This window comes from Stegostoma tigrinum, chromosome 6, assembly GCF_030684315.1.
Source record: "Stegostoma tigrinum isolate sSteTig4 chromosome 6, sSteTig4.hap1, whole genome shotgun sequence".
NCBI classification, from domain to species: domain Eukaryota; kingdom Metazoa; phylum Chordata; class Chondrichthyes; order Orectolobiformes; family Stegostomatidae; genus Stegostoma; species Stegostoma tigrinum.
In genome coordinates this window covers 17,977,008-18,551,651 of record NC_081359.1, presented here as the reverse complement: position 1 = coordinate 18,551,651, position 574,644 = coordinate 17,977,008, and the positions used below count along the sequence as shown (strand labels likewise).

The 574,644-nt window shown below is 42.1% G+C and overlaps 4 protein-coding genes and 1 long non-coding RNA gene across 9 annotated transcripts; 3 read left to right on the top strand and 2 right to left on the bottom strand.

Moving 5' to 3' along the window:
- The first annotated feature begins 112,363 nt into the window (after positions 1 to 112,363).
- On the top strand, positions 112,364 to 176,242 carry kpnb3 (karyopherin (importin) beta 3). 3 transcript variants are annotated; one of them, XM_048532742.1, is made up of 26 exons: positions 112,364 to 112,480; positions 124,056 to 124,136; positions 126,038 to 126,230; positions 128,719 to 128,821; positions 132,716 to 132,812; positions 134,642 to 134,746; positions 135,646 to 135,768; positions 138,418 to 138,538; positions 141,878 to 141,965; positions 143,979 to 144,085; positions 149,665 to 149,789; positions 150,145 to 150,234; positions 150,501 to 150,674; positions 152,503 to 152,721; positions 154,035 to 154,118; positions 156,592 to 156,724; positions 158,017 to 158,138; positions 159,713 to 159,809; positions 161,942 to 162,114; positions 164,235 to 164,346; positions 164,488 to 164,543; positions 166,536 to 166,658; positions 166,753 to 166,972; positions 170,204 to 170,432; positions 173,890 to 174,031; positions 175,277 to 176,242. In XM_048532742.1, the coding sequence occupies exons 1-26, from the start codon at positions 112,403 to 112,405 to the stop codon at positions 175,361 to 175,363; spliced, it is 3,282 nt and encodes a 1,093-aa protein (XP_048388699.1). In that variant the 5' UTR covers positions 112,364 to 112,402; the 3' UTR covers positions 175,364 to 176,242. The 3 variants fall into 3 exon arrangements, with proteins under 3 accessions (XP_048388699.1, XP_059502460.1, XP_059502459.1); XM_059646477.1 differs by lacking the exon at positions 175,277 to 176,242 and adding an exon at positions 174,292 to 175,186; XM_059646476.1 differs by lacking the exon at positions 124,056 to 124,136.
- Positions 176,243 to 185,014: 8,772 nt separating this feature from the next.
- Positions 185,015 to 447,871, top strand: LOC125453044 (FERM, ARHGEF and pleckstrin domain-containing protein 1). The gene is made up of 27 exons (XM_048532094.2): positions 185,015 to 185,380; positions 212,793 to 212,997; positions 342,519 to 342,623; positions 344,608 to 344,650; positions 347,451 to 347,529; positions 354,017 to 354,114; positions 354,811 to 354,925; positions 360,759 to 360,906; positions 360,999 to 361,094; positions 361,211 to 361,371; positions 363,256 to 363,324; positions 364,878 to 364,941; positions 367,919 to 368,132; positions 395,849 to 396,036; positions 401,541 to 401,630; positions 404,446 to 404,579; positions 406,887 to 406,968; positions 408,853 to 409,090; positions 414,785 to 414,915; positions 421,268 to 421,336; positions 422,277 to 422,366; positions 425,742 to 425,824; positions 428,092 to 428,210; positions 436,755 to 436,918; positions 443,577 to 443,684; positions 445,813 to 445,964; positions 446,226 to 447,871. Exons 2-27 carry the CDS (start codon positions 212,815 to 212,817, stop codon positions 446,305 to 446,307), a joined length of 3,105 nt encoding a protein of 1,034 aa, XP_048388051.1. The 5' UTR covers positions 185,015 to 185,380; positions 212,793 to 212,814; the 3' UTR covers positions 446,308 to 447,871.
- A 1,387-nt stretch (positions 447,872 to 449,258) lies between these two features.
- LOC125453278 (serine/threonine-protein kinase 24-like) lies at positions 449,259 to 497,658 on the bottom strand. Its single transcript, XM_048532629.2, has 11 exons — positions 497,226 to 497,658; positions 480,013 to 480,243; positions 471,716 to 471,772; positions 466,587 to 466,695; positions 466,353 to 466,510; positions 462,605 to 462,790; positions 461,209 to 461,354; positions 457,863 to 457,989; positions 456,857 to 456,925; positions 456,146 to 456,282; positions 449,259 to 453,780 (listed from the first exon to the last, which is right to left on the bottom strand). Exons 1-11 carry the CDS (start codon positions 497,265 to 497,267, stop codon positions 453,744 to 453,746), a joined length of 1,299 nt encoding a protein of 432 aa, XP_048388586.1. The 5' UTR covers positions 497,268 to 497,658; the 3' UTR covers positions 449,259 to 453,743.
- A 267-nt stretch (positions 497,659 to 497,925) lies between these two features.
- LOC132209759 (uncharacterized) lies at positions 497,926 to 522,151 on the top strand. 3 transcript variants are annotated; one of them, XR_009445820.1, is made up of 3 exons: positions 497,926 to 497,991; positions 500,447 to 500,600; positions 517,000 to 522,151. It is a non-coding gene; the product is annotated as an uncharacterized LOC132209759 (long non-coding RNA). The 3 variants fall into 3 exon arrangements; XR_009445819.1 differs by lacking the exon at positions 517,000 to 522,151 and having other exon boundaries at positions 500,447 to 502,625; XR_009445821.1 differs by lacking the exon at positions 517,000 to 522,151 and having other exon boundaries at positions 497,929 to 497,991; positions 498,689 to 502,625.
- On the bottom strand, positions 513,176 to 554,345 carry LOC125453296 (solute carrier family 15 member 1-like). The gene is made up of 23 exons (XM_048532662.2): positions 554,222 to 554,345; positions 553,948 to 553,985; positions 547,557 to 547,641; positions 546,386 to 546,527; positions 543,887 to 544,006; positions 541,991 to 542,090; positions 541,019 to 541,109; positions 538,624 to 538,704; positions 536,182 to 536,264; positions 533,731 to 533,817; positions 531,488 to 531,577; positions 530,113 to 530,157; positions 529,986 to 530,018; positions 529,792 to 529,880; positions 527,513 to 527,594; positions 526,041 to 526,163; positions 525,372 to 525,521; positions 522,829 to 522,875; positions 522,521 to 522,628; positions 519,800 to 519,896; positions 517,080 to 517,226; positions 514,464 to 514,571; positions 513,176 to 513,415 (listed from the first exon to the last, which is right to left on the bottom strand). Exons 1-23 carry the CDS (start codon positions 554,226 to 554,228, stop codon positions 513,224 to 513,226), a joined length of 2,145 nt encoding a protein of 714 aa, XP_048388619.2. The 5' UTR covers positions 554,229 to 554,345; the 3' UTR covers positions 513,176 to 513,223.
- Positions 554,346 to 574,644: the final 20,299 nt, after the last annotated feature.

The following is a 574,644-nucleotide window of genomic DNA, read 5'->3' as shown; positions in this document are numbered from 1 at the left end:
AATTTAAGTGCAGGTGGTGACCAAGTTTTATGTTGTGATAGAAAACAATACTGAAAATTTATTACTTATTTGGCTAACTACACAGATGGCAATGTAGTTTAAACACTTTAGATTGTAGTTGTGATAATTGATTAGTTTAGAGTAATGAAAATAGTTTTGTCCTGTAAATACCATGTCTCTCAGTAAAATAGTATGCACATTCCTCTGTCTAACCTTCACGTTTGCCAGACGGTGCTTTATGCTAGACACTGGAAACAAACTTAACATAATTTGTTCTACCCACTTTTGTCTTCGAGTCACAAGATTGTGGGTTCAAGCTGCATTGCAAAGAACTAAAGCTGGTCTGGTATTTCCTCATGCAGTACTAAAGAAGTGCTTCACGGTCAGGAGTTCTGACCATTGGATAAGATGTTTACGTCTACCAGCTCAGTCCTATTGGACATCTTACCACAGTATGTGTTTGGACAGAATTCTCCTGCTCTTCTTCAATGTTAATATTTCTTCAAGTGTATTTACAAATACATTTTTCATTGCTATTCATGCATGTTAGCTATTTGCTGCTTTTTCCTACATGACAGCAGTGACTGTACTTTTAAAAGTATTTCAGTGACTATACAGAGCTTTGGATCCTTCTGAAATTGTGAAAGACATGATAGAAATGCAAGTCTTTTTTTCCATTTTCTGTATTTTTGAGTATCAAGCAGGCAGATGTGCTCTGTGGTACTGTGAATACCATGAATTAATTCCCCCTTTCATTGCCTTCTGTCACATAGTTGCAAGGTAAGTATGCACAAAGCCTTAATATGAGTCAATCTACCACTCTATTGACATTAAATAACTCATTTGTGCAAACAATATGAAATAATGGCTAGAATCCCAATATCACTTTTTTGTTTGTACAGTCTGGAGATTAATGGAAATGAAAATGATGACCTGCACTGTTACAGTCATCATTATATGAGGGGGATGTGGATGCTGCTGCTTGGCCAGTATTTATTGCCTGCCCCTAGTTGCCCTTGAGAAGGCAGTGGTGAGCTGCCACCTTGAACTGCTGCAGCCCATCTGCTGTAGGTTGACCCACAATATCGTTAGGGGGTTAATTTCAGGATTGTGACACAGTGACCGTGAAAGAATGGTAATGTACTGCCAAGTCAGGGTGATGAGTAGCTTGGAGGGGAACTTGAAAATGGTGGTGTTCCCATGCTCTTGTCCTTCAAGGTGGAAGTGGTCGTGGGTTCAGAAGGTGTTGTCTGAGGACCTTTGAATTTCTGCAGTGCATCTTGTAGGTAGAGCACACTTGCTAATGAATATCAGTGGTGGAGGCAGTGGATGTTTGTGAATGTGGTGCCTATCAACCAGGCTGTTTTGTCCTGCACAGTGCCAAGCTTCTTAAGTATTGTTGGAGCTGCAACCATCCAGGCAAATGGAGTGTACTCCATCATATTTCCTGACTTGTGGTTGGTGGTGAATTACTTGTCACAGTATTCCTAACTTCTGTCCTGCTGTTGTAGCCACTGTGTTTGTGTGGTGCGCCTTGTTGAGTTTCTAGTCAATGGTAGCTCCCAGGATGTTGATAGTGGGGCATTTGGTGATGGTAACACCATTGAATGTCAAGGGTTATGAGTTAAGATTGTCTCTTATTGGAGATGGTCATTGCCTGTCATTTGTGTGGCACAAATGCTACTTGCCTCTTGTCAGCCCAAGCCTGGATATTTTCCAAATGGTGTTGCATTTGAATGTGGACTGCTTCAGTGTCTGAGGAGTCACGAATGGTGCTGAACATTGTGCAATCCTGAGTGAATAATCCCCACTTCTGCCCTTAAGATAGACGGAGGTCATTGATAAAGTAGCTGAAGATGGTTGGGCTTAGGACACTAACCTGAGGAACCTTTGCAGAAATGTTCTGGACCTGGCCTTCAACTACCACAACCGTCTTCCTGTGTGCCCAGGTATGACTCCAACCAGCAGAGGGTTTGCTCCCTAATTTCCATTGATTCCAGTTATGCTAGGGCTGTCTGTCAAATGCAGCCTTGATATCAAGAGCTGTCACTTTTCCCCTCACCTTTGGAATTTAGCATTTTTTATTCATGTTTGAACCAAGGTTGTAAAGAGGTCAGGAATTGAGTGTCCCTGGTGGAACCCAAACTGTTTATCACTGAGCAGATTCTGCTTGATAGGACTGTTGATATCACGTTTCATCACTGTACTGATCGAGAGTAAATTCGTGGGCAGTAATTAGCCAGGTTGGATTTGTCCTGCTTTTTATCTGCACTGTGTATCTGACCAATTTTCCATGTTGTCAAGTAGCTGCCAGTGTTCTAACTCTGCTGGAAGTGCTTGGGTAGCAGACGGCAAGTTCTCGATCTCAAGTCTTCAGTACTATTGCTGGAATGTTGTCAGGGCCCAAAGTCTCACTCATTGCAAAGTCTACATCAAGCTATTGCTTGACCAACCTGAGAGACAGGTCTTCTAACTTTGACGCTAGCCCCAGTAAGGAGATCTTGACAGGGCTGTTTCTGCCGCTTTCTTTTTTCATGCCTAAGTCAGTACTAGGTGATCAGTGAGGTTTGAGATAACAAGCTGTAGAGCTGGATGAATACAGCAGGCCTAGCAGCATCAGAGGAGCAGGAAAGCTGACGTTTCAGGTCTGGACCCTTCAGAAAAAGTGAGGTTTCATTTCTTTGGGACTTTGTGCCATTTGCTACAACTGAGCGGCTAATTGGGCCATTTCAGAGAGCCATTGAGAGTTATTAGAACATAGAACAGTCCAGGCCCTTCAGCCCATGATATTGTCCCAACCTGTTATCCTACTCAGATCAGACTACCCTACATGCCCTACATTTTACTATTGAGCCAATCCAAGGTCACTTAAATGTCCCTAATGTATCTGACTCCACTAACACTGCTGGCAACTCATTCCACATGCCCACCACGTTCTGTAAAGAACCTACCTCTGACATCTCCCCTATACCTTCCTCCAATCACCTTAAAATTATGCCCCCTCATATAAGTTATTTCCACCCTGGAAAAAAGTTTCTGGTTGTCCACTCTCTCTGTGCCTCTCATTATCTTGTACACCTCTATCAAATCACTTCTCAACCTTCTTTACTCCAATGAGAAAAGCCCTAGCTCCCTCAACCTTTCCTCATAAGACCTGCCCTCCAGTCCAGGCACCATCTTGGTAAATCTCCTCTGCACCCTCTCTAAAACTTCCACATCTTTCATGTAATGTGGTCCCCAGAACTGAAGTTCAATTGTGGTCTAACCAGAGTTTTATAGAGCTACAGCATAACCTTGTGCCTCTTATACTCACTTCCCCTGCCAATGAAAACCAGCACATCTTATGCCTTCTTAACAATCCTATCAACTTGGGTGGCAACATTGTGAGGGACCTATGGATGTGGACCCCAAGATCCTTCGGTTCCTCCACACTGCCAAGAATTCTGCAAGTAACCCTGTATTCTGCGTTCAAATTTGATCTTCCAAAATGAATCACTTCACACATTTCTGGGTTGAATTCCATCTGCCACTTCTTTGCCCAGCTCTGCATCCTGTCAATGTCCCGTTGTAACCTACAACAGCCTCCATACTGTCCACCACTCACTCCACCAACCTTTTGTGTCATCACCAAACTTGCTAACTCACCCTTCCACTTCCTCATCCAAATCATTTATAAAGATCAAAAAAAGCAGAGGTCCCAGAACAGATCCCTGCAGAAGACCACTGGCCACCAAGCTCCAGGCTGAATACTTTCCATCTACTACCACCCTCTGTCTTCTATTGGACAGTCAATTCTGTATCCAGATAGCCAAATTTCCCTGAATCCCATGCCTCTTTACTTTCTGAATGAGCCTACCATGGGGAACCTTATTAAATGCCTTGCTAAAATCCAGATACATCACATCCACTGCTCTACCTTCATAAATGTGTTTTGTCACAACCTCACAGAATTCAATAAGGCTTGTGAGGCATGACCTGCCCCTGTCAAAGTCATGCTAACTATTTCTAATCAAACTGCTTTTCCAAAAACCATAAATACTATCTCTCAGAATCCTCTCCAATAATTTCCCCACCACAGAAGTGAGACTGACTGGCCTTGTAATTCCCATGATTATCCCAGTTCTTTTTCTTGAACAGGGGAATAACATTTGCCACACTGTAATCGTCTGGTAGTGCTCCAGTGGACAGTGAGGATGCAAAGATTATTGCCAAAGGGGCAGCAATCTCTTCCCTCACTTCCTAAAGCAACCTTGCGTGTTTCCCATCTGGCCTAGGGGACTTAATCTACCCTCATGTTTTTCAAAATTTCTAGCACATCCTCCTTTCTAACTTCAACCTGTACAAGTATTTCAGCCTGTTTCACACTGTCCTCACAAGCATCAAGGTCCCGCTCACTGGTGAATATTGCTGGGGTGTCTGAGGTCGCACATAGGCCTAGTGAGAGTGATCGATTACCTTCCCTTAAGGACATTAGTGAACCAGATGAGTTTTTCAACAATCAATAATTGTTTCATGGTCATCAGTAGATTCTGAATTCCAGGTGGTTTTTTTAATTGAATTCAAATGGCAGGATTTGAACATGGGTCCCCAGAACATTGGCTGAGTTTCTGCATTAGTAGCAATAATATCAGTACACTGTTGCCTTCCCCAGTTTGGAACAAAACTTTTTCAGTTTTTATTTTATATTATAAAATGCTAATATAGAGACACAAACAGTTTAGCATTTCATGATTGTAATCTTTTTATCAGAACTTCAATGAAATGCCTTCAACATGAAGTGTTAACTGCTTCCCTCTGCAGATGTTGCCTGACCTGCGGACTGTTCTCAACATTTTCTGCTTTGTTTCAAATTTCCACCAACTGAAGTTTTTGCTTTTGTAGTGGGCTTTCATAGCTTCAGCTTGGAAACTATTGTTCTACGCAGCCCAACATTTTTTAAAAAATGTACAAAACTAAAGTTTTAACAGCATGCCAAAGCACTTATACAGTTGGTAAAGTTCGTGGTGATTTTTATCATAATGCTTATGATTTCAAGCTTACAATGTGATACTGGCCAGATTGTCTGTTTATGATTGGTTAACAAATAAATGTTGGCAAGGAACCTCTGAGGGTCTTCCTGGTGTTTAAAATAGTGCTGTGGGACTTTTTACCTCTCCTGAGAAAGTAGCCTGGCCTCAGTATAATAAAGTGTGGAGCTGTTTGAACACAGCAGGCCAAGCAGCTTCACACTTTGTTATCTTGGATTCTCCAGTATCTGCAGTTCCCATTATCTCTGGCCTCAGTTTAATGTCTTGAGTGAAGGATGGCACCTCCAACAGTTCTCCCCACTCAGTGTGTTAGCCTAGGTCTGATGCTCCAGTCTCCTGGGTAGGACTTGAATCCACAATCTCTGATACTGAAATGAGGGAAAGGTTGTTACCCCTTTGAACCAGAATTAGAAAAACTGATTCTTAAAGGCGGATGCAGGAAAACTGACATTCTGCCCTCTCCGATTCAGCTACCAAATGAAGCACCTAGGCCAGGTGTGTGTTGCTCCCAGAGGAAGGCCATAATTAGAACAGTCACAGATCTTTGGGGAGGTTACTGCCAAGTCACTGGAGTTAAAAGTACCTGACTTGACAATTGTCAGCACATTCAAAAAAGATGAAAGTTGGGAAGTGATTTTTTTTTTGTTTTTGTCACTTATTCACCTGCATCTGCTTTCCATTTCCCTCCTTGTGCATGGAAAGGCATCTTGTTCCCTTTTGAAATATTCTATCTAACCAAAGAAAAGTGAAGTGCCACCTTTAACAAATATGAATTGACCTCATTTTGCAAATGATGAAAATAGGAGCCATTTTTAAACTCCTCAGTTAACAGTTACTGAAAATTTAACCAAACATTGTATCAGTGGCATTAGAAACTTGAGTGGACCCCACAAATAGTTTTTATCGTGTGGAAATGATGCACTTATTCTGAGGAAAACAAATAACTGCAGATGCTGGAAAAGTTCAGCAGGTCTGGCAGCATCTGTGCAGAGTGTTAATGTTTTGGGTCCAGCAGCCCTTCCTCAGAATTGTTACCTCTGAATTCTCTCCAGTTTCTACCAAACCTGCTGAAATTTTCCAACAATTTCAGTTTTCGTCACTTGTTCAGAGAGGGTGTAATAGGTGTAAATAGGGAAAAACTCTCTCCTTTGGCAGGAGTGTTGGTGGTCAGAGGACATTGGTTCACTTGCCAATTACTTTTAAAACTAGGATTGTTTTTGAGTAGCAAGTTGTTTTGCTCAGGAACACATTGTCTTAAGGTTTGATATCCAATTCTGTTCTGAAAGTTAAATGCTTGGAGAGAAGAGAAAGGTGTCTAAATCACGAGTTTAGAACTAATTATAGGAGAAAGTTTATTAAGTGGACTCATTTACCAGAAGCTCTGAACTAACTTGCATCAAATTCCTATAGAGCAAAATAATGGGCATTATGTTGAGGTTGATGGCTTGCCTGTGCTGGGTGACGTCCACAGTGCAGCCTCTGAGCATGTTACCCAGCACAGTAGCAAAACGTCTGCAGAACAACAAACCAGCTCGGTGAGCCAACCAACCTCAACACCCACAACCTGAGATACAGATCTACTCCAAAACCTTAATGAGCATTATGGGAATTGCAGTTGCTAGGGAGGGTTGTAACTGGCCTACCCATTCACTGATAATGGGAACTGCAGATGCTGGAGAATCCAAGATAATAAAATGCGAGGCTGGATGAACACAGCAGGCCAAGCAGCATCTCAGGAGCAGAAAAGCTGACGTTTCGGGCCTAGACCCTTCATCAGAGAGCTCTCTGATGAAGGGTCTAGGCCCGAAACGTCAGCTTTTCTGCTCCTGAGATGCTGCTTGGCCTGCTGTGTTCATCCAGCCTCACATTTTACTATCTACCCATTCACTGGTCCATTCCACTAGTCAAGTAATGTGGAAATCCAGCATCATCCTGCACGAATTTCTGCTAGACAAATTGCCAGAGATAGTACCTTGAATAATATATATATATTGAAACATCTATACAATGTTTTAAATTAAAGCACCTGTAAACATGTTAATGATTATATTGTTAATCCCTTGCATTTATAAATTATGCATCTTTATTTTCATAAACAGGTAAAATTCATTTTGAAATGCCTAGAAGCTGATCATAACATCTCAGGATGCATTTTGACAAAAGATGGCACAGATTTCTTGACTGTTTAATGAAATTTCTATTTTGACAAACCCTGTGGGAACATCAAAGGCTTTTTTTTTGTGTAAAACTATTTTTGTACTTGCACTGAAATCAATTTTCTTCATTCAATTTTTTAATGCTAACATTTAACTGAAGATATTTTTAGAAGCTCTAGTATCTGCAAACTACATAGGTTTCTGGTTGATGTCAGAAATGCTAATTATATTCCTATGAAGTGCTACTAATAATAAATTAGTGTATTTCTTCAATTTGCAATAGCAACTGTAAATTCAGCATTATTGCATGAAACTTGACTTTGCCTTCCCATCATTTGAGCATGGTGTTGGTCATGCATACTGTCTGCAAGTTGTACGGCCACACATCACCAAGGCTCCTAAACCCTGTATCGCCTAGAAGGACGGGGTGGCAGATACGTGAGAACAATACTTTCAAGTTCCTGATCATACATTCTGAATTTGAAACTTATTTCTGTTGCTGGGTCCAAATTCTGGAAGTCCCCCCTAACAGTACAGAGGGAGTACGTACACATCACAGACTGCGGCAGTTCTCAGTGATGGCTCACTACAGCCTTCTCAAGGCTTATTAGGAATGGGCAGTAAATGCTCCTTTTATCAATGATGCCCACGTCCACATACCATGAGTTAATAAAAACAATTGAAAAGCGATAGTATTGCTGAAATCTACCCAAAGTCCATTACTCTTTACATATTCACTGTTACAATACTACTTTCTGTCCATTTTTTCCACAGTCATTTATGATAAACTACAAGTCATGCCTTTCAATACTATCTGCAATTCCTAAAGATAAAACATAGTTGCCATATTTATGGCTCATTAAATTGTTTGTTGAAATAACTCCACAGAGGCCAGTATCCCTTCACCAAGTCACCCTTTATTTGCACATGGAAAGTCATTGACACTGATTCAGCTCCCTCAGAATCAGCTGAATTTCAGGATGTTTGACCCTCCCTTGTTTATACAGTGTGTGTACATGCCCATGACCAACTGAAAGAGAACGTGACCTGTCCCAAACAGCAGTGAGAAAATGAACTGGAATCATGAACTTAGCCGAGAAACACATGTAAAACTAATGCCTTTTTAAACAAGTGGAAGTTAACAATTGGTTTTTGGAAATGATTTTTGTTTCAAATGTGTACAAACCCAACGTCAGGATGTTTCAGTGCTACAAATGGATTTAGCACTTTAGGTTTTAAAAACAGCATTAATCCACAATGGATGGAGAGTTAATGAATCAACCATCAATGACTCAATAGAGGATTATGAGCAGTTCCATTAAATCAAAAAAATTGCACTATTTAATAAAGTTCAAAAATAGTTGGAGCAAGATATATTGAGATTACACGTCTATTTAGTAAAGCAGTCACTGGACCTACAGCGTGTACAGATTCTTCAAATACCATTTCTCAGTTTATGCCCTTAAAAGCAAATCTCACGCAAGTAATTTCAGTTTGCCTGCTGGCAAATATTTCAGCGCTGACTCACCATATCAGTGCTCATCTTTGTTCTGACTTCACATTGTACAATTTGAATTGGACTGCAGAATTGGGGTAATGTTTTTGCCTTGCTCTTGGAGATGGAACTTGGGAATACACTGGAAGAGTATGCATTTGTATAGCCCCTTTCACAACCTCTAGGCCCTACAAGCATTTTACAACCAATGAAGTACCTTTTTGAAATGTAACCTCAGTCATAGGAAGTGGGGTTACCAATTTATGCACAGCAAGCTTCTGCAACCAACCATGTTATGACAATAAAATGGTCTTTCTTTTTGTGAAATTGAGTGATAAATATTGTGTACATAATTAGTCATAATCAATGAGAGGTGGGGGGTCATAGAGAGAAGTGGCCATATAGCTTAAGCTTAAGCATTGTGTAGGACACATTCCATAAGCTATCACAGCTAGTAAGGAGATTGAACCTGCAGGGTTAACCAGGGAAAACTCCCATCCTTTTCATCAAAATAATACCATGGGATTTCTTCCTTCATCTGAGGGAAAGGTTACAATATGGTTTAGTATCTTGTCTGGAAGATGCAGAACAATCAAAAACATTAATCACTGAAGTGTTATGGTGCAGAACAACTTCATTTGGCCTATCGTGGCTGCACAGGCTCTTTAAACAGCATTGTTACTTACCTCCAATCTTCCACTGTTATTCCTATACCTTGCACGTTATTTCTACCCAAATAATCATACACTACTAACCTCTTGTACCGCAGTTGAACCTATCTGCACCACATTTCCAGGCAATATGTTCAATATTCTAACTATTTGTATGAAAGACATTTTTCTCACCTCACATTTGCTTTCTTTGCAAATCACTTTTTAATTCTGAGTTATCTGATTTTTGATCCTTTTATGAGCAGGAACAGTTTCTCCCAATCTACTGTGTCCAGTTGCCTAATTACCTTGAAAACTGCTATCAGATTTCCTTTCAGCCACCTTCTCTCAAAGGAGAGAAAACCCAACTCTATCTTTGTTCCTGAAATTTCTCGTCCCTGTTACTATTCTTGAAAATTACTTCTGCATTCTCTGTAGTTAATTTACATCCTTCCTATAGTGTGGCACCCAGATCTGTACACTATATTCCAGCTGAAATCTAACATGTCCTATACAAGTTCAACATCACTTCTGTGCCATTGTATTCTATGCCCCTGTAAATGGAGTTCAGGGTAGTGTATGCTTTATTAATTGCCTCTCAGTCTATCCTGCTATCTTCTGTGATCTGTGCTCATATACACACAGGTCCCTCTGTTCCTGCACCCCCTTTAAAATAGTACCTCTGATTTTATATTGTCTTTCAATGACCTTCCCACCAGAATACATCACCTTGTATATCTCTGTATTGAATCCATTTGCCATTTAGCCACCCAATCCACCAAATTGTCTAAGATTAAACAAGATCTTTGGATGCTGGAGATCTGGAATAAAAGAAGGGTTACTGGAGTCAAAACTTTACATCTGTTTTCTCTCCACTGATGCTGCCTGACCTGAGTTTCAAATTGTCTATGCGTATTTGAAATCTCACAGTGTTCTCCACATAGTTTACAGTTCTTCCAGGATTTGTGTCATCTCCAAACTTTGAATTGTCCCCTGCATATCATTTCTAGATTATTAATATATATCACAAAAAGGATCCCAATATCAACCTCTGGCAAACTCAACTAGAATCCTCCTTCCAGCCCAAAAAATATCCATTGGTTATTACTGTGTCTTCTCTTTCACTCGGCCAATTTTGTATCCAATGATGTGTAACAACATTTGAGATCTGCTGCAGATTACTTGCGGATTTCCCGCTCTTTCAGCTTCTTTGGGTCACTGACTGGTGCTCTACCCAGAAGAAAAGATTCAATTTAATTTCTGGCTCCTGCTTCCAGAGGTTTTGCCTTGGATGAAATTTTGCTCTGCTGATTAAAAGGTCTGAAAACATATCATAAGGATTAATTATTTTTTTATTTTTGGTTAAGGGTTTTATCACCTTTTGTAACGAGCCATTCAGATTTTAAATTTCACTGTTCAATTTTAGTTAACAGCTTGGCGCATTCAGAGTCAGTTCCCTTCGGTCTGCACAGGCAAGATAAAAGTAGGAATGAAAATGTACTTGGTTGTTTTGGCAAGGAATCCATCAACTTGCTTTTAGAATTTGTTTTCCATGTCACAGCACAGTTTTTGTCTGACTATCAAGGGATTTTATCTCTCTTCCCGCATCCATTTCAAGTATCAGATAAATGAATCCAAATGGTTTGGAATAACTTCCCTACATGATATTTTTAAAATAAATTTGAAACATGTAGGTTAAATTTCCAACATTGATTGATTAAAACTGAAAATCAGATTGTTGAAATATCCTCATTGTTTAAGTTGCTATTATGATGATGTTGCCATTTTTGGCAGTGCCAGGATCTATCTCTTTATATGCACAAACTTCTTCACCCAGAGCATGATGGCATAAAACCCATTGGCAGAAGGTAGTTGTTGAGATGAATACTATAGATGTATTTAAGAAGAAGTCAGATAAACATGTGACATACAAATAAACCAAATAATATATTGATGGGGTGAGATGAAGAGGGGTGGAAGTAGGTTCAGCTGGGACATAAGTGCGCACACAAATGGCCAAATAGCCCCTTTCTGTGCTGTAAAATTGTATATAACGGTATCTGGGCAGTGAACATGAATAAGACCACACCTGAGATCCAGATAATTTTCTTTTAAAGAAATAGTTGTATGCTGTAGATGGAAAGTGGTAAAAATCAAATATTACTGTGTCCAGTTCAATGTAATAAATTGTTAGAGGCAGGCAGGTGCAACTAGTTTAGTTTGGGATTATGTTTGGCTTGGAGTGAAGGGCCTGTTTCCATGTAGTATGACCTTGTAGATAGTGATTTAAATGGTAACAACATACAGTTATAGAAGATCTTTAATGTTTTAAAACCTCTTGTGTTCCATAGAAATCTGACCAGAAATTGACACTGCCATATAAAGCGGTATTAGGGCAGGCAACCAAACGTTTGCTCACAGAAGATTTTAATGAATATCTTAGAAGTGGAGGAGTTTTTAGGGGGGAGTACCAGAGCTGGGTGCCTAGACAGCTAAAGGCAAGCCTGCTGTTGGTGAAGTGGTTAATATTGGATGTGCACAGGAATTGGAGGATAAGGATTGGGATTAGAGGAAGTAAGAGATGAGATTAGAAAAGCGTTCACATTCATTGAAAATTCAGCCCTTTTTTAGCTATAAACTTTTTAAATTAGTGAATTCTGAAATTTAACAAAACTAATAGGGATAATGGTTAGCTTAGTGCGGAATCAAAAAATTCCAGCAATGATTCCAAATAATGCAGGTAACTAACTGTTGACATCGTTATGAAGATGTTGTAAAAATGATGTTAAAGACAGCAATAAAACATATGTAACGTGTGAAACAAACTGCATGTGATTGTGTGATATTTACATGTAAATGTAAGTATTCTGATTCAAAACGCAAGTTTATGGTTTTTCTGTCTCAGCCTCACTGCTGATCTAAGGCAGAAGATCTGCTTCAACCAGTAGTTCCTCAAACTGTGTGTGGGATTGTACGGATGTCACAATCTGTATATAGTTGTATAACTGAGTTGCCAACTGTGCACGGATCTATTCCTAGAATTTTCACCATGTAACCTGTTATCTCTAGTCACCTGCCAGGTCAACCACCCATTATTTCCCCTTCAAAAATGTTAAATGTTTATTTTTCTACTGATCCAGTGAATTTTCTATCCTGGGTTTGCTGTCAACAATTTCCATGAGACTAATGTTCAATGACGGAAGGTTTCCCAGCAATTATGAAGGGGTAACAAGCTACTAGTGAGGCATCAGGTTTTTAACGAAAGAATATGCTTTCAAACTGCTGGGTGTACATTAATGAAGTACAAGGCAGAATTTCAAAAGTTGTACATGGCCCAAAATTTTGTACTTAATAAGGAAGACTTTGAGCTAGACGATGGACTCAATTGGTCGAAGAGCCTCTTTGTCTATGTCATAGAATATTACAACACGCAATCTTGTGGAATGGATAGACACTTAACAGATGGAATACAATTCAGAAAAGTGTTTAGAAATATATGTTGGTGAATAAGATGAGAGCTAATAACAAAAGGTAAATTTTGAAGATGGGCTCCATGAACAGAGAGACGGGATGAAGAAGAGTGTTTGTACACAAAAATTTCAAGGTGATAAGACAGATTTACAATAAACCATAGGATTCTTTAATATATAAATAGTGGTGTGCGCTGTACGAATTAGGAGCAGTTGTAGACTATTTGGTCCCTTAATCCTGCTACACCATTGTGGTCTCAACTCAATGTCCCTGCCTCCATCACTCTATGGCTACAAAGTTCCACAGACTCGTAACGCTCAGAGGGAAAATTTTTTTATCTCCATTTAAATAGGAGAACCTTATTTAGAAGTCATGTCCCTTGGTTTTAGTCTTTCCCACGAAGAGAAACACCATTTTAACACAAACCCTATTAAGTCCCCGTAGGTTCTCATATTTTTCAAGAAGGGCACCTCCAATTCTTCTAAACGCCAGTGAATACAGAGCCAATCTGTACAAACGTTTCTCAAAAGAAAATCCCCTCATCTGAGCAATTAGTTGTGTGAACATTCCCTCTACCACTTCTAATGTAATTTATATCCATTCTTAAAATGAGTAGACCAAACAACACAGTACTGTAGATGTGGTCTCATTAACCCCCTGTAGAAGTCTAATAGAATATCAAAACTTGTACATTCTATTTTCCTTGGAATAAGCTAAATGTTCTATTCACCTTTCTAATCACGTGCTGCACATGCATGTAACACTGTGATTCAGGTGCAAGTTTACCCAGATCCCTCTGTATTTCAGAATTCGCAGAATTGCAGTTGAACGATCTCTCCCCATTTAAATAGTATGCTGCTTTTTTCATTTTTTTCTGCCAAAGTGAACACATGCACATTTTCCAAGATTATACTCCATCTTCCAAATCTAAGATTATATTCCATCTGCAAACTATTTTGCTCAATTATTTAACCTATCTACATCCATTTGTAATCACCTTTTATCCTCTTAACAACATACTATCCTATCCATTTTTGTATCATTAACAAACTTCATAACAATACATTTGATCCTGTCATCCAAGTCAATGATACAGATACAAAGGTCAGGAAGCTACATCAGAGTTGTAGTAAGCATTAATTCGGTTCCAAATGGAGTGACCGTGTGTAATTTTGGACACTGTAGATTCAGAAGATCAAAGGCTCTGGTGAGGGTACAGGGGAGAGTCGTGTGACTGGTTTCAAGGATTGAGAAATGATAGCTTTTTTATTTACTGTATAACCTGGGGCAGTTATAAAATGAGCAGGAACAGTTCAGATGGATTTGGTTGAACTGTTTGAAATCATGGGAATTTGGAAAGGATAAATAACTTAAAAGCTTTCTAATGGCTGAAGGGTAAAATCGAAGTCGTACTGGGGAAAAGAAATGAGGAAAAAATATGTAATTAATGGCTAGGATTTGGAATACACTTCCTAATTGAGATAGATTCAGTTTTAGCCTTTAAAGGGGAATTGGATAAATAAACTAAGGAGAAAAATTGCAGATATGGGGGAAAAGTGGATGAGTGTGGCTACTGGATTGTTTTTATTTAAAATGCCAGCACATTCTTAATGACTAACCTCCCTCTGTGATTTTAAGATGTACCAAACAGCATATTATTGAGTTCTTCCTTCCATCTCTCTTCCTGCATCCTTTACAATTGACAAGTACTCATGACTCACGCTGTGCAAGGCACATAGCAAAAGTGTCCAATCTGTTTCATCTTCCATTACTGAAAGAAGGAAAAGTTTCTGAGCTGCCCAGAGTGGTATAGCAACAGGAGACTGCCATTTCCTTTGTAATAGCACTGACATAAATTACATTGTACTGTGAAAGAATTGTGCTATTATTGTGCTGCTAAGTACAGCTCAGTAAGCTTCTGAAGTGTCTTCAGTTTGTCAGCCGTATCAGTAATGTCATCAGTGTTACATTTACTTCCTGCTAAACAAACAAAATGGAATCATTTAGAGAACTGTTAGCAGTTCTAGGTTATATCGTGAAAAGGATATAAAAAGGGCACTGGAGAAGGTGCAAAATTGATTTACAAGGCTTATATTAGAATAGTGAGGCTATATGTGTCAGGAAAGATTCAATAGGTTGGGACTCTTCTCTGGAGAGATGAAATGATTGAGTTCTTTACCCAGCAAATTGTGAGAATGTGGAACTCATTACTTTAAAGAGTGGTTAAGGTGAATTTTAGATACATTTAACAGGAAGCTGGGTAAACACAGGAGGGAGAAAAAAAATAGGGTATGTCAATAGGATGGGAGGAAGCTTGTACAGAACATAAACTCTGGCATGGACCAAATGAGAAAAGTGACCTGTTTATGTCTTGTACGTATAATGTAAATGCTTCATAAATCTGAACTAACTCAAGCAGCTTTTTCACCTTCTCATCTAACTCTGAGATGAGGAGAAATTTCTTCACCCAGCAAGCTGTGAGCCTATGGAATTCACTGCAACAGAAAGCTGTTGAGGCCAAAACATTGAATGTTTTAAAGAAGAAGTTAGATATAGTTCTTAGGGCTAAAGTGATCAAAGGACATGGGGAGAAAGTGGGAACAAGGTACTGACCTAGATGATTAGCCATATTGATTGGTGGTGCAGTCTGAAAGAGCAGAATGGCCTACTCTTGCGTCTAATTTCAATGTTTCAATTTTGCCCACTACATTAAATCTGTATTGAACACTTACAAACACCGACATCCCAGTAGAAATAGTTTATTATTGCTTGCTTAATGATAACATGATAAAATTGAACTCGAGTAAAATGTCTCTCCTCACTTCGACCTGTGAGGAGAACAGTCTCAGTTTCACATTTCTCTCCACAGAAGTGTCTAATCCCCAGAACCATTCTGATAAATCTCTCCTGCACCCTCTGTAAGATCTTGGCATCCTTCCTAAAGTGTTACGTCATTACATGTATCATTTTCTGCAAACTAATAAACCAAAGATATGACATTAATTCTACTGACTGCAGGCATTGAGTCATCATCCGTAACTTGACTGCTTGAATTCATTACTTCTTATATTATTTCAAACAATTAATCACACCTCTCCCAGCTGACCACTCAATCCGCACACAAAGTAATCTTCAATTAATCCAAACCTCTGCTGATGGAATCTTAACTTGCACCAAGTTCTGTTCATCTATCACCTCTGTGTTTACTGACTGATATTTCCTTTCAATGCTGCAATATCTCTATTTTAAAATTCTTATCCTTCATTATAAATATCACTGGCTTTGCCTCTCCCTATCACTATCCCTTTCTCCAGTTCCACAATCCTCTGAGATCCCTGCATTCTTCCAATTCTGGTCTCTTCAGTTTTAATTAGTCCACATTTGACAGCTCCGTCTACATCTGTGAATATACTAAGCTCTGGGATTCCATCCTAAACCACTTCCCTTCTCTACTACCCTCATTTAAGGCATTCTTTAACTAAACTTTGCTCCTTATGTCTCAATGTCAAAGCTCGGCAAAGCACATTAGTATGTTTTATCGTATTACAGATACTATTATAAATAAAAACTCTTTGTTTCCTGTTATTCATTCCTTTTACAGTTGCAGTATTGATAAAGTGTGCTTAACGTTTCCAACACATGTAATCCACCATGCCATTTTGAAAACCCGTGAAGACATGAAGTCATGCAGGCCTGGGAATCAATGTAGGTCAGCGAACACAGGGACAATGGTTGAACAGAAATCAGAGCAAGTCAGGATACAATATTATATTGTGAAAGCAAACATTCAGTGTGTAACCCCTGTGTGGAGCATTGTATCTGTTTAAAAACAGCTGGAGGCTGGCATTCTGACACACAGATTGTGCAGAAACGGAATAATTTGCCAACTCCCATTTGATAGAGGACATGCAAAATGACTACAGTAAGGCAGCTTTAAAAACAATTTATCTTTCAAGTGTCACTCCAAAGAATTGCATATACACCAAGGAAATAGTCAGAGAATCTGGAAATACTCAAATGAAAAAACCTGACTAGGAAACAGTAGTAGACGGGTGGGCAACCTAATAGAATTCTTTAACGTCATGAAAAATATTCAATAAGGTTGTTAAGTATTATGTTTCCACTAGCAGAAGAAGCCACACCATAGGTCTTAAGAATTGATGAGGTTGTGGTCAGCCTCCCTTTTGAACTACTGCAGTCCATGTAGTTTGAGAACAATCACAATGTTCTTTAGGACAGGCATTCCAGTGAGGGAGCAGCAATGCAATTCCAGGTCAGGATTATGTCCGACTAGAGGTCACTTTCAGTTCATGATAACCCCGTATATCTGCTGCACTTTTTCTCCAGGCTGTAGAAGTTGCAGTTTTGCAAGGTGATGTTGTAAGTATCATGGCTACAAGTTGCTACAATGCATTTTACAGGTGGCACACATTGCTTGCCGCAGTGCATTGGTAATGGCCATGCAAATGTTTATGATGATTTTATTTACAATTGTCGTGACTAAATCCAATATGGAATTCAGCAGAAACACTTTATCCAGAGAATAGTAAGGATGTGAAACTAGCTACCACAGCAAACAGTTGCCATCAATAATATAAATGCATTTAAGCCCAACCTATGTACAAGGGCAGAACAGAATACAAGATTACACTGACAGGATAACATTAAGCAGAGTGACATGAGCCTCCTTGGAGTATAGAGCAGTGAAGTCAAAGGGCCCTGTTCTACGCTCAGCTATGATAATGGTAAATATGGACTATTGACTTTTTAAATTCTGGCATCTAATTGTTATACCTTTCACTGACTAATTTGTTTTTTAGAAAAGAAGTAATGTGGACCTGAAATGGCTGCGTTGATCACCTCACCACAGGCCAAGGCAAGCTTGGGGAGACTCATGTGGAATCAACATTTGCATTCAAATTATCATTTTGTCTAAAGACATTGGAACCAGGCAAATGAGTCAGCATCAAGAAATTCCCATCTTGTGTGATGAAGTGACCAGGCAAGTTGATGAGGGCAGGGCAGTAGATGTAGTCTATATTGAATTCAGTAAAACTTTTGACAAGGTTCCACATGGTAGGTTGCTGTGGAAGGTTAGATAACATGGAATCCAGGGAGAGCTGGCAAATTAGATACACAAGTGGCTTGATGGTAGGAAGCAGAGAATAGTAGTGGAAGGATGCTTGTTGGACTGGAGTCCTGTGACTTGTGCTGTGCCTCAGGGGTCGGTGCTGGGCCCATTGCTGTTTGTTATCCATATCAATAATTTGGATGAGAAAATGCGAGGCATGATTAATAAGCTTGTGGATGACACTAAAATAGATGGTATCATGGACAATGGGCAAGGTGATCAGAAATCGCAGCAGGATCTTGATCAGCTAGGGAAGTGGGCCAAGAAATGGCAAATGGAGTTTAATATAGATAAGAGTGAGGTGTTGCATTTTAGGAAGTCAAATCAAGGTAGGAGTTTCATGGTGAATGCTAGGGCCTTAAGAAGTGTAGTGGAACAGAGGGACCTTGGAGTTCAGGTGCACGGTTGTCTGAAAGTAGAGTTCCAGGTAGACAGCGCAGTGAAGAAGGCTTATGGCACACTGGCCTTCATCAGTCAGAGCATTGGGCATAGAAGTTGGGAAGTTGCGTTGTAGTTGTACTGGACATTGGTGAGGCCGCACTTGGAGTATTGTGTCCAGTTTTGGTCACCTTGCTATTGGAATGATGTGATTAAACTGAAAACAGTGCAGAAGAAATTCACAAGGAAGTTGCCAGGACTCAATGGACTGGGTTATAGGGAGAGGTTGGGCAAGCTAGGACTTTTTTTTTAAGCACGTAGGAGACTGAGAAGGGATCTTATATAAGTGTATAAGATCACAAGAGGCATGGATAGGGTGAATGCACTCAGAATTTTCCCCAGAGTAGGGGAATGAAGGATCGGAGTACATTAGTTTAAGGTTAGAGGGGAAAGAATACATGGGAACCTGACGGGCAACTTTTTTACACAGACAGAGGTACACTTATGGAATGAGCTGCCAGTGAAAGTGGTTGAGGCAGACACATCAACAACATTTCAAAGGCATTTGGATGAATACACGGATAGGAAAGGTTTAGAAGGATATGGGCCAAGTACAGGGAAATGGAGTTAGCGTGGATGGACATTTTAGTCAGCGTGGACCAATTTGAGCTGAAAACCCTGTCTCCGTGCTGTAGGACTCTATGATTCTACAACTCTATGTATTATGATTTCATGTTGGGAGATGAAAGGTTCACCTGCCAGCCACCAGCTTAGAAAGATCCGATGGAGTTGGAATGCATACTGAACTATATTTCAATGGCAGTTTTTAGCCGAGGAGCAGAAAGGAAGGAAATAGATTTGTAAGCATGAACTGAAAGGTGGTCCCTCTTGCCATTCCTGCTTTTGTTTAGCATTTTGAAGACAGCACCCAGTGAGAAGGCAAATTGGGAAATGACCATTCACTGTGAGCCCAAAAGTATCAACAAATCTTGCCACTGCTGAGGATTTCAGCAACAATAAAACAACTGTGGCATCAGGTTAAGATTCTAACACCTCAAGGATTTTAAGGACTCTTAAACTGCATAACTTTTGTTTTTACAAGGTCTATACAATTTGTACCTTTCAGACTTATAACCTGTGTTTGTGGATGTGTTTGAGGTGACATTTTTGTTACTTTTTTCTTGGGGTGAGTTGTAAAATTCCTCTTTGTTTCACTTGAGAAAATGTTGGTAATTGGGATCCTTCATTTTCCAGTGCACAACATTTAACTTGAAGGGTGATAGGAGTAGGATGGGTGGTGAGGGGGGAATAAACTGTAGGTATAAAAAATAAACATTAAAAAGATTTTATTGAGTCTCTTATAATTAAAAGCACTATGATGACAGCATTTGTGTCAAACATGGTCAAATTACGTTATACAGGAGGACAAAATAGCTTTCCAGAAATGCAAAGTGCTGCCTTTGGAAGAACTAGGAGGGGTAGTAGCTAGGAATTTAGAAGTATGTTCTAGCCAAAGCCAAAAAATCTCACACAAATTGGAAAGAAGTAAGAGAGGCAGAAAAAGGAAGAAGAGACAGACACAAAAATAGAGAGAAAGAAGAGAATTCCAGGAATGGGGAAACAAAAGAGAAAGGGAGTTTAACTTGAAACAGTTTAAGCTGAGCATGGAGAATGAATGAAGGTGAAGGAACCACACAGAATCAGACTTAAGGGCTCAGGTTTACCCACTTAATCCTTGGCTTCAATGAGATAGATGCCTTCTTTGTCTCATTTGAAAAATTTGCACTGCAGTTAAAGTGAACATCAGTCACCATTGTTGTAAAGCAGGCCAACAGGGAAAGATTACAAAGCTCCTTTACCTGAGGAGATTGCCACTGACTGTGAGGCAGCAAAAGGGACTGTGTTAAGTGCGTACCAGTTTGTGCCAGAGGCAGACAGGCTAGAATTCCATACACTCAAGAAATACTAGGCATACCTGGAAAATAAACAGTTCAAACAGCTCATTTTTGACAAATGGCTAAATTGAGCCCATCTGTGAAAATCTTTTGAGGTAAATCTCCTCAAGAATGCAGGTGTGCAGAAAAAAATATAACTTTTTACAACTAACCAAGAGGGATGATGAAAAGAGGGAAGACAATTCCTCCTCTTCACCTGGTTGAATCTACGGATGTTACAATGTATCCTAAGGCCCATGGTATACAATACCATCATGGTGAACAAAAACAGAAGTGGAAACAAGATCAAACAAAATACAGTACATGAGGTGGGCTACAAGTTTCAAGCGTAACTTAGAAAAAACAGAGTTTTGTGGAAGGCAGAGACTGACTGAGGCTTAAGTAGTTTGAAATAATACTTTGAGATCCATGGAGGATGTGGCCAAGAAATTAACCTGTGCCAAACAGGATTTTTCAATTCAGAAAGAGGACCACACGGAGTTAGACTTTTGGACAGACAGGACACATTTGGCATGCTGGGGGCACGCACTCTCACTCACTCACTCTCACACTCTCTCACTCACTCACTCTCACACTCACTCACTCTCACACTCACTCACTCACTCTCACACACACACATAAAGGAGGCAACAAGCAAGTCATGTGGAAGGTGGAAATTGGCCCAGCTGGACACAAAGAGTAACTGGTGGTTTTGGACTAAAATCTTGCAGGTGGTCTTCTTGCGTCTGGGAATTGAGTGGTGGCACCCAGAAGCAGGTTGCTGCAAAGCAGGAGCAAATTCCACTGGCAAACACGAGATGAGGGATGTAAATAGTGGAACATGGCAGAAGAATGGGTGCAGATAAGATTGACAAGGAACTTGGAGGGTTTAACCTGTAGGGAGAGGCTGGGTAGGCTGGGGTTATTTTCCCTGGAGAATCAGATACTGAGTGGGTGACCTTCTAGAAGTTTATAAAACCATGAAGACCATGGATAGGGTGAACAGTCAAGGTCTTTTCCCCACAGCAGGGGAGGCCAAAACTGGGGGGCATAGGTTTAAGGTGAGGGGGAAAGATTTAAAAGGGATCTGAGGGGCAACTTTTTCATATAGAGGGTGGTACATGTATGGAACAAGCTGCCAGAAGTGGTGGAGGTGGTGCATTTGCAACATTTAAAGGGCATCTGAATGGGTATATGAATGGAAAGAATTTAGAGGGATATGGGCCAAATGCTGACAAAAGGGACTAGATTTATTTAGGGTTTACAGGGTTGTGGGCGAAATGCTGTCAAATGGGACTAGGTCAGATTGGGATATCAATTTGGCAGGGACGAGTTGGACCAAGGGGTCTGTTTCTGCGCTGTATGACCCCAAGGCTGTAATGCAAAGATATAATATAAAGAACCATTGGCTGGCTTCTGATATCTGCTGATTTTGTGTTAAACACCGGATAAGAATTTTCTGAACCAATTTAAAGAGCCAAAACGCAGAACAGAGGTAGATTTTTAAATTTTCCATAAGAATGTGTCCAGATTGCCTTGATCCCTTGCAATTCACATACCAACGCAACAAGTCCATGGCAGATACCAATTCCCTGGCCCTACCTTCATCCCTGGAACGTTTGGGAAACAAGGATACCTATGTCACGGTCCTACCTATTGATTACAGCTCCTCCTTCAACACCATAATGTCAAACAAACTCATCTCCAAACTCGGGGACCTAGGTCTCTGCTCCCCCCACTGTAACTAGATTCCCTGCTGTCAGCAAGGTTAGGCGACAACTCCTCTCCATGATAATCCTCTCTGCTGTCCTGCAAACTGCATACTCAGTCCCCTACTACACCCCTTATATGCGTACAACTATGCGGTCAAAATCTGCACCAAGTCCATTTACAATGGTGGTGATGACACCACCATTCCGGTCATTAGACAACACTTTTCACTGTACCTCAAGGCATGTTCAATTCCATTCATCACATTACAGGAAAGTTGTAGAGGCTTTGTGAGGGTGCAGAAAAGCTCTGCCAGGATGCTGCCTTGATTAGACGGTATGAGCTGTAAAGGAAGGCTAGAAAAACATGGGTTGTTTTCTCTGGAGCGGCAGAGGCTGAGGGAAGCCTTGTTAGAAGTCTATAACGTTAGGGTTAATAGGGTTGACAGTCAGAATCTTTTTCCCAGAGTTGACATGTGTCAAACTAGGGGCATGCGTTCAAGGTGAGGGGGGCAGGAGTCTGGAACGTGCTGCCACGTGGAAGCAGATACGATGGGACCATTTGAGACACTTTTAGAGAAGCACATGAATATACAAGGAATGGAGGGATATGGACCAAGGGCAGACGGAAGGTATTAGTTTCAGAGATAATGGGAACTGCAAATGCTAGAGAATCTGAGATAACAAAGTGTGGGATAATAAAATGTGAGGCTGGATGAACACAGCAGGCCAAGCAGCATCTCAGGAGCACAAAAGCTGACGTTTTGGGCCTAGACCCTTCATCAGAAAAGGGGGATGGGAGAGGATTCAGAAATAATTAGGGAAAGAGGGGGATGCGGACCGAAGATGGATAGAAGAGAAGATAGGTGGAGAGGTAGGGAGGGGTAGGTCAGTCTGGGGAGGACAGACAGATCAAGGGAACGGGATGAGGTTAGTAGGTAGGAAACGGAGGTGCAGATTGAGGTGGGAGGAGGTGATAGGTGAGAGGAGGAACAGGTTAGGGAGGCGGGGACGAGCTGGGCTGGTTTTGGGATGCAGTGGGGGGAGGGGAGATTTCAAAGCTGGTGAAGTCCACATTGATACCATTGGGATGCAGGGTTCCCAAGCGGAATATGAGTTGTTGTTCCTGCAACCTTCGGGTGGCATCAGTGTGGCACTGCAGAAGGCCCAGGATGGACATGTCGCCTGAGGAATGGGAGGGGGAGTTGAAATGGTTCGCGACTGGAAGGTGCAGTTGTTTATTGCAAACCAAGCATAGATGTTCTGCAAAGCGGTCCGCCAGCCTCCGCTTGGTTTCCCCAATGTAGAGGAAGCCACAGCGGATGCAGTATATCACATTGGCAGATGTGCAGATGAACACCTGCTTAATGTGGAAATTCATCTTGGGGCCTGGGATGGGGGTGGCAGAGGTGGTGTGAGGGCAGTGTTGCACTTCCTGCAGTTGCAGGGGAAAGTGCCAGGTGTGGGGTGGGGGTGGGGGGGTGGGGAGGGCATTGGAGGAGAGTGTGGAGTGGACAAGGGAGTCACGGAGAGAGTGGTCTCTCCGGAAGGCAGACAAGGGTGGGGATGGAAAAATGTCTTTCGTAGTGGTATCAGATTGTAGATGGCGGAAGTGTCGGAGGATGATGCGTTGTATCTGGAGGTTGGTGGGGTGGTATGTGAGGACGAGGGGGATTCTCTTTTGGCAGTTATAGCAGGGGCGGGGTGTGAGGGATGAGGTGCGGGAAATGTGGGAGACTCGGTCAAGGGCATTCTTGAACACTGCAGGGGCAAAGTTGCTGTCCTTGAAGAACGAAGACAAGGACATCTGGGATGTTCGGTAGTGGAATGCCTCATCCTGGGAGCAGATGGGTGGAGGCGAAGGAATTGGGAATATGGTTTAATTGGTGTCATGTTCGGCACAACATCGTGGGCTGAAGGGCCTGCTCTTGTGCTGTACATTTCTGTGTTCTATGTGACAGTAATAAATCAAATCAAATATTAAAAAATAAAATATTTTGTCATTTGAAGGATTCCATGATTAGCAATCCATTTAAAAAAGGACATCTTTCAACCAAAAATATTTGACAATCGTTAAAGTAGATTCTCAAAAACACTTTGGCATCTTTACAAATTTGAAAGTACTTATCAAAAATAAAAATATTAACTTGTATTTTTATGGGACTTTCCACTACTTCAGGACATCCCTCAGGCTTTATGGCCAATGAAATACTTTACTCAAATGTTGACATTCCTGAAATGTTGATGTTAGAAGATGGAATCTGATATTTTAGTAGGTGCGCTCTGGCTTTTTGGCAACATACTTAGCTGCCTTTGAAATGCTGAAAAAGAACAAAATATTCTCTTGGCAGTAAGCAGGTTTTCCACTCACTAAATGTAGCAGCAGAAGTGCAGAATAGAAAATGAAATATGTTCATTGATTAGTTTAGGTGAAGAGATAACCTATTAGCATCTTTTAGAGGTGACACCAAGGTACAGAAAACAGTAATAAACAACATAAATCTCTTTCTAAAGTAAAAGTCACGTTATCAAATTACCCTAAGCAATATAGACTGTGATTCCAGTAATTCTGAACTAATTTCCACTTGGTGATTGCTAACTCTGTTTACTGTTATACAAGCTGTTAGTTTATTTCTGATCTACTCTGCAGCTAGGGTAACAAGTGATGACAGTTATTTATAAGACAGCAAGCAATTCCTGCTGCTCCAGTGAATTACAGTAGATTTTTTTAAGAAGGAATGTGTGTTGATGTAGCCCCCTTACTCAACTTAATGATGTTCCGAAGTATTTTGTTGTTAATAGGTGGAAAGTGATGGCCTGGGTGGTATTGCTGGACTATTATTCCAGAGAGCCAGACAATGTTCCGGGCACCCGGGTTTGCATCCCACCATGGTAGATGGTGAATTTGAATTCAATAAATATCTGGAATTAAGATTTTAATGATGACTCTGAATCCATTGTTTATTGTTGGAGAAATCCATTTGATTCACTAATGTCCTTTGGGGAAGGAAACTGCCATCCTTACCTGGTCTGGCCTACATGTGACTCCAGACCCACAGCAATGTGGTTGACTCTTAACTGCCCCTCTGGGAAATCAGCAATAAATGCTGCCTAGCCAGCGATGCCCTCATCCCATAAACAAATTTTTTTAAAAATGTACTTCTGAACTGCAATTGCTGGTAACATAGGAAATGGAGTAACCAATTGACACACAGCAAATTTTTACATACAGCAGTCTGACAATTACCCAACTCCACTTTTTAGTGGGTTGAGGCAGAAACATTGGCCTGAACTCCTGGGAGAACAGTTCCGGTTTTCTTAAGACAACAGCATTGTGGGGTATCTTAGGTCCATTGAAGAGGTTGGGTAAGCCTCACTTTAAAATCTGCACCCCTTTCCCTAACACTTAGTACTGCACCTCGATTTTGGTTTCAAGTCTCTAGTGGAACTTGAACTGACAACATCCAGATTTAGGAATAAAAGTGTAAGTAACTGAGGCGCAGCTGGCGTCAGCTGATGTTTATGAACATTGGCAAAAGCCCCAGGTGAATTTTCTGCCTTAGATTTGCTGAAAGATATTTGTTGATCTTTATTAATATGTTATGTGCTCGGAAAGTGGTGGAGGAGCATATTTAATTACACGGAGGTAGAACTAAAAGATTTTTAAAAAGCTGAGGTGATTGGCTGGTGTTGCATGATAACAGTTGTTGCTAAGCAGGATGGAAGGCAGTAATCTCAAAATTTTTTATGTCAATCATATACCCTTTCCAAAATCAACATCACAACAGCAGATTATTTGGCCATTATCAATGTTAGTGGGAACCTGCTGTTTACAACTTTGGCCATATTTCCAGCAATGTAGCACTGACTGAATTTCAAAGTGCACAGTAATTGTGAAAGGTATGATAGGAATCCAAAGTTCTTCAGGCTGAACCTTACAAAAAATCAGCTAAGTGTGATATTGTTTGAGTTTCATACAGGGCTCTCTCCATGGAGCTTACAAGGCGTTCTGTAATGATTACCCCAAACTCACCTAAATTAATCATGCACCACTCCACTGTGGTTCCCCACCCATCTGATTTCTCCATAGGCAGTAGCACTGGCCACTGCCTCAGGCCTGACACAATTTTTGAACCCCAGGCATGCACCTAGTCAAGCATTGGCAATCCAGAGTTGCCCTTCACCGACACCCAGTGGGACAGCAAATACAAACCGATTCTCAGGTCACTATCTTCATTGCACACAAAGCTGCAACACTGCTGTCCTTAGTGCTGCTTAAGCATCAGGCTGCACAGCTTAATTGTCTTTAGCCACATGCCATCTTACAACCGACTCTGAATCGCTGCCACTGTTCCCCCAAGTCCCACTATATCTGAGCATTCTATCAATATTGAGTGTGGGATATTCATGTACAGGAAAGCCTTCAAAACATTCACTTTTATTCACCAGCATCAAAAGTGAATGAAAATAAAACAGAGGCTGCATTTGCCTCTTGAAACAAAGATGGATTTCTTGCCTTTTGAGCGCTAACAATTTTACAATAAATGAATCGAGTGCTCATCTACTGGAATCAGGTGTCAACTCCTGTCTGGTTTGTAGGGCCTGATGCTGCTGCATTCTACTATGCAGAAGGTGATACCTGTTCTGCTCACTGTCCTCATCTTCCTCCTCCTGAAGATCACTCCTGCTCTCTCCGAGGTCACCAGCCTCCATCATAACTCCTCTTTCTTTGCTCCAGTTGTGTAGAGCACAGCTTGCAAGGATTATGCATGGAGAGTAGTATAAGCTCCAATTGGACTGATCCAAGCATCAGAACCTCATTATCATGCAGGCATATTCTCTGCTCCACAATGACCACTGTCAAAGGATGTGCTGCATTGTATCTACGCTTGGACTCAACCAGGGGGCTGTGTATACTGAGTCATCAGCCATGGTCACAGACAGTAGACCCACTTACTCCCAGAGCTACTTTCAGTACAGCTCTTCAGACCCTACGTCCTGCAAGGACTCCATCCTATTCTCCCAGTCCCTTCGGTTACATCACCTCTGTTTGGATGATGGCACCTTCCAAAACAGCACTGCAGACAAGGCTTGCTTCTTCCATGACTGGGGTTTCTCATCCACTGTGATTGATAGGGCCATCAACCAGATCTAACTCATCACCCAAGCTTCCATCGTTGCCCCTTCCCATTAGTCACAACAGTTTGATCGGGTTCCCCTTGTCTTCACTTTTCATCCCACAACTTGACAACTTGCAGCCGAGAGGTTTCTAGTTCCTTTCTGTAAGTAGGAATTTGATGTGTACACCACCAGGTACCCACAATGAGATCTACCACACTTCTGGTCAACATAACAATTACAACTTTGTAGCTGCTCTGAAGGTTAAGATGGCATCTAAATTACAATACATTATAAATGCCTGTTGGATCTTGTCCCTTCACTTTCCCCAAAGACTTCCTCAGTTAGATAGTTAATCACTCTCCCACCAAAAATCCATAATTGCACCACAACCTTATCCAATTTTGCCTTCCCTCCACTAAAGGCCAATAACCAAACTGGTCCTAATCTAACCATATACTTTGGGATCTTGGAAACCCTCGAACCCAGAGGCCAGAAAACTGGGGCACTCTGCCTTTTGCAGCTTTAATTTAGATGGTTCCAATTCAATCTCCATGGCCTCATGCAAGGGGGACATTATAGCGATAGAAATTTTCTACTAAAACAAAACACAGATGGAGTGGATACCCAAATTAAAGTTAACAGCCTGCCCTAAACAGCAGGAACATGTCGGTTCAGCAGCTTTTGGTAGTTTAGCACAAGCGAGACAGTCACACTCATTCCAATATTTTCATATACAATCACTGCCAATATATAGGTACAGCTATACAAGTCCCTATTCAAATTCACTCTCACAAGGTTTTTCTTTCAAATCTGGCAGGAGTCACAACATTGTTCTTCCATTCTCACATTCTGATCACTTAAACTGAATTATGAACATCTTTTCCCCATTAGCACCCTACATCCATTAGCCCCACATCACACCACCCCCCGAAACTATAGTGTTAATGCTGTCCTCGCCACACTTCACTTTAGCTCTGATGAAGAGTCATCTAGACTTGAAATGTTAGCTTGCTCCCTCTCTGTGGATGTTGCCTGACCCACTGTGATCCTCAGCATTAGTTGTTTTCCCCAGTAATTGTGCTCGCAAGCTATCTGACCCCTCAAACACAGCAAAGGATGAAGGATATAGGCATCATGGCAGCTCCCAAGGAATCTCGCACAGAATTTTAAGGCGTGGTACCGGAGGAATATTGTACTGATGATCACAGATGACTTGTGTGTCAATGTATGGAACACTTTTCTAATTGATGAACTCACCTGCATTGTGATACGAGTCTCTCAATGCATTGTGTACACAGTCTGTCCTGCCCTTACACCTGGGGGATGCTAGCTAAGGTGGCAAAGCTAAGGGCCTAAGCTGCAATACTGACCTTGCCATGGGGAAATGTGATAAAGTAGTGTCATCTCAAAAATAGCATTGGTAACAGCCCTGATACATTTATGGATGGATAAGTAAGAGATCTCACAATAGGCTCCTGTGGTTGCTTGGAAGGAACTCGTTGCATAGAAGTTCAAGCAGCTGTCACCTTGACAGCCACTATGATGGGATGGTCTGCCACTCCTTCACATCACAGGTTCCACTCCAGTAGTTGGCACAGCCTCAGTCACAGTGTTACCCGACATCCTCAATCCGAGACAACACTTTGCCTCGCACAACTGAATGAAATGGCATCAGTGACAGTAGGCTCTATCCTCCCTTTACCTCCTGTACATCCAGAGGGGACTTTAAGCTTCCATGTGGAGGTTGTGCAGCATCTGCTAGAGGTTGCTGTTGTTGCTAGATTTGCTGACCTATCTGTCCCTCCTCCTTTTCTCTGTACATTCACAGCAACAACAATGATAGACCCTGCTGTGGCTAGTTCCATCAGGTACATTTGCAATGACCCTGTGTGGAGTAAATAAGTAACAGAGCAGGTCCTTAAATATGTAAACAATTAGCATTTGATTCACACACAAATAGTGATTTAGCTTACCCCTTCATGCAGTGGGACATGGAGAACTCTGACAAAGAGGGCCATGGAATACTGCTACATGCTAATTCAATATTGGACCATATGCTAATAAATACAATAGCAGCCATGCTGCAAAGTCAGTGGGAGACTGTAAGTTCATGAGTCCTGACATCTTGTGGTACAGAACCCACAACACCCACAAAAGGCACCATTCCATATGAGAGCATGTCCTAGAATATTTAAAGTGATATAAAATTAGTTCTGTGTCCCCGTGCAGCCTGTGATAGCTTACATTTACTTTGTACTTTGTGGTTTGCAGGTGCTACTTTTGAGGGTGTGATTACTTTTGCTTCACAGAGGTGACAGTGATCGATCTGCAGAAGATGAATGGAATGGTTGGCATTGCTTGTCTTCAGCATATATAACCAACAAAGTTGTATCTGCAGCACTTCACATGTACACTGATATAATTGCAGATGTCTTCAACCTGTACACTGCAACTGCTTGATTGATGCAATTGCATCAAATGCAAATACAATCAAAACTACTTTATCTTCCATCTGCTTTGAAATAAAAGCTAGCATTCTATTTGCCTTCTCCATTACTTCTGAATTTAAATGCTAGCTTTTTGAGATTCATGCACTGGGGCCCTGAAATCCTTCTATGCAGCTGCTTTCAGCAGTATTTTCCCATTTAAATAATATTCTGCTCTTCTATTCTTCCTGCCAAAGTGCATAACCTCACACTTTCCCTTGTTATATTTCATCTGCCAAAGATTCTTAGAAGATTACTACCAGCGCATCCACTATCTTTGTAGCTGCTTCCTTTAAAATCCAATCATGCAACCCATAAAGTCAAGAGGGCTTATGGGCCTTTAACTCCATTAGTTACACTAGTACTTCTCTCAAGTGATTCTTACTGTTTATTTTCCATCCTCAATAGCACCTTGATCATACTGTGTTTTTGCAAAGCTGTTAATATCCTCTACCATGAAGACTGATGCAAAGTATTTGTTCAACTCCTGTGCCATTTCCTGGCCTGCTTTTATTATTTCCGCAGCCTCATTCTTTTAGGCCCTATGTTTACTGCTGCTTCTCTCTTCCTTTTTTGGGAAAATATATAAACAAGCTCTTCCTATTTGTTCAGAGATAATGGGAACTGCAGATGCTGGAGAATCCAAGATAATAAAATGTGAGGCTGGATGAACACAGCAGGCCAAGCAGCATCTCAGGAGCACAAAAGCTGACGCTTCGGGCCTAGACCCTTCACCAGAGAGGGGGATGGGGAGAGGGAACTGGAATAAATAGGGAGAGAGGGGGAGGCGGACCGAAGATGGAGAGAAAAGAAGATAGGTGGAGAGGAGAGTATAGGTAGGGAGGTAGGGAGGGGATAGGTCGGGAGGTAGGGAGGAGATAGGTCAGTCCAGGGAAGACAGACAGGTCAAGGAGGTGGGATGAGGTTAGTAGGTAGGAAATGGAGGTGCGGCTTGGGGTGGGAGGAAGCGATGGGTAAGAGGTTTTTACATCACTTGCTAGTTTGCCCTCATAATTTGTTTTCTCCCTCATATTTTTTTCAAGAATAATAACACTCTGACTAATGGCAGCCTTGCTTGACTTGACTGAACAATACTCCCTTTGATTTTGAGTCATGGTCATTTCATTGAAACAGATGCAAAGTGTTTGTCACATAGGTTGATGGTGCTTCCTGTAGATGTGAGGTTCACATAGCGCAGTGCTATGCAGCAACATATTCATCCCTTTGACTAATCACTGTTAAGAACCACACTGAGCTGCTTGGCATTGTGTCTATGCTAAGCAGCATGGCAAAACAGAAGTGGTGTGAGTCTTTAAGGTGCTGCTGAGGAGGGCAAAGTGCCAAAAGCGAAGGCAAGGTGCTGTGATCGTCAGAGCAGACAAACAAATCAAAGTGAGAGTGAGGGTGCAATTCTATTATTCTTTAGCATCACAGAAGGTCTCTATCCGTCAATTCATGGTGGCTGCTGAGGAGCAGTTAGTTTAATTTGAAGAAAAACACCCAAAAATATTTTACAAATATGTAAAACAAAATAAATAAAACATGATTATATATTCAGCTTCTCAAACTCAAAGAGTTGGCTATTAACTTCATGTTCCCTTCAGTACAGAAGATTATGAGGTAATTTGAGATATTTAAGATGATTTAAATGATTTGATCGGATGGATGGAGAGAACCTATTTCCTCTGGTGGTGAGTCTAGAATGAGAGAGCAGAATCTTAAAAATGAGAGCCTGTTAATGTCAGGAAGCAGTTCCTCATACAAAGGGCAGTGAAAATCTTGCACACTATCCCTCAAAGGACTATTGAGGCTGGTGGCCGATTTTTCAAACTTTCCAAACTGAGTTTGATAGTTTTTTTTACTGAGTAATGGTTGAAGGGTTGGAGAACCAATGCATTACAATATCAGTCAGCCAAAATGTAAATAAATAGCAGAACTGACTTGTTGGACTGAATGGCCTCTTGTTCTGTCAAATGTGTGTATGTTCTTCCACTTGAGTGCAAATCAAATTCATTGGGTGACCCTTCCTCAGAGCACAAACAAAGTTGTTGGAAAAGGTGAGCAGGTCTGACAGCATCTGTGACAGAAAAACAGGGTTAATGTTTCTTTGGTAATAAAATGTGAGGCTGGATGAACACAGCAGGCCCAGCAGCATCTCAGGAGTACAAAAGCTGATGTTTCGGGCCTAGACCCTTCATCAGAGACCTTATCTTGGATTTTCCAGCATCTGCAGTTCCCATTATCACTAATGTTTCTTTGGGTCTGGTGACCCTTCCTCAGAATTGTTCATTGGGAATGGGTTAACCAAATGGTGTGTATGTATTTTACACACTCTAACACACATGCACATTCTTTCTCTCACATGTCTCCAACTCTTTCTCACACACACACACACAATCTAACGTGAATTATTTGTTGAATTCCCTCCCCTCCTTGGACAAATAGGATTCATTCATCCTCAATTTCTTTGGAGTTGCTTTCGGAGGAGAACATTTCTAGATTTACAAACATCAACACAGGTAATTGCTTATGTCTATTTGTGAATTGGGTGCAGCACCTGCAATATTTGACTGCTGTGGTGTACAATTCTGGAGGGGGTGGAATTTTATCCTGAGGCACATTAGCCTACAAACTAACATTACCAACTCAGTCCAAATGTATTCCTGGCAGTTTTACTAGCTGCTGCCGATTCCCTCACCTCCCCCCCCCAAAGCTCTTGTTATTCGTCACCCATCATGTCCGTTGCCGTGGGATCCCACCATTCCTTAGCCAATCACCAGCACTTCATTGCCCTAATGTTGGCCATCTGCCTCTTACCCCAACTCCAAATGTTTTTATACCGAATAAACAAATGTGTTTAATGCACCTTTAGCTTTCTTTCCCAAATGCTGCTCACTGCAGTGTTCTGGAGATACGTGCTTAATTCTTAGAGACTGCAACCAAACCTGGAGAGTTGGCAATTTGGCTATGAGGCTGTGGGGAGAATTCTCTGAAATTAAGTACTTGTTTGCCGTTCATTTTATTGAGAAGAAAATATTACCAGTGTTTATAAAATTATCAAACTGGTGTAAGAACCCACCAGGGTCACTAATGCCTTTCAGAGGAGGAAATCTGATCCTTCTACCTGGTCTGACCCACATGTGACTCTCGATCCCAAGCAGTTCTTTGCTGCCCTCTGAAATGGACTGGCAAACCATTCAGTGTTATATCAAACTGGTTTCGACAGTCCAGAGAGATCAGTGAGTTCAAGAAAGTACCATCTGTCAGGGATGGACAACAAATGCTGGCCTTGCCAGTGACATTTCCATCCAGGATAAGAAAAGAAGAAAATATTCTGGCTTCTAAAAATACATTTTTCTCAAACACGTGCAACACGAGAGAGAATGCACATCATGGATTAGCCACATTAGGTTGCATACAAATTCAAAAATAGATTTCCTACTTTATCTCTGGGTATAATGACAAATACCACAGGAAGATGAAGTATCATTATTTACAATTAATACATTCACCAATGACGTAAAGCACTTCTTTAGCATCTATAGTACCTTCAGTTTAGAGCCTGCCTTGTTTCTACAGGTAGCGCAGGGGAGTTATTGGTTTGATATGTTCACATATTCCTCTCTTCAGTTTTCCACCAAACTGCCACAGTGAAAGTTTATTGAGCTGTTACATTAGCTTCATCTTCATTAACTGCATGTTTTTCTTATTCAGACAATCTGAGTTGGCAACAGTTTGGAGTTTAGAACATAGAACATAGAACATAGAACAGTACAGCACAGAACAGGCCCTTCAGCCCACAATGTTGTGCCGACCATTGATCCTCATGTATGCACCCTCAAATTTCTGTGACCATATACATGTCCAGCAGTCTCTTAAATGACCCCAATGACCTTGCTATGACTATGCAGATCCAACTGTGTGATGGATGTTTCCACCTATCCTGTATGGTTAAGGGTTAATATAACTTGGAGTCTTTTCTCCATGAAAGTGTGTCAGTGAATCAGCCTGAAAACCCAATACTCAAAGTTTCCTGAATCTAGGGGTCTTTTTTTGTTGTCAAACAAGCATTTTATTGGAAAACAGGAAGCAGATTTTTGGTTGATAACTGAACCAAGAAAGCTGTTGAGTCTTCAGATTAATATTTGACTACCTTTGTGTCTCTGATTCAAAAACAACATTTGACGAGCCTGGGTATACTGCCTCACTTCCTTCTATTGTAGTGTTGTGCAAGGTCAGTCCAGACCCTAAGCAGAATATTCCGCTTAGGGGCATTGTGAAAATAATAAGCCTTCCGTTAACACTTCCATTACCATTACTTTTATTGCAATATAAGACCTTCTCTGAAATGACAATATGCTATAGTCACCATGTGGTCACGAAACCTTCATTAAAGAGCAGTATTGTGAGATATCTGGGTACCACCCCTTAAGAAGGAGGGATTGGTCTTGGGGGGATTGTAGCATAGGTTTGTCAGGATGATACCTGGACTCTTAAGGGTTAAGGTATGAAGAGAAATTAAACAAACTAATGATGTATTCTCCTGAATTTGGAAGGTTGAGGGATGAGTTGTTGGAACATTTCAAGGTACAATATTAAGAACAACACATAATGCTGAACTTTTCCATTTTCAGTTCTAATGTTTTGTTGCCACTTTTGCCACTTTTCATGCCACTTGGTCTGCAATGGTGCAGAATGACTTTTCTCGTATGATTCTCTGCTCTTTATGCATCCAGATTCTATTGCATTTCTCTTGTGAAGCTGTGCAGCAGAAGATGAAGTGCTCATCACTTTCCAGCATTCATTCCACTGGTGCTATACTTTAAGCCCAGCTGCACACCACTGCAGTCGCCACAAGCCAGGATCTGCCCTCGTTCTACGGTGCTTGGCCGCTGTCACAGAGGGCATGGTCCAGAACAGAAGGCTCACACTCTGCTTTGTGAAGGTGCAGGTGATGCGTCGGCAGAAAGGAACGCTATGCTTCATCCTGCTGACCATGTCACCAGACACAGCCAGCCTGGGCCCAGATAATGACCTGGGTCTGTCTGCCAGGTTAAAAGGAACAGCCAACATTTCAAGATGAAGGTCAGCGAACTTCTGAGCTCCACAAGTGCCACTATCTTTTATCTGATATCACACATTCTCTCTCAGTGCCACATTTGCTCGAACTTTTCCACTGCACAAACCTGTCACCAAGGCTCATGGACCACAAATCTTACTAATACATGGATTGTGTCCACACACTGACTCTCGCCCAAACAATCAACCTTCCCTGTCCCTGCATTTCCTACTGACTCACTGAGATACCTCACTGCCTCTCCTGCTCCTGCATCACCATTAAATCCACCCACTTCCATCATACCCAATCCATCCATTGTCTCATTTCAGGAAGATTGGCCAATCCCCAGACTGATGTCTCCACAGTTCCCTGACTGACCTGCCAGTAATCCCCGGTCAGATGCAGTTGACCTGAAGGTCTGGTCATGACCCAATTATCAAACTGGAAAGACAATGACCCTCAGGCTCTGGTAGGACCAACCTCCTGTTTGTGACCAAACTCCTGGACTGAAATCAGAGGAGCCCATTGACGGAGTGTGGTAGTCCTCCTGAACTGACTGTAGTAGCCCTTGATGCCACTGAGAGCTGGCCTCCTTTTACATTCAAATATAGTCAGTTGCTAGTTGAATATGCTGTAGGCCTGTTTGCCGTGTAAGCTGCTGGCACATGTTGCAGATGCAATGGTGAGATAATGCAGTGCTGTACAAGAACATGTCCAGCCCTTAACTGCTCAGTTATTCCTCATCTAAACAAGCTGCCTGCCCCTCCTTTTGTGCTAAAAAGCAATGCAAGACACTAGCGAGAGGCTAGCCACAAACAAGTAAACACAAAGTGAGTAAGCAATAAGAAAACAAGCTCAGAGGCACAGTATTTATCCTGTGCAGATGCATGAGATGCATGTGTGTCCCTGTACATAAAGTGACCCGGCAGATGCTTGCAAATCCTAGTTGTCACTGAGTTCCAAAGTCAAGTGTTGAAGGGCTGAAGTAGTGTGAGAGTGCCTCCAATGTGGCATGGCAGATCATATTTATTTCTAAAATATACTTCATTCATAAAAAATACATATGCATCATCACTAAAGCTGCTCAGTTCCGTACAGTAGCATATGCTGAAAACAAACAAACATTGGAGTCTGCTTCTATCCAACAAATAAACCAAAGGCTCCGTTACTTGTGGAAGTTTATATTTACATATGATTGAGGTACTGGGAGGGTCCAATAACTGAACGGACCCCCATTTAACTTCTGCAGAGAGGCCTTGGATGATGATATTTCCTCACCGGAACTTGGCGACAGCTGTCCCAAGCTTTGGTGTGTCCCTCAGAACAGTCCTGGAATTTGGAATGTGCCAGTCTGCAACACTCAGTCGAGGTTAACTCCTTGTTCTCGAAGACCAGCAAGCTTCGGGCAGACTAAAGAGTGCCTTTCACTGAGGCGATGGACCCCCAGCCGCAGTCGATGTTTTTCTTGGTATGAATCCCGGGAACAGACCCTGTGGCACAGAGTCCTGTGTCACGGAGCTGCTCGGGACAAACTTTGATAAAAACATCATGGAACACCTTTCTCCAGGCTTCCCTTACAAAGGCACATTCCAGAAAGGGATGTGTGACAGTGTTTTTTTGATGGTGGCTTGCAGATGCTGACTTGTGTGGATGAAGAGACAAGGAATCTGGTCGCCATGCAGTACAATATCTCTGCCAGCTGCACATGCATTTGGATGATGAGCAGGGTGAGCTGCTGGGCAAGCTCTGACTTTCATGTCAGGAATTTGCATCATTTAATTTCTCAAGGAATGAGGGCAGAGTTGGAATGATGTAGACTGGTTGGGTTAATGAGATATAAATATATGGAAATAAGGTAGTTGCGATTCTGTAGTGAGATTCTGATGTCACCATTAAAAGTTTAAAGATAAAATAGCAAAATCTTTCCTTGTCTTTGAGATTCTGATTCTTTATGTTCTTTGCTGAATATCCCATCAAATCGGGGCAGGACTTATACACCTAATGTTACGGTGCCAGGGAATGTTGCCAAACACCTTGGGGTATAGGTTCACAGTTCCTTGAAAACAGAGTAGCAGGTAGATAGGATAGTGAAGAAGGTGTTTGGTATGCTTGCTTTTATTGGTCAGTGCATTGAGTATAGGAGTTGGGAGGTCATGTTGCAAATTTACAATACATTGGTTAAGCCACAATTGAAATACTGTGTTCAATCCTGGTCTCCCTGCTATAGGAAAGATGTTGTTAAACTAGAAAGGGTTAAGAAAAAAATTTATAAGGATATTGCGGGATTCAATGGCTTGAGCTATACAGAAAGGCTGAATAGGCTGGAGCTATTTCCCCTGGGGTGCCAGAGGCTGAGGGTGACCTTATAGGGGTTTATAGAATCATGAATGACACAGATAGGGTGAATAGCCAAGATGTTTTTCCCAGCTTAGGGGAGTCCAAAACTAGAGGGTATAGGTTTAATGTGAGAGGGGAAAGATTTTCACGCAGAGGGTGACACATGTATGGAATGAACTGTCAGAGGAAGTGGTGGAGGCTGGTGCAATTATAATGATTAAAAGGCATCTGAGTGGGTATACGAGTAGGAAGGGTTTAGAGAGATGTGGGCCATGTGCTAGTAAATGGGGCTAGATTAATTGAGGATAATGGCATGAGCAAGTTGGACCAAAGGGTCCATTTCTGTGCTGTATGACTTTATGATTCACACAAGGAGGGCACAATTCCTTTCTTTCAGTAGATTGGGTTAAATTACTTCTACTGCTCGTGGAATCTAGTACTAGCGGGCAGAATGTAAACATCAGATCTCTGAAGATTGAAATTAAGAAACACATATTCACTCAGCGAGTGGTACACATTTCCAACTCTCATCCTTAAACAATAATCTTTACTGGATCAATTGTTCATTTTAAAACTGTAACTGAAAGACTTTATTTATCATGAAAAGTATTTAGGGATATGGGGCAAATGCAGGTAAATGGAATTAGGTCACATATCATTCAGGTTCTCATGTTTGAGGGGCTGAATGGCCTTCTCCTGTTCTTTCGTTTCTATGATCTTTTAGTTCAGCATCTGCTCTTGTCTCAGTTGTATTTGTGCTATTGCATTGAAATCCTGACTGTCTGTAGCTCACTCCCCAACCCCAGCATCATTGGGTATATAAATGATTGTCAAACCATGAGGCTAACAATTGTGGGGCTAACTGGAGATTAGCAAAGAAAAAGGTGGAAAATTGAATGTAGAAGGGAAAAAGATAGTAAATTGGCTAGCAAAGATCTAAAGTAGCTTGGTGTAAAAATGAAGGAACAACTGGAAGAACTTGATTTGACTCAAAATCCTACAGTTTCCTTCACATTGGATACATAGAACATAGAACATAGAACATAGAACAGTACAGCACAGAACAGGCCCTTCAGCCCACAATGTTGTGCCGACCATTGATCCTCATGGATGCACCCTCAAATTTCTGTGACCATATGCATGTCCAGCAGTCTCTTAAATGACCCCAATGACCTTGCTTCCACAACTGCTGCTGGCAACGCATTCCATGCTCTCACAACTCTCTGCGTAAAGAACCTGCCTCTGACATCCCCTCTATACTTTCCACCAACCAGCTTAAAACTATGACCCCTCGTGCTAGCCATTTCTGCCCTGGGAAATAGTCTCTGGCTATCGACTCTATCTATGCCTCTCATTATCTTGTATACCTCAATTAGGTCCCCTCTCCTCCTCCTTTTCTCCAATGAAAAGAGACCGAGCTCAGTCAACCTCTCTTCATAAGATAAGCCCTCCAGTCCAGGCAGCATCCTGGTAAACCTCCTCTGAACCCTCTCCAAAGCATCCACATCTTTCCTATAATAGGGCGCCCAGAACTGGACATTAAATAGTTACATTAAATAGTTTTCTGGATGAGGAAGTCAGTCATTTACGATTGAGATGACAAAAAATTTCTTCACTTAATGGGTAGTGAATCCTTGGAATCCACTTCCCTAAACTGAATTCCGTCATCGTGCATGCTCAAAACTGAGATTGATAGATTTTGGAGTAGAAAGACAATTAAAAGATATAGGAATGGGTGGAGTTTAGGATGAAGTTTAACCATGATTTTATTGGATGATGGAGTAGGTTCCAGGGGCATAATGGTCTTCCCAGGTCCAATTTATATTCATATGTTTTAATTGACTTCAGGATAAAATAACTAAAATTATGACAACAGGTATTTTAGAAGCAGGATATTGTTTGTTTCATTTTGTCAGATTTCATTTTTACACAGTCTCCTTTTTTAAAATTAATTAGGCAATGGGTATTAGTGTCTGGGCCAGCTTTTATTGCCTATCTCTAATTGATCTTGAAAAGGAGGTGGTGAGCTGCCTTCTTGAACCACTGCAATCTACAGGATGCTGTTAGGGAGGGAATTCTAAGGTTTTGACCCAGCAACTGTGAAGGAAAGGTGCCTTATTTCCAAATCAACATGGTTAGTGGTTTGGACGGGAACTTGCAGGTGATGGTGTTACCATTCACCTGTGCCCTGGAGCTAGCTGTCACGGCTTTGGAAGGTGTTGCCTAAGGAGCCTTGGTGAATTTCTGTAGTGGATCTTGTGGCTGGTGCACATTGCTGCTACTGCGTGTTTGTGATGGAAGGAGTGACTGTTTGTGGATGTGAGGTAAATCAAGTGAGCTGCTTTGACCTGGGTGATGTCAAGTTTCTTGAGGGCTGTTGCAACTGCAGCTCATTTGGCAAGTGAGGAGTATTCCATCATATTCCTGACTTGTACCCTCTATGTGGCAGATAGACTCTGGGGAGGGAGGAGGTGAATTTACTATTGTGATATTGCCAATGAAAATCCTGGTTACCGATGGTAGTAAAATTCATATCACAATACAAGAATATCAAGTATCATCCACAATGCACAGGGATATCTTGAGATAATAAATAACAATGGGAAAACATCAAAGATTGGAAAATCTTGTGCCCAATGAAATAGTCAAGGGACTGTATGGGAGAGCAGGTTAAAACACTGACTTTTTTACATCGTGAATGTTGCCTTTGAACACTTGCCGTGCTGAATAGTGTATTATCTCACAATAAAAAAAACTTCTCAAATTAATTCAAATTAAATTCACCCTCAAGGGCACAAGTCTGAAACATCATCTGTGGATAATTAACAAACTTCACTGAATAGGGAATCAGCAGGGAAGAAATGAAAGTTACACAGGCAGAGTAAGGGATATTGATCCCTGATATTGCACTTCACTGCCTGAGTATAAACCAGATTTTACTGTACATGTGGCTCTGTTCAGTCTATCCTGGGATTGACCTAACCTGCGAACACAAAAAGTCTTCCATTTCTCAGCACTAATGTCTCTTTCCTTGAAAAGCATATTGAGTGGGTCATTTCTTTTCCTAGTTACAATGTCTTTGACTTATTACGTAACCCGGTGTCGATGGTTTGAGTCCAGTACTTACCCATGTAGAATCATCGTGTATTCAGCACGTGCTGAAGCTGTCATTTTTCACCACTATTCTGTAAAATTCTCTCTCACAATGTGACACACTAGTCAGTTGTTCAACTTAGATAGACAAAAATAGGTACTCTTTGTTGGCCAAGCAGGGAAACATCTTTGATTGACAACTGTCAACATTGCAGGATTGCCCTGAGGTCTGCAGAAACTGAGAAATAATCTCCACGGTTCCAAAGCTGCTTGTTATTATTGCCTCAATGTTTCCCTCATACCTATTAACAAATGTCTCTCTCTTGACAAGAAAGCTGATGTCTTCAGTTTGAACCTGGCACAACTCTCTGGGCAGGAACATTTACTTACGTGAGCCCCAGCCATACTCACAGTCAAATGTAGTTAAAGGAATGTTAGTTCTGCTTACTCGAAGTACATTCTATACTGCTGCCAGTAAATCCTTGGATAGAAATCATTGAGCTTTTTACAAATATCAACCAACAGGGTGTCTTAATGTGTGAAAGTGGCTAAATTGGTCAATTATCCCTGCATGCTTTGCTGCAGGACTTGAACCATAGAATGAACGTGAAAGCAAGTCGGGGAGGAGGGGAATGGTTTTGTTCAAGATAAAGCTTTCTTCTCTCTGGGAACAAAACAAACTGAGCTGTGAGAATCACACACCAAGATAAGGTACACAGTTACTAAGACAACAACATGCCATAGTAACTGCTAGAGCCGAAGCACTGTTGTAGCAATCAGAATTCATGAAGGCCTGCAAAGCCTTGTAGAGATATAAAAAAAACTGGCCAATGCATCACAGTACAGTAAACAGAGTTTACCGGATAAAGAGATTAGGAAATGCTTCAGTGTCTCTGTAGTACTTTCAGTTTTGTAGGTGACTGTATAGAGTTTGTGCAGCCAAAGGTAATCAAATCGAATAAACTAAAACATGTTCCCTTTAAAAGGTAGACTGCTTTCATGGACACAGAAGCTCCTTACGTCAGTGGTGACCCCTAGGGGTTGCAAGTCTCGAAATCTTGGACTTGGAGCAGACAGCAGATTGTATAAATTGCTCTTTAAATCATTGGATAAGAAAGAATATTGGAATACTTGCAAGTATTGAGGAAGTTCTGAGGAAGGGTCACCAGACCCGAAACGTTAACTCTGCTTTCTCCTCCACAGATGCTGCCAGACCTGCTGACCTTTTCCAGCAACTTTGTTTTTGTACTTGAAAGTGTTTTAAATTGCCATGTGCCTTAGTGTGTTTTGCTGTTGAACTGTTGGATAAAAACAATAGAGTCTTTAATCAATGTGTACCAAAGCTTCCTGAAAAGCACTCGGATTTGAATCACACAGGGATTATTTTGAAGAATCAACAGCGAGGACTTTTCCATAGCTATCTACACTGAAAGTATCTCAATTGGAGATGAAGGTGGGCATTACGGTGATGGACATGGCTGGTGGCCATTGGTGAGAGTGTGAATAAACATCATGAAACGTCTAGGAGTACTATGCTGAGTTAGTGACCCTATTTTCACTTCAGCACAATAAAATACAGTAACCACAGCCCTAGAGGCCACATTGCTACTTTCTAACCACAGGTTCTTTTGAAGAGCAATCAGATTTGCTCTTGACTCTAATCGCCACTGACGTGATGGCGACCTTTGTGTAACTATCGAACCATGGAATCTAAGCTCATCAATGTTTCCCCTTTATTCCTTAGGTTGATGTTTAAACAGTAGGATTCCAAAGCTACTTTTTATTATTGCCTCAATGTTTCTCTCATACCAATTAATAAATGACTCTCCTTTGACGAGGAAGTTGATGTCTTCAGTTTGAACCAGGCACAACTCTCTGGGCAGGAACATTTGCTTATGTGAGCTCCAGCCATACTCACAGTCAAATGTAGTTAAAGGAATGGTAGTCTCGCTTCCATTAAGTAAATGCTGTAATTACTACCAGACCTACTGGTCCTCGTGCAAATGGCGAATCTAATTGGAATAGCAGTGTTCAAATTTGTTAGAAAGATAAAAGCAGATTATGTGTTCTCTAATGCAAAGGTTGATTTTTTTTCGATTCTGGTCTTGCGATTATTTTTTACTGGTTGTATTGCTTTTAGTCAGACACAGGCAATGTTGTCAGGTAATTTTCAAATAAGCCCCACATCAACCACAGATACCAAAACATTGCAGGTCTTATCTCTGCCTCGGATGCTTAAATAAGATTACTTGGTAGGTTTCATAATCTGACTGCGATCGGAATAACATGTCAAAAGTTCTTTTTATTTTTCCTGTCTGAATAGCTATAGAGAACCAGCTGTTTGGCAGTCAATTTCCAAATAGTTTAAATTAACAGAAACAAAGAGAAAATAAATAACAACTGGAAAGCTGGATCCCTTGGAATAAATCAGAAAATATCACTATTGTATGGTGAAAAAAGGCCAGTACAAGCTTTCTGACATTTCAAATGAAAGATGACCCTTCATTCTAATCAAAACAAATACATGTCATTCTAATCATCAGAACCTCCTTTTTTCTTCACTGATATCAAGCAACTTGTTGTATATTTCCAGCAAAATATATAGTGCACTTGACTTTAATACTGTTCAATGATAGATTTTTGGAATCATACAGCACAAGAGCAGACCATTCAGCCCATCATGCCTGTGCTGATTCTTTGAAAGACTTACTCAATTAAGGCTGTGTTTGCTGCCATCAGTACAGCAAGGGGTGTACTGATTACCACACTTGCCGAGGGGACTGGAGAATGGGGCAGCAAGGGTAGGAATGAGCAGAGTGACAAGGGGAGCAGGAGGGAAAAAGTGAGTGGGAAAGAGACCGTGAGCTGGCAAGTGAAGATGTGAGCAGAGAATAAGGGCAGTAGTGAGTCAGACAATGAGGATTGCATTGACTAAGACAGTGAGGGAGCAACAAGTGGGGAGTGAGTAGGGGATAGGAGGAGCAGTAAATGGAGTAGCAAGGGGTAAAGGAAGCAACAATAAGTGTAAAACAATGAAGTATTAGGCACCAATTTCAAGTTGCAGTGTGTCGGCAGGAGGCATACTGTTGAAGTAATTCCATTTCCCTTGTCCCATCATGTATTTCTTATCCAAGTTTAGGAAGCACATTTGTCGTAGAATCCCCACAGTGTGGAAAAAGCCATTCAGCCCAAAAAGCATTCCACCCAAATTTTCTCCCTCTACTCTATCCCTGTAACTCTGCATTTCCAATGGCTAATCCACCTAACCTGCACATCCTTGAACACTATGGGCAATTTAACACGCCAATCCACCCAACCAGCACATCCTTGAACACTATGGGCAATTTAACACGCCAATCCACCCAACCTGCACATCCTTGAACAATATGGGCAATTTAACACGCCAGTCCACCCAACTCGCACATCCTTGAACACTATGGGCAATTTAACACAGCCAATCCACCCAACCTGCATATCCTTGGACTGTGGGAGGAAACTGCAGCACTTGGAGGAAATCCACACAGACACTGAGAAAACGTGCATACTCCGCACAGACATTTGCCCGAGAGTGGGATTGAACCTGGGTCCCTAGCACTGTGAGGCAGAAGTGCTAACCACTGTGCCACCGCTTGGTGGAGGCATCTAGGGTGGCATCTCCACAGCTGCTGCCAGACCCACTGAATATTTTCCACTTCTCCTGCCTTTACTTCCCTCATTCCTTGTGTTTTAGCCTGGTGTTAACACTGCAGCAAACTGTTTTCCAATTAGATGCAAACCCCTGACAGACATATTTGTTGGACAAAATGTTGTAATTTCTGACAAAATCCTTTTGTTTCTATCCATTTTATGTGAGAAAAATGAGCAAGATGTGAAAATTGAATCATTCGGGGAATTTGGTGCCCCAATGATAGTTGCTTTCAATTTTTCCGAGGAACAAGGGTGAGGCTTTCAATAGGAACACAAACAGAAGTTGCTGGAAAAGCTCAGCAGGTCTGGCAGCATCCATGAAGAGAAATCAGAGTTAACGTTTTGGAACCAGTGACCCTTCCTCAGAACTGATGGTAGCTGGGAAAGTGTTGGTTTATATTGCAGAAGATAGGGTTGGGGAGAGGGTGAGGAGTAAATGATTAGTGGGGATAGAGCCCAAAGAGAGAGAAGAACAGTTGGACAGATAAAGAAGTTCTGGATGTGAGTTTGCTCGCTGAGCTGGAAGTTTCGTTTTCAGATAAAGAAGTGGATAATGATCTGGCTAGGCAAGTGAATGGCTGTTAATGGGGACTGTTGGTGACTAACAATGGGTAGTGTGTAATGGCAGGCTATGTGATAACAAAGCTTGGTGTGTGGGAGAGGGGGCTGGGACATGGGAGAGTTCAGGCCCTAAAATTATTGAACTCAATATCGAGTCTGGAGGGCTTCAGGGTCCCCAGGAGAAAATGAGGTGTTGTTCCTCCAGCTTGCATTGAGCTTTGTGGGAATACTGCAGCAAGCCAGAGACAGACATAACAAAATGTCGAGCTGGATGAACACAACAGGCCAGGCAGCATCTTAGGAGCACAAAAGCTGACGTTTTGGGCCTAGACCCTTCATCAGAAAATTTTCTGAAGAAGGGTCTAGGCCCGAAAAGTCAGCTTTTGTGCTCCTAAGATGCTGCTTGGCCTGCTGTGTTCATCCAGCTCTACACTTTGATATCTCAGATTCTCCAGCATTGGCAGTTCCTATTATCTCAGAGACAGAGATGTTGGCCAGGGAACTGGGTGGTGTGTTAAAGTGGCAGGCAACTAGAAGGTCGGGGCCTCTTATGCGAGCAGAATGTAGATGTTCTGTGAAGCAGCCATCTGGTCTATGCTTTGTTTCCCCAGTGTAGAGGAGGCCACACTGCGAGCAGCGAATGCAGTGGACTAGATTCTGGGGAGTGCAGGTAAAGCGCTGCTTCACCTGGAAGGTATGTTTGGGCCCTTGGATACTGGGGAGGGAGGAGGTAAATGGGCAGGTGTTTCACCTTCGCCAGTTACGGGGGACAGTGCCACATAGGGCTGTGGGGATGTGTTGGGATTGAAGGATGAGCAGACCAGGGTGATGATTGATATAAACCTGAAACATCGACTTTCCTGTTCCTGCAACACTGCCTGACCTGCTGTGTTCCTCTAGCTCCACACTGTATTGACAGTGTAAACCTAGAGTGTGAGGTTTAATAGCAATACGTTAACAGCTAGATGAATCATCAGTAATGTCAGATAGTGTCAGATCACATGGACGTAGGACCTGAATGATGAAGGTTTTATTGAAGTTCTGCTGAATCATGACTCTGTACAGAGTGTAATCAGCTTGCACTGGTATAATGCCCAGTCTTCATCTGTCTAAACCACTAAGAACCTAGAATTAGAGAATGATTACAGCATAGGAGATTGTTCGACCTGCCATGTTTGTGCTGGATCACTGAAGGAGCAATTCACAGCAGGCTTTATCCAAAAATCAAAAAAATGTCGAGAAGACATCTATGAACTGGTTCCCAACATTTGCACTGGTCAACACAATGGATCCAGACACTGAGTCAGAGAAGTGTGAAATAGTGAGTCTTTGTTTCTGCCATCACGCTAAGTCAGCTTTTGTGAAATATAGAGGATCGTACATCTCATTCAGTCCCAAGGCATCAAACTAAAGTGGCCTCCCTGTATAATTGGTGTAAGTGCATTTATGTCATGTGCACATCTCTGGAATGATTGATATGCAGACTACACAATCAGGAGGATGATGAAGGTTTAAAGAAGTTTATAGCAATTAATTGTGTGGTGAATGATAAAGTTCCATGATTGCACTGTTGGCTGTTAATCTTGATCATGTCATTAGTTTTGCAATCCCTCTTCTTACTCGTACATTCCATCCAGTTGTTAAATACTGTTATGACACTGTGTAAGTGGTGCACAGAGTCTCTAATACTGTAACCCTGTATTGGTGCAGTACTATACATCAAAGCTTCTCAACAATTCGCATTTCAAGGAGGTCTTAAGGTGTCCACGAGAGAATGTGTAGAGTACATGCTTTGCACAAATGAATTTTAAAATTTTCGCTTGGACTTGTCACAGTTCCATTCATCCAATGAGCAGTAACTGAGTTTTGCAATTATCACAAGCTCGATGGAGATCACAGTTGGAACACGTCAAAATAAATTTTCAAGTTGGAGGGACTGTGTTTTTGTTCTTCTTGCAACAAAGGGGAGGTTTGATGGTGGTGCACAAGATTATATGACAGATTAGGTCAGATAAATGAGGAAACATCTTCCTTCAGAATAGACCCTTCTGAAGACACTTGAAATGTTAATTCTGCTTTTTCTCCACACGTGATGTCTGACCTGCTGAGTTGCCCCAACAGTCTCTGTATTTGTTTCAGACTTCAAAAAGGAATTGGATGAGCGCTTGATGGAAATGAACTTGCAGGGCTATGTAAGTAAGCGAGGGAGACTTGAGGGGAGACAACGTGGACTCAATGGGCTGAATTGCTTCCTTCTATGCTGTAAATGATTCAATGACACACATATCCCAGGATGATGCTTATGCTATTCACCTATGCATCAATCTTGTGTCCATGCAGCAAATTACCACTGACTGAGTAAAAAAAGAATGTTAATTTATTTGTTTCAGTCGTGTCACTAATTTTTAACACAAAATGAAAACTTTTTTATGAGATTGGATTCTCTGGAAATTTGGCTTCAGCTCACAAACAGAAGCTTTGGGATCATTTCCTGTACATAGCCATTAATGGTAACAAACTGGATCAGGGTTGTATACAGTTCCTAACTGTAGGATTGCGAGGTTACTTGCTGAACTTCGATTGAACTTAAACTTGCTGAACTGTTTGATCTTGAGGTTGACCTGAAACTTACTGCTCAGATCCCAAAGATTGGAATGCTGAGATTGACTGTTTCCTTTCACTGGGATGATTGCTTTTAGAAAGTGTAATTAAGAGATGCAGTCAGTATACGGACAAGATTATGTGGTTTATGACTGGGGGCCGTGGCCTCCCTTGATGTAGGAGGCACATTTACATTTTATTTTTCTCCAGTAGTTTTGTACATTTGTGAAGTGGCATACTTGGAAGTCTTTACGAATAAGTAGCACTGTCTCAAAGTACATGGGCTGACCTTATGTTACCAAGTTTAAAGACCAGGGGTGGGGGAGGTGCTGTGTAAAATCCAGCGGTTGGCTATCTCACTGCCTAATTGCCCCCAAGATCTCTGAGGTATTACAGGGGCACTGGATGTTTTGGGCAGGTAGTGCACCTTTACGTTTAGTGAGACTTTTAAGTGGCAATTAATCACTACCTGGTTAGCCTGGTTAGCTGCTCAGGCTATCGTCGGGATGGGGGAGCGCAGACCCCCTGGGTCCTCGCTGAGGGTCGTGTCCCTAGACTCCTTAAGGTGCTGGGACTGCCTGTGGTTTTAGCTGGAACTTCTGCTCCCGTTAAGGGCTACAGATCTACAGGCATTTCCATTAAGGTGTGACCTCCTCCCGAGATTGGGGCAGAAGTCTTGCATTAAATTGGTGAGTGGCCACTGTTGTGATCATGGGCAGAGTCATCAACAATCCTTAGCTTGGGGAGGAGACTTGTGGGGGTGCTGCCACACTATAAAATCCAGCCCTATTGCACGGATTTTAACTCTTTCCTCACCCACTTCTCCTTTCTTATAACTTCTAATATCTTCAATCCTATTGCAATACCAAGGCTCTGACAAAGGTGAGACATTAAAACGATACCTACTCCCTATCAGGTAAACATAAAATAATCCTATGCACGTTATTTTTAAGAGGTGTAGGAGCAGTCCTGACCAGTGTCCAGATCAAAATTTATACTTCAAGCAACATGAATAAACCAGTTGTCATGTCACTGTTTGTGGGACTCGCTGTGCATTGTATTTGCTGTATTTTCTGCATCACAATTGTAACTATTCCTCAAACGTACATCATTAACTTCAAAAGCAGTATGAGAATTTAAGACCTTGAAAATGCCACACAAATGCAAGTTCTTTACTTTGCACACAAATTTGTTTTACCTAGAGAAATGGGATTCCTCCCTGGAAAGTTTAAGGGAAGATTTATGGAGGCACTCCAAAATTGCAAGGTGCTGCATTGGAGTGCACAATGTGAAAAAGCCAGAAGACAAATGCAGTGAAATCTTTTTTTACGCAATGAACTGTTGTAATCTGGAGTGCACTTTCTGAAAGAATGGCAGAAGCAGCTTCATTAGTTGCTTTCAAAAGTGAGTTGGATAAAAACTTAAATGGAAACAGAAAGCAGGGCTATCGCAACATAGTGGGGAGGGTGAGCTAAATGGGATAGACCTTTCAAAGGGCTAACAAAAACACGATGGGCCAATGCTCTATGATTCTATATTCAATAAAAACATTTCCATTTAATTAACTCAGAGAAGTTTTGGCACAATAGTGATCTTGCACAAATTCTATTCAGGAATGAGCTACTGTTGTGAAATGGCCCCAGTCATAACCTCCCAGGCTTCTTGCCAGCAAAGCCCTTCATAGCAACTGAGGCCATAAAAAAATGAGAAAAGTTGCTTTATTGCCAAGACAAACCCTTTTCATAGCTTTCTTCAGTTCACGCTAAATCAGTAACTGACAATGGGCTGAGGAAAATAATGGATAGAAGACTAAAATATGAATCGGGAAATAGCAACAAGTACATAGAGTTAGCACAAGAGTAAACAAGAATGATTGAGACTCCAAGATCCGCCACCATTTGAAAAGCACAAGATTTGGCCTAGATATGAAGGGAATTCAGGAACATAGGGATTGGGCAGGGCATGAAGTTGAGATCAAAGGTCAACCATGACATCACAACAGGATTATGAATAACTTAATCTCTACGTTTCAGTTCATAGTTTCTTGTACAAAAGTACACGTAGGTTATAAAAGTGCAGTTTCAAGAGTGTCACAGAACAACTGCAGGACCTTTTTCTTGGGGAGGGTGATTGGCCAGATATGTTAATATCTGCAGTACAGGTGGGAAAGGGGATATAGTCAAAATTTAGGAAGCGAGATCTTAAAAAAAATTAGGAAACAGAACTTTCAAAGTAGTGATGTCCAGATTGTTCCCGGTGCACACCAGTTGAACGCAGAAATAAGAGGATAAAACAGATAGATAGTGCAGGAAGGAGCACTTCAAATTTACGGGGCACTGGGACTGGCACTGGGGAACATGGCATATCTACCAGCTGGACACATGTTGCACGTGGGCAGAGCTGGAATTGAGTTCCTTAAGGTATGTATTGCTCAAGCTGCTCGGGGAGACTTTACGCTAACTCAACAGTAGTATGTGACGCAGAGAGAATAGAAGAGTAACACCAAGGTTCACAGAAAAAACTGGGAGAGACACATGGCAGTGTAGCAGCAAGTTAATAACCAGGTCAGAGCCAGGGAGAAATTAAACTTTCTAAATCAGGATCAGACTCTATTTATGTGAATGAACAGAATATGGTTGATTGTCCAACTCAATAGCCTGTTCTACTTACCCCCCACCCCCCATATCATTTGATTCCTTTATCCCCAGCTGCTGTATCCAACTCCTTGGTGTGGCTCTCACCTACTTCGCCCCAAAGGATATCAAAAACACACACAGGTGGTAAATTACCAAAACCCTTTGCACAATTCACACTGTTACGCTAAGGGATTTATTGATGATTACCTATCCTTTCAAGCCCTCTCTGAACCTTACATGTTTCAGTAAGATCACTTTCTTATTCTTTGTTCATGGGTTAAGGGCATCATTGGCAAGGCCAGGATTTATTGCCCCTCCTAATTGCCCTTGAACTGAGTGGCTTGTTAAGACATTTCAGAAGGCAGTCAAGAAACGAGCACATTGCTGCATGTATGATGTCACTTGTAAGCAATGTAACCTTCCCTAAATGAATGTTAGTGATCCAGATGGATTTTTACAAATGACCATGATTTCATTAACGATTTCTTTTAAATTTGAATTTATATTTCATCCACTAGTGTGCAGGGATTTGAACCTACGCTGCCAGACCATTAGCCAAGAACTCTGGTTTACCAGTGCAACAATATTACTGCTACATCAACATCTCCTCATTAACCCTTTTAAATGTCAGGGCGCATAGACCACAGTGCTCTACCATTCAAAACACTATCAGCAGCAACTTGTATTTATATAGCACCTTTACCATAGCTAAAACATCCAAAGTCGCTTCACAGCAGGATTATCAATAAAAGTGCACAACCAGTTATACAAGATAATGTTTCTGAAAGGGTTAATAATCATGCCACACTGCTCCACCCATTCTACAGATGTCACACACAGTCAGTGGGGGTAGGGCAAGGAGATTTACACCAGCTTTTGGAGGGAGTAGGTACATCTCTATTAGCTCCAAAAGACCTAGTAATTTATTACGAGACCAAGGGTTATTACTTATTATTATCATACAATAATATTCTCATTATTTAAGAACACTGCTGCAAATACTCCATGGTGATTTGTCTTCTACTTCTAATCTCTCGATAGGTCCAAGTCAAAGCAAATAGAATAGAAGATTGATGGCAGTGAGTTATCTCAAAAATCCTTCAACTAGTACTGCGAAGTTGGCAAATACCATAAGGTGCCAGCAGTTGTCTGCAGCAGTGCAGATCTGAACCTCACCATGAGGAGAAGAAAACCAGACAAAAAGAAAAACACTTTCATCAGGTGAGTTTACCGTTTTAAGAGCATTACCACTTTAAGAAAACAGAGAAAGTCAGTCAGCAGATGAAACGTGATTACCATCGGACAGAGAGAAACACTAGCAGCTGTGGAAGCAGCAAAGGCAAGTGAAGTATTTGAAAGGCAAAACGCCATTCAAAAGCTGGTAAGAAGCTCTGGCATAAGAGTGTGGCCGAGGGAAAGATAGAAAAGCCAGTTACTGAAGTTGAAGAAGTTACTGCCTGGAACAACTGAAGGCTCAAGGAGGTAAAGGTAGAGATCCCAAAGGGAAAGTGAGGATGACTTTATGAAAAATGGTGCAAAGGCCAGAAAGGGAATGCAAGGGAGTTCCAGCTGTTCATAATGAGCGTCGCTGCCATTGGCATTAGGTTCCATGAGACACAGCTACAAAGGATTTCAGAAAGGGCCAGATAGAAATTTAGACCAAGATTACAGAACAGGGAATGCGTCTGACAGTTTTTTTGTAATCTCAAAAAGAGCAAATGTAAAGAAATTTTAGTAAAAGCGGAAGAAGAAATGTCAGGAAAGGTTAAAAAGATTGAAAGGACAAAGAATTGAAAATTAAGATGCAATTTTCAAGTGGAAGATTTATAAAGCCTGCAGCCAGAGTTGTGTTATTTTTGGAGAAAATTGAGCTTACTGTTTTAGACTATGAAAAGCAGGAAAACATGCATATTATCTGAGAAGAAACAAGACAGCTCCATTTGGCAGTGAATGGGAGGAGAAACTTGGAAGAAGCAGGTCATCGTCACTTTGATCATTGAAAGGTCAGGAAAACATTGAAAAGGGTGGGAAAGTCCAACAAGCCATACAGGGATGTAATAGTACAAAGAAACAAATTTAAAAAGCTTGAAGACAGTAAATTACTTCAGTGCAGAATATAGTACAATTTAAACCTTTATTGAAACAAGGCCGGTAACCCAAGAGAGGCTCGCCAAATTTTACAAGAACAAAAGAGTGACCAAGACCATGCTACCATTCATCAGAATTATATCGAAGAATGGCCAAACCAAATGTCCATCAAGTTCACTGAGAACACAGACTTTGAGCATGGATAATTTACTAGTGAATGACAAAAACCTTGTAGTTCCAGCTTCACTTAAGGAAGATTTGTTGGAAAGGGTACACCAGTGACACTTAGACGTTATCAAGTGTACAGCTAGGATTCACTCAGCTATGTGGTGGCCAGAGATTGCAGAAGACATTGAGGATCTCAGAACTCACTGTGAACTCGATGATTAGACAGGATTGTCAGGTTTGAAAAGCCATTCAGATCTGACAGGTCAGAAGATTAAAATGCAGCAAGATTTGCCAGAAGAAACAAATACTGAGTACAAGAATTGAGCAGTACTAGCCACCTTGGCTCATTGAGAAATCATTGCTAAACAGTACAAAAGACAGTACAATAGCCTGCTGAGCAAACTTATAATGCAGAACAGTCAATCTCAGTGACGCTGAGCGAGCATCAGATTTTCAGTATTGTGTGTGTGTGTGTGTGTGTGTGTGTGTGTGTACGCGCGTGTGCATGTGTGTATATGCATGTGTTTGTGTGTGTGTGCGCATGTGCATGTGTGCGTGGATAGGTGTGTGTGTGTGCGCACACACACGTATGCATGTGTACATGTATGGATGTGTTTGTGCGTGTGTACAGGCGTGTGCATGTGCGTGTATGTGTGTTTGCGCTATGCTTGTCTGTGTCTGTGTGTGAGAGACAGAGAGTGAGTGAGAGTATGTGCATGCGCGTGCGCGTCTGTGTGTGTGTGTGTAAGTCTACTTCACCAGTAAAATAACCATGGAGTGCAACTAAAGACATACAGTCAGATCAAAAACAAGAAGGATATGAGATGCACAGGTTCCAGGCAGGGAAAAAACAAAGAATTTCCAACAAAATTGACTTTCTCTTTTTGTTTGGAAGAAATTGGTTGATCCAGAAACCCAAGATACTACGAAAAAGACTGTACTTGTTTCAAAAGAGCAGCCACCTTCCATAATGGGCATTCATAACATTAAAAGTTTTCCAGAGAATGTTACAGGGCAATTGTTGAGAGAAACATTCCTCTGACAAGGAAATTTGGGAGATTAATGATTCTCCAGATAAGGTAATGAGCCACCAACAGTGTCTACCAAGAGCAATGTCCTCCACAAAGTATACACAAGAGATAAAAGGTGCTCCAGCAGAAAAGTGATACACTAATTAGCAACCAGTACCAATAGCTCTCAACCAGGAAATCTGCCATTCATCCAAGCCTGAAGAGAGTTTTCTCAGAATGCACTATTTATAGTCCAGATATTGTGAAGTCTGTCTTGAAGGGAGATCAGGTATTGGTAACATAGATACATAGATAATTGTATTTTGTTCAAACTATGGAGCAAAAAGCTCTCTGACAGGGGGAGATGTCGTCTAAGTTAATGGTTATGGAGGGGATAAAGTTCATGTTGACTCTACCTATCCTAATGCTATTGCACACGATGAATGGATTGAGACAGAGAGTTTTACTTTAGCTTTCAGAGGGGATAGTTTATCTGAATCCACTCCCTAAGGTACCTGGTAATTGCCCCTGACTAAATGTTGTTGTACTAATGACTATTATTTAATAAGTCATCTTGTTATTGTAAGAACAGTGCTGTTTTGCTGATATTTATGGTGTTGTATCTGCCATCACTAATCACTATTTAGATAAAACAAAGACAAAGGAAGATTGATGAGTGAGCAACCTCAAAATCCCTTAGCTGGTACTATGTACCAGTTTCATGTAGGTGACCGTATTGGGTATCTGGGAAAATACCACAACATCGAACCACGTAGAGATATTAGAACAGGTCACCAAAAGCTTGGCCAATGAGGGAGGTTTTCAAGGAATGCCTGAAAGAGAGAGCCAGAAACATTTACAGAGGGAATTTGAAAGCGTGGGAACCCAGGCAGCCAAAAGCACAATTACTGGGTGAGAGTAAAGCAAACTCATTCGTCTGTGCTGTACTTAATTTAGGCCTCCTCTCGGAACAATGTCCAAAAATGTGGAAAGTAATCCATTTCCATTGGGAAGTAACAATCAATTTTCAACTTCCTCATCTAGTGACTCACATCTACTCTAGCCTAAACAGCCAACGGCACCATTAGGAAACTTAGAAACTGCCCCAAACACCAGGAAGCATCCATCTACAATTGACCAAGTTTAAATTAGACTGGAAATTAGGGTTTCTTTCACACACCATGGCATGTAGAATAGATTCCAATCAAAGCTAGTTAGCACTTATCTTCCCAAAATGGTAAGTGCCTTGTAATTAAAGGTATTGAAGATTATAGGCTAAATAAACATTGTTAGTTTAAAAATTCTGAAACAGTATGCATCCTATCTTACAGAGAATGTAAGAATGTCTTCTGCGAAATACTACATATCAGAGTTAAATGGTATGGGTTCCAGCTGTTATCTTTGATTCCCAAGAGATTTTCCTATCTTCTCTGAAGTATATGTAGCTTTATTTTTATTCAGTCTTAGGAGGTATGTGTCTCTAACAGGCCCAGCATTAAAATGGCTATTCCTAACTGTTCTTGAACTGAGTGTTCTGATTTAATTTGATTTATTGAAGTCACATGTACGGAAGTACCATGAAAAGCTTTGTTTGTGAGCAGCGCAGGCAGATCATAATAAGCAGGAAAAACCTTAGGGTGCTTAGACAGAGTGGACATGCAGGTTACAATGTACAGGAGGTGCACAAAGCAAAATAACATTATTTCAAGTTAGAGAGTCCATTCATCAGTCTAATAATGGCAGGGAAGAAGACGTTCTTGAGCTTGCAGATGTGTGTGTTCAAGCCATTTCAGAGAGCTGTTAAGACTCAATGACATTGTTGTGGGCCTGAGGTAACTTAGAGGTCAAACCCAGTAAGGACATCAGGTTAGGAGATAGTAGGAACTGCCAATGCTGGAGTCTGAGATAACAAGGTGTAGAGCTGGATGGACTCAGCAGGCCAAGTAGCCTCAGAGGAGCAGGAAAGCTGACGTTTCAGGTCTGGACCCTTCTTCAGAAATGGGGGAGGGGAAGGGGGGCTCTAAAATTTAATAGAGAGAGGGGGAGGCAATGAAAGAAGGTGGATAGAGAAGCAAATAGGTAGTGAGAAGACAGACAAGTCAAGGAGGCAGGGATGAAGCCAGTACAGGTGAGTGTAGTTAGGGAGTTGGTATGGGGATTGGTCAGTGAGGAGGGAGGAGCAGGTAGTTAGGAGGGAAGGCAGACAGGACAAGGAGGCAGGGATGAGCTAGTAGGTAGGAAGTAGGGGTAGGGTGTGGTCGGTGAGGTGGGAGGAGCGGATATGTGGGAGGAAAGATGGACAGGTCAAGGAGGTGGGGACGAGATGGGCTGGTCTTGGGATGAGGTCAGGGGAGGGGAGATTTTGAAGTTTGTGAAGTCCACCTTGAGACCATTGGGCTGGAGGGTTCCCAAGCAAAATATGAGGTGTGCTGTTACTCCAGCCTTCAGGTGGCATCACTGTGGTACTGGAGGAGGCCCAGAATGGACGTGTCGTCCAAAGAGTGGGAGGGGGAGTTGAAGTGGTTCGTGACTGGGAGGTGCAGTCATTTGTAGTGAGCCAAGCGTAGGTATTCCACAAAGCAGTCTCCACACCTCTGCTTGGTTTCCCTGATGTAGAGGAGGTCACATCGGGAACAGCGGATACAATAAACCACATTAGCAGATGTGCCGGTGAACATCTGCTTACTATGGAAAGTCTTCTTGGGCCTGGGATGGGGTGAGGGGGGAGGTGTAGGGGCAGGTGTAGCACTTCCTGCGGTTGCAGGGAAAATTGACTGGGGTGGTGGGGCGAGTGGGCAGTGCGGAACAGACAAGGGAGTCATGGAGAGAGCGGTCCGACTGGAAGGCAGATAAGGATGGGGAGGGAAATATATCCTTGGTAGTGGGGTCAAATTGCAGGTGGCAGAAGTGGCAGAGAATGATGCATTGGATCCGGAGGTTGATGGGGTGACACGTGAGGATGAGAGGAATTCTGTCTTTGTTGTTATTATAGGGAGGGGGTGTGAGGGTTGAGGTGCAGGAAACGTGAGGGCATTTTCGACCACTGTGGAATGGAAATTGCGGTCTTTGAAAAAGGGAATGGAATGCCTCACCTCAGGAGCAGATGTGGCGGAGGTGAAGGAATTGGGAATAAAGGATGGTGTTTTTGCAGGAAGGTGGGTGGGAGGAGGTGTATTCTAGGTATCTGTGGGAGTCAGTAGGCTTGAAATAGATATCAGTTTCCAGGTGGTTACCAGAGATGGAGACAGAGAGGTCCAGGAAGGAGAGAAAGGTATCAGAGATGGTCCAGGTGAACTTAAGGTTGGGGTGGAAGGTGTTAATAACTGTTCAAGCTCGTGTGGGAGCATGAGGCAACGCCGATACAGTCATCAATGTAACGGAGGAAGAGGTGGGGTTTAGGGCCAGTGTAGGTACGGAAGAGGGATTGTTCCACGTAACCCTCAGAGAGACAGGCATAGCTTGGGCCCATGCGGGTGCCCATGGCCACCACCTTTGTCTGTAGGAAGTGGGAGGAATTGAAGGAGAAGTTGTTAAGGGTGAGGACGAGTTTGGTTAAGTGGATAAGGGTGTCGGTGGAGGGGGACTGGTCGGGCCAGCGAGGCAGGAAGAAGCGGAGGGCCTTGAGGCCATCTGCAAGGACATCAGTTTTCCTTCAATGAAGGATGTCAGTGAACCAGATGGACTTTTTAAACCAACAATCCAGTTATTTTATGATCACTATCTTTTTACAAATTTATAAATTAATTTAAAATCCACTACCTTCTATATTGGAATTTGAACTCATGTGCAGGGTATTAGACCCAGGTTCTGGGTTACTTGTCTCATAACATTACCACTATATTACCATCCCCATAATCATTTGGTATCACTTGAGAAATTGGGGCATGTGTGACTAGATGGATTTTGCGGAGGACACTGAAGAATCTTGACGCCATCCACGATTAAACAGCCTGATTTATTGAAATTGTCTTTATTTTTCCATTCTATGCTTACATATGTTCCTTAGTACGGAGAGCTTTTCAATTTTCATTGATAGCATGTTTGTAATGAATTGTCAGTAAATGAAAAACTTGTTCCTACAGCTCTCCTTTAGTCTGTCTCTCCACCTTTCAAACTCTCCTTAAACCCTACCTCTTTTGACCCCCCTTTAGATCACTTGTCTGAAAATATCTTTTTCTTTTTGCTGTTAATGCTTCTGTGAGGGCCCTTAGGATGTTTTGCTGCGTTAAAGGCAGTCTTAAGCAGAAGTCTTGTTGTACAGTTCTGGCATGTCTGCAGTTAAATAGGACATCAAAAAAAAGCATAAGATTCCTTACACTGTGTGCTCATCAGAACTTGGGTAGCTCAGCAACAGAGACCTGACCTGCCACCAGTGAATACCAATGGCAATGAGATGAGTCCTTACATTCAAGATAATGGGAACTGCAGATGCTGGAGAATCCAAGATAACAAAGTGTGGAGCTGGATGAACACAGCAGGGCCAGCAGCATCTCAGGAGCACAAAAGCTGACGTTTCGGGCCTAGACCCTTCATCAGAGAGGGGGATGAGGTGAGGGTTCTGGAATAAATAGGGAGAGAGGGGGAGGCAGACCGAAGATGGAGAGTAAAGAAGATAGGTGGAGAGGAGAGTATAGGTGGGGAGGTAGGGAGGGGATAGGTCAGTCCAGGGAAGACGGACAGGTCAAGGAGGCGGGATGAGGTTAGTTTGGTAGGAAATGAAGGTGCGGCTTGAGGTGGGAGGAGGGGATAGGTGAGAGGAAGAACAGGTTAGGGAGGCAGGGACAAGCTGGGCTGGTTTAGGAATGCAGTTGGGGGGAGGGGACGAGCTGGGCTGGTTTTGGGATGCAGTGGGGGGAGATTTTGAAGCTGGTGAAGTCCACATTGATACCATTGGGCTGCGGTCCGCCTCCCCCTCTCTCCCTATTTATTCCAGAACCCTCACCCCATCCCTTTCTCTGATGAAGGGTCTAGGCCCGAAACATCAGCTTTTGTCCTCCTGAGATGCTGCTTGACCTGTTGTGTTCATCCAGCTTCACACTTTGTATCTTGGCCACTACAGAAACTGGTTTTGCTGTTTGCATTGGTACCAGGCTACCAGAGGAGCTCAGGTCAGTGTGTGCTTTTATATACAGTTAGCTGCTGCGCCCGATAATATTTACTTTCAGATTAGGAGTTGGTGATGGAGCATTAAACATTGAAGAGGCTTTTAAGGCCTTGCGAGCCCCTCAAACTGGGACACATTGAACGCAGGCCTCTGCAGCAACGTTTTATTGTTGTGGTGGCTGCACCTGTCAGGGTCCAGTTAAACACAGAGATGCACGTGGTAAAGTCGAGCTGGAGAGTTGATGGTGTAAATGTTGCCCTTGATCAATCTCTCTGTGGTGGCAGGAAAAAGCCATGTTACTGCCAAACCTGTCCAGCCATTGATGCACAGTGCCCCTTCTGCCACAGGAGGGGCACATTTCCAAGTTGTCTGCTGCAGTGAGCAGCTTTCAGCTCGAGTCAAAAACTTAAAACACAAACGGCTGCCCGGAACAGTTTCTGATGTTACCAGGGAATATTTCATGAGTCCAAAGCACTGATTTTATAAGAGGATTTGGAATTCAAAGGTAATTTTAGCAGCTGATGTTTTTCTTCTTGATATTGCCAATATTCTTTCACTGGTTAAACCAGCAATGTTCACACACCCCTAATTTTCTAGAGGGCTATTAAGAGTCAATCACATTGCTATAAATCTTCAATCACATGGTAAAGATGGCAGATTTCTTTCCTTCAAGAACATTCATAATCAACAGCTGCAGGAAACATGTTGGACTGGAATCAAACAAAGAACTGTGGATGCTGAAGATCTGAAACAAAAACAGAAATTGTAGGAGAAATTCAGCAGGTCTGGCAACATCTGTGGGCAGAAAGCAGAGTTAACATTTCAAATCCTTCTTCAGAACCTTTCTCTTCATAGATCTTGATAGTCCTGCAGAAATTCTCCAGCGATAATTTGTTAAAAAAAAAGTTTATATCGGAGATAGGAGAAAGCTTCTTTATTCCTTTATATTACATAGGTATTTTTTTCCAGCCATCCACCTTTCAGCTCCACATCCCAAGGGGTATCCTAACAAAAGGACAGGACCAGACAGTTTCCACTCTTTCGTTAACTCAGAATGCAGCGCACCTTGATGGAGAAATAAATATGGTAGTTTCAGGTCTGCCATTAGTTGGTGAGGTGACTCAGGACAGACGAGTACAAGAATCCTCAATAGCTGTTACAGAGATTATACCAAGCTAGAAGCAATCATCAAATACCCCAACAGAGGGTGTAAACACGTTGGTTTCACCAATAATGCAATCGCTGATGGCAAAAGAGAGGCTCCAAGCCAAGTATCAAGTTGAACTATGTCGCCATGGTATCAATGTGGACTTCACCAGCTTCAAAATCTCCCCTCCCCCCACTGCATCCCAAAACCAGTCCAACCTGTCTCTGCCTCCCTAACCTGTTCTTCCTCTTTTTCCTTCTCTTCCAAGACATAAAGACCTGTCAGGCTTTTGTGCAATCTCCTATAAGGCATTAAAAATTATTTTAAAAAAACCTTGATTTCCACATCTTAAATGTTCTGCAACCCCACCAATTCTTTTGGATATTAAAACATCTGGAGGAGTGTGAACGAATTTGAAAAGTTTTGAAAAGGTACTCAAACCAGATTGTTTAAAAATAATACTGGTGTTCCCTGTGTCTTCAGTCATAATTTTCCTTGTTCATTTATCAGATGGGACATCCCTGGCTGGACCAGCACTTAGTGCATATATGTAGTTGCCATTGAGAAGATAGTAGTGAGCTGTCTTTTTGCCTATAAGATCTTGACCCAGTGACAGTGAAGGAACAGTAATTGTTTCCAAGTCTGGATGGTAAATGGTTTGGAAGGGAACTTGTAAGCGACAGCGTTCCTATATATGTTTCAATTGTCCTTTGAGCTCGTAATGGGTGTATGTTTGGAAGGTGCAGTCTGAGGACCAGTCAAGAATTTATGCAATACAGCTTGTAGATGGTACACATTGCCTCTATGGAACATGGATGGTGGAGGGAGTGAATACTTTTGCATGTTCTTTCAATAAATCAGGATGGCGTCAAGGTTCTTGAGTGCCCTTGGAGCTGCACTCACCCAGGCAAGTGGGATATTCCACCACAGTCTTGATATGTGCCTTGTGAATGGTTGACAAGTCTCGGACAATCAAGGAGGAGACTTACTTGCTGCAAGATTCTCAACCTCTGACCTGCTATTAAGACATTTCAGCAAGTTGCCTGTCAGACTTCACTGACCATCCAACTGTTGTTCACTTTTTGTATGAAGACTAGCTCCTGAACCAGTAACATACATTTACCTTCTTCTGAGTCTACCCTCAAGTAGTCTGGAATATTGTAGCAACATGCATTTTTCTATAAAAATTATAGGAGGTCTGATCTCTGGTTAGTAATGGTAGAGGCTCTAATATCTATATAGAGTATGGCTAACCAGAAATCTCTCTTATCACCTATCATTGGCTTGTGTTGGAAGGATTTACAAGTGGAAACACAAGCTGTTTGCCTGCATTATTAACATACTTTCCTTGACCTTCGAGACTTAGAGTGAGACTTGAAGCAAGAGCTTCTGGTTCAGAGGCAGGAATTATGCCACTGCACCACAAATCTAGATGCATTTGTGTAGTTTCTTTTAATGTAATAAAATATTACAGCAACATTACTTTAAAAATGCCTCTAAGCCACATCAGGAGATATTAGTATAGGAGTCTAAACAGTTTGTCAAATAAGTAGGTTTTAAGCAGTGACTGAAAAGAGGAAAGTGAGGCAGAGAGTTTGAGAGGATCAAGGAGAACTTTATTCATTTTTTTGGTGATTGCATATTGCCCATCCCTTGCAAATGCAACAACAAAGGTTAGGTCCTTAATGCCTGAAGGCTCAGTCACCAATGGTAAAGCAATGAAAATTGTGATTGTGGAAGGGGCTTAGAAGAGCACAGACCCCTCAGAGGGTTATGGGACCAGAAGAGACTACAGACCGAGGGAGCAACAGACAATGGAAAAAATTTGAAAAGAAGGTAGTTTGGTGAGTACAGGATGGAGATAATTGGGGAGCTGGACTTGGTATGCATTTGGATAGGGTGTGTAAAGCATTTGGATGGACTTGAAATTACATCACTCGAAAGGATTTTGCAAGTTTGAACATTTTACATCATTATGCTGCCGCCTCAGATTTTGTTTTGTTCTTTGATGTGCATTGTTTCATTTGAAATGAAATCAAAATATTTCATTTGAATGCTCAGCTGTGCTGAATTCACAAAATCAAAACCTTGTCAGGAAATATAATAACCAACAATTTATCCCAGTTATTATACCGACTCTGTGATTATGTCATGTGTCATTTTCTATTCAGTTAAGCTCTGAACTTGCCAACAAAACAACTTTCGCACAGCACGCTTCTATTTTAGTTTGACTTTCTTTCCATTTTGCACCTTCTTTGATTCAGTTTTTTTACTCTATAACTCCTAACACCACCCATCAATACCATCTTGGTGACAGTTTATTCACAATTAGTTGGTCATGTGATATTATCCACCTCAGGATTTTAATAGCTATTCATAGACTGAACGAATCAACAAAAGATAAACTGTTATACACAAAAACTAATAAAGACGAGGACAGCTTTGTACAGAAATTGAAAGCAAATAGCTACATCTGGGAATAGAGGGAGTGAGCAAAACTGCCTTGACACCTACCTGATAAACTGGCTGCTTTATGCTACAAGGACAACTGATTTCCCTGCAGACAAATTCATGGAGTTAATCACAGGAAAGCTGTGTCTTCGAACCGAAAGTTAAGGCCAAATATAACAAGAAGCAAAGAAATTACCTTTGATAAGAAGGCAAGCTGCAGACTTGCAATAATTTGGATGAAAGGACTTTTTAAAAAATCATTAACCTATCACTTCAGAGACCAAAGGATGAAAACCTGTGTGAGAGTTGCGCACCAAAACAACTCAACAGCAGAACTTCAAACACTGCGCAAGGAGCAAACATCCACACCCCAGCTCCAGGCCACCCATTGGTTGAAATTCAAGCCAGATTTCGCCAATAGCTAAGTTGGATCACAGGCTTATACTTGCTTACTTGAAGAATGTTATATTTGCTTGCGACATGCAATAAAGTTTGAATTATTGCTTCAGTACTTGCTTGTCTATCAGATTTCTTAATAAGTGGCCAAATTAAAGATAACTTGTGGTGATTTACACACAACAGTCAACCAAGTGACACACACCAGCCACTTGCTGTTCCTCACCTCAAAATGCAATCCAATCGCCAAGTTTAAAGTTTAACCCATCCTCAATAGATCAGATAACTACTTGAAAAGGAAACATCTATAGCTCCATAGGGAAAGTGAAACAGTCCTCTCTGATTGTCAATCATTGCTTAAACCTTTGAATCGGAAGTAATTGGTTCAAATCCCAAACCAAAACTACAACAGAAAAATCAAAGATAATGGGAACTGCAGATGCTGGAGAATTCCAAGATAATAAAATGTGAGGCTGGATGAACACAGCAGGCCAAGCAGCATCTCAGGAGCACAACAGAAGTGCTCCTGAGATGCTGCTTGGCCTGCTGTGTTCATCCAGCCTCACATTTTATTATACAGAAAAATCAAGCAGACTTTCCAAGCAATACAAGGGCTGCTGCACTGTTTAAGGTGATGTTTTGGTGAAGAAGCATCAATCAAGATGTATCTGCCTTCTCAAGTCAATCTAAAAGATAATGAGTGCTTTTTTTGTACTCTGTGGTCTCCCCAGTAAGGTGGCCAATATTCATAGAATCATAGAGACATACAGTCTTACAGCAAGGAAACAGACTCTTCGGTCCCACCAGTCCATGCCGAACATAATCCCAAGCTAAACTAGACCCACCTGCCTGCTCCTGGCCCATATCCCTCCAGACCTTTCCTATTCATGTACTTACCAAATATCTTTTAAACGTTGTAATTATACCCATGTCCACCACTTCCTCTGGAGGTTCATTCCAAACACAAGCCACCCTCGGCATAAAAAATTTACCCCTGTCATGCCTTTTTTATATCTCTCTCCTCTCTCCTTAAAAATGTGCCCTCAGTCTTGAAATCCTCCGTCTAGGGAAAAGAAACTACCATTAACACCTCATTTACATCTCTCATTATTTTGTGAACATCTATCAGGTTGCCTTTCAAACTCCTACGCCCCATTGAAAAAAGTCCCAACCTAACCAGCCTTTCTTTTTCACTCAAATCTTTCATTCTTAACAACATCCTGGTAAATCTCTTCTGAATCCTGTCTAACTTACCAATATCCTTCCAATAACTGGATGACCAGAACTAGAAACAGAATTCCACAAGAGGCCTCATTAATGTCCTGTACAACTTCAACATGTCATTCCAAATCCTATACTCAAAGGACTGGGCAATGAAGGCAGACGTGCCAAATGGCATTTTAATTACCCTGTCTATCTGTGATGCAAACCCTACACCAATATCACTGAGACAGACCAACTACTCATTGTTGCATTTCTACATGCGGGATTTTGCAGTGTACAAAAATGACAACTATATTTATAAGAATGATGATATCCCAGAGTATTATATTGACTGTAAAACATTCTGGGAGAACATTTGGTAATGAAAGGTGGTATATTAATGAAAATATTTTTAGAAATCCAGTAGAGACACACTTGAGTGAATGGCTTCTGTTTTTGATATATAATTTTTGATCTTATTTTCCAATAATGAGGTGGTGAAAGCCAGGGCATTATGAATAGCCAGTGGCTGTAAAAATACTTCCATTGTTTTGTTTAAAAACAAATTGGAGTCGATGAAGTAGAGAATGTGTTTCTTTAAAATTTACTCGCACTTTATGATTTATTCTGCTTGATATTTGTCGACTGGCTGTACTCACTGAACAAGCCCATCAGAGTCCACAATCACAATTCATCTTCCTATCGTTTTTCATTACATGGTTGACTAACAAAATAGCTCTAGCTGGAGATTTTCATAGAAGTGTCAAAGACCTAACCTTTCTCCAGACTGATACCATTATTTTACATAGAATTACACAGAAACCAGCCTATCTGGTCTATTGAGACCTCTTCCGACCCACCATTCAAAATATCCTTTGACTCTTTTTTTCTCTCATGTTATCTAATTTCCTTGTCAGTGCATCTAATCTGTTTATTTCTATGTAGTGGGCTGTAAGCATCATTTGCAATACCGGTATTTGCTGCCCATTCCTAACTACCCTTCAACTTAGTGGGCGGTTAGACCCAGTCATTTTAGAGGCAATTAAAAGCCAACAACATTGCTGTGAATCTGGAGGCAAGACCCGATAAAGGTGGCAGATTTCCCTTCCTAAAGAGCTTTAGTAAACCAGGTAGGTTTTACATGGTCATTATTACAGACATTACTATGCCCGACTGAGTTCACCTTCCACCAGCTGCCACAGTTAGTTTTGAACCCATATCCCGAGAGATTTAGCTTACATTTATGGATTACTAATCCCATGACATTTCCACTAAGATATCACCTGCTCCTAATGGTAATAAATTCCATTTTCTCACCCGTATCTGATCACAAGATGTAGGAGCAGAAGTAAATCAATCTGCTTCCTGTTCAATGAGATCATGGCTGATCCTGACAACCCTCAACTCCACTTCCTTGCCTTTCCCTCATACTCCTTGATTCCTTTATAGGTAAAGAAGTTATTGATATTTATTGCTTATTGTTTTGAATTCCCTCACAAATGCAAACATCTTCTGTGTGTGTACTCTATCCAAGCCTTTCATAGGAGTGTTTACTTCTATCAGTTTTTCTCTTAACAAGTGCCTTGACCTGTTCAGCCTTTCTTGATGGACATAAATTCTTAATTCTGCGATAAGCCTTATTGATCCGTTTAGCAGCTGGGATAAAATCCTTTCATTGCATTCATTTCTTGTAAGGTGAAAGCCAGCATTCTTTGTGAAATGTAACATTCCGAACACAGTCCTTTATTAACCAGGTGGCAAGATTCAATTTTACCCAGCAATTGGGGAGGGACTTATTGAAAGCTTTTCAATATGTCACTCGGAACAGTTCAGAGGTTACTGATCAGCAATTCTAAAGTTTATGGATAGGGACTGAAGGTCATTGAGTATCTGATGTCAAAAAAGAAACAATCTGCATGCAAAAATGACCTGATGAGCTGTATTGCTGAAAAGACAGCTGTGCTACACTGAGGCCGTGTAGCTGTGACCCAGTAAGAAGTCTAGAACGGTTGGATATCTCTGTGCTGTTAGGACAAGCTCAGGAAGAAGTACTAGGAATTAGAAAGGCAGCTAATTGAAGTCAGGATTTGGAAGAAGTCATGTGGAGCTGAGAAAGTAGGCAGGTCATTGGGTCTGCACTAGGAAGAGGTGCGATGCTGAAGGCAACTGTAAGTGTTTATACCTCAATGCAGCTGAAGGAGTGAGGTGAAGAAGTTCACAAACAATATTTGCTGGACATAACTGAGCAAAATCGAAGCTCAGGAAAAAATATGAAGAAATGCCTAGTTTGGTGTTGGTGAAAAGCTGAGGTTCTGCTGGTGAATAAGTACCGGAGTGCAGTTTTTGGAACCCAGAGATGTGTGGACCCAGGAAATGAGAATGATTGACTGGAATCAGAGCAGTCATTGTGGATCCAGTGAAGAATTATAATCCATCATGAGGTTTAATGATACATTGTGTCATTACAACTTGCGAGGGATTTCAGAGAAATCTGTGGGATCTAGCTTGATTGCATTTGTCATTTCTATGTGCATTGTGGGGTGTTCAATCACAAAATATTGCCTATGTTTACCATACGTTAATTCTGTGTGTTAGAAATATGTTGTACATTCATTATAGACAGTTCTAATTTATGTGGTTAAGTAGTGCTGTTTGTTCAAAACAGTGGAATTTATTCTCAGTTTCTCCACTGGATCTTGCCTTTTGTCAATTCTTAAAATAAAGTTTATCGGTCCCTAACCAGATCATAATGCTCACAGCATCTTTATATCTTTTTCACAATAAGGAAAGCAGTATTGTGCAGTGCACTTAGAAAGGGATCCTTGAGTGCAAATTTTAATGTAAAGAACTTATTTTCCAATTGTAGTGAAAAAGGTCTATCAACTTGTAATTTCCATTGTTTGATTTTAATACCCAAGACTTGCATGAATGAAAAATGATTTTAGAAAGTATACTGTTGATCAAAAATGGCTGACAAGCTTAGGTAACCTCCATGAAATACATACATCAGAATTGCTATTTTAATCAAGAGCCACTGAAACTCAGAGAGGCATCAAGAAATTCAGATGCTGTTTGACTCAATATCTGCCCATTTCACATATTGGGAGGTGACAGGTTCTCCTGCCTGTTTAGAAAATCAATGAGTAGACTTAGAAGTATATGAATGGATCTATATTAGCCGCTGCTTCTGAGCAAAACTGTTGAGGCAAGAAAAATGGGATTTAGTGAGCAAAAACTGGAAGATACTTTCTCTGTCAGTCTCTTTCTCCTGACATTAAAAAACAGTATCCACTGAATGAATACCTTGGTGCAATGACTGTTCAGTGACAACTCAAAATCTACAATTGCTGAAGAAACAAGACAGCAGTCAAACATTTGGGACTCGGGTTTAACATCACATAATCTAAAACACTACAGATGTTTGAGTGCAGCTGTTTTACCTTCTTATCTACATGGGCACCATAATCAATCCCCCCCACCCACACTCCCCATCCTTCTTTTTAAGCTTATTATCTGTGTTTATGTTAGACGCCATGTTTTCATCTTTTTCAGAATAGTAGTGCTAAGAAAAATGTATAACTTTAAGTTTAAGTTTATATTTTGTAGTTTGTGTGTTAAGAAGATGAGAGACACTGTTTAGTTTCATTTTAGGATATTCCTTTGGATTTGGTCATGAAGGTTCTGGAAGTCTATTGTTTACGCGCATTTTAAGGATGTTTTACAATCTGGGTTTGAGCTCATCGGTGTTAACAGAGCATTATGACAAAACATTAAGTGGAAAACTTGTGCTGTTGTGAAGTGACGGAATCTTGGGATACAGAGGCAGAGCAATCCAGAAAACAAGTGAGTCTTTACATAGGTGTAAAGGCAGAGGTGTTACGCTCTTTAATAAGAAATCCAGCACGAAAACTGTTGTAAACTGTGTTTAGGAGTTTCTGGGTTTGTGCTGAAGTTAATTGTCAGCGATAACAAAGTGTGGAGCTGGATGAACACAGCAGGCCAAGCAGCAGCTTAGGAGCACAAAAGCTGACGTTTCCAGCCTAGGCCCAAAATGTCAGCTTTTGTGCTCCTGAGATGCTGCTTGGCCTGCTGTGTTCATCCAGCTCCACACTTTGTCATCTCAGATTCTCCAGCATCTGCAATTCCCGCTATCCTTAATTATCAGTGAGTTTATCAGAGTTTAGTTTGCAGTTTGTTTTAGTTATCTCAGGGCAGGATACCTGATGAAAAAAGTAGCAGCTCGTTGATGCACAGAATCTTACTGGTTACAACTATGCCAACCTAAGCAAGAAGCTTTGGTGTGGAGATGGCAGTGAGTCTTTGTTTGAGATTTGGGTGTTTGTAAGAACATTGCTGGGATAAAAGGAATAGTATGAAGTTGAATTATTTTTATGATGTGTAATTAAGTATTTACAAACATTTTCTCTAGTGTAATATTGTTCATATTTATTTCCCTGTTAATAAAAATTTAATCTTTGCTTTGAAAGTATACAAGCAGCCTCTTATGAATGTATACAGTAACTAATCTCTATTGATAAAAAGAAGCACAAGTTAGGATCTAACAAGCAAGGTTTCATTCTGGGATCTTATTTGTGCTGTATCAGCTGGGCTCATAGGAAAGCAGAGGTTCCTCAGAGACCAAAACTACTTGAATTCATGAGGGATCTGTGAATCCATAAAGAAATGTGTATGGACCCACTGAGCATAGGAACATGAGTTGCTGTGAAGTAAATTGCACAAGGTGGAATTTGAAAATAGCTTTGGCTCTTGCTGAGGCTTTTCTGGGATTAAAGGGCGTAACAATGGAAATTTTGAAATCAGTTAGTAGCAAAATTTGAAGGTAGAAGTAAAATCAGGCTCTTGAAAGGATGATAAAATGTGAGGCTGGACGAACACAGCAGGCCAAGCAGCATCTCAGGAGCACAAAAGCTGACGTTTCGGGCCTAGACCCTTCATCAGAGAGGGGGATGGGGGGAGGGAACTGGAATAAATAGGGAGAGAGGGGGAGGCGGACCGAAGATGGAGAGTAAAGAAGATAGGTGGAGAGAGTGTAGGTGGGGAGGTAGGGAGGGGATAGGTCAGTCCAGGGAAGACGGACAGGTCAAGGAGGTGGATGAGGTTAGTAGGTAGCGGGGGGTGCGGCTTGGGGTGGGAGGAAGGGATGGATGAGAGGAAGAACAGGTTAGGGAGGCAGAGACAGGTTGGACTGGTTTTGGGATGCAGTGGGTGGGGGGGAAGAGCTGGGCTGGTTGTGTGGTGCAGTGGGGGGAGGGGACGAACTGGGCTGGTTGAGGGATGCAGTAGGGGAAGGGGTATCTCTTGAAAGGATGAAATGATTATGGTGATTACCCAGCATTTAGAAATAAAAGGGAGAGAAACCTAAAATTGATGCATCATATCCAAAATGAGTTAAGGTTCAGTTTCACATAAAAAGGTTGAATTGGAGGGAAGAAAGAGAAATTTAAGGGGGAAATCAGACAAAGACAAGAGCAAGAAAAATGGGGAAAAAAACCAAAAATTGGAAAGACAGGAAAAGAAAGAGAAATGGAAATGCAAACATTTGAACTTTAGCATGAGAGTAATCAGAGCATTGGTTGGCTAAAGAAAAGCATAAAGAAAAGGAAAAGTAGAGCTATTAGTTTAGAGGCTGATTCTAATTCCACTTAAGTATTTGATTTAAATAAAAATCTTTATTTAGTGACTCAATTTAGAGAGAATAGATTTGGAAGTTATTTCACCTTATTTGAAAAGATCATTGTGATGTTTGAGTTGCCGTATGATGTTACGGAGAGTCTTGATAGGATACGTATGAACGTGTGCATCAATATGTCAGAAGAGCAGTATGCCAACTATTAAATTGTAAAGAGGGCAATTCTCAATGCTCGTGAGCTTTTCCCTAAAGTCAATCATTAAAATTTAATACTGTAAAAAAGAATTATATTCAGATATTTATAGAATTTACAACAAAGGAAAGATGTATGATCAGTGATTTCAAGCACAGAAGTTGTTGAAAATTTTTTGTGTTCCAATAAAGAGGGGGAGTTCGAAACTGGGGAGCATATATTTAAAGTGAGAGGCAAAAGTTTTAAAAATGATATGAGGGGCAAAGTTTTTACACTGAGTGGTTCCAGTGTGGAATGAACTTCCAGAGGAAGTGGTGGATGCATGTACAGGCACAACGTTTAAAAGATACTTGGACAAGTACATGAATAGGAAAGGTTTGGAGGGATATGGGCTAAATGTGGGCAAGTGAGACTGTTTAGTTTGGGAACATGGTCAGCATGAATTAGTTGGGCTGAAGGGTCTGTTTCCATGCAGTATGACTCTATGACTATGACGCTATGACTTTAAGTGTGTGTACCAGATTTGGTCTGTGCACACTTTGATTCCTTTCACTGTCTCCTGATACCATCCCAAAAACATCCTACGTAATATTTTTCTAAACAATATTCATGGCTTCATCCCTCTAGACTTTGATTTTCTGTTCCAAAACTACGCAATTCGCAAATGGTATCAATCCAATTCTCTTGTATTTTGAGTACTGCCAACTTGTTTAGATTCCCGCTGTTATATCCTCTGTCTCATCACTGATAAACACTCCTGGTTTGGTGTTGATTGACATGAACGCATCAAGGTCACTTTGTAGTCTAATAGAATATAGAACATAGAACATTACACCACAGGAACAGGCCCTTTGGCCCATGATGTTGTGCCAAACATGATGCCAAATTAAACTAATCCCATCTGCCTGCCCTTGGCCCACATCCTTCCATTCCTTGCATATTCATGTTCTTATCTAAAAGTCCCTTAACCAATCCTAATGTATCTGCCTCCACCATCACCACTGGCAGCATTTTCCAGACTCCTAATACTCTCTGTGTAAAAGACTTGCCCCACATATCTCCTTTGAACTTACCGCCTCTCACCTTAAATCCATGCCCCTTAGTATTAGAATTTCAACTCTGGAAAAAATGATTCTGACTGTCAACCATTTTTATGCCTCTCATAAATTTAAAAACTTCTATCATGTCTTCCCTCAGCTTCTTCCACTCCAGAGAAAACACCCCAAGTTTTCCTTCCCCCTCCTTGTAGCTCATATCCTCGAATCCAGGCAGCATCCTCTTCTGCACTCTCTCCAAAGCTTCCAAATCCCCTGTAATGTGGTGACCAGAATTGAATGCAATACTCTTAAGTGTGGCCTAACCAAAGTCTTAAAAAGCTGCAACATGACATCCTGACTCTTATACTCAGTTCCCCAAACAATAAAGGCAAGCATGCCATACACCTTCTCTACCACCTTATCTACTGTGTGGCCACTTTCAGAGAGCTATGGACTTGAACCCCAAGAGCCCTCAATATATCAAAAGGTTTCTGACCTTTCCATTGAAAGACTTTTATTGGCAATTCTACAAACCCTTGTATGACCTCTATTCTGTACATCACTGATGTGGACACATCAGTACTCTTATTTGAACCAATCTTTTGCTCAACTAGACTAGAAATCTGCAGAGATTTTATACTCTCAGAAACAAGTTCAGAATTGGGGTGTTCCTTCCTTAATAGTAGAAAAACAATATCGATATTTTTAATAAGAAATTTAGGAACAACACCAACTGTATAAGACCACTTTATTTGAACACAATTTAAATTTATTTTTTGTTGTGGACCAACAAACCCCTTCAAATATATTAAAGCCTTGACCCTAACTTTTATCTTATTTAAAGACAAGTTAGGGTGCTATGTTCTGAATGTTGTTTGATTGTTCACACTTCTCAGCTTTAAGCAAAACATACTTTATTCTTACCAGCAGTTAAAATACAAAAAAAAAGGAAAGAAGAATTGGTATAACTTCAACTCTATTGGAAAAATTAACAGAATAATAGAGAATTTAAGTACTAAACAGCAACTGTTCCAATATAATAACATCCCATAAACATACACTTGGCACAGGAAAATTCAATAAAACAGATTGTCTCACATGGGGTTCTGGCAGCTGAGACAGACCCAAGCTTTTAGCTGTAACAGAGAGAGAGATGTAGCAGTTTCCACATGCAGCTTCAAAAAACCCAACACATACTGAAATCTAGACTAAAACCCTGACTCTGTGGGAGCCTGACTTCACCTATTCGTGCTGCCTCTATTGTTTCAACTTTCAAAAAATGCCTAGGGCCTCACAAGCTGATTACTTTATTGACTTGCAAGAGACAGTTTGGTACTTGTGGCTGAAAACCTCTAAAATATCCAGGTCAAAATACGTCTCTTAAAGCCATAGTATTGTCACACTACTGAGAAATGCACACTCTTCCCATCAACTGAATTAATGTATGTTAATTCAGTGAAAATTGTGAAAGAAGGTCCAAAGTCTGAGTCCAACTCTTATGATAATAATCTTTTTAGGCTCTTTCTTGCACAAAAAGAAAGTGACTTGCCCGCAAATATAAATCATTTTCATCTCTGGCATCCCTGCCTATTCCATCTGCAAAATCATTAGATGCGACAGTCTTCTTCCAAATTTTACTTTCTGATATAACTTTCCCTATGGAAATTTTTGTCACATGTCCCAGTGTGATTGATTTCATTTCCATCTCCTTTACCTCCTCCAGCTTTTGGAAGTCTCCTTAAGTGTTTGTAATACTCTCACCAGTTTACCATTCTACTTCCAACAATTTGTTTTTACATGCCTGTCTTATGCCAATAACAATATACTGGTTTCATAATGTTACTTTTAATGTCCATATTACCTTGTTTATGACTTGAAGCAGCTACTGCATTCTCCCTAAAGCCTCATTCTTGTCTATTCCTCCAGTTACCCAGTCGGTTTCCATATGACAACTTTTGAACACTGAGTTGCCTGTAAAAAAAATCATATGCATTTGTCAAAGCTGCTGCCTCTTTGAATACCTGACACACTTCCAAATGAGGCTTAATTGTTACTAGAATGCAATTCCTTGGTTCTTCCATTATCGTGATCTTCCTCACATGTTCAAATGTTTGCTATAACTTAAATGAACACAATAATTGAACCCAATGACTTTTTTTTGCCTTAAGAAAAGTCAACGAATGTTTGACTGGGTTCCAGTTGTAAATTTTAATTAGAAAGCTTCAAATCAGGTTCTTAGGCATTTTATACTGCAGTTTAACTTTCTCATAATTCAAGGTTTCTTCATCTGAAAGGCTAGCATGTTATTTTACTGGTCAGGGCACATGGAGGCGTAAGAGCCCATGATCCTTTGGTCTCCTGATTGCAATGACATAGTGGGTCATTAAATCAGATTAAACTGCACAAGGAATTACAATTAATTTCTTTTTTGTGGACCTGACCTTGAACCCCTCTCAAGAGACTTTCTGTTATGGTCAACCTCAACAAATGGTCCTGCTCTGCTTCATTACTCCCCTCCCTGGGTCAACTATACCTGAAGTATTTACTGACAGGCACAATTCCAGCTTTTCACCAATAACTATATCATTGAGATCCCTGCACATAATCTGCATAATTTATTTCTCTTTAGAGCAATACAGCTCTTGGACTAATTTCTGCATATAACTCATAGAGATGCACAGTATGGAAATAGACCCTTTGGTCTAACTCTTCTATACTGACCAGATATTCTAAATTAAACTAGTCCCATTTTCCAGCATTTGACCCATATCCCTCTAAACCCTTCTTATTCATATGACCGTTCAGCTGCCTTTTAAATATTGTAATTGTACCAGGCTCCATTACTTCCTCTGGCAGCTCATTCTATTCATGCACCACCCTCTACATGAAAATGTTCCCTCTTAGGTCCCCTTTAAATCTTTTCCCTCTCACCTTAAACCTATGCCCTCTAGTTTTGGACTCCGCCACCCCAGACAAAACACCTTCACTATTTACCCTATCCATGCCCCTCATAATTTTATAAGCATCAGCCTCTGATGCTCCAGGGAAAAGAACCCTAGCTGTTTCAGCCTGTCCCTATAGCTCAAAACCTCTAACCCTGGCAACATCCTGGTAAATCTTTTCTGACCCCTTTCAATTTTCACAATATTCTTCCTATAGCAGGGAGACCAAAACTGCATGCAGTATTCCAGTAGTGGCCTAACCAATATCCTGCAGAGCTGCAACATAACCTCCTAACTCCTATCGTCAATACACTGACCAATAAGGAAGGGATACCAAATGCCTTCTTCACTATCCTATCCACCTGCTATTCCACTTCCAACAAACTATGAACCCACACTCCAAGGTCTCTTTGTTCAACAACACTCCCCAGGACCTTACCATTGAGTGTATAAGTCCTACCCTAATTTTCCTTCTAAAATGCAGCACCTCACATTAATCTAAATTAAACTTCATCTGCCACTCCTTGGCCCACTGGCTCATCTGATCAAGATCCCATTGTACTTTGAGGTAACTTTCTTCGCTTGCACATCCTTGTTTTTCTCTCTCCTGGAAATTCTTTGAGCCCCAGCTACACAAAGCTACTTAACTTCTCACTAGGTTCCCAATTACACAGACTCAGTGTAGTTCGTCTTGATTTCATGTAATATGGGTAAAAATCAGAACAATGTATGACTCACAAGTCCTGATCTTGTCTGTCTCCTTCGAGCTCCTGTTGAGTGATCCCAAATTGTTCTGAGTGATCTATTGAAAGCTGTGCAACAAGTACTTCTCCTGTCACTAGGCAGAACTGAATGTTACCACTTAATAACTCTTGGAACTATGTATCCTGTGACTGTTACTTTACACAGAAAATGCTGGCTTGGCCAGTACAAAGAAATGGATATAGCTAGATGATTGCTCCACAGCTGAGATAATGGAGGAGCGATGCTGGAACCTACAAGCAATTGAAAGGAAATACTATGTTTCACTGCATTATGACCAGGCAACTAAAACTAATTGTGGGGAATTAAATGAAAGACATGTGCAAGGAATCCTCAGCAAAGGTTGTATCAAGAAAGGAAATGGGCATTAAAATCACAGCAGAGTTACAAATCAAGGATATTTCTTCAGAGTTTAAGAGGAAGTGAGAGATTACCAAGGGTTACGAAGAGAATTCTTTCTTTGAATATTGCTAAAGTCAACCTACTGGTGGATTTGTGCATTAAGATCTCTGATCTCCAGTTTTTTTTCCTGAATACTACCACCCATAGTGTGATCACTAATCTGATTTGCCAATGCTCTGTCTGCCTGACCAGGCTGTTGACATCTTCTTGCTGTTTTTGGCTATCCTCCTCACCATTTACCACCCTACTAATTTTCATATCATCCACAAACTTCTTGATCATGCACCATACGTTTAAGTCCAAATCATTAAAGCACATTACAAATGGCATGAGTCCCAGCACTGAGAACTACAGAGCTCTGTTGGAAACAGACGTCCACTCTCAGAGCTATCACATTCTACTTCCCACTTCTCAGCCCGTTTTGAACCCTTTGGGCCACTTTGCCTTGGATCCCATGGGCTCTTACTTTCTTGACTATCTATCATGAGGGACATTATCAACAATCTTGCCAAAATCAATGTAGAACACAACAATGCATCACCATCATCAACAGCACTCTTGGCTGCCTCCTCAAAAACTCAATTAATTTTGTCAAACATCTCCCTGAACAACTCCATGCTGACTATTCCCTGATTAATTCATATGTCTCCAAGTACAAGTACATTCTTTCCCTCAGAATTCTTTGTGTTAACAACCCCAGGTTAGACAAACTGACCTGTAATGTACAGGTCAACCCCTTACTCCTTTTGTTTTAGTAATGGTGCACCGGTAGCAATCCTCTGGCACCTCACTTGTGGCCCGAGAAGATTTGAAAATTAACGTCAGGCCCCCAAAGGGCAAAAACAATTTGCAAGCGCGATGCACTTCGGGGATTCCCTCCCTACCTTCCTGGTCACCCTCTTCTGTTTGGCTGCCTTTCTGCCTGCATTTCTCTAAGCTGTGTGGGTGAGCACATCTTCAGAAGTGCCATCCACAAATCCACCTGATGATGGCACTGTTGTGCCCCCTCTGGCTGCTCAAGCTCCAAAGTTTGGAGCTTGCGTTCCGACAATCAGAGGTACCTCCTGCATCCATGGTCATCCAGCCTGCCAGTAGCTTCTCAGACTTCTCGTATGTGTAGAATCACCAGCGTGAGCTCCCCAGATGTAAATAGAACGCAAAATAAATACTAAACAGAATATAGAGCCTTGGTTTTGTGTTTCCCTTACGCTCATTTAAATATAGACGAGAAAAATCTTTTTCTTGTTTATGCCAGACAAACAACCAGAAGTCTTTAATTCTATCAGTCAAAGAGGTTTAGTTTTGAAGTTCTAAAATATTAATTATCTATGTAAAGGGTTTAAGCTATACTTACGTTCTTAACGAAAAACAACATCCAGTCATAAGAGACGTAATAGAAATACCCAATAATTACCTACAGACAGAGAGGACCGCAGATGCTGGAAGCTAGAGTCAAAACATGTGGAGCTAGAAAACCACAGTGGGTCAGACAGCATCTGAGGAGCAGCTCTGAAGAAGGGTTCTGACCCAAAACGTTGACTTTCCTGCTCCTCAGATTCTGTCTGACCCGTTGTGCTTTTCTAGCTCCACATTTTTGACTCTAGTTTCCAGTATCTGTAGTCATTTCTGTCTCCAAGTCGCTGAAGACCATGCTGCGAAGTCTCTTCTAAGGATGCCTTGAGGAAGTTTTCCTCCTCCCTCCGAAGAGAGCTCAGTGAGTTTCTCTCCCACTGCAGCCCCCTGGATAGCTCGTCTAGCCTTCCCCAACAATTACCTACCAGTTCTCCTGCAATGTCACCATTCGATTTTGTTGAAGTTGCTTTGCCACTGATCGTACTGTTTCTGGGACCTCACCCAGAACAACGCAGGGACATAGGAACACGAGTAGACCATTCAGGCCCTCAAGCCTGCTGCACAATTCAATGAACCTGTCACTGATCTGTGTCCTAACTCCACCTACCTGCCTTTGACCTATATCCCTTTATACCCTTGCTTAACAAAAATTTATCAATCTCAGATTTAAAAGTAACGGCTGATCCAGCATGCACTGCCATTTGTGAAAGATCACCCTGTGATCTGTATGACCTTGCTTACTATGAACTGCCTGCACTGCTCACAAATAAAGCTTTTCATTGTACTTAGGTACACATGACTGCAATAACCCAAATCAAATTAAAGGCGTTTGATAAGGTTCCCCATGGCAGGCCGATAGAGAAAGTGAAGTCACATGGGGTCCAGGGTGTGCTAGCTAGATGGATAAAAAACTGGCTGGGCAACAGGAGACAGAGGGTAGGAGTAGAAGGGAGTTTCTCAAATTGGAGACCTGTGACCAGTGGTGTTCCACAGGGATCTGTGCTGGGACCACTGTTGTTTGTGATATATGTAAATGATTTGGCGGAAGGCGTCGGTGGTCTGATCAGCAAGTTTGCTGATGACACTAAGATTGGCGGAGTAGCTGATAGTGAAGGGGACTGTCAGGGATTACAGCAGAATATAGATAGACTGGAGAGTTGGGCAGATAAATGGCAGATGGAGTTCAATCTGGGCAAATGCAAGGTGATGCATTTTGGAAGATCGAATTCAAGGGCGAACTATACAGTAAATGGAAAAGTCCTAGGGAAAATTGATGAACAGAGAGATCTGGGTGTTCAGGTCCATTGTTCCCTGAAGGTGACAACGCAGGTCAATAGGGTGGTCAAGAACACACATGGCATGCTTTCCTTCATTGGGCGGGGTATTGAGTACAAGAGTTGGCAGGTCATGTTGCAGTTGTGTAGGTCTTTGGTTTGGCCACATTTGGAGTACTGTGTACAGTTCTGGTTGCCACATTACAAAAAGGATGTGGATGCTTTGAGAGAGTGCAGAGGAGGTTCACCAGGATGTTGCCTGGTATGGAGGGTGCTTGCTATGAAGAGAGGTTGAATAGATTAGGATTATTTTCATTAGAAAGACGGAGATTGAGGGGGGACCTGATTGAGGTCAACAAAACCATGAGGGGTATAGACAGGGTGGATAGCAAAAAGCTTTTTCCCAGAGTGGGGGACTCAATTACTAGGGGTCATGAGTTCAAAGTGAGAGGAGGAAAGTTTAGGGGAGATATGCGTGGAAAATTCTTTACACAGAGGGTGGTGGGCGCCTGGAACGTGTTGCCAGCGGAGGTGGTAGACGCAAACACGTTAGCGTCTTTTAAGATATATTTGGACAGGTACATGGATGGGCAGGGAGCAAATGGACACAGACCGTTAGAAAATAGATGACAGGTTAGACAGAGGATCTTGATCGGCGCAGGCTTGGAGGGCCGAAGGGCCTGTTCCTGTGCTGTAGATTTCTTTGTTTCTTTGTAAATCTAGAGAGTTCCAAACAAATATCACTGTGCTCCCTAACATCACTCCTCAACAGTCGGGGCCTGATTCTCAGACTATGTCCCCTGATTCTAGAATTCCCAGCCAGTCTTTTTCTGTAAGATCTTGAAAACATCAATCAGATCACCATAATAAAACAGGCCTCTCTTCATAACTTAATCCTAGGTACAATTCTTGGATAAGGCAGAGGTATACAAGTAATTGCGTTACTTACAAAATTGAAAAATGAATTAGAAATAGAGCGATATTAAAGGAAAGTACCCCGATCTATCATTTGCTGTCCAAATGGATAACCTCACACTTGCTTACATTGAACCCCACCTGCCAAAGGTTTGTCCATTCACTCAGTTTAGAATATTCCTTTGTAATTTTATGTCATCATCTACACTGCCTACAATGGCACCAAACTTTGAGTCATCAGCAAATTTGAATATATGACTTTCTATGCTATTATCCAAGTCATTAATAAATAATGTGAATAACTGAGGCACTAACACACAGTGTTGTGGAATACCACCGGTCACATCCTGCCAACATCCCTACTTTGCCATTCAACCAATTTCCCAGCCAAATCATTGGGGTTTGCCTTAACAGGCAGTCATTTATTTGGGACTTTACCAAATGCTTTCGGGAAATCTATATAAACAACATCTGTAGACATCCATAGTCACTTCTTCAAAAAAGATTCCACAAGGGTCGTTACGCATGACCTACCTGTCATGAATCCATGCTGGATCTCCCTGATCAACTGAAATTTTCAAGAAGTACCATTATCCTTGGCTACAGACTCATTCTCTGACTGTCCCTAGAAACCCCACTGTCACCGCCCCCAATTGTCACACAGATCCACTGCTGGTCTGTCTGATTCTGGGTCCTATCTACTCTCATTATTTCTTTTAACCTTGCTACCACTACTGCTGAGTGCCACATAGGTCCATTGCAGATCTATCTGCTTCTGAGTCCATACCTCACGGTCTCCACTCAGCGATTCGGACTGCTCATCTTTGGGTCTTCATATTGTCCATTCCTCTAGGTGATGCCTGTGTTGAAAAACTCAGCTCACCCGTTCATCTTAAATCAGTTGAAGGACAAAGTGCTAATGAAGAGATGGAGACAACCTCCAATGCCAACAATGATAAGAGGGCATTAGCGCATCACGTGGCAGTTGCATCTGAGTACCAAAACGTTAGGAATGACTCATGAAAATCCAATGACAGGTCACCTACGAATCAGGAAAACACACGCTAAAGTACAAATACATTTTTATTAGCTTGAGTTGCATAAGAACATGGTTAAATTTTACGAGGGATGCCATATATTTCAGGTCATGGGGAAACTTTGATTATTTTTGAACCCACACCCTTAATTCTGATATCACCTTTTGGAAAAGTGTTTAACAGGGACATAATATTTTTTTCAGGACATCTAACTAAAACCAGAAGAGTGGAGCAATATGTTTTAATAATTGCAGGTGTTTCAACAACATTTCCAGGAGCAGGATCTTTGGGAAAATTATAACAATTATGGTAGTAAAATGTTAGTTCAATTTTATGCAATATGTGGATTACTGAAGGAAATACATTCAGATCAAGGTTCAATTTTTATGTTAGAAATATTTAAGGAAACAATTAATAGTTTGGGTATAAAGTAACTTACATGTTCAGCACAATTACAGGAACATTAGAAAGATGACAATAAGCTTCAAATCCTTTTCAAGCCTACTATCAGGAATGTCTTAATGATTGGGACAGAGGAATTCTATTGTTACTGTTTCTCATTAGGGATGCCCTGCTGAATTCATGGGATTCAATCCTCTTGAACTGATATATGGACATGAGGTGAGAGGATACCCTAAATGAGTTAAAGACAATTTTACAGAGCTGAGCCCAGATACTGCCCTTTCACTCTACATGTCAAACATCCAGGAAAGGTAAACAAAAGAGTGTAAGTTTGAAATATTTTGTACGTTTGTAATTATGTTTGTAAAGAAAGCTTTCTAATCTTCTGTGTAGTGTAATATAGTTCATACATTTTCTTGTTTTTTTTTGCAGAATTCTACTGGCAAGCTCTTAGGAATGTGTTTGGTGACTGACCTTTATGGGTTAGAAAAGACTAAAGTTAGTGTCTATCAAGTCAATTTTCACTCTGGATTCTGGCCAGTCCACCATTAGCTAGAATTATAACTGATAGTAGAAATCCTCTTTCTTTTGCTCAAGCAAACTTTGGAATTACCTCTTTTGTCTGATTGAACTAACAGTTTTATATGAAGTATTATAGCTACATGCTAAAAAGTAAAGTTGTTGTGACTGAACGCGGTTTAAAAAAGAAGGAGCCAAAGACCCTTCTTCACCAAGTCGTAACAATGGCAATAAATCAGATAGTTTTCAGCATCATTGGGAAATTTTATAAGATCAAATGATGGAGAGGAGATGGATCTCTCTCTAGTAATCGCGAGGCAGAGGTGAAGTGTTGACCTCTGTATAGTTAGTGTTTGTTTCAATTAAACAAAACGATAATGGTTGGCGCTATATCATTGTTACGAGATCACACCCACAAGGAAAAACTATTGAAACTGGAGAATGAGACATTATGGTCTGACTCATCTTATGTACAGTTCCCAGGCAGGAAAACACACTGACACTTCATTGGAGGCTGCACTGAGGATATTACCCAGAACAGTAACGAAACATCTGTGAAACAAGAAACCAGCTCGGCGAGCCAACCAGCCTTAACAACCTATATACAGTACTTCAATGTTGAGGTCCATATGACCAGTCCATTCATTTACAAGGTTTTCTTTCCTGTTTTTTTTCTCTCTCTGAGGAGCCTGCATTGTGTTTTCATTGAATTGGCTTCTGCAGTGAGGGGTAACATTTACATGACTACAACAAGCTAGAAGGCACATTAGTACAATATTGCATTTCTGACCCAAATAAGTGTAAAGACTTCTATATATATTAACCTCTCCCTTCTGGGCCCAATCATAGCAGAGTGTTGTGCACACGTATTAGTCCAGTATCTGCAGTATTTGGCATTTGTATAGCTTTGTTTATCAGTTATAAGAATTTGTTTCTCAAATCAATAGAGTTGTTGCCCTTGGTAAAAACTGATCATAACCTGTGTTTGACATATTGCTTTGCCACACATTTATTTTCAAATTAAATGCTAAGTCATGAAGAATTATTAGTACAATCACTTATATGTGACAAAAGGTTACAAAGGCTTGAGAATATCTGAGCTTTTCAGTGATTGATCCCAGTAGCAGAAATAGAGCAAGTCCTTTCTTAAATGAAATTAATCTATTGTCAGCCCTGTTGTACAACTTTGTTGCTCTTATCTCTGCCTTCCTATGTCTTATTGGCACAATGTGTCAATTACACTTTCATTCCATTTTGGCATTTACTGCAATATTAGTCATAGTTAAAAAGGATTCCTGGAGAAACTAAAGGGACTGAAAGTTGGTAAATCCCCTGGACCTGATGATCTGCATCCCAGGGTGTTGAAAGAGGTTTCTGTAAAGATAATGGTGGCCATCTTTCAATATTCCACACACTCTAGAACTAATTCTTACAGATTGGAAGGTAGCAAATGCTGTTCAAGGAGGGAGAGACAGTGAGCTCAGGTAACTACAGGCTTGTTAGACAGACTTTGGTAGGAGGGAAAATGCTGGAATCTATAATGCAGATTATAATAACTAGAGGCACAGTCAGCATGAATTTATGAAAAATAAACTGTCTTGATCAACCTATTGGAGTTTTTGAGGATGTGAAACAGCAGAATAAATAAGACAGAGCCAGTTGATGAGGTTCTTTTGGATTTTCAGAAGGTCCAACTTAAGAGATTGATAAACTAAGTTAGGTCACATGTGTTTGGATGAAACGTGTTGGCAATGGTTGAAAATTGGCTCATAGACGGAAAACAAAGAATGAGATGAAACAGGTCACTCTTAGGTTGGCAGGATGTGGCCAGAGGCTTGGGTCTCAGGTATTCACATTTTATACCTATGAATTAGATGCAGGGCCTAATTGTAGTATTTCCACATTCACACATGACACAAAACTAGATAGGAATGTGAGTTGTGAAGAGGACACAATGAGCCTTCAAGGGTATTTAGAGAGGCTAGGGGAATGAATAACAAGGAGACAGATGGAACATAATGTGGAAAATGTGAAGTTATCCACTTTGGTAGAAAATATAGAAATACAGATGATCTCTTAAATGTCAAGAGGTCTGTTCATTTCCAAAGCGATTTGGATGTCCTTATTCATGAGTCGCTGAAAACTAAAGTGCAGGTGCAGCAAAAACTGAGGAAGACAAGTGATATGTTGACCCTTACTGTAGGAGGATTTGAGTAAGGAGTAAAAATATCTTGCTACAATTATGTAGAATCTCAGTGAGACCATACTTCAGTGCTGTGGAAGAATAGTCCTGCTATAAAAGGAATGAATGGTCACCAGATTGATCCCTGGGATGATGGGATTGTTTTATGAGGAGAAATTGAGGAGATTAGATCAGTATTATGTAGAGTTTAGAGGAATGAGAGGTGATTCTTTGCAGGGCTCAACAGGTTAGGTACAGGAAAGGTATTTCTCCTGCCAAAGTATTCTAGAACCAGAGGACACAGTCTCAGAATATAGGGGTAGGGCATTTAGAACTGAGGTTAGGAAGAACTTATTCACTCAGAAGGTAGTGGGATACATTGCAGTATGGGGCTAAGGGGAACAGTCATTGAGTTTCGTCAAAATACAGCTTGATAGGCTCCTAGATATTAAAGGCATCAATAGATATGGGGATGTACTGGAAAATGGTGTTGAGGTAGACGATAGTGCTGAGCTAACCAAAAAAATCAGCCATAATCTTTTATTGCGTACAGTTCTGGTCACCACATTATAAGAAATATGTGGAAGCTTTGGAAAGGGTCAGAGGAGATTTACTAAGATGTTGCCTGGTATGGAGGGAAGGTCTTACGAGGAAAGGCTGAGGGACTTGAGGCTGTTTTCATTAAAGAGAAGAAGGTTGAGAGGTGACTTAATTGAGACATATAAAATAATCAGAGGGTTAGATAGGGTGGATAGGGAGAGCCTTTTTCCTCTGATGGTGACGTCGAGCACGAGGGGGCATAGCTTTAAATTGAGGGGTGAAAGAGATAGGATAGATGTCAGAGGTAGTTTCTTTACTCAGAGAGTAGTAAGGGAATGGAACGCTTTGCCTGCAAAGGTAGTAGATTCGCCAACTTTAGGTACATTTAAGTTGTCATTGGACGAGCATATGGACGTACATGGAATAGTGTAGGTTAGATGGGCTTCAGTTCGGTATGACAGGTCGGCACAAGATTGAGGGCCGAAGGGCCTGTACTGTGCTGTAATGTTCTATGTTCTATGTTCTATGTAAATTACAGAGCAACCACAAGGGGCTGAATGGCCTACTCCTGTTCCTAGGAAGGGCCACCGGACCCGAAACGTTAACTCTGTTTTCTCCTCCACAGATGCTGCCAGACCTGCTGACCTTTTCCAGCAACTTTGTTTTTGTTCCTGTTCCTATGTCCTATGTTCCTGTGGCTAGAGATACATAAAGGTTTCATGGACCATGTAGTTTCAAAACATCTCCATGGGCTGACAATTATTTAAGTGACTTAAATAAGAAGGGATTTCTTTGCAAACAAGAAATTTCCAAGTCACTTCAGATAATTGAATTTTCACTTCACCTTTAAGTAACTTTTCAAATTACAGAGTCCAGTGGTTTTAGGCTTTCCTTGTGGAACATTTATTAAATGAACTAGGCATGTAGTTGAAGGCGAAGGTGTTTTCTGCTTCTTAAAAATATTTGTTACCCTTTTTTATAAATGCTTAAAAAAAAGACTGAAAGATTATTTTATTTAAAAGTTTATTTTCTGCTGGAGTGGCTCAGTGGTTAGCACTGCTGCCTCACAGTGCCAGGGACCCAAGTTCGATTCCACCCTCGGGTGACTGTCTGTGTGGACTTTGCACATTTACCCCGTGTCTGTGTGGATTTCCTCCAGGTGCTCCAGTTTCCTCTCACAGTCCAAAGCTGTGCAGGTTAGATGGACTGACCAAGCTAAATTACTGACAGTGCCCAGCGATGTGCTATGGTAGGTGGATTAACCATGGGAAATGCAGGGAGAGGATGGGTCTGAGTCGGAAGCTATTCAAAGAGTCAGTGTGGACTCAATGGGCTGAATGGCCTGCTTCCACACTGTAGGGATTGTATGATTTAATGGGTAATGATATTAAGGCATGCAGTTAATCAAATTGCAGAATAGATTTGAAGGGCTGAATCACATCTTTTTGTTCCTATCTTTCTAGGATTTATCCTTGGACACAAAACCTCAAACTTCCAACTGAACACCAACAACAACTTGCATTTCCATAGCACCTTTGAAGTAATAGGAAGTGCCAAGGAGAGTTGCCAAACAATGTTTGACACTGGACCGGATAGATTTTGGGCTGAAGACCTAAAGGTGGTCCAAGTGGTAGGTTTTAGGAGTGACTTCAAGGAGGAGCGATAGAGAGATGGTGGATGGAGCAGTTTAGTGAAAGAATTCCAGAGTTTGTAGCCCAGGCAGCTGGTTGCACAGCGGTCGATGGTGGAGTGATTAATATCGGCAATGATCAGAGGCCAGAATTGGAGAAATCCAGATATTTTGGAGAGCTATTAAGCTCAAAAAAATGCAGAGACAGGAGTGAGGGTGGAGGGAACAGCAGAAACTCAAAAAGGAATATAAATTAATGCTGGGCATAGAGATAAGTTTATTCTTTACTGCTCAAGCATTGCTGATCCATACTGTAACTCCAGCTGGTCACCATGGTTCCATTATCCTTGAGGCAACAAAAACCTACCAATCTCAGTTTTGAAATTTGCAATTTTTTTTGAGGTGGTGTGTTCTAGATGTTCACTGGCGAATATTTGAAATAGATCGCCTCTACAATTTCTGAACTTGAGAGAATGCGAGTCCAGACTATGTAACTTGAATAAGTTAAGAAACATCTACCAGACCTTTAATCCTTGGCTGTTAAACATTGATTTCAACAGCTTTCCATTCAAATGTGCTTTGGTATTTTTAGCAAGGTTAACATAAATAGCAATTATTTTCCATGATCACAAAGGACAAAATTGCTAGGGTGCTGAATAAAGCTATAACTTCATTCTCTGATATATTTTTTCAAATCTGTTGGCATTTCCTCTTCTGCTTCTAGATCAAAGGTTGCTGTTGTTAAGTTATTCCAATATGACTTAAGAACTATGCGTTCATTTGTATATGTGACTATACACCCTACTGCACACCACAATCTGTACAGTGAATGAGCAATTTATTCGTTTGCAGCACATTGTGTGATCGAGAAATACATCTGAAGAAATATTTCAGTTTAAAAGTGGAATTATTTTGAACTTCTAGCAACCACAAGGTATAATAGTTGATTATGAAATTACTATTTCGTGGCTCCAGCAAGAATATGTGCGCACGTTTAACTCTGTGGAAATCTGTTCTTTCAGATCTGCTCCCAATCAAACTATTAATTTTTTTTAATTGTTTGGCTGTTGTCTCTGACAGACCTGCACCATTTGTTCTTGTGTTATTTTAATCACCATTGCCAATGAGGTATGACCATATGAAAGCCAATTCTGATTTGTGCTGGTATATGTTGTAACTGTGATAGTAAACGAGCGTTCAATAAGGCAAGTTGCGAACTGTATTGTTCATGTGATTGCGATCAATGGTTCCCACTTGTCTCATTCCATTACTGTTCATCATTTCAGTGGGCAAGAGCACCCCCTGAAGGACTGAAGCCATAATGCAGGCAGGTTTGATGGTCATTGCAATCAGTACAAATTCATCTTCCCATACTTAAGTACAAGAATTATGATTTCAATGAATTGGTAACTTAATATCAGTTCCCACAGAACTGTTAGTTTTACAACCAGTCTTTCTAGGCATTTTAAGTGAGGTGATACTCTAAAAGAAAATTGGGTTCGATGATATATTTCCTTCAACGATTAGGGTTTGTCAAGGAGACCAGTTGATCACCGTCGAGGTTGGTGCTGTCCCATATGTGATATTAAATCAAATTGTGATTTGTGGATTTGATTACAGATACTGTGTGTGAAGCCACTGTCGAAAGAGTGGATAAACACACCAGTTTTGTGGTGCATTCCATTGTCCTGGATGGATCTAACTATGTTCTTTGCAAATGTTGAGATTTCCTGATCACTGAAACTGTTGTTTCTGGATCTAATCAAGGGGTTTTTTTTGTTCAATATAGTGTGGTCCAATCTGCTGGTTATGAGATGGGTTTTCAGCGGTGAACACTTGCAACTAGGGATGGCCATGAGGGGAGAATTAAACACAAATATCTTAGAAGGGCTGAAAGAGCTTATGGAGAAAGGGAAGGGATGAGGTTATGGAGGGCTTTGAAAACAAGGATGAGAAATTTTAAAGTCAGGATATTACTTGACCAGGACACAAGGTAGGCCAATGAGCATAGAGAGTGATAGAGAATGGGACTTGCTGTGGGCTAAGACATGGCCAGCAGGAGTTTGGATGTTTTTCAGCTTACAGAATGTAGAATGTGAGATACCAATAATGAGCACATTGAAGCGGTCAAGTCATGCAGGTATAGCTGAGGGCTTGATAACAAATGAGCAGAGATGGGCTAAAGTCAAGCAATACTTCAGAGATGGAAAACAGCGGTTTGAGTTATAGTCTAAGTGTGAGGTTGGAAATTCATCTCTGGATCATCTGTCACAACAACAGTGAAACTGGCTGGAGTCACAAGCTAAGGAATTGAGTTTGCTGTGGAAACAAAAACAATTACTTCAGTTTTCCTAATATTTAGTAGAAAGAAATCTTGGCTTACCCAACACTGCCTCAGAACTGCACTGAGTGTGCCAAACTAAATTCTTTGTGCTTCAATTTCTGGAGAGGGTGTCTTGAACCTGCAACAATTAGACCCTAAGGTAAATCTCACTACGTTAATTTGTTAAATTACACTGTCTAAACACATAGTGATAAATTTCTTACCTAGCTGTGGTACTATAGATAAACCAATTACAATAAGTAAGGTGGGGTATTTTTGTGTGTTGACAATAAGAATGGTGAAGTTACATATCCTATCCCAAATAATTAGAAGAGCATTGCTAGGAAAACCCAGGAACATCCTATGAGCATATTAAAGACTTTGAAAGAATTATGCAGAATGAAGAAAAGGGATGAGAAGTGTTAGAATCAGATGTTGCTTGAACATGACATGAGACAGGTCAGTGAGCACATGGAGTAATAGGGACAGGGACTTGCTCCTCCTAACTCTGTAACTTCATTCAGCCCTACTGCACTCTGAGATCTCAGCGTTTCTCTGACACTTCCCTCACAAGCATTCCTGAGCTCTGGAATTTTTGCTCCAGCCCTATATCTCTCTTTAAAGGCAAACCTTAGAATTTACTTCTTTGACCGATTTGTGCAGCTCATTGAAAATTTTGTCTGATAATGCTTCCACAAGGGACATCTTAATGTTCAAACGGCAGCTTTTAAGGAGCAGTGACTACGTTATGGCCTCTGGTTTTGTTCTTCTCAACACCTGATCTATTGAATTTTTGCATCAGGCAACCCATCAGATTCAATTTTCAATGGAAATGTGCCCCAGTATGGTCAGTCTTTCTTGAAAATTAAAGCCTTTTAATTCTAGCAACACCCTTTTTTATGCTTCTATATCCAATGCCTCTACATCCTTTTAATCACATGGAAATCAGACCCATACATAGTAAACATGGATTCAAAAAAAGACCGTATATTTAACAAAACAGCCATGCTTTTGCTGAAGAAGTGTCCTGACCTGAAATGTCAGCTTTCCTGTTCCGCTGTTACTGCCTGGCCTGCTGTGTTCCTCCAGCTCCACACTGTGTTTTCTCTGACTGCAGCATCTGCAGTTCTTGCTATCTCTGCATGCCTTCCAATGTTTTCTCTGTTGAAATCATGGAGTCAGACAATCTCTTCTTGATGTATAGAGGCTTGTCACCTCCACAGGATATCTATGCAATCTGTGATGGCTTAAATGCCTAATATTCCTGGTGATGAATGATGTTGCTTTTTCAGGTGATGTGGGCTGATCACATCCCAGTGCAACCCTTTTGCAGATGTGTTACCCTAATCATCTCTGACCTAAAATGCCAATTCTGGAGTGGACGTTGGAAAGTGAGCAGAATGCTGACCTGGGATAACAGCTAAATATGGCATATACTGGAAATCAGAAATACAAAGAGAAAATGCTGGAAGGCACTCAGCAGGTCAGGTCAGAGATAAAGATTGAGTTAACATTTCATATCTGTGACCTTTAGGAAGACTGAAGTAATTGTTTTTGTTTCCACAGCAAACTCAATTCCTTAGTTTGTAATTGCAGCCAGTTTTACCGTTGTTGTCACAGATTATCCAGAGACAAACTTCCAACCTTACACTTATACTGAAACTCATACTGCTGTTTTCCACCTCCAAAATATTGCTTGACTTTAGCCCATCTCTGCTCATTTTTTATCAAACCCTCATCTATACCTGCATGACTTGACTGCTTCAAGGCACTCATCGTTGGTCTCTCACATTTCACTTTAAGCATGTAAGGCAGGGTAAGGGACAAGCTGGGAACAAAAGGGGAAGTGATAGGATGGAAAGCAGGGAAGATTGAATGACAATGGAGATAATGGGGAAAAGAAAAAGAGGCTGATAACAGGGTAAATGAACAAACTACAGGCGGGTCTTAGGCAAGTGTAAATGGCAGCGACAGTATCACTGCAGGGCCTCTTGACCAAAACAATGGGGTCAGTGATTATGATTTGAACTGAAATGTGAAGTCCAGAAGATTGAAAAATGGACAGCCAAGATATGAACTGTTGTTCCTCAAGCTTCATGGCAACAGTGTGGCGAGGTCAGACTCAAAGATGGGCACAGAATGTTAAAGGAGATAAACCAGGAAACAAGTCAGCTGGGTAACAAACTCCTGAAAAGGCTGGTATATTCAAGCAAGACCTTTAGCTTTGAGACCATCTTTAAAGACAAACAAGAAGCATTCAGGCCAGAGATGGGGTACAAAAATCTATTTGGTGATTCATCCGTGAGCAGATTTTGAGAAAAGAGTTAAAAACAGAGTTTGGAAAAAGGTGACTAAGAAAGGAACTTTTTTGGATTAATTAGTGAATTTATTGACACAGATACATCAAAAGTAGTGGAAGCAATAGAGGCAACAGACTGAAATTGGTGAAGGGAAGGTGTGGAACTGAACTTAATTAGAACTACCTCCTGCATATAGTAATCACCATTTCGATAAGGAGGAGAAATATGAATCACTTCCAAGATTCCATTAGACATTGCAATGTTACAATCTTGTACAGAGTACTTGCAACAGAGTGACTTCTTCATCTAAGTCTTCCGTGAAAGGTCTTTCTGCCTCAAAATCAAAATGAGTCAACACTCCAATCAATGTTCTGGAACTGAATTTGAGAAATACCCATCATTTATTGAGCGGTAAAAGATCACTATCATGGGTTAGGTTCCAGATCCCGTTTGTTATTTACATGTTGACCACACCAGTGGGCTCGCACCCAGTTTTCAGATTTCTATCTATCTATTTATTTATTTATTTTCAAAAGTTGAGATATATCAGGCTCAGCCAGCATTTGTTGCTCAAACCTAATTGCCCTTAAAAAGATGCTGGTGAGCCACCTTCCTGAACCATGGCAGTCCATGATGGGTAGGGTCATTATTGTGCTTTTAGGAAGGACGTTCCAGGATTTGGACCCAAGGAAATGAAGAAATGATGATTAAATTCTGTGTGGAGATAATGTATGACTTGAAGGCAAACTTACAGGAGATTGTATTCTGTGGTTGCATTTTCTACCCTTATATTTTTGGGAGGTAAGGGTCGTCAGTTTGGAAGATGCTGCTGAAACAGCCTATGTGAATTACTGCAGTGTATCCTTGTAAATAGACCACACTCTCCCATTGTGAGTCTGTAACAGAGTTACTGAATGTTTGTGATGTTGGATGTGATTTCCAATTGAGCAGTTTGCTTTGTTCTGGATGTTGTCAAGCCTCTTGAGTGTTGCTGGTGCAGTACCCATCCAGGCACATGGGGACTATTCCATCACTTTGCTGACTTAGAGTCATGGACCTATTTCCTATAATAGGAAGACCAGAATTGAATGCAGTATTCTAAACGTAGCCTAACTAACACCCTATACAGTGCAATGAGGTCCCAATTCCTATACTTAATGCGCTGACCAATGAAGTCAAGCGTGCCAAATGCCGCCTTCACTGCCCTGTCTACCTGCAACTCCACTTTCAAGAAACTATGCATTTTGTGCCTAGCTGATGGTGGACAGCCTTCGGAGAGACAGAGGGTGAGTTATTTGCCACAGAATTGCAAGCTCTTGTACTCATAGTATTTGTATGGCTAGTCTAATTTGTTATTTGGTCAATGATAACTCATAGGGTAGTGAGCAGTTCAGTGCTCAAGTAATGAAATATATACCAAACCACTTTTTTTATTGCTTCTTGTGTTTTTTTTAAAGAAAATGTGTCAAGAAGGCACAACCGCTTCCTCTACATTGGGGAAACCAAGCGGAGGCTTGGGGACCGCTTTGCAGAACACCTCCGCTCAGTTCGCAACAAACAACTGCACCTCCCAGTCGCAAACCATTTCCACTCCCCCTCCCATTCTCTTTATGACATGTCCATCATGGGCCTCCTGCACTGCCACAATGATGCCACCCGAAGGTTGCAGGAACAGCAACTCATATTCCGCCTGGGAACCCTGCAGCCATATGGTATCAATGTGGACTTCACCAGTTTCAAAATCTCCCCTTCCCCTACTGCATCCCTAAACCAGCCCAGTTCATCCCCTCCCCCCACTGCACCACACAACCAGCCCAGCTCTTCCCCCCCACCCACTGCATCCCAAAACCAGTCCAACCTGTCTCTGCCTCCCTAACCGGTTCTTCCTCTCACCCATCCCTTCCTCCCACCCCAAGCCGCACCCCCAGCTACCTACTAACCTCATCCCACCTCCTTGACCTGTCCGTCTTCCCTGGACTGACCTATCCCCTCCCTACCTCCCCACCTACACCCTCTCCACCTATCTTCTTTACTCTCCATCTTCGGTCCGCCTCCCCCTCTCTCCCTATTTATTCCAGTTCCCTCCCCCCATCCCCCTCTCTGATGAAGGGTCTAGGCCCGAAACGTCAGCTTTTGTGCTCCTGAGATGCTGCTTTGGCCTGCTGTGTTCACCCAGCCTCACATTTTATTATCTTGGAATCTCCAGCATCTGCAGTTCCCATTATCTCTAAGTATAAGTATGCTTCGTTTTCTAATGGTGAGCACATGATTTGTTTTAAATACATAATTAATCCTTTTAAGTTCTTTGCATGCCAAGAACACACAGTAACTTAAAGAGTCCAACTTGCACTCAGCCAGTGAAGAAGCTTGCAGGTTCCTATGCGGCTTTTGTCCTTTACAGCGATTGAGGTCAGGTAGAGAGGTGAAGGTTTGGTTGGTGCATTGCTGCACTGCACCCTGTTGGTAGTACAGGCTGCTGTCGTGTTACAGCTAAAAGATGTTTTTTTCTTCTCCTCTGCACAGGTGCTGCCTGGCCTCCTCAGTGTCTCCGGCATTTACTGTTTTTATTCTCGATTTCCAATAGCTGCAGTTTTTGATTATTTATTAAAATTCTGTGTGTGCATACGATTGGCAACTGGAGACAGCTGTTCCCTCAGTTGGAGCCATTATGAGGGAAGGCCAAATGCTAAGTCCACCGCCAATGCAATTGTACACCACCTTTGATAAGCCACAACATATGTTAGTGCTGATGTGCACATGCGGTGACTTTGAGGAAGTCAGGAGGTGAGCTAATTATCACAGAGGGACAGTCATTATGATGTTAATGTAATTGCTCCAGTTAAATTTCTGGTCGCTACAGCAATCTCTGGGCACTGACGGAGGGAGACTTTGAGGAGTTGTTTGGAGTTTCCCTTGTCTGAAGTGATAAATTTTGTAGATTATTTGGCACAGTGTACTTGCCATTGGTTAGCCAAATTCTGAATGTTATCATGGTCCTGTAATTGGGGAAGCATTTTTTGCCAGGTAACTGGAAGAATTGCCGTATGCACAGAAAACAAGCAGATGTCTTCTACATGACAGCATCAGGAAGGTGAAAACCAGCCCTAGGTCAGGGAGGATGTACTCCACCATGCAGAAATGGCTGTAGGCCAGGCTTTCAACCAACACATGGACAGCCTTGTGAGATCCCAAAGGTTGCATTGACAATACCAATGTCTCAGATGCAATGTATACATTTCGTTCACAATATTTCTTCACAGATCAGTACTCACACGCCACATATTTGATCTACTTCACCAATCAGCTGCCTTAGCTTTGCTAAACCTAGGAAGATGAAGTAGGAGAGAAGGGAAGAGCAACAACAGCAGGATCAGAAAGAAAAGGCTTGTGGGCTGCAGCTGTGGATGAAGAGGAGATATGGTGCTTTCAGCACCATCAGCCTGTCTGATGAGGGTGTACAGAGGCACGCAGCTACGTGCAGATGAATGAGAGGCAATGCCAGAGAAATCACCTACATTTGTCACTTCATCCAGAGACTTTTGAAGCCACGTGGATTGGAAGACGATGGCTCTGAAGATCTCAGTAATATTGAACATCCTCGCAATTGCTCCTTTCAAACTTTAACTGGGAGATGTATGGTATCTGCCAGTCATCAGTCCTAAAGTGCCATCATGAGTTTACCAGTGCCAATTGCAGAAAAGCTATACGGTTCACCCAGTTCAATGTGAATCCAGAGAGCCAATGTTCCCAAGCCATCTGATTTGCAGCCGTTGCTGGGTTGCCTCAGGTTCAAGGCTGCACGCATGTGGCACTCAGAGCTCTATGGTATCATGCAGCCATATTTATGAACAGGAAGAGATTCCATTCCCACAAGGTACAGCTCATTTGTGACTATATTCAGTAGTAGTTCCTGCAAAAGCATTCCTGTTACCCTGAGAACTGCCACAACACTAACACCAAAACTCCCAGATTCCATGAATGTTTGCCCCCTGCATTATCACCAACACTGGCATGTTGGTGACAATATGTACCCCAGAAATTGTGGCTAATGATTCCAGTAGACAACATTCAGACCGATGCTAAACAGCACACTAATGCATTTCTGGAGACAGTTACTGGGTTGTTAAATGGGGTTCTAAAGATGCTCTTCCATTGCCTGGATTACCCAGGAAAGTTACTCTAATGGCTGCTGTTTCATGTCTACCTCCCTTCTAGGAAATTTCACCTTTAAGGATTCTGTGTGCTGTATGTATACAAATTTGTAACAGCCTGGCTGATAGTCTGCTGTTGTTATACAAGCTGCACACTCAGAAATCCATTAATTTTGCTGCAGTTTCTGCTTTATAACCCCTTATGTGTTTTGCTGTTTTTAAAAAAATAGCTAACCTAGTGTATTAATCAATCCCAGTTGAGGAATTGGTTATTAAACCATTATCATTAACTAGACATAATGAATAACAATGGATAGTATTGTGCTGATGAGGCCTGCTGTGCTTGAACAGTTATGAAGCAATTTAATCTACTGGAGAAAAACACATTGTTGACAGTCTTAAATAATGCTTGAATACATCTGTTCACTATATCTTTGGTGACTGCTAAAAATAGTTTGCTGGTAAGCAGGTAAACCTTTATTGAGAGGCACACTCAGCTTAGTTAAGAAAGGCAAGTGATCAAGCTGTGTTTTGAATTGATAGCAATTGAAAGGTATGAGTGAAAGATAGCAAAGGTATATTGACAATATGTTCTAAAAATTCCCTTGTTTAAATTGAGACACAACAGACCTAACAGAATTTAAGATATTTGAACAGCATTCAGAATTTCGGGATTTAGATGTTTCAGTAAGAACAGAGAAGATGGTAAAAGGGGCGGAGGTGTGGCATTGTTGGTCAAGGACAGTATTACAGTTGCAGAAAGGATGTTTGGGGACTTGTCAACTGAGGTAGTATGGGCTGAGGTTAGAAACAGGAAAGGAGAGGTCACCCTGTTGGGAGTCTTCTACAGGCCTCCGAATAGTTCCAGAGATGTAGAGGGAAGGATAGCAAAGATGATTCTCGATAGGAGTGAGAGAGACAGGGTAGTTGTCATGGGGGACTTCAACTTTCCAAATATTGACTGGGAATACTATAGTTCAAGTACTATAGATGGGTCAGTTTTTGTCCAGTGTGTGCAAGAGGGCTTCCTGACACAGTATGTAGATAGGCCAACAAGGGGCGAAGCCACATTAGATTTGGTACTGGGTAATGAGCCCGGCCAGGTGTTAGATTTGGAAGTAGGTGAGCACTTTGGTGATAGCGATCACAATTCTGTTATGTTTACTTTAGTGATGGAAAGGGATAGGTGTATACCACTGGGCAAGAGTTATAGCTGGGAGAAAGGCAATTACGATGAGATTAGGCAAGATTTAGGGAGCATAGGATGGGGAAGGAAACTGCAGGGGATGGGCACATTAGAAATGTGGAGCTTATTCAAGGGAAAAGCTCCTGTGTGTCCTAGATAAGCATGCACCTGTCAGGCAGGGAGGAAGCTGCAGAGCGCGGGAGCCGTGGTTTACGAAGGAGGTGGAATCTCTGGTCAAGAGGAAGAAGAAGGCTTATTTTAGGATGAGATGTGAAGGCTCAGTTAGGGCGCTTGAGGGCTACGAGGTTGCCAGGAAAGACCTAAAGAGAGAGCTCAGAAGAGCCAGGAGGAGACATGAGAAGTTGTTGGCGGATAGGATCAGGGTAAACCCCAAGGCTTTCTATAGGTATTTAAGGAATAAAAGAATGACGTAAGTAAGATTAGGGCCAATCAAGGATAGTAGTGGTAAGTTGTGTGTGGAGTCAGAGGAGATGGGGGAAGCACTAAATGAATATTTTTCAACAGTATTCACTCTAGAAAACGACAATGTTGTTGAGGAGAATATTGAGATACAGGCTACTAGACTAGGTGGGATCGAGGTTCACAAGGAAGAGGTATTAGAAATCCTACAGAGGGTGAAGATAGATCAGTCCCCTGGGCCAGATGGGATTTATCCTAGGATCCACTGGGAAGCCAGGGAGGAGATTGCCGAGCCTTTGGCATTGATCTTTAACTCATCATTGTCTACAGGAATAGTGCCAGATGACTGGAGGATAGCAAATGTGGTTCCCCTGTTCAAGAAGGGGAGTAGAGACAACCCTGGTAATTATAGACCAGTGAGCCGTACCTCAGTTGTTGGTAAAGTGTTGGAAAAGGTTATAAGGGATAGGATTTATAATCATCTAGAAAAGAATAAATTGATTAGGGATAGTCAGCACGGTTTTGTGAAGGGTAGGTCGTGCCTCACAAACCTTATTGAGTTCTTTGAGAAGGTGACCAAACAGGTAGATGAGAGTAAACCGGTTGATGTGGTGTATATGGACTTCAGCAAGGCATTCGATAAGGTCCCCCACAGTAGGCTATTGTACAAAATGCGGAGGAATGGAGTTGTGGGAGATATAGCAGTTTGGATCGGAAATTGGCTTGCTGAAAGAAGACAGAGGGTGGTAGTTGATGGGAAATGTTCATCCTGGTGACGAAGGATGCTGTAGGTTGCAGAGAGACATAGATAAGCTGCAGAGCTGGGCTGAGAGGTGGCAAATGGAGTTTAATGCAGACAAATGTGAGCTGATGCACTTTGGTAGGAGTAACCAGAAGGCAAAGTACTGGGCTAATGGTAAGATTCTTAGTCGTGTAGATGACCAGAGAGATCTCGGTGTCCATGTACACAGATCATTGAAAGTTGCCACCCAAGTTGATAGGGCTGTAAGAAGGCATACAGTGTTTTCGCTTTTATTAATAGAGGGATCGAGTTCCAGAACCAAGAGGTTATGGTGAAGCTGTACAAAACTCTGGTGTGGCCGCAGTTGGAGTATTGTGTACAGTTCTGGTCACTGCATTATAAGAAGGACGTGGAAGCTTTGGAAAGGGTGCAGAGGAGATTTACTAGGATGTTGCCTGGTATGGAGGGAAGGTCTTACGAGGAAAGGCTGAGGGACTTGAGGCTGTTTTCATGAGAGAGAAGAAGGTTGAGAGGTGACTTAATTGAAACATATAAAATAATCAGAGGGTTAGATAGGGTGGATAGGGAGAGCCTTTTTCCTCTGATGGTGACGTCGAGCACGAGGGGGCATAGCTTTAAATTGAGGGGTGAAAGAGATAGGATAGATGTCAGAGGTAGTTTCTTTACTCAGAGAGTAGTAAGGGAATGGAATGCTTTGCCTGCAAAGGTAGTAGATTTGCCAACTTTAGGTACATTTAAGTTGTAATTGGATGAGCATATGGACGTACATGGAATAGTGTAGGTTAGATGGGCTTCAGATCGGTATGACAGGTCGGCACAACATCAAGGGCCAAAGGGCCTGTACTGTGCTGTAATGTTCTATGTTCTATGTATGATTTTTAAATTTGGTTGTGCCTAATGCAGAAAAACAAGCTATTAAGATTTGTTTAGCAAATGGAAATGAAGATTTATGCAGACTTAACACATCAAGATTAACAACCAAAGGGTTATAAGATCACCAAAACATATGGACCAATTCAGAGTCATGCCAAACTTTTGTATTCTTCACTTAGAACTTATGTAACTTCAACAGAAGCCCATAGAATCCATACATCATTTCATGAGCAGATTCAGAGAAAGAGAAGCATAATGTGAGTTTTTTTTTCAGATGGTGAAATAGCAAATAGAATTGTTGAATTAGCGATTATATCCACCCCAGTGGAAACTTCTACAGTCAAAGAGCTACTGGAAGATTCATGTAAGTATGGAGCAATCCTCGCAAGTCAATGAAACTTAAGGGTACTAAATACAAACTTATGCTTGGCACAATCAGCAGAACACCCAAAAGTAGCTAGACATAGGAAAGGTGTAGCCTTTCGCATGCACTAAGGAAATGCCCAGCTTTGCAGCAGTTTTGCAAGGAAGGTGGCAATAAAAGACATTGCAGACAACTAGACCAGACACTGATGGAATTATAAAGAACATTGTATCAGCTCAGACCATGTAAAAGGAATATTTTCAGGAAAAATAAACATCATCTAGTATCCTGCCAGAAATGTACAAAAGTGATCATGAAACCAGACTCTGATGGTACACATGATGAGACAGAGTGGGACAGTGTGAATCTCTTGTAAAACATGAATGTCATCACACTATCCAAAGTGACTATTTTAAATTTCCAAATACCTGCCCTCAGAAAACTGCTGTTTTGTTTTTTATTGGTTAAGATTGCTACAGGAATGTCAATATTCTAGCCCTGAAAATTCTAAAATAACATGTAACCACAAATATGGAAAGCTATGATGAAACTTCCAAATGTAAGATTGTCAGCTGACAATGTTCCACCAATTCCACAATCAGGATCAGTAGTGCTCGAGCACAAGCACAATCAATCCTCATGGGTGCTGCAGATATTCCACATCATAGACACTGCTGGGTGTTCTGGTGATTGTGTCAACCATCAAGTTTGTATTTAGTACCATAAGCTTTATTGACAATGTACTAGTCTTCTGTGCCCTCCCATGAAATCAATCATACAGCAGAAATACAACAGAATCTGCAGCTGACTATTCAAGAAACACTTGCAGAACTGACTATGAAAGAAGAATGGAACACTTCATTTTCTTCTGAATTAGCTCAGTTAGAATCTCAGCCCTTGGCTGTAGAGAGAAAAATTGATATTCAAGAGGAGAAGATTGAACTGCTAACTCAGAAATAAACCAAACCTGAGAATACTGTGTCTGATCTGATGAAATCTTTAAGGGATACCTCTGCTCAGCTCACAAAGGCGAGTGACAAGTTAAAATTAAAAGTAAGGAATCTCAATGAACTATGAGCTCTGGATCATCAATCTAATGGAAGGATTGATGGTTTACAGGAAGATATGGAGTAGCTGACACATGCAACAGAGCAGGATTATCAGCTTGAGCTTCAAGAAATCCTGGAGAAAATGACAGACCTGCTAAAACGGGTAGAGATGCATAGGACACATTGTACCAAATCATAGTCATGGAGTCCGAAAGAACACATTGTACCAAATCACAGTCATGGAGTCCGAAAGAACACATTGTACCAAATCACAGTCATGGGGTCTGAAAGAATACATCATACCAAATCACAGTCATGGAGTCTGAAAGAACACATTGTACAAAATCACAGTCATGGAGTCTGAAAGAATACATTGTACCAAATCACAGTCATGGAGTCCGAAAGAACACATTGTACCAAATCACAGTCATGGAGTCCGAAAGAACACATTGTACCAAATCACAGTCATGGGGTCTGAAAGAATACATCATACCAAATCACAGTCATGGAGTCTGAAAGAACACATTGTACAAAATCACAGTCATGGAGTCTGAAAGAATACATTGTACCAAATCACAGTCATGGAGTCCGAAAGAACACATTGTACCAAATTGCAGTCATGGAGTCTGAAAGAATACATTGTACCAAATCACAGTCATGGAGTCTAAAAGAACACATTGTACCAAATTACAGTCATGGAGTCCGAAAGAACACATTGTACCAAATCACAGTCATGGGGTCTGAAAGAATACATTGTACCAAATCACAGTCATGGAGTCTGAAAGAACTCATTGTACCAAATTACAGTCATGGAGTCCGAAAGAACACATTGTACCAAATTACAGTCATGGAGTCTAAAAGAACACATTGTACCAAATTACAGTCATGGAGTCCGAAAGAACACATTGTACCAAATTACAGTCATGGAGTCCGAAAGAACACATTGTACCAAATTACAGTCATGGAGTCTGAAAGAATACATTGTACCAAATTACAGTCATGGAGTCTGAAAGAACTCATTGTACCAAATTACAGTCATGGAGTCCGAAAGAACACATTGTACCAAATTACAGTCATGGAGTCTAAAAGAACACATTGTACCAAATTACAGTCATGGAGTCTGAAAGAATACATTGTACCAAATTACAGTCATGGAGTCTAAAAGAACACATTGTACCAAATTACAGTCATGGAGTCCGAAAGAACACATTGTACCAAATTACAGTCATGGAGTCTAAAGGAACACATTGTACCAAATTACAGTCATGGAGTCTGAAAGAACACATTGTACCAAATTACAGTCATGGAGTCTGAAAGAATACATCATACCAAATCACAGTCATGGAGTCCGAAAGAACTCATTGTACCAAATTACAGTCATGGAGTCTAAAAGAACACATTGTACCAAATTACAGTCATGGAGTCTGAAAGAACTCATTGTACCAAATTACAGTCATGGAGTCTGAAAGAACACATTGTACCAAATTACAGTCATGGAGTCTGAAAGAACTCATTGTACCAAATCACAGTCATGGAGTCCGAAAGAACACATTGTACCAAATTACAGTCATGGAGTCTAAAAGAACACATTGTACCAAATCACAGTCATGGAGTCTGAAAGAACACATTGTACCAAATCACAGTCATGGAGTCTGAAAGAACTCATTGTACCAAATCACAGTCATGGAGTCTGAAAGAACACATTGTACCAAATCACAGTCATGGAGTCTGAAAGAACACATTGTACCAAATTACAGTCATGGAGTCTGAAAGAACTCATTGTACCAAATCACAGTCATGGAGTCTAAAAGAACACATTGTACCAAATTACAGTCATGGAGTCTAAAAGAACACATTGTACCAAATTACAGTCATGGAGTCTAAAAGAACACATTGTACCAAATCACAGTCATGGAGTCCGAAAGAACACATTGTACCAAATTACAGTCATGGAGTCTAAAAGAACACATTGTACCAAATCACAGTAATGGAGTCTGAAAGAACTCAGGCAGAAAACGAAGGAAATCAAACAGCCACTGGTGCAGCAAGGGGAGGAGGTCCCGGATTTATAAAAGCAAAATGAGAAAATAGTTGAAGAGACTGGACAGTCCCTGATGAATGACTGAGGCCATTGTGCTCACTGGTTAGCACTGCTGCCTCACAGCACCAGGGGCCTGGGTCCAATTCCACCCTCAGGCAACTGTCTGTGTGGAGTTTGCACATTCTCTCCGCGTAAACATGGGTTTTCTCCAGGTGCTCTTGTTTCCTCCCACAGTCCAAAGATGTGCAGGTTCGGTGGATTGGCCATGCTAAATTGCCCACAGTGTTCAGGAATGTGTAGATTAGTTGGATGGGTTTGGTTGGGATGCTCTGAGGGTTGGTGTGGACTTGTTGGGCCGAAGGATCTGCTTCCACACTGTAGAGATTCTATGACGTTCACCAAACAGAGTATCCAGAGTAGTTATTTAAGAATAACGCAGTGCTCCAATTTACCTAACTTTCAGACCAAGATTGATAGAAATCTCAGACCACGTTCCTGTATTAAACAAGAATTATTATTTATTGTAAGCAATTAGATTATAACTACAAGTAAACAGATATAAAGCATTGGCATATAGTGTAACGAGCTAAAATCTAATTCGCTTACATTCCACCCCCCATTACATACACATAGATAAACAAGTAGGGCAAACAGATGGCTGGCAGAGGTAGAAAAACTGGAAAGTCAGGTCAGTGGTCTTTGCTTTCTATTCCAATGTTGGGATGATTCTGCTTAAGCTTGGTATTCAGATGTCTTTCTCTGGAAGCTTTCGTTGCGTTGTAAGGACCGGGTGACTGATTCACTTGGAAAGTGTCTCTGATTTAATCATTCGCAAGTCACAGCTTACAGCAACTCTTGCAGGAAAATATAGGAAGGGTGTCCTTGCCGGGAAAGACAGAGAGAAGGACACTGCCTGTCAGATCCTTCACGTACATTCAGACTCTCTGTGCCACTGCATGCTGTCTCGAAGCAGTTGTACTTTGGTAGAGATTGGTATACATCTCCTGCTGGACTGTGCCTTTGAAAACGAATTCTGGCCAGGGATGCGGTGGTTTTTGTCAAGGTTTGTCCTGAGCAGCCCTGTGACACAGGATTATGAATTCTATGGCATTGTTCCCATGACAGAGACCGTGACAAGCGTGGTCTGTGTATGGACGATCATCACCTCAGTGAAAGATTCTCTATGGACTGCCCAATGCTTGTTGATATGCTGCAGCAAGAAGTTGACCCTGACCAAGTGTTACAGGCTGGCACATTCCAAGGTTCAGGACCACATGCTGAGGGACGCACTAAAGCCTGAGATAGCTGTTGTCAAAGTGCAATAGAGAAAGAAAATCTCTAAGGTCTTTCTGCCAAAAGTATAATGGGAGCCATATTGGAATCTTCTGGTGCCTTAAATATATATAAATATAGTCTTGTGGAAGTAAAAAATTACTTGGGTTTATTTGTTCTCTGTATGTAAAGACTGTACAGATTCAAACTACTCCAGTGACTATGTATGTGTATTCAGATTTTTTATAAATAATGAACATGTTTGAAATAAAAATAATGTTTGGGAAGAATGTTCTCACGGTCGGTGTCACGGTGAAGCAGTCTGGGAAGGGTGTTCTCACAGTCAGTGTCACGGTGAAGCATTCTGGGAAGAGTGTTCTCACAGTCGGTGTCACAGTGAAGGTGTCTGGGAAGGGTATTCTCACAGTCGGTGTCACGGTGAAGCAGTCTGGGAAGGGTGTTCTCACAGTCGGTGTCACGGTGAACAATTCTGGGAAATGTGTTCTCACAGTTGGTGTCACAGTGAAGGAGTCTGGGAAGGGTGTTCTCACAGTCGGTGTCACGGTGAAGCATTCTGGGAAGTGTGTTCTCACAGTCAGTGTCACAGTGAAGCATTCTGGGAAGGGTGTTCTCACAGTCGGTGTCACGGTGAAGCATTCTGGGAAGTGTGTTCTCACAGTCAGTGTCACAGTGAAGCATTCTGGGAAGAGTGTTCTCATGGTTGGTGTCATGGGGAAGCATTCTGGGAAGGGTGTTCTCATGGTTGATGTCACGGTGAAGCATTCTGGGAAGGGTGTTCTCACAGTCAGTGTCAAAATGAAGAAGTCTGGGAAGGGTGTTCTCACAGTCAGTGTCACAGTGAAGCATTCTGGGAAGGGTGTTCTCATGGTCAGTGTCAAAATGAAGAAGTCTGGGAAGGGTGTTCTCAGTGTCACAGTGAAGCATTCTGGGAAGGGTGTTCTCATGGTTGGTGTCACAGTGAAGCATTCTGGGAAGTGTGTTCTCACAGTTGGTGTCACAGTGAAGGAGTCTGGGAAGGGTGTTCTCACAGTCAGTGTCACGGTGAAGCATTCTGGGAAGAGTGTTCTCACAGTCGGTGTCACAGTGAAGGTGTCTGGGAAGGGTATTCTCACAGTCGGTGTCACGGTGAAGCAGTCTGGGAAGGGTGTTCTCACAGTCGGTGTCACGGTGAACAATTCTGGGAAATGTGTTCTCACAGTCGGTATCACGGTGAAGGAGTCTGGGAAGGGTGTTCTCACAGTCGGTGTCACGGTGAAGCATTCTGGGAAGTGTGTTCTCACAGTCAGTGTCACAGTGAAGCATTCTGGGAAGAGTGTTCTCATGGTTGGTGTCATGGGGAAGCATTCTGGGAAGGGTGTTCTCATGGTTGATGTCACGGTGAAGCATTCTGGGAAGGGTGTTCTCACAGTCAGTGTCAAAATGAAGAAGTCTGGGAAGGGTGTTCTCACAGTCAGTGTCACAGTGAAGCATTCTGGGAAGGGTGTTCTCATGGTCAGTGTCAAAATGAAGAAGTCTGGGAAGGGTGTTCTCAGTGTCACAGTGAAGCATTCTGGGAAGGGTGTTCTCATGGTTGGTGTCACAGTGAAGCATTCTGGGAAGTGTGTTCTCACAGTTGGTGTCACAGTGAAGGAGTCTGGGAAGGGTGTTCTCACAGTCAGTGTCACGGTGAAGCATTCTGGGAAGAGTGTTCTCACAGTCGGTGTCACAGTGAAGGTGTCTGGGAAGGGTATTCTCACAGTCGGTGTCACGGTGAAGCAGTCTGGGAAGGGTGTTCTCACAGTCGGTGTCACGGTGAACAATTCTGGGAAATGTGTTCTCACAGTCGGTATCACGGTGAAGGAGTCTGGGAAGGGTGTTCTCACAGTCGGTGTCACGGTGAAGCATTCTGGGAAGTGTGTTCTCACAGTCAGTGTCACAGTGAAGCATTCTGGGAAGAGTGTTCTCATGGTTGGTGTCATGGGGAAGCATTCTGGGAAGGGTGTTCTCATGGTTGATGTCACGGTGAAGCATTCTGGGAAGAGTGTTCTCACAGTCAGTGTCAAAATGAAGAAGTCTGGGAAGGGTGTTCTCACAGTCAGTGTCACAGTGAAGCATTCTGGGAAGGGTGTTCTCATGGTTGGTGTCACGGTGAAGCATTCTGGGAAGGGTGTTCTCACAGTCAGTGTCAAAATGAAGAAGTCTGGGAAGGGTGTTCTCAGTGTCACAGTGAAGCATTCTGGGAAGGGTGTTCTCATCGTTGGTGTCACAGTGAAGCATTCTGGGAAGTGTGTTCTCACAGTTGGTGTCACAGTGAAGGAGTCTGGGAAGGGTGTTCTCACAGTCGGTGTCACGGTGAAGCATTCTGGGAAGGGTGTTCTCACAGTCGGTGTCACTGTGAAGCATTCTGGGAAGTGTGTTCTCACGGTTGGTGTTACAGTGAAGAAGTCTGGGAAGGGTGTTCTCACAGTTGGTGTCACAGTGAAGCATTCTGGGAAGGGTGTTCTTATGGTTGGTGTCATGGGGAAGCATTCTGGGATCAGTGTCCTCACAGTCAGTATTTGGGGAAGCAGTCTGGGAGGGTTAATATTGTAGTTAGTGTCATGACATGAAACTAAAGTGCATGGCACTGGGAGTAGTGTATTGAGATGGATAAAAAATTAGTTAGCAGACAGGAAACAAAGATTAGGAACAAATGGGTGTTTTTCTGAATGGCAGGCCATAACTAGCATGGTACCATAAGGATTTTTACTGGGATCCCAGCTATTCGCAATATATGTCAACAATTTAGATGAGGCAATTAGATGAAATTTCTCGAAATTTGTAGGTGACACCAAACCTGGGTGGAAGAGTGACTATGAGGAGAATGGAAAGATGTTACAGTGTGATTTGGAAAGACTGGTTATGTGAGTAAATGCATGGCAGATGCAGTATAGCATGGGTAACTGTGAGGTTATCCACTTTGGTAACAAAAATAGTAAGGCCAATTATTATTTGTATGGCCGTAAACTGAGTGAGGAGAGTAAGTAACGAGACCTGGGTGTCCTCGTGCACCAATTGCTGAAAGTAAGCATGCGGGTGGAGCAGGCAGGAAAGAAGGCAAACTGTATGTTGGTCTACATCGTGAAAAGATTTGAGTGCAGGAACAAGAACGTCATGCTGCAGTTACACAGGGCATTGCTGAGGCTGCACCTAGAATATTATGTGCAGTTTTGATCTCCTTATCTGATCTCGTATTTTGTCCCCTCGGGATGTTCTTGCTATAGAGAAAGCACAGCGATGATTTGCCAGACTGATTCCTGGGATGGCAGGACTGATGTATGAGGAATTATTGAGTTGATTAGTGTAGTGATTATAACAAGGTTAGCCAAGTGGACCTCACAGAATATGTGCTCCCTGATTGGCGCTGTTAACTTGGTCTCATCAGGGAGGCCTGGCTGACAGGTATAAACAGGAATGTCAGAGATTCCGTTCACTCTGAGAGCTGTCTCTGAGGGAGCTGGATAGTGACAAGGGCTCTCCACATGTAACTAAAGAGTGACTTGGTGACGGGATACTGGCCTTTATTGCGTTATTTCCATTAGGATTGTATTAACTAGGATTTTAAGATTGAGAGAGAATCTCATAGGCGGCTTTAAGATACTGACAGACCTAGACAGGTTAGATGCAGGAAGAAAGGTGGGGCAGTCCAGACCTAGGGGTATTAGTTTAAGGATAAGGGGCAAACCTTTCAGGACTGAGATGAGGAAAAATTTCTTCACCCAGAGAATGGTAAACCTGTGGAATTCACTACCACACAAAGTGCTTGAGGCGAAATATTGTGGTGTTTTCAAGAAGGAGGCAGATATAGCTCTTGTGGCTAAAGTGATCAGGGAATATGAGGAGAAGGCAGGATTGGGCTAATGAGATCAACAATCAGCCATGATCATATTGATTGGTGGAGCAGGCTCAAAATGTTGAATGGCCTACCCCGCTCCTATCTTCAATGTTTTTATGCTTCTAGTTGTAATGGAAGATCACTGAACTTTATGGTGTGTGAGTTGTTGAGTGTTGTAGCTACTTTTACTCTCGGGGCACTGAATAGATTGTGGGTATGTCTCAGTGATATACCGCAGATCTTTCATACTCTTGTGGCATTGGATCCAGTCTCTCTTCATGGGTGTTGACGTCAATGCGAGTACAATTGCAATGTTTAAAAGATATTTGGAATTGTACATGAATAGGAAAGGTTTGGAGGGATATGGCCATGAGCAGGAAGGTGGGACTAGTTTTGTTTGGGACTGTGCTCAGCATGGACTGGCTGGATTGAAGGGTCTGATTCAGTACTGTGTGACTCTATATGCAGCTACCCCAGTCAGGGGTGACATGATCATTCCTGTTGCCACCCCTTGTAAACAGCACATCCTTTTCCACCCATGTGGCCTGCAAGACAGCGTTTAGGGAGGTGTTGCTGAAGCATGGAGCTGCCTTTTGGTGAGTCTCTGATCTCCAAGGGAGGAGTGATAAACGGAGTTTGAGTGATGGTCCTGAGTCCCTGTCTGGGTGTCTCTTAGACATGGCACTCAGAATCTGGGGGTCTTCCTGCCTGCCCATAAAATTTGCCATCTCACCCACACATGAATAGGCTAGGAAACCGAACCCATCACTTAGCAGATGTACCTCCTACTTTTGCATCCACCTCCACTTCACCTCATAAAAAAGAAAATTCTGCTCAAGTTACTAGCCATTGTCAAACATTATGTTTATGTTGGGTAACCCATATTTTTTACAATGTCAGTGTGCTCTTGGGAAGTTGAGCACAAAAACAGCCAGCGCTGTGTTTTTTTTTCAGGAAATGTTGCAACAATTTAGGTTGCATTTTAAAAACAAATTGAGCCATTTTCTCCATTTGCATTCTCACTGTGTACCAATTCAGGAAAGTACGAAACAGAGGATTTCCTCTCATTTATCGTAAAACAAAGAACTGCGGATGCTGGAGATCTGAAACAAAAACAGAAATTGCTGGAGAAACTCAGGGGGTCTGGAAGCACCTTTGGAAAAAGAAACAGAGTTAACATTTTGAGTCCAGTGACTCAGTTTTGATGAGTACTGCATCAGTGCGATTTCATTATTTCTCCATTTTTTTTTGCAATTGGTTCTTCATGCTTTCCCTGAGTTTAAAATTTGTTAGCAATTTAAATTATCTTGTGGTAGTTTTGTACAATGAATTGGCGTGCAGAATTGGTTTGATGTTGATCTTACTCAAAGGCTCTTTTAAGTGGACTGATAGAGAGGAGACTTTAAAATCCAATGATGCCAGCTGGATTTAGAATTTGAAGACCAACATGTTAACTTCAGTCTATCACCATACCAAGTTAAAGCCATTTGAAATCTGCAGTTTCTGTCTTATCCTCTGGACTTTTTCAACTTTCAAGAAAAAAAAGAACTAGCATTTTGCAGAATGATAACTGCAGTTAATGTGAAAAGAAAATCCTCTACTGAAATGGGAATCAAGATAAAAAGATGTAATCTAGTGCAATTCTTTAACCCATGTGTCAACAGTTTGCTAATGTAATCTTGAATCGTGAGCACTATCTTTTCAATGTTAGACAGCTGGCTACGTCTAACGCAGTGTCTTAAAACAATAACTTATTTACATGCAATAATTCCCAGTTGATTGGTTTTCCTTTAGATGGAACTAATCTGAAATTTGTCAATCTGTTGCTCAGCGTCACGGAGACTACAATTTATACAGGCTGACACCCCTTCCAAACAAAACATCAGAGCAGAAGAACCACCTGTGGAATTCCGTACTCCTCAAAAACTTCAGAATTCCACACTCCTCAAGCCATCAATCCCACCTGATAACAGACCAGCAATTGGTGGTGTAGTGCAGTGGGTAGTGCCCTGCCTATGACATAGAATCTCCAAGCTCAAATCCATCCCAGGACTTGATGGTCAAAGACGATTTGCTCATAGTGGTCAAGAAAGATGTAGACACACAGTGTGAGTATCAACCTGTAAACTTTTCTAACATCCACCAATTGTAATTGGTAAGACTGCACACAATTTCTGGTCAGCCATCTGATGGAAAGAAAACTGGAGCGTTTAACAGCAGTTCATAAGTCTGGACTACAGCATATGTGTGAAAGTGCTTGTGTGGATAATGGTACTGTTTCTGACAATTACCCTTAACATGGTAGATAGGGAAATTGGCACCCCACTTGGCAGAAGGGAGTATGGTGTTTGCCCTGGATGGGGTGGTGCAGATGCAAAGTATACATTTCCCCAAGTTCCAACAGTAGAAGGTTTCATACCAGACCACACCAGCCTGTTACAAGATTACCACCTGTGTTAGAGCAATCTCAGTTGCCTGGAGGAATGCACAACAATGTAGGATGAAGCTCCTTATCCTTCCCCACTCTGTCATTAACTTCTCTCTGATACTCCACACTCAGATTCTCTGTTCCCACCTCCCATCATAGCTCATGCTCTATTATTCTCACCACTGCCTCACTCATTCTCAACCATCCTAAAGTCCAGCACCACCAACTCTGTGTGCCACTCCATACTGCCTACTCACTCATGTGTGATACCTCCACACTTGCACCAACAGTGACAGCTCTACCACCTACTTTCATTTTCCGTAATAGCTGTCTCTCTCTCTCTTTCACTCATGCCAGGAGGAAATCAGCCCCATTAGGTCAAGAAGTCTCCAGAGGGATTGTATGCTGCCTGACATTCAGGTCTTTGTCCCCATATGAGAGAGGATCCTGACTCTGAAAACTTTGAGTGAGGAGCTTGGAGGGGAACTTGAAGTGGTGATGTTCCCACGGATCTGCCACCCTTGTCTGTCTGGATGGTAGTGCCTCTGGGTTTGGAATACATTAAGGAACTTCGGTCAATTTTTACAGTGTACGTTATAGATAGTATATGCTGCTGTTACAAAGCATTGCTGTTGCAGAGAGTAAATGTATGTGGATGTGCTGCTGATCAAGTGGGCTGCTTTTTCTTGGATGGTGTCAAGTTTCTTGGGTATTTTGGAGCTGCACGGATCAACAAGTGGAGAGTATTCCATCACATTCCTGACTTGAGCCTTGTAAATAATGCACAGGTATTTGGAATCAGGAGGTGTCAGTCACTGCAGTATTGTTAGACTTTGACCTGCACTGTATTTACATGGCTTAGTCCAGATCAGTTTCAAGTCAATGCTAACTTAATAGATGTTGATAGTGGCAGATTCAGTGATGGTAACGCCATTGAAAGTCAAGGTGCGAGATAGTCATTGCCTGTCATTTATAGAGCCATAGATGCCTACAGCTTGAGAACACGCCTTTCGCCCCCTACTTGCGCATGCCGATGGGTTTTCACAATTTAATCTAGTCCCATTTGCCTGCATTTGGTCCACATCCCTATGTACTATCCCATGAATGTACCTGTTGAAATGGGATGAAATTGTACTCACTTTGATTACTGGCAGTCCATCCCAGACACTCACCAACATCCGTGAGAAAAATATTGCCCCTCTGGACCCTTTTGTATATCTACCCTCTCACCTTAAACCTGTGCCCTCTAGTTTTAGACTCTACTATCTTGAAGAAGAGCTGTCTGCTATCTACCTTATCTATGACCCTCATGATTTAATGCACCCCCATATGCTTCTCCCTCACTCTCTTCCGCTCCTAGCCTTTCAACCTCTCTTTATAACTCAAACCTTCAAGTCCAGGTGGCATCCTACTCAATATTTTCTGCAGCCTTTCTAGTTTAATAATATCCTTTCTATAGTAGTGTGACCAGAACTGCACACAGCACTCCAAATGTGACCTCATCAATATCTTGTACAGCTGCAACAAGATGTCCCATCTCCTATATTCAATGCTGTGATCAACGAAAGCTGGTATTCAAAGGCCTTTTTCACTACCCACAACTCCATGTTCTAGAAGCTATGAACTTGTGTCCCTAGATCTCCTTGTTCTAACATTCCTCAGGGCCCTACCATCGACTGTGTAAGTCCTGGCTTGGTTTTCCTTAACAAAATGCAACATTTATCTCAGTTACACTCCATCTGCCATCGTCAACCCACTGGCCCAGTTCATCAAGTTCTCGCTGGCATTCCCAGATAACCTCCACTGTCCACTATACCACCAATCTTGGTATCGTCCCCAAACTTATTAACCACACGTCCTAAATTCTTATCCATATCATTTATGTAAATGATGAATAACAGTGGCCCCAGTGCTGATTCCTATGGTATGCTGCTGTTCATAGGCCTCCAGTCTGAAAAATAAACCCCTAACACCACTTTTGTTCTCTTCTAATCAAGCCAATTTTGTATCCAACTGGCTAGTTCTCCCTGGATCCTGTGAGATTTAACCTTATTCAACAACCTCCCTTGTCAAAGGCCTTGCCAAAGTCCATGTAGAAAACATCCACTACAGTGCCCTCATCTACTTTCTTGGCTACCCCTTCAAAAAACTCAATCAAATTTGTGAGATATGATTTCCCTTGCGCAAAGCCATGCTGACTGCCCCAAATGAGTCCTTCCCTCTTCAAATACCTGTAGATCCTGTTTTGCATGGTCTCCTCTCACAACTTAACTACCACAGACATTAGGCTCACGGGTCTGTAATTCCCAGGCATTTCCCTACAGCCTTTTTAAATAATGGCACAACATTAGACACCCTTCAATCTTTGGGCACTTTACCTGTGGCTGTTGATGATACAAATATCTTCGGTAGGGGCCCAGCAATTTTCTCACTAGCCTCCCAAAAAGTCCTGGGATACAATTTATCAGGTCCCAGGGATTTATCTACATTAATGCATTTTAAGACTTGCAACACTTCCTCTTCTGTAATGTGGACACTTTTTCAAGCCATCACTATTTATTTCCCCAGGTACACTTGCATCCAAACCTTTCTGGATGGTAAATACTGACAAGAAATATTAATTTAGGATATCATCCATCTCTTGTAAGAGGCCCAATTCTCTCCCCAATTATGGTTTTGTCCTTCACGCACTTTGTGTGGCACAAATGTTGCCACTTTTCAGCACAAGAATGGATATTGTCAAGGTCTTTCTGCACTCTGGCATGGAACGCTTCAGTATCTAAGAAGCGCCTAATGGTGCTGAATGCTGTATAATCATCAGTGAACATCGCCAGTTCTGGTCATATGGTGGAGTGATAGTCATTGTTAGATCTCATATTTTCAATGAGAGTTTGAGTCGTGGGATGGATTCAGGTGACCTTTATTGCAATTTACTGCTCAGTCACAGCACACAGCAAAAAAGCACACAGAAAACTTTAGAATGTCTTAATTTATACAGTTTAAATTTACAGCACCTCCCCGCCACCTTTGATTACTATTGGTCAGTGGTGTCGAAATGTCCCTCTGTAATTGGCTGTCAGGTATAGCATCTTAGTTCAAGCTTGCTAATCACTGAGATGGACAGGCTGGTGGTCCACCCCCGGGTCCTTCACGATTTTCTCCCAGACTTTCCAATCTTTCTCCTTGAGGCTTTTCACAATGGATACTGTGTTCAAGTAATATTTCCCAGCTGCTAACTAAGTAGGTACTTGCCCATCACTTCAGCAATTTTTGAATTTCTTATTACAGGGAATACAAAAGAATATTGATTTTTGATCAGTTCCAACAAAGTTATGTGGTTACATGTAAGGTTAGAATTTTTTAGCTAACAAGTTGTGTCTTAGTGCGTTCCTTCAATCCACACTGCAATGTCTGCTAATCTCTGTATTCATTCCTCCCCATTCTGATGGAGGGTTGAGGGGGGAGACTTTTACGTCTGAAACTGGTTTAAATCTCTTCCTCTAATGTTTTTATGATTTTTTGTGTGTGCATATATAAATATATAATGTGGATTGATAACTACTTCAGAATCTATGCCTATGATTATCTGAAAAACATTAACTAAAACCTACTCTTAATATTGTAACGGATTGATTAAATAATTCAAGAGAAACAACTAATTAGTGTGAAACGTTCTTATCTATTGTAGTGAGGTTGGGTAGAGTATTTGTGGACTGGGAGGCAGGATGTTAGAATTTGGTGTTTGTAAAATGTTAGTGGGGTGGGGGAAGGAGAATGTGGTCCCTTTAAAAGATGATGTGCTTTTTCTGTGCTTAGAGATTCAAAAGGATGTCTCTGGGCAGCAGCTTGTGGGTCTGTAGTTGGCCAGAGCAATTGAATTGAAATGTTTGCATAAAAGGACCATACATTCAGTAGATCAAGCCAACGAATTTAGCCAATCAATTTGACAACCAGACACCAAAACCCAAATAAATTTAAATCTAATGGTTTTGACTATATAGGACTAATCCAATTGTAAGGAATATTGATATGTCATCAAGAGTATAAAAGAAGGAGCACTTGGGCAAGGACAGGAGAGCGAACTGCCATGTGCAAGACTTAACAGCTCTCAAGGCAGAATTGCTAGCTTTCACAATCTTCTCTAATTTTTAGTGAAAACACCATCGAAATCAAAGGTACAACTAGTTAATATTCCTGATAGATGAATTCAACAGAGAAGGCATTCCTGACAGAACATGTGACAGAGAAGACACTGAACATTCCAGAAGACACGTAGCCTGTTCATACAGCTCTACACCTTGTTATTCAATGAAGTAGCTGTACTTTTGTCTCAGCCTTTGAATACCACTTTTTGAGCTTTAGTCAATACACAAAAAGAAAGTAATAATATTGAGTTCTTAAACAGTCATATCATACTCTGAACATTAGCTATTTCTCACTTCACAGATCCTGCCAGACCTACGTTTACCCAGCACTTTGTTTAAATCGGAGGGTGGTGGTGATCTTTGACCTCGAGCATTTCCAGGCTGAAGCAGCTGATTCCACCGGTGAGCGAAGGTGTATCATTTTTGTTTTGTATTTTTACAACTGATCAGGTCATGGATACATAAGATCTTCATCTCATAGCCGAGTAATTGAACTCCAAACATTAACTCTGTTCCTGTTTCCACAGATGCTGCCATACCTGCTGAGTTTCTCCAGAAGATGATACGAACTGCAGATGCTACAGAATCCGAGATAACAAGGTGTGGAGCTGGATGATCACAACAGATGAAGGGTCTAGGCCCGAAACGTCAGCTTTCCTGCTCCTAAGATGCTGCTTGGCTTGCTGTGTTCATCCAGCTCTACACCTTGTTATCTGAGTTTCTCCGGAATATTTCTTTTTGAAATGTGCAGCATCCGCAGTATTTTCCCTGAAGATATCCATAATATTTCCTTAAGATATCCTGCCTGGTGCCTACAGATGGCAGGCGCACCATTCATTCAAAAGCTGCAGTACTCATTCCCGCGCTCTGAGTGAATCATGATTACATCATCGCATTTCCCGCGCCCGCGCTTTGGTCATTTTTTCGTAATGAATGGATGAGACGTCACTTTAGGCGCTCAAGCCAGCTCGACCAATCGAAGGACAAGGACAGCACCGCCAGCTGGCGTCTCGGCGGCTACAGGCGGAGGCGCGCATGCGTCACGCCCTCCGCCAGCGGGCGGCCCAGTTGTGCTACCACGCTGCCGGCTGAGCGTGCGCCGTACGTTAGCTGTTACCCGGGCGCGCCGTTACGTCAGAGACGCTCTCTTGCTTCTTCCCGGGCACAGTGGCCACGCCCCCTCCACCGCGTGGTGTCAAAGGTCAGCTAAGCCGGTCTCCCCTCCCCCTTACCCCCCTCCCCTCCCCTCTCCTATCTCTCTCTCACACTCGGCGCAATGGCGGAGCAGCAGCAGTTTTATCTCCTGCTCAGCAACCTCCTGAGCCCTGACAACACTGTCAGGAAGCAAGCCGAGGTAACTGCGGCACTCTCTTTACTTTGTCGTTCTTTTATTCTGGCTGGTGCTTGAGGCAGGAGGCACCACCCGAGTCAGGCTCGAGAGAGAGCACTTGGCCTACTCCGTGGGCCCGTGGCGAAGGAGTGTCTTCCCCAGCGCTGGGCTTGGGGAGGAGGCAGCGGCCCACGTGCAGCCGGCCTTGCCGATAAATCCTCAACCCATGTGCAAATCCCTGTACGCCTGCCTCTTTAAAACATTGGCGGAAACTGTGACTCTCCGCCCTTGGAGCAGAAAAGATTAACTCGGGGAGGAGGCGGTGAGATACAGTATAAAGGTGTTCGAAATCGGGATGGAGTAACTAAGGAGAGGCTTGTTTACATTGAGTCGCTGGAGTGTTAAATGTCTCCAGTTCTGGGCATTGCAGTTTAAGGCAGGGCGATGCAGGCTTCGGAAACGATACAGAAAAGATTTAGGAATTATGGTTCCAGGAATGAGGGACGTTAGTTGTATGGGTTAGTTGAAGAAACCGGGACTCCTCGAAGGGAAGGATGAGAGAATTTGTTTGAGGTATTCAAAGTCACGTGTGGCGTAGACAGAATCAAGTGGGCAAAGCCGTACCGATGAGCGGAAAGGTTGAGAGTCGAAGTCACCAACTTAAGTGATTTGCAAAAGAATCAAATAAATCTTTCTACACCACAGTTGGATCTGAGAATCTCTGGTAGAGGGCGATTCAGTCGTAACTTTCAAAAGTGAATTGTATAAGCACCTGAGAAATATAACTTACAATTCCATGGCGTGAGGGTGATAGAGTGGAATTGAGTTCTTGCAGAGAGCTAGCGCTCACCCTGTGTACTGAATGGCCTCCTGTGTTGTAACGTTGTGATTCTAGTGGCAGGAGAGACAATGACCAGCGGGTATGGATTTTTAAAAATTGCCAAATAAGTCGAAGATGGGCAGTTTGTTTTTCAAATTCGGGGATTTCATATATTCTATAATATGTTGGCAGATTGGAAACGGATTCAATAACTTTGAAATGGGAATTGAATAAGTATTCAAAAAGGAAAACAGAGCAGGGTTATTGGGGAAAAAGTGAAATTAATTGGTTAGGTTTTTCCAGGAATGAAGATGGAAAAATGGGCCCAATGGCTCTTCCTGTCTGCGGTATGAGTCTTGTGTGTGGGATAGCTGGTTCATTGGATTCCTCTTTGGATTTAAATACTCTTTTGAATTGCCGACTCAACTATTTGTTCTGTTTCATTGTGGAGATGATGGGTTTTAAATTAAACTAAAAATACAGGGTGCCATTGCATGCTTTTATTTGCACTAAAAGATTTCTGTAAATAAAAATCTTCCCCATTCATATTCTTGTATATTTGTTCTTTAACTTGTTTTTAACAACTTTCTCATCACGGGTATGGAGGAATCTGCTAGTAAGGTTTGCCTGGTGATATATATATATGTATAAATTGATAATGGATTTGTTTAATTCCAGCCGCAACTTATGTATTCTTTGTTTGCCTTTTATACTAGTGAAGTTACTACTTGTTAATGAAATATGATTACTTTCAAAAGGTCAGGTGTAATTTAAAGTCCTGTCATTTTAAAGGCTGCTTAGAGTGGGAAGTAAAATACTGTTTCTTGCTCCATATGTCTGAAGGTTAGTGAAGATAGGGTTGAAGTTGGATTAGTGTGATGCTTCCTATAGATGGGAACATGGTGTGTAGAGCAGAGCTAGTGACATGATTGAATTAATGAAAGGGAAGGTGATACGTATGGGACCGTTGTGAATATAATCTTCTGGAAGTATTGAGAGAAAAACGCTTTGGTTCTAAATAGGCCAGCACATTTGAATCATTAGTTTTGTCAGCATCTGTTCATGACTATATTCCATTTGATTAGTTGCTCAGAACTTGCTGCATCATTTGGTCATTTTAATTTGTACTGATTTAGTATTCTGTATTGAGGGTTGTTTCTACAAGCGGGACAGTGATAACAGTTATAGCTCAGTGGGTAATACCCTTGCCTCTAAGTGTGAAAGTTGTGTGCTCAGGTCCTATTACAGACTTGTCATAAAAATTAAGGCTGTTTTTCACAGGGCAGCACTGAGTGTTGCACAGTCAGAGGTGTGGTATTTTGGATGGCATGCCAAACCAAAGACCCATCTGTCAGGTGAGCATTAGAAGTAGCATCATGCCATTTTGAAGAATAGCAAGGTAGAACTGCCTAGTGTTCTGGTCAATATTCACCCCTCAACCAGCGCCTCAGATTTAACAGGTATATCATTATCATATTCCTGTTTGTGGGAACCTATTGTTCACAAATTGACAATCATTTTTGCAATGCAAGAAACATGAATCTATCTCTAAAAGTACTTAAATTACCAAGGTATTAAGCTGTGGAATTCCTTGTCTCAGACACTTGGTTTCCCTACTACTCTCTAAGACACAGCACGGTGGTCAGTGGTTAGCATTGCTGCCTTCACAGTGCCAGGGACCTGGGTTCAGAGCCAGCCTTGGCTGAATGTCAGTGTGGAGGTTTCACATTCTCCCCATGTTGGCATGGGTTTCCTCCCATGGTCCAAAGATGTGCTGGTTAGGTGGACTAGCCATGCTAAATTGCCCCGTTGTGTCCAAGGATGTGCAGGTCAGATGAATTAGCTGTAGTAAATTGGGATTGCGGGGATGGGTAGGGTTTTGTCTGGGTGGGGTGGGGGCGGGGTGCGGGGCGTTGCTCTTTGGGTCACTGCAGACTCAACAGGACACTTGGCCCCTTTCTGCATTGTAGGGATTCTATTCTATTTGTCTAATGTTGCTTCACATAACTCAAATCTTGATGCCTATGAAATGCTTTGTGACATTTTATGTTAGAGATGTATAACTAAAAGCTGGCAGAAATCAACTGTAAACTGTTGTCGGATAGCCTGAAGTTGTGAAAGGTTCTATAGAAATTCTAATTTTTATCTTCAAGAGTATTTACAAATACAGAAAATGAAATGTGCTTATTGAAATAAGTTGTAATTTTAAAATTTATTTTCCATTTGCCCTGTAAGCATTGGAAAGTTGTCATTAATGTTCTATTGTTGCCAACTGAAAAGTATATTAATATTTTAGTTTTGTATTATACGATTGCCTGTTTTCAAAGGAAAACTAGCTGGGGAATGATGTTTGGCACACATCGCATTGAGTTTACATTTAATGTGCTGTGGGATTTGTAATTTGTACAAATCACTTCTGTGTCTTGAGGGTAATTGTAAATGGCACTTCTGGGATTAGACTACGAATACAAATTCAAATATCAATTTGTTCCCAATACAATTGTATCGTGAACTTTTTACCATTTAAAGTTTTCTGCAAGTTTATACTTGTCTAGCAGTGTTTATGAAGGTTGTGGGAACGTGATTGTCCTAAATATGTCTGAGTCTGCGTTGGATTTAGTTGAGAAGTGCTGTAGCTGATAGCTAAAACATTTCAGCACCTTTAAGCCCGTAGTGTGCTTCGAGCAGTCCTAGGTCACTCAGCATCATGTTGGAGCAAAGTACTGAACCATCTCACCTCTAATGCAGATAAGCACACTACTGCACAATTCTTCATAAATGGTTATTCCTCCTTGTGTCTGTTCACCTGATACTTTTGTGAAGAATTGTCAAAACGGTAACAGATTTGTGGATTTTCTTTCAGTAACCCAAACAGACTTTCACTGCTTAGAATCCAACTCCCAAGTTGAAAGACTGGCCTAAATTCGCTAATCTGATCAGTTCCCCTTCGTTTCACAAGACTATCGTATGCTTTACTCAAACTGGTTGCATTTAACTGAAGCTGAGAAATAACATGTTAAACAGTTTAAATAATATTAGAATTTATTACATATTATGCATTACCAGCCATTGTTTAACACTCCAGAACCCTGGTTGACACTCCTTGCAGCAGTAGGAGAACAGCGAGTTACAAGTGAGACATTAAACTGGGACCCTATCAGGTGCATACGAAAGATCACTAATTCAAAGAGGCAGTGTGTGTCATATTTGATTTTGTCCTGAAGCTCCTGGAATCCTCAGCCTTGTGACTTGGGTACTGGCTCTACCAGCAGAGCCATGATACTTGTGATGTATACTGGCTAAGTTTGTGGCATATTGCTAGTTCACTGTCTTCAGTGGGTGTGAATTTTGAAGATAGTGTGTTTAGTCCATATAATACTGGGTTTTAACTGGCAGAGCTAGTTAGACACCGAGAATCTAAATATCCACACTTGATATTTTCCATTTCTGAATCCCCTAACATCATTAATATTTGTGGAGGTTATCATTGACTCGAATTAATGGGCCAGCAGTGGGGAAAAATGCCGTTAAGTGGATCAAGCTTTGAGCAGGCTGAGTTGAATGGCTCATGTCTTGATTCCTCATAGCCTTGCAAGTATCTTCAAGGCATTTGTCAAAGTGTACTAGAAGCCTCACTGTGTGCAGCCACACTGGCGCTGAGCACCATCCAGGGCAAAGCTTTTTCCGCTTCCACCAGCTTGAACAGCTATGCTGTCTGCTGCAGTGGGATGATCATGTTCTACCATTCACAGGATACACCATGGCACCTCACCGAGGCTTCTTCATCAGTGTTACTACCTGCAAGTTCGGCTTCAATTCTCGCACCTTCCTGGTTTGGGGAGAGATTGCTGTTCTTCCATTGTTGCTGGGCCAAAATTCTAGAACTCTGTGTGAATAGCGCTGTTTGTGTACGTACACCAGTTAGACTGCAGTGTTTTCTCATCAGCATCTTCTCCAGGATAGTTAGGGACAGCATAACCTGTGACACTGGAGACAGTAAGTACTACAGATACTGGAACTTAGAGTTAATAAATACGGAGCTGGAAAAGCTCAACAGGTCAGACAGCATCCTAGGAGCAGGAAAGTCAACGTTTTGTGCCAAAACCTTGTCAGAACTCCTGAAGGGTTTCAGCCCGAAATGTTGACTTTTCTGCTCCTTGGAAACTCTATAGCCTGTGACAGTCATATTCAATGACTTAAAAACTCTTCTAAGGCAGAAAATATTCTGGTCATGGTTACATATTGTGCAGTACTATTGGTGAAAATGTTGAAAAAATTCAAATGAGAGCACATTAGTAGATATGTTGTTACATCAGCAATCTGTGGTCATAAAGTGACGTTACCTAGTTAATGTAAACACACATCCAAAGAACTGGATGCTGGAAATTGCAAATAAAAACTGCAATTGTTGAAAAAACATAGTTCTGGCAGCATCTGTGAACAGCAAGCATAATTAATGTTTTGGGTCCTTTGATCCTCTTTCAGAACTAGTTAGACTGCTCGAGGGACTAATATCTTACATAGGACATTGAGAAATCCCTCCTTTTTTTATAGTGCTGTGTCCCACTGTAAACAGCAAGTTTATTTCATTTGTGCTGCACTGGCCTAGATTATGGTGCCAGCCTCACTAGACAGAATGCTTTGCTTCATTTGCAAACAGGCCCTTTGTGTTACATATGAGAGGTTTTGTAATTCAGTTTGTTCATTCATTCTTAAAAATGCCAGCGTTTCTATTCTTACGCCTAGTGGGGAATTCCATTATGGATTCAATAAGCTTCATCTGTCTAGTCAGAGCTGAGCTTCTGCTGGCTGCTGAATGGTCATCAAAGCCAGTCTTTTATCAGTTGCAACACTTTTAAACATCAGCACATTCATTCTTAAAAGACAATTGGTTAAAATCTGAAAATAGATAAGTTAATGTTCATTGAACTTTGTAATCCTGATGGGAGATATTATTGTTTGTTCTGAAATCACTTATTCTGCATTATGGTGCAGTGTTAACAGCAGTGATCACTGGAATATGCAACAACTGTGAAAAGAGATGCAACGCTATTGGTCACCTGAAATGTATGTTAGGGCAGTCATTGTTAATGAGTGCCGTTATCACTTAAGTGCATTAACCCTTTGAAAGAGGATTTCTTTGCTTGGAGTTTCTGTAAATGTCGTAGGTTGAGCTGTTATATTCCAGACTGTGCTCCTTAAATTTTCTCCTGAAGGAACATCTTTTGATTCCTACAGGTGCTGTCAGCTCTCTCATCTGTTTTGTGTAGCTCAGTGGGGGCATTGCAGACCCATTTCATTCTGTCCAAGTTGAGACTTCCTGGCGGAGATTTTTGGATGCCGTGCTTAGAGGAAAGAACCATGAGCCATGTTTATTTCTGGTTCTTGCCTGTCAAATGTTGAGGCCAACTGTAGCTCTTGCTCCGCTGCCCGAAACAAGATGGATAAAGCAGCAGGGGTGCACTTGATTCAGAGATAGTGGGAACCGCTGATGCTAGAGAATCTAAGGTAATAAGATGTGGAGCTGGATGAACACAATAGACCAAGCAGCATCAGAGGAGCGGGAAAGCTGATGTTTCGGGTCTAGACCTGAAGGGCCCTGACCAATACGTCAGCTTTCCTCCTCCGATGCTGCTTGGCCTGCTGTGTTTATCCAGCTTGTTATCTCAGGTGCAACTGAACCTGGCTGTAACTTTTGGCTTTCACACCCTTTCAGGAAAATCTTTCATTACTAAATGATACAATTTCTTTTCTCTGGTATGGGTCTGTAATCCTGTCAAGTCGCACACAACCATTTTGCTGTGAGGGAAGGCAGTCAAACAGCAATTGAGACAGTAAATCAATCACCACAATTTCAAGCCAGTTATCCACCAAATTTGCATAAGCAATAGATTTAAATTATGACCTAATCTGGTGAACTTCCATGTGTTACATCTTGTTATTGACTGACATCAAGATATTACAATTTTTTTGTTTCAAGATGTGGTCATCACTGGCTAGGCCCATTCCAAATTGTTAAGAGGCCTGTTTGTTGTGTGTTTGGAATTGCATGTAACCCAGACCAGGTAAGGATGGCAGATTTCTTTCATCAGAGGACATAGTGAACTGAGTGTTTTACTAACAATCAACATCATTCCATTAGACACTTAGTTCCAGATTTTTACTGGATTCACATTCCACTATGTGATCTGGGTGGGACTTAAACCTGGGTCACCAGAGCATTATCTGAGTCTCTGGATTAATGGCCCAATGATAGAACCAGTAGGCCAGCTTTTTAGGGAAGAAAGTTCCAGTTTCTGTCATTCTTTGTTTGAAGAGGTGCTTTTTGATATCTTTTAAATGACTGAGTTTTAAATTTTAATGTTTATGCAATTCTAACAACACTGTAGCCAAGTGACCTGCTGTCATTAAGAGATCAAACAAGACAGCTTTAAATGTACAAACAGTTGCTCAAAGTTAAATCAGGACACTACTGCAGGGTTGCCAATGACTTCTGGTTACACGTGTTAGAATACCCAGATGTGCCTTGACGTGGAATATCAGGGACGTGAATGAAGATTCCAAAAAGGCTGCAGGTCCATCAGAGAAGAAGGTTCCATTAAAAACACAGGCTGGGAAACTATCAATTGCAATAAACAGATGAGAGAAACGCTATCTTGAATTGTACTCATTTTAAGCAGCTGTAGAAAATTATTTGCCTTCTGAGGCTGTTCATCATTGACTGCCTCTTTCCATAACATCATGTAAGACAACTGCCATGACGGAGTGGCATTGGACCCTCTTGCGATCTACATCAGGGTCAAACAAGTTTACATTTTAACACTGACCCTCTTAATATATATTTTCTTGATGCTGTCGTATGCCTTCAGGCTGTCCACACAGGGTGATTATTTACACATCAGAACTGCTGGAAAGCTATCCAAGCCAGCTGCTCTGAGATTCAAGTATGCACTAACATTTACTGCTGAGGAAAATCTTGGTGGCAAATGTATAGATTTGCTGATTCCTGCATGGTTTCATTCAGCCATCAGTACTAGGAAGACTAATGTCCTGACCCAGGACATTGTAATAATGTCAACTATCAACCTTCGCTGATACATTGTCAATGATGGTAGTTTCACATTCAAAGTTCTGAATCAGCAGAAATCTGTCACATGATGCTGCTATCAACGCACACAATTTACAAAGCTTTAATCTAAAAGTTACAGCCTGATTGTGAAACGTGCAACCTGACCAAGAACACCCAAATGAGTCTACCAAGCCTATGACCTCCATGTTCTCCTGTATAGTGGCGACACAGCTCTTTACTTAAAAAGGACGTAGCCTTAAAAAAAACTATAGGTCAGTTAGCTTAACATCTATCATTGGGAAAATGTTTGAGTCTGTTGTAAAGGATGTAACAGCAGACCATTTAGAAACACAACCAAGCAGCAGCATGGCTTCACAAAAAGGGAAATGATGCATGACACATTAGATAGCATTTTTAAAGAAAGATACAAACAGGGTAGATAATGGAGAAGCAGTGGATGTAATATATTTGGACTTTCAGAGGGTGCTTAATAAGGTACCACATCTTAGACTACTAATTTAGAGAAGAGCCTGTGGGTTGGAGATAGCCAATTAATGTCAATAAAGAATTGGCTTACTAACAGGTGACCAAAGAAAAGTCAAGAACAGTGGCTGCTGGAATTCTGAAACTGAAACAAAAACAAAGTTTGAGAAACTCAGCAAGTCTAGCAGTCTCTATAGAAAGAATTAATGCTTCTAACAAAGGGTCTTTGGGCTCAAAACATTAACTCTGCTTTGCACCTTATATGTTTTGAGTCCAAAGACACTTTGTCAGAAGCATTAATTCTCTTTCATAGATGCTGCCAGACTTGCTGAGTTTCTTCAAAACTTTGTAATAGACATTTGGGATGAGTGAGTTATTTTCAATATGGCAACCTGTAACCAGTGGAGTGCCACGTGGGTCTGTGATGGACCCACTATTTACTCTTATTACTGATTTGAATAACAAAGGTGAATATGTAATAGTCAAGTTTGTGGATGGCATGAAAAGGTGGAATGAAAAGGTGGAAAGGCAAGTAAGTGATGAGGATGACACACAGATACGACAGAGGGATATGGACAAGGAAAGCGATTTTTAAAAACTTGACTGAATATATAAAGTTAAGAAATTGAGGTTATGTACTTTGGCAGGAAAAATGGAGAAGCTGAATGTTACTTAACTGGAATAAAACTAGAAATTTGCATCACAAGGATATCGGAATTCTCATACATCACAAAAAGCTTACACATAGGTTCAACAAATAGGGGAGGCAAATAGAATGTTGGCATAATCTCAAGTGTCACCTGTTTTGGGTAGAGATAAGGAATTTCTTGAGTACGTGAATTAATAGTTCTTTACCACAGGGCTGTGTGGGTTGGGTTGTTAGTTATATTCAAGGTTGAGATAGACAGATCCCTAATTCGTAAGGGAATTGAGTGTTATGGGGAAAAGACAGGAAATTGGACTTGAGGATTGTTGGATCAACAGCAGAGTCAAGTCAGAGCTGAATAGCCTGCTACTTTCACAAGTTATGGACGATATGTGCTTGGCAGGAGAAAAAGCTGAACAATTTCTACCTTCACTGTCCTAATCTGTTGTTAGCAACTCTGAGGACGGGGAGCATGCTGTATCCACTATACACTCGTTGCTAAGCCACTGGCTTAGCCGCAATCGTCAAATGGAAAAGTACCGTGTAGCCAAAACATTCTTTACAGTGAACTGACCGCTGGGTCTCTACCTGCCCTACTTCTGTAGGGACACCTGTGAATGAGATATGAAGGTGGCTGACATTGCTGTATATTGAGCCATGGCCTCAAAAGGTGAACACAAACTTGAAGCTCAGCTATTTGAAAAGAGAAAACAGGCCAGCAAATCATACACCACCCTTGCTCTATTACCTTCCTGTGCAGTAACTGGAGCAGATACTGCTTTGCAAGAAGGGGGCTCCCAAAGAAAACCTGATGATGCTTAACAATACTGACCATCCAGGATACAAACCATATGTCTTGTGAGGCAAAAGATTGTCACAGCTATGCTGTAAGGGCCTTGGGTCTTGCCTGAGGTGCTGCACCCAGCTATGAATATAGCTGTGTAAAAGAATTCTCGGCGGTTCAACAGGTTGTAACATTTTTATCTCTTTCTTTTTTTATTCCAGCTCCCTCAAAATAAAGACAAGCATTGCATTAGCTTCTCCTTTCTCCACTTGATCAGATTTTAGTTCATTTACGAGCAGTGAGAATCACTGCATTGCCAGTGTTTGTTGCTAATCTCCAATTACACCTTGAGATACTAGTGGTGAGCTGTCATGTTTAACAGCTGCTGTCCGTTCATACAGTGCTGTTAGAAATGGAGCTCCAGAATTTCAGTCCAATAACAATGACGGAATAGTGATATAGTTCCAACTCATGAAAATATGTGGCTTGGAGGGAAATTTGCAGGAAGTTATGTTTCCCTCCATCTGTTAGCCCAATTCTTCTAGATTACAGTAGTTGTGGATTTGGAAGCTGCTGTTTTAAGGAATCTTGAAGAGTTGTTGCAGTGTATCATGCAGATGGTGTACACTGTTACCAGTGTGCATCTGAAGGTGGAGGGTTTGCATATTTGCAAGTGTTAGATGGGGTGTCTATCAAATCGATTGCTTTTTCCCAGGTAGTATCAAGTTTTGAGTGTTGTTGGAGTTGCAGTCGTCCAGGCAAGTGGAAAATGTTTTATTTATACCCCTCGCTTCCACTTTGTAGATAGTGGACAGGTAGATGTCAGAAGTCCTAGCATCTGAGCTGTTTACATGCGCAATCTTTACATGTCTAGTTCAGTTTCTGGTCGTTGGTAATCCTCAAGGTGATAGTGAGGCAATCAGCAATGATTAGTTTGTATTTTTGTGACTGTATCTATGTTGGGTAATAGCAGGTTGTTTCTGGCAAGAGTGTCTTTCCATTTGGTAACCTAAGCTTTGCTTCACTGAGGTAAACCAGTTTAAATGTTATCAGACTTGAATCACATAATGTGCTTGGATGCTAACTTCTTCAGGGATAACCTATAAATGTCTTCAATTACAACTAGGCTGTCAGATGTTTTTCTTTCTTTATTGGATTCTCCTAGCAATTCAAATATTTATCTAATGGCTGAGATAATGGGAACTGCAGATGCTGGAGAATCCAAGATAACACAGTGTGGGGCTGGATGAACACAGGCCAAGCAGTATCTTAGGAGCGCAAAAGCTGACGTTTCAGGCCTAGACCCTTCGTCAGGAAAAGAAGAAAAAGCTTTTTCTGATGAAGGGTCTAGGCCTGAAATGTCAGCTTTTGTGCTCCTAAGATGCTGCTTGGCCTGCTGTGTTCATTCAGCCCCACACTTATCTTCTATTTATCTAATGGCTCTATTTTGAGTTGGCTCCTTTCTTTAAGGTAGCATTCAATGATATATTTTAAGTACTCACAATTTTGGAATGAAGATAATCTTACAGTTTGTGCTACACAATTTTTAAACTGTTCTTATGCTTTTTGAATCCTGTTTCTTTTCTGTTTTAGAGGCTCAACTCCCTAAAATTTCCCTGCTAGTTAGTATAGATGGCAGACAATGCCATGCATGCATATTTCAAAAGTAGTCTGTAGTTTTATAAAGTCTCTTTTTATTTAAAGAGAGTCTTCATTACCTTTATATACATACAAGCATTTATTATTTAAATGTCAATTTTCAACAATATCGCATTACTTAATGTTTTTGTTATTCAGGAAACATATGAGAACATCCCTGGCCAATCAAAGGTCACATTTCTTTTGCAAGCACTCAGGAATGCAGCGGCTGCAGAAGAGGTAATTATCAAAATCTTTGCTTTCTCTTTGACCCAGCGTTGAAAAGCGTTCAGTGGATGAGGAGCAAAGATTTGAGTTGATTTAGTGCAGGATGAGTGGTCAAAACTTGTCCTAGTTCTTTCATCTTCAGGATGTGTGAACGGATTGAATTGGGATTCTAAAGCTATATTTCAATGTGAACAAGGTCTAAATTTGTCCCACACCACTGAAAGTTATCATCCACTATTTATAACTTTTAAACCTCATTTACATTTTTCAGAAAGTCTGGAATGAAGTCATGTTAAAGACTGATTGCATTATTTTAATAGAATATATGATTGTGTTTTCACAGTCATGATAACTTAGTAAAATGTTGCCAAGCCCTTAGAGTCATTATGAAACAGAATTTGACAAGTCCTACGCACTGATATAACAGGCGGCCTAAAGCTTTGTGAAAGTGGGTTTAACAGACCATCTTAACTCAGGTGATGAGGTTGCGTGGAATTTCAAAGCTTTAATGAATTAGCAGTTAAGGCATTAATTCTTTAACGTTTCACTACTTTCAACTGTGGTATAATGGTGAGCAGGCAATTTCTGTGGAAAACATCACTGATGTCATTGTCTGTTGATGTGGTTGGTGTAGAAATTCACTGGATAGAATTCAGTTCCGTCATTGGAGCATATGTTTTAAGGGATGTAGTTCAGTATGGAAGGGTCAAGGACGGATGTTGCACCTGGCAGGGGAATGCCATTTGTGCTTTTGGCCAAGGCAGTATTTGTAATGAGAGGGGCAGAATTCAAGTTAGGGAAATTCAGATATGACATATGGGCGTGGAATTAAAAGGCAATGACTTATTCTGCGGGTATGAGGCAGCTGAGAGGATAATTGTACAGGTTATTAACTTTGGAAATAAAGGAATCGATAAAAGTTAATGACCCTGCCTTTGTCTACATTGCCTCTTTCATAGGTAGCTTGTTTTCAATGAGTCTTTTAAACTTTCCTCCAGAGCTCAACTGAATTCCTGATTTCACAGTTTTTCATGGTACAAGTTTGTGTGAGCAGAAGGGTGAAAACGATGAGCAGGTTTGACGACACAGATGGCAAGGGCATTCTTTCTGTCGTGAAAAACACAGAACCTTCCATGAAATTGAAGTTCAGAGAGGCATTGGCGTATTAACAGTGCCACAGGGCTAGTAACCCAGAGGCCTAGGTAGATGCTCTGGGGACACGACATCCTGTAATGGTGCCTGATAGAATTTTAAATTCAACGATCAACGACCAGACAAAAGTGAAAGTCATTTCTGTCCAGTTTCCTGCAAAAAAAATCAATTCACCTAATTCTGTACCCTTTTTCTGATATTTGGAGTTGAAGGATTGAGCTTTCAATACTGTGATGTAACATAAATGTGCATTAACATTTTAGTATTCTGAAATACCTGATATACCTGATATATATTTAATAATTCACTCCTGGGTGCAGGGAACATAGTGTTGTGTCTAGCCCAACAGCATTTGATAGAATGTACCCAGAAAAGAACTATTTCAACTACTGAAATACAGACGTGCCCTTGTATGATTATGAAGAGCTTCCCTTGTTTATTTTATTGAAACTGTTCTCACTAGTAGGAAAGTTCGTAACCAGCAGACCTAGATTTAAGGCAAAGGAACCAGAGGCGAGAGTTGAAATTTTATTGCTTGGTTCATTTATGCTGACCTGAAAGGATGAGGGCTCAAATAATAAAATTTGCCTGGGAATTAAACATAAACTGGTGAAGGAAACTATTTTCCATTGGTGTCAGGAAGGACCAGGGCTGATTGAAACAGTTATTCAAAGGAATAACTCTCTAAATCGGTGATCAACTTAAACTTCTAGAAGATATTGCACTGAGAATGGTCTAATCGCATTTTTCTTTACGTGCAGGTAAGACAGATGGCTGCAGTTTTAATGCGGCGAATGCTGTCTGCATCTTTTGATGAGGTATTCCCGAGTCTAGCACCTGATGTACAGAATGCAGTCAAAGATGAACTGCTTCTGGGTATCCAAATGGAGGGATCGTCTAACATCAGAAAGAAGACTTGTGATATTGCAGCAGAACTGTCACGGAATCTAATTGGTTAGCAACTTAAAATATCTTTAATTTCTTATTGAGCTTCAATGTTTCTTAGAAATGGTATTTTACAGCAACGTTTTATTAAGTGTAAATTTTAGTATATATTTAGAACAAGTTTGGATTTTTCCTTCTGTTTCTTTTCATGCCCCTCCTTTGCGCACATTAATATTAAATTGAAACACTGATTTTTGTATAAAGTTTATAAAGTGTGAAAGTTGTTTGCCTTTGGACTGTTTACTCAATGCATAAGTGGATATCTGAACTGTGTTAACTGCAGCGCTGTGAAAAGCACTGAATTGATATGCATTCTACTCCTTCCGGCCATACACTCTGACGCCGTCTTCGCTGACTAATTAAACTTGAGTCTGGACATGCATTCTTTTGGTGTCAGCAGCGATTCAATGCTGGTTTGCCTCAGAGTCACAAGATTCCAGGTTCAAATCTTACTGTGGAGACTGAGCACAAAAATTAAGATTGACACTGCAGTGCAATATTGAGGGAATGCTGCACTGATAGGTGTTGTTTGTTAAACCGAAGCCCCATCAGCCTATTTCATGATGGATATAAAAAAAATCTTGGAGTCCTCTTTTGAAGAAGAGAATGTATACTGCGTCAGCTGTTCCTGTTGTGGCCTCCTCTACATCAGGGAAACCAAGCAGAGGCTTGGAGACCGCTTTGCAGAACACCTCCGCATGGTTCACATTAAACAACTGCACCTCCCAGTCGCGAACCATTTCAACCCCCCTCCTATCCTGCAGAAGACATATCTACCCTGAGCCTGCTGCAGTTCCACAATGATACTACCCAAAGGTTGCAGGAACAGTAACTCATATTCCGCTTGGGAACCTTGCAGCCCAGTGGTATCAATGTGGACTTCACAAGCTTCAAAATCTCCCCTCCCTGTACCGCATCCCAAAACCAGCCCACTCGCCCCTGCCTTCCTAACCTGTCCTTCCTCCCACCTATCCCCTCCTCCTACCTCAAGTCGCACCCCTTATCCCTCCCCGTTGACCTGTCTGTCCTCCCTGGACTGACCTATCCCCTCCCTACCTCTCCACTTACACCCACCTTTTACTAGCTCCAGCCCGCATGTTTGACCAGTCTCTCTCTCCTCCCCACCTATCTTCTCCGTCCATCTTCTATTCCCCTGCCCCTATTTATTTCAGAACCCCCTTGCCCCTCCCCCGTTTCTGAAGAAGGGCCCAGGCCCAAAACGTCAGCCTTCCTGCTCCTCTGCTTGGCCTGCTGTGTTCATTCAGCTCTACACCTTGTTATCTCAGATTGCCCAGCATCTGCAGTTCCTACTATCTCTAGCAGTTATTCCTGGTATCTTGTTCAATATCTATCCATCAATAAACTTAGCAAAATACGGATTATTAGGTTACTTTCACATTTTATTTTTGAGTTTTCTGAGCTAAATTAGCTACTATTTTTCCTACATTACAACTTTGGTTATCCTTCAAAAGTATTTTTTTGGCTCCAAAGTGCTTTGAAGATGTTTGATAGTTGCGAAAAGCATTATATAAATCCAAGTCATTTCATTTATGCCACCAAATTTAACATTTTAAAAAATCTGTGGTAATGTAACGAATACCATAAGTTTAGCTGTTGGTGATGGTAGTGAAATAAATGGACATTTGAACAAGTAAAAGTATGGACACAGAAAATAGGCTGAGGCTTGCTAAATAGTTGTGGGATATTCTGGAAGGTTACAGGTACCTGTGAAGCCAAACGTATCTTGAGCAGACGGTGGAACGTAGAGGGTTGTAGTTCCAGAGGATGAGCTCCTGGCAGTATTAATGACATATGATCATTTGCAATTACATGAACATTGAGTGAAACAAAAATCCAAACAAAGCCTGGAGGAAGTTTCCCATATGAGAGAGATTGAGCAGTTTAAGCCTGTGCTTGCTAGAGTTTAAAAGAAAGAGGGGAGATTTGGTTTGAGGCATATTAGGTGCTAAAGGAGTTTGACAGTATAGAGTGGATGTTTTCCCTTCTCAAGCAATCTAGAACGAGAGACCACAGTTTTTAAGGTTAAGAGGTGGCAGATTTTAAAACACAGTTGAGAAATTGCTCCTCTCAAAGAGTTTATGAATTTATTGAATTCACCACTGTGTAGTGCAGTGGATGCTGAATAAATTTGAGGTAACTTTTTAACCAGTTAATAATTTGGCATAAATAAATGAATTAAATAATTTGCTTGGAATCTGAAACTCAATACTGCACTTAAGTGATTAGAGTCACTGCACTTGTACATGAGGGAGAACAAAGTCGAAGCGTATTGGTAGCAATACAAGAAGTGGAACCAGAAGTGGTTGCTCAAATTGTTGTGCAGATTGAGCTGTTCCTAAACTGTAAGTTCTGTTTATTAAATCAATCTTTCATTTGGGTGACGGGCAGACTAATCAAAGTGAGTGAATGAATGACTTGCCAGACAATATTCCTGAACAATTTATTCAAACTGAAGATGTTGCTTGTTTATATTTAGATGATGATGGAAACAACCAATGGCCAGAAATTTTGAAATTTCTCTTTGAATCTGTCAGCTCCCAGAATGTGGCGTTGCGTGAAGCTGCTTTGCACATTTTCTGGTAAGTTCCATTTCTTGACTGTCTCCAAATTGAAGTTTGTGCATCTAAAGGATGAGAGCATATCATAGAATTGACCTCAGTGTGGATGAGCGCTGCGCAGTCAGATATTATAAGTGTCTTCTCAGTTCTCCTGTTTCCATTGGAATACTGAAGTGTCTAATGATTGCAGTTTTTTGTTTAAAAACTTGCAGCATTGAGACATTCAGCTATCTGGTGCTCGTCTTGAAAACAGCTGTCGAAAGTTCAATAGGGTCCTGTTGTGGTGCAGTAGTGCCCCTTACCCCTGGACTGGGAGGCCTGCATTCAAAGCCCACCTGCTCCAGAGGCATGTAATTACATCTCTCAAGAGGTTGATTAGAAAAATTAGGTCAATAACTTGTTTTAAAAAGTCTAAAGTTCAATGCCCCCTGCCTCCTTACCTCATCCTTGTGGTCTTAATTACCCGTAACAGACTTTGCATGTAAATTAATCAATCGGAGAACATGGATGATTTGTTGGTGGTAGTTAATATTTGAAAAAAACAGGATAATTTGATTATGGAGTGAAAAAAGTTCAGTTGTGTCTAAGAGCATTTGATTTATTTTAAATATCTAAATTTCTGTAAAGAGCTGTTGTGGCACAGTGCAGGGTCCCTATCTCTGAACTAGGAGAGCCAGGTTTAAGTGACACTACCACCATAATGTACAACTCTTGTGGAAAAAGGTACCTTTTGGGTCCCCTTTTCAATCTTTCTCCTCACCTTAAACCTGTGCCTCGTAGTTTTGGACTCCATTATCCTGGGGAAAAGACCTTCGCTATTCGCTCTCTCCATGCCTCTCGTGATTTTATGAACCTCCTATAAGGTCACCCATCAGCCTTGACACTCCATAGAAATAAGTCCCTGTTTATCCAGTCTCCTCTTAAAACATGAGCATTTCAGTCTCAGTAACATTCTTATAAATCCAGTTTAATAACATCCTTCCCATAGCAGGGTGACCAGAATTGTATGCAGCCCTCCAAATGTGGCCTTAACAATGTCTTGTACTGTTGTAATATGACATGCCAACCCCAATGCTCTGACCAATGATGGCGAGTGTGCCAAATGCTGCCTTCAAACCCTGTCTAACTGTGATGACAATTTCAAGGAACTGTGTACTTTCACCCGAGATGCCTCTGTTCAACAATACTCCCCGGGGCCCTACCATCAGCTATTTAAGTCCTGCGATTTCTCTCTCTCGGCTGTGCTGACTGCCCTGTGGGGCAGAACGGTCGCTTAGTGGTTCGCACTGCTGCCTCACAGGGTTGGGGACTTGGGTTTGATTCCAGCTTCAGGTGAATGTCTGTGTGGAGGCTTCATGTTCTCCCCATGTCTCTATGGATTTGCTCTGGTTCCTCCCACCGTTCAAAGATGTGCAAGCTAGGTAGATTGGATATGCTTAAAAAACAACTGCCATAAGGTGTCAAGGGATGTGCAGGCTAAGTGGATTTGGCCATGGGGAATGTGGGGATGGCGTGAGTTTGGGTGGGATGTTCTTTGGAGGCCCAGTGTGAATTTAATGGGCCAAATGGCCTGCTTCCACACTGTAGGGATTCTATGATAATCAGTACTTACCTTTCCAAGAGCATATAAATCCAGTCTCTCAATCTCCTCCGTCAACTTACCCACTGCAGGTTGTAGGCTCACTGGTCTGTAGTTCCCTGGGTTTTCATGCAGGCTTTCTTAAATAATGGCACCACATTACCCACCCCTCCAGTCTTCCAACACCTCAACTGTGGCTTTCAATGATACAAATATCACTACTGAACTGAGATGAACGTGAGTTTTAACATTTTGTTGTGCATTCATTTCATTTTCTCCTTACATATGACCCCCCGCGTCAATCTACCTTGTTTAAACTATTTTTCTAATCAACCTGTTCAGATGTTATTGCACACCTCTTGAACAGGTCCATCTTGAACCCAGGCCATCGGTCTCGTTAAGTTGCTGTTCTGTTTATTTTTGAGCATTTGTGGGGCCACTTTTAGAACACTGTTTACAATTCTGGTCACCCTTCTATAGGAAGGATTTTGTTAAACTTGAGAGGGTGCAGAAAAGGTTTACGAGGGTTTTGCCAGTACTGGAGGGTTTCTGTTAAGGAGAGGCTGAATGGGTCGGGCCTTTTCTTCCCCTCTGAATGTCGGAGGAGAAGACAATGCAGAGGCTTATAAAATCATAAGCATAGATAAGGTAAATAGCCAAGTTTCTTCCCCCAGGGTGGGGAGTCCGAAGCTAGTGGGCATAAGTTTATGGTGAGAGGAGTGAGCCATAAAAAGCACTGAGGGATAGGTTTTTCATACAGAGGGTGGTGAGTGTATGGAATGAGCTGCCAGAGGACGTGGTGGAGGCTGGTACAATTACAACATTTTAAAAGGCATCTGGACGGTGCTTATGAATGACGGTACATGAATAGGAAGGGTGTAGAAGGAAATGGGACAAATGTTGGTAAAGGGGACTAGGTTAGATTTCGATGCCTGGTTAGAGCAGATGAGCTGGTCCGAAGAGTGTTTTCCATGCTGTATGATTGTGTAATTGAGATGTGACGGCTAAATCCAAAGCAATCTGAAATTGTTAAAATGGAACGATTTTGTATAATGAGTTTTATTTCGCCATGAGATATGAACATTACTGTTAAAACCAACGTTTGTTGCTCATCTCTAATTACACTTTTGTTGAGTAGCTTACAGGTCTTTGAGGGCCTTGAAGAGCCTATTGCTGTGGATCTGGAATCACATGTAGGCCAGACCAAGTGATGATGGTCAGATGTCTACTAACCAATGTTAGTGAACCACATAGAGATTTTGCATCAACCAGTAACAACTACTTATTTTAATTGAAATCCGATTCTGTTGTCAATTGTGGTGGGATTTGAATGAGAGCGTTAGTCTGCATCTCTGAATCACTAGTCCAGTGAAAACGTCACTATGCTGCTGCCTCTCCTTTAGTTATGGAGTTGAATTCTATCATTATTGCTTAAGACCTGCTGGTTCAGGTCCTACACCTTAAGATTTATCTGGTAAATCATCTGGTGATATTTCTGGGAATCTAAATTTATTCTGTCTTTTTGAGCACTGTTTCCAACATTAACCTGTAGAAATGTGATCTTGACAAGTGCACTGCTCCTTCTAATACTAATTCCATTACCAAGAATGAATTAACGATCAGATGGAAAGATGAAACTGTTCTGTCTTTTACTGAAAATGGTATTAACTTCTTGAAACCCCAGGATACCTCAATGCATGTAAGGTTTCTGCAGTTTTGTGATTTCAAATCAGTTCATTGTTAGGCCTTTGTTCCCTGTGGAGATTGTAGTTTGTTACTCATCCGTACATTTCAAATAGAAATCTTTCTCCGTATCCAGACTTGAAAGACAAATGGAATTTCATCTCCAGGCACACTTTCTACCTTTTTCCAGACTTCAGTCAAATTTCTGGAAATACTAAGCAGTTTGGATAACATTTTCTTTCTGCAGAGAAAATAACATTTCAATTTGAGCTTCTGCTAGAGTTAGGTTAAGTTTCGAGATGCTGCAGCTTTTAGATGAGAACAGAAACGAGAAAAGCTGTGAAGAAGAGGTGGGAGTAACTAGCTAATGCATGCACACTGGTGATAGCACCAGAATTTGTGTAAGGCTAACCACAGCATTTAATGAAATTCATGAACATTCGTGTGCTGATGACTGTACATGTAAAATGAAGCCAGTGTGGATGATGAAATTGTATGTATTTCCAGTGATGTTTATACTCATTAATGTACATTTTTTTTCCTCTATTAGATTTTGAAAGCAACTACTGCATGATGATTCTAAAGTACATTAAGTATTGGTTAACTCGGAATTAGACTATGACGACTTTTTAATACCACCCTATATTTAATAGGAACTTCCCAGGAATTTTTGGAAACCAGCAACAACATTATCTTGATGTTATCAAACGAATGTTACTCCAATGCATGCAAGATCAAGAAAACTCAATGGTAAGGACTGCCAATGTGAGTTAGCACTGTTTCCTACTGTGCTTTATGAATAAACTCTCAGCTTTTTGAATTTTCCGTTAGAAGATGAAAAAGCTAATTAATAGCCATCGTTGTAGGTACACTGTTTGAAATATAGGTGTACATCCCATTAACGTAAGAACATAAGAAATAGGAGCAGGAATAGGCGGTCTGGCCTTCGTTGCTCTGCTAATCAATAATATCATGTCTAATTTTTTCATAGACCCCTTACCTGCTTACTTGTTCGAACTCTTAATTCCTTCTTGTTCAAAAATCTATCTATCTTTGCCAAAAAAGCTACAGCAAGGTAGCCACAACAGCTTCACCTAGGCAGGGAATTCCACAGATGTAAAATGAAGAAATGCTGTATTTTAAAAAAACAAGATACTATTCTTGCTACAAGGAGTCTTCTCATTCTTCATGTAAAATGAAGGCAATATGAATAATGGAATTGAATAACTTTTTCTGCGTGTTTTCATTGTCTCTGTCTAAATGTGCATTTTCTTCTTGCCCTTTTGAAAAGCAACTCCTGTTGATTAACACTTGGGGCTTTCTGATTCCACAAGATGTTTATTTGATAAGCTGCTGAATGAAAAGTTATTGCATCAGAGCTTATATTGTTGATGGCAGCATATTAACATAGTTAAAGGATTGGCTACGCTAACTCCGACTTCACAGGGGAGATGCTGAGAGCATGATGGCCCAGTGGGAAAGTCAAGAACTAGGAGTTATAGTTTTAGAATAGGAGTTGTAATTTAAGACTGAGATGATGAAGAATTTGCATTATTGTGTTTTAATCTTTAGAATTCTCTACCACCAGGACATTTAAAGCTGGATCATTGGATGTATTCAAGGCTGAGTTTGATAAATTTATGACCTGTGGTGTAGTTGGGGATGGAGGAGTAGGCAGGAAAGTGGAGACAAGACTGCAATCAGACTAGCCATGAATGGTGGAACAGTCCTGAGGGGAATAAATGGTTGCTCCTGCTTCTGTTGGGATCAGACCAATTCAACAGAAATGTGAATGTTTTTTGGTTTTGCATGTAAAGTTTAACTACTGTTCCTTGTGCCCTATCGTGCCCACCTCCATCTCTCTCTCTTAATTCAATAAAAGAAATGGACTTTTTTTAAAACCTCCCTAAATATCGAAGCTACTGTTGTGAAAAGAGAACATTTCCTGTTTTCATTTGTCTTTCCTTGCACCCTAAAGTTTTTTGTGGTGTCGGGGCTTACCATTGGTCTTTGCAAAAAAGTTGCTAAAACATTTGGTTGCAGAAATCTGAACAGGTAGCCTTGAAGCGTGCAACATTGTTGACTGAAAGACCTGAGGCAGCTTGCATTTATGTCATGGTTTTAATGTATTGTCATGCATTTTACAGGAGCATTATCAAACAATTTTTGAAACCAACCCATGTTGCTTGAAACAGGTGACCCAAAGCCTGGTCAAGAATAGGCTTTAAGTAATATCTTATTCGATGCCTTATATCTTTGGGTAGACCTTGAAAGAGAATTGCTGAACCCAGAGCCTAAGCAAATGAAGATAGTCATGGATGATAGAGGATATACAGGAGATTGGAATTTGTGTGGGTGATGGTCTTTTCATATTAGATTGAATAAGATTAGAGATAAGAATATCAGGACATATGAAAGACCAATATGCTCTTAAATCTCATGAGATTTAAGTAGTCTACCAGTAAATTCCTCCTTGTTCATCTATGTTGTAGTATTCTTCAATATTATTTTTCTTTTAAGGAAGTTTCAAACTTCTTAATTAAAGATATTCTAAAGATATTATTTGCTGCTTTTGACAGATTCGAATGCTTGCTGCCAGGGCTGCAGCAGCATTTGTGCTGGCTAATGAGAATAATACCCCGCTGCAAAAACACTTTGCCGACATGTTGCCTGGTATCCTACAGGTATGGAGTTTTTTCAGTACTTGTGAGAGCCTACATTGCAAAGTATGCATTCATATCTTAAACTCAGCAATGCATGTTATTAGAATCTAGATGTATTCTTAATAACCAAAGTATTATGGGTGAGCTCTGCTTGTTGTGTAACTTTGCAACTGGCAAGCAGTTATTCAGGGTTTCATAGGATAGACATGGAGATGTTTTCAATTGCAAGGATATCCATAAGTATAAGGGTCATTAATAAATCTAACGATGACTTCTGGTATATTTTCAAGTTTACTGGTTAGAAGGTGAGGAATATTCAAACTGTGTTTTTAAGGGAACATGAAATCAGCATATGAGAGAAAAGAATAGAAGAATGTCATGTTAGATAAAGTGGGATGGGGCCTTGGTGGGGGTGGGTGCTTTTGTGTGAATGAACACAAACGGATAGAATGGCCTGCCCCTGCGCTGTAAAGGTAAAGTTTTTGTTGTCTCAGTGGATTGGAGGCCTGCTTGCACAATAGTCAACTGGTGGCGATTCGACTTGAGGGTTGCCACACCTTGAGCAAAAGGCAAGGTTGAGAAAGTGGAACATTGATGGTAACTGCAGTTGGTGTGGGAATTCAACCCACCCTGTTGGTGTCACTGTGTATTGTTAACCAGCTATCCAACCAACTAAGGTAACTGACCCCCATACTGTCCCTATTCCTGCTATGTGAATGCTATTTAATTGCAATTATTTTTTTTTTGTTTCTTGAGAATTTTGAACAGAAGTGGAAGTTTCATATGTTAATTGCATTTTGACTTGAGTTTTTGATTCTGAAAGTTTTCATGAGCCACAGCATCCTAAAATATAGAAGTATTCACTCAATCTCAAAAGCCTCTAACTTTCTGCTTTCCTCATTTCCTGATCTGTGATTTAGGCTGTCAATGATTCCTGCTATCAAAATGATGATTCAGTGCTGAAATCATTAGTGGAGCTGGCAGACACAGCACCAAAATATTTACGTCCTCATCTTGAACCCACCTTAACATTAAGCTTGAAGGTAAGCTTTGCACAGATCTGTGCTTATTCTCCCATTGTGTAAATTAATTTGTGTAAGTGCAGTTTGAATTTGACCTTGAATAAAGTCAGATTTAAGACTATTGGTCAGCTAGATACTAGTCATTTGATCAATCAGTTCAGCTTAAGTATTTTGAATCAATCAGTGGGAGGCAATTCAGTTAATAAGACCATAAGACATGAGCAGAATTAGTTCATTTGGTCTACCAAGTCTGCTCCACCATGGATCATGGCTGATTTGTTTCTCAACCCCATCTCCTGCTTTCTCCCTGTAACCCTTAATCCCCTAACTAATTAAGAACCTATCTGTCTCTTGTCTTAACCACACTCTGACTGACTGGCCTTCACAGCCCTGTGGCAATGAGTTCCACAAATTAACCATCCTCTGACTGAAGAAATTCAACTCATCACAGTTCTAAAGGGTCGTCCCTTCTGTCTGAGTCTTTGCCCTTGTGACCTAGTCTCGTACTAGTGGAAACATTTTCTCCACCTCTTCTATCCAGGCCCCCCTCATTTTTCAATGAGATCCCCTTCTTCATGCTTCTAAACTCCTACTGAGTACAGACCCAGAGTCCTCAGTCTCTCCTAACATGACAAGCCCTTCACCCCTCGGATCCTTTTTGTAAGCATTCAGTGGACCCCCTCCAATGCCAACATATCCTTCCTTAGATACAGGGCCCGAAACTGGTCACGATATTCTAAATGTGATCTGACCAGACCCTTAAACAGCCTCAGCAGTACCTCTCCGCCCTTGTATTCTAGCTGTCTTGAAATGAATGCTAATGTTGCATTTGACTTCCTAACTGCCAACTGAACCTGCCTGTTAACCTGAAGAGAAAAGTGAACTGGGATTCCAAAGTCCCTTGAGATAACAAGGTGTAGAGCTGGATGAACACAGCAGGCCAAACAGCAGCATCGGAGCAGGTCCCTTTGAGCTACAGACTTCCAAAGCCCCTCCCCATTTAGAAAATACTCTATGCCTCTATTTTTCCTACCAGGGTGCATAACCTTGCACTTTTCCATTTTGTATTCCATCTACCATGTCTTTGCCCATTCTGCTGTCCTGTCCAAGTCCTTGTGCAGCCTCCTTGCTTCCTCAACTGTCCCTCCCCTTTATCTTTGTCATCTGCAAACTTAACAATAGTGACCTCAACTCCTTTGTGCAGATCGTTATACATTAACTTGAATAGTCATGGTCCCAACATGGACTCCTGCAGCATTCCAGTTGCCATCAAATTATAGATTTGTGCTTCCTAAAATTGAAAAATCAAACTTTTGAGGGTTATATGTTTTAGAACTAATTCTAAAACTAAATCACACCAATTCATGATGGTTGTATGTGTTTAAATATTATGCACTAAATTACTTAATAAAGATGTAATCATGGATGTGAGATTGCTCACTGAGCTGGAAGGTTAGTTTTCAGACGTTTCGTCACCATTCTAGGTAACATCATCATAGAGCCTCCGACAAAGCGCTGGTGTTATGTCCCGCTTTCTATTTATCGGTTTAGGTTTCCTTGGGTTGGTGATGTCATTTCCTGTTCTTTTTCTCAGGATGGTAGATGGGCTCCAAATCAATGTGTTTTTTGATGGAGTTCCAGTTGGAATGCCATGTTTCTAGGAATTCTCGTGCGTGTCTCTGTTTGGCTTGTCCTAGGATGGATATGTTGTCCCAATCAAAGTGGTGTCCTTCCTCCTCTGTATGTAAGGATACTAGTGATAGTGGGTCATGTCGTTTTGTGGCTAGTTGATGTTCATGTATCCTGGTGGCTAGCTTTCTGCCTGTTTGTCCAATGTGTTTGTCACAGTTCTTGTAAGGTATTTTACAGATGATGTTCGTTTTGCTTGTTGTCTGTATAGGGTCTTTTAAGTTCATTAGATGCTGTTTTAGTGTGTTGGTGGGTTTGTGGGCTACCCTGATCTCTCATCCAGAACCTCAACCTGAGCTACAAATCTTCTCAAAACTCGCTAAGATGTAATCATCATTGGTAAGGCTGGCATTTATTACTCTTCCCGAATTGACGTTGAACTGTTGCGGTCTGAGCATTGTGAATATACCTGTCATGCTCATGGCAAGAGAGTTCTAGGATGTTGACACAGAAATAGTGAAAGAATTTGAGTTAGTGAGGTGAAGGGGAACTTGCAGATGATCCCATTTGACTGCTGAGGTAGCAATTACAAGTTTGTAAAGTGCAGTTAGAAGATGCACCATAGCTTTCTTATAATTATTTTCTTATCAATATAATACATTCTGTTGTGCAACAAGATTCCAACTGCAAATTTCAAATACTGAAGATGCTAGAAATCGAAATAAAAGCAGAAATGCTGAAAGTATACCAGTCAAGCAGTAACTGTGGAAAGAAAATTGATACTGTCTCAGGTCTGTGATGGAAGCATTTAGAACTTTAATTCTAGTGGGTAGATAGATGTTGAATCTGAAGGGAGTGTAATTGGTTTGTGGAGTGTGGAAGTGAGGAAAGCACTTAAATTGGCTGGTCAGTGTCTGCAAAGGTTAACTTGTCTGTGTACAGTATTTGATTTCTGGTTAGCTTTTAATCTAAAGTTGACTGGTTGTACTTGATGTAGTAGTAATATACTTATTGCTAATGTTTACCTATTTTACGCTATAGCTCTGTGCAGATACTACACTGCAAAACATGCAGCGCCAGCTGGCACTGGAAGTGATTGTGACTTTGTCTGAGACAGCTTCTGCCATGCTACGAAAACACAGCAATATTGTGTCACAAGCTAGTAAGTAACTGTTAGCATTGCTTGAATTTGGGTTTCATATATGTACCAGGTGCTATGTCTCAAAGTTGCAACCTGGAAACTGGCCATTCAGCCCAACCATTTGGTGATAGCATTTATGCACTGGGGAGAAAACAGACCTGCTCTGTTCTTATTTGTTTCAACCATCTATCCAGATTGGTGTTAAAGGTTGACATTTTTGTTTACTATTCCAACCCTAGAAGTGTATTCCGCAACCCCCTCAACACTCAGGTTTCTCCTGCCTCGTGCTGTTCTTATGATCTTGATTTGCTCCCTTCTTTGTGACTACAGCGTGGCTGGAAAATCTCTCTGGGACCTCTTCCTGCCCTGTTTTCCTCAGGATCTCTGTACCCCTCAAATTTTGCCTCTTGCAAATTCATGATTTCCCTTGCTTAAGCTGTGGAGTACTCCTTCGGAAAGTCTATCTCTTTCTCTGCCTGTTAAATGACCCTTAAGAAACTGTCCCTTTGAGGAATCTTTGATCACATTCCCAACTATCTGCTTACATGCTTCAGTGTCAGATTTTGGGTATTCAGTATGAAGTTTATGATAAATTTTAGATGTATTTCTACAATTGCCACACCAGTGCTTTGCCTAAAATCACAATGTCAATTCAGTATGAATGAACTACATCTAGATTTAGTCCTAGTTGTAGCTGTATATTTTTAATATTGTTTTCTGATTATGGACTGAAGTGGGCAAAAGACTGCTTTTAAAAACACCGGATTGCTGCACTTTTTAAAAGCGTGTTACCTGGTACTTTTTGCATTGTTGTTTTACTGCAGTATGTTCAAACAGTGGGGAAAGTCTCATTGAAGTTGAACTGGAGCCGTGTGTGTCAATGATGATATGGCTAGCAACGAGCATCTGATTGGTCTGGAGAGTGCTGATCCGCTTTCAATGACAAAAGCCTGTGCTTGTCAGCAGCAGTGATTGCTGTACAGCTTGAGTGTTAATGCTTGGACAGAAGCCATTGGACACCTAACAGTGAAGGAGCTGCTTTTTTTCTAGGCAGTGGAAATCAAAAACCACCTCAAACTCCTTTGCTACTCACAATGTGGTTGATTCTACATTGGAGAAATGAGGTGTAGACTGAGTGACCACTTTGCAAAACACCTTAGGTCTGTTTCTGGTGTCCCTCCTATAGGAAGGATATTGTGAAACTAGAAGGCGTTCAGATAAGATCAAAGGATATTGCTGAGGTCGGAGGGATTGAGCTGTGTTGGGAGAGACTGAGTAGGCTCAGGCTATTTTCCCTGGAGTGTTGGAGGCTGAGGGCTGATTTTACTGAAGGTTATAAAATCATGAGGGTAAATAGGCAAGGTCTTTTGCCCGTGGTGGGGGATACCAAACTAGAGGGTAAAGGTTTAAAGTGAGAGGGGAAAGGTATAAAATGATCTAAGGGGCAGTGTTTTCACACGGAAGGTGGTGTATGGAATGATCTGCCAAAGGAACTGGTGGAGGCTGGTATGATTGCAACATTTGAAAGGCATCTGGGTAGGTATATGAATAGGAAAGGTTTAGAGGGATATGGGCCAAATGCTGGCAAAGAGGCTAGATTTATAATAGGATATCTGGTCAGTGCAGATGAGTTGGACTGAAGGGTCTCTTACTGTGCTGTATATCTCTGTGACTCTTTTTGGGGGGGAAAACAAAAAGACCCCGAGCTTCCAGTTGCCTGCTGCTTCAACACACCACCCTGTCTGCTGGCCAGTGTCTCTGACTGAGGCTTGCTGCTGTGCTCCAGCAAAGATCAACGCAAGCTGGAAGAACAGCATTTCACATTGCACTTCAAACTCTATCACCTTCTGGATGTAATATTGAGTTCAACAATTTCAGGGTTTGAGGCACCTTTTTTCATGCCCGTGCCCCAAGCCCCCCCACACCAGGTTGTTATCACATGGTCTGCTATTATACACAACCCATTGTTTGCCACTAATAGTGCCCATTAGTAGCTAGTCATTTTCTTAGGCTGATCGTTTTCCATTCATTTTGTCTACCCAGCTGATTTTCTGTCTCTTTGGACTCTATCTCCACCTATTGTTTACTCCATACCTGCTCCACACCGCCCTAACTTCTCATAAAAGCCAACTTTTTCTTGGCTGCCATCAGTTCTGAGGAAGGGTCAGTGGACTCAAAATATTAACTGATTTCACTCCACAGATGCTGCCAGACCTACTGAGCTTTTCCAGCAATTTATTTTTGTTTCTGAAGAAAGCCAGTTTTCTCCCCCTCATCATTTACTGTAAGCCGTGGCTTAATAAGTCAGAAACACAAGTGTGAACCAATAGCCCTGTGCTTCCGACAGGCAAGTGAAAGTTCCTGGAGTAAGAAGATCAAAGATCAGTAGATTCTGACAAGCCAAAACAATCATCTCAACAATCCCTGTGTACAGGGACCATTGAACTGCCTTCCCAGTATTTCTGTCTGCCCTTGACACCCATTTTTTTTGTGCCTGACTGTATGTCTGAGTGGTGTGGTGCATGTGTGGGTGTATTAGGTGGTTTATAGGTGGGGTAGAGTTTTAACTAGTAGGGTGATATGTCAGCAGTTCATAACTGCTTATTATTAGCTAGAACCTGTTTATCAGGGATTAATAATAATCCTTGTTAAGTACAGAAATCTTGTGCATGCTTCCTGTTGACGTAGGTCTAAAAGACAGGTAAATTGGGAATTTTTTAATAAAACTTTTAACTTCTGTGAGGACTTTGGGAGCAGTAGGCTTTGATTCTTAGGTTGCAGACACAAAGGCTTTAGTTTTTCGGAGTGCTTTCAGTGACAAGTAGGCATCGCCAAAGCATTTTCCCTTTTTATGAAGTAATGTCACTGCCATAATGCTAGAAAAGTTTCAGCCAGTATGTCTCTGCACACTCCTTCAATTAACAATGGGATGTTTACCAGATAATTTGTTTCTTTGTGACATTGAGGAAAACATAGGCCATGATACTGGGGCAATTCTTCCCCTCCCCCCTCCCCCCGAGGATGTTTTATATCCACTTAAGCGAGTGGATGTGGCTTGGAAGATAGTGTCTTCAATACTGCCCCACCCCCTCTGCATTTCACTGGAGCCTCTGACTTGAGTTTTGTGCTTGGGCTCAGCAACGTGACTTGAATCAGGCAGTCTTCTGATTCAGAGGAATGTGTTCTACCAACAAAGCTATAGCTTGATACATAGACTTGCAAAACTGGTAATGAGTATCTTTTAAAGCATGTGCTACAGTCTAATTTTTCCTTGCCTACTTAAAAAGTATTAATTTGTAAAAGTGAACATTAACAATTACTGTACTTTTCTCATTTTTTAAAAAAAAAATCTTCATTCAGTTCCACAGATGCTGGCAATGATGGTGGATTTAGAGAATGATGAAAACTGGTCAAATTCAGATGAACTTGAAGATGATGACTTTGACAGGTAATTTGCATTTAATGAAATCTAGCTTATTGACAAGTATTGTTGGTAAAATCAGCATTATACTGGGAACCCTGCAGCCATATGGTATCAATGTGGACTTCACCAGTTTCAAAATCTCCCCTTCCCCCACTGCATCCCTCAACCAGCCCAGTTCATCCCCTCCCCCCACTGCACCACACAACCAGCCCAGCTCTTCCCCCCCACCCACTGCATCCCAAAACCAGTCCAACCTGTCTCTGCCTCCCTAACCGGTTCTTCCTCTCACCCATCCCTTCCTCCCACCCCAAGCCGCACCCCCAGCTACCTACTAACCTCATCCCACCTCCTTGACCTGTCCGTCTTCCCTGGACTGACCTATCCCCTCCCTACCTCCCCACCTACACCCTCTCCACCTATCTTCTTTACTCTCCATCTTCGGTCCGCCTCCCCCTCTCTCCCTATTTATTCCAGTTCCCTCCCCCCATCCCCCTCTCTGATGAAGGGTCTAGGCCCGAAACGTCAGCTTTTGTGCTCCTGAGATGCTGCTTGGCCTGCTGTGTTCATCCAGCCTCACATTTTATTATCTTGGAATCTCCAGCATCTGCAGTTCCCATTATCTCTTATACTGAGGAATCTGTTTTGTAATTTTGAGTTTTTTGACAGTTTGTCCTCAACATTACCGTAAAATCTGATCAGTTAATTATTTGTACTGGGCAGGTTAGTGCCAATATTATAAGATATTTTATCACATTTTATTATCTTGGAATTCTCCAGCATCTGCAGTTCCCATTATCTCTTAGTGCCAATATTTGTTGTTTCTTGATGTTATTATGTTTTAATATTTCCTGAAGTCAGATAAGTGGATTGCTTTGCAGCAAATGTCTTCCAGGATGAAAAAATTATCCATTGAGAAAGAAGAGCAAAAATTGTTGAAGCTATTATGCTTGATGGCTGACTGTATTGCTGTTGCCAATTGACGAGATACGCAAGTTTAATCGTTACTGTGCTGCACACTCATTCGTAAAAGGCATTTCTTCCTCTCCAAGCTCAAACATTTCATGGCAAATGTGTGGGATAGTTAACTGGCCCCAGACACCTCCCCTCTTAAGTGGTTGTCATAAAACACGCAAGTGCAGCCTGGTGGAGTCCAGCCCATCTCCAAAAAATCTAACAAAAAAGAGCAATTACTGGAAAACAGATCTGACAGCATTTGTGGAAAGAAATCGGTTAACATTTCGGATCGAGTGACCCTTCCTCATAACTGAGCTCTGTTAACCCTGGTTTTTCTTCATAGATGCTGCTAAACCTGCTGAACTTTTCCAGTAATTACTGTTTTTGTTTCTGCTTTACAGCATCTGCAGTTCTTTTGTTTTTAATCCGACAATGTGTGTTACGGTCTGTCCTGTTTCAACTTGGTGCTGCTTTATTGACTAGAAATGTATATCAGCTCATTTACCATGGATAAATCAAGTGTAGTATGAAATTAGAAATTATTGGTACATCAGCATTTTGAAATATCTTAGCACTTGAGCTCTGCAAACCTTCTGAGCTATTCAAAATTTTGCTGCCTATACCTAAACTCTCCCCAAGTTCTGTTCACCCATTTATGGTCACTGACATACTTCAGCTTCCAGTGCAGCGATATGAAAGTTTTGAAATTCTCTTCCATACTTACAAATCTCTCCTTGGCCACATCCACCCTGACCTCTGAAAGCTCCTATGAGTCTGAGATTTATGCTTCTCCAACCTGGTTTGCTCACCCTGATTTTTAATTACTCCACTATCAGCAGCTGAGCTTTCTGCTGCAAAAGGCTCTAAGCTTTGGAATTCACTTGTTTTCTTGTTCTCCCTTTCTCCTTTTCCTGCTCTGGATGAGACATTTCTTGAAATCTGACTCTTTGACCGTTCATCATTGTTTGACTTCAGTCAGTTATTGTCATTCAAAAACTTAAAAGATTGCATAAAGTTCATTTATTTTAGCAACTTTGTTTGAAATTGGTAGTAAACTTGTTCTCCCGTTTTGTTTTAACATAGCAATGCTGTTGCTGGTGAAAGTGCACTGGACAGAATAGCCTGTGGGCTCGGTGGTAAAGTAGTGCTTCCACTGATAAAAGAACACATCATGCAAATGTTACAAAACCGTGAGTATGCTGCATTCTGAGGTTTTGATCGCATAATGTAAAAATGTTGCCCTATTGAGGCTTAGCACATTTTCTTCCATTAAAATCATGTTACTTTTAATACATTCACAAGGCACTGCCTCAAAGGGAAAGCAAACATTGCTGAATAAAGGCCGTTGTCCACACTGAGCCCTCTTGAAAGTTGGTTTCTGAGCTAGACGAAGTGTTTGCCAGTGTAAAAGCAAAATATTGTGGTTATTGAAATCTGAAACACAAAATGCAGAAAAGCAAAGCACGTTGGGCATCATGTGGAGAGAGACGTTTCAGGTTGTGACCTTTCAGAAGAACTAACCTGCTGAATTTTTCAAACACTTTTAAAATATTTTAGTTGTTGCTTATCCTTTTAGCAACGGTGCCATAAAATGCTTGATCAAAACCCCATTCATTGCACCACCAACATAGTGACAACAATCTGCATCTGGATATGAGTTTGCTCGTTGAGCTGGAAGGTTCGTTTTCAGACGTTTCGTCACCATTCCAGGTAACATCATCAGTGAGCCTCCAGTGAAGCGCTGGTGTTACGTCCCGCTGTCTAATTATGGGTTTAGGTTTCCTTGGGTTGGTGATGTCATTTCCTGTTCTTTTTCTCAGGGGATGGTAGATGGGCTCCAAATCAATGTGTTTGTTGATGGAGTTCTGGTTGGAATGCCATGCTTCTAGGAATTCTCGTGCGTGTCTCTGTTTGGCTTGTCCTTGGATGGATGTGTTGTCCCAATCATAGTGGTGTTCTTCCTTGTCTGTATGTAAGGACACTAGTGATAGTGGATCATGTCTTTTTGTGGCTAGTTGATGTTCGTGTATCCTGGTGAAAGCTACCCACCAGGATACACTAACATCAACTAGCCACAAAAAGGCATGATCCACTATCACTAGTGTCCTTACATACGGATGAGTAAGGACAACACATCCATCCAAGGACAAGCCAAACAGAGACACGCATGAGAATTCCTAGAAGCAAGGCATTCCAACCGGAACTCCATTAACAAACACATTGATTTGGAGCCCATCTACCATCCCCTGAGAAAAAGAACAGGAAATGACATCACCAATCCAAGGAAACCTAAACCCATAATTAGACAGCGGGACGTAACACCAGCGCTTCACCGGAGGCTCACTGATGATGTTACCTAGAATGGTGACGAAACGTCTGAAAACTAACCTTCCAGCTCAGCAAGCAAACTCACATCCTGAACCTCAACCTGAGCTACAAATCTTCTCAAAACTCACTAACAATCTGCATCATATAGAATCCAAATCTGCGATCTCCACCACTTTGGAAGGTTGAGTTCAGGTCAAGAGGAGCAATATTTCCTAATACTTTTTAAAAAAATGTTTCACAGATACTTTTTGTCCAGATACCTATGGCTCTTGGCAGTCTGAACTTTTTAAAAATAAAATTATTTATGTTTGTGTTCTTTGAGAAGGGATGCTGGATGCCAAATTGAAGTCCAGTATCCTTTTACAATCGAGACTGAAGGGCTTCAGTAGAATATGTTATGTCAGTTTGAATGCAGATTGTCAATATGGTGGCTATAGTGTTTAGATTATACCACATACCCCTCATTAAATGAGTAGAATTATTTGAATATTGTTTTAATGTCAGAATTTTTAAATAATCCTGTCACAAGTTAGCCTTATTTGGAGATAATCAGCATTAGCTTTTTAATTCACCTTATATTTGGCTCTTATAATTAGTAACAAACGTAAATTGATTACTGTATATTCACACTCTATTAGCAAAAAAAACAAAACCCAACATATGAGTGAAAATCATCATTTTTGTTCCATTAGATTTTCATGCACGTCAAAATATCTTTTTTTAACAAATGGAAATATGCTGGAAATAGTGTAGTGACTATGAAATGCAAGGATGGTTTTGCATTGCAGGATTATATCAAAAAACGAGAAGTTCTCGTAACACTTTGGAAGAGTCATGGGAAAATAAGTCTGTCTGTGCTCTAACATTTGTTTTGGCAGGGATGCCCAGTATGTTTTCTATTTGGTAGGAAAATAAGGATTCTGAAAGTGTGCACTAGTTGTATTTGTTCTGAGAACTAACAAGGCTATTGACGATTCAAGCAGGCTTAACTTGCAAACCCTCCCTTCTGTTAGCTCAGAAAACAAGTTACTGCATGCTAATTCTTCCCTAGCCTCATGAAAACTTTTTCACTCCGTATGCTGTACCTGTAGTTAATTTGCTCTTCTTCATGCCAGAGTCTCGTGATTTCTCGCCCTCCAAATTATTGTCCTGTTGTTTTAGCCTCCATGGGCTTATGAAAGCTGCTGTAACTCTTGAGTAATCCATCAGTTGGAAGCAGTGCTACTTGTGGGACAGTTGCTCTGCCATTGATCCTTTTTTCCACCCTTGTTTATCTGCAGAGTTCAACCCTTGACTGAATCATCTGTGCATCTTAGACTGAAATATCCCATTTGTCAACAAGTTGCCATCTGTTGCAGTTCAAGGCCTAACTTCAGATAGTTTTAGCACTCATCTAGTTTTGTCAAGGATCCACTTGAAAGACCAGACAGCATTTGTACTACAGATGACATGACTAGAATAAAGGGTCAGGCCGTTAGTGTCCTTTCACTTTGCGTGGATTAGCTTTGTATTATAACAGTGACTTTTTCTACTCATTATTGGGATTTGGGTGTTGATAATCCAGAACAACATTTGTCTGCCCCTCATTGCCAGGAGAGCAGTTAACCACATTGCTTTTGATCTGGAGTCACGTGCAGGCCAGAGCAGTTAAATGTGTCCTTCTCAAAAGAATATTAATGAAATGCATGGATTTTTGAGGTTTTACAACGGTTACATCGTTTCCATTAGACTAGCCTTTTTAAATTCTGTCCTCACACTGAATTTTATTCCACCATCTGCCATGGTGAGATTTGTCCCCTTGTCCCCATGGCATTAACAAAAACAGATATTGCTGGAGAAACTCGACAGGTTTGCACCACCTGTGGAGCAAAAGCAGAGTTAATATTTGCAGCCCAGTCACCCTCCTTTGGAACTGATAATAGCTAGGAAAAGGTTTTATATATTCTAAAGACAGGTTGCATTAGGGATACACATGGATTGATAGTTCTATGCTCGGGAAGAAGAAAAACTGATCATGGGGACCATTCCTGACAATGATTCTCCTAGTCTACTGTAGTCACTGTTTGCAATGCAGTCTCCTGTACCCTAGGGAGAGGAAATGCATACTGGGTGATCTCTTTCTGGAACGCCTACGTCCTGTCTGCAAAAATGGCCCCTAACTGCCACTTGCTTGCCAATTCGACGCATCATCATGTTCCCTGTCAACATTTCGATCTTGGGGCCTGATGCAGTGCTGCTGCAAGGCTCAGTGCATGCTGGAAGCTCAGCAGCTGCTTCTGTTTGGAGACCCTGCAGTCTTCTGGACTTCATATTATGTTCAATATTTTAGAACCTGTATACCATCCTCCATGTTCCTTTCGCACTCTAGGCTGTGTCATGACATGGGTTGCTTTTAGCACAGCCAATCTATTTTTACCTACTTTTGGTCTCCCCCTCCCACAACGTAATGTTCAGCATAAATAACACCTTTTCCTAGCTACGATAATAAAATGTGAGGCTGGATGAACACAGCAGGCCCAGCAGCATCTCAGGAGCACAAAAGTTGACATTTCGGGACTAGACCCTTCATCAGAGAGGGGGATGGGGTGAGGGTTCTGGAATAAATAGGGAGAGAGGAGGAGGCGGACCGAAGATGGAGAGAAAAGAAGATAGGTGGAGAGAGTATAGGTGGGGAGGGGATAGGTCAGTCCAGGGAAGACGGACAGGTCAAGGAGGTGGGATGAGGTTAGTAGGTAGGAGATGGAGGTGCGGCTTGGGGTGGGAGGAAGGGATGGGTGCGAGGAAGAACAGGTTAGAGAGGCAGAGACAGGTTGGACTGGTTTTGGGATGCAGTGGGTGGAGGGGAAGAGCTGGGCTGATTGTGTGGTGCAGTGGGGGGAGGGGACGAACTGGGCTGGTTTAGGGATGCGGTGGGGGAAGGGGAGATTTTGAAGCTGGTGAAGTCCACATTGATACCATTAGGTTGCAGGATTCCCAAGCGGAATGAGTTGCTGTTCCTGCAACCTTCGGGTGGCATCATTGTGGCAGTGCAGGAGGCCCATAATGGACATGTCATCTAAAGAATGGGAGGGGGCGTGGAAATGGTTTGCGACTGGGAGGTGCAGTTGTTTGTTGCGAACCGAGCGGAGGTGTTCTGCAAAACGGTCCCCAAGCCTCCGCTTGGTTTCCCCAATGTAGAGGAAGCCATACCGGGTACAGTGGATGCAGTATACCACATTGGCAGATGTGCAGGTGAACCTCTGCTTAATGTGGAATGTCATCTTGGGGCCTGGGATAGGGGTGAAGGAGGAGGTGCAGGGGCAAGTGTAGCATTTCCTGCGGTTGCAGGGGAAGGTGCTGGGTGTGGTGGGGTTGGAGGGCAGGGTGGAGTGAACAAAGGAGTCACGGAGAGAGTGGTCTCTCCAGAAAGCAGACAGGGGTGGGGATGGAAAAATGACTTGGGTGGTGGGGTCGGATTGTAGATGGTGTAAGTGTCGGAGGATGATGCGTTGTATCCGGAGGTTGGTGGGGTGGTGTGAGAGAACGAGGGGGATCCTCTTTGGGCGGTTGTGGCAGGGGCGGGGTGTGAGGGATGTGTTGCGGGAAATGCGGGAGACGCGGTCAAGGGTGTTCTCGACAACTGTGGGGGGAAAGTTGCGGTCCTTGAAGAACTTGGACATCTGGGATGTGCGGGAGTGGAATGCCTCATCGTGGGAGCAGATGCGGTGGAGGCAGAGGAATTGGGAATAGGGGATGGAATTTTTGCAGGAGGGTGGGTGGGAGGAGGTGTATTCTAGGTAGCTGTGGGAGTCGGTGGGCTTGAAATGGACATCAGTTACAAGCTGGTTGCCTGAGATGGAGACTGAGAGATCCAGGAAGGTGAGGGGATGTACTGGAGATGGCCCAGGTGAACTGAAGGTTGGGGTGGAAGGTGTTGGTGAAGTGGATGAACTGTTCGAGCTCCTCTGGGGAGCAAGAGGCGGCGCCGATAGTCATCAATGTAACGGAAGAAGGTTCACTGGGCTCGACGTTAATTCTGCTTTCTCTCCAGCTGCAGCCAGACTTGTTGAGTTTCTTCTGCAATTTGTTTTTTGTTTGTGGCATTTGAAGTTCTTTGTTTTATCCCCATAACATTAGCCTGGGCTTCCAGATTACTAACCCAGTGATCTTAATGTTATGGCAGCAGCTCCCCAAAAAGTATTTTTATTATTCTTGGCCACGTCTCCATTTAAGAACGTCCTAAACCCTGAAATTCCCCCCTTTAAACCTCTCCATCTCACATTTCCTTTTTAAAATGAACCTTACACCAAAGTTTTGACTCGTGTTTATAGTCAATTCTCTAAATACTGACTTTAGTCTGCTCAGTTTTTCTTTGACTGCACTCCTGTGGAGTGTCTTAATACTTTATGACAAATTTACTGTAATTACGTATTTGAATATAGATTGTGATGTTTCCTTGCAGCTGATTGGAAATATAGACATGCGGGTCTGATGGCCTTGTCTGCTATCGGGGAAGGTTGTCACCAGCAAATGGAGGGGATTCTGAACGAGATTGTGAACTTTGTTTTGCTGTTTCTTCAAGATCCAGTAAGTGAAATAAATCCTCCTTCATTCCCAGTGATGAATGCTTACACATGAAGGCTAACTGTTTTGCTGAGAGATTAGATTTTGCTTCCTCTGACCCAGAATGCAGTAGATTATTCCGGTGACTAAAATTTAGCTGAGGAAGCTTGATTTTCAAACATCTTTACGTGGTGGAAATGAACAAGACACTGCCTACCTCAAGCAGTGTTCAATACATCCAATTAATAACTCAGTTGTGTATTGAGGGAATGGTTTTATGTGATTAACTTTGGATATTCTACATATTGTCCATTTTTTATGTTGGGCTGCAAGAATATTACTGAATTTGAAATATGATTTCCTTTTGCTTTCATTTCAGCACCCAAGAGTAAGATATGCAGCTTGCAATGCAATAGGCCAAATGGCGACTGACTTTGCACCAACTTTCCAAAGGAAGTTTCATGATAAAGTAAGCATTAGCTGTTGGGACATGAAATCTCTGACTATTCATCTTTTGTGAAGCAATGATAAAACTTTACAGATTAAAGTAAAAGTATAAATTCTTTGTGCTAACATAGCTGACAATTTCACTTTTTTTTTTGCCTTCAGTCTGTTCAGTTCTTTTTCAGGTTTTGAAATTACAGCATAATATTATAATTGATTTTCATTCTGTCTGGCTGTTCTCAGGAATTTGGAGAATGTTCAGATGGCAGTATTTATTTTTGTTTCAAATAGGTCATTTCAGCACTCTTGCAGACGATGGAAGATCAGGCGAATCCACGAGTTCAAGCTCACGCTGCTGCTGCTCTCATTAATTTCACTGAAGATTGCCCCAAGTCGCTGCTACTCCCGTATCTTGATAATCTAGTAAATCACCTACATGTTATCATGGTAGCTAAATTGCAGGAGGTAAGTAATTTTGGTACTTAAATACCCATTTTTAGTTAGCTCACTTCTTGTCTTTGTAAAAATACATGAAACTTTATTGTAAAACATCATACCTTCATAAACATTGACCTGACTTGCAATGGAATGCAATCAGAATTTGAGTTAGTTAAAATAATAAGATTGTTCATTGAGGTAGGGAAATGTCTGTGACAGAATGTGATAAATGATGTTCCTTGGGGATCTGTATTGGGGCCTGAACTCTTTATAATAAATTTATCAGTTCCCCATTGGTTCCCCATTCCCCACATGGTGGAGGCTTGTCATTGAATGTATTCAGGACTGAGTGAGACAGGTTTTTGATTGACATGGGATTCAAAGATTATGGGCAAGGCAGGAAAGTGGAATAAAAGCCAGTTGGATCAATCACTATCTTACAGTCTGCGCATGCTCAGTGGGCCAAATGACATGCTCCTATTCTTTGCATTCTTTCACTATTAATTGCTTGCATGAGATGTATATCCAAGTTTGCAGGTGCTGTTAGGTTGTACACGTGGAAACTGGAGATTGAAAAGGAGGGCAGCTTAAATGAATAGCCAAAAGTATGGCAGATGGATTTCATTGTAAGGGGTTGTGAGGCAGCCTGAGAAAGACAAATTCAGAATTGTTAATGGGCAAAAATCAAGGCTTAAAGGGATTCTGGTGTTGAGATGCAAAATCAAGGAAAGCTTGTGCACAGAAACAGAATTAATCAGAGGAAAATGGAGCATTGGACTGAATCTCAATATGATTAGAATGCTAAAGGTGTGAAGTTGCATTCAATAACAAAAACTGGATTAGACTCATGGAAAATTGAGCTCGTTTTATTACAAAGCACCATGGAGGAAGGGGGGTAAATTGCCCTTGGAGGGTGAGGGTGCACAGTACAAATTTGGCTAATTGATATTGGAGATTAGTTAACTGGAGCATACTGCAAGTTGTGAAGACGGGTGCGTGAGCATGTGTGGCGATGAACACTTGAATTAGGAGCAATAGAAGACCATTTTGGCTACTGAAGTCTGTTCTACCATGTAGTAGATCATGTCTGATTTATATGCCCACCTAACCCCGATGTACCTTTCACCCACCTGTTGCCCAGGAATCGATTTATCTATCCTTTAAAATGTACAATGACTCTGCTTGCACTGCTTTTGAGGAAGGGAGTACCAATGACTCTAGATTTAGTGAGAAAATAATTATCTTTATGTCTGACTTAAATGAGTGACCCTGTACTTTTATGCAGTGACCCCAGTCCTAATTCTATCTCAGAATAGTAAATATCCTTTCTATATCCACTAGAGCCCCTCAGGGTCTTGTTTCAATCAGTTTGCCTCTTATTCTTCTAAACTCCAGTGAATGCAAGCCTAACCTCCTCAACCTTTCCTCTATAAGACAATCAATCCATTCCATATATTCATCTTGTAAACCTTCTCCAAACTGTTTGCTGTGTGTCTATATCTTCCTTAAGGAGACTGGCATATAATTGAAGCATAGCTTCTACTTTTTGTACTGATGTTTCCTCATTCATGGGATATGGGTGTTGGTGGCTCGGTCAGCATTTATTGCCCAATCCTAATTGAGAGAGGGCAGTCCAGAGTTGAAGGTCTCTCGGAAGTTTACCACCAGTGTATCTGCTTTCTTGTTAGCTACTTCCTTTGGTATCCTAGAATGCAACCCATCAGGTCAAATGACTCTTTGGTGTTTTGTCGCATTAGTTTCTCGAGCACTTTTTCTTGAGCACGTTAATTTGCCTATTTACTTATTGATCTACCTTTATTTAATTTATTCCTCCCACTCCCTATTTTCCCCAAAGCTCGTTCAGAAAGGTACTAAGCTGGTGTTGGAGCAAGTTGTGACATCCATTGCTTCTGTGGCTGACACTGCAGAGGAGAAATTTGTTCCATATTACGACTTGTTCATGCCATCGTTGAAGCACATTGTTGAAAATGGAGTACAGAAAGAGCTTCGGCTCCTGAGAGGGAAAACTATTGAGTGCATTAGCCTTATAGGCCTCGCTGTTGGTAAAGATAAGGTAACTCCAGCTCATTAAAAGTTTCAAAACTGTTCCTGATTCAGTATAGTTATAGATTCATACAACATTGAAATAGACCCTTTGGTCCAACCAGTCCATGCTGACCAAGTTTCCCAAACTAACAATCTTGCCTTTGTTTGGCCCATAGCCCTCCAAACATTTTCTATTCATGAACGTATCCAAATGTCGTTTAAACATTGTGACTGTACCTGCACCCACCACTTTCCCTGTCAGTTCATTCTTAAAAATATGCCCCCTAGTTTTAAACTCCCCCATCCTCGTGAATTACTGTTGTCATTCACCTTATCCATGCCCCTCCTGACCTTAAACTTTAAGGCCACTCCTCAACCCCTTACTCTCTAGCGAAAATAGTCCCAGCCTTTCCAAACTCTCTCTCTGTCGCAAATCCACCACTCCCATGGATGTTCTAGTCAATCTTTTCTGAGCCATTTCCAGTTTAATAATATCCTTCATGTAATGGCGATCAGAATTTCACAAGCACTCCAGAAGAGGCTTCACCAATGTCCTATGCAACAGTGAATTAAATATAACTAGAATGAAACTTTGTTTCTCATGGTGGCCGTGAAACTATTGGGTCTTCGTAAACATCCATCTAGTTCACTAATATCATTCAGGGACAGAAATATGCTGTCTTTACTTGGTCTGGCATATACAGGTTGTTCTCCTATAACGCAATAGTTGCAATCTCATGTGACTGCGTGCGATAGAAAATCGCATTATGGGGAAATCACTAAATCTGTACAGCAGAAAGTTCACGTTATCCAAAAAGCGTCCACTATTCTTCAGTCGCATTACAGCCAATTTGTTAACAAAACACGTATAGAACTACCTGTGCATGTGACTGCAGACACACAGCAATGTGGTTTACTCTTAACAGCCCTCTGAAATGACCTAGCAAACCACTCAGTTGTGTCAAACCCACTGGGGAAAGCTATAACCTACATGGACCAATTATCATGTTCTTAAGGGCAATTAGGGACGGACAATAAATACTGAACTGACTCTCCGTTCCAATAAATAAGTAACAATCTGACCATATCCAAACCCCAATTTCTTCCTACATTCCCGAAACCCTAATAGTGACTCCCACCCATTGCCTTGATCCATTTGAAGAAATTTGTTTTTTGTAATCCTTGTGTATTCCAGAGTCAGTCCAGCTGTTGTGTCCCTATTAAAGCTGCTCACTACCTCTGTTTTGTAAAAGGAGGGCAGGTTACCTCTGGTTTCGAGCTTCAGTAAGGAAGTGCTTCCAACAGAATTGTCAGTCCATTAATACAAGTTGTGTGTTGTAGTTTATGCAGGATGCCTCGGATGTGATGCAATTGCTCCTAAAAACCCAAACGGATTCCAGTGAATTGGAGGATGACGACCCACAGGTATGGTGGCTTGTTTTACGGCCCTTGTGACAATGAGTATAACACTTGAGCGGCCATTGTCAATCTGCAAGTGTAGCAAATTATTTTCGATTGTGTATATTCTGGTATATATTCCAAAAGCAAAATGCTTTGTGTTTGTCTTAGCCAATGACAGCTGTTGGGAGCAGCAAAAGGACAAAACCAGGTGTTGTCTACTGCTGATTCCCATTAATTAAAATACCTGGTATAATATAGAATGTTAAAGTTAGTTCACCCCATTATTGTAGGTAAGCCTTGTGTAACTTTATTCATTGACTATGTTTTTGGAATTCATAACCACTCAATGTTCACCGTGCTGACAGGAAAGGGCAGGATGCCGTGCACCACCTCAGAGGCATCTCTTTAAACTAGCTGTCAGTATGTATGTATGTGATCTTCGATAAGGATATAGTTAAGGGAGATGTTATAACCTATGCTGCTGCTTCAAAATTGGCTTGTTGGTATGTGAATAAATCATTTGAACAATAGCTGCTTGACAAAGAGTATTTAAATATCCGAGTGTGAGAAGAAATTGCATATAGAATTGTTGACCTTTTAAAACTTTTGTCCTCTAGAACAGAATGTGTTCATTGGACACTAACCGTGCTGCAAGAATCTGTTGGCTCATTGTGTCATCCCTGTGAAAGAGCTATCAAGTTAGTGCCCTTTAATTGCCACAGTCTTTCCTTTTCTAGTAATTATGCAACTCCTTTTTAAAAGTTGCTATTAAGTCTCTGCTATCATGATCATTTCTCCTGTATGTGCAAGAGAGGGAGAGTGCTGAGAGCTGCTTCTCCATTCAGGTTCTGTATCTTCCATGCAGCTGTTCCAGTTGCATCAACCTTTAACTTACCTGCCTCCGAACTTGCTGCACTTCCCTTGGCTAAAAATCTGTGATTTAGAGGAGCGGCAAAATTGGAAGCCTGGAAATTGAGCTGATAACTTCGGGAGTTATTCTGCCTGATCACTGGAGCACAATGTCAGAGAAGCTTGTGTTGGTGGGTTATTCAGCAAGGTGAATACCTATTGAAGCCCAGTCTATCATCCGGGAACACGTGAGGTAGCAGAAAATGATCGTGAGGGATGAGTAGGGTGGAGGGAGAGCAATGCCAGAGCTGAGCAGTAGTTCACCCAATTATGATTATATAAATAAGTCTTTTATGCATTGCTGACCAAGGTTTTGGAATTCACAACAATTCAATATTCAGCATGCTGACTGGAAGGGGCAGGATGCAGTAGATCTCTTCAGAGGCACAAGTGGATTTTTCTGTAAAGGGAAGGCAGTCAGGGTGACTCCGGTGTTAATATATTGAGAAACATAATAGAGGTGGAAATTCTGCAAACTATTTACCTCCGACAGTCAAGATCCTACATTCAATTTTTGTAGACGTTTTCAGGAAGTTGTTTACAAATTATATTTTTCCTAGTTGCAGAAATAATAATTCCTGGAAAATCAGTATTAATGTTGCATCTTTTTGCATAAGGTATGCATTTAACTCTTTACTTTGGTAAGTGGATTTTTAAAGTGTAGTAAGGGAGATTCATATATAATTAACAAAAAATATCATTTGATTCCAAGCTAAAAGATTTAACACCATGTATTTATGTATATATTCTTTGGTATTTGTTTTTTTAATCTAAAAAGGGTTACCCTCTCCATAAAAAAAAAATTCAGATACTTAAGGGGATGTTGTTACATGTCTACAACATCTTATTGGAACTAGTGAGGATGAAAAGGGAGCCTCTGAAAATCCAAAAGTAACTCTGGAGAGAATCGCAAAAAGATCCCTCTTTCTCCACCCTCCCCTAAAAAAAAAATTGAACCCCTGCCCTTCAGGATCTTGTATGTTTCAATAAGATCACCTCCCATTCTTCTTAATTTCAATGGGTATAGCCCCCAACCTGTGATCTTCCTTCATAAGATGAACCCTTCATCTTGGAAATGAGTCAAATGAACTTTGTGAATTGGTTTGAATGTAATTTTTCAAATAAAAGACTGGATTGGCATTGTAAATGTTGGCCTTTTCAGCTACGCCACATCGCATGAATTAATTTTTAAAAATGTCTCACGTCTTTGGAGTTATTTTAGTTAGCAGCACTGATGCTTAATTGCTGCAACAGTAGTTCATTCTTTTGCAGAATATCAATTTCTTTCATCTTTAAAAGAATCCATTTCAAAACTGAAATTACTTTTAATTCCCACGACTAATTGGAGAATGGTTGGTTATTAGTAAGACAAATGTACCTATCAAATCTTGATGTAAACAACCACTAATGCCTCCCTGAATATTACTGTAAAGTTTACATTTGCAAATTAAAGGTAAGGTTGTCTGCACTTTTGTCTGCACAGACGTTCAGTACTGTAGTCCTGACTCTTAATTGTTAGCTCCAAAAGGAAATGGTAAGAGGTTTGAAACTTAAGTCATCAACTGGGCTAATTTTCAATTTCTTGTAGATATCTTACATGATCTCTGCTTGGGCAAGAATGTGCAAGATTCTTGGTAAGGAATTCCAGCAATATCTTCCAGTTGTTATGGGGCCGCTGATGAAAACTGCTTCAATTAAACCTGAGGTGGCCCTCCTAGACAGTAAGTCTTCCCTGCCTTTATCCATTCTACGCATGAATATTGTAAGCTTTATGTTGAAAGTAGCCTGCCAATCAATTAACAATACAATCTTGTGTTTTTACTACAATGGGAACCATCATCCTGCTGACTTTGTTAGGCAAGCAAGTATTTGCATATCTCAAAATATTTATAGCACAGAAATAGGCCTTTTAGCTGAACAAGCCCATGCTAGTTCATTCATAGATGTTGACTTGAATTTAGAAGAACGGCTTATGTATATCTTACCATCCTGTGGAATATAGTTCCAAGCCTTCAAGTTAAGACAAATTGTGAAGCTTAGGTAAGATTACTCTATAATTTTGAAATAATTCTGCAAATCAACTTTTACCACAAGCTATTGAGTACATCACCTAGAATATTCACTCTCGCAATGGAAAGAAGTGTTTATATGAATGTTTGCTGAATGAAAGATTCAACAGTTGGTTTTACTGTGGCAGTGGAATTAGTTAGACGTGTGTCAATTCAGTGAGATAGGGAATGACTGTGGGCACTTGTGAACCTGGAAGTATGCGCACAGCTTTTCAGATAAGCACTGGAGCTGTTGGAAAAGCTTGGGGTCTAAAATTATACATATTCCAGTTAAATACAATTGTTGAGCAGCTAAAATCACTTTTTTAAAAACTGATTAACGCATGTATATACCCTAAATAAACAGCCATTTAGTTCAGATGGAGCGATCATTGATTGCATTTGTCACTGGTTGTGCACTAATAGCACTGACACAATGCTGGAAGAACCATCCCACTGTTTAAAGAGCATTCTAGATTGTTAAAAACATCTCAAACAAATTCTCTGAAGTGGACAATGTTAGTTTCATTGAAAAATAGGCAAATAATGGTTGAGGGTAGATTGAGGTAACCATTAAACTTGTGCTTGAATCAAAATGGAGGTGTGACCATATTGTTTCATCAAGTAGCAGTGAAATTTTTGCAGTAATTTTTATTTTTTTGGCAATGATGGACTTTTTGCAAGGTTGCTGAAAATTGGCTTCGACCTCTAATCTCTCCACCATTGTTGACTGTACCTTCAGTTGTCTGGGTTCTGATGGCTGAAATTACTGCCCCACCACCTCAAAAGAAATCTCTCACTTTAAGACTTTCCTTCAAATATAACTCCTTGATCAATTTTTTTATTCACCTGTGCTGATATCTCTATGTTGCTTGTCATCACACATGTTGTTTAGTAATATTAATGCGGATGGTTTTGTAACTTGAAGATGAACACAAGTGTAAGGTGCAGTTTTTTTTTGTCAGCTCAAGATATGGAGAACATGAGTGAGGATGATGGATGGGAGTTTGTAAACCTTGGAGATCAGCAGAGCTTTGGAATCAAAACTGCAGGTTTAGAGGAGAAGGCAACAGCTTGTCAGATGCTGGTGAGTGAGAGTTTGGCTTTGATTAATGCTTCACACATTAAACCTCTTTTTCTTTAAAAGTTGCTTCAGAGCATTGTGCAAATTTTTGAAAACGAGAATTGACTGGGTTTAAATCAGTTGAACAATGTGGGTGGAATAAAATGCAGAGTCTACATTGGCACAGTAGTATTTTGTTACTCCTTTAAGCTCACAGTGTTTGCTATTTAAAATTCATGTCTTGAAAAACAAGCCCAGGTTTCTTTTATCATTTTCGGAGTGTAGATGGTTTAAAAATAGTGAGGCTGTCAAGGTGGCTGTTTTCACTAACTGTTGCTAAACTAAAGGTCTGTTGTAAGACCAATAGAAATGTGTATTTAACGCCAATACTTAAAATGGCCAAATGGCCCTGTGGTCAATGGACTATGTAGTGGATGAGATCAGGAAGATTGCCACCTTTATTAAAATAAGAATTGCTAGAAACAGTACAGGCCAGGTAGGATTTGTGCAAAGGGAAAGAGATTTAATGTTTCAAGTCATGAAGCTTTTTTTCTGTCCAAGATGTTGCCTGACAGCTGAGTGTTTCCAGAATATTTTAACTTCCTTTCAGATTTCTAGCATCTTGCTTATGTTGTGTAATGTTTTGAAGTAATGATTTCTCAGAATGGAAAAAGTGAAAAAAGTCTAAAATAGAACCATCACCAAGGTTGGCTAGTGGAAAAGAACTGAGGTGTCCAATTTGATGAGAATAGTAGGAGTGATGAATTAGTGAAGGGGAATATTTAAAGTGAATAAACAAGTTTTTTTTTCTTCTCTTAATTGCTCCTTTCTTCTATGAGACAATGGGGCAAATAAAAGAAACAAGTGATGGTTCCAGAGGTGGTGCAAGTGGTAACAGCCCAATCTCCAGTTGTTTTTTTTGGGATCCGAGGTCAGGATCTAAAGTTGTTATATTTAGTGTTGATGCTCATACTGTTTGCTGGTACTGTTGGGAAAAGCACCCAAGGATATTAGGAAAGAAAGAATTGTATAAGTTGCAATGCTGTATGTTTTTTAACACCATAGGAATTCCATATGTCTGAGATCTGAGAGTACCATTTTAACTTGATTACCGTAATCTTGATGACTAAATGTTCAAGCCTGGCTAGGCTTTCAAAGCCATTCACCCGTTAATTAAATTGATCTCACCTTTCCGAACAAATGACTCTGATGTAGTGCTGGAAGCACTGCAAGTATTGTTGAGAAATAACATTGAGTTCGGATTGTCTCCAGCCACGATGTTGACGTTAGTTTGGGATTTCGGTAGAAACTGAAATCCCATTGTGTTAAATTGTTCTACTTGTGCTAACCAGCCAGATACTGCATTTTGCATTTTTCAGCAATCCTGTTAATAAATCAGCACTGTTATTGATGCATTTACCCACTCCACAAATGAGCCACTTAATTGCAACTGAAAGTGAGACTTTTCTTTTAAAACAAAAAATCTCTCTGATCAGATGGTGAAATAATAGCTTTAAAGCCATGAATGTTTTCTTTAATGGGATTTGGATTGGCCTCACTGATTTAACTGCTGATGTGAAATTGATTTCCATCCCTAGGTATGTTACGCAAAGGAGCTGAAGGAAGGGTTTGCCGAATACACAGAGCAAGTGGTGAAACTGATGGTTCCACTTCTTAAGTTTTATTTTCATGATGATATCCTTTCTTTCATAGTTTGTTTATACTAGGCACCTATTGACTGTTGCTTTCTACATGAGTGACTACTCTACAAAAATTACTCATTCATTGTAAAGTGTTTTGACATTGATAAGTTAGATTGTAAGCTGCTCTCAGTGGATCCAGGGATATTACTTGCAAGTTTACCCTGAAAGTTTATCTCGAATGCCTACGGTGCAGATTGAGGCCAATAGGCCTATCACGTTTGCACTGATCCTCCAAATCATATCACACCTGATCCCTGTAACCCCCCCCATTTACTGTGACTAAGCCACCTAGCTTGGACATTCCTGGACACTACAGGCCAATTTATCATGGCCAATCCACCTAACCTGCCCGTCTTTGGACTGTGCGAGGAAACTAATATAGACATGGGCTTGGGGGGAAATGTGCAAATTCCACACAAACAGTGGCCCGAGGGTGCAATCGAACGAGGGTCCCTGGAGTTGAGAGTCTGCAGTGCTAACCACTTAGCCAAGATGTCACCTATGTTGTCTGGTTGTGAATTATGATATAAACACAGGTCTTTCTTTTCAAATTCCTGCTAACAAAATAAAGGGAAAATGTTGTTACCATTTTTAAAAATTTAAGAAAATATAATGTTCTGATCTACAGTTAATTTATTTATACTTGATATTTTAAAGTTTTGTTGAATGCTGTTGGATTGACTTAACTACAGTATTCATTGTTTCCTGAATACAGTTGGAATTGGGATGAGATCTTTTAAACGTTCAGTTAAATTTGACGAAAAAACAACTAAGCATTTTGTGCAGTAACTGACTTCGAATCTGGTGTCAGTGGTAGTTCCGATAGTGGACAGTTTTGCCTCTGTGTCAGAAGTTGGGGTTTTGAATCCCACTCTGAGATTTGAAAACAGAAGCTAGGCTGACATGCTGACACTGTACTGAGTGTGCTGCACTGTTGGAGGTGCTTCTTACAGACAGGGGGTAAAACCAAAACTGTAAATGCATCGGAGGATGTAAAAGACAGTTGGCTCAATTTTATAGAAGAGTTGGTCAGGTATCTCCAAGTGTCCTGGCCAATATCTATCCCTCAGTCATCATTATTAAAACAAATTATCATGTCATTATCACAGTGCTGTATATAGCATTTTGCTGTGTGGAAGTTGACTGCAGTATTTCCTATTTTATTGACTTTGAAGTGCTTTGAGATCTCCTGTTGTTTTAAAGGCAGCTATTTAAACGCAAATCTGGTTAAATATAATTTCAAACAAGACAGAAGAGATTCGTTGGTCCATTGTGTCTGCAGTGGTAAAACTGCTGCAAATCTGCACTGGTCCACTTCCCAGCACTTGGCGCATAGCCTTAAATGCAAATAACATTAAGTGCTCATCCAAGTACTTGTAAAAAAAAAATTGCAGAGTTTCCCACTTCAACTACCTTTCCAGGCAGTGAAAAAACATTTCCTTAAATTCCCTCAAAATCTTATGCATTTCTCCTTTAAAATTATGGCTTCTTGTGCCCATCAACTCAAGGAAACAGCTTCTTCCACCATGTCCATAACCCTCAATGTTATAAACTTCTACCAAGACCCTGCAACCTTGTGGGCAACATCCTGGTGAACCTCTTCTGCACCCCTTCAATCCCATGTTTCCTATAGTGTGGCAACAAGAACTGCATGCAGTACTCCAGCTGTAGCCTAACCAAAGTTTTGAACATTTCCATCATAACCTTCCTGCTTTTATAATCTATACTGTAATCGATAGACAAGTGTCCCATATGCCTTCTGAACTACCCTATTAACCTGTCCTGCTGCTTTCAGGGATCTGCGGACAAGCACCCTGACTCTTGTTTTGTTACTTCTACCAAAGTGCATCACCTTGCAACTTTTCAGGGTTACATTAGATCTGCCATTAATCTCCCCACATGACCAATCTGTCAATTTTCCTGTAAGTTAGGATCTTGTTTTCCTTACTTCCAGCTACTCAGTTGATCCTTATGTCGTTCACACACCTACCAGCCCATTCTCTTCTGTATTGTTTATTTATCACAGCCACTGCAGGCTGTAATTTTAACATTAAATTCCCAAGACCGTCTGTTAGATTTGTCTTTTCTTTTTGAATACTGTGTGTTCTTCCTTGACGATGAGACGTGTTCGTGTTGCTGCAGCTGAATCGATGCCTCTGTTATTGGAGTGTGCTCGTGTCCAAGGACCTGAGTATGTGACACAGATGTGGCATTTTATGTGTGATTCTCTCATCAAAGGAATTGGTACAGAGCCAGATTCTGATGTTCTTTCTGAAGTTATGCATTCATTTGCAAAGGTAATCTTTTATGTAGAGGAATGGAAATTTCTTTATTTTGCATGAAAGCGGGATGCTTGTAAAGATTCATACCAAATTAGATTGGTAGTATCATCATGTGATATGCAGCATAAAGCTCTCTTTTAGAGTCAACTGCCATTCATGAAGGTGATGCTTGATCTTGTCTCTCAACTGTACCTTGCTGTAGTGCACCCGCACACCCCCGATCCTTTAGAGTCAGAGTAATATAGCATGGAAACAGGCCCTTCAGCTGAAACTGGTCCATGCTGCCAACTCAGCTAGTTCCAATTGCCTGCATTTGGCTCATTTCCCTGTAAACTCTTCCATTCATGTACCAATCCAAATGTTTTTAAACCTGCCTCAACCACTTTCTTTGGCGCCCATTCCATTATACACGTTACTGTCTGCATGAAAAAATTGCCCCTAAGGTCCTTAAGTCTTTCCCCTTTCACCTTAAACCTATGCCCTCTAGTTTTCAATTCCCCGTTGCTAGGAAAAAGACTGTGCATTTATCCTATCTCTGCTCCTCATGATTTTATATACCTCTCTAAGGTTCCCCCCTCATTTTCCTATGTTCCATGGAATAAAGTCCTAACCTGGTCAACTTCCCCCTCTAACTCGGGCCTGCTGGTCCTGGCAACACCCTCATAAATCTTGTTTATATGCTTTCCAGTTTAACTATTTGGTCAGGATAATAAAATGTGAGGCTGGATGAACACAGCAGGCCAAGCAGCATCTCAGGAGCACAAAAGCTGATTATTTGGTCAGCCTGTTATAGCTGAGACAATGTACACAATACTTCAAATAAATCCTTGCCAACAACTTATACAACTGTAATATAATGTGCCAACTCTTACACTCTATGCTTCAACCGATGAAGGCCTACATGCTGTATGCCACTTTCACCACCCTGTCTACCTGTGACACCACTTTTAACGACCTATATACTTGTACTCAGGTCCCTCTGTTACTTCACGTTCCTCAGGACCCTTTACCATTTATGTACAAGTCCCACCTTGGTTTGACTTTGCAAAGTGCAGTATCTCGCATTTATCTGTATGAATTGCATTTGCCAATCTTCAGTCCATTTCCCCATCTGATCAAGATGCCTCAGAAATTTTTGATAACCTTCCTTGTTATCAACGATACCTCCTAATTTTGTCATTTGTAAGCTTACCAATCAGTCTTGTGCATTCATGTTCAGATTGTTTACGTAAACAACAAAGGTCCCACAAATGACCCCTTAATACCTCTATGTCCATAGATCAATTGATCTCTGCCTGAACTACAAAATAATTGATTATGTTGCTGAAGGACACTGTAGTCTGTGTTGTTGGTTGCTTCCTCAACAGCCTTGATTGAACTTTGTAAATTACGACATCCTTTCTTTGGCTCATTAACTACTACGAAATAAAATGGTTATAACATACTCTGTGTTGAATGTCAGAGGAGACAAAGGGTACTCAAACAAAGCAGAAGATGATTGTATACATATGTAAAAATAAAATTAAGAATACCCACGTGTATAAACCTACTTTGGGCCCTTTGCATGATGTAAGACCGTACCAGGTTGGAGTTCCCCTCAACTTTAGTACTGGCTTGCCACCATGCCTACCTTCAATAACCAGTAGAGTTCAGGCAAGTCTGGTGTAAGCACCTTTCTGAAAACCAGCTATTGCTGGTGACTTTGTTCTTTTAAAATATGTAGCAAAATAAAACTATGCTGATCTCTTATGTTAAAAGCTTCCTGCCAGTGCACCAACTGCTCAGCTTACAATGTCCTAAAAGAATGTTTTTTGGAAAGCTGTTTCTTTTCTTTTAAAGTCAAAGAATCCCTAAGCATCATAAATCTGTGAAATATTTAACTGTCTATTCTGAATGCTGTGCAGGCAGACAACCTGAGTAGAAATCATGAAATTAGACGGTGCAGAACTTGAGAGGAAGGGACAGGGAGAAGTGACTAGGCAATAATGTCAACTGCAGTTGCAAGAGCAAAGTTTGAGTCACTTAATTGGAGCCCCTGTAATGAAAGTAACTGGACTGAGCTATTTCATTTATTTAATGTGCGTATATTGTTTTGTTTATCCTGTTGTTGTATGTTTCCCTCTTTTGGTCTTTAGTGTGTAGAGTTGATGGGTGAAGGCTGCTTAAACAAGGAACATCTTGAGGAACTGGGAAATATTATGAAGGGGAAATTAGAAGAACACTTCAAAAATCAAGAATTGAGACAAGGTAACCATGTGATACATCGTTGTGAAGTTTCTGTGAGTGTTGCTATCACTTCTGACTGACTTCCTCCTTGAGTTTTCTCATTCTGTATGATTTTATAACTATTGATTTCTAACATTGCAGTTCAATTGTTTTTGCCTTTAGCAAAAAGACAAGATGAAGACTACGATGAACAAGTTGAAGAAAACTTGCAAGATGAAGTAATGTCTTGTGTTTTTATTGTACATTATGCTAAATTTACATCATATATGTAATGCCATGTATATTCGTATAAAAACCATACTTGCAAAACTAAATTTTTTAACTAAGTTGAGGGCTGACTCCCACATTATCAGTGTTTTTGGATGTGTTAACTGCCCTTTTCCGTCTCCTCCCTAACACAGCTGCCAGGTCTCTGCTCCTAAATGTAACAGAAACTGAGCTGAACAATATAATGTCTGCAAGCATCCAGTCCCTCAATCACTCACTGACACTCAGTAGCAATGTGTACTATTTACAGACGCACTGCAGAAATTCACCAAAGATTCTTAAGACAGCACCTTCTAAACCCACAACCACTTTAATCTAGAAGGATAAGGGCAGGAGACAGATGGGAACATTGCCATCTGCAAGTTCCCCTCCAAGCTGTTCGCCATCCTGACTTGGAAATATTTCATCGCTTCTTCACTGTCACTGGGTTAAAATCCTGGTATATCCTCTGTAAGAGCATTATGGATCTCCTGCGGGTGTTCAAGAAGGTAGCTCACAACCATCTTAGAGGCAACAAATGCTGACAATCCAGCAATACCCACATACCACGAGTGTATATGTTATAAACTGTCGACAGTTTTTAAGATGGAATGTTCCTGTATGTGTCACTCCTTCTTACTGTTGCTTTGAGAGAGTGGGATATGTGGGAATGCAGCATGCACCAGTGATGTACTTAACATCATATGTTGGCATGCACAGATGTGAGGAGCTGAACAGCTGACTTCAGTAGTGTGCTATTTTACAATTGTAGTGGTCTTCACGAGGGTAGTTTTTGACTTTAGCAGAGAGTGGAGGGTGAGCTCCAAGGCCCAGGTTTTCCAGTCTCCTGACTGTTGGAGGCCAGAAGTATTCTGCTTGTGGTGTGTCAGGATCTTCTGGAAATCCTCGTGCACAGATCTTCAAGAATTGTCTAGGAAATTATCTAGCAAGTAGGACTGTCTAATCCACAGACCCAAAATTCTCCTAGTCTGCTCTAACCTGAGAGGCCAGATTGCTGCTTGTTTTCCCCTTCTCTTCTCGCTGCTACCCAAACAACCTGACTTCTCTCCTCCACCTGACTTGCCATAAACATTTGGTTATTTACCAGCCACCCACCTGGCACCTATGGCTCCACCCACCCACCTACCTTACCTTCTGTCAACAGCTGTAAAAATGTGCAAGTCGCAGCAGGGACTTTAAATCTTGAAATGTGGCAGCTCATATTGAAAAAAGTGTTAGGATTTCAGCACAGATTCATTCCATTGCTGGCTGTGTAGATACCTCGCCCAGAGGTTTTTGCACAAAATTCTGCCAAACGTAACTGTGTAGTTTTTTTCCCCCCCTGTCTAACCAAGGTCAGCAATGAGGTTTCTGACCCTGATTGGAAAATCTGGGTCAAAGGGTTTAGATTTTTTTAAATGAAGGACAACCTACAATGATGTATATGAAAAGTTATTTTTTTCTTCTAAAAGTCAAGATTGCACAAGATCAATCACTTCTATTAATGTAATTTGATTTTGGGGAAGGCGGCATGGTGGTTCAGTGTTTAGCCCTGCTGCCTCTCAACACCTGGAATCCTCACTTGGCTGACTGTTTGGAGTTTGCACATTCTCCCCATGTCTGCATGGGTTTCCTCTGGTGCTCTGATTTCCTCCCACAGTCCATAGATGTGCAGTTTAGGTGGATTGACAATGCTGAAGTGCTGAAATATGCAGACTGGGTGGATTAGCCATGTGAAATACAGGGGTAGGGTAGAGGGTGGGTCTGGCACGGATGCTGTTTGGAGGGTCAGTGTGGACTCAATAGGCTGAATTAGCCTGTTCCTATCTGTAGGGATTGTAAGATTCGAATGTATCGATCAGGATCTTTTTTAAAAAAGTCTGAATTCTTGTGTTACTGTATTATTCCAGTTGAATTCTAGCTGATTTTATCATGTGTGTGAGAAGTATTATATTTACTTACAGGATGATAGTGACGTTTACATCTTGACTAAAATTTCGGACATCCTGCATTCGATGTTCAGCTGTTACAAAGATAAAGTGCTGCCATGGTTTGAACAAATTCTACCACTAATAGTCAATCTAATTGTAAGTTTAAAGCAATTAAATTTCCCAGACTTTCTGGCATTAACTCTAGTTCTGCCGATGCTTTCAAGCTGATGCATACTTTTCATTTCTGTAGTGTCCGCACAGGCCGTGGGCAGACAAGCAGTGGGGTTTGTGCATCTTTGATGACGTAATTGAGCATTGCAGTCCTACGTCTTTTAAATATGCAGAGTACTTCTTGAGACCCATGTTGCAGTACATCTGTGACAACAGCCCTGAGGTCAGACAAGCAGCTGCATATGGCGTTGGAGTTATGGCACAATTTGGTGGAGAGAATTACAGACCATTCTGTACAGGTTGGTTTAATTAATTAGTTATGGTTTTCCGTTTGTACACTTGAACAACAAACCATAAAGTTACAAGCAATGTGGGAATAAAGCAGAAATCTAACTCGTGTCATTTATCCCCTTTTAGCTGCGCACAAATGACCTCTTACGTCCAGGATTCTATTGTGATCTGTAGCATCACTTAATCAAATTTTATGCCAATCTTTAAAGGTTAAAAAAATCAATTCAGACATCTTATTCCTGCTAGAGCGAAGGGTAAGGCTGGTAAGATTAAGGAACAATGGATGAATAAAGATAATGGGGTTCTAGTCAAATCTAAAAGATAATCTTTTAAATAGAGACAACCTTGTTCACTTGAATCTCTTAAATACAAAGTGTAGGGGCACGCTTGAGAGAAATTAGGAAGACAAAGAGAATATGAAATAGCATTGGCGGATAAGGCTAAGGGTAATCTGAAGAGATTCAAAAAATGCATTAAAAGCAAGAGTGTAACTAGAGAGGAAAGGTGCTTTAAAGATCAAAAAGGTCATCTGAGTGTTGAATCTCAGGAGATGGGAGAAATACTAAATGAATATTTCACGTCATGGAGTCTAGAGAATGAAGAGAAATAAACTTTGATGTTTTGAAAATAGTTCACATTACAGAAGTAGTTTGGGAAGTCTTAAAGACTATAAAGCTGGATAAATCTCCAGGACCTGATATAATGTATCCCAGAATATGTTGGGAAGTAAGGGAGGAAAGTTTGCGACCCCTTGTGAAATATTTGCATCTATAACTATGGATGAGGTGCCTGATGACTGGAGGGTGACTAATGTGGTACCTTTGTTCAAGAAAGGTTGTAAGGAGAAACTGGGGAACTATAGTCCTTGAGTCTGACTTCACGTGAGTAGAGTGATGGAAGGTATTGTTGACATTGTTGTTCAACTTAAGTGGCTTACAAGGGGATAGTGTGTTAACTGATGCCCATTTTGGGTTCCACCAGGGCTTTCTTGGCTTCTGGTTTTATTACAGCCTTGATCCAAACATGGACAAAAGAGCTGAAGTCTAGACTCTGTTAAGACACAGGCATGCGTCCACCATCTACAAGGCACAAGTCAGGAGTGTGATGAAATATTCCCTACTTGCCTGGCTGGATATCAGTCCAATATTTATGTTCAAGAAACTGCACCATCCAGGATGAAGCAGCCAATTTGATTGGCACTTTCATCATCATAAATGTTTATTTAAATCACCACAGATGTGCTGTGCATCATTGAGAAGAGGCACTGCAGCAACTTAGACAGCAAATTCCAAACCCACAACACCTAACATACAAAAACAAGGGCAGCAGATGCAAGGGAATGCAAGCAACTGCAAGTTCTTCTCCTCTTTTCACACTCTCACCATACTGACCTGGAACTATATTGCACTTCCTTCACCATCTCTGGGTCATTTCTAAAAAGGGTGCAGAGGTTCTGGAACAGTTTGCCTGCCTTCTGGGCAGTTAAGGATGGCCAAAGAAATGCTGGCCTTGCCGGTGTCCCCCTCAGCCCAATAATTGATTTCTTTTCAAAAATAGTTGTGTTGTTGATTTTTCTTGTGTTTTTTTTGCGTCAGTATTAGCTTTGCTGACACGTTATTTTAAACAAATGAATACTGGTTACAAAAGGAATCTCTAACTTCCAAGTTGCACCGAAAGTGTTTCTGATTTTGTTTCATAGAAGTAGTATAGAATATCTATTAATGTGTGTTTTACAATCTAACACTATTTGTTTTATTCTTTAGCCAACTTTGTTCTTTCAGGAAATATGCTTGATCAGAGTCTCCCAAATCACTTTAAGTCTTTATTACAAAGCATTTTGGCAATGATGTTTTAGAAGAAACAATATGGTTGATTGGGCCAATAAATACTTTTGTTCCCCAAGCATCTTTTATCTGAATAACACATTTTCTGCACATGCTGCACTCATTCTGGTTCACAGAGCCTGAAATTATAAATTTACATAAATGTGGCTTGAGTGGACTATCTCATCCTAGTCATGCGCAGCTTCGTGGTTATTGTAAGTGTTTTATATTGAGGATAGTGTGCTGTAATCCAATGATATTTTCTTAATATTTTTTCAGTTCTTTCATCTTTTTCACTGGTAGTGCTTGAACTGAATTTATAGATTCATTGGTTACACATTGAGTTCTGGTGTCACGTTTTTGCTCACTCTAATTCATAACAGTCGTTCTAAGATTCTTTGGTATCTATTGAATTAAATAATTGCTTGGTCGTTCAGAAATTAAACGTTGCTAAAAGAGACAAGAAGTCAATGCTTTCTGTCTTTCACTTGTCAGAACAGGATGCAAAAAAAAGGTTTAAGAAAAGGACAACAATTTCTGTTGCAGCAGAGGAGTTTGCTGGTTGGGCCATCGTTGGGCCGGAGACACAGCAAGAAAGTCGATTGTCAGCCTTAGTTCTCAGGCCAAGCAGAGAGACTGGTCAGGGTGTTGTAAAGAGAATACAGCATAAATTCGTAGTCTCCATGGCCTCTTTATTTCCTAATGAAAAAGATGTATGAATGTACAGATTCCTTTTGCCTACATAAAATAGGGTCCAGTGTGTTCACATTCGTAGCTTCTGGCACATGACTGTGCATAACATTGCAAGCCAAACTGATGATCTAAAATTCAACTTAAGGTGTAATTCTTAATTCAGATTATTTATTAAATGATATCTATTATGTGGGTGGGGGATACTGTTCTAAGGCCCCCAATTTAAGGCTGGTTAAGCACGCTAGCCTGTTGCTGACTGAATGGTCAATGGGGTGTCTTGCTAGAAATGATCTGCCCCTCTTTGAGGCGTACAGAAATATATTTGGCATCACACCGACACTGCACCTCTCGTATCTCATGACTCATTTGTGTGACGAGTAAAACATCTTTTTGGCCTGATAGCATTCTTAGTGGAGAAAACGATTTGTTGGCTTACTACAAAGTAGCAGCACAAGGTGACTAACTTTACCTGTACAAATTTTTGAGTCCCCTTTCCCTTCCTGAATAACCTGAGGAAGACTAGGCAGCTGTAGGGCATTAGGCATCTGATCACAATGTAAGGTTGACATTGAGATGGAGGCAAAGCCGATCTGCATGATAATTGCTATCCTGATCTTATCAAATCGTGGAATAGGTTCGAGGGCTAAATGTCTGCTCTTAACTTGTGTGTTCCTGTATGTCATTTTGGACAAAGTAAAAATGTGTTTTATTTTTACCCTACAGAGGCAATTCCACACCTGGTGGGAGTTATTCAGATGGAAGGGTCCAGATCCAAAGAAAATATTAATGCAACAGAAAACTGTATATCTGCAGTAGGGAAAGTCATGAAGTATAGACCTGAATGTGTAAATGTCAATGAGATTTTACCTCACTGGTTGTCATGGCTACCACTGCATGAAGACAAGGAAGAAGCAGTTCACACGTTCAGTTATTTGTGTGATCTTATTGAAAGGCAAGTTTTATTTCTGGCTAAGTCTAATTTCAATTAAATATAACTTGTAATAACTTGTGAAATATTTGTACGGCTGAGGGGTAAAGTGTTGAAGCCTGGAGCTAATTGCATAAATCCCTGAAAGAGCTGTCACAGACATTATGGACTATGTTGTGTGGTTCTGCAATGTGCTATTTTTATGTATGTTCACACTAATTTTAGTTGCTTGTGATTAAAGAGGTGTCACTTTCTTTTTGGATGCTGAGATTTCCTTATGAAATATTTTGCTTTTGATCTCCAGAAATACTGGTAAAAATATATTGAAAGGATGCTGATTGTTCATTTTAATTACTAGCAGAATTAATTTTTCTTGATTTAGGCAATTTAAGATGTTTTTGAGTTATGAATTGATGCCATCAGAAATTTGGGACTAGCCCTTGCAAAACATTGGAAACTTTTGATCTTTCTGGTTTGGCAATAATTGTGGCAGGAGAAATTGTTAATAATCCTGTTTAATAACCTCTTATCAAAACTGGAAGGTGTCAGACCTGTGGGTAGGTTTTAAGCAAGCTGAGATAGGGAAATGGTTGTGGAGAAGAGGAGCAAAAGTGATTTGTCTGAATTTGGGGCGGAAGTCAGGAAAAATTCAATGGACGAAGAGGTGATGGTGCAAAGCAAATGGAATGGTAAGAGGTTTGTGAAGAGGTGTGGGTACAGAGGTTAAGATCTTGAATTATTGAACTCTAACAAAGCTTGTAAATTACATTTAGGATACCTGATATTTTGAGACCTTCTGACAGGTTCTGCTATTTTTAGTAACTTGGCTTTCTTTGATACTGCATTTATAGCTGTATCAGCTGCCATCTGTGCTTGAGATTTCTCAACACCAGATCAATTCCAAACTCGTTTTTTTGTTTCTGCAATCATTCCTTTAGAAGTAAACAAAAAATCTTTTCATTTGCAAAGTCATGCTACTCAGTGAGTGGTTTATTTACCTGATCATGTTGCTAGTCTTGTTGATTCAGTCAGACATCCACCTTCTTTTTGGTACAAATTCTGTTGTAATACAAAGTGCTTGAAGATTAACACAAGAACCATGCTGAGCCTAGAGATGGTTGTGGTGGGGGAGAAATAATTCTAGATTGCTGATCTATCCATCTCACAACTTCCATGAACTGTTAATGGAGAGCTGGGAGGAAACCATAATTTATTTTGTGAAGTATCACATTCATTCTACCAACACTGGAGAGCATAGATTTCATTTGCCTCCACTTTCAGCTCTTCTGCATTAAAATTAATCTGCTGTGATGACCTGACTGGCTCAGAATGGGTGTCTTGCCTGTCTTGTGCTCAAATTGCTTTTGATATTAAGGTTTGAGAGTTCTCAAGCATGGAATCTGTTTATTATCAAGCTGAATCTCTGGGTCTGTTTTTAATTAATTGTGTAGAGGAACCAAGGATTCAGATTTAATCACAAAGTAAAACTGATCCTGATTTTCTTCCTAAATCTGAACAGAGCACAAATAACGTCAGTTGAACTTGAGCTGAATAATCAGAATGCTGTTAATTTAGTTTGAATCCCACTGATGTTAGAAGAAGGATTACCTTCAGGCAGAGGGAGAAATTTCTCAAAATCCACTTCAGGAAATTTGGTGGATGATCAGATTCAGCAGAAGGTGTATTTACCCACCAGTGTGGCTTTCTGCTGAGGTTGCAACAGTTGCATAGGAAAGTCATCAAGGTTTCCCTGAAATATTGCATATTATGACTATTGAAGCAACTAGTTTATAGCTAATTGTATATTAATTGTTTAATAGTATTCAAATGGTGGGCATTAACTGGAGATTTGCTTGTTCTTTACATTGCATACAAAAGCTTGGGTTTGGAGATGCACGTGTGCAATATGTAACACTTGAATAAAAGTTTAGAAATCTATAATGATAGGCTGCAGTTCTGTACAAGATAGTCAGGTGATGAGGGAAAGAACATTTGAACTGACGTTGACTGCGTGCTTCTGAAGCTGTACGTAGTCCCTATTTCTTACGCTGGGTCCATTCACCTTAATGCAATTTCTTTACTCTCACTGTGGACTGTCATGTGCATGGGATAGCCCTGTATTGCAGGAACAAATGTTACTGGCCAACCCAAGCATTTCCTTAATCCAAAAATGAGAATTGAACTTGATGCCAGTAGCCCTGTATTGAATCTGGTCAACTTTGCTGAGGTTAAAGTCCTAAAATTGTTTAGGGAGGCAGCTAGGCTGAAATGGTGGGTTGGTCTGGAGGTTTACCCTCCTTCTATAACACAAGGTGTTGTACTCCGTCCCATTTTTATTAGAACACTGACTATTGATCATCTATGGGACAAGGTAACCATTGGTGCCTTGTTTGGACTTGCAGAGGGAGGGTTGGACAAGTATTTGTTCAAGATCTTGAATTATCTGAAGTCATCAAGCTACTCACAATAGTTTGTTATGCCTTTGTAATTGCTGTCTGTATTAATTGCACATGATCTGTGCCATTTGCTTGATTTTGGGCAAGAACATTAAGAATGAAGTGACTGCGACTGAAAGTTAATAGCTGTATTTGCATGTGAGCCTCTAGGTGGTGCTGGAGCATGATGCATCAAGCTATGCTGGCGTGTAGCATGGGCCCTGTTTTCCTAGGCAATTTCAAATTGATCTTTGACATTCTGTCATCCTAAAGCAATAATTTAGAAATATTTAGTCATGAAAATATGAGGTAGTAGATATTTGAGCCACCATGTATACATGCCTTTAAAGTAGCAAACTCTTCCAAGTTTCTTCCACAGAATGTGGGAAATGCTGGCTAGGGCAGCATTTCTTGCCCAATCTTAATTTCCCAGGGAAGATAGTGAGCTGCGTTCCTGAGCTGTGGCAGTCTGTGTAATGCAGGTACACACTCAGTGCTGTTAGGAAGGGATTCTAAGATGTTGATATTGAAGGAATGGCAATATTGCAAAAGGTAATCAAAAACTGGCAGAAACCAGATTTTTCTTTTTAAAATTTATCTTAATGGAGAAGAGACTGACAAGCAGTGGGAGCTTACTACTTAGTGAGGAAATTCCAGAGCTTAGCAGCCAGACAGCTGAAGGCACGGATGTCAGTAGTAGAGTGATGCCAAATGGTGGCGATGTGCATGAGGCCAGAATTGGAACAGCTCAGTGCACTCGGTGGTTTGTGTGTCTGGGTCAGATTAGAGGTAGGGGCACATATAGTTTCAGGTATATTTGCAATTTTTCAGAATAGAAAAATACAAATGATGAATGGTGTTTAGAACAACACTCTCTCTACAGGTGGAAAATTGGTTATCAATTGCACAATTTGTTTGTTGAGGCCAAAATGCAAATTTTCTACTGTGCGTAATTTCAGAGGTACCTTACAATGAAGTAAAGTGTGTAGTCTAAAGTTGAAATAATTTGTATCACAAGCAAATTCATTCTAATGTTTCATCCACAGTAATAATCCAATCGTTCTTGGACCCAATAATTCCAGCCTTCCCAGAGTATTTGCAATCATTGCTGATGGTCTCACAAATGAAGCTATAAAGAATGAAGATGCCTGTAGCAAACGATTGGCAAATGTAATTCGACAAGTACAGGTATGTCTGTTAGTGTTACTATAAAGTGAAATGCCTGTCATTTCTAATGTTTGCATGTTATATTAAGAGTTTACCAACTAAGTTTATGTTGCATAATGAGTCTTACTAATTTTTTAAATGTCTATAACAAACATTTTTAAGAATCCTTGGCACAATTTGTATTCTGTGCTTAGTAACATTGCCATATGGTGCAGTTTAGTTGAGGATAGTGCTTGCAGGATGCACAACTTAACATTTTTTGAAATTTATTTGTTCATTAGATGTGATGCCACTAGCTAGGCCAATATTTATTACCTACCCATAATTGACCTTGAGGAAATGGTGGTGAGTCATCATCTTGAAGTGCTGCAATACTTGAGAATCAGCAGGAAGTTTCTTTCTTGCATGGCCTGATCCCATGGGACCTCATGGGGTCAGGAGCCAATGTTGAACATTCCCAAGGTAACTCCCTCCTAACTGCTACCTGTAATGGGTTTTTCCGGTTGAACAGGGTTTTTGATGGTGGTGTCTGGAGAGATTTTCTGTAATGTATGAGTCCATGAATATGACCATGTTTAGACTATTGCTTGAAGTCCATGGGACAGCTGTCCATCTTTTGGCATGAACTCCCCTGATGTCAGTAAGGTTGACTTAGAGTTTACTATATTAACTCAATCTCCGTGATGTCAGAATGGTCAGTTGAGGATGTGAGTGAGAAGGCTGAATGTGGTAAGTTTTGTTTAAGGCAGGGTTACATTATTTGCAACTTATGCAGTAAAGTATAACAGTGATGTGTGTACCCTCTGCATTATGTTCCTGTTACTGAGCGTGTGTTTTCACATTGATTATGTGGACCTTTTGAACAGCTGGCACACTCCTGGTGCCAGAGGTGCAGGTTAATAAAACATTTGCTGTACTGTTTATTTCTGAAAAGAGATTTTGCCAAATCTTTTGATCTTGCATTTATCAGAATTAACAAAAGGATGCCAAACATTAAACAATCAACAGTTTACATTGAAGGATAAAATGGTTAGCATGTCAGCCTTGATGGTCATTGCATTGTATTCAGTCATTCAATTTACCAACAAATTTGTGCCATTTTTCTGTACAAGTTGATTGTTTCAAATTTAGCTTTGAGTGCAAGACGTAAGCTTCAGCAACACATTTCTCTTTTCAAGTTTTCAAGTTCTTTACTACCAATTGATCGTTCATTTGAAAATAATGGTGTTGACCTTAGTGAAAAGCCTGTTTTCGTTTTGATTTCAGGGTTCGGGAGGACTGTGGACTGAGTGCATGACTTCACTTAACGAAGCCCAGCAGGCAGCAATACAAAATCTGTTGAATACTGCTTGAATGGCCTTAAATATTAACATGCAAAAAACAAAAATCATTCATGATTTGTCCTTTTTCTCCCTCTTCTGTGAGAGAACTGTTATGTGGGTCACTTATGCAGACCGCAGTGAGTACCAGGAAGCTCTGTGGTTCAGTATGTTGTGTGTTAAGGCATCTCCAAATTACAGAAATATCTTCATTTCTCTTCCCCCGCCGTCCTTTAAAAAACCAAGCCGGCCCATACAGCACTGATAGTTATTTTTCTACTTGTATCACCAGAACACGGCACAAATGCAGTCAGTTTAAACTTAAAAACTTTCATATCAACCATAACTACTTTGAAACAAGTTGCTCTAGTGTTGGTATGCATTAAACTGGTAAGATATTTCTATACATCTAGTATTGTACTTCTAAATAGTGTGGAGATTTGTTTTCCGTTTTGAGGTAGGCAATAGATTCACCTACCAGTTAAACAGCAGCATGCGAGATCTCTCATTTGTGCTATTGTTTTTTGATAATCACACCCTCTTTTCCTTTTTAGCACCGAATGCTGTCCTGCAAATTCTGAAATGTGAATTTCATTAGTGTGTTCAGCAGTACCTCTCAGTCCAATGAAACAATTTATGAAATGCGTTGGCAAATCCATTTTGACACAGCTTACATTTGATGTCCCACTGTCTATGAACAGACACATCTGCTCATGAATTTATATGGTGACTTGGTGTTTTAGCTGTTGTAGGATACCACTCTCCTGCAAGGATAGTATTTGGGCAGTGCAAATTTGATTCAAGCAGTGTGTTGGGAAAAGAGATTGGGGAATTTCTAAAGACAAAATCAATGATTGTACCTTGCTTTATTATGCGACTTCAAACTTGCAATAATAAAAAAGGCATTATTAAATTGTCTGGTGTCACCACTTTCTATGCATTCAAAAGGCACATGGTTTATATTGCAACCATTGCTTTAAATGATTTTCAGTCACATTTCAGTACGTTGCCCACTTCCTCCATCTTGTATGTTTTGTAGGAAATTCAAACTGGAAACTGAAACAGTGACACTTGCACTCCTTTGAGCAGATTAAAAATTTTTGAGGGGTGCAAACTTTAGAACTGATATTGCATGGCATTATGGCGCTAACTGCTAGGATACAGACAACAGCAGTACACTTAGTACGTAGGTGTAAAGCAGTTTTAATTTTTTTAAGCTTTTAGGACAAATGAAGAGATGTTTTACAAAAACCGGCTGACTTGATTTTCCTTACATTTAAATAACTTGAAGAAAGTTAAGTAAATTTAACAAAAGAATCAATGTGATATTTGAAAGTAGCTGGAAGTTTAATTGGTAATGGCAGACTTTTATTCCACTAATAGCTGCTCTGGCAGTGTTGAAAGTATTTATAGTTAATTTTCTTAGATTTTTTCATTTTTCGCACCGCTAAATTTTGATTTTACAAACTTCTGTAGAAAGCAACTCTTAATGTAATTCAATTCAGAATAAATGATGCAAAACCTGCCTCGTTCTGGTAATGTCTGTTTGTAGCTCACATCTTGTTCTTTGACTATCTGTATTTGCCAGATAAGTAAGCATTTTAGATATGGTTTTTTTGTTAAATATGAAAAGGATAGCAGTTTCTTTGCATTTTGTGGTATTAAACCACACAGCGGCATTGATTCATTATCATATGGTATATTCCTCAATGTCTCAATCCTTCCTTTCCCCTTCATGCTCCTCTTTCCCTGTGTTACACAGTTGAGGAGAAAATCATATTGTGATTAATTCAACAATACTAATTTATAAAATATTCTGAGGATCTTTTCTAAAAAAAGTGTGACATCAAGCATCACAAGATAGTCAATCAGGTGACTGAAGGTAGGGGTCAGATGAGTATATCTTAGGAAATGTCTTAAAGGAGAAGAACAAGGTAGAAAGGCTGAGAAATGTTACAAGGGAATTCCAGAGTTTGGAATCCAGGCAACTGAAGGTTTGGCCACCATTGCTAGGACAATTATTATTTTGGAAATGCACAAGAAGTCAGAGTTAGAGTGTAGAGGTCTCAGAATTGTGGGGGAGAGGGAGGTTGTAGAGTTGGAGAAGGATCTGAAACAAGAGTGAGAATTTAAATCAAGGCATTGTTTACCTTGAAGCCAACGTATATCAGTGAACAGAGGGATGATTAGGGAATGGTACTTGCTCTGAATTAAGACATGGATCACCGGGTATGGGATGAGCTCAAGTTTATCTAGGGTCAAATATGGGACACCAGTTAAGACTGTGTTGGAAGTTATCCCTAAAGTTTAATGAAGGCAAGAATGTGGTGTGGATAAAACAAATCACTCAAACTGAGCAATATGCAGCATTCGAGCTATTTGAAGGTTCAAGAAGTCCTTCTCAACGTTATACTCACTATTCTCAGGACACCCCAATAAAAAATAATTCTTAACAATCAATCCATTTAAACTTAATTAGTAGATCAAACTCATGATTTCAAAAGTATATTTTCTAACACAGTCGCCGGTTAAGTCAAGTGAGGTAATGATATAGAGCTGGGTATTTGAAGTGTTTGTGTGAACAGTAGCAATATAGGTTAGACTTATGTCTGCATGGAACAGCATGTACTTCTTCAGTAATCCTACCAGAAGATAAATTTCTGAGGATGGAATTCAGAATTGTGTTGTGCTAATTGCCTTGTGTTGGTTACAATGCCTCCTAGTATATAATGATTGAGATTACGTTGTCAAAGCTTAAACATTTTAAAATGATAACTTTCAGCTTATTCCAGGGAAGGTCAAAGTAATTCAAAGCTTTTTAGCAGAAAAAACTTCAAAGGTAACCAGATTGGGGATTTCACTGGAAGACCCTGTTTCTTTGAGTGCTGTCATGAAAATACTCGACATTCAGCAACCATCTCAGTAGTACTGATCTGTGCTGACAGAGCAAGTTTGGGGTAATACCTGCATTGTAACTATTATGGGGTGGAATTTATACTTTGGATACTATCAATTGCTTCTCAAAACATTCCACTTACCGTGCAATTCAAGTTTCTGTGTAAATATGTTTTAGCAATCTCAGTTTAAAAAAATTCCTTTAGCACAATCAGGCAGTGAAATAAACTTGTGTTAGAAAATATACTTTTGAAATCATGAGTTTGATCTACTAATTAAGTTTAAATGGATTGATTGTTAAGAATTATTTTTTATTGGGGTGTCCTGAGAATAGTGAGTATAACGTTGAGAAGGACGACTTGAACCTTCAAATAGCTCGAATGCTGCATATTGCTCAGTTTGAGTGATTTGTTTTATCCAAAAGACCTTTTGGAAATGTGCTTAAGCAAGTGAGTGCAACTTGAAGAATCTTCCCAAATCACTGCAGCCAGTGGAATTTCTCGAATTTCAACCTGGGAGCAAGGCCAGTTTTTTAGGCAACGCTGACCAGACAAATTCAATCATCAGTCAGCTTAAAGGATTGCTGAAAATGTGAGCCAGTGATTTTGGGTGGAACTCTCACATTTTAAAAGTTCCCACTCCTTTCCAGGCATCCCTTTACCCTGAAATATTTGTAAACTTAGATCCAGGGTCAGGACTCTCTTTAAGGCAAGAAATATCACAAAAGATCTTCACTGAGGCTAGAATTACCGCTCCACTAAACAAACAGATTGACAAATATGCAGGAAGTTTTTTTGTATGGTTACTAAGTTGTTCTAGGCTTATGTTGCAGTTCATTTTATCTGATCAAATCCTTTACTCAGCAGTTTGACCAAGGATTTATGTTGCACCAAAATATTTGCGAAGAGGTTGAACTTGTTGCTGTTTTCCCAGCGGAAAGTTGCCAATTGTCCTTTGCCAGAGTAGGTATGTCTAAAATTCTTCTTTTGGAATCCTGGCTTTTGTATCAGGGACTGCTTGAGGATTTCCTTACCTCCCTTGGCCAGACAAGGGAGACTAGATCTCACAGATGGTTGTGGTTTATATTCAAGATGATCAAGTTACGTTTATGAAAAGCCCTGAGATTTAGTTATATGGGAAATTTATAAGGGGAGAATTGGCCTTACTCCTTTCTGTAATTTGATGTCGCCTTTCTACTTTGTTACCTTACAGACTATCCTATTCATTTCATCTTTGTCCTTCCTGTGCATTTAAAATTTATTACATTTCAATTTTCCCCAAGATTGGAAAAAAGTCATTAGTCTGAAATGTTAACTTTGTTATTCCCTTATAATTGCAGCCTGTTTGCTAAGTTTTTTTTCTGCATTCTTGATTTTTTGCATTATTTTGTCTCCGGGGAAAGAATTATTTAGCTTTTCTGTGACGTGGTATTACAGCATTTAATTTTTAGTAAAGCAGTTTTTTCCAAAACTAATTGTAATGATTTTAAATATGGTGCTCTTCTAAATATATTTCCCACCCTTAACACACAGCATGTTCACACAGTGTGTAGTAGTTCATATAACATTTGAAGGAATGCATTTAGACATAACCCTGCATTGTAGTCTTCTATTGGGGGAGAAAGTGGGCATGGAATTTAATGGGTGGCACTTTCATTCAGGTGGTGTGATCATGATGGCCAATACTATGTCTCCCTCTCCCTTTTGAACAAATTACCTGCAGAAGTCTGATTTCTAACCTCTTCAATGGGAGGGAAAGCAAAATATTCTTACAAAATTTATTTGGAATTCTTTGAAAAAGTGAGGTACTCCGAATAACAAAAGGGAGCCAGTGGATGTACTGAGATTTTCAGGAGGCATTTGATAACGCACCACATCAAAGCATATTGTGGAATTGAAAGCTGTTCTGGATGTGAGTTTGCTCGCTGAGCTGGAAGGTTAGTTTTCAGACGTTTTGTCACCATTCTAGGTAACGTCATCAGTGAGCCTCCGACGAAGCGCTGGTGTTATGTCCCGCTTTCTATTTATTCCAACCGGAACTCCATCAACACAAACATTGATTTGGAGCCGATCTACCATCCCCTGAGAAAAAGAACAAGAAATGACATCACCAATGCAGGAAATGACATCAACCCAAGTAAACCTAACCAGATAAATAGAAAGTGGGACATAACACCATCGCTTCGTCGGAGGCTCACTGATGTTACCTAGAATGGTGACGAAACGTCTGAAAACTAACCTTCCAGCTCAGCGAGCAAACTGTCATCCAGAACCTCAACCTGAGCTGCAAATCTTCTCAAACTCGCTATTGAAAGCTGTGTCAAGGGTAACACATCATTGTGGGTTGGTGAGCTAACAGGAGAAAGCAGGCATAATTGGGTGACTTTCTGGTTGGCAAGATGTAACAAGTGGTGTGTCACGGGATTAACTGCTAGTGCTTTGTCTTTTGTACAATTTATTTATGTGGATGAGGAGATTGAAAGAACGGTTGCTGCATTTAATGAAGACGCACACAGTTAAGGGAAGTAAGTTGTGAAGAAGCCATAAGAAACTATAGCCATGAAGAAATGCAGTCTCTAGTCTCTTTCATTTATCACAATTCAATATTTAAATGTTTTATTCAATTATCAATATGTCAGTCATTTACCTTGCCTACATTTAGGTTCAGAATTTAAAAAATCAACTAGGTTTCTGTTTAAAATCATTTTATTAAGCAAGATGTTTTTGGCAAATATGCAAAGTTGATTAGAAGTTCAAATATTGAAGTCACCAAATTCAGGTGCACACCGACACACTACATAAAGGAAAAATAAAGAAACTTGCTCTGTGTGGGGAGGGGGGCTGGTTTGAAAGGGGGGGGTGGTTTGCAGAGGTGGTGGTGGGTCAGGGGGAATAAAGTTTTTAAGCCAAATACTTGTTAACTCTTTTAGGGAACAGGATTAGATATAAAATGTTCTGGTTGGCTTTCAGTCTGGTGTCCAGGTGCACACGTTACTTGGCATTCACAATTATGATTAGGATCTTTACAGAAGCAGTTCATTCACATGTCCAGGGGAAATCATGGACGAGCTTCTCAGGAAGAAAGCTGTTTCTTCTCAGTGGCCTACCAGGATTCTGAAGAGGGTCCCAGGAAGGTGGCAAAGGTTGAGTTTGATATCTTATCTCTCCATAGGATACACCTTAACTGAACACCCAAGTAATACCAAAATAGCAATAAATCCTGACAGTCATGATTTCTAACATAACTGAAGACATGACTTCAGCAAACGAGTGCAAATGATTAACTTAAGACCCTTGACTTTCAGCAGTATCTTTTTGTTTAAGATAAGTGGGTGGACAAATTTAGCAAATGGACTTGAAATTGTCCACTTTGCCAGGAAGAATAAAAAATAAGCAGATTATCTTAATGGTGAGAGACTGCAGAACTGAGCAATGCAGATGGATCTGGATGTCCTAGTATGTGAATAACCAAAGCTAAGTATGCAGATACAGGTAATTAGTAAAGTTAATAGAATGTTGTCACTTATTGTGAGGGGAATTGAATACAAAGGTAGGGAGGTTAGCTTCAGATATATAGGGCATTGGTGAGACTATATTTGGAGTATTTTGCACAGTATTGGTCACCTTTTTAAGAAAAGATGTGGATATGTTGGAAACATTTTGGAGAGGAATTACCAAGCTAATTTCTGAAAATGGATTCTGCTTCAGGAAGGACTGACCATGCTAGACTTAAATTGACTGGAGTTTAAAGTCCAAGAGGTGACTTGATTGAATCCTGCAGAGTCTTGACAGGTTACATGTGGAAAGGATGTTTTCCGTTGTGGGTAAACTTAGAACTAGAGATCACTTTCAAAAGGAGTCATTATTCAAGGCAGAGACAAAGGTAAATTATGTTGAGGGTTGTAAGATTTTGGAACTCTCAAAAGGTAGCAGAAGCAGAGACCTTGAATATTTCTAAGGCACAGATAGATTCTTGATAAGCAGAGGGTATGAGGTTATCAGGGGTAGGTGAGAATATGGAGTCATAAGATCAAATATTGAATGATGAAGCAGGCTGTGAGCGGCTAAGCCTACTGCTTCTAATTAGAATGTTTACACGTCTGTTGTAAAAAGTTTTTGCTGACAGCTGGCCCATTTGTGTTGTAGTGGTTTCTTTCAGGAAGAGGGAATTTAATGTAAGGCACCCAAAGCTGCTTCATAGGTGCATTATCAGGCAATATTTCACACTGAACCACAATGTTTAGATGATTATAAAAGCTTGATAGGTTTTTATGGTAGGTATTAAAGGAGGACAAGTGGAGAGATTTTGGGAAAGGTGATTATGAGCGGTCTTCAAACTGCAATTCATGTCGTGCAAATACATACACAGTCTTGTGAAGAGAAGGGAGTTCCAGGAATTCGATTCAACAACAGTGGTAATTATTGTTCCAAGTCAGGATGGTATGCTTTGAACTTGAAGATGGTATACCCTTTGAATCTGCTACCCTTGTCCCCTCAGGTTTGAGGCCACTAGATTGGTGCTTTCAAAGGAGTCTGGATGAGTTCTTGCAGTCCATCCAGAGATGGCACTATTGTTATTGTCAGAGATGGTGAATGTTGAAGGTATTAGGTTGCCAAGCAAGTAGGCTGCTTTGTTCCCAAATAGTGTTCAGCTTCTGCGATAACAAGGTGTAGGGCTTGATGAACACAGCAGAGGAGCAGGAAGGATGATGTTTTGGGCCTAGACCCTCCTTCAGACATTTCTGAAGAAGGATCTGGCCCAAAACATCAGCCTTTCTGCTCCTTTGCTGCTTGACCTGCCATGTTCATCCAGCTCTACGTCTTATCTCAGATTCTCCAGCATCTGCAGTTCCTACTGTGTGTTCAGCGTGTGTTTTCTTCAAGTTGCAGTCATCAAGGCAATGAGGACTATTCCTTCATGATGCTCAAGAGGCCAGCGCTAGAGCAATGCTGATCTGGGAGTTTTGGGGCCAGAGACAGTTGGAAAGATGGGGAGAGCTGAGCTATGGAAGCATTTGAAAATGAGAGTGATGATATTAAGATGGTGATCTTTTTAGAGAGAACATATATTAGAACAGGATTCTGTGTTCTCCATGCTGTAACAAAGCCAACAAAAGCTGGAGAAACAAAAATTGAAGATGAGCAATAGCATTTTTTTGCCAGTGACTGATAATATTAAAACTATAGGAATGTGGATTGGCAAACAAGACCAGATTGCAAAGGTGCAACACACTAAGCTATGCCAAGGCAGAAGGAAAGGCTGGTTGTGGAGGTGGATTTAATGTTTATAAAGCTTTGCACTCAAGATGCTATTAACAGCAACTCTGATCAAATGTGTAATGGTTAATATCAATGTTATCACCCTTTGACTGAAATAATCAACTGCTGTTTTAAATGTGGATTTTTAAGTAGTGGGCACTGTATCTCTAATCTACAATAACTGGTGAAACATATTTTTAGTGCTTTATAAAAATTACATTCTAGCCTCTAATTTCCTGCCAGACAGTCTTTGTCAAATTATTATAATTATGAAAGCTTCATTAAGGCACTTCATTGTAAACATTCAGTAGATGTATTAATCTGATTAGGGAAATGCAAGGACACAGTTAACATTCTTTTTCACTGGTCAAAATCTGCTTTTTAAACACAAGTATCTATTAATAAATTATGTTGCATCTTTTTAAGTTAAGATATCCAAATGTACTTGGCAGGAGCTTAAAAATAATTGCTCCTCAGTGGGTTGGAAGGTGGAGATGTTGAGGCAGGCAAACAAAAAAACTTGGTCCAGTCTAGCAGCATCTTAGGAGCATAAAAGCTGACTTCTCAGGTCCAGACCCTTTTCTGATGAAGGGTCTAGGCCTGAAACGTCAACTTTTTTGCTCCTAAGATGCTGCTTGGCCTGCTGTGTTCATCCAGCTCCACACCTTGTTACGTCCAGATTCTCCAGCATCTGCAGTTCCCATAATCTCTTGGTCAGGTCTGTTATAAGGAAGGTATTAAGGGATGACAGTGTTCAAGATTTAGGGATAAAAAATTTTCTTCGTGTTCTCATCTGAAGGCAAGTCCAACACCTTTTGAATCCATAATCACCTCTACAGCTAGGGTGAGGACACAAGGCCCAGCCAGAACACAATAGAACTCATACTGTTGCATCACCATGAGACCGTTCTGGCCATCTAGGCATTTGGAATGATGAAGTCCAAAATTAAAGGGCATAGGTTATCCTTCACGTTCTCTTTATATTTTTCTCCTCTGACCGTAAACCTTTGTGCAGAGGGTGGTGTATGGAATGAGTAGCTGGAAGAAATGGTAGAGGTAGGTACAACTACATCACGCAAAAGGCACGAACAGGGAGTGTTTAGAGCGATATGGGTCAAATACTGGCAAGTGGGACTAAGTCAGGTTGAGATATTTGGTCACTACAGACAAGTTGGAGTGAAGGGTCTGTTTCCGTTCTGTATGACGCTTAATCAGAAAGATAGCAACATTGGAAAGTCGGGTAGGTGGTCCGCAAATCCTAGCCCACGTCGACTGATAGCTGGGCGTCTTGACTCCACTCTGCCCATGTAGTCCCTTGGAAGGGGCCGACGAGGAGTGAAGTATCTTCAAACTTAGGAAATAGTAATTTAACTGTGTTGATTGATTGGAATGGTATCCTGCATCCTTACGGCGACTCATTCGCCTTGCATCTCCTTCCAATCTTTCCTGCATCTTTCCATAATCTAATTCGCTGAGAGAGGCTGACACCATCGCTTCAATGTTGCTCTGAATGTGGGAGGCGAAGTTGGGAGATTGCACTGGGCGGGCGCTCCTGCTGTTCCAGGACCGGGAGGGATGGCGCTGTTCATCGATGCATACACATTCAAACTGGAAATGTGAGGCTCACGTCTCCAGGCAGCTGGGGGATATGGCGACCCGGAGCCTGGTTTATTCCTCGTCTTCCTCCTCCTGCCGCACTCTCTGAAACACCTGAAGTGTCTCTGCCTCCCCTCCGCTCGCCGGCTGGGAGCAGACCCTCTCCTCCCCGTCGGTCTCGTATTTCCCACCTCTCCGACAACCCAGGAGCGTCTCCTAGTCCTGGGGGTGGGGAGGGGTGGGAGAGGATAGAGGGAAGAAGGAGGGAAAAAAAGCCCGAGGAAAGGATCGCAGTCGCCGAGGTGAGAGGTTGGGTTTGATCCATTGGGGAAGGGAGCAGGAATGAGCTACGCTCCAGGGGGTAGGGACTTGTTGGTTGGGGGTGGGGGTGTCGCTGGAAGCTGATCCTGGGTTCATGGGGGAAGAGGGTTAAGTGGGGTCGGAGTTACCTGAGGCTGCAGGAGATTCAATGTTGCACTCCCGGCATCTACAGCAAATCTCGCAACAATCCTTTTTGTTTCGGCCCTGGCTACAGCAAGCTGTGTCATCGAGCAGAACAAGAGGGGAGGGGAAATTCCCCCACCTCGCTTTCTAGTTCTTTTTTTGAAAAAGGGTTGTGTGTGTAACGCAAAAGTTTTTTATCGGTTTTACATTTTAAACGTAAAGATTCTTTCTCTTTTCCAGCCCCCTCACCCTTGCAGTTTTCTGGTTAAACATTTCCTTCTCTTCAGGATCAAGTTCCACTGTAAAATGAGGTGGATTGATTATTCCTCCGAATATCCTCAGGGTTAAAGGCAATTTTTTTTTGTTCGGCTCCTGTTGTGATACTATGGTCAGTTTCCAGTGTCACGGGGTGGCGAGGGGGAGGTCAGAAGAAATGGACAATACGTTTGCCGTCTTTCCTTCTGAAGTGTTTGGTGGGGGGGGGGGGGGGGAAGCAAAACAAAAACTCGCTCTGAACTGTGTTCAAACCGACTCGGAGAAACCAGATCAGATCTCATGGGGAAGATAGGCCAGGGAGGTATGAATTATAAGGAGTCATCTCTGGCAGGTTCTCTAAAGCTATCAGTCCTTTTTTTAAAAAAAATGTGCATTGATATAGCGCCTTTCATTGCCGCAGGAAGGCCCGAAGCTCCCTCCAGCCAATGATGTGCTTTTGGAAGTGGAGTCACTGTTGCAATATCTGAAAACAGTGCAAACACTCATTAATAGCCAAGAGATAATTCACCTAATTGCTTATTGTCCTTTGTGTGTGTGTGTGAGAGAGAGAGAGAGATAATGGCTCAGGGCATTGCCAAGAACCAGGACAGTGTCTCAGGTGACGCAAATCAGAGTGACCATCCTGGGTTTGAGATTTGGACTGCCCCATGAGATGGGATGGGTGTGCCCCAAGTCCCATATCCCCCTTGGGATGGTTCTGGAAACAACTCCCCTGTGGTCTCTTAAGTTCACCTGAGAGAAGTTCATCAGACTGCAGCATCTCTGACAGCAGCAGCCTGGATTTTATTGTCCTGAAATCTCTGGAATAGGACTTGAGCTCCCAGCATTTTTAATTTGGATGGGAGTGCTACATGTTGACCCAGAGCTGTTCACTCGTGTGTTTGGACAGATGGCAGTTTCTGCCTGGCAACATGTCCTGAGTGGCAAATAATTACAGATACCAGTTTGCATACTAAGGCGCATGAACCAAAATCCTACTAAAAATCAGTTGCCAATTTTTAAGTGCATTTAATGGTTCCTCCCTGAACGATGTAATTATTGTTTTGTTGGCTTTCTGTTGAAATTCTGATAGAAATTGAATGTAAATAATCCTACCTAATTCTTAATGTTGCAGTACATATGTTGCTTCACCTCATCTTTTGAAATAATGGATTTGGAGCCTTATGTTGCTCGGTTATTAAAGTAATTGAGTCTTATATTACATACGTAAAGTTGTTTCACTGTAAAACACGTTTTCCCAAAGTCTGCATGGTGCTCTTGAAAGATTGCTAAATAAAATTACAACTGGCAGTTTAAATTTCACAGAATACCTTCCAAACCAAATGGTATCTTCAGAGTTCCCAATTCCAGTTGTGCACCTGGAATTTGGCAGTTGCTTCTGAATGTTAGCAGTACATCCAGCATCCATCCTCCTTTGTAGTTATTTATTCTTGTTCATAAGAGATTGAAGAAGTATAAAGCTAATCTCAGCTCAATCAAAATCATTGTGACAGTCATGTTTGTCACTCCTTGATCCTTGACATATTCTGACTTCTGGTCTGGTCACCTCTCACTTTTTTAAAACCATCATCCTTGTTTTCAAAACCTGTTATGGCCTTTCCCCTCCCTATGCTTGCAATTTCCTTAAGCCTTACAACACTTCTGAGATCTCTGTGTTCTGCTGATTTTATTTATGTGCATCCCTGATTTTAAGTACTGTACCACTGGCAGAAACACTAGTTTGAGCATGCTTTGCACTGACCCAACTTCACTTGTCTAATAAAATGCAACTATCAAAGTAATGTCAATGAATTCTAATAAAATTCCAAATCAATTATGGGATTTTACAAGTTAACATAACAAATGAACTTGAGAATGAGGCACTTTATTGACAGACTTTGCTTGTCAGAACCCCAGTAGAGAGCCAACAAAAGTAGACTTGCATTTATATAGCAGCTTTCAAAATATCAGAATCTTTCAAAGTGCTTCCCAGCCAATGAGGTATTTTGAAAGGTAGTCATGATTGTAATGTAGGAAACGCAGAAACCAGTTTACATGCTGCAAGATCCTGCAAACAGCGTTGTGATAATGTCAGATAATATGTCTTTCTGATGTTGCTTGTGGAATTCGTGTTGGCCAGGACACCAAGCAGGCCACCCTTACTGCCTCTTAGAATTCTGTCGCTGAATCATCTTGGATCCACCTGACATCTGGAATTTACTCATAAAATAAAACACAGAACTGTGGCTGTTGCAGATCTGAAACGCACAAAGCAAAATTACTTGAGAAAATCAACAGGCCTGGCAGCTTCTGTTAAGAAAAGACAGTTAATGTTTTGAGTCCAGGGACTCTTCAGACCCCTGAAGGTCCAAACTGTTATCAGTGGAAAGTAAAAGAACACTGAATGCACTTAGGAGAAAATCCTGGAAAAGGAAATATCTCACTTGGCTGATCCACCCCATCCCACACGTATGTAAATTCTAGTGCATCAGATATGCCGTATCTGTCCTTGATTCACTTTGGCCATCGTAGTCTCCTGGAAGAAGTGAAAAAAAAACGACGGATTAAATTCAGATCAATTGTGGGTTGTGTGTTTAACTGAGAAATTCCAATACCCGTCCTTTTGGTAATCGAAGTTGTATCAGTGGAATTAGAAGAGGTTTGGCCCATTTTATTCGGTGAGACCTGAGCATCGCTGGCAAGGTCAGTGATTTTGCTTGTCCCCAGTTGCCCTTGAGAAAGTTGGGGTGAGCTACCTTTCTCGAATTGCTGCAGTCTGAGATGCTGATACACACACGGTTCTGCGACTGACAGGGTTCTGAGATTATGACAACATTGGTGTTTTGGTGCCTGGGTAGCTGGCCAGCTGGTATATCCAGTTTTATTCTTCATTGATTTTCTTTTGGTTGCCATTTGTGGTTTCAGACATGAGTTGGTTGCTTGGCCGCTTTGGAGAGCAGTTCAAATTGTCAGGCAAGGATGGCAGATTTTAAAAACATTTTTATTTGGGTGCCATTAAAACCATCATCCTTGTTTTCAAAACCTGTTATGGCCTTTCCCCTCCCTATGCTTGCAATTTCCTTAAGCCTTACAACACTTCTGAGATCTCTGTGTTCTGCTGATTTTATTTATGTGCATCCCTGATTTTAAGTACTGTACCACTGGCAGAAACACTAGCTCCTATGGGCCAGCATTTATTGCTCACCCCAAGTTGTCCGTAAGAAGGTGGTGGTGAGCTACCTTCTTGAACCGATGCAGCCACTGTGCCATTGGTAGACCCACAATGACTTTAGCTGCGGACCTCCTAGATTTTGACTCTGTGATATTTAAGGAATGGCAATATGATTCTAAGTCAGGATGGTGAGTGGCTTGGTGAGGAACCTTAAGGTGGTGGTGTTCCTGCTGCCCTTGTCCTTCTAGATGGAAGTGGTTGTGAGTTTGGAAGGTGCTGTCTGAGCATCTTCGGTGAATTTCTGCAGTGCATCTTGTAGATATCACACACTGCTGCTACTGCCCATCAGTGGTGGACAAAGTAGATACTTGTGGGCTGCTTTGTCCTGGATGGTGTCAGGCTTCTTGAGTGCTGTTGGGGATGCACTCATCCAGGCATGTGGGGAGTATTCCATCACACTCTTAACTTGTGCCTTGTGGATGATGGGTAAGCTTTAGGGAGTTGGGAAGCGAGTTGGTTGCCACAGTATTCCTAGCCTCTGACCTGCTCTTGTAGCCACTGCATTTATGTGCTGACTCCAGTTGAGTTTTTCGTCAGTTTTAACCTCCAGGATGTGAATATGGTGGATGCACTGATGGTAATGCCATTGAATGCTGAGGGACAGTGGTGAGATGGTCATTGCCTGGCATTTGTATGGTCAAGCCTGGATATTGTCCAAATTTTGTTGCGTTTGAAAATGGACTGCTACAGTATCTGAAGAGTTGCAAATGGTGCTGAACGTGACAAATATTAGCAAACATTCCACTTCTGACCTTATGACGGAGAGAAGGTCATTGATAAAACAGTCGAAGATGGTTGGGCCTAGGAAAGTAGTCTGAGGAGCTCCTGCAGAGATGTCCTGAATCTGAGATGACTGATCTTCAACAACCACAACCATCTTCCTATGTGTCAAGTTATGACTCCAACCAGCGCAGAGTTTGCCCCTAATTCTCATTGATTCTGGTTTTGCTCCTGCTCCTTGATGCCACATTTAGTCAAATGTGGTCTTGATGCTAAAGGCTGTACTCTCACCTCACCTCTGGAATTCAGCTCTTTTCTCCATGCTTGAACTAAGGCTGTAACGAGGTCAGGAGCTGAGTGGCCCTGACTGAACCCAAACTGGGTGTCACTGAGCAGGTTATTGCTGAGTAGGTGCTGTTTGATAGCACTGTTACTGACACCTTCCATCACTTTTCTGATGATCGAGAGTAGCCTAACAGGGTTGCAATTGGCCGGGTTAGATTTTCCCTTTTTTCTTTGTGTGCAAGACATATTTGGGTGACTTCCCATTTTGTTGGCTAATATTGTAGCTGTACTAGAAGTTTGACTAGAGGAGTGGCATGTTCTGGAACACTGGTCTTTAGTACTGTTGCCGGAATGTTTTCAGGGCCTATAGCCATTGAGCCATTGCAGTATCCAGTGTCTCCAACTGTTTATTGATATCACTGGAGTGAATCACATTGGCTGTTGAATCAATTTGCTGCAGAGACCCCTGGTACAGGCCGAGATGGATCATCCACTTGCTACTTGTGGCTGAAGATTACTGCGAATGCTTCAGCCTTATCTTTTCATCTGACATATTGGGCCTTTGAGGAGGGGGGACATTGTGGAGCCTCAACCATAGCGATTTTTAAAAAAAATATCTACCACCATTCACGATTGGATGTGACGGGATTGCAGAGCGTAGATCTGATTCATTTGTTGAGGATCACGTAGCTCCGTCTGTCACTTGCTGCTTGTGCTGTTTGTACACAGGTAGTCCTGACTGGTGGCATCACCTCTCTTTTAGGTACACCTGCTCCTGACATGGCCTCCTGCATTCTCCATTGGACCAGAGTTGATAGTTTGGCTTGACAGTAATGGTTGAATGGGGAAAATGCTGTGCCATGACATTACAGATTATGCTTGGAGTACATTTTCTCCTGTTGATGGCCCACAGCACCTCATGGATGCCCAGCCTTGAGTTACTAGGTCTGTACAAAGTCTGTCCCATTTTCTTCTCTAAAACACAAGAGTGAACTAAATGAGTTTTTAGATCATTTTGGTTGTTTCATGATTACTGTTAGTGAGGCTAAACTTTATTCCACTTACATTAAATTTAATTAATTAACCTTTTTTTTCTCAGCTGCCTGGTGCAGTTGGAACACGTCTTGAGGTCATTGGTCATCACTAGTTCAGCAGCATTGCCATTAGGCAATGGATGTCTGCAAGGCATAAATGCAGTTAAAGCTAAATGAACAAATGAAGGAGCAAGGTATAGAAGCATGTCTTCATGGGATGAAATGAAAGTGGGTAGGAGGAGCAGGATTATGAGATGTATAAATGGTGACCTTAGCAGATGGGGTCAAATGGCTTGTTTCAGTACTATTAATTTTTCAGTGTAACCCCTGAGAACATAGTAAAACTACTCAGATGAAGTAAATGGCCCACATTATAACAGTGTAGTCCTTTCGTAATTTTATAAACCTCAAGCAAGTTGCTCCCAAGTTTAAGGTTCCTGAAATGCAGTGACTAGCCTCTGAGCTGATGTGGATTGCTGTTAACATTTGCATCAATTGTTTGCCACTTCTGGGTATCTCTTGTGCACCACGTAACATTAAAAACATCTCCATATATTGCACAGGGAATATTAGCATCCTACTTTTAATGTTGCCATGACGGCTTTCTCAGCCATCTGAGTTTGTTGCAGTAATAATTACATATTTGTGGATTTATTGCTAAAGATTAATCATTTCTAAAGCACAGATATTTCCCAGAAGTGCAGTAAACCTTCTAATCAGCTAAATCTTACCAATATGCTCTAGGCATTAATCACATTAAGCAGCAATAGTAGAGGGCATTCATTTGAAGTGGGGAATGGCAGACTCAGAAAATGACAACCAGGCAAAAAAAATCATTTACAAGGGTCTCAACGATGTTCATTATCTGTGAAGCTGCTACTATCAAAACCCTGATTTCAGATTATTACCACAGTTTTTAAGGAAATATTTCTCAGGGGAAATCTATGATTTTATTGCTTTTGAGCCTATTGTTTCACTCTTCATGTCAGTTTGTGCTATTGTATGAAATTGAGCTATTTGATCAAGTTGATGGCTGGTTTGAGCACTTCATGTTGTGTTGGTTCATCTCCACAATTAAGGACTTCAGAAACAAAGGTAAAAATATATTTCTCTACCCTTGTGCTTGGTTCCAATTACTGAAAGACCTTAGATGTCATTCTGCTTTAAAGGTGTAATAAAGTGTACCACTGAGGGAATGCTGCACCGTCAAAGTGTTCTCTTTTAGATGAGATGTTAAACCAAGACTTCCTTTGCGCACTAATGCGACCGTAGAAGATCTCAGGTTGCAATTTCAAGGAAGAGCTGCAGAGATATCCCCAGTGTAAAATACGTAATAAGGGGGAGAGGAAAAACATATTGAGTGAAATGTTGGCTCACTTTCTGCTTTCACAGTCGGTACCTGTTGGATTTTTCATTCATTCAGGAGATGCTACCTTTGCTGGCTAGGCCATATATTTCCAAGTCACGATGGTGACAGGTTTGGAAGGGAATTTGCAGCTGGTGGTATTCCCATAAATAAGCTACTGTTGTCATTCTAGATGGAAGTGATCACGGGTTTGAACAGAAGCTTGACAACTTTATGCACCTTCTCAATGTTATGCACTGCTGGTATCGTGTGCTTGTGATGAAGGGAGTAAATATTTAAGGATGTTGTGCTAATTAAGTGAGCTGTTTTATCCTGGACGGCGTCAAGCTTCTTGAGTCTTTGGAGCTCGACTCATCCAGGCAAGTGGGGAGTATTCCTTCACACTCCGAATTTGTGCCATGTAGATGGTGGACACGCTTTAGGGAGTCAGGAGGTGAGTTACACGCTGCAAGATTCCGAACCTTTGACCTGCTCTTGTAACCACAGCATTTACGTATGGCTAGCTCAGTTCAATTTTTCTAGGCTATTGATCACTGAGAAGTCTGCAATGATAATGCTGTTCAATGACCAGGGTTGGTGGTTAGATTCTCCCTTGTTGGAGTTGGTCATTGCCTGGAACTTGTAAATTTACTTGCCACTTGCAGGGCAGTGGTATGACTTTGAGCTAGGAGGCCAGTGTTCAAGTCCCACTTGCTATAGAAGTATGCATTAACATAGTCTGCACAGATTGATTGGAAAATACCTTCTCTGGAGAGGTCCTGCACAGATGTCCTGGAGCAGATATGACTGACCTCCAATAAGCCCAATCATCTTCCTTTGTGCCAGGTATGACTCCAACCAGTAAAGAAGTTCTCCCACTGATTAGCATCGACCCTAATTTTGCTAGGGATCCGTGATCCCACTTTCAGTGAAATGCAGCCTTGGTACCAAGTTTTCATCTCTCCTTTGGAGTTCACCTCTTTTATCCATGTTGGAATCAAGGCTGCGATGAGGTCAGGAGCTGAGTAACCCTGGAACCCAAAGTGAATATTAATGAGCAGGCTATTTTGAGTGAGTGCTGCTTGATGAACACTGTTGATGATGCCTTCCATCACTTTACTGATGATCAAGAGAAGACTGATTGGATGGTAATTGGCCGGGTTGGATAAGATTTGCTTTTTGTGTACAGGACGTACCTGGGAGGTTTTCCACGTTTTTCAGCTAGATGCCGATACTGCAGCCGTATGTAACAGCTTGACTAGGGCATTTTCTCGGATGGTGATGGCTAGCACGAGGGGACATAGCTTTAAATTGAGGGGTGATAGATATAGGACAGATGTCAGAGGTAGATACTTTACTCAGAGAGTAGTAAGGGCATGAAATGCCCTGCCTGCAACAGTAGCAGGCTCGCCAACTTTAAGGGCATTTAAATGGTCATTGGATAAACACATGGACGATAATGGAATAGCGTAGGTTAGATGCGCTTCAGATTGGTTTCACGGGCCAGCGCAACATCGAGGGCTGAAGGGCCTGTACTGCACTCTAATGTTCTATGTAAGGCAAGTTCTGGAGGACAAGTCTTCACAATTATTGCTGCAGAGTAGTTGCAGCGTCTTTGGGTGTTTCCCCAACATTTCCAGCATCAGCAATTTTGTGCTTTTGTACTCAAATGACAAATATCCCTCAGCTGATGTTACTTTTTAAAAGCTCTTTTTCAGTTTGGGCAGAAGGGCCTGTTTCCATGCAGTATTGCTCTCGAATCAGATTATCTGGCCATTTATTATATTACCTTTTATGGGATCTTCCTCTGTACAAACGTGTTGCTGTCGCATTTTCTACAAGAAAATAATTATGTCACTTCAAAAACACTTCATTGTTTGTAAAAGTGCTCTGGCATGCACTGAGGCACCACAGAAATGCAAATTCTTTCTTTAGTGTGTGGGTGACTTTATGCTTTGCTCCTACTCAAATTGCTCACCTAAGTCATCATTGGCCCTGATATACAAGGAGTGGCAAACAAGCAAACAACAACAATTTGCATTGATACAGCACCTTTTAAGTGCTAAAAGAATCCAAGACACTTCACAGGACTGTGGTCACACAGAATTTGACACTGAGCCATATCGAGTGTTTGGATAGGTTTAGAGAATATGTTAGCCTGTAATTATGACACAGTGGGATAATAGAAAAATAAAACAAAGATTTTGCGGATGCTGGAGAAACTCAGCAGGGTCTGGCAGCCATCTGAGGGAAGAATCTTCATCAGAACTGTTAGTAGCAGCTAGGAAAGCTTACTAACACTGGTGTATGGGGTTTTGGCAAAGAGGAGAGGTGAGTGGATAGGTGGAGATGGAGCCCAGAGAGAGGGGTACTAAAAGGGGTAGGTAAACATGGAGATAATGGATAGCAGGCCAAGACTGCAGAAAAGCTGAATCATTGATAAGAGCTTATGAGTAGGAGAAAATGAGCTGTGTTGAATGCAACTCATAAAATGCTAATGGGCCTCGGAGTTGGTGAGAATGGGTGACTGTGCTTAAAGCAATCCGTGTCATAATGGAACTGGGTGTTGGAATGGCTAACAAAAAATATATGGAAGAATGGAATCAGACTGTAAAGTTACTGAGTTCAATGTTCAGCCTTAGAGGCTGCAGGATCCCTGAGCAGAAAATGCAGTGTTGTTCTTTGAGTTTGCACTGAGACTTGCTGAAACATTGCAGCAGGCTGGAGACAGACATGTTGGCTTGGGAGGACAGTGATATGTTAGTGGTAGGCAACTAGAAGCTCAGGGTCATTTTTTTGCAGACACATTGTAGGTGTTCTGCAAAGTGTTCACCCAGTCTGCGTTTCGTCTCCCTAATACAGAGGAGACCACATTGTGAACCATGAATATAGCAATACAAAAAATTCGTGAAAGAGAAGGTGTTTTTTTAAGGAGCCGTTAAAGGAAGTGAAAGAGGTGGACAAGTGGTGGGGAGGGAATTCCTGAGTTTAGGGCTCAGGTAACTGAAGTTATGGCTGCTAATGGATCACTTACAATTGGGAAATGCAGAAGAGGTTGGAATTAGTGGAACTCTGCTATCTGTAAGACTTATGATGCTGGTGCAGATTAGAGATATTAGAGGGCAGAGGCCAGGTATGATGATTTTAAAATCTGTGTGCTGCTGAATGGACAGTGGGTTGCCAGTGAAACTTTTAGAATCTGTGCCTTTGAGGGAGAGGAGAGGATAGAGGAAGGAAGTTGATAAAACTCTGCATCTGCAACGCAGTCTTTGGGAGTTTACCAAGGATCGGGCATGGTGCTTCTGCAGGACATCAGGAACCAGGCAGCCATCATGAAATGACTTGATTTCAGCCCAAGGACCATCTCTATGTTGTGCACACAGTCGAGTTAAGAGTTCAAACATCATTGACCCATGATGTTATGAGAACGGTGTATGAAAATTGTTCCTTTCAGAAGAATGTTATATCATCTCAGGGGACTGTGAAAATACACATTGTAGAGTGGAAATAAATCCGATTAAATTTTAAAAATTCATAAGATGTCTGACTGTGCGCTAGACCACAATGTTTGTAATGCAGGACCACAAATAACACCATCTCAAGCATTCCATGTTTGGCAGTCATTTCCACCATACAATAAAGTTACATGTTATTTCAGACTGTGGTGTTTGCTAATTTAAGTCTCACAGGTTGGGCTTTGGGAAAAGAATGCAAGGGGTTTTGGGAAAACATTTTAAAAACTTCACAGTGTCTTGAGATCTAGAATATGTTTTGGGCCACAGAAGCTGAGTTAAAAGTAACCAAAAGGCAGGTGGATAACTATTTGAAAGGGATTGTAAGAATTGATTTGTTTGATAGTATCTCTTGTGCATTTCTAGTTGCCCTGGAGAAGATGGTGGGTGAATCACAATCATGTGCTGGGATTATGGACAGCATGGACTGGTTGGACTGAAGGGCCTCTTTCTGTGCCTTGTGACTGTATGCGCTGTTGTGATCTCTGTGGTCTAAGTGCACCACTTAGGGAGTTCCAGGATTTTGACACAACAAAGATGAACCAGTGGGTGATATATTTCGAAGTGAGGATGATGTGTAACTCTGAGAGCAATCTACTGTTGCCCTTGTCTTAGGCAATAGAGGTCTTGGGTTTAAAAATTGCAGGCACAAGAGACCTGGTGAGTTACTGCAGTGTATCTTTTGGATCGTGTTTTGTGCTGCAGAATCTGCAGGTCTGTAGGTGTTCAGCATCCTGCCTGACAAAATGTGTGAAGCTATAGCAGAATGATTTGTAAAATAACCAAGTGATGCATTAAAGAAATGATTAAATGACATTCAGACACATTAGTCTAGGAATGTGGTTAAAAACCTTGACTAAATGTTCTCAGTAATGTATGTGATGAATCTGAACATCAAACTGGATCCAGTCCATTTCAGGCAGGCAACAATCCATAATACTAAATACTTCCCATAGTTTTGAAGTTGGATGATAAATATCAAACTGGCTTTATATACAGTAATACAAAGAGACCATGGCATACAGATCTAGTATATATTGCTGAGACAACAAGGGTAGAGCTGGATGAACACAGCAGACCAAGCAGTAGCATGGGAGCAGGAAAGCTGACATTTCAGGCTTAGACCCTTCTTTGGAAGTGGGGGAGAGGAAGGGGATTCTGAAATAAATGGGAAGAAAGGGGGAGGTGGATAGAGGGCAGATGAAGGAGAAGATAGGTGGAGAGGAGACAGACAGGTCAAGGAGGCAGTGTTGGAGCCAGTAAAGGAGAGTGTAGGTGGGGAAGCAGGGAGGGGATAGGTTAGTCCAGGGAGGATGGACAGGTCAAGGAGGCGGGATGAGGCTAGCAGATAGGAGATGGGGGTGGGTCTTGAGGTGGGAGGGACGACAGGTTAGGGAAGCGGGAACAAGCTGCTCTGGTTGTGACCAATGTGGACTTCACAAGCTTCAAAATCTCTCCGCCCCTGACCGCATCCCAAAACCTGCCCAGCTTGTACTGGACTCCCTAACCTGTCCTTCCATCTATCCCCTCCTCCCTCCCCTCTGTAATCGCCTGTAGCTCCATACCCCTCCATACATTTGCACTTCTCCAATTCTGACCTCGCACATGCCTGATTTTAATGGTTGGCAGCCATATCTTAAGCTCCTGAGCCCTGAGCTCGGGAATTTGCTCCCTAAAGCTGTCCACTTCTCTACTCCTTTAACACATTCCTTAAGTCCTACCTCTTTGACCAAGCAATTTCTTATGTGATTGATGTCAGATTTTGCTCCTGTGAAGTCCCTTGGGAGACTTTACTTGGAAGCATTTTATAAATGCACGTTATGGACTCCACAAGCTAGACAGGAAATTCAGTGTTTGTTTGCTTCTTGGTTTCTCTCCTGGTGGCACGGAGGTGATGCCCTCTTGGTAACTTTGCCAAGTGAACACTTTGCTCTGTGACTGATCATTTGAGTTTCAGCAGACAACGAGATATCACTGGGGATGGGGGCCGGGTCTAACAACGATGGCTGTTTGATCTTTAAGTACTGTGTATCAACGTATCTTGCCATCTAGAACGTTTTCAGATAGTAATAGTGAAGATATATTTTCTTAACTCTTACCTCCACTATCTGATCTCTGACTCTGGGATGCTGAGGATAAGTTGTATTCCAGCATGTGCTACTTGACTGATATTGCCGAGGAGTTCAGTGGCATGGGGGTGGTGTTACTGGTCGAGTAAACCAGAACTCCCGGTTAACACTCTTGCCGTTTTAACCAGATGGTGCAATTTGAATTCAATAAGTTTGGAATTAAAAACTTACTCTGATAACTTCTATTGTTGGTTGGTCTTAAAAACCCATCTGGTTCACTCGTGCTGCTTAGGGAATGAAACTTACCAACCTTTCTTGTTCTGGTCTACATGTGACTGCCGTCTAAAGTTGCCTCTTGTGCAAATATGTTCAAGTGCAGTTAGGGATGGGCAATTGATGGATCCTCAATCATCAATCTAATGCCTCAGTGTTCCTCCAGCTCCACACTGCGTTATCTCTGACTCCAGCATTTGCCGTTCTTGCTATCTCAACGACATAGACAGGAATTGTGTTGACCTTAATTTTGTTCATTCAGACCGAATAATTTTTCAACCATAAATCTTAACTGTGCGTCCAAGCTTCTGGTCACTTGTGTAAGTACTTCGTTCTGTGTCTCAGTATCAAATTTTGTTTGATGTTGTGAAGCATCTTGGGACATTAAAGACATATAAATTCAGGTTGTTATTTGTGAGATCTCTGTTCTCCTTCTTTAATTCTGACTTCTTTTACATCCCTGATTTTAATCTCTTCGCCATTGGTGGCCATATCTTAAGTTGCCTGGATCCCATGCTGTTTACTTTCCTCCCTAAACCACAGTTCCCCTCCATCTCCTTTCGCATATTCCTAAAAAATGGACTTCTCTGATCAAGTTTTGAGTCACCTGGTCCCAATATTTCCTTTCACTTGGAACTTTTTCCCTCAAAGAGCTGTGAATAGTTGTTGAGTAAGTCAAACACAAGATTGGTGAATTTTTGGACACTTTGAGTCAAGGGATATGGGGATGTCTTACTGCTGTTTTCTTTCTCATCCCCTGGAACACTGGTCATTGGGGAGTTGAGAAAAAGGAACGTGATGGCGGAGATGTTTTTCATTCACTGTAGTTGATTTTGCAGGAGTTTTACCTGAATGATTATAGAGCTGATTTTAGGATGGATGTTGGTATTTGATTGGATGGTCCTCTACTTGAATGGGACAGAGACATTGCTGATGAAATCTCTTTTTCTCTACTGTCCCTGATTTATAGTCCAGCTCTCGTTGTAGTAGAGAGATGTGGTGATACCAATTGCCCTGTACATTGGTACTTTTGTTGTGGAGATTATCTGTTGTCAAATGCTCACCAGCTCAGTTATTGAAAGCTGAGCAGGTCCAGTTGATCTGCACCTGATTTGCAAGCCATTTCCAATCTGTTCAATTCTGCAGACGAGGGCCACGACCTGTTCTTGACTGTTTCTAAAGCAAAACCCATCAAATCAGAAATCAAAGCCGATACTGCTGGAGAAACTCAGTAGTGTCTGTGGAGAGAGAAACAGCGTTAATGTTTTGAGTCCAGCTAGCCTTGAGTTCTGAAGTAGGGTCATACTGGGCTCGATGTTAGCTCTAATTCTGTCCTTGTCGGTGCTGCCAGACCTGCTCAGTTTATCCAGCGCTTAATATTTATTTCAATTTCAGCATCTGCAGTATTTTGCTTTTATTTGACTCTTTATATCAACCCAGATATAGGTTGTTCACCTATTTGGGCTTTTGTGTCTGTTGAAGGGGAGACTGTAAAGTGTGTTCATCATTTCCCAAACTTCAGACTAGGAGGCAGTCTCCTACAAACTACAAAATGGCAAAGCATGTTTGAGGGGCTGTATGGTTTACACCACCTCATGTTTATGTTCTTTATATAGGCCTAGGTGTTTGGTAATGCTCCCCCACTAGGTGCCTTGGGATACCTTACCAAGCTAAGTATATAAATGTAAGTTGCTGCTTTTATACTTAGCATGAGTTGAGGGTTTGAGAAAAGTGGAGACTTTGATATTTAACGTCAGCAGGAACACCGTCTGTTAATAGCCTGACATTTTTTTTTGAAGTGTTCACTTTTTTTTTGCTGCTCACCTATTCTGTAATCCAGTTCCATGGAACGTCGCCTCAGCAGAGGGCCCTACAATGTCCTTTGGCCACTCTGAAAATGAATGATAGTCACAAACAAGCTGTTTACCTCCCAGCAAAGGTTCAAGAGGGTAGTGATCAGGGCCAGAGAACTTGCTATCACACAGACTGAGCTCAGCCTTGGCGCTTAACAAGCTTCAAATCAGAACATTGAAAAGCGTTTACTGTTGCGCCATAACACTATCATTCACTAATCTATATTGGGTCCATTGCTAGTTCCTCCTTAATCACTAACTGTAACTGTTGAAGAACTAATTAAAAATGGATGCGTTGACAATCCTATTTCAGTGTAAACTAGTGGAATGTTTGTTATTTATTGCACTTAGCTGATCATAAACACATTATGTGTCAAAGTTTTTATTACCAGACATCTTTGACCAGTTTCATTTTGAGTACAAAAAACTCCATAAATTTCAGTGAATGTTGTAGACTTTGGGAGGCTGTGGTTTAATGCAGCTTAGAGTAACCAGGAGGTAAATTGGTGTGGCGGGGGTGGGAGCGGTGGCGTGAAGGGATAGGGTGGCGAAGCTTGTCTTCATCTGAGTGCTTGGATTGTTAAAACGAGTTTCCAATCTCTGGCAACTTGCATTCCTCTCAAACAAATGTATACATTTGTAGTAACTTAAATCAGTCAATACACACCCCATGCCTTTGTTCATTTAAAGAAAGCCTTACCATGATAAAAATATGAAATTCCTCCAAAAAAGATTATAAAAATACTTAAAACCCACTAACAAACTTAAAATCTACAACAAAAAAAAAGCATACCTGCAACACATCAGATGATGATGCCAGTTTCTAACTAATGATCCTTTGGTCTTAATGCTCAGTTCATGCCCCACTTCGCTTGGAAGAGCACCCTTGGTAGCTTAGAAGAGGCTTCCAATAAATGGTTGTGACCCCAATCATCTCCTCCGCGCTCCCCCCCCCCCCCCCACCATACTGCATGTAACATCAGTATGGCCCCGTCCCAAAGTTGTGGCATTGCTAGAAGTTGGCGCACGTGAAAAAGTGACATAAAGGCCTGGACTACACACACACACACGCAAGTATTTAGCAGTTTTCAATTCTTGACCGTTAAAGCAGGTGAAGTTATTTTGAAACATAATCGCTGCTGTATTGTAGGGAACATGGGATTTAATGCACGAGTGCTCCCACATACAGCACAATGAGATTGCAGCCAGACTATCTGCCTTTTCATGTAAGGTTGGTGTTGGTGATAAATATTGGCCTGAGACTGGGGAGAACATCACTAGTCATCCTTAACTTGGTGTCGCGGGATCTTTTACATGCCCCTGATTGAAACAGATGTTTCACTGTGTTAAAGATGCTATTAAAATGCAAGTTGTCATTCTCAATCAGAGGTTAATTTATTGCTTTATCATCACATTTAAATCTGCACAGCCTTTCATAGCAGTGTTTCTTTTAATTGGTACCTGATTAGCTCTTCATGATGTGTGCTGTGATAGTTTGCCTTTCAGATTGATAATGTTCCTTTATGATTGGATAGTCAAAAGTTCATGTCCTAGAAATCTATCCCCGTCACAGAGCCATTGTTGTCATGTTGATTGAAGGATCCCTTTTTCAAGTGGATTGATAATGTTTGTTTGGTGCAAGATATCATTTTAAATACTCAACATGTGGCCTAACTTTAGACTAGTCCATGGACCTCAATCAGCTTCAATATTACTGTTTTGATATTTTCTGAACATTTTTGTTCTTGTGGATAAACTTTATTCATTTTTCTTTGACGCAGCTCATGACTATGGAGAAGATTTTATAGAGAAAAACAAAATCAAGAAATAAGTCCCAGACTTTTCATTGGTTCATTGAGATGTTTGACACTGATTGGGAGATGGGTGGCATCTTGGTAACCAACAATCTAGAGAGACCAAGACCATTTCAAGGATGTGTTCAAATTCCACTGTGACAGATACTGAAATTTTATATTTCAGATTTCTTAATTCAAAAACTAGTATCAACGATGGTGGCCAGGACAACCATTGTCAATTGTTGTAGAAACCCATCGAGGGTATGTTAGGGAAGGGAAGTGTGCCATTCTCACCTGATCTGACTCACACGTGACTCCACACCCATAGTAATGCCATTAACACTTAACAGCTCTTTGAAATTGTCTATCAAGCCACATTAACCAGGGCAGCTGGGGGTACAGAACAAGTGCTGGCCTTGTGAGCCATGCCTAAAACCTCAGGAAGAACGTAAAAATTAGCAACATGCTTTGAAATATTTCGAATATTTCCCCATGTCTGCAGGGCCAGTGGGAACTGGACAGGAGCAATCAGAGTAATAATTTGCTGCAGGCTTCGCTGTGAGTTTTTAGCAATAATCCACAGGTGCTATGATTGTGATATTGTTGTAGGACAGGTGAAAACAAGGTACAACGGATAGAGAGCTAACATCAAACTAAGCCAGTTTATTCTGGTATATACATATTCACCAATGGCCTTTTAAGAGGTTGCTGTTACTGAATGAGTTACAGTGTGTTCAAAATTCTGTGCACCTTGTTTACATCTCTTGTTTTTCCATTTATTTAACAACGAGTTTCTGTTGCCAAGAGAATACCTGCTTTCTTAACCCTTGACCTCCAATTGAATTTTCTCCTTCTTCAGGTCTGTCTGTCCGGTTCCAAGTCAGATCTGTAGAGGTTTCAAGCACATCCTGCGTTGAAGTATCTATTGTGTATCCCAATTATCCAATTCATCAGATCAATGTGTATCTTCTGTCACAATCTATGGCCATGCCTGCAAATGTGCCAGTAGGTTTATTTTACAACTCGGCAGACTGTACACAGTTTCACTGTGTCTTCAAAGTTTTTATTTAACCCTGGACACCAGCGAGAACTTCACACTGAACTGTTTGTCAACTACCACACAAGTGTTGATCCGTACCTTTCTGGAATTACCACTCACCATATATGTGACGTTTACCCATTGGTAGTTCATTCTGATGGAGATCATCAAACATAGAACAGTATAGCACAGTACAGTCCCTTCGGCCCACACTGTTGTGCCAAACTTCTACTCTAATCCTAAGGTTGATCTAACCTCCTTATACTATCAACCATATGCCTATCTAGTAGCTGCTTAAATGCCCCGAATGAGGCCGACTCCACTACCCTCTCCAGCAATGCATTCCACACCCCAACCACTCTCTGAGTAAAGAACCTACCTCTGACAACTCCCCTATATCTACCTCCACTCACTTGAAAACTATGTCCCCTGGTAATAGCTACCTCCAACCTAGGAACAAGTCTCTGGCTGTCCACTCTATCTATACCTCTGATCATTTTGTACACCTCTATCAAGTCACCTCTCATCCTTTGTTGTTCTAAAGAGAAAAGAAAAATGGTCTGATTTAAAATTCAGTCTGTGTTGGTCCCCTATTTATGGTGTTTTCAACCGTCCTAATTCCAGCTCCCTGTGAGTTGTTTCGATGATGTGGTCAAGTGTGACTGGCAACTCATCTGCATAGGAAAACAAAAATACATCTTTCCTGCTGGATCCTGCATTCACATGTGGCTGGTAACCTTCACGTTGCTTTGCATTGGAATAGGGAGGGTTTAGAGGGCTGTGGCAGCACCATAGCCTAGTGGTTAGCACTGCTCTGTCACAGCGCCAGAGACGCAGGCTCAATTTCAGCCTCAGATGGCTGTCTGGGTGGAGTTTCTCCCCGATGTGTCTGTGTGGGTTTCCTCTGGTGCTTCAGTTTCTTCCCACAGTCCAAAGACGTGAAAGTTAGGTGGATTGGCCGTGCTAAACTGCCCGTAGTGTCCAGGGATCTGTTGTTAGGTGGATTAGCCCTGGGGAATGCAGGGTTACAGGGATGGCAGTGGGTCTGGGAGGATTGCCCTTCCAGGGGTTGATTTGGACTTGTTGGGCCGAATGGCCTGCTTCCATACATTAGAGCTTCTGAGACAAATGCTGGCAAATGGGACTAGATTGATTTAGGATAACTAGTTGGCATGGACGAGTTAGACCGAAGGGTGTGTTATCATGCTGTGCAGCCCTATGACTCTGAGTATCTGTACTTAATGTCATCATTATAAACAGCCCATCTCTGTAAATCTTTTCAGGCTGTAGTTGACGTGGATACTGGAGCCTTTGGATTCAAAATTAGTTGCCAGTGCCTTATGATCAGTTCCAGTTGTGTAACTGTGACAGGTATTTATGAAATCATTTTATTCCAAAAGTCACAAATAAGAGTCATGGAAATATATAGCACAGAAAGAGACTCTTCAGTCCAACTTATCCATGCCGACCAGATATCCTAAAAAAATCTAGTCCCATTTGCCAGCATTTCACCAATTTAGGTTTATATTGCCCTTCCTATTCATATACCCATCCAGATGCCTTTTAAATGTTGTAATTGTACCAGCCTCCACCACATCCTCTGGCAGCTCATTCCATACATGTACCACCCTCTGTGTGGGGAAAAAAATGCCACTCAGGGTCCCACTTAAATCTTTCCCCTCTCATCTTAAACCTATGTCGCCCAGTCTTTGTTTCCCCCATACCAGCTAAATAAACAAGGTCTTTTAACCTTATCCATGTCCCTGATGATTTTATAAGCTTCCATAAAGTGGTATGGCAACTTTTCTGTCTGAGACTGTAAAAAACTACAGAAAGTTGTGTGGACAGCCCAGCCCATTACAGAAGTTAACCTCCCATGCATGGACTTCATTTATGCTTCTTGTTGCCAAGGTAAGGCTATCAGCATCATCATAGAACCTTCCCACCCTGGTTATAATCTCTTCCAACTTCTTCCATCAGACAGATGATATAGAAGCTTGAATACACACGCCAACAGATTCAAGAACAGCTTCTTCCCTGCTGTTATTAGACTGCTGATTGGACCTCTCTAACTTCAAAAAATGTTGATCTTGCTAATATTGATCTTGCTTTGTACGCCTCCTGTGCAGCCGTAACCTCGTCATACCTTTCTCTGCCTGAGCACCCTATAATCTGTATGTCCTTGTGTGCTATGATCAGCCTACACTGCTTGCCAAACAAAACTTTTTATTGTAATTAGGAACATGTGACTACAATAAATCAAATCAAATCAAACCATTGATCACAGATCTGTAATCTAAAAAGCAGCTTTCCACCACTATTCTCTGTCTTCTATGGCGGTCAGTTCTTTATCCATCTTACCAGCTCACCATGGATCCCATGTGACTTCAACTTTTGTATCAGCCTATTATGAAGGACTTGTTAAAGGTCTTGCCAAAGTCCATTCAGACATCTACATCCTGGCCTCATCAATCACCTTTGTCATTTCCTCAAAAAAACTGAATCAAGTTTCTGAGACAGGACCTTCCATGTACAAAACCATGTTGCCTGTCACAAATAAGTTCAGTGATAGTAGGAACTAGGGAATGCTGGAGAATGTGTGATAACAAGGTGTAGCGCTGGATGAACACAGTAGGCCAAGCAGCATCAGAGGAGTTGGAACGCTGATGTTTTGGGTCTGGATCCTTTTTCAGAAATGGGAGAGGTGAAGGGATTCTGAGGTAAATAGAGAGAAAGGGTGAGGCAGATGGAAGGTGAATAACGGAGCAGATAGGTAGAGCAGCGACGGACAGGTCAAGGAGGCAGGGGTGGAGCCAGTAAAGGTGAGTGTAGGTGGGGAGTTGGGAAGGGCTTTGGTTGGTCAAAGGAAGACAGACAGGTCAAGGAGGTGGTGATGAGGCTGGTAGGCAGGAGGTAAGGGTGGTGGTTGGTCAGTGAGGTGAGAGGAGCGGATAGGTGGGAGAAAAGACGGACAGGCCAAGGAGGCTGTGTCGAGCTGGGCTGGTTTTGGGATGAGGTTAGGAGTGGGGATGAGCTGGGCTGGTTTTGGGATGAGATCGGGGTGGGGAGATTTTGAAGCTTGTGAAGTCCATATTGAGAGCACTAGGCTGCAGGGTTCCCAAGGAAAATATGCTTCAGGTAGCATTGTTATGGCACTGGAGGAGGTCCAGGATGGACATGTCGTCCACGGAGTGGGAGTGGAAGTAGTTTGTGACTGGGAGGTGCAGTCATTTGTCACGAACCAAGCGTAGGTGTTCCACAAAGTGGTCTCCAAGCCTCCACTTGATATCCGTCGGCCTCTGACTCTCCAGGAAAAATAGCCCCAGCCTATTCAGCCTCTCCCTATTAGCTCAACCCCTCTAACACTGGCGCTATCCTTGTAAATCTTTTCTGAACTCTTTCAAGTTTCACAACATCCTTCCTATAACAGGGAGACCAGAATGCACACAGTATTCCAATAGTGGCCTTACCAATGTGCTGCCCAGCCGCAACATGACCTCCCAACTCCTATACCCAATGCACTGACCAATAAAGACAAGCATACCAAACACTACCTTCACTATTCCTGTGACTCCACTTTCAAGGAACTATTCACCAGCCACTCCAAGGTTTCTTTGTTCAGCAACACACCCCAGGACCTTACCATATAGTGTATAAGTCCTCCCATGACTTGCCTTACTAAAATGCAGAATCTCACATTTATATAAATTAAACTCCATCAGCCCACTGGCCCATCTGATCAAGGTCCTGTTATACCCAGAGGCTACCTTCTTCATTGTCCACTACACCTCTAATTTTGTGTCCTCTGCAAGCTTGCTAACCATGCCTCTGATATTCCCATCCAAATCATTTATATAAATAATGAAAAGCAGCAGACCCAGCACTGATCCTCAGTTCCACACATGGGTGGCCATGCTGATCTGTAAAGGGCCTTATTCTCTCCCTCATTATCCTTTTGTCATTAATGTATTTGTAGAATCCCTTTGGATTCTCCTTAACCCTATTTGTCAAAGCTATCTCATGTTCTCTTTGTGCCATCTTGATTTCCCTCTTAAGTATACTCCTGTTGCCTTTATACTTTTCTAGGGAATCACTTGATCCCTGCAGTCTATAACAAGACATGCTTCCTCCTTATTCTTGACAAAAACCTGAAATTCCCTAGCATTCCCTACCCTGCAGCCCTTCACTCTAATGGGAACATACTGTTCCTTGACTCCCGTTATATCATTTTTGAAGGCTTCCCATCTTCCTCCTTTACCTGCAAACATCCACGCTCCCTCCATTAACTTTTGAACGTTCTTAGCTGAAACCGCCTTCCTCCAATTTAGAACTTTAACTTGTAGATTTGCTCTGTCCTTTTGCATCACTATATTAAAACTATTAGAATTATGGTCACTGACTCCAAAGTGCTCCCCCACTGACGCCTAGGTCACCTGCCCTGCCTTACTTCCCAAGTGTAAGCTAAGTTTTGCACCTTCTCCAGTAGATATCTGCACTCACGGAATCAAAAAATTTTCTTGTGCAGTTAACAAATTCCTCTCCATCCAAGCGGTAACACTATGGAAGTCCCAGTCTATGTTTGCAAAGTTAAAACCCCCTACCATTACCACCCTATTATTCTTACAGGTAACAGATCCCTTTACAGATTTGCTTCTCAATTTCATGCTGACTATTTGGAGTTGAAATAAGTAGCCTTCCAAACACACCTATTCCTTGAATTCATTGCAAAATTTGCTTTGTTGCCCCTTTGAAAAATTCTGGGCACTAATGAAACACCAAACAGTAGCCAAAGAAGCTGAAGTAATTACATTTAATTGTTAGCAAACTTTGATTTATCATTTCATTCAAATTGCAGATCGGCATTTGTCAGATCTAATTTTAAAAAGATCTGGTCTCTTCACAACATATGAATAGGTCCATGCTAGTTCAAAAATGATCAAGTAGATTGCATTCTAGTACCTGATTCACAGTTACTTTTATAGTCCATTTGCCTTTGGTGCTACCACTATATGAAAAGTCCAGTTATTCTGTTCGGATTTCGCAATAATGACTTTTCAGGCTCTTGCTCTATGTTCTCCATTAAAGCTCAGGGCACCGGACAGGGCCAGCAGTAAACTGGCCTGGCATTCCTCTGAGCCATTGTGTTGGCCTTGAGTTCGGAATTGGGGCCATCACTATGCAATGCTTCTAGCCACTGTCATTCACTTCTTTCAGAAAAGTCTGTATGGCTTTGAAGGGTCCACATGAACTTGGTTCAACCTCATAGTAATAAAAACAGTGCAGGTTTGTCAGAGACTTCAGGGGTAACTTCCAACGCACTCTTGGCTGGTGTCCCATACTTGATCCTTACTGGCTAAGCCCCGATCTTCTTACTGGGGTAGCACAGTGGCTCAGTGGTTAGCATTGGTGCCTCACAGCACCAGGGACCCAGGTTCATTTCCACCCTCAGGCGAATGTCTGTGTGGAGTTTGCACGTTCTGCCCATGTCTGTGTGGGTTTCCTCCGGGTGCTCCAGTTTCCTCCCAAAGTCCAGGTTAGGTGGATTGGCCATGCAAAATTGTCCGTATTGTGCAGGAATGTGCAGATTATGGGAGGTTATAGGGGGATGTGTCTGGGTGGGATGCTGTGAGGGTTGATGTGGACTTGTTGAGCCAAATGTAGGGATTCTATGATCTTCTATCATCCATTCTATGTTCCTCTCTTGCATTTTTGTTTCTCCTTGTCCCTACTGGATTTGGGAGGAGTGAGAATGAAAAGAGAAGACAAGCTATACAATTTCTCAGTTCTGCTGAAGAGAGAGACACATTTCTTTAGTGTTCCATCTTGGTCTTTAGGTCAATGGCAAGAATGCCAAACTGCAATCAGCCACCACTTTCTGGTTTAGGTACGAGTACAGTCCTTTGAACTATTTGTTGCAGTCAAATCGTGGGGGCGATGTGCACTCAAAACACCTAGCAAGCTAAGAACATGTTTACCCAGCTTTTAAAGGACTTCTTACATTGTAGTCTGTTTTGGGCACGGTGATGAGGTACTTTCAATACTTGTTGACCCTAAATCACCTTGCGCACAGGGAGTGTTGGAGATTAGTACCTTCATTATCAACTCTTAAACGGCCTTAGAATTTTTACCCTTATGTTCTGTGGCTGTCATTACTCAGAGGCAACTCCTTCAATACAAAAGAAAGATGAGCAAATGACACCGTGTGCATTATTGAAGCAGAGAACTCTGTACCATTTGCAGCACACACAGAACTAGCAACTGATCCAAAATCCAAAGCATGTTTGATTGTGGTTAGGAGGGAATATCAACAGTGTTGACACTCCAAAGCCCACAAAGTAGTGGCTAACAGCATAGTGAGGAATTGAGCGAGTGAACAGAAACCAAATCCACAATGTTACTTGGTTCAGCTTATGTTTCTTAAGGATAATATTGCTCCCATTTTAGTGCTTGAGATTCAGTGTGAGATAATTTACTTTATGCAAAGCTTGTTCCTTGAGGAGCTGAGGTTGGCAATCCACAAGGGGTTTGGGTTTCCTGGTACTCAGCACGCACAGTGGCACAGTGGTTAGCGCTCCTGCCTCATAGCACCAGGGACCCAAGCTCGATTCCAACCTTGGGCGACTGTCTGCGTGGAGTTTGCACGTTCTTCTCGTATCTGTGTGGGTTTCCTCTGGCTGCTCCGATTTCCTCCCACAGTGCAAAGTTGTGCAGGCCAGGTGGATTGGCCATGCTAACTTGCCTATAGTATTCAGGGATGTGTAGGTTAGGTGCAGGGAAATGCAAGGTTACAGGGGTAAGGAAATGGGTCTGGGTGGGATGCTCTTTAGAGGGTCAGTGTGGGCTTGAAGGGTGGAGTGGCCTGCTTCCACCAAATAGGGATTCTTCAATGAGGTACATTTCCCACAAATTTAGCCAGTGTAGCCAGCCCTGCAACCTTTTTTTCATATTTGTGATGGAAATCTTCATGGATGCTGGAGTGAAATGTGTAAGGGATTAGAGTTTGCCTTGACTTCATTCATTAGATTGATTTAGTTTTATGTAATGTTTAATGTAAAACTGCAAAGTTCCCATTTCTCAGAGATTTCTGACAGCCTTCTGCAAATCTTCAACATTTCAGTCACAATTTCCCCCTTTCCCATGATACTTACTTCTTTATCTCTCGCAGGTCCCTTTCTTCCATCTGTTGCGAGCATTTTACTGCATCATTTGTGCTCCGTTTATCTTATCTTCTATCAGGCTGTTTTCTGTCTTGCAGCTACCCTGTGTTATGGCACTTGGCTCCACACTCAGGTTTTTCTCTCAGGTTTTAGGCATCCAGGTTCGGACTGGTCTAGGATAGAGCTAGAGTTTAGTTTGTTCCTTCTGTTACTAGCACTCTACCCAATCCCAATGGATCTGAAAGTTGCGGATTTGAGCCCCTAGTGTAATATTGAAGGAGCTCCACACTGTTGGAGTTGCCATCTTTCAGATGAGTTATTAAACCTACGCCCTCAAAGTGGTCAGAGATCCCATGGCAGTATTTTGAAGAAGGACAGTGGACTGGCCAATGTTGACCCTCAACTCGCATCACTAAAACAGATTATCTGGCCTACGTTACCATCCTGCCTGTGAGTACTTGCTGTGCGTAAATTTGTTGTTGCGTTTCCTACATTACAACAGAACCTCTGTATCCCCATGTGGTATTCCTGTTTCCAAAGGGTTGCTAATCATGATTCATCCTTTGATATCGCTTTGGAGGAGGCAGGGAATTGGATGCCTTAAGCGACCTCAGCAACTACAGGGAGGATATTGTGTGAGGGCTTCAGGGCCCTGGAGCAACCTTGTGATGATGTCATCGAGCTGCACATCTGTGAGTCTAAATTATACAGTGTGAGCAATATTACACTACATTCAACAATCCAGACAGGAATACTATATGCTCTGAAAGACTTGCATGAAGGAGATAAATTAGTCTTAACCAATGTGAACTATAAGATTCGACCATGACTTATCTATACTTTTAATGTCCAGCAGTATTTTGTATTAATGTATCAGAAATGTTACTTCTGAAATCTAAGCCCGAAGATAATCCTTGTCTTTGCATTTTCCTTATCTAGTCTGTCTTGAACCAAAACTCGGTGCAGTGTTAAACTGTGCAATAAAAGAGATGTGTTGCACATTACACTTTAGCATTTGAGGTAATAGATTTTTAACAGCAGAGACTGCATTATTGATTGGCTGCGAAGTTTTTTTGGGATAGCCTGACATAGTGAAAGGCATACAGTAGAGCGTTAAACTTAACTATGTTAATAGCAAAACCATGTCACTGAGCCTGGACCTTGTGCTAAGTTTATAGAGTTAGCATTGTTTGAAAGGATCTTCGACTCACCAACCTCTCTCAGCTAATACAATGCGCTCAGCTTTCACCAAGACTGAAAGGTGCTAGATAAATACAGTATCCTTAATTCTTTTACTGGGCTGAAGCTGTACAGGAACAATGTTGTTCTTCGAGGTTGGCAAGTTTTCAGCATGAATGTGGCCAGCTGTTTATCTGCAGGGAGTCACAATTGATTGGAATACTTCCCTGGACCATTTCTGTGCGATATCAGAGTTATGTGTATTCTTTACTAACTTACTGAATCCCCTACCATTTTCTCCTTTTTAATGCACCGATGCCCTAGGAACAACTTGTTTCTTCATACACCACCTTTAACACAATGCGAGGGTCAAGGTACTTGTCAGGCATGTAAAATGTATTAACAACGGAAATTGCTGGCAAAACTCAGCAGCTCGGGCAGCGTCTGTGGCGAGAAAGCGGAGTTAATGTTTCGGGTCCACTGACCTTCAGAATAGGTCTTAAAGGAAGAGGGGCAGTGGACAGACAGTGATCCCATGAAGTGCCTCTGGACAATCCACTCTGTTAAATGCAAGTAATCTTGTCAAACACCTCACTCCATAATAATCTTCTCCTGGGTGAATAAAAGCTGCCGTCATAATTTCCTTTTTAGTTGCACTGATTCTCAAAAGACAATGTGTCTTCCCTTCAGTGTGGAACCAGGCCATTTAGCCCATTGAGTCCATATCAATCCACAGGCCCACTCCCACCCTGCCTTTTCCATGGCTAATCCACCCAGCCTGCATATCCCTGGATGCTAAGGGGCAATTTAGCATGGCCAATCCACCTGGCCTGCACACCTTTGGACTGTGGGAGAAAACTGGAGCACCCGGAGGAAACCCACACAGATATGGGGAGAATGTGTAAACTCCACACAGACAGTTGCCCGAGGGTGGAATCAAACCCAGGTCCCTGCCACTGTTGGGCAACTGTGCTAACCACTGAGCTGCCGTGCCGACTGAAAGAAGTGAAGGGATTATCTAGGCTTCGATTTAAAGAGGATGTTTCCACCTCTGGGTGAGTCCAAAGCTTAAGTATGTAAATTGTCACTGAAACATCCAGTGGGAATTCAGTAGGTACCTCCATACCTGGAGCAGGGTGGGAATTTGGGACTCATTACCATAATATAGTTAAAGCACATAATGCAGCTACATCTAAGAGGAAGCTAGTTAGAGAAGTGAGGGGGCGGGGGAGGGTAGAATAGAATGATATTATGGGGCCAAGTGAAATAGAGTGTGGGGAGGTGACTGTGAAGTATGAACACTGGCACTGATCAATTGGGCTGAATGGAATGGTCTGTTTCTGTCATATGTGGGGTTGTACAGCAAAAACATATATTTTAAATTTCACTTACCCCTAAAACTCCACTGTCACATCTAGTCTTTATGTTGATGGTCCCCTCTGTTGTGGCAGAAGTGAGCAGATATCAATAGTAGAAAAGCATTAAGCTATATTTTAATTACTCTGTTCTTTTCTTTTCCAGGCAGGCAGCTTTTCCTCTGACTATGGCAGATGTAGAGCTGACACATCATTCACCTCCCAGTCCTGGAGCCAGGTTGGGAGGACAAGAGAACACTGGGATTAGCACCCTGGAACCTGGTCAGAAACCACCCAGCTCTCCCTCGGGCAAACTTATCCCCATGAAAGTCCTTCTGCTGGATGACACACAGGAAGTGTATGAGATTCCGGTAAGATTCTTTTTTCAATAAATCCAGGAGTCTGTAGGGTTGAAGTTCTCACCCTCCCCCTCCTAGACTCTGTACCAAAAGCCAACAGTGATTTCTGGGTTACTTCGTATTACTTGGTGTTGTTTGTGGAATGGCTTGATTTTTGCAGTTTATCACCAGTGACATTGCGATTGATCGCTTATTTCCAGCTTGAGTGAACTGAGCAGACTCCTGACTCTGCAATTTCTGCTCTTAACCTGAGTGCACGTGCTGTTAATGATGGTGCGTCATCTGAAACATTTTGCCGAACTTTTCAAAGGTTTGAAGACCAAGGAGATAAATTGCAGCCCTGCTGCTTTTGTCATTACTTTCTTGTTCCTGTTGACTGTGGAGAGCAAATATGAACTGGTTTTGCTGTTGCATCTTTGAGTGTTTGAGACAGAGCGTATCTGGATTTGTGTAGTGTGCATTTGTCCTGCAGTCTGATTTTTAAATCTCGATCACATTGTCACACCCCTTTTGCTATTTCTTCTTGAAATGTAATCTTCACTGAAGTTGCCTTGAACAGCAGTCATCCCTGTGGCAGACAGATGCACCAACCACAGTGCTGTACCGAAGGAACTTCTGTAGTTTTGACACAGCAATGGTGAAATACCACCGATTGTAGTTCTGAGTCATGATGGTATGATGCTTGGAGGAGAATTTGCAAGTGGTTCTGTTTTCTCTGCTGCCCCTGCGCTTGGAGTTTGTAGAGGTTGCAGGTTTAGAAGGTGCAGTGGGAGAAACCTTAATGTAGATACAGTGCATCATGTAGATGGTGCATGCAATGCTGCTGGGGTGTTGTGCCAGTTAAGCAGGCTGCTTTGGCCTGGATGGTGTTGATCTTGTGTTGTTGGACATGCACCATTCCATAATACCATAAGGCCATTCCAGTCAAAAAGAAAGAATTTGACAGTAGAACAAAACAGTTAATTATGCAATTATAGTTTTCTTTCTTCATCTACCAGTGTGAAATGAGAGATTAACCAAGGTCACATGACATGACCATGAAACAGGTTGGAGAACAATCATTGTCAAGAAGCAGTATTTGGATGAGGACCCTAAGCAAATTTTCCCAATGACAAGGTAACCAATGAGGAACACTGCATTGCTGCTGCATTCCCTCTGTGCTGCATTGGAGCGTCAGCATTGGATGCTGCCCTCCCTTAGCGCTGCATTGGAGCATTGCCATTGGCTGCTGGACTATCTTGGCGCTGCATTGGACCATCGCCATTGGCTGCTGCCCTGAAGGACTGGAATGAACCTTCTGACCACAACCTTCTGAATTAAAGCTGATCAGGCAAAAACATTGGAAGAACAAACTGCACATAATCTACATGTACATAGCTGCTCTCAAACATAGGGTGAACATGGTCCTGACTCTGTTAGCAAAGAAGCAAGAAAGACTTGCAATTCTGTTGTGCCATTCCCCTGCACTAGACTTCCCAATGTGCTTTTACATATATTAATGATCAAAAATGTGTGAATTTCTGAAGTGTTATCATTGAAATGATGCTGTAAAAATTGCAGTTCACAGCCAGCGCCCACACGCAACAATGAAATAATGATCAGATAATCTTTGTTGACGCTGATTTGAGGAATAAATATTGGCCAGGCTGTCAGGATTAAGTCATTTGTTCCTATTTCCACTGATGTGGTACATCCATCTGACCGAGCAGACAGACTTTGATATAGTTTTAGCTTTTATTAATAGAGGGATCGAGTTCCGGAACCAAGAGGTTATGGTGAAGCTGTACAAAACTCTGGTGCGGCCGCACTTGCAGAATTGCGTACAGTTCTGGTCACCGCATTATAAGAAGGATGTTGAAGCTGTGGAAAGGGTGCAGAGGAGATTTACTAGGACGTTGCCTGGTATGGAGGGAAGTTCTTATGAGGAAAGGCTGAGGGACTTGAGGCTGTTTTCATTAGAGAGAAGAAGGTTGAGAGGTGACTTAATTGAAACATATAAAATAATCAGAGGGTTAGATAGGGTGGATAGGGAGAGCCTTTTTCCGAGGTTGGTGATGGCGAGCATGAGGGGGCATAGCTTTAAATTGAGGGGTGAAAGAGATAGGACAGATGTCAGAGGTAGTTTCTTTCCTCAGAGAGTAGTAAGGGAATGGAACGCTTTGCCTGCAATGGTAGTAGATTCGCCAACTTTAGGTACATTTAAGTCGTCATTGGACAAGCATACGGATGTACATGGAATAGTGTAGGTTAGATGGGCTTGAGATCGGTATGATAGGTCGGCACAACATCGAGGGCCGAAGGGCCTGTACTGTGCTGTAATGTTCTATGTTCTATGTTCTATGTTCTAAGATCCTATCCAAAAGATGGCCTCTGTGATTCTGTCGACATTCCTCAATTCTGCGCTGGTGGTGCCAGTGCACGTATTTGTGCTTACATTCCAGAGTGGGACTTGAACCAACTGTCTTCTGACTTGGGAGATTAGAGTGCTATTCACTAGGCCAGGAGAGGCAGTGTATCAATTTGAAGAGGTTGTACTGTTGCTGTGTTGGGCAGTAAACAAGAGGTCAGTCCAAATTTTTCCGTCCAACTCATTCTCCAGGTATGCAGGAATTTTCCAGAGAAAGGAAGTGAAGCAAACAGTACAGGCAGCCTTAAAAGGTGTCCTGCATGTTTTGGGAGTGAGAAAGGGCTGGTTAAATATTGTGATGGAATTGCCTGTTTACAAAATTACTAAAATTTCTCCTTCCCTTTTTTTAATGAAATGCATTAACTGGTTTATTTTAGTGAGTGAACTATCCAACTAATAGGAACTTTGTGCCATGCAGATAGATTGAATAGAGTCGGGTTAAACTTACTCGAGTTTAGAAAAATGAGAGCTCATCTCATTGCAACATATCAAATACTTAAGGGGCTCGACAAGAGTCGATGCTGGGAAAATGTTTGTCCTGGCTGGCATCTAAAACGAGAGTCAGAGTCTCACAATAAGGCTTGTCTGTTTTTATTACTGGGCTGGTGAGAATTTTCTCCACTTGGAAAGCTGTGAATAATTGGTTGTTGAACGTATTCAAGGCAGAGGTCAATAAATGTTTTGGATATGTACGGAACTAGGAATGTGGACACGTTACAGGAAGGTGGAGTTGAGGTAGAAGAGAGCTGTGACTTTATCAAATAGGGGAATAAATTTGAAAGGCCAGATTGCTTCCTTCATTATCTGATTTCCATGTAAGAGCACATTAATCCCTCTACTTTGGCAAAACTTATTCCTATCTGTGTGGCGGGAGGCAAAGCTGACGTTCAGAGTCAATCGGAGCTTCCAAAGTTTTTTTATGTTTGGGCTAGCAACAATGCAATAACGTTGTTCAAGGTGTTTTAAGGTGTGGCACACACTTCTAGGTCCATAGGTACAGCAAGTTTATGTAGGGCGTGGTTGATTAATCCCTCTTATTTTCACTAACTGTGCAACTAATGGGCTGCACACAATGTGCATACATGCTTCTTAAACAGACCATTGTTTTCTGCTCCTAAGATGCTGCTTGGCCTGCTGTGTTCATCCAGCTCTACGCTTTGTTATCTCATGGCTGTGTGAAGCCTGTTTCACCCCTGTGTAGCTTCGGATTGCCGTGCCCCAGTGCAGTTTAAGGGAACGTTGGCTCTGGCTGTGACATTTGACTAGAGCCACCACCTCGACTTGGCCAGTTTCTAGGACATTTCATTACAAGAGTATGCACCTCCTAAACACTGCTGTCATTCAATGAGCAACAGGCCCATCCTCAAAAGAGTTTCCCAGTTTGTTTTGGTTAGTGCGGTGGCGGGGGGCAGGGGGGGATCTGCCAGTCTAATGGCATAATGAGCACAAACATGTTCAAAGGAATTGAAAGGAATGCTTGCTTCATCTAAAAACTTACGATTTTCCTCCAAGGTTTTTCATGTAGAGGTGCCCTGGAGAGTCAATCTTCAATTCCAGGAGACTCTGGAGGGTTCATAAATTGTTGTGAGGCCCATGAGGTGGGTGCCAGTGTAGTGATATAGCACCAAAATGCAGCGTGTAGTTCAAGCTGCTTATCTTTGGCACTATTCTGAAAGATTCATGATCCTGGGAGGTACAGCACCTATCAGCAGATTTGCTGAAGTGCTAGTTGTGTCTGTCCTTTCCCCTTCTATGCTCCGCTTCCATTGTATTTTCTCCTGAGATGTAGGGGGTCGTTGGCTATGCCAGCATTTGTCAACCATTCCCCAACTGCCTTTGAACTGAGTAGTTTGTCAGTATTTCAGAGAGTAGTAAAGAGTCAGTTCCATCACTGTGGATCTGAGAGGATGTTTCCCCTAATGGTAGAGTCCATGACCAGGAGGCATAGTCCCAGAATTAAAGAATACCTATTTAAGATGATGAATTTCTTCCCTGAGGGTTGAGGGTCTTTGGACCTCTTTGCCAGAGAGATGTGGGTGCAGGGTCCTTGTGTATATTTAAGGCTGGATTAGATTCTTGAGCTGTAGAAGAATCAAGGGTTATGGTGAAAAAGCAGAAAAATGGATGTGAGGAGTGTCAGATCAGTGGTGGAGCATGCATATTTTGTATGGCCATACTCGATGGGCTGAATAGCCTACTCCTGCTCCTTTGTCTTGTGTTAATTATTGTCTTTACCTCTGTTCTACTGGATATGTAACTCTTACAGATTTACTTTGTGTTGAATTATGGAAAAGAAATGCGGTTGCTTGTAAAAGCTTTTGACAATGGATTTCTGATGTGTTGAGAACTCCTCTGATTTCAAATTCTTATCTTTGTTCCGAAATCTTTCATTGGCCTTACCTCTCCCCACTTCTGGAACCTCCTTCAGGCCCACACAACCCTCCTGAGATCTCTTCTCCAGTGCAATCTCTACGCTATTGGTGGCTGTGCCTTCAGTTTCCTAAACTCTAAGCTGTGGCGTTCCTTCAGTGAACATTAGCCTCTTTTCTGATGAAGGGTCTAGGCCCAAAATGTCAACTTTTGTGCTCCTAAGATGCTGCATGGCCTGCTGTGTTCATCCAGCCCCACACTATTATATTAGCCTCTCTGTCTCTCTCTCTCTCTCTCTTTCCCTCTTTCCCACTCCCCTCCCCTCTTCTCTTGCACCTCCTTTAGAACCACCTTAAGTCAGATGCAGTGCAACACTTTGGATTTTCTTTTTGTCCCCTTACTTGGCTAGTTCTTCGTTTAATAATTCTCCTGTGAAACACTTCATCCATGAAAGTCTGTGTGTTTTAATTGCGGGCTTGTTGACTGATTTGGGTTTGTGTTGTTTTTCAACTGGGTTTTTTTGTGCGTTAGAAACAAATATTTTGAAGCTTTGCCTGCCATTACAGCATGTAGAAGTGCGTCAGATTGGAAATGCATAACTGTTTCCAGTTGAATCTGGACATGGTGTTTTATGAGTAAGATTTGATGACAATCTTTTACCTTGCAATGTGGAACTAATTGAAATCACAACAGTGAGAGGTCATTGCAATGTAGTCTTCAGCCTCTGGCTAGACAAAAGCTATTCATTCTTGAAGGAATGTGCAGGAGAGAAGTGGGTGTTGATTAAAACCAGTTAGGTAGGGACTATGTCTGCTTTCTACATTATTAGGAAGGCTGCTGTTTGAAACATTGTGGAAGTCAGGAAATAGGATACCCTAAGGAGAGCTTATTTAATTGGAAATGGATAAATGAAGCACTGGCAATGTACTTAGTGGGAGTTTTCTTAGGCAGAGACGCTGGGAGTAATAAGTTTGTACAGTGTTCAGATAGAACTGAGCATTTAATGCCAACACTCCTTGTTATTGAGTTATTGAGATGTATAGCACGGAAACAGACCTTTCAGTCTAATTCATCCATGCCAACCAGATATCCTAAATTTGCCTAGTCCCATTTGCCAGCATTTGACCCATATCCCTCTGAACTCTTCAGAGATAATGGGAACTGCAGATGCTGGAGAATCCAAGATACCAAAGTGTGGGGCCGGATGAACACAGCAGGCCCAGCAGCACAAAAGAGCCTCTGTGTTCATCCATCCCCACTCTTCGTTATCTTGTATTCCCTCTGAACTCTTGCTATTCATGTACCCCTCCAGATGCCTTTTAAATGTTGAATTGTACCAGCCTCCGCCACTTCCTCTGGCAGTTTGTTTCATACACAAACTACCCTCCGCATGGTCTAAAAGTGCTGTTGCATTGTGATACGACCTTGCCATGTTCAAGATAGTTTTTGATGTCAGTTTAATGTTGCTAGTGACTCAGTGAGTCACACTGTCTGCTCTGAGCGAGAAGGTTGTGAAGTGTCAAGCCCTATTTCAAAGACTAGAGCTCAAAATCCAGCCTGACTCTCCCAGTGCAGTACCAAGAGAGCGCAGCATCTCTGACCATGCTATCTTCAAGCTTATAAAAAGTGCTATATAAATACATTTTAGTTCGAATGAAAAACATTTGCAGATAAAAATGAGTGGGTCTTTTCATGCTGCATGTTGTTAGGAGAATGCTAAGAAACCAATCCTGTGCGTCAAAGCCTCTGTACTATTCTTCGCCTTCACTTTCCTGTAGTCTCATTGGGAGTTGCTCTGAGAAGAGAGAGAGGAGATGGTGGTGCTACCAGAGGTGGTGGCAATCATGTAGAGATTGGTTGGCACCTGTGCCAACTGTGGAAGAGCTATCAGACTAAAACAGGATTGTAGCCTGTGCTCTTCAATTCCCTGGAGAGCAACGGAAGCTGAGTCCTTCAATATGTTCAAGGTTGTGTTGGGTAGGTTCGTGCTTGACAAGACAATCAATGGTAGGGGCAGGCAGGAAAGTGGGGATGAGATCAGCTGCATTAGGCTTAGTGAGTTCATTGGCATACTCCCCCTAATTCTTGTGGATATTTTTTGGTGTAAGTTGCTCCCACAATCCTTCTCTGTGTCCCACCTTCATGGTCTCACCCATTACTGTGTTCCAATCCTAAAATGATCAGCACATGAATAGCTCCCAAATTATAACATCAGGAGTTCTGCCTGCCCAATACCTCCCCGCAACTCCCTTCCAGCCCAAGATTTCTCCCTTGACTCCTTCATTTCAGAGTTCATTGCCAAACGTGTTATCTTTACAGTATTCTCTTTGGCTTAATTTGAGAAGCTGAGTTTAGATTTCCAGAAGAGATGTCCTGGGAGATTTAGTGCCTTTTCAGCCTAGAGCCATTTGTTGTGAGGGTCCACTAAATTTGAAGCCTGACACTAAAACAAAATACCATTCAAGGAAATACCACTTCCTGGCCAGCTGTCATTCCAATTTTAATTGTCAAGCACAAGCCCACCTTCATTTTGTGGTTAATTTCCCTCACCGTCAAACTGCTTTAATTCACTTCATTCTTGGTCACAAGTGTGTATGCATACACCATGTTTTGTTTATATCTATTTTTTCTTGCTATCCCTTAATATTTCTTTTTAACAAATCCTCCTCTGAGCAAGCAGTGAACATAAGATTGTAAAGAGTAGGCCATTTTGTCCCTTCAGCTGCTTTGCTGTTCAATAAATCACAGCTAATCTTATTGTGGCCTTGCCAACTTCCATAATTCTTGATTCCTAGTCGATCAAATGTCTACCTAACTGGGCCCTGAGAACATTCAATGACCCAGCATCCACCACCCTCTATGGAACAGAATTCAAAACACTAAAGAAGAAATTCTTCCACAGTCTTAAATGTGAAATCATTTGTTCTGAAAACTGCACTCCTCTCCACAGTTTCAGATTTTCCCAAGAGAGGAAACATCTGCTGAACATCTACCCTGTCAGACCCATCGGAATAAAACCATAAGAAGTGGGAGCTGTTGTAGGCCGTTCAGCCTGTTGAGTCCATTATGCTATTCCATGAGATCATGGCTGGCCTAATAATGCTCAACTCTACGTGCCTGCGTTCCTCATGGTGCTAGATCCCCTTACTGATGAACAATCTGTCTGTCTCTGCCATGAATATAATTAATGACCCAGCCTCTGCACAAAGCATAGCCCCCGCAATAAAGAATTCCATGGATTCGCTACCCTCTGAGAGGAGAAATTCTCTCTCATCTCTCTCTTAAATGGACAGGACTTTTACATTGAGATTATGCCCTGTGTTCCTAGACTGTTCCAAACAATGGGGATGGGAGAATCAAACCTCTTGGCACCTATCCTGTCAAGCCCCCCCCTACAAGAATTTTATTTAAATTTATTTAAATAATGTCACTTCTTACTTTACTAGACTCCAATGAATGCAGGCCTAACTTACTCAGCCTCTGCTCAGAAAATCCTTTCATATCCAAATCAACCTCATGAACTTTTTCTGGGCAGTCTCCAGTGTCAGTATATCTTTCTTTGGACAGGGAGAGCAGAACTTCACAGTATTCTTGTTGTCTGACTAGTGTCTTGTGTAGTATAAGCAAGACTTCAGTATGTTGATACTCCATTCCTTTTGAAACAAATTCCAACATTCCATTGCTTTCCCTATTACCTGGTGAACTCACTTGATAGTTTTTCTTAACTTACAGGCAAGGGCTGACAAATCCCTCTGTGTTATAGCTTTCTGCGGTCTTTCTCCATTTGAATAATATTAAGCTCCCCTATCCAGCTAAAGTACATAGCTGCACATTTTCCCACATTATATCCCATCTGCCAAGCCTTTTGCCTACTCACCTAACCTGTTTATATATTTCCCTGTGGACTGTGTAATCCTCCACACTTACCTTTCTGACTTTTTTAGTCATCTGCAAATTTGATGACAAGGCATTCACTTCCCTCATCCAAATCATTAATAAATTGGAAATATCTGTGGCCCCTGTACTGATGACTGCGGCACTCCATTAGTTACAGGTTGCCATTCTAAAAATGCCCCTCTTATCCCAAATCTGCCTCCTGTAAGTTAGCCGACCCTTTAACCAAGCTAATATACTACATCAGTGCTATGGACACTTATCTTAAGTAGCCCTGTGTGCGGTACCTTATCAAATGCCTTCTGGAAATTCACATATCATATCTCCTTCCCTTTTTATCTATCCTACTTGTTACCTCTTGAAAGAATTTGAGTAAATTTGTCAGGCATGATTTCCCCTTTGTGAAGCACTGCTGTCACTGTTTGACTAAATTATGTATACTCTGCAATTTCATTCCTTACAATAGACTAACATTTTCCTAATGACAGGCCTATAGTTAGGTGCTTTTCTAGTCTTGTTTCTTTTTCGAATAAAGGTGCAACAGAGGCAGTTTTCCAATCTTCTGACACTTTTCTAGAATTCAAGGATTCTTAGACTATTATGACCAGTGCACCCATTATTTCTGTTAGCAACTTCCTTTAATACCTTGGAATGCAATCCATCAGGTCCAGAGCACGCAGCACCTGTAGCATTTCTGAAGAAGGGTCTAGGCCTGAAACAGCAGCTTTCCTGCTCCTCTGATGCTGCTTGGCCTGCTGTGTTCATCCAGCTCTACACCTTGTTATCTCTGTAGCACCATTAGATTCCTTTGTTTTTCTCTCATCATAGTTGTTCTATTTATTTCCTTTTCCTTTTCCTTTTCCCTTTACTCTCTTGACTACATAGTATTTTGGAATGTCATTAGTGTCCTTAACTGTGAAGGCCAATGCAAACTACTTATTCAACTCCTCTCCCATTTGCTGGTTCCCCATTATTATTTCCCTAGCCTGGTTGTCTAAGATGTCAATTCACTTTGACTTCTCTCATCAAGAAGCTCTTACTGTCTGATACTAAATGCTCTTACTGATTGATACTAATTGCTGGTATACCCTCAAATCTGCTGTGTTTTAATGAGGCCACGACTCATCCTTCAGAATTTCAATTAGCTTAGCCACAACGTACTCAACTTCTTCTAGTCAGATGACCCCCTCCTCATCTTAGGAAGCAGCTGAGTGAACTTTCTCCAAACTGCTTGTAACGCAAGTATCACCCTCTGCAAATAATATGACTGAAACCTTACTGGGCACTCCAGGTCATTGTTTCCCAAACCTTTTCCCAACTGTGACCCCACTTTGAGGTTTGAAAGTAGTCATGGCCCCTTGGTGAATAGTGTGAGGTGAGGGTCACAGCTCAAAAAATTTCAGCTTGTGATCCGACTTGAGTTCTGAGCCCCAACTTGAATTAGCTCTGTTGAAGGTGATTGCCACGTAGTATTACAACAATAACTTGGATTTATATAGTGCCTTTGACATTGGAAGACATGTAAAGGTGTTTCTCAGTAGAGCTATCTTGCTAATGTGATGCGAGGACCTGTAAGGGATAGTAGGGCACGTCAAAGAGACAAGACCCATCTAATCCCTCTGTCATTTTTGTTTGTCAATCAGTTCTCAATCCATGCAGATATGTTACCCCCATTCCATGTGATTTAATTTTGCCCACGAACCTCTTAGGAAAGACTTTGTCAAAAGCCTTCTGCAAATTCAAATACACCACATCCACTCGTTCTCCCTTATCTATTCTAGTTGTTATAACCTCAAAAGCTCGCGGTATGTTTGTTGACCATGATGTGCCTTTCAAATACCATGCTGACTTTGTCCTATCCCTTAAATGTTTTTCAAACACTCTTGTTTTCATGTCTTTTATTATAAACTCTAGCATTTTCCTTACTATTGATGTTGGGCTAAGTGACCATTTTCTTCCCTTTTTTTTAAAAGGTGAGTCTACATTTCTCACCCTCTAATCTGTCGGAACTAGTATAGAACTTTGGAATTTGACCACTAATGCATCCAGTATTTCCCAGGCTGCTGCTTTGGTACTCTGGAATTTGGATTATCAGTCCCTGCTGGTTTCGTCAGTTTTTAACACTTTTAATTTCCACAGCACTGTTTTCTCACTAATCTGATTTCCTCCAATTCTGCCCTCTCACTAGACCCTTGGTTCCCTAATGTTTCTGGGAGGTTACATGTGCCCCTTTTTGTGAAGACGGAACCAAAGAACATGTTCAATTCTTCTGCCATTTCTTCATTCCCCATTATAATTTCTGTGACTTGTGACTGTAAGAGGCCTACATCTGTTTTTGCTAATCTTTTTCTCTTCATTTAATATAGATACTATGACCTGTTTCCTGCATCTTACTCTCATACTTCATTGTCTCTCAATCAGTCAATCTTTTGACCCTCTTTTGCTGAATTATAATATGCTTTCAATCCGCAGGTTTGCTGCTTTCTCTGACAATTTTGTATGTCTCCTGTTTAGATCATACATTCAATAATTCCTTTTGATAAATCATGATTGAGTTATTACTCCTTTTTATTTTTGCACCAAACAACTAAGAATATTTGTTTTAATTCATGCACGCATTCTTTAAATATGAACCATTGCCTATCCACTATCAACCCCATTCGTAACATTCCCCAACCCACATCTCATACCCTTATAGTTACCTTTCTTTAGATTAAGGACCTGAGTTTTGGATTTAACTACTTCACTCTCCATCTTCATGAAGAATTCTGTTGTGGTGTGCTTGCTTTTCCTCAAGGACCCACATAAGATTGTTCATTAAGCCTTTCTCATTATATAGTACCCAGTCTAGAATAGACTGTGGTTGGATCTTCAAAATACTTGGATAAAAAAAAACATCATGTATGTTTCGCATCCATTAGGACAATTTTCAAAAAATATCAAAGTACTATGTTTGTACCGTATGACAGAATTGTGTTGGTCAGTTGGCAGGTGGAGTCTGATTTGTGGAGGCATTGACCTGAGGACTGCACCAGTTAACAATGACTGACAGCTAACTGCCAAGAATTTAACAAAGTTTCAAGCCAGACAGGTTGGCCAAAGCATTGCCCTGAGAAGTGAACCAAACATTTATTGTACCCTAGATAACAAAGTGTGAAGCTGGATGAACACAGCAGGCCAAGCAGCATCTCAGGAGCACAAAAGCTGACATTTCGGGCCTAGACCCTTCATCAGAGAGGGGAATGGGGAGAGGGTTCTGAAACAAATAAGGAGAGAGGGGGAGGCGGACCGAATATGGAGAGAAAAGAAGATAGGTGGAGAGGACAAGAGAGTTGCAGTGGGAGAGAGATTCCCTGAGGTTGGTCCGGAGGGAGGAGGGTAACTTCTTCAGGTTAGGCATCCCTGGAAGAGGCTTCGCAGTGAGGTTAAAATTGTGATCAGAAATAATGGGAACTGCAGATGCTGGAGAATCCGAGATAATGAAGTGTGAAGCCGGATGAACACAGCTGGCCAAGCAGCATATACCCTGCTTTGTTGAGTTGAAACCGATGCAGTGTGTGTACATGTTCTTTATGTCTGCGAAGAACAGGGCCCTGTACATCTATACATGTCACTTCCAATATATGCAAATGCACCACACTGCAGGCCAACTGGCAATTCTAAATTGGTTGTCAGTGTAGTTACTTGCGCGCTACTCCCCAGGATAACATTTGCTGAACAGCCCTAAAATAAAATCACATCTAATGTTGGACACTGCTTTAAGCTTTGTAAGTATTTCCAAAGGCTAGCTGATCCTAGAAAACATTGCACTTTTTCAACTGTTTGCAATAGGCAAGGTATTGATGTGCTCAGTCAGCCTGTGATTGCAAAACTTAGAACGCTGTGTCCAACATTTGATGTGATTCCTCTGTTGGACAGTGTTTGCTAAATAATCCTGAGTGTGCAAAGAATTATGCTGACTGCCGAAATAGCATAGTCAGTCAGGCTTGCAGTGTGGCAAACTTGTGTGTTCTAGAAGCTGCTTGTACTAATGCAAAAGGCCAACTGAAAAAACCCATTTACTGTGCTTGTTTCAAATCAAGAAAATCAGTAACAGCAGTCAACCTGTTTTTGAATTTAAAGTAAAATTTGACAGTTAATGGTCAGTCGTCATATATCTGGTGCATTCACTTGGACCCCGGCCAGCCAAATAGAATGCTCCTCACATAAAGTGTGATTGTTATTTTTGTTTTACAATGGTGTTTCTTGTGAATTTCCTTGTTGAGTGCAAGATGAAAAACTTTTCAAGCAGTGCTCAAGTTCTGTACCATTAAAGCACTTTAGTTCTGCAATCACTGATTATAATATCAGTACCGGGTAGCTGATTCCCTCAATGTTCTGCCAGCCCTGTGAGTTTTGCCACCGAGCCACCATGTTGGACTTTGACCTAAATGTTAGAAATGTGTTAGTTTCTTGTGGGTGGGGGACAGAGAAAGTGGTGAAGGGAGTTAGTGTAAATACATTACATAACGTTGTAGCCATACAAAACAAGAAGGGTCAATGTTCAGTTTGAATGCAGATCCCACACCAAGTACATGAAAACAGAACTTTTGCCTTGAATGGGAAACAACTTGAGTTTTACTCTCAATTGTTAGCCAAGGCTTTCCATGAGTATGCAATTATGTTTGAAGGCTCAACAGAGTTTTCTGTAATTTTGATCAACAAATAAAGTGCTGATACTGTTCGTTTGGACTTTAAGTAAATAGAGCTATTCCCATGGGGATGTTCCCTGGTAACTTTTATTAGTCTCCCTGCTCGTTTGATCTTGACTGGCTCCTCTAACACTCCTTGCTGTGCGATTATCAACTAGATCATTTTCCTCAATTTAACCCTTTCATGGGCAACTACAAGTGTTCCTTTGAAGTTTGGCTGTTGCATTGGAAGTAAATGAGGTGAGTGTCCTTATCTAGTGCACTAGGCTTGTGAGGGCCAAAAATAAAACAGATCTGACAGAGCAAACCGTGACTGAAAAATGCCCACTATTGCACTCTGGCAAATACACACAAAGAAATTGCACAGCCAGATCCTGTAATAATCTGCATGTGAAATTAAAGGATAGGAAATTGCAGGTCTGCCTTGTGGAATTTCTCAGTTTGCCAAAAACAGAATCTCCCATACAGTTCAAGTATACAAATAAACAGGGACTTTTGGGAACCGGGTTCTGGTGTAGTGTTGTTGATAAATGTCTTTAGGACAATTATTAGTTTGGCAGTACAACTTAGAGGTTGTTTGTAACTTTTTTAACTTGTTCGTGGGATATGAGCATTGCTGGCAAGGTCACCTTTGTTTTATTGCTAACCTTTCATTGCCCTTGAGAAGGTGGAGGAGAGCCACTAACTTGAATTGCTGCTGCTCCTGTGATGGGAGCACACCCGCAGTGCTGGCGGGGAGGGAGTTCCGGGATTTTGACCCTGAAGGGACGGCAATATATTTTCAAGTCAGGGTAGCGTGTAACTTGAAGGGAAGCTTGCTGTCCTTTGAAATGATAGAGGTCATGCACTTGGAGAGTTGCCATCAAAAGACCACTTTGCAATGGAAGTGGAGGGAGTGACACGTTGAAGGTAGTGGACAGACTGCTGATTAAATGGGGAGCATTGGCTTGGCGTCCAGCTTCTTGACTGTTGTTGGAGCTATACTCGTCCAGACGAGTGGATTTCTGATTTGTGCCTTATGGGTAGATGGTGGACGGGCTCTTGGGAGGTGGGATGTTGGGTGGCTGAATTATTCACTGCAGAATTTCCAGCTTCTGACATGCCCTCTTGCTGCCACTGTATACTTAGGCTGCATATGAACACTCAAAACATCAGGATACAAGTTAGCAGATGTGCCCGCAAAAGTCTCCAAATCACCCAAGAAGCTTCACTCCCATGCATTGAAGGGACGGGTACGGTGAGGAGCCAACCACAGGCCGGCACTGTCCTCTGCACCCTCTGGACGGCAACAGCCTGTGACTGGAGTGGGTATGTAAGTGTCAGCCTTCGGACAGCCACCTCTTTGCTGGGGATTGGGAACCAATATCTACGGGCTTAGCGCTGATAGCTGGGGGCTGACAGGATGGGGTACGTGAGGGAGACAGCCACGTTTGACCGCAATGGAGGACCTTGATCTGGGGCCGTAGGTTTTGCCAGATCTGGGAATTGCATCTGTTGGCCCCAAAGTCGGGGTGGTCAGCCAGGGGTAGGACGTGGAGTGGAGGGAAGAGGCGGCTGCAGGAGTATCTGGGGTGGAAGAAAGGGTGCTGCAAGAGTGGTATGGGAGGATGGGAGGGGGTAGAAAGAAGAAAGTTACAAGGTGCCCTGTGGGGTGTGGGGAGAAGGCACAAGTAGACTTTGGAGGTGGGGAGCAGGATGGAGGCTCACGCAGGGAGGGAAGGTGTGGTAAGGGGGGAAATGGAGACTGGAAATGGGTAGATGGATATGGGGGGAGAAAGGAGGCTGCAAGAAGCGTGTGAGGGGGTGATAGTGGGAAACTGCAATAGAGAAATAAGTTTAAAGTTCATCAAGAAAAGAATAAAAACCGAAAGAGCTGTGGACACCTTAAATCAGGAACAAAAACAAAGTTGCTGGAAAAGCTCAGCAGGTCTGGCAGCATCTGTGAAGGAAAAATCAGATTTAACATTTCGGGTTGGGTGACCCTTCCTCAGAACTGTTTTTGGGTCACCGGACTGGAAACATTAACATAGATGCTGCCAGACCTGCTGAGCTTCTCCAGCCACTTCTGTTTTTGTCCAAGAAAGGAATATTCAGCTAACTGTATTCTGAAAAAAAAACTTTAAACCACTGAGGGAATTAATCCTCATTAATGAATGTAGAATCTCTAGTTTAAGGCTGTGCGCGCTCCGGAACTGCTAAGCTTGGATAAACGTTGGGGATCCTACAATAATGAATGCTGTCAATTGTTAAGTTCTTAAATTCTGAATGAGATCCCAGTAAATAACATTGTATTTGTCTGGTTATAATGTGACAGATTCATGCATGTGAAATAGAAAAGCTTTGGCTGTGATTGGCAGTTGTAGGAAGTGTGTTTAATGTGATGGCTTTGTGTGTGTTGGAAGCATGTGCCAATTGTTTTAGAAAAAATCTTTTCTTAACATCAGCCCGTTGTCTTGTGTAAATTTAAGTAATATCTTGGGAATTAAAACTGCAACACAATTAAAATATTAAGTTTCATATTGCTTTTAGAATTCATCAATATCCTCAATAATTATGTTAATTCTACTCCTAAGAGTCCAAATACCCTATATATGTCAACACAAGTACCAAAAATACTGTTGCTATATGATGGTATCACCCAATAAATTAGTTCTTGGGAATGAGAAAATAGACCTGATAACCAAAGAGCAGCCTTCAAAAAAAATCTCAACAGGATTTCTTAATAAATGTATTAGTTAAACGTATTGGGGATTTTGGCAGTACTGTACTGTACTTTACCAAGCTCCTGTGCCGTTTAGTAAGTTTAAGAACTTCTCAGACTCTGAAAGGTGTCAGCCCTGTTTTGTTTCTTGTATTTGAAATAGAACGAGAGGGAGGAGCAACCGTTGCAGTCTCTTGAGTTTAACTGAAGATAAGATGAGGTCTAGGAAGGAGCAGGTAATCTGGACAGGTTAAACATTGAGTTTTTGATGTTTTCTTACTGTAATTTCAGACAAAGTGCATAGTTTCTAGGAATTACATTGAAAAATACCATTTAGCCCAACTTGCCTTTGGATTTGATGTTTCACACGCAACCTCCTTATCTCATCCCACCCTCACAACATTTCCAGCTATTCCCTCCTACTTTTTTGTTGTTTATCTGACTTCTCCTTAAATGCAGCAACGCTATTTGCCTCAGTTTCTGCATTTGGTTGTGATTTCCACATTCTAAACACCTTATGCATGGCATCATGGCTGTTGTTAAATTGAATATATTTGCAATTTCTGACCAACACTCTGTGATATGCCAGCAATATTGGCAACTTACCTGATGGCTTTGGTGGATGAAACAGCACTTGAAATTTCACCAAAATGTGACTGTTCAGGTTACAAACTCATGTCGATATAATTTAGTGGTTTCAGTTCTGTGGAGAGATTGGAGAAGCTACAATAATTCTCCCTTGAGCAGAAAAGATTAAGGGGAGACTGAATGGAGGTGCTCAAAATTATGAGCGGTTTTCATGGAGCAAATCAAGAGGAACATGTCTTCGATGGCAGAAGATCAATGACTACAGGACACAGAGTTAAAATCTCAGACCCAATAAGCTGGAAGGGAGGTGAAGATGATTTTTTTTACAGATTGAGTTGCTGTGATCTGGAATTTGCTGCCAGAATGGGCAGTAGAATCATCTTCAAGTGGAACTTCCAGAAGGAATTGGATAAGTAATTAATTAAAGAGGAAGAGTTGCCCAGTTATAGGAAAACATGAGATAGTTGGATAGTTCTTTGAAACAGTGGACAGGATATGATGTACTAAATAACATCCTTCAGTCCTGCAGGCTTCTGAGACTCTATAAATTGCAGAGATTCACAAACTAGGCTTTGTGGCCTGTGGAACTGTGGTGAGGGGAAGGTGACAGCTCCCATATGCAAGGAAGTTGACTTATTAATATGGTGACAAGTACAGCAAGGTCACAGAGTCAGCGAAATGAGCGCACAGAGGTTGAATTTTTTTCCGCTGACAATTTTCTTCTCTTCTGCTGCACTTTTGTGGGGTTGGCTCATTCTGATATCGTTCTCCCTGTATCCCATCAAAGGGATTATTGCCCATGAGATAGATATTTGCGGAAAAGCGGAGGCATTGTCAACCTCATTCCTGTTCCCACCTGATTTCATGCACAAACAGTCAAGTCAATAACAGGAATGCAGGTCAGGTCAACAGTTCCCAGTCCAGTGCCATAAAAGTATATTATCACATCCTAGTTGCTTCCCCGTATAAACTTGTACTGCTCCCTCGACAATGTGCCTCGGGGCCAATTTAATTCAGTTCGCTCGCGCTGTTGCCTCTAAGTTTGATCTTCAAGAATTGGAGCTCCAGCCTAGGGCATGAGTACAAAATTCACACCAATACTGCTGGTTGTTGTCCTCTGATGACAAGGAGCTACCTATTTAGATGGATGCTAAAGGTCCTAAGGCACTTTCTGACTGAGTGCTAAAGAAAGGATCGCATTTATGTAGCTTTGGACCTACTTATCTCTTTCAGTGGCTTGGAGCCTTTACTTGGTTTTAGAGCGCTCCTTGGGATGTTTCAGTAGATGCTGTATCAATAGAAGGTGGGTGTTGATTTGGTCAATGATTTAATGACTGTTCGTGGGATATGTTCCCAGGTCAGTTATGATAATCCAAACCAAACTGCAATCTGATATGCCAGTGACTTGTTAAATGAATGACAATGTAACTGCATTGTTCAGGCTTTTACACTTTATTTACCCGCTTTCATTCAGTATCTCTTGAAATTTGTCCTTTGTGGAGGTGAATGAAACCAGGGCCACACCTCAGCTCTGAAGTGTGTCACAGGCCACAATGAGCACAAGCTGAATCTCCAACCCTATCATTGCTCTGTTTGAAAGCTGTGGTTGCCTTCAGGAGGATCACACAACACAACATGATCATCATTTATTAACATTTTTTGAAGTCTGTAATCTGGCAGTAAAAATGTGTGTGATTTATAATTCTTTATTCACTACAGCGTAAACAATGGAAGCACTCAGTAACTCTGGCAGCCTTTATATGAAAGGTCATTGACCTAAAGCATTTAATTCTCTCAGTATATCCACAGGTGCTGCCTGTGTTTCTTCCAGCATTTTCCCCATTTCTTCTTCCTGTATTTTCTTGGCCAGGAGTATTTAATTTTCATCAAGGCCACATACAGCATTTACTCGATTTCAGTTAGCACCTTTGCATCTTTGACTTTAAGTTAACAAAGAAAGTAAACCTTGATTAGTTTGTACCCCTCAACTCACATTTCCCTTTATCTTGCTCGGTCTTCTTACCTCATTCACAGAGAGGCTTCAGGCAAAGTTAAATTCTGAGCCATGTAGGGTGATTTAAGTACAGTAAGTCCGTGAGGTAGATTTTAAGGAGCTTCTTGGAGTATGAGAGACAGGAGAAATTTGTGGAGGGAATTCCAGAACACAAGATGATTGCAGACGTGGCCACAATAATTTAGTGATTAAAATCCAGGATGTGCGAGAGACCTGAACTGGAGGAGCACAGAGCTTGTGTGGGTTATAGAGAGAAGGTTACAAAATAGAACTGCCCTATGCCGTCTCTAATTGGCTTTAATCCTCCTACTCACAATGCTAATTGCCTGTCAAAATGTCTCTCCCAGCCATCAAAGTCCTGCATGCATCTCACAACTCCAACTGGAATAGATAATTTCTATATCAACCTGTTCAGAGATGTTATTACACACTACCTGCATGGGTGGGACTTGAACCCAGAACCTCTGGGTAGAGGTAGGGGCGCTGCCACTATGCCACAAGAGCCCCTTTAAATTTCAAATTTTTAAAAAATTTAACCTATTGTTCTAATCAGTCCTACACCGTCTGTAGTATGACCTGTTGACTGGCTTCAGGTTTGCTTGGGGAAGCCCGAAATGGGGCAGTTCCGTTTAGAGATTTGTATTGAAATGCAAGAAGGCCATTTTGCTCATTGAGTCCTTATCTCACAGGACTGATTTGGTTGGGATTACAGAGGATTGGAGAAAAACAGCAAACTTTTTAAATGAAATTTAAAATGTACATATCAAAAAGAAGTAATTATAGTTGATCAGAATAGTTATCACAACTGATTTTGAACAGATGTGTAGTTTGTTAGATTAAAGGGAAAATGGTCTAATTAACCAGTTGAGAGTTGCCACTCCCAAGCTGTTTTCCCCATGGTTTAAAAGGGTAATACATTTACTCCACCCATCTTATCCATGTTGTGGATATTAAATGTCAAACCTCTGCTTGTTTGCGGCTTAATTTAAAAGGAAATATTGAAGTGATTTTTAAACATGTAGTAAAATGTCCCAAGGTGCTTCACCGGAATGCTATCAGACAAAAACAAGGTTATTTCCGAGCCAGGGTTTCTCAGAATCACCCCCCCCTCACCCCCCAACTCCCGAACCTGAACCCTCCCCCCCTCCCCACCCCGTCTTCCCTTCTCTTCCCTTCCCTTCCTTTCCCTTCCTTTCCCTTCCCCTTCCCTTCCCCTTCCCTTCCCTTCCCTTCCCCCATTGGCAGTTTTGCTCTGAAGTTTCTGATCTGGGCAGCTGCCCCAGGCATAGGGATTTCCATCCCCCAGGGCAACAGGAGGAAGCCACACCAGAGAGAGTTCCTGACTGATCGGTTTTGCCAGTGGCTGTGCAGTCCCAGCATTGCTCAGCGCCCTAGATTCGAAGTGCTGGAATACGGATCACGAAAGTGCAGCAGTTTCATTGGCAGGATCAGAAGGCAAGGTCCAGTTGGTGAGGAGTTGGTCTTAAAAACACACATACCAACAGATTCAAGGGCAGCTTCTTGTAAGACCTCAGAACAGACCTCTCAGATTTCAAATCTAATGTTGATCTTGCTTTTTCTGCATTCTCTTTGCAGCCGTAACTTTATATTCCTCGCTCCGTTCAATCACCCTGTGATCTCTAATTGGTATGATCTGCCTGTACTGCACACGAAACAAATTTTTTCACTGTACCTAGATACATGTCACAATAATAAATCAAATCAAGTGGAGGTTTGTAGGGTTGGGTTCAGGTACTACTGATGTGAAAAGTTGGCCTCTAGGACTTAGCCATCCCGCCTAAGGCCCATGCAGGATGACGAGTCAGGGCTTCCCTTGCTCTCGACGTTTTTCCACCAACCTCAAGATCGAACCCAGGCCAGAAGCAGAGAGTCATTTAATTTATGGAGCCTCTGTAACCCCATCAATCCCAGTCTGCCTTTTAACATGCAACAAACTTGGCTCCTCCTCAGATTTGGATAATTGCTCACTGGCCCAAAACACAGGGCATGTACTCAAACAGTGCTGTAACTGTGGCTTGCTAATGCATCAGACTGCTTATCATTATATTTTCAGAAGAACATCCCATTTGCTTGTGTCTGTGCCTATGTTTAATACTTCTCACGATAAGTGTGGATGAAAATATAAGGTTCTCTTCAAAAACAAATGTGAGATAACTGGCTGTACTGTAACAGAATCAGTATTTGCCGAAACACAACACTTTCACCAACCACTGACGTTGATGTATTCTCAATTTTTTGTCTTGTGCCACCCTCTGGCACAGCATCATCTTTTGGGTCGACAGCTTGGCTTGGTTGCATTACTGGTGATTTTAGCCCATTTCCTGTCTTCAAATGCCCATGCAGACAGACAATTGAAATATTCACCGCCATGGAGCCCATCTATCCATTGGAAAGCACAGAGACTCTTTGTTATATGATTGACCATCATTGGCCAGTCAACTAGCTGTTCTTTGTCCAATTTGGTTAATTTCCTTAAAGAATAAACCTTTCCTTGATGCCCTGCAGGTTATTTTCCCATGTTTCTTAAGTCTCTGGGATAGCTTTCTAGGTTCCTTCCACTTTTATGTCATCTCCAAAACAGAAGGTGGAGAGTGTAGTCAGAGCGCCCAAAGGGAACCTACGCAGACCTGGGGAGAATGTGCAAACTTCATGCAGACAGTCTACCAAGGCTAGATTTGAACCCGGGTCCCTGTTTGATACTGCAGAAAATAGCTACTGGTCCTCCCTTGTTACTAATGCACATACCATAGATGCTTCAGCTAAAATAAAGCACTGCAGATACTGGAATTCTGAAAAGTATGCTGGAAATGTTCAGGTTGGTCAGGCAGCATCAGCGAAGTGGAAAACTGAGTTAACCTGAAACATTAATTATTTTGGAGAAACTCAGCAAGTCTGGCAGCATCTGTGGAGAGAAAGCAGAGTTAAAGAGACTGGACGCAAAACGTTGACTCTGATTTCTCTCCACGAATCCTGCCAGACCTGCCGAGTTTCTCCACCAATTTCTGTTTTTGTTTCAGATTTCCAGCAACCACTGCTGTTTGGTTTTATTTAACATTCGTTCTCTTTTCTTTTGTCTGCACAGTTTCTGTCTGACCCGCTCAGCGTTTCCGAAATACTCTGTTCTCATTGGCAGCGAAGCGCTTTGGAGAGGTCAGGCTATATCAATGCAAATCTTTATTTACATCCCTACAATCCACTGCTATATTTAAAATCCTCGTTTATACCGTTTGGTCCCATGTATGTGCTCAAGAATACGATAATAGAATTGTACAAAAATAATTGCAAAGATTGAAATTGACAATTACTTCCCCTCCAATTAAGTGCAACCGCTGTGAGTCAGAACAGGAAAACCCCTGAACTTCTCAGGAGAACTGATGGTTTGGGAGGAGAAGGTAAAACAAGAATTAAAACTCTTAAATGCAAGCAGTCAAGTCATGACACAAGGCAGTGATAAGCACAGCTGCCAGTTCCATCCATTCTCGAGCAAGCACAAACATGTAAAGTTTAGTTCTGCCACTCATTTGAGACATTAAAGTACACCAGAGTGCATTACCCCTCTCAAGTGTTAGGTAAAACAAAACAGGGTATAAATTAGCTTTGGAAGGGGCCAGATATTTTGCCGACAGTGACTCATTATTCTCGAGTCTGCCTGACTTCCTCACACGCTGCTGTGCAATTTGCTGTCGTCTGGACCAGATTTTTACACCCCAAAAACTTGCCATGTACTTCCTTCGTTTCCAGTGTCTTAGTAGCACAATAAGTAAGGCTTGCAAAGTGGCGACGTTCAGTATGTCGTGAACGGCAGGACATGAAGAAAACACCAGATCTGCTCAAGATATGTTTGCATCATCGAGAGGCAATCGATGACAGATTAACAACAGCTTCAGACCGGTCAACCAGCATGTTTCGACAATATAGGGAAACACATCTTGGTGGATACAGTGCCACAACAAACTTCAAAGATTCTTAAGAGTTGGGGGTGTGGGAGGAAGGGAGAATGCCATTCAGCCCATTGTCAGTTCTTTGAAAGCACAGTCCAATTCGTCCTGGTTCTAAAGCTGTTTTCTCCCAGATGAAGGATTGAGTATGCTGCCTGAAAATCAACCACCTTTTCAGAGCAATTGTTACATCTTATAAGCATAAACGCAACCTTACTCAATAGTCTCCCATTAAGCCTGTTCTACCTCAGCCTTGCTGGGTTTTTTTTGTGAAGTTTCCTTCAGGAAGTTACTCTTGAACAACCTGCTAGAAATAGGAAGATATTTACACTTGTGAAGGGCAGGGATCATAAATTTTAGGTACTTACTAATTCATCCTAAAGGGCATTCAGGAAAGAAAATACCCTTTAGCCAGAACGTGCTGAGACTTTGGGATTTGCTGCCACACACAACGATTGAAGTGAATAATATAAAAGAGATGATATTTTAAAGGAAAGCTGGATAAATCTGTGAAGGAGAATGGAATAGCAGGATATGCTGATAGGGTGAGATGAAATAGAGTGGAAGGAACCTCATGTGTAGCATAAGTATCAGATCAGTTGAGTCAAATGGACTGTATTAATGATATAAAAGCTAAGTATTACATTTAATAAGTAAACTTTGATATGCAGGAGAGAAACAATATCATTTCACGTTAAGCCGACATGGTGTTTGAATCACAGTAATTGCAGTGATATGATTGGAAGTGAAAAGCAACTTATGGTCCAGCACCTTGCCTGCCTCTTCCAATTAGGAGCCTAAAATATCATGGTAATGGGATAACCGTGAAGATTGTGTAAATTGAGTTTTTCTGTCAGTATTTGAAAACCTGTGACATGAATACCGTTAGCATTGCTTGTGGTCTTGGTTCAGTTGAATTTTATTTATGAAAGCTGGGGAAACAATCTAAGCACTTGTAATACAGAGTAACTCTAATGGGGATTGACGGATTTAGATTAATGGAGCTGTTGAGAGAGCAAGGTGCAAGCATGACATGACAGGGAAGCATATTCAGTCCATTTCAATTGATTCAATCACAGAAATCTCGTGTTCCCAACTAGGGAGCCTAGCATATCTCTTAAGCCTGGTTTAGCATAATTAAAATACGTTGATCCAGTTGACATCACATTACTGTTTGTGGGAGCTTCCTCTGCGTAAATTGGCAGCTGTACGTTGCATGGTAACTACACTTCACCAATCTGTCATTGGCTATCAAGCACTTTAGGAAGTCCTGATATCATGAGAAATGCAATAGAAGTTGAATTTCTTCCGTTTATAATAACATAGCCTTTCTGCATCACCTTGGGAAGTTGATTTCATGTTTCAAGAACTGTCACTGATGAAAAAATGAAGAACATTTTTTAAAAATGCATATAACATACTATCTTTATAAAGCCCTTTTGAAAAGGCAACTTAATGCAGCCTCTTATTTTCCTGTTTCAGGCATGTTTGTCTTCACTTTGTAGCACAGAGACAAAAGGAGATACAAATTCTGATTTCTTCACTCCTTCTTTTGTTCAAGTGCACCTATAGTGAGTTGAGTTTGTTCTTATTCCTGTCCTTTCTGTGAAGAGCAGTGAGCAGGCTTTCTTTGTTGACTGAGGAGGTCTTTACTGGGGAACTGAAAAGTTTTGAAGAGCCCTGTGTTGTTTTTGTGGTCAAACGATACAGCTTGTAAATGATGACGTATTCTATTGACTTTACATCCATAACCAAAATAAAATTGCTGTATATTTCCGTGTATTGTTTATAATTCAGCCTATGTTGTGACTTGTTAATGATTGAAATGGATCTAATTTTGGTGGGCCATGTTCTTGAGGGAAAAAGTTCAAAAGTTCATTCTTCTTGTTGGTTGCACATGCTGAGTTCTTGAAGCCCAGTTCAATCTACTTGCTGCTACATTTCAGATGTCCTTATGGTGTGTTCACAGTAAGCTGGGTGAGGATACTGAGAGCACCTCAAATACCTTGGATAGCTTGCCCACGCCTGACCTCCCGACGTTGATAAGCCAAGTGGATAAGTGCCAAAATTCGCTCCCTGCATGCCATCAATAAATAACAAAAGAAAAATTAAGCTTGTTAGCAAATCTGTTAACTTGGATAGTTAAGCTCCCCAAACCATTGCATGTTTGGCTTCAGTAAGTGGGTTGGGGTGGGGGGGGGGGGGGCAGTCTGTTTTTATGCCCTGAATGGAAAAATGTGGGAAGGGAAGGAACTCTCATGCATTGGGATGCCCAGCTTCTATTGAGGAACCCCACAGTGGCAGTCTCCCTTGAAGGGAATTCTTATGATGAAAAGGGATTGGGCAGTATAAGTAACACAACGGAGGCACTGTGGAAGTGTCCCCTTTTTCCTCAATGGTCAGCCCAATCTTTGGATTCTCAACAGTCTCCCATGAATGATTATCAGTCTCTAGCGAATGAGCTCGGAGGCCTAAGCATTTACTTGGAGCTGGGATGTGGTTTTTTCCCGGAAGTTGTATCCTCTCCGCGCCCCCCACCCCCCAGCCTCCCCAACACAGTATGTGAAACAGATGGCTGTTTGGGAGAATCAAGATGCATTTTATTTGTGCTTGAAGTAACAGTAAGAATTCCTGAGTAGATTTAGAATTTGCAGGCAGGAAGCAAGTGAAATCTGTTGACTATCTTGAATAGTATTGTGAAACAGCCTGGAATTTAATCCCACATTTGGATGACTGGATTTGCAAAACCATCAGCCAAACACTTTTGAGTGAGAACATTTGAGCCAGTTGAAAGAAACACGTGGAAATGGAGAAGTTATGGATAAGCAAAGAGGTCACAATGGAGGATTGCATTAGATGACTAACAGGAAGAAAAAAATGCAGTTGACCACATTTTATTAAAGACATGTTAAAGATATGGCAAGATTGTTCGTGTTTCCTTTTCTCATTTTTCAGTATTCTCGTAGAATGTGGAAACAGGCCATTTGGCCCATTGAGTCAATAATAACCTTCTGAACAGCATCCCACTTGGAACCAACCCCCGACCCCATCCCTGTATTTTCCATGACTAATCCACCTAGCCAGCACACTATAAGCTAATTAAACTACCCAAGCCGTTGGGCAATTTAGCATCGCCAATACACCTAACCTGCACATCTTTGGACTGTGGGAGGAAACCGGAGTACCCGGAAGAAACCCACACAGAGTCAGGGAGAATGTGCAAACTCCACACAGACAGTGACCTGAGGCTGGAATTGAGCCCACATCCCTAGCAGTGTGAGGTAGCAGTGCTAACCACTGAGCTACCATTGCTGCCTCTCTTTAACAGTCATTAAGTAACAAATTAAAGTACTTTAAGACCAGTCAGGTCTCAGCTGGCGTATTGTATTTAATCCTGGGCATCATGTTGAGGGATGTCAATGCTTTGGAGAGGGTGCAGAGCAAGATGTTAGCACAGCTGAAGGACTTCACTCGTGAAGTCTCTGGAGGAGTAGGATTTGCTTCTTTTAAAATTTTTGTTCCTTCCATCAATCCCTCGGCCTCACACCGCACTATCTTTGTACGCTTCCAGCACGCACAGCCCTCTGTCAATTCTGTATTTCTCCAGTTCTAGCCTCCTGTACATCCTTTGTTTTAGATATTTTCCAATCGACCTTTTCAGAAATGTTATTAGACACACCTCTGGAGCAGGCAAGCCTTGAACCTGGGACTCCGCCATTCTGCCAGAAGAGCCCTCATCCCTGGTTTTGCATGTTTTTGATCCTTCTGCTTAGACATATTATGGCATATCTGAGGCAGGTGGGACTTGAATCTGGACCTTCTGGCCCAGAGGTAGGGACAGTACCATGGTCCCACAAGAGCTCTCATCCCTGGTTTAAGTCACTGTATCATTAATTCCTTCGGCTGCCTGAATCCTGAGCTCTAGTATTCCGTCCCTAAATCTCTTCAACTCTTGACCTCTCTTTTTCCCATAATATTCTCCTTCAAGCCTGCCTCTTTGATCAAGCTTTTGGCTATTTAACTTAACGTCTTCTTGCATGACTTGGTGTCAGAATCTGCCTTGTAAGACTCTTGTGAAGCTCTTTAGGATATTTTGTTACATTAAAGATACTTTGTAAGTATCTGGTTCATCTTAGACCAGGGCTGAGAGAAGATTTAACAGAGATGCTCACAATTAGAGTGTTTTAACAGTGCAAGTATGGAAAAAAAAAATTGGCAGAATGGTAACTAAGATTTAAGGTAATTGGCAAATTAACCAGAGGAGCAATTAGAACTTTTTTAACAACGATCTGGTGTGTGCTGTCTGGAAGGGCAGTGGAAGCAGATCCATTTGTGACCTCTGCAGGTGAACTGGATGCAGGATCCGAGAAGAGGAATGTTTGAAGGACCATGGGGAAGAGTGGGACTAATCAGGTAGTTTTAGCACAGAACCAATGGACCAAATGTCCACCTTCAGTTTTGTACAATTCTAGGATCTCCTCTTAGCATGCCCTCTCACCCCGACCCATTCCAAGGCCAGAGAGAGGGGAACCCAGGGTCTCAAACAGTATGATCTATAACTGGTCACCGACTAATGTGAGAAAATGGCCCACAAACCTTTCTGGGCACATTTTTCCTGTGTGCCGCTGGGAAAAGGCTGGTTCAAAAGATATGATTTTCTTTTTGAAAAGCTATTTGCAGCCAACAGTACTCGGAAGGGTAAAAAGCCAAAGAGAATTTGAAGCATTGGAAATAATTATTTCCTCATAAAGCCGATAGTTATGCAGACATTTTTATTTTTAGACTTGAAGCTATCATGTCAAAAGGTAAGTGGGCTTGATCTATAAAGAACCAAGCCTATTCTTGCACTGACAAAAATAGGAACACACAGAAGGACAAAGAGTGAACATCCTCATGGGCCCTACAGTGAGTTCATGGAAGCTTGCCAAAGCCCATGTCATGTAAACTGCAGCCAACATACACTTAGCCTCAACTCCCTTAGGGCTGTTGCTTTGACTACATGCAGCCTTCCTTGGAAGGAAGAAAAATCCAAGATATACATACAGACAATAGATATTCTCACAAAAATTGAAGGGCAGTGCTGCTGCAGTTTATTTTTAAAAATCAGATATGAGTATTTGATAATCGTTTTTGCTTTGACCTAGCTATTTTGGGTTAATCTTACCCTGTTGCACAGGGTGGGAATTCAGCAGGATCATTTGAAATGCTGATTCCACTCCAAATGGGGAATATAGAAGTTTGGTTGGGGGTGGGGGTGTAGGTAGGGTATGCACAGTTGTAAAATAAGAGACAGAGACAAAGTTTTTTTTTCTCTTTCTGAGGGTCATCAGTATTTGGAATTCTCTTTCCCAGACAGCCGTGGATTGTGAGTCATTGTCTACATCCAGCCTTGAACATATTCAGATATTTGATTGACAAGGAAGTTGAGGGTTGCTCTGCGGTACAAGGCAATGGTTCTGAAGGTTAATGGTTAATGGAAATGGTTAATGTTGGAGATTGCACTAAACTTCACACAGTCTGATGATGATATGCAGGTTCGGATACGCACAAAGGCAGAGCAGTTTGAACTGGAGAAGACCTATGTCTGAGGTCATCTGCGGTCTTTGTAACAGTGTCTGCCTTACTAAAGTAATTTGTTCCTGACTGCAATGAATTCTTTAAGAACCTGTTCTCATTAGGAATGACTTGGTGCCAGTCCACAGTGGTTAACACTGCAACACGTACAACATTATGGGGAGCAGGCAGGAAAGCAGAGATGAGGCTGCAGTCAGGCCAGCTGGAGCAGAAGGCTTGACGGGCCTTTCTTATATTCCTTTGCAACCTCCCTCAGCAGACTGAAGTTGAGCGCTACCTCCTCAGCTTACTCTCCAGTGAAGCTAGCAGGTAAGATCAGACAGGTATAAAGGGAGGGCCCTGCCTAATTCTCCGGGATCCCACCAGGAGAATTGGGTTAAAATTGCCTCCTACATGTATGGTGACTGCAGGTCAACTGGAGTATTGTCTAATTCTGAGCACCACATTTTAAAATGGATGTGAAGGCTTTAGACAGTGTGCAGAAAAGATTTTGAACATTGGTGAAAAGAGTGACATATGTCTAAAGCCTTCCCTCCTGCACTCATCAGGACAAATGCAAGAGTACCAAATTCCAAATGGTCATCTCAGTTTATATGACAGGAGAAAATGATAATGATTAATTTGTAGAAAGGCTGATGTGTTGCTCAGTGGTGGAGTTTTGACAGGGTGAGGAATGCTATTTGTCACAAATCACTGGGACAAAGCAGAGTCAAGCAAAAAGCTTAAGGGTTTCATTGACTTTCATGTTACATTGTAACCAAGAAGGGAGATTCTCAAGACAGTGCTGTGTCCAACAGCAAGAAAAACTCCCATTTATGTAGTATCTTTAAGGTTGTTTAAACCAACCCAAGACATTTCATTGGAGTGTTATCAAATCTGACACCAAATCACCTGAAGACTTATTAGAACAGGTGATCTGAGAATGGGGGGAGGAGGGTGTATTTGGTGAGGGAATTCTAGAGCATGAGGCTCATGCAGCGAAAGACATGGCTGCCAGTGATAGAACCATTTCTTTATTCTTGTGTGGGTTCGAGGTGTTGCCGTGGAGAACAGTATTTGTTGCTCATCCCTGGTTTCCTGTAAACTCTTTGGCTCCCCTGGCTATTTTAGAGGATGGTTAAGAATCAACCACATTGCTGTAGGGTCTTTATTCACATGTTAGCGAGACAAGGTAAGGAGGGCAGATTTCCCACCCTTTAGTGAACCACATGGGATTTTAATGTCAGTTCAATGCTCATGTGGACACCATTAGACTCCCTTTTTAATTCCAGGTTTTAGTGAATTAATGTTTAACCATCTGCCAGTATAAGATTCAAACTCATGTCACCAGACCCTCAGATAATAAAATGTGAGGCTGGATGAACACAGCAGGCCAAGCAGCATCTCAGGAGCACAAAAGCTGACGTTTCGGGCCTAGACCCTTCATCAGAGAGGGGGATGGGGGGAGGGAACTGGAATAAATAGGGAGAGAGGGGGAGGCGGACCGAAGATGGAGAGTAAAGAAGATAGGTGGAGAGAGTGTAGGTGGGGAGGTAGGGAGGGAATAGGTCAGTCCAGGGAAGACGGACAGGTCAAGGAGGTGGGATGAGGTTAGTAGGTAGCTGGGGGTGCGGCTTGGGGTGGGAGGAAGGGATGGGTGAGAGGAAGAACCGGTTAGGGAGGCAGAGACAGGTTGGACTGGTTTTGGGATGCAGTGGGTGGGGGGGAAGAGCTGGGCTGGTTGTGTGGTGCAGTGGGGGGAGGGGATGAACTGGGCTGGTTTAGGGATGCAGTTGGGGAAGGGGAGATTTTGAAACTGGTGAAGTCCACATTGATACCATATGGCTGCAGGGTTCCCAGGCGGAATATGAGTTGCTGTTCCTGCAACCTTTGGGTGGCATCATTGTGGCAGTGCAGGAGGCCCATGATGGACATGTCATCTAGAGAATGGGAGGGGGATTGGAAATGGTTTGCGACTGGGAGGTGCAGTTGTTTGTTGCGAACTGAGCGGAGGTGTTCTGCAAAGCGGTCCCCAAGCCTCCGCTTGGTTTCCCCAATGTAGAGGAAGCCGCACCGGGTACAGTGGATGCAGTATACCACATTGGCAGATGTGCAGGTGAACCTCTGCTTAATGTGGAATGTCATCTTGGGGCCTGGGATGGGGGTGAGGGAGGAGGTGTGGGGACAAGTGTAGCATTTCCTGCGGTTGCAGGGGAAGGTGCCAGGTGTGGTGGGGTTGGAGGGCAGTGTGGAGCGAACAAGGGAGTCACGGAGAGAGTGGTCTCTCCGGAAAGCAGACAGGGGAGGGGATGGAAAAATGTCTTGGGTGGTGGGGTCGGATTGTAAATGGCGGAAGTGTCGGAGAATAATGCGTTGTATCCGGAGGTTGGTAGGGTGGTGTGTGAGAACGAGGGGGATCCTCTTGGGGCGGTTGTGGCGGGGGCGGGGTGTGAGGGATGTGTCGCGGGAAATGCGGGAGACGCGGTCAAGGGCGTTCTCGATCACCGTGGGGGGAAAGTTGCGGTCCTTAAAGAACTTGGACATCTGGGATGTGCGGGAGTGGAATGTCTTATCGTGGGAGCAGATGCGGCGGAGGCGGAGGAATTGGGAATAGGGGATGGAATTTTTGCAGGAGGGTGGGTGGGAGGAGGTGTATTCTAGGTAGCTGTGGGAGTCGGTGGGCTTGAAATGGACATCAGTTACAAGCTGGTTGCCTGAGATGGATGAACTGCACCTCCCAGTCGCAAACCATTTCCAATCCCCCTCCCATTCTCTTGATGACATGTCCATCATGGGCCTCCTGCACTGCCACAATGATGCCACCCAAAGGTTGCAGGAACAGCAACTCATATTCCGCCTGGGAACCCTGCAGCCATATGGTATCAATGTGGACTTCACCAGTTTCAAAATCTCCCCTTCCCCAACTGCATCCCTAAACCAGCCCAGTTCATCCCCTCCCCCCACTGCACCACACAACCAGCCCAGCTCTTCCCCCCCACCCACTGCATCCCAAAACCAGTCCAACCTGTCTCTGCCTCCCTAACCGGTTCTTCCTCCCACCCCAAGCCGCACCCCCAGCTACCTACTAACCTCATCCCACCTCCTTGACCTGTCCGTCTTCCCTGGACTGACCTATCCCCTCCCTACCTCCCCACCTACACTCTCTCCACCTATCTTCTTTACTCTCCATCTTCGGTCCGCCTCCCCCTCTCTCCCTATTTATTCCAGTTCCCTCCCCCCCATCCCCCTCTCTGATGAAGGGTCTAGGCCCGAAACGTCAGCTTTTGTGCTCCTGAGATGCTGCTTGGCCTGCTGTGTTCATCCAGCCTCACATTTTATTATCTTGGAATCTCCAGCATCTGCAGTTCCCATTATCTCTCACCAGACCCTCAGCTTGTGCCTCTGGATAACCAATCCCCAGTGACATCACCACAATGGCATTACCTCCTTCAAAACTGTGCGTACACGAAACCAGAATCAGAGAGCTACAAAGATCTCAGATGGTATTGGGAATGAAGGAGATCGTGAAGGTATAAGGCTCAGAGACGGATTTGAACGCACGAATGAGAATTTTTAAAAAGGAGGAGACAGTGTGGGTTAGGAAACCAAATTGATGGTGAAGTATGTTCCTTTGTATATTGTTTAAACACACAAAAAAGGCCAAGAAAAGTTTAAAAGGAAACCTAGCTTATTTGTGTTAAAGTTCTTGTATGAAAAGCATTGTCAGTGTTGGATGTTGGAGGGATATCGTTGAAAGCAGATCAGCGAAGTGTTCTGATGAAGGGTCTAGGCCCGAAACATCAGCTTTTGTGCTCCTGAGATGCTGCTTGGCCTGCTGTGTTCATCCAGCTCCACACTTTGTTATCTTGGATTCTCCTCTAGCCAAGAAATAACGTTCCCAAGTAACTGCAGTATATTTCCTCCCATACTGGATGGCCTAACTGTTTACATTGGAAAGCAGGACTGCTCAATTTTGAGGTATTGATCATCAACAATCTGTCCTGATCCATCCATGTTGATGCAACAGTCAAGAAAGCACAAGAACGTCTCTAATTCCTCAGGAGGCTAAGAGAATTCAGCATGTCCGTGAGGATTCTTACCAATTTTTATAGATGCATCACAGTGTGGTGTAGCAGCTGCTTTTCCCAAGACTGCCAGAAATTACAGAAAGCCCAGTCCATCAGGCAAACCAGCCTTCCATTCACTGACTCCATCTGTACTTCCCACTGCAGCAGGAAAGCAACCGACATCATCAAAGATCCCTCCCACCCCAGTTATACTGTCTTCCTTCTGAGTAGATTCACGAACAGCTTCTTCCATGCTGTTATCAGACTTTTGAATGGACCTCTCAAATATTATTTCTGATCTTTCTCTCTGCACCTTCTACTGCATTCCTCAGTCTGCTCCGCTACAGTCTGTACAGTATGCTCTGCCTGTAGAGCGCGCAAAACAACTTTTCTCTGGTTCTTGGTACTTGTGATAACAACAGGTCAGTCAATCATATTTGTTTAAACAAGCATTATTCTCCCGTCCGTGCCTCCTGATCAATAGAAAACAGCCAAGAAGATTCTTCAAATATTATTGTGATGAATGTGTCAGGTTGATGAAGAACCTCTCAGCAGTTTTGGATGCACACAGTCACTGTCATGCTTTGTTGGGATCTTGTTTTTCTCTGCATTTAACTCATTCAGCATTGGTTTTATGAGTAGCACATCTTCTGGAACATAAGAACCTATGAGTTGAAAGCAGGAGGAGGCCATTCAGCCCCTTCAAGTCAGGCCCATCATTGATGAAGATCATGGCTGTCTTGATTGTGAGCTTATCTCCTCTTTCCTGCTTATCCCCCTGTATTCCTTGACTCCCCAGCCCACCAAAACTCTGTTTCACCTGCTGTTGAATATAGTCAGTGACTTATGCAACTCCTCAACAGGGGCAACAGAATTCCAAACCTTCTGAGGGAAGAAGTTCATCTTTGCTTCCATCTTAAATTGGGAACCCACCTCCCCTCACCCCCTCTTTCTTTTAAACTGTTTCCTAGTTCTAGATTTTCCCACAAGAAGAATCCTCTAAGCAGCATCTCTGTCAAGTCCCTCCAAATGTTGTATATAGGTCAGTTAACGGGATTTAGTAGTGGGCATTAAACAGACACTGAGGACAGAATCAAACCTGGGTCCCTGGCGCTGTGAGGCTGCAATGCTAACCACTGAGCCACCATGCCGCCCCTAGGTGTGGGAGAGCTGCTACTCTGAATTGCTGCAGTCCATTTGGAATATGGACACACACACTGCTGTTAGTGAGAGAGCCCACCGAGCTCGAACTGACTCCCAAAGAGTCATTGTAAAAGGAAGCAAAGTCGGTTGTTGAAAGAATTGCACTAGCTGTTGTCACAGCTGTTAACAGTCTTGTCATGGTGTAACTTCAATTAGCAGTCCTGTTTACTTTGTAACTGTAACGTGTGTGAAGAACATCAGTGATAGAATATCCTATTCTCGAAGACTAAATTCTCTGATTTTCCCTTTCACCTTTCTCCCCATCTCTCATGAGGGAAGTGATTCACATTGCATACACTTTCAGTCTATTGTATCTTAACCTACAAGACCAATTTCTGCTCGTGTAGCCCTTGTAGACAGCAAAATACTTTGGTGCTGCATGGGAGTGTTATCACGTAGCATTTGACTTTGAGCCTTTTAAGGAGATGCTGGGACCACGTGACCAACAGCTGGGTCAAAGAGGTATTTTATTGAGTATTAAAGGTGGAGGGCAAGGTTAGAGGAGCAGCAAAGTTGAGGGAGGAAAATGCCAGTACTCTGGGCCAAGCTGACAGTAGGGCTCATAACCGTGAAGAGACAAAAATTGGATACACGTTGGGGACCAGACCTCCTGGAATGGTACAGCACAGAAGGAGGGTATTCAGTCCATAGAATCTCTGCCAGCTGTTTTGAAGAGCATTTCAGGTAGTTCACTTTGCTGTTGTTTCCCAAATCTTCTGCAATATTTTTCCTTGAGATATCTATCCAGTCCTCTTCTGAAGGCTACAAATGAATCAGTATCCGCTACCCTGTCACACAGTCTCTTCCAAATCCTCACCATCTTTTGTTTCAAAAAACAAAAATGTTTTACAGAATCCTAATTGGGCAAAGTTGCCTCAGGACACTCCCTCTCCCTCTCCCTCTCCCTCTCCTCCCTCGCCCTCGCCCTCTCTCTCCCTTAAGATCCTCTTAAATAGGGCAGTTCAAGCATCTCAGTACGGCCTCTGCGGTCATAGAATATGCTAGAGAGTGAGGAGTGCACAGATCGTGATATGTTCCTGAGCTGAGGAAGGCTGCAGAGCTTGAGAATGGTGAAAGCGTGAAATGATTTTTGCAGACAAGGAGGAGAATTTCCGTATTGGGAGATGGATGGATGGGTAGTTAGATCATAGAATCCCTACAGTGTGGAAGCAGGTCGTTCGGCCCATTGGGTCCACACTGACCTTGTGAAGAGCATCCCACCCTGACCCACGAATATCCGTGCAACCCTGCATTCCCCACCTGGCCTGCACATCCGTAGACGCCAAGGGCAATTTAACATGGCCAATCCACCTGGCCTGTACGTCTTTGGCACTGTGGGACGAAACCAGAATACCTGGAGGAAACCCACTTAACCCACTGGGAGAGTGTGCAAACTTCACACAGACAGTTGCTTGAGGCTGGAATCGAACCTGTGCCCCTGGCACAGTGAGGCTAACCACTGAGCCACCATACCGCCCGTGCTAGGTAGGTCAATGAGAACAGAAGTGATGGGTGACCAGTTCACTGTCAATGCGTCTCACACAAGGTTATTAACAACTTGTACAATCACTAGAAGCGGGAAAGTTACATCATGCAACATTCTTACCCTGACCTCCACACAGTATTTGACAGAGGCTACTGATTAGTGATCATTAACCAGGTACCTTGACCAATCCTCTTCCTCATGTCCCTGAAAAATTGTCAGACCTGTGTGTGGGCTGAGTGCCATGACAAAAACCTGTGTACCGTCCGTCAAAGCCAGAGGTGATCTCCTTGGCAAACTCTTTCTGCCAATCCAGATTGTGATCCAAACCAACAAAACCACCCTCAACACTGTAAGGACTGACTTGTCCCCCACAGTGAGAAATTTCCAGAGTGCACTGACTTTCCTGTGAAATCAGAGGGGATTTCCAGGCTCTTTTATGTTTAGATTCTTGCACTTGATTTGGAAATCATTTGTAGGGCCACGCGTTGTCTGTTTTCATTTGCCAGATGGCAGCGTTTCTGGGAAGGCCAGCATTTGTTGCCCATTTCTAATTGTTTTCAAGAAAGTGGTGAATGATCTTATTTTAACCACTGCAGTCGATGTGGAGTAAGTTCACCTGCAGGCCCATTAGGAAGGGAGTTCCAAGATTTTAAACAAAAACAGAAGTTGCTGGAAACGCTCAGCAAGTCTGAGAGAAATCAGAGCTAACGTTTTGGGAACTCCTTCCTCAGAACAAGATTTTGATGTTGGGCGAGGAACAAATATTGGCCAGGATGTCAAAGAGAACTTATCTACCTTTTCTCGAGCTCAATGCAGTGACAGATGTTGGATTTCAGACTTGGGTGACACAGTGGCACAGTGATTAGCACCAGGGACCTGGATTCGATCCCACCCTTGGGCAGCTGCCTGTGTGAAGTTTGCACGTTCCCCGCAGTTTTGTCTGGGTGCTCCGGTTTCCTCCCACAGTCCAAAGCTGTACAGGTTAGGTGAATTTGCCATGCTAATCTGCCCATAATGTGTAGGGACGTTCAGGCTAGCTGGATTAGGCATGGGAAACACAGTGTTACAGGGAAAGGGTAGAAAGGTGGGTCTGGGTGGGATGCTCTTCTGAGGGTCAGTATGGACTTGATGGGCCAAAAGGCCTCTTCTACATTGTAGGGAATCTGTGATCATCTTGTGCACAGTGCTGCCATGGGAACAAATGAAATGCCTCATGCTCCAGAATTCTGTTCATGTAGCATCAAAGTATTCCTGGCTGCAAAATTTAGCAAATATTGATGCACAGGACGAGAAGCAGCAGCTAGGGGTAAGCTGGCCCAGTCAACTTAAATTAACATGCTCTTGTGGCCAACCCGAACAAAAGAATTAAAGCTACTACTCACAAAGTAATTATGATCTTATCCTTTAGATAATTAGTGTGGAATCGGAATCCTGTTGTGTGATCTGGCTGAAATGGTTCCTTTTATTCTTTTAAGTATGAGTAATCCAGAAGAACTAATGCAGGAATTCAATCAGTCATGTTTAGTTTTCTGCTGCTGATCCAGCTACTTCACCAGATTGATGACGGTGTTGGTGTGGCCGATTCATCAGATTGGGTGGATGTTTGGGAGTAGTTGCTGGGTTTCAGTTCAGTCTGCTCCCTTATGACTGCTCCACCGAGGCAATTACTGTCGGTTCTGCTGTAATGCACGTTCCGTCAATGCAAATTGGCTGTAACGTGACTGACCGCAGGGGTTGCAATTTCTAAAACGTGAATTTGTGTTGGCTATCACGCCATTCCATCGGTGCACGGGGGAGTACGCGTCGACATCACAGGACCCTTTCACAAGCTTTGTTGTGAATGTGTACAATGCTGGCGCCGAAAGAGCGTCTCTGCACCGCCAAAGTCACATGATCATTTCATGGGCTTGGTCGTGTAGCACTTTCTGTGAGAGGTACAGCACAACCTCCTTCCCCATCAAGTCATCTTGACATAATTTTCAGGGTAAAATGTTAAATCTACATTTATTTCACTATTAGATGTGAATTAAACATTTATTCAGATTGTGCTATTCCTTGTGTAGGTTTTTCAGTGATTTTTTTTGGTGGTCCGCCACTAACCCCTCTTTTCCCATAGTCCCCATTATTTCTATCGCGCAATTTTCTATAATGCAATGTTGCGCAAGAGTGCAATTATCACATTTTAGTAGAACTGACTGTACCTTATTATGTAGTTTTGTCAGAATTGCTGCTACAGTTTGAAACATTCTGTATTCTTAATTATATTTTGATTTCTATCCGAGATGTACAGACATGTGCAGTAAGCCTTGTGATGTTGTGTGATGGATTTGAAAACTTGAATTTCAACTATTAAGATTGTTTTGATTTGTATCAGTGCTTTTACACCATGTTAACAAAAATTAATAGACATGACATTCTGATGGCAATAGAACTGTGCACCGAGCAGTTGCAACATGCTTTACATATGTCATAGAGTCATATCACAGACCCTTTGGCCCGACCAGTCCATTCCTAACATAATCCCTAACAAAATCAGTCCTACCTGCCTGCTTCGAGCCCTTATCCCTCCAAACCTTTCTCATTCATGTACTTATCTAAGTGTCATTTAAACAGTGGGACTGTGCCCACATCCGTCACTTCCTCAGGAAGTTCATACCACATTCAAACCATCCTCTCAACTTGCCCCTCATGTCTTTTTTTTAAAAATCTGTCTCCTCTAACCTTAAAAACATTCCCCCTCGTCTTGAAATCCCCCATTCTAGGGAACAGACACCTATCATTAACCCTATTTATACCCCTCATGATTTTATAAACCTCCACAAAGTCACCTGTCAACTTCTTATGGCCCAGTGAGAAAGTCCAGCCGATCCACCCTTACTTTATAACTCAAACCTTCCGTACCCGGCAACACCCTGTTAAATCTATTCTGAACCCTCTCTCGCTCAATAATAACCTTCCAATAACTGGGTGACCAGAAATTGATACAACTTTAAAAACAGTTTAATTCAGGTACCATTTTCACCTGAGAGTCAAGGATTTTGTGGGTTCAAGTCCAGAACCCAAAGAGTTGAGAAATTTTTAGCTCTCACACTTGTTGCAGTGCAGGGTAAATGCCCCCATTGTCAGAAGTGTGCTTTTTGGATGAGGATCCCCTGCAGAAAGATGTGCAAGTTCCCATGACCGTGATTTACTTGCAGAGCAGAAACGCTCTCCCCGAGGCCCCGACCAATAATAATATCTCAAAAACATCACTTAAAAAGGAAAATTGGCACAAATTGCTTTGCAGTTGTGGGATCTTGCTGTGCACAATATTAACTGCCGCAGATCATACTTTTTATAATGGCGATTTTCTTTCAAAAGATTGGCATTGGCTACAATCAGTTTGGACTCTCTTGAGTGTGTGAGGATGCTAAAGAAATGCAAGTTTTTTTTAAGATAACAAATCAGAGGGTCAAAAGCTCTGATGAAGGGTCTAGGCCTGAAACGTCAGCTTTTGTGCTCCTGAGATGCTGCTTTGCCTGCTGTGTTCATCCAGCTCCACACTTTGTTATCTTGGATTCTTCAGCATCTGCAGTTCTCATTATCTCTGATCACAAGTTTTTTTAAATTTCAGTTAACAGTATCTTTTTTAAGATTCTGACCTTTTTTTAACAGATTACCGCATAATTCACAAGCACAGGTGGATATTTCAAAAGAATTTGGGAGGCATTTTTAACTTCCAGTTTTACGTCAGGAATCTTTCCCTCTCTGAGGGAGTTGTGAAATTTCTGAATTTCAGTTTGCACCTGAAGTCGTTCCAGGACACACACAGAAAAGCTTGTGACTTTTTTTGAGAAGTTTAAAGCTACAAGAATTCTTAAAACAAATTACCGTCGGGCCCTCCAAACAACTCAACAGATTAAAGCATTAGAAAAAGAGAGTAGATGCATTTACGTTTATGAACAGCCCCTTTCATAATCACTGCCTGTTTCTCACAGGCCCTGCCTGAGGGGACCAGCTTGAGTGAAGCCAAGGATTCCAGCCCTGCTCTAAGTCAAACTTGCATTAGATATGGGAGCAAGATGAGGCATTTCGGCCCCTGGATTGTGCTCTACTGTTCTCAATTGTGGTTGATCATCAGTCTCAATGCCACACTCACACACCATCTCAATACTCCTCAGTGTCATTGAATTCCAAAGATTCATTGCCCTCCATCTCCATACAGTTCTAAGTGGCCTGCCGTTTATTCTGAAACCAGTCCCCTGGTTCTGGACTCACCAGCTATTAGCCTCACCCTTTCTGCTTGTACCTTGTCTGGCTTTTTTTTTCAGAATTTCATGCATTTAACAGGAACAATTGCTTTTAAACCACAGCTGAGGTGCCATATAATGCCCTCAGGCTCTTCACAGCGTCAGCGAATAAAATTTGAGGGTAACTTGATGGGGTGTATGTTGAGAAGATGTTCCCATGAGTGGGGAATCTCAGACTAAGGGACAAAGTTGGTACTCATTAGCACTCTCCTTTGCATTTCATTTATAACAATTTCTTCTCCCAGAAGCTATTGAATGTCTGGAGTCCTCTAACCCACAGAGTTGTGGAAGCTAGATTACAAAGTATTTGAAGAAGAGGTAGGTTGACTTTTGGAATATCAGGGAACCAAGGGTGAGGAGGAACTGGCACAAAAGAAGAGTTGAGGCCTGGGGCTGATCAGCCATGCACTTGTTGATCGATGGGGCAAGGTTGATGGATTGAATAGGCTCATCCTGCTCCAATTCCTTGTGTTCTGAGAGCAAAAGCCCAGAATTGGACAAGTGCAAAGACCCTGGAGAGTTGTAGGGCTGGAGAAGGTTACGAGATGGGGAGGGAGGAATGCAGAGTCATGGAAGGACTTGAAAGCAAGAACTGAAATGTTTTCAGCAAGGGAACCAGAAGAGTAGAGACTTCTGGCCCCTGCCCAGCTGCTTATGGGTTTTAATTGGACAGAACTAGACTGGTGCATGTATTAGCTGCCAGACAAATGACAGGCCTTTGTTCCCTCTCCAGCTGAGAGAGTTAGATACTGGAAAATGTGCTAATACCATAGGAACTTGTAATTCAGCGCAGGTCAGCTCTACTTACAGGAGGCAGTAATTGGTAAAAGAACTGGGGTGGGGGCAAATAAGGATCTCTCTTTATCCAGTGAGCTGTTGTGATCTGGATTCTGTTTCTCGGACAGATGGAGAAAGCAGAATCGTTTATAGTGTTTGAAAAGGAATTGGGTATGAACTTAGAAAGGAAACAATTACGTTGTTGAAATTAGGCCCAATTGGCATTTTCCAAGATCCAGCGCAGAGTTGAGTGTCCTTTTTCTGTGTGATGCGATTCTATGAGCAATTCCCTTTAGGCGAGAATTAGCAAGGTAAATGCAAGAAGCAGGCTTACAAGAAAGAAAGTTTAGAAAAGGCAGAAATGCTCCTTTGTGTCTCTGAAATTGTCAATATCTGATCCCAGTTGACTTCTGCAATTGATATATAATTTGAGCAGTCATACTTTTTCTATTAATTCGTAGGATGAGGGGAACACTGGCGAGAGCAGCATTTATTGCCCATCCCTAATTGCCCAGAGGGCAGTTAAGAATCAACCACATGTATCGCGGATCTAAACTGATGTGTAGGCCAGATGAGGTAAAGACGGCAGATTCCCTTCTTTAAAGGACATTAGTGAACCTGATGGGCTTTTCTGCTATGGTGATAATCAAACCCAGGTCCCCAGAACATTATGTACGTCTCTAGATTGCTAGGATAATACCACGAGGCTATGGTCTCTCCATACGTGTGTAACTGTTAGCTGGCTGGGAACAATATCAAGTTTAGTCTTGTTTGTACCTAATGAGGCCCTGACTGAAGAATACCCTTAAAACCTGTACAACTGTTACTGTGTAAACAAAGCTGCAAAGGCGTATTATTGTCGAAATAAACTAACATGCTTTGTGTTTGTCGTCAACCAGACCCTCCCTCCTTTTGTCAGAATGTAATGAGTGTCCCTCCCATCCCCCCAGCTTCATTAACTACAAAGAACTAGCCAGTATAAATACTCGTGAAGTGAGATCCTTTTCAAAACAAAACGGTTTTCATGTTGTTTGTTTACTGCTTTCAACACATGGAAATGGAATTGGCTTCCCATTTCAGGGTTGCATTCTGAATTAGGAATGAACTAGAGCAGACACATTTCTCTCCTGTCTGCCTCCCTTGTGTGTTGTAATTATCACATTTTAAAATAAATTGCACTTTGCAGAACTAAACCTGCATTAGATTTAAGCTCTGGAATTCTCTCTCTAAACTCCTCCCTCTCCTCCAAGATGCTGTGTAAAGTCAACCTCACTGACCAAGCTTTTGGTGACCTGGTCTAATCTCACTGTATGTGCCTCAGTGTCAAATTATGTTTGATCCTGTGAAATGCTGCAAAACATTTAAAAGGTGCTGTATAAATGATGTTGCTCTTGTGATTGGCGCTTAACGCAATGTTCTAAGTTACTATTGGGAATGTTATAGTTTCTCAAGGAGCTGGTTAAAAGAGAAATCCGTGAGGGTCTTAAATACTTTTCGAGGTCAGAAATAACTTGCATTTGTCCAGCACCTTTCAAAACTTCTGAGCATCCCAAAGTACCAATGAAAATTGGCAGCTAATTTGCACATAGCCAGCTCACACTATTAGCAGTCAGATACGTGGCTAGGTCATTTTTTCATCAGTAACCTGGATTGAAGAATAAAATATCAGCCTGGACACTGAGGAGAGCTTCTTTTCTCTTCTCACTTGTTTAGTCCATTTGATTCTTTAATACGCACCCAAGAGGGCAGGCAAGGATTTAGTTTAATATCTCATTTGAAGGAAACGGTGGCTTTTCTGCCAAGCTTTGTTGCAGCACGTTTTAATAGGTGAAAACGTGAGAGCGTGGGGAGGTGATACACTGTCTTGGATTTTGCCTTTTAGCGAGAAATCAGACCCAAGTCACTGTCTGCCCTTTTTGCTGTAGGAAAGAGATTGCATGCCCACTGTTTCAAAAGCCAAGCATTTTAAATCCAAATTTTGCTGTCTGTACATACTTGCTGTGTGCAAATTGTCAACTATTTTTTTGCAGATAAAACGAATTAACAAAATTAAAAGCAAAGGGAAACAAACTCTATTGTGGTTTAATATCCCTGTGTGCAATCCCTGGGTATTAGATATTCACAATAAAGAATGTTCATTCGGCAGCCAGCATGTCATTATGAGCTGTTTTTCCTACAACTGTGTTCTAACAGCCCGAATTCAGCATATAAATTTGTTCCACATTCTGTCCTTTCGAACAAGACTCAGGTGACTTCTGGAGCACGATAATGTAGTGTGGGGGTCTGCTGCATTTCTTACATTACCGCGGTGATCATACTTCAGAATTATTTCATTAGCTGTAAAGTGCTTTACCGTAATTATTTCATTAGCTGTAAAGTGCTTTACCATAAATGAGTTCATGAAAGGTGCTACAGAAATGTAAGTGTATTCGTTTTGAATGTCTGATTTAAAAGGCAATTTTCACAAACCGACAGAACTGTTAATTTGCCAAGTCAAATGTCTGTCGGTTAATGAGATGAAACAGCATTCTCCAGCACAGGTCATAATTCAGAACTGCACCTCGAATTACATCAAGATGAGAGGTGCCAATTGATGGGCTGTAAAGATCCCAAGTATGGTCTGTGGTCACACCAGAACACAAAATAAACATACAATCCCATTTCAGTTTGTTTTTGTGTAACGCATTGAGCATTGGCTGATTTTAATAATGCTTGTGGCTGAAATTCAGAGTTGATTTTCAAAGAGTTACCTGCCTCATGTAAACCATCTGTTGCGATATTGTAATGCCAGGCATAGAGGTGGTATAATGATCTTTACTTTGGCAGTTGGAGCTTGACATCTGGCTTTTTTGTTCACTGGGTGCAGAGGATTCAAGAATTTACAGCAAATTGTGGAATATCCAAATGTATTTTGAGCTGGAGCTTTGGGAATGATGAATCTGTGGTAACATCTCTGTCAATCAGGGTCAAATGGCCAACCAATCTCCTGTAGTATAAATTGTTGTGATTGCTTGAAATTTGGCTTTCTTGTCTTGGTGGCTACAAGACAAAAGTGATTAAATAATACACCTCTCTATGCTGCAATCTTGAGTTAAGTGAGATTATAGAATCCGTACAGTGGGCCCATAGAATCCATGCCAACCCTCCGAAGAGCATCCCACCCAGATGTACTCTCCTACCCTATCCCTGTAGCACTGCTTTTCCCACAGCTAACCCACTTAGCCTGCACATTCCCTAGAGAGTAGGGGCAATTTAGTATGGCCAATCCACCTAACCTGGGAGGAAGCCCACACAGATACAGGGAGAATGTGCAAACTCAACACTGACAGTTGCCCAAAGCTGGAATCGAACCCAGGTCACTTGCCCTGTGAGGTCGCAGTGCCAATCACTGAGCCACCATGCCAATACGTAGAATTTCAAGACTTCAGGGATATATTACCAAGCAAGGGTGGAGATCTCATCAGAAAATGTACCGGTTGTTAGAAATTCACAAAGTATTACTAAAGAAAGAAAACTGAGAATGGGAAAGAAATATCTAGAAGGATTAGTTTTTACTTTAGGGAGGAGAACAAATGGGATGAGGTAGATGAAATACTTCCTTGAAAAAGAGTTTCTCTTTATAAAGATAAAAGATACCAAGGCTTGTAGAAATTACTCTCACTCAGTACAGCAATAACTTGCATTTATGTAGGTGCCTTTTAATTTAGTCAAAGGTCCCAAAAGCATTTTGTAGGAGAACCCTGAAATAAAGTTTGACAATTAGCTATGTAAGGAGATATTCGAACAGATTTAGTCAGAGGTGGTTATTCAGGACAGATCTTGAAGTGAAAAGGGAGATGGGGAGGTATAAGGAGGAAATTCAAGGGAATGGTGCCCAGGTGGCTGAAGACACAATCTCCAATGGTGAAGCAACTAAAATTGGAGAGGCAGAGTTGTCCAGAAATGTAGTAGTGCAGAGATACGGGTGTGTTGTCAGGATTGAGGGACATTACAAAGATTGGAAGGGCTGGAGGGAGGGGTTGGCAGAGGTGGGTAGGGTTGGAGGGTGTTGTAGAGATTGGGGTTTGAGGCCATGGATGGATTTGAAACAACGCTGCAATTTAGAAACAAATTGAGAGGTGTTGCCTATCTGGACATCAGTATAGCTCACTATCACTTCCTATTAATCTAACTGCTGGCAAATGGCATAAATATCTACTGTTGTAGTCAGACCAAACATCAGACATGTGTTTACAATACATATGGTTCTGCAGAATTCAGTTAATGTTTTCCTGATCCGTCATTTAGAAATTTATTGCCACAGAGTTGTGCTGAGAAACATCTCTTCCACTCCTGAGGGCATGCTTGCTTGTTCAGTGTTCACATTATAAACACAAAAGGTAGAATTGATATAATGAGACAAGAGTAGAGTGCAATTTTCTGTGGTTAATTTACAGTCTGCTCTAGTGTGGGTTTCAAGCATGTTTTTCCTTGTTCAGCCAGCGGGGGAATGCTGGAAAAGGACAAAAGTGATCCACCATGTGCAGTAACTTGGGGGACTGAGACTCCCAGAGATGATTGTACTCATGTCCTGGATGCTGTGTTTTCACTGCAATCCACAGCCAAGCTGTGAGGGGGCCATAACGAGGCAAAGGTGCACAGGCTGGTTAAGTGATTGGGCAGGAAGGTGCCAGATGGAGCATAATGCGAGGAAATGTGAAATTATTCACTTTTGGAGGAAAATGATAAAATAGAATAGACCAGATTTCTAAAAGGAAAAATAGACTCTCTGGACCTTTTTTTTAAGAATAGCAGGAAGGACCAAGATCTGGAAATCACTTCCCCATTTCTATTGTTTTGCTGAAGGGCATCATGCTGGGACATAACTCCCAAATGTGAAAACCCGATCTCAGCATGGTCATTTTTGCTGGATCAAGGACCTTAATCTGCAATTTAGGAGTTCCAAATCTTTAGGCAGGTGATACATGTTCTTGATGGGAGGTTAAGGCTTGTAAACTGTAAGCTTATTTTAAAAGAGAGCCTTTTAACACTGATAAGAAAACAGTGTCATGTACTGTGAGAGGTAAGAGCAGATATCCGAATGGGACTTTTTTTAAATATCTTGAACTGCGAATAGATATTATGAACTTTATTTGATTTAATCTCATTTCCTGAGGTCAACCTTTGGTGGACACTGGGTGTAGTAGCTTGGGAGGTGTAAGAGTAAAGGGTGGTTGATGGAGATATAGTTCAGAATGCTTTGGCAGAAAGTTGACATCGAGGTAGTAAGCGGCATGGGGATGGATAGTGTGCATAGAGGGTGTGAGAGGCCTTTGACGTCAGTGAGAAACATAAGTTGGCGTATATGGGCACAGGAATTGAGTGGTGAGAGGTACAGGGCCTCCTATTTTAATAACTTGGTCAACTTTAATAACTAGCTCTGTGGCAATAACTAGCTTCCACCACTCTTACAAGAGGCCTCCTCAAAAATCATCAAACTTGATGGGCACCTCTGATCTGCACCCGGGTGTGATAATCCCTCCTCTGTCTTGGAGCTGCTGACCATCTCCTACCCCAACCCCATTCTTCCACCAACTTGGCAGTGAACGTCAAGCCTAATTTCATTTTTAAACTGGTGAAAGGCCAGGACACACAGTGATTCAGAGGTGTCATCGCACAGAAAGTGAACATGCAGCCACAGAAAGCAATTTGAAAAAGCACATGCTTTATTGGCCTGAGAGCAGAAGGACTTCAGTGTGTCAATAAGCATGTCTTTGTGCATTTGTATGGGGCTTTGCAGGGATCACAGGGGGATCAATTCGGTGTAGATTTGGCCTCTCAGATTTGCCTTTGACTTGCAGCTAGAGTGAATGTTTGGTGAGAAGGTGGTCTTGTGAAGAGGGATTGAGCAGAACAAGACTATGTTGACTGAAGTTTAGAAGGTTGAGAGTTGGTCTCATTGAAACGTGTACAATTCTTTGAGGGATTGACGGACCAAGAGGCCAATTCACTTGGTTGGAGACTCTAGAACTGGAAGTATTAAAAATAAGATGAGCCATGTCATCACTCCACAGGGATGCGAATGTTTGGAATTCTCTATCCCAGAGGGCTGTGGAGATTCAATCATTTGAGTTTAGTCAAGGCTGAAACTGATAGATTGTTGAGTATTAAGGCACTCAAGGAATATGTGCATTGATCAGGAAAATGGAATTAAGCTCACAGAAGGCTGTGTGAATGAGAAAGGAGACTCAAGGGTATGAATGACCTACACCTGAGCCTATCTTACATTCTGATATCCAAGGCGAATAATTGGCACGGAAAGAAGACTTCCATCTCAAAGATCTAGTTACATTTCTTAGATACAGTTTAATTCCAAAGTGAAATTCACCCATATTGATAGAAGCCATTACGCTTCCCAGAAATATTTCAAATTTCATTTGGTTTGAATTTAGACTTAGGTCTAGCTCCAAAACTCTATCGTGCAAGCCCCACCATGGTTATCTACTCAAAGTTTTTTCTGTGTTCTTCTATCCGTCAACCATGAGAGAGCTTGAATCTTATACCTTTCTGGCTGACATCATGGAAGGAAATAGATAGAGACCATTGTAGTGTAGAAGTCAACAACAGGGACAAGCTCCTTTTGATTTTAGAAGTGAAATATTCTGAGTGGCTTTGTAGCAGTACAGTCAGAAATTGAGCCACATTTAGGGGATATTAGAGCACGTAGAGAAATGCTTGGCTCGAGGTAGCTTTTAAGGAATAGACAAAGTCACGGAGAGGTTTAGAGAGAAAATTTCAAAGGTTAGATCCAGAAGAATAACAAGATCATTTTGTTGTTTATTTGCAAGAGTGTAAGGTGGGATGGTAAAGAGGTTCAGCAAAACCAAATAAATTATAATCCAACATGGTTGTGTAGTATTCCGTGTGGATTTAAGAAGCTGTTTGGGCACTTAGGCCTGAATTATTATTTTTGAGGCTGGTAGCAGTGGTGGGGGAAATTCCGTTGTTTGGCAATGCCCACAATGATGGGGAAATCTAAATTGATTGTGGTCTATTTGCAGTCAAGCCACTTGACCTGGGTTTAAAACAAAGTTGAGAACTGCTAAGTAGGCTGTCAGGTGCCAAAGTTTAACAGGCCAACCTTGGCCCTGGGGGATGTCATCCCAATTCTAATGAAAAAGCTTCTCCAGGCCTCTGCGTTCGCACATCGCATCATCCACCCTCCTAAGGCCCCATTTATGCTGCTCCATGTTCCTTTACCTCCCTCATGTCTCCGTTGTGCCATGTTACATTGCGGCACTTCCATGGCCATGCACTGACTACACACAGGACAGAGCCAACCAATCCTATAATGATAATAACAGGTGTCAGGTAGTTCAGTTGGCTGGACAACTGGTTTGCGCTGCAGAATGATGTGGACAGCGCGAGTTCAGTTCCTATATCGAGGTTACCAGAGGGCCTGGCCTTCACCGCCTCAGCCCTCCCCAGACAGGCGGTCACTCCCAGATTAAGCTCAGCACCAGTCCTCTCTCTCTAATGAGAGAGCAGCCCTATGGTGACTTTACCTTTTTAGGTGGTAATAAGAATTTGTGTTTTTAAAAACAAAAAAGATTTAACAAAGTAACTTGTGCATAACTTCATGCTTTTTTGGAAAATTAATCACCTTATTCCAGGGCAATACAAGTGGCAAAACGTCCAGACGCTTCAGTGTATCAAGAGCAGAAACTAACCATTTGATACCGCCTAATGATACATAAATAAACATTGTGGAATTGACAGCAAAGGTAGAGTGAGTGGTGCCAATCTAGCAGGGGCTTATCTGTTTCTAGGGACGAATGGATATTTCAGCCCTCAGTCTTGCTTTATTATGTACGTTGCCATTTTGGGTTCATTGATCATCTATGCAATAATGGATATGGGAGAGCTACAACATGGCAAAGGTATCATGGATATGACATGGAGAGGGGAATACAGGGCCATAGGGGTGTGAGAGTGGAAGGGCGTAGTTAAGAATTGGGTGTGAGGGGCTCTGAGAGTGTTTGAAGGGCTTAGGATAGGAACATGAGTGGTAAATGGAGAGGCGTAGCCTGGCAACAGGTGTCACGGTAATAGTGAAAATGGATGGATGGGCACAGCCCATAATATCACTCAGTGGGCTAGTGCCCTAGGAATCGAGCCCTGCTATTGCCAGAGTCGTCAAAAGGTTTGAGTTTATAACACTACACTTTTGGGCTTTAGTCCTCTGGGAGTAGATTAGAATAAGATGTGACCTTACAGAGGTGTTCAAAATTGTGACCAGTTTTGACAAGGTAAAGGAGGACATTCTGTTCCCACTACTTGCTATGTCAGTAATTGGGGGTTCACTCTTTAAGGATTGTCAGCAAGAGAGTTAAGAGTGAAATGATGTGAAACTTCTTTACACAGAAAGTTGTTAGAATTTGGAATGTGCTGCGAGGAAGAGTGATGCGGACAAATGCCTTAGGAGGTATCTAAAGAGAGCTGGATATATATTTAAAAGTGATTAATTGAGAGGCCTACAGAGAAAGGGCTGGATGATGACTAGCTGGGGGTAGCTCAATTGGGAGCTGGTATAGACATGATGGGCTGAATGGCCTCCAATACAGTAAAACAACATTCATTATTTGGCCTGTCTCACAGACCTAGTGTGACAGAAATCGCCAGGTTTCTGTACTGAACAAAAGTTACTATTTATTGCAAATGAATTGACTCCAGCTCTGGGTGAACAGTTATGAACTGTTGGCATATGACTCTACTTATTAAACACTAACCTCCATATAAGCACCTCTTTTACCCACAGGCCAAATGAAATTTTTGGGTTGACAGGAAGCCTGGGCAGGCAGTTTAACGGTCCCTGTCCCCAGTGCTTACTGAGCTGAGCCTTTCAGTTTGTCGGAGGTTGTCTTCACCAGGCACTTTCACTTGCTGCAGGAGCCATAGAGGAATCAGAGATAATGGGAACTGCAGATGCTGGAGAATCTGAGATAACAAAGTGTGGAGCTGGATGAACACAGCAGGCCAAGCAGCATCTCAGGAGCACAAAAGCTGATGTTTCGGGCCTAGGCCATCTTTTGTGCTCCTAAGATGCTGCTTGGCCTGCTGTGTTCACCCAGCCCCACACTTTGTTATCTCGGCTCCATAGAGTGGCTGGTTTCTACTTAAAGTCTCTGACTTATTGGTTGAAGAACTGCAGCTTGGAGAAACTGCTGTTGGGAAATAAACTGACTTTTTTGAGGTTGGAGGTGGTTTTTACTGTAGACGAAAGGGACAGCTCCCTCCCTCCAAGTACTGATGGCTTCTCCTTCAAACATTGGCGTCAAGGTAACTGGACAGTTTCTGGGTAGCAATCACGCAGTTGGAGACTGGTTAAGAGGCCTTTGTCATCGATAATTGTCTACCACACCACGGACCGAAGTCCCATTCGTAAATAAAGGCTCTATCATTGCTCTATCTCATCTGTAACTAGACTTCTCCCACTGTTTGAACAAACAGCTATGTAAGCAGCACTTATAATGAGTGTGAAGTAACTTGCTTGTAAAACCTCACTAAGGTCTGCTGGAAACTTGTTGGTCTTCCAGTGCAAAGAGTTGACCTCAACCGAATGTTGCAGACTGGCATGTACTAGGTCCAGAACTACATACTGAGGGACGCACTAAAGCTTGGGATAGCTACCGCCAAGGCACAGTAGGGAAAGACCACTGTTTAAATATAACAAGAGTCTGTTAAGTTTTGAGAACCCTTTGTTGCCTTATTCTTAGAATCGCAGAATCCCTACAGTGGAGGAAGAGGACATTTGGTCCATCGATGCTGTATTGACTCTCTGAAGAGCATCCCAGCCAGACCCAGATCCATCTCCGCATCCCCATATCTACCATGGCAGACCCACCCGTCCTGTATATCCCTGGACACTGCAGGCCGATCCCCCTAACTCACATATCTTTGTCATGATTGGAAGATGCTTTTTTGTTGAAACTGGATGGAAGGTCTATCGAGGAACGTCAAATTCCACTGTATTTATTTTTGCAAAGTCTATATGGAACTATTTATGGACCTTCTGTACCTACTTAAAAATTTCAGTGAGTTTTTATTTTTGCAGTAAAAAATTAAAATGCGCAGCAATCCTTCAAATATCTTTGGCTTTGAAAACAACTCTTTAGTTCACAATCAAAAGTACAGAACCATTTAAATAAAAAACCTTTATGCTCGAATTTGAAGGCATTTGGTTCATGAGTACATATTGTGGCATGAGGATGATGTTCTGAACTTGTCTTTCAAAAGCTTTCTTCATTGCCGAAATCACTGAGGTACTTTTGGGAAACGGGCTGTCAGGAGTTGTGGGATCGGGAATCATGTGGTATTTTTTAAAGAGCTCTCGAGCCGTCCTAACTGGGCTCAAACCCTGTGGTAGTGGATGAATGCACTGTGTTGTATTGCTGAGTTATGCGCAAGGTTTTCCGGTTCAGTCAGGTATGTACAGAGTTGAAGATCACTGAGTGTCCTCATGTCTGTTGACTTGCTGTCCTTCACACACAAGATGAACTGCAGGGTGTCTGCAAGTTGTACCATTTGTGGTCCAGTAAGGTTCGCACATCTGAGTCAGGAAGCTGTGATGTCAGTGCAACGGAGAAATAGTTGCACAGATGAGGCTTGTATTTCCTCTCCATGCATATCGGCGATCGTGTGATTTGGGGGATTTGCTGGTGTAATGGTAATGTCACCCACCAACTGACCATAACAGTCTACCCTGGTAATGGACAGCACGCTGGCTCAGTGGTCAGCACTGTTGCTTCATAGCACCAGGGATCCGGGTTCAATTCTGGCCTTTGCGTCTGTGTGGAGTTTGCACGCATTCCCTGTGTCTGCGTGGGTTTCCCCCAGGTATTCCAGTTTCTCCCCACAGTCCAAAGATGTACAGGTTAGGTGGATTGCCATGGTGTCAGAGGGATGTGCAGGTTAGGTGAATTAGCTGTGATAAATGCAGGGATATGGGGATAGAGTCTGTGAGGGATGTTCTTTGGAAAATCTGTTCACACTTGATGGGCTGAATGGCTTCTTTCTACATTGTAGTGATTCTAGCTTAATTCAGTCCACTACTTTTTGGAGACAGTTTTTTTCGGGTGAGACATTGAAGCAAGATCCCACCTGGGTGGATGTAAAAGAAACTATATCAATGTTTTGAATAAAAGCAGGGGAATCCTCCCTCAAGATATTTGTATCTTTTACTATTGGCTGATATTTATCACTCAACCAACGTTAAGAATCCAGGTGATCTAGCCATTAGCAGCATGTCCATTTGTGCTAATGTACTGTGTACAGTTGGCTGCTGTGTTTCTTAATAGCAATGTCCAAAAAAACAACTTTATTGTCTGTGAAGCTGTTTAGGATGTCCTGAGAAAATTACAAATGCCTATTGTGAAGTCTGTGACACCTGACAAATAATTTGAATACAATTTTGTTTTAGCGCCTCTGAATTGTCGGAGGCCCGTTGCCAACTTAAATATTTGTGCATTTAGAAGCTGAAAGGAGAGAATCGTGGGGGAGGGCCATCTGCTTATTTGAGAGCTAAATGCTAATTGGGAAGAAGGGCTGGAGACACGTTTATGATTGCATTCTAACATTAGAATGTCAACATGTCATCTTCTAAACCACTAATCACCGCAGTGTTGCAGACATGTGTATAATCAGTGGCACAGCCTCTGAGAAGTTCAGTTTGAAATTGGCCAGGGCAGACGTGTGTGTGTGTGTATATATACATACACATGAAGTTCAGGAACATTCTGCAGGATCTAAGGAATTGTCTCTTTGACATGAGGATAAATAGTCTCCTTCAGTGCAATTGAGAAGTATTTGTACAAATACGGCTTATATCTCCTTTCCATGAGCACCAGTGATGTCATGTAACTTGTAGGAGATGTTGGCAGTGTACTTGTAACGTCCTTTTACTCTCAATCCAGAGGCTGAGACTAATTTTATTGGCTCAAGAATCTGAATCCAACATGGCAGCCAAAGAAACTTAAATTCAATGATTAAAACCTGGAATTGAAAGCCAGTGGTGTCCATGATAAATATTGTCGATTGTTATAAAAACCCATCTGCTTTGTGAGTGGAAAAAAAATGAAAACAAATGGTTCACTGGAGGAAATCTGCCATCCTCATCTGGTCTGGCCCAGAGATGCCTCTAGACCCACAGCTATGTGATGGATTGTTAAATACTTTCTGAAATGGCCTAGCCACCCACTCACTTCAAGGGCAGCGAGCGACGGGCAACAAAAAGCTGGTCTACCTGCGTCACCCACATCCCTTTTAAAAAGAATGATTGAGGAGAACAAGGATGACTAAAGGATTTTATAGCGCCAGTGTACTGTAGAGAGAAATTGTTTCATCGGGTGGGGAGCGTAGATGGGGGCAGGGGGGGGTCCATTATAAAGGGGTGTACCTTAAGGTTACAGCTAGATTGTTCAGGGTTGTTGTCAGGAAACAGTTTGCGCCAAATCTGGAACTCTCCTCCCTCAAAAGGTTTGGGATTATATTATGATATTACCACTAGACTGTTAAACTAGACACCCAGATAGTGTTCTCGGGGCTTAGGTTCGAATCCGGCCACTGCAGATGGTGGAATTTGAACTCAACAAATAGCTGGAATTAAGACTCTTAATGATGACTGTGAACCCATTGCCGATTGTCAGGAAAAGTCCATCTGGTTCACTAATGTCCTTTAGGGAAGGAAACTGCTTTCCTTACCTGGTCTGGCCTACATGTGACTCCAGACCCACAGCATCGTGGTTGACTCTTAACTGCCCTCTGGGCAATTAGGGATGGTCAATAAATGCTGCCTGGCCAGCGATGCTCTTGTCCCTGGAATGAATAAAGAAAAAAAATTTTGAAGGTCAGTGGTAAATTGTTAGTAGGCAAGGCGAATTAGAGATGAATCTGAAATGCAAATCAAGCTGTAATCTATGTAACTGGCAGGACGGTTTTGAAGGGCTGAATAACTGCTTCCAGTTCCTTTATTTTATGTTAATAAATTGGCATATTTACTCAATGTCGTCTTTGCTGTGCATCTGGGAGTGTCCATTCCTCAAAGCGACTGCCTGAAATGGGAGAGTCATCTTTCTCCAGCACTAAAAAGGTTTTCTAATTGTAGTGATTGTAATGCGATCAGCCAGGTAGATCTCACAGAGTGTGAGTTCCCTGACTGGAGCCGTTAATCTGGTCTAATCAGGGAGCCCTGGTTGACAGATATAAACAGGAGTGCCAGGGGTTTCAGAGATAATGGGAACTGCAGATGCTGGAGAATCTGAGATAACAAAGTGTGGAGCTGGATGAACACAGCAGGCCAAGCAGCATCTTAGGAGCACAACAGCTGACGTTTCGGGCCTAGTACCTTCAGGGTCGAGGCCCGAAACATCAGCTTTTGTGCTCCGAAGATGCTGCTTGGCCTGCTGTGTTCATCCAGCTCCACACTTTGTTATGCCAGAAGTTTCTGTTCACTCTGAGATCTGGCCCTGAGGGAGCTGGATCAGTTACAAGGACACTCCATGTATAAATAAAGAGTGGCATGGTGACGGGAGTTATTTCAGTATTGGTTACCAAGGAGAGAAAGAAACGATAGCCACATAGTAGGATTCCATATTTCAGTGTCAGGATCCCGTAAGTTAACGGTTCAGCATTTACCTTTACATTTCCTCTTAGTATCATGCCTGGTTCGTTGCTGCAGCCACAGCTAATGGGACAGGCTTCCTTTGTGATCTTTGCAAAATTGGTTCAATTTTCCTTGTGGAGAAACATTCCTTTTTAATTCAATTCATCCCCAGTGTGGTACGTTGCAGACTCCTTTCAATCCTGCTAACATTGTTCTGGCTGTGTCAGTAATTTTGAGCCGCCCTAATTTTGAAAATGCGATTGCATCCACAGAGCTATAACTTCTGTCTAAATGCTTCTTCGTTAACCGCTGCAAAGTGAGACTTTAGCAGAATCCCCAACCGAGCCTAACCTTTTGGCCTATCTTAGAAGGCTTCAAGTGAATAGATTTTATCCTGAGACCCTAAAGGAAGATTATTTCGGGTGGTGCTCATGTACTTAAAATAGACAATGTAATTTCTACTGATCCCACCGTTGGCCTCCTGATTGTTGAGGTTTGGCAGGAATGACAATTAAAATCAGCGGTCCGTCTGCTCATGTGCCAAGGGAAACATCGGAATAGCCCCAGCTTTGCCTATGTTTCCTTTCTTCATTTCTGCGCTGCAACCCCCCCACCCTCAAATTTTCTCACCAAGCCCAGCCCCGAGACTCAGCGTGCTTATCAGCCCAAAGGCCTGAACAAAAGGACCCTGACTGTGTCACTGTTAGAATGCAGTTCACTTCAAAGCAGCTAAACTGAGCTGGAAGCTCCCACAGAGATCTGAATGTTTTATTGGAGGAGGTGCGGTGCACTTCAATCCGCTGCAGTTGTCTGATAAATCTTGTGAACCATCTTGCATTTCAAATGTGTCAACTGTATGTCTCAGAAATGGTGAAACCTAATTTAAGATCCAAGTAGTCTGTATCGGCATTCATTCTCTGACTAGGAGTTTCTCCTTGTGTAGGTCAGACAGCATTTTGGGATGTTTTACTTTATTAAAGCTGCAGCTTTCCAAACAAAAAATCTTGCCAATGCCTTATTTTGCTCGCATTGTCATAGCCATTTCATTCCTTTGAAAAATACGGAACTGCAACACCAAAACACTGAACATTCGCTCTCACAATCATTGTAATTGATCATTGGGTGTTACTGACTGGGTTAAATTCCATTTGTAATAGTACGCCAGAGAAACACAACTGTACATTGTCTCGTGCCGGGCACAGTCTTAAACACCTTTTGTATTAGGCTAAAAAGCTTTGGAAATTAAAGACGTTTGAGTGCGACAGATTGAAAACAAGCTGAGTTTACGGAGTGGGATGAGCACAGCAGGCCAAGCAGCATCAGAGGAGCTCCTAAGATGCTGCTCGGCCCGCTGTGTTCATCCAGCCCCACACTTTGTTATCTCGGATTCTCCAGCATCTGCAGTTCCCATTATCTCTGAGGACATGGAGTGTCATGTTTAATTTGAGGTACAGAACAGGCTTACAAGTATGGAGAAATGTTTGCATTATTTGAGACCTTGGATTAAAAAGAGATGTGTGAGGTTAAAAGCATTAAGAATGGGAGAGAGCCATTTGTATGCAAAAGTAACACCTCATTATGTGAAACACAAACAGAAGTTGCTGGAAAAGCTCAGCAAGTCTGGCAGCATCTGTGAAAAGAAATCAGAGTTAACATCTTGGGTCCTCTGGGACAGGGCCACCGGACCCGAAAAGTTAACTTTGATTTCTCTTTACTGATGCTGCCAGATGTGCTGAGCTTTTCCAACAACTTCTGTTTTTGTTTCTGGGTTACAGCATCCGCAGTAGTTTCAGTTTTTCTCATTATGTGGAGTTACCACTACTCAATATTGACGTAACTAATGCAGTTTCTTTTTGATTTCTACATGGCAGTTTTATCTTTATTCATTTTTGCATCTCTGGCAAGACACGTGTTCTCTGTCCATCCCCAAATGCTCTAGGCATGATGGCAGGGAAGAGCACCTCCCTGAATTGCTGTGGTGTGGGTGGCAAATGTCCCGCCACCGTGTTATTAGCGAAGTAGTCCCAGAGCTTTGACCCAGTAACAGTGGAGGAACACAGCTTTAGTTCCAAGTCAGGCTGGTCGGTGACTGTGGGTGTGGAAGTATCAGGCTTGAAAGATGCAACTGAAGGAAGCTTGGTGAGATGGTGCAGTGCATCTTGTAACGGACAACTGCCTGTGTGCATCAGTGGGACAGGGAGTGAACCTCGAAGCTAGTGGATGGGGTGTCGGTTCTGTTCTGCATGTGTGTTTTAGTAATTAAACAGGGAAATGAGCTGCAGTTTTCTTGTGAATGTTCTGGACGGAAGTTATTAGCTGGCTAGAAGAAAGTCCTTTCCTTTGATGTAAATGGCCCTGGGACTTCTGAGAATTTATGGTCTACCTGTGTAGATAAATCACGCCCAGGTGAAAGCAATGAAACCTATCCTGTCAGGTTTGAATATTGAAAAGTGCTGCAAGAAAGTAAAGTGACCTCAGTAGCAGCTGTGTCTCAGTGGATAGCACTCTCGCCTCGGAGCCATGAGGTCACGGGAACAAAATGCACTCTTGAGGCATGATCACCAAATTCAGGACATCTCTCTCAATCCACTACTGGGGGTGTGTTGCATTTTGAGATTAGACCTTCAACTTGGGCTCTGTGTTCTCAGTGAGGTGTAAACAAACTTTAGGCAGAAGATTTATTCTCAGTATCCTGACCGATATATATTTTCCACTCCATATCACTGCACCAACCAAATATAGTCGCTCTCCCATTGCTGTTTCTGGAACATGCTGCGCTCAGGTTGACCATTGCATTTCCTTCATCACAACACCTCACAAAGTACATGGACTGCAAGGATTGTGGAAAATGTGGGAACTATGTCTGTGTCGGAGGAACCTTTCCCCTGTGGGGTTTGGGGCATGGATAGCGTGTTTCTCTCCTCCCCGACCCTGTGAGGGTAGGGGCATGGGGAGCCTGTTCCCTGCGTGGGGGGTAGGGGCGTGGGGAGCCTGTTCCCCCTTGGGGATGGGGGTTTGTGCGTGTGGGGAACCTGAAACCATCACGCACAAGATAAGGAGCTCTAGGTAAAAACATTGAGGGAGAATCATTTATGAAGCCAATCTTTGTAACAAAAGACACTTTACTTTAATCAACAGTGAACATGGAGCCCATTTGTGCCGAACTACATCACTTCATCTTGTCAGCTCTCATTGCATTGGACCATTAGTTCTGATCTTGCCCTTTCTCTCTCTGTCTGTCATTGTTTCCCAGCTGTTTCCCCTGAATCATTGCTATTCCGGTGCTCTCCTGGTTCCATTCCGTCTTCTGTAATCATGAGCATTGCCCCTATTCCAACAAACTTAAGTCGCCTTTGCCTGTCAACTCTGCCCTGTGCTTGTGCTCCTAAGATGCTGCTTGGCCTGCTGTGTTCATCCAGCTTCACACTTTGTTATCTCTGCCCTTGTGCTCACTGGTCTGCATCAGCTTGCAGTCTGACAGGGCCTTCATGTTAACATTCTCATTGCATTCATCTGGAGCCTAGTCCCTTCAGTCTCTTTAGTCTTCGTCAGCCAGCAACCCTCTGCATATCCATGTTTTTCCTTCTCTGGCTTCTTGTGTATCTCTAGTTTTAACTACTCTTGTCTTTAGAGAGAGAAGCAAGAGAGTGGAGAGATTTAAGAAGGGAATTACAGATCTGGAGACCCGGCCACCAGTGGTTGAGTAGAGGTGTTGCCCCAGAGGCCAGACTTTGAGGAATGCCGCATTGTCGTGAGGTTTTTTTTAAGGATGGGGAAGGGTCACGTTCATGGACATGAGGATGAGAGTTTTGGGCATTTGCAGACTGGGAGCTGCTGTCTGTCAGCAAGCAGAGTGGGGTAACCAAGCCTGAGTTTGAATTCAGGAGTAGGGAGCAGAGTCCTGAGCCAGCTTGGCTTTATACATCCTGGAGGCGAGTGAGCACTGAAATGTCAGGACCCACCAAAGACATGGATAGACTGATGTGAGATAATGAAATGTGAGGCTGGATGAACACAGCAGGCCCAGCAGCATCTCAGGAGCACAAAAGCTGACGTTTTGGGCCTAGACCCTTCATCCATTCAGGATGAAGGGTCTAGGCCCGAAACGTCAGCTTTTGTGCTGCTGGGCCTGCTGTGTTCATCCAGCCTCACATTTCATTATCTTGGATTCTCCAGCATCTGCAGTTCCCATTATCACTGATACAATTTTAACCTCACTGCGAAGCCTCTTCCAGGGATGCCCAACCTGAAGAAGTTACCCTCCTCCCTCCGGAGGATGAAGGGTCTAGGCCCGAAACGTCAGCTTTTGTGCTCCTGAGATGCTGCTGGGCCTGCTGTGTTCATCCAGCCTCACATTTCATTATCTTGGATTCTCCAGCATCTGCAGTTCCCATTATCACTGATAGACTGATGTGGATTAGTGATTGGTGCTGCTAGGCTTGGAATTAAATTAATAACAGATCAGACACTGCGTGCACCGTCTCAATCTACATTCTCTTTGATCACTGCTTTGGTAACACCCAGTCAGGAAATGAGCCTTTACGTGTCACAGGCTTACATTTGGGACTCTTGTTTTACTAATGTGCTGGCCTTTTGTAAAGTTGCTGCTGGGTGTCTGCGTATAAATTACTAAAAATTCTCACAGTGGACGCTCTCTTCGTTTGGCTTTGAGACGGGAGCATTGCATTTTTTGACAGCACTGTTGCTAGCGAGACCAGAATGACTGACGGAGAGGGAGGAAAATTGTGTGAGCTGTGGCTGAGGGAGTAACATTCTCGGATTTGAGCGAGAGCAATAATCCAGGCTGACACTCCCAATTGCTGCTGCAAAGCGATGGGGCATTGTCGGAAGTGCTGCCTCACAAATGGGGCATAAAGTCGAGGCGCCAACTGCGCTATCCCCAACCCCAACCCCTCGATCAGGGTGAAAGATGTGATGGCTTCATTAAAAGAAAGGGAGAGGTAGCTCTCTTTGCTCTCCTATCCCAATAATTTGTGTGACTCAACTAACATCACCTTTTACCCAAAGGAAAAAAATCTCGTTATTATAGCATTGTAGTTTCATGAATCATGCTCACGTTGACTGGCACATTTCCTTATTAACTGGCTGTGAAGTCTTTTGGAACACCTTGAGTGCTACAGTCACCTCTGGGTTTGAGAGGAGCTGCGGTAGATGTTCCTGTTTCATCTCCAGTAATAATTGGCCAAGCAACACATCAGGTTTGTCTCTGATGATCTCTCATTCGAATAGCTTTACTGTCTGCCAAGATTTAGCCTCGCACATTGATATTGGTGTCTCTGCTGAGAGTAATGGTGACCACACAGCTACACTTGAGTGAGAGGTGGAGGGATGAGTAGAAAAATAAAAAAATGAACAATAAATCCGTGTTTGGTGAAAGCAATAATGTTCTCTATGGAACAAGTAGGGAAAGCACCAACTCTGATTTTTCTAAAGGGGATCCCAGTCTGAACAGTCACATTTTTATTAACTATTTTACTCCTTGAACAAATTAATAGACTCATTGGGACATCTGTGTGCTGCCATTTGACTGTCATACCCTGAACATGATAAATGCTAGGTTTATTCCACATCTGGTAGGTTCTAGAATGTTATAACACTCTTCATTGAACAATTTATTACTCAATTTTTATATCCCTCTGTTTCTATCACGCAACTAAACATGAGGTTTTGTTTTGATGTTGGACTAGAGGGAGCATTATACTGTGGCTTTAAGAGGTGTGTTTTTTCCTGGTTTTACTTAGAGAATGAGATTGTGAGGAGCAGTCTCTGAGAAGATAAACAACTTGTGAGACCTTGGATTTTTTTAAAAACGTTGGAACAATAGAATGGTTGTGGTCAAGCTCTCACAGCTCCAGGAGTTTTAGTTAATTCTTGGCAGCTGTTGCTGGGGTCTCTGTAGGGTTGGAAGGCAGTGAAGCTCTCCAGGCTGCTACACTCTGTCTGAGTTTTCTCTCGGAAATGTCTTTTAATGTTCTTTCCTCCTGGATTGGAGAACTGCATCTGAGACGATCTGTTTCCTGAATTTGCCTTTTGCCAAGGATGTGTTTATGGGATGTTACTATATTGGAACAGTTACTGTTTAGTAGTAAAATAATCTACTATTCTGTTAAGTTTTCCAATAGAGTTAAGTTATTGCAAGTTTAATTATAATGCTTGAATAAATGTTGAGTAGTTTGACCAATTGAATTGCATCTAGAACACATTTACCTTTAAAATAAGAAAATGTTAGGGTCTAGGCTGCCTTCTTAATCTATATTGACAGAATCTGGTCTGGTCCGCAACAATAAACAATAAAATATACTGGGAATACTGTTAGAGTGGTTGAATCGAAAATTAGGGGCTTTGTGTTGAGCTTATATCGAACATCACACTTGGAGTCCTATAAATAGTTCCTGTCTCCAGGTTATTAAAGGGATTTGGAAGGATGTTTTTCTGACTGGAGATCTGTGACCAGTGGATTTGCACAGGGATCAGAGCTCTGTTCTAAATGATTTGTAATATCTAAACGATTTGGAAGAGAATTTGGGTGATCTGGTTAGTAAGTTTATGATGACACACATTAGGGGAGCTGTGCATCATGAGGAGAATTGTTAGAGTGTAAAGCAGGATATAGATAGGCTAGAGACTTGGGATAAGAGTCGGCAGATGGAATTTAATCTGGACAAATGCAAGGTGAGGCATTTTGGAAGATTTAATGCAGGAGGGAAGTATACAGTAACTGGGAGAACCGTTAAAGCATTAACATACAGAGGGATCCAGACATGTGGGTCCACAGTTCCCTGAAAGTGGTCACACAAGTGGATAAGGTGGGCAAGAGGGCGTATGGCATGCTTGCCTTCATCAGTCAGGTCACAGCATGTAAAAATTGGCAAGGCATGTTGCAGCTGCGTAGAACTTTAGTTAGACCACATTTGGAATATCGCACACAGTTCTGGTTACCACACTACCAGAAGGATGTGGAACATTTGGAAAAGGTACAGAAACGGTTTATCAGAATGTAGCTTGGGTTGGAGGATATTAGCCATGAGAAGAGATTGGACAAACTTGACTTTTTTTTCACTTGAATATCGAAAGCTGGGGGAGTGACCTGTTAGAGATTTACAAATTTAGAAAGCATGAATGAAATTGATAGAGTCTTTTTCCCTAGGGTAGAAATATCAATTACTAGATGACATAGGTTTAAAGTAAAAGTGGGAAGGCTTGTAAAGGAGATGTGAGTGGCATGTTTTTTGCAGGGAGGGTGGTAAGTGCTTGGAACACGCTGTCACAGGAGGTAATAGAAACAGGAAACAATAGCAACATTTAAGAGGCATCTTGACAGATGAAAAGGCAGGGAATGGATAGATAAGAACTGTGTAGAGGCAAAAGGTTTTTAGTTGAGAAAGGCATCATTTGTTGGTGCAGTCTTGTGAGCCGAAGGGCCTGTACCTATGCTATACTTTTCTTTGTTCTTTGAGTAGAGAAGGTGCAGAAAACATTCAGGAATGACAACAGAACTGCAAGGCTGTACCGATCAGAAAAAAATTGAACCGATTGTCTGGCTTTTATTCTTTGCAGAAGGATAGACAGTGATGTAATAGAGGCCTGGAAGATTATGAAACAATTTGGTAGAGTAGGTCAGCAGAAGAGGGCCCAGACTTTCAGCCAGACTTGACAAAGTCCCAGTCCCATTCCATGGGATTACAACGTTTTAGCAAACTTGCGGCCAGCACTCCTGTCCTGACTGGCACCATCGACCTACTCATTTGCAATCTTCATGGAGTTGGGGCTGACCATTAAATGGGTCATTGACCATGGTGCACCAATGCCATGCATCGACAGTCTGCACAGGGTGAGTTCTTTTAAAAGGTAATATTTTGATGTGGGAAAACCCCGAGGCATTTAGAACCTTAGGCCTGTGTACTCAGACATGGTGAAATTGAGGAGAGCTCAGAAGGCCAGAGCATTAACAAATAGGATTCAGGTGTTTCTGCTTCCATTGCGTGTGTGGGTTCTTAGCCAGGCCTCACTACGTATTCAAGAACCTTATAATTTCAGATAGTCATAGAGTCATCAAGTTTTACACCACGGAAACAGATCCTTTGGCCCAACTTGTCCCTGCTGATATTCTAAATAAATCTAGTCCCGTTTGCCAGAATTTGGCCCATATCCCTCTATAACCTTCCTATTCATCTACCCATCCAGATGCCTTTCAAATGTTGTAATTGTACCAGCCTCCACCATTTCCTGTGGTAGCTCATTCCATACACACACCAATCTCTGCATGAAAGTGTTGTCCCTTATGGCCCCTTTAAATTGTTCCCCTCTCACCTTTGCCCTCTAGTTTTTGACTCCCCCAGCAGGTGAAAAGGCATGAAAGTGCTATACCTTGGCATATAGGCTGCGGGGGAGGGTTGTAACTTTCCAGACCAAGGACAGGACCTCAGCTGAGTGTTGCAGACTGGCATTTTCCAAGGTGCAGGACAGTGTGCCAAGGGACAGACTTAACCCTGGTGGAACTCCCACCACTGCCCGGGGTCTTGCTGCCGAAGTTAAGTGGGGGTCTGTTCAGTAATCAGACTCCTCTGAAACCTATGTAAGAAATGCCTTCGGTTTTTTTGATGAGTAGCATCAAACTCCAAGACTTGTTTGTTGCTTCATATGTTATTCTACAGAACCGAATTGCTTCAGTGACCATGTATGTATATGATAATATTTTTCTGAATAAAGTACTGTTTTGAATTTTAAAAAAAGTAACTTGGCATGGACGCATAATGGCTAACAACGGGTGTTTTTTGAATAGGGAACATACCATGACACGGACAGGTTCCATTGAGTATGTGGATGTGGAGCTGTGTGCAGCTTAAGGACTGCAGTATCTTTTTAATTTTGACAGTACCTGGGACAAATCGCACAGTACTGACGTGGACATCTTATTGACCTGCAGCCCCAGTAGCTGCCCCCAAGATTTTCCCAGGATTGGCTGACCTGACTTCAGCCAACAGCCGTCCCCTGGTCATGAAGATTGCATCTAACCCGAGCCTGCATTTCCTGAGTTTGACATGTGAGACCGGAACTTTTCTCGACCCCCACTTAGATTTCACCTCTGCCCTGAGCTTGCCTCCTGTAGGAGAGTCCAAAACCAGTGGCTGGCAGTGTACTCGCTAATAAATTCCCTTCGGGGAATTCGGGGGAAACCTTTTCTTCGCAACCAAGAGAGAATGTGAAATCTGGAATTTGCCACTGCAGTGAGCAAATGGAGAGATTGATACAGATGTAGTTTTGGGAGATAATGGATAAGGAAGAAGAGAATACACTGAGATGATGAGATGAAATGAAAAGATGAGAATAGCAAATTATTGTCACATGTACTTTTACATGAAAAGTACAACAAAGAGTTTTATATCATCCTCACCAAGGCACCTACATGACAGAAGTCAAATATAATAATTTTAAAAATGTAAAAATTAAGACAGTTCATCACTTTTGAATCAACGGCCCCTGGGCTCGGGGAAAGCTGATTTGGGAATGATGGAATACCTTGAAGGTGCAGCCAGGATGAGACCACCATGCTGGGCAGCTGGATACTAGGTCTGAAGCCTCCGCCGCAGAAGATGGCCATGCTGGGCTAAGACCGCCACTCCTGGACGAGAACTGCTTGCTAGGCCACTGGAATACCTGGACGTTGAAGATGAAGAAGATCTGCACACGGCGATAGGTCCGCCAAGCCGGGAGACTGCCACGCCAGGCCAAGATCAACTTTCTCCTCCTTCAGGCTCCCGGGCCTAGGTTCGGACCTGAAGCCTCGGCCTAGCCTGCGAGTCCGAGCCAAGAGAAGTCGGTTTGGAGGAGGCTTTTGTGGAGCATGAGCACAAGCCTAGATCCATTGGCTCCTACGTTCTGTCATTTTATCTTTCTGTTCCTGTTCTAAGATGTCCTTGAACTTAATTGCACTTCTACTTAAAAAAAAGTTGGAGATGGCAAACTGGCGAAAATAATGTGTTCCTTATTTAAGTTAAACGAAACACTTTTTAGAGTCGTAGATTTCCACTGACAGGCAGACAATTTACAAGACTGTTTTCTGAAATCTTTCATACCACCGAGTTTGCACCAATTTGTATGCAAACCTGTTTCTTTTAACGTGTGGATATTTTTACATCCTTCACAAGTGCTGTGACAGTTGTTTCCTGGCAAAATGTGAGTATGTCAATTTTAAGAACTAGACCTGACACTCGTGGATAATGAATATATATTTCCTATTTACATCTGCCTGCTAATTTATTACCTGATTACAAAGGTTGTTGCCTAGTTATCATATAAACTTTAGCTACACTAATGAATCACAAAGCTAAAATTATTTAATATTAAACCTGTACATTTAGGCAGTGAAGTGGTTTTGGTGTTAATAGCTTTGTAGCTTGTCTAACCCAAGTGAGTAGAAGTATTGTCTATTGTCTAATGATATGTTAAAAAGGATTCACAAAGATATTAGTTCACATTTTGTACCTCAAAGATGATCACTATGGAAGCAAGCAAAAAGAGAATAGTGAGCTTTCGTTTTACAAAGTATTAGATTTTATTTAAAGCCCAAACAGGTCATTCAGCCCAACCAGTCATAGAGGAGCACAGCATGGAAACAGATCCTCGGTCCAACTCGTCCATGCTGATCAGATATCCTAAGTTAATCTAGACCCATTTTCCAGCATTTGGCCCATATCCCTCTAAACCCTTCCTATTCATATACCCATCCAGATGCCTTTTAAATGTTGTAATTGTACCAGCATTAACTACTTCCTCTGGCAGCTCATTCTATACATAGAGCCATAGAGTCAAACAGCATGGAAACAGGCCCTTCTGCCCAAACTGGTCCATGCTGACCATGGTGCCCACTCAGCTGGTTTCAGTTGCCCACTTTTGGGCCATATCCCTCTAAACCCTTCCCATCCATGTACCTATCCAAATGTTTTTTAAAATGTGACTATTGTACCTGCCTCAACCACTTTCTCTGGCAGCCCATTCCATATAGGCCCCACTTTCTGCATTTAGAAGTTCCCCCTTAGGTCCTGCTTAAGTCTTTCCCCTCTCAACTTAAGCCTATGCCCTCTAGTTTTCAGTTCCCCATCTTTGGGAAAAAGACTGTATGCAGGCATCCTATCTATGGCCCTCATGATTTTAGACACCTCAGTAAGGCCACCCCTCATTCTCCTATGTTTCAAGGATTCTGGCCAACCTCTCCCTATAACTCAGGCCTACTAGTCCTGGCAACATCCCTGTAAACCTTGTTTGCTCACTGTCCAGTTTAACTATGTCTTTCCTATAACGGGGTGACCAAAACCGTACACAATACTCCAAGTATGGCCTCGCTGAAAATTTATACAACGGTAACATAACACCCAACTCCTATATTCAATGCCTCAAACCAATGAAGGCCAGCATGCTAAATGCCTTCTTCACCACCTTGTCTACCTGTGATGCCATTTTCAACAAACTATGTACTTGTACTCCTAGGTCCCTCTGTTCCACAACACTCCCCAGGACCTTACCATTTACCGTATAAGTCCCACCTTGGTTTGACTTTCCAAAGTGCATCACCTCACACTTATCTGTATTGAATTGCATTAACCAATCTTCAGTCCACTTCCCCATCTGTTGAAGATCCCACTGTAATTTTTAATAACCTGCTTTGCTATCAGTGATACCTCCTAATTTTGTATCATCCACAAACTTACTAATCATGCTTTGTACATTCACATCCAGATCATTCATGTAAATAACAAATAATAAATGCACACCACTAGTCACAGGTCTCCAGTCCGAGAAACGACCTTCAACAATCACCCTCTGCTTGCTATCAACGAGCCTGTTTGAATCCAATTAGCTAGCTCTCCCTGGATCCCATGCGACCTAACCTTCATGACCAACCTGCCATGCAGGACCTTGTCAAAGGCCTTACTAAAGTCCATATAGACAGCATCCACTGCCCTGCCCTCATCTATCCTCTTGGTTACCTCTTCGAAAAACTCTAAAAGGTTTGCCAGACATGACTTCTGAGCACAAATCCATGCTGACTATCCCCAATCAGACCTTGCCTATCCAATGTTGGTTGATCCTGTCTGTCAGTGCCCTCTGCAAGAACTTGCCTGCCACTGATGTCAGGCTCACTGGCCTGTAGTTCCCTGGCTTGTCTTTGCTACATTTCTTAAACAATGGAACAACATTAGTCACCCTCCAGTCTTCTGGAACTTCACCAGCGGCTAAAGATGAAGCAAAAATCTTTACAAGGGCCTCTGCAATTTCTCCCTTAGCCCTCCACAACATCTGAGGATGGACTTGATCAGGCACAAGGGATTAATCCACCTTAATGCACTTTAAGGCTGCAAACACCTCCGCTCTGGTAATATATATGTAATTTAAAACATGCTCATTTGTTTCCCTTATTTCTGTACCACCCATGGTACACACCCCACTCTCTCTGTGAAAAATCTGTCCCCAGGTTTCTTTTAAATTTTCTCCTTCTCACCTTAGGTCTATACCTTCTAATTTTGGACTCCCCTACATTAGGAAATATCCATGCCCCTCATAATTTATAAACTTCTATAAGGGCGCCCCTCAGCCTCCGATGCTTCAGGTAAAGTAGCCCCAGCCGATTCAGCCTCTCCCTCTAGCTCAAGCCCTCCAACTCTGGCCCACTTCCTTATAAATCTGTTCAGTCCATGCTAGCGTTTATGCTGCACCCAAATCGCCCCCCCCAATTTCCACATCTAAATCTGTCATTGTAACCATGTTTTCGCCCCTCCTCACTCATATGCTTGTCTAATTTGCCCTTATATGCATCCAAATTATTCAAATCACCACTCGTTGCGGTAACGAGTTCCAGGTTTTCACCACTCAATATGGTAAAGAGGTCTCTTCTGAATTCCGTACTAGATTTCTTGGTGACCCACCTTGTACTGATGGTCGCCAGTTATGGTTTACCCCAAAAAATGACACACAATCTCTCTATTCACTCTCTGAAAACCTTTTTCAACATTTAACGCTTAATTTATTAGGCCAGTGTTTTATTGTGTCATAGGATAAAACTTCCAGAATAATACCAAAAGGAATGGACAATGTCAGATCAATGTCTGGACAGAAATTCCATGTACAGGGGTTCCCTGATTTCTGAACATCTGACTTAGAAACACTCGTACTTATAAATTCAATCCTATACAAGGGTGTAATTTTAAAGATCCAAAATGGGAATGCTTCCTGTACTGATGAATGGTTATTTTATATTGTCCTGCATTGTGTTCCAACTTGCACACAAGTAGCCTCTAGAGCAGAACCTGTTCGCAACCCATGGACTGCTTGTAATCAGTCCTTAATACTTCCTGGCATTCAAATAGTGCTACTTCAGCATTAGGCTAGCAAGACATCATTGGAATGCATGATAATAAAGTGTGAAGCTGGATGAACACAGCAGGCCAAGCAGCATCTTGGGAGCACAAAAGCTGACGTTTCGGGCCTAGACCCTTCATCAGAAAGGGGGATGGGGTGAGGGTTCTGGAAGAAATAGGGAGAGGGGGGGAAGCGGACCGAAGATGGAGAGAAAAGAAGATAGGTGGAGAGGAGAGTATAGATGGGGAGGTAGGGAGGGGATAGGTCAGTCCAGGAAAGACGGACAGGTCAAGGAGGTGGGATGAGGTTAGTAGGTAGGAAATGGAGGTGCGGCTTGGGGTGGGAGGAAGGGATGGGTGAGAGGAAGAACAGGTTATGGAGGCAGAGACAGGCTGGATTGGTTTCGTGATGCAGTGGGTGGAGGGGAAGAGCTGGGCTGGTTGTGTGGTGCAGTGGGAGGAGGGGACGAACTGGGCTGGTTTTGGGATGCGTTGGGGGAAGAGGAGAGTTTGAAGCTGGTGAAGTCCACATTGATACAATTAGGCTGCAGGGTTCCCAAGCGGAATATGAGTTGCTGTTCCTGCAACCTTCGGGTGGCATCATTGTGGCACTGCAGGAGGCCCATGATGGACATGTCATCTAAAGAATGGGAGGGGGAGTTGAAATGGTTCGCGACTGGGAGGTGCAGTTGTTTATTGCGAACTGAGCAGAGGTGTTCTGCAAAGCAGTCCCCAAGCGTCTGCTTGGTTTCCCCAATGTAGAGGTAGCCACACCGGGTACAATGGATACATTATACCACATCGGCACATCATTGGAATGCATTGTGGCTACAAGAGCTTAACTAAAGCACACAGCCTTCGTTTCATTCATTTATGTAGCCAGCTAATTTCCCCCCCATCTCCTCTTTTAGCTAAATGTATGTTCTGTGTGTGTGTGTTTCAGTAAGGAAATGCCAATTTCTTCCCTGCTGACTTGAATTTCCCATGTGCGTAGGGAAAAAATATTGTTCAAAAAGATTGAGCCTGGCTCTTCCGTGCGCAGTTTTCGTCCATCATGTCAAAACCCAGCCTAATGCTGAATTCGGAATTGTTCAGCCCTGGAGAAGCTATGGTGAGGGCTTTTGATAATGAATTAGCAATCGACTGAAAACATTCTGTCCAATATTTCCCAGGAAATGCCACAGTCTCAGCTTGGGCAATGAAGATTTTGTGCACTTTTAGTTTTGTATTTCTATAGCACAAAAATTTGTAGGTGAATGTTGACGGGTTTCTCTCGCGAGTCGATATCAGAAATTTTGCGGGAATTTGGGGAATGGGTTTTTAACTCTCCAGAGTGGCATGTGTGTTTTTTTAATGGAATTTTATTTGCATACGGTAGAACTGATGAACCCATGTGAGATGGGGGAAGTGGAGTGGGCAGCATCATGTTCATGTTCTGGGACAGAAATTGCTGTGTGTTGAAATCACTCGTCACACCATCACTGGTATTAAGTGGAATGCACCTTGAATGTGTGCCTGAGGGTCCTCCCACTGGTCTCAGGACCTGATGTGCTAATTTATTATCAATTGTGTCATATTTTCTCTGTATCTTCTGGGCTTTTGAGCAAACTACTGAGTTTACCGCCAAGGAAAGGTCTTCCAGCGATGTGGAATTGTGACACAGATAGGAGCAGTTCAGCCAGTGGGAGGGGCAATTAGGGAGAATATTGACCCTGAAAAAGCGTCCCCTGTGGGGGACAGTAGGGATACGCCTTTGTAGTTACCACAGTCAGCCGGATCTCCTTTCTTGAAGGCGGTCACAATCACAGTGTCTCAGAGATCTACTGGCATGCTATCCTCCTTCCAGTGGGAAGTGAAGTCATGTGCCCATGGTCCTGACCTGAAACGTCAGCTTCCCCGTTCTTCTGATGCTGTCTGGCCTGCTGTGTTATCCACACTGTGTTAGCTCTGACTCCAGCATTGGCAGTTCTTACTATCTCTAAGTCACGTGTCCACGTCGTTTTTCAGTATTTTGGTAGGGATTCCATCTGCGTCAGTGGCCTTGGTGGTACTTAGTCGTTACCTTTTTAACTGTGTATATTGTAGGAGGTGGGGAAGCGGTGTTTTATGCTGAAGTGGCGATGGGTACTATGCTGTGGGCTGTGGTCATGGGCACCTGCACCAAGAACTGAGGATTGTTTAATATTCTTGAAGCACTCTTAGCCCTCATGGGAGTAGGCCTTTGGGTGCTTAGGTTGCAGATAGCTATGACCACATTGAAGAATTCATGCACGTCATGCCCATTGGTAGATTGCTAGATTTCCCAAATATTTTCCACCCCCCACCAACTCATGGAGTTTTGTTGAACTTTGGCCTTCATTTGTCTGCAGATCTGAGTTGTAATTTGTTTCCTTTCAGGTTTTGGTAGCATTCCTAGTTCGGGAATGGCACGCACTTCCTATAATTTGGTAATTTCTACTCGTCCTGCTCATTCTCGTCAGACCAGTCTTAACATTTCTTGAATAATAAACCTAGAGTCTCCTTGCGAGGGCTGTTCATAATGGATTTAAGGGCAGATTAGGTACGAGAACATTCTGTGGTTCCCATTAAATGCCGACCCATTTGACTGAGTAGGTCTTTCTTCAGTGACGTTGAGTACAAAGTCGACAATGGGAATCCTATAGATGTAAGACATCTGGACTTCTGGAAGGTTTTTTATAAGGTGCTGCACAAAAGGTTAATTTACAAGGTTGGATCATATGGGTTTAGGGGTAATTTATTACCTTGGATAGGTGACTGGCTGATGGGCAGAAGACAGAGAGTCATGATAAATGGGTGTTTTTCTGGGCGCCAAGAAGAAACAAGTGGGTTCCACAGGGTCCAGTTCTTTGACCCCAGCTATTTGCAATCTACCTTATTGACTAGGGTATAGGGATAGAAGGCTCTGTCGCCAAATTTGCGGGTGACACAATAATAGGCAGGATGGTAAATAGCAATGAGGAAATAAGAACCTTGCCAATGGATATAGATAGGTTAGAAGAGTGGGCCAGAATGTGGCAGATGGAGTTGAACGTGGATAGTGGTGAGGCCATGCATTTTGTTTGGAAGAATGGGAAGGTGACCTACAACCTAAATGGGGAGAGACTTCAGGGTGCTCCGGTGCAGAGGGATCTGGGTGACCTCGTTCATAAGTCACAGAAAACTAGCATGCAGGTACAGCAGATAATAAAGAAAGCGAGTGGAATGTTGGGTTTTATAGCTAATGGAATAGAATATAAAGGCAAGTATGTATTGTTGTAACTATACAAGGCATTGGTGAGACCACACCTGCAGTATTGTGCACGGTTTAGATCCTCTTATTTGAGGAAAGATGGAGAGGCACTAGAGGCAGTTCAGAGGAGGTTCACTAGATTATATCCCAGAGATGAGGGGTTTGCTGTATGAAGAGAGATCCAACAGTTTAGACCTATACTCTCTGGAATTTAGAAGAATGAGGGGAGATCAAAGTGAGGTATTCAAGATGATAAAAGAGGTAAACTAGACATGGAATGCATGCTTCCTCTTGTGGAGCATTCTAAGATGAGAAGTCATAGTCTGAGGATAAGTGGCAGCAAATCTGAAACGAAGATGAGGAGAAACTGCTTCTCTGAAAGCGTTGTGAATCTGTGGAATTCACTACCCCAAAGTGCAGTGGATGCTGGGACAGTGAGTAAAGTTAAGGAGAAGTTAGACAGATTTTTAATGGGTTGAATGGTTTTGGGGAAAAGGCAGGAAAATGGACATGAGCATATCAGCCATGATCAAGGACAAAGAACAAAGAAAGAAAGAACAAAGAAAATTACAGCACAGGAACAGGCCCTTCGGCCCTCCAAGCCTGCGCCGATCAAGATCCTCTGTCTATCCTGTCATCTATTTTCTAACGGTCTGTGTCCATTTGCTCCCTGCCCATCCATGTACCTGTCCAAATATATCTTAAAAGATGCTAACGTGTCTGCGTCTACCACCTCCGCTGGCAACGCATTCCAAGCACCCACCACCGTCTGTGTAAAGAGCTTTCCACGTATATCTCCCTTAAACTCTCCTCTTTCAAATGGCGGAACAGACTTGATGGGCCGAATGGCCTAATTCTGCCTCTATTTTTTAGGAAGTTATGATCGAATTGTATTTGGGTGGACATTCTAACAGATAGCTGTGAACCCTTCCCCCGACCCACTGCATGAACAAGATTCAATTCCTGGAAACAAAGAAAATAGGACCAAGAGTAAACCAGTCATATGATCATCCTGCTCAATAACCTGGGCTCACTTTTCTTCTATATCCTTTGATCCTTTAGCCCCACGTGCTCTGTCCAACTCCTCCTCGAAAGCATGTGTTGTTTCAGCCTCGACTGCTTTAGGGGGTAGCAAATTCCACAGGCTTGTCACTGTCTGGGTGAAGAAATTTTTCATCCTCTTTGGACTACATAATGAACAGCAGAACCCTGGAAAGCACTGAGGATCAGAGGGACCTTGGCGGGCGTGTCCACTGGTTCCTTCAGGTACTGGGACAGGTGAATAAAGTAGATAAGGAGACATTTGGGATACTTGCCTTTAATAGCTGAGGCATAGAGCTTGAGAGCAGGGAGATTATGCTGGAACTGTATAAAATGTTGGTTAGACCGCAGCCAGAGTATTGTGTGTAGCTCTGGAATCCATATTATAGGAGGGATGTGATTGTACTGGAGAGCGTTCAGAGGAGATTTACCAGGATGTTGCCTGGGCTGGAGAGTTTTACTTATGAAGACAGATTGGACAGACTGGGGGCTGGTTTTCCTTTGAGCAAGAGGCACGTGATTGAGGGGCATCGACAAGGTAGATTGGAAGAAACCTTTTGTGAACCGCCTTCAACACATTTACATCTTTTTGTTAAACAAGGTGATCAAACCTGCACAAAGTATTTGAGATGTGGTCTCACTGATGCCTTGTATAACTGAAGGATAACATCATTTACCTTTATGTTCAATTCCTTTTGCGATAAAGGGTAGTACCCCATTCACCTACCGCATTACAAGTTATATCTGTATAATAACCTTTTGCAACTCCTACATTAGAAAACCTAAATCTCCCACACCCCCAAATTCCCTGATTGTCCTCAGTCTCGGTCATAGTCTTTATTCTTTCTGACAAAGTGAATAACATTATATTTCCAACATTATATTCCATCCATCAGACCTGTGCCCACTTTCTCAATCTATCTATCTATATCCATCCGCAAACTCCTGACGTCTTCTTCACAATATCTTCCTACCTATCTTGTTGCAAGACCCAGTCTGCAGACCTAGCTACTGTGCCTTTGCGACTGCTACCTGAGTCATTGATATTTCCAATCAAGATAACAGCAGAATAAGCTGCTCCAACCAGAGCTCCTTCTGTTTATTTCCCATTTTCTTCTCTTTTTCTCCCCCAATTTCTTTCCATTTTTCTCCCTGTTTTTGGTGTTCTCCCCGTATTGGTATTCACCTCCTCCCGGCAAGTCTCGGCCTGGTCTGTCAGCAGCTCCTAGGGGGTCCAGGCCTGATCTGTCAGCAGCTCCTGGTGGGTCTTGGCCCTGGTCTGTCAGCAGCTCCTGGTGGGTCCTGGCCTGGTTTCTTGGCAGCTCTTGGTGGGTCCCGGCCAGGTCTCTCGGCAGCTCCTGGTGTGTCCTGGCCTGGTCTATCGGCAGCTCCTGGTGTGTCCTGGCCTGGTCTATCGGCAGCTCCTGGTGGGTCCTAGCCTGGTGTCTCGGCAGCTCCTGGTGGGTCCTGGCCTGGTCTGTCAGCAGCTCCTAGGGGGTCCCGGCCTGATGTGTCAGCAGCTCCTGGTGGGTCCTGGCCTGGTCACTCGGCAGCTCCTGGTGGGTCCCGGCCTGGTCTATCGGCAGCTCCTGGTGGGTCCCAGCCCTCCTAGGCTCTCTGCAGCGTTGTCAGCCAGATTCTTGGCCACTCATGGCGGTGTCTCAGCTCAGCATGTGAGCGGGTCCTGTCTGGGCATGTTTCCGAGATTCCGGGAGAGAACAGGGAGGTAGCAGTTTCAGCAGCAGCGACAGTATCTGTGGCACTGGCATCGAGAATGTGCAGCTGAGGTATCCTGGAGAATGAGGTGAACAGAGGACTCGTTGAAGACTGTCGAGTTTTTAACTTATTCCTTCATTCTCTTGGTTTAAACCACGGAAAACTTTAATATTAACTACCATCTTATTTCTTTACTTTCTATCCTATGAAGTAATGCTTAACTTTTTAAGTCTCGTTTCTCTTATTACTTTGTATCTTGTGTTTTGTACCTCGGTACCTTGGTTCCAAGATAGTACCACATGTGGTGACATTGTGCAGTTTTCACTGTACTCCTGTACTTGAGTACACGTAACAATAAAATTTAAAGATATAAATTGTAAAACTTTGAGACATCAGCAGAGACCCCTCTGGGACTCTAATGCCACATCTTGCCAATCATACCAAAGGAGGGAGTTCCAGAGCTCAGGACAGAGGTAGCTGAAGACACATTAACCCGTGACATCTCAAATCATTCAGTCATGTCTCAATGAAGTGCTGGACAATTGGTCTAAAATATTCAAAGAACTAAGCAGGTTTAGAGGATGGGTCACTGGACCGGAAACGTTAACTCCGATTTTTTTTCTTCACAGGTGCTGCCAAATCTGCTGAGCTTTTCCAGCGACTTCTGTTTTTATTCCTGATTTACAGCATCAGCAATTCTTTTGGTTTTTCTTAAGCAAGTTTGGGATCTGAACAGCTGACTCGGGGATCAGAGTGTTAAAATTACAGCATTCTGATTGATTGTTATTGATCCTTGTCATTCGGCTTTCGTACATTATAGTTGCTTTTGCTGAAGCGTGCAAAATGACCTTGCCTTGAATATTGCTGAAAGGGGAGATATGTTGCTGATATGGTTAATCTTACATTCATCAGGATAAGTGCAAGAATGCCAAATTTCAAAAGATCATGGCAGTTTAAACTAAAGGATAAAAAGATGTTGAGTGTTTGGCAAGACTCAAATTGCCAACCAGTCATCACTCTTCATTGCTGCGGTATAAATTGTTGTCACCGTTTGAATTTTGCCATTTTTGCATTTGACCAGGACAGTACAAGGTGAAAAGTTTCAGTGACATATATTTCAATTTCAAAAATACCCAAGTTTTATAACACTCAGCGACTGTTTGCCAGTTAACTTTTCTGAAGTCGTTTATGGGGAGTTGATGATCTCGTGGTATTATCGCTGGACTGTTAATCTAGAGACCCAGAAAAAAGTTCTGAGGACCGGGGTTTGAATCCCGCCACGGCAGATGGTGGAAATTGAATTCAATAAATATCTGGAATTCAGAATCTAATGATGACTGTGAATCCATTGTCGATTATCAGGAAAAACCCATCTGGTTCACTGATGTCCTTTATAGAAAGAAATCTGCCATCCTTACCTGGTCTGGCCTACATGTGACTGCAGACCTACTGCAATGTGGTTGACTCTTGACTGCTGTATGGGCAATAAATGTTGCCTGGTCAATGATGCCCTCATCCCATGAATGAATAAAGAAAATAAAAGAGCCTAGGGTAAACAGAACTTGAAATTATAATTGTGCCACCCAGCTATTTGGCACTTATTTGGTCTTCTCCGTTGCCTTTACATTTGCTTCTCTGATTTCTTCGAGACTGTGAAGAGAGGAAATGCCTTGGGCGTGGCTTTGTTCAGCAAATTCTGGTTGGAGGCTTGTGTCAGTCACTGTGCTGTTTGGACAATGATGCTGATGTCTGCCAATCAGATAAGATTTTGTGGTACTACTCAAATGTAGAAAATCAACCTTGATTTTCTATGTTTTTGCGTGAGGGACGTTGGAATGCTTTCATTACAATGAAAGAAATCACTAGCGAGATGGATATGAGTTTCACACTCTGCTCTGTCAGATCTCTCTTTTATCATATTTGCTGAATTACCATGGAGTGAGGAGTGGCTGCAGTGTGCTGGGATGTTAAGGAGTTTAAGTTAATCTTGAAACAACAAATCAATGCGACTCGCCAAGAGCGAAGCATCTGGAGCTGTCAACTTTTATTACTCTCAAGATTATGGTAACAAACTAATCAGTCAGATCCAGCTAGCACCCTTAACTACAGCAAGTACTCACTGCATTACCCTGGTGAACACCCACAGCGTTGCAATGACTGAGGCAGCCTAAATGTCCCTGCAAAATTACAAATGTGTTTCTTTCAGTATGACGGGAGGAAACGATTCTTTGGGTCAGTAGCATTGAGCCAGTACAGGGAGACAAACTCTCAAGAAGTAAGAGCAGATATAGGCCATTCTGCCCTTCAAGGCTATACCACCAGTCATCAGATCATGACTGATCTTGTACTTCAAGCCCATCTTCCTGCATGATCCCCATAATCTCTTGGATCCTTTTTTTTTTAGATTCCCTACAGAGTGGAAACAAGCCCTTTGGCCCAACAAGTCCACACTGCCCCTTGAAGTATCCCACCCAGACCCATCTCCCTATAACCTACACATCCCTGAACACTACAAGCAATTTAGCATGGCCAATCCACCCAGCCTGCACATTTTTGAATTGTGGGAGGAAACCGGAGCACCCGGAGGAAACCCACGCAGACACGGGGAGAATGTGCAAACTCCACACAGACAGTTGCCCGAGGCTGGAATCGAACCCGGGTCCCTGGCGCTGTGAGGCTGCAGTGCTAACCACTGAGCCACCGTGCCGCCCCAAAATCACTAAAGGGGATAGTTTTAGATCAGATTAGATTCTCTACAGTGTGGAAACAGGCCCTTCGGCCCAACAGGTCCACACCGCCCCTTAAAGCATCCCACCCAAACCCATCCCCCTATAACCCACTCACCCCTGAACACTACGGGCAATTTAGAGTGGCCAATCCACCTAGCCTGCACATCTTTGGACTGTGGGAGGAAACCGGAGCACCCGGCAGAAACCCATGCAGACACAGGGAGAACGTGCAAACTCCACACAGACAGTCGCCCGAGGCTGGAATCGAACCCGGGTCCCTGGCGCTGTGAGGCTACAGTGCTAACCACTGAGCCACCGTGCCTCCAAACTGATCAGATACAGTCCTGAACGTACCCTTGAGCATCCAGAGCTCTTCAGCGTAGCAGATTCCAAATCCTGAATCATTTCTTTACTCATTTGTGGAATGAGTGCATCATAGCAAGGCGAGCATTTGTTGTCCAACTCTACGTACCTTGGAGAAGGTGGTGGTGCGCTGTGATCTTGAAGTGTTACAGACGGAATGATGTTGGTGCCCTACTCTGTGGTGCTGTTAGGAAAGGAATCCCAGGATAGAATACAGAACATTACAGCGCAGCACAGGCCCTTCGGCCCTCGATGTTACACCGACCTGTGAAACCAATCTGAAGCCCATTTCACCTACACTATTCCATCATCATCCATGTGTTTATCCAATGACCATTTAATTGCCGTTAAAGTTGGCGAGTCTACTGCTGTTGCAGGCAGGGTATTCCATGCCCTAACTACTCCCTGGGTAAAGAACCTACCTCTGACATCTGTCCTATATCTTTCACCCCTCAATTTAAAAGCTATGTTCCCTCGTGCTTGTGACCCAGCAGTTGCTGAAGGAACAGTGATATAGTTCCAAGTTAGGATGGTGTGTGGCTTGGAGTGGAGCTTTCAGGGTGGTGTTCCCATGCATCTACTGCCTTTACAGATGGTAAAGATCATTGATTTGGAAAATGCTATCTCAAGAACCATGTGAGTTGATTGGCAAGAGAAAATATTCAATTTCTGGCCTCATCCTAAGACTGTGCTCCCTGTCCTAAACTTTGCACCCAAAGGAACCATTCCCTTTTGTGTATGCTGCCAAGCCCCAGACATATTTAATGTCTGTCAGTCACATCGTAGATCATTCTTCTTGATTCCAGAGAGTATAAGTCCATTCATCTTGGCCTCTCATCATAGGATATCTTTCTCAAAAGAAGTGAAAATAAAGGGCTTTGAGAATAATAATATACCAAGAAACAGATTTATCATCCAACTATTCCCCCACTGCGAGATTCTCACCATCAGTTCTAAATGTTTGTTCTTTTGTGATGGTTGTATGCAAGTCCAGACATTGTGGCAAACAAATTAAATATGTTGAAGAGTTCAAACAGGATCTGCCAATCAGGTCAATACTCAATTTAAGAATTTATGCTCAGAAATCCATTCCATAATTTAGAACAGCGTTCAGTTTTGCTCACTGTTACAGTAAACAGACAAAAGGAATACTTTGTATTTCTGTAGAGCCTTTTACAATCCTAGCATGTCCCAAAGAGTTCTGCTGCCAACAAAGTACGTTTTGAAGTGCAGACACTGGTTTAATGTAGGGAAATTTAAACAATTTCGATGTGGCAAACTCTAACAAGCAGTCAGATGAGAATGACCAGATAATCTTTTTTGTGATATTATTTGAGAAATGGCTATTGACTGGAGACTGGAGAGTCCTCTCCTATTCTCCAGAATAATGTGGAAGGATTTCTGGTGTCCATCTGAGACAGCAGGTGAATCCTCAGTGTCATTAAATCTCGTGGTTTAAGGAATTAGATTGTAAATCCCAGATCTCCCATTGCCCTCACCAGCTCAGACTCGCAGCGCAAATTAGTAGTTTGAGCTCTGAAAGGAGGGCAGGTCCAACTCATGAGATAGGCCGTAAGATGCCACACACTAGCGAGAGTTAGCATGGCACATCCTAACCCAGACACAAAGAAACACTCCCACTATACCAATGTTCCTCCTTTCCTTTCCTTTTCTAATAATCTACATGGGCAGCCCAAGTAACATTGTCAGCTGGAGTCAAGCTAAGAGCAAGTTTTTGCTTGAGAAATCACTTTTTAGTGCCTGCTTTACTAAAGTATCTTTTTTATTGATTCACAGGATGAGGGTGTTACTGGCTAGGCCAGAATTCAGTGCCCATCCCAAATTGCTCAGAGGGCAATTAAGAATCAGCCACATTGCTGTGCGTTTGGAGTCACATGTAGGCCAGACTAGGGTAGGATGGCAGTTTCCTTTCCTAAGGGATGCTAGTGATCCAGTTTTTTTTTCTGCCAATTGACAACGTAATAGTACGGGGTAAATTAACGCAGAAATTAGACGTTAAAGCTAAATTTTATTCATTTGAGATTCCAGGGGAATAGAATTACTGGTGGAATTGCCTTTACCTGATTTTGCAGAAACTAGTGGAGTCCCTAGGTGTACAAACAACATTCTTTCTCCTCGCTATCCACAGTGTCCAGGGATATTAACCCTGGATTGGATGTTAGGGGAAATCTCTAATCAGTAAATTGAGAATAAGTTAACACATATCAAAAGTCATCTTCTAATTAAATATCACAAGAACAGGAGCAAACTTCATTTCAGTAAGCTGTGTGCTTGTCACTTAGACATCACTCTCTCTCCACCTCAATATAATGCCAATAATTAAACTGATTGTGTAGAATTCTCAGCCTAGCGTTCAAATCCTTCCACTGCCTTGACCTGCCTGTAACCTTCTCCAGCCCTCCAAGGTGTCTTCATTCCTCCAATTCTAGCCTATTGCGTATTGTCAATTCTGACCATTCCTTCACTGAAGGATGAATCTTCAGCTTCAAGTTCTGGAATTTCTCCCTAAAACCCTCTACTTCTCTTTCCCGGTTTAATACACTCCTTAAAACCTGCTTCATCTGTCTGCATCTTGGGGCCACATTTGTTTGATAATGTCCCCATGAAGTTGCTTCGGTCATTTTGCTATGTCGAAAGCTTGGGTACAAAGACAAGTTGTTATTGTACGATGTGAAACTGTGTTTGGAGCAGTCCTAGCTTTGTTTGAATCATGGCAGATTATTCAATATATTACAAGTTGAACAATCATAGCTGCTCTTAGAGTTGGGTAGGCTTTGGTGGAGTAAGTACTGTGACAGTTTGAATGGGGAAACCATGTTAAGATTCTTTTCTAGAGAATTTTGGAGACCAGGTACCCCTGTGGGAAGTATGGATTTTAAACATAATAGTTTGTTTGCAATGTACGATAAAAACAGGCCTGACATATTTTTCATTTAATAGGGGAGAAATAGATTCCTTGAAATTTAATGAATACTTTCTCCTCATTTTGGAAATTTACATTTTATTGTGTTTTAAAATTCCTTTCTCTTCGAAATAGTCTGTTAAGTAACACATTTTTTGGATTTAACAAATACAAAGGTTGAACCCAGGAACACCGTAAATCTTTCAGGGTATACTAAAAGCAGCAAATCCGAAATTGGAGATAATGGGAACTGCAGATGCTGGAGAATTCCAAGATAATAAAATGTGAGGCTGGATGAACACAGCAGGCCAAGCAGCATCTCAGGAGCACAAAAGCTGACGTTTCGGGCCTAGACCCTTTTTTGCCCTTTCGTGTCCTCTCTCAGTTCGTTCAGTAACAAGTATTATGTTTTCAAACGATGACTAATGCTTTATTTATGCTTTACTGTTAATTTCCATTTGCCACTCATCTCTCTAATTGCATATCCAGCCCAAAGGCTTTTGTGAACTGTCACTGTATGGAAAGTGTCAAGGATTAACTAATGCAGTTCCAGCCATAGCAGTTGCCCTATATTTATAGGGAATCTCAAGCAGAAGATTGGAAATTCCTGGCGCGCACTCAGGTGATAATCCCGCACAAATAAAAGCAGGGATTGCACCATCACTCCTTTCTGTTCAGCATAAATTTTGTTTCGCCCTTGTGGAAACCCTGATGCACACATTTCTCGTTCAAGCTGTGAGGTTGAACCACTACATCCATCATTTCCGCAGATACCAATCTCTGAATTATTTATCACCCAACCATTCAAGCAGTGCCAGACCCTTTGCAGTGTAAGTATGTGGGGAACAGTAGATTAACACATCATCAAAGTGTTTTCAAGATGTCACCAGAAAGGAAGACTCTTGCTCTGTCATTCAATATGCAGCACCTTGACCTCTGTGTCTCTCTGAATTTGGCCTCATCTGCTCTCTCAAATGGATGTAAAAGATCCCATAACGTTGTTCAAGAACAAGTAGGGAGGAGTTATCTTCGCTGTCCTGGCCAATATTTATCGCACAATCAAAGTCACACAAAAGAACAGACTTATCAAGTCATTTATCACAGTGCTCTTTTTCAACTATCTGCCATGTTTCCTGAGCTCATGTGTACATATACAAGTTTTTTTTATGAAAATAAAGTATATTTTTGAAGTTTAAAAAAAATGGTTCCTGCATTATAGCAGCGACCAGGTTTTAAAAATACTTTATTGGCTGCAAAGTCCTTTGGGACATTCAGAGGCTGTGAATAGTGCTAGATTAATACAAGATCTTTCCCTTCCTTTATTTGAGGAGGTCTGTCTGCTGAATTAAAGACATCAGACCGAATGAGTTCCTAGTGTCTATCCTCCCGTAATCCTGTATATTTGTATCTGAACATAATTAAACAAGAATTTAAATATGAACTGCTGTAAGGGGCAAGATAATAAAATGTGAGGCTGGATGAACACAGCAGGCCCAGCAGCATCTCAGGAGCACAAAAGCTGACGTTTCGGGCCTAGACCCTTCTTCAGAGAGGGGGATGGGGGGAGGGAACTGGAATAAATAGGGAGAGAGGGGGAGGCGGACCGAAGATGGAGAGTAAAGAAGATAGGTGGAGAGAGTGTAGGTGGGGAGGTAGGGAGGGGATAGGTCAGTCCAGGGAAGACGGACAGGTCAAGGAGGTGGGATGAGGTTAGTAGGTAGCTGGGGGTGCGGCTTGGGGTGGGAGGAAGGGATGGGTGAGAGGAAGAACCGGTTAGGGAGGCAGAGACAGGTTGGACTGGTTTTGGGATGCAGTGGGTGGGGGGGAAGACCTGGGCTGGTTGTGTGGTGCAGTGGGGGGAGGGGACGAACTGGGCTGGTTTTGGGATGCGGTGGGGGAAGAGGAGAGTTTGAAGCTGGTGAAGTCCACATTGATACAATTAGGCTGCAGGGTTCCCAAGCAGAATATGAGTTGCTGTTTCTGCAACCTTCGGGTGGCATCATTGTGGCACTGCAGGAGGCCCATGATGGACATGTCATCTAAAGAATGGAAGGGGGAGTTGAAGTGGTTCGCGACTGGGAGGTGCAGTTGTTTATTGCGAACTGAGCGGAGGTGTTCTGCAAAGCAGTCCCCAAGCCTCCGCTTGGTTGCCCCAATGTAGAGGAAGCCACACCGGGTACAATGGATACAGTATACCACATTGGCAGATGAGCAGGTGAACCTCTGCTTAATGTGGAAAATCATCTTGGGGCCTGGGATAGGGGTGAGAGAGGAGGTGTGGGGGCTGTAAGGGGCATCCTGTTGTACTTTGTATATCCTGCTGCACTTCTATATATCTAAATTGTTTTGTTATATGCTTTTTACTATTTATACTGATTTTCCAAAGGCCAGTAGAATCCTGGACAGAAAAAATATTTCCCAATTTGAAAAATATTCATTTATTTTATTACTGTGTTTCTGCACTTTCTGTCCTCCCAATAATTTTTTTTAAAATCACACAGTTCTGAAATGTTACTAAAATAATTTAATGTTTTTTCAAACAAAAATTGCTGGAGAAACTCAACAAGTTTGGCAGCTTCTGTGGAGAGAAAGCAGAGTCAACCTTTCGAGTGCTGTGACCTTTCTCCAGAACATTTATGTTTTTGTTTCAGACTTCCAGCCTCTGCAATTCTTTGTTTTAAGTTAATTTTTTTTTAGTTGACAGTCTCCTTTTTTACAGACCTGGCTTTAATTAAAATGTGGCTAAGCATTTCCTCGGTACAGTGTGTTTTGTTTACTTTGGCTGTTTAGAATTAGCATGATATAACATTAAAGATTTCTCGTTCTTATTAAAGAGTAAAGGCAGCCTCTACTATATAAGGCTGGTGCCAGTGTTCTCTGCACCTCCCTTTATCTGATATCTGGTGCAGCCAAGCTTTAATATTCAATTAAAATGCAAAATATTATCCTTTTCAGTGCAAACATAACCCTCTTACATGCAATGGATATTCAGTGTACCTTCTTTTATTTCCTTGATTTCTAAAGCAAGTACTCCCTGTGCCCTGAGCAAAAACCAGTGAATTATAACCAGAAGAATCTCATGCATCTTATTTCAACAAGCACTTGGAAAACTAGCTTCCGAGTCAGATGATCAGAGATAATGGGAACTGCAGATGCTGGAGAATCCGAGATAACAAAGTGTGAAGCTGGATGAACACAGCAGGCCAAGCAGCATCTTAGGAGCACAAAAGCTGACGTCTTGGGCCTAGAACCTTCATCAGAAAAGGGGGATGGGAAGAGGATTCTGAAATAAATAGGGAGCGAGGGGAGGCGGATCGAAGATGGATAGAGGAGAAGATAGGTGGAAAGGAGAGATGAAAGGAGTGGCTTCCACCATTCTGCTGACTGCTAGAGATCTGCCCAGGCACACTAACCACCTTGTGGTCATCTGGGCCCTTAGCCGCTGCCTTTTCCACAACCGAGCTCACTTCAGAAGGTGACCAGAGAGAAATAAAACTAAAAAGAAAAGAAAGAAAAATGCGAGAAAAGAAAGAAAAGCAGGCAGAGCGGGCAAACTCCAGCTCAGGAGCCCTGCTGAGTCGCCATCTTGATATATTAGAGAATGAGTGTTGGAACTGAATTTCTGTGCTCTATATCGTATTTATAAAATATCTTGGAAAAAAATTCTAAATCTTTAGTAACTACACATGATACAACTCTAATAAAACAGTATAAGTTCAAAGTTTGTTGAGCAATTTTAATTTGCATTCAGCTACTTTTGAATTAATCAATGCCAAGTGGTTGAGCTTTGAGAGATTTTTCTGGGATGTCTACCTGGAGATAGTTAGCAATTCAGTTGAGATCTGGAAATTTATTGACAATTTTTTTGTTTTATCATTGTAGACAATGTAATCTTATTTGGAATCTTTTACCCGCTGTAATAAAATACAAACTGGGAATTTGATCTGACCACGTTGTTCTACAACAATATGATGTCACTTTCTACTGGGTAACATCATTATTCCAAACTGCTTACAATGTGAAATGGATTAGGATGAAATTCTAGGTGACAAAGAGAAGGTAAGAGCCAGTAATTTATTAACGTGCTCAGATATGGCCATAGACCAATTGGATTTCTGTCTTGTGGTGATTAATCTGTAAATTCCACATTTCATAATTCTCCCCCAACAGCTTCCAGTTCAGTGGTAAAATGTCCCATTCTCTTGTGCGTGGAGAAAGGAAACTGTTTTTTCTTGATACTGTGCTATGGATCGAGAAGGCTGTGTTGTTGGGATGAGATGAAGAGAGGTTTCAGGATTCTGTTGTGGAGCATCAAGCCAACATACACAGTGGCCCAAATGACCGATTTCTGTCCTGTACACTGAATGTAAAATTGTCGGTTTATACGAGATTATCTGAACTGAGCTAGGATTGATATTGAGAATATCCTGTCCTTGATAGGTTAGCGAAAGTAAAGAAAGGCCGTGGTTCCAGTTGCTGATCACTATTGAGCTAAACAAGGAAACACAAGTGCCAGATCTAGTCTGGCACATGAGGGAAGTCGATTTTCTGAGGGGTTCATGGCAAATGCCATTTCTTCAATATAATTCCATGAGTTGGATTCACTAACGTGGCATTAGCTTTGCCAGCAGTCTGTTAATTTTCCAAGCCAGCCTGCTCACATCTTTGGTGCCACAGTTGAGCTTCCTGCCTCATTTTCACTCATCATTTCCAACTTCTGACTGCGCCCCATCTCAATTTTTCTGATGATTTAACATCTTTGATATTTTTATAGTCAACACTACTGATGCACTTTGGGTTTTTCTCCCATGTTCTACCCTCTCTTAGCTTGATCGTTCAAAACTTTGGTGCCCAAGCTCCAATTCTCTGTCACCAACATACACTTGTGCCCAGTTGAGGAACGCCTCGATGTTAACATTCAAATCCATTTGCTGACCCTCCCTCATTTCTAATCTCCTCCAACGCCATAAGCCTCCAAGTTATCAGTTGTGCTCTATTTCTAGCCTGGTTATATAGTAATACAGTACGGAAACAGATCCTTTGGTTCAACTCGTTTGCGCTGACCAGACATCCCAATCTGACTTAGTCCCATTTGGTCGATATTCCGCTAAGCCCTTCCTATTCATGTACCCATCCAGATGCCTTTTAAATGTTGTATTGTACCAGCCTCCCCCACTTCCTCTGGCAGCTCATTCTATACACATACCATCCTCTGCGTGAAAAGGTTCCCCCTTCTACCCCTTTTAAACCTTTTTCCTCCTACCTTAAATCTATTGACTCTCGTTTTGGATTCCCTCACTCTAGGAAAATGGCCTGTTCTCCCTATCCATGCCCCTCATGATTTTAGAAACCTCTCTATCCTCCCCTCAGTCTTTGACACTCCAGGGATAAAGGTCCAGCCTATTCGGCCTCTCCTTATAGCTCAGACCTTCCAGTCCAATCCTTGTAAATCTTTCTTGCACCATTAAGACCCTTGAGTCTATGTCGACCCGATGTCAACCCTGCATGTTCTTTTGTAACTCTCTCCCCCCATACTCCTACAGACTTTTTCCCCACATATGCCCTACTGAAGTTATTGATCAGCTCCATTTCTGCCTGACTTGTAGGGTTCAGTCTGCAGGGTGGTACCACTTGCTATGTAAAACCAAAAAGTCATTCCTTCTAAAATTTTAGAAGGTTTTGGTTAAGTGGCTACAGAGATTGTGTTCCTCTTATGACTAGACAATATCAGTCTTTGTCAAGCTTATTGAAACCTACCATGCTCTGATACACTCCTACTGAATCTTCCCTCAACTTCCTTTCTCATCGGAGTCCCAAATGGTTCAGTCACTTCTGATGGGTGTAACTGTACAGCCTCTTTCTGAGGTTTATGATTCTGTCATTCTATCATGATGCATTGTGGGCTGTGGGTGTCGCTAGCTGGAACAGCATTCATTTCTGATCCCTAATTGCCCAGAGGACACTTCGAAAGTCAAATGCCGTTACAGTAAACCTGGAGTCCCCAGGTTAGCTTGGAGACTCGACTGCTCGTCTAGTGACAGTATTATACAAAAACCGAAACAACTGCAGATGCTGAAATCAGAAATGAAAACAGAAATTGCTGGAAAAGCTCAGTGGGTCTGGCAGCATCTGTGAAGAGAAATCAGAGTTAATGTTTTGGGTCCACTGACCCTTCCTCAGAACCCAAAACGTTAACTGTGATTTCTCTCCACTGATGCTGCCAGACCTGCTGAGCTTTTCCAGCAATTTCCGCTTTTGAGTCAGTGACATTACTGACATGCACAGCCTTCCCTCAATGTATTAGGTTCAGAGTTGTTTGCGTCCTTATCTTGCAAAGAATCCCTCCTCAGAAGCAAGTTCGGTCATCTGCTTCACCATTGTGCCCAGAGGATATCTCTTTCAACCTCAAGCAGTGATTGAGGGTTCAGGTCCCACACCACAACTTTAATACTGCAATTGGAGCTGATACTCCCAGTGTAGTACTGGCACTGAAAGTCATACTGCCTTTAAGATGAGATGTCAAACTGATTATCTTGTGTTATTAGCTCAGGTGCAATGTTTTAAAGAGAAGCATGGTTATCCAAATCTATATTTATCCCTCAATAATAAAAGCAACAATAAAAAGGCATCTGGTTATTCATCTCTTTTGTTTGTGGACTTTGCTGTGTGCAAATTTACTTGTTTCTGATCTTGCACCAGTGGCTACATATTTAAAGTACCTCATGACCTGGAAAATGTTTTGGACATCCCAGGTGATGAAAGAATCTACATAACTGCAAGTTTTCCTTGTTTGAATTCTGATTCTGCCTTTGCCTGGGAGGTGTATGTACTCTGGAAAGTGGTAGAAAATCAATTAAAAGCTAAATTCTCTTGACATATTTTGGTGCTATTAGAAGGAGAGGGTTTTATTGCTTCTGTCCGGCTGGACTTAATCCCAGGTTACTGCAGAGCTTCCATGAATATAATTTCAGTCCCCCTTAGTGTGTCAAAATGATATTAATCTAATCAACAAAGTGGGAAATGATCATTATTATCTTGTGTTTTCATTAGCTCAACCACTGCAGAGTTAATTGAGTCATTTATCCTTCCATTGATTGCATTCCAATAATGAAATGAGGTGCGTTACTGCCAACATCTCTGTTCCGGGGCTGAAAATCTTGCTTTTGTCCACACTTCACATACACAGCCAAAGAAATAAACCCTCTCTTTAATCAGAAAGGTACAGGCCTCCACTTCAGCAAGCTCTCCTTCATGGAGGATTATCAGCTCAATGGTCAGTCTTTCACATTCGTGGCAGCTGCTCAGAACCTTGGAGCTACAGTTATGTCTGAGGTTGCCCCCTCAGTCCCACAGGTCTTGCAGATCCAGTGCCTTTTACTCTGTGAAGGGCTCATCTGGTTAATTTTCTCAGCATTTGATTCTAATTCGAACTTTCTGCGATCGTTCATTGACACCCACTTTTCAAAGGCAAAAAAGCTGTACTGGGAGTCATTTACACTCATTGCTTTGGTCTGTTCTGCCTCTGTATTCATGACTGGTGGAGCTCGAAGCCCAGGCTATCAGCTTGGATTGCGTGTCACTTCCTTACTTTTTTTGTCCTGCCAGACCACTTAAGAATAACCACTTTAGCTAATGGCATAGAGTTCTCAGTGAGTATAATAAGCTGCCTTGTTTCAGCATTGTGAGAAAAACGCATTATTGCCTTTGCGTCCAGAGCATTTGGCGATGGGAACTGAAAATTGTCAAAGAAGCCCTTGTAATCTTTATTTGTTCGATTGCCTGTCCTGGAAGTGTTATCACTTTACTGTGGTACAGTCCCAAGCTTGGTGGTTCCCCACCAGCCCATTAACCAATTGATAATTAGTTGTTTGTGGTCTTGACAGTGAGTGCTGGTTAGTAAGTTTGATCACCAATTTCCAGTGTGGAAAGAGACCAAGTGACTTAACTTTCACTCTTTTAAACTAGTGCAGAGCTACCTCTACCCACTTAAACTGAAAGTAAAGCTTCCCCCCCCCCCCCCCCACCATCAAACGCTCCCAGGAAGATGCAGCTTAGGGTAACATATTAAGTAAAGGATTCTCTACTGTTTAAAACTGAGAATGAAGCTCCCTCTATTCGTGCTGGTTTGTAAGATCCCATCTCTCTTTATTAAACACCATCAGTGTGTGCTGCTATTTCGTCCTCTGTCATGTGTTTATCCAACTCTATCTTAAATCCATCAGTGGCTGTTACTTTCTTTTCATGAAGTTTGAGTACCTGTGAACAGCAGAGTATTCCACAAGAACTATGAGCAGGAGTCAGCCATATGGTACATTGAACTTGATGTGCCTTTCAGCACTTTCATGGTTGATCTTGGGCTCCAGCTCCTGCCTGCTTCCCACATCCCTCGATATCCTTAGGGCGCAAATCCCTCTGGTATGTAGCCTTTCAATATATTCGAGGTAAAAGATCCCATACCCTGTCTAGGGTGGAAAATTCCCCGAAGACTTCACTGGGTAAAGTAATTTCTCTTCATCTCACTCACGGTGGCTCAGTGGTTAGCACTGCAGTCGACAGTGCCAGGGACTTGGGTTCGATTCCAGCCTCAGGCGACTGTCTGTGTGGAGTTTGCACATTCTCCCTGGGTCTGCGTGGGTTTCCTCCCACAGTCCAAAGATGTGCAGGATAGGTGAATTGGCCATGCTAAATTGTCCATAGTGTTCAGGGGTGTGTGGGTTATAGGGGGATGGGTCTGGGTGGAATGCTTCAAGGGGCAGTGTGGACTTGTTGGGCCAAAGGGCCTGTTACCACACTGTAGGGAATCTAATCTAAATGATGAATCGCCTCGCCTGAGCCTGTGTCCCAGCGATTTTGATTGTTTTGTTGAATCACAATCAGTACAGTGGCCATTTGAACTTTCGGGTCAACAGCAACCTTCTGAAGAACATGCCACCCAGATCCACCCTATCCCTGAAACTCCGCATTTCCTATGGTTAACCCACCTAGCCCGCACATCCTGCACACTATGGGCAATTTAGCCCGGCCAGTCCACCTAACCTTGCACGTCTTTGGGAGGAAACCGGAGCACTCTGAGGAAACCCACACAGACACGGGGATAGTTGTGCAGACTCCACGCAGACAGTTACCTGAGGCTGGAACTGAACCCAGGTCCCTGGCACAGTGATCTGTGGCTGCCCCATTGTTAGCCCCGTCTCTCTCAGCAGTGACATTATTTGAACAGAACTCCACTGCTAATTAGCCACACAGGGAGGCCCCAGTTGGTTGGATGATGCTTAGTGGTTGGAATTAAGACCATAAGACGTAAGAGCAGATATTTGGCCATTCAGCCCACGGAGTCTGCTGCACCATTCAGTCATGGCTGATAAGTTCTTTAACCCCATTCTCCTGCTTTCTCCCTGTAACCCTTGATCCCCTTGATAATCAAGAACCTATCTATCTCAGTTTAAATGTACGCAAGGACCTGGCCTCCTCAGGCTTCTGTGGCAGTGAATTCCAAAGATTCACCGCTGTCTGGTTGAAGAAGTTTTTCCTTATCTCCGTTCTAAAAGGTCTTCCCTTTACTCTAAGGTTGTGCCCTCGGGTCCTAGCCCCACCCACCAATGGAAGCACCTTCCCAACATCCACATTTTCCAGGCCATTCAGTATTCTGTAAGTTTCAATTGGATCCCCCCTCATCCATCTAAACTCCAATGAGTATAGTCTCAGAGTCGTCAAACATTCCTGTTAGATTGCCCCCTCCCTAATCTTGGGATGCTTTGATTTTATTATAACACACTAAACTAAGCAAACCTGGCTGATGCCATCTGTCTCAGACACTAAAGCAATGTCCTACCATATGTGTAGCATAGCCCCTCAGCTGGGAAACCCTTTGAACCAGTGAGAAAACTTGCATGAAATTATAAGAACCAAATACCTCAGATGCTGGAGATCTGAAATGAAAACTAAGTGCTGGAGACACTCAGCAAGATTTGCGGCATCTATTGGGAGAGAAACAAAATTAACATTCCCAGCTCAATAGGACTCTTCTTTAGAACTCTGAAGGTATCATATCAGACTTAGAGTCACACAGCATGGAAACAGACACTTCCAACCAGTCAATGCCGACCATAATCTCAAACTAAACTAGTCCCACCTGCCTGCCCTGGCCAATATCCTGAAGAAGGAGTGAGAGTCTAAAAGCTTGTGTTTTTAAATAAACCTGTTGGACAGTAACCTGGTTTCGTGCTGTTTTGGTTGATCAGCACATTACTGTCCCTGTAGGCACAGAGTAAATGACTTCAGACCGACACTGGGAGAAAGTCGACTGAAGTTCCAACTGAAAATCTCAATCTAATTACAGCTTTGAATCAAGCAGACAAAATCAAAATGAAGACAGAAGACAAAAGTGAAAATGTATGGCCTCTTTTGGTAGAGGCCCTGTGATCTGATAAACCCACTGTTTCTGTGAATTCAGCAATATGGTATCAAATCGAAGAGTGGGTTTAAGAATAACTATTTCATTAGCAAGCATTTCCCTCACTGTTTAAAATGTGCCATTGATTATTGCCCATGAATGGTGTGTTTTCTTGATTGTTTAAACAAATGGTGCAATATACAGCTCCAAGCTACTCTAATTCTAAGATAGTGAAAGAGAGAGAATGACACACTCACTTGCAAATTACATGGACTTTTAGTTACATTTACAGTGAAGAAACAAGCTATTTAGCCCAGCTGGTCTACACTGCTGTTGGTGCTGCATATGACCTTCCCAACCCCCACTGAGTCTACTTCATTTCACCCCAAGCAACATAATCTTCAGGACAATAAAATGTGAGGCTGGATGAACACAGCAGGCCAAGCAGCATCTCAGGAGCACAAAAGCTGACGTTTCGGGCCTGGACCCTTCATCAGAGAGGGGGATGGGGGGAGGGAACTGGAATAAATAGGGAGAGAGGGGAAGGCGGACCGAAGATGGAGAGTAAAGAAGATAGGTGGAGAGGGTGTAGGTGTGGAGGTAGGGAGGGGATAGGTCAGTCCAGGGAAGACGGACAGGTCAAGGAGGTGGGATGAGGTTAGTAGGTAGCTGGGGGTGCGGCTTGGGGTGGGAGGAAGGGATGGGTGAGAGGAAGAACCGGTTAGGGAGGCAGAGACAGGTTGGACTGGTTTTGGGATGCAGTGGGTGGGGGGGAAGAGCTGGGCTGGTTGTGTGGTGCAGTGGGGGGAGGGGATGAACTGGGCTGGTTTAGGGATGCAGTTGGGGAAGGGGAGATTTTGAAACTGGTGAAGTCCACATTGATACCATATGGCTGCAGGGTTCCCAGGCGGAATATGAGTTGCTGTTCCTGCAACCTTCGGGTGGCATCATTGTGGCAGTGCAGGAGGCCCATGATGGACATGTCATCAAGAGAATGGGAGGGGGAGTGGAAATGGTTTGCGACTGGGAGGTGCAGTTGTTGCAGTTGCAACAAACAACTGCACCTCCCAGTCGCAAACCATTTCCACTCCCCCTCCCATTCTCTTGATGACATGTCCATCATGGGCCTCCTGCACTGCCACAATGATGCCACCCGAAGGTTGCAGGAACAGCAACTCATATTCCGCCTGGGAACCCTGCAGCCATATGGTATCAATGTGGACTTCACCAGTTTCAAAATCTCCCCTTCCCCTACTGCATCCCTAAACCAGCCCAGTTCATCCCCTCCCCCCACTGCACCACACAACCAGCCCAGCTCTTCCCCCCCACCCACTGCATCCCAAAACCAGTCCAACCTGTCTCTGCCTCCCTAACCGGTTCTTCCTCTCACCCATCCCTTCCTCCCACCCAAGCCGCACCCCCAGCTACCTACTAACCTCATCCCACCTCCTTGACCTGTCCGTCTTCCCTGGACTGACCTATCCCCTCCCTACCTCCACACCTACACCCTCTCCACCTATCTTCTTTACTCTCCATCTTCGGTCCGCCTCCCCCTCTCTCCCTATTTATTCCAGTTCCCTCCCCCCATCCCCCTCTCTGATGAAGGGTCCAGGCCCGAAACGTCAGCTTTTGTGCTCCTGAGATGCTGCTTGGCCTGCTGTGTTCATCCAGCCTCACATTTTATTGTCTTGGAATCTCCAGCATCTGCAGTTCCCATTATCTCTGAACATAATCTTCAGTTCCTTTTTTTGCTTGCGTGTCTATCCAGCTGCCCTTTAGGTGCATCTGTACTGTTTACCTCACCTACTCCATGGCAGGTTCTAAGTTTTCATCAGTCTCTGGGAAAACAGTTTCTCCTGAATTCTTTTCTGGCTTTATTGCTAACAGGTTACTTATCTTCTGCCTACCTACTCTAAAATATTCTGTTCATTAAAATTCAAGTTTCACATTTTGGATTCCTGTTGTTACGCATACAGCGTATCCTCCAACATGCTGCGAAAGATGTTCGAGTGTCAGTGAACTTGGCAATATTATCCACTGCTGTGTGCCAGATCTAACGATGCACACTGCAATGCTTGGCCCCAGGAGAACAGGGTGTTGGGGTTATTTGAAATTGCCTATTGCTTTTTTTTAGTTCACTAAATCACTGCCTTTCAGAGTAGAATAGATGACATTCACAGGCATGTGTATAGTTGCTTTGCAGTACAGAAGTTGAGTATTGCTGAAAAAATTGAACTGCTTATGACGCTTTCTTGTCTTGCACTTATCGAGAAAGATGCAAGAATGCCAAATAGTTTATTTTGAAGTGTTCTTATGTCTATCCTTCCCTTGCAAGAAGAAACACTTCAATAACTTGCCTCTAATTCTGGCTTCTAGTTGCTACAATATAATTATATTCAACATTCGAAAACATTTATTCCAAATATTGGTTCTAAACATGAGTAACACAATAACATTTGATTGGATTTCATACCAGTTATTGGCCCACATTTTCAGTGCAGAATGCCTTATGACACTCCCCCTCATTGTTTAGCTCAGAAGTCTTTCCTTAAATCCTGTAACCCATTGGGGGTGAGAGCTGATATCAGCAATGAGGCATCTGGGGCCACAGGACCAAGAGTCTATTTTCTTTAAGCAGTGAATCTTGAGAATTGAGAAGGAAGCAAAAAAAATGATAGGGAAGAAAGTAGAGTGAACTGGAGTCAAATCAAGGCCAGAGAGAAAAACAAAGGGAAAGAGGATTAGGAGAGAAAGAAGAGAGGGAAACGGAAGTAAGAAACAAAATAAATCTCTAAGAACTGTGAGCTGCAGAAATGAGACTTTGCTGTTTCACTTGTTTGTTTTCGGGGATGGAGAAGTTGAGTCACCTTGCAGGAACATAAATCTCTTGATTGAAAGAGTGTTTCTGCTGTTAGCTCCCAGACCTAACTTACCGCTGTGAGTTTAATGGGTAATTCGTACGGAAATATAACAGATGGGAAATTCATTGGGAGGGTGAGGATGTCCTGTTATTGTCGCGAGGCTGACGATGAAGCTGAGCAACTTGTCCCATAGCTTCATCCCCAAACTTGTTGCGTTTGTTCAAGGGATGTGAGGTCTGGATTTATTATTATTCCTGAATTTGTTCTTAAGAGAGTGTTAGTGTGTCATTTTCTTGAGTTGCTGCAGTCCTTGATGTGTTTGTGAACCCAAAGCGTTGTGTTGTGGGAGGGGGGATGTTTTCGTGATAATGAAAGAATGGCAATGTAGTTCCAAGGCAGGGTGGTATGTGCTTTGGAAAGAAATGTTCAAGGTTGTCTTTCCTTTCCATCTACTGCTGTGTTCTTCTGTATGGTGGAAGCAATGGTTTGGGAGGCTTTGTCAGAGGAGGCTTGGTATTCGTGGGGATGGTACACTCATGGCCCTTGGTAGAGTAAGGGAATGTCTAAGGCGCTGGAGAAGATGTTGATCAATCAGGCTGCTTTGTTCCTGGATTGTGTCAGGTTTATTGGATTTGTTGCCTGGATAAGTGGAAGCTCCAGCAAACGGAGACTATTCCCTCACACCCCTGAACTTGCTAGTGAATTTGCATTTCTCCTCCATCTTTTTTTTAGCTCCCTTCCCTTTATCTGTGCCCTTTCTGCCCACCCCTTCTTTCTCACCCCTCCCTCCCACATTGTCCAGTGCCATACATTTTTCAGGATATGTCTTGGGGGGGGGTGGAGGATGGGGTGCTGGGTGCAGGGAAGATGATGCTTCCCACTGCTGAATATCTGCAGGCCCAGCTTTGTGGATGTAGAAGTGTGGCTTGAGGGATGTACTAAAGGTTGAAATTGGTCACAGTTTAGGATTGAAGGAGAAATTAGGAGAACAACAGAAGCTATTCCTTAAGACTGAATGTTCATTTGAGCAAAAGACCTTGAGACACAAGATGGAAGTGCAAAAGGAACTACCCTGCAGTCACTGCAACTGTCCTTCATTAATGTCCATGAAGTCACAGTCTAGACTTTAAGTTTAATAATTACAGGTCAAAATTTACATTCATTTAAAAGCCTATCACAGAAAAAGATACTATTCCTTTAACCCATCAAAGGAAGGTTATTTGTGATCTAATTAAAAAGCCCTTAATGCTAAGTTAATACATCTATTGATGTACAGTTCAAATTGGAGCACCTTTGCACAGATATATCGCTGAAGTTCTAAACAAATATATCCCATCTCCTCGGTCAGCAGTGTTGTTTTCTCACTCTCAGGCAGCAGCTGCTTTGCAAGCTGTGAATAAATTTCCCCATTTACAGAACAGATGCACAGTATTAGGCATGAAGCATATGGAGCAATATAGGAGGCAATGCTGTTTTAGCCTACTGTGTCAGTGGGACATAGTTTCCCACGTGCTTGTAATGGTGTTACAGTGCGGTGCTCCCCCAGTGCAGTATGAATTACAACGTAGGGGATAGAGGTAGGAGTGTAATACCAGATCTTGGAGAATAGAGGGGAGAGTACAGGAGCAGTGTGCAAAATGGAGCTTCTACATATTCCTGAGGTATTTTCAAATCCTGTCACTATTTACATGCACCTGCCATGCTCCTGATTACAAAGTCACCTCTCGCACTTCTCGTACTTTCTAAAAGAAAAGGTGCATTTATATTGCACCTTTCACAACCATCAGGTGTCTTGAATTGTTTTACAACCGATTAAGTATTTTGAAGTGCAGGTGCTCATTGACATGTAAAAAATGCAGTAGCCGGTTTGCACAGAGCAAGCTCCCACAAGCAGCAGCGTGATCATAGAATCTCTAAAGTGTGGAAGCAGACCATTTGGCCCATTGAGTCCACTCCAACCTTTCAAAGAGAATCCCACCCAGGCCCACTATACCCTATACCCTATCCTTGCAATTCCCATGGTTAATCCATCTAGCCTGCACGTCCCTGGACACTATTTGGCAATTTAGCATGGCCAATCCACTGAACCTGCTGGGAGGAAACTGGAGGAATTCCAAACAAACACGGAGAACATGCAAACTCCACACAGACAGTTGCCCGAGGGTAGAATCGAACCTGGCACTGTGAGGCAGCAGTGCTAACCACCGTGCTGACCTGTCATGGCTAGATACTTTGTGTTTGTGATGTTGATTAGGGGATGGCTTTTGCCCAGAATCCCAGGATAACTCTCCTGCTCGAATTCAATCTAGTGCCGCAGAATCTTTCTTTTCCCCAGCTGGATGAGGGGCTTTGGTTTAATGTCCCATCTGAAAGAGGTCGTCTTCTGTAGTGCAGCACTTGCCCATTACTGTGATAGAACGTTGGCCTAGATTTCAAGTGAATGAAGGGAACCAAGAATCAGCACTTTCAGTTGAATGTGACCAGAGGCTGAGATTGACTGAGCAGCAAGTCAGGGCAAAGTTCAGGGGTGAAGAGGAAAGAACAGCAAACCTGTCAGGTTAGTGCTTGCCATATGCATCAGTAGATTTGCAGTCATTGCTTCCAGGCTTTCTACACTAGAACGGTCATGTTTGTCTCCAGTGTGAAGGGCGAAAGATATTTGCAAGCGGAGCTGTTTTGCCGCTGAACGTACTCACTATAAATGACAAATACGTGGAAAGCAGCCACAAGTTTTCAATGTTTTAGAGGAACTTGCTGGAGAGAAGAATGAGTAGGATGATTGTATCAAGAAAAAAATAGGCCCTAAGTCTGTAAAAGTGTTGATGGAGATTGTTTGTTTGTAAATGATTTCTTTGGGACAGCGAGAGAGGGAGGGAGGGATTTCAGCTTGTTTGAACATGTAGTCAGTTTATTCCGGTGCCTTGACTTCAGCATTTGGATTTGGGTTCTGCTTCGGTGGGACGTCCATGCACCTAAGTTCCCTGAGCAAACAACAAAACAAGCCCTGCCTTAATAGATTAGTGACACCAGCACAACAGGAACGTTGGAAGCCAGGTAGTTGCACCGTTCAAGCGAAGTTCAAATAAAACGATTTGGCAAAAGTAACTTGTGAATGGAACACAGCAGGCCAAGCAGCATCAGAGGAGCAGGAAAGCTGACGTTTCAGGCCTAGACCCTTCTTCAGAAAGGGTCTAAGCCCGAAATGTCAGCCTTCCTGCTCCTCGGATGCTGCTTGGCCTGCTGTGTTAATCCAGCTCTACACCTTGTTATCTCAGATTTTCCAGCATCTGCAGTTCCTACTGTCTCTGAAACGTTTCCCCAGTAGTTTAGGTTTTATATTCACACAGCACAGAAGGAGGCTGTTCAGCCCATCATGCTTGTCCTAGATCCTTGAAGGCCCTTTCCAGTTAATCCTGCTCCCTCTCCCCCACCACCACTACTTGTCCATTCTGCTTATGTTAGTATTTGAATTATTATTAAATCCCTGTCTACCTCATTGAATTTGCTCCCACAATCTTTTCAGTCAGCACATTCCAGCTCAAAGCAACTGACTATGTGAAATAATTCCATCTCCTCTCTTTCTCTAATTCTTTTGTCAATCATTTCCATTCTGTCTCCTCTGGTTCATGATCCTTGTATCATTGGAAAGAGTTTCTTCTCATTTACTTTGTTACAGTCCTTCATGATATTAGCTGCTTTCCTAAATCTTCTCTTCCACTTCTCCTTTGCAAGGAGAAAAGTCCCAGATTCTATAGTCTCTCTTTGTAACTGAAATCTCTGATACTTTCTGATAAATCTCCAAACACTTTCCTAGACCTGGACATCCTTCCTATAATACTGTTCAGAGCTGCGTGCAATACTCCAATGGTGACCTCAGCGGTATTTTAGATATTAAACAAACAGTATAAGTTATTGCTGTGTACCACGGTTTGTTAAAGATGAAGATGCCTTCTCGAAAATCATTTCCTCTCTGCTGTTCTTTGTTGGATTTGCTCCTGTCTTGTTGTGTGAGGAATTCTTTTCCAAGGTACCTTCTGACATGGGCTGTGATAGTCCAGCTACTCCTTAAGTAAGTTTGTCATTCACCCAAGACTGCATTAACTCAAGGTGCAGTCCTGACACATTTTGCTATCGATGGCTCAGTGGAGACCACTGTCAACTGTCAGTCACAGGGTTCTCTGATCATTAAAGACGTGTGAACACCCACCCGCTCAAATTTGTCTTGTGTAAATGAGGGAATATTGAATGTGGAGGCTTTTCGAATCCTCACATGGTTATAAATGATCTCATAGTTAGTTCCTCTTTTGAAAAAGAATAAGAGAGCCGCTTGGTATCATGACCGGTACCTGATTAGATGTACCCCAGAACTTTGTGGAAAGCTAGGAAAGTGATTGCTGGACCCCTTGCTGCTATAATTGTATCATTGATATTCATGGGTGAGGCACTGGAAGACTAAAGGTTGGCTAACATAGCGCCATTATTTAAGAAAGATGATAAGGAAAAGCCACGGAACTATACACCAGTGAGCCCAACATCAGTGGTGGGCAAGCTGTTGGAGGAGATTCTAGGGGACGGGGTTTTGCATGTATTTGGAAAGGCATGGACTGATTAGGGATAGTCAGCATGGCTTTGTGTGTGGGACATTGTGTCTCACTAACTCGATTGAGTTTTTTGAAGAAGATTGATGAAGGCAGAGCAGAGGGCATTGTCCATTTGGACTTCAGCGGGGCATTCGACAAAGTTCTGCATGTAGACCGATTAGCAAGGTTAGAACACATGGAAAACAGGGAGAGGTAGCCATTTGGATACAAAATTGCCTCATAGGTAGGAGAGAGAGGGTGCTGGTGGAGCCCTGGGACCAGAAGTGTGCAGAAAGGATCAGTTCTTGGTCCTCTGCGTTTGTCATTTATGTAAATGATTTGGAATGTGAATAAAGGAGAAATGGTTAGCAAGTTTGCAGATGACACCAAAATTGGAATTGTAGTCGACAGCGAAAAAGGTTATCTTAGAATACAATGGTACCTTGGTCAGGTGGGCACATGGGCTGAGGAGTGGCCGATGGAGTTTAATTTAGATAAACGTGAGGTGCTGCATTTTGGAAAGGAAAATCAGGGCAGGACTCGCACCTTTAATGGTAAGGTCCTGGGGATTGTTGCCGAGCAAAGTGACTTTGGAGGGCAGGTTCATAGTTCCTTGGAAGTAGAGTCGCACTTAGATAGGATAGTGAAGAATGCATTTGATAAGTTTGCCTTTATTGGTCAATGCATAGAGTGTAGGAGTTGGGAGGTCATGTTACAGCTGGACAGGACATTGGCTAGGCCACTTGTGGAATACTGCGTTCAGTTCTGGTCTCCCTGCTATAAGAAGGATGTTGTGAAACTTGAAAGGGTTCAGAAAAGATTTACAAGGATGTTGCCAGGGCTGGTTTAAGCTTTAAGGAGAGGCTGAATCGGCTGGGGCTATTTTCCCTGGGGTGCCAGTTGCTGAGGGGTGACTGCATAGAGGTTTATAAAATCATGAGGGGCATGGATAGGGTGAATAGACAAAGTCTTTTCCCCAGGCTGGGGGAGTCCAAAACTAGCGGGCATAGGTTTAAGATGAGAGGAAAAAGGTTTAAAAAGGACCTGAGGGGCAACTTTTTCATGCAGAGGGTGGTGCATGTATGGAATGAGCTGCCCAGAGTAAGTGGTGGAGGCTGGTACAATTACAACATTTAAAAGGCATCTGCATGGGTACGTGAATAGGAAAGGTTAGAGGGACATGGGACAAATGGTGGCAAATGGGACTAGATCAATTTAGGATATTTGGTCAGCGTGGATGCATTGGACCCAAAGTCTGTTTCCATGCTGTATATCTCTGAGACTCTATGACCAACACTCATCCCTCCAATTCCATCACTAAAAAAAATTACCTCATCATTGTTGTTTGTAGGAGCTTGGAACGTGCAAATTGTCTTCCGTCTCTCCTGTTGTGATAGCAGTGACTATACCTTAAAAGCATATTATTAGCTGTAATGCATTTTGAAATATTCCAAGCTGGTGCAACTTTATGTAGAAATATAATTCTGTGTTCCTTTATTACTGTCTTCATCACTGGTCACTCTGGTTCTGTATACTCTAGCTCTCGCTCCAGTAACTCAGCAATTTTGAAGGAGTACATAGGGCTGAAAAAATCCTTCCTCTGCATCCCCTTTCAAAATGGGGATAATTTTGAGCAAACATAAACCTAGAAAACAGTACCTGGCCTAGGCCATTTAGCCTTTCAAGTCTACTCCACTATTCAAAACGATCATGACTGATCTCCAGTGCAGTATCTTGTTCCCACTTTTTCCCCATGCCTTCTGATCCCTCTAGCCCTAGTAGAAAACTTTTGACAGCAATCAGTGTAATGTTGGCCTCTTCCTATTGCCACACCCTCCAGCCCAGTATGACCGCCATCACCTGCACACATTCTTGGGGCAGGTTTTTGATCTGTTATTTAAAGCCCAATGACAGGATCGGTTTTGGGTTTCAGGTACACGATGGAAAGCCAACCAATGAGCCAGAGGTGAACTCAGCATCCTGCATAGTGTTGGAAACAGGCCGTCTCGTCGTCTTGTAGTCAGGACATCAAGGGGCCTGGAGTCTAATGATGCATGCAAATGGCCAACGAGCCAATTTGAGCATTCATGACCTGATCTGTTGTTTTTCCAATACTTTTATTGATCAGCCACATTCCCCACCGCCCAGTTATTCCCAAAACCTGGCTCCACATTATGTGTAAAACTGCTCAAATTTCCTGCTCCTCACTTTTGTTAATTGATTGGAGGTGACTACACTATAGGTAACCCGGGTGCTCATTTGGGAAATAACAGCATTTTGCAGAGACATTGGAAATCATGACATACGTGAGTGTTTGCATCTCGAGCCATTAGTTTGAAATGCCTAATCTGTGCTACATCTGGTTTCTCAGCAACCAGTATCCAATGCCTGCTATACTGTTGCGTCGAAAATTAGTTCTGACACAAGAATAAACTATCCAACTGATCGAGGAAAGTGTTGCAATAAGTCATATCCAGGAAGCATTTGTCTAGAAAAGAGAAAGCGAATCAGTGACCTGATAGAGGTCTGCACGCTCACTAAGGAAGTTGAAAGTGTTGGCATTGAGGTATTTCTGCTTGCGTGGGAAAATAGAACCAAATTTTTTTGATTTCAAAAATATACATTATTCTTAAAAAATGTGTTTACATTTACACATAGTCACAAATGCAGTTCCGTTCTGTAGTGTGGCATGCCAAGGAAACAAACACCTTGGAGTTTGACTCTATCCAACAAACCAAAGACATCTCTTATACATACAAGACTATATCCACATGCATTTGAGGCACTAGGAGGGTCTGATAACGGAAAAGACTCCCATTTAACTTCAGAAGAAAGATCTCAGATAGTGGCCTTTCCCAACTGTGCCCTGGCAGCAGCTGCCCCAAACTTTAGTGCATCCCTCAGCACATAGTCCTGGACCTTGGAATGAGCTGGTCTGCAACACTCAATTCAAGTCAAATGTTTGTTCTGGAAGACCAAAAACTTAGAACCAAGCACTCAGTATAAGATTATCATGAATAAATCCAATCGGAAATCGAGGAATTTATTACTTAGAGAGTGGTATGAATGTGAAACCGCCTACCACTGGGAGTGCCTGAGGTGAATAGCAGAGAGACATTTAGCAGTGAGTTAGATAAACACAACTGAGAAAGGAAAAACAGGATAAACTGATGGGATGAGTATGAAGAAAAGCGGGCAGAAGCTGCTGTGAAGCATAAACACTTGCATGGATCAGCTGGGCTGAATGGCCTGTTTCTGTTTTACACTCCGTATTGAACTCAACAAGTAATATAGTGTAGAGGGTCAAGACAGTATTTCACAATGATAATGCTCCCAGTTGACAAGACAGGTGGCCGATAAAACACAGCCTTCTTATCTCCTCGGACCTTGTTAAGTTTTTTTCTGAATTACTTCAGCTTGACGGAATAAAATCAATCCTGTTGCAATTTTTATAAAGGATGACATCGATAGCACAAACCTTTCGACCTGTGTAAACGCCAATTTAGGGCACACTCAAACACAGAAGGATATCTACTCTTTACTTAACTGCTTCTTCCATCTTTAATGTTAGAATGCCCTGGAGGGAATCCATAGTGATTCTACATAGTGTCAGGATTTATGAGTTGTTACTTCCTGCATAGCAGTTGTGACTAAATGGTAATGATGTGCCTAGTTATGGAAAACAGAATCTGACGCTACTGATTAAGCTCGGCACTAACAGAACTCTCACTTAATAATAGTTACTCAGTGTTTGAACTTTCAACATTTGTCGATCCTGTTCAGATAAGTTATTTTGAAACTCCACCTGTTTTTATTTTGTATTGTGCTGTGAAATACATCATGACTATTGGTGCCTCCTCTTCAAACAGAAAGGTTTTGAATTATTTACCTGCAAAGGACTACATTTAAAAATTTACGTCAGATTCTGTGCTTGCTTTTATGTAAAGTAGCTTTTAAGGGAGGACAAATTGTGTCCCTTCCACTCCCTTGGGCTGGTAGTTAAAGACACCAGCCAGAAAATGGAAAAATACAGAGCTCGTTATTTTAGTCTGTCTGTAAACGGTGAGAATATGGCACACATGGCATCCAGGGGGAGCTAGTCAACTGGATACAAAATTAGCTCGAAGGTCGGAGACAGAGGGTGTTTCTTTTTGGGAAGGAGGGCTGTGATCAGCAGTGTGCCACAAGGAGCCTCTGTGCTGGGTCCCCTGCTTTTTCTCATTTATATAAATGATTTGGATGTGAATACAGGAGGCATAGTTAGTAAGTTTGCAGATTTTGCCAAAATTGGTGGTCCTGTGGACAGCAAAGAAGGTTATCTCAGAGTCCAGCGGGACCTTGATTAACCGGGTCAAGGAGTGGCAGATGGAGTTTAATTTAGATAAATGTGAGGTGCTGCATTTTGGAAAGGCAACTCAGGGCAGGACTTAAACGCTTAATGGTAGGGCCCTGGGGAATGTTGCCAAACCAAGGGACCTAGGGGTGCAAGTGAATAGTTCCTAGAAAGTGGAGTTGCAGGTAGACAGAGTGGTGAAGAGGTGTTTGGTACGCTTGCCTTCATTGGTCAGTGAATTGAGTATTGGATTTGGGATGCCATGTTGTGGCTGGACAGCATATTGGTAAGGCCACTATTGGACTGTGTTCAGTTCTGGTCTCCCTGCTATAGAAAAGATTTTGCTAAACTTGAAAGGGTTCAGAAAAGATTTACAAGGACGTTGACAGGATTGGAATGTTTGAGCTACAGGGAGAGGCTGGATGGGCTCGAGCTGCTTTCCGTGGAGCTTCGGAGGATGAGGGGTGGCCTTATAAAATCATGAAGGATGTGGATCGGGTGACTAGACAAACTCTTTTCCCCAGGGTGGGGGAATCCAACACTAGAGGGCATAGAATTAAGGTGAGAAGGAAAAGATTTAAAAGGAACTTGAGGGGCAACCACACAGAGGATGATGCATGTATGGAACGAGCTGCCAGAGGAGGTGGGGGAGGCTGGTATAATCACAACATTTAAAAGGCATCTGGAAGGGTACACGAATAGGAAGGTTTTAGAAGGATATGGGCCAAATGCTGGCAAAAGAGACTAGATTTATTTAGGATATCTGGTTGGCATGGATGAAGTGCTGTACAGCTCTATGACTCCATGTGCACATCGTAAGGTAGATTTCTATACTGTGGCAGTTTACTCAATCGCAAGGAGAACAGTAGATATGTTACAATTCTTTCAGGGTTCCAGCAATCTCCCACCCCCACCATCGTTGTTTCCTCAAACCCCCGGTGTCCACTGACCTGCAATGCTATAAATTAAAAATGTCCATCCTGCTTATCTGTCATTGCACCTGCTCCTATCTCTGTAATCTCTTCCAGCTCTGCAACACTGAAATCTCCACACACTTCCTATTCAGGCCTGTTGCTCATCCCTGATTCCCACCACGCCACAGTTGGTGACAATGCCTTCACCCGCCTATTTTTCTATTCATTGGTGGAATATGGGCATCGCTGGCTGGGCCAGCATTTCTTACCCATCCCTAGTTGCCCTTGAGAAGGTGGTGGTGAGCTGCCTCTTGAACCGCTGCCGTCCACCAGCTGTGGATTGACCCACAATGCCATTGCAGAGGGAATTCCAGGATTTGACCCAGTGACAGTGAATGAGCGGCGATATATTTCCAAGTCGGGATGGTGAGTGACTTGGAGGGGAACGTGGAGGTGGTGGTGTTCCCACATATCTGCTGCCCTTGTCTTTCTAAATGGAAGTGATCATGGGTTTGGAAGGTGCTGTCTGAGGATCTTTGGTGAATTTCTGCAGTACATCTTGTAGATAGTACACACTGCTGCTACTGAGCATCGGTGGTTGAGGGAGTGAATGCTTGTGAATGTGGTGCTGATCAAGCGGGTTGCTTTGTCCTGGATGGGGTCAAGCTTCTTGAGTGTTGTTGGGGCTGCACTCATCCAGGCAGGTCAGGATTATTGGGGAGCCTGGATTGTAGGCTGTGGAATTCCCTGCTAAACTCTACACCTCGGTTCTCCTTTAAGAAGAACTTCAAACTTCTGGATGTGAGTTTGCTCGCTGAGCTAGAAGGTTCGTTTTCAGACGTTTCGTCACCATTCTTTTTCCCCAAGGAAACCTAACCAGATAAATAGAAAGCGGGACATAACACCAGCGCTTCGTCGGAGGCTCGCTGATGATGTTACCTAGAATGGTGACGAAACGTCTGAAAACGAACCTTCCAGCTCAGCGAGCAAACTCACATCCAGAACCTCAACCTGGGCTACAAATCTTCTCAAAACTCGCTAACTTCAAACTTATTCCATTGACCCTTTTTTTTTGTTGGTCATCTTCCTTCATGTCACCTGCACGTCAAACTTTGCTCTGCTGCTTGCTTTAAATTGCGCTTTGCTGTTTCACCATATTAAGGGTGCTATATAAATGCAAGCTGTTGCTGCTTGGTGGAGAGAAGTGTGCCAGCCTTCCGGTCGCTGATCACCACCTAATGAACTGAACCATCAAGTACGTTCCGAGTGGGCATCGGCTGGCAAAGGATGTTGAGGGAAAGTGAGAATTTTGTCACCATTGGGAATGGCCTACTGTGAAGCAGATTTGGGAGTAAACTTTGTAAGGAAATTGGGCATTGTGTTTGAAGAGGATGAATATGCAGAGCGAAATCAATTAAACCAGAAAACTCTTCGAAGAAACCAGAGCAGGCAGTAAGGGTTAACTTGCTGCTTGTTGTACTGTAAGATTCTGTTTCAGTTTTGACCGCATCAGCTGTTCAGTTTCAGTTTAGCCTGGTGTCTTGCCGAGCCAATGAGTTTCATATCTGAAAATGGTCTCTCTTAAATGAGGTACCAGAAGGCTTGAAGCAGGGATAGATTGGCCATCATCTTGAGCCAGTGACTTGAGGGGGATAGAAAACTTTGAAAGTGAGGGCCAAGTGAGATCACAATGCCTTGGAAGCACTGAAGGGAGTTTTCTGTCAGTGTAATGTCATCAAATTGTTATTGGGATAACTTGCCTGGATGAGTGCAACTCCACCAATGCTCAAGAAGCTTGTCACCATTCAGGGCGAAGTGGTCCATTTGATTGGCACCGCCTTTATCATTTTCAACATTCACTCCTGCTGATGCCCTGTAGCAGCAGTCTGTACCATCTACAAGATGCACTGCGGTAGCTCATGGATGTTCCTTCAACAGCATCTTGCAAACCCATGAGCTCTGCCACTTGGAAGGAAAAGGTCAGCAGATGCATGGGGTGCCGTTTCCCCTCCAGACTCCAAGCCTTCCTGACTTGGAACTAGATGGGCATCCCTCAGTGTTGCAGGGTTTGAATCCTGGACTGCCTCTCAGACAGCGTTATGGGTTTCCCCACACCTGACAGACTGCAGCCGTTCAAGGTGATTTACAAGAGCCTTTACAGGGGCAATTGTGGGTGGGCAGCATGCATTGAATTTGCTAGTCAGGTGCACGCCTCGCTGATAGAAACAGGCAATTGTTATTGAGTGCTGGTGTTAGCATACATCAGGGCTTTGCAATTGTATACATGAAATGTTTTGGAGTCTTTAAAGGTGCTTGAGTGAAGAATGTACTTTTGAGTTGTTACAAAGCCTGGGATTGGCTTAAATTTTGCCATTGTCTTTATCCTGATGCAGACACTGTTGCTACGGCAGCAATCAAAGCTGACCCAAGATGATAACTGTTATAATATCGCTTACCTGTTGTAGTGCTTAACACACAGACTCTTTCATGAGGGGTTTTGTGGTAATGCTGTAATTCCAGCATTGATCAAACCCTCAGCACACTTGCACAAAACGGACCCTTTCTTCTTTTATCAATAACCTTTTAATCTGCCATGTTATCACATGACAAATTCATTCCAAAGAGCTAATAATGATTAGTGTGGCAGTAGGCTTGTGGGACTCTATTTATTTGTGCTCCCAGCCTTTCACCTTCACGCATGTGTTTGGCCTGAAGAGTCATCTCACCCGACAGCACCTGCTGTGTTCTTGCCTCTGCATACGTTTCATGACAAGAGACCTGAGCTCTTAAACTAGGCAGATGCTGCCTGTGAACCACAGAGTGTCTGCAACATTTGGAACGTTCCATCTTTCAGATGAGTGTTAAACCGAGGCACTGTCTCCTTTATAGGATGTATGCTTTTTTTAAAAAATACTGCGGTCACTACTGGAGATAATGGGAACTGCAGATACTGGAGAATCCGAGATAACAAGGTGTGGGGCTGGATGAACACAGCAGGCCAAGCAGCATCTTAGGAGCACAAAAGCTGACGTTTCGCGCCTAGACCCTTCATCAGAAAAGGGGGTTGGGGAGGCAGTTCTGAAATAAGTAGGGAGAGAGGGGGAGGTGGATCGAAGATGGATAGAGGAGAAGATAGGTGGAGAGGAGACAGACAAGTTAAAGGGAAGGGGATGGAGCCAGTATAGGTGGGCAGGTAGGGAGGAGATAGGTCAGTCCGGGGAGGACGGACAGGTCAAGGGGGCGGGATGAGGTTAGTAGGTAGGAAATGGGGGTGCGGCTTGAGGTGGGAGGAGGGGATAGGTGAAAGGAAGAACAGGTTAGGGAGGCGGGGACGAGCTGGGTTGGTTTTGGGATGCAGTGGGGGGAGGGGAGATTTTGAAGTTTGTGAAATTCACATTGATACCATTGGGCTGCAGGGTTCCTCTGTACCCATTGTGGCTCCCTCTACATCGGGGAAAACAAGCGGAGGCTTGGGGACCGCTTTGCACAACACCTCCGCTCGGTTCGCAATAAACAACTGCACCTCCCAGTCGCAAACCATTTCCACTCCCCCTCCCATTCCTCAGACAACATGTCCATCCTGGGCCTCCTGCAGTGCCACAACGATGCCACCCGAAGGTTGCAGGTGCAGCAACTCATATTCCGCTTGGGAACCCTGCAGCCCAATGGTATCAATGTGAACTTCACAAGTTTCAAAATCTCCCCTCCCCCACTGCATCTGAAAATCTGCCCAACTCGTTCCTGCCTCCCTAACCTGTTCTTCCTCTCACCTATCCCCTCCTCCCACCACAAGCCACACCTCCATTTCCGACCTACTAACCTCAAACCACCCCCTTGACCCGTCCGTCCTCCCCGGACTGACCTATCCCCTCCCTACCTCCCCACCCACACTCACCTATACTGGCTCCATCCCCACCCCTTTAATTTGTCTGTTTCCTCTCCACCTATCTTCTGCTCTATCCATCTTCGATCCACCTTCCCCTCTCTCCCTATTTGTTTCAGAATCCTCTCCCCCTCCCCCTTTTCTGATGAAGGATCTAGGCCCGAAACGTCAGCTTTTGTGCTCCTAAGATGCTGCTTGTCCTGCTGTGTTCATCCAGCTCCATACTTTGTTGTCTCGGTCACTATTGGAAGTAGGTTAGGGGAGGTCTGTTGGCCACTTAATCAATACTTAGCAACATCACTTAAAAATCACAGATTAACTGAGCATCTTCAAAGAATCCCACAGTGTGGGAGCAGGCCTTTCAGCCCATCAAGTCTACATGAACCCTCCTGAAGAGCATCCAACCCAGACCCACCCCTTCCCCCTCCCCACCCCGACCCTATCCCTGTAAACTTGTATTCCCCGTGGCTAATCCACCTAGCCTACATATCACTGGACACTATGGGCAATTTGGCATGGCCAATCCACCTAAACTACACATCTGTCCAAATGCAAAGCAACGTCTTGAGGTGTGATCATTATTGAGCTAGAGATTCTGGGCTTGGATCCCACTTTTGGACATGATGGTCACAGAAGATGAGTTTTTAATGCAGCCAGACATGCTGATTTGTCAACCGCAAATCCTTTCCAATCACCTATGGCAGGTTGTAAGAGTGTAAGGGTCTCCTGGTCAGCCAGACTTGATGTAGGTTGGCACCCCTCAAGCTATAGCCTGTAGCGATTTGGATTTCGTCAAACTTCATGTCAGCCTTATTGTTGTGTGTGACACATAGCTGTGCACACAGTTTGGCCGCCTGTATTACAACTGTGATTTTGCTTTGTAGGTACATCGTTTGCTGTAAAGCCCTCTTCAGATGCTCTGATAGTGTGAAAGGTACCACATTAATGCATAATTTACAAAGCACTCACAAAAAAAAACAAGCAGCTGATCCAGATTGGGCGGCTCTTGCTGTTCTCACTATCACTGCCGACTAGCTCCTGCTCCTCCATGATCATCAACACAATTGACTGTTCAGCAACTGGATACTTCCACCGACTGATTCGTTACTTATCTGACAACTGCACTCCTCAGTTCAAGCCAGTAATTGACTTCAAAACTCTCAAAATCCTCAGAAGCTGACGTGTAGCATAGTCAGCGATGTGCAGCATTAAGATGGTAAATGATTTTTTTCTGAGATCTTGCTTCGGCTTCAGTGTTCTCGTGGATGTTCACTTGTCGATCTTTGACCTGTTATTTTCCTGACTTGCGCACCTCCTCAACTCCTGAACAAACAGTAGAAGATAATGAAGCCCTGAGGGAAGGAGACATTGTGATATAGTTTTGAAGACAGCACATTTGAAAGAAAAATTGGCAGGGCGCCTTGAACCTTTTCTTAATCTGTATCATTTAACAGAAAGCACTTGTTTTTTTTAAAGCGTTGGACTGTTTTTGAGTACATGGTGTGGAACACAAATGTGCTCCCCTGATGCAACACATGATCTACCTCAACAATGATTAGTTTTAGAACTTTTCCCATTCTGATCCTTATGGACCTTCCTTTGGAGGGCAAGGCTGCCCTTCACTCTGAATCTGCTCAGCTCTAGACAGTAAAGGAAAGGCAACAACTTAAGGAAATTGCTGCTTCTGTAAATGTCCTGGCACTGATTGTATGATGTTGGCAGGTTAATAAAAGAAGTAAGAAAACCTCTTGCATTTTTGTAGAACCTTTCACATCCTTGGGACATCCCGAGGCATTTTACAGCCTTTGAAATGCTTTTGTAACGTAGTCACTTGGAGAACATTATCCAGGAGATGTCTGAGAGTACAAAGGAAAAGTAACAATCATAGATGTATTTAAGGCTTGGATAGGTTAATGGAAACCGAAAGAACTACGGATGCTGTAAAACCAAGACAAAAATAGAAATTGCAGGAACAACTCAGCAGGTCTGGCACAAGAAATCAGAGTTTCAGGTCAAGTGGCCCTTGCTCAGAGCCACCCCACCCATTACCCTATCCATGTAACCCCCCTAGCCTGCACACAATGGGTAATTTAGCACGGCTAATCCACCTAGCCTGCACACCTTTGGACTGTGGGATGAAACCAGAGCACCCGGAGGAAAGCCAGCAGACACAGAGAGAATGTGCAAACTCCTCACAGACAGTCACCTGAGGCTGGGATTGAACCTAGGTCCGTGGTGCTGGGAGGCTGCAGAGCTAACCACTGGGCCATTGTGCTGCTCAATGGTGATGTTGTGATAATGTCACTTGGCTAGTAATCTAGAAGCCCAGGCTACTGCTCTGTGGTCATGTGTTTGAATTGCAGAACAACTGGCACAATTTAACTTCAATTCCTCAGTCTGAAATACAAAACGTAACAGTGAGGATGACCACGTAACTATTGATTGGTGGAATGAAAAGTCCCTTCTGGCTTATTAGCATCCTTCAGGGAAAGAAATCTGTCATCCTTACTGAGTCTGGCCTACTTGTGAGTCCAGGCACATGGTAATGTTAATGACTCCGAATTGCCCTTTGAAATGGCCTAGCAAGCCTGTTCAAGGGCAATTGGGGTGAAATGTTGACCTAATCAATGACACCTACATTCAGTCAAAGACTGAAGAAACAGAACCCAAGGGAGAAAGGAAAAGGAGTTTAGGGTGATCGCATGAGTTGAAGCGAGGTGGGAGAATGTCGAACATAACTCTTGACAGAAACCAGTTGGGATAAAGACCTGACACAAAAACAGAAATTGCTGAAGAAACACAGCAGGTCTGGCAGCATCTGTGGGAAGAAAGCAGAATTAATGTTTCGAGCCCAGTGACTCTTCATCAGAACTGTTAGCAGCTCGGAAAACTTGGTATTTGTGACGAAGGTGAAGTTTGAGGGATGATAGGGGAGAGGTGAGCGGATATTTGGAAATGGAGCGAGAGACAGACAGACATGAATGGGGTAGCTAAACGAGGAGATAATGGATAGTGGGTCAGGAAAGAAGAAAAGTTGAACAAGTGATAATTAGAGCCAGGAGTAGGACAATGGATGAGCTGTACTTAAAGTAGTCCATGTAATGTGATAATAGGCCTAGGAGTATATGAGAATGGGTGACTGTGCTAAAAGCAGCCCATGTCATAACTGGACCAGGTGGGCAAAGAACAGGGACAAGCACAATGAGGCTCTAAAGAAATTGCTCAGTGTTGAGCTCTAGCGCCTGCAGGATCCCCAGATCGAAAATGAGATGTTGTTCTTTGCACTGAGGTTCACTGGAACATTGCAGCAGGCAGTGACAGCGATGTTGTCCTGGGAACACAGTGGTGTGTGAAAGTGGCAGGCAACTGGAAGCTTGGGGTCATTTTGCGAACAAAGCGTAAGCATTCTGCAAAGTTATCACGAAGGGACTGTTTCTGTGCTGTACAAGCCTATGTAATCGTACATGGATAATAGAGTGTGTAGCATTCATTGATTAATCTTGGATTTCCTTTGGTTTAAATCGCTGTTAACTTTTGAGCTATAAATGGGCAGATTAACTCTGGATGCAACAAGTCTGGAGCTTCCACTCATCAAACAACGATAAAAACAGCTCTCTCAAATTTATTGCATCCTCCCTGCAATAACGCAGTGGGTAGCCTCTGAATCAGAAGTTTGGGAGTTTGAGTACAGGCCCAGAGGCATGTGCAGTATTGAGGGAGTAATGCAAATTTGAAGCTGCATCTTGTGGATAAGACATTAAATAATACATTTAAATGTGCCCTGGCACAATTTCAGATAAGAATGGGGAAGTTCGGAAGATATCCAGGCCAAGATTTAGCACTTAGTCAGCATCACGCAAACTCTATCGCATTGCTGATGGTGTGAAATTTGTCGACATTGTTTCCCAAATTGCAGTATCCTGAGTCTATGAAAACACTAGATGAATGAAAGCATTTCTTTTCTCAGAAACAGAGGCACAGACAAGTTGCTTTTGAGACAGTGTTTGAGAACATGGCATTATTTGTTTGAGTTCGATTGAGTGTGTCTCCAAGAAGTGGCTTAAATTATAGACTGCACTGTCAGTGGGGATGCCCAAATTAATGACAATATGTGCACGTGAGGTGGTATCATTTTGCTCACTCATAAGATAGTCTCTAATTGTTCTATGACATCCTAGCACGAATGGCTTGTTAAAGAGATCATGTTGTCTTATTGTTGAAGTTGACCAGCTTGTGCTGGTATGCACATGCTTCCAGGTGAATTTTATGGACCCTGCACCCTTTTCCCCATATTCCTTCCAGCTAAAAGGCCTCATCCAACCTCTGGTACTTTGTCAAAATCCTGGAACTCCCTCCCTAAAAGAACAGTACATGTCCCTACGCCCCCAGCTCACCACCAGCTACTGTAAGGGAGTTAGAGATGGACAATAAATAATGGTCAATGACGTCCATGTCTCACAATCGAATGAGATTCACTCTCAGGTCTCTAGGACTGCATTTCCTCACAGATAGTTCAAAGCCCTACTCTGATCCAATTAAGAATGACCCCACCCCCACCCCAAGTGGTCAAACATCATGGAATTTTAAGTTGGAGTGTTGTGCAATGTCACATGGTCAGTATACCATTCAAAGACCTGGTCATAATTTCATACCATGAGGAGATACTTCATCTTGTCTGGGATCGATCTGAACTTGTTCCTCTAAATCATGTCATGGCTCAGTGTGAGCCCAGACATTTCTGTACCAGTCAATGTAATGTTTATACGTCATAGCCAGCTGCAACAAATGGCAGTCAGATTCTTCAATGCTACCATATACCCACACAGCTTCTTATGTTACAAGCAATAACATAGGCGTCAGGTAAAATACCCTACTGGAGGCAAAAATTGTGTGAAGATGTGGATAGTTGTCCTCTCCATGAGGTACGTGCCAGAGAATCATTTATTGCATAGAGGATAGCATTTGGTCCATTGATTGCAAAAATGCCTGCGCTTTGAAAGTATTTTATACATTGTCTTGCAGTTGCCAATGGTGCTATGGAGACCCAAGTTTTTGCCTGTTTTTGACTCCCAGGGTTTATGGCTAGGAATCAACATTGTGTTCAATGTACAGCATGCTCAAAGCCTCATGCAGGTTATCTATTAATAGGTTCTTCACAGATATTGTCAGATGCACTGTTGGGTGAACATAGTGCAGTTGCCAGTTCTGGGAGAGCTTTCTTCATGTGATTTTTCATCACTAATTGCCCCAAACCCGTACTCCTTCCATTGATCAGCCAACATGTCAATTCTCACAAGGTTCCACCTCCCTTGTGAAAATCAAACTGGCTATTGGTTTGTTACCCAATTTGAATTATTCTTGAGGTCAAAAGTCTAATGCCCTTTCTTCCCAACTGTTATGCTAGGTAATGTTTTCTCCAGAACTTGAGTAACGCAGTGTGGATGACAATAGTCACGTTCTCTTGTAACTGGAGATAGGAAGCAAGCTGTAGTTTATTATTATATTTGCAACTATCTACTTGTTACAAGAATGTGATCTATAATCTTACAGAGAGTCTCAAGGGCTAAGTGTTGCATTCGACTCCTTTACGATGCCTTATAAAACCATCACCATGGCGATCAATCAGCATTAACCCTTCCAGACCTATGCCCCGCCTCCCCTCTCAACCGACACCAATAATTTAGGCAAGAGAAATAAATGTGTTAAAAGAAAATGGGCAAAGTACGTCAGTGTGATATCCTTTCGCTGGGGTTTTCTAGCAGCAGAGCGTTCTGCAGGTTAACCATCTATTCCTGGAGGGTGGGATCCCTTTCCAAGAGCTCATTCAGCCTGTGAAGTGAACGGCCCCTCTTGGTTTGACCTTTGGCAGTATTAACAGCCATAAAAGCTTAACGCCTACAGCGCTGCATGATGGGAGTCACTGGTCAGAATACCAGGCAGCTGAAGGCATGGTGCCAGTGCGGGGTCAGTGACAATGAGAAGTGGATGAGGGACCAGAGTTGGAGGAGGGCGGGGATCTTCTGTGTAGAGGGTGCAGGAAATGGGGCATTGAGAGAGCAGAAGGCATTTGAAAACAAGGCTGAGAATTTAATGATTGTGATGCTGCCAGACTTGGAAGCAGCGACCAGTAGTGGGAGGGGTGGAGGAATAGGATTTATGGTAAGTCGGATAAAGGCAGCAGAGTTCGGAATGAATCCCATTATTGTAAACTGAACTGAGCTACTCAGATCTTAGCTGAAAAGTCCCTTTCTTGATTTGAGATGCTTTATGTACTGAGACACCTGGCCTCCCAGCAACTGTGTGCGGTCTCAGCATTCCATAATGCTTGGAATGTTAGTTCTGATACAAGGGTAAGATAACTCCTTGATCAGTGCTGCGATAGTCAAAGAATGCTACAGGCACACCACCCACCGAATCTGAGGATCTTCACTGGATGATGGTGGGAAGAGGGGTGTAGAGGGGTCATGAAGTGTAGATCACGGGGAAAGACGAAAGCAGTTGGCAGCAAGGGTGCAGGGTGGTGTTCAGTGGGAGCCCATCCTGATGTCAGGTTCTTCAGTCGGGCACTGAGTGCCCTCCCCTCCCAGCAGCCTGCAGGTAACCCCCTCTGAGCTCCTTTTGTCGTGCCTCTTGTGTAGTGAGCCACCTGCCTGTCACTGGGTGAACAGCAGCGAGGGTGGCAGGAGGTTCTCACTTGGGCATTACTGGCCTCAATAGAAAGTGGGGCGATCATTTTATCACCAGTTGCCCTCTCGCTTCCTGTCGTGTGTTCTCATGCTTTGTACTGCTGTCTCTCTCTCTCTCTCTCTTTCATTCACATTCACTGTCTCTTGCTCTTTCTGTTGTGCTCTGACCCTGTCAGTTTATCTCCCTCTTGCCCCCCTCTCTTCTCCCTCACTTCTCCCCACACAGTCTCTCTCCCCCACCCCCATTCTTCCTCATCTAGCCCCACTCTCTCTCCCCCACCCCCACACTCCCTCCTCCACCCCCACTCTTTCTCCCCCACCCCAACTTTCTCTCTCTCTCGCCCAGCCCTACTCTGTCTGTCTTTGACGCCCCACCCACTCTGTCTGTCTCAGCCCCACCCCCACCCTCTTCCCTCACCTCCCCACCCTCCACCCCCCCCATCCCGACTCTCCTTCCCCAACTCTCTCTCAACCCTCACCCTCTGTCTCCCCCCTACTCTCTCACATGCCCACCCCTCCACCTTCTCTCTCACACTCCCCACGCTTCCTCTCCTCCACCCCTCCCTCTCTCTTACTCTTTCACTGTCTCTCTCTGTCAGTCTATAGAACCATAGAGCTTTACGGCATGGGAAGATGACCATTAGCCCACCATTTCTGTGCTGGCCGTCAAGTACCTAACCTCAATGGCGAGGTAGGGCATTCCCGCCGACAGCTGGGAGTCACTGGCCCAAGACTGTCCAAAGTTGGACGGGAAGCATTCCGGAAGGCACCGTGCCCCTTAAGCTTTGCCTTCGGGGAGAAGTGGAGACCAGGTGGAAATGGTGAAAGGCTCTTGTGCCACGCCAACACCCCCACCCAACCCTCCCCATGACCACCACCTGCCCTAAATGCAGTAGCCACGTCTGCCTGTACAGACTCACCCTGATAGTGGAAGCTGCGATCCTTGCCTGTGAGGAACCACCGGCAATGATGATGATCTACTCTAGACCCATTTTCCAGCTGTTGGCTCATAACTTTGTACTGCTGCAGTGTTCTCCGAGTGATTCCAAGCCCTACTTAGGTGTGGTGAGACTTGTTGCCTCTGCCATCCTTTCCTGCCCTGCCTGCCGTAGAGTGCTGCTAAAGCTCTGCTATGGTGTCCCTTTTTCTGACCCCGCCTTAGACTCTCCTTCCAGCAATGGCTGCTGGCAAAACACAGGCCCACGTTAGAAATGTGTTTTATAGAACAGAATGCCTACAGCGTGGAAACAGGCCCTTCGGCCCAACAAGTCCACTCCAAACCTCAGAGGATCCTACCCAGACTGATCCTCCTATAACCCACCTGATCTACACGTCCCTATGGGTAATTTACATTGGCCAATTCACCTCGCCTGCACATCTTTGGGCTGTGGGAGGAAGCCAGAGCACCCCGAGGAAACCCATGCAGACCCAGGGAGAACGTGCAAACTCCACACAGATGGTTGCTTGAGGGTAGAATCGAACCTGGGTCCTTGGCGCTGTGAGATGGCAGTGCTAACCACTGAGCCTCATTCCGGGGGGGGGCGAAATAAAATTCTATTGCTCTTCAGACTGTATAAACTTTATGCAGCTTGGTACTTTTTGGCCAAAGCTCTGGGTATTGGTAGCAGCATTGATAGTTGTCGAAAGGACCGTGTCAAAGGTGTGGGTGGGTTCACTTCATTTACCAGGGGTTCTCATTGCTGGTTGCTATCTTGCCCCCCCCCCCCCCGCTGGTTGTGTGTAGGTCTGCGTCTGGGAAGTTTGAGGTGCGGGAGGTCAGGACAAGGCTCATTTCATTGTCAGTGTTCAGACCTCAGTTGAGCTATCATAGGAAACTGAAAAATCTTCACAGTTCTGTTGTGCCTTTCACAACTTCCAGTTTCCCTAAAAGTCCTTTACAGCCAACAGTCAACTTTAGTTTTGAAGTGCACTGGGCGAGTTGTGCACAGGAGGATCCCACAAATAGCAATTACAGCAGCTTGCGGATGGTTTATCCACCCACCCTTCCGTGCTGTGACTGATTGGACAGCACTCTCACCTCTGAGTCTGAAGTTGCAAATATTGGGTCCACCCCAGAGACTCGAGTGGTGGTTGTGAAAGGCGCTGAAGAAATGCAGCTCTTTCGTTGTTCTCGCTGTCGCGTTTGATGTACAGGGCAGAAAGGGTGAATCGAGTGCCCACAATGATGATGGCATATAAGCTTGGTGGGAAAGCAGGTTAGGATCTCAGAGCACTAAGACCTCCACCATCCACTCAGGCTCCCGGTCTCGGTAACGTAGAGTACAATCATAGAAGCCCTACAGTGTGGCAGCAGGCCATTCAGCCCATCGAGTCCACGCCAAGAGTATCCCACCCAGTCACACCATATCTCCATAACCCTGCATTTCGTACGGCTAACCCATCTATCCTGCACATCTTTGGACTGTGGGCTGAAACCTGAGCACCAAACCGCCCAGACACTGGGAGAATGTACAAACGCCACACGGACAGTTGCCCAAGGGTGGATTTGAATCCAGGTGCCTGGTTCTGTGAGGCAGCAGTGCTAACCACTGGGCCACCGTTGTGTCTGTCATATCAGGGTAACATGCACCTGGATGTCATCATGTAAGATGCTACACGTCACTTATGGCAAAAGTCTCTTCTCAAGTAGATTTCTACTACCAAATTAGGCGGCACGGTGGCTCAGGTGGCTTAGACATGGGGAAATGCTGGGGTGGGGAAAGCAGTTTGGATGGGACGCTCTTCGGAGGGGCAGTGTGGAGTAATGGGGCTGAATAGCCTGTTTCCACATTGTAGGGATTCTGTAAAAGAAAAATTTCCTCTGCTACGCCAGGGTATGCAGGCCCTGTGGATTTGCACAGGGAAACAGGATGGCGTCAGTAAAGCTACTAGACAACATGGTGAACTGTGGGCAGCATTCAGCCCCCAACAATACTGTTCTTCAACACTAGGTGACCTCCCATTATTCCCCAGGAAGCTTTTACACATTGGCTACGATCTCCTAGAAACGTGCCCCTAGAATTTTATTTTGACATCAACTGTTCCGAGCGAAGACTGGAGGGATGCTGCCGCTGTGATTAATTTCCCGCTGGGAAGATGGATAGGGGGATGCTTTCAGTGTGCTTTGAGCTTTCAACCTGAAACCATGTTCCACCTGTCCAGTGGTGAGGAGGGAATGGGACAGTTGTTACCAATTGTTCATCCTCCTCCCGGAAACATTGGAGTCACTGCAGCACGAATGTGCCAATATGTTTACTCCTGGAACAAAGACTCAGTTGCTGGAAAAAGCTCGGCAAGCCTGGCAGCAGCTGTGGAGGAGAAAAGAGAGTTAACGTATCGGGTCCGGTGACCCTTCCTCAGAAGAGCATCCGCAGCTTTACAGCATCCTTTTGGTTTTAATATGTTTACTCCTGTTTTGTTCTCGAGTGGTCATGTAGCACAATGCTCCCTGCAGTTCTCTGGTGTTCAGGTCTGATGAGATTATATCCGAAGGGACGTCAGCAGTCACACCACGCCAGGTTATCGGCCGACAGATTTATTTCAAATCACAGGCTTTCAGGGTGCCACAGGTTTAAGGTGCGAGGGGAAGGATTTAAAAGGGACCTACAGGGCAGCCTTTTCATGTAGAGGGTGTTGCGTGTATGGAACGAGCTGCCTGGGGAAGTGGTGGGGGCTGGCACAATTTCACCATTTTAAAGGTGGGAGTGAAATAGTAAGTAAAAGGCATCTGGATGGGTATGTGAATAGGAAGGGTTTAGAGGGATATGGGCCAAATGCTGGCAAACGGGAAAGTTTATTTACGATATCTGGTCAGCATGGATGAGTTGGGCTATAACCTGATGTCAAGAGACTTCTGACTTTGTCCACCCCAGGTCGACACAAGCATCCCCACGCTTTGTGCACAGATTTTCAATTATGGAAAGGAGGACTTGCATTTCTATAGCACCTTGCCCAACAGCCGCTAGTTGCAGGGTGCTTTGTAGCCCGTGAGGTGCTTTTTCAAATGGAGTCACTTCGGAATGTAGCAGCTGATTTGCACCTAGCAGGCTCCCATAGACAGCAGAGTGACAATGAATCTTCCACACCCATCTCGCCAGGGGAGGGGCCGTCAGCTAGCATCCCGCCAAAAAAGATGGCACTACAGAAATGCAGCATTCTCTCAGCCCAGCACTGGGGGTGTCAGGCTTGATTTTCGTGCTCGAATGGAAACCCTCTGACTCAGGTGAGAGTGCCACCAGCTGGATCATGGCTCAAAGTGCTCCATTTGCTGCTTAAGGGGTAAACCGTCTAAGTGCAAAGTTGTGGGTTTTAAGTGGAAATTTTGCTGCTTCCATTTTAAAAAAAAAATTGTTGTTGCTTGGAGGCAATCAAACTCCCTCACCGAGTGCAAAGTGCTGCACTCTGTCTCTTCTGCACTCAGTAACATTGTAATAATTCAGCTTCTTTTCAAGGTAGAAGAAGCAAGGGAAGTCACAGGTTTAGTAAAGGCCCAGTGGTATTACCACTGCTGTTAATCCAGAGACCCAGGTAATGTTCTGGGGAGAGAGATAATGGGAACTGCAGATGCTGGAGATTCCAAGATAATAAAATGTGAGGCTGGATGAACACAGCAGGCCAAGCAGCATCTCAGGAGCATAAAAGCTGACATTTCGGGCCTAGACCCTTCATCAGAGAGGGGGATGGGGGGAGGGAACTGGAATAAATAGGGAGAGAGGGGGAGGCGGACCGAAGATGGAGAGTAAAGAAGATAGGTGGAGAGAGTGTAGGTGGGGAGGTAGGGAGGGGTTAGGTCAGTCCAGGGAAGACGGACAGGTCAAGGAGGTGGGATGAGGTTAGTAGGTAGCTGGGGGTGCGGCTTGGGGTGGGAGGAAGGGATGGGTGAGAGGAAGAACCGGTTAGGGAGGCAGAGACAGGTTGGACTGGTTTTGGGATGCAGTGGGTGGGGGGGAAGAGCTGGGCTGGTTGTGTGGTGCAGTGGGGGGAGGGGATGAACTGGGCTGGTTTAGGGATGCAGTAGGGGAAGGGGAGATTTTGAAACTGGTGAAGTCCACATTGATACCATATGGCTGCAGGGTTCCCAGGTGGAATATGAGTTGCTGTTCCTGCAACCTTCGGGTGGTATCATTGTGGCAGTGCAGGAGGCCCATGATGGACATGTCATCAAGAGAATGGGAGGGGGAGTGGAAATGGTTTGCGACTGGGAGGTGCAGTTGTTTGTTGCGAACTGAGCGGAGGTGTTCTGCAAAGCGGTCCCCAAGCCTACGCTTGGTTTCCCCAATGTAGAGGAAGCCGCACCGGGTACAGTGGATGCAGTATACCACATTGGCAGATGTGCAGGTGAACCTCTGCTTAATGTGGAATGTCATCTTGGGGCCTGGGATGGGGGTGAGGGAGGAGGTGTGGGGGCAAGTGTAGCATTTCCTGCGGTTGCAGGGGAAGGTGCCGGGTGTGGTGGGGTTGGAGGGCAGTGTGGAGCGAACAAGGGAGTCACGGAGAGAGTGGTCTCTCCGGAAAGCAGACAGGGGAGGGGATGGAAAAATGTCTTGGGTGGTGGGGTCGGATTGTAAATGGCGGAAGTGTCGGAGGATAATGCGTTGTATCCGGAGGTTGGTAGGGTGGTGTGTGAGAACGAGGGGGATCCTCTTGGGGCGGTTGTGGCGGGGGCGGGGTGTGAGGGATGTGTCGCGGGAAATGCGGGAGACGCGGTCAAGGGCGTTCTCGATCACCGTGGGGGGAAAGTTGCGGTCCTTAAAGAACTTGGACATCGGGGATGAGCGGGAGTGGAATGTCTTATCGTGGGAGCAGATGCGGCGGAGGCGGAGGAATTGGGAATAGGGGATGGAATTTTTGCAGGAGGTTGGGTGGGAGGAGGTGTATTCTAGGTAGCTGTGGGAGTCGGTGGGCTTGAAATGGACATCAGTTACAAGCTGGTGGCCTGAGATGGAGACTGAGAGGTCCAGGAAGGTGAGGGATGTGCTGGAGATGGCCCAGGTGAACTGAAGGTTGGGGTGGAAGGTGTTGGTGAAGTGGATGAACTGTTCGAGCTCCTCTGGGGAGCAAGAGGCGGCGCCGATACAGTCATCAATGTACCGGAGGAAGAGGTGGGGTTTGGGGCCTGTGTAGGTGCGGAAGAGGGACTGTTCCACGTAACCTACAAAGAGGCAGGCATAGCTGGGGCCCATGCGGGTGCCCATGGCCACCCCCTTAGTCTGTAGGAAGTGGGAGGCGTCAAAAGAGAAGTTGTTGAGTGTGAGGACGAGTTCAGCTAGGCGGATGAGAGTGTCGGTGGTGGGGGCCTGGTCGGGCCTGCGGGACAGGAAGAAGCGGAGGGCCTTGAGGCCATCTCCATGCGGAATGCAGGTGTACAGGGACTGGACGTCCATGGTGAATATGAGGTGTTGGGGGCCAGGGAATTGGAAGTCCTGGAGGAGTTGGAGGGCGTGGGTGGTGTCACGGACGTAGGTGGGGAGTTCCTGGACCAAAGGGGAGAAAATGGAGTCCAGTTCTGGGGACCTGGGTTCGAATCCTGCATGGCAGATGGTGTAATTTGAATTCAGTAAACATGTGACATTAAAAGTCTAAGTATGACCATAAATCCATTGATGATTGTTGGGGAAAACCCACCTGGTTCACTAACTTCCTTTAGGGAAGGAAACTGCTGGTCTGGCCAGTAACGCCAATAGCCTGTAAATGAATTAAAAAGAAAGTTTGACAGGATCAGTGACCCTTGACCTCGGTTTCTCCTCTGAGTGTCCAGCAACTGCTTACCTACTGCTACAACAGTTCACATTTTGGAAGCTTTTTCAAGCAGCCCAAGCTATTTGACAAAAATGTAGGTGCTAGGCCACATTATGCTGACCGAAAGCTTGGTCAAAGGGGTAGTTTTCTTTTAAAGTAGGGTCTTAAAAGAAGGGAGTGTAGAGAACTTTAGAGGGGGTGTTCAGTTGGGGCCAGGGCAGTTAAAAGGATAGACAGCAATGGTTGAGCGGTTGATGCACAAAGAGGCCAGAACTGGAGGGAGCTTGGATGGAGCTGGATGAGGTAACGCAGAAAGGGACAGCAGGGATTTAAAAGCCAGAATAAGAGTTTTAAATTGGCCACCTTTAATACTGAGTGCTGGGCAAGCAGCCTGATAAATGAGGGAGTTGAAACAGTGCAGAGGAAAAAAAGTAACGTGGATCAATGGAAATTTAAAAGAAACATTTTTTCTAAATTTCAGATTGGCCCCTGTCATATTTCTCTTGGTGCTGCTGGTTGCCAAGGGATGACTCTTCAATTCCTAGAGACACCAGCACGGTACTGAAGCCAGAGAAATATAATCAACTTAGAATATACGCAAGCAGTGATAGATTTGCAATCTGGATGATAAATGATCTTGCAAAGGGGGTGGATTGAGTTAGTTTTCTGGTTTGCTGGAGTTTGGAAAGCAGCGAGTGGAATTCAGTTTTCTGGCGTGGAGCACTTCTGCCTCCGTGGTTTTGGCAACATGTGAAGCCCACAAGCCTCAGTTTGCCAAGGTGAAGGGCACTTCATTTCCTGTGTTTGTTACCTGGCTTTTATTGTGTACATATAAGCACAGAGCCACTATTATAAGCTGTCCAGATAAACCCCTGTGCAGGACAACTTTCCCAGCTAAAGGCAAGATTGGCTTTTTTTTAATCAACTTCTTGCATTTGCGATTTTAGAGTCTTACGGTGCAGAAGGCCATTCAGCTTATCGCACCTGTGCTGATCCTTTGAGAGAGCTATCTAATTTATTCTGCTGTACCCTGCTCTTCCCCAAAGCAAATGTTTCTTTTCTAAAACAAAACTTTTTTTGTCCCAATTCTCTTTGGAAGGTCACAATTGAATTTGATTTTGGCACATTTTTGACACGTTGCATTGCAGTTGACCATATAAATATAATTCTCTTCACCTCCTTTTCTTCGTTTGTCTTTCAGCCAGATCAAAGCTGATGTGCTTGTTAAGTAGATGTGATTCACATTCCATTGTCTAATAAAGAACTCAAAGCCTGTCTTGTACCAGGAAAGCACTGGTTTTGTCCCAGTTTAAACCTTTAAAACCATCATTTACTGTCTAAATGTAGATATTTAAAAGCTTTGCCTGATGCAATCCCAACCCACCCGAGCCGAAAGCTTCCTTTGCTTCTAGTCTGGGCTCTAATTGCTGAGACAGCAGTTGACCGCAATGAGTATGAATATAAAAGAGGGAGAAATTGCTGGGATTTTGTTCCTCAATCGTAAAATGTGCTGCATCTCAGAGATCAAAAGAGATGGAAAAAAAATCTGGGTGAGAGCAGTTCTGGTTACACCAGCATTTATTGCTCAGCTTCATTCTCCTCTAGACAGTGCTGTAGCTTTATTCATTGAATTAAATCTTCAGCATCTGCTAAATGGAATTTCAAGCCCAGAGAGAGATTCATGTTCAGCCAGGTGATAGAAAGAATATTGAAGCCTGCAGCATCACTATCCGTAACTCCGTACTATCACGCGGTGTCCTGTAAATGTTTATGTCATGACAGCTGGACTGAGTGATCTATGACACACCAATACCATCATTCTATATCGTTGGCCTCTAGTTTTGCTCTTTCCCACATTGGAAACAATCTCTTTGCGTGTAATCTATCAAATCTCCTCAACCATCTTCTTTGAAGAGACAAAAGACCTATCCTGTTTATCTTCCATCGATGAGTATAACCTCTGATATCATTCTGGTGAATCTGTTTTGCACCTACTCAGAGCATTTATATTTGTTCTTATCATGTGCAAAAAGAACTGTTTGATACTCCAAGCCAGGCTGAAACAAAGTTTGACACAAGTTTTGTGTAGTTTCCTTATTCTTTGTAGAAGTAAACCCAAGTCCTGAGGCAGATTGTAGAAGTCAAGATCTTGTGGCCAAAGAAAAACATGTATGTTAGGCTACTGTTGTTCTGTTATAGCTAATCTGTTGGTGATGGACAGGACTGGAGCTAATAGTTTACATTTATATGCAGAGTGAAGTGTTACATGCATTTACCCACTAACTCAATCGCCATCCCAGTTTCAACAGATGTTACTTCATATATGCTGAAGTGAAACCCCAATAACTGCTGAGTACCTGCATATAATTGATGTACAGTTAACAATATTAGTGCAGGATTGACTGTTGCTGATATTAGACTGAAAGCTAGCAGATTTGAAAACACTCTTTCAGCAGCAATAATTTCAGATAAAAAAACAAAGAGAATTACAGGATCAGGCCCTTCGACCCTCCCAAGCCAGCACTGACATGCTGCCCATCACAACTAAAACCCCTGACCCTTCTGGGGACCGTATCCCTCTATTCCCATCCTATTCGTGTATTTGTCTAGATGCACTTTAAAAGTCACTATAGTAACTGCTTCTACTACCTCCCCCGGCAGCGAGTTCCAGGCACCCACCACCCTCTGTCGAAAAACACTTGTACATTACCTTTAAACCCTGCCCTTCGCACCTTAAACCCATGGTCCCTGGTAACTGAGTCTTCCATCCTGGGAAAAAGCTTCTGACTGTCCAGGCCGCCCATACCCTTCATAATCTTGTCGACCTCTATCAGGTCGACCCTTAACCGTCATTCCAGTGATAGCAACCCAGGTTTCTCCAACCTCTCCTCATAGCTAATGCCCTCCATACCAGGCAACATCCTGGTAAATTTTTTCTGTACCTTCACATCCTTCTGTTAGTGTGGCAACCAGAATTGAACACAGATGCTGAAGGCTGTAAGGTATGATAGTGCAGAATGAGGGGTCCATGATTACTAATCCATTTGAATTAGGGGTCCTTCAAACAAAAACATTTGAGAACGTTGAACTATGCATTTGTGTTTTTCTTTTAATTGTGGACTGCTAAAAGATTACTTGGGAAAGAGGGGTTTGCATGGATGAAATTGGAGCGATATTTTGGAATAATTAAGTGAGTAAAATGTGAGCAAATGCAAGGTCTTGCACTTTGGGAAAAAAAAAGACAGGCATGGACTATTGTCTAAACGGTGAGAAAATTCATAAAGCTGAAGTACAAAGGGATCTGGGAGTGCTAGTCCAGGATCCACTAAAGGTTAACTTGCAGGTTGAGTTTGTGATTAAGAAAGCGAATGTAATGTTGTCATTTATCTCAAGAGGGTTGGAATACAAAAGCAGTGACGTGCTTCTGAGACTTTATAAAGTTCTAGTTAGGCCCCATTTAGAATACTGTGTCCAATTTTGGGCCCCACACCTCAGGAAGGACATACTGGCACTGGAGCGTGTCCAGTGGAGATTCTCACGGATGATCCCTGCAATGGTAGGCCTAACATACGATGAACGGCTGAGGATCCTGGGATGGTTGAGGGGCGATCTAATAGAAACTTACAAGATAATGCATGGCTTAGAAAGGGTGGATGCTGGGAAGTTGTTTCCATTAGGCGGGGAGACTAGGACCCGTGGGCACAGCCTTAGAATTAGAGGGGGTATATTTAGAACAGAAATGAGGAGACATTTCTTCAGCTAGACAGTGGTGGGCCTGTGGAATTCATTGCCACAGAGCACAGTGGAGGCCGGGACATTAAATGTCTTCAAGGCAGAGATTGATAAATTCTTGATCTCGCAAGGAATTAAGGGCTACGGGGAGAGTGCAGGGAAGTGGAGTTGAAATGCTCGTCAGCCATGATTAAATGGTGGAGTGGACTTGATGGGCCGAATGGCCTTACTTCCAGGCCTATGTCTTATGGTCTTAAAAGGATCAAAACATGTCGTGAATGGACAGATGCAGAGAGAATTTGACAGCTGCCTGGGCTGATGAATTTCTTTTGTAAAATTCCAACTTGAAACTCGTCATTATAAATTCTTACTAAGCCATGAATCAGGCTCTCTGTCTTTATGCAGTGGATTAGGATTTTTAGAATGTAGAGAATTCCAGCCAAGAAGCATATTTAATTCAACTAACAAACAGTTGTGCATGTTAATCAATAAAGGAATTCTTAGAAGACTTAAATGCGAGACAACCAGCCCTCTACTACCATTTAAAGATTAGCAAGCCTGTTTAGATTAATGAAGTCCATGCAGTTTATTTTTGCTTTGTGACAAAGGGGGAATATGACTTGCATTTTCCAGCACTACACTGCTAAATCTAGATGCATGTTTAAGATCAGTGCCTCGACTCTAACAAGGTCTTAATGGTTACACTACGTTTTGAAATGAAGTAGGGTCAGAGAAGGTTTTTGTGGATATTAAAAGTACTGGAATGGATGTATTGGGCTAAATGCCTTGTGTTGTAAATTTATTGTATTTCTACATTCAGTGCTTACGGCATCAAAACAAGACAATCAGGTAACTCTTCAGGTCGTTTTCATCATTGGCAGGTATGACAGCATCAAATGCCAATTAATTTAATTCAGTACAGTCCTTTATATACTTATTAAACTAATGGAACGTGGTGTTCCAGTCGAGATTACCTTAACGAAATAGAATCGGTTTGTTTCACAAATGGCCCAGGTTTTGTTGCCAAAGTAATGGTGAGTTTAATGGCCTGGTGTTATTGATGTGTATAATCTTCCAACACCTGGTGACAAAGAAGTGACTCCCCGTAAATTGTGTGCCTCCACAAGTTACGTGATGGACATTAGTGAGCCAGATCAGTTTTTAATATATTTGACGATCATTTCAAGCTCACCATTTCTGAAACTGACTTTTTATTTCAGATTTTTTGTTACTTAAACATAAATTCCACCATTGGCCATAACGGGTTTTGAACCTCTGTCTCGAGAGCATAATCTGGGCCTCTTGGATTGTGAATTCAGTGACATTACCACTCAACACCTTTGTATTTTTATTCATATGTAGGGTTGTTCCTAAATAACCATCAGTAATGAAAGGCTGGCTGGTTTTATTTTGAGATAACTGATGTCTCTTCACTGTCACTGCAGCTGAGATTAGTCAGCCAAGCAAAAGTAAAACTCAGCAACGCCAACTTGCATTTATATAGCATCTTTAATACAGTAGAACATCCCAAAGTGCTTTCTGGGGCGAGTGTTGACGGGTGACTGAAAGCATAGTCAAAGAGGAAGGTTTTAAACAGCTTCCTAAAGGTCAACGGCAGAGATTTCAGGGAGACCATTCCAAAGCTTAAAGCCTCAGTAGCTGAAAGTATTGCAATCCCCAATGGCCATGGGATGAAAATTCATACATCTGAAGATGATGTGAGATATCACAGGGCAGGAGGATGACACAGCAGTGTGTTACGTTTCAGTTTGGTTTGATGTGATGTAGCCTAATATCCTTTCGTTAGGAGGACCTAGTTTGAGAACGCCCTGTCGATGTACAATTTCAGATTTTAGTTGTCTCAAGCTCTGTAGTACTACAACTTTTAGTAGCACTGGTGTATTGAGCAATCTTGTATGCTTCAAATACCTATAAGCAAGCATGAGACAGGCTTCAGACAGTTACAGTTTACTTGCAGAATTCCCCAGATGGGGACTGAAACCAATGTTATCACTTCCAGTATGACTGTTTGAATCACTTCTTTCTTAATGGCGTTGTTCGGTATTTTTCCTTGATGACAAGTACAAATACATCAATAACTTTTAAGGCAATGTTAGTCCTCCCTTTTCAATGCTTGATTTAATGAAGCTATCTTGTCCTAATGATTCATTTGGGGAAATATTTATTTATTAAAATTTCTGGCAGTGCAGAAAACCCATAAGGGAAAGGAAATTTAGGGCAGACCAAAGGACCATATTACCCAACTCTGTGGAAAGGTAGTCAGAGACTGTGGATGAAAGGGTTCAGATCATGCAGCAACTTTGAACACTGGTTCACAGTTTTGTAATTGAGGAGAAGGGGTGACCATTAATGAATGTGAAGAGTTAGTTCTTCAAAGGATTCCCAATCTTAGGAATTCTCTGCAACAGACAATTGAGGTTGCCCAGTCTTCAAGTAGGTTCAAGGTTGATACATTTTAGGATATTCAGGAAATTCCAGAATATGGGGATAGTACAGGAGGTGGAGTTGAGGTGGCAGACTCGCCATGATCATGCTCAGAGTTAGAAGGTTGTGTTTCAAGTCCCACACTTCAGAGACTTGAGTACTAAATGTGAGCTGACATTCCACTGCAGTATTCAAGGAGTGCCACACTGTCAGAAATGCCATGAATTGAATGAGATATTAAAAAGGACATTCAGTGCTCTTCAGCAGCTGCTTCTGCTTCACCCTGAGATCCACACTCAGTGCCATGCACTGCCTTATGCCACACCTCTCTCTTCATCAGGATTGCTTCACAGCTATCGCAGTCCCTTGTTTCATTACATTCCTTGTCACATTTGTTGCCTCAACAAGAAAACTTCTCTCTTTTCCAAATGTTAAGTAACCCACTTCTAAACACTCAAGGGCATCAATGCCCCTCTGAATTCCCCTTCTCCTCTCCCCACAACCTACCATCTCCATCCCTTCATCTCATACTACTTGCTGTGTATGCACCATACCCTCCCCTGCTGAGTACCAACTCTTCGACACTTCCTCCTATCTCCCCTCGACATTATCCCACCATTAAACATCAGGCTGTTAACTCCAGACTGTCACGGACCTCAACTCCTCTGGAGATCTCTCCTGCACAGCTTACCCCCATCATAGTTCTCCCAATCCCACGCAATCCACTTCTATTTCCTTCCCACAATCCACTACAGGACTGCCTGGCAGTGCCATCGTTTCAACCCATTCTGCCCAACAGTACTAAATCATTCCTGACTCAATTCTACAGTTTCCACCCCTGCCCAACCCCCTCGTTGAGGGTCTTCCCACTTAAATTTGAGATTCTTCTGAAACTTTACATCAGTTCTATAATTTACAGTTGTCTGGCCCTAGCCACCACCTCTTTACCATAAACATACAATCCCTCTACACACCGCTCCCCCACCTTCAGATTGTCTGAAGGCTTTCCACTTCTTCCTTGAAACAATACCTGTACAGTCTGTTTCTTCCTCCAACTGGCCGAGTTTGTTCTCACTTTTTGAACAAATTCTCCCTTAACTCATCCAATTTTCTCAAGTCAAAGATGCGGCCATGGTCACCAGCATGGGTCCCAGCCATACCTGTGTCTTTGTGGGGTGTGGAACACTCCTAATTCTAGTCCGACCTGGGCCCCCACCTTCAACTTTTCTTCCAATACATCATTGATGTCTTCAGTGGTGCTTCCTGCTCTTGGCCAGAATTGGAAAACTTTATCCATCTTTCACTCACCCTCACCTGGCCCATCTCTGGCTCTTCTGCCCCTTCCCTGGCTTCACTATTTCCCTTCCTGGGGATTGGCTGACCATCAGTTTCCATTACAATCCCACAGACTCCGACACAGTTACCTTGACTACACATCCTCACATCCTGCTTCCTGCATGGAGTCTGTTCTATTCTGCCAGTTTCTATGTCTCTGTCACATTGTTCTGGTGATTCCACCTTCTGCTGGGCTGTCTCCGATGTGAACCTCCTTTTTCCTCAACCAAGGATTCCCTTACCCCATTTTGGTGAACAGGGCCTTTGACCATGTCTGCCCATCTCTGGCTTCTGCCAAAATGCCACCTTCCCAGAAAACCAATAGGGTTCCCCTTGTCCTTACGCTCCACCCCATTGGTCTCTGTATTTATCCTCCACCATTTCCACTACCCCCAGCAGGAAGCCATCACCAAAGACATTTTCTCCTCCCCTCCCCTGTGAGCATTCAACAGGGACCATTCCCTACGTGACACCCTGGTCCATTCTTGCATCACTCCTAATACTTCCTCACTCCCCCATGGCACCTTCTTGTGCATTCACAAAAGGTGTAACACTTGGCCATTTTCACCACCTGCATCCTCTCTGTCCAAGACCTCAAATACAAGGGTGAGTGAAAGATGGATAAAGTTTTCCAATTCTGGCCAAGAACAGCAAGCACCACTGAAGACATCAATGATGTATTGGAAGAAAAGTCAAAGGTGGGGGCCCAGGTCGGACTAGAATTAGGAATGTTCCACACCCCACAAAGACACAGGTATGGCTGGGACCCATGCTGGTGACCATGGCCGCATCTTTGACTTGAGAAAATGGGATGAGTTAAGGGAGAATTTGTTCAAAGTGAGAACAAACTCGGCCAGTTGGAGGAAGAATCCCAGCTGAAGCAGTGTTTTGTGAGTGCTTGACTCAATCTAAAACTGAAAGGAAGGTTCTGAAGAAGGGTCACTAGACCTGAAATGTTAACTGTGATTTTGCTCAAGGATGCTGAGTTTCTCCAGCAATTCCTGTTTTTGGTCTATTCAATCAAGCCCACTCATTTTGCAGTTCAAAGTATTCTCACCTTTACATGTGTGACCGCTTTGCAGAATATTTCTGCTGTGTCCATAGGAATGACCAAAATATTCCTGGCCATATCAATAAACCACCTAGCTCTCGTGCTAACATATCAGTCTTGAGCCTGCTGCAATGCACCAGCGAAGCACAATGCAAGCTCGAGGAATAACGCCTCCACTTCTAGTTCCATCTCAAGGTCTCAACTTCAAGTGAAATCAACTTTAGAAACTGGCAGTGTTATCCCAGATCTCCACAACCCCACCTTCGGCCTCACAGCGTTTTCTTGTCTGTGCCTTGCACACAGTAGAGAGAAATCATTCTAACCTTTTTCACATTTTAATTTACATTGATTTTAAACCCTTCTTTCCATCTTGAGGTTTTACACGACTTTGCTGAGGCCATTTCTGGAGAACAGAGTACTGTTCTGGTTGCCCTGCTATAGGAAGGATCTTATTAAATTGGAGACGGTTCAGAAAAGATTTTCCAGGATGTTTGCCAAGAACTGCTGGGCCTGAGTTATAAGGAGAGGCTGGGACTTTTTTCAGTGGAGTGTAGAAGGTTAAGGGGTGACCTTATAGAGATTTGTAAAATGATGGAGAGCGTAGATAAGATGAATAACAAAAGTCTTTTCCCTGGGGTGGTGGAGTCCAAAGCTAGGGGACATATTCCCAAGGTGAAAGGAGAAAGATTTAGAAGGGACCTGAGAAGCTGCGTTTTCACACAGAGGATGGTTTGTATGTAGAATGGACTGCCAGAGGAAGTGGTAGATGCAGGTACAGTTATAATATTTAAAAGACATTTGGAACGGTGTATGCATTGGAAATATTTGGAGGGATGTAGGCCATGCGCAAGCAAGTGGGACTCATTTAGTTTGGAAACTTGGTCAGCATGGATGAGTTGGACCAAAGGGTCTGTTGTCATGCTGTAAGACTCTACCACTCTATTACACTGTTAACAACCCCATAGCCTTATGCACTGGGCCTCTATACCCTTTTCCCCTCCTCCACCTCTGTCAAAAATATACTTTAAAAAATTTCCAACCTCTTTCAGTTCAGAAGAAGTCATACTGGGCTCAAAATGTTAACTGTTTCTCTCTCCACAGTTACTGTCAGACCTGCTGAGTTTCTCCAATGTCCTGCTTTCATACTAAAGTAAAGCATCTTCTATCCCCTCAGAGAGACATAAAAGCACCACAGTACCATCACAGAAGATCGTGGGTGTTCTCACTGGCATCCTGGCTGGCCTTATCCCTCAATCTTCAGAGAATTTTTGAAGTACAGTTGCCCTTAAAATGTAGGAAGGATAGGATTTTATGGTAATATTCCACAGACAGCAGTGTGACTATGACTGGGAAATCTGGTTTGCTGATGTTGTTTGAGGAATAAATATTGGCTCAGAGACATTATTTCACCATTAGTGGCTGAAATGTTGCTTGATGAGTAAGTTGTTGCTTATTCTCTTTTGAAATACAATGTGATATTACATCAAAGAAAGATGTTTTTCAGTGTTTCATATTGATTGTAACGATTCCTTGTTACTCTTCACAGCTAAAGGCTCCTGGGAAGTATCTGCTGGATTTGGTTTGCCAAAACCTGAACCTAGTCGAGAGTGATTATTTTGCATTGGAGTTTCTGGACCATCGAAAAATTATGGTATGTAACTTCAATTATGACCGCATTGAGCTGCCCCGTTGCCTCCTGCACCCAGCAATGCTCAGAGGATCCCAGTTAAAACCACCACACTCATTAATTGTGATGTTACAGAGAGCAGTCTGAATACACTAAACTGAAGTATTTGGAGAGTCACTTTTTAAAACATTTGACTTAAAAACTTCCTGTCTGAGTACATTTAATGTGTGCAGGTGTACTGTCCTTTTTACCCCATAAATGTCATGATGGACTTCCCCCACAAACTGATACCTGTCAACCAAACAAGATATTTTTTGCAGAGATGTTATTATCATGGTAAAATGTGTCGGCTACAGGTGGTCTTCAGTGCACCAAATACCTTTCACAATTTGAAACGCCTGGGGTATTACTGCTGTGCCTGAGGCAAGAGTGGATTATTTGTGCGAGGGGGCATCTTTTGTGGAATGGTGAGCTATTACCCATCATGCTCAGCGACAGAGAAACTGCTGTATCTCTGGGATTGATCCAGGCATGGCTCTCTACCCCAGGGACCAGCCAACCTCCGTGACAACATGGCTGCTGAGTTAAGAGCTTTCCATCCCACCAAAAACTTCTATAGTTCTATAATATCAACATTAGCGAGAAGGGTGCTCACAATTAAAGTCAGTGGGTGCCATTTATTTCCACATCGCTTTCCTTCATTACTTAGTCCTTTGAGTGTGGCAGTTGGGAAATCACATTGAGGTTGTACAGGACATGGGTGAAGCGTGTTCTGGAATACCATCTCCTGTTCTGGTCTCCCTGTTACAGGAAGGATATTAATAAGGTGGAGAGGGTTGAGAAGAGATTTACCAGAATGTTGCCAGGTCTGGAAGGTGGTGAGTTATAAGGTAAGGCTGGTTAGGCTGGGACTTCTTTCACTGGAGCGTAGGCAGTTGAGAGGTGACCTTAGAGAGGTTTATAAAATCATGAGGGGTTTAGATAGGGTTAATGGCAGGCGTCTTTTCCCTAGGATGGAGGATTTGAATACTTGGGCGGGGGGGCGTATTTTTAAGGTGAGAGGAGAGAGATTTTAAAAAGACATGAGGAGCAAATTTTATACACAGAGGGTGGTTCGTGAATGGAATGAACTTCCTGAGGAAGCGGTGGATGGCGGGCACAGTTACAATGTTTAAAAGACACTTACTGAATAAGAACATTTGGAGGGATATGAACCAGGAGTAGATAGGTGGGACCAGTTTAGCTTGAGATTATATTCAGCATGGACTGGTTGGACTGATAGGCATGTTTCTGACTCTATAACTCTACAACTGGAACACATTCCTCATAAAAGCTGAAGCTGTGTGTTTTTGAAAATTTGGCATGCGGGATTGGTAGATTTTTGTCAGGCAAGGAAGTTGAAGGTTCCAGTCTCCCAACTCGCGATTGGAATTAAGAAATGGATTTAAGGAATGGTGGAAGAGGTTGGAGTCTCCTCCTGTAACCTACCTCCCTTGTCAGTAATATTGCTGCTAGCATCAAGAGTTTATAAAATACGTAACATTTGATGTAATTCAGTTTGTGAGCACTTTCAGGAAAACGATTTAACTTCATTTTCATATGGCATCTGATGCAATAACAACTTCAAAACAACTGCATCAGAGACAGTAGGAACTGCAGATGCGGAGAATCCGAGATAACAATGTGTCGAGTTGGATGAACACAGCAGGCCAACCAGCACCCTGCTCCTCTGATGCTGCTTGGCCTGCTATGTTCATCCAGCTCTACACCTTGTTATTTCAAAACAATTGCCATGATTTTGACAGGCAAATAATTCAATCTTATTCAATTCAACACATGGAAACCAGACAAGAGAATCAATTTGAAATAATTACATTAGCGCAATCCCATCCACATAAATAGTATTAAAGGTCAATTGAATCCATTATGTATTATTGAAATAGAAATGGTTGTATGATTACTTAAATATTTGCTGACAAATGGTAACTATAAGATCTTATACTTATAGGTGTGGCTTGACCTTTTGAAACCAATTGTGAAGCAAGTCAAAAGTGAGTATTGTTTATTTTGTATTTTTTTTTTGTTTTGACAAACTGAATCTTTTCATCAAACTATGTTTTTTTCTACAGATATTGATAGTGCTAGTGGCTGGATTTAACATCACCTGTCATACCAAAAGGCACACTTTTCCTTTTAGGGAGTGGGAGGACAAAGGAGATTTCTGGGCAATTTTTGGGACATTAACCAATCCTCTCTTCACCCAGCCAGCATTTTTCATATCTCTGCCTCACCAAATGTTGCATCTGTTTGGAGACCATGATCAGATGTCTAACTTTCTTCCAACTTTGAGTGAGATCTGTGAAAATATTTCATTCTGTGTGTATTTTTCCAAAATCTTCGATGGCTAATTGCGCAAAGATGCAAACAGGCTAATGTAGTACAAAAAGAGCTCCTTAGGTCCATTGTGACTGAGCCAGCTCTTCGGAAAAGATAGGCTAGTTTGTTCCTCTCCCTTTTTTTTTGCTCTGCAAATATTTCCTGCTTTTTAGTATCCAACTCCCTTTTTGAAATTCAATATTCTGCCTGCTTCCACCTTTTCAGTAAAAGAGACTTTCTCATTTTCTGAGATAACAAGCTGTAGAGCTGGATGAACACAGCAGGCCAAGCAGCATCAGAGGGGCAGGAAAGCTGACGTCTTCAGAAAGGGCCTAGGCCCGAAACGTCAGCCTTCCTGCTCTTCTGATGCTGCTTAGCCTGCTGTGTTCATCCAGCTCTACACCTTGTTATTTCAGATTCTTCAGCATCTGCAGTTCCTACTATCTCTTCATCTTTTTGCTGGCTTTCTATTTTCTTACATTTGCCTTTCCTGCCTTTGAAAACAGTTTGGCCCCTTCCACTCCATCAGATCTCATCATAATTTTAAACACCTCTATTAAATTTGTCTCTAAGAAGAAAAGTCAGTCTCTCCCTGTAACTGAAGACTTACATCCCTGACATCATTCTGAAAATAATCTCTTCTGCGCCCTCTCAAAAGCTGAGAGGGAAACTTGCTAAAAATCTTCGTCCCCTGTGTAGGGGGAATAATAAAAACTATCGCTAAATTTGTGTATGTTGAAGAGTTGTGCATTTTTTATTCAAGTATACCTTTTGAAAATAAATGCTCCAAAGAGAAACTTCCTTCAGCTTCATAGAAATTATTATAGCCTTAGAAAAGGTCACTTGGCCCGGCTGCACTGCGCCAGCTGTCCAAATGCGCAATGCACCTCCTGCTATTGTCCCTATTTCTGCACGTTCTTTCTTTCCAGATATTAATCGCATTCCTGCTATAATTCCACAATTGAAACTGTTCCTACTGCACTCGTGCAGCGCATTGCAGATGTTCTCATCGAGTCCCTGTTAGTTCTTCTGCCAAATACCTTCCATCTGTGCCCTCTTGTTCTTGATCCTTCCATGACTGGGCACAGTTTATTCTGATTTGCTCTGTCCAGAACCCTCTTCAGTCTGAATGTTTCTGTCGAGCCTCCTCCCGGCCATTTCTTCTCTAAGAAAAGCAGTCCTATCTTCTACCAATATATGTAGGCAAAGTTCTACCTCCCTATGACTGCTCTAGTGAATCATTTCTGCATGTTCTCGAATGCCTTCACGTCACTCCCAAAACATTTAAGTAGTTTTCACAAATTCATGTCCATGCCATTCAGTGGCACTTGGTCACATTAGCATTTGATACGAGTGGGAACTTTAAAGTGATTGGTCGAGCGAGACCAAACTTAAGCTCATACTGCAATTGGAACAGTTATTTCAACAATCAGGTAGAGATGAAGGTGGGTGATATATTTCCAACCATAAAGGACAGTTAATACATTATATTTTCAGTACAATATATGTTACTTTTAAATGTATAACGCTAAATTAATACATTGCTTCTGAGTTAGGATTTCAAGTCCCATTTCAGCACAGTACCAAGGGAGTGTTGTCTTTTAATGAGACTTTAAACTGAGGTGCTTTCTTCACTGTTATTTTGGTTTAAAAGATCCTTATTTCAGAGAAGGGGATTTTTCCGCAATGTCCTGGCCAATATTTATCTCTCAGCCAACATCACAAGAGAAAGTGCAGTGATTGATCACCATCACATATTTGTTTGAGGGAGCTTGTGTTCTTATTTTCCAAATTGGCTACTGACTTTCTTGTATTACGATGGTCGAGGGTTGGTTAGCTCAGTTGGCTTAATGGAGGGTAGTGATGCAGAATGAGCATAGAATCAGTGCAAAAGCTGGCCCTTCAGCCCATTGAGTCCACAATGATGCTGTGAACAGTATGCCACACTGTAACCCTGCATTTCCGATGGCCAACCCACCTAGCCTGCACATCCCTAGACACTACGGATAATTTAGCATGGCCAATCCACCCTAATCTGCTCATCTTTGGCCCACGGGAGGAAACCCGCGCAGTCACGGGGAGAATGTGCAAACTCCACAGACAGCTGCCTGAGCGTGGAATCGAACCTGGGTCCATGGCGCTGTCAGGCAGCAGTGTTGACCACTGAGCGACCGTGCCACCCCATCAGTGAGGCTGACAGCGCAGGTTCAATCCCTGCAGTGGCTGAGGTTGCCGTGAAGAGCTGTCTTTCTAACCTTTCTCCTTGCCTGGGTCATGGTGACCCTCGGCTTAAACCACCATCTGCTGCCTCCCTCTGTATTGAGAGAGCAGCCCTGTGGCAACTTCACCTTTTAATACTAAAGTGTTTCATTTGGGTGTAAAGCACTTTGAGGTACCCTAAGGTCACAAAAGGTGCTATAGAAATGTAATCTGACCATTTGCAATTGAAAGAAAATCTAAAATCTCCTCCTGTAGGGCCACGGCATGTTGTGATGAGATTTGTTGTGAAGTTCTTCCCTCCTGACCATGCTCAGCTGCAAGAGGAACTGACGAGGTAAGTGTCAATGTTTTGTCGTCTCCTCCTGAGGCTGAATTTCTGGGGCCGTGACTCCAGTTGGGAATGCGGTTTAAACCCAGATCCCGAATGTGTGGAGGGTCATGGCTATGTTGGAGTGCACCCTGTCAGAGGGAACATGCCAGGTTATTGAGGGTAATAAAACCAAGAATCCAAGATTGAGTTAAGATAATTATAAAGTATGATTATTTTGGACTGTTAAAGGACATTTTAAAGGCTTGTAGATGTTTACAGCACTGAAGGAGGCCATCTGGTCCATCATCTCCATGCTGGTCGACGAAGATCTGACTGCACTAATCCCATTTTCCAGCTCTTAGCCTGTACTCCTGGAGGCTATGGCAATGCAAATGAATATCTAAACACTGCACAAGTGACTGACTCAACCGTTCTTTTGCCTGGGCAGTGATTTCCAAATTCCCACCACCTGCTTGGCAAAAAATGTTCTTTGCGACGCTCCTCCAAGCCCACTCCCTCTAAATCCCTGATTATTGACCCCCTGTACACATGGAACAAGCATCTTCCCGCCCACTACCCACACCATGATTGTAGACACCTCTGTCAGGCCCCTTCATCACCTACACAGCTCCCAAGAAAACACCCCCGGTCTATCCAGCGACAACAGTGTGGAGCTGCAGGACCACAGCAGGCCAGGCAGCATCAGAGGAGCAGGAAAGCTGATGTTTCCTGTCCCCTCTACGCCAACTTTCCTGCTGCTCTGATGCTGCCTGGCCTGGCCTGCTGCATTCCTGCAGCTCCACACTGTGTTATCCCAGTCTGTCCAACCTTTGCTCGTAGCTCAGACCCACCAGGCCAGGTAGCAAACCAATAAATCTCCTCTGCACACCCTCAGGTGCGATTATATCCTTCCCATGATGTGGTGACCAGAACTTTGCTCAATGCTCCAGTTTTACTCTGCTCTCAATGTTTAGAGAAAATTAATTTGTAAATACTTCTAATATATTTATTACTTAAGGTGGAGGGGGAGGTTAAGATGTACAAAAAAACTTTTCAAAACTTGACTGAATGGAATTACGTTTCAAATATTTTCTTTTGCCGAAGTAGGCGTGGTTTTGAATGGAATGTTTGGAGTGAATAAAGGTAGCAGTCGTGATATCTGTAATAAAAGTCTCCCAGAAAGGAAAATGTCTTGAGCAAAGGTTAAAAAAAAGTGCAAGGTGTTGAGCTGCTTACTTGTATTCCTACGTTCGATAGACTTTACTGAGAGCCCCTGTTCCCAGAGGGACTCTGCTGCTGGCAAGGGGTTATTAGGTGGTCCCAATAGATCTAATCGATGTGCTCAGACCAGGATGGTACCCTGCGCTGCTGTCAACCCATCCGCGTCTGCCTGTCTGATCTCTTTGGGAAACAGCCACCCACTATCACCACAGGAATGAAAGTTATTTTCCTGTCCCCCTGGCTTCACCCACGGCACAGATAAATCAGGAATGTGCACGAGACATTTAGTCTCTTTTATTTTGAATCCACGAGTGATCATTTTCTAAGGTAACAAGCCTGCTACCTTCAGGTACTCTAAATGTTCCATTTGAAACAACGTTTACGCTGTGACTTCAGTTTTTAAAAAAATGCGTGAAATGCATTTCTGCCCTGTCAGGTTTGGAAATGTGTGATTGCCCTGTGGATGCAGCAAAAATGTTTGCAGATTTGATTTTCTCTGAACGTTGAGTGTACAACGAAATGCTTGGTTAAAGACAAATGTGAAGTCTCTATTGATGCTGTTGTGTTAGACAGTGTTGTCCCGGGGATTTAGAGGTGCAACAATATTTGCAGTGGAACTTGCAGCAGAGTCTATCTTAATGCAAACCAAATCTATGGACTGAGCACGCATGGGATGGGATCGATTTAAATATGAAATGATTACGCAGAGCATTGAAATAGCACTGTGCATGCACTAATGCAACACACGGTGTCATCTGTGATACCAAACTAGGGATATCGGGGACCCAGGTGGCTGGGACTAGTGAGTCGGAGCTTCAGCAGTGTGGGCAAAATCTTTGACCCTGCACCTCTGCTGTGCTCGTCCAACTGTTACCTCCTCACCCCGGCCCACTTCCAGCCACTGCTGTGCCCGGGAATGCAAAGATGCAGCTGAGCCTCCTACCCGGCTCCCGTTCTGCTCCTTGCCCCTCACTGCCGCCGCCAAAGAAAGAGCGGTCCACTTCCTCATCTGGATGGCAAAAGTGGCCCTCCAGCACACCCACAGAGAGGGCTCAGTGACGCCGGCTGCCTGTGACACAGGCAATTGCATGCTCATTGCTCCACCTTGTGGTGGTGTTCATAGCACAGCCCTTTTCAATATTACAGCGTGAGGATGTTGTCACTGGGCTAATCATCCTGGACATAGAAAGATAAAACAAATAGGAGCAGCAGTATGCCATTTGGCCCTCCTGGGCTACTCTGCCATTCAGTTTGATCGTGGCTAATTGTCCAACTCAGTTCCAGCTTTCTCTCCATACACTTTGATGCCTTTAGCCCTCGAAACTATCTAATTCCTTCTTGAAAATATTCACTGTGTGACCACAAACACTTTCACAGCCTCACCACTCTCTGGTGGAGAAACCTATCTTCAGCTCAGTCCTAAACAAATGACCACATTCCTTGGACTGTGGCCTCTGGCTCTTGACTCTCTGGTCATTGGGAACATCCTTCCTGTGTTTACCGTGTCTAGCCCTGTTAGAGTTTTATAGGTCTCTGTGAGAGGTCCCTCATTTCTTGGAACTCCGGTGAATATAGCCAGAACTGACCCAGTCTCCCTCTTCTTAAGTCAGGCCTGCCATCAGTCTGGTAAGCCATCATTGCACTCCTTCCATAGCCCCAACATCCCTCCTCAGATAAGGAGATGTAGCCGCACACAATGCTCCAGGTGTGGTCTCACCAATGCCCTGTGTTTGCAGCTGCACACCCCTGCTCCTGTCCTCCAATCCTCTCGCCATGAAGGCCAATGTCCCATTTGCCTTCTCCACCACCTACTTCCTTACCTTCAGCAGGTCTAGCTGCACTTCCCCCTTTCCCAATTTATCCCAATTCAGATAATAATGTGCCTCAAAAGTCGAAACTGCTGGAAAAGCTCTGCAGGTCTGGCAGCATCTGTGGAGAGAAATCACAGTTAACGTTTCGGGTCAAGTGATCCTCGCTTTGAATCCGCCTTCCCACTTTTGCTTCCAAAGTGGATAACATCACATTTGTCCACTTTATACAGTTTCTGCCACACATTTGCCCACTCACTCGACTTGTTTAAAGTGCACTGAAGCATCTCTGCCTCCTCTTCACAGCACGCCTCCCCGCCCAGCTTTGACATCTGAAGCACTTGGAGATATTACATTTACAATATTGTATTAGCCCTGGAGTTGTATGTGCAGATCCCATTGTGGCAGCTGGGGGGAAACTACATTTAGTGAATTAATTAATCAATCTGGATAAAATGCTAGTCCCATTAATCGTTTTGTTAAAAGCGTATCTGGTTCACAATGAGATGTCCTTAGCACAATTCTATTATGGGGCAGAAGGAGACCATTTTGGCCCATCGTTTCTGCACCAGCTCAATTACCCAGTGCCAACCTCCTGCATTTTCTCTATATCCCTCCACGCCATTACTATCTGAAGAAAAATTCCTAATAAAAACCGAAAGAACTACTGATGCTGTAAATCAGAAATAAAAACGAAGTTGCTGGAAAAGCTTAGCACGTCTGGCAGCATCTGTGAAGGAAAAAACAGAGTTAACATTTTGGGTCCAGTGACCCTCATGTTCTGAGAAAGGGTGACCTGACCCGAAACGTTAACTCTGACGATGTCTTCACTGTCTCAATTGAATGTGCCATCAGTGCATTCCATACCACGATGACTCGCTGTGTGAAAAATAATTGTCTCACGACATTGTTGCCTTGTTTACGCATCCCTTCAGAAGGCAGGTGTAGCCGGCCCTCAGCAATACGGCTGATAAATTAACTGAAGTGGCTCAGCAAAGTATCAGTGTCTGATGAAGGGTCTAGGCCCGAAACGTCAGCTTTTGTGTTCCTGAGATGCTGCTTGGCCTGCTGTGTTCATCCAGCTCCACACACTCTGTTATCCAGCAAAGTATCAGCTCACTCTGGGTGTACCTACAGAACGCTGACTGCAGCGCTTCAAGAAGATAACTCATCACTACCTTCTCAAGGGCGGTAAATACTCGCCTCGCCAGCACCGCATGCATCCCAAAAACGCAGCTCTCCGTGCAAGAGTCTGACGACAGCAAGGTTTCCCAGTAAAAGCAGGACTGTTTCTCCAGAAAAATGCAAGCAGTGGATAGTTGCATAGTACGTACAATGTGAATTAAATCAATCCCAGTCATCTGCAGTAAAGTAAGCTGCAGACTGTGAGTTTCCCTGTCTTCACCATTCTGACTGGGAATAACGGCAGCGCTATATGCAGCTGTTATTCCAAGGATCAAAAAGCTACTGGATATGTTTTTCTCACCTTAGTTCCCCTGACAGGCCTGTGCTGTTCCTCACTGGATTTGTGTTGCTAGGCTTAGATTTCCTAGAACCAGCTGCTGGTGAGACTTGGGGCTGAAGAAGATAATTCTGAGCTTTGCCTGTATGAGCGAGTTGTGTTTTTGCAAGTTTTGTCAGATTTGGAGCTTGAACCAGACATTCGCTTTAACACTAGCAACGATACTATCAGTTGGATATTGTGTTTGATAATGTATGTTTGTTGAGCACAGACTGGGTTTCACTTGTGCCCCTGTAAATAAGAGCAGTCTGAAATATAGGTGGCTGAATGAAGAAGAGCATGTTTCTAAAGTGTATTTCTGTAAATAAATCTTTCTAAAAGTGTGCAAAGGTCGGCTCAGTTCTGTCCTTTTCAGCTTCTCAGTCCATACCACAAAGAAACCTCCTGCTATATTTTCCTACTTCTTTTATCAATTGCTTTTGTCCAGCTTTAAATCCACCTTGAGATTGGACTTTCTGTGAAAGGGGAAAAAAAACCACTTTGCTTCCATTTCAACAGAATCAGCCATGTAAGATTATCCTGAAAATGTCTCTTAATAACATATTGACGTTTCAAAGCAGCTTAAAGAATCGTCTGCTGTGAAATATTATTACATGGATATGGCAGGAAGACATCACTGAAGAGCTAATAAAAACTGCTCTGCAGTTTATAGAATTAGTTATTTGGCAGATGAACACTCTTCGACACTCTTGTTTCTCCTCAACTATTGACCTTGACTTCCAAGTTCAATGTCACTTTCCAGCTTCAATTTATCACGTACTGCCTCCCTCCATTTGTCCCAGCTGCCACACTCCAGCCCAACATGTTCATCCTCAATTTGTGGCCCTTGCTCAAATCAATCAAAAAGCAAAGAGTTTCATAATTGCCAACTGGATAATTTGTGACTGACAATCAAACAGCATTTGGAATTGGATTTTGCAGTCCCCTCTTAGCAGGTTTGAAGCAGGGAGGCGAGCATAAAATGCAATTTGTGACCTTCAGCTGCTTACCTGCCCATTTCCGACCTGTCTGTCATTTTACAACAGAGGCCAGGGAGCAGCTTGCCTGCCCTTAGGCCGATTCAGATCCTTATATTCCTATCCCATCCTCACCATTACTTTGCCGACGGAAGCCCACTGGAGGCATCCCAGTTCCCAAGAACGTTCCCACCCCCAGCAAACATGCTTCCCCAGACTGGACATTTTTTTTGGTTTGATTTATTATTGTCACATGTACCTAGGTACAGTGAAAATTTTTGTTTTGTGTGCACTACAGGCAATTCATGCCGTATAAAGTGCATTAGGATAGTAGAACAGAGCGAAGAACATAGTGTTTCAGCTGCAGAGAAGGTGCACAAAGAGTGAGGTCAGCATTAAAATTTGAGAGGTACATTCAAAGCCCAATAATAGTGGGGAAGAGGCTGTCATTGAATCTATTGGTACATGTTTAAGCTTTTGTATCTTATGACCAACAGAAGAATTTGGAAGTGTTTATAACTGGGGTGGGAGGGGGTCCTTGATTATATTGTCTGCCTTTCGCTAGACAGGCAGGAGTATAGGTGTGGTCAGTGATGGAAGGTAGGCTTGCGTGATTCACTGGGTTGTGTTCATAATTCTCTGCAGTGTCTTATGGTAGTGATCTTCAGTGAACAGTGGACAGAGGTTTGAAGCAGTTAACAAAAGATCCCGGGAAGAATCTTTTTTAATGCAATGAATTCTGACCTGGAATTTAAAGAGGTAGTGGAAGTAGACTCCAAGAGTAACTCTAAAAAGGAGGATGAAATGAATATTTGTGAAAGGAACATTTTCAGGTGTGCACTGAAGCGCAAGTAAGTGGGATGAATTGAATAGCCATACAAATAAGATGGGCCAAATGGGTAACTCCTGAATTGTGGGATGTTACGCATCAAAAGTGGATAATGTGCAAGAGTTACTCATTGCAGCAAGATGACTGATTTGTTTTTGATTTTAATATTTTGCAGGTACCTCTTTGCCTTGCAAATCAAACAGGACCTGGCCTCGGGAAGGATGACATGTAATGACACTAGTGCAGCTCTCCTGGTGTCTCATATTGTCCAGTGTGAGTGAATTTGACACCGGTTATCCTGTTTTGGCATGAGAGCGAGGAAGCTTCCCCAGCGATGGGGTGGGGAGCCCACCATGTCAGTGCAAAGGATGAGGCTAAGTATTTGCAACAGTCTCCGGCCAAGAATGCTGAGTGGACGGTCCCTTCTCAGCCTCCTCATGAGGTGTGTGCAGCAGCACAGATGCTAGTCTCCACACATTCAGTTAGCTCCATGTGAGCAGTGGAGAAATGGCTGAAGGCATTAAGCACTGTAAGGCTTTGGACCCTCGCATCATACCTGCGGTAGCACATGATCTGTTCTCCAGAACCAGCCACAGTTTTGGCCAGTGCATCTATGACACTGGCAACCTCTTGTCTTTTCTCATATCTTTCGAATTGAATATCTCTTTTGAAGGAGCTTCCACAAGTACGATGCGCTGAATAGTCACGATGTGATTTTATTAGCGAGTAGAATTGATAGCCGCTGCAGTCTGGTAACTTAATTCTGTGGACAGCTCCCCAACGTGGATCGTCACATGCTGGTGAAGATGATTTCACAAGTTAAAGTGGGTTGGGATTCCCTGATCTGTGTCCTAATTTACTGACCAGAGTGAGGCATGAGACATTTTAACAAAAAAAACCAGCAGGGAGTAAAATAAAATAGTGTGTATGTACTGATGGCACTAACACTTCAACACTCTTTCATTGCAGCGGAAATTGGGGATTTTGATGAAACGCTTATCCATGAGCACTTAGAGAAAAACAAGTACATACCTCAACAAGATGCCCTGGTGGATAAGATAGCGGAATTTCATCGCAGGCATGTGTAGGTATTTAAGTCCTGCTGTGTGCAGTATTGTGGTCAGAATGGCGATCTTAAATGTAGGTCATATAGACAATGTCTGATTCTGTTTCTGACTGCCAAATTGAGTGGTGAAGGGGACGTTATGTTAATAAAAGAGGAAATTGATGATGGCAAAGACAATTCACTGTGGTGTATGATGTTTGTGACACAGCTTGTCATTAATGAATTGATGGAGTGTGTAGATTCTAAGGGTTTCGTAATCTGAAAAGATCTGCAACCCAAGCTTTGACAATTTAAGAGAATGCAATGACATTTTTTGAGTATACAAACACAGTTCTGTTCTATCTCCTGTATCTGTGCGACCATTGAGAGTCTCCATTGTCAGCCATCTTTCAGTGGATCTGGTTATGTTTACAAAAGGATGCAGTGAATCATGCAATGCAGATATAGGCCCAAATATTTATCTGCAAATTCTGTGCACAGACGCAGGAGAATTTCTACCTCTGTGACTCTTAACTTTTAAAAGTGGCAGCCCAGGGAACAGGACGTTCAGCCTGGGGTGGCAGGCTATGTTAGAACTAAGGGCAGGTGGCCCTTGGATGTGAGAAGGGGGTTAGAAGCTGTGGAGACAAGCGTGGGGAGAGGCTAGTCTCTGTGCACTTGCACTATGTTGATGCTTCAGGAAAACATACCTCTAGCCCTCTCAACTCCCTACTGCTCCCATTCACTCCCTGTGCCTCATCACACCATCTCATGCCCTCCACCCAGCCCATAACCACTTATACCACAGGCTACCATATGCCTTTATATCTGCAAACCACGGTCCTTTGTACCTTCCATGTCAAACAATGCTCCTTCACCTAATCCGAATGACTCTGCATAAGCCGTTATTGAAAAGGTGCCCCTGTACCAACTCCACCATGCCTTTCCTATCTCTGATGCCAACCTATGCCCTTCTACCCTCAACATGACTTTTTATGGCCTCTATGCCCCTCTAACCACCCTTATGGACATTGTGTAAACACATTCCAATTTATCGCCCTCTGCTCTGCCCCAAATCCCTGTGTTCCATTATAGCCCAATGCTGTCCTGGGCCAGGTCATGTTAACTCATGTCCCACCTACCACCGTCTTTTTCCTTACACATGCCATGTACCCAGTATCCATAATCGATAGACCTCAGGACCCATGCAAAACTGGTATTAAATAAAGTTCTGTAAAATAAAGTTCCAAAATAAATTACTGTATTGAAAAAGCATATTTATTTGTGAAAGATACATTGGGGCTATTTAAGCAACTTGTAGGTAGGCACATGGATCATAGTAAAATATATGGTATGCAGGGTAGTTTGATCTTAGAGGAGGATAATAGGTCAGCACAACATCATGGGCCGAAGGGCCTGTACTGGGCTGTACTGTTCTATGCTCTAGAAATGTACTACATTTACATTTGTTCAACTATATCATCCTTTTAGCAATAAACTTTTCATTTGAAAACATAATCCCTTATAACAACAAACATTGGGATTCATTTTTAGGCCTTTTTCAAAGAGCGTGTAACAATCTTTCAACAGGCAGCATGAAAGACCAAACAATGATTTTTTGTTAACACCCCAGGCTCTTATTTCAATGATTTAAAAGGACAGGATAAGGATGTCACTAGATGAGTAATCCTGAGCACCAAGCCAATGTTCTGAGGATGTAGGTTCAAATCCCAGCGTGGGCTGAGTGTGAAATTTGCATACAGCTTAAAGAACCTAGAATGAAAAGTCTAATGGCGATCATTGTTGTAGAAACCCATTTGGTTCCCTAATGTCTTTCAGGGAAGGATGTCTGCTGTCCTTGTCTGGTCTGGCTTTCCCATGACTCCAGGCTCCCAGTAATGTTGTTGAAGTTTGACTTTTTTCTCTTTGACTTCAGTAGGGGATGGGCCGTGAATGCTGACCCAGCCAGCAAAAGCCATATCTCATGGACAAATTTCAAAAAGAGACTGCTCATTGCCTTGTTAGTTTCTTTCTATATGTCCTCTTTGCAATTAATTTTGACAGGTCTGTTAACGATTAAAATTAGTTTATACACTGTTTACAGATATTTTTGCCTACTTTTACCCATTCCAAAATGCATCGTACTTCCCCCAGTCACCTAATCTCCCCAAAGGTGTCTCTGGACCATAGTTGGCTATCCAAAAATGTGCGTGAAGTACAGACGCTGTTGTTCTCCAGGCCTACTGTGCACACTTTGGATGTCACATTCCTGGGCTACCAAAGCCACACAGATGTGGAGGCAGCTGATGAATGAAATGGCCGGCAGCCGCCATAAAATGTGCACGTGGTTTGTGAAACATTTCTGTCAATTTCGGGGGCAGGACTTCCAATGTTTTGGTTGGTCTGCCATTTTCACCTTGAAGCAAAGCCTGCCCTTCGTGGGGAAAATCCAGGCCTTTGTCCTGAGGGAGCCACGTGTAAAAAATCCCCAACTGCGAGACTGCTACCAGTTTATCAAACTCTTAATGGAACTTATGTTTTATTGTCAGAAAATTCCTTACCTCTTGATGTTGTCAGTTGAGTAAGTGCAAGAATCATAACATCCCTACAGTGGGGAATCAGGCCATTTTGCCAATGAGTCCACACCGACCCTCTGCAGAGAGAATCCCCAGAGACCCATTCCCCTGCCCTCTCCATGTAACCGTGCTTTTTCCATGGTTAATCCACCTAGCCTGCACAATGGGCAATTTATCATGGCCAATGCATCCAACCTGCGCACCTTTGGGCTGTGGGAGGAAACCGGAGCAACCAGAGGAAACCCACACAGACATTGGGAGAACTTGCAAACCACGCAGACAGTTGCCTAAAGGTGGAATCCTTAGTCCCGAGTCCCTGGTGCTTTGAGGCAGCAGGGCTAGCCACTGAGCCACCGTGCCACCCAGAGGAGAATAAAAACAAGACTCCTTGAAAATGAGCATCAGTGCTCTGCATTCTTGAGTTGTGGAAGGTTTCAGAGCTAGGGCGGAAACAGGAGAGTGAATCTTTGTTATGCAGGAGTGTTAAAAATATTAGAACTAAAGCAGGTAGATTGAATAAAGATACAGACCAGCCATACTTTGAATGCTGGAACTAGCTTGCTGGCCTGAATGGCCTCCCGTTTTAATATTGACAAAAGGTGAGGCTTTTTTTTTGTCATGTCACTAGCCCTTTCCACTACCAGCTTCATCCTGGAGGTTAAATTTGCAGCATGGATTTCATTATCTGAATACGAAAGAAAGCATATTTTGTGTGGGATTTGCTTAAGGCTAGCTCTGGAAGCACGTGGAACTGTGGGATCCCAGGAATTTGATTTGATACATGCATCACACCAAATGGTGAGAGATGTGATGTGATTTTATTTGAGGCAAAGGTAATGTTTAAATGTTAGCAGTAAAATTAATGAGGTCCTTTTAAATATCCTAGCCGAATTTCTGCAGTCACACTGTTTCACAAAGCAATGAACTGATAAATGGAAAAACTCAAAAAATCAATTCGATTTGCGGGTGCCTGCTGTAAAAATTTTTTAAAAATTCAAATGTTTGAATGGAAATTACATTTCATGAAATAGCCCAAACTGGTATAAACAGCAGGATCAAGAATAGTTAGAAGATGACTGACCTGTCGTGATGTGCTCTTAGAGAGAATTGAGCTATCATGCAGCTTGGAGTCTTACAGATACAAAGCCTGTGGTTATCGAGGTCATCATTTCAGCTGCAGGACATCTCTTCAGGAGTTCCTCATGGTAGATATTTCTGATCAGCCTGGTCAGAGATGTTATTATGCACCTCTGGAGCTGGTGAATTTGAGCACAGACCTCTTGGTGCAGAGCTAGGGGACATTGCTGTTCTGAAGAACCCCACTGTTCTGCAGGGTAGTGTCCTCCACCCCATTGATTTCATTCCTTCAAAAATGACCTTTCTTCCGTAAGGTCAGAAGTCAGGATGCTTGCTGATGACTGCACAATATGCAGCGCTATTTATGACTCTTCAGACGCTGAAGCTGTCCGTGTTCATACACAGCGAGACCTGGCTTAAAGTGATAGTGACAAGCCGCATAAGCACCACATAAATGCAAGGCAATGACCATTTCCAACAAGATAGAATCAAATCATCGCCCCTTGACATTCACCGGCATTGCCATAACTGAATTCCCAGTTACCAGCATACTGAGGGATTTACATTGACTAGAAACTGAACCGGACCAGCCATATAAATATTGTGGCTATAAGAGCAGGTCAGAGGTCAGGAGTTCTGCAGTGAATAGATCACCACCTGTCAGTTTAATGGCATGCTCTCCACTTGCATGAGTGTAGCTCCAAGATCACTCTGTAAGTTTAACATCATTCAGGACAGAGCAGCCTGCTTGATTGACACCACATACAAACTTCAGTCCCTTCATCACTGATCTACAATGACAGCAGAGTATATTACTACAGGATGCATCCTTCGACAACACTGTCCAAACCTGTGACCTTCACCACCTCGAAGGAGGAGCCGAGTAGATGCGTGCAAGCGCCACTCGCTGTGAGTTCCCCTCCAAGCCTTACACTATCCCAACATGTGATGTCATTGCCAGTCCTTTGCTTTTTGCTCGGTCAAAATATGGGAATTCCTTTCCTTAACAGTACCGTGGGTTTCTCTGCTCCCAGTAGATTGCAGTGATTTAAGAACGCAGCTCAATACCCCTTCTCCAGGGCAATTAGGGATGGACAGTGATTGCTGACCCAGACGTTCCTGTCCTGTTGAAAAAGAGTGTAAGCGGACTAATCAGAATGGAGCATTCGCATTGGACTTTGCCCTTTTAGGTTGCGTTCTGAGTTCTGCCCTCGTCCACTTCCAGCCCTTTGCTATGATTTTCATTGCTCCTCTATTGGCAGCAATAGCTTCAGCAGCCCGGGCCCTAAACTGGGGAGTTCCCTCCCTAAATCTCTCTGCCTCCCTCTCCTGCTTTAAGGCGTTCTTTAAATCTGCTACTTCAACCATGACTGAGGTCACGTTGCCTGACGTCTGTGTGGCTCAGTGTTGAATTTTGTTTGTCCTGGGCTATTTTACTATATTAAAGGTTCTGTCTAAATGCCAGTTGTTGTTACAACTATGACTTGCTCACCCTCAAAATTGGACAATCCGTTCGCACCCAGATAAAGCTGTTAGCTTGCCAGAAGCTCTGAAATCTGAGAGGCATGCAGGACACTCAGTCTGTGAAACTCGACTCCATACTGTACACAGGTCCTCTACAGAAGAGAATCTGCAGACATTCTAACTTTTCAATTGTAAAATGTCTGCAATTAATGACTGGAAGAGCACAGATCTCCGAGGCTTATTGGACTGGAAGAAGTTAGAGTAGAGAGAGAGAGGGCAGCCCATGAAAGACAATTTAAAATTAAAAATAAGAATGAGAATTTAAAAATGGAGGCCTGGCTTCGCTGGGTACCTGTGAAAACAAAGGGATGATGAGTTAAACTGCCCAAGTGTCCATGACATTATTAAGCTTGGCGAGGGACCCTTTAACCTCGGATATGTTACTATGTTGAGAGTGCTGTATAAATGCAAGTTGTCACTTGGACACCCAAATTCTGAGACAGGAAAATAGGAATCGCTGTCTTTGCTGGCTTGTGCCCTCCCTGGTGGATAGTCTTTGCCCAGCCTTGCAAAAGAAGCGAAGGAGCAATTCTGCTGAAGTGAGTACTGACAGAATAAAATACTGGAGGTTTGGAGCCTGGGTTGTGAGAGAGTTGGCGGGCGGTGTGTTGGACTGAATGCACAATTGAAATTGACAGTTTAACATGCTCTGAAATTGTAAGATGTTCTCTTTACCCCTCCTCCTTACCCCAAAGTGGGCACACGCCTGCTGCTTCTGACTATCAGCTCCTTGAGATCGCCAGAAGATTAGAAATGTATGGGATTCGGCAGCATTGTGCAAAGGACAGAGAGGGCACAAAGATCAACCTGTCTGTGTCCCATGCTGGGATCATAGTTTTCCAGGTAATGGTTGTTAAATACAAATCTAACAAAATGTAGCTTGGGCCATTTGTCTTAGTCAGAATTAAACTGAGCCCTTCATATTTCTGGTGCAGGGTAACAATAAAATCAACTCATTCAATTGGGCCAAGGTTCGCAAGCTGAGCTTTAAGAGGAAACGCTTTCTGATTAAATTTCGCCCAGAAATGAACGTGAGTGTGTTCTTACCCAGAGGCCGTGTAGCTCCTTTCTGCTTTGTTACCTGTTATTGTCATTTACAACTGAGTGAGTGCGAGATGATGTTTGCCTTTCTGTCTTGCTGTTGCAGTCCTGCCAGGACACCTTGGAATTTTCTATGGCCAGTCGTGATTCCTGCAAGGCTTTCTGGAAGATTTGTGTTGAGTATCATGCCTTCTTCCGACTGTTGGAAGAACCCAAACCAAAACCCAAGCCCATCCTATTCAGTCGAGGGTCCTCTTTCAGATTTAGGTAATCAAATTCTACATTCCTCCAGATCTTCAATGGTATTTTAATTTATATCGTGCGTTTGTTCTGTTCAACTGATTGTGTTCTGGTGAGGGATCTTGTTATTTTCCAAACTTTTTCTCCTTTTAATGGACCGTGTCTCATGCTATTCCCGTTGTGTTTCAGTTGGTAACGCTCCCACCTCAGGCTGTCCTGGTTCAAGTCCCACTCCAGGACTTCAACACTAAAACTGGGGCTGACACTTGAGTGCTGTACTTATGGTGTGCTGCATTGTCAGATCTTTTGGATGAGGTGTTAAAAGCAAGGGTCCATTAGCCCTCTCCGATAAATGTAAAGGATCCTGCACTTACTGTCTCAACAAAGGGCACAGAGTTATCCCAAATGTCCTAGGATAACACTTATCCCTCAGTCAACATAATTAAAGCACATTACCTGGCCATTATCATTGTTGTTTGTGGGAGCTTTCTGTGTGCAAATTCGCTGCTGCATTTCCTACATCACAACAGTGTCTACTCTTCAAAAGTACTTGAATAGTTTTTAAGTGTGTGGTGATCACGAACAACACTTCTGATAAGTGCAAATATTTTCTGTTCCCTCCAAGTGTTTAGGTTTCTTACACTAGCTGATTCAAAGACCTCTCTGAGACTAGGCCCAAGAGCAGTAGACAAGGATTTTTTATCCCTTTGCTCAACTTTCACCTCCCTGCCCAGAAAATGGAGAAGACGGGATTTTTACCTTTCAAGCAGTGAAGGTGAGGTAGCCATCTCAGAAAGATCTTCAAAATCATGAAGGATCGTGACAGAGTAAATAAAGCGAAACTATCTGCAGTGACAGGAATGGGGGGGGGGGCGCTGGTCAGTAACAAGAAGATGCAGGGAAAAGATGATTGGGAAAAGAAACAAGAGAGGGAGAGGGGAGAATTTCTGAGTTATGATCTGGAATGTGTTGTCTGAAAGAGCAGTAGATGTAATCCCAATAACAACTTACAGCGGGGATTGGATAAATATTCCTAGCAATGAGGAGCTTCAGTTACGATTGATTGGGCTTTCCCCAGTGGAGAAAAGCGAGATAATCCAGGTTTACAAGCAGTTGCAAAGTCTGGACAGAGCAGATGGGAAGAAACTGTTCCTGTTAGTGGAAGGGCTGAGAATGACAGGAAACTGATTAATTCAAGGTGATGGAAAGCAATGTGGTCTGAAGATATGCATTTTTTGTTAATGAAGTTAGTGGATTCAGAGCTAGTCATGGCTTTCAAAGAATTAAAAAGTTACCCGAAGAGAGAATATTTACAGAATTACGAAGGGAGACCTAGCAGAAACATAAGGGGCTAATTCTCCATCTGGAGAACTGAAACCCATACTAATTGCAGCAAAAACCCACATGCACTTCTAGATTTAAATTTAGGTTTTATTGTCATAAATGAGGTACAAGAATACAATGAAGAGTGTACAGTGTTGCCACACACTGCTTCATCTTAGGCACAAAGTAGCTAGGCACAAAATCTCAGTTACAGAATTAGAGAAATTAAGAAATAAATTCAGCACTACACTCTTCTTAGCATAAAAATAGAAAAACAGAGAAATAAAGTCAAAATGTCAAACATTACAGCCTGTTCTTGAGCCATGGGTCTACAGACGCTTTCACCCTCACTGGGCTAACACCCACCCGTACTCACAAGACTTCACCGCTGCTTGCAAGGCTTTGGTCCTGACCACCACATCACCGCTGCCGCCAACCCATGCGAACCCTCGCCATCCATCACCGGTGATCGCCGCTCGTGCTAGATCCCAGCCCCTCGAGATCCACGGTGGGCCCCAGGGCTCACTCAAGCTCTCGGGTCACAGGAAGAACACAGTCTTCTGAGTAACCCTTTTTTCTTTATTCTAGTGGGAGAACTCAGAAGCAGCTCCTGGATTATGTTAAAGAAGGAGGGTACAAAAAGATACAGTTTGAAAGGTGTGTTTTTTTTTAATCTATGCTACCATTGTTCCATTCACTCACGCGCCTTTATCCTGTCAGAACCAGCAAAGTCAGGAAAACGATCACTAAAACTAGTTGAAATGATTTGCAGTTGCCAAAAGAAAAATGCTGCCGGTCTTGCAACAAAATTGGGCAGCGTCTAAGGACAGAGAAGAACCATGTCAAAATTTCCAGTTTCGATCAAAATTAAACATTGCCTTTCTCCTCTTTGTACCTCCCTGGTACTTTCGGAGAATTCTGCCCTTCTAACTCTGCCTCTCTTGATCCCAGCAGTCTCTCAGTGATAGCTATACTTTCAGATGTCAAGGCTGTAAGGTCTGAAATTCCCTCCCTAATTCTCTTCATCTTTCTCATCTCTCCCTCATCTCTCTCTGTCCTCTTTTTAAGGTGCACCTCAACACCTACCTGTCTGGCCAAGCCTTTAGTCTTCTAATAGCTCTCTTTCTCTGTTGTTCAGTTTCAAACCTTGTTGAATAATTACTTCTGTAATGCTTTACTCCCTAATGGCACTTATAAATGCATATTACTCTCTCCATGGATGCTATGTGACCTGGGGAATATTTTCTATTATTTTCATATTAGATGCCTTTGTTGCATTTTGGCACCAATACGACATCTCCTTGTGTGCAGTAGTGCATGAGAGTTGTAAATAAGTTTCTAATAGTGAATTGATACAGAAAGATAATTGGTCACTGTCATTGTTCTACAGTCTAAACACAGATAATCCACAGTCAATAAAAAGAATAAACTTTTAGAATTAACAACAAACCATGAATAATTTCTTGTTTGATGAGACAAGCTAATGATACTTTAAGTAGTTAGAGCTGGAAATGTAGGGGACAGTGTTTGAAACAGTGTGGATGTATCAGAGTATTCCCATGTGGAGTCTGCCTTCCAGCTAATCTCAGAGCACTTCTCAATCTTTGGAATTCTCTTCCCCAGAGCTCACTCATTTGAGAATATTCAAGATTGAGATTGATTGATTTTTTAGGCATTAAGTGAATGATGGGATATGGGGATCGAGGGCAAATGGAATTGAGGCAGAAGATCAGCCATGATATTATCAAATATTGAAAAAGGCTCAAATGACTGAATGGCCAGATGTATCCCCTATTTCTTATGACCTTGATGCTCATTAAAACACTGAGGGAATGAGGTCAATTGTGCTGCAAGAATTGTATCCATTTCTGTTTTTTTCCTGCTCTTCTCTCTCACTCATCCTCTCATTGTTCTCTTTTAACCTGTGTTCCTTTCTCCTCTGTTCTGTTTATTGTTGTTCTTTAACTCTGTCTTGCTCCACTGCTCAACTGTGGGAGTGTCAGCAGCGCATGGACGCACTTGAGTGTCTCAAACCAGAATCATGCCGTGGGGAGTGGTGATTTCTGCACTTGGCTTTACTCGTTAACATTTTCGCCCGTCACTAATACTTATTTCTGGGGTGTGTGTGTGTAGAAATGAGTTAGTTATTCAGATTAATCGTTGTCGCTAATACTGCTGCATACTCATCTTACCCTTCATTTCATTTTCAGGAAACATAGTAAAATGCGATCCATCCAAAGTTTGCCTGAACATCCGTCACTGGTGCCAAAACAAGTCAGTAAATCAAGTTTATTTTCTAGAAAAGTTGTCTATTTCAGTGGAGGACTGTTTATTTGAAAAGAATTTCCACTCAAATGTTCGTGACATGGGAGGAATGTGCTGTGATTACGGGTTGGTCAGTTCTGACACAAGACATGGAACAGTCTAGCAGACAGCAGGCAATCTGCTTTTTAAAGAAGAATGTGAAATAAGGAGAAATTTGTTTCCGTTGGCAGAAGAGTTAGTAGCCAAAGGCCGTAGATTTAAGATAATTGGCACAAGAGCCCAAGAGACGTTAACGATTGCAAATGTGCTGCCCGCAAGGTCAAGTTGGAAACAGGTTCACTCGTAACTCTCAAAGGGCGTTGGATAAATACTTGAAACGGGAGAAGTTACAGAGCTATGGGGAAAAGAGAGTGAGACTAGTTCGAAATCCCTTTCAAAGAACAGGTAGGAAGGGACAAATGGCTTCATTCACTGTTGTTTGCCTGTAATCTTTGAGCTTTGCTTGTTCATGGAAGCAGTTATAAATCACAAGTGGCTCTTGTCAAAAAAAACTCTTGTGTACAATATTCGATTGTATCATACTTCAGTTTTTTCAAAATATAGGAAGAGTACCATAAATTTTGCCATCCCAAAAATGGCCAGTATCCAAGAATTCGGCATTTAAAATTTTTTTCCACACAACAGTTTTAATTGAGTCAAAAAAGACATACCTGGACAATTCTGCTACTTGCTACATAGGTGCAGCGTGGCTCTACACTACTTGCTGGCTCTGATGCCTCGCTTTACCGCTCTATCTCGTACTGAAAGGCAGCCTTGACCTCACTGCATCTGGCTTGACCTGAACTGCCCACAGCCAGAGCAACACCATCCACAATCTGTACACGTCCAAAATATGGAACAGTTCCAGTCGTGAGAGCGCTGGATTTGATATACTGTGCCTATACCAAATCATTCATTTTCCACCCCCCTGGAAATTTGGCTCAGAGAGTTCTGTTTCTTCAGTACACTAATTTATATGGGAGTGGGTCACACATCAAGTTCCCACTTCAGTCACCATCCAATGTTAAGGTAGTTGACCTCCAGCTTCATTAATAGGGAGAGCGAGAGATAGAAGAGCAGCCAAGTTCCCATCACCAGCCGATGGCCCCTTGTGGTGGGAGTGCCAGGTTGAGGCCAACAATTGTTTGCATTTGTATGGTGTTTTTAGTGCCATTAAAAAAAAATCCCAAGGCACTTCACGGGAGTGTTATCAGACCAAATTAGAGACTGAGCCACATACAAAGGTATTAGGATTGGTGAAAGAAATATATTTGAAAGAGCATCTAGAATTGGTGAAAGAGGTCAAGGAGTTTTGGGGTGGAATTCTAGAACTTCGGCCCAAGGACGTTTAAGACACGCCTTCCAACACTGGAGCTGTGTCAGGTGTCGGAATTGGAGGGAAGTGATTGTGGAAGGATGAGGCTACAGGTATAGAAAAGATGTTGCCAAAGAAAGATTTGAAAACAAGGGTTGAGCATTTTAAAACTGGGGCATTGTCAAACTGGGACCCCATGTAGGTCAAGTTGCACAGGGAGGAACCAGGACTTGGTACAAAATAGGACACAGGCAGCAGAGTTTGGGCCAAGGTGAAATTTTCAGTGGTGCACTGAGAGAGAGTAGACAGCAGAACATCGGAATTGTCACGCCTGGAGGTAACAAAGATAGCTTTGAGTGTTTCAGTATCAGATGAGCCAAGGTAGAGGTGGAGACAGGCCGTGTTATGAAGGTGAAAGCTGGTGTTGTGATAACATTGCTACATGTTTAATAGCTTACTTCAGGGTGAAGTAGGATACTAGGGCTGCAAAGTGTCTGTTTTGGAGAACCGATGGAGGATAATGGAGGAAGAGCAGGGAGGTGCGATTAATTAAATATTGTGAATTGATCTGCCACTGAGACGGAAAGTTTCTGAATTGAATTCAGAATCCATACTAGCTGTCTTCGGATAGACTGATGATCATTGTGTATTGCTGGCATTGCAGAGTTATTAAAGCCAAAACACTTCGCAAAAAACATTAAGACAAGTTCTTTCTGTTAGCTCATTTCTGTTGCTTATTTCCTAATGGGCAGAAGCCAAGTGAAAAATGAACTGAGCAGACAGAGCGAGGAACTTTTCATCCCTGGTCTGTGTTGAGTTCGCTGACCTTGGCCAAAGTTAAAGCATTGCACTTACATCTGAGAGACCCTGGGCATTACTGACGTCATCCTGTTGGAAGGCACAAGTGTTGATGTAGGGCGAATAGTTTCAATGTCATAACCTGTTTGTGAGTAATGACTTTTTAAGTGAGGTACTGGAGTGGGCTGGGGGGCTGGTGGAGGAGTAGTGGGTGAGATGTGAAGGGCTGTTGCTTCACTCATTGGCTAGATAACCACAGCATTGTGCTCTTGAGTAACTATAGCAGAATGCGTGCCATCCATTTTGTGGCCATGGGGGTTTTCAGACCCTTGCTAGCTAGCCATGTCCCTCAGTGACATTGAAGCCACAACCCATGATTAAACAATCCATAAACAACAAGGATCTCCCTTGAGGAAGAATGAAGTACTGAAATGTACTTTACATCCCTTAGCTTAGTGTTAGTTGCTACTCAGGATTAGGAACCAATCATTTCTGACTGAGACACGGAATTATTTCTTCAGGGGCTGATGAATCTTTGAAACTCTGTTACCACAGAGGACGGTGGCTACGCCCTTGTTGAATATATTCAAGACTGGGGGTGGAGAGATCTTGGTTTCCAGGGAATGATGGGATGTGGGGAGTGGGCAGGAAACTGGGTTTGAAGCTGAAGATCAGCTGTGATCGTATTGAATAGTATATTGATCAGACTGACTGCCTTTATATTCTGTTCTTTCAGAACTAGATGAAAGAAATCGCTGAGGGTTTTGAGAGTAAAAGTTCAGCTGAAGTATTTTTACTGATTACTTGTTTCCAAGATGTCTCTTATCTTTGCAGAGCGGTAGTCTTTCTTTTGGGGAGCGGTCAGCATCAACTGGAGCACCGTCTCCTAGCCCAAGGAAGGATCTGGGAGTCTCCCAGACAACAGATAAAGACAGGGTTGAGCAGAAGAGTGCATCACCATCCGGCAGCCCGAGGAGGGACATACAAGAGGACACCATGAGGGACAATGTTCACCAACCGAAGACCCAACGGGAGCCACAGAATGCAGGTCCAGCATCTCGAGCAGCTCATGGAAGCAGCTCTTCCATTCCTTACATTGACTGCAGTGATATAGATAGTGAGCATGACTTGATCAGAGGGTGGATCAACAGGTCGCGGTCAAAAACAAATGACAATTATGAGGATGAGTTTAGCAGCAGCGAATACCTTGGGGAAATGGATGAAGGCGTGGCTCGCCGTAGATATAGGGGCTCTCCTGATTTCCGATTTGAGGATTCTCCACTCCATATAAGGGAAGAGTTGATGGATGAGGAACTGGCCCAATTGTCCTTCTACAGTAGGAGGACACCTCCAATGCCCAGACACAGCTCCTTGCTTCGTGAGGTATTTCGAGGATCAGAAAGCTGTAGTCCTTCAGCTTCTCCAATAAGTCTGTCCCCTAAAGGGTCCAGTCCCAATATCAGTGTTAACAAAGCAGGATCCAAGGGCTCTATTGTACAGAATGGCCACTGTAGGTATAGACCAGAAAATACAGACAGCCATGCACACAGCCACCATGATTATAATAGCTATTCCACTGTTTTAAGCCCAGCACATAGACTGAGGGTTTACAGCAACCGGAACAGGTCAGAGACCGATCCATTTATCCTCAGCCATATGGCCTCTACTCCACTGAATGAATACAGGGCAGGTATCCAGCGCAGACTGGGCTCACCTAGAGTGCTACATTCAGAGGGTGGATCTGTGGCCAACAGCCTTTCCCCTGCTGCCTTAACAAGGCCAAGTCCGCCAATTCAGAGTCTGTTCCCAGCTGGCCTCACGGACCACGCAGCAGTGAGTCAGGTGATGGACGGGTCCACCAGCAGTGGGACAGATTCCAGCGACTCTGACTCAGAGGCAGTTCAGTCACTCAGCCAGCTGCTGGTTTTGGAGAATCCCATTGCTGTAAACTCCTCACCGTTGCCTAGGAAAACCTTCTCATTAGGGAGCCTGCAGTTAGAGGAGGAACTGGAAGAGGACAGTTCCATTAGTTTTAGTGACCCTGATGAGAGCAGCCCAGTGACTGAACATGGTATCATCACATGTTAGCAATTTTTCACAGTCTCCTGACCTTGTCCATTCTCTGATCAACAGTTTCCAGCCAGTTTTTAACGTTAGCACAGGACTGCAATCATCACTACTTATCCAGGCATAAACTAGAGAGACAGCAAATACTGTTATAAAATCTCCGCTCTCTCTGTTTAACAGAATGACATCTGTAATTATGCCATCTGCCACTGATGACATTGCAGTCGATTCTGACTGCGTAGTGCTCATATATAATGAAACACAACATCTTAAAATCATCTTGGCAGGGATTAGTGTTCAAGACTCACATTGGAAGTGGATTATGCGTTATTGTTTACAACAATAGTTAAGGAAGTCAAAAGAAAAGTTAAAAAGAGCTAAAGCTCAATGTGTAGCTATTTTTGAAACAAAAACAATTCAGTTAAGTTGTTAAGCCAGGACCAATATTGGATTGTCAAATATCAAATCGGCACAAAAAAAGTCAGCTCTTGATCCCTATTGTGGGCGACGAGGTACCAATTATGACAAGTCTATCTTTGGAATTTATGACGAGGACAAAGCCTAGCAATAACTTAAGTTACACTGACTCCAGCATCAGCAGTTCTTACTATCTCTGAGTTAAGTTACACTGTTGTTTATCACTGTTGGTATCTTCCTGTTCTCCACTATGTGTAGCATTGGGCATCACCTGCAAGATACAAAAACGCAAAGTACTGCAGCTGTTGGAAACCTGAAAATCCTGGAGAAACTCTGCAGGTGCAGCAGCATTCATGGAGTGAGCAACAGAATTAATGTTTTGAGTCCGATGTAAATCTTCAGAACTGTTCTGAAGCAGGGTCACATCAGAAATGTTAACTCTGTTTCTTTTTCCATGGATGCTACCAGATGGCAACATAATGTTCGACGGGAATAACTCAAATAAGCTGGACCTCAGTTATGTTTTAGACTTTGAAGGGTTGATAACTGTGAGATAATTCAGGTGCCAAATAACTGCCTTCGTTTTCCAAGTTCTAAATAAACCTAATGATAATGGATGTCCAGAATAATTTGGAAGAATGGAGGGAATATGGCATTGACTGATGTTAGTTCAGAGAATTGTTCTTTCTAAATAACTTACATTGTGTATTTTTTGTGAAGTTAACTATTTAGACAGGACTGAGGTAGGTTTAGATTTGTTTAGCAATCGTTGGAGATCCAGAGAGGGTTGAAGTCTGGAATTCTGTGTACCTTTTTTGAGTGTTTTTGATTATATAAATATATGTAAACAAATCTTTAATAAGTGACTTGATAGCTTAATAGTGAGAGTTGAGCGAAATTGAACAATAGTTTGTAAGTCTAGTAAACTGACTAGGTTACATTAATCGTGACAGAGTTGAGTCCTGCCAAAACCATACTGCCCATTAATTTTGAAAGAGGTTCATGGAAAATTTATTTACAGCAATTCCTTTATGTTGAAAATGATTACAATATTCATTGTTATGTTATAGATTAATCACTGTTATATATAATACAGGTCCCCAAGCGAATTTTACAGCAGGATGATCTGGAAAGCACAGCCAATATTGCATCATAGGGAGGAAAATTAAAATTCTTGATTTAAAAAAAAATCCAATTCTAGAAAACATCCTGAATTTTTAAAAAAATCAAATTTAAATTTATCTTCTCGAAATCAAAAATATTTCAGCCTTAAAGAACTGAGCTGCATTTCAAGTGTTAGCACTTGTAAAGCTGGCATCTCCTGGCAGTAAGATGTAAAATCAGTTCCGTCATGTTAAGAGGCGCTAACAGGCAAAAGTGTGTTGGCAGCAGTCAAAATCCACACTCTTTCCAATTCAACTCGACAGAATGAATGCTAAGTGCAGTGTAAAATAGACCTCCAGTCCGCCCATGCTACCATTTAAGTTAATTACATACACAACAACCATGCACTGGGAACAAATTTCAATGTCCCAGATGTTTACAGCAAAAGCATATCATATCATTCCTCTTTTAAGATAAAATAAAATAGCTATAGTCCTACTGGACTAGTCTCTCATTAGAGAGATAACTGGTGGTGATTTAACCGGGGGGTCACCCCGCCTCAGGCAAGGGGAGAGATTGGAAAGGACAGTCCTCTGTTGTAATCTCAGCTGGTGCAGGAATTGAACCCACATTATTGGTTTTGTTCCGTATTGTAAACAAGCCCAGCCAGCCAGTTGAGCTGATCAACCACATTGTAGGATGCATGTGTGTACCAATTAAATCTCCTTACTTAAAAAAGGATGTAATTGCAGTGGAAGCATTTTTGAGAAGGTCCTGTGGGCTGATTCCTGGAATGCAGGTTGTCTTGTTATGAGGGAAAGGTTGAGCAGGTTGGGTTGATGTGCATCGAAGATCTTATTAAAACTGAAGACTGTGACAGGGCTTGAGGCGGGTAGATGCTGAGAGGATGCTCCCCCTCATTGGGAATCCAGACCTTGGGGCTAAAGTTTAAAGATGATAAGTCTTACATTTTAAGATGCAGATGAGAAAGGATTTCTTCTCTTAGCACATCTTGGAATTCTCTTCTATAGAGAGCAATGGAGGTTGGATTGTTAAACGTATTTGTGACCAGGTTAGACAGATTTTTGATAGGCGCGAACCAGGGTTAAGGGGGAAAGGCAGGAAAACGGAGTTAAGGCTACAGTCAGATTAGTCATGACCTTATTAAATGGTGGAGCAAACTCCTATTTATTATGTCCATTGAAATGCAAAAACAAGCATCTCCCTTCAAGCCGCACCTCCATTTCCTACCTACCAACCTCATCCCGCCTCCTTGACCTGTCCGTCCTCCCTGGACTGACCTATCTCCTCCCCACCTATACTCTCCTCTCCACTTATCTTCTCCTCTATCCATCTTCGGTCCGCCTCCCCCCCCCCTCCCTATTTATTTCAGAACCCTCTCCCCATCCCCCTCTCTGATGAAGGGTCTAGGCCCGAAACGTTAGCTTTTGTGCTCCTGAGATGCTGCTTGGCCTGCTGCGTTCATCCAGCTTCACACTTCGTTATGTTGGATTCTCCAGCATCTGCAGTTCACATTATCTCTCATCTCCCTTTAGTTCTGGGTTTACATTTTGTAGAGGATTTATTTAAATAGACAAAGAGTTTGTTTAGTTTTGCCTGGAATCAGGCGAATTATTACATTAAGCACTTATTGCATGGAAACAAATTATCCCGTTTGCCTTTTTATTCAATTCCTCACTAGCCCCCATTGCCAAAACTAAATTCAGCCATGTTGCATTGCCTTTCCTCAAAATGTTCAGGAAATGTAGATGCATAAAGTGCATAAACTATTTGTAGTCAGGTTCCAGGAGTGTGTGATGCAGTGAGTGAGTCAGACTGTCCGAGTGCAGTGATTGGAAACAGGATTAACTGTGCACTTGCTCAGATTGTGAGTTGCAGGCTACTGAAAAACAAGAAGGGATCTTTAATGTAGGAAAAACAGTTTAAGCTTAGGACTGTAGGATGCCTGCCAATTGGCAAAAGCTGGCATTTCTCTTCTTGTAGAAACTTATAAAGTTTGAACCCCTTGGGAGTACAGTTGTGCATGTAATAGTAATTCAGGCATGGGCTTTGAGAAAGGTTTGGCATTTGTCAGTTGCTGCTCTGGTATATCATTGAGGATTGGCGGGTGTATTCTACATTTTGGCACAGCGCTGTTGCCCATTTAATGGTGATGGGGCTTATTACTAGCTTTATACAGTGGTGATAATTGTAATCCCATTCTGACATTACGGTTAGCTTGGATGTATCGAATGCAGGCCAAGTATGATGATGGCCATGGTTCCCATCTGTCTCTGTTCCTGGAATACTTGTCCAGTTGGGTCAGGGCTTTAAACTTGACCAAAGTAGTAATCAATGCTGTAGTTGCTTGATGTTTTGAGGAATCCCTCAAAAGGAGCAAAATTGGTTCAAGGTTTTTGGATTGAAGAGTTTGTTTGAGAATGTCATGGTGGGTTTGCAGTAAGACAGTTGACATACATGGCGGTGGAGATGATTTAATTATCCCCCTGAAGAGTGACTGACCAGCTGAGGTAAAAGAGTATTGGTGATGCTCTGGAAACCATAGTGCAGCATCTTCAGTCACAGAACAGAGAAGATCAGGAATTCAAAGCAAACAGCAAAGTGAATACATTGAAGGGCAACCATTAGCCAATCTCAGGCTTCCTGGGATTTAAATCTCATCTGATTGAACTATTTGGAGTATCTGTTGGGCTGCTAAGCCAGTGTCCTGTCCCATCCTTCGGGGATTCTTATCCAATTATTTCAAAACAAACACATTAAAAAGTGCCTTCTTGACCACAGGCCATCCTAAAGTGCGTTACAGCCAATGAAGTATTTTTGAACTGTAGTCATTGTCGGAAGGTAGGAAACAGTGGATTTGTACATAGTAAGATCCCACATACAGGAATTGGATCATGAAAGATTAACTTGATGTTGAATGAAGGATAAGTATCGGGAAGAACAATATTGGTCCAACTAGTCTCTCTCACAGTTTAGCTTATGCTGCATAATAAGGCGAAACGCTTGCATACTGCATGATGGGGACAGGAGTCTATTCAGCCCTTTAAACCTGTTCCTCCATTCAGTTCGCACTTGACAAATCCATATCTTAACACAACTTAGCTGCATTTAACGGGCAGACTGCAGCATTCGGTCAAGCTATATAGATACACTCGTGTAGCATGCACCAGTTGGACCAAAGAGTCTGTTTCTGTAGATACCGTGTAATCTATTCACTACAACCCATCAAAATGTTTTTATGAATTTCCACTATAAATAATCTTTCCACCACTTTACCAACACAAATTGTTCCATCAGAAGGATAGCTTTTGGCATAAGGCTCCTCTAAAAGTGAGTCTATGCTCTGAGACTAGATTAAGGCCAATCAGTTTATTTGAAACCCCTTTGCTGACATTTGCAAAGTGACAACATTTTTACAGCAATTGGGTCTGTGTTAAAATGGTGCACTTGAGCAGTGTGTATTTTATTACCTTAGATGGTCAGGAATAATATTTATACCGTTGTGCCAAAGTTTCTCTGCACCCTCCTCCTGCCATACCACTCTCCAAGATCTCTAAGCTCCTCCAGTTCTGACCTTATATGCATCGCCAAATTTTGCACCACTCTAAAGATGGCCATGCCTTTAACTACATCATTTCTAAGCTCTGGTATTCCCTTCCTGAACCATTCCGATTTGCTATCTCTTGCTGTCCCTTAAAATCTATCTGTCTGATCAAGTTTTTGACGGTGTCAAATCTTTTTGTCTGGTAACATTTTTGTGAAGCACCTTGAACTGCTTTACATTATTAAAGGTGCTATACAAGTGCACATTACTGTTATGTGATAATCAGAACAGGGGAAATAACCCTGAAGTTAGAACCAGAGTGTTGCCAGGAAGCACATCTTCACATGATGGATAACAGAGACTATGTCCATCTGACAATTTGCTGAGGCTGAAAGGTGAGTTAAAAATTTCACCAGAGAGAGTGCAGGACTGCGTAATGGTATTAAGGGATTTGGAGCTATATGGGATAGATGGAGATCTATGATACAGATTGACCATGATCTGTGGCAGAACAGATTTGAGGAGGGGAATGTTCACCTCAATTTATATAGATAATATGTTACAGAAATCTATTGTTTTATTTTTACATAATTACCCTCAGAGAACTGCTAATAAAGATCGACTGATCTTTAGTGGCTTGGACGTCCCTTTTCCTAATGTCACCTTAAATCCTGCACCAGGTCAATGGGTTCTCCATGCATGTGGCAGCAGGAATGTCATGAAGTAGGCTGAACAGCCAGTCACCTTGATGTATTCACACAGACAGCAAACCAGGAAGTGAAATGCATTGATTATCCCGCAGTTTTAATTTAAAAAAATTAGAGAGCAAAATAAATATTTTGTACATGTGCATGGGATTAAGGTAGAAGCTGAAATATCAATTCACTTTTGTTTTCAAAAAAAAAACAAGGATTTGTAGATTTTTTAGCAATAATAGATAAATCTGACATACCATAAATGACATATTAGTTTTGCAGGGACTGAGAGACTGATCAACAGTAATTATAAATTTAGTGTTGATAGGTTCTTAGCTGATGCTATGATTGGGGATTTTCACTGGAGCATAGGAGGTTGAGGGATGACCTTATTGAGGTTTATAAAATCATGAAGGGTTAGTTCAAAGTTAGGGGACTTTTTAAAGTGAGAAGAGGAAGATGTAAAAAGGACATGAGGCAATTTTTTTTTACACAGGGTAGTTCATGTGCGGAATGAACTGCCAGAGAAATTGGTGGATGCGGGTACAGTTACAATGTTTAAATGACAGTTGGATAAGTTCATCAGGGGAGAAGGTTTGTAGGGGTATGGGCTAAGCGCAGGCAAGTGGGATTTGTGTAGTTTGGGAACATTGTCGGCATAGACTGGTTATACCGAAGGGTCTGTTTCTGTGCTTTATGACTGTATGACTATGACTGTAAAATGTGATGGTCTTCCACTGAAACATTTGCTGCAGATTCGGTTTTAACAATAAAACAGAAATTTACACAAAAAAGTAAGATAAAATAGAGCAAACCAAGTTATTTGCATACAATGCAATTTGAAAGATTTCAAAACGCAGCAAAATAAAACCCATCTATCCCAACATAATTACTGCGCAGTTCTCATACTACAGAATGTGAATTCCCTTCTGTATTGCGTTTATAGGTTTGAATTAACTGTTTCTTTCAATTTGTTGTCATAAGCCTTTAATAGCCTTTTTGTTGACCATTCTTACAACTGAGCTTAAACTCTCTTAACTTTAAATAACTCTTTTAGGGTCCTAACTAAATCCCTTACGGTGATGTGACCGATTTTCTAATTGTTCTGAACTAACTCCTTTTACTGCTAGAAATTGCACTCATATCTGACTCCAGCCAGGTCTTCCGTGAATAGAAAACAAAAGTTCCCCAATCTATGGAGCTTCTCCTAAGCCAAAAAAAAGCAAGCTGATAACTTTCAACGTTTGACGTCTCCCGCTGTGAAACTCTGACAATACAAACAAACTCACAATATTCCTCTAGGACAGTTTCTGCCACCTGTTATCTGATAAATACTGATTCTAAAACGGCTGCTTCAAAGAGATTGACAAGCCAATTATTAAACTCCCTCATAAACTTAGACCAAAACCTACATATCACTTATTCAAAATGCAAGCTTTGAAATAACTGTTATTAATGGATATGTAATTTACACATCATTCATCACAGTACACCAGTCAAAACATAGATATACCTCTTTCTTTGAGTGCTTTTACTAGTTCAGTGATTCTTTTCATTGATTGAAGTCTGGCAGGGAGGAATGGATGGTTGTCCTTAATACCACGCTCTATGGAGAAATGTAGATTCACTGACAGTGTATTCTTGGATTTCTGTGTTTTATTGTGCTTGTGTGGCCTCCTAAAATTGTTGTGAACTTCAGTGGAATAATAACAGCAAAACTCCAACAGTTTTGCCACATTAGGACCTCAAAATCCAGCAGTTACGAGATTCTTTTGAGAGTTTCTCTCAAGCCCCTTTGTCAGATTGTCTAAAGAGAGCCATCCCTCCTTGCAAACCATATCTGTCAGTGCTTCCTGGATGATATTCCCAACCTTTTGTAAACTGGAGCTATTTTCATGATCAAAGCTAAGTAGAGGACGGTAAATGTCCTTGCTTGATTTGGCATTACATGTGCTGGTTACCCAGATAATTGTTCTACTGCTTGAGAGATTTTGTTCACTTTCATTCACATAAAGCTGGGAGGTGGACTGTCAAATCAGCTCTGCTTCTAAATTAAGAGTCTGTTTTACTGATTCTGGGCAGCCATCAAGTTTTAACAAACCTCTCTCTCTGTCTCTCGACTAGTGAACGTTGGTGTTTTCATTCTCATTCTTGTCATTTGTCATAAATGGGGGTATAATATTAAAAAAGTGTGTTTCCTGTGTACTGTAAATACTGTGGTTCTGCCAGCATGTATCTTTGAAACAGCTCCTCTTGCTCTGTCCTTGCTTTCAATGCATGTTGGGCTGTTCTTGCTCTGTTTGTAACGCTCTCCAAATGTTCTGTTTCCATAATGCAAAACTGTTTGTATGGACAAATGCGTGCTTTAAGGCAAGTGATCCTGTTAAGATGAAGGTGGCTTTGGAAACTAGGGGTTTACTGCTAACCTGCAAGCAGGGGTTGTGAACTGAATGACCCAGCACTAAAGGAGCATATTGCCTTTACCAACACTTTGGTAATGGTTGAACTAGAGGAACAAAGGGGACTGTTGGATTTAACTATTCTATTATTAACAGGATCACTGCTTCACCTGGTGAGAAACCTGCTTTAAAGAGACAGTATTACTTTTGTTGACCTATACTGAGCGTGTAATTTGAAATCATTTTAAATGATAGATACATCTCCCATATAGTTCAGTATTGTGAACACACAAATAGGCCATTCAAATAGGCTTGAGTCAAATCAATAAGATGATAGCTGATGAGAGTGTTGCCTTAACTCAGCTTTCCTCTATGCAGGCCTATTGTCAATAACCCTTAACTCCCTTTTCAATCAAACATTTGTCTAACTCCGCCTTGATTATACTCAATAACACACTTCTGCTGTGGGGAAGAAAATTCTGTGACTAATGACCCTTTGGGAGGAAGAAAAGTTGCATTATCTCAATTGTAAGTGAGAGACTTTCATTTTTAAACTCTACCTCCAGTTCTAGATTCCACTGTAAGGGGAAACATCCTTTCAGTATCTCCCCTGTTAAGTCTCCTCAAGATCTTATAGGTCTCTATAAGATCATCTCTCATTCTTCTGAACTCCAGTAAGCTCAGGCCCGGCCTGCTCACCCTTTCCTCTTAAGATAACCCCTTCATCTCAGGAATTAGTTGAGCAAATGTTCTCTGAACTGCTTCTAATGCTATCTTAGCCTTCCTTAAGTAAGGATTCCAAATCTGTACTCTGTACTCCAGATGCAATCATACTAAGGCCCTGTAGAACTGTGGCAACAACTCCCTACTTTTATACTCAGGCCCCCTCTCAAAGTACTCATTTAGTTTATGAAGACAGTATAGAGTCATGGTGAATGCATGAAAATAATTTCTGGATTGAATCTTTTGTTGGGCTCAAACCCAGAGCCATCTTGACCTTACTTCTCAATTCAAAAGCAATTGCTGTTCCCTTTACAAGGTCATTTTCCAGTCATTGCTTGGCTTAAATTCAAGGCTGCTGAGGGCAGAGAGGATAAATCTAACCAATCTTGTTATAATCTCCTTTCAAATGCACAACACAAGGTTTGGAGCTCATACCCAGGTTTTGCCCACCCTGCCACCTCTCTGCCCGGTTGCTGTCTGCCACGCTGGGCCTGCCTTCCAGGTTCGTATGGGTACGTTTGGTTGGTATGTTGTATAAATCTCCCTCAGAAATATAGGGAGTCCAACCCTTCCCACTTTATCTCCACCTCTTGAGATTAACAAACAGAGCAGAGCTTTACTGGGAACAAGCCTGGACTTGATGGCCCCATGCCTTCTATCTGTGCCACTAAGTTGCTCTGTAATCCTACCTCAGTCCGAATTTCCCCATTGGGCTCAAACTCTTGGTAAGCCAGATATTAATCAGGAATAAAAACAAAGTTGCTGGAAAAGCTCAGCAGCCCTGGCAACATCTTGGAGGAGAAAACAGAGTTAACATGTTGCGTCTGGTGACCTTTCTTCAGAGCATATTAATCAGTTATTGATTAAACTGATATTAATCAGTTTTTGCCCCATGCTACTTATGTTAGAAATGGACTGAAGACCAAGATAAGGTTGCCAGTTTTGTGAGATTGTCCTGGAGTCTTCAGAAATTGACCATCTCCTGGGCACTGCAATGAGGGGGAAGAAACATTGCAGACAAATCAGAAGGGGAGTTGAGAAAGCAAATTTCAATGCACCTTTTTAATAGTTTAAAAATTGACGTTTGGTGGGGGTAAGGGATTTTAACTAGTTGGGATGATTAGAGGTTTGAAGTCATGTGATGTAACCTCGCGGAATTTGCCTGATGAGAGTTGGCAAACTTTGGGTTACAGTGGGTTTTCAATCCCGATCTTTAAATTTTCTCTTTCAGCAACAGTTACATGGAATGTAGTCGGGGAACATAGTTTCTGTCACTTTCCCAGTACGTTCCAACATTTAGCTACCCATGGAAAAGATGTGGCAGAGCAACTCTGAGTTTTGAAATAATAACTGGGCAGGTTAATAGGGTAGATACTGTCTGTTTAATGCACAGTCTGTCTTTTTGGCGATTTTGATTACTAAAGCATGTAATGATTGTGACCCTCTGTTTGCACTTTATTGCAGTAGCCCTTAGCTTGGTGAATGTTAAGCATGTTGGGTCCAGTTTGCTTATTAACTTTGAATAATAATGTTTTGAATGTATGCATGAAATCTTTAATTGTTTGTTTTCTTGCATAAGCAGCATTATATTTTCAAGTTTTAAATACTTTCTGAACTGCTTGTTGCTGTATAAAATTGTCGACTTGTTTTTGCCAACTGCTTAACTTGCTTGTCAGTGAAGATTTGTGCATTAATTTTTCCTGACTAAATATCTTCACTGCTCATCATTTTCTGATATTGCTGATTGACATTTTACAACATTAAAAATATGGACCAAAGGATTGTCATTTCAGCATGATGGATAATAGTTGCCAAAGAAAATTTTCATCATTTCCTTTGTTGTTATCACATAAGAGCAAGAAAGATAGCAGATAAGTGTTCTTATGCAAGCGCACCAAGTCTATTAGTAACAGACAGGACAAAAAGACCGTCCGTTCCATCCAGCCCAACAATTTCTATTTATGCAGCACCTCAAAGAAATAAAATGTTCTAAGCTGCTTCACAGGAGCATTATTAAACAAAATACAGTACTGAGTCACACCAGGAGATGTTGAATCTGATGAGTATAAGCCTGGTCAAAGAAGCAGATCTTAAAAAGTGTCTTAAAGGTGGAAAGTGAATCTGAGAGGTTTAGAGAAGAGAATTCCAGAGTTTGGACCCAGGCGCCATTAGGAATGACCACCAGGGGGTGGAGCAATTTAAAATCAGGGACGCTGCAGTGGTCCAGGTGAGTCCCATACCATTGTGACCCCTTGAATATCAGTTTCTCAGTCTTTTTACTTCACATAAAAGCACTGTGATGTACAAGGAGAAGGGCCAAATCAGCTCACTTGGCAGGGGAGAAGAGACATCTAAGATATTCCTTTCAAACCCCACCTGGGCAATTACAGCTAGTCAGTGAAAGGAGATCACTGTATCCCTAGTACCCACTGCAATGCCTACCTTTTTATACTAGTGATCAGATCTCACTTAAGGGAATTTGTCAAATCTGCATCCTCTGGCAACCTCTTTCACTGGTTATTGATGTAATGGCTGTGTCTCCAAATGTAAGCTTAATGATTTAAAAACCTTAGTTGACAAGCTGAAGCTGCTTGATGAATCACTGTGAGGCCACAATTATGGACCGGTCTGGTTCTGTGGCAACAATGTGGTTTCTTAATACATTATTAGTTCACCAGGGCTCTTCCAACGGCTTTGCAGATGGCCAGCAAATGAAAACTGAAAGTATGACTTGAGAAAAGCTTTTGATGTTTCCCAAGTAAGGATCAGTTCTTCATAGATAGTCAATAAAGAAAAATGCATTAAGTGAAGTTATAATAGGCCTAATTTTAAACCTGCAAATAGATACGTTTTGACCATGTTGAAGTCTTGCCCAATGCTTGCTCTTAAAACTGGAACTGAACTACCTGTGCCCATCATGGCACAATTATCCCTGACTCTCTAAACCATGCCTGTCTCACTTCAGTTGAAGAGTGTCTAAAACCAAAATACTATGGATGCTGGAAATTTGAAAAAAAACGCAGTGCTAGACAAACTCATCGGGGCTGGCAGCAACAGTGGAGAGAGAGTCTGAGTTAACGTTTTGAGTCTAGTATAACTCCTCTTCAGAACTGAAAGAGTTGGAAATTTCTTTTATATGCTTAAGACAAAGGTGGAGAGTGAGCAAAGCAGAAGAAGGTGTAGAGGCCCAAAGCAAAAGACAACGGGATTGTTAACAGTAAACGAGAAAAGACATGAAATGGGTGTAAGTAAAGGTGAGAAAGGGAGAGATTGGATCCTCTCTCTGAAGAACAAAGTAAAAAAGACAAGGTGGAGAGCGACTAGAAATAAAATGGACAACAGGCCATACAATCAGTTTCTAAAGTTATTAATTTTGATGTTGAAACCTTGTAAATTGTTTAGGCTGAAAATGAGATGCTGTTCCGTGACCTTGCATGATGCTTCATTGGAATGTTGTAGCAAGCCCAAGGCAGAAATATTTGTATGAGAGCAAGGTGGCCTATTGAACTGGAAGACTTGGCTGGTATTTTAGAAGGTATGGTTAATAAGTTTGTGGATGACACCAAGACTGATGGTATAGTGGACAGTAAAGAAAGTTATTTTGAAATGCTGCAAGATCTTGATCAACTGGGTCAGTGGGCTGAGGAATTGCAGATGAAATTTAATTTAGATACATGCAAAGTGTTACATTTTGATGGGTCGAACAAGGCCAGGGCTGATACAGGCCTGGGATATGCAATAGAACAAAGAAATCTTGGGATACATCTTCATAGGCTCTTTGAACATGCAGCCACAGGTAAACAGGGTAGTGAAGAAGGCTTTCAGCATGTGTGCTTTCAATGGTCAGAGGATTGACTGTAGGAGTTGGGATGTCTCGTTACAACTGTACAAAATGTGGGTGAGGCTATATTTGGAGTACTATATGCAGTTCTGGTCACCCTGCTATGAAAAGGATATATTAAGGAGTACAGAAAAGATTTACTAGGATGCTGCCGGGGCTTGAAGGTTTTGAGTTATTAAGGAAGGTTGGATATGCTGGGACTTTTTCCCTGGAGCGTCGGAGACTGAGGGATGACCTTATGGAGGTCCATAAAATCATGAGAGTCGTAGATAAGGTGGATAGCCAATAGCTTTACCCCATGGTAGGGTAGTCTAAAACTAGAGGACACAGGTTTAAGGTGAGAGGGGAGAGATACAAAAGGGTCCAGAGGGACAACTTTTTTCACACAAAGGGCGGTGATTGTCTGGAATGGGCTGGCAGAAGTGGTAGTGGAAGTGAGTACAATTTCATCATTCAAGAAACATTTAGATAGGTACATGGTTGGGTTAGGTATGGAGGGATATGGAAGAAATGCAGGAAAATGGGATTAGTTTAAACGGTGAAAACTCAGTGGTGTGGGCAAGTTGGGCCGAAGGGCCTGTTTCCATTCTGTAGACCTGTATGATACTATGACTGTCATGACTTATGCACTGCATTTGCAGCGGCTTGATTAGTAACAGTTTTGGAATTCTTTGCGCATTTTGTCAATTTTCAATGCAAATCCTCTACTCATTGTCGTGCTAAATTGCCCATAGTGCCCAGGGATGTGCAGGCTAGGTGAATTAGCCATGGGAAATGCAGGGTTGTGGGGTGGGATTTGGGTCCGGGTATGATGCTCTTCGGAGGGGCAGTGTGGACTCAATGGGCTGGATGACCTGCTTCCACATTGTAGGGTATCTGTGGCATCAATAGGATACTCTAAGTAATTGCCCCATCTGACCTGTGTGGGGATGAAGTGCTCACCTCTCTCCCAGCCCCTGTAAGAAAATATTCTGCTTCACCCAAACTCCACTTGGCCAGCTCACAAATCGTCACATATTTTACTGTTTGACCATAAATGATCACATCAAAATCAAATACCTTATTATGAATAGAGTGTATTATTTTAAAATTGTTGTTTTCAAATTGTTTCCATGTGCCTCAGTCCAATTAACGCATGTCCTCTAAACCTGGCTTACCTAATATCCATGATAAGTCTTCATACCCCGCACCCCCACCAATGACACTTTCAGGATTTCAACTACAAAATACTGAAATGTTGGCCGCCTACAGAGACTTTAATCTTCATATGTACAGGAATGTTTTTTGCACAGTTTGGCTCTGGGTTGGCCCCTGAATTTGTTGCTCTTGATGCAAAATAGGAACAACAGCCGTTGAAAATGTTGCTATTTGCAACGTTCTCCATTGTAAATGAATAGATGGAAGGGGACGTTCAATTTTTGCAGCCTAATGTGCATCATTCAACCCTTAATGCCCTCACAGTTTTCAATTGATGCCAGTCTCAACAGCTTTTTGGGTGTAGAGTGTTCAAGATATCCACTCCCCTTTGGGTGAAGAAGTGCTTCCTGAATGGCCCTAACTGTAATCTTAAGGTTCTGACTGTTTGTTCTTGCCTTTCCCCATTGAAAGAAGGAATTTCTTTCTATCTATCTGCTCAATCCTTTAATCTGCTTGAAACGTCTGAATTCTATCACCTCCTTAATCTTCCAGCTAGGGAATAGAAACCTAATCTATGCAACCACTTCTTGTAATTTAACCCCTTTTGTCCCAGATTTATTCATTTATCCACTTTATATTACATTGTAATAACCCAATTTTTCTTGTGTTGGCAGTGCTTTTGGCACTCTCTCTTGCAATAATAGCATTACAGTAGAGTTTGAACATTATTAAATACTTTGCTGGAAATAATAATGTCTGAAATGAAGGAATTAAGCAATATAAATTGCGTTGTGAATTGTGCCTTGCAAAAATGCCAAATGTGCATTGGTTACTTCTGGCAGGGTTCTGAGAAAGCAGCGAAGTTGTTCATCAAATTAACATTAGCTAGATTGACTGTAAATATAATGCTTATCACCACAAAAGATAATCATTATTGCAGGCTATTCTGAGCTGTGGCCCATAGAATTATGATTCTCTGAAATGGTCCCACAGCGATGACATTAATTGGGCCGCAATAGATGCATTTATGCAGTTTTAGACCTAACCTAGTTTTATTGGCTCTGATTTTGAAAATGGGACAAGAGCTCTGAGTTTTGAATAGTTGCTTGAATATAATTTGGTGTTAATTACATTCAGTGAATGAACTCATTTGCATTTTCAGTCTCACACTGCTAACTTCTAATTCTGTTGAGCAGGCACTTCTGCCCGGAATCCTCTCAAATTTGTTTTATCTGGCGGTCTCATTAATGAGGATTTGATCTTAATAATAATATCTTCAGGTCAAATAAAGTGATCATTGGCTGCTTTTAAAATTGGAGATTATGTTTTTAATCTAGAAAACTCAGTAGTTAATAGCTTTTTTCTAGTTTCTTTTCCAGTATAGAAGGAAGTACTGTTTGATAAAAATGGAAAAAATATAACTTGAAAAAGACTATAAACTTTGCTTGAGACTTTGAGAACCAGCATTCAACTGAGTAATGTAGACACATTATGATCATGTACCTTATAAGGACACCATTCATTTTATAAAACTTCTATAATGCCTTTCAAATAATGAAAAGTTCCAAGATGCTTCATTCGAAAACAATGTAGGACATTGAGCTGTAATTTTCCCAGCTTATCAAAAAGTTTGGTCCGAAGATGTAGGGTTTATGGAATCCCTGAAAGACCGGATGAGAGTTAGAAAGATTTAGGGAAGCAATTGAGACAGCAAGGCCTAGGCGCCTGACGGCACAGCCACCAATAGTATCATAATTAAAATCAGGGATGCGTAAGAAGTTAGAATTGGAGAAGTGCAGAGATCTCAGGGTTGATGCCTGGAGGAAGGTGGAGATAGTGAGTGCCACGGGTGAATTGGAAAGCTCTGTTGAGAGAAAAAAAAAATCAAGTTCTTGGGAACCAATGTAGTCAGTGAACACGGGTGATAGGTACATTGGCATTTACAGCAAGTTAGGGTATGTGCAGCTGAGATTTGGATTTGTGGCGATTCCTTACTTACAGAAGGATGTAAATATGTTGGCAGTTCAGAGGAGCTTTACTCACTTGCAGTATCTGGAATGAGCAAGTTGCCTTATGAAGATGATTCGGACGGGTTTGTCTTCATTGGAGTTTAGAAGGGTAAGGGCTGTCTTGATTGAGGGTGTATTAAGATCTGGAATGGTATTAAAAGGGTGGAGATGCAAAGCATGTTTACAATGAACAGCAGAAAGAACTGCAGAAGTTGTAAATCTGGACCCTTTGAGGAAGAGTCACCGGACCCGAAACATTAACTCTGATTTTTTTTCTTCACAGATGCTGCCAAACCTGCTGAGCTTTTCCAGCAACTTCTGCATGTTTACCATTGTCAGTCTGTCCAGTACTAGTGGGCACATTTTAAAATTAGTGATCATCCTTTTAAGAAATGAAAATCTTATTTTCTTGGAGGGATGTGCAGCTTTGGTGCCTCAGAAGGTTGAAATGAGGTGGTAGGGTGGTGTCAGTGTCATTGAATATTTTAAGACAGGGATAATGAAATGCCTACAGGACCAGAGAATCCAAGGTTGTTGGGAGTCAATAGGAAAGTGATATTTGAAATACAAATGACAGAGCAGTTTACTTCTGCTCCTTTCATATGTAGCATGGAATCTGGAAGGTGTGCCATCTGAGCATGAGACGAGTCTAGTTGTAGAGTTGGAGGAGTGTTTCAGAGAACCAGAGATATGTGGAACCAGATGATGTTTCTAAGGCAGAGTCTAGTGAGATGAGAAGGTCAACTCTTGAGTCAAGTAGGGTGAAAGTTGGGAACTGTCTCGTTTAGTTGGAGCTAATGGCCCTGATGTTTGTTCCCTGGTCAGATGCACAGAGATGGGAGATTTCCCAGCTTCACAAACCTGACCTTTAAAAATAGCAACCCGTGCTTTCCGTTTTCAGTTCGGAGCTGCTGAGACCAGTTTGGTGCATCCAGACTGTGTTGGGCTCCAGCACTGTTCAAAAATTAAAATATGAGTAAAATACATAACATTGATCCAGCCTTCTCCTGTGTCACCCCCTTCGACCTGACGTAGTTCCCATCCATGCCAACCCATGCGACCTGATCCCATTCACCCATTAGCTGGGGTGGGGGGGGGGCGTGCGTACTTGCCAACCAAAAGGAACCTCACAGCTGCCAGCCCAAACCTCTCAGTTGGCATTGCCGGCATGGAGCCCCTCACTCTAATTCTCATAGAGTTTTACAGTACAGAAGGAGACCATTCGACTCCCTATGTCTGTACTGACTCCTGAAAGAGCTACCCAGCTGGTGCCATCCTCCAGCTCTGTCTCCGTAAACCCTCTAGCTTCGTCCCTTTCAGATATATATCCAGCTCTCTTTTGAAACCTCCTGTGGAATCCGAGTCCACTACTCTCCCAGGCAGCGCATTCTAAATCCTAACAACTCTCTGAGCAAAGAAGTTTCTCCTCATCTCACTCCTGGCTCTCTTGCTGACAATCCTGAAATTGTAACCCCTAGGTAATGGCATACCAACGAGAGGAAACAGCATATCCTTCTTTATCTTGACTAAATTCTCTCATTCCCACTGTGTGGAAGTCACCAAGCTTTCAGTTTGAGAAGCTATACTGAAGAGAAATAACTGTTACTCACCTTGCAAAGTTCAAATTTCATGATGTAGCCTGTCCATTCCCAAATGTGTAATTGCCACAGCTCTCGTTTTATGATTAATAAAACGCAATCCTTGACATAGGATTACCCTGTCATATTTTCATATCTTATACAATCACATTACAAAAGTGTCAGTTTTTGGAAAGTCATCAAAATTTTCCCTCCCATCTACTCATTTATCGTATTGAGATTTCTAGTTTTTTTTAAGTGTCTATCTGAAAGTTTGCATTTTAGAAGTTGTCATATTTAATCTAGATGTGGATTCAGTGCAATGCTGTTTGTGTAGGTTATTCTGGTTCAATAATCTTGAACTGGCTGATTAGCATTTGCCTTACTCACTCTTAATTCCTGGTACGCAAATCACGAAAAGTAACAGCACATGACTAAAGCCATTGGGGAAAAAATGTGAACAAAACACTGGGGTAAGAATGGAAATGCAGTGAAGTTACGTTAAACTAAAAAAAGTCACTTCAGTCTCACTTTTCACGACAATGGACATCTCAAAGCACTTTATAACCAAGTAGTCTTTAATTTTTGAAGTCTGGTCACCATTTTAATCGGACATGGATGTACTTGGCTGAAAGGCCTCTTTCATAGAACTGCTTCAATGTGTAAGCAGGCCAGTCAGCCCATCAAGTCCACACTGACCCTCCAAAGAGCATTGCACCCAGAACGCCCTACCTTCCTGGCCCTACCCAAGTCTTTCTTTGCTGTGCTTGTACTATATAATTCATTGCATATTGTATTCCTATGCCTTTTGTTTCAGTGGAGCCTCTAACCACTATGAAAAAATATTTCTATTAAAATAGTGCTGACAGGAATGTTTTGTTAGCATTAATTTGCCAATGAACCTTACAAGGTCCCGTCTCTCTTCAGTATGAACCCAATCAGTATGAAGCAAACTGTCAATTTGCCTGACTACGAAAGTTAGTACCAAAGAAGGGAAATAGGGAGGAATAGAATGGTCTTATCACCTGCACTGTTTGTAGAATTACAATGTTGATTATCTCATGCTGCAATGATGGTATTCTTCCTGCCTTTGATGAATTCAGCTCATTTCTACATTATTGCAGAGTGGCTCATGTCATCTTAAAAATGAGAATGGTGCAATTATAGGTTTGTGGACCACTTTCTATTACTGAGAAAGCTGCACGGGTGAATTAAAGTTTTTTTTTAAACTTGACCCGAGGTACCTTATCTGTTAAAGAAGCACTCCGACAAAGGCCTCACTCCAACAAGACATCTTCCTGGTTAGACTAGTGAGCCTCTAATAGGCCATGAGGCCACAAGTAAATCAATACCTCAACTTAACCATGGTTCATTTCCACACAGGGTTTTACAAATGGATTCCCGAAGCCTCTTGTTCTTTGTACCTCACTTGGCCACTCTCTTCTCCTTTTTGTCTCTACTCAGAAGCTATCTCTTGGAATATGCTTTTGTTCACTTGTCCTAATCTCTTCTTAAATCACTCACAGTCACATTTTTGTTTGATATCATTCCTGTGAAGCGTAACAGGATGGTTTGCTACATTAAGGCTGTTGTATAAATACAAGTTGTTGTAGGGATTGCCTGTCTGTGATTGCTATCCGTGGTATGCTCATGACAGTCTTATGTCTCTGGGCAGATGGTCATGCTGTGTGCAACAATTCTTGGGAAGGACCCATTGTCTTCATGTGATTTAAAAAGCAAAGTTTGTCACATTCTAAGAACTGTAGATGAAAACCTTCTATCTCAGGAAAAAGGCAGGCAGGCTTGTGTTTTTTTCCTTTATTCATTCAGGATGTTGCTGACCAGGCAGTATCTATTGACCATCACATGTTGGCCAGACCAGGTAAGGATGGCAGTTTCCTTCCCTAAAGGACATTAGTGAACGTCCAGACATTCACACCAAGCACATTGGACTGGACTGTGAAGAGGCATTTAAACCCCAGCCTTCTGACTGCAGGCAGGAATGTTACTAACTGAGCCAAATTGGAGTAATGTTATTCTTTCATTGTTCCCTGACGGCCTATAAAATGAAAGAAAAATACACTTTTGGAACAATTACTTAATTATTTGTAACATTTCCAAAGTGTTTTATTGGAACACTGGCTTCTATAAACCCACTATTCGTTTTGACATTGTTAGGTGTTTGGAAACCACTGTTCATAATTGGATTTGGGTTTCCTTCCATGGATAAATGGGATTAAGGAATAAAGAAATAGATATGTATCTGCAGGTTGGCATCTATAGTCTATTCCAAACCTTGATCTCAGTAACTTAACCCCTGTTGGGTGCAGTGAAGGCTAAATAAGGAGAAACTTTTTTTAGTCACAGGATGGTTGGTAATTCAAAGAATCAGATTTAAGATAATTGACCATCGTTAGAGGGGATCAGGAAAAATTCTTATGAAATTTTGTTGTGATCTAATATGCACTGCCCAAAAGGCTGGCGGAAGTACACGCAGTTGTAACTTTTGAAAGGCAATTTGATAAATATTTGATAAGGAAAGATTTGTGGGGCTTTTTAGCCAAGAGCAGGGGAGTGGGACGAATTAAATAGCTCTTTCAAAAGCACAGTGGGCTGAATAGCTTCCTACTGTGCTGTATTATTTCATGCTTCAGCCTCAGCTACTCACATTTTCACCCATTCCTTTGTTACCTCAAATTTTGACTATTCCAATTTTCTCAAATCTCCCATCTCCCACTCTCTGAACATGAATACATCCAAAACTCTGTATCTTAATGGGCATCACATCCTATTCACTCAGCTCTCTTGCCACCATAACCTTAGCTGTCTGACCTTCATTGACTTTCATTTGGGCAACCTTCAAATTTAGAACTCTCACCCTTATTTTTTTAAACTCACGTCCTGCTTCTCCTTCTCCCTGTAATATCTTCTGACTTTACAACCCTCCAGGATTCCTGCCCTTGTCCATTTCTGGCCACGTGCATATCCTTGATTATCATTGGTCCATAATTGGTGATCATGTCTTCAGAGACTTCAGCTCTCAGCTTTAGTATTCTCTCTCTTGGCCTTTCGACTCACCATCTCTCTCTTCCTCTTCCTGTCTAAGATTCTTCTTCAGAATTGCCTCTTTGATCAAGTTACCTTTTGTTTTGATTTTCTTTTGGTTAGCTGGAACCTGCTCTCCTCTGAAACGGAAGATTGTTGATTTAAGATCCATTCCAGGGCTTGAGCACAAAGATAGAGAGGTTAATACTCTAGGGCAGTACTGAGGGAGTGCTACATTGTTGGATGTGCCATCTTTCAAATGTTAAACTAAGAGCTCCATACAGCCTCTGGCCTGTGTCACTAGTTCATAGAAAAGCAGGAGAGTTCCCTCAAGTGTCCTGGGCCAATATTTACCCTTCAACCAATGTCATTTAAAAATTGATTATCCAGTCTTTATCATAATTTTATAATGGTGGCCATATGCCCTGACTCACCCACAAGGGAAAATGGCCATTTCTCCCCACATCCACTTTGTCAAGATTCCTGGTCAGCCATATTGGTAGGAAGATTGTTGGAGCATCTACTGTCAGTCTCCACAGCTCATGACTATGACATGCATTTTGCCAAAGCAACTCGTGCTTCCTGAGTGAAGTGTAACATACCACTGGATATACCAACTCTGGTCAAGTGTCAGTCCCATTTGTCTGCCCAGACTCCATCCCTCAAACATTTCTTCTCCAATCTGGTTTCTTTTCTATTCTTTATCTGCCACTTGTTAAGGTATGACATTGTAGCCTCTAAGCTCAAATACTCATGTATTTGAATGCCTTGTCCATAATGTTAACAGCCCACACTCAAGTGGAGAGTTCTGATGACCCATGTGTTTTTGCCCTTGGAGATGACTGGAAGGAAATTGGTGCTGTGGTGGGAGCCTGCATGGGTTCCTGCTCCAACTTCCAGCTAAGGGATGGGGTTGGTTGTGGGATGAGGAGGAGATACAGTTGAGCCTTCGAGTACTGATGGGGGGATTTGAGAATACTGTCAGAGGAGATGCTGTGTCAAGAGTGCAGGGTGGAGGAGGAGTGAGATCAGAAGTCTTGGGGTTGGGAGTGGCTGCAACTGGGCTAAGTACTTGCCCTGTTGACAAAAGTGATGTCCAGCATTAGTTTTCCACTAGGGCACTCAAGCTGGCACTGGGCTGCCTTGGTACAAAATTGTAGCAGGGTTGGACACAGGCATTAGGCCCAGCAATTGCAAATACAAGTGGTCTAATGCCTGTTTGAGACGAGAGTGAAGGAAACCTTTTGTTGAACCATTACTGTAGCTTTGAATTTATGGCCTCTTGATATCGATTCCCTACCTGGTGCAAAAGTTGTTTAATCAAATTTGTTGAAAGATCTCTGTCCTATTTCTTTGTAACCTCGCCTGTTCCTCCAAGTTAACTAGTTTTAACAACAAGTAATCCTCTCCTCCATGGCCTCGGTACTTTTCCATGATATTTTAACAGGATCTGAATGAATAATTTGTCTCATCTTGGCATTTGCTTTAAGTTTTACTTCTTTGCCAACGTGGCCTTCTATTTTTTAATGTTTTGTACATCTTAAACTTTAGCTTTTAACGTACATTCCATTTTTTTTATCTTCCTAAACTGAATTGCCTCACATTAACTGATTGCCGACAAAGCCCTTTTTCACCTGGACTGGCACATGTGACCCCGAACCTACAGATCCTCTTATCTGCCCTCTGAAATTCTATTAAATTAAATTATTAATTATTAAATTAAATTAAATTTCATATATTTTCAGAGGGCAGATAAGAGGATCTGTAGGTTTTAAATTAAATTAAATTTAATTTAATTAATATTAATCGAAATGTTATTAAATTTTAATACAATTGTAGCCCAATGAAATGTAGCAGATACTGACGTTACCAGTATCCTACACATTCCCACTAAAGATAAAAAAGTTTTGAGTAATTGCAAATTCTAATAATCTTACCCAAAAGAACTTTAGCATCAAGTATTATGGGTAATGGTGGGTTCAAGCAAATCAGTTTTGCGCGGGAAAGGAAATGGTTTCTTTCTATGTAGGAGCAGATTTACCAAGGAGTGGATGCAACATTGTGTGAATGTACAGCCTCCCTGCACTGCTGGGGTTGATACATTTGGCATACCTCATGTGCATTCACAAATTGTTGAATTCATTCCTGGCCAGTCCACCGATTCACATGCTAGCTGTCTTGTACACTCAGTATCGTGTGTCTCTGATGTAACATGATATCTTGACCTAACGCTTTTGGTGTTTGGACTTGCCTGCCACTGGAAGTGACTTGTTGTGAATTTCTAAATTCATGTCTGTGTTGCCAGAGTGACTGAATTTTCTCACGTACTCAAGTTGCCACAGTCTTACCAGACCATAGCACTGCTCTCTCATTAGTGCAGATGACTTAACTGGTACTACTTTGATACTGTCAGGCCATCCTGAACTATGGGGTCCCTGAGCTCCCTGGTAATTCAACAAACCTCAAGGTTTGAACATATTCCTTTTGTTTGGAGAGGTCAGATTCCTCTGCATGAATGTACATTACTTTTAGCAAAAGAACAATGTTACAGGTTTGATTGATTATCTGAATAGGTTTTTATTGTGGTTATTCACACTCAGAGTTGCTCATTAACTGCTGTCTAATCATGAAATCACATCAAACAGCAGATATCTTGTTCTGGCTTTGCAAACACAGTCAGGTTGTGTACAGTTTCTGCCCTTTCCAATATGAACAGTCATCACATTTGATTTGATCAGGCAGTCTTTGGGATGTATGGCTACGTACCAGACATCACGCCATCACAAGTTCATACATGATATTGCTCAATTGTGTGGGAGACAGAGCATCTTTTTGAACTGATGGCAACACCCTATTGGTAGAATGTGTCACTCACATAATGAGTTTTCTCTTGCTGTTTCGCATGAGGTGTTCCATTCTTTTTGATGAGAATGTATACAAACATACACTAAAATCAATAGATTTGATCTTGGTGAAGTGAAGCCTACCTGCACTTCAGAACATGGTTTACTTCAGGATAGTGATCCACCAGTTAAAGAGAGGATTGTCTTAGTAAGTAGGTTTTACATCAGTTTGGGGCTGCTTGGCATTCCGTCCATACATCTTGCCATTTGGACAAGACATTAGAGGTCCTATTTGCCCTTTCAGATAAGCCTAAAAGATCCCTTACATTACTTTTAAAAAAAAGTAGGCAATTTCTCCACAGTCTGTCTATTCAAACCTCAAAGAACATCACTGAAACATCTGGTCACTATCAAATTGCTGTTTGTGGGAATTTGCTGTGTGCTAATTTGGGTTGTTGCATATCCTAATTACAACCAGGACTGCTAAAGTACTTCGTTGGTTGCAAAATGTGTTTGCACCGGTGATTACGAAAGGTGCTACATAAATGTAAGTCTTTCTTTTTAAGCAGCACTGGCACTTTTAACTGTTCCACTCCAATTGTACTTTCTGATCAGGTAATCTGTACTAAGGCGAGGTTGCACAAGACAGAATATAGCCTTGAATTTAAATGGGAAATGTTGTTGTTTCCCACGGAAATTTACATTTCCTTGTGTTACAAACACGTTAGTTCGATGTATCCAAGGATATTGATGAACATTGGTTCAGGATTTGAACCCATACTGTTGGCACCTATTGGATCCACAATGACTGTCCACCCAACTGAGGCCAGTTTGCCCTCCAGGGAGTCTGAGTTGCTGTGGCTACATGCATGTTGTGGCCCAGAGCTGTGCATGGTCATACTAAAGTCACACCACACCAGGGTATAGTCCAACAGGTTTACTTGAAGTCGCAAGCTTTTGGAGCACTGCCCCTTCGTCAGATCTTCGCCTGATGAAGAGGCAGTGTTCAGAAAGCTTGTGATTACAAATAAACCTGTTGGACTATAACCTGGTCTCATGTGATTTCTGATCTTGTCCACCCAATCCATTACCAGCACCTCCACATCATGGTTGTACTAAAGAGAGAGCTATAGTCTATTTCAATCATACTCCTTTCCACATATGGAGTAGGAACCTCTCCTTACCCTTGCTACTTCCCTTGGTATTTGTTGGAAGGATTTACACACCTTGATACTGCACATATTTAATCATGTCATGAACAGACCTACTTTGGTCAACAAGTCCTCAAATGGAACTTGAACCTGAGGCTTCTGGACACTACCCTTATTTTCGTACTACATCATGTTCATAATTTGGAATGCCTCGTGCCCAGGTATTATACTATATTTGATGACCCTTTTTAAAAAGCGGAAGAGGTGGTACAACAATTTTTATTCCCCATCCATCATTCTAGCAGGAATATTTCTATCTCAAATCATTCCATCTGGGTTAGAAGCCTTGCACTAATCTTAATGCAGCTCAGTGCAAGTGCCATTATATCCAGTTGCTGGGGGTGGGGTGGGGTGGGGGAGGCGTTATATCTGCACTGTCAGTGGGAAGCTTTAAAGACCTTCTTGTTTTCAAACATTGCATGGATAATCAGCCATTGATTATTTGTAGGAGGAAACCACATCATTATACACTTACAGGCTTACAAATGCTCACAAACGCATATACCCAACACACATACATGTGCACACTTGTACCGTTGAACTGTTCAATCTGGATTGTAAAGCACAGCGTAACCAGAATTGGAATTGACGAAACTGGCAGTGATGCTGAAGATCTAGACAATATTCCCCATCAAATTTCTGCCTTCAATCCTTGGGTCCCCTGTCATGTTGCCATGGGAATATTTATCCTGCCACAACACAGATGGTGTCTTCAGAAATCTGATGTGCATCTGCTAATCTTAAAGTATCACTACTCATCCTCATTATTTATTGCTGAAGAATGTTTTAGTGACAGTTTCCATGTGCCTGTTAAAATTAAGGGATGACTTGTTTACAGCATTCATGTGTCCACACCACAGTTCTGCTTCTTCCTGGCCTTGTCTTTTGTTTGCAATGCAAGGAAATATTACAGAGAGGACAATGTACAGCATAGATATCCTTGTGAGTGAAAAGTAACTGAACATGCCTTGAATCCCCAAATTCCCTCAGAACAGCTAAGGATCTTTTAAACCTGCAAGAAGGAATTTTTAAGTTGAGGTGTTCGGTTATTGCAGCACTGTGAGAAATCATTCAGCTCGTCACATTTTCACAGATCTTTACCCAAAGAAAGCTAAACCACTCCCTTGCACGCTCCCCACCCTTGAATCATACCAAATGAGTACTTAATCTCCTTCTGACAGAATTTGAAATATGTGTCAGTACTGATGAGCATCTAAATAATTGCATTTTCCAATCGCACCCTTAAAAATGTGAAGCTGATGTTTTGGGTTGGGACCTTCTTCAGAAATCTTCTGAAGAAGGGTCCCGACCCGAAACGTCAGCTTTCCTGCTCCTCTCATGCTGTCTGGCTTGCCATGTTCCTCCAGCTGCACACTGTGTTATCTTTGACTCCAGCATTGGCTGTTCTTACTACCTCTTAAAAATGTGAATGCACTTTTCTACTCTAACTCTCTTTCTTCTTCAACTTAGTAGTGATGAAAAGGATTAATTTGTAGAAATTTATGAATTCAGTATCTAGTTTTGGTTGCTTTCAGTATGTGAGATAAGTAGTGTGGGATTACTAAACTTTGTGAGTCAGATGAGGCTCAGTAGGTAGCATGCTAGCCTCTGAATCACAAAGCCCTAGCTTTAAGCTTGAGCACAAGGTGCTGTACTGGGGAAGTGCAGTCAGCTGCAGCATCTTTCAGCTGAGACACAAAACTAAGGGGGCATATGCTACCTCAAGCTAACATAAAGGATCTCATGGAACCTTCTCCCTGGTGGCCTGGCCACATCTGAAAACATTCTCACTAACATGTGGGACTTGGCTGAGTGCAAACTAGTGACAATGTTTCCTACATTAAAACAGTGACTGTATTTCAAGAAATACTTAATTCGTAGTAAAGTGTGTTAAGACGTCTGGTGGTCATGAGAAAAACATTCTCAAGTGAAGTCTTTAATCTGTAAAAGTGCGTTTTTCTTATTTCTGGTTTTTGAATATACCTAAGTGTTTCTTGATATTTTATACATTTACATACATATATGGGCAGAAACATTATATTTTATATATATACATATTTCCAGTCAATTGTAATGTTCTATATGTACTGGATATTGAAAATATAAGCCTGACATTCCTTGCTTGTTCCAGGTTCCCTGGTGGGCAGTCCACATGTGTCAGAACTCTCACTGAATTCACAAAGTGCTCCCGGTGTTCCGAATCTCTCGCTGTCTCCTCGCCTGAGCCCAGACGGCAAACAGCACTCACCACTGATGACTCCACTCTTGACAGATGCAGCATGTGTCAAGACTGATGATGAAGAAGAAATGAGGAGAAAGGTTTGACATTGATTACACTTGCCCCAACCTGGCAGTCTCAGAGACCAATAATGTCATTGTCAAGCCAACAACAGCGGTTTGCTGCAAGAAATCAGATTTCACAAGAACTCAGAGCAAGATTAAAACGTGTAGCTCCACCATTCAGTATATTCATGGTTCATTTAGGGCTTCATTTCCAGTTATGCACTTCATATCCTTTGATTTCCAAAGTGACCAAATATCATCTTGTCGCATCCTTAAGTATTTTGAGCTGTGAGTATCCATGAACTGCTGGCGTAGACAATGCCAAAGATGCAGAACCATTTGAGTGAAGTAATTTCTTTTTATCTGAGTCTTAAATGATTGGTCACTTAACTGAGATTGTGACCCCCGTGTTTTAGGCTCCCCACCCAGCAGATACAATCTTTCGGCTGTGATCTATCAAGTTTTCTTCGTATCATGTATGCCTCAATGTGCTCATCTCCAACTCCAGACACTAAAAGCCCACTTAATTCTGCCTCTCATCACTGGACAAGCCCCTTATCCCAGGGACAGATCTAATGAGTCATTACTGTACTATTTCTTGCGCAGATATGTCCTTCCTTAAACGTGGGGACGAAAACTGTGCAAAGTAGTCCAAATGTAGTCTCACCAAAACCCTGTAGTATTCAGGCTTCATCGTACAACAGGGAAAAACGTAAGGAATAGGAACAGGATTAGACCATTCAGTCCATCCAGCCTGACCGCCCCCCTCACCCCCCCCCCCCCACTCAACAAGGGCAAGCGTGACTACCCTAGGCCTTGATTCTTTGCACCAACTCAGCATAGCTGTCATCTCCCTGATATTTCAAAATTCCCCATATCTCCTCCTTAAATACTTTGTGATCTATCCTCCACAACAGTCTGTAATAGGGAGTCATCCTGATTTGGGAATACATCATATTACTTCAGTGTCACTGAGTCAAAACCCTGGATTTCCCTTTCGAAGGGCACTGTGGATCTAACTCCAGCACATGAATTCCAGCTTTCAAGTAGGAGGCTCAACACCGCTTTCTCAAGGGCAACTAGGGACGGGCCAGAAATACTGGCCCAGCCAGGGGCACCCACGTCCTTTGAATGAATACAAAAAACATGTAGGCTACACCAGGTTAGGCCAATAGAGTTCCTTTCTCAAATAACATTAGAGAAATAGCCATATTTTTATGAAAATTGAAGAAAGTTTCTTGTCAGCATTACTGGAGTTGGCATCAATTGCAGATCTTAATAATTAAATTAAATTTCATGATCTGCCATAGAGGGGTTTGAACCATCTCCCCAAAGCAATAACCTCTGGATTACTACCACCCACGCCCTCCACCTCCTCCAGGACTTCCAATTTCCTGGCCCCCACCACCTCATTTTCACCATGGACGTCCAGTCCCTATACACCTGTATTCCGCATGCAGATGGCCTCAAGGCCCTCCGCTTCTTCCTGTCCCGTAGGCCTGACCAGTCCCCCTCCACCGACACCCTCATCCGCCTAGCCGAACTCGTCCTCACCCTCAACAACTTCTCTTTCGATTCCTCCCACTTCCTACAGACTAAGGGGGTGGCCATGGGCACCCGCATGGGCCCCAGCTATGCCTGCCTCTTTGTAGGTTACGTGGAACAGTCCCTCTTCCGCACCTACACAGGCCCCAAACCCCACCTCTTCCTCTGTTACATTGATGACTGTATCGGCGCCGCCTCTTGCTCCCCAGAGGAGCTCGAACAGTTCATCCACTTCACCAACACCTTCCACCCAACCTTCAGTTCACCTGGGCCATCTCCAGCACATCCCTCACCTTCCTGGACCTCTCAGTCTCCATCTCAGGCAACCAGCTTGTAACTGATGTCCATTTCAAGCCCACCGACTCCCACAGCTACCTAGAATACACCTCCTCCCACCCACCCTCCTGCAAAAATTCCATCCCCTATTCCCAATTCCTCCGCCTCCGCCGCATCTGCTCCCACGATAAGACATTCCACTCCCGCACATCCCAGATGTCCAAGTTCTTTAAGGACCGCAACTTTTCCCCCACAGTGATCGAGAACGCCCTTGACCACGTCTCCCGTATTTCCCGCAACACATCCCTCACACCCCGCCCCCACCACAACCGCCCTAAGAGGATCCCCCTCGTTCTCACACACCACCCTACCAACCTCCGGATACAACGCATCATCCTCCGACACTTCCGCCATCTACAATCCGACCCCACCACCCAAGACATTTTTCCATCCCCACCCCTGTCTGCTTTCCGGAGAGACCACTCTCTCCGTGACTCCCTTGTTCGCTCCACACTGCCCTCCAACCCCACCACACCCGGCACCTTCCCCTGCAACCGCAGGAAATGCTACACTTGCCCCCACACCTCCTCCCTCACCCCTATCCCAGGCCCCAAGATGACATTCCACATTAAGCAGAGGTTCACCTGCACATCTGCCAATGTGGTATACTGCATCCACTGTACCCGGTGCGGCTTCCTCTACATTGGGGAAACCAAGCGGAGGCTTGGAGACCGCTTTGCAGAACACCTCCGCTCAGTTCGCAACAAACAACTGCACCTCCCAGTCGCAAACCATCTCCACTACCCCTCCCATTCTCTAGACGACAAGTCCATCATGGGCCTCCTGCACTGCCACAATGATGCCACCCGAAGGTTGCAGGAACAGCAACTCATATTCCGCCTGGGAACCCTGCAGCCTCATGGTATCAATGTGGACTTCACCAGTTTCAAAATCTCCCCTTCCCCTACTGCATCCCTAAACCAGCCCAGTTCATCCCCTCCCCCCATTGCACCACACAACCAGCCCAGCTCTTCCCCCCCCACCCACTGCATCCCAAAACCAGTCCAACCTGTCTCTGCCTCCCTAACCGGTTCTTCCTCTCACCCATCCCTTCCTCCCACCCCAAGCCGCACTCCCATCTACCTACTAACCTCATCCCACCTCCTTGACCTGTCCGTCTTCCCTGGACTGACCTATCCCCTCCCTACCTCCCCATCTATACTCTCTCCACCTATCTTCTTTACTCTCCATCTTCGGTCCGCCTCCCCCTCTCTCCCTATTTATTCCAGTTCCCTCTCCCCATCCCCCTCTCTGATGAAGGGTCTAGGCCCGAAACGTCAGCTTTTGTGCTCCTGAGATGCTGCTTGGCCTGCTGTGTTCATCCAGCCTCACATTTTATTATCTTGGAATTCTCCAGCATCTGCAGTTCCCATTATCTCTGATACTATTTTAAGCTTCAAAGGGAGTTGCTTCTCTACCATGAGTAAACTAGTTGAGCACTTTGGCCCAGCCACAGAAATAGGAATGTCTACCATATCCTTCTACCCACAGTTACCATATGCAGCAGTCAGTCTGAACCCAGTAAGCCCTCACAGTCAGGGTAGTGCTAATGATCTGAAACTCTATTTTTGCAATCTTGCTTATGGGATAAATATAAGAACATAAGAACTAGGAGCAGGAGTAGGCCATCTGGCCCCTCGAGCCTGCCCTGCCGTTCAATACGATCATGGCTGATCTTTTCGATGGACTGAGCTCCACTTATCCGTCCACTCACCATATTTCCTTAATTCCCTGACTGTTCAAAAATCTATCTATCTTTGCCTTAAAAACATTCACAAGATAGCCTCAACTGCTTCACTAGGCAGGGGATTCCACAAATTCACAAGCATTTGGGTGAAGAAGTTCTTCCTCAACTCCGTCTTAAATCTGGCCTCCCTTATTGTGATGCTGTGCCCCCTGGTTCTAGTTTTACCCACCAGTGGAAACAACCTCCCTTCTCCTATCTTGTTTATTCCTTTCATAATTTTAAATGTTTCTATAAGATTCCCCCTCATTCCTCTAGATTCCAAGGAGTATAATCCCAGCCTACTCAATCCCTCCTCATAAGCCAATCCTGTCGGCTCCGGAATCAACCTGGTGAACCTCCTCTGTACCCCCTCCAATGCCACTATATCCTTTCCCAAGGCTGGAGACCATAACTGTACACAGTACTCCAGGTGTGGCCTCACCAACACGCTATACAGCTGCAGCATAACCTCCCTATTTTTCAGCTCCTTTCCTCCAGCATCAGCATCACTGCCCTGCTCTTCTTTGTAATTATGACTGGGAACTTTAATTTCCACCTCAGACAGCTGATTTGCTCAATGTGTCTTATCTGACAGATAGCACTTTCAACAGGCCAGTTTTTCCTCCTTACAGCATTGGCAGGGTCAGCCTAGCCTTTTGAGCACAACAGTCTCAGCTTAATCTACTATCTTCTGATTCTCTCAAACTTTTGAGAGCACTACAGTTTGGTCATGGCTGAGACTATTATTATTGCTGTAAATCTCTGTGGTACCTTCTCAAATGAAAATCCATTTAAATCACTCCCACTGCATATTTTCTCTCCTATCACTCTTTATTTCTGTAAAGAATTCTTTAAATTTTGCCAGTTGTGAGATCTGTTTATTTTAATTAACTCCTATTTCTCCAAATGCTCAGTAATTTCTTCCTATATTAGAATCTTTTTTTTACCAACAACTTGAGTTAAGGCTCGTGAGGTTTTGATTTCCTGTCTGCCTGCAAACCTTTGCCATCTTCTACCATATTTTATGTCATCATATTCTGAGTTTTCCCTTCCTCAGCACTCTTAAGATGCCAATTAAAGTGTCACATTTATTTTGTTTAAGTTAGAGTGACCTCCTTACAACACTTCCCTTTGAGTGCGACGTCCCACTAATAATTCTCTGGTCCCTGCTGTAGGGCCAAAGTCCCAATGACTGACATTTGTAATATTTATTGTTCTGTTTTACTGGAATGTACACACAACAAATGTTTCCTGTTGTGGGGAAGAGCAAATGTTAAAGCCACCCATATAAAGCAGTCACCAAGGATTTCAAAAGGGAATTCAGGAGGAAATTCTTTGCCCGGAGTGGTGAGAATGTAGTACTCACTAACACTAGTTAAGATGAATACATTTAAAGTGAAACTAGACAGCCAGAAAAGGGAGAGGGGAATCAAGAGTAATGATGATCAAATTGGATATGGGAGGAGAATCAAGTCGAGAATAAACGCATGCCTGCAGTGTTTGGCCTTAAAGGTCTCTTCCATGTTATTTTCTATGTAGCATCTCTGTCAACCTCTCTCATATGGATTTATGGTTTGTTTTATAGTTACCCCACAATCAACACACAAAGAAACAGATAACCGGGTCATTACCTCATTGCTGTTTGTAGGAACTTCCTGAATGCAAATCACCTTCTTGCTTCTTACATAATGGGGACTCCCATTTCAAAACTAATTGGCTGTGTTTGGGGTGTCTAGAATCATAAAAGCTACGGGCTTTATGTTGCTCATTTTTTGTTTTGATTTACATCCTTTCCATGAACTGTTAGTCTTTGCGTTGCCTCTATCAATGCTTCCTGCTGTTTGTTCTGGGCAATACTATATAGATAAACTGCAGGAAGAAGTCAGAAACAGTTACTGACCTGTTGGACATGTGGTGTTCTGAATTTTTGCAGCGGTTCCCAGCAGACAAAGCCTATTTTATCGCCAAAGAAATTTCCACTACAGAACGAACCTACCTTAAGGATCTTGAAGTCATCACGTTGGTAAGGAGCAGCTCTAACTAACTAAGAAACTAAGGCAGTGACTGTGTTTTACAGGAAGGCCAAGTGTTGCAGTATTCGTGATAAAGAATGGGGAAGAGGCACCTTAAGTTTTCTGATTTTGCTGAGGGAGGAAAGTTCCTTTTGTTTGCTGTTTGAAAATGCTAATCCCTTCAATGACTCGAGAGGGGAGTTTCACTGGTTGATTTATTACATTGCTTGGCTGTCTGAATCATGGTCTGTTTTTCTGTGTCTGGCATGACTGCTTTTCCTCTGTGTGCCTTTGTGTTCGTCTGTAAGTCGTTGTGTCTGTTTGTATATGTCTGTGTACACATTTGTAGGTGTATACCTTTGTACATATATAGGTGTATATCTGTGCATATGTGTACATGAATGTCGGTGTATATTGTGTGCCTGTGTACTTGATTGTTGGTGTATATCTGTGTGTTTGTATACAAATATGTAGTTGTATATTTGTCTGTCTATGTACACATATATAGATGTATATCTGTGTGTATGTACATGAATATCAGTGTGTAGCTGTGTGTCTGTGTACATGTATGTAGGTGTGTGTTAGTTTACGTGTATGTAGCTCTATATCTGTGTGTTTGTTTATAGGTGTATATCTATGTTATCCTACAGGTGACCCCTCCATATTGTGTCTGTAAAATCTTCCTGTTTTGACAGCATCACTTTGATAAATTGTTATGATCTCTTGACCTTGATTAGTTTGTACAGTTTTCAGTTCAGCATGCGATTCCAGTCATTTAGTTAGTCCCCAGCACCACCTTATTTTTAAGTTCTTGCGATTATCTCGCTGCCTCACTTAGTCAGATTATAGGTCATCCCTTCACTGGCTATTCAGCTGTTGACACTTTTTCTCCACCGTTTAACTCTCTTGGTCACCTGCAGAGACTTATCATCTGACACTCCACCCACACCAGTTGTACGATCCTTTGATCTCTCTGCCTATGAACTCTGGGTACATGTAGCACTGCACCTGATGGAGGGGCTGCACTCCTGAAAGCTTGTGTGACTCCAAGTAAACCTGTTGGACTATACCCTGGCATCGTGCAACTTCTGAGTTTGTCCGCCCCAGTCTAACACCGACACCTCCACATCGTGCAGATCATGATGTTCATGCATCTGCTGTCTTGTCCTTCGAAAGCGGGTAGAGGTTGTGGGTTTGGCTGGCCCTGTTGAAGGAGCTTTAGTGAGTTACTGCATTGCCTGTTGTAGAGGGTACACACTGCTGCTGCCGAGTATCGGTGGTGAAGGGAGTGAATGTTTAATTTGGTACCAGTCAAATAGGCTGCTTTGTCTGGATGGTGTCAAGCTTCTTCTGTGTTGTTGGGGCTGCACCCATCCAGGCAAGTGGGGAGTGATCCATCACACTCCTGACTTGTGTTGAAAGCAAACAAGTTTTGGAGAGACACCATTTGTCATCATTCCAAACAGGCAGTTCCACAATAAAATCTCTTATCTTATTCAACCAAAGATATTGTTAATTCTTTGTGGGACAGATGTATTATTTAAACTTGGTAGAATTAAGGTGCTGGTTATTGACTTCTGGTTCAAGTTCATCCGCAAAAACAAGGAAAAATGAAGAATCTTAATTAAAGACGGCAGAGTTCCATGACATTTAAGATTATTATTGTAGGTTTTGTCGAAATAACTTGACTCCCCCCACCCCTCCACTACATAACCAACTCCAGCCCTGGAGCTCCACCTGCCAACGATGTCCTCATCCCCCTTAATTTTGACTGAATGTGCATTCTGGATATTAATCAGTCCATCATAGACCTTCCGCTGACAAGCCCTGTAATTATGTCCCGAAATCGCACTCGCTTCTGACTCCTTTTGACTCCTTCATATGATTTGTTCAGAAATTTTGTTCCACAACACCTTTACAAGGTGTTATATAAATGCAGCTATTGCATTGCAAAAGTTGGTCAAGGAGAAACCTTGAGATAAACACACATTTCTTTCAAAATCATTTTCTCTGATATCTGTTGTTTCTTGGCTAAATATTTAAACCAAATGCAGCGTACCTCCCACTAAAGTTAGACATTGGAACAAATTGATTCAGTTTCAAAATTACTTCAAAACAGGAAATTGAATAAAAGGAAAAGATTAGGTTTGGCCCTTATCAATTTTATTGCAAATGCTCTGAAAAAACAATTAAGTTCCGTTCTGTAGCCATTAACCTGTCCTCGAGTGACAAGACTCTACAATATAATTGTTTGTGTGTCTCACTTTACTGTCTATTTCACAATGATTCCATTATCTGTTTAATTTACTTAATAACGTTGGAAATTTGCAACATGACAGCCACGAATAATTGCTCAGATTAATCCCTAGCAATGGTTATTCATGGGATACAAGCAATTTAGTACAAATTCACAGGAGTCACAAGTTAGATCTGGATGAAGAAGGCTCTTTCAGCTCACTCGATCTTGTCAGTCCAGAATGTCTATTCCACCACCTCAGTTAGACCAAAGTTCATGCACACAATCCAGTCTGTATGAAGATAGTGGTATAATGGTATTGTCGCTGGACTAGTCATCTAGGTGCCCAGGCTAATGCCCCTGGGGCATGGGTTCAAGTTCCGCCATTGCAGCTTGTAGAATTGAAGTTCAATTTTCAAAAAAAAATCTCTCCGTTAGCAGAGACTACTCCACATCAGTTGTGAAGAATCTTCTTAATTTTAATGAATGACTGTGTACACATTGGTTGCATGTACCCTTTACTGTTCCTGTAGTCCAGTAACGTCAGAATCAATCATTCCCACCTCGTGTTTTCGTTATCTCTCTTGCAGTGTTTTCAAAGTGCTGTGGCCAAAGATGATGTAATGCCAGAACCGTTGAAAACTTTGCTGTTCTCGAATTTTAATCCACTGTACAAGTTCCATACTGGCTTTCTGAAGGAGATTGAGCAAAGACTTGCACTTTGGTAAGGCCTTTGTTGCATTTGGGAAAGCATCTCCCGGATTCCCTTTTCACCTCCAGTGCTTATATCCCCAGACATTAGATTGTTCCATCAAAGAAGCCAATACAAGTTTCCAGCTGAGTATTTGTTGCTGTTACTTGTCACCCAAGAGCCCGAGAGCTGCGAAGCCAGGTGTGAGACTATTGCTGTGAGACCCTTCCATTTCAAATGCCTGTGGTTTGCAGTTCTGTGTTAAGAATAGCCTAGAGTTGCTCAGGATTCCCATTCTGACAAAACATGACCTATTACATTTGCCTCTGTATTCTCTGAGCCTTCTCTGGACTGGTTGAACCTTTCCTTGACTCATCCATTGACTTTCCAAATAGTCAGTAGCAGACATTGTCACCATCAGTGATAACGTCCAAGGTACACCAAAGAAAACCAAACTGTGGATGGTAGAAATCAGAATCAGAATTTCTAGAAAAACTCAGCAGGCCTGACAGCATCTGTACAGAGAAAGCGGAGTTAATGTTCAGGTCCGGTGACCCTTCTTCAGAGGTTTTCTGAAGAAGGGTCACTAGGTCCGAAACATTTAAATTCAGCTTTCTCTCCACAGAAGTTGCCAGACCTGCTGAGCTTTACCAGCAATTTCTGATTTTGTTTCACTATTTCCCATATATCAATGCCCACCGTTCGTGTATCTTATTTGCAGGGGTCCTTGTAAATGGAGGTTTGGATCCTCCCTCTTTAAGTCTATACCGTGGCTGCAAAGTAAGTGCAGAAGTTTTGGATCTCAATGTCTTTCTGAATGTCAAAAGACAGAAACAAAAAACTGGAACCTATTTGCCTGGTTACTTCGACGTTTTCAAACCATCTCTTAGTACCTTGAGATTGACTTGCCCAATGAGTAATGCACAGGCAGAGGGAGTTTTTACTGTGAATGCGAGAACAAAAATTGGAGATGATTTGTTGCAATCTGGATACAGCCTGAAAGGGCAGTGTAAATAGATTCAGTCGTAACTTTAAAAGAGGAACCAAGTTAAAGTAAAATTCCAGGGTTGTGGTATAGAGACATTGGACTGCAGCCGATTGGATAGCCCTTTCAAAGCAATGTTTAGGCACAAGCCACCTTTGGTGTGGTAAGATATGATTGATTCACTTCTAACCTTCGGCAAAATTGGATGCATTGGTAAAGCTCCTGTTTGTTGTCAATGGATGGGCATCAAGAGGGATTATACTTTAAAATGCGTTTTTTTACAAAACATTGCCACTAGCACTTTCCAGCTGAACTCCTCTTTAAAGCCAAAGCACATGTGACTAGGACATTTTCTGAAGGGTTTTATTTTAACCCTTGAGAGAAACGAAGGGAGAAGGCGTTCCAGTGGGAGCAAATTTCCTGCAGTTCGTTTGTCATCAGCTTCTAAGGATTTTACTTCAAGCAATTGATGAATGACAGCGGCTCCCACATGGACAGTGGGATCAATTCTCTCTGCTTGGGAATGAAATGGCTGCTTTGCCCATGTGGACAGTGGGATGAGAGCTGGCAGAGTGATTTCACCAGCACTGACCAGATAGAGACCCCTTGAGGGCCTGGAATGTACCTATTATCTTGTTCTGCAGATAGTCAGGCAGTATTCAATTAAAAGATGTTATATTCCTCTGACTTCGTAGACAGAGCACAGCAGCAGGTGTACAAATCAGAAGACCACTTAACCTCCCAGTTACCATTACTAGTATATAATTGTATGTTTGAATAAGTAATCCATGTTATTATCTTATCAGTGGCAGTTGTATGGTACATTCCTGATGAAGAGAACACAATCTTTCAATCAGGCACTCTTCAACCATGGAACTGCAAACAAGAATAAGATTGAAAAGAGTCGAGGTAGCTCAACTGTCTGCAACTTTGAAAATGTGAAGAATATAAATTGAAGTCTGCAGGGTTGAACAGATGAACAGCCCTGGAACATTAGGTTGAGAGTTAGTCACAAAAATGAAAGACGAACAAACAGGACATTTAATGCTCAAAACTTGTGAGAAATTTTACAAAAAGGAGGAGCAATAACTGAAAATATTAAACCAAAAGAGTGATTCTAGGCTGGTTAACGTTTGGGTAACCAATGTATTGTTTTATATAGAACTCTAGAATTTTAATTACAATTTTAAGAACAATATTTTGAGCATTGTATAAGTTAAAACTAATATTCATAAAAAAGAATTGGGACTCGTTCAAATTCTTCTTGTGGTAAATAACGTTGATCTTTAAAGTTATAGGAAATGTTGATTTATATACATTTCATGTTTTATTTTTGTTTCTCTGTATAATCACAGGGAAGGAAGATCAAATGCTCATATTAAAGGCGATTACCAAAGGATTGGAGATGTGATGCTAAAAAATTTGCGGAGTATGAAGGTGAGTGTCCACGCTCACAACATTTGAAATTGCTTGTAGAAATTGTATAAAAACTCAAAAAACACAATATCAGCACTTACAGTATGATTTGCTGATTGGGCATCACTTGATGAACAATCCTGATTGAACTAATAGCTACAAAACACCAATTTAAGAGTTGATAATGTATGCATATTAAGAGCGGCATACATTCAGAAGCAAGACCCCTTCGCTATAAGGAAGACGAATATGTTCCAGCCTTACATTTGTTTTTATTTATCTGGGATCTGTACTACCTCATTGGCCAAGGCATTGTTATTAGTGAAACAGAGTCAACTTTACAATTAGTGATAATGGGAACTGCAGATGCTGGAGAATCCAAGATAACAAAGTGTGGAGCTGGATGAACACAGCAGGCCAAGCAGCATCTCAGGAGCACAAAAGCTGACGTTTCAGGCCTAGAGCCTTCATCAGAGAGGGTGTTCATCTAGCTTCACACTTTGTCAACTTTACAATTAGCACCTTTTTCTCCTGAAGAAGAGCTGTTGTGATCATTTCAAATTTGACGTTGCGGTTGATCTGTTGAGTGGAAGATGAAAAGCTTTGGCAGCGTGTTTCTCCTTTCTCAGATTTCTGTACTACTTAAGTAAAATGTCACTAAACTGGGTTTGGTTATACATTGGTGTCACGGTCTTACCTCTGTGTCAGAACGATTGGATGTTTACATCTCACTCCAGAAACATGTTCACAGCAATCGATGCTGATACTCCCAGCGGATTACTGAGAGTGTGTTCCCTTGTTGGAGATGTTGTTGTTCAGGTGAGAAGTCAAAATGAAGCCCTGTCTAACCACATAGGTTGATGGGAAAGCTCCCATGTTACTGTTGGAAGAAAAGCAGGCAATTTCTCCCCCATTGTTCTGGCCAACGTTCGTCTCTCAAAGAACGTTGCTAAAAATAGATTATCATTAATCACCTGGCTGTTTGTGAGACCCTACTGCACACATAGTGTCAGTGACGAGGTTCTTCATTGCGAATCACGTCAGATGTCTTGAAGTCATGAAATACATGGTAGCAATGCACTTTTTGTTTAGTTTCATCACAGACGAGCTATTAGGTTTCTGAAAACCCGGGCAATCCAGAAAGGCTGTAATTAAACGGGAAAAACAGATCAAAGTCTGAAGCTTTCAGCCTCCTTAACGTAATTGAAGTGACAGATATCTCCTGCAATGGAATTCCCCGTGGAGGGAAGTCCAGAATTCTGCTTCCCTGCACATATGGAATATTTACCCATTGGCAGCCTCACCCTCACCAGTGCCCAATCCTACACGTTCTGGGTAGTCGATGGAACATTGGTAATGTCACTCAACAATTCATCCCAGACCCTTGCCCACTCTCCCCCCCCCCCCCCCCCCCCCCCCCCCCCCCCCCCCCAGCTAATATTCTGTAGATTGAGGTTAAAATCTCACTTTGGCCTTTGATGAAATTTGAATTTGAAACAAATCTGGAAATGAAAAGCTAGCCTAAAGAAGATTGTCAGCAATTGTTGGTTGTTACAAGAGTCATAAATGTCCTATAGGGAAGGAAATCTACCATCCTTACCTGGTCTGGCCTACCTGTGACTCCATGACCACACAAACACAGTTGACTTTACGGCTCTTTGAGCAATTAGGGATGGGCAGTAAATGCTGTCCTAGCCAGCAATGCCTACATGCTATGAATGAATAATAAAAATAAATTCAAAGGCCCCCTGAATTGTGAGACTGCAAATATGGCAGGGGAGATGTTTCTAACATGCTCCAATAGACAGGAAACCCAAGTAATGTTCAGAGGACGAGCCGTCTGTGCGGACAGGCTGTTTATTGTAGTGTTCCATAACGGACTCTGTTCATTTCTTATTGTTGCAGCAATTTTCAGTGCATCTACAGAAGCATGGTGAGATTCTGATGGAGCTGGAGAAAGCTATCCGTAACTCCAGGAAGCTGGAAGCTGTGTGCTGGGACTTTGAGCAACAGAAAGTCTGCTACCTTCCCCTCAACATATTTTTCCTGAGGCCCCTCCACCGGCTGATGCATTACAAACAGATCCTGGAGAGGCTGTGCAAACACTACCCACCTACTCACGTAGACTTCCGAGATTCACGAGGTACGGATGTGAGTCCGAGCACAGAACCGCTTGCAGTATGTGTTCGAGGATTCTTAGGCTGTGGCAGAATCAATCCAGAGGGTCCCACACAGACACGCATGTGTATGTACACACACACACACACACACACACACACACACACACACACACACACACGCTTGCACATACTCTCACTCACTCTCTGTCTCTCACGCACAGACACAGACAAGCATAGGGCAAACACACATACACGCACATGCACACGCCTGTACACACACACAAACACATCCATACATGTACACATGCATACGTGTGTGTGCGCACACACACACCAATCCATGCACACGCACACACACAAACACACGCATATACACACATGCACATGCGCGCGCGCGCGCACACACACACACACACACACACACACACACACACACACACACCCCTCGATTCCTGGGGCCCTGCAAGAGCATTAAATGCCCATCCAATTCTATTTTGAAGGCATTAATTTTCTTTGATTTCATTGGGATTGAATTCTAGTTCATTAACACTCCTTACAACAAAAGGTTCTTCCTTCCATTCCCCCCTGAATAACATTGAACAGTACAGTACAGGAACAGGCCCCTCAGCCCACCATTTCTGCACCAACCATGATGCTATTCTAAAATAATCCCATCTGCCTGCACATGGTCCATATCCCTCTATTGATTGACTTTCATGTGTCTGTCTGAATGCCTCTTAAATGTTGCTATGGTATCTATTTCTACCACCTCACCAGGCAGCACATCCCAGGCACCTAATACCCACTGTGTAAAAACAAAATGCCCCTCAGACTCCAATGCTCTGGTGAAATCAATCCAAGTTTGCCCAACCACTCCTTATAGCTAATACACTAATCCACATAACATCCTGGTAATCCTGTTTTGTATCATCTCCAGAGCTTCCACATCCTTCCCACAAGGTGGTGACCAGCTGCACACAATGCTCTAAATGTGGCCTAACTGGCATTTTATTACAGTTGCAACATGCCTTGCCAATCGTTTTATTCAGTGTCCTGACTAATGAAGGCAAGTATGCCATATGCCTTCCTTACTACCTTATCCACTTGTGTTGCCACGTTCAGGGAGCTATGGACTTGCTCTCTAAGATCCCTCTGTATATCAATGCTGCTATGGGTCTGCCATTTACTGTGTACTTTCCTCTTGCATTTAACCTCCCAAAATGCATCACCTCACACTTGTCTGAATTACACTCCATCTGCTGTTTCTCCACCCAACTTTCCAACTGATCTATATCCTGCTGTATCCATTGACAACCTTCCTCACTATCCACAACTCCACCAATTTTCATGAAGTCTGCAAATTTATGGATCAGACCACCTGCATTTTCATCCAAATCATTTATATACATACAGTCAATGGAGGTCCCAGCACTACTGCTTGTGAAAAACCACCGGCTGCAGACCATTAATCAGAACACCCTCCACAACTACCCTATGTCTTCTATGACCAAGCCAATTTTGTATCTAACCTACAGTCTTGCCATAGATGCCATGTGACTTAATCTTCTGGACCAGCTTTGTCAAACCCCATGCCCTCATCAATCTTCTACGTCACTTTCTCAGACATTTCACTCAAATTTGTGAGACAAGAGCTCCCCCACATAAAACCACGCTGGCCATCCCTAATAAGCCCATTCTTCTCCAAGTGCAAGTAAATCTTGTCCCTAAGCATCTTCTCCAATAATCTCCCTACCACTGTTGTAAACCTCACTGGTCTCTAATTTCGTGGATCGTCCCTGTTGCACTTCTGAAGCAAAGGAACAGCATTGGCTATTCTCCAGTCATCTGGGACCTCACCTGTGGCTAAAGAAGATACTCGGATCTCTGTCGAGGACGCAATAATCTCCTCTATTGCCTCCCTTAGTATCCTGGGATCGTTCCCATCAGGCACTAGGAACCTTAAGGTTTTTCAAAACAGCTAACACCACCTACTTTTTAATGCTGACATGGCCCAGAATATCAACATACCCCTTCCTAATCCTACAATCATCCATGTCCTCCTCCTTGCTGAATATTGATGTAAATACTCCCTAAGGACCTAACCCATTTCTTTGGGCTCCAAACATAAATTTCCTCCTTTGTCCTCGAGTGGACCTATCTATTCGCTAGTTACCCTCTTGCTCCTAATATACATATAAAATGCTGTGGGATTCTCCTTAATCCTTCTTTCCAAGGATCTTTCATAGCCCATTTTAGCCCCCCTAATTCCTTGTTTAAGTTCTTTCCTGTTTCCTTGAAATTGCTCCAGGGCCTTGTTTGATTTCTCTGACAAAACCTTCAATTTGTGTCCCTGAGTCAGTGTCCTCATGGAAACAGCTTTTCCTTGTTGACCTCGTGCATTGCTGTCCAATGTTCCTCCACCTTCATAAGCTCCAAGGAGAATTGCCCCATCCACCTTCTAGCTTGTGTCCTTCATCATTAGTAAATCTCTATGTTTTCTCGAGGACCCTTACATCCTGCCCAAGATATGGTGACCAGAACTGGATACAGTTCTTGAGTAGCAAGGGGCTGGAGAGAGCTGTTGTTTGTGAAAAGGTTAGACAAGTTGTATCCATTGAAGTTTAGAAGAATGATCTTGTTGAAACGAGAAGTTTTTGAGGGGATTTCACAAAGTACATGCTGAATCATGTTTCCCCTTGCGGTAGGAGTGAGAACTGGACAAAGCGGTTTAAAAATAAGGAGTCTCCCAGTTGTGAGGGAGATGAGAATTGTTTTTCTTGCAACATCTTAAGTCTGTGGAATCCTACTCCCCAGAGAATGATGGCGGTGTTGAATATTTTGAAGGTAGATTCTTGTCTAACAAGAATGGAGGTGAGGTCATAAGCAGGTCAATCATGAGCTTATTGAATGACCTCCTCCACCTAATTCATATGTTAGCCCAATTCTCATTTTAGTTCTGGTTATGGCCACATTGGCAGGGAGGCAGGACGTGCTTTCAAGATGAACATGCACTATGAAAGGTTTGCCTTGATACATCCAGTGATGGGATTAGTCTGGTGCTGTATGACAGAGAAGGAAGGATTAATGCAGAGAAATAAGTTATCCTTGCTTAAATTGGGAATCTGGCTTCCTGTCAGCAATCATGCTGATGACTTGAATTATTTAGAAGCGAATGCTGATTATCCTGAGGTGGGAGATTAATTTTACAAGAACAGAATAATTATAGTGAGTGCGGCATCGTTATTCAGAATAAGCATAGGGAAGTGACTTTAATCTAGTCACATCATGTGGTAGAGCTGAGGATATGATGTAGAGGTAGAATTTAATGATGTCTCCAGTTCATTGTAATACACAGAGGCAGCTCTGTGGAAGGCTGCAGAATTTTGAGGCCTGAAGATTTATAAGTCGCTGATTAATTTGCCTTGAAGTGTCTAAATAGCAGTGAATGTGATATCATTCCCAAGCTTCACAGCACATTCTCAACAAAATGGTTCAAATAAATCCGAGAGTCTGTTTAAGAATCATGGGTTGGAATCTCCCAATTGTACTTGAAACTTGCTGGGAATAGCAGGGGAATGATTCCACATAAATTATTCATTAAAATAAATCTGCATATAACAAAAGTAAAACCTTCCAAGGACCAGTGCATTTGGGAAGCAGAATAAACTGTAACTCTTTCCATTAGGGAGTATTCCTTAACGCACTTGAGACAAGGAACCTTAAACGGTTTTATTACTGCTGCTTGAAATGTGTTGTATTGCCAAAACTAAAATGGTTTTCAGTGAGTCAATTGATTTAAAATCACTGAAAATAACTTTTACAACTATACTGAACCATTTAGTAGTCTCATTGGTGCACGTAGAATGATTTTTGGCACAACTGAATCATTGCTAGGCCACTTAGCTTAAATGCCTTGGTTTAATTTCATGGCCTTGCCCCTCCCTATCTCTGTAATCTCTGTTGGCCCTGACATCTCTCTGATATCTCTGCACTTCTCTAATTGTGGCCTTTTCATGAACTCCTCAGCCAAGATTCTAAGCTGTTATTCCCTTTCTAAACCTCACCACCGGTGTAGCCCTCTCTCTTACTTTAAGTCAACAATCCTGAAAACTAAAGGCTGTAATTGTATTTTTATGTAAGAGACAGGAATCTTAACAACATAAAATCAATCATTACCAGTTGACAATGGATAAATGTTAGGGTTATTCTCAAGTAGTGTTCCTGCTGGAAATGAGGAACTGCCCATGTGAACTGCCACAAGGTGGCAGCAACACTCACGAACAGCATGTCAATGGTCAAAGAATACAACATAGACTTTGATAGAGGTATGATTGTTTTTGAAAAAATTATTAAATTGTCTCTACTGCATCATGTTAGAAGGTTTGATGCTGTAAAGAACAAAAAGCCTGCCTTTTAACCCCTTAGAGTTCTGAACTTTTTGTTTTGTGTGTCAAAAATATAAGCAGTGGCCAATCTTTTGGATTTGATTTGATTGATTATTGCCAATGTGCCTAGCTGTAGTGAAGAGTTTTGTTTTGTGCGCAGTACAGACCCTACAAAGTGCATTCGGGTAATAGAACCGAATGAGGAACACAATGCTATGGCTGCAGAGAAGGTGCACAAAGGGTGAGATCAACATTAAATTTCAAATTTGAGAGGTCCGTTCAGAAGTCTAATAACAGCAGAGAAGATGCTATCCTTGAATCTGTGGGTGGGTGTGTTTAAGTTTGTGTACCTAGTGCCCATTGGAAGCATTTAGAAGAGATTATAACTGGAGTTTGAGGGGTCTTTGATGATGTTGGCAGCGAGAATTGTAGATGGAGCCAGTGGATGGCAGGTGGGCTTACATGATGGACTGGGCTGTGTTCACAACTCTCTGTAGCCTGTTATGGTCCTGGGCAAAGCAGTTGCCATACCAAGCTGTGATGCATCCAGAATACTTTCTATGGTGCATCTCTAAAAATCTGGCCATGGTTGTTGTAAAAGAGCCAATTGTCCACCATCTTGAAGGGGATAATCGCTGGCTAGTACAGAACCTGAGCCTTGTTGAGAAAAGAGAGATGCTGTGAAAACTTGTTGGCAATCATCAGGACTTTTCATATTTGGAAGGGAGCAGCAATTTTAAGAATTATACTAGGAACTAAATTTCAGGCGTCACTGGGGTTTGCATTGTGCCTCACTTGTATTTACTAGCATCTGCATATCTTCATGCACAGGAACTTGACCTCTGCAGGAAAACCAGAGATATTGCATCTTTGTAGAACTGAACTGAAGCATGGAGAAACAATAGTTCCCAGGTGTATTCTCCATTGGAACACATCAAGCAATCAGAGTTCACTTACCAATCAACCTGCAGCTTTTTTTCTTGCAGTATATATTGGTGCTTCCTTTGAAATTTGGGATTCTTGTCTCCATCCTGATGAGTGGAAGACAAAAAGCTTCAACAGGACGTCCTTTTTTTCCAGCAATGGTCAAGTAAATCTCCCTTGTGTCCAGGCAAAAAAGTATTCCTCAACTAACATCATAAAAATAGATCATCAGGTCACTATCACGTTGCTATTTATGAGATCTTTCTGTATGCAAATTAACTGCTGCATTTTATACTTTACAATGATGACTACAGTGCAGAAGTACTTCATGGGCAGGTTTGGATTGATGCTGAGGTTGTTGTAAGGTGCTACAGAAATGCAAGTCTTTTCTTTTTCTTCCCCTTTTAGCTGCATTAGCAGAAGTAGCAGAACTGGTAGCTCAACTCCATGGCACCATGATCAAAATGGAGAACTTTCAGAAGCTTGTTGAACTGAAGAGGGATTTGATTGGGATTGATAATCTGGTTATTCCTGGCAGGGTACGTTCTTATTTATTAAACTGCCTTTTTTCAAAAAAAAGTGTGTTATTTAAAATATCATTGCAATAGGTGTCAAGCTTCTCTCTCCATCAAGTGAAGCTATTGATCCATCCTGGCACTCTCCAAGACTTTGCCTACAATTTTGTCCACGAGCTGTAAGCTTAATCACAGAACATCGGTGGAAGACAGCAAAGCCTTAGGCTACCATGAGAAAATAAAATTCAAATTTGATAGGAATTAAATTTCAGAATGCACTTGGTGCTGAGTTAAATTACGCAGACATGATGCATTTACCAGATAACAAAGTGTGGCACCTTAGGGTGGCATCGTTGTGGCACTGCAAGAGGCCCAGGATGGACATGTCGTCTAAGGAATGCGAGCGGGAGTTGAAATGTTACGCGACTGGGAGGTGCAGTTGTTTATTGTGAACAGAGTATAGGTGTTCTGCCAAGCAGTCTTCAAGCCTCCGCTTGGTTTCCCCAACGTAGAGGAACCACAACAGGAACAGCGGATGCAGTATACCACATTGGCAGATGTGCAGGTGAACGCCACAACTGGTACACCTCCCTAACCTGTTCTTCCTCTCACCTATCCCCTCCTCCCACCTCAAGCCGCATCTCCATTTCCTGCCTCCTAATCTCATCTTGCTCCCTTGACCTGTCTGTCCTCCCCAAACTGACCTATCCCCTCCCTACCTCCTCACCTACACTCACCTCTACAGACTCCATCCCCACCCCTTTAGCTTGTCTGTCTCCTCCCCATCTATCTTCTCCTCTATCCACCTTCGATCCGCCTCCCCCTCTCTCCTTATTTATTTCAGAACCCTCTCCCATGCCCCTTTTCTGATGAAGGGTCTAGGCCCGAAACGTCAGCTTTTGTGCTCCTAAGATGCTGCTTGACCTGCTGTGTTCATCCAGCTCCACACTTTGTTGTCTCGGATTCTCCAGCATCTGCAGTTCCCATTATCTCTGATGCATATACCAGTTTTCCAGGCAAACTTGCAATTCTAAAGGATTTGATAGAGAGAAACTACTTCCTCTGCTGAAGGGAATCCAAAACGGGGGGAATAAACATTGAGATTAGAACCTGGCCATGCAGTGTAACATCAAAGAGCACTTCCTCACAACCAGGGGGAATGGAAATCTGGAATTTTCTCCTATAAAAATATGTTGATGCTGTGAACTAGTCGGAAGTGTCATAGTTGAAAGTGATACATTCTGTTTGGCCAGGAGATTGAGGGATATGGAACCAAGTTGGGTCGATAGAATTAAGGATTGAATTGAATGATGGAACAGACTCAAAGGGCCTGAGCGGCCTCATATTCCTCAGAGGAAAACTTGGGAGCAAGGAAAGGAAGTTTTGGATCTTTGGCTTTGAAACAGATATGTTTTGTTACCTCTCTTGATCCGAGACAAAGTTGATATAAGGGGTTAAAAAAACTCTTTATTTCATGGAATGGGGACATTGCTGGAAACACTAGTATTTGCTACAAATCTGAAATAGCTTTTGAACTGATTGACTTGTCACACCATTGCAGAGAACAGCAGAGAGCCAAGCACTTGGCTGTGTGACTGGAGCAATGTGTAGGCTGGACCTGGTAAGGGCAGCAGATTTCGTTCCCCTGAAACAGGGGCACTTTTAAGTAAAAACCAAAAGAACTGCTGATGCTGGAAATCAGAAACAAAAGCAGAAATTGCTGGAAAAGATCAGCAGGTCTGGCAGCATCATTGGAGAGAAATCAGAGTTAACATTTTGGGTTCAGTGGCCCTTCATCAGAAATGAAATGAGACGTTAACTCTGGTTTCTCTCCACTGAGCTTTTCCAGATGACCTTTCACATCAGTTCACTGAGACAATAGTCCACCTGCTGCTGTGATGGGATGTGATCTAATATCCCCAGTGCATTAATCTGGTCCTCTGATACGACCACTATCTCTTGTTTAAGAAGATTTTTGCATCATGAGAAATGTATTTATTAAGTTGGTGTTATTTACTCCTGAAAATGTTAGTGTTGATTATTATCTTGTCTGAAATAATTAGTCTTGGGTCACTTGATCTGAATTTTTTGTACCTAGATACTTTGTACCTAAGATGATGCAGTGTGCGGAGCCATTAGACGCGTGAAATGTACCATTGTAATTCTGTAGTTGAGTACGCATGACAATGAAAAAAAATCTAAATCTAATGTACCACACTTTCAACACTAAGTTCCAAATCACAGATACGAGCGCAGCCAATCTTCAGGTTACATTTTCTCAATACTACTCACCCTCTGCTAATCCGAAATACTTAAAATTAAAACAGCAAATGTTGGAAACACTCAAACATTCACAGAAAGGGAAACAGAGCTGATGCTCCAACACTGGAAAAAAAGTTAGAGATGCAACAGCGTTTGAAACAAGGTGGGAGAAAGAACAAAAAGAGAAGGGCTGTGTTAGAGCGGAAAACGAGATTAAATGGTGAAAGTATTCATGTTGTGAAACTAAAGGGCCATGGGACAAGTAAAGAACAACAAGTTGTGCCTAGTAAAGGTGTAAATGGCCAGGACAATGAACAGCTGTCTCCTGGGAGTAAAACTAAAAAACAGGTTAAAATCAAAACTAGCAAAGATCCAAGAAACAAAACGGGCTTCAGAAGTTTACTGTCTGAGATTATCACACGCATGTTGATTTGGGAAAGCTGTAAATGAGGCGAGATGGTGTCCCTAGAGTTTACATTGAATTTGTTTGGAACACTGCGGGACATCAGAGGACAGAGTTGCCAATGTGAGAGCAAAAGTGAGAGTTAAAACGGCAGACTCACAAACTGAATGGAAATGTTCTACAAAGCGATCACTCAATCTGTGCTAGATCTGCTCACTGTAGATATGAGCACATTGTAAACTGTGAAGGCAGTGTAGAAAATTGCTTGGTTTGTGAAGAGAGAAGAGATAAAAAGGAAAATGTTCCAACTCCTGATCCTGTATAAAATACTACCGTGGGAGGAAGAATGGGTTTTGCAGTGTTGCAGAAAGAACAGTCCCTTCAGGTACTGAAAGATGCCGGGAAGGAAGACGGGTTTGGTTGAGTGTTGTGACAAGGGAACTGAGGGTGGGGCGTATTGCTAGGCATTTGGGGAGCCAGGTTCAAGAGGCCAGGGCAGAGGGTTAATGGAGGCAAGGTGACCTCAGAGAGCTGTGAGCCCAGGGGGATCCCCAAGAATGGGGACTCCCATAGTCATTGCTGATTTCATTGGGTCTCCTCCTGTCATCAGCAAAGTGACAATGGCAGGCAAATGAACTCTTAAACAGCCAGGGTGGTCAAGCTGTATGACACTTCTACTGCCTTCTGGAAATTTCTGACGGATCAGGGCTAGGAAGCTATCTGCCAGAAATCCCTCCGCGGGATTCTATATTCCCACACTATCAGTGGAGCACATAATCCAGACTCTGGTGTGTGGTATCAGACTCGGTCCGATTTCTCTCAGGGATACAGGACGTGAATATTGCTGCAACGAGACACAGATTTCTGAAGATTCAGCCGTATGCCTTTGCTTTCCAGCAATATTCAATCTCACGTAGGGCTCTACAGAAATGCAAATTACTGTTTTGTAAAATGACCCACGATAAAACCTAGGCACAGGAGAATATAGAAGCAAATGCCTTTCATTCAGTCATTGCACACACTGTCATCAGTGAAGACATTTCATTCAGATTTTGAGCCCTTTCACTGAGGCTTTCCCGATCAGTTTCAATAAATTGAAGCTGCAATCCTGAGTGTGCTGTTAGCTGCGACGGAATGTACAAATTTGAGGGTTGACGTACAGAAGTGTGGAAATTAGTTTCCACTTGTTCATTCCTGGAATGTGGGTGACGTTAGCCAAGCAGCATTTATTGGTCATTTCTAATTAGCCAGAGGGCAGTTAAAAGTTATAGAGTCATTTGGCATGGATACAGACCCTTCAGTCCAACCAGCCCACGCTGACTATGTCTCTAAATTAAACTAGTCTCACCTGCCTGTGTTTGGCCCAAATTTGTCCAAACCTTTCCTACCCAAGTCTACCACATTGGTGGGCTCACAAAGAAGCCAGACCAGGCCTAACACAGTGTGGGGCTGGATGAACACAACAGGTCAGACAGCAACAGAGAATTAGGAAAGATGACATTTCAGGTCGAGACCGTTCTTCAGAAATGGCGAGGGGGGGGGCAAGGGAGCTCAGAAATAAAGCGAGAGAGGAGGGGAGGGCAGGTGGGATGGTGCTAGGTGAGTGCAGTGGTGGGGATTGTTCAGTGAGGTGGAGGTGGGGGGCGCGGACAGGCGGGAGAGAAGACAGACAGGTATTAGGTCAAGGAGGTGGGGACAAGAGGGAGGGTTGGCCTTGCGATGAGGCCGGGGGGCGGTGGGGAGATTTTGAAACTGATAAAGTCCACGTTGAGGCCATTGGGCCGTAGGCTCCTGAGGCGGAATGCGAGATGCTGCTTCTCTGATGTGAAAGGTTTGTTTTTTGCCTTGAATGGAGGTAAGGGGGGAGGTGTAGGGACAGGTGTATCATTTCCTGTGGTTGCAGTGAAAGGTGCTGGGAGTGGCGGACCAGATGAGGAAGTCACAGAGAGAGTGGTCCCTACGTAAGGCGGATAGCGGTGGGGAGGGAAATATCTCTCTGGTTGATGCTGCCTGGCCTGCTGTGTTCCTCCAGCCCCACACTGTGTTATCTCTGATTCCAGCATCGGCAGTTCTCACCTACTCTCTCGGTAAAGATGGCAGTTTCCTGCCCTAAAGGGGCATTAGGGAACTAAATGGATTTTTCAGACAATCGACAATAACAGACATTTGACACGTAATTACAGATCTTTGAATTGAGATTCTACCACCTGCATTATTCACGAGTATGCTCCTCAGTGTTCTGTCAGGAGAAAATAATCAGGATGTCACCAGAGAGTAGAGAAGACAACAGTCAGGAAAGACTGTACAAGCTGGAGCTGTATAAGAGGAGGATGAGGAGATAACCTTTTCGAACATTTCCATGACATTGAGGACATTCAGCAGGTTATCATGGATCATAGAATCTCCACAGTGTGGAAACACTGTTCGGCCCAACTAGTCCACACCGCCCCTCTGAAGAGCATCCCACCCCAACTCATTCCCCTACATTTCCCCATGTCTAACCCAGCTAAGCTAAACATCCCTGGACACTATAGGCAATTTAGCATGGCCGATCCACCTACCCTGTACATCTTTGGACTGTGGGAGGAAACCAGAGCACCCGCAGGAAACCCACGCAGACACGGGGAGAATGTGCAAACTCCAGAGAGACAGTAGCCTGAGGATGGAATCGAACCCAGGTCCCTGGCGCTGTGAGGCACCAGTGCTAACCACTGAGCTACCGAGATGTTTCTACTTGTTACTGAATCCAAACCAAGAGGTCAGAAATTAAAGAGAGTCATGATTAGGGTAGCAACATCTTTAACTTGACAAAATATTTCAAAGGTGCACAGCATAGTGTTGGGAAGCCATTGAGGAGAATGTTGGAACAGTCAAGAAAAGAGGTAACAAAGGAACTATTTTCAGGTTTTAGCAATGGCAAAACAAGGATGAGTGCTGTTACAGAGATGGAGCAGACGTTTAGGAGTTAAAGATGCTGTATAAACATTTTTTAAACATGCTATGTATTTGCAAGTTACGGTAACAAACTGTGATAAAAAGAGACAGAACTGGAGTAGAGAGAGGTGATGGTTGTTCAATTTTTGATATATCTCAGAACAATGTAGAGAAGACATAATTTGCAACAGATCTACTTTTACAAATGTATTAAAGTATCACTACAATCACAAAACGTGATCTCATGCTGATGTGATGATGGGAACTGCAGATGCTGGAGAATCCAAGGTAACAAAGTGTAGAGCTGGATGGACACAGCAGGCCAAGCAGCATCTCAGGAGCACAAAAGCTTTTGTGCTTCTGAGATGCTGCTTGGCCTGCTGTGTTCATCCAGCTCCACACTTTGTTATCATGTTCTCATGCTTACAGGTTAACTTCTTGGAGCTTCTTGTGATTTACTGTTTACTTTGTTCTGACTCCTCACCCAGGCTTGATTAAACAAGTACAGTGGGTATAGATCAGTTCCCAGGATCTCACAATCGAACACAGGACAATTGAATACCAACATGATGAGATATAACTGAGTATTATCACTGTGCACTGACCTGTTTTCAGGTTGTTGTCACTGAGGGAGGAATGTGTAGGTGAGAAATAGTAGGGAGCCAAGGACAGACAAGATTAGGAGTCAACTCCTTCATTCCACACTTGTCCATGCCTTGCTGTTTTTTTAGACTATAATTTGTTTGATGATATTTGTTCTCTCTGTGTTTGCTGAAGGAGTTCATTAGACAAGGGTGTCTCAGCAAGTTATCTGCAAAGGGATTGCAACAGCGAATGTTCTTTTTGGTAAGTGACTCAATCTTTTACATTGAACAAAGGTCCCATCAGCCTTCTCAAGTGGATCTAGAAAATCTCACAGCTAGTTTCAACGAGAAGCAGACTTCTAGCTAATATTTACCCTTCATCCGACACAACTTCAAACAGATTATCTGGTCTTTACTACACTGCTGTTGGTGGGAGCTTCCTATTTGCAAATTGGCTGCTTTGTTTCTAGCATGAATATATTGACGGCACTTGTGACTTAATTTTCTGGCTCTGAGGTCCTCTGGGACATCCTGAAGTCATGAAAGCAAGTCGTACCATTATACAACACTTTACAGGATACCAGACATCTGGAGAGTATTTTACTGCTGGCAATTTAGAATGTTTTGAAGTGTAGTCAAAGCTGTAACACAGTAGCCAATCTACAACAGTACGTACGCACAAACTGGAATGTAATAATGATCAAATAATCTATTTATAAATCTGCTGTTTGAGGCATGAGTGTTGGCCAGCCACCAAGGATAACGTCTCTGCCAAATAATGTTACAGGAGCTTTTGTGCCCATTTGAGAGGATAGGTGGGGCTTAATGTCATGTTGAAAATCCAAAGCACTGGACAGAAAAAATTAAACACTGCTGACCACAGTGATATTAAACTTCTTTTGAAAGAAAAACAACCTTGCACTTACATTGTGACAGTACTGTTTCAGTACTGCACCCCAGTGTCAGCCTGGATATTTCACCTCAAGTCCTGATTTTTGTCTGGAACTCAGTGCATTAAAGACTTGTGCATTAATCCATTGAACCACTGCTGTCACTAAGTAAGTTGCTCTTTATATGAAGTTTAATATCAATAAGTTCAACAGAGTTGACTTTTCAAATTAACATACTTGCTTTACAGTCCACAGGCAAGGGAACTGTTCAATAACAAAATGTTCTTTTCTCTTCCCCCTCCCCTGTTACAGTTCAATGATATTCTCTTGTACACAAGTAGAGGACTAACTGCATCCAATCAGTTCAAAGTTCATGGACAGATTCCCCTGTACGGTATGACTGTAAGTATTGCATTTTATATCAATTGAAGGATAATCTGATGACATGACCTGGTGTTATATTTAATTCCTGTAATTGTGGCATATAAATTGATTCAGCGAATGAGACAACCTGATTTTTCTGCCCTAATTAAGAGGTTTTCGCATTTACTCATTGTGTAAGTCAACCCTGTTCAGCCACAGCATGTTATATTTGTTGTTCATAAGATATAGGAGCAGAATTAAGCCATTTGGCCTATCGAGTGTGCTCCACCATTCGATAATGGCTGATAGGTTCTTGATTAGAAAGAGAATTAAAAGTTACAGGCAGGAGAATTGGGTTAAGAAATCTATCTATCCCTGTCTTAAATACACTCAAGATACACTTGCCCTCTACAGCCATCTGCGGCAGTGAGTTCTACAGATTTATCATCCTCTGGCTGAAGAAATTCTTCCTTATCTCAGTTCTAGACTTGTCCCTTGACTCCGAGACTGTGCCCTTGGGCCCTGATCTCTCCTAACTGGAAACAGCTCCATAGCCACTCTATCTAGGCCCCTCAGTATTCTATAGGTTTCAGTCAGATTCTCTACCATCCTTCTAAACTCCATCGAGTACAGATCCAGAGTCCTCACTCATTCCTCATATGACCAGCCCTTCATCCCCGAGATTGTTCTTGTAAACCTCTTCTGGAACCCCTCCAATATCAGCAAAGCCTTTCTTAGGTACTAGGCCCAAAACTGCTCACAATTTTCCAAATGCAGTCTGACCAGAGCCTTAAATAGCCTCAAAAACAAAGTTCCTGGAAAAGCTCAGCAGGTCTAGCAGCATCTGTGGAGGAGAAAACAGAGTTAATGTTTCGGGTCCGGTGACCCTTCCTCAGAACTGGTGGTGGCTGGGAAAATATTAGGTTATATGCAGAAAATAGTGAGGTGGGTGGGGTAGGGAGTAAATGGTAAAGCCTCAGCAGTATATCTCTACACTTGTATTCTAGCCCTCTGGAAATAAATGCTAATGTTACATTTACCTTCCTAACTGCCAACTGAACCTGCATATTAACTTTAAGAGAATCCTGAACTAGGCTGTCAAATCCCTTTTGTGCTGCAGATTTCTGAAGCCTTTCCCCATTTAGAAAATAGTCTATACCTCTATTCTACCGATCAAATCTGATAATCTCGCACTTTCCCACGTTGTGTTCCATCTGCCCCTCCTTTGCCCATTCTCCCAACCTGTCCAAGTCCTTCTGCAGCCTCACCACTTCCTCAAAACTACCTTTCCTTCCACGTATCTTTGTGTCATCTGCAAACCTAGAAACAATGCCCTCAGTTGCTTCATCCAGATCATTAATGTGTAACGTGAATGTTCAGGGCCCGAACACCAACTCCTGCAGAACGTCAGTAGTCACTAGTTGCCAGCCTTCCCTTGTCAAGCCATGGTTGCCTCATCCTCCCCTTGGTGTGTTTCTTCTTCCCTGGGATGAATTTCTACTGTGCCTCTCAATTTAACCCCAGAAACTCTTGTCATTGCTGCCCTGCCATGAACCCTTCCAATCAACTCTGGCCAGCTCCTCCCTCATGTCTTTGTGGTTACCTATACTCAGTTGTAATACTGTTACTACTAATTCCAGCTTCTCCCTCTCAAACTGCCTTTTCTATTTCCTGGTGTATTTTCTGCCGCACATCCAGACTACTACTAGGAGACCTGTACACAACTCCCATCAGGATCTATTTACTTCTGTGGTTCCTCAACTCGAAGCTCTCTGACTCTATATCACCTCTTGCTATCGATTTAATTTTGTTTCTAACTAACAAGACAACCCCACGCCTGGGGTGGGATGCTGTTTGGAGGGTCACTGTGACTCTGTAGGCTAAATGGCCTGCTTCCACACTGCAGGGATTCTGTCATTCTAGATAATGGAAGCTTCTGTCTTGAAGGGTGACCCCACATTTCCTCTCACTCATAAATAAAGCTGGTCCTGCAGCATGGATGATGTACACAGCACGACAAATTTTAATTTTCAAAGTACTCTTTTTGGCATTCCTGAAATTCTACCCTACCCTGCTGGACACCAGCTCAATTGGGATCATTTCTAGGCCCTATGTGAACAACAAGATCCCTGAAGGGCTTCCCGAAACAGAGAGGAATTAGGACTTATGTTATATCTATACAAAAGCTTGGTTTAGGTCATACCTGACGCACCGTGGTCTGCTCTCAACCCCATAATCTGTATTCTTCTAGCATACAATTAATGTCTTAGCAGAAGGAACAAGATGTGTTTCAACTTCACCAATAATTATATTTTTCCTGTGCACAGGAGATAAGATGCAAAGAGGATTATCTCTGGATATTTTTCCTCGTTATTGATTTGAAGGTCTTTAACATTCTTACATAGTACATAGAATGTACAACACAGATACAGATCATTCAGCCCAATTGGTCAATGCTGCTTTTTATGTCCCTCACAAGCCTGCTCACAACCCCTCTCCTTCCTTCCTATCAAAGTACCTTCCTATTGCATTCTCCCTCACATATTTGCCTAGCTTCACCTTAATATACATCTATACTATTCACCTTAATTTTTTTATTCATTTGTGGGATATGGGTGTGGCTGGCTAGCTGGGTCAGCACTTTTTGTGCATCCCTGGTTGCCCATGAGATACAGTAATGAGTTCCAAATTCTCACCACTCTCAGCATCAAGAAGAATCTCCTGAATTTCCTGTTGTATTTATTAGTGAGTAACCTGTTTCTGGTCTCCCCCTCGGATTCATAGGCCATTCCTATTGCAGACAGTATTGGGATGGTTTGGAAGCCCCATCACAAAGCTAGGAAGAAAAATTAGCATATACAGCACTCCTCAGTATAACTGCCTAAGGTGGCCTCTTCTTGGAAATTAAAAACAGGCAAACAAACCCTTCATCCAAACATGCTGCCCAGTTATCAGGGCAGCATGATGGCTCAATGGTTAGCACTGCTGCCTTGCAGTGCCAGAGACCTGGGTTCAATTCCAGTCTTGGACTGGAGTTTGTACATTCTCCCCATGTCTGCATGTGTTTTCTCTGGGTGCTCCAATTCCCTCCCACAATCTAAAGATGTTCAGGTTATATTATAGTATCTAGGGACATGTAGGTTAGGTGGATTAGCCATGGAAGAAGCAGGGTTATAGTGTGGGGGCTGAGTCTAGGTGGGATGCTGTTTGGATGGTCAATGTGGACTCGATGGGTTGAATGGCCTCTGTCTACACTGTGGTGATTCTATGATTGTATTTGCTTCCCTTTTTGTTCTGCTTTCCTAATCTCCCAACTGCACGTTTTAACGTTTGATAGGTTTCTTTCTATTTTGACATTACTTGATTGACGCAAAGCATGCACATGTCTAATGTTTTTAACCTTTCCCTCTTCAGATTGAGGAAAGTGAAGATGAGTGGTCACTCCCTCATTGCTTCACTCTCAATGGACAACGCCAGTCTATCGTCGTGGCAGCGAGGTAGGACTCAAGTTCAACGTCCTTAGATGTCTGCCTTTTTGAAATGAAGTGGGTGTGCAAACATGGTTACTGGATCATTGACAAATGATTGTATAGAGAGACTTTGTACATTTGAATGAATGGAAGTTCATGTGATATTAAATGACCATTTTGACCATCTAACCCAATCCCTACCAAACTTGGCAGAGTGGTAGAAATATTGATTGAGTACAGCATGAGGAGGCCATCTGGTCAGCCATGTCTATATGGTGTACCCTGTCACATGATAGAATTTGCTCTTATGCTTTAAACCGCTTGTACTTGTTCCTAGAGCCAGATAAACTGAAAGTTGTTTCTCGTCAAAGTCTGCTAGGTTTAGAATAAGCCAATCATTCCAGTTGAAGCAGTAGACCTGAGTATATCAATTGGCTGATGACCAGTCTGATTGATTGTTACCCGAGCAACGTTACTTCTGAGGGTTGTTTTTCATTATGTAATGTGTACGTGAGATCGGGCTAGATGGATTGAAATCTTTATGGTTGTTGCAGCCGTCACTTCCCGGGGCTGTCGTCTTAAGGTGACCCCATTCCAATCCTCTTTATTCACCTGAAAAAGTTACCAGTGGTTGTCTGCAAACAGCAGTTGGACTCTGTTAGTGTGTGAGGCAGCTACAAACAGAACAGTAAGTCACACTGTAGAGAGAACAGATTTGTTTCGCATTGGAAGCAGGAGAAGTCTGTTTAGCTCCTTGAGCCTGTGGACCATACAGAGAGATGGGGTTGTTCTGCAGTGTACCTCCATGTACCAACCTTTGTTCGATATCTCCTAATAACTTCAGATAGCAAAAGTCAATCAGACTCCATTTAAAATTAACATTGGGTCTACAACCAATCGTCATTTGCAGAAGAAAGTTACAAACACCTACCGCGATTCCGTCAATAGAAGTGTTTCCTAATTTCAATTCTGAAAGATTTTCCTCAAATATTTAGTCGACAACATCCTAGACCTGGACTTCCCAATTAGTGAAAGCCATTCTTTTTCTCTATTTACCGTGTTAAATTTCCTTAAAATTCTGAAAACATCATTGACATAACTCCTTTACCTTCTCAGTTCTGGGGGATACAGCTGTAGTTTGCATAATCACACCTTGTTAACTTAAGCCTTGGAACCTTGCGACCATTCTGATAAATTTATGTAGCAGTTTGCCAGACTAATGAAGGAATTCTATTTAATAATTAATTAATTAATTTAAAAACCCGGGTGAGACAGTGGTAAACAATTCAAGGGCATGAAACGCCTCACATCAATCTTGCCCCCACAATGTATAACTTTACAAGCATTTATCCCTGGATTCTACTTAAACTCATTTTTTCTAGTGAGTGTCTCATTATAATTCTTTTTAATTAACCTGTTCAGATATGTGACCACACACCTTTGAATAAGGTGGGACGTGAACATGGACCTTCTGGCCTAAAGTTAGGAGCACTATCACTGCCCCGCAAGTCCACAGTGATATTTTCCCAATGTTCCTCCACCAGTATGTATTTAACCTTGATTGATACAACTAACAATCTCTACTTGGCATCTCACAAAACTGGAAAAATGGTTGCCAAGCTAAACATCCTGACCATATCTCTAAGTTTGTTTTCTCACTCTCTCTTTTCCTCAAAGTAGTAACTTATGGGGTGCCACAGTGGCTCAGTGCTTAGTGCTGCTGCCTCACAGCATCAGGGACCCAGATTCAGTTCCACCCTCAGGCATTGGTCTGTGTGGAGTTTGCACATTCTCCCCGTGTCTGTGTGGACTTTCTCTGGGTGGTCCAGTTTCTTCCCAAAGTCCAGAGATGTGCAGGTTAGGTAGATTGGCCATGCTAAATTACCCAATGTATCCAGGGATATACAGGAGGTGGGTTAGCCATGGGAAATGCAGGATTACAGGGAGACAGTAAGTGGATGGATTGGCTCTGGATAGGATGCTCTTTGGAGGGTGGGTATGAATTCAATGGGCCAAATGGCCTGTTTTCACACTGTACTGATTCTGAGATCATTCCCTGGCTTCATGATTGCAAAATGTAATGATGCTGAGTGAATATAGCTTAAATTGTAATAGTTCCAGTGTAGCAAAGTTCCAAAATCCTGACTTGAGAAGAAAAGTGTTTCATGACAGGAGGTGAAAAAGTTTCTTATATTAGGAAGCAATGCTTTATTATAAACAGTGCATGTTAGCAGGGACTGGAATCATGGTTTGCTCCTACTTTGAATAAAATCTCATGGTTTTCTTTCCCTCAGTGCCCAGGTGGAGATGGACAAATGGATTGAGGATTTACAAATGGCTGTGGATCTTGCTCAGCAATGCAATGGGTCAACCAGTGAACTAATGACTCCTAGTCCTAGTGATGGACCCAACAGTAAGTGAATTCCTCACAGAACCAGATTCTTAGGCTTGGCTAGTATTTCTTCTTTGGTTTCCAGTGTGAACTCCTCGGGATCTGCCATCGCACTCACCACACTCCACAGAAAGTCTCCAATGCTACTGGGACCAGAAAAGCTTGACTCAGTGCTCAAGTGTGCACCTGTACTTGGCATTAATTGAGGAGAATAGAAACATCTTGACATATTCAGAGACACGATCTGATCTTCAGCACCAAAAAATGTTTACTTTGAACAAGCTCGTGCTTTTCATTAAATGTCACTAAAATCTACAGTAAAATAATAGCCCCCATTATTGAATTTGTGATTTTGGCATCTCATGGTTTTTTTAAGAGGTAAATCAACCAGTATAATGGTCGTAGGGCCTGAAAACATAAAATAATAAAATAATCTCAGGGTGAAACATAGAACTGGGGGCTATTAGCTGAATACATTTGGGTATTGCATTTGTTTCAAAATAATATTCTTTTTAAAAGGCCTTATGAATTACTTTTATCTATCAGCCATTGCAGTTAAGTAGTTCTGCATCTGTAACAACAAAACCATTGGCTGCCTTCTTAGTGGAAAACAAGCACTGAAGTCAATATTCCAAACCGAGATGGAAACATAGAAAATTGCAGCAGGGGTAGGCCATTTACCCCTGAGAATCTGTTCTGCCATTCAGTCTGACCATGGCTGCTTATCCAATTCAGTGCCCTATTCCCATTTTCATTCCATATCCTTTGATCACTTTAGACTGAAGAAATATACCTTATCTCCTTCTTGAGAACTTTCAGGTTTTTGGCCCCAGCTGCTTTCTATGGCAGAAAATTCATCATTCATGCAAGTGATGTAGGAGGAAATTATAGGTAGGGGATATACGCAAGTGGGCCTGTGGGTGATGTCACAATCCCATTAAAAAGAAATTTAATTGTTCACTTAAATAGCTGAATGGTTGACACAGCAAGATTTCACATTTTCAGACTTTTAGATGTAACATGCAAACCAAAAGCATTATTGACTGCCTGAGACCAGTCTAAACCCCGTACACACAGATTCTTCTACTATTGTGTCCGAATATGAGCACATTACATCTGTTTCCCTACTGAACAATCCTGGGCCTTCCTTTTAATCTTTAATCAGTCACATCATCTGTGCCTGTTTGTTAGGCAAAATTCAGAACCAATCACATGACTATTTTAGCGTATCTTATATAAAATCCACAGTCCGAAAACATAAAAATCTTATGTAACTGGGCATTGGTAACAATGCAGAACTGCAGCTTCTTACTGATTTACCACTTTGTGTGTCAGCTTTACTCCCTCCTCCCATGCTTCGAAGATTGTCTTAGAATAATTACTGCACAGAAGGAGGCCATTCAGCTTTTTGCCTTCATGTCAGCTCTGCATAGAGTGGTACAGTGAGCTGCAATCACCCTGTGGTCCTGAAGATCTGGGTTGTTCTTGTATGTCTGTGGAACCAATGACTATTAGCTTGTACAACAGTCCCTCCCAAGCTTCTCCCAGTTCCTTCATTGTTTTTATTTATATTGTAAAAGTATGTAACACTTTACATTTACAGGTATACCCCCCCACACCACTACCAAAGACTTCATCTTTCAGGTGGTCTGGAGATCTTGCAGTTTTTTTTTCAGAATGCATTCTCATTGGACTCAGAAGATTGTTTGATCTTTGGCCTGAAGACTGGTAACCTTGATTCTGATTGTCTATAAATCACTGCTACACTAGAGGATCTTCTTTCACTGGGACAAACTTTGGGGAGGATGTTGTTCCTCACAAAGCAGTTGGTTGTTCCATTATCCTATCTGGAGTACTCATAATATCTCGAATTCAACTCGCGCAGTTGCCCTGTAACGTTGCCTGGAGGACCATTAATCTCATGAACTTCCATCGGAGAAGATGGCTGCTCGGGTTAAACACGTACTGACCTCTGTGTCGTATCTTGGAATTTCAGACCTGGCTACTTTTTCTTTTTAACTCTGTCCTAAATTGCGGATGTTAGTCTGGCTTTCATGAAGTCACATGCAGCTCATGTCTATTATTCAACCAATTCTTATTTCTAAATCTGTTGTTACATCTGTGTTGAAACATGTAAGCTCTTTACTTCAACTTGTTGGATAAGTTAGTGGTCTTCATGCGCCCTTTGAGAATACCTTCCTAGTAAATCAGACCTTTTTGTAATCTAAGCAGTGCTGCTCAAGGATTACTGTTATTTTTCACCTTATCTTTGTCGCCTGAGCTGTTAACTCTTCTTCGAAAGCTAAAGGATTGAAATGTTGCTCTTGAACCTTCCTTGGCATATCAAGCTGATGTTACAGTTAAACACGCGATATCACTGTGTTCAGCAGGCTGTTTGCTTTCAGAACAACTTTGTTTTCAATGAGATCAAGTAGGTTGTACTGCCCACTCTTGCTCTTAGAATTTACTTCTTTTGGAAAATATTTCTGATTTTGACTCCCGAATTTTCTTCAGGCATGAAAAGAATGGACAGTATTTCTACCAGTCTGCTAAGGTCACAGGGTTTCTTCCTTTTGCTAGTGTGAAACAATTTTCTTATGCCAATATAGGTAACCTCAACAGATTTATTTCTTTTTAGGTTCCACGATGAGTCTAGGAATCCCAATTATATCCTCTGTCAGTTCCCCCTTTACCAGTTGGTTAATAATGGTTTGTTTATAAAACTGTCACTTGAACATAGAACATAGAACATTACAGCACAGTACAGGCCCTTCGGCCCTCGATGTTGTGCTGACCTGTCATACTGATCTCAAGCCCATCTAACCTACACTATTCCATGTATGTCCATATGCTTGTCCAATGACGACTTAAATGTACCTAAAGTTGGCGAATCTACTACCTTTGCAGGCAAAGCGTTCCATTCCCTTACTACTCTCTGAGTAAAGAAACTATCTCTGACATCTGTCCTATATCTTTCACCCCTCAATTTAAAGCTATGCCCCCTCGTGCTTGCCATCACCATCCTAGGAAAAAGGCTCTCCCTATCCACACTATCTAACCCTCTGATTATTTTATATGTTTCAATTAAGTCACCTCTCAACCTTGTTCTGTCTAATGAAAACAGCCTCAAGTCCCTCAGCCTTTCCTCGTAAGACCTTCCCTCCATACCAGGCAACATCCTAGTAAATCTCCTCTGCACCCTTTCCAAAGCTTCCACATCCTTCTTATAATGCCAGAACTGTACACAATACTCCAAGTGCGGCCGCACCAGAGTTTTGTACAGCTTCACCATAACCTCTTGCTTGAAATTTATCAAATTCTTTCTCCATCACATGAATGTGGAGCTCAGAAATGCATGAAGGCTTAAAGATGAGATGTTGTTGATCTTTCGAAAATATGCATGTCATTAACATGTATTTCTAATAACTTTTCTCTTGCAGAGTTATTTAAAGTATACCTTTAATCTTGGGAGCTATTCCGCATGGATTATTGACTTTCATGCCTGCAGGTTGTAAATTCTCTCTGTGTGATTTCGGCCTGATTGGGCAATGACAGTCATTTCTATATCACGTTTAAAATTAATGAGATGTCCATTGATTCAAATGAGTTCAATTAACTTATGTCAGTTGAACCATTGATTTCTCCTGGAATGCTTTGTCTATCTTTTCCAGTGGAGGGAGGTGATTCTGTCGCATTCACCGCTTTGTATGAGTAAATATTTGGCTTTTTGCAACTGCATTATTCTTTGGCACGTCTTCAGGAAGTGACTTGTAGTTTTTTTGATGTAGGATTCTTTTGTGATTTTTGTCTTTTACAAGCAGGGCACTGTTTGTCTGTTCTCACATTGATTTTAGTAACTGTGGTTTGGATTACTCCTTGTGAGGCTTGTCACTTGCATCTGTAGAGTGCATCTTATAAAGTGAAAAGGTCCTTTTGGTCTCCTGTGATAAGATCGTCCTTGTCCTCTCAGGACTTGTCTCAGTATCTCCTCGATTTCTGCTTCCAGCACACATTCAGTGGCTTTCCCCAAATTCAATTCATCTTTGGGCAGTAATAAATCTGACAAACTTATCAATAGTGCCAACAACAATTCTGCCTGTTATGAATTCTGATTTCAAAGCTACATTGTCATAGCCTTCTACTAATCTGTAGAGGTCATTAATGAAATTGGCTATCATTTACACTTGACGCTGAACTCTTCTGTTAAATCCGCCCTCTCAAGAATTTTTTTGTTCTCAGATTAAAGTAATTATTTAAAGCCGTTAGAATCTCTTCAAACATATGTGTGCTTTCTTTTACATTTTTGCGACTTATAACATCATCAGTTGCCAGTCCTATTCAATGTGGTACTCACTTGTTCAGTTTGAGATTTAGTAGTTAATTTAGAAGCAATTCAGTATTGTAAAAACTGTTTTCTCAATAAAGCCTAAAGCCATTTCTCTTTAGTTCATTCCCGATATTGTATCTTTTCCTGCCATTGATTGAGTCTTAGGCACAGAAACCAATCCTCCAGTCCAACTTGTCCATGCCGAACAGTTATCCTAAATTAATCCAAAACTATTCATAGAGTCATAGAATCATACAACATGGAGGTAAACCCTTCAGTCTAACTAGTCAATGCTGCATGTAATACACAGCTTAGCTAGTCCCACCTGCCTGCTCCTGGCCCATATCCTCTAAACACTTCCTATTCCTGTACCCATCCAGATGCCTTTTAAATGATGTCATGATACCAGCCTCCACCACTTCCTCTGGCAGCTCATTCCATACAAGCACCACCCTCTGCATGAAAAAGTTGCCCCTTTGGCCTCTTTTATATCTTTCCCCTTTCACCTTAAACCTATGCCCTCTAGTTTCAGACTCCCTTACCCTGGGGACAAGACCTTGGCTATTCACCCTGTCCATGCCCCTCATGATTTTATAAACCTCAATAAGATCACCCCTCAGCCTCTGACTCTCCAGGGAAAATAGCCCCAACCTATTTTAGGGGTGGCATGGTGGTTAGCACTGCAGCCTCACAGCGCCAGGGACCTGGGTTCGATTCCAGCCTCGGGCAACTGTCTGTGTGGAGTTTGCATGTTCTCCCTGTGTCTGCGTGGGTTTCCTCTGGGCGCTCTGGTTTCCTCCTGCAGTCCAAAGATGTGCAGGTTAGGTGGATCGGCCATGCTAAATTACCCATAGTGTTCAGGGGTGTGTGGGTTATAGGGGGATAGGTCTGGGTGGGATGCTGCAAGAGGTGGTGTGGACTTGTTGGGCCAAAGGGCCTGTTTCCACACTGTAGGGAATCTAATCTAATCCATTTAGTCTCTCCCTATTGTTCCAACCCTCCAATCCTGGTAACATCCTTGTAAAATTTTTCTGAATCCTTTCACGTTTCACAACATCTTTCCTAAAATAAGGAAACTATTTTAAAATGTATTAAATCTATCCTAAATTTGCAGCATTTCAATGCTATTTGTGATCTGCTGGTTTTTAAGCTTTTTATGGCTCAATGTTTCAATGTCTTTTTAATTCTGTTATGTTCAAGTCTCTTCAAGCATTTAAACTCATATTATAGCATCTATCAACTCTATCATATCCTTTCTAATAAAGCTTCAAATATGTTAAATAGCAATACAATTTTTTAAATAAACCTATGTGGTTGTACTCTTATTATTTTAAATTATTTCCCAATGTCTTTAAAGCCATGTAATGCTCTTATTCTGTCAGATACCTCCTTTTAAATCTTTTATTTTTCCTTTTCATCAACCTAAGTTCTGCTCCACAGCATTCCCAAAGCTGCAGATTGACATAATTTATTTACTCATCTTCTCCTTCACCGTTACAGCTATGCCCTGTCTTATGCACTTGCTCTGATGGCAACAGTTGCTGCGAATAGTGAGCGTTCCTTTTTGACTTGATCCTTGCCATCTAGTCCTTTGCACCATTAGTTTATTTTCTTTTAACCTTTCACTTTAGTGAAGTTCTGAAATGGTTACTTTCCAGCCAAATCTTGAATATGAGCACGTCTATAGATCTTCCTTCACTAAGGACTTGATGTTTGTCTTTCCTGTACCTCCTACCAGCTTTTGAGGTGAATGCTTCCTTCTGGAATGCTGCTTTTTTTGAATTGCCGTTCATTTCATAAGTTCTGCAGACTGCTTCTGTTACTGAGTGTCTGACTATTCCTAAAGCAGTAATGCTGTCACTCATCTTCCCAAGTCAACTAGATCATTTTCATTGTTGTTACCTTGACTACTTTAAGCAATGATCTTGACAGCTCATCACTATATGTGGAACCAACTTCTAGCAGCTTGTGGATAGGATTAAACTCTGCCACCAATCCTCCTTGCTATATTGAGTTTAAGGACCTACTTGTAGATGAAGCGCTCACAAGTTTTAAGAAGCAAAGGCGCTTGTCTTAACAACACGGTATAGTTTATTGCATGATAGCGATTATGCCCAACGTAACTTTTAAAATTCCTAAAACTAACAGGAGGCACAGATAATATCCGACATCTGACCACATCAGGACCTAGAACAGGACTTCCTGTTCTCTGCACAGGACTGGGTGATATCTTCAGACAGGCTGGAGCCTGATGCATCCTACATTCATAAAGCCTTTCAGAGCGATTACCTGACCTTAGAAAGGATGCTTAAGCCTTGGAGGGCGTTCAGCGCAGGTTTACAAGGATGATACCTGGAGTTCAGGGGTTAAGTTAGAGATTAGACAAATTAGGCCTTTATTCTGTAGAATTTAAAAGGTTAAGAGGTGACCAACCGAGGTTTTCAGGAACATTAACAGGGAAGTGCAGGGTAGATTATGATAAACTATTCCCATTGCTTGAAGATTCTAGACGCAAAGGGCATAGTCTAAGAATAGGGCCACTCAGGAGAGATGTTAGAAAGCAGTCCTACATGCAAAGAGAAGTGGAGGCTGGGAACGGTCTTCCTCAAACAGCGGTCGATGCTAAGTCAATTGTTAAATTTAAATATGAGAGAAACAAGTTTTTATTAAGCGAGGGTGTCAAGTGATATGTTCCAAGGCAGGCATATGGAGGTTGGTCACAGATCAGCCTTGATCTTAGTGAATAGTGGAGGAGGCTCAATGGGCTGAATGGCCTGTTCCTGTTCCTATGATCCTACTCAATACAGAAATTCGTCATAGAGTAATAGGGTTAGGCTTTATAGTTTTTACAAGGTGAGCTCACTCACTCCTGACTCCTGGTCTTCTCAGTTTGGACAGCCAATTTGTGCCTGCAAAGTGGAGAGCTCTGTGGCCAGCTAGGCATCTGCAACAGGAGCCCAGGCAGAAGTTGGGGGGGGGGGGAGGTGTTAAGGCTGTAAATGGGAAATCAGTCCCAGCCATGACTTGTGAATGATTTGTCCCTTGTACCATCTGTCACACTGAACGCTTCATTTCATTGTGTTTAGTGTCAGAAACAGGTGGAAACCCGTTCAGCCTCTTGAGCATATTTCCACATGTAATTAGATCCTTTCAGATATGTAGCTTAATTCTATCATCATGTCCCTACCAATCTCACTTTTGAAATTGTTTTAATTGACTCAGCCTCAATAGCACTTGCAAGGGAGAGTTTGGGATTTGCACTCCACTTTTGACAAGGGAGTGCCTCCTGACCAGGAGGATGGCCTACCTTTTACTTTTAGGTAGTGCCTCTGTTTTGGAGTTCCCCCACCAGAGCATTGTGCACCAGACCAGGCCCAAGCCCTTCAAAATGTATTAAGATAGCTTAGACCCTAACCTTTTTTTCATATTTAAAAGGCAAGTGCCAGGCATTGCATTCTGGAAGCAATTCGAATGGTCAAACCAGATACATTATAGTTAAAAGACAACAAAACGAATAGGAAATTGGGATAACAATCCTATTGGAAAACTTAACAGAGTAACAGATTATTTAACTAAAAAATAGCAGCTGTTCCAATATAATAACATCCCATAAACACACCCTTGGCGAAGCCAACAAGTCAATAAAATAGATTGTCTCACATGCAATTCTAGCAACGCAGAAGGAAAAACATGAAGAGAAAGCTTTGAGAGACCGAGTAACGGGGGTGGGGAGACGTACTGTAGCTTCCAACCCTGTTCAGACCGCTTGCAACAACTATTGAAAGCTAAAACTAAAAAATCCTGGCTCTGAGGCAAATTGACTACAGCTTTTGGGCTGCTTCTATTGTTCCAAAATAACCAAAACAAAGTGCACCCCTCAAGGCCAAAGTATCAGCACAAGAGGAAGTCACTGCTTTAGTAATTTAAAATCCATATTCTTAAAAAAAAATCGTTGTCCTGCTGTGAAGCCTTTCAAGTTATTTTGTGTTTCAGCCTGTAGTTTAGGTGCAATCCAAACCAATGTTCAGGATAACATTGCTCACACTATACCTGGCCAAACCAAGAAGGTGTACCTCCTTTCTGAATTTTGTGTGTTTTGTGATAATGTGTCTGCAAGGCCCTCTCATCGTTTTCTTTCCTTGATTATAAATGTTGCTGGTTGATTCAGCCTAGGAATTGAAAAGATCGCTGGATGTTTGTTGATTTTTCTTTAAAGGACTTTTCGATCAATTCTTTAGAATCGCCTGATGAGACATCTGTAGAGCATGAATCTGAAGATGATCTAAGTGCCTCAAGGACCTCTCTTGAGAGACAATCACCCCATCGCGGCAATACCACAATGCACGTTTGCTGGCACAGAAATACTAGTGTTTCAATGGTGGATTATAGCATTGCTGTGGAGGTACATGCCATCTCAAAATAAAACTGTACATCTGACTCTCTCTTGACAGTGTGGCACATTACAGATTTCTATTTTAATACAAATCAATCAACGAATTCCATGGCCATTCAATAAATCCTGTCTCCAACACCACGCTTTCAAAGTTATGATGAGCAATGGGTTCCAAGCTTAAGATATTGGGGTGGAAATTTGATTGAATTGAAATATTCAAAAAAGGCAGGAGGGTTGGTGACACAGATTTGAGGCTATTGGTAAAAGAAGCAGAGGAGTGGATGAGAAATACTCGCATGCAACAAGTTGTGGTCTGGTGTGTGCTTTCTGAATGGAAGATGGTTCGTGAGGGCGTTTCAGAAAGGAATTAGATAAATGCCTGATAAGGAAAAGACTTTGCAATGTCGCAAGGAAAGAACAGGGTCTGAAGTGTATACTCTTCACAGGAGCCAGCACAGACTTGGTGATTTGTAGGCCTCCTCCTGAGCTAAAATGCTAGATTCTGTCATCCTCCATCTCAATCACATTTCTGGCAAGGTAGCATTCGGCAGACAGGGAATAGCCTATCATAATTTTCCAGCCAAGAACTTAGCGTTATTTTAGAATAGATGTCCCCTTTTGTTTTGCATTGAATTGTCACCTGAGGTGACTCATGTTGACCAAACAATGCTTGTTGTGTGGCAACGATCAGCTCATAATACTTGAACAGTGATGATGAGGTAGGATAGAAGGACCATTGATAAAGTTTCAAACATTACAAACATATGCAACAGACACTGAACTGCACCAGCCACATAAATACTGTGTTTTGACAGTAGGTCAGAGGCTTGGAATACCATGATGAATAACTCACCTCATGACTCCCCACAGCCTGGCCACCCAACACAAGTTGGGAGTTGCCTGAATATGTGCAGCTCCAGTAACACTCCAGAAGCTCAGCACCATACAGGACCTAGCAACCCATACAATTCACCACCAGGAACTCCTCCCCCATCTTAAACATTCACTCACCCAACCGTCATCACACAGTGACAACAATGTGTACCATCTGTAAAATGCACTGCAGCAACTCACACTGGCTCCTTTGGCAGCAACCTTCCAAATCTCTACGAACTAAAAGGGTAATAGCAGCAGATGCATGGGAACAACATCACCTAGAAGTTCCCCTCCGAGCCACACACCTTCTTGACTTGGAACTATGGCTTCGCTGTGGTTGAATCAAGATCCCGGAATTCCTTGATCTGCACTGTTGGTGTATGGGCACCATTAATGACAGCAATGGTTCAGGAAGGCAGTTCGCCAACCCATTCTCTGGTGCAACTGAAAATGGGGCGTAAATGCTTGTGTTGCCAGTGATACCCACATCCCCAGAATGAACAAAAATGTAAACTTTGTTACTAGTTAGAATTTTCGAAGTTTGCAGTTGTTAAACCCAGAGCGAAAATATCCTGCATCACCAGTAATGAGTCTGATGCAGAGCTGAAAAAGTGATTTTAAAAATGATTAGGAATAGCTTGGAAAAAAAGAAATTAACACAGCACGTGAAATAAATAAATGTTACGCAGCTTTCAGCCTGCTGAACATTAACCATTTCAATTGACCAAAACTGTTGGGGTTTACACAAAAGCACAATGTGGCACATATTGAAAATCTGAAATAAAAATATGAGTTGGTTGAAGTGCTCAGTGGGTCAGGTGGAATTTGTGAAGAGAAATATAGTCAACATTTCAGGTTGAGATGACGGTTTGAAAACTTGTTAACACTATCAACCTCAAACCAATTCAGTTTATTGGTCTGGAGACTTTTGTCTAACTGTGGGCAACCAATCATTCAGTTCCTCTTTCCTTTGATTTTGTTTTATCCTTGGGTTCGACCCATTCAAGCTCCACTTGGTCTTTCAGTCTAAGAAGCTTGTGGCACTATCGTGACAACAGACCTTTCCTGGTTATCTCAGTCTGAAACATCAACCTGCTCACCAGATACCCATTGAGAAGTTTCAGCATTTCTTCATTTTGTTTTCATTGATTTACTTTTGTGCAGTTAGAGAGGAGGGTATTCAGGGCATTTTTTCTTTTACTGGTTTGCGTGTGGAGCACTCATGCATCCTCTAGACCTCAGTTTTTTATTGTTTGAACAAACATCTTTACCACTTAAACCAGTGCAAGTAAGTTTTCTGATCCAGTGTGCTTAGCTTTAATAATTGACATCCCAGGGACCAAATAAATGGAGCAGGGAATATTGAATCCAGCTGGAAGAACTCCCTTGGATCGTTAGCTGAATAATCTGGTTTCTGTGGAATTCAGGTTGTGATTGACCTAATGTCCCCTTCTTTTGGGAAAACCCTCTCCTGCTTTCTGGAATCACACTGGTGTACATTATTTGTGTCACATTTTATTTGTTTCTCCTGCACATTAGCAAAGTTAATGTCTCTGCCACCAAACATCTGAATGTCTCGTAGTCTTTAATATCATCCTTTCTTACGGCACCTCCTCCACAGTATTTCACCATTCCTGTCTCTTCTCTTCTCTAGCTAAACCAATATTACTTTAAGAATAATATGACTACTTCTTTAAACAGAGAATATGCAATTTGCACACAAGGTCATTTTAAAGAATAAGGCTTCCAAATGACCTGGTACTCACTTAATTATCCTGAATATTGTTCCATTTCTTTACTCTTCATCTGGAAAGAAAATTCTTGCTAAACAGCAACAACTTGCATTGACATATTCAATGTAATAAGATTTCCCAAAGTGCTGCACAGGAGCATTGGCTGGGGTGGGGGGTCGATTAGTTCAGTTGGCTGGATGCAGAGTGATGCCATTAGCACGAGTTCAATTCCAGCACCAGCTGAAGTTATCATGCAGATTCCACCTTTAAAAATCCTTAACTCTCGCCTGAGGTACAGCGACTCTTAGGTTAATGTGCCACCTGTTGTCCCTTTCATGAGAGTAGCCCTTTAGGACTACGGCAACTTGATCTTTACCTTTTGTAAAACAAAGTATGACATTGAGTCACACAGCAGATACTAGTTCAGACCACCAAACGTTTGGTCATAGAGGTAGATTTGGAGCCGCATCTTAAAGGAGGAAAATAAAACAAAGAAGTGGAGAGGTTGAAGGCGGAAAAGATCAGGTTTAGGTCTTGGGCAAACGAAGGCATGGCCACCAATTGTGGACCAGTTTAAAATTTGGAATATTCAAGAGATCAGAATTAGAGGAGTAGAGGCATTTTGGTAGTTAGTAGGGTTGGAGGAGATTACAGAGATATGGCGGATAGAGCCCATGGATGGAACTGAAAATGAGGAGAATGTTAAAATCAAAATGGAGCCAGTCTAAATGATTGCCAAGACACCTTTCTTAGGGCAAAAATGTGACGACGGACTCTTGGTCCAAGTATCACACCACCTTTAAGTATAACCTGCTTCCTGTCCAAATTTTTATTCAAGCTGACGGCTGTTATGCTTAGGTGCTCAAAATTATCACTGTTGGTTTCAACAGGTGTAATATTTAAAACATTCTTGGCATATCCTTGAATGCCACAAACACAATGGAAATGTTACCCATTTAACATGGTAGCTAAAGAATTAGGATAAAACTGGACATGTATTTGTTGATGTTGGTAGGTTGACCTGATACGGATGGGTAGCATAGAATTGCTTTTTCTTGTGGACAAAAGACCTAAACTATGTTATAATTATAAATATTATAACTATATATTAAATTGTAATTACAAATATAAGGTAATATTCATTAATATTCCCAGTCAGGAAACATTTCCTTCCTAGAGAGTGATGAGAATTTGAGATGAAAAGTATGTATGTATTTAAGAGGAAGCTGTATAAGCACAAAAGATAGAAATGGAGTAATAGAATAATATGTTCAGAGTCAAAGAGGGGTGAAAGGATACTCGTGTAGAACATAAACACGAGCTAAACCAAATGGTCTGTCTCTGTGCCGCAACAATGCTAAATAACGATTGTTGGCATAAATTTTGTGCATGGCACAGATCTAGCAACTTATGTGCAACAAATAATTGATGTGGCCATTTAGTATCATGTTCCAAAAAAGAATTGCATAGACAGATTAAAATAAACCCTTAAGGTAAAATTGGTTTGGCTCCTATTTAAAGCATTTTATTTTTCAGGCATCCTTTCAAGATCTAACTCGTCTTGTTGCACAGGTGGAAATGTTTGTGTGGAAATTATAAATAAGGTTGCCAACTCTGTTTGACCATATTCCTGGAGGTGTTTTTACATGGCCTCCTGACCACCTCCATCCACCATCTGAACTGACCAGCTAACACGTGACACCCAGCCTTCCCATGGCCAATCAAAATGTGTGCCATCTCTTCCTCACCCATTGGATGATTCAGTAAAAATGGCTCTTCTTGTCCATTTCCAGTGGGCTGTCTTTAAATGAAATAAGCAAATGATTTCAAAGAAATGTTTGTCTAAAAAAAGACACTAATATTTGTTTTCCCCTTCTGGCAACTTCAGGACAACTCTAGAGTGTTGGCAACCCAATTTGCAACTCACAAAGCTGTTTGTCTTCTTACTCCCTACATCATTTACAGTCTGTCTGTCTTCTCTCCCTTTGTTCTCGTTGTCTTTCTGGTGTGATAGAAGAAGTCTCCACTGTTAGTGACTCTGCTTCCTCTCTCCCCTCTGGACTGGTCAATAATCTCCGGCCTCTTACCATATCTCATGTCTGCTGGTATCGAGCGCAGAGTGTCTCCTTTTATGATTACATCAGGATTATTGAGGTAACAGTAACAATAAATTAAGCCGGCCAACTGCCGAGCACTTGGATTTAGCAAACCGGGGTGCAATTAAATGGCAAAATATTTTGTTGGGCTGGCTTTTGAAACATGCTGTAATAGCTTACACTGTCAAAACACAACTGGAAGCTCAATTACAGAGTCAGGCTGAATTGAAATTTCCTACTAATTAATTTTTGAATTTTAGCAAGAGGCCGGATATAGGTTTTTGGAAATGCAAGGAATTTAAACTTAGTGTTGTTTCGTGAAATGGAAGCAGCGTTTTATTTTATGGACTATTTGCTGATATTAATCATAATTTGCCTGTCTGGTTCAAAGTTTCACCAACACAGTAGCTTACATTAATATAGCGCCTTGAACGTAATAGAATACTCCTAGGTACTTCACTGGAGCATTATAAAACAAAGTATCACATCAGGCCACAATGGTAGAAGTTTGATCAAAGAAGTAGGTTTCCAAGATATGCCTTAGAGGAGAAAAGTGAAGTAGATGAGCCAAAAGGTGTAACAAGGCGGTTCTAGAGCTTGGGCCTTATGATTCAAAGATAAATTTAAGTAAGTTACTTGAGGATTCCCACTGACCTAAGAAGGTAAATCACCCTTCGTTATATTTTTCTAGGAGTTTGAATTGTTTCTGCAAACATGATAAGAAGTTCAACTTATAGTGGTTAAAAGTTGCAATGTTGTGAAATTTTAAAATGTTAAGTACCCTATTTGGCACAAACACATTATGCCATCTTATACCACGATAAATGGGCCCTTAGAACCTTAAATGAGAAAACAGGATAACTTCATAAGGATTTCAAAACTCCACTGACTTCTGGCAACAACATATAATAGAACAGTGTAATCTAGTTAAAAACATCTTCCCTTTAGTTTCTTTCAGTTAAATGTTGTGAAGTCATAGAATCTTACAACACAAGACTGTTCAACCCAAAATGTCTATGCTAACTCTTTGAAAGAGCTTTCCAATTAGTCCCACTCTCCTCTCTCCCTTAATTCTGCAGTTGCCTGTCCTTCAGGTATTTGTTGAATTCCCTTTTGAATGTTATTATTGAATCTTCTTCCACTGTCCTTTCAGGCAGGATATTCCAGATCATTGTAGCCTAAAAAAACCTCTTCCACTCTCTTCTGTTCCTTTGCTACTTGTTTTAAATGCCGCCCATTGGTTTCCGTCCATCTTGTCATTAGAACCAATTTATCTCTGTTTATTGTAGCAGAGCTCCTCATGATATAGAAGATCACTGTTAAGTCATCCATTAGTTTTCTCTGTCTAAACAGAAAATTCCCAATGGGCGAGTATTATATGTTTGTTTCTTTTCCCTTTCCTGTTCCCTTTCACCGTCCCTAGCTATTTCATAAAATACTGGCAATATCCTGTCAATAAGATGATGCCAATGACTGGATATTGGATGGTGAAGGGAGAGAATTTAATATTTCTCTTAACATTTTTATGGAGACATGAAGATTCCACTCCCTAGCTTCCCATAGCGACAATAGCACAAAATTGAATCTGAGGTTTTTACAGCCTAAATTGTAGACTGTTGTGTAGTTCTCCTTGCAATGAATGCTTGTGCCTTCATTCGTAGGGTTGTCAAATCAGCCTGGACATACTCCTGAAGGTTTCACTATATGATCCTTCTGCCTTCAACTGCCCCATTTCCCACAATATCACTGAAAGAACTGTGGACGCTGTAAACATAGAAACATGGAAGATAGTAGCAGGATGGTGCCACTCGGTCCTTTGATCCTGCTCTGCCATTTTTGTGGTCCTTTTTCAGAAATATTGAAGTTGTTTCCCTGGAGTGTAATATCTCTCTTGTGATCAGTCTGTAATGTTATGTTTACTTTATGTCACCTTTAATATTCTTTGATGTCTTCCTGCCTCAGAATCAGCTCTCTGGAAACCTGTTGAGGAAATTCAAAAATAGCAATGGCTGGCAAAAGCTTTGGGTGGTTTTTACCAATTTCTGCCTCTTTTTCTACAAATCGCATCAGGTGAGTCACATGCCAGAACTATTTGAGGGGTTAAATGTTGTATGTTTGAGGACATAAGCTTGATACACTACTTTGCACTGTTAAAATTACATTGTTGGTTTTGAGGCATTATTTTGGAATTGTTTACATATAACATAAATTGAAAAATTTTGAAGCACACTGTAATATCCAATCCCATTAATTTCTCCAAAAACTTCCTTTGTGGTACTTACACCAGAGAGAAGAATCTTTCAAATATATAGGGCTTACTTAAACTAAGGCTTCAATTTTCCATCTTTAGAAACTTCCTGGAGCCTTCATAAAACTGATTTTAGACTTTCTCTGCTTCAAAGAATCCCTTCAGGATTTTACCCACACACTTGTAATCTGGAACTGTTAAACTAAATTTCTTACACTGAGGTAATCTTTTTCTTAACGGTCCTAACTACCTCCCTTTCTTGGGTTTTACACATCCAACTTCAGCCTAGACTTCTGCAAAATGTTGCAACCTGAAACTAAAAAGCTTTTTTCTGACCTGAGTGTTATCCCTAAGCTTAAAATAAAACTCCAGAACTGTCTGTCTGAAATTTTTTCAATGTTTTGTTTGCTTAAATATTATCATCTTCCACATAGTGCCAGGAGATCATTTACATTCACCTGAGAGAGCTTACAGGATCTGTCTTATCCAAAAAACAGGATTATCTCTTCATGGCAATACAAACCAGCAAGGAAACTCAATCCAATGAGTTTTTATTTGTTCATGAGTAGAAAGGAATGTTAATTATTGCCTGTGGACAAACAGAATTTTAAAAATGTCTGTCTTTGTCCAATTGTGTTTGATTGTCATGCATCATGGGAAGGCAGAAAGCATTACTATTTTGTTTTATTTGTTTCTCACAGTCCTCTTGTACCCCGCTTCTCTTTTTGTTTTATTCTTGTTCCCAGTTTAGTCTCTTCCCACAAAGTGTAAACTTTGGATTTATTCAACGGGAATGCTCTCAGCAATTGGAGCCAGGCCTGTGTGTGTGTTGAAATTCTACCTTCACTGGGAAATTGCGATCAGGTTTTCCTGGGAGTGGGGCTTTAGTTGTTATAGAGATGGTTTTCCTCTGGTTGGGGATGAGTGCAGATGGCTTTCAGACACCGAAGCTGGCTGTCCCTCAGGCTGTTGGGTTTGCCAAGCCCATCATTGCACCATAGGGAAGCAAAATATTATGGTGAAGCCGGTATCCGGACACCCGGGGGGGCAGGAGTAAAGTTCTCTTCTCGAGAGTGCTTAATGGCAAGAGGACGGCATGTAGTCATGTATGAGGGACACATCCCTCTGTTTGGCATTAGCTCCCTCTGGCTCCAATTCTTCCCCTGGTGAGATGTCCCCTTCCAACATCTCGCTGTCCTTAACATGCATATGCTCCGAGGGGTTGGTGGTGGTACATGTGCTTGATGAACACATCAGGCACCATACAGACCCCTGCAAGAGGCTACTGCAGAGTATTGGCAGGTCACAGCAAACACTGGACCCAGTGCCCTCAAAGCCCATCATGCCCAATCACTTCTAAACCAGATGTGTTGTCCAGCATCGGTAAAGAAGGCATCTGTCACCTGGGTGATGTGCGATGTGTGATCTGCCTGTGAGAAACCAAGAAGGCTCCATTGATGAGGGCACACGATAGTGACCACCCAAAAGAAAGAGTCATTGTCCCCTTTGCAGCTATTCTCAGCCATCTACAGGATGGAACGAGAACCAATCTTTACTTAGCTATGCTCTCAGAGTGGAACAGTACACGTGTGTCTCTCCAAATGTAGAAGTCCCACAGTGTCTGTATTTCTGAAGACACCTTGAACTTAAAACTTCAAATGTCCATTAGCCTTTGAAAAACATTTTTACTTTCCTTTTAATTGGTCTCATTATTGGCTCAGACATGAACTCATCCCCTTGGCCTGCCCTTGGGGGAAGGAGGGCAGAATAGGTGAACTCGCACTTTTGGCCTTGTGATGGCGCACCTACCTTTGTTAAAACCAGCTGCTTCCACTTGAATCCAGCCCATGTTTGGCGAACAGTAAAGTTGCATTCGGTGATGTTTTATTTGTTTCCCTGTGGAAGATGTTGCATGCACCGTCTCTGACTACCCTGTGGGCTTTTCCTTAGGACAATCATCCACTAGCAAGTTTGCCACTGCTGGGCTATTCCGTCACCATTCCTGCGGAGTCTGACAATATCCACAAGGACTATGTCTTCAAGTTACAGTTCAAGTCGCACGTATATTTCTTCAGGGCTGAAAGCGAATATACATTTGAAAGGTGAGGCTTTCCTGTTGAAATTTTGAGAGGGTCATTTGTCACATGATGCATTTGACAATAGCTTATCTCTAACTCAAATCTATCCGAACATATTGCAGGGCTTCAGGCATGCCATTTATTCTATTGACTGTTGTAGAACATTTATGTTCCAACTCCTGTGCAATGTCTTGAAGCAATTTTACTTTATAAAGGCACTGTATAAATCCAATTGCTGCTTATTATGCACATTTTTACTTTCGTGTGTCACTTTTCTCTTTACAGATGGATGGAAGTGATAAGGAGTGCTACCAGTTCAGCCACCCGTACTCGCCTTTTAAGCCGCAAGGAATCTCATGCTTATTGATTACAAGGGGAGGAAGCCCTTTTAAACCAGATTCAGTCATCACACAGCTTTTTGAGCGGAATTCTTTCCAAAAAGCTTATTGAATAACTAAACCACCATGCCAATATTGCAATTCAATCTATTTTAGGATTACAAAAAGAAATCAAAACGTGCATTTTTTTTTCTGCTGCCCCTGCCCAACAAACCTCACTTTATTCCAAAATGGGGCCAAAAATATGTTCTGCCCAGAGTTAACTGAGTTTATGTATCACCAATATTGTGTAAAGCTTAGACCTAAACAGGAGAATTTGAAAAAAATGCATATCTAATTCAACCCTGGGATTTCAGTTTTCTGAAAATCTAATGCAAGCATAAACTATATTTGACAAACTAATCACTGGTACTGTACACATTTTAAAGGATTCAACTGTATTGTAGGTGTGGCACTAATGTTTTGAATTGATTGTGATATACAATTCTTTAGTCTAAGACAATTTAGGTACTGATTAATAGAGACTTTGACAATCAATACTGTTGCTTTGGAATAAGTTTATCTTTGTCATTGCTTTGATTCAAAGAATCTCTCAACTTTACAAAAACCCAAGGTGTTACATACACAATTGACTTGAATTGCTCCAGACACTCCACTGAAGATAATTTTTCTGACAATGTGAAATTGTTGCCATATCTTCAGGTTCAGTTCCAATCCGAATCTTGCAAACAAAAATTAAACCTAGCTAAAAGAAGCTGGGTAGCCATTTGTAAAATTCTACAATTTTCACGTATTAAATTCCTATTATCACAAGTTGGACTTTTAAGAACAAATTATCTCATTATCAAAAATATACATACATTCATGGTAGAGATTACAACCGAGTAATCTAATGTACCTTGGAATCCAGACTCCTAAATATCCCATAGTCCTGTTATTTATACTCTATCCATTTGACCACGAGGGATAACTGATGAGACATTCTGAATCATTCCATCTAGTTTAATGATTTCAGTGCACTGGGAACAATAGCTAACCCTTCAATTGGGTAACAGCGTATCATTGAGTACTCTTGCCCCTTTGCCAGCACACATTCAAATACCCCAGCCAGAAAACAACTATAGTGTGGAAAAGTGGAACAGGATCCAAGTTGAAGCAATCATGCTCCAAGTACAGAGCCATCTACTTGTTCACTTTTGGTCCAGGCCAGAATTTGACTCGCCTCAACTCTCATATTTCAGAAGTAAATTTCTTAGGTGAAATAAAATTAAACATCTAACCTTGTGAAAGCCAGTACTGAATGATGAATTTGACATGTTGGAACTGTTTTTTTAAATAAATATCCAGCAGGTACTTCTTTTGAAACAAAGACTCCATCAGGTAGGACTGCACTAAGTGAAATTAGCACAAAAGTGCAAAATAATTAAAGCAGCAGATAAGGGAATTGGAGACGGTTACATCAATACGTTTGTGCTAAGACCTCAAAGTGCAATGCCACCATTAATGCCTACAACTGTTTCCTGTTTTAGCATATTATTGATAACCTTTTTTAAAAATGGCCTGAACCATTTCAATAAACATTATAACTGACAAGTATTGTTGTATCTAACATTTTTGGATATCACATAATATGATCACTAGTAAACAATGTTTTATTTCCCTTACCTGAACTGCAAATGAAGTCAGCAGAATTCAGAGTTTTAGTATCAAATAAATTAGTGATTAGATTAATTGGAACAAAATCACTTTCTAGGATTGCTTCAAACTTTACTGTATTCAGTACAGTATTGAATGGTGAATTTGACATGTTGGAACTGTTTTTATAAATATGCAGGATCAATGTATTGGTCGGAATGTCATAAACAAAATAGCTAAAACATTCTCGTTAGAAGCCTCTAGTGAAAGGGTAAGAAACATGGTCAAATTGCAAATAAAATTCATCGTCCTTAAGAACAATAGTTCCATCAGCTTTGGGCAGGCAGCACAGTGGCTCAGTGGTTACTACTGCTGCCTTACAGTGGCAGGAACCCAGGTTCGATTCCACCCTCAGGATGAGTGGAGTTTGCACATTCTCTGAGTGTGTGCGTTTCCACTGGGTGTTCTGGTTTCCTCCTACAGTCCAGGTTAGCTGGCTTGACCATGTTAAATTACCCATAGTCTAGAGAGATGTGTAGATTATGGTGCATTAGCCATTGGAAATGCAGGGGATAGGGGTAGAGGAATGGGCATGGGTCGGGTGCGATGCTCTTCGGAGGGTCAGTGTAAACTGGATGGGCCAAATGGCATGTTTTGACACAGTAGGGATTCTGCATTCTGGTCTTATGTGGTTTGACTATTTAAAAGATACAGGGGAACCAAAAGTGAGCGATAACTGTGCACTTGCTGCGCATGCCTCGTATTTCGGGAAAGATGGCACAGTGCATCTGCTGCCTCATGTGATTCAGAAGATCTCACAGCAGTACTTCAAAATGCAGAGGAATTCTTTCCCCAAACCACAATTAATGTTTGTCTTGTGACCAACATAACTAAATTAGATTATATGGCTGTTATATAAAATGATAACATAGAGCAAGTTTGTGGGAAGTTGCTGTGTGTAAATTAATTGTCATGCTCTTCCACCACAGCCAAAGTACTTAGTTGGCTGTGAAGTGCTTTTTTAGTGTCACTAGGTAAGAAAATACACTGCATATGACAGTACTGATGCCAAAAGCTCAACGCTTCCTCCTTTCTGCAAATCTTAATGATGTGATATTCCAATGCATAAACCTGTAGTGCCCTCTGATTTATTGTTAAAATCTTAGAACAGTGACTTTTACTTCCCACTAGCCTCTACCCTCAGGTCTAAGCAGGGTGAGGCAGAAAGTATAGTATACAAACAAATAACATCATTCCCATTACTAGATATGCTCTGTAAATCTTCTACAAGTATCTTGTTGTGAAGAAGTAAACTAACTCTGCATCAGAATTCATGATTTATTTAAAATCACTTAAAGCTTACAAGGAATTACAATACATTGTGTAATGACAGAAGCAAGGATTATATACAAGACTATAAACTGTCAGCAATGTTACATAAAATGAAATTTACACTTAATTAGCATCTTAAAGTATCCAGTCATTATTAAACATCTTAAACGACTGCTTTACTGCAATACTAGCTCTTTACACACACACATATAAAAATATTGTCTTTTTAAAATGAATCACTCCATACATTATACCTGTGTTTAAGAACATTTCCTGATGATCCTACAACTTTATTGCCATTTTATGCACAGAATATAATAATTACAGTTTCCTTTGATTGTGAAGAAATTGGAGTTAACGGGGGAGAATAGGTACAAAACTGTGACTCATGTACCATGTTTTCATTACTGAAAAGAAATCTTTTTAAAAGTGCAGCCAAATACACACAAACCAAAATAAGGATGTAATGACATTGAAAAGTGCAGCTCAAGACCACAAGAAAGGGCATATAATGAGTCATGGCACTTGTTATGGAAACAGTGATAGCTTGAAGCTTATAATTAGTAGACAGTGCCGAATTTCACCTTTCTTCTTTAACTGACCAAACATATAGTGCAAACTAGTAGAAAATATCCACCTTCAAAAAAAAACAAAATAACTTAAGATCAGAATGCTAACAGTACATTCAAGTTACTGAGATTTTCTGTTTAACAGGTTTTATATGAATGGATCCATAATCAGTACCTCGGTTATGACTATTCTGGAGATAGGAACTTTAAATTTAGCCAACCATTACTGGTCACAAGTGCACTTCTCTTTTAAGCTAGATACAAAATCCAATAATTGAGAAACATTTCTAAGTAGCAAATATGATCTCACGGTAATTGACACTTCTGTTGACTGGACATATTCATAAAATGATACACTCTTAATTTAAAAAAACAAATCAGCCAGAGTGCTTAACATGGGGTAGGAATGCCTACCTGTAACAAAAATACCAAACCCTAAGTAGGAATGCAATCTTAACAGATTCAGCTGTATACTTACAACATGAAGTCATTTTTGAAGCTACATTCTTAAGAAGGTAGATAAAAGTATGATTGTATTTCTTTTTAACATGTTAGAATTGGGGCAAAGTGTAATATTTTAAAGTGCTGGATTTACAGAAAGAACAAGCTGCCTCATACTTTTGCACTGGCACAACTTTTAATGTAAAGTTGCATTTCGATCAGATTTTTAACTGTCCCAGATCACTTAGAGCTGCATGAACAGCTTAGTGGCAATCACAAGGGACACTGCAAAACAAGGCTCTTTTCAGATACGCTGAACAGCCTGAAAAGCTTATTCTGCCACAGGTGTTGATTAAGAGCACAAAATCTTCAGTAATCCCAAGTAGTAGCTGGTTCTGACGCATATTTAAAATGTTTCAAGCATATGATGGAGTAAAAGGTTTAATTACCAGTTATTCACAGAAATTCAAAGATTGGACTCATGAGCTGCTAAAAGAATGCTATCAATATCAGCAACCTGAAGACTGTCTAAAACTCAACTTTCATTGTGTGCTGGAATTTGTAATATTCAAGTCATACAATTCTGAAGTAAATCTCTTCATTAATAATGAAATAAAACAATGTACTGCTTATTCCTCAAATTTATTTAAATTCTAAGATAAATAATCGTGCAAATAAAACAAATCATAGGCATGCCTACACATTTAGATATTTCTCAACCATATCTTCAAAACACCTCCCCATTCTAACAACACTCAACTTATCCCTTAGATGTCACAATACGAGATATCAAACTTCACTTCCAAAATGGGTATAAGTAACACTTCATAACAAATTTCAAAAACAAAGAACTATTCTTACCTTTGAACTTTGAGATCAGCACTAAGATTCAGAGCTGACTGTTCTAACTGGTCATTCTATCAATACAATATAGGATGGCATTTTAAAAATTTCTAGAGGAGGAGAAAGGTGAGGGGCTACCCATTAAAGATCTGTAAAGATCTAACAGAATATTCCCATATGCGAGAGTCACAGAAACTAGTGACCGTTAATATACATATTTACTTAAAAAAATCCAGTTAGGAATTCAGGAGAAACCTCTTTACCCAAAGTGTGTGAAACTCTCTACCATAGGGAGTGGTTGAGGAGAATTATAAGGATGCATTTAAGGGGAAGCTGAATAAATACAAGGGTGAAAGGAATATAAAGGTTATGCAGTCAGACTGAGTAGTAAGGGTGGGGAGGAGGTTACCACAGAGCATAAGCACTAGTGTGGATCAAATGGCCTGTTCCTATCCTGTAAATTAGCAGCAGTTGTAGGAGCCTTACAGTAGCAACTACATAAACAGCAGTCACCCACACCAGGCCCTTAAGGCAGATCTGCACTGTAATTCTGTTGCTTGTACATGTCTAAATGGCTAAGCTGTTGACTCAAAATCCTCCTCATGGATAGCAGGGGTAGGATTGTTCCAGATTCAACTAAAGGTCAGGGGAGAAATATCTGGGAGAATATTTCTGCCTGAATTTAACCATGCACTTAACACAGAACCCTGAGGACTCTGGGGATTGATGAGGCACTAACATCAAGTGACCCGCACTTGAAAGAACAACAATGTTGTGACATTTTTTTTTCTGTATTAAACCTTTCTAAACAGCAGACATCTTCCACATTTTGAAAACAGATATATTCAACCATCCTTGATAACTTTACTTTTCTGACATTAAGGACAAGGAATGAACGTAACAAGAGATAAAGCAAATCTTCCATTACCTGGGGTGTAACAAACAAGCTTTTCTGCTTATTGTGCTTCTTTCTCAGAAACTTTCTTTAGCAAGACAGATGACAATGAACTGGAGGCATGAAGAGAACTGACGGAGAACATTTCTTAATCTTGCAACCCATGGAAAATGTCATCTTCAAGACACAGCATTGTAAGCCTTATGTTCACAGCTTGGGGTTAAGTTTAACTTAACCCATCCTCAGAAAACTAGCAAGGTCAGACTGCAACATTGCTTAGTCCCAGCACCAGGACTCTGATCTAAACAGACAGGCCTTCCTCTACACTGCAGTTCTAAGCTACAAGATCAGTTTCAGATAGAACTCATTTCTTCCATTAGTTGAAAACTGTGCTTCTGCATTGATAAGTCACTAAGTATGAAAGCCTGTAGTTCTTCAGTTTAAGGGAAACTTTTCAGTAAAAGAATGGGGCAATCATGAGTCTCAACTTTTTGGCACACAAGAAATATGATTTGGCCTCTTTGTGATGACATTGTTGAGCTTCCAGGGTCTATTCCCCCTAAAAACATACCTTCTATCATTAACCTGTTGCAACTCTTTTATACAGGGTCTGTAATGTTTGAAGCCACAAGCTGGCACACTCTTAGAAAAACAGAACAAACTAGCTTTCTGATACAGAAAATAGACTTTTGAGCTAACACGTTTAGAAATCAACAGTAACATTTTTGCAGAAGTTACCTAGTGGCAGCTCAGATCTCGACTGACTTGAAGGGGTCATCAGCAATTATGCATTCAATAAAGATCCTGATAAACTTTTTCTTAAAAGGGACAAAGATCATTCCTGTCGTAGTGTAGGCGGGGGGTGGGGGCTTAACTTCAAAGAGTTTAATAAGAAAAATGTGACAACCAGTTACTTTTAGTATTGTCTGGATTACCAGAGAAAGCAAATTAATGCCCAAAAAACCTTGACAGCAATGTTGTTCTAAATTTTTCATGCACAGTGTAAATGTAACAGTGATGATAGCATTCAGCATTAATATTATCCAGATTTCAAGAAAGATATTTAATTTGGGCCAATGTTTATATAAACTAACAGGACGTGAGAGGGGGGGAAAGCATATTTTGATGACTTTGAGATGCGAGGTTTTCCAAATTGGGTATTAATTTTACAAAAAAATGGCCAGATCCTTGAAACGCTTAAAATAAATGTCACTTGAACATGAACTGAACCTTACAGGAAAATTAGCAAAGCAAATGGCCCTTTCAGGGAATCACCACAAAACATTGTCTACATAAGCATTCAGTTGTAGCAATTTGTATAATTCTGTCCTTAACACACTCTCAGGGTTTTTATCTCAAGTAAAAATGAATCTATGTACAAATATATACGAAGCAACAACTTCCTCTCAGTCTCCCAGGAAAAAAAAAACCCATCAACTTAAAGCAGATACTTGATACAGGTGCTGCAGAGGTTTCAGTTCCCATATCTCAGTCCGAAACAGACAATTTGGGACTAAAAACAAAATCAATAGGCATTTCATCCAACTAAAATTGTGCACTGTGACAGAACTTATTTTAAAAAAAGTTCCTTTAAGCAACAAATGATGGCTCCACTGAGAGACTTCATCTTTTGAAATTGTATGTCCAAGACAGGTAGCTTGTGCCTGGATAACCCTTACAAAGGTTATGGTAAAATGATCAGCCTGAGAGCACCTTCTCAATGCAGATGGCAAGGACCAAACATTAACCTTCAGTTGGAAGTAGTAGCAGCCCCACTTAATGAATATCTGAAAGAAGAAATATTAAAAATACTTTTTATTACAAGCAAATAAATAAAGAATATAATGATTGAAGGAGGTGGAGAGCAAAAGAAACACAAACTTAACTTGAGTGAAGCCAAGAACAGAAATCATAATTGCCATGAGTGTGGAAAGAATAAGGGGGACAGAGAGAGTGCAGCAAGGGGGCCAGAGAGAGACCAGGGAGGGGTTCAGAAGAGGAGGGGGGGGAGATGGAGGAAGGATGGTGACAGGGAGTAGGGAGATGGAGGAGATTGGGAGCAGTGAGGAGAGAGGACAACAGGAAGGCAGTAGTGAACAAGGGAGGATGTACAGGTAGCAGAGAGGTGGAGACGGTGACGGAGATGGGTAAGTGGGCCAGGAAGATGACGTGGGGAACGAAATGGGGGTGGTGAAGAGGATGGTGGGGAAGCAGACGGGTTGGTGGTGGAGATGATCTTGGGGCAGTGTGGGTAGGAACTACATGGGGTGGGAAAAGTAGACAGATGAGAGCAGGGCAGAGTTTGAGGGCCAGAGGATGGGGGTGACTTTGCTGTGACCAGTCCCTGGCCAAAGTCCTCATCATCCCCAGCCAGCATGCCATCCCCTCTGTCTCCATCTTCCCTACTCCCTTCATCCTCCCCTCCCCATCCCATAAACCCCCTACCCACCTCTCCTTCACTGTCGTGTCTCCCCTCCCAATCCCCCTCTCCCCTGTCCAGCATTTCCAACTGCACCCCCCAACAATCCCTCTCTCCCCGTCCTGTGTCTCCAAATCCCAGCCCCACAATCCCCCTCTGCCCCGTCCCATGTCCGCCCCCATCTCTGTCTCCCCGTCCCTCACCATCTTCCCCTCCCCTGTAGCCCCCTTCCCCTATCTTCCCTTTCCCCCTCCATCCCTGCCTCCCTAAGTCTCCACATCATACCCACCATCCCCACCTCACCTTACATCCTCCCAACTCCCTTGTTCTCCAAGCATTTCCACCCTACCATCCCCACATTCTCCACCCCTCCCACCCTGTCCCCACATCCTCCACACCAATCTGCTGTCATGTCCTCTCTCAGCTGGGTCATATTCCTGGACCTCATTCTCTACTAGCACAGTGTAGTACCTAGACCAAATGAGCTGCTACAGTTCAAAAATGCAACTCACCAACATCTACGCAGAGACAAATAAAGGTGGGCAATAAATGCTGCCCAGTGAGCAAAGCACATTTTCCATATAAAGTAATAAATAAAATTTTAAAATGTCATTTAAGCAGTTGCATGTAAAGGAAGACAATTAATATGCAGTGATGTCTCATGCTTTGAGCAGACTGCGCATAAAGAAACAATGACAGGATGTTTTGCAAGACAAAATACAAAGGACAGGAGTTAGGAGGTCGTTAGTTTCTAAGGGTGAAAACGTGACAGGCCAGTCAGGACAGAACTTTAACAGTTGAGTCAATAGGTGACACATATACAGTTAAGGGTTTCTGCAGCAAATTGACAGATTCAATTAACTTTATAGAAACACAAGGAGGCTTTTATCCTACTGGAGAGAATGAATCAGAAGTTCAGCCCAGAGTTAGACTGGATGCTGAGCTTTCTAATAGTCTGTTTTGGCCCAACATATTCAATGAAGAACGTAGTCAGTAGAAACGATAAACATTTTGTAGGGAGGCCATAGATCATGCTCTTGTGAGATAAACAGTATGATAACAGAGCGACAGTGATGGGTTGACAGCAGACACTGGGGAAGCTGACTGGCATGCAGATGACAAGGTGGAAATGACCAAGGGAAGATTATTAGGCAGTCAGAAAATAATACAACGGGATAAGAGCCACACGAATAAATGGTACTTTTGTCGCATCTCACTGGACACCAGATGCTATAGCAAATAAACATCAAAGGTCAACGGCAGATGCCTAGGGACTGGAGCAATCTAAATTGCAGGAACAAAAACCATACATTGCAGAATCTCCCTGCAAACTGAACACTTATGGATTTAGGTATCAATTTGTAATGTGTTGTACACTATTCTTTACGATCCAGTAAACACAATACGCTACTCCAAGTATGGTCTAACTAGGTTTCATATTTGTAGCACGACTTCTAATTCTAAGGTATAAAGGTCTTAATTCTGTTGGTAATTTTTGATTAATTACAGATGATGAAATTCGCATAAAAATACTAGATGGCATTTAATACCAGCAGGTGGAAGACAGTAGTTTGGTTAAAAATAAAATAATAATTAACGACACTTGGGGAGAAGCTTGCATAATGGAAAAGCAGAGGGATTTCTGAGTTCAAAAACCAAGACATCACCTGAGCTGCAGGAGAACAATTTTGTTTCAACAACTGGGTCCTAAGTATAAAATCAATTGATAATACCTTTTAAGTCTTTGCACAAGCTGGGATATGAGCCTGTCAGAAATGCCAGGACATGTCTCTTCTACCAAAAAAATGGCTTCCCTTAGTTCTTCTACTGCTTGAGCATTACCGCCTCCAGCTCGGCTCTTCTCCTCGAGCTGAAAAGAAATGCAATCCGTCAAAACAATGAGAACGTGCTTCAACCTTCCATACACTGGTAATCAAACCATCAAATAATGGGAGTAAGCATAAATCTGACAGAAATATGGGCTAATCTGTCAATGATTAGTAATATGTGTCAACGCTGTGGGAATGAATCAACCCATCAAAAGACATTAGGAATATGTCAATACAACAATACAATGGGAAAACGTATCAATCTGGTAATCAACGAGAATGTACATCAATCAATGCATCTGATGTGGCACGGTGGCTCAGCGGTTAGCACTGTCTCACAGCACCAGGGATCGGGACAACTGTTGGTCTGGAATTTGCACATTCTCCCTGTGTCTGCGTGGGTTTCGTTTCGGTGCTCCAGTTTCCTCCCACAATCCAGAAAGGTGCAGGTTAGGTAGACTGGCCATGGGAAATGTAGCATTACAGAGATACGGTAGAGGGGTGGGTGTTGGTGAGGACTTGATGGGCTCAATGGCCTGCTTCCAAACTGTAGTGATTCTATGATTCTCTCACCTACCCCCCTCCATCCTGCTCAAATAAATGACTTTTGCATACCTCAGTAAATAATGGAGAAATAATTGTTGATAAACACTGAGACAGCATGTGCTTTGGAGCATCTTCTGCCTATAAAAAGGTAAGGTTCAAAAGTTACTCTCCTTATATAATCTGCAACTTTACTTCTATCGATTTGAATAGTGGTTAAGGTGAAAACAGACCCGCACATTGAAGCAAAGATTCAAAACAGTCACATCTCTCAGCAAACCTCAATGGTAATGGTGGTAAAGACTATTAAAAGGTGTCCGATTAACATACTGGCATTTTCTATTTAAAGATGCTGCTATTTTCAATAGGCTTCATCCAGAACCAGCTTGTTCTAGGCTAACAACTGTTTAAAATGACTGGAACTTCAACAATAATCACACAATGTTTAGAGCACCAAGGCAGGCTTTTGGCCCAACAGATCTAAACCTGATGTTTGTGCTCCACATTCATTTCACTTATATCCAATATAACTGTTCTTTCCTCTCAGGCATTTATCTTGCTTCCTCTTAAATGTATCCATATAATTAATGTCATTCACTCCACTTAAAAAGAAATTCCACATTCTAACAATGTCCAGGTCTAAAGAAGCCATTCCTGAATCCATCAGATTTAATGGTAGCCATTTTATATTTTGTACTTTAGGCATGAACTCTATAGCTACCCTACCAATGCTTTCATAATTTTCAATACTTAAATCAGGTTGCCCCTCAGTCTTCTTTTTGTCCTTCACTCCAATCCAATAACCACCAACCATCACCCTCCCCAAATCCTCAACAACATTCAACCACTGTGCCATCCCACCACACACCCCCATGAAATGTACGCCACCTCGTTCAGTCCTGCTTTGCACAAGTTGATCAGCTTTCACTAAATAAAATTTCTCAGGGCCTGCTGGCAATTACAGGATCACACTTCACAGAATCTCAATGTTACTCAAGCTACTGAAGCTCAAATATTTCAGTTCATCTTGCCCCCTAACCAGCAATTTAAGAACTGAAAAGATGGACCCATCAAATACCTGATCCCGCTCAATGAGATCATCGGGCTGTGTAGCTCCATTTTGCAGCTTGATTGGATCTTTCTCTTTGATTGTGAAGATCCAGTCACTTGTGTCATTTCCTCCTGCTACTTGTCGGTCAGTTTCCCTATTATTATTGAAAAAAATATTGTTTCATATTCTGTGAAAAGAAAGGGGCTTCATACAAAGCCATTACACCAGAAACAAATGAAGACCATTTTGGTATCTGTGTCAGACATGTCTCGGTCGATAACACAAGGTAATAGGTTCATGTCCCACTCCAGGCCTGGAGCACAAAAATCAAAGCCATCATTCCAATGCAGGACAGAGGGAGCGCTACACTGTTGGGAGGTGATGCCTTTAGGATGGGATGTTAAACTGAGGCTCCATCTGCCTGCTTAGTGATATAAAACAGCCTGTAGCACAATTTCAAAGGAGAGAAAGGGAATTACTCCCAGGGGCGTAATCAAACTGGTCATTATCATGTTGTTGTTTGTAGGATTTCACTGTATGCTCTAAAACAGCAGATTCACTTCAAAAAGTACTTCACTGACTATAAAATGCATGAAGACATCCACTGGTGGTGAAAAGCACTACATAGTTTTAAGCATTTATTTTAAAGATTACAAGAAAAGCAACAACTTTGATGTGCATAGCATAGCCTCTTAACATGGTTCAGAAGTGTCAAAAAACTTCAAGATACAGTCACACCAGAACACATTGAGATAGAGGCTTGGTCAAAGAGACAGATTTCAAGGAGCATTTTAAAGGACAGCAAGGTAGAAGGTGGCAACTCCAAAGATTAAAGCCTACACAGCAGAAGATCAAGGAAGAGTGAGGTAGACGCAAGCAGAGATCTTTACAGCGCTATTCCCCATCTCCCAGGCATTGTTGGCAAGGCCAGCGTTTATTGTGCACCCCTAACAGCTGTTAAGAACAACTGAATGGCTTGCAGATGGTCATATGCCTGAGTCAGCAGTCATATACAGGCCAGGCCAGTAAGAGAGATTGCACTCCCCGAAGAATATTAGTCAGTAAGATGGATTTAACAATTCAATAGTTTCATTATTACCATTAACGATACAAACTTTTGTTTCCCCAAAATAATTAAGTTAATTTAAGTTGCTCTGCTAGGATTTGACCTCATACTTTTGGATCATAAACGCAAGCCTCTGAAATACTGGTACAGAAGCAAAACCATGTAAAGTCTACCTTAGATACAAACATGACTTGCTCATCTTCAAAAAAAAAGTGAATGTAAGTGGGTCTACACTGGTTGCAGTGCTAATCCAATCACACTGAAGCTCAAACAATTTCACAGAATCACAATATTTAATACACCACAGAGGCCATTTGATGATTGAATCCACACCAAATCTTTCACAGCCATTTCCAGTTAGTCCCAAGCTGGAAATTTAAACACACATCTGCATAAAGGACTTAACTAGGTCGTTAATACAGAATGTAGAAAGTTTGCTAGATCTAGAAACAGCTAAGATTGCATCACTAATGGACAGTATTTGTCTTAATCAGATATACAGATAAAAGTCATTGCAAAAGGAGCCATGTTACAGATAATAACCAACACTGGAATGCAGAACCTACTGAAAAACGGAAATTATAGTGTTCTGCATATTGGAACTTTATTGGTTGAATTTTTTTTAACATATATAAAACAGGAATAGCAAATTTACAGTTGCTAAAATACTTCAGATAATGAAAATGTATCGGTGCATACCAAGTCAAAGCTACTTTTTTAGATCATAATAACCCTCTCCCAGCTTTACAAAAGGGAGCAAGGCATATGCAAAAAGAAGTTAGTTACACATTGGCAAATGGTGCACAGTTCTGGTCTCCATCTTACAGAATTAATAGCACCAGAGAAGGTGCTAGAATATTTATAAAGATTATATCAGAACTGAAGACAGTGCAGCTATAACAAGCTAGGACGCTTGCTTGTTTGAAAACAGAAAGCAACAGGATGAATTGACAGCAGTCTTAAATTATGAAGGGGTTTGATGGACGTGAAGTGAGAGGGTATAAAGCAAGGATACATAAATAAGATAATTACTAATAAATTCAATAAAAAATTTAAAAGGAACTTCAGAAGCAAGTTTTTTACTCAAGACAGTGGTGAGAATGTGGAACTTGCTATGAAATCATAGAATCTTGAAATGATGCAGCACAGGAGATCATTTAGCTCAACAATCCTGTGCCACTTCTTTGAAACGAGCTATCCATTAGTCCCAATCTCTGGTATGTCTCTAGTCCTACAATATTTATATCCCATACATGCTTATCCAATTCCTTTTTAAAATTTTGCTACTGAATTTGCTGCCACTGACTGTGTGGTCCGGATCACAGGCAACCAAAGCTGTGTAAGCTTTGCTTTCTTCAAGTTCAGAAACAAAACAATAATATATAAACAATGTAGCTACAAAAGCAGGTCAGAGATTAGAAATTATGCAGCGAATAATTCACTTCCTACCTCCTCAATGGCTGTTCATCATTTATAAGACACAATTTGAGAGGGTGAAAAATACCCTCTCTGGATGGGAGCAGCTTCAACAACAGTCAAGAAACTGGACATGATTTACTCAAGGTATTTCACCATGTGCACCATCCGCAACATGCAATGCAGCAAATCACCAAGGCTCCTATGACAGCACCTTCCAAATCGGCAACCTCGACCATCTAGAAAGACAACACCGTCACCTGCAAGTTCTCCTCCAAGCCTCATATCACCTTGATTTTGTATCATTGTTCTTTCACCAGGTCAAAATCCTGGAACTACCTTCCTAAACACGCTATAGGCGCACACCCCATGAACTGCAGCAGTTCAAGAAGGCAGCTCACCTCCAGCATCTCCGATTAGGGATGGTGAATAAATACTAGCCAAGCCAACTAGGCTCACACCCTTTGAAAACTAAAAAAAAACAAAGTAGTCTTAGTCCTTAGTGCATCACTTTATGCATGTATCCTCTGGGAGCCACTTCCCAACAGAAGCAGCCTCTCCTCCCATACCCCACTGAAACTGCAGGATTTTGAACTCTTCTATTAAATCATCTCTTTACCTTTATGTAGAGTAGCTGAGATGCACAACATGGGTATATTTAAGGGTCAGGTGGATAAGCATGAGAGGGAAAAATGGAATGCAAGTATACACTGATAGGGTGAATTGGAATAGAGTGCAGCATGATAATGGACTGAATGGCAAGTTTCTGTGCAGTAAATCCTAAGTAACCCTATGTAATACTGCATGTTTATTAAAACAATTCAGCACGGTCTACTGGAAACATCCAAGTGTCTAAGAGGAACTCTGAACGCACGGTAGAAGAATACCTACGAGTCAGATTCATCTGTGCTGGAATGGTCGTGGTTCTGCTCTGCTTTCCACCTCTTGTACCGGTCAATTAATTCTGTCAAGTAAGTGGTCTTTTTAGAATTTCGAATTATGAATTTATGCTTCAATAATTCTTTTGCTGTCGGTCTCTTAAGAAAATAGAGAAAACACATTAGTTATTCTTTCTTAAGCAACAAAGCAAAACTTTTCATTTCTCATTGTCATAGCAGCAAAGCTTTAATTGTGCAATGGGAGCACAGGACTATTAGAAACCTGTTCTTTAGAAACAAGGAGCATTTATTCAACATCAATTCCCATATCAGCTGAGGTCACCCTGTCTTCGCAACCTCACAAACTCACCACCAGTTGTGTAATGACACAGCAGTCCTCTGCAACCATGCAACTATCGTTTTATATCAGACAAAACTACAAACTCAAGTTGTAATAATGGTAACCATGCTTCAAAAATATGTAAGTGTTTGTAAAATGCTGTGTGTGATGGCTGAGATCTTAAAAGGCACGATTAAAATGTAAGATTGCTCCTTGCTTGTCTTTCCACGCTGCTCACAAACATATTGAGTTTTCCATTCATATCTTAAGTTGTAATTTAGGCCCAGAAGTTTTAACTATAGCCACCTGAGGCAAAAACTCTCATCTCAAAATGCTTAATGTGTAGTTCTGAAACAGATATCAACACATTAAACAAGAACAGATCAGTCACAGTTCAATGGATCAATGAAAATACAGATTTTATTGTTTTAATGGCCCTAATTATTCACAGCCACTTCTTAGGATGAAAAACTGATTGAATGCAAGCCTGTGCCTACAGAATTGTTGGCAATGTGCTTAAAACAATTTAGCCTGTTCACCGCTTCAGAACTTGACATAAGTAAAATATGGGGAGGTGGTGATGTATGGTCATGTCACTGTTACACTTAATCCAGAATTGCAAGCTGATGTTGTATGGTCATTGGTTTGAATTCCACTTTTAGTAAATGTTAAAATTTGTATTCAATAAATAGCTGGATAAAAAAAACTGGCCAAAAACTGGCGACCTCAGTCGATTGTTGCAAAAGTTCATGTGTTTCAGTAATGCATTTTAGGGAAGGGCAAGTGCCATCCTTATCTGGTCCGACTCCAGACTCATAGCATTGTTGTTGATTCTCAAGTGCCCACTGAGCAATTAGGGATGGGCAATAAATGTTGGTCTAAATTACAATGCCTACATTCCATGAAATAATTCTTTAAAAACCTGGATTGGTGATACATTCAATTGTGTTATGTTAGGATCACGCTGCAGGCCAGGAGGGAATTTGAGTGGTTAGAAAAAAACTGCATCAAGAGCCAAGGTTCTCAAAATCCTTGTTCTAGCAAGACCTTTAAATTTTATACAACTTACAAAACTTGGCTCTTTATTCAAGCAAGCTTCAACAAATTCTTTTAGGGGTTTACTGTAGTTTCCCTCCAATGTTGGTGCATTGTTCTTCGGAATAAGGAACAAGACTTTCATTGGATGTAGCTCGGAATGTGGTGGTTCTCCTTTTGAAAGTTCTATCGCAGTTATTCCCAAAGACCAGATATCAGCCTATATAAATAGAACACAAAAAAACTTAGTTTATATTCAGTACAAAATGTTTATTTCGATACCATGTGTAATCTTAGCCCTTTCAGTACACTTGGATAGACATCAAAACTCTTAACTGCTTCAACTTGAACCAAATTATAACCTGCTGCACATTTTTATCAAATAATGCCAAAATGCATTTTCATTACAAGTACAGCATTTACATTGGTGTTCCAAGTTATTTGCTAATTGTTGGTGTCCGAGAATGCCTAACCATTTTACGCATGACTGCATCTAATGAAGACAACTGATGATATTTTAAAGAGTACCTATTTCCCCTCATACTGATCAATTAACTTCCAGACTGTAGGGTTTCTGTGATTCTATGAAATAGAGTCTGCAAGAAACGAAAACAGAAGGGTCACTGGACTCAAAATGATAATTGTTTCTCTCTCCACAGATGCTGCTAGACTTGCTGAGTTTATCCAGCAATTTCTGTTTTCATTTGTTTCAGATCTCCAGCATCTGCAGTTCTTTGTTTTACACAAATCTAGGGTGTTCCAGCAAATGATTCAATGCCATTGGACTGCACATTAATGCAACCAGGCACCTTAAATTCTTTTACTACTAGATTACACACCAATTTCTGTTGACAACAATTGAAGATGAGGCAAATAGCAGTACAAAAAATGCTTACAACAGCAAACAGAAATCATTTGTATTGTTTATATCTGCATGCCAATTAATTAACTAAATACAGGATTAATTTTTTACCAAAGCATCCAGGAACCTCATGTTGAGAGCCATTCTGGGGCTCAAACAAGTCTTTACATTTTTGCCGTGCTTCACCTAATTCTAGCAACAAATGCCTCTATTCTTTTCACAGAATGATGAAATCCAGGAGGAAATCATTTGGCCCAGAGTGCCTGTGCCAGCTCTAAGGAAAAAAAACTCTCATTAATCCCACTCCCCTGCTCCTTCCCCATAGACGTTTAAAAGTGTTTTTCTTTTCAAGTATTTCCAATTCTCTTTGAAACAACTGATTCTGCTTCCAAATCTTTTCAAATATTGAATTCTAGATTTTTTTTTGTGCAGAAGGAAAATATACCCATGTAGCCTTTGGTTGTTTTACCAACCACCTTAAATTTGTCTCCTCTGGTTAGTGGCCTTTCCAGAGGAAAGGGTTTTCCCTTATTAGCTCTATCAGACCTTGAACACCACTGTTAAAGCTGGTACATACAGTAGAGGAAATCAATACCAGCATCTCCAGTTTTATCACATAACTGAAGTCACCCATTGCAGGTACCACTCTGGTAAATGATTTCTGCATCTTCAGAGTGTTGTGCTTGAAATCAGCCAGAGTACTCTAAATGGGACACACTGATTTACAAAGACTTAGCATATTTCTCCCTCTATTAATCAGCCACAATCATTTGACTGAATGGCCTACTCCCGCTCCTATTTTCTATGTTACTTCTCAGTAACGGCACCTATACTATTCAATGAGTGACTCAACGTGGTAGCCCAAACGGGAAGACCAAGGTGTTTTCTTAATAGCACACGTCAGAGTTCCTTTGAAATAGTGGTTTTAAAAATTCTTTCACATGGTGTGGAAATCATTGGCAAAACCAGCATTTCTTGACAAATCACAACTGAACTGAGTGGTTTGCTAGGTCATTACAGAGGGCAGTTAAGAGACAGCCACATTACAGTGGGTTGGCAGTTAAATGGTGGCCAGATCAGATCAAAATGAAATATTTCATTCCCTAAAGAACGCAGATGGATTAAATCACAATTGACAGTAGTTTCCTGGCACCGCTACCAAGACTGGTTTGTATATTACAGGTTTTATTAATTGAATAAACCTGTAAGAGTGCAGAAAAGATTTGCAAGGATGTTACCCAGATAGAAGGGCTTGCACTATTGGGACAGGCTGAATAAGCTGGGGCTTTACTCACCCCCACAGCAGCAGAGGCTGAGGGATGACCTTATCAAGGTTTATGAAGTCAAGAGGAGAACAGATAGGGGGATTAGTCAAGGTCTTTTTCCTGGGGCAGGGGAGTCCAAAACTGGACGGCCCAGGTTTAAGGTGAAAGGGAAAAGATTTAAAAAGGACCTGAGGGATACCATTTTCCACACAGAGCGGTGCAAGCATGGAATGAGCTGCCAAAGGAAGTGGTGGAGGCAGATACGATCGCAACATTTAAAAGACATCTGGACGGGAGCATGAACAGCAAGGGTTTAGAGAGATATAGACCAAATGCCGGCAAATGGAACTAGATCAGTTTACGATATCTGGTCAGCACGGTCAAGTTGTACTGAAGTGTCTGTTCTGTGCTGTATGGCTCTATGACTCTAATTCTAACTTGACCAGCTGCCAAGGTGGGATTTGATCCTGTGTTCTCAGAGTATTCATCTCGGTTTCTGGGTTACTGCTCCAACAACTTTACTGCTATGCAACTAACTCGCCAACTTACACTTAAACAGCAACTTGAACGAAAAGCAACTTTGATGCACAGATACAGAAACAGAAATTGAAGTTTGATACCAAGCCACATGCAGAGATATTAGGACAAGCGACCAAAATCTTGGACAAAAAGGTAGGCTTTAAGGTAAATTTTAAAGGAGACAAGGCAGAGAGCGAGTGAGAGAGAGAAAGAGCATGCAAGTATGACAGACGGTTAGATTTAATGGGGGACTTATAGAACTTGACACCAGGCAACTGAAGGAATTGGTGGAAATCAACAAAAAATGGAAGTCAACTGTTACAAGACCAGAATTGGAGCACAATAGAGATTTGTTGATTGCCAGGCTGGAGATCATTCAGATCAGGAGATGAGAAGCAATAAGATCAAAACTTTAAAATTCAGGCAATGCTAATCTTGGAATCCGTGTAAACTGGTGGGAGGAGGAGTGATGGTAAACAGTGCAAATACAGTCATTGAGTCATATAGCACTGAAACAGGTCCTTCGGTCCAATCAGTCCACGCTGACCATAATCCCAAACTAAACTAGTCCCACCTGCCTGCACTTGCTCCATATCCCTTCAAACATTTCATATTCATATAGTTATCGAAATTTCTTTTAAACATTCTAACTGTAGCCAAATCCACCACCTCATAAGGATGTTCATTCCACACATGAACCACACTGTGTTTAAAATAAATTGCCCCTCATGTCTTTTTTTAAAATCTTTCTCCTCTCACCTTAAAAATATGTCCCCCACTCTTGAAATCACACAAACTAGGAAAGAGACACCTGCCATTCACCCTATCTTTACCCCTCATTGTTTTATAAACCTCTAATAAGGTCACCTCTCAATATCCTATGTGCCAGTGAAAAAAGTGACTCGTTGAATGTTAGGGCGAGTTGACATTTGGAGGGTGGAAGTGGATGACTTAAAAGGAGAGACCTAAATTATAGAATTTAGAGGAAACAAAAGCATGGATCACACTCCCATCAGTAGAAAAGCTGATGTAAGTGTATTGGGCATAGTCATGGGCGCATGGGCAAACTAGGCCTTAACAAAAGGGACGATTCTTCTACCTGCAGTTCATTCTGGAGAAACAGTAACAATCCATACCTTTGAATCATATGCTGACTGTTTGATAACTTCTGGTGCCATCCAGAAGGGTGTACCCACAAAAGTGTTTCTCTTTATTTGTGTATCTGTCAGCTGCCCGGCAACTCCAAAATCTGCGAGTTTAACATCGCCTTGCTCCGACAGCAAGACGTTGGCAGCTAGGAAAAGGCATACAAAGGTAAGTGAGTGTCTTGAACATGACCACTTGGTTAAAATTTGAATGCAATTTCATACCTTTGATATCCCTGTGGATTTTCTTTTCAGAGTGCAAATATTCAAGGCCTTTTAAAATTTCTCTTAGTATTGTAGCAATCTGGTATTCATCCAATGAACCAGGTTCTAACTAAGAAAACAAAAATCAAACTTTTAAGAACTTAGCAAAAGATTTAATAAATAGAGGCCATTCAGCCCTGTGACCATGTTCCATTATCCCATCAAATCATGCTTTTTTAAGATCCTCAACACCATTTATCCACTCAAACATGTGCCAAACAAAAATCCGACAGTTTTACCATTTTTAATCACCATCTGAGGGGTAAATGTCAATGGGCAATAAAATGCTGGCCCAGCTCGTAATGCCTACATCCAATAAACAGATGAGAAAAAAAATCAAAGCCTGAGGTACAACACTTCAAGGGAGAAAGTCGAAAATTTCTACTCCCTTACATATTATGAAATGTTTCTTAACATCACTCCAAATGACCTGACTCTAATTTTACATAGTTCTCCCTTTTCTTGGATTCCTCATACCACAGCAAATAGTTTACATTTACCCTTTCATGATCTTTAACACTATCTTTAGATTGTTCCCTTAACCCTCTATAATCCAGAAAATTCAAGACTGGTCAATTCAACATGGCCTTAGAATTAACCCTTTTAAACACAGCATTATTTCAGTGAATCGGCATCACACCCACTTCCCAAAGGCAATAAAATCTTTGAGGTGTGGGGATGAAATCATGATGCAATGCTTTAAGTTAAACACTTTCCACTCCAGTTCCTCTCACCACAAAAAAAACCTTCTAATCCCTTTCCTTCAAGCTGTCATCCATCTTCCCCTTAAAATACAGACTTTACAACTCTATTTTACAAATCTGTCCGAGTTGTAATTGATGCTCAAGAAATTTTAGGTGGACTATATATTCTCAGAATAGTCAAAATAACTGCTCAATGAGACAGAATTTCAGTATTCAGTTGGTTTTCTAGATTATCTTAACACTTCCTTTTCCTGATTTCACAAATCTTGACATTAGCCAATCTTGTAATAACTTAAATAACCATGTTAGATTTGTGACTCAACAAGCCAGCACTATAATAAGTTCTACAGACTTTGCAAATGTTGGGGAGGGCAAGAAAGTTGCAACTTTTATGATTCAATTTTATTACCATCAATGCATTTTCTGGAATTTCAATTTCTCGCAAAATTACAAAACATTACTTCTTAGCTGCTTTGCAGAAAATCTGTTATTATGAAGCAGATGTTGACTTCTCTTTGAATAACAAACTGAAACACCGAGGGAAGCTGGTCTCATTTCATAATGTGTTAAAGGAAGTGTGATAAGTGTGAAAGGCCTGCCTCTCACTGCCCAATCTGTTATGGAGGGGAGGTTGAACGAAATGAACTCCTGACAGTCATGCTACAATCAACAAGTAACAATTCATTTACCTAATGCTAACAGTGAACAAATTATTAGAACTACTAACAATCTCAACAAATCCCCCTCAAATACTAACTATTCCTAAATAGAAAAATTCTAATGGTATGCTGTTCCAAATGACATAAGTCCCACTTCAAACTTAGTCTCTCTCAAAATTACAGCCAGGGAACGTCTTCCAGGATTGAACAATAACTGATTGGTCTTTCAGTTCCACAATCATCCTCCTGTAACAACAGAACTCCAACCCCTACATCACTTGCGCGATAGTGACTTTAAAGAGTTTGTGTATGCTACCAGCAACACAATCTGGTGAATTTCCATCCATTTCTCCTCTGCACTAACCTGCCAAGGTCTCCACTTTTGCCCTAGGATTCTATCCTTAAGATAATAACATTCTGGATTACATTCTGATTCCTTTTTAGAGGAGGCTTTGTGATATAAATCTTTTATTGTTTCATCTTTTTGTTCTAACTCCCTTAGTCTTTCAGAACCAAACACCTCTCGCCGATCCTCTACTTGTTTAGGTGCTTCCTTTACCATTTCATCAAACAGGGTACCAGCCAACTGGACCTCAACTCCTTCGTCTCTCTCTTTTGTTTTCCCTTCTTGCTTTAATTTATAACTGTGAGACCTTGTCACCACACAATCTGGAAAAATTCCAGGGTATTTTTATTTTAACACTTCGGTTCCTTGGTATTTTTGTGACTTCTCCACTAAAATAGGCATCACTCCCACCCTTGATCCGGCTAGGTCATTTCCAAGAACAAACTGTATTCCTGGAATAGACACTGTCTTTCAATCAATCCCATTGTCACTTCCCTAATCTCACTTTACGCAGGGGGAATGCTAAATCTCTCTTCATTTGTTCCACAGATCATCACTCTTTCAGTTAACATTTCAGGAGGAATGTAAATACTTTCATCTCTGACTATTAGCAACTTACCAGCTCCCATATCTCTCAAAATTATAACTTTTATACCTCCCCCCCCACCCCCATTCTTACTGAGTAATTCTTATCCACAGAGGTGAAATCTTTGAAGAGATCAGGTAAAATTTTACGGTCCCAGTCTGTGACTAGACTCTGCACTCTCCTGCAGCTCCTCAACTTCTCTTGAGATTTCCTTCACTACCTCAGCTGATCCCATTGGTTTAGCCTCTTTCATCACATCCTTTTTCCATCTACCAGTATTGTGACTCTGTGTACCCCCTGCTATCACAGAGAAAACGCCCAAGGACTTACACCCTCTTGAATTTCTTTTTTCACGAGTGGTAAACTTTTCTCAGTGTGATGTACTTTCTGTTTTTCATTGAAGGATCTCTTTCTTCCAATTTCAATCCCTCGGAATGAAATTGCTGTCGGATGCTAGATTTCGAGTGATGCACTAATGCATATTCATCTTCCATCTCTGCAGCTTTTCTCATTGTTTTAACCTTGCTTCTCAACAAGAGTTCTTATCATTTCTGCAAGTAAGTTTTTGAACTCCTCCAAAAGAATAATCTAAGATCCTCATATGTCTTTGCTATCTTTAAAGCTCTCACCCATCAATCAAAGTTATGATGCTTAATTTTTTCAAACTTGACATAAATCTAACCTGGTTCCTTCCTCATAATTCTCAGCCGTTGTCTATATACTTCTGATGCCAATTTGTAGGCACTCAAAATAGCTTGTTTTACTTCTTCATATTCTCTTGACACGACTGCAATACCTCACTGGCCCTGCTTACCAACTTGGTCTGAATTAACATTACCCAACAGAGTCTGGCCAGTTCATCTGGTTAGCCAATTTCTCAAAAGAAATGAAAAAGGCTTCTGCATCTCTTTCATCAAATTTGGTAATGCTTTGACATACTTGTATGGATACCTATCAGGTCTGCTCATCATCACGCTCCTCCTCATTAAGTCTATCTTCTACCTTCATTTCCATCATTTTAAGTCAGCTATCCTTCTTTAATATGCAACTTCGAAAGTTCAAACATTTCTCCTTTTTTTTGTCTGACCTCTCCTTGTAACCATAATTCAAGCTGTTTCAATTCCCTTTCGTTCTCTAACTCCAGTTGTCTTATTTGCAATTTAATTTTTTTCTAACTCCACTGCACTTGATGGTTTCTCTTGTATACCTAAATGCTTGACTAACTCCTTTACAATTTCAGCTTTCCTCTTATCTGTAGTTAAATCCAATTCTAGCCTGTTTGCTAAGTCTGAAAGTATACCCTTCCTCTGTATTTTTAAACTTTCTTGGCATATTTGGGAAGCACACCCAACTCCAGAACCTCTTTAGTAATGTTAAAAGCCATTCCCCCTACTTTTTATTTAACCAACCACAGGTGAACAAAATTTTACTCATTTTACACTTCTTACCTAAGTTTCATTTAAAGATCTATGACACTAATCACCAAATTTGTTTAAATCTGCTGAAACCTTTCGTACCCAAATCTATCCAATTGCATTCAGATCCCATACACGAGTTTGCCATATCCAGGACTCAAGACTCCAATCTGTCCAAATCCTGGACCCAAGCCTTCTATCAGATATGAAGCAGAGGTCGACCCCCCTCTAACTAACTAAAACTGAAACACTTAGAGAAGCCCCTCATTCCAATCTGTTAAAGAAAGTGTGAAAAGAGGTAATAACTTGCCTTTCACCTCCCAATTTGTTATGAAGAGTTTAAATGAAGTGAAATCCTGACAGTCACTCTGTAATCAACAAGTAACAATTCATTTATCTAACTCTAGAATGAACAAATTAACAGAACTACTAACAAACCAAAGAATTCCCCCTCAACTACTAGCTATTCAGAATAAAACAAAATTATAATGGTTTGCTGTTCCAATGGATATAAATTCTACTTACATAAGCCAAATTAATTTTTTAAAAAACTTAAAAAACTTAGTCTCTTAAAATTACAGCCAGGATATGTCTTCTGGAATGTTCGGTGCCTTCTCTGCTGTTCATCAGCCAGGAATGCCATTCTCCATCAAATTCTTATGTCAGGAATATTAGCTAAGAGCACTGCTGTACCTGTAGTCAGATGATGGTTTTCTGAGAGCTTTGAGAATTCTGTGAGAGCCAGTGATTTTCTGTTTAAGGTTGCTGGTTGTTAATTCTAACAGATGGCCCTAGGTTGTCTAAACCATCAGATTTAAATTTAATTGGTTTTTAGTCTCCAAGTGCCTGATTTAAATTAATTGGCTGATATTCAAACCGGTTGCCTTAATAACAAAACAAGACTACGGCCTGGGTTGCCAACCATACAGCCTTTGGATCCAAATGTTTCAACTTCAGGAATTCTGTGTCTGCTGCTGCTTGCAGACTTTTAAATCGCCAAGCCTAGAAAGAGCATATCATATTTCAAACGCCCATGCACTCTCTCCCCCCATCCCCCTATCATTTTACAAACAAATTCTAACATCTTGCCCTTACTTCACAGACTCCACTCAACTTTGCAACACTATTTCGAGAGTTGCAATTGAAAATATTTTAGCCTGGGTTGACACTAATACCTGCCTGATTTTAATCTCAGTGAAACATGCCATCCAAGATTTTCTTTCGTCTTATAAAACTGCAGTTGTTAAAACTCCCAAAGTGGGAAAAGTCACAAGAGTAATTTCTCCATGGTATGTATTGCAATGATTTTTTAAAAATTTACAAGAAAAGACTACCTCCCAATAAATTTTCCATAGCAAAATTTAAAAATAATATACTTACCAGATCTAAAGCTGAGCCACCACCAAGATATTCCATGATAATCCATAATTTTGTATCCTGCATGAAAGACGATCAGAACTGTTTGCAAAGTGAATCTTAACGTATTAACAAGCAATGAGAAAATTTGCCCTACTGCATATTCCCCACTTCCTTTATTTCACCATTGGCAGCGATGCCATTAGCTGCTTAAACTCGAAACCCTGCAATTCCCTCCTTAAACCCTTCTGTCCAAACTGAGACATTAAAATCTAATTCTTTGTTCAAGTTTTAAGTTACCCATCCTTAATACCTCTCTGTAGCTGTGTCAAATTTTTACACTCTTTCTGAGATGTGCTGGAACACTAACGGAAGTTTGTTTAATGATGAACACTTAAATATCAAGAATTTTTTTTTGTTCTAATTAACTAGATTTCTTCAATGAATCTCAAGTAATCTTGCATTTCTGTAAAGGAAACACCTCAATTTTAAAGGGTGAAAACATTGAGATAAAATATAGAAGGCTCAAATTGGAACACAGAGGGAAGCTTGAAGTAGCGCCACATGATAGGGAAAAAAATGCAAGGATAGTTTTATCAAACTGAAAATATACTAGGGTTCCTGCAATGTCTACAAAATATTTCAAGAATTAAAACACATTCACACAACTGATGGCAGAGAGACAGGATAGTTGGTCCACACCAGTGTTTATGCTCCATATCAGCTTCATCATTGGCTCGTAACCCTAGTCAGTATATTATTAACCCTTCCTTTGTTGATCCAGCTTCTTCTTAAAACTTATCTGCACTATTCGCCTCAACTACTTGCTTCTACATTCTCATCACTCTCCAAGCGAAGAAAATTGTCGTGAATTCCCCACTGAATTTACTAGTTACTATCTTATCCTTACAGCACCAAGATTCAGAAAATTACCCTCTGTCTAACCTATTAATCCTCTCTAAGTGTGTGAGCTCTATTATATCACTTCTCAGGCCTTTCCTTTCCAGGAAGTCTAGAATTTGCTGGGACTCAAGGACAAAGAACAAGTTACAGGTCTGGGTTTAGATTATTTAAAAAAACCGAGATGGAAATTTTACAATATCTAAAGTTTAAAAACATCTTTTTACACTTTGAAAATACCATTCTTTAACTGAAAACTATCTTCCATTTCAAATCACATTTTCTCTAATAATTGCTATACATTTTAATCATTATAGGAGCATAGGAATTAGGAGTGGGAGTTGGCTTCACTTTGAGCCCACTCCACCTTTTAACATGATTATGGCTGATCTTAATCTGATCTCAACTCCACTTTTCTGCCTGCTCCCCATAGCTCATTGTCCACTTTGCATCAGAAACATATCTGTTTCTTTCTTGAATCTGTTGATTGATTCTGCCTCCACTGCACTCTGGGGCAGTGAGTTCCACAGATTCACTATGCTGTCAGAAGTAGCAGTTTCTCCTCATCTCAGTTTTGAACCTACCTCCTCTCACTCATTATCTATGGCTTTTTGTTCAAGGATGTCCTACAAGGGGGAGCACTATTCAACATGCATCTTATCAATCCCCTTTAGCATTTTCTATATCTCAATCAGATACACCCAAGCCCAGAGCAAAAATTAGCGAGTTGTCAGATGAGCAGTCTCAATAAATGCAAAATGTCCCAAAATAAGATGAGGTTTTGCTTAGCTTTGATCTAATAATCAAATGTAAAGGTTCTTGAGTCATGTACTTTGAAACATGCTGAGAAGAAAGGCACTATAGAAATGCAAGTTCAATGAGTCTAGAGAAGACATTAGAAATGACGAAATCAGTCTCCATTGATTTATTTTACAGGAACTAGGACAGTTTCATAAAAGTAGAATGACAGGGTGTTGACTTGTACCTTTTCAGTGATAAATCTTTAGACAAGGCAAAACTATAGTCTAACATTTACTTAATGATCAAACATGTTAACAGGAATGTCCATTTATAAAAGGCCGAGCTAAACTCTCAAATCAGCTTGGATGCTATAATGAGTAGGCAAAGAAAAAGACTGGAGAAAAGTATTTCTGAATCACTTATCTTCATTGATGCTCTTAGAAAAAGCAAACAGCTACAAGAACATGCACCAAGAGTTTTAGTACCTTTAATTCTTTTTATTCATTCACGGGATACCCATATCACTGGTTAGGCCAGCATTTATTTTCCATCCTTAATCACCCATGGGGGAGTTAAGAGACAATGAAACTGCTGCAGATCTGGAATCACATGCAGGCCAGATCAGGTAAGGATGGCAGATTTCCTTCCATTTAGTCAGTGAACTAAATGGATTTTTAAATAATCGATAGTTTACATGGACGATATTTGGGCCTTTTTTATTCCAGATAGAATAAAAGAGTATAAACGCACTTCTCAGGCTTTATAAGGCTCTGGTCAGACCACATTTAGAATATTGAGAATAGTTTTAGGTCCATATCAAAGGAAAATGCGCTGGCCTTGGAGGTAGGGGTGGAGAGGAGGTTTACAAGAAAGATCCCAGGATGAAGGGTTTGTCATGTGACGGGTGGCTGAGGACACTGGGTCGATAAGAGTTTAGAGGATCTTATTGAAACCCCCCAGACCATGAAGAGGCCTGAAGAGACTGGACTCAAAGAAGAGTCAATACAACAGTATGGAACTGGAGGAACAGAGCAGATCAGGCAGCATCAGAGGAGCAGACGAGTCAATGTTTCAGGTCGGGACCCTTCATCAGGATGGCACTGACCCAAAACATTGACTCTCTTGTTCCTCTGATGCTGCCTGACCTGCTGCGTTCCTCCAGCTCCACACTGTATTGACTCTGATTCCAGGATGTGCAGTGCTTACTGTCTCCAAGTGGACGTGGTGGACATGTTTACAGCAGTAGGAGAGACTAGGACCCGAGGGCGCAGATTTAGAATGTAGAGACGACCTGTTGGAACTGAGGTGAGGAGGAATTTCTTTAGGCAGAGTGTGGTGAATCCACGGAACTCATTGCCTCAGAAGGCTGTGGAGGCCAAGTCATTGGGTGTATTTAAGATAGAGATGGATAGATTCTTGATTAATAAAGCAATCAAAGGTTAGAGGGAGAAACAGGAGAATGGAGTTGGAAAAAAATATCAGCCATGATCGAATGGCAATCAGACTTGATGGGCCAAATGGCCTAAGTCTGCTCCTCTATCTTATGGTCTACTTTTTGATAATGAAACAGGATTCAGAACCATACATTGACAAAACACCTATAGCAAAAAGTGGAACTTGTAATGCTGTTAACTATTTCCTGATATCCCAAAGTGCGTATAGTCAAAGTACTTTTAAAGCATATTCACAGCTGTGTTGTAACCTTATTGAAACCCCAGCAGTAAAATATTATTACCAGTGAAGATGGCAGAATTTTCCAATAATTACTGACATGGGATTAATTTGCAGATTTCAAAGAAGAGGTACTTTAGATTGTAGAAAATCAACCAAATACTACCTCACTCGATTTAGACTTGTTCACAAAAAGCAGGATATTCATATCCAAATCAAATGAAGTGGACGGGATGTGTGTGCTCCAAAATCAAGTCAGGTGTGTAAAAGGACTTGCCTGCAAGAAGTATCTTTTACAATCTCAGGATGTACTGCAAGATCTCTGCAGCCAATAAAGTACTTTTGAAGTCACTGATATAATTTGAAAACATAGTAACCAATCAGATACTGAGGGAATCAAGGGAACATGACGATCAAGGAAAGCAGAGTCAGCTTCATACTGATTGAGGGCGCAGGTTCTCGGGCAGGATAGTGTTGTGCCTATTTCTAGTGTTATGTCATGGCAAATACAGTGAGTTGGATTCTACCCCACCAATCAAAAGGTCTTATTTCCATGCTACAACTTGCTGATAGTAAAAGTTAACGTTGGTCGACTGAGATCAACTGATTGCCTCAGTCCTCATCTATAAAGGGATAAACATTCTACAGAAGTTAACTTAGACCTGCTAAGTATTTCCAACATGTTTGTTTTGCTTACTAATCCAACACTATCCTGTTAGTCAATGAGCTTTGAGGAAAGAAGTAAAAATAATGGAGAAGGAAATGGGATGAGAGTGAGAAGGGTAAGTAAAATTGGACGATGAGAGCAAAGACACAACAAAAAATAACAATGTTAAAATAATCTCAGAACAATTTACTATTTGTGTGTGAGCAACAGAGTTTCAACTGTTCTTTCTCTGGGCGGGAGTGGTTGAGTTTCATGTCAGGATCCTAAAATGCACAATTAACATGACGTTTTAAGATGAAAGAACCAGTTTTAAATGGCTGCTACAAAACTTATAATTTGTACCAATAGCATAATCAATCAACTTGTGTACAACAGACGGGACATTATTAATCTAGCAATAATAACTCAAAGTATTTGTTCCTGATCATAAATTGTTGGGTTTTTTTGGACTAACAATGGGGGAAGCATGGACTTGCGGTTATTTTCTCCATCATTTCTAGATTGTTGAGAACATTACACTGAATTATTTTAAAATTTCTAAATTTTAGAAGACCTCCAGTCATACCGAGAGCTTCCCAAAATTAAATAGGGGTAGTTACAACTATGTCTCATTGGTAGCACTCTTGCCTCTAATTTAGGTGGTTATGGGATTAAGCTCCAATTCGTAGATTTATCAAGAACAAAATCCAAGTTGACATGGCCAGTGCCGATACTAAAGAAGTGCTGCAGCATTACAAGTGCTGTCGTTTGAATGAAATACCAAAGAGGGGCCTGGTCTGCTCTCTTAGGGATATGAAGGATCACATAACCATTATTTTGAAGTGATTTCCTTCCAATCTCTGTCCTGATGAATATATTTATCCCTCAAACAACCAGAGGCTGTTTATGGAAGCCTGCTTAGTGTAAACTGACTTCCATGCTTTTGACAAGATCTTTTTCCCTGGGTAGGGGGGGGTCCAAAACTACAGGGCATAGGTTTAAGGTGGAAGATATAAAATGGACCTAAGGGGCAATTTTTTCCATGCAGACGGTGATGCATGTATGGAATGAAGTGCCAGAGGAAGTGGTGGAGGCTGGTACAATTACACCATTTAAAAGGCATTTGGATGGGTATAAGAATAGGAAGGGTTTAGAGGGATATGGGCCAAGTGCTGACAAACTAATCTGGGACTAGATTAATTTAAGATATCTGGTCAGCATATGCATGAGTTATACCGCAGGGTCTGTTTCCATACAACTCTCTGACTCTGAATTGTGCCAACACTTTGAAAATACTTCATTGATTATAAAATATTGATGTTGTGAAAGACCATTAGACATAGGAGCAGAAAGTAGTCCATTCAACGGAATCATGATCGATCTGATAAGCCTTAAGTCCCCTTTCCTGTCCTTTTCCCCTTCGACTCCCTGTACTGTGCTGTCCTGTTCTGTTCTATGTTCTATCCCAGCCTTGAATAAACTTAATGATCCAGCCTCGAGAGCCCTCTGCTGTAAAAAATTCCATGGATTCACTGCTTCTGAGAAGAAATTCCTCATCATTTCTTAAATGATCCCTCACTGGGATTATACCCTCTGGTTCATAATCATCCCACAACTGAAAAAGTCTTTTCCTCACCTAGCCTAAGAGTGAAGTCCTCTATGAATCTTGTATGTTTCAAAAAGATTTCTCATTTAGAAGCACGAGGCACAGGCCAAGCCTACTGAACACATCTTCGAAGCACAATCATTCCAAACCAAAATACCAACCTAGTGAACCATCTCTAGGCTGCCTCCAGTGTGACTACATCTTTCCTTAGATAAAGGGATCAAAATGGTTTGCTGTATTTCAGTTATGGTCTAACCAGTGCCCTGCATAGTTTTGCAAATATGATAAAATTGAGTTTTACTTTTATACCTGGTACCGATTTAATCTAGAAAACCCAGGTGCTTTGGCTGGCAGAGAAGTGTGAGATGATCCACTTTAGTACAAAGAACTTGGAGAGTAAATAAAATAAAAGGCTATGATTCTAAAGTGTGCAGGAGCAGAGATCTGAATGAAAATGCACACAAGGCATTAAACATGACAGAACAGAATAAGAGATCTGTTAACTAAGCATACATTTCTAGATTGCATTAATAAGGGTTTGAATACAAAAGTAGAGACGTTATAATGAACTTATACAAGACCTGGTTTGACCTCAGCTTGAGTATAGGAGTTGGGGCAAGTCATGTTGAGATGGTGCCTTTGCAATACTGTGCGCAATTCTGACCACCCTGCTAAAGGAAAGCAATTATGAAACTGGACAGAGTTCAGAAAAGATTTATAAGGGATTGGAGGATTTGAGTTATGAGAGGCTGGATAGGTCCAGTGACAAAGTCTCAGCCTAAGAAGGTTGAGGGTTGACCCTGTAGAGGTTAATCAAATCACATTTCGTATGGACACTGCCACATTTTCTAATTAGCATTTAAGTCTAAATTTCAGCAAGTATGTGCTTGACAAACGCACTTTGCCCAATTATATGCCTTTAGCCAATAAATGCTGGCCTAGCAACATCCACATCCCTTGAAGGAATTTAAAAAAGGCTGCACCACCATAATCACAAAACTTCCCTTCAATTCCTTGTGTCCTCCTTCCTTTCCCATTCTATGATCATTTAAAACCTGTTCAATCACTGACAAATTCAAGGATATAACTGCATCAGAATCAACTTAAAGAAGATTCAACAATGATTTCTGGAAACAAGAGGTGAACCGACAAGGAAATGTTTAAGGTCTGAGAGAAAATTTATTGCCAGCTGGCGTTTGTGTGTCCTGGTCCCCAGTTTCCTCCCCAATTGTCCAACAAAATATTTCTTGCACTCGCTTATTTAATGAAAAGACACAACTAACATTTGCTTGTCTCGATACACATAGACAATGAGGGCCATCAGTTCGACTGGGACAAGCGAACAACGGACATGCAAGGGAATTTCTGGAAGCCTGGTTCTCAACATGGGACTCGATTAACAAACACATAGAAATGGATCCCATATACAGATCGCTGCTAAAGAAACAGAACCTGAAGTGACAAGGCCATCACACCAGAGGATCATATAAATCTGGAATGGAGCAGAACACCAACCCTTCGAAAAGGGGTCGCACTGAAGAAGTTGTCTATAATGGTAATGAAGTGTTCGCATACCATGGAACAACTGGCTCGGGCAGCTAATGAACTGCAGCAACAAGGAAAGGCTGTAGAAATTGGGCTTTTTGCGCTGCTGACGACGGAGGGAAGGATCATGGTAGCAACAGCCCATTGATGCACTCGTTCTAAGTCACAGCCAATGAACATTTCTCACTCACTATTGGGGGTTTTGTCAGACGAGGTGGGGGGGGGGGGGGGGGTTCTGAACAAAATGGAGAGGAGCAGAGAAAAGCCAAACGTCTTTGTGGTGTGACAGAACGATCCTGCAAAAGTGAACAGTTTTGCTACATGAGAGCAGGACCTGAGTGCATTATGAGGTCCAGCAAGATCTGGTGGTAAATAGCTCAACTGATTTTGTTCAAATCTATATACACCTTTGATTTGAGAGAGTGGCAAAGCAGGCTGTCCTTGGGGTGGATGGGAAGTGGGGCTTAATAGCCAGCATGACAGAAAGTCATGGTTTTAACTGAGGAATAGAACATCAAAGCTGGAGGCAAGGTTGTAGATGAGTAGACCACCAACTTGAAAAACATCTTGATGAATGGAAGACCAATGGACAGACAATTCAGACTTAGCAAAATGCATTTCCAAGTGAATTGAGGAGAGTGGATACAGAAATATATAAGGATGAAACGGGGAAAGAAAAATGTGGGTGGTGACTAATAGAAGGAAGTAATCAGAAACTGTTTGTGGTTGGGGCAGCACCAGCGCTGGCAAGGTCCAACATCCAGTCGTGAATATGAATGGAGAGTTTATACTGAGGGAGTGATTGAGGAAGGATAGGAGGACTACAGTATTTGCAGCATGAAGAATTGAGATTGTCTCTGGAAGAAAATTAGGTTTGCGTCAATTGTCACAGTCCAGAGCTTCAAAGACCACCAAAAGAATATTAAAATGTATACTTCTTTCCATTGATGAACTTTCTTTGCCCCCAACTCCACCGCCCCCGACCCTATAACTTGTTCCATTTTTGCAGGCTAACGTGCACACCGTAGGATTTGAAATAGGTTTTACTTTGCTCATAAGTTTAATTTCAAAACTGGTTTGGACTAAACTTGCATGGAAAGCACAGTAAGACATTTGATGCCATTTACTTGAGGTGCAACCACCTGAGCTCTTTTTTTCACTTTATCATGTCTCATTCCCCTAAAAAAATACATGTAAAGTTATAAGCTTCACCTTCAGATAGGATCCATAGTACTTTGTAACATATGGACTATCACACTGACTTAGGACAGTTATTTCCTGCTGAATATCTTCAATTTCATCTTCAGCTTCTTCAAGATCAATATTTTTTATGGCCACAATTTTCTGAGTCCGGTTGTCTATTCCTTTAAAAACTTCACCAAAGGAACCCTTTCCAATCTTCTCCAACTTTGTAAATAGTTCTTCTGGGTCTGCTTTCAAATTCTAAAGAAAAATAATAAAGAGAATGTCAGAAATGTAATTAAAATTGTGCTAAATGTCAAAGAAAAATGTGCATTGCTATAGGTCACTTATCATCATGGGGCATCCCAAATCATTTTACAATCAATAAAGCATTTTTAAACTGCTTCAATGTAGGATACACGGCAAGCTCCAGAAACTGCAACAACCAGTTACTCCATTTTTCATGAAGCTGTATTAGCACGGATTGTGCACTCAGGTCTCAAGTCAAATCTAGAAACCACAACCTCTGAGTCAGAGGGAAGAGCACAGCCTATTTACACAAATGTAGACCTAGAAAGACAGTTCCGAGGTCAACCATTTTCGCCAACGCAAGGTTTCATATAGATGATATTATATACATTGGTTCCTCACCTTTTGTTAACTTACTAACATTGACAGGCTTTCATTTTCAAAGGTAACAAGTTGTCCTTAAAAAATTTCTTTAAATCACAAATCAAGTCAAATTTAAGAAAAAAACAAACTTTGGTAAAGGTTGAATAAACCCCAAAAGAACTGCGAATGCTGGAAATCCAAAACAAAAACAGGAATTGCTAGAAAACCTCAAGGTCTGGCAGGATCTGGAAACAGAAATCAGAGTTTAACATTTCGGGTCCAGTGACCCTTCTTCGGAACTGACAGAACCCTAACTTTGCTAAGGATGAATATTAGCACTAATTGGAGATTTATTGGTACAAGTCATTGTAAAAACTCCTTAAAACTTGGACAAGGACCAAAAAATTTGTAATCACAAGATATATAAAAGTAGCCTGCATAATAAGCACATTTTCTCACACAACCATACCTATTACATAGTACATTAGCGGTTGTAAACATCCAATTCAAAATGGACTGCGTTATGGAATGAAGTGAATGTCAATTATAATGTGACTCAGTGAGGAGCACTCAGGATTAGAAAGCTCTGGGCTCAAGTCCCAATGCAAAGGCATGAGCATAAAAGTTCAGTATTATGAAGCAAATGCACTGACTGAGGTGTCATCTCTCAAAAGTACATGAAACCAAAGCCATGTCTGCTCTCTCAAGTAAATGTGAAAGATTCGATGGCACTATTCAAACAAAAGCAGGATGTTCTCTCTACGTCCTGGCCAATATTTATCCTTCAACCAACTACCTTAGGATATTCATGCTTAATCATGCGTCTTCCTTCACATGAAATTGCTTTTGTGCATTATAATCATCATTTTTGGCAACAAATTTAGACTGAGAGTCCACCCAAAGCACTTCAATCAGTAGTGACTGGGCAGCTATGTAAACAGGGTAGTTCCATGAGCTAAAGAAAGCCCTGAGGATCTTTATTGGATGATATTTGAGATGTGGAGCAATGAACACGGCAAGGATGGATTGAGGTTGAGGGTAGTGCTCCAGCAAAGCTTATATACAGTAATTCCAGTAGTGTTAAAATTTTTGAAAACTCAAAAAATATGGAACTGGGTTTTATTTGTCATACTGCTGTTTCATGCTCATGTGACATTGGCTCCATCCTTTCTACTGATGTTACCTGATAACTATGGTTCGGGATGAGGAATTGTATTCTTGCTTTAAGAGAGACCTGATGTATCATACAAGCCCTCTAAGGTCAGAGTGATTATTCCTGACCAAATACAGTTCTACCTACTGCTTTGACTTCTACTCATGCCATAATCCTTCTTGTTAACTAAGGACAGTATCAATTTTGTAGATATTCTAAGGTGGTGCATCAACTATTTCTATTCTCCACCAACAATTTAGTTCATTCAGAAATTTTGTTTAAAAAATTGCAAAGACATTTCAACTTGAATCTTGCAGAATCTGCAATATTTAACTCATCTCCTTACATGTTCAACTCAATATGATTGTAATTGACTTAATATTTATAAAATCAAACTAGTTAGGTCCAAGATAATGGAGAATTGGTGGCAAGAAGCCACCTCAAGCAACCCTTACGCAGCACCACATACTGCCAGACGTGGCAAATACCAAATGGAGAGGGTGCAGAAAAGATTTACTAGGATTGGAGGGTTTGAGTAATAGGGAGAGACTGACTAGGCTGGGGATACTTCCCCTGGAGTGTAAGAGGCTGAGCGGTGATCTCGTAGAGGCTTGTAAAACCATGAGGAGCATAGATAGGATGAAAAACCAAGGTCATTTTCCAAGGGTGAAGGAGTCCAAAACTAAAGGGCATAGGTTTAAGGTGATGGGGGAAGGTTTAAAATGGACCTGAGGGGCAACATTTTGATGCAGAGGATGGTACATGCGTGGAATGAACTGCCAGAGGAAGTGGTGGAGATGAGTATAATTACAACATTTAAAAGGCATCTGGGTGAGTACATGAATTGGAAGGGTATAGAGGGATAGGAGTCAAATGCTGGCAAATGGGACTTGGTCAAATTGGGAGATCTGGTCCATACTGAGTTAAGCCGAAGGGTCTGTTTCCACGCTGTATGACTATCTATACGTAGGAGCTCATTGTGCACAAAAACAGCTGCAGCATTTCTTAAATACAATAGTAACTATATTTAAAAAGAATTACATTGACTGCAAATTATTTTGGGACATCCTAAAGTTGCAAGAAGAGCCTTATAAATGCAGTCACTGATTAGAAATTGTGCACTTCATCTAAAGCTCTTATTAATCCTGATCAGCACGTTCATTCTATGATTTTTATCTATGGTTCCCTACTTGACTTCAAACTTCCAAAAACATGAGCTCATTCAGAACTGTTGCTACCCATACCTTAGCTTACATCGAGTCTGATCCACCCGTCGTCCATGCACTTATTGGCCTACACTGGCTCCAGACTGCGATGCAATCCAGAGTGTGAGAAACAAAATGCGAGAAACAGCATGCGATAAACAGAGGGACTGAAACAGAGTGCAAGATACAGAAAGAGCCTGTTTCTGTTTCTCACACTCTGGGCCTTGGGATGCCTTGATTTTAAAAATTTTCATTTTTGTTTTCCAATCCATCCATGGCCTTATAATTCCCTACCTCCGTAGGCTTAACAACTCTACTCTCCTCAAATTTCTGCACTCCTCCAATTCTGGACTCTTGAAAATCACCAAATTTAACTGTTCCACTATTGAAAGTCATGAGGCCCCTCCTTCAAAACTCTGCTTAAAAGCAATGAATTTGTCCAAATTTTTGGCCATCTACACTATTATATCCTTACATGACTCAGTGTTAAGTGTTACTCGACAACAATCCTATGAAGGCCCTTTGGATATTTTACAATGTTAATGGCACTACATTAATTACTGCTTGTGTCTGTACTTCAAATTTGTGCTGGGTGCAGAGGCGTTCTCTCCTGACAACATTGTCTAACTCCCAATCACATTTTTGTGTCTCAGTTGCAGTCATATAATTGACATATATAATGACACACTTAAATTGACAATTAATGGTTTGAAAAGAGACATCTTTCAACTTGTGATATTGTGAACACTTTCCAAGACATTAGGCCAACTTTACCAACAAAACATACAATTACTGTCTGAGAGACAAGCTTGAAAATTGCACGATGGGCAGAATTTTAGCATAGAGTTTGTTACGTTGGAAGCGATACTATCACTTGCATTATTATAGAGTAGAAGTTGCATTTTAATTTATTCACGTGAACTGTAAAATACTCTGCAATACAATGATCATATCTGTATTTCTAAACATGGGCTGCATCTGGCTTGCTTTGAGCTACGATTGTGCTGGAACACATTAAAGCTGACCTTTGAAGTAAGGTTTTTCTTACAACATGTTGATACCAATACACTAAACAGGTTTTATCACAATACCAGGCCATTTCAGTTCTTTTTCAACATATGACATAGCATTTATAAATCAGAAACAGACCAGCTGGTCTGTGCCACTGTTTATGCTATTCATCATGCCCAATCCATCTCACCCTAATGCTAAATAAGGGTAAATGCATCCAAGCCATTTGCCTCAACCATTATTGTCAGAGTAAGTTCCATATTTTAACCACTCTTTGCGTAAAGTTATTTCTACTAAATTTTCTACAGAATTTATTAATGACCACCTTTTGACTGTCTTACTGCTACGCCCAGTTCAGTGACATAGCATGGTAGAAGATCCTATTTTATTCCTACTTTAACATCCCATGAAATCACCAAATTGCTACTGGTCAGTTTTGCTTAGCAGCAGTCAAACAATAATTATCACAACTCAGGGGTCAGTAGATAGATGGTAAAATAATCTTAAAGAAGAATTCTAATCACAACAAACTTAAATGTCCAAGAAATTTTGAACTAACAGACAGCGAGCGGGCAGAGATTTCCAGTGAAAAAGCTATGCGGTAAATAGTTTTTTTAAAAAACTGTGTCAGCTACATAAAGAAATGTACAATGGTTACAGCAAATGTGGTGGCTACTTGGCACAACATGGCTGTCCACAACACCAATAATAAAAGCAAAATACTGCAAATACTGAAAATCTTAAATTAACAAAAGGCTGGAAAAACTCTGTAGGTTTAGTAGCATCTTTGGCAAGAGAAACAAAGTTAACGTTAAGTGCAAAGAAAACGAGTTGTACAGGATTCGAAACATTAACTCTGTTTTTCTTTCCACAGATGCTGCCAGATCTGCTGAGTTTCTCCAGCAATTTCTGCTTTTGTTCCAAAGACCATAGTTTTGGCTTGACGTCAAACTCAGACAAATACTGCCTCAATATCAAGGGCAGTCAATCCCATCTCATGTCTGGAGTTCTCTCTATGTATGCACGAAGATTGTAAGGAAGTCAGGAATTGAGCGGCCCTGGCAGAATGCAATCTGAGCACTGGTGAGCAGGTTATTCCTTTGTAAATAACCATGTTACAGCACAGTGATGACTCCTTCTATAACTTTGCTGAAGACTGAGAGAAGATCGAATTGATAGTTGCCAATATGACTCCTTACTCAAAAAGGGAAGGGAATTAAAAAATAGGTTAACTATAGGCCAATTAAATTTACATCTGTTATTGGAGAAATGTTAGAGTTTATTATAAACATTGCAACAGCAAAGCATTTGGAAATAACCAATAGTCAAGAAGAGTCAGCATGGCTTCTTGAAGGAGAAATCACACGTGACAAATTGGTTAGAATTCTCTGAAGGGGTAAAAAGCAAGATAAAGAGGAACCTAGATTTGAACTTTCAAAAGGTATTTGATAAAGTGTCACTTATCAGACTATGTAACAAGATAGAAACCCATGTTGCCAAGAGGAATACACTATAAATAGAGGAATGGCTAACCAATACAAAAGTATTGCGATAAGGTGGTTATTTCAGAATGTCAACCTGTAACTAATGGAGTGCAAATAGGATCAGCGCTGAGCCCATATTTATTTCCGGCTTAGATAAGGCAAGTGAACATACCATAGTCAGGTTTACAGACAACACAAAATAGCTGGGAAAGGAAGTGGTGAGGACGACACAGAGTCTGCAGAGGGATACGGACAGGTTAGATGAATGGGCAAAAGCTTAGCAGATAGAAAACATGATATTGTGCACTTTATCAGGAAGAATAGATTAGCCAGACATTATTTAAATGGAGGAAAACTGTAGAAATAATAGCAGAGACAGAATTAGGAACCTTTATACACAAATCACAAAAAGCTAACTTATAAGTTCAGTAGCTATTGGAGATGGCAACCCAAATACTAGCTTTTATTTCAAAGAGATTGGTGCATAAAAATAGGATGTCTTGCTAACACTATGTAAGGCACCAGTTAGACTGCACTTCGAATACTGTGAACATTTTGGTTTAAAATGCTGGCATCGCAGGCAGTCCAGAGTAGATTCATTACTAGGTTAATCCCAGGCACGGAGGGATTTTCTTATGACAGGTTGAGTAGCTTGGGCCTGTACTTGTTACAGTTCACAAGAATGAGAGGTGACCTTATTGAAACATTTAAGATTTTTAGGGGCTTGACAGGGTAGCGTCTAAGAGGTTATTTCCACTTGTGGGAGAGTTCAGTACCACAGGATATAATCTCGAAGTAAGGGGTCATCCAGTTAGGACAGAATGAGAAGGATTTTCTTCTCTTAGAGGATGGTGAATCTGTGGAATTCTGTACCTCAGAAGGCTGTCAAACTGCTCAATTAACTATATTCATGGCTGAGAGAGACAGATTTTAAATCAGTAGGGAATCAAACAGTATGGGGAAAAGGCAGAAAATCAGAGTTGAGGATTATCAGTCAACCACAACCTTATTGAATAGTGGACGTCCTATATCTTACAAACTTATTGACATTGGCTAGGGTGGATTTGTCCCGATTTTTGAGGACATGACATTCTTGGGCAATTTTCCATACTTGAGAGTAGATGTCAACTTATAGCTGTGCAGGAACAGCTTGGCGAGGGAGTGGATAGCATATTTTGGAATAAATGTCCAAAGTCTTTTCAGTATTTTCCGCCGTTTCCTGAAATCACATGGAATAAGTTAGTTAACACTTGTGAGAAGATGAGAGTTAATTAACCTCAGGAGGACGCTGAGATGGATCACCAACTCTTCACATCTGGCTGAAGACGGATGCAAGTGCTTCAGCTTGTCTTTTACAGTGAGGTGCTGGACATCCACCATCAATATGGCCTGGGATATCTTCTGGAGGCTGTTCCTCCTGTCAGTTGTTTCTTTGCCAATTACCATTCACCACTGGACATGGCAGAACTGCAGAGCTTCAATCTTATCCATTCCTTTGGAAATTACTTCATCCTGTCTCTTGCAATTGGATGGGTCAGGAGTGGAAGATGGAAAGGAATTGCAACATTTGAAAGGCATCTGGATGGGTATATGAATAGGAAGGGTTTAGTGGGATACGGGCCACAAGCTTGAAAATGGGACTAGACTTATCTACAATATATGGTCAGCATGGAAGAGTTGGACTGAATATTCTGACTCTGTAGTGTGCATCTCTATGACAGAGGATGAATACTAACTGTTATTGACTGAAGACGACCGCAGTTACTGGGAATTGCCAAGGCCAGAGAGATTTATCAACCTGAACAAAATGCCAGAATTCAGGGTGGAGGAGACAGACAGCCAAGTAATTTGGCTAAAAGAAAACAGAGATGCAGAGGATTCAGTCCCGCAGAGCTTGGAAATTGTTCATCTTGGATTGTCAAAGCATATTTATTAATAACTTACAAAATGCATTTGGGAAAATACTTGAAAGGAACCTTTTTGCAGGGCTTTATTATTCCATGATTTACTCTTGCTGCATGTAATTTTGCTCTGGAAATAGGGAATGAAATATTTTTACAAAAGAAGACAAGTATCTCTCATGACCATCTGAAAAAGAATGTCAAGTGATAGATCACTGGCCTCAAGCAAATTTACAAATCTTTTTAGTAGTAAAAACTCAGTCTCTGTCCACTCAGGAAGACTTAAACTGACATATTCAACTGATGTTCTGTGCTAGAGATAATGGGAACTGCAGATGCGGGAGAATTACAAGATAATAAAATGTGAGGCTGGATGAACACAGCAGGCCAAGCAGCATCTCAGGAGCACAAAAGCTGACGTTTCGGGCCTAGACCCTTCATCAGAGAGGGGGATGGGGAGAGGGAACTGGAATAAATAGGGAGGGGGGGGGATGCGGACCAAAGATGGAGAGTAAAGAAGATAGGTGGAGAGAGTATAGGTGGGGAGGTAGGGAGGGGATAGGTCAGTCCAGGGAAGATGGACAGGTCAAGGAGGTGGGATGAGGTTAGTAGGTAGATGGGGGTGCGGCTTGGGGTGGGAGGAAGGGATGGGTGAGAGGAAGAACCGGTTAGGGAGGCAGAGACAGGTTGGACTGGTTTTGGGATGCAGTGGGGGGGGGGGGGGGGGGAGCTGGGCTGGTTGTGTGGTGCAGTAGGGGGAGGGGACGAACTGGGCTGGTTTAGGGATGCAGTAGGGGAAGGGGAGATTTTGAAACTGGTGAAGTCCACATTGATACCATTAGGCTGCAGGGTTCCCAGGCGGAATATGAGTTGCTGTTCCTGCAACCTTCGGGTGGTACCATTGTGGCAGTGCAGGAGGCCCATGATGGACATGTCATCTAGAGAATGGGAGGGGGAGTGGAAATGGTTTGCGACTGGGAGGTGCAGTTGTTTGTTGCGAACTGAGCGGAGGTGTTCTGCAAAGCGGTCTCCAAGCCTCCGCTTGGTTTCCCCAATGTAGAGGAAGCCGCACCGGGTACAATGGATGCTTCCCAAAATCCACAAACCCGCCTGTCCTGGTCGACCCATCATCTCAGCCTGCTCCTGCCCCACCGAACTCATCTCCACCTATCTGGACTCCATTTTCTCCCCTTTGGTCCAGGAACTCCCCGCCTACGTCCGTGACACCACCCACGCCCTCCACCTCCTCCAGGACTTCCAATTCCCTGGCCCCCAACACCTCATATTCACCATGGACGTCCAGTCCCTATACACCTGCATTCCGCATGCAGATGGCCTCAAGGCCCTCCGCTTCTTCCTGTCCCACAGGCCCAACCAGTCCCCCTCCACCGACACTCTCATCTGCCTAGCTGAACTCGTCCTCACCCTCAACAACTTCTCTTTTGACTCCTCCCACTTCCTACAGACTAAAGGGGGTGGCCATGGGCACCCGCATGGGCCCCAGCTATGCCTGCCTCTTTGTAGGTTACGTGGAACAGTCCCTCTTCCGCACCTACACAGGCCCCAAACCCCACCTCTTCCTCCGGTACATTGATGACTGTATCGGCACCGCCTCTTGCTCCCCAGAGGAGCTCGAACAGTTCATCCACTTCACCAACACCTTCCACCCCAACCTTCAGTTCACCTGGGCCATCGCCAGCACATCCCTCACCTTCCTGGACCTCTCAGTCTCCATCTCAGGCAACCAGCTTGTAACTGATGTCCATTTCAAGCCCACCGACTCCCACAGCTACCTAGAATACACCTCCTCCCACCCACCCTCCTGCAAAAATTCCATCCCCTATTCCCAATTCCTCCGCCTCCGCCGCATCTGCTCCCACGATAAGACATTCCACTCCCGCACATCCCAGATGTCCAAGTTCTTTAAGGACCGCAACTTTCCCCCCCACAGTGAGCAAGAACGCCCTTGGCCGCGTCTCCCGTATTTCCCGCAACACATCCCTCACACCCCGCCCCCGCCACAACCGCCCTAAGAGGATCCCCCTCGTTCTCACACACCACCCCACCAACCTCCGGATACAACGCATCATCCTCCGACACTTCTGCCATTTACAATCCGACCCCACCACCCAAGACATTTTTCCATCCCCACCCCTGTCTGCTTTCCAGAGAGACCACTCTCTCCGTGACTCCCTTGTTCACTCCACACTGCCCTCCAACCCCACCACACCCGGCACCTTCCCCTGCAACCGCAGGAAATGCTACACTTGCCCCCACACCTCCTCCCTCACCCCTATCCCAGGCCCCAAGATGACATTCCACATTAAGCAGAGGTTCACCTGCACATCTGCCAATGTGGTATACTGCATCCATTGTACCCGGTGCGGCTTCCTCTACATTGGGGAAACCAAGCGGAGGCTTGGAGACCGCTTTGCAGAACACCTCCGCTCAGTTCGCAACAAACAACTGCACCTCCCAGTCGCAAACCATTTCCACTCCCCCTCCCATTCTCTAGATGACATGTCCATCATGGGCCTCCTGCACTGTCACAATGATGCCACCCGAAGGTTGCAGGAACAGCAACTCATATTCCGCCTGGGAACCCTGCAGCCTAATGGTATCAATGTGGACTTCACCAGTTTCAAAATCTCCCCTTCCCCTACTGCATCCCTAAACCAGCCCAGTTCGTCCCCTCCCCTTACTGCACCACACAACCAGCCCAGCTCTTCCCACCCACCCACTGCATCCCAAAACCAGTCCAACCTGTCTCTGCCTCCCTAACCGCTTCTTCCTCTCATCCATCCCTTCCTCCCACCCCAAGCCGCACCCCCATCTACCTACTAACCTCATCCCACCTCCTTGACCTGTCCGTCTTCCCTGGACTGACCTATCCCCTCCCTACCTCCCCACCTACACTCTCTCCACCTATCTTCTTTACTCTCCATCTTTGGTCCGCCTCCCCCCCCCCCCTCCCTATTTATTCCAGTTCCCTCTCCCCATCCCCCTCTCTGATGAAGGGTCTAGGCCCGAAACGTCAGCTTTTTTGCTCCTGAGATGCTGCTTGGCCTGCTGTGTTCATCCAGCCTCACATTTTATTATCTTGATGTTCTGTGCTGCTTTCTCACTATCCTCAGCTTCCAACACTGTTCAAGTGAAGAATAGCAACAGCAGTTTACAGTCTTCCTGGCTCAACACAGAATTCAACAATGATAACTACTACCCACTTTTTTTGCTTTTTATTCTTGCTTTGAGATTGTCTACACTACAAAGAAAGTAACATCTCAATTTAGACTTTTAAGATCTTGCCTTTTTTCTTAGTGTATTTGGCTTATGAGGTAGGTCTTGTGGTTCAGTGTACAGAGTGTTTGATTCAGAGGCAGGGATGCTAAATTGGAGTCTTAATCCAGGACTTGATAGTCAAGGAACGTGCATTCCTAAAACAGCCAAACACATGCAATATCTGGCAATTAAGAGCAGGAGATATTTATGGTCACCCATGTTATAAAGAAAGTTGGAAGCTCTGCCAACGTTATCCATAGTTCCAGATTCTGTAATTCATCTAAAAGTATATGGTGCCACAGCTATTCTTGGGCTTGAGTGAAGTGCATCACTTCTCCACCACTTGGCAGGGAGAATATTAATAACTGCATCACTGGAGAACAGATAGAATCTTATCGCGTGGCTCTAAAGGGGAAAGGTCAAGAATGGCACACATGGATTACGCTGCAGTGGGAGAAAAAGAGTAATCCCCCAACATCATAACATTAAGATCTGTTGATCACAAAGCTCATACTTTCTGACAGTGGCACATCAACTATAGACACGTCTTTGATTTCTTTTTTATCAACATTCTCTTTGATCATTGACCACAATAAGACTAATGCTTCTGTAATTCCCGTTCATGCTACCACAGTCGGGCATTTTGTCTTCAATCCACCCGTTCCTGGCTCAAAACCGATTAAGTTTCTAATTTTTCCCAGTTACGATAAAATGTCATAAACCTGGAATGTCAATTCCATTTGTCTCTTCACAAGAGACTACCTGGTTTGCTGAGTATTTCCAGTGTTCTTTTTAGTATAATGACAATGGAGTTTTAAATTTATATGGTATCTTCTAATATCAAGTTGTTGTTGGTGACCAGCAAACAATCTGTCAAACAGTCCAACAAACTAAATTTGAAACCAGTGGTTTTTCTAAGCACGCTTTTTAACAGTGATAAAAAAGAGAACAGCACATTTGACGAAGTAGTTAGTTGCAATTCAGTACAAGTCCATCCTTGCTATCTCTTACCACACTATAAACGTTGCCTACAAAACTGTTAAGGAAATTGTTTGTAAAGTGTAAGCAATTTGCAGCTATTACTTCCTGTTCAGTAGTTCATAAATTTATTTAGCACTGACACTAACAGGACAGTATGTAGCTTAAATTACAAAAAGCAATCTGCAAGCTTTGGCCAGTTCAAACAACTATTTGTTGAATGGCACATCATCATCTAAGCTACACAACTTCAAACAATTTTGCGAGATGTCAAAGACACACCATCACATACAGGAAACTGAAACCACTCAGTGAATAACAGCCACAAGACAAACGCAAAAGCGCTCCTTTCTTTCTTGCTTTGTTTTAAAAAATCTCCATATAATTTATATAATTGGACAGCTGTGCATATAGTGAAAATGCAATGCTCAAAAGCATATATTTCGTAGGTTAGGTCTAGGCCCAAAACATCAGCTTTCCTGCTCCTAAGATGCTGCTTGGCCTGCTGTATTCATCCAGCTCTACACCTTGTTATCTTGGATTCTCCAGCATCTGCAGTTCCTATTATCTCTAATTAATAGATTATTCAGCCCACACTGTTTCAAAGAAGTATCTAATTACACCATCTCCCTGGCTCTTTTCCCATAGCCCAGCAAATTTTCTTTTAAAAGTATTTATCCAATTCTCCTTTAAAAAAGTATTCAGATGCCCTTTAAGCATTACAACCCTATGGAGCATCAATATCATTGAATTCTGACCCTAATATTCAAGCCTTCGTTCTTCAGCAAATCATCTCAAATCTGCCCCCTCTTGCCAACGCAACAGTTTATTTTGCACAGTGCATTCTCATGATCCAGGATTACATAAAACAACTTGGGTTTATACATCCCTTTAATGGTGCTTCAGAGAAGCATTAGGTACAATTTGATGCTGAGCCACTATGAGATGAAATTTGTGGCAAAAATGATGTCCTAAGTTTATAATTACTCCCGACAAACATTTTAAGGACACATAATTAATTTTAAGTTTGTGGAAAGTAAAAGATCTCCATCATGATAAAAAGTGCACATAATTTTAGATGAATTTTAAAAGTTTGTGAAATTTCACCTTCTACCTTGATCTCACGTTTGATCTCACTCCTGGTGAAATTGAACTGTAACGAAGACATAAACCGATGAATTTTACTTCCAGATTTGCTCCCTATTTGATATTGTCACTGTTGCTGGAGATTACTTTGACCTTGTGTCACATTCAAGCTAAGAGTGAAAAAGTCCACAAAACAGACATTGCCAGATCTTTACAGTTAGGTTTCTTAAAGGACAGTATTATTTCATCACTGGCAAATAAATTCAGGCCATTCAGCAGATGACCAAAAGCTGTGCAATGACGATTCTCAGGAGCATCTTAAAGGGAAAAAAAAAGAGAGGTAGGCAGAGAAAACCTTAGAGCTTCAGGATCAGGCACTGATTTTATTTTTTCTCTTTATTCATTCACAGGATGAGCAGCATTGCTGGTTTGGCAGCATTTATTGCCCAAAGGGCAGTTAAGAGTCAACCACATTGTTCTGGGTCTGGACTCACATATAGAACAGGCCAGGTAGGATGGCAGATTTCCTTCCCTAAAGGAATCAGTGAACCAGATGGGTTTTTCCAATGATAATGGGAACTGCAGATGCTGGAGAATCCAAGATAACAAAGTGTGGAGCTGGATGAACACAGCAGGCCAAGCAGCATCTCAGGAGCACAATGAAGGGTCTAGGCCCGAAACGTCAGCTTTTGCGCTCCTGAGATGCTGCTTGGCCGGCTGTGTTCATCCAGCTCCACACTTTGTTATCTTGGGTTTTTCCATTAGTCGGCAGTGGATTCATGGTCAACATTAGATTCTTGATTACAGATATTTATTGAATTCAAATTCCATAATCTGCTGCAGCAAATTTCGAACCCGAGTCCCCAAAATATTCTCCAGGGCTCAATATTAACAGTCCAGCAATAATACCACTAGGCCATTGCCTAAAATCAGGATTAAACAAGAATTGGAGGAGCACAGAGAAAGGGAAAAGCAAAGCGACAGAGGACTTTCAGAAAAAAAAAATGAGCGTTTAAAATTTGTGAACTAAACGGAGGCCAGTGAACACAGCAGAAGAGTGTGGGGAGGAAACATGAGATAGGACATGGCTAGCAGAGTTTTGGATGGAAAATGGGAAGCCAGCCAAGGAGCCACTGGAATAGTCAAATAAAAAAAGACATGGATGAAATAGACTGATACAAGATTGAACACGCATCAAAAACCAGGCTTCTGAATATTCCGAATGGAATCTCTGGAGTATAGAATTTCCATATTTTAACTTTTTACTGACAGTCACAAATCTCTCAAATTGATTTTACATCATATAGTTCTAAAAAAAAGGCTGAAGTCTGGCTTTAGTGGTATTTTAGAGTTTTGTGCTTGCGAACCTCTTCATAGTTTCATGCACATAAGTTGGGCCTGCAAATGTACCTGACCAAGCTATTGGTTACTAGCCCTAATGTCTTTTGCTCTCTTTCTGTGGCTCTGCATTAAATTTTGTCTGATTTAATGCTTCAGTGAAAAGTCAGAGAGATGTCAGCTTATGGCAGGCATAAATCAAGTTTAGGGAGGGAATGATATGGAACAGTCCTGGAGAAATGGGTGATAAAATTACAATTTTCTACAAATTCTAGTTTTGTACACCCCAACATCCATTGCTCCAGCATTAGTGGTCTTTCTGTAGATCAGGAATAGTGTAGATGTGGGCCATTCAGCTTGAGTACGGACCAATCTTAACTTCACATAGGAAAATCCCTCATAACCAGGATCAACCTAGTAGAATCCCCCTAGTCCTCACATACCACCCCACCAACCTCTGGACACAATGCATCATCCTCCGACACTCCCACCATCCACAATCCGACCCTACCACTGAAGACATTTTTCCATCCCCACCCTCGTCTGCCTTCCAGAGACACCACTCTCTCCGGGACTCCCTTATCTGCTCCACACTCCCCTCCAACCCCACCACACCCGGCACCTTCCCCTGCAATCGCAGGAAGTGTAACACTTGCCCCACACCTCCTCCCTCACCCCTATCCCAGGCCCCAAAATGACTTTCCACATCAAGCAGAGTTCACCTGCACATCTGCCAATGTGGTATACTGCATCCGCTGTACCCATTGTGGCTTCCTCTACATTGGGGAAACTAAGCGGAGGCTTGGGGACCACTTTGCAGAACACCTACAGTCGGTTCACGATAAACAACTGCATCTCCCAGTCACGAACCATTTTAACTCCCTCTCCCATTCCTTAGACGACATGTCCATCCTGGGCCTCCTGCAGTGCCACAATGATGCCACCCGAAGGTTGCAGGAACAGCAACTCATATTCCGCTTGGGAACCCTGCAGCCCAATGGTATCAATGTGGATTTCACAAGCTTCAAAATCTCCCCTCCCCCCACTGCATTCCTAAACCAGCCCAGCTCACCCCCGCCTCCCTAACCTGTTCTTCCTCTCACCTATCCCCTCCTCCCACCTCAAGCCACACGTCCATTTCCTGCCTACTAACCTCATCCCACCCCCTTGGCCTGTCCGTCCTCCCCGGACTGACATATTCTCTCCCTACCTATCTTCTCCTCTATCCATCTTCGATCCGCCTCCCCTGCTCTCCCTATTTATTTCAGAACTCTCTCCCCATCCGCCTTTTCTGATGAAGGGTCTAGGCCCGAAAGGCCAGCTTTTGTGCTCCTAAGACGCTGCTTGGCCTGCTGTTCATCCAGCCCCACACTTTGTTATGTTGACTGATACCTAGACTGCTTCCAATGCAAGTATATCTTTCCATTAGATAAGGGGACCAAAACTGTTCACAGTATTTGAAGTATGGTTTGACTAATACTGCCATGTATAATTTTATAAAGAACTTTCTATTTTTATAATCTATCTCCTTTGAAATAAAGGCTAACAGCCTATTTGCCTTCTCTACTAATTGCTAGTTTAGGTGCTAGTTTTGAGAGATTCATGCATGAAGACATCCCTGTGTGTTTCAGCTGTCCACAATCATACCACATTTATATAACATTCAGCTCCCCTGTTCCTCTGGCCAAAAGGCATAAAGTCAGATATTCCCACATTCCTGAAATTCCATTCCTATCACCACTGTGGGTCAACCTACAGCATTATCTGCACCAGTCCAAGGTGGCAGCTCACCATCACTAGGGTAACTAGGGACAGGCAATAAATTCCAGCACAGCCAGCAACATGCACATCCAAATGTGAATAAAAAAGTTTACATTCCACCTAATAGATTTTAGCCCACTGTAGATTTCTGTAGACTCTATCATCCTTATTATCACATCACCTAGTTTGTACGATGTGCAAATTTGGTGATCGTACTGACTTCCGTCATCCAAGTCATGACTACATGTGGCAAATAATTATGGAACCAACATTAATCACTGTGACACTCACTCATTAGAGGTTGCCATTCCGAAACTAGACCTCTTTTTCTTCAGAGGTAGTAGGAACTGCAGATGCTGGAGAATCTGAGATAACAAGGTGTAGAGCTGGATGAACACAGCAGACCAAGCAGCATCAGAGGAGCAGGAAAGCTGATATTTTGGGTCGAGACCCTTCTTTTCTGAAGAGGCCCAAAACATCAGCTTTCCTGCTCCTCTGACGCTGCTTGGCCTGCTGTGTTCATCCAAGCTTCACAGCTTGTTACCTCTTTTTCTTCAATTGGTTAGCTAATTATCTCTCAATACTAATATATTACCCACTACCAATGTTCCCTCTCCCTCAGAGGGACAACATATGTCAACTGGTGCGCAAACACACTGACGCCCAATTCCAATGTTACTGTCCCACATAAGGCATGGAGGTCCAAACAGCCGCAAGAAAAAAAACACAGCGTTGTGCCTTACACCAACTCCTAAGTAGCCTTACGTTTAATACCTTGTGGAATACCTTTTGGAAAATATATACCACATCTTCTGATTTCCCTTTATCTATCTTGTTTGTCATCTCCTCGACAATCTCTATTAAATTTGTTAGACATGATTCCCCTTTCATTAAGTCGTGCTTGACTATATTAAGTATTTCTAAATTCTCTGCCATAACTTCCTTTATAATTAATTGACGTTTTCTGAATGATAGCCATCATTCAGTTGCCAGGGCTGTAAGTTCTGGAAATGCCTCTTTAAAACTCACTGCCTCACTCTTCATTATTAAGGTTAAAACCAAATCTCACTAAGCCTTTGGTCACCTATCTTTAGCATCTCAGTGCGACTGGGTGAGGCTGGTATGCAGCTTCCGTCGTTAAAGGCTGTTGTTTGGTTGGACAAGTGTTGCAGAAGAAAATTGCATGCCAGCCGAAGTTTTCCTCTTGTACTCATCAGGACAGGTGAAAGGATGCCAATGCCTGGACGCATACCTTTTACCTGAGCAGGCCAAGTAGCTGAATGTGAACATTCTTGACCCGTACAGAACCAAATGCTTTTCTTCAGCAAGACCCAAATGTTAAAAGATGCTATAAACAGACGCTGCTGTAGCCCTTGTTGTTAAAGCCTGGTGGGCAGCCTCTTCCCCAACCCCCAGCCTAGCCTCAATCTCTTACCTGTACCCCGGGCAGAGTGGCCTGCTCCGGGGACTGAGCCATCCCGCCGGCCCTGCTCGGGATTCCTGAAGGGGGAGGGGGTAACAGCCCGAGTGTCCTGAAGGAATCGACACCGACCAAGCGCCTCAGCCAAGGTGGGTTTTTTTTAAATGGGGGTGGGGGGCAGTCAGTCCAGGTTAGGCCCCAAGCCTCAGCCCCCGAATGGGGTGCGGCCCGGTCTCATAAACCCCCACAACCTCCGACACCGATCGCTTTGTAGGGCTGAGGACAGTGCGGAGCGGAGGCTGCGTAGGAAAAGGTGAACGAAAAGGTCTGGAAGTGACTGACTCCGCCGCCGGTCGAAGGCAACAGTGACCGAGACTGGGGAACGAGCTCCGTTCACTGGGGGGAACGGGGCCTGGGACCTCCCGCCTCCCGGCGGCGCTGCAGCCGGAGGCGGGGCAAAGGGAGCGTGACGTCCCCGACATCCTGCCCGCCCCCTCATCCATCGTCATTTCGCCGGACCTGGGACTTCCGGCGGAGCGGGAGCCAGGGGCGGAGCGCAACAGCCAAGCAGGCGGGGCCAAGGCCCGGCGAATAGGCGTCAATGTCGACCTCCAGCCGCCCGAGGGCGCGGTTACAAGCAGGAGCTGATCGGATGGAAGGCGGGGCCTATTATATTAGGCAGGGCGGGGCTCCATGATCGACCTCTTCCCGCTGCTGTCATTCACGGAGACCGCCGAACGGTGGAGGGGGGTTGCAGGTGGAGCGGGCCGGCAGGATTTAGGTAACCAGGTCGGAAGGTTTTGTTTGTCGGTGGTTCAGGCTCAATGATCCCGTATATATGATTAATCAATTACAGCTAATTAATTAGGACTTAGAATTAACGCAGTCCGGTTCGAGCGCCTGTGACCCAATCTCACTTAAAAAGAGGTCCATCGGGCGGAAAAGGCTGTGGCGAGGGTTTTTTTTAAAAATTAAAAATAAGAGGTGTGTGAAGCCAACAAGCTGGGCCTTCATAGATAAGGTGTAGAGCTGGATGAACACAGCAAGCCAAGCAGCATCAGAGCAGCAAAGCTGACGCCTCGGCCCAAGCAGGGTTAGACTATTGAACCCACTGAATCTGTTCCATTATTTAATGAAATCCTGGCTGATGTGATAACACTAAACTTCATTTTCTGACCTTTTCCACAACCCTTGAATCTCATACATATTAAAATCCTATCTTGAATGTACTTAATGGCCCAGCTTTCGCAGCCCTTTGCATCATGATCTGTACAGATTCACCATCCTCTGAGGGAAGAAATTATCTCGCGTCTTATTTTAGTTTTGTGGCCACTGAGTCTGAGATTATGCACTGTGGTCCTAGACTGTCCACAAAAAGAAACAACCTTTCAATTTCCCCCAAGAATCTTGAATGTTTCAATTAGGTTGTCTCCCATTCGTCTTGAATTCCAATTAGTGAAGCTTTATTTACTCCACAGGGTGCTCGAGTGCACACCAGTGGATGCAATGATGATCTCCTGCCACCAGGGGAGGCTGAAAGTCACTTTTATAGGAGGCAATTAAATGCCCTGACACCAGAGGGTGCCAGAATGCCTTCCGGTTGGACCTGTGAAGTCCTCAGGATACCAGAGAGAACACCGCTACTGGAACAACTTGGCTAGCAGTATGGCAAATTCTAAAACAAGTCTTCGTTACTGTTAATGGAATGTAGTCAGGGCCTACAGTCTTTGTAATGCCCAGTACCTCCAGCCATATCTATTAAAAAAACACATGGAGTGATCAAGTTAGCTGAAGACTGGCATCCATGATGCTGTGGATCTTTGGAGGAGACTGAAATGGACCATCCGTTTTGTATTTCTAGTTGTTACATATGCTTCAGACTTATCTTTTGCACTGATGTGCTGGGTTCCTCATTATTGTGGATGAAAATATTTGTGCAGCCTCAAACTCCAGTGAGTTGTTTAACTGTCCACCATTGTACACAACTGGATGCAGCAGGGTTGCAAATTTAGATCGGATACATTGATCCTTGGTTTGTTTGGCTGACTTTTGTGTGCTGCTCACGGAGGTAGTCCTGTAGCTTCACCAGGTTGGCACTGTATTTTGTTGGCTTGTCTGGTGTTGTTCCTGGTATACCATCTGGCATTCTTCATTGAACCCCTTTGCTGATGCCCTGATTTGAAGGTAATGGTATAGCAAGTGATGAGCCAAGCCAAGATGCTACAGATCGTGGTTAAATACAATTCTGTTTGAAGACAAACAGTACCTCATGGGTGCACATATTTGAGTTGCTCCATCTGATTGAAGTTTGTCCCATTCAGCTCAGTCGTAGTGCCACACAACATGAATAGAAGAGATTCTCAATGTGAAGATGGGTCTTTGTCACATAAGGACCATATGATGGGCACTCCTGTATTGGACAAATGCATCACCGACAGATGAATTGGTGAGGACAGGGCCAAGTAAGTTTTTCCTCCTGTTGGTTCCCTTACCACCTGCCGCAGTCTCACTTTTACAATTATGTCCTTCAGGACTTAACCAGCTCGGTCAACAATGGCACTGCCGAGCCACCCCTATTGGCAGACATTGAAGTCCATTGTCCAGTGTATATTCTGTGCCATTGCCAGTCTCAGTGCTTCCTCCATGTGGTACGCTGATTGACCAGCTGATAAATGGTGGTGCCATTGATGGTAATCAGAAGGGGGTTTCCTTCCTGATGTTTGACCCAATTCCGTGAAATTTCATGGGTTCTGAAGTCCAGTTTGAAGACCTCATGAGGACATTGACTGCAAGGTATGATTTGGAAAATATGACTGACAGGCTGTTGCTTGACTAGCCTGAGGGACAGCTCTTCCATGACCTTCCCAATATTAGCAAGAAAATATTTGCAGAGTTGGCAGGATTAGGTTTACCATTGTCATTCACATGTCTAGACCAATGCCAGATAGTTCACCTAGTTACATTCCTTTCTTTAGGCTTCTTAACATTTTTGATACAACTGGGCAGCATGGTGGCTCAGTGCTTAGCCCTGTCGGTACTCAGTGCCAGGGAAACGTGTTCAATTCCAGCCTCGGGTGACTGACTGTGGAGTCTGGAAGTTATCCCCATGTCTGTGTGGGTTTCCTCCCATAGTGTAAAGCTGTGCAGGTTGGGTGGATTGGCCATGCTAAATTGCCCAGGGATGAGGAAGGGTCACTGGACCCAAAACACTCATTCTTGTTTTTTTTTCTTCACAGATGCTGCCAGACCTGCTGAGCTTCGCCAGCAACTTTGTTTTTGTTCCTGATTTGCAGCATCCACAGTTCTTTTGGTTTTTATTCAGGATTGTCAGGAGTTTAATTAACATTCAATATTTGTAGTGACTCTGGGAGCAGTGGGACTTGATTTCCAGTGAGTATGATGCCAGTGATATTATTGCTACAGCACTGCTTCCCCCTGTGTATGCTTTGGGATTATCTGAAATGCTGAATCTCATAGTCCAATGCATAATCCACAATAGAACACATATGAACACAAACTTACCTCTGGAGTATTGTCCTGAAGCAGTCAAACCTCTTTGCTCTGGACGCCAAAAAATCATGGCAAACAAATGGTGAATTATATTAGCCCAACTTGCCAACCAGGACTGTCAACATGAGGGAAATTCTCACAGAGGTATTTATGAGTAGCAAGATCTGATAATGCCATTTCGAGCTCCATTTAATGGCATGGATCACTGCTTTCCAAAGAGTAGTACATGACAAAACAGTTCATACTTTAAACCTCAGTTTTATACTGTCACTTTGTAAATCTGCTTGAATGAATGAGACGCAATCCTAGTACGAACCCAACAGGTATATTCAGTAGCTGCCTGTGCTGAGTATTATTTTAATAGAGAAAACCTTCAGAGAGATGAAGCACAGAGGGATATGGGAGTCTCATACTTAAATCACAAAATATTAGCAGACAAATTCAGCAGGTCGTTGGGAAGACAAGTAAAATGTTGACCTTTATTTCAAAGGGAATAGTGACTTAACATAAGGAACTCTTGCTAAAACAACACTAAACACTAGACAGACCACACCTAGAATACTGTGAATAGGTTGGTCTTTTCATCTAAGGAAATGTTTACTGGAGTTGGAGACAGTGTTCTGTCTGTGGATTTTTTTACCACAGAGTGCTTTTGAGGCTGGGTCATTAAATACGTCTAAGGCTGAGATGGACAGATTTCTAACCAGTAAAGAAATCAAAGGGCATCAGGAAAGTAGAGTTGAGGGTGATATAATCTGTTGTGAGCTCATGAAATGGTGAAACAGACCTAATCTGCCTGGACAGTCTACTTTTGCCCCTAATAAACACATAAATGAGTGAATCATTTTAAAGTTTTAGATGCTATTTGAGGAGAAGAGAAGCTGAGGAACTTATTCACTACAGTATATAAATGAATATTTGGAGTGTTAATAAAGCACTAAGGATATCTTTCACCCAGGAAAAGATTTGAAGAGTAGTTGAGATTGTTAACAAGCTAATTTAAGTTGTCATAGAGTCATACAGCATGGAAACAGACCCTTTGGTCCAACCAGTCCATGCCAAACATAATCCCAAACTAAACTAGTCCCACCTGCCTGCACCTGGTCCATACCCCTCCAAACCTTTCCTCTTCACGTACTTACCTTTTAAATGTTAACAAAATGTATTGCTAATGATTCCATAATATCACTTACACATGCTGTGGAGATGTCTTTTTTTTCTTGTCCCATTACCATCAACTTGACCTTGCACCTTCTACTTCTGTCATTTAATATCTCCTGCTTTGCATTTCTGTATGCTGGAGAAATGTGAACTGCTGTAAGTTATAAACTCAAAGTGCAAAACATATCCTCAGATCTTGAGCTCTGGGAGAGAAGAAAAACAAGTTTAAATTTGAAATGGATTAAAATACAAATATGTTTCACATACATGTAAGACACCATTTAACAGCCAGGGACCAATTCTAAAACAACATACAAGAGCAGATCACACAGAGTTAACATTTAGTTCAGTGACTTGCAGACACTCAAGAAAATCAGGTTCAAGCAGAGAAGATTTATATCTCATTAAAATGCAAAACCGAGCTTCTCACCCTCAGAAACAAGCTTCTTCATTTTTCTTTTGCATATCAAAGCTGTTTGTCTTCTAAGTTTTTCAATTCTTTCTAAACATTTTAATCACAACTTTTTTCTTTGTTAACCTTATTTGTAGTGGGAGTGGGGTACAAAATGTTTCCTTTTATAATCTGACACACAAGCAGGTAGAATATACTACCACAAAAGGGGAGTTTAACTCTGTTCGTGTCAGCCAGGAGTAATGTCTTTTGTCTGCCCAATTTCCCTTATAATTCCAACTTTCTGAATTTACGCAGAGGATTCATCACCTCTATTAAACTTTTTTTTTGAATGGTGGGTCTCGTTTGTCTTGTTCCATCAGCTCCTGTTTGAGTTGTTTCATGTCAATGAAAGCGCCTTCTGCATGCAGACTAGATAGGCTGTACTAAATAAAAGCAGAATACTGCAGGTGCTGGAAATCTAAAATAAGAACACAAAGCACTGGAGAAACAGCAGGTCTGGCAGCTTTGGTGTGGAGAGAAACAAGAGTTAACATTCCAAGCCCCGTATGACACTTCTTTCACAGTGAAAGGAGGTGGAAATTGGTGATTTTTATGTTTGTGACAGAGCAGGAGGGGGAGGCAAGCGCAACAGATAGTGAACATGCGTAGAGCAAAAGACAAAGTCAGAGATAATTGTGGAAAAAGAGAGCTAAATATGTTGAATGCAGGTAACAATTAGCTGTGGAAAGGAGAAAATAGGCCCACTCTGCTGAGAGGTAGGCAAAAGGATACACATCAGACCCGGCCAGGGCAGAGTGGGGGATGTAAGAGAAATGGAGCATAGAGGTCCTGGTTTAAAGTTGCAGAACTCAATGTTGAATCCTGGGAATAGTGAAATGCCTAAGAAGTAACTGAAATGTTGTTTCTCCAAGGCAGATATGATCTGCTGTGCATTCAGGCAGATGACCTCTAATGTACAAGCTTGCCACTTCAGCCCCTTTATCCCCGATCTTTCTGCTGCCATTATTAGGCAGCACGGTATCTCAGTGCTTAGCACTACTGCTTTACAGTACCAGCGACCCGGGTTCGATTCAGAGAATGTTTGGAGAAAGGGGACAGGGACCCATTTAAGGAGATAGTTGTGTTTGTCCAGAGTCCAATAGATAAGAAGTGAAAAGCAGAAAAGGTGACAGGGCTTTTGGTTTATGGAGCAGACCATCATGCTAAGAAAGCTGATGAGATGGTCAACAAGAATCAGGAGGCAAAGAACTGAGTGATGAAAACAATTCATATAATCACTACAGTGTGGACTCAGACCATTCAGTCCACTCCCACCGTCCAAAGATCATCCCACTCGGACCTAGCCCTTACCCTGTATTCTCCCTGGCCAGCCCACCCTAACCTGCATCTCTTTGGACTGTGGGAGGAAACCGGAGCACCCGGAGGAAACCCACACAGACCGGGGGAGAACGTGTGAACTCCACATGGACAGTCACTCAAGTGTGGGTGGCATGGGCTTAGAAGATGATCACAGTGGACATTTTAGGCTGAGATCTTTTTAGAAACAATTTTAGTCCATGGAAGTCTCAGGAATTAAAGTTAAATGATGTAAGTTGAATATTGCTAACAACTTTCAATGCAATTGTAATAAATCTCATTGGTTAAGATGATAAACTGGTCCAATCATCTTCTGAAGACCGAAATGCCCTGTTGCCCTCACTACTCTGTAATCAGATCCCACTTCCAATGAGTTCTGGGAGTGTCTTCAAGAAACACCGAGGTGGAGAGGCTTGAAGCAGGAATTCCAAGGCTTAATATCCTCATCTTCCTTTATCATGGAATCTTCTAATGTTTTATTAGTTGAGAGAGATTTTCAGCTTTCATGCTGTTGCTTCTGTATTTTTATTGTGTTACTACCCTCTGACCAGCTTTATCCCACCTGATATTGGAGCCAGAAAATCCCCTATGACTCCAGTTTCAAGGAACAGTGAACATACAGTCTAAGATGTCTTTGTCCAGCAGCACTCCCCAGGAGTGGCACATGGAGTTTAATTCAGGTAAATGTGAGCTGCTGCATTTTGGAAAGGTAAATCAGGGCAGGACATATGCACTTAATGATAAGGTGCTGGGGATATTTCACAGTTGTGCATCATCCACTTCATCTTCAACCACAACGTCTTCACCTTTGATAACCAGGTTTCTGTCAAAAGCCATGGGGACTAAATTTGCTCCCCAGTATGTTGACGTTTTCATGCACAGGTTCGAATAAGACTTCTTTGCTGCACAGAACCTCCAACCAATGTTATACACCAGACACGTTGACAACATTTTCTTCCTGGTGAGGAATCACTGAAACAACTACATTGTGATATCAACTAGTTTCATCCCACCATCAGGCTTACCATGCACTACTCTTCAGAATCAGCCTTATTCTTGGACACATGCATCTCCACCAGGGATGGACACCTCTGTACTCCACTCTACCACAAACCCACGGATAACCTCATGGTGCTGCGTTTCTCTAGCTTCCACTAAACATATTAAAACAGCCATCCCCTTCGGACAAGCTGTAAGCATACACAGGATTTGTTCCGATGAACAGGAATGAGACAGACAGCTGAAGTGTTGAAGGACACCCTCATAGGAGCAGGTTATGAAACTCTTGGATCACCAGTTCCAACATGCCACAGTGAAAAACCGTAATGACTCTCCGAAGACAGACACAGTATATGCCCAAAAAGATGCCTTTCATTGCCCAGTATTTCCTGGGAGCAGAGAAACTATGCCATGTTCTTTGCAGCTTTCAACACATTATCTTTGACGATGAGCACCTCACCTTCAAACAACCGCCAAACGTTGAACAGACCATTGTTTGCAGCAAACATCTCAGCCTTCAGACAACATCGACCGCAACACTATACAACCCTGTTATGGCAACCTTTGCAAGACATGTCAGACCTTCGACATGGACACTACCATCACATGGGAACATCACCCACCACGAGCATGGTGAGTACCTGTGACTTGGCCAACGTTCTGTATCTCATACACTGCAAGCAAAGATGCCCCTAGGCATGGTATATTAGTAAGATCATGCACATGCTGCAGCAACAGATGAATGGACACTGCACAAGAATTGCCAAACAGGGATGTTCCCTCCCATTGGGGGAACACTTCAGCAGTCAAGGGCATTCGCCCTTGGATCTTCAGGTAAACGTCCTCCAAGGTGGATTTCAGCATATACAACAATACAGAGTGGTCGAGCAGAGGTTGATAGCCAAGTTCGGTATCGATGAGGAAGGCCTCAACCGGGATTTTAGGTTCATGTCGTACTACAGGTGACCCCACCGCACTATACACTCTCTCTGTCAAACTCACACACAAACACATGCAGATGTACACACAGACTTATTCACACAAACACACTCACTCACACAAACACATGCTCTCTCACAGATTCTTTCTCGTACGGGTACACATGAATGCATGCACAAACACACACATGCACACACACATTCACTTTTTCTCTCCCCCCACACATAAACACACACACTCTCCCCCTCTCTCACACACACATTCTCCTCCCTCACACACACATACACTTTCTCTCCTTCTCGCGCTCTCTCTCTATGTGTCTCTCTCTCACACACACGTACAAGTAAATCTGTGGGGTGATTTTGTATTTGCAGATACATTCTATTTTGTTCAAAAAGTACACAATTTATATATAGCCAGTCAATGTGGCATTTTATAAATTCCTATTTTAGAAGTAAAACCAGTCTGCCTCCAAACCATAACACAAACAGATTCTAAACAAGGCTTCACACCTCATGCATTGTCTGACCTAAAATGGCACCTCTTCATTACATTAATAGAACCTTTAGTTCTCTCAGGGCAGTGACTTGAAAAGAATTTGGGGATTTACATAATCAGCTAAAAACTTATAACTGATTAAAGATTTAACAGCCTCTTAGGTTTGTTTAATACATCCTCATCAGTGGTGTGACCCTTAGATCTTTTACTTATAAATTCTGTGTCTGATACTACTTCTCAATAACACCTGAAGATGGACTGAAGCTCCGAAACTCATGTTTTCAAATAAACCTGTTGGACTATAACCTGGTGTTGTGTGATTTCTGACCTTGTCTCTTCGACTGAACGACTCTAATATGCATTATTTTCAATATTAGATTCAGCCATAAAATGGCAATAGTTGCGTTTTTTATGGCTTCTGAGAGTGTACTTAACAACATCTTCTTCAACTCAGATTCTGTTTCAGTCTTAGCGATGTTCTAGAATCTTGCAACACAGGAAGAAACTCTTCAGCCCATCATATCTCTGCTGATTTTCGCAAAGAACTATCCAATCAATACCATTTTCCCAACCCCCAATTCTCTCCCAAAGTCCTGTAATTTTTTTCTTTGGAAGTTTGTTTTCAACATGCTTCTAGCACATTTTTCAAGCAGTGCATTCCCACTTTCTAATAAATTTGGTGTCAAAAAATTCTCACTATCTCTCTTCTGGTTCTTTTGCCATTAGCTTAAATCTATTACCAATCACTCTGCACCCTAGTTTCTTGAAAGAAGTGGCTCTAAGGATAGTGGATGCATTGTCAGCTTTGAAAATGTCCTCAATTCTGCAAAGATCCCAGTGGACTGAAAAATCTGCAATGTAACATCCCTATTCAAACAGAAAGTAGGAAATTGTATGATAATTAGCCTAAATATTAGCAGTTCTGAGGAAGTGTTACTGGACTTGAAACGTTAACTCCGATTTCTCTGCAGAGATGCTGCCAGACCTGCTGAGCTTTTCCTGCAATTTCTCTTTTGTTTCTGATTTCCAGCAACTGCAGTTCTTTTGGTTTTTATTTCGTCTAAATCTTCAAATACAAAAATCCTGGAATCCATTAATAAAGGAAGCAATAGCAGAGCATGTAGAAAATTATGCTATCATCAGGCAGAGTCAAGATTTCTTTATGAAAGGTAAGTTTTGTTTGACTTCCCAGAAGTACTTTGCAACTTTCATTAATTATTTTTATAATTCTCTTATTGCAGCCAATTTATGCACAGCAATATCTCACAACCAGTAAATGTGTTCAACTCATGCAATGACCTGTCAGCAATTTATCAAGTGTTGCAATAGATATGAAATAACAGATTTATAGGACAATAGAAACTCAATGTAGATTAAGGGTCAATTTCCTGAGTCACTGCACAGAGAGGTAAGGACAAGTGTATCACTCATGAAGAAGAATTAGCATTCAGGGGAAAATAAATCTTTGACTACGTATTTAAAATATGAATTTAATGAAATGCTTTCATTCATATTTTTTGCACAACCTTGATTTTCTATTGACAATGCAGTGTGGAGCTGGAGGAACACAGCATGCCAGGCAGCATCAGAGGGGCTGGAAAGTTGATGTTTTGGGTTGGGACCCCTCTTCAGAAATGGGGAGGGGGCAGAGAGCTGGGAATTAAATAGAGGAGGGGTGGGGCTGGGGAAGGTAGGTGGGATGGTTATAGGTGAGCGCAAGTAGGGAGTGGTGGGGATTGGTCAATGGGATGGGTGGGGCAGATAGGTGGGAGAGCAGATGGACAGATTGTGTCAGGTCAAGGTGGTGGGGATGAGAGCTATTACTGCATTATTTATCCACAAGGATACCAACCTGGCCATTGATAATAATTGCAATAGAGATTCAAACATCAAAAGTTGCTTTCACTTTCTTAAGTACCATTGAACTTACAGGACATCTGCATTATTTTAAGAATCCTGTGTTTAGATACAGTTTATTAAATCTTATATGTTGTCAGATAATTACAAATTCTTCTGTCCATATTTACAGTAGAAAATATCTATGTAAACTTGTCATGCTGTAATTCCACTCTCCAGCCTGTGATGGCATTGTAGCTCATCAGTCAACTGAGAAACTCCAATCAATCCTACTTCTCTGAACCCATAATGTGGTGATGTTTCAAACAAACTTGGAGACTGTTTCGTAGAGCATCTGCTTTTGATTCATATCAGTGGAGAGTGAATGACAAGAGAATATTCTCCAATCAGAAGGTAGCTGGTTGTAGCAACATAGAGACAGACTCTGTCTTGATTCATTTAACTGTTAGGGGTATTACATTTATATTTGAGTTTTGTTGAGGCCTTTGATATATTTTCAGAATTAGTGGGTGCCTGGACATTTACCAGTGTTTGGGAACCTGTGTCATTCAGCTCTTTGAGTCTGATGCGTTGATCATAGATTGTGAATGGATCTTGGCTCATTGATATACACACCTCATTTATCCCTGATTCTCAAAAATTTTTCCAACAAAAAAAATCTATATCCAATTAACCCTGTGGCAGGTTTTATGGTGAGAGTTGAAGGTTTCTGCTTCCCTTTGTTTAAGGGAGTGTTCCCTGTCATCATTCCTGTTAAGCCTGACGGTAATTTTAAGGTGACTTGCCCTTGTTCTCGACACCTCCATCAGAGGAAATCTCAGGAAATATCTGCTCTATCAATTTCTCTAAACATATCAAACCTCTCAATTAGATCACCCTTTGACACTATACACCAGAGGAAAGATAAGCCTGATCTATTCAATCAGTCCTTATCATTCAGCACCCACAGAGTTAAAATACCAGCCACTCCATTAATCTGATTGCCAATACTGTGAATGTTTTCATTGCACGAACCTGTGTTGTGAAGGGGGAAGGATGTTCCGTATTTGGTAAGTATACTAGTCTGATCACATAACATCATGGTGATGCCTGATTTCTTTCTTCACTGATGCTACCAGAACTGCTGTGCTTTTCCAGCAAATGTTGTTTTTGGCCATGGTGATGTCATTGGCTATTTTGGGTGGGAAACAGCTTAGTCCACCCTTACTGCCCACAGATTGAACATCTCTTTAATAAGCTCCTGCTGTTGTAAACATTTCGGCCTCCTGGTCTTTCTTCCAGCATAACATATTGGCATCACATGAGCACTGAAACTCATATCACACAAACTGATTTGTGTGGAAGGCAAAATCTCTTTCTGTTTTGACGACAGTATCCTGAGAAGATCAATTTGTATTTATTGGTGGAGGTGGGTACAATTATAGTATTTAAAAGACATCCGGATGAGTATATGAGTAGGAAGCGTTTAGAGGAATATGGGCCAAATGCTGGCAAATTGTGCTAGATTAATTTAGGATATCTGGTTGGCATGGTTGATTTGGACTGAAGTGTCTCTTTCCATGCTGTACAACTCTACGACTCTATAACTGTAAGTGATTATGCGGTTACTGTGATCAGCAGAGGTGTGTTCCCTGCCAAATTTTTAGGCAACAAGGCAGGTTAATTTACATAGTGATAGTAAGAACTGCCAGTGTTGGAGTCAGAGATAACACAGTATGGAGTTGGAGGAATACAGCAAGTCAGGCAGCTTCAGAGGAGCAGGAAAGTTGATGTTTCGGGGCAGGACCCTTCTTCAGAAATCTGAAAAGCTTTGCTCCAGTCCTTTATGAAGTCATCCCCATCCCAGGGGTAATTATTTAATCTTTAGGAACACTTACCACTTGTTTGAAGTTTTAATCCTACGTTTGTGCAGGTAATTTGGTTTTTTCATGTTGGGTTTGTTAACAAATCATTTAAATTCTCACTGGTTTTCAGTTGTGGCTTTAACTCAGTTCTGTGCAAATGAGTACAGTTGCCATTTAAAATTTCTCAATCTATTAAATATATCAAAATATATTGCTCATTATAGGAAAGATGTGGAAGCTTTAAAGAGGATGCAGAGGAGTAAAATGCAGGGTAGTTTGATCTTAGTAGGATAATAGGTCGGCACAACATTGTGGGCCAAAGGGCCTGTATTGTGCTGCACTGCTCTAGGTTCTATGCATTTAATTTAGCATGTACAATTAATGAGCTACTGTAGTTTATAAACCAAAGAATGCTTAAAAACCTTAGCAAGTCTGGCAGCATCTGTGCAGGAAGAAAGAGTGAGCGTTTTGTGTCTAAAATTACTTTTCCTTGGGAAACAGAGTTAGCATTCTGTGTCCAAAATGACTTTTCCAGCAAGTCTGGCTACATCTGTAGAACCCCAAGAAAAGTCGTTTTGAACATGAAATGGTAACTGTTTCTCTCTGCTCAGATGCTGCCAGACCTACTGAGTTTTTCCAAGATAACAAAGTGTGAAGCTGGATGAACACAGCAGGCCAAGCAGCATCTCAGGAGCACAAAAGCTGACGTTTCAGGCCTAGACCCTTCATCAGGGAGGAGGATGGGGAGAGGGTTCTGAAATAAATAGGGAGAGAGGGGGAGGTGGACCGAAGATAAATAGAGGAGAAGATAGGTGGAGAGGAGAATATAGGTGGGGAGGGGATAGGTCTGTCAGGGGAGGACGGACAGGTCAAGGAGGTGGGATGAGGTTGGTAGGTGGGAAATGGAGGTGTGGCTTGGGGTGGGAGGAGGGGATAGGTGAGAGGAGGAACAGGTTAGGGAGGCGGGGACGAGCTGGGCTAGTTTTGTGATGCAGTGGGGAGAGGCCCGAGCCTTGTCTGCCTTCCAGAGAGACCACTCTCTCCACGACTCCCTTGTCCACTCCACAATCCCCTCCAACCCCACCACTCCTGGCACCTTCCCCTGCAACCGCAGGAAGTGCTACACTTGCCCCCACACCTCCTCCCTCACCCCCATCCCAGGCCCCAAAATGACTTTCCATATTAAGCAGATATTCACCTGCACATCTGCCAATGTAGTATACTGTATCCACTGTACCCGGTGTGGCTTCCTCTACATTGGGGAAACCAAGCGGAGGCTTGGAGACCGCTTTGCAGAACACCTCCGCTCGGTTCACAATAAACAACTGCACCTCCCAGTCGCGAAACCTTTTAACTCCCCCTCCCATTCCTTCGATGATATGTCCATCATGGGCCTCCTGCAGTGCCATAGTGATGCCACCCAAAGGTTGCAAGAACAGCAACTCATATTCCGCTTGGGAACCCTGCAGCCCAATGGTATCAATGTGGACTTCACAAGCTTCAAAATCTCCCCCCCGGCACTGCATCCCAAAACCAGCCCAGCTCGTCCCCTCCCCCCACTGCATCCCAAAACCAGCCCAGCTCGTCCCCTCCCCCCACTGCATCACAAAACCAGCCCAGCTCCCCGCCTCCCTAACCTGTTCCTCCTCTCACCTATCCCCTTCTCCCACCCCAAGCCACACCTCCATTTCCCACCTACCAACCTCATCCCACCTCCTTGACCTGTCTGTCCTCCCCTGACTCACCTATCCCCTCCCCATCTCCCCACCTATACTCTCCTCTCCACCTATCTTCTCCTCTATCCATCTTTGGTCTGCCTCCCCCTCTCTCCCTATTTATTTCAGAACCCTCTCCCCATCCCCATTTTTGATGAAGGGTCTAGGCCCGAAACATCAGCTTTTATGCTCCGAGATGCTGCTTGGCCTGCTGTGTTCATCCAGCTTCACACTTTGTTATCTTGGATTCTCCAGTATCTGCAGTTCACATTATCTCTGAGTTTTTCCAACACTGTTTTTATTTAAGATTGCTAAACATCTGCAGTATTTGCTTTTACTTTACTTCAGGTTAGTTGCATTTGATGTAGTGTGCTGACTGGTATTGAGGAATTTTTCAGGGGTTCCTGTCAAACATTGCTTTGCACTTTCATTTGGACTTGGAAATTGTTGTTCTATCATTTGATCAATGCCTGTACTGACCACTGGTGTTCACCAAGTTACCAGGTTGTTTGTATGAAGAAATAATTAGAAGTCTGATTGTTTTTCTAGGGTGTGAAGGCATTAGGCAAAAGGTAGCCAAGTAATAAGTGGTCAAGAAAATGCTGAAAGGCGTTCTGCACCTTCCAAACCTACAACCACCACTATCTGGGTTGTCAAGAGCAGCAAATATGTAGGAACATCACTGCCTCCACACTCCCTTTCAAGTCACAAATCATCCTGACTTGGAAATATATTGGCCACTCCTTCATCAGTCATAAAATCCTGGAGCTCGCCTTCTAATAAACTCTTGTGGGTGCATTTACTCCACAAGGACAGCAGTGGTTCATGAAGGCAGCCCGTCACCACCTTCTTCAGAAAAGATAAGGATGTGCAATAATATGTGTGGCAATGCCCACAGCCCAATTATGTTTTTTCTTAAAAATACTAGGTTGAAGTAACTATGTGGTCAATGTATAAATCTCAGAGACAATTTTCTCAGAAAATATGATAAATATATGCAATTTGAAGGAAACAACTTACAAAAAAAGGAACCAGACTTTCAGTATATGTACATACATGTCATCTTTATTTTTATGCCTTCTTTCAATATTCATGATTCCTTAAAATGCATTCCTCCCATCCTTTCTTCTCAGAACTCTGATCGCTGCTGATAGAATCCCTTCTGAACTGCTATTTATTTTGGCAAACTCTGCTTCACTGACTGACATTCCGTTTAAAAAGAATAAAAATAAGGTCATATTAAAATACTTTTAGAAATTGCTGATCAGCTGGCCTCTAATGTTTTTTTGATATTTAAAGATTGTGCAAAATATTCAGAATGAACACATATTTTCTGGAATATTACAGCACCTTGTCTAAAAAGATTAGAATTGTACATGTCCCTCATATAAAATGGTTAGCATTTGATGTTCAGATTTACAGCCTATCTAACATGAAAGAACATGAAAGAACACGAGAATTGCAATGGACATTTCAGTCCACTGTTTGTTTTCAGCCTTTAGAAATAACACTGAAGCACTATTTGAAAATGTTTGGAAAAAAGTGCCCACCGTGAGAGAATTCTAACACAATTACCAGGAAATCAGGGCAAGTTGCCATGTTATTTATATCTCTTGCAGAGACAGGCTGACTGAATGCCAGTTGTTCTCAGGCCATAACGTCCATTTGCACTTAAACTATGTCTGGCTGAACTTTATAATACATTCTGTTTGCTCCATTTCAGAGGTTTGATTGAGTCATAGAAAACGTTTCAGGTTCACAATTAGACGTTTTCTCTAGTTCTTCAGCTTTCTTCTTTGTTATTTCTTCTTCTACTTGAGCTGGATCCACATAAGTGTAGAAATAGGCCATGAAAGCGAATATCATGCAGACAGCCATCAATAATGCAGCAAATAAGATATACTCGGCCCACTATGCAAGAAAGAAAAGACACTGAAGATTAGCAATGCAATCAATTTATTTTCTGTCTGACATTCTTTCTCAATGCTTTTTTGTTGTGTTTTGTGTGGCTTGTTAATTTCACTATATGTTACCCTCCAGATGAACACATGGTCATACACATTTTAATGCTAATACAGAATTAGTCGCATATGACACAAAACATAAAAAAAACCCTACAGTCTATTTATGCATTGGATCATTGATAACGTTTTGAAGCATTGGTTTCTGTTCACATTATGTTGCAGTTAAATTCTAAATTATGAAGTGAACTGAACTTCACATTAAACCCAGTTCACAGCAGACAATTATGTTCAATGGGTCGCCAAGGCCAAAGAACTCAACTTTGGAATTTCTCTGGAAAGCATTTTAAGACACTGAATCTTTCCCTCTTGCACTCACCAGGACAAACTCAAGATTGCCAATCTTTGAATGATCTTAACCATTTAAACTGCCTGAGAATAGGATACTGATTGATTTGCAAGTTGACTCTGAATGACATTGCCATAGAGAAAACAATGGGGAATTATAGGCTTGCCAAGCTCTAGGGAATTAAAAAAAAACACACTTCAACATATCCCTATTGCTTGCTAAGAATGGAAGAACGGTCCATGTAGGGCAGTGGCATTCATGTGGTATTCTTCAATGTTTCAATACCACTCATTCTCAAGAAGAAACAGCAGTATTGTTAGATACTGAGCCAAACACCTTTCACATTGCCCAACACCAAAACTCAGGAAAATGCAACAACCACGCCAATGTTACATTTCTACACCTTAGTGGAGTAACACCATTCCTCACAATGGTTACTGTATAGTTGCTGAACCAGGTTTCCAATTTGATCTTAATTGTCCTGCATTGCAGGTCCATATTCAGTTTGATCACAGGGTAGAGGTGGAAGGAGGAGGAACAGTCAATGAGGGATATTGTAATATTTGTCTAATGTTGCAAAGAAGCTAACATTGTGATCCAGCAAACAGCAAATCCGTGTAGATTTGTTTCCTTCCCATTATCCACATACCTGTTCCTCAATAGTTGAAGCTTCTGCTACTATTAACACGATAATGTTACCAATTGCATTAGTCAACAACCAACCAGCCTGGAGTACTGATTTCATGTTGGAGGGTGCCTAAGAAACAAATAATGTGAAATTAAGCAAAAATCTTCTGGTCTATGATAAGAGTTAAAACTTCTTGGAAAGTTTAATATGATAATAAAAATACAGGCAGATGTAGAGAGCAAATTTACTCTACTCCAGTCACATCCAACAGTATTACTACAGCATTTCCTGCAAAATTAGCACTGGGACAGGCAGCCTGGTGTAAGTCAGTGCTTATGTTCCACATGTAGTCTCCTCCCACTCTCTACTTAAACTCATCCCTTCAAGATATAATTCCACCCCTTTCTCCCTCATGCTGCAGCAAGGCAATGTAGGATAGACAGGAGCCAAAACACCAACATAGACCACTTAACCCAAAAGTTCTGTCTCCATGCTATAAATTCTAGGTTTTTAAAAAATTATTTATTGAATGAGGGCATTTATTGCGCACCACTAATTAGCTTCAAGGAAATGGTGTTGCTGAACCACCTTCTTGAATGTAACTGAGTGGCAAACTAGGCCACTTCAGGGGGCAGGTAGAAGCCAACAGCATTGATGTGGTTCTACAGTCACTCATTTTATTTTATTTTAAAAATGTACTTTATTCATAAAATTCTTTATATGCATAAGTAGTCACTAGAGCAGTTTGAGTCTGTACAGTCTTTACAAATGGAGATCAAACAAACCCAAGGCATTTCTTACTTCTACAAGATTACATTTACATATATTTGAGGTACCTGGAGGGCCCAATAACTGAATAAATCCCCAATAAACTTTGGCAGAAAGATCTTGGACAGGTGGCCATTCCAACTTCAAAATGGCAGCAGCTGCCCCAAATTTTAGTGCATCCCTCAGCGCATAGTCCTGGACCTCGGAGTGTGCCAGTCTGCAACACTCAGTCAAGGTCAACACCTTGCTCTGGAAGACGAAACAGCAACTTTCACTGAGCTCACCAGACGCAGTCGATGTTTATCTCGCTGTGTGTCCCAGGGAACTGCCCATCGAGCAGGGTCCTGTGTCACAGATCTGCTCGGGATGAACCTCGCCAAGAACCACTGCATCTCTCTCCAGACTTTCTTTCCACTGGCATATTCCAGAAGGAGATGTGAGACAGTCTCTACCCTGCCACAGCCACTCCAAGAGCAGTGTGCAGTGGCACAGAGAGTCTGGGTGTACACAAAGGATCTGACAGCCCTTCACACCACCAGCCAAGCAATGCCGTGGTGCTCGTTGGAAAGTTCTGGTGATGATGCATTCTAGAGTCACATATAAACCTCACCATTTAAGGATGGCTGACTTCCTTTCCTGATGATCACTCATGCATCAGATGTGTTCTTTAGGTCAATCCACTAATTTCATGGTCAAATTTTCTACTAACTTTTTCATCTTGATTTATTTAATTAACTGAATTTAAATTTCCCACCTGCCGTAGTGCAATTTGAATTCTGGTTTTTGGATCATTAGTGGGGCTCTCTGTACTCTTAGATCAGTAACTTAACCACAATGCCTAATTATGTCTAATCAACATTTCAGCTAACCTGACATCTTACCATCCAATCCATTTAGCTATTGACATTTTCTTGAGTTATATCAACTCCTTCATAAAAGGTGAATACTATTGGGGTACTAGCCAGGTTGAAGATTAGAAATACAAAGTAGGATATAATTTATACTGTCATAGTCATAGTGTCACAGAGATGTGCAGCATGGAAACAGACCCCTTGGTCCAAATTGTCCATGTCAACCAAATAAATCTAGACCCATTTGCCAGCATTTTGCCCATATACCTATCCAGATGCGCTTTAAATGTTGTAATTGTATCAGCCTTCACCACTTCCCCTGAAGTTCGTTCCATACACGCACCATACTCTGCGTGAAAATGTTGCCCCCAGGTCCATTTTAAATATTTGCCCCTCAATTTAAAGCAATGCCCTTTAGTTTTGGACTCCCTATCCTGGGGAAAAGACCTTGTCTTTTTACTTTATCCATGCCCCTCATGATTTTCTAAACTTCTATAAGGTCTCCCCTCAACCTCCAACACTCCAATGAAAACAACCCCAGCCTCTTCAGCCTCTCCCTGTAGCTCAATACCTCCAACCCTGGAATCATCCCTGTAAATCTTTTCTGACCTTTTCAAGTTTGACAATATCTTTCCTATAGCAAGGAGATCAGAACTGCACACAGTATTCCAAAAGTAGCCTAACCAATGTCCTGTACAGCTGCAAAATGACCTCTCAATTCCTATATTCAATGCATCAATCAATAAACTGATAATTGATCTATGGAAAGTAGCTGTTCATGATTTGGTGTTGTTTAGCACAATATTAAGGATCTGTCAATCTTGATAAAATATCAAATGTTCAGCCCTTGATGGAAGCCCCGAAGATGGATGAGTCTCTTGGAAGAAACACGTGTTATGTACAAATCTTTGCTCTCACTCTATTCTTTCTGATTGCAGCACAAGTTTCAGATTGAATTGTCAATATCCTGGAAATACCCCAAGTTGAAAGTTTTTTGCCATGAAGAGTGGTTACCTACCTGTGAATAGGAGAACGCTAGACCAGTGACGGAGAAAACCACTTCACCACTTGTGATGAGAAGGTATTGGGGAATCTGCCACGCCATGTGGAAAGTGTTTGGTCCAATTTCTTCAATGTAATTTAGTTTAAAATTACCTGTGGAACACTTAACAGAGAAAACACTGTCATATATGCGGGAAAATATGCAACAAAATCACAACCTACATTCAACATACCCCAAAAGGAAAGGTCAGGAGTGATGCAACACAGGAAGAAGACGCTACTCAGTCTCTCAAAACCATTCTGTTTTTCCAATAAGATCATAGCTGATCTGTATCTTAACTCCACCCATCCCCACCAGCACCATCCTACTACTGGTTTCATAACCCTGAATACCCTGCCCTAATGAAAATCTTCCTCAATCTCAGTTTTGAAATTTCAATTGACCCCAAAAGCAATTTGTCACAAGGAGAATTCCAGATTTCCACCACTCTTTGAGGAAGTACTTTCTGTTTCCTCCATAGGATGAAGCTGTTGTTGACAAAGTTGATGTTTTTTTGCCCGTGTTCTTTGCCCATAATAATGTGGTGTTTGAGCCACCTTTTCGAAGCATTAATCCCTTGAATAATCCACTCTAATTACACGGTTCTGCCCCCTTGTTCTGGGCTTCCTCGCCAGAGAAATAATTTCTCTTTATTAAACTCTATTTAGTCTTTTAATCATCCTAAGCGTTCCAATCACATTGCCCATTAATGTTCTACGCGTAAAGGAATACAGATCAGTTCATGCCTTTGTGACTTAGGCTTTTCAATGCTGTTTTTAATTCATTAATGGGATCAGGACATCACTGGCTAGGCAAAATTTTTTATTGTCCATCTCTAATTGCCCAGAGGGCAGTTCCAAGTTAACCACATTGCTGTGGTCTGGAGTCACATGTAGGCCAGACCAGTTAAGGATGGCAGTTTCGTTCCCCGAAGGGCATTAGTGAACCATCCTCAGTATAGATGGAGGTATATTGTCAAAGTCAATGATCTTTTGCTCCTTTTCTATTACGTGTGTGGGATTTTACTTGCGATACCCTCCCAAATATTGGCTCGAGTCCACAATGCTTTCCTTAAAACTCTTTTTGGAGCTAACCCTTGATTGAGGATTACCTTCACTAGCGTGACTAAGGACTCCTGACAGCCATAATAAGCTACCTAGTTTTGTGTCTGCACTAGATGGCATGGCAAGACAACAGAACTGTGAGTCTGGTAGCTCTGGCTGAAGGTCAAGGTTCAGATCAGGGATGCTGTGAACATCCAGGTAGGCTCCAATGAGTGAACATTATGATAGCAAGTAAACAGTCCAGAGAGTCACCCTGGTCCAGTCCATGAGCTGGGAGCATGCTCCTGATCTTTCAGGGTCCTTGATGTAGAATTACAATGGAAATCGTCATTGAAGTTTGAGGTACAACATTCGAGTGGAGGAGTAAATGCATCAAAGATGAGCCATGAGGGGCCTGAGAGTCTGGCACATATCAGATGCCTGTATCTGCAGACATTGGGTGAATATGGCCAGTGTCCATGGGGCATGACCTGAAATGTTGGGGTCTAGTGTCCAATTTGGAGATCTTTTGGAGCAAGCAGTGAACTGGAGTTCTCAAGTATCTGCTCTAACTTTCATATCAAGGGTACGTGAGGTGTCACTGCCCATGGAGTGTGGTAGGAAAGAAAGCTGTATATCAATGAGGGTAGATTTTCAATTCATAAGCCATAGTGCCCCTCTTAACAGAAAACTTGCTGCTGTCTTGTGTGACTCACGTCTCAACATCCAGAACTTAGTTAAAAAAATGGAACAACTTGCTCCCAATGTTGAGAACCGCCTTGCTGGGAATTTACTGGACTTCTCAGCATAGTCCATGTCACTATAAGATTCGGTCCTATATTTTTCATTGGCTAAAATGGGATTTAAACGTCATGAAGAAAGGCATTGTCTGAATTCCAGTTCATTCCTTTAAAGAATTTGACTTGTTTTAACTAATTTAAAAGTAATTGTTTTCTCTCCCCGTCTGTTTTAGTCAATGAGGAAATCTATTCCCAGGTTTCTGCTGAAGTCATCTTATAAATAAGCAATAATCTCTGAAGGTGAACTGTTTGTCACTGCATTCTGTATTTTCAATAACACACTGGCAAGGCCAATACCTCAAAAGATGTGATTTCTATTTGTAATGTGTTGTTTCAGTATTACTGCACGATCAGTTCACCTGTATTGAGGTACATTTTAGTTTATATACAAAAAACAAACATAAAAGCTTTGTGCTCAAAACTGTTACATTTCCAGAACACAATTTTAATACAAGCAGATATTTGACTATTTAAAACATCAAACCCTGCATTTATGTAGCACTTTTAATGTAACTAAATGTTCCAAGGTGTATCGTAGGAGCAAAATTGAACACCGAGCTGCATCACATGCTATTAGGCCATAGGATTAAAAACTGAGCAAAGACGTAGTAATTTAAACAAATGAAGGGAAGAGGGATTTTGGAGGGGGATTCCATAACTTTAGCATTTGATGGCACAGCAACCAATCCAATGTTGTGATTAAAATCAGAGGGCAGCAAAGATTTGACAGAGTTGTAGGCTGAAAGAGGATATGGGGCTCGAAAGGATGGTTTTTCTCTGGGGAAACGGTTTTACAAATAAAATTGAAATGCCACATGAATGAGAACCAGCTTGTCACAAATGAACTACTTACTGTTTCATTAATGATGATTGTAAAAGAGCTTCCAAAACCAAATTCCTTTGATGTTTGTTCACATTTCGTTCCATTAATGATGTATGAGATTCTTTTCCTAAGTGAGACAGAAACTTGAACATGAATATTTTACAGTCAACAAAGTTTGGTTGCATTAACCACACTTTGTTCTGATTCTCACTTGCTACTTTGCTTTCCTTTCTCTCATGTATTGCCACTAAATTTATTGCAATTTCTAGGGACAATGGGATTAATTTAGAGATCCCACACTTCCAGTAGGAAGCAGTTCTTAAAGAGGGAACACATTCTGGACACATTTTCATTACTCTTACTCTCTACCTTCTACATTATCATGATCCCAGCTGATAATAATCTTGAATAGTTCAAATTCCAGGTGAAACCATCTTGATAGGCCATAAGATTTACATTTGCTTACCATGGCAGTCAGTCACTTAGCATATTCATAAAAGTCTGCCAATCTACTTTTAATAACAGCAGACAAATCTATTGCATGAGGGAAATAAGAAAAAATTTAAGATATAAATATATATACAAATTGGAAGGATATTCTGATAAGCAGTCAAAAAGAAAGACCCAACACTTGTCCCAGCAATTTCCTTTGGAGATACTCACAACCGATGAATTATCATTCTCATCTTGACACAATGATTTCTTACCGAACTGACAGGGTCACATGTATTTCTATTGAACAACTTTCTGCACATTCACCAGATGTGATCATGTATAGACATAGGCGAACTCACTAACTTTTGTCTCTGAACTCTAAGTGGAAATATCATGTTTTTTTTCTAGTTAGTTTGACCTGCTAAACAGGTCATCTGCTGGTGGGGATCTTTTCTAAGCTGAACCTGCTTCTCTCTTCTGGCCTCTCTTTCTCTGAGTGATAAAAGCTCAAAGTAGTAAATATTTCAGCACAAACCGTATCAGGAAGCTTCCAATTGGCAAGCTCACTCTGAATCCCATGTAACCTAACTTTACTAACTGGTCTACCATGTGGAACGTTGTCAAAGGCCTTACTAAAGTCCAAGTAAACAATGTCAACTTCTCTGCCCTCATCAATCTTTTTGGCAACTTTCCTAAAAAACCCAGTCAAGTTTGTAATACACAATTTTCCTCACACAAAACCATGCTGACTATCCTTAATCAATTTTTACCTCTCTAAATATCCATAAATCCTATCTTTTATAATCACCTTCAACAAATTACCCACAAGTGAAGTCAGACTTGCAGGTCTATAGTTCCCCAGTTCCTCCTTCCAATCTTTTCTAAACAAAGGTACCACATTAGCCACCCTCCAGTTGTTACGCACTTCACCCATAGCTATAGATGATGCAAATATTTCTACAAGGGGACTTGCAATTTTCTCCCTTCCCACAAAATTCTGGGATATGTTAGATCAGGTCCCGAAGATTTATCTGCCTTTATATTCTCTAAGACCTCTCAAACTTCTTCTTCTGGAATGTTAACTGTTTCTAAAACATCAAAATTTGTTACTCTGTATTCTCTGGACTCCATTTCTTTCTCCACAGTAAAAACTGGCACAAAATATTCATTTAGCGTGTCTCCCATCTCTTCAGGTTCAACACAAAGAAGGACCCCTTGATCTTTAAGATGTTCTACCCTCCCTCTAGTTACCATTTTGCTCTTAATGTATTCAACTCAACCTCTGATTCAATTCCATTATTTTTCTGCTTAAACTACCAGGAGGTCCCAGGTAAAATTAAAGAACAATTCAAATCAAAATTAAACTACTTAAAAATTACTTACACATCTCATATTTTACATGGCTGTGCCTTATCCTGTGATGTACTGAGAGGTAATACTGTTGTTGTTAATGTTCTGCAATTCAACAGCATTTCTTTCCAAAGTCTGTTTTTCTATAGAGTATGAAAGGCATTACAACATTTCCTGAATTCAACCCATCGGCTAAATTGGACTAACTCCTCTAATCAACCCAAAGTCAGTAACAGAACTAACATTACAATGGTAACCTTTGTTGCAGTTTATGTGATGGGGATGGCGGAGGACATACACATCACCTGACTATCTCATTGCCCTGGGCTGTTTGAGTTCAGTACCCAATGGGTTTAAACAGCTGTTAACTGAACAGGAATTCTTTGTGGATCAGGTCTACTGCAAGGATGAGAGATTGAAGGAATTTTATAAGGGTCATTCACCCGTGTCTTGATGGATTGTGAGGTAACCGCCTGGGTCAGTGGCTTTATAACAATAAAATGATTAAAAGAGCTTAATTGTACCTTTTTCCATGGCAACAGAAAGATTAGAAGGGATTCAGATGATTTATGAGTGACATGAATGAAGTATAGAGATCAAAGGGAGAATCGGTTTAAGAGTTTTCAGCATGTGGAGTATGCTGTACTCAAATTGTGGATCATGGGCTCAATAAAGACTTGTATACATGTTTGATGGTGCAGACTGATGACTATGAGTACGCACATCGACTGGTGTAATATTAAACTCCTGATTTTGCATCTTTACAACTGAATCTATGTATTTCTCTGTCTAAAATAACAAAATTAATTAGAACAAAAGAGGAACATGATCCAATAGTTGCTACCGAGGTCGTTCCTTATCAGGTAAAACGATTTTAGGTCTTCAAAATTGCTGGCCAGGAGAAAGAAATCAACACATGCCCCATTAAGGTACAGAGACAGAGTGAAGTTACTGAGAGTCACTTACCTTCCTTTAGTAAACAATGAATAGTTTGTTACTGATAATCCATTCAAATCTCCAAAATCTGTACCATCCACTGTGATGTTGGCAACATAAGATAATGCCGTTGCAAATCTGGAATGAAACCAAATTTAGTTACTTGTCAAAATATTGAATATACCATCAAAAGGAATATTACAAAAGTAGGATGAATATGCTGAGTTTAGACTGGTAACCAGAGGCATAGGAGAGACGTGTGCACAACAACATCTTGCATTTATTTATCAGAACAAAAGGAACAAGGTAAGAAGATGGCCAGTAATGGAGAAAACTACCTGATTGCATTTTTTCCTTCTTCTGGTTTCTGTTCATAATCATCAAGCTGTCAAAAGAAATGTTCACATTAACTTTATTAACCATTGTTGATACACAGTCACAATTTCATTTTTCCAAACTGAAATGAAGAGCTATGGATGCTGGAAATCTGAAAAAAAAAACATGCTGAAATTGCTGGAGAAACTCAGTGGGAGGGTCACCAAATTCGAAATGTTAGCTCTGTATCTTTTTCCACAGAAGCTGTCAGAATTTGTCGAGCAATTTCTGATTTTGTTCATTTATGTCACACTGGTGAGATAATTATTTTCTTGTGTCCTGTTGTATTTAACTCAATCTTACAAAGAAGGAAAACCCTGACATATTCACTTGCACTCACTTTGGAATAGTGTAATAAAATAACTTGATAGCAGAACAAGTTAACGAGCAAAGATCCACTGTGCTCTTATCCAGAGGGGCAGGATGAAAATTTGCACTTGTGGTTACTTTGAAGATAAGCTTCTAGTTCCAGTTAATACATCTAGTAACTACTACTCTGTTACCTTCTAAGAAATTTACGGATTGATTCTTGGGGTGGGGCAGGGGGAAGGTGGGGGTGTTGTGGTGTCCAAATTACAGGATATCTCTAAACAGAATCTGATAATAAAACTAACTAAGGCATTTCTATTTAGTCTTTCACCAATCACCAATCAGGCATAATGATAAATTAGAATAAAGAAACTTTGACTTACAAAAATTAAGCGCATTCATTGCTATGAATTTTGCACAGCCTACATCAATCATCCTGTGGCCAACTGAAATTGCAATTTTGCAGGAATCTATGGATTGTTTCCTTAAAGATTTGCACTCATTAAGAACTGGGTATCAACTTTACACTTCGCATTAGTACTGATAACTGAATTACCATAGCTGATACGGCTATCTGCCTGACTCACCGCCCTTACATATAAAGCTGATTTTTCAGCCTCGGGTTGCCTCTCTGCTCTGCTTCTATATTAGGAAAAAGCTCAGCATTTCTGACAGGAGACTGCACTCCGGACTCTTCTGAAATGCAGAACACATTTTAAAGCTAACAGGTTCCTGGTGTGCTGGATTAGTTGGTGAAAGTCAATCCATGAGCCCTATTCCCAAGACATCGCTGCTGTATTCTGTGATTTAAATTTCCAGCAACAGAGACAGATTGCTTGGCAGTTCCTGTGAATCGGTAAGAATGTACGGCAAGTGCCAGAGCACAAGGTGAGACAGGAAAATGATGCCCTGTTTAGGATGTCTGGGTTGGAAAGGGGTTTTAAGCTGGCGTGGAGGTGCAACATCTGGGTTGCTGGAGGTGTTGAGAGTGTCAGGAATTAGGAAGGAGTGCGTGTCTCAGCTTCCATGGCACAGGGAGCGGGGTTGGGAATTGCAGTGGGGTTGGGTCTGGCAAAAGAGACCTGGGGGATGCCAGGTATGCAATGAGGTGACAGAGGTGGGTTGTGTTCTCCAGTGAGGAGGTGTCAGGTCTTAGGGGGAGATGGAGACTATCGTAGAAAGAAAGGAGATGTGTCAGGTCTTGGGCAGAGATGGAGGGGTGTAGGATTCCTGGGAGTAGAGGGTTTGGAGCGGTGATGTCAGGTCAGGGTCTGGGTGGTGTTGGGGATTTGGAGGAGGTATAATTGGAGAATGTGTGAGGCAAATGCGGCAGCACGGTGGCTCAGTGGTTAGCACTGCTGCCTCACCATGCCAGGGACCCAGGTTCAATTCCAGCCTCAGGTGACTGTCTGTGTGGAATTTGCACATTTTCCCTGTGTCTGCATGGGTTTCCTCCAGATGCTCCAGTTTCCTCCCACAGTCCAAAGATGTGCAGATGAGATAGATTGGCCATGCTAAATTGCCTGCGGTATCCAGGGATGTGTAGGCTAGGTGGGTAAGACAGAGATGGTTCTGGGTGGGATGCTCCTCAGAGAGTTGGTGTGGATTTGTTGGGCTGAATGGCTTGCTTACAAACTGTAGAAAGGAAAGGGATGGGGTTGTGAGTTGAACAGTTACTCAGGAGTTGAACCACATTTTCAATCATCTAGCTCCTTTTTAAATAACTGTTTAGCTGACTGCAGTGGAACGTTTGAACTCTTCAATTGAGAAGAACACTGTCAAGGACATCTTGCAACATTCCCTCTAAGAAGCTCCACGTGCATCAGTTAGTGCCAACAGTTGGCTTTTGCATACAGAGACAGACCTCAGGGATCCACACAGCAAACAGAAAAATTACAGGCAACACAGATTCCACATGCAGGGGCATTGCCCAGTAAAATTGTCAATTTCCCCAAGCCTGCTACATTGGGGATTGAGCAGTGGCCTGATACCACAACTCTCACTGGTGCTGCAGAAACTACAATCTGTCATCAGAAAATCTGGGCCTCTATCCCATCCAGATCATATCCTTGTTACTAAAATAGGAAATTAATACCTAAGAAGTATGTCAGCCAAGTTTGTGGGTACCGCTTCCTTAATAAGCTAGGAAACATGGTGATATGAGCATATACCCCATCTTATCCAGATATATACTAACCGCTATCACGTTAGGTTTCGGAAAGTTTGTTACTAGGAGTGTGAGACGTGTTCCATTCCGAAGTTCGGGGGAAAATGTTTCAGACCCGTCTCCATAGGAAATGGTGACATTTTTGATGTTACTTGTTGGAAAAATAACGTAGTCAGTTGCCTGGAAAAGAATAAGCTCAGTGACAGATTGACAAAATAAGTAAGAAATTCAAAAGATACTGGTTTGAAGTCATATGGTTTGTGAATCTATCCATTGGTAGATTTGGGTTTTGGGCTTTACTTTGACAAATCCTCCCAGCCTCATGGTTGAACAAATGAGAAAAATGACAGTTGCTATGTTCACTTCACCTTGAGAATCCCGCAGAAGACAGAGCCCTCCTTAAGATAACTACATGTGGTTCGCACAGTAGCACTTTGACTCAGAAAACGTTAAGTGGGTTCAACGTTTACAAATTTCTTAGAGGTACAGACAGCATAGCTGCAGAAAGGATGTTTCTTCCGACTGTGCGGTTTGACCAGAGGACAAAGTCTCAGAAGAAAAGGGAAACTTCCTGAGGTGAGGAAGAATGTTTGGAATTCTCTCCTGATTGTGTCTCTTTCTGCACTATTTTCCCAATAAATTCAGTAGATGTCATATCTAGCTGTAATTGTTTGAAGATAACTCATCATTCCTACATACCTCTGATGATTCCAGTGAGTAGGAGTTGGAAACTCCATTTAGTGTTGCATTGACAGACAAACTACCAACGTTGATGACTTTAATTTGACTTTGATCAGCAGCAGGGAAGATTGGAAGTGTTTTCTGCAGAGAAAGATAATAGATGCAGCTAGGAATGTACTGTATCATTTGAATGACAGTTGAGACCAAGACTTTTACACTGAACATTTTGTTTCCTATACTACACCACTTCTTTAAATGGGATGCAATGTTGTTTTTGGTTTTGAAAGGTGTTTAATGACTAAAAAGCAAGTTTCCTTAAAGGCATCACAACAAGATCGCACGAGCCACAGACTCTCAATATCTCTTATACATTGCAATTACATCACCTTTGCCTTCTTCCAGAGATACGTGCAGAAGTGGAATTCTAATCAACATTTCTGGTGATCAATCAGCAAAGGCTGAATGGCCTGCTGTGCGGTCATCCTAAAGCTTTTATTTCAATGGCATCACCGACTTTACATAAAACAGGTGGAAAATCAGTGGCCAAAATAGTTTGCAAAGGAGAGAAACAGTCAAGGGAATTGACAGGGTAAATATGGAGACGATGTTTCCATTGTTGGAGAGACCTGAACCAGGAGGCACAGTATAAAGTATTACATGTTAGGTATAAAGTATTGATAGTATTACTATCAATGTGTGGTGGACCAATTAAATGTTGAAGATGTTAGGTGGGGTGCTGAACAAACAAGCTGTCTTGTCCTGGATGCTGAGAGAGAAAATGGGAACTGCAGATGCTGGAGAATCCAAGATAACAAAGTGTGGGGCTGGATGAACACAGCAGGCCAAGCAGCATCTCAGGAGCACAAAAGCTGACGTTTCCGGCCTAGACCCTTCATCAGAAAAGGCTTTTCTGATGAAGGGTCTAGGCCCAAAACATCAGCTTTTGTGCTCCTGAGATGCTGCTTGGCCTGCCGTGTTCATCAAGCCCCACACTTTGTTATCTTGTCCTGGACACTGTTGCTTGTTTATATGCTTGTTTATAGCGTTGCTGAAGCCTCACTCATCTAGGCAGTGCAAAGCATTCCATCGCACTCCTGACTTGTGTACTGATGGTGGACAACAGGCTTTGGGGAATCAAGTGGTGAGGTACTCACTGCAAAATTCCTGGCCTTTGACCTGTTCCTGCATATTTCTGAGATTTACACATGGGCTTTACTTGCAGCAGTAAGTGATCATTAATTCCTGAAGACTCCAGGGCAACAGCATGTATACCTGGAGTGGGCAAGTCATGTTGAGGTTTGGAGCCTGCTACTCTCATACATTCCCAGTCTCCTGGAGATTGTAGGGAGTAGATTATGGTTCCTTTGTTACTCTGATATAACTGCAACCAGCACAGTCCCTTAGCGGTCACTCTTTTCTTTCTCTGCCAACTGTGCACACATCAACCTCTTTCCCCACCTCACATCCTCTGCTGATGTTACGGCACTCACATCAATTTGAATTTGCACCAAGGCAGCAGCAACAAATGCTAAAGCTGCAAGAAACATTCCAACGGTCATCCTTCTCAGGGGCCTGAAGTCAACATAAACAAAATGCAGATATGAATTTTACAGCAGAGAAATTAACCTTTGGCTGAAATGTCAATTCATTCAACACATAAAACAGTGACTACTCTACAAATGCCAGGTGCTATATAAATGTAATTAATGCATTGCTCTACCCTCTTTGTATGAGCCTCCACCTACCCTTCTTCATCGCAATCTATCAACATATCCTTTTATTCCATCTTCCTAATGTGTTTGTCTAGCTTCCCCTTAAATATATGTAATCTTCATCTCACCTACCCCCTTTGGGAATAAGTTTCACTTTCTTTCTGCATGAAGAAATTTGTCATCAACTTCTTGTAATCTATATCAATGACCATCTTATATTTATGGCTGTTTTTCATTTGCTCAGAAGTGGAAACATCTTCTCTATGAGTGATTTAGTGAACCCTTTTATAATCTTAAAGAACTCCATCAGATCAACATTTAGTCTTCTCTATGGTAGGAAGGTGCGCAGCTCCAGGCTGCCCAACCTTCTCTGATAGTAGAAATGTTAAATGTAATTAATGCTTACTATGATGATGCTTTATTATGAACATTTTTGAGGATTTCTCTTGAAAGGATTGTGGAAATTGTTCACTGGGAAACACTGAGGAATTACCTAGACTCTTTTTTTATAAAAAGGCGGTCTCAAGAAGGGAGCACGCTAAGACTTAATTTTTTAAAGGTAATTTTTGGAGGTCATGTGGCTTAAACTAATTGTATGGGCTCATTTACTGGAAATCACATGATGGGGTTTATGGCTGTCAGGAGTTAGGTTTTGCTGAAGGTACTGTTAGGATACAGCCTGTGGGGAGAAAAGTTATCCAGTTCATTCTCTAACTTTCTGAAAAAAACTTTTTGAGAGTCCAGCCTAATGTAGTTCTTATGCTAAAAAGTCTTTGGAAGTGTTCTTGATATTTCTGCAACAAACTGTGTCTGCAAAGTTCCCTGTGAAATAGCCTGTTTAGTGATACCAGTCTACTGGAGGCTGACTGAAAACCATCTTAAACATTTCATATCTATTCCTTTTTCTTTAAAAAACTAACAAGCATTGACTAAAGTGTTCTATTATTCTCTAAGTTAATGTCTACAATGAAAACATACCTTATGTTTGCATGTGTGGTCTCTGTGTGTGTGTGTCTGTGTGTGTGTGTGAGTGTATGTGTGTATGTGTGTGTGTGTGTGTGTGTATGTGTGTGTGTGTCTGTCTGTCTGTGTCTGTGTATGTGTGTGTGTGTGTCTGTGTCTGTGTCTATGTGTGTGAATGTATGTGTGTGTGTGTCCGTGTGTGTCTGTGTGTGTGCACGCGCACGTGTGTGTGTGTGTGTGTAGAATTATTTAGAAGGATTAATATTTGAACTTGCACATTTCAAACTGTATGTCAATCAGATTTACATGTGTTGAATAAGTCTTACTTCATAATAAACCAATAATTGTGTTGATTATTAAAGAAACTTCTGATGGATCTTTTATTTCTAAGCCTAATAGAGATAAAGTTCTAACTGGCCATATCTGTAACTAGGTAAAGCATTTAAATTTATTTTGCGATCAGTGGACCTTGCACGTAATATGTTGATTAAGTTTACTACCTTGATTGTGAAAAGGATAGGTTCACGGGGTAAAATGATTTCTCCAACCAGGTACAACAAGCATTTAATATATAGAAATAATGTGCATCCGACATGGGTTTGTTTTGGAACCTCTGGTTTACATTGTATAACTTGTATATTCGCCCCTCGGCATTTTGCAATTTTGCATACATAATAGGTCATCATTTCTGACTGCGGCAGATCATTGTCATGACAGACTCAGTCTTGCCTCCCTTCCCCATGATATTTAATGAAACTGTACTTTATTTGCACTCTTTTTAAATATTTTCCTGGACATGGTACTTCATTCAATGTTAAGCACTTTGAGAAGTCCAGTGGTTGCAAAATGTGCTACATAAATTTAAGTCCTTTTTTTATTTTCTGTGCTAACTGCTTAACTATTCACATTTAATGTAATGTTGAATTCATCCCGTGGTGCCTTTTGGTTATTCATATCGACCAAGAGGTTACATCATGTGGATCTATTAGATTTTGAAAAGGATTCAATTTAATAGATTTAGAGATGTTTCCACTTGTGGGAAATCAATACTGGATTCTGAAAGGATTATTTGTTTGCCAAATTTTTACACTTACGTAAAGTCGAAGTTACATTTAGCAATCAAGGGATAAACAATACCATCGACAACTGGAACCAAGATCAGAATGAGGATTGGGTTGACTGTCTGTGCAAAAGTCAGAAACAAAATCAATCAGATTGTGTCAAGAGAACCAGCTACTGTACACAAGGTTCATCTTGAAAAATTAAATAGTTAATAATAATTACATACCTGCATCTGATCAGGTTGGATGTCAATGCCTCCCTTAACAAAAGAAAATGTTTAATAGTAAGTATAAGCCCAATTAAAAAAAACATATTAATTGTTGTAAGTGTTAAAGTCTTAATTAGTATCTTACGAAATTTCCATCCATTCTGGTAGCTTGAAAGGTCCACCTTGAGCCCTGTATGGAAATTCACAATCATTAAAGACCACATCCCTTTACAGGAGATTCGAAATTAGTTAGCTCCATCATACACAGAACCTTGGGCACAAAAACTTGACTTTCAGTGCAGTACTGAAGGGCGCTGAATGATCAGGGGGACTGTCTATGTAACGAGGCCCTAAACTGAGGTCCTGTTTGCCCACTCTGGTGAACTTGAAAAGCTTTGTGGCACTATTTCTAAGCCCACAAATGTGAATTCAGGATGGTATGTTGCTTGCTTGGTGCCGGGGGTAGATGTGGAGCACCCTGAGAGGGCAGAGTGAACAACAAGCAGTCGTGATCCACATTGGTACTAATGATGCGGTTGAGAAGAGGGACGTGGTGTGGTCCTGCAGTCATGATTTAGGGAACTAGATCAGAAATTAGCAAGCAAGACTTTAAAATAACAGCAATTCCCAGATTATTCTCAGTACCATCTACACATGAGTATGAAAATAGGAAAACAAAGCAGGTGAATGCGTGGCTGAAAAGATAATGCAGGAAGAGCGCTTTGGATTCCTGGAATATTCAGACAGCTGTGGAGAAGATGGGATCTGCCACTGGACGTGTTGTACCTAAGCAGAGCCAGGTCCAATTTCCTTGCAGGACCATTTACTCGTGTCATTTGGAATAATTTAACTAATTTGGCAGCATGTGGGAACAGAAAGTAACAACAGCAAAGAATATCATTGTAATCATCATTCTGGGAGAGACAGTTAGCACTAGAGTGAGAGATAGTATGGTATTGTGCAGGGTCAGAGTAAGGAAGAAAATACTAAAGTCTATATTAGCATTATACTGCTTGTATGTGAATGTGCAGATTTGGTGAGTTATAGATACAGATTGTCATGCAGAAATACGATACAATGTCAATAACAGATTTGGCTCAAACAAGAATAAGACTGGGCATTAAATATTCACAGATATAAAGCAAAGATAGGAAAGGGGAAAAATGTATTGACATTGATATAGACAAACAGTTCTGGAGAAAAAGACTGAGGGACCAAGGACAAAATCAATTTGGTTAGAGCTAAGGAATAAAAATGCAATTAAGTTGTTCAACTTTGCCTTATAGGCTATTAAATAATGGGATGGACGTAGAGGAATAAATTTGCAAGGAATTTACCGATAAAGCATGTTGAATTTAGTGATTACCCATATCATACACTTTAGATTTGATACAGAAAAAAACAAGGAACAATTCAGAGTCAGAATAATTGACTGGCTGAAATTCAACTTCAACAGGGTAAGAATGGATCTCTCACAGACAAATTAAAAGCAAAAACTGACTAGCATAACTACAACTTACCTGTTGGTCAAATAAAGCCCAGAACATAGGCAATGGAAGATACAGAAACAGAACTCTCAGCACCATCTTGACCTCAGCAATCAAATGTTCCTAAACCAATTGATTAAAAAGAACAAGAATGAGACTAAGGCAAAGAGACTCCTATCTGATACGTCTATTTCCCTCGATATGATGTGACTGGACTGCTGACTGTCAGACTTGGTGGCATCAATTCCCTCACGACAAAGCCATTAAGAGCAAGCTGAATGATGGAGACATATTTACTAAGCAGACACAGTTACAATTTCAAATAAAATACACCAGCATATCCATCAAGAACACCTAACAGCAATAACCGGTTCATCATTGATTTCAGCTATGTGTTACATGGTTGATGACATGTTTTCTGTCCTAATATATTTTCTTTGCTGACACATTCACCCCTCAGACAGATTCATTACACATACAGATACACCACACAGACAGATTCACTACACAGACAGATACACCACACAGACAGATTCACTACACATACAGATTCACCACACAGGCACAGACACATTCACCACACAGACAGATATACCACACAGACAGATACACCACACAGACAGATACACCACACAGACAGATTCACTACACAGACAGATTCACCACACAGACAGATACACCACTCAGACAGATACACCACTCAGACACATTCACCACTCAGAGACATTCACCACTCAGAGACATTCACCACTCAGACAGATACACCACTCAGACAGATACACCACTCAGACAGATATACCACACAGACAGATACACCACACAGACAGATACACCACACAGACAGATACACCACACAGACAGATACACTACACAGACAGATTCACCACAGACAGATTCACCACAGACAGATTCACTACACATACAGATACACCACACATACAGATACACCACTCAGACAGATACACCACTCAGACAGATATACCACACAGACAGATACACCACACAGACAGATACACCACACAGACAGATACACTACACAGACAGATTCACTACACAGACAGATTCACCACAGACAGATTCACTACACATACAGATACACCACACATACAGATACACCACTCAGACAGATACACCACTCAGACAGATACACCACTCAGACACATTCACCACTCAGACAGATACACCACACAGACAGATACACCACACAGACAGATTCACTACACAGACAGATTCACCTCACAGGCACAGACACATTCACCACACAAACAGATACACCACACAGACACAGATACATGAGGATACGATGGGTGAGCAGTATTATCGGTGTACTGTTAATCCAGAGATCCAGGTAATGTTCTGGGAACCTGGTAATGAATCCTGCCATGGCAGATCATGGAATTTGAATTCAATACGAAAATATCTGGAATTAAGAGTCTAATAATGAGCATGAATCTGTTGCGAATTGTTGAGAAAAACCTGTCTCTTTCACCAATTTCCTTTCGGGAAGGAAACTGCTGTCCTTACTCACTTTGGCCTACATGTGACTCCAGATTCACAGGAAAGTGATTGACTCTTACCCTTCATGGGCAATTAGGGATGGGCAATAAATGCTGGCCTATACGTTCATGTTTAAACAAACTCACTATGAAATCATATTTATCATGTGGACATGTTTGCGATGCTGACATTTTACTATGCTCACACATTTATCATGCTGACTTTTCTTCCAATGAGCTCTCTCAGATTTTGAATACTACTTACTTCTTGAATGTTACAGAATAACAAGACCATGAAGTGGTGACTTTAAATTAGAAAAACAATTATTAAGAAAATTGACCTAAGTGACATCATTACACCCCAGGCAAAACATCAGTTACATGGAAACACTGCAGAAGCTGAAATGTGCCCCTTGGTTGCAGGAAGTATAAAGGAAAGTTAAACAAGAATTAGGGGTGGGTTCGAAATGAATGTACGGTGTGAAATATTTTTATTAGCAGGTAACTATAGGATATAGATTTAACATAATTGGCAAAACAAGCAGAAGGCCTTCTTTAACATAGTGAGTTGCTTTGATCTGGAATGTACAGGCTGGAGGCAGATTGGATAGGAACTTTCCAAAAGCGATCGGATAAAGTCTTCAAGGGGAAAAGATCGTCAGACTATGAGGGAAGAACATTGGAACAATTGGAGACTACCTTCGAAGAGACCGAATAGACATGCTGATATGCTTCTATGATAGGCAACTTACGAAAGAAAAGTTCAATCCACATACTCACATCATATTTCTCTGTAGCCCAGTCCATAAAGTGCTCTCGTTTGGGGTATCGCTTGCTACGATGCCTGAATCTGTTCTTTAGAGCAAACTGTTGAAAAACAAAGAATAAGTTAAAATAAATATTATTGACAATGTCAGATTGCGTGCTCAAGGAAACCTAACCAAGTTAAGTCTGGCACTTCATTGTTTACTCACACCTAAGGGATACTATCAATGAAAGAAAGGGAAAATGGTAGGTCAGTGTGTGTGTTGGTGGGACATGGGCTGATATACTTGAGTTTCCAATCCCAGTTTGCTTCCATGCATGGTACCTGGCATTAAAACATATATTATCTGAGTCTTCCAGCATCAGGGGCAAGCTGTTAACTTGAACTACAATGTTTCACCTCTGGACAGCCCTATCTTGAGCACTAATGATTTTAAACATTTTGAATATGAATTATTTTACAGCGCTGGAACAGGCCATTCAGGCCCACTCTGCTAGTGTTAATGCTCTGCACAAGATACCTACCAACCCTTTTCACCTTATGAGTAGCCTTCTGTTTCAATAATTCAATAGGTAGCATTCTCACCTCTGAGTCACAGCTTTGCGATTTCAGTTTCAAAGACAAAGTCGCATAATTCTGAGCCATCCAGTGCACTGCGAGTGCTGAAGTGCCAGAGGTACTGTCATTCAGATGAGATATTGAATTCAGATCCTCTCTGTGCTGTCAGGTGCATGAAAACATCCCATGGCCAATATTTCAAACAGAGTTAGTGACTGCTCCTGGTGTCCTTGCCAACACTTATCCATCAGAGAGCATCATATCACATTGCTGTTTGCGGGACCTTGCCGTGTATAAATTAGTTGGAACATTTTCTACATTATATCAGTCACTACACCCCAAGCCGCACCTCCATCTCCTACCTACTAACCTCATCCCACCTCCTTGACCTGTCCGTCTTCCCTGGACCGACCTATCCCCTCCCTACCTCCCCACCTATACTCTCCTCTCCACCTATCTTCTTTTCTCTCCATCTTCGGTCCGCCTCCCCCTCTCTCCCTATTTATTCCAGAACCCTCACCCCATCCCCCTCTCTGATGAAGGGTCTAGGCCCGAAACGTCAGCTTTTGTGCTCCTGAGATGCTGCTGGGCCTGCTGTGTTCATCCAGCCTCACGTTTTATTATCTTGGATTCTCCAGCATCTGCAGTTCCCATTATCTCTGCTAATAATTCAAATCAGGAATTCATAAGAAACTTCTTTACCCACGCAGCAAGTGGTGAGAATGTAGAACTTGCTATCTTAAAGAGCGATTAGGAGAATAAGCAGGCATGCATTTAAGGGGAAAATGTGAATAAATGAAGGAGAAAGGAATAGAAAGTGATGTTGAGGGACAGGGTGAAGTATGGTGAAGGAGGATTGTGTGGGGACTAAGGACCAGCACAGATGTTTTGAGCTGAATGGTCTGTACTGTGATATAGAATTCTGTGTTCAAGGTAATGCTTTCAAGAGGTTGGACGTTGTAACTCAAGGGAGCAGTTTGTTCCCATTATCAGGAATCCGTGAACATAAATCTTTAAATGCCAAATCCACAACTGATTTAAAGTATGTCTTCTCCCTGATGTGCAAGCTATTTCAAACACGTTTCCTTATTCTGCAATGCATTCTTCGTGGTGAATTTTAAATCAAACTTTGTCATACCTCCCCATTGTGTAATATTGTTCTCTCCACTAACCTTTTGCAAAAATGCAAGCCACTCCATGGCTATCACAAATAAAAAGGATGATATGTTATTTTGGCATGCACAATGCCTAAGGATAAAAGTTTAGTTCCCTAAGAGTCAGTCTATTATTGCAATTTACAAGGAAACGGTAATATAAGATTTGGTGTGGTGCTCATAATTTGAAAGTCTATGCAATGATCAAATCCCACTTTGGCAGCTAGGAATTTAAAATTCTTCCATTAAATCAGGCACCAGCATTGAGCTGGACATGTCTGTACCTTTACCGATTAGGGAGCAACCAGTGTACGAACATACACCAAACGCCAAAAGAAGCAAAGTCCACAGACATTAAGGGGGATTAATTAAATAAATGTGCGTTTACAGAAAACTATTGTTATAAAGGGTGACCATACAGCTGTCAGATTGTCCTTAAAAACATATGGGTCACCAGTATCCTTTTTCAAGGGAAAGAAATCTGTCGGCCTTTTCTGGTCTGGCCTACATGTGATTCCAGACCCACAGCAAAATGGTTGGCATTTAATTTCCACCGGTGACAGCCTAGTAATGAAGGACAATAACGTTTTGGCCATTCCATTGGCACCCACATCCGACAAGTTCATTAAAAAAAATTGCCACAAGCACAAAACAAAAACTGCGGAAGAAACCAATAAACAATTCAATTTTTCTCAGTAGACCACATTAATATTATCATTAGCCTGTCGCACTTATTTTAGTCTCACCACTTACCCAGATGCACTTGGAAACTTTAAGCATAATATTCCCCTGGGGTGTAGATTTCTTGTACAAAGAACTCCCTCCTATGAATACAACTGAAACAGATAATGTGACATGGTAAGTAGGTTATAATTGTTTTGCCCAATATGACATGAAATGCATATATCCTTCTTTGATTGTAGCATGGAACCTTTGTGCCAAGAGTGTGCATTGGGAAATCACACATGGAAGGGTAGCTATCTCTAACTGTCCCTTAGAGATTTGATCACGTGTACTCCATAACAAACTGTCCCACTCAGTCAAACAGCCCTCTCACCTCCTTCATATTTTCATAATGAGGGGGAGTAGGTCTAATAAGATAGCTCTTTCACAGGGTTGGCAGAGATATGGTTGCCCAGCTCGTCTCTTCCTGCACTATATCATTCTAGGTGAGCACATTCAAAGAAAATGTAATCAAAAAGTTTTAAACATCCTTTACAACAGATTCTAACTTGAACATCCCCTCAACTCCTGCCATCCCTGAATTTGATTTGTATTCTTTCATGGGATGTGGGTGTCACTGGCTGGGTCACCGTTTATTGCCTGTCCCTTGTAGCCTTGAGAAGGTGGTGGTGAGCTGCCTTGTAGCACCGCCGCAGTTAACCTGCTGTGAGTTGACTCACAATGATGTTAGGGGGAGAATTCCAGGATTTTGACCCGGTGACAGTGACATATGTCCAAGTCAGGATGGTGACAGGCTTGGAGGGAAACTTAAAAGAGGTGGTGTTCCCATATGTCTGCTGCCCTTGTCCTTCTAGATGGAAGTGGGCATGGGTTTGAAAGGCGCTGTTTGAGGATCTTTGGTGAATTTCTGCAGCGTATCTTGTAGATAGTACACATTGCTGCTAATGAGTGTCGGTGGCAGAGGGAGTGAATGTGGTGCCAATCAATGGGCTGCCGTGTCCTGGATGGTGTCAAGCTTTCTGAATGTTTTTGGGGCTACACTCATCCAGGCAAGTGGGGTGTATTCCATCGCAATCCTGACTTATGCCTTGTTCATGACTGACACGCTTTGAGGATTCAGGTGGTGTGTTATTTGCTGTAGTATTCCTAGGTTCTGACCTGCTCTTGTAGCCACTGTGTTTATGTGGTGAGTCCAGTTAAGTTTCTGGTCAATGGTAACCCTAAGACAGTAAGGGATTTCGTGATGGAATGTCATGGGGTGGTGATTAGATTGTTTCTTATTGGCGATGGTCATAGCCTGGCATTTTTGTGTCACAAATATTACTTGCTACTTGCCAGCCCAAGTCTCGATATTGTCCAGATAATGTTCTATTTGAACATAGACTGCTTCATTATCTGAGGAATCATGAATGGAGCTGAACATCGTGCAATATCAGTGAACATGACCAACTCTGACCTAATGATAGAGGGAAGGTCAGTGATGAAGCAGCTGAAGATGCTTAGGCCGAGGACACTACCCTGAGGAACTTCTGCTGGGAAGCCATGGTTCTGAGATGATTGACCTCCGACAATCACGACCTTCTTCCTATGTGCTAGGTATGACTCCATCTAGTGGAGAGTTTCCAGTTTTGCGAGGGCTCCTTGATGCCACATTCAGTGAAGAGCAGCCTTGATGTTAAGGGCTGTTACTCTCACCTCACCTCTGGAATTCAGCTTTGTAGTCCATGTTTGAACCAAGCCTGTCATGAGAGCAGGAGCAGAGCGGCCCTGGCACACTGGCGTCACTGAGCAGGTTATCGCTGAATAGGTACTGCTTCCTAGCACTGTTGGTGATTCCTTCCAGCACTTTGCTGATGATTGAGAGTAGACTGATGGGGCAGTAACTGGTTGAGTTGGATTTGCCCTGCTTTTGCTGTAGAGGACATACACAGGCAATGTTTCCACATTGTCGGGTAGATGCTAGCACTGTAATTATCATGGAAGATCTTGGTTAGGTGAGTGGCATGTTCTGGAGCACAAGTCTTCAGTAGTATTGCCAGAATGTTTTCAGGGCCTATAGCTTTTGCAGTATCCACTGCCTCCGATCATTTCTTGTTGTCACATGAAGTGAATCGAATTGGCTAAAGATGTGCAATGCTGGGGACCACTGGGGGTGGTTGCAATGGATCATCCACTCGGCACTTCTGGCTGATGATTTCTATCTTATGCAGTATTGTGTTGGACATGTCCATCATCCAGGATGGGAATGTTTGTTCAGTTTCTTCCTCCAGTGAGTTCTTTAATTAGCAATCATTCATGACTGGATGTGGCAAGACTGCAGAGCTTAGATCTGTCCTGCTGGTTGTGGAGTCACTTAGCTCTGTCTGTCGCTTACTGCTTTCGCTGGTTGGCTTGTGAATGCGAAATACATGAGCTAAAAGTCTCCCTTGTTGTTAATGGCTATCTCTAAGCATGATACAAATGGTGAAATACACCAGGTTGTTTCTGAAGTAGGGAGAGCATATGACTTACTCAAAGCAACTGCCATCAGGGCTGCTGGCACTCCAAAGGCAAGCGGATAACACGCCTGGGGGACACGACCACAGTTTTGCCCTAAAATGTGAAAAGTATGACAAATTTACAACACGCAAAAAATTGCATTACATTTGCATCACAACTGTTTCATTACAGTTGCAGGAAAAGAGGATTGATTAAGGCTCATGTCTTTAAGCGCCAAATGTCAAGGTTGTGATTGAGAAGTTTGCAGAAACTACAAAATTAGCCATGCAGTTGACAGTGAGGAAGAATGTTGCAGTGTTCAGTCTTGAAAGCTGTGAGGTTATGCAGCTGTGAAGGGCAAGGGAACATACCATAAACAAAAGCATACTGAGAAATATTTCGGAACAGAGGGACCTCAGAGACTGAAAGACAGGCAGATATTCAGGGCAGGAAGGCAAACTATATAATTTCCGTTGTTATCTCATAAAATTTAGGAGTTGGGAAGTTATGTTCAGAAGACATAAAACAGGAATGCAGCTGCATCTAGAGTCCCGCAGTCACTACATGACACAAAGGATGTGATCTCAGTAAAGAAGATACGGAGGAGATTAATGAGGATGTTGCCCAGAATGGAGAATTTAAATATGAGGAAAGGTCAGATGGGATGAGTTTGTTTTATTTTGGAATAAAGGAGGCTGAGGATAAATTTAAAGGTGTATAAAATCATGAGAAGCTTAAGTAGATTGGATAAGTGGCACCTATTCCTGTTCATCAAAAAGCTTTCAACCAGGGGATGTAGATTTAAAGTAATTGGGAGAAGTATGAGAGGGGAGTTGAGAAGAATGTTTTTCATTTGGTCAGTGGAGGGATTTTGGAACTCACTGCCTGAAAGAAAGGCACAGGCAGAAACATTCAGCTTATTTTAACAAAAAGCCTTGAGTATGCACTTGAAGTTCTGTAACCCACAGGGCTACAAACCAAGAACTGGAAAGTGGACAACACTACTTCAGCATTGCGGATGTGATGACCGAATGGCTTCTTCCTGTGCCATGGACCTTCCATGTTTTTACGTCTCTATCTCATGGAATTTTGATTTCATTTCAAAGAGGTGGAAGTTGTTTAGTTGCACCAAGTTCAGAGGAGATCCCATTTGGAGCAACTGCATTCACTGCTTTCATTTCAGGAAGGATATACCTTTGAGAAGGCAAACAACGATTCACCAGAATGATAATGGGGCTGAAAGGATTAAGTATAGATTAGATTTATATTCCCTGAATATAGACAATAAAGTTGCAGCCTCATTGAGTTATTCAAGATGATTAATGGATTTGTTAGAGTTGTTTGAGATAAATTGTTCCCTCTCTTAATTAAATCCAGAACAAGGAGGCAGAACTTTACAAGTGGAGTTTGGACATTCTAGGGAGAGGCACTTTTTCACACGGACGGTAATGATAATCTGGATCTCTCACTCTTGATAAAAAAAATCTGTTGAGGCTTTGGATCAGTTGGGAAAATTTCAAAACTAGTGTCCAGTTCTGGTCTTCCTGCTGTAGGAAAAATGTTGTTAAATCTGAAAGGGTTGAGATAAGATCTACAAGGGTGTTGTCGGGATTGGAGTGTTTGAGCTATAGGGAGATGCTGAGTAGGCCTGGGCTTTTCTCCCTGGAGAATCGGAGGCTGATGGATTACGTTATAGAGATTAATAAAATTGTGAGGGGCATAGATAAAGTGAATAGCCAAAGTCTTTGTCCCAGGGTGGGGGCACTCAAAACTGGACGGCATAGATTTAAGGTGAGAGGGGAAAGATTTAAAAGGGACTCAAAGGGCAACTTATTGACACAGTGAATGGTGCATGTATGGAATCAGCTGCCAGAGGAAGTGGTGGAGGCTGCTACAATTATAACATTTAAAATGTATCTGTGTGGGTACATGAATTGGAAGGGTTTAGAGGGAAATGGGCGAAATGCTGACTCGATCAGTTTAGGATATCTAGTCAGCATGGATGAATTGGACCGAAGGGTCTGTTTCCATGCTATGACTCTATGACTCCAATATTAACAGATTGTTGTTAGACCATGATATTAAGGGTTAGGAAATCAAACCAGTGTAAATATACAGATACACAGTTTGAAGACCTTGTCCAGTCCCAATGTTATAATATTGATATCAGGCTTTGATCTGATACTGCCATTGGCAAAAGGCTGTATTTCTGGGAGATGTGAAAAATGGACAAAGAAAATAATTGCACGCAGAATTTTGCAGAAATTAAGGGCACACGTGCAAGATTATTTGCAATTAATATCGTCAGTTTTCAATCAAATGATGATCAACAAAGAGTTTGCTTTTTTTAGCCCTTCCAACAACCATTTTATAATTTATGTTTTGACTTTGACACTGGCTTCATTAAGCAAAGCCAACTACTGCCTACCTCTCAGGATGGGCGTAATAACGGTAGAAATGAGACTTCCAGCATTGATTGATAAATAGAAAATTGAGAAGAACCTTCCCCTTTGACTTTCCTTCAGAGAGAGAAGAAAACATTGACTTCAACAGCAGAAGAACCCAAAAAGTACTTTAAGACATTTAAGCAAATTCATGGTCACTCTTTGATGTAAGGGCATTGACACATCTCCTGCTGTCATTTGCTACCTCGAATTTGTTGCTGAAGTAACAATGAGTTTATGAGCTTGTACTGTTACTAAGTTCTCCTGTGACCCAGAAGAGATTCCTGTGAGTTGTGAAACTGCACAATTAACTGCATCATTAGCTCTGCTAATAGCCTATGGAAGTAGCCACGTGTGTTTTAGGAAATTATTGCATGTGTGCAATATTTATTCCAAGTCACTACTGAAAGTTATGAATGCTACAGTGTAAAGACCATTTTAATGAGAAGATTTCCATTTCTGCAACACACTCCTCCCTTCTGAACCAAAACGGGAACATTTGAAATTGTTCATTCTGACATGTGGAAAATAAGAAATGTTAAGATTTCAGATTGCTTTCTTACTTTTCCTCCTTGTGCTCTTTTCACACTCTTCTGATCCAATCTTCCTTTGACTCTATTTCACTTTGTCTTGCTAATTTACCCCCAGTTTTCCCAATTCCCTTTTTGCTGTCATTCCATGTTTCTTTCCTAAACCTTAAATCCAATTTATGAAGGAGAAAGTCTGTTCATCCTAACGTTCTCAGAAGTCCCCAGTACTCCATTGTCCTCATATTCCCAGTGGAATTACGGGCCAGGTAATAATATTGCGTTTCTTGGCTACAGTCACAGGATTAAGCTACAAGACTTTTGTGAGATCATCCATTCTGACAACCATGCCTCTTGGAATGTTAATGCTTGATTAGCATCTTTACATGACTGTTACAGCTGATAAAAATAGCTTAAACTTAATGTTACCTGGTGTTCCTCAAATTGGTCACCACCAAATGCTGACACACAAGGTTTGATACCGCCAGTGCCCAGAGCAATAAGAATCAGACCAATCATTGCCAAAGCTCTGAAGAAAGAAACAGCAGCACATTCAATCTACAAACATAGACATGACTAGTTGTGATCAAGTTCTGGCTACGGCTCAGTGGTTGCACTCTTTCTCCTGAGTTACGTCCTATAGGTTGCATGAATTGAGTGCACAGTTGCGGCTGGTACTCCTCATGCAGTACTGAGTGAATGTGAAACCACTGGAGGGGTTTGTCTTTCAGATTAAACTGACGGTTCTGTCCTTCCTCTTAGATGGATGTAAAAGATCACATTGCCACTTTTTCAAAGAAGGACATAGGAATTTTCCCAAGCGTCCCTGCCAATATTTATCCTTAAGCCAAATTATCTGGTTAATATTACGTCACAGTTTGTGGGAACATTGCTTACTGTGTTTACAACACTTACATCAGGGATCACTCACCAACAACATGGAATTACTTATTCAGTTCTCTGCACATAATGAGATTATGAAAGCTGCCCAGTCTTTAATTCTTAATAGCATTCTTTGCTCGTGATGCTTGAAATTATTAATGAGTCTCTCAATTTTATTCTGTCATTTTGATTAAAATATAAAAGATTCCTTACTTTTTGAAACACTCACCAGCAATCCTTAAAGAAAATATAAGAAGCTTCACTTCCAAGAAGCTATGTTGAAACTTGTATTTAACATCATTGAATGGCTCATTAAAGAAAAGCTAAAAGGTTTTTTAAACCTAGCGATGGCTGAACGCTAGATCAATTTGGCAGATATGTTAATAGATTTAAAGTAAATTACAACAAAAAAACATGGACCATTGCGGAGAATTACGTAGAACTTACAGCATAGAAACAAGCCATTCAGTCCGTTCCAGCTAACTGCCACTGTTCATACTTGATGTAAGCTTCTTTCGACCCCTTTTTTAATCTCATCCTTCTATTCCTTTCTCCCTCATGAGTTTTTCCTAAGGTGTCTTTCCAGTTTTTCCTTAAATGCATCCATGCAAGTCACCTCAACCACCCCTCAAGGTAGCTAACCCCAAATTCCACATTCTTGCCACTTTCTGGGAGTAACAATCTTACATGTATGAGCCCTGGTTACTCTCTGTTGCGTTATGGCATGGATTTCAAATCAGGCAGGTAGAGGTGCCTTTAAGACAATTATGTTATGTCACAACATGTGATGTTCTGGTACAAAAGGAGTTGCCTTGCCTTCAGTCAAACACTCAGTGCAATAGAGTCAGTGCAATGTGTTAATAGAATCACATGTGTATGTCATGTGCAATAACTTCAGTGAGCACCAAATCTAGGCTAGGTGTAGGTCAATGATATTATCACAAGGTTAATAGTGTGATCGATAATCTTCAAGACATCTATGTCAACAGGAACACCATCTTTGTGGTGTATGTTACACCAGCTAATACTCAGGGAATGACTTAAAGCATAACATACTGGCAATAACAAGGTGTAGAGCTGGATGAACACAGCAGGCCAAGCAGTATCAGAGGAGAGGGAAAGCTGACATTTCGGGTCTAGACCCTTCTTCAGAAATAATATACTGGCAGTTGTGTTTGTCCCAAGGAATGACATTATAGTGGCATTTCATTACCACACTCCAGAAAAGAGGTGCAGCCTGATCAGTGCTACCTGATTGTCATTAGTCAGCCTCTATATCATCATTATAAAGTGATAACCATTATCAAGTATTGTGCTGAGTGTGGTCTAACCAAATTTTAATATAAGACTGGCATAGCTTCCTTGCTTTTCCACCTAGAATTGAACCCCAGAACTTGGCTGAATTGTTATGTTCTTGTTAACCTGCATTGTTAATTTACTCACATATGAACAGCTGGATCATCTGGATGACCATCGTTGTTACTATCAGTAATATCTGCAATGCTGCTGATAGATATCACCAGTTGCCCAATTGTGTAGACAATGGACAGGTAGATGATGGTCCTGTTAGAAAAGAAAGTTAAATTTAATTCAGACAAAGGCATAAAAAAGTTCAACTCATTCATTAAAGTATTAAATGCATGGCCCAAACTGGTTAATAACACCGTGCACAAACTAATACTCTCCGTTCCTGGCAGCAATGGAAAATTTTCCACAGTGTGCATCTACATACAAAACTACAATGTCTGACCAGCAGAACACATCTGCTCATTTATATTCCTACATCTCACCTCTTTGCAGTACAAATCACTGTTACGGTGATCTCCATTCGGCCCTTTGAGCCTGCTCTACCATTCAGTATCGTCCTGGCTGACCATCCAACTCAATACTTTGTTCCCACTTTCTTTACATATTCTTTGATCACTTTAGGCCTAAGAGCTGTATATAATTCCTTCTTGAAAACTTTCAGTATTTTAGCTTCAAATGAGCTTTCACTTCTACTTGGTGTCATGGGTTATTGGCTTCATAGGTTTTGGCAGGTTCAGTTTTAACCTCACTCACTCATTGGCCTTTACACCCAATAATACTCTCTGTTGAAATCAGTGGCCAGCAAGATCAAACAGGCTGCAAAACCAGCATTCCAAATGATCCAAAGCTCCCAGACCAGTTAGCTTGAAATTAGTTCATGATTTCACTTGTCCCTTGAGACTGGTTGGAACAACAGAAGGATGTGTCCTGCAGTTGTAACTCCCATTTGCTTAGTGTGGGAGAATGGAAGACAATTCCAGACCATCCAATATAAATGGATTCAGAAAGGCAAAAATATTCTTTGCTGTTATTGGAAAACTTTCAATATCATTAGCATCACCAGACACATGTTTTGGTTCTGCTGTGAAATTGATCAACTGTCACATGCACCACAACCTCTGATAACTGTGATTAAGAGTGGCACCATACTAGTTACATCACTGAGCTAGGTTTCCAAAGGTTAGAATCAATGATTTTGGTGCAGCAAGATTAGACTCTACAATAGCAGCTGGGGAACTCGAATGTAATTAATCAAGCCAATCTTGAATTCAAAGTCTAGACTCAAAAATGCTGATCATACAACTAGCAGATTATTGTACAAATTCATCTGGTTTACTTCCTTCAAGGAAGGAAATCTGCTTTTCCTTACAAAGTCTAGCTTACACAAGGCTTCAGATCCATAGCAATCTGGTTGGCTCTTAATGACATATGAAATGTACACATTAAATATGCAACTTACTTAATTGTATTGTGGGAGGTGGCTCACCATCACTCTCCTGAGCACAGTTAGTGATGGACAATAAATTGTGGCCTTGTCAGTGATGCTCATGTTCTGTGAATGAATTTGAAAGCTTGGTACTTCCTTTGAATCACATACTACAAAGGAAGGCACGTGCATTTACGCCAGTCTTTAGAGGAATTATTTCATTTACCGGCTGTCTTCCCATTACCCTGCACATTTTCTGTCCAGTTCATGTTAAAGATCAGTGTTGAATCTACCCCCTCAACCCTTTGAAGCACTACACTTCAATTCACAATAACTCACTGTGGCTTCTTCCTCATCTTCCTCTCCCTTTCATTGCTAATCATCTCAGGTCTGTGCCTCCTGGTTACTGACCTTCCTGCTAGTTTCTCTTTATTTAATCGATCAAAACACTTCAAGCTTTTAGAATACCTCTATTGGATCCACACTTATTATCCTTTATTCTGAGGAAAGCAGTTTCAGCTTCCTCTATTTCTGCAGAGTACTGAAATTGCTCACTCCTGGTCCCATTATGGTTAATCTGCTCTGGTCCTGCTCCAGAGCCTTGACATCCTTCCTGTTTTTTACAGTTGATTCTTTTCATGAAAAAGCCAACAAATTATTGCCTGTCTCTGTTTGCCCTTGATCTGAGTGGCTGGCAAGGCCATTTCAGAGGGGAGTTAAGGGTTAATCATATTGCCAGTCTAGAGCCACGTGTAGGTCAGACTAGGTAAGGTTGGCAAATTTCTGTCCCTGAAGTGTGTTAGTGAATCAGATGGGGTTTTGTGACAAATGAAAATTTCACATCCACATATTTTATTCTTATTCGTTGAATTGAAATTCCATCAGTTTCTGATTGTCACTATGGCACTGTTTCACTGCAAAGAAATAGTAAGCATGTTGAAATTGTAAAGTGTAGTGCACAGAATTTGATACAATGCTCCAAATGAAGGCTAACCAGCAATATTTAAAGATGTAGCACGAGTTTTTCACTTTTGTACTTTTCATAATGCCCAAGGTCCTGTGTTTTTAAAACTAGACTTATTAACCTGTTCTGCTGCCTTCAAAAAGTTACATACATAACTCCAGATTCCATGTGCCTGCCATTCTCTTTAAATTTTATTGCTATTATATATTTGCTTGTTAAGTATTATTGTTTTTAAAATACTTACTTGAATTTTCCTAACCAGGAGTCAGCGATGATTGCTCCAAGGATTGGTGTTAAGTAACATAGAGCAACAAAGGCATGATAAATGGCAGTTGAGAAATCCTCACTCCAGCGCAGAAAGTAACGCAAATAAAGGACAAGCACAGCTGAATAAAGAAGACAAAGAAGACAGACTTGTTAAATCACAAGCCTCAGTTGTTAACAAATGCTTCATCTTTATTAAAAATAGCATGCTAACATGGAGGTTTTGAACTGCATCGTTACATAATGTTAAATGTCATATTCTCGCCTGTTGTTCTTTAGATTTGTATTTTCAAGCTTCCTCATCTCTGTCTGTTTCACCTATTCTCCACCAAAACCTTTGTCTATGTCTTTATGTACTCAGGGCTTGACTAACCCAATGATCTCCTAGCCAGACTTCACCTTAATTCCGGAACAAGAACAAAAGTTGCTGGAAAAGCTCAGCAGTTCTGGCAGCATCTGTGAAGGAAGAAAGAGTTAACGTTTTGGGTCCGCCTCAGAATGCGTTAGTTTTAAAGTTCTCATTTTCATGTTCAAATGGCTCTATGACCTTGCCCCTCATTATCTCTCTAATCTCTTCCAGCCCTATAATTGTCCAAGGACTCTGAACTCCTCCAATTGTGGCCACTTGCATATTCCTGATTTTAATTACTGTGCTGCTGGCAGATATGTGTTCAGTTATCTTGGCCCTCAGCTCTGAAATTTCTTCCCTGAACTTACCTGTCTTTCTACCTCTCTCTCTCTCTCTCTCTCTCTCTCTGTCACTCTCTCTCTCCCCTCCTTTAAGGTATTCACTAAAACTAAACATTTTTCTGAGCTATTGCTCACCAGCCTAAATATCTCCTTTTGCAACCCAGAATTAAATTTAAATCTAGTAACCTGGCTAAGATCTGCCTTCAGATGTGCTATTAAGTTAATGGCATTTTGTAACTGCAAGTTGTTGTTGCTGGTTGGAATTGACTTGCTGCAAAGATTTTATGCACAGCCTCATCTTAGTCTTGTTAAGAATTCAGATGAAGAATTGCAGTTACCACATTCATTGTTCAATAAGTGGACACACTTCAAGTATTTGTTCAATCTTGTACAGCTGAAGACTAAGAGAACAATTTCTTTATAAGTTTCAAGGTTGTCAGAGCATGCAAAACGGAATGTACCTCGCATTCCATAGTAGGAGAACCTTTCGCAGAATTCATTGACCACGATGAAGAAGATGCTGATGGGAAATCCTAAACAGGTGGGCTGTGAGGAAGCAAACAAACGAAAATTGATCTTTTTATCAAAAGTTCCAATAAATCTAAATGTCTGTCCACCACAACAAAATAACTAGATAACAAGATGTGATTTAGTGTCCAAAGTAGAACACTTGGTTTTGAGAATTTATAACCTATATATTTACCTCAAGAAGATTTTTATGGACAAGTAAGCTATTGTATTGTGCAAGGTAATTGTTGCTTTGCTGATGTGACAGAAACATCTGACTGAAAGCAATATAGGACTTGCACCTTTATCACTCGTTCCATAACTTCCTCAGAGCCAGCAAAGTAGTTTTTGAAGTGTGCCCCTAAGCCAAGCTGTTCCAGTGTAGCTACATTACTGGCATCTAGCCTATAGTGTGGAAAGTTGCCCTGTTGTATCTTGTACATAAAATGCAGAGTGAATCTAATTCAGCCAACTACTGCCCCATCAGTTTACTCTCAATCATCAAGAAAGTGATGGAAGGTGTTATTAACAGCATTATTGTGAAGAACTTGCACAGTAATAATCTGCTCAGTGATGCTCAGTTTGAGCACCACCAGGGTCACTCTGCTCCTGACCTCATTACAGCCTTGTTTTAAACATGGATAAAAGACTTGAATTCCCAGAGATGAGATAAGAATGATTGCCCTTGACAATAAGTTCACATTTGATGGAGTGTGTCATCAAGGAATCCCAGTAAAACAGGAGTTAGTAGGAATCAGGGGAACATTTTTCACTGGTTAAAATCACACCTGGTACATTGGAAGGTGGTTGCGGTTGTTGGAGATCAGTATCTCAGCTACAGGACATCTCTGCAGGACAGTGTTATAGACACAACCCTCTTCAGCTGTTTCATAGCATCCCGACAAGTGTGGAAGCAGGCCATTCAGCCCATCAAGTCCACATTGACTTTCTAAAGAGCATCCCATCCAGACCCACCCTTTCTTGGAAACACTGCCTTTTCTATGGCTAATCCACCAGCATGAATATTCCTGGTGACTATGGGGCAATTTAGCATGGCCAATCCACCTAACCTGCTCATCTTTGGCCTGTGGGAGGAAACCAGAGCACCCGGAAGAAACCCACACAGTCACGGGGAGAACGTGTGAACTTCATGCAGACAGTCACCTGAGGCTAGGATCGAACCAAGGTTCCTTGCGTTCTGAAGCAGCAGTGCCAACCACTGAGCCACAATGCCACCCTGGTCAGTAATAACTTTTCTTTCATAATAAGATCAGATATGGGGATGTTCATGGATGATTGCATAGTGCTTGACACCATCTGAGACTCCTCAGATACTGAAGCAATCTATGTTCAAATCTAGCAAGATCTGAACAATGTCCAGCTTTGGGCTGAAAAGTAACAAGTAACATTCCGACCACACAAGTGCCAAGTAATGCCCATTTCAAATGAGAGCGGACTAACTATCATCCCTCTACATCCAATGGTATTATCAAGACTGAATCCTCCTTGGGAGCTGTCATTGACCAGAAACTAAATGGGGCTGTCCTTATAAGTACAGTAGCTACATCAGCAGACCAGAGGCTAGGAATCCTGCAATCAGACGTTCACCTCTCAAAGTCTGTCTACTATCAACATGACATAAGTCAGGATGCCGAGTCTGGATGAGCACAGCGCTCTTAAGACAGTGAGGGGGGCAAGTTGATGAAATGTATAAAATTCTGAATGGCCTTAACAAGATGGACATGAAAGGGACATTTCTTCTTGTGGGTCAGTCCAGAACTAGGGCACACTGTTTTAAAATTAGAGGTTATCCTTCAGGACGGAAATAAGGAGAATTAATTTCTTTGAGGTTTGTGTGACTTTAGAACAGTCTGTCTCAAGAAGGCAGTGCACATGGGTCATTGAATATTTTTAAGATAATTTCTTGTCAGGAAGCATTGGGGCTAGATGGGAATGTGGAACTCGAAACACAAACAAATCAGCTATGAATATTGAATGTTGGAAGGTACTTGATGGGCCGAATAGCCTACTTCTGCTTCTTTGGGGCTAATAGTATGAATATATAACCTAAGAACAATCTTCAATAAAACACAATAGTAAGATACAGTATCATAGCAATAAGATAATCTGTTTCTTAAAAGCATTATTGGTAAAATCAGCCTCAACAGGTTTGAAATGTCCTGAAATTATTGAAGGCACTTTATAAACACAAAAAATTAATTTGGTTGCAGATATATCTTTTCTAGGGCTTTTTTCTTGTGTTTCTGACTTAGTCAATTCCATGTAAACCTTCTCTGATACCACAATAGCTTAAACCTGTGAACTGGCATGCAGCTCACAGAGATGGCTCCAAACAACTGAGCCACAACTGAAACTCTGTCAGAAGTGATTGCAATTGTAAGGTAATGGTTCTGAAGTGATTAATGTTTGGGTCCACCCATTTCTTCTGATGAGTTGTTTCCTAGCATTCTGAGGGAACTGATGAATCCAAACCAGATCCCGAAGGTATTAATAATTAGACCTCACTAAATATAGGTGCATGCATCGTAATAAATTTTCTTAGAGTCGAAGATTTGTGCCTCCTCAATAAAAAGTACAACACCAGGTTGTAGTCTAACAGGGTTATTTGAAAACAAAAGCTTTTGAGGCTTAGCTCCTTCCCCAGGCATTGTGTGAGTTCCATACCCATGAGGATGGCCTCCATCATGAACTTGCGGTCAGATTGCACTACAGGTGATCCAACCTCACGGTATACTCCCACACACACACATGCACACGTACTTTCCCACACACATACACTCCCTCACACTCTCTCAAGCACACACACACATGCATACACGTGCGTGCTGTCACACACACACACACACACACACACACTGTTGGACTACTAGCTGGTGTCGTGTGATCTTTGACCTTGGCCACACCGGTCCAACACCGGCATCTCCACATCTTCTGTAAATACTCTAAGGTGCTACATTCTGTACTCCTGAGCACTAGACTGGTCCAGGATAAAGCACTGACAAAGGTGCCACTCACAGCACTCACCCAGATGACATACTGGTAGACATGGCAAATATGACAAGGTACCAGGTATAAACATCTGGGTAGTTACAACAGATGACCACACCTGAATAATAGGCTAAAGAAATTTATTAGACATCTGTTTGCAGCAGGATGATCTGCAAAGTAGATTCATATTTGTCCTCTGTATATGTACATATACGTTTCATTATTTATGTGTTAATGTTCTCAATGTCAGCCATGTCCAATTTGAGACATTTGAGTACTGAGTCCCATTCAAGCTCGCATTACCATACAGTGCTGAAGTAGTGCTGTACTGTCAGTGTCTCTATCTCCCTGTACAGCAATGAGGGTGTGCTATACTGTCAGTGTCTCTATCTCCCTGTACAGCAATGAGGGTGTGCTCTACTGTCAGTGTCTCTATCTCCCTGTACAGCAATGAGGGTGTGCTATACTGTCAGTGTCTCTATCTCCCTGTACAGCAATGAGGGTGTGCTCTACTGTCAGTGTCTCTATCTCCCTGTACAGCAATGAGGGTGTGCTCTACTGTCAGTGTCTCTATCTCCCTGTACAGCAATGAGGGTGTGCTCTACTGTCAGTGTCTCTATCTCCCTGTACAGCAATGAGGGTGTGCTCTACTGTCAGTGTCTCTATCTCCCTGTACAGCAATGAGGGTGTGCTGTACTGTAAGTGTCTATATTTCCCTGTATATAGTGACAAGCGAGTACTGTACTCATGGTGAGACCAAGTCTGTTCACTAAAGTGGTCATAAAAAATCCTTTGGCCCCATTTTGAAAGGAGCAGTGATGTCCTGGCCAATATTTCTCCCTTAACCAATGCTTTACCTGGTCATTGCAGTTTCTCACAGTTTACTGCACTCAAGGTGAATGCTATATTTTCCACACTGTACCAAAGAATGTGTTTCAAAACTCATTCAGTGTCTGCAAAACATTTATGGATGGCCTAAGGTCATGAAAGGCATTACATATCTTTTGCCATCTTTGCCAGGGACAGAAAATTCAAACTACAGTTAAATTCAGATTAAAAGGAAGTGATGTACAGTGTGGCTACTTTGTTATTGCATCTGATTCTGATCTACATCCAGTGGTAGTTTGAGCACCGAAGAAAATTTCCGGCCAAATAATTTCATACTCCCAGAGAACCTGAAACATTTGACAATACATAATTTGAGAGATCAGGCAGCTGTATTAGGCATGTTAGAACAGGTTTATCAACAACTCTTGGTTGCTTCCCCAGGTTAGGAAGGCCATAACAAAGGTGAGCAAAAGCAAAAGTGTGGTGGCACAGTGGCTCAGTGGTTAGCACTGCTGCCTCACAGTGCCAGGGACCTGGGTTCCAATCCACCCTTGGGCAACGGTCTGTGTGGAGTTTGCACATTCTTCTTGTGTCTGTGCGGGTTTCCTCCGGGTGCTCCAGTTCCCTCCCACAGTCTGAAAGGCTTGCAGGCTAGGTGGATTGGCCATGCTAAATTGTCCCATAGTGTTCAAGGGTGTGTAGATGAGGGGGATGGGTCTGGGTGGGATGCTCTGAGGGTCGGTGTGGGCTTAATGGCTCGAAGGGCCTGTTTCCACACTGTAGGGGCTCTTTAAAAAAAATACTAGACTTTATAGGGGTAAAATCTGAAAGTACAGATGTTAAGCTAAACCTGTACTGAATCTTGGCTAGCTGACACCAAAATTAATTGCCCTTGACTGGGATTTTCCTCCCACGGCAGATGGCACTACTTAAATATGGTCTACTCTTTCTCCGGGTTGTGTTTCTTAGCTCTTCACTTGGTGCTTCAATGTTAATGTTTGCCAAAGAAGTAAATGAGCAGAGGCTACCTAACACTATCACAGTAATAACTACATATTGAGTTGGACCTGAAATTTAATGCGTCTGTATTTGAGTGCACTCTCAGCTCAGTCTCAGAAGTTCATAGGCTCCATCTCAGTGTGAAGCATAACATTTTAAGTTGTTGCTGAAGGTTTGCTAAACTGTTGGAGATATTGTCTTTTGGATAATACATTAAACTGGGACTCCATGTGCATTCTCAGATAGGCTTAAAAAGTCCTAATTCATTATTTTGCAAAAAAAGCTGGGGAACTCTCTCCAAAGTCCTGACCAAAGTATATCCCTCAACCAATATCACAGGAACAGATGATTTGGTCTCAATCACATTCCAATTTGTGGGAGCTTGCTGTGCATAATTATCGCTGCCATGTTTCCTACTTTACAATTGCTACAGTTCAAACAAGTGTTTTATTGGCTGGAATGCACTTTGGATCATCTTGTGGCTATATAAATGGAAGTTGTTTCTAAAACAGATATACTTCAACTTGTGCTTCAGTCAGAATTCCAGAATATAGTTGTTAGAAATTAAACCAAACCCTTTTTAGTAAGAATGAAAGGCAACATTAAACTATGACAAACATACCTGATTTTGGTATGACATGCTGGGCATTAAAGATAACAATGGTCATGTAAGACACCTCCATCATAGAACTATCGAGTCATACTGTGCAGAAACAGACCCTTCAGTCCAGCCAGTCCATGTCAAGCATTATCATGAACTAAACCAGTCCTTTCTTCCTGCTCCCATCCCATATCCATCCAAATCTTTCCTGTTCACGCACTTATCTAAGTGTCTTTTAAACATTGTAAATGTGCCCATACCCACCACTTCCTCAGGAAGTTCATTCCACATGTGAACCACCCTCAGTGTAAAAAAAATTGCCCCTCATGTCTTTTTAAATCTCTCTCATCTCACCTTAAAAGTGTGCTCCCCAGCCTTGCAATCCCCCATTCTAGGGAAAGGACAACAGCCATTAACTCTTAGATAACAAGGTGTAGAGCTGGATGAACACAGCAGGCTAAGCAGCATCAGAGGAGCAGGAAGGCTGACGTTTCAGGCCTAGACCCTGCTCCTCTGATGCTGCTTGGCCTGCTGTGTTCATCCAGCTCTACACTTCTTATCTCAGATTCTCCAGCATCTGCAGTTCCTGCTATTTCTGAAACCATTAACTCTATCTCTCACTGACCTTTGATTGAAGGTATATCTCATAGGCAGATAGTCTGTTAATTGCTGCCCCACTAATACTTACTTCATTGCAAAAAATGCCATCGATTAAAATCATCAAGAGAACACTCAGTGCCATTAAATAAAAACAATTGACATGAGGCTAGACCAGTCAGAACACTGAACAACTAGATCTCCCAGCTCCAAACTAAGAAAATGCAGCTTACAAACTTAGTTATAAGACCATTCTGCAAAACATTTGACCGTATAAGAAAATGAAAGGAATTGAAAATGATCATACCAACCTTTGATTTTGTTTTTTCCTCATCTCCGTTCTTTTTATCTGTAGGACAGTTTTGAAAATAAAAAAAGTAAGAAGTTGTTTTGACATTTTGCAGGTCAATTTTGGATGGTTACAGTGACAGTATGAAATGGTTTTAGCGAGTTTTATAACTGTTCTTCACTGGCAGACTGTTCAGTGAGTTGTCATTAAATAAAACACAGCTTGACGAGGAAATTTGAACAAAGAAGATCCATTTGAAATGAACAGAATTTCTGCGCAAAACTGAAAGCACCAACCTTTCATTTTTGCAGCTGCTTGAGTTTCTTGCTCTTCCCTGGAAATCTAAACTTGAAAAGAGATCGAACAAAGTGTTGGGATCAACCTTTAAAGCGTAGACCTTGAACCTGGTCTAGTTCTAATCAGTCAGGTGACCAAGGTTGATCTCCCACTCAGCTTGATGAGATTGATTGCTGATATTCTCAAAATAGCAGTTGAGATTGCTGTCCTGAAAGGAGCATAGAATCAATTTTGCAACACACAGCAAAAAAACTCAGGTAAGTTGACAGTGAACACGCACAGACATTCCCAGCAAATATTACAACTTCCCATCATCCATTTTGTTACTGACTGATAAGATTAGCTATTTTATAAATCATTTTACTAACTTATTCAAAGAAAACTTCTGATTTGAATCCCTGACAACAAATGCTATTTATAATAAACTAAAAGGTATGTTAAGACTCCCACTTGTTACTTGGATGAATTCCATTTGTCAGTGAGTCAATTCTAGGTTTGAGATCTCATTTTGGTTTGTAAATTGCTTCAGCAAAAAAACGCCCATTTTATTTGTGACATCTTGTAGTTCACACGCATTGCAACAGAAATTGCTGGAAATGTTAACACAGGTATGGCAGAGTTAAAAAGAGAAATGCGATAGTTAACCCTACACTTAGAGATCTGTGGATCTGGCTGATGTTGAAAACAGACCTGTCAATACAAAGATTGAAAGATAGCAGGGAGCTAAGAGGTCAAGGTGAAGAAAATAGCCTAGCCAACTGAAGGACACTGTCAAATAAAGTGCAACGCTTCCTTTCAATTCTATTTTCTTCCCACATGTCCAGAGGGTAACTGAAACCATTCCTGCCAAACGTCATGTATGCAAACATTTTAATTACCCTCGGGCCAGCTGCAGAGGTACTGCCAGACTCACTGACTTTTACCAGAAATTTCTGTTGGTTTCCAACTAAATGGAAATTTTGTTTGCTCTTTCATAAACCACAATCATTCCCATTGTTTCGTGAAGTATGTCCAGTCTATCATTACATACTGAGCAGTATTCTGCATTAAATATAGCAAGCCAATTTTTGTTAATGTGCATGCTGTATCACTTTGTTATTGGTTTACAGCAGCATTTTACCTCATATGTATCAGCCCATCAGTCTACATTTTCAGTCGTGTTTATCCCATTCCCCTTTAATGTATCAATGTCAACAAGGAGAATTAGAATTTATGCAACACTTTTAACACGGTGCCTCACATCACAGCAGGTAAAATTGACACTGATCCACACAAAGACGCATTACATCAGGTTGGTCAAAGAAAGTCTTAAACAACATCCTTAATGCGGAAGGATCGAGGTTGAGAAGTTTAGGGAGAGAATTCCAGAGATTTAGCTCCGAGCAGCCAAAGGTGCAATAGCCAATATTAAAGTAACGACAACTATGATGTGCAAAAAGTCCAGAGATAATTTGTATTTCCGATGGAAGATTGTGAATTCACCAATTCACCAACTAAAAAGGCAGAGGTATTGTCATGGAGCTAACAGTGCAGAACCCCAGGCTAATGTTCTGGGGACATGGATTTGAATCTCACTTGTGGATGGTGAAAATTGAATTCAATAAGATCTGAAATAAAAGACTTGTTAGCTGACCATGTAATCACTGTAGGTTGTATAAAACCCATCTAGTTCACCAATATCCTTAAGGGAAGGGGCCTACACGTGAATTCAGACCCAGAATAAAGTGGTTAACCCTTAGCCACCCTCTGAAATGGCCAAGCAAATCACCCCATTGTATTAAATGGTTTAAAGTCTAAACAAAGTACCAAAACCACTCAAAACATCCTACATCCAGACAGGGATTGGATCCAACAATGGCAAACACAATCCTGTCGATCCTACAAATTCTTCCTTACAAGTATGTGTTTAACTACTGATATCACAAAATTGGAAGATCTGTCTCACAGACTTGTCAAACAAACTGCCTGACATAATCATACACATGGAATCATAACCTACAGACAATGTCCCAGACACCACCATCACTATTCCTGGGTATGTGATTTGAGGTCACTGTAGGCTGTATAGTCAAGAAGGAATAGCCCAGGCATCCTTTGACTTTGGATTCCATTATATTTCATGGGGGTGGTGGCATCAGGTCAACCATAGGCTTGCTGTTTACTGCCAATATTATCATGGCTGATCTGATAATCGTCAACTCCACTTTCCTGCCATATCTTCCAAACTCTATTTCCCTTAATAATTAGAAATCTGTCAACTTGTCCTTGAATATACTTTATGACACAGCCTTAACATCCCTTTAGGGTAAACAAATTCCACATCTTCACTGCTGTCTAAGTGAAGAAATTCCTCCTCACATCGCTCTTAAATGGGCAACCCCTCACTCTGAGATTATTCCCTCAGTCCTAGATTCTCCCACACGGGAAAACAGTCCCTTCTTTTCTCTGATGAAGGGTCTAGGCCCAAAACGTCAGCTTTTGTGCTCCTGGGATGCTGCTTAGCCTGCTGTGTTCATCCAGCTTCACACTTTGTTATCTTGGATTCTCCAGCATCTGCAGTTCCCATTATCTCTGACCCGTTCTTTTCTCACCTGCCAAGCAACTAAGAATCTTAAACGTTTTAGTAACATTTCCTTTTGTTCTTCTAAACTCCCATGAATATAAGCCTAATCTACTCACCTTCTCCTCAGAGGAAATCCTTCCACACCAGGAATCAACCTTATGCACATTCTCTGGACTACCTCCAATGTCTTTTTTCAGACAAGGGGGACAAAATTGTTCACTGCATTACAGGCCTGAACTGGTGCCTTATATATTTTTATCAGGATCTCCCTACTTTTATATTCCATTCCCTTTGAAATAAATACCAACGGCCTATTTGTCTTTGCTTTTCTGTTAGTTCATTTTCTTTCCTTATTACCTACTGAATTTGTCTGTACGTTGTTGTAATTCACGTATGAGGACCCCAAATCCCTCTTCACTTAGCCCAACACAGTCTTTTTCCATTTAAATGGTATTCTTTCTGCCAAAGTCTATCACCACACCTCCTTACAAAGTTTGAGTCATGTTCGCTACTTCTCTTCCCATCTATTTTTGGGTCATCTGCAAACTTGGCCATAATGTATTCACATTAGCAAATACAAGATAGCCTGATCCCTGATTGGAACCATAACACATTCCTCAAGGAAACTATCCCGATTATATTCTATGGGCTCTTTATCATAATTACCACTGCCAATTTGATTTTCTCTATCTACATGAAGATTAAAGTTACCCATGGTTAACATACTGTCACATGTACATTTCCTCATTATCTCTGAATTATTTGTTGTCCTATAGAATAGCTGCTGATAGGCAGTCTATAAATTATTCTTAACAGTGTCCTTCTCTCCTTATTATTTCCTACCTCCACCCATCTGGATCCTAGGTCATTTCATCTGAGATCATTTTTGCAATTATACTTATTCTATCTCATACTAACAAAACTATCCTATCACACTTCCCTTCCTGCCTACCATTTAAAAATAAATCACATGTTCCTGATTATCTAGTTTTCAGCTTTGACCTCCTTTCTTTCACATTGATAATGCCCTCTATTGTAAAAACAAAAAAAACTGCAGATGCTGTAAATTTGAAACAAATGCAGAAATTGCTGGAAAAGCTCAGCATGTCTGGCAGCATCTGTGGAGACAAAACAAGGTTAACTCGAGTGACCCTTCCTCAGAACTGATTGTAGCTAGGAAAACCGACATTTTTATATGCAGAAGATAGGGTTGGGAAGGGAGGTAAGGAGTAAACCATAGGTGGGGAAAGAATCTAAAAAGAAGGAAGAACAGTTGGACAGGCAAAGGAGTGGGTAATGATCTGGCTCGAAGCTTTTAATAGGGACTGTTAGTGGCTAATAATGGGTTGTGTGTAATAGCCAACTATGCTTTAACAAGGGCTAATGAGTGAGCGTTGGGATCAGGACATGGGAGAGCTCAAGCTTGAAAGTTACTGAACTTGATATTGAGTCTGCGGGGTCCCCAAGTGGAAAATGAGGTTCTGTTCTTCCAGCTTGTGCTGAACTTGGCTGGAACCCTGCAGCAAGCCTGAGTTAGAGATGTTGGAGAGGGAACAGGGTGGTGTGTTAAAGTGACAGGCAACAGATAGCTCAGAGTCTTTCTTTGAAGGCAGAAAGTAAATGTTCTGCGAAGTGGTCACCCAGTCTATGCTTAGTTTCCCCAGTGAAGAGGAGACCACAATGTGAGCAGTGAGTGCAGTAGACTAGATTGAGTGAAGTGCAGGTAAAGTTCTGCTTCACCTGGAAAGGTATGTTAGGGTCTTTGGATGCTGAGGAGGGTAGGAGGTAAAAGGGCAGGTGTTACATCTTTTGCGGTTGCAGGGCAAGGTGCCATGAGGTTGTGGGGGTTGTTGGAGTAAAGGAAGAGTGGACCAGGGTGCCCTGGAGGGAACGGTCCCTGCGGAAGGCGGACAAAGGAAGGGAGGGGAACATGTGTCTGGTGGTGGCATCTCGCTGGAGGTGGCAAAGATGGCGCCTGATGATCCTCTGGAGGTGGATGCTGGTGGGATGGTAGGTAAGGAGAAGGGGGGACACTATCGCTGTTGCAGGAGGGAAGAGAGGAGATAAGGGCCAAAGTGATGGACATGGGTCAGACCTGGTTAAGGCCCTGATGACAACGGTGCTGGGGAATCTTTGGTTGAGGAAGAAGATGGACATTTCAGAGAAGTTGGCCTCATCTCAACTTATACGATGGAGACAGAGGAACTGAGAGAATGGAATAGAGTCTTTACAGGAAGCAGGGTATGAGGATGTATGGTTGAGGTAACTGTGGAAGTTGGTGGGCTGAAAATGGATATTGGTGGCCGGCCTACCCCCAGAAATAGAAACAGAGATGTCAAAGAAGGGAAGGGAAGAGTCAAGGATAGACCAGGTGAAGGTGAGAGCAGGGCCAATTGAAAGCAAAATCAATTAACTTTCCAATTTTGGACTAAAGAGGGAAGCAGCTCCAATGAGCTCATTGATATATCAGGGAAAGAGTTGTGGGTGGGGTCCAGAATAGGACAAAAACAAGGTACATTCCACATACTCCAAGAAGAGACAGGCATACCTGGGGCCCATGCAGGTACGGGTGGTCACCCCTCTGACCTGAAGAAAATGAGAGGAGTTAAAAGTAAAGTTATTCAGGGTGAGGTTGGCCAGGTGGAGGAAGGTGATGGTGGCTGAGAATGGTTCAGGCCCTTATTCTGGGAAGAAGCAGTGAGTCCTGAGACTTTTCCTGGTTGGGGATGGATGTGTAAAGGAGGAGGCCGCTGAAGCCTCCAAACGGGAAATTCTGAAACTGGCATAGTGTCAGAGGAATCATGGATGTACGTGGGCAGGGATTGGACCAGGGGAGAAAATACCGAGTCCAGGTAGGAGGAGGTGAGTTTGGTGGGGCAGGAGCAGGCAGAAACAATGGCTCTGTATGGGCAGTCCCATTTGTGAATTTTGGGAATGAGGTAGAAGCGAGCTGTGCAGGGTTGGGGGACTATCAGCTTGGGGGCTGTCGGCTGGGGGGGGGGGTGTAGATCACCAGATGAAATGAGGTTGGTGACTGTAATTGACACAATGGCATGATGTTTCATCATGGGTCATAGTCCAGGGAAAGAAAGGAGGAGGTATTAGAGAGAGCTGGTACTCAGCCTCTGCAATGTAGAGGTCAGTCTGCCAGAAAACAACACCATCCTTGTCAGCGGGGTTAATTACAAAGTCAGGTCTGGATCTGACAGCATGGAGTTTGATAAGTTCCCGGGAGAATAGGTTAGAATGGATAAAGTTGGGTTGTTGGGGTGGTGGTGGGGTGGGGGGGGTGGTTTGTGTGGGGGACTCAGGGAAATTGAGGCAACCTATATCCCATCGACAGTTCTCAATGAACAGGTAGCGTGCAGGAGAAGGGCCAAAGGGAAGGGTCCAGGTGGAGGTAGAATGTAGGAAGTGGGTGAAGGGGTCTGTGGGATGGAGGGAGGACTCTTGTCTGAAGAAACGGTCACAGAGGCGAAAGCGACAGGAGAAGAGCTCAATGTCATGCCGCGCCCAAAATTCATTAAGATGGGCAAGCAGAGCGAGGCATTACTACAGTGATATCGACGTTGTGTGAAGTTTCTCCAAATGTAAACAATTTGTAATCTCAAACCAGACACAACTCAAATATTTGTTGATACACTTTGTTGAAATTAAATGACAGCAACATTAAGGCATGAAAGCATCATAACCCACACCAAGGGAGATTTTAGGAGCTTGACTAAAGGCTTTTTCATTAAGTTAGATTGTGAGTGGGGAGGCTGGGAGGAGAGTGTTAAAGGAGCAGGTCTTTATTTTTGTAGAAACTGGTCTCCACTTTTCTCCTATCTCGTTTGATTAGGTTCACCATTTAATGGAGGACTGCAGAAACATTTCTGTGGCAGCATCACCAAACTAACACAAAAATAGTAATTAGAACATCTATTTGTGAAATAAATAGAGATGTGTGTCAAGGTTCAATACATACCTTGCAGGATTTAGCACCCACTTTTAAAATGCTTGAGAAACTGGGATTCAAATGTGTTATTAATACAAAATTAAGCACAGAATCAGTGCTTAGTATAAAGAAATCACATTTCATACACACACTGCAACTAATGTTAACAATTCACTCATCTGGAACTTTTTAAAACTGAAGTGATTGAATAACATTTTAAATATTTCTCTGATGATTTTTACCTTAATAATTTTCAAATGTGTTTAACATTTTCTTTTCCAGTCATCAGCCTTGTGTATAATTCCCACAGAAATTCATTATTCTGAAAAAGTGTAATACTGTTTGAAAAGGGGAGTTATGGTTTATGTATAATTATTCTAAAGTGGATTCTGTGTTTACTGCTGTAATCTATAGCTGCAATCAGACCACAGTGTACAACATAAGAACAGTGCAGTAAGCAGAAACTCCATTAAACAATTCATGCTTTTATCTCAATCAGCACAGTCTGTATCGTAGAGTAGAGGTAGTCCTTTGTTATGGGATCAAATTTAATGTTTTGCAGATAAAAACCATTCAGCCCAACAGATCCATGCCAGTGTTTACACTCCACAAGACTCTCCTCCTTTTGCTCTTCATTTCACTTCATCAACACATTCTTCTATTCCTTTCTCTTTTGTGTTTATCCAGCTTCCTGTTAAATGTAACTACAACATTTGCGACCAATGTGGTAGCAAGTCAACATTCTGGGTAAAACAAATACTCTTGAATTCCCTGTTAATTGTATCAGTGACTAGTTCATATTTGAGACCACCAATCTTGGCCTCCTCGTAAGTGGAAACATTTTCCTAATATCCACCGCATCAAACTCCTTCATCATTTTAAAGAACTCTGTTCGGTATTTTGACTATTATCCCTTTTAGATTAGATTAGATTCCTTACAGTGTGGAAACAGGCCCTTTGGCCCAACAAGTCCACACTGCCCCTTACAGCATCCCACCCAGACCCATCCCCCTATAACCCACACACCCCTGAACACTGTGGGCAATTTAGCATGGCCAATCCACCTAGCCTGCACGTCTTTGGACTGTGGGAGGAATCCAGAGCACCCGGAGGAAACCCACGCAGACATGGGGAGAATGTGCAAACTCTGCACAGACAGTCGCCTGAGGCTGGAATTGAATGTGGGTCCCTGGTGCTGTGAGGCTGCAGTGCTTACCACTGAGCCACCGTGCTGCCTCTTTCATTTTATAAATGAAAGCCTGATACATACAATCATAACAACTTCAATTAAAATTGGTGACAAATTGATTAGTAAAATTGTGTTGGCAGGGAGGGATTACTGGACTTAGGGTTGTCTCGGATTTTTATAACATTGTTGTCAAACCTTTGAAAATTTTTGACAAATAAGGAAGCAATGGGAGGTATGAACGTCAACAATGTGCTGGGACAATTGTTTAAAACAGGCGAGCGGTGAATGTTGGTGTCACTGGCAAAGTTGAAATTTATTCCTCCTCTTCATTGCCCAGGGGAAGATAGTGTTAAGTTGCCTTCTTCCATCTGTGACGGTATGGCCAATGTGTGATTAGGGAGGAGATTCCAGGATTTGTACCCAGCCATGACGATTCCAGTATTGGAGAACTTACTTCCTGGATTTCCATTGACTTCAATATTACCAGCACTCCCTGATACTGTGCTCGGTCAAGTGCTTTGATGTGCAGAGCAGTCGTTCCCATTTCATCTCTGGATCTGAGCTCTTTTGTCTATTTCCTGACCAAAGCTGTAATGAGGCCTGGAGGACAGCAACCCTGGCAGAACCTACACCAAGCGTCTGTGAAAAAGGTATTGGTGATAGGTCTGGTTGGTGGCACCAACAACAACACCCTCTATTACTTTGCTGATGGATGCACACTGAGAGGGTTGCATTTGTCCTGCTTTTTGTGATTGGGGCATACTCAGGCAATTTCTCATGTTGTTGAGTAGATGTAATGTGGTGCAATGTCAAAGATCAGGTTGAACCGTTGGAAGCTAAAGCTACAGACAACAAGAGAACCAGAACATTGACTTTCCATTTCCCACAAAGTTACAGCAATCGTAAGGAAGTTTGAATGTTAATGAGCAAGATTACTTCATCAAGTGAAAATGTTGGTTATCACTCTTTTTGCAACCTAATGCCCTTAAACTCTTTACATACACCTTATATGCTTGTGCAACATCTATTAGTCTGCTTTTTAAAATTAACAATTCAGCAGTAATTGCTATTTTTGCAAGAGTGCAAAACTTCTACAATGCTAAACAGCGCTAAAGAGTGCTAATCTTTTGCAGAAATGTATTTTACTACATTCGTCGACCTAGGCTCACCAGTTAGTAGATATAGGTCCTCCAAATCCACCGAACACATTCCTCTTATTTGTTTTTATTTGGTCACGGATGTGGGCATCTTTGACATATCCAACACTTATTGTCCATCTTTAACTGCCCTCAGAAGGCTGATTGGCAGTAGACTAATAGGGTATAATTGGGTTTAGCGAGTTTTGAGAAGATTTGTAGCTCAGGTTGAGGTTCTGGATGTGAGTTTGCTCGCTGAGCTGGAAGGTTAGTTTTCAGACGTTTCGTCACCATTCTAGGTAACATCATCAGTGAACCTCTGACGAAGCGCTGGTGTTATGTCCCGCTTACTATTTATGTGTTTAGGTTTCCTTGGGTTGGTGATGTCATTTCCTGTGTTGGTGATGTCATTTCCTGTTCTTTTTCTCAGGGGATGGTAGATTGGCTCCAAATCAATGTGTTTGTTGATGGAGTTCCAGTTGGAATGCCATGTTTCTAGGAATTCTCGTGCATGTCTTTGTTTGGCTTATCCTAGGATGGATGTGTTGTCCCAATCAAAGTGATGTCCTTCCTTATCTCTATGTAAGGATACGAGTGATAGTGGGTCATGTCGTTTTGTTGCTAGTTTGTCCACTATATTGGACAAACTGGCAGAAAGGTAGCCACCAGGATACATGAACATCAACTAGCCACAAAACGACATGACCCACTATCACTCGTATCCTTACATACAGATAAGGAAGGACACCACTTTGATTGGGACAACACATCCATCCTAGGACAAGCCAAACAGAGACATGCACGAGAATTCCCCTGAACTCCATCAACAAACACATTGATTTGGAGCCAATCTACCATCCCCTGAGAAAAAGAACAGGAAATGACATCACCAACACAGGAAATGACATCACCAACCCAAGGAAACCTAACCAGATAAATAGAAAGCGGGACATAACACCAGCGCTTCGTCGGAGGCTCACTGATGATGTTACCTAGAATGGTGATGAAACATCTGGGAACAAACCGGCAAGCTCAGTGAACTAGCTTACATCTCGAACACAATAAAGACCCACTCTCTTGTGGACCGAGAGGAGGAGAGTGCTATCTTGGAGGTGAAAGGAGGATGTCGGGTTGGCTGTGCACCCTTGCGACCAGTGGATCTTAATGCTGGCTTCGGCCTAACGCTGGTTCAGGGGAGCAGCCAACCTGCAACGATGGCTGCGGCAAGTGCTCGTGCCCCAGGTCAGGGGGTCCGGAACACCATCCGTGTTTCTGTAAAGAAGGTGGATGAAGGTGCACCTGTGAACCGCACCTTCTTCGTGAAGAGGGTCCTGTTGGACTGTTGTGGGTTCGCTGCTGCGGACATTTACTGCCTGCAGGGTTTCCCCGGAGGAGGTTTTTACGACGTGACCTTCAGGAGTTCCAAGCTTTGCGAGCGCTTCCTGGAGGTTTTCAAGGAGAAAGGAGGTGAGGGCCCCCTCTCTGTATTGACCGCTGTCCCACTGTTTGTGATGCCAGCACAGAGGAGCCGTATGGTGACTGTACACATGTACAACCCGCATGTGCCAGCAGTTGATGTCCTGACCTTCCTTGGAAGGTACGTGAAGGTGGAAGGGGACCTAACCAACATCATGGACCCCTTCGGCATCTGGACCAGTAAGAGGCAGGTCAAGGTGATGCTGAGGATGGGCGCAGACGGGAATGTCGCACACCCACCGTCCAGCTTCGCGATCGGCGGGAGCAGGGGCTACCTGACCAATGCAGGGCAACCTAAAGTCTGCCATGCCTGTGGTAGGTCAGGTCACATGGCGGCCGACTGCAAAGCCACCATCTGCAGGGAGGAGGGACACCTTGCAAAGGATTGCCCATGAGAGAGAAGCTGCAACCTTTGCGGGGAAGCGGGCCACCTCTATGGGGCATGCCCGCGGCGGGGTACCACCTATGCCCAGGTCGCCGGCAGGGAAAATGCGGGGCCAGCCCCCCCGGAGGAGAGGAAGGCACCAGGGCCAAGCAAGGACCCCACTAATGTGCAGGAGGGCCCAGCCCTGCAGGATGGGCCCGAGGCCAGCAAAGCACCCCTGCAGGCTCCGATCCCCCCCGACAACCTGGAGCCAATGGAGGTGGCGACAGGCGACCCAGGGGAGTGGACAACAGTCCGGAAAGCGAGGAGGAAGGTGCGTCGACGGGCCCAGGAACCGCAACCATCAGGCGGGAAGAGGCAGCTACAGGGGGGCTATAAGAGCTCCTCTGACGAGGAGGATTCAGAGAGGGCCCACCCGAAGAAGAAGTTAAAGGTCTCGAGGGGGAAGGAAAGCAGCACCCCGCTTCCAGGTGACGGGAGGCGTCCTGAGGCTCCCTCCGACACCCAGTCGAGTGCCGCTGGAGCACTGGAGGGTCCCCCGGAACTTCCAGCCGGGAAGGAGGAAACAGCGCGTCCCCAGCCTGACCCGGAGCCGGACCCTCCTGCCTCCACACCCCTGACGGGTGAATGCCACCCGGAAGGCAGCATGGACGGTTTCCTGAGCCCAGAGAGCGTCCAGCAGTTAGCCCGGGCAATGGGCATGAAGGGACAGATGGAGGGGCTGGACCTTGGACTTGGGGAGGGTACTGCGGTCACTGCCCACAATGGGGTTCGAGTTGCGAGCATTAATGTGCGCAGCGTCAAGTCAACCGCGAGATGTGTGTCCACGTTGGCCTACCTGACCACCGTCAAGGCGGACCTCCTGCAGGAGTGCGGGATACCGCACCTCGGCAGGTACGGGAAATGGTCCGGCGCCTGGACCTGTGGGCCTTCGATCTGGTCGAGGGGTAACGGCTGTCGCTCCTCGGGCCTGGCTATTCTGCTGCGGGGACGCGACTTCACCATCTCTCAAGTTCAGGAGGTGGTGGGGGGGGGGGCGCCTCCTAGTGGCTGACATCACCTACAGAAATGCTCCCCTGAGGCTGATCAACGTGTACGCCCCAGCGGTACGGAGTGAGCGGTTGGCCGTCCTGCAGCGGCTTCCATCCCTGCTGGCTACGTCCAGGCCGGTCATCCTAGGCGGAGACTTCAACTGCATCATTGATGCAGATGAAAGATCCGGCGTGGGGACAGCGGGTGGGGGGAGTCAACTGGACGTCACGTCCAGATTCCTGATGGGCACGGTGAAGGATGCCAAGCTGCTCGACGTCTTCAGCACCCCTGCAGACGGAGCGCAGCAGAGGTACACCTGGTCGCGGCCAGACGGGTCTATCCGCTCAAGGATAGACTTCCTGTTTGTGTCACGGACGTTCTCGGTGAGGTCCACCGGCGTCGAGCCGGTGTTCTTCTCTGACCACTGCCTCCTGCTGGCCGACTGTCACTTACAGGACGACCAGCCGGCCGGCAAGGGGACGTGGAAGCTCAACACGACTCTGTTGATCCCAGAGAACGTCGAGGAGCTTAAGAGGGAGTACGCCGGTTGGAGAACCGTGAAACCCCTCTTTGAGTCTCCAGGCGACTGGTGGGAGACAGTGAAGGAGAACATCAAGAGGTTCTTTGTCCTCAAGGGTGTTCGGAAGGCAAGAGAGAGGCGGGGAAAGCTGTCGCGACTCCAGAAAAGGGTGCAGAACCTGCTCCTTCTGCAGTTGATGGGGGTCGATGTCACGGAGGACCTCCGCGAGGTGTGGGGCCAGCAAGCCTCGCTCTTCGCCGCGGAGGCCTCCAGGATAATCTTCTGGTCCAGGGTCCGCTCCTTGGAGCAGGACGAGACGTGCTCGCATTTCTTCTTTCAGAAGGTGCACAAAGAGAGCTCTGTGCTTCGCCGGCTGAAGGAGGACGACGGCTCGGTGACGTCGTCGCGGCCCGACATTTTGAGGATCAGCAGATCCTTCTATGCCGGACTGTACGACACGAAGCCCACGGACAGCACGGCCTCCGAGTCGTTCCTGTCGTCTATCACGGAGGTCTTAGACGACGGCACAAGGGAGTGGCTGGACCGGCCGATATCCCTGGACGAGCTGGCCAGAGACCTCAAGTCCTTGCAGAGGAATAGGACTCCCGGAAGCGACGGCTTACCGGTCGAGCTGTATTCTGCTCTGTGGGGCCTGGTCGGCCAGGACCTGCTGGAGGTGTACGATAGTGCGCTTCGGGCAGGGGAAATGTGCAAGTCCATGAGGAAGGGCATCATCACCCTCATTTACAAGAGGAAGGGGGAGAGGGAAGAAATTAAGAATTGGCGTCCCATTTCACTATTGAACGTGGACTACAAAATCCTGGCCAAGGTCATTGCCAACCGGGTCAGGTCTGTCCTAGAGTCAGCGATTCACCCTGACCAAACCTGTGCTGTGCCGGGCAGGGAGATCGCTGAGAGCCTCGCGCTCATCAGGGATACGATCGCCTACGTACAGGACAGGCGGGTGGACACCTGCCTCGTCAGCCTGGACCAGGAGAAGGCCTTCGACAGGGTCTCTCATGCTTACATGAGGGACGTCCTCTCCAAATTGGGGTTCGGGGAGGGCATCCGCAATTGGATCCGGCTGCTCTACGCCAACATCGTTAGCGCAGTCTCGATCAACGGGTGGGAATCAGACAGTTTTCCTGTTAGATCTGGAGTCAGGCAGGGCTGCCCACTCTCTCCTGCCTTGTTCGTGTGCTGTGTGGAGCCCTTCGCCACCTCCATCAGGAAGGACATGAGCCTGAAGGGCGTGACTATCCCAGGCAGCGGAGGCCTTCAGGTCAAGACCTCCCTGTACATGGACGATGTCGCTGTCTTCTGCACTGATCGTCGGTCGGTGAGTAGACTATTGGACACCTGTGGCCTGTTTGAACTGGCCTCGGGTGCCAAAGTCAATAGGGGTAAGAGCAAGGTCATGTTCTTCGGGAACTGGGACGACCGCTCCTTCATCCCCTTCACCGTCAGGACAGACTACCTGAAGGTGCTGGGTGTTTGGTTTGGTGGAGCTGGGGCATGCACTAAGACTTGGGAGGAGCGTATCACCAAACTGAAGCAGAAGCTGGGCAGGTGGACGCTCCGGTCCCTCTCCATTGTGGGTAAGAACCTGGTTGTCAGGTGCGAGGGGCTTTCGGTACTGTTGTATGTGGCATAGGCCTGGCCTATTCCCCGGACCTGCGCCGCTGCGGTCACTCGGGCCATCTTCCACTTCATTTGGGGGTCGAGGATGGACCGGGTCCGCAGAGACACCATGTACAAAGACCTGGGAAATGGGGGAAAGGGCATACTGAACGCCACCCTCGCCCTTTGTATGCGGCTGCATCAAGCTGTGCGTAGATCCTCAGTATGCAAACACCAAGTGTCATTACTTACTGAGGTTCTACCTGTCCCCGGTGTTGCGAAGGATGGGCCTGGCCTCATTGCCGCGGAACGCTCCGAGTAGTTGGACCGTTCCGTACCACCTGTCCTTCGTGGAGAAATTTTTGAAAGGAAACACCTTTGACCACAAGGCCGTCAGGCAGTGGTCAGCATGTAGTATCCTCGAGACCCTTAGGGAAAAGGAGAGGGTGGATCCCGTCGTGTGGTTCCCCGCGCAGACTGCCAAAGTCGTTTGGCAGAATGCCTCATCGCCAGAACTTTCAAACAAGCACAAGGACATTGCTTGGCTGGCGGTGAGAGGGGCTCTGCCAGTGCGATCCTTTATGCATGCCCGGAATCTCTGCACCACCGCACGCTGCCCTCGAGGTGGCTGCGGGGGGGACAAGACTGTCGATCACCTCCTTCTGGAGTGTGCCTATGCGCAGGAGGTCTGGAGGGGGATGCAGTGGTATTTGTCGAGGTTCGTCCCAAGCAGCTCCGTGACGTGGGACTCCGTGCTCTACGGGCTGTTTCCGGGGACGTACACCGAGACCACCATCAACTGCGCCTGGAGGACCATCAATGCGGTGAAAGACGCTCTTTGGTCTGCCCGCAACTTGCTGGTCTGCCAGCTGAAAGAACTGACCCCGACCGAGTGTTGCAGACTGGCGCACTCCAAGGTCCAGGACTATGTGCTGAGGGACGCGCTAAAGCTTGGGGCAGCCGCCGCCAAGGCGCGGTGGGGAAAGACCACCATATGAGCCCCCTCGTCCAGAAAAGGGAAAAGAATCCTATCTGGTAACTGGGCCCAGCTGGCGCCTTCCCCAACTGGTCAGGGGGCCAACTGGGACTGTGCGGGGTGACGACTGCCAGGGCGGTTTCTTTGCTTTGTTTTTTTTTCTCTGTTTTGTTTTTTTTTTCTTTAGTTGGTGTACGTACCCCCGGGTAACCTGGAGCGGCTTGCATGACTGGGTAGGTGTATAAATGTTTTATTTTTTGTACATTCTATGAATAAAGTATATTTTTTCAAATTAAAAAAAAGTGACGAAACGTCTGAAAACTAACCTTCCAGCTCAGCGAGCAAACTCACATCCATAATTGGGTTTGTCCTGCTTTTTGTAGACCTGGCATACCCATGCAATTTCTCATGGTGCCATTTGGTGCAATGACAAAAAAACACGTTGAATCGCTTGAAACCACAAATTGAAGACAACAGCAACTAAAACTTCAACTTCCCATTTCCCTCAAATGATTGAGCCTTCTTGAACTGCTGCAGTCTTTGTGATTTTGATACCATCTCAGTACTGTTAGGAAGAAAGCCCCAGGTTTTTGACTCAGAGAGTGTGAAGTAATGGCGATAGAAATTCCAGGTCATGATGGTGTGTAACTTTTTTTTAAGTTCATTTTTGTGGGATGTGGGCATTGCTGGCTGGCCAGAAATTAATCCCTAGTTGTCCTTGAGAAGGTGGTGGTGAGCTGCCTTCAAAACCGCTGCAGTTGTCCTGCTGCAGGTTGACTCACAATGTTATTAGGGAGGGAATTCCAAGATTTTGACCCAGCAACAGTGAAGAAATGGCAGTATATTTCTAAGCCAGGATGGTGAGTGGCTTGGGGAGTAACTTGAAGGTGGTGGTGTTCCCACATACCTGCTTCCTTTGTCCTTCTGGATGGAAGTGGTTGTGGGTTTGGAAGATGCTGTCTGAGGATCTTCGGTGAATTTCTGCAGTGCATCTTGTACATTGTACACACTGCTGCGACTGAGCATCAGTGGTGGAAGGAGTGGATGTTTGTGGGTGTAGTGCTTTGTCCTGAATGGTGTCAATCTTCTTGTGTGTTGTTGAGGCTGCACCCATCCAGACAAGTGGGGAGTATTCCATCACACTCCTGACTTGTGGCTTCTAGCTGGTGGACAGGCTTTGGGTAGGCAGGACATGAATTATCACCACAGTATGCTTAGGCTCTGGCCTGCTGCTGTAGCCACTGCGTTTATGTGGTGAGTCCAGTTGAGTTTCTGGTCAGTGGTGACTCTCAGGATGTTGATAGTGGTGGATGCAAGAGGTGAGATACCATATCTCAGCCTTTTATTCCGGGGAATCTAATGATGGTAATGCCATTATATGTCAAAGAGATGATGTTTAGATTGTTTCTTTTTGGAGATGATCATTGCCTGGCACTTGTGAGGCACAAACATTCCCTGCCCTTTATTAGCTTAACTGTAGATACTGGTCAAGAGTCACATTTGAACATGGGCTGCTTCAGTATCCGAGGTGGTGCGAATGGAGCTGAACATTATGTAATCATCAGTGAATGTCCACATTCTGACCTTGTAATGGAGGGAAGGTCATTGATGAAGCAACTGAAGATGTTAGGCCTGGGACACTCCCCTGAAGAACTCCTGCAGAGATGTCCTGCAGCTGAAGCAACTGATCTCCAACAATTCACAAACATCTTCTTTTGTGCTAAATATGACTCCAAAAAGTAGAGCATTTTCCCCAACTCTTATTAATTCCCAGTTTTATACCAGAAGATACAAGTGTGGAAGTTGGAAGTTTGTGGCTAATCTGATCAATCCCAGCTCTACTTTTGTGCTTTTCTTCCCAAAACCATTGATTTGGTGACTGATTAGAAATCTGCCTATTTCAGCCTTGAATATACATTGTTTCACAGCTTCAACTGTGTTCAATAGAATGCAGATTAAATTCACTTAGAGAAAACATTCCTCCTAATTTCTGTCTTAACTGGTCCGAATGGCTGTACAGTAGGAGAGGGAAGTGTGCAGTGGGACCCGGGTGTTCTAGTACACCAGTTGCTGAAGGTAAACACACAGGCGCAGCAGGCAGTAAAGAAGGCAAATGGTACGTTGGCCTTCATCGCGAGAGGTTCTGATGACAGGAGCGGGGATATGTTGCAGTTATACCAGGGCCTTGATGAGGCCACATCTAAAATATTGTATCCAGTTTCAGTCTCCTTTTCCAAGGAAGGATGCTCTTTCTCTTTCGGCAGTGCAGCGAAGGTTTTGACCCAGATGAGGCCAGATCCGGGGAAGGTGGGACTGTCGTATGAGGAGAGATTGACTAAGTTGTGATTGTTTTCACTGGAGTTTGGATGAATGATCACAACTGAATGTGGCAGGATTGCAGGTCTCAAATCTGATATATCTGTTGTGAGAATGATTAACTTGTCTACAGTATGCTGCTTCTGTGGTTTTACACTCAGGTGGTTCTCCGTTGTAGCTTCATCAGGTTGATAGGTCAGCTTTATAGTATGCCTGCTGCTGCTTTTGGCCTGCCCTGATGCATCGTTTATTGACCCAGAGCTGGCCTCCAAGGTTGATGGCAATGGTAGGACTTAGGATACACTGGGCCATGAGAGTGCAGCGTGTTATTCTGCTGCTGCTGCAGATGGCCCACAGCACATCATGGCTGCCCAGTTTTGAGGTGAAGTATCTGTTCAAAATCTATCCCAATTTTGCACTGTGATGCCACGCAATAGAAAATATGCTCACCCTGAGGTCAGGACTTTGTCACCATGATTTGCCTTGGTTACTCCTACCAATACTCATACAAATGGGTACACTGGTGAGAGATTGGTGGGAATGAGGTCATGTAGATTTAGCTCTTTTGTTGGTTCCCTCCCCACCAATCACAGGCCCAGTCCAGTAGGTACATTCTTAAGGATTTGGCCAGCTCGGGAAATAGCGGTATTATCAAACTCCTCTTGGTGATGTTACAAAAAGTTAGAACTAATCACCTTAGCCTTTTCAGTCCGAAGGTAAACACCCTTAGGCGTGTGCAATTGAGTTTTGTAATTTAGCTTTTGAAGTCCTGGTTTAATTCTGTGCTGCATGCCATCCGAGACCAACGTATCCTTCTGAAATGTCGTTCCCAGCACTGCATTCAGTTCTCCAGGTGCAGTCTAGTCAAAGCTTTGTAGCTGAAGCATAACTTTTACCCTCTTGTGAATTCTGAGGGTCACCAAACACAAAACGTTAACTGATTTCTCTTCACAGATGCTGCCAGATCTGCTGAGTTTTTCCAGGAATTTTTGTTTCTGTTTCGAATTTACAGCATCCACAGTTCTCTCTGTTTCATTTTTTACCCTCCTGTGTTTGATTTAACTAGAATAACATTGGATCAGCCATTTTTGATTACTTTCTGTACCTCCCCTCGGTATTTTAATGAACTGCATCCGATTTTTACTCCTTCAGTACAGTTACATAGTACATCTTCACTCTAATTAAATACTGGAAGATTAATTCACTCTCTAAATTAAAGTGTCTTTCATTACAAATGGCTAACTTTTGCTACAACAATAAACATAGAATTGCAGATGCTGGAAATCTGAAACGAAAATTATGCTGGAGAATTAGGAGACTCCTAACAATATCTGGAGAGGAAACAGAATTAACGTTTAAAGAAAATTGACCCTTCATCACAGCTGCTCTGGCCGGTCCACTCTGACTCAAAATGTTAACTGCTTTTCTCTCTGCAGATACTGCCTTACCTGCTGTGCTCCTCTGGCACTCTGTTTTTGTAACATATTTGCCACTCAGTTGGGCAGTTGTCAGAGCATTAATAACCATGGATGTTTTTAATAATGATGTGGCAGGCATGAGTTCAAATCCCAATGAACTATTCACATTTGATTAACAAATATATCTGGAATAAAAATCTAGCATCAGTAACAGTGACCAGAAAACGACGATATTATTGCAAAAGCCTGGAATAAGGTTTCTGACTCTTAATTGACATCTTAAAAAGCCCAATGTACCATTCAATATATTTAAGACAAGTCACCCACAGAACCTGAAGGACAATTAGGGATGGGCATTAAATGCTTGTCTAGCAAGTGACAGACACAACCCTGTTGCTAAAATAGAGGAGTTACCTGCTATCTTCGACATATCCCATTACTTGGGTATATTAAATATGGTTTTTAGTTCTCCTTACAACCCACAATTCGTGCAAAAGGTACTGCTTGGCCCAGTCCAAAGGAGGCAGCAGTAAACTGATCTAATTTGTCAGGAAATGAGAAGGTACTATTCTTAAAAGTTAATTAATCACCTCAAACTCTGTATTGCAAAAAAATGAAATATGAAGTACATTAATAATTAGATTAACATTTATGCTTTTATGCTGTTTGTTGTTTATTGTTATAACAAGTTTAACTTGCTTTTCTTTAACAAAACTATCGTAATCTCAAGTCAGCAGATGCTTGTAGAATATAAGTTGTCCCAGATGTACAATCTTTCCACTGCCAAAATGAATATTTAGATTTTTCCTTGCTTACAAGTTGGCACCCCATCTTTCAGCTAATAAAAAACATGCTTAGGGCTATATTTGGCCTCAGTTATTCAGCTGAGAAAGATCTGGTTAGGGTATGATAATAGTTCGGGTAATGCTCACCTTGTAAGTCTGTGCTTGGGATTATGCAAGCTACAATTTCAAGGAGTTTAAGGCCTATGGAGTGGGCCTCACATAATGAATAATACACAGGAATGGGTCTTCCTGTACTGACACCATGGATTCAACTTTTATACTCTGTGTGTATACACTGACTCGTTTTTTGAAGGTCAGAGGTCTTCTTGTATGCTGCAATCTGTGGTAAATCACATTTACCGGAACAATATGTCATTTTATCTACCTTGTCGAAGTGGGGCTTCATACAAACCTTTTCCCACCTGACTTCATCTCACTCTAGCAGCACATCCTTTGCTCCCTCTTGCTTGTCTAGTTTCCCCCCAAATGCAGAAAAGCAATTCAACACAACAGGACCCAGTGATAGTGAGTTATTCATTCTCACCACCTGCTGATTACAGATGTTCCCTACAAATTCCTTATTGGAATTATTAGTTAAAAGTCTGAATGCTCCTGAGTTTGCTCTTTCCCACAAATGGAAACACCTTGTCTACTGTCTATCCTATTAAACTCTAACATAGTTTTAAAGACAATGATTGGGTCACCCCTCAGTCTTCTCTCTTCCTGAGAAAAAATCCACAGTTTGTTCAACCTTTCCTGATTGTTACAGTTAAGGTTCTGGTATCAATTGACTAAATATTATTGAATATTGCACTAACTTTTACACATGTGTGCCAGGAAATCCAAATCTCTCTCATTCCACTAATATTTTTCCAACCACCTATCCATAAATCCATGCTAGAAATGCTTAATGCAGTCCAAGGGAGAAAATTATATTCCCTTTGGAGCATTAATGTCACCATGTGGAGTTCAGATTTCTTCTGACATTCTAAACAATGAAGCAATGAGAGAATGCAAAAGTAAAACTCAAAATAGCCAAACTGCAAACCATGAAGTTAGAAAAACTTTG

Bases quoted from the DNA above. Each gene is read 5' to 3' on its own strand.
- LOC125453296 (XM_048532662.2), bottom strand. The intron at 542,091-543,886 runs GTGAGTAAATTA...TTCTTTCTTCAG, and splicing joins GATGATCCAGCTGTTCATAT to AGCTTTGGCAATGATTGGTC. The intron at 514,572-517,079 runs GTAGGTAACCAC...TTTGTTTCTTAG, and splicing joins TAGCGTTCTCCTATTCACAG to GCACCCTCCAACATGAAATC.
- kpnb3 (XM_048532742.1), top strand. From the start codon at position 112,403: ATGGCGGAGCAGCAGCAGTTTTATCTCCTGCTCAGCAACCTCCTGAGC. The intron at 144,086-149,664 runs GTGAGTATGCTG...GTTTCCTTGCAG, and splicing joins CATGCAAATGTTACAAAACC to CTGATTGGAAATATAGACAT. The intron at 166,973-170,203 runs GTTGGTTTAATT...TTTACCCTACAG, and splicing joins TTACAGACCATTCTGTACAG to AGGCAATTCCACACCTGGTG.
- LOC125453278 (XM_048532629.2), bottom strand. From the start codon at position 497,267: ATGGCTCAGTCCCCGGAGCAGGCCACTCTGCCCGGGGTACAG. The intron at 466,511-466,586 runs GTATGAAATTGC...GCCTTTTCCTAG, and splicing joins AATCCACAGGGATATCAAAG to CTGCCAACGTCTTGCTGTCG. The intron at 457,990-461,208 runs GTAGGTATTCTT...CAATAATAATAG, and splicing joins AGCACAGATGAATCTGACTC to GGAAACTGACCGACAAGTAG.
- LOC125453044 (XM_048532094.2), top strand. From the start codon at position 212,815: ATGGCAGATGTAGAGCTGACACATCATTCACCTCCCAGTCCTGGAGCC. The intron at 354,926-360,758 runs GTAGGTATTTAA...CTTACCCCAAAG, and splicing joins GAATTTCATCGCAGGCATGT to TGGGCACACGCCTGCTGCTT. The intron at 443,685-445,812 runs GTGAGTCACATG...GCTTTTCCTTAG, and splicing joins TTTTCTACAAATCGCATCAG to GACAATCATCCACTAGCAAG.